At 32.2% G+C, this 454,333-nt stretch overlaps 10 protein-coding genes across 22 annotated transcripts; 6 read left to right on the forward strand and 4 right to left on the reverse strand.

The window, feature by feature from the left end:
- Positions 1-20,393: 20,393 nt before the first annotated feature.
- LOC132723775 (Kv channel-interacting protein 4-like) lies at positions 20,394-273,884 on the forward strand. 10 transcript variants are annotated; one of them, XM_060708552.1, is made up of 9 exons: positions 20,394-20,637; positions 66,626-66,733; positions 164,100-164,123; positions 262,400-262,524; positions 264,508-264,577; positions 265,257-265,327; positions 267,792-268,004; positions 269,474-269,536; positions 270,177-273,884. In XM_060708552.1, exons 1-9 carry the CDS (start codon positions 20,634-20,636, stop codon positions 270,222-270,224), a joined length of 726 nt encoding a protein of 241 aa, XP_060564535.1. In that variant the 5' UTR covers positions 20,394-20,633; the 3' UTR covers positions 270,225-273,884. The 10 variants fall into 10 exon arrangements, with proteins under 10 accessions (XP_060564535.1, XP_060564536.1, XP_060564533.1 ...); XM_060708550.1 differs by lacking the exons at positions 20,394-20,637; positions 66,626-66,733 and adding exons at positions 83,523-83,636; positions 135,705-135,821; XM_060708549.1 differs by lacking the exons at positions 20,394-20,637; positions 66,626-66,733 and adding exons at positions 87,751-88,049; positions 135,705-135,821.
- Positions 273,885-282,738: 8,854 nt separating this feature from the next.
- LOC132723777 (histone acetyltransferase KAT7-like) lies at positions 282,739-297,783 on the reverse strand. The gene is made up of 13 exons (XM_060708560.1): positions 297,627-297,783; positions 294,186-294,270; positions 292,765-293,364; positions 291,144-291,226; positions 290,418-290,504; positions 289,797-290,003; positions 288,562-288,759; positions 287,867-287,956; positions 286,900-287,040; positions 286,213-286,306; positions 285,284-285,430; positions 284,463-284,569; positions 282,739-283,615 (listed from the first exon to the last, which is right to left on the reverse strand). Exons 1-13 carry the CDS (start codon positions 297,639-297,641, stop codon positions 283,490-283,492), a joined length of 1,980 nt encoding a protein of 659 aa, XP_060564543.1. The 5' UTR covers positions 297,642-297,783; the 3' UTR covers positions 282,739-283,489.
- A 10,644-nt stretch (positions 297,784-308,427) lies between these two features.
- Positions 308,428-313,061, forward strand: LOC132723785 (uncharacterized). Its single transcript, XM_060708571.1, has 4 exons — positions 308,428-308,534; positions 309,421-309,487; positions 310,767-310,879; positions 312,471-313,061. Exons 1-4 carry the CDS (start codon positions 308,460-308,462, stop codon positions 312,933-312,935), a joined length of 720 nt encoding a protein of 239 aa, XP_060564554.1. The 5' UTR covers positions 308,428-308,459; the 3' UTR covers positions 312,936-313,061.
- Positions 313,062-314,480: 1,419 nt separating this feature from the next.
- Positions 314,481-327,389, reverse strand: LOC132723783 (uncharacterized). The gene is made up of 13 exons (XM_060708568.1): positions 327,335-327,389; positions 326,106-326,173; positions 325,277-325,493; positions 324,384-324,488; positions 323,526-323,965; positions 322,846-323,128; positions 322,187-322,327; positions 321,604-321,663; positions 321,154-321,206; positions 320,738-320,859; positions 320,026-320,084; positions 319,748-319,834; positions 314,481-316,335 (listed from the first exon to the last, which is right to left on the reverse strand). The coding sequence occupies exons 1-13, from the start codon at positions 327,372-327,374 to the stop codon at positions 316,226-316,228; spliced, it is 1,785 nt and encodes a 594-aa protein (XP_060564551.1). The 5' UTR covers positions 327,375-327,389; the 3' UTR covers positions 314,481-316,225.
- Positions 327,390-335,935: 8,546 nt separating this feature from the next.
- Positions 335,936-344,275, forward strand: LOC132723778 (BRCA2 and CDKN1A-interacting protein-like). Its single transcript, XM_060708561.1, has 7 exons — positions 335,936-336,080; positions 338,253-338,327; positions 338,870-338,950; positions 340,767-340,868; positions 341,233-341,417; positions 342,372-342,516; positions 344,093-344,275. Exons 1-7 carry the CDS (start codon positions 335,964-335,966, stop codon positions 344,258-344,260), a joined length of 873 nt encoding a protein of 290 aa, XP_060564544.1. The 5' UTR covers positions 335,936-335,963; the 3' UTR covers positions 344,261-344,275.
- A 6,699-nt stretch (positions 344,276-350,974) lies between these two features.
- LOC132723784 (V-type proton ATPase subunit B) lies at positions 350,975-366,726 on the reverse strand. Its single transcript, XM_060708569.1, has 14 exons — positions 366,550-366,726; positions 363,812-363,867; positions 362,845-362,943; positions 362,008-362,101; positions 361,439-361,516; positions 360,445-360,584; positions 359,543-359,647; positions 358,804-358,901; positions 355,930-356,053; positions 354,997-355,147; positions 353,362-353,444; positions 352,513-352,617; positions 351,798-351,927; positions 350,975-351,204 (listed from the first exon to the last, which is right to left on the reverse strand). Exons 1-14 carry the CDS (start codon positions 366,659-366,661, stop codon positions 350,975-350,977), a joined length of 1,605 nt encoding a protein of 534 aa, XP_060564552.1. The 5' UTR covers positions 366,662-366,726.
- Positions 366,727-374,190: 7,464 nt separating this feature from the next.
- LOC132723779 (nucleolar complex protein 3 homolog) lies at positions 374,191-395,083 on the forward strand. 3 transcript variants are annotated; one of them, XM_060708562.1, is made up of 21 exons: positions 374,191-374,314; positions 375,345-375,637; positions 376,871-377,040; positions 377,647-377,846; positions 378,414-378,575; positions 379,082-379,175; positions 379,732-379,808; positions 380,004-380,123; positions 380,778-380,849; positions 381,840-381,896; positions 383,241-383,369; positions 383,615-383,695; positions 385,530-385,630; positions 386,369-386,441; positions 387,949-388,084; positions 388,831-388,901; positions 389,382-389,492; positions 390,041-390,169; positions 391,685-391,779; positions 392,382-392,460; positions 394,960-395,083. In XM_060708562.1, the coding sequence occupies exons 2-21, from the start codon at positions 375,345-375,347 to the stop codon at positions 395,041-395,043; spliced, it is 2,334 nt and encodes a 777-aa protein (XP_060564545.1). In that variant the 5' UTR covers positions 374,191-374,314; the 3' UTR covers positions 395,044-395,083. The 3 variants fall into 3 exon arrangements, with proteins under 3 accessions (XP_060564545.1, XP_060564546.1, XP_060564547.1); XM_060708563.1 differs by having other exon boundaries at positions 374,225-374,311; positions 375,343-375,637; XM_060708564.1 differs by lacking the exon at positions 374,191-374,314 and adding an exon at positions 374,583-374,603.
- A 4,579-nt stretch (positions 395,084-399,662) lies between these two features.
- On the forward strand, positions 399,663-404,397 carry LOC132723786 (uncharacterized). Its single transcript, XM_060708572.1, has 2 exons — positions 399,663-399,793; positions 403,377-404,397. The coding sequence occupies exon 2, from the start codon at positions 403,379-403,381 to the stop codon at positions 404,036-404,038; it is 660 nt and encodes a 219-aa protein (XP_060564555.1). The 5' UTR covers positions 399,663-399,793; positions 403,377-403,378; the 3' UTR covers positions 404,039-404,397.
- A 9,922-nt stretch (positions 404,398-414,319) lies between these two features.
- On the reverse strand, positions 414,320-429,354 carry LOC132723780 (mushroom body large-type Kenyon cell-specific protein 1-like). 2 transcript variants are annotated; one of them, XM_060708566.1, is made up of 8 exons: positions 429,226-429,354; positions 424,184-424,252; positions 422,802-422,881; positions 422,450-422,507; positions 421,881-422,061; positions 420,969-421,254; positions 418,778-420,131; positions 414,320-416,336 (listed from the first exon to the last, which is right to left on the reverse strand). In XM_060708566.1, the coding sequence occupies exons 1-8, from the start codon at positions 429,317-429,319 to the stop codon at positions 416,332-416,334; spliced, it is 2,127 nt and encodes a 708-aa protein (XP_060564549.1). In that variant the 5' UTR covers positions 429,320-429,354; the 3' UTR covers positions 414,320-416,331. The 2 variants fall into 2 exon arrangements, with proteins under 2 accessions (XP_060564549.1, XP_060564548.1); XM_060708565.1 differs by lacking the exon at positions 414,320-416,336 and having other exon boundaries at positions 416,360-420,131.
- On the forward strand, positions 429,295-433,537 carry LOC132723782 (MORN repeat-containing protein 4-like). Its single transcript, XM_060708567.1, has 4 exons — positions 429,295-429,435; positions 430,081-430,257; positions 430,515-430,624; positions 431,462-433,537. The coding sequence occupies exons 1-4, from the start codon at positions 429,362-429,364 to the stop codon at positions 431,608-431,610; spliced, it is 510 nt and encodes a 169-aa protein (XP_060564550.1). The 5' UTR covers positions 429,295-429,361; the 3' UTR covers positions 431,611-433,537.
- Positions 433,538-454,333: the final 20,796 nt, after the last annotated feature.

Below are 454,333 nucleotides of genomic sequence, written 5' to 3' on the forward strand. Positions count from 1 at the left end.
CATTAGTACTTGCATTAAAAAACAACAACAACATTTAATGGATTAAATCAGTTGGGAAAAGATTCTAGAAAATCTTTAAAGAGACACTTAATGCAAAGTAGGTAATCGCCGATGGATGCGCTTTATATCTGAAAAAAAATTCCATGAGTCGGATCCTTCTTAGACCTAGACGAGTCTTTCGAGGAGATTATACGACGTTTATTTCAACAACTACATTAAATTCATTCCCAATTATGTAGTTTCAGACTCTTTTCATAGATTCTATTTCTCACTATTTTACTAGTACAAGTATGAGAATGGTGCACTTGTTGACTGAAAAAGTTAGTGACAACCATCTTAATTTTGCCAAAATATAGCAGCAAATGGAATCCATAAAGAACGCCTTAAGCGGTCAATTTGAGTAAAAACGATTTGAACACCCAAAAAATGAAAATATTACAGGCCCGGTTTGATTGAGCTTGTTCCTGGATGGTATTGAATAGTGTAATCTACCATCCGCCCCCCTCCCCCTAGCACCGCTTATGTATATCGGATTTATATTCCATTTATGATGTGGAGCATTTTTCAAAGCGACACATTACATAAAAACCTAGATACATTTCGATAACGTATAAATGTCCAACTGGTACAAACGTTTATTCGTTGACACCAAACGAGTGTTGCTCATCAGAAATAACACAACGACTTGCACAGCTTTTGGGTAGATACATCGATCAACCGTTCCAATTTTCTCTGTTTTAAAGGAAAGAACCACAAAGCTCCCCCAGTTGCTTTTTACGGCGGGAGATTCACGGCGAAACACTTTTTGTAAGTAATGAATAAAATGCAAGTTTTATGGGGGTTGCGTTCATTGAACGCCACCTTTCCTTGTTGATCTTGTTTATCATATATTATATTGTATGACACAAAAAGCGGCGGCATAATACGTTATAAGTATTATTTAACCGAATTTGACGGATGATACTTACAAATTTTCATAATATAGTACATATGTTTCATAATCTTTTACCGATTGTTAGTGTGATATGAAGGCAGATTAGATCCAGATAAATTGTTAATCTTGTATGACCACACACAGACTGTTCCAATCTTGCTTTCAATCAATGCGCACGATAATGAAATAGACGGAATAATGTCTACAATCGAAGTGACACCGCGGTTGTTGACTGATGCAACTATATTCTGATCGAGAGAAGAAAATAAAACGATTAAAGAAAACATACTGAACAAGCTTTTTTGTGGTAAAAGTGAAATGACGTTATATATCATTATAAGCTTCTTTTTAGTACCGGGCAAACCTGACTGATAAAATGTTGCACTCACATTATCGCCTATGAACAGACTAAAAACCAAAATACTTGATATTTTAAACTACTTGACTATGGTCTGATTTTATTGCTCTCGCAGATTTTCATACTCTCAGCAGTAGGTGTTAAGTGCGGTACCGCATCTATAAAAAGTTACCTTGGCTCAGAGTTGTTAAAGGTACTCCACTGAGGTACGGCCGAATGTCACAAAAAAAAGTAAAATTTCACGAACCGATAATTTTTTGTTACCTGCGTGTTAGGGACATTCAAACAGAATCAGTGATACATTGATATGTGTTCTTTGGATTGGCAAATCGTTTGAAATACATATTTTCTCGTGTTTTGAGGGAAAAGCGTTTAAACACCTTTCAGTTTGCAAATCTGAATAAAAACAACGGTCACGTGATGAGTCACGGGATGACTAAAAAGCGAAACGGAGAATTTTTTGTGTATCGGCAGCAACGAAAGTGCGAAAGTGGAATATACCAACAATCCATAAATTTAAAAGCAAATTATGGGTTTGTTTGTTAAATTTCTTGTTGTTCACATATGATCTTTTGAGAAAAATCTTTCTAAAGCAATTTCAATATAGTTAAAGCATTACATTGTTGTAATCATGTTTTTTTTCTCCATTACAACGACGAATTTAGCTAAACGTACGGAGTTGGAAACTGACATACACAAATTTTACAAATATTCTATGTTAATTTGAGAGCTATCGTGTAATTATTAAATATTATGTTTTAACTTTGTAATTGTTAAAATATCATGATATCTAGGCTAAGAAAATTTACTTTGTCAATCAGTGTAATGGGTCCTATTTCAAAGGTCACTTTGGTTTATCTGACACCCGTTAAGGAAAAAAAAAATTCGTAATACCTTTTATACAACGAACATGAACTTGAGTATTGTAAGCATAAAAAATCACACGCACACACAGAATGTTATTCCAGAGATTTCTCTTTAACTCTGATCAAAGCACTGAAAGCACTGGCTAAATAGAGAATGAATCCGGCCTCATTATAGGACATTTAGGCTTCAACTGTATTAGTTAATATTTCTTATGTATGTCTAATGCATTTAATTAAAATTCTATAAGAAAAAATCGATCTCCTTTGCTAGATAGATCTGAAATTTAATATCTATCATTTTACATACATACTTGTATACTAGTATTTATCCGCATTGGATGTAAACTTTGTTGATGAGAAGATTACTACGTTTTGATCTAGACATTCAAAACTATAGGTAATTGATACATGTTTCATGCACATGGTAAACATTATCAAGAAGGTCGGAAAAGAGTTACAATCTGGCTCTATTAATATTATTATTATCATTATTGATTTAGCAGATATCCTGATAAATTTCTTTCTTTCTTATTGGAAGGCCTCCGTACTAGTGATGGGTCAATTGAGTTGTGCTTTAATGTTACCAATATATTGAAGCTTCCCGGTGGAAAAGAAATTGAGGGCGTTATAAGAGTAAAAAAGGAAAACGGGAATAAAGACAAACAAGGCGACGGCAACGTTCACAGGACGCAGCCCCCGACACAGTCAAGCTTCCACAGCAGGGTTATTGCCGTGACTAATGAAATAAACTTAAAACTGATTATATAGTTGTTGTTCTTTAAACCTTAACTTTCTTTCAAATTAAACGAAACAAACAAAATCGTGATACTTGCAAGACAAATGTGAAGGGCAGGTAAGTAAAAGTTACCTTAAGAATTCAGTAAGATATTATTAACCTCACCTCATACAACAACCATTGCTTAAACTATATTTTATAATACTTCCAACTCCTAGACGGTATACAAACTTGGGAAAGGGCAATGCATATCTTAACCATTGTTTTTACTCATTAAAGCCTGTTTATCATGGCATACTCATTGTTAATAGTTTTGTAAATATTTTGATAAAAAAGGTCAGGTTCATTTCCCGACTATTTTGAAAACACGAGTGACTGGTTTCAAAAACTGCAATGGCTAAATATTGATCGGGTGCATTTCATTGCATAAATAAGTTAGGAAGAGAACCCTGCTTTTCTTGCTTTATAGCACTAAAACCTGTACTTTTCTCTACTTTTGTCTCTTCTTTCTTCCTGTTTTTCACTTTTTTGTTTAGTCTTTTTATTAGTCCCCTACCGGTTTACCGGAGGGGACTTTGGGTTTACCCTCCGTCCGTCTGTCCGTCCGTCAGTCCGTCCGTCCACAAAACTGGATCCCGCGATAACGCAAAAAGTACTGAAAATATTTTAATGAAACTTGATATATGGATAGATGGCAGTATGGAGATTATGCACGTCCTTTTCTTTTCTTCCTGTGTTGAAAATTCTGGTTGCTATGGCAACAAATAGACTGAAAATATGGCAAATTTTACACACAACCTGGATCCCGCAATAACGCAAAAAGTACTGAAAATATTTTTATGAAACTTGATATATGGATAGATGGCAGTATGGAGATTATGCACGTCTTTTTCTTTTCTTCCTATGTTGAAAATTCTGGTTGCTATGGCAACAAATAGACTGAAAATATGGCAAATTTTACACATAACCTGGATCCAGTGATAACACAAAAAGTACTGAAAATATGTTTATGAAACTTGACATATGGGTATATGGCAGTATGGAAATTATGCACATCCTTTTCTTATCTTCCTATGTTGAAAATTCTGGTTGCTATGGCAACAAATTGACTGAATTTCAAGATTTATGATCCTAGTTTTTAAGTTTTTTTTCACTATAAGTTCTTTATTTCTTAAGGTATTTTCTTCAAACTTTAAATATAAGTTGCTTGTCATCAACCACATCATATGTGACAAGGTTTACAACTCTAGCACAAAATTTATCAGAATTACCTCCCTTGAACTTAAAATTTTCATGAAAAAACATTGTTTATTTAACTTCTTTTTCTGAATGTATCTACTTCAAACTTCATATAAATGTTTCTTATTATCACTCAACATTTGTGAGTGTTCAATACTCTACCAAGACTATTTCCAGAATTATGCCCGTTTTGAACTTAGATTTTTTTTTGAGAAATTGGTGTTTTTACTCCAACTTCTTCAATCATGATAGGATTTTAAAAATGTTATATTTTGATAACAGGGATGTTTAAAAAATAACTTTAGAGTGTCCTTCAGTCCGTCTGTCTGTACATAAAAACTGTTTTCCTGTGATCACTTTTAAAGAACTTTTTCAAACAAATTTACTTAAAATAGGAACATAAGTGAATGGCCAATGGCCCTTCAGAATTTTGCTTGGGCTCTTACCGGTAGGGGACTTATGGATTGCTTGCAATACTATGATAATTGCTTGTTTACCACTTGAAAGCCTGAAATTAAATTTTTCATTGATAATTTAGCTGTGGTCCTGTGTTGCTTGGTCATGTGGGTGTTGCATTCATTGAATGTTACCATTCCTTTTTGTATTTCTGATCGAAGATCAGGAAATACATAGCTAACATTCAATCTCTGACACAGCGGTTTCACGACAAACCTAACAACAAGCAGTTCTAAAAACAGCTTAAAACTAGCGATTTAAAAGAAAGAAATATTTTCATTTTGTTATAAGTATCCAACAAATTACAACGCATTCAAAGTTTAAAAGTAGCTTTGGGTTATAGAATTGCCAATGAATGCACATTCACAAATTACGCTGATGAATATCATTTTAATCAATGTAAATGCTATTTTAAGCGATGTCGAGAGCATATTTCACAAATAAATCTGACTGTCGAGTAGTGGAATATATACATGTCGGACTGTTTTGGCGAGAAGATTTTTGTTAAATTATTTACATCAATGTTAAACAACAGGTTTATCTTGAACAAAAAAAAACTCGAAACTAATAAGGATTACAAACCCGAAATGCAATGGAAAATCTAAATTTAGTATTACTTGATTTTATTCAGGCATTGGTCGTATATCTTCTCCGTGGTGCAAGGGTAACGCGCTCGTTTAGTATGTCTGGGGTTCAAATCCAATTCAAGGCAATTATTTTTTATAAAGTTTCTTTGTTAAGGAAATAGCCACGATAAAGTGTGGCTGTCATAAAAATGAACATAAATGATTTTTTGATGCAACTCTAGTCATGCAAAATTCCATATGTATCAAACTCTGGTACCAAGCAAGCAGAATTGTAGTACATAAAAATAAACTTATACAGGAAAATAATACAGTTATACAGTGCGATTTAGATTGCAAAGATCAGAAAATACCACAGAGCTTGCAGCCTTTTGATTTATCTTGTTTTTCGTATGTACGTTCTGGAGATTAGGTGGGTGGTTCTCGTAATACTTTAAGATTTATAAGATTGTGTATTTAAAGCCTTTGTGTAAATTGTTTCGGAAATACTGGATATCGTTTTGAAAATTTATAGAGCTACTTAAGTATTTTAAACACATGAACGAAAAATTTCACAGTAACAGGAATTAAAATTAATTCCTAAGTATTTCGGTTATAGTGATTATACCGTAATCAAACGTTAAAGGTCTCCTAAGAAATGTTCTTTGGAATTAAATACTAAGTGTAAGCACTAGAACATAAACCACCAGATTGCTTGCAAAATCTTTATCAGCAGGATAAATTGGTTCACAAAACATGATTTTCACAGTCATGATCAAATGAACAGACTGTCATTTTCTTCCTGCTACCGAAAGATACACACCAGGAAGATTCCAAGTAAAAGACACGTCACTCACAGAATGTTCTTAATATTTGAATAGAAAAGAATTTGCTAAAGCCAATTTATGAAAGAGAAATCGGGGATGCTACTTATTAAATTATTTGCCCATAAAAGAGGGTTTATTTTACTCGTTTAGTTTATTTTCAAAAACAAAAGTCTCAAAAAGCAAAGGTTAGCTGATATTAAGATGTAAACCGCGACATATAAAATCAATTTACCTGTGAAACTGGAGTGAAAATGTGTTAGTTTATCCGGTTTATTCTTCAGTGCCTTCAGCACTTTGATCTTATTTGTAGTACAAGTAAACTATATCGTTTTCACCGAAAAATCATTAAATTCTAAACAAGTTTCTAATAGAATCATAAACATTTATTGTATCATAGTTTGAAGACTTTTCTGTTGAAAACGTGTCCGAGTTAAATCGAATTCATATACATGCACAGTGCGTAACTGGAGTGCAGGTAATAGTTCCCAACACTCCAGAGCATGCCCATTGATGTACTCATTCTTTTTTCTTTTTCTTTTTTTTTGTGGGGGGGGGTGCTTTTTGTGGAATAACGATAGAAATGCCACATTCAGAAGCTGGTTCATAGGTTTTTTTTCTGGGGTTTCATATTGTTACAACAGGGAAGGTGCATTCAATTTTGCCTATGGCATGAATATGATGTAATTGTGTGTGGAACGTTTATGTGCGATCCTATCAAGATAGCCTACGAAACGTCACTCATTAAATACACAGATGCCCGTTTGTGCCAGAAACAATTTAGCAAAAGGGGCACATGAGTTCTTACTCCACCAACAAAACTGAAGAGTCGCCAAAATGACCTACACAGTTTTGTGTGACGTAACCCCCACTCCATCCAAAAAACAAACAATCAAATCTAATGAGACATGTCATTAACTGTATTTGATTTAAATACATTATAGATCTAGAGTTAAATACATTTATTAGTGTGATTAAACTGTGCTCGTTATAGTATAAACATCACCGATGCATTATGTTTGCCTTAGAATATTGAAATTGAAACTGAAATGTCAATGAAAAAAAATAATTGTACATGTATATAATATCTTTCCGTTTTGTCTAGAAAATGTCCGCTTCGCTGGCGTTTGATTTTTCAAGACAACGAAATTGCTACCTTGATTATCTTTTATGCAGTTTCTCTTCGTTATACTCAAGTTATATAAACATGATAGGTTAGAGTGTTGAGAAAAAATCAATAGACTTTTTTACCCCTGTTTACTCTGTTGTTCCAAAAATGTCCGTTGCGTATTTTAGTCATACCCGATGAATTGTGGGTAACTTCTGTACATGTCTGGGAAAACCAACTTTCATTTTTGCATCAAAAGCTAATGTGAAAATGCATTTTCTAGCATAATTGTTGTTAGAGGGTTGGTTAAAGTGTAAGTTATTGTTATTTTAGTTATAAATATTGTGATTTGTGAGGAAAATTTGTTTACATTTTTTTTGGACACCAAATTACCTGTCAGACCTCAGTGTAGCCCCTTTAAAATATTCTGGTATTATTGGTCATTGATCCCAGCTGGAGTTAAATTTGGTCTAAACCGGTGCTAGGGGTCGTGCGAGATGCTGCACTTCGCATCTAAGCTTAAATACTTAATTTTGATTACATTTATTATAATAAAATGGTCATTATCATGTTTGCATTTCGTTATAATAATAATAATATTTATGTCATTGAAAAGGTTTTGATGGACTAACGGAACTTAAAAGCAAGTCAGCTTAATGTTTTTATAGCATAATAAAGAGTATTTGAATATGATGCATGTACAAAAAGAACTTTGACTGTTCTTCAAATGTGATGAGATATAATTTAATAGTTTGGGACATCGTTGAGGTTGCTACTAAGCCCATACTATATACATGCACGCAAAGATTTCCCTTGCCCGGAAAACTTCATGCAAAAGAGGAAATGCTGATTTATTCTAAATCGTTGTTTGCCAATAACAACAAGTATTAAATTGTCTTTATTGCATTTCAGAGATTCCGAGTCTTTTTTCATTGGAATTTAAAATTGTTGTTACTTTTATCTCAGAATTTTAAAACCGAATTTTCAACTGCTTTGATTTCATTCTAAAATGATTACTGTCAATTTTAACTCTATTTAATGCACCAACAATTGCAAGGAATTAAATAATTCAGTTTTGTTTTGCAGTGTATCCTGCATGATAAATTTTCAATATGCAGTGATTTAGTGATTAGATGTTATGTCAACTTTTAAAGTAATAGAATTATTCCGGAATTCAGTAAATATGGGTTTTGTTGAAACCAACTTTTACAATTACAACTTTGTACGGTATTCGAAGGGTTGGAAACATTAGAATCAATATTGCACGTAGATAGGCTCCTATTGTATTAGCTTCATTGAAAGTAAAAATCCGTCATGTTTTATTTTTTAATGAAAAGTGAAATATCAGTTGTTTGAAAGTTCTGTGTTTAATAACTCAGATTTCCGATATTTTTGAAATATGAATTCGTTTTGAAGTTATATTTCTAAGACAGTGACTATCTTGAACAGTATTTAATCTGTTTTGTAGAAACTTGATAAACATGCATAAGAAATTTAGATAAGCTAAAGTACGAATTCGTATTCCGTTATTGTGTTTAAGTTCGTCTGATTGCATTTACTTTTTTACGATGACATTAGAACATTTTACCATTGATTTATTGTACAAACACGATGTGGATGTAATTCAGTTATTTACTGCAAAATAAATGTAATTTAGTTGTTTACTGTATAACACAATGCATATGGAGTTAAGTGATTTACTGTAAAACGCGATTATAAATTTACTGTCCAACATGATACGTATGTACTAGTTAATAAATGTACAACACGATACATGTGTAGTTAATGATTTACTGTACAACACGATACACGTAAATTAAAATGATTTACTGTACAACACGTAAAATGTGTAGTAAAGTGATTAACTGTACAACACGATACACGTAAATTAAAGTGATTTTCTGTACAACACGATACATGTGTAGTAAAGTGATTTTCTGTACAACACGATACATGTGTAGTAAAGTGATTTTCTGTACATCATGATGTGTAGTAAAGTGATTTACTGTACAACACGATACATGTGTAGTAAATGATTTACTTAATGTACAACACAATACATGTATAGTAAAGTGATTTACTGTACAATACGATATATTTGTAGTAAATGATTTACTGTACAACACGAAACACGTAAATTAAAGTGATTTTCTGTACAACACAATACATATATAGTAAAGTGATTTTCTGTACAACACGATACATGTGTAGTAAAGTGATTTAATGTACAACACGATACATGTGTAGTAAAGTGATTTTCTGTGCAAAACGATAAATGTGTAGTAAAGTGATTGTTAAACACGATACATGTGTAGTAAAGTGATTAACTATACAACACGATACATGTGTAGTAAAGTGATTTTCTGTACAACACGATATATGTGTAGTAAAGTGATTAACTGTACAACACGATACATGTGTAGTAAAGTAATTTTTTGTACAACACGATACATGTGTAGTAAAGTAATTTACTCTTAATCACGATACATGTGAAGTAAAGTGATTTACTATTAAACGTGATTCATGTGTAGTAAAGTGATCTACTGTTAAACACGATACATGTGTAGTAAAGTGATTTACTGTTTAACACGATTCATGTGTAGTAAAGTGGTACACGTGGAAGGTGCAGTAAAAAGATTTACACCAACTGTACAACACGAGAAATGAGTAGTTAAACACGATACATGTGTAGTGTAGCTAAATGATTTACTATGCTACACGATAGTACTTTTCGTCATTAACGTATTATAAAACATGTACCTTAGATTTATTTTTTGGTGTAAACCTTTATATATTTGTGACGAAATTTTGCAGTTTATTTCAAAAGTTTATTTTCCTGGAATTACCCCTTGAAATATGACCTTAACAACTGTACGGTTCGAACTCCAGTATCCTTGTAGGCTACCAGTTCCCTTGGTATTTGTCTCCACCATACATTTTGTTTACCAGTTACCAGGCAAATAAAAATGTCAATGAAATTAATCTTAAAATTTACCGTTGCAGTATGCTAACGATTTTTGTATTCAGGTACTGCTAATATTTATGGCTTTTAATTTCCAAATATTTGAAGTTATAACCATTTATTCCCGGTTTTTGAGTTCTTTGTTAAAATTTCAATTTTAAATCTATTTTAAAAATCACTTTTCGTTTTGGCCTATTTTCCTTTTAACAGTTGGTTTGATCTGCAAAAAAAATCCCCAGAATGAAATGCCTAAATGATAAAGTAAAATCTATAAATATAAAATTTAATATTTCGTTTATTTCTGTTATAAAAAGTTGCAAATTCACGCGCCTCCACCTTGTTTCTAGAATGTTCTAGAATTAAAATCTTACGTTATATCGGGGATTAACTTGATACCTTACAGATTCAACTTATCACGACAGCATTAATAAAAGAGTAAATGGCGAAACTTTCCGACTTTTTGATGGGAAAATTGATTTTAGATCATTTTATTCCCTAACCCCCCGGGTGTCGGCGCCCGATTGAATTTTTAATTTCTTATTTGGTTTCAGCTGAAATATGGTATGATTGTTGTTATAAATTTCCGGGGAAATTTTTGTGTAATTAAAAGGGTCAAAAAAAATGTGGCCCGCTTGAACCCCCCGGGCCCTTTAACCCCGGAAAATTTATTTTCGTACCCGTGACTGTTACCTACAGTTATATTAAAATTTTTCAAAATTAAAAATTTTTAATTCTTTTAAGTTGAAATCCCTGAATTTGTTTTTGTTGATATTTGTGAATTCACGAAAAATGAATTAAGTAAAATTGTTTAAAAACACTGAAAAAAAATCGGGAATTTTTTGAAATTTGAAATTTCCCCTGACCTTTCTATTTTTTCCCTATTGTTTTTGTATATTTTAAAAAGTTTAAAAATTTAAAACAAATGAAATTTTTTAAAGATACTGGGGATTTTGAAAAAAAACTATTTTAGGAACGGGCGGAGCGGGGCTGGGGCCGTGGTGTCGGGACGGGACTCAGTGATTAATTCATAGTTCCCAATAAACATTACAACTCCTTTCATTACGCTTTACACACCTTGAATAATTTACTTTCATAGCAGGTCATCAACATAAATTTGTTTGTTTGTTTTTTCTATAGTGACATTACTTTGTAATAACTGATATAACGGATACTTAACCAAAATCAAATCTCTCTCGAGTCATTTCACATTTTAATATAACACAATATCACATATTTTTATAATAAAATTCAATAAATAGAAAACATACTATCTGTACACCTTAAAAAATATGTACACCTTTAATATGCAAAACTATTTATGCCACATGTTATATTGGCTGGTCTTAAATAAAAATCGTTACATTAATTGTATCGACTTTTACAATTCTTAATAAACTTATTTTTAGGACTTTTATTTTACATTATCATTTTATTTCATTTATAGTAATATGACGTTTTATCTTTTATCTTTCATGATAAAAGAGCAATAACATAAAACGTTATCAAGAACAAATTTTGACAAATGGAGATTCCCTCGACAGTAATAAAACAAAACACTGCGCGAAAACATTAATCTCGATTTAGTATGTATATATCGTACAGTGTATGCTGTTTATTCTATGGAACGCCAAAACTGCTCTTAATATTAAGAGGTTAATACACGGCAGGAGAGGGCCGGATGGTGATAATCGGCCCGCAAAATAAATAATGGACCCGAGGGCTTTAGCCCGAGGGCCATTATTTATTCAGGGCCGATTATCACCTTCCGGCCCTACTCTGACGTGTATTAATGTCTTTAATACACTTGGTAGATCTAATAGTAGCATTTAAAAAAACAAACAACAACAACAACAAAGTTCTTTCGTTGAAATTCTTGTCTAGTCTTCTACTGTTCTGTGCAGAGATGTTTACTGTTTTGTGTGTTCAAAAGCAGTAGAATCTAGAAGCAAGTTTTATTTTTCTTTTTTTTTTCGGAATGAATTTGTCGTATTATTTCTTCAAATTTCAATAGTTACAAAAATGTGTTTGTACTAAATACGCTTAAGCTCTCATAATAAAAATAAAGCGATTCGTGCTGACAACCTACGTTAACTGTTTGATGACGTAAAATATGACGTCATTTGTTTCAGTTTGTGCACGTGCACATGTTCTGCGGGCTGATAACTAGTTCTCGGCCCGGGCCGCAAACTCATAATAGGTCACGTGACACTCATAATCAGTTGAAATCATAGGCAATTTTGTTACTATATATAGTAACAAGTGTATTAATGGTTAGTTATTACTTGATTGAGTCACTTTAACATTAAGGTCGGGTCAAGTCTGCTTTGTATTAGGCTTAATCTAGTATTTATAAGGTTGAGTTCAGATGATATCTGATTCAGTCAAGGTGAAATTATGTTGGGTCAGAATGACATCTGGTTCAGACAAAGTGGCATTGTGTGTAGTCAAAATGACATTTGATTCAGTCAAACCAGAAAAATGTGTTGTCCGTCGTCCATTTAGTTTTAATTTTACATTTTAAGTTTATTGACATTAATATAATATTTGGTTACATTAGCATTGAGTGGTGTCAGAAAGGCGTTTAGTTTAGATGGCACGACAAAGTGGCATAATGTTTGGTCAATTTGATTTGGGATTGAGTCTAGTTGGCATTAGGTTGAATCAAATGATATTCATATATTTGGTCAAATTTATTATTAGATATGTTAAAAGGTTCACATAATGTTAGGTGAAAATAGCGTATTATATCAGCAATATGCTGAGTCAAATTTACATTATTTTGAGGTCAAGCTAGCTTACAGTTTTGTGTTTTTTAGTACTTTTGGCGTACCATAATATCAAATACTTGACGTTTTTCGTAACAACGTGAAATAGAATTCAGTAAAAATCTTTTTTTTGGATAAAGGCAGCTTTTGCATCCAATAATATTAAATACAAGTCGTTTAAACGAGTCGAAAACCTCAACATTGCTAAATAACATTCTGTTATTTTCTCCTTAAGATAGCTTAAAAGATTGGAAACACTTTGAAGTATGGGCTAAGTGTTTGGGAAAGCTATGATGTCTTTCATTAATGGACTTCTGTAGGAAAAACTGTTACCATACTTAAATAAATTAAATACATCTTATAGAATAAATATTTTTATTTGTACTGGGTAAATTAAAACTGGGCGGTCACATATATTTTAAAAACAACGAGTTTACGGAAGTATGTGCCCCAATATCTTATATCACCGATTAAAGTAAATGGGTGTGCAAATTTGTTGATTCGATTTTTAGTATACATCAATGTTTTATTCGATACACGATAAAAAATCTACATTTCGGCGCATACGTTACATTTAAACTTTTTGCAAAAAATTTTCTGCATTAATTAGGCTTCGCCAAGGGAAAATTTCGCCTTAAAGGGTTGATCCCTTGACTTCAGTCTAATGGTCATAAGTCGTTCATGTTGATTTTAAGAATTCTGCTGTGATAAGTTCGTCAGTCACTTTGCGGATAAAATTTTTTGGTTAGTTAAACCCGGAAATTTCCGGGTTTAAAGGAAAACCCTCCCCTGAATATGTGCCAAAAATGCCCCTTAAAATTTGGGTAAAAGAAACCCAAACAAACATTTTCTAATTAAAAATTTTGTTTCCATTAGTGCTCGCCCAAAAAACTCATTCTTTCGAGGGGATAAAACATAAAGAGGGAAATTGGAAATTTTTTAAGTATCGTGATTCAAATTTGCTTTTTTCATGCTAACACAAGTTACGATCACTCCTTAGGAAAAACTTTTTTGTTGCAAATCGTGCTTATCAACATCGAAATTTTTATATAAAACAGGCCCCGGGGAAAGTGTTTCAATTTATAACTTTTTAAAACATGAAGAGAACAGCAAATCTTATTCTAAGACGGTAAAATGTACTCATGTAGATTTGTTGTATCCCTTTATATTTTCAGGTTACGCCAGTTTTTTTAATATCTATGTATCGAATTCGTCTTTAAGTAGTCGTTTTTGCTTTTGTTGCATGCAAAGCAAAGCAAAGGTAAAGGTCTTTATGCAATGGCAATGTTTCCGAGGGATCACACTCTATCTAGTTTCTTAAAAAGTCAGTAATGAAATGTATACTAATAAAATGACGTTCATGAGTATATATCATGTTTGCATATATAAATCTGTATATAACTTTATAACAAAGCTAAATTGAAAGTATTATAGATACATCTTATGTTTATTTTTTTCATGAAATCATTGAAATAAATGGTGATATTATAATATCACGTGTTTGTTTACAATATATGGAATTACAGATAATTATAATTAGTATAACAAGAAAAAGAAAATTTAATGACATATCTTATGTTCAGGAGAGAATTGACATTTGTTTCTTTGTTTATATATCATTTTGTTGTCCTCGTGTTTTTTCCTCAGTTCCTTTTTAATGAATTCCGTGTTAAATGCCTTTTTTAATATAATTATAAAATAATGCTGTTGTTTTAAAATGTCCAGTTGGCATGGACTATACAGTAGGGGCATGCCATGTTGAGTTGTACCTATTTGTCACAGATTAAAAATGTCACATGTATGTAACCGTTAAATTTTATATCGTGACATATTCGTTTAGTCATTTCGCAAGCTTCATGGAAACAAATAAGTCACCTGCGTTGTAGTACTATAGATTCTTTATCTTGGCCAAACAATTCCCTGAGTAACATCATTTTAGGACTATACAGGCAATATAGTCTATTTCCAACGAGGATTCTCTAACGGGACCGGTAATGATTATCCTAGATTCGTGTACCTTTTAACATAAGTCTGGATAAATGACTTCTGTGACCGTTCTATCCTGTTCTCGGTTTTTCCAAAATAACCATTTCAATTATGAAAAATTCACCAAACAAATGAAAAGCTTTTAAATAGGGCTACAAATTGCACAAATGTAGATTTTTCAGGTTCATTCCGTGTAGCTTTATTTTAGATTATCATCATTTGCATATGTTAACAGTTAAAAGTGTCATAGTTAATTTATGTAATAATTTCAACTTTTTATGTTTTAAGGCTTTTAGACCTTTTAGACAACTTCTCAGCCACAAGGTGGGAGGGGGGTTCCCGCATTTAAAACATCTAAACATATACTGGGATTACAAATATGATCCAACGTATCATCTGTATACTATTCACTTTATGTTTCAACGATCATAAAAAAGTGTAAACATGTGTTTCACATTAAGCTTTAATCTTAGAAAACAGAAAACAGAATCATTTTCTGTTTATCAAGAAACTACGTGAACAGCCATAAGAAAGACTTCAAGTTCAAATTAAAACAAACATGGGCATTTTCCCGTCAAGAAAACAATTTGTAAAAACAAGTTTAAGATTTAAATTTCAGATTAAGTTATTCAAATTAAATTCGACTGGATTTTAAGTTCCCGTATATTATAAGAAGTAATGGACCGTTGTGTACAGTTTAAACTTCAATAATCTTTCTAGGTAGCTAGTTTTTCTTTGGTGTGCATGTATATAATCAATACTGTACATTTAATTTGAAATAATGCAATAATCAATCAAAGGTTACAAGCATCGACTGTGCGTAAAGCAAAATGTGCCTACTATTGTCTGCTAATACACTTTCAGCCTGTTCGACGGAAAACTAGGTATTTATCTACCCTCTGCAATGAAGTGAGTACAGGTCTGTAAGAAATATCATCAGAATCCATTAATTGCCGACAGATGTATCCCACAGAATCGATTAATAGCGTAATTGTAAAAACAGCTTGAAATATTTCTAAAAAGAAAACACCTCAAAAACATAATGTAGTTCAAATGGTAGTAAAAGAGCGTTCAGTGACAACTTCTCTATTGTATTGCATATTATAACATGAAATGTAATAGAAATATATATGAACATTACCTCAAGAGATTTACCCCTCGTGAGCAATGAAGACAAGGTTTAAAAGTGACAATTTTAGATCCGTCTAGATTCAATAGCAGGATACTACGTCATCACGCACCTGCAAAATACTCCCAATCGGAAGACTCGAAGATAATTTTAAGTTTTACTGCCTAGTTTAGTCATGAAAACGGGTTGAAGTTGTTAACAAAAAAGTCCGATAGGTGTGCGATGACGTAGTACCTACCATTGAGATTGAGTCTGTTCATGAGAGAAAATGGAAACTGCAATATCTGCCATGCCCCATAGCACCGGGTGGGGATTGCGTTCATTGAACGCCGCCTTTCCTTGTTATCTTGTTTATCATATTTTATTGTGTGCACAAAAGCCTTAAACGGCTGCATTACCAATTTTCGTCTTTTGGCTAGCGCCTCGTCTAATAAAGGTTGACAGTACTTGACAGTACCTTTGATGAACAGACTCAATGAAAAAAACATAAATAAATACTGACAAGGCAACGGCAACAGTAAACCGAGCTGGCAATATTTTTAATTTTATTGTTTTGGACTTTCTTTAGGGGTTCTTACTTTCTCTATTTGGCAGCTTGTGTTCTCGTCAAGTAGCATTCAATATTGCACTAAACATTGTATAATACCTTATATAGCATCATATGGTATCACAAAATCAAATAAAATATCATATACTTATTTTCATGAGCCAATAAAAGATTAATATACAAAAATTGTATGATACTCTTCAAATACGTAGTAATTTATTCCACATTTACGGAAGTTCGGCGGATACGACATCATCTCTTATTTTCGGTGCCCCATACAGGCTGTTGTAGTTCTCTAATGCTTCTGTCCTGCCACTAGTCTAGTAAACTGTTTAAGAATTATTTCGGCTTCCATGTAGACAAACGCTTGATGGTTATCGTTGCAATTACAGTGATTATGGACACTTAGTAAGAAAGCGTCTGGATGTCATTGAACCAAATGAATACGTTTTACCGGAGGAAAGTTCTCTTTTAGTCAATTATAGTGCGCACATATTGCCTGACATTACAGTGTAACACTTAATGTCATTGCGTTACAATTAACCTGATAGGTATTGAATTTAACATCTTTAAACATTTACTTACCATCGGAGTTTTTAAATATCTCGCAGTCCCCTCTTACACTTTAATGTGCGACACGTCACATGCTTGCAAATGACGTACTTTCAGCGTCATTAAAGTATCCTTTGCATACTTATGCTGACGTCATTTCGCCGGAATAAATTCATATGATACTTTAAAAAGAGTAGTGCTATATAGACATATTAGATTTCGTTATTACTTTCCGAAGTATGATTAATAATTATGTAATGTGCAAAATATATATATATCCAAACACTAGTTTTAGATACAGACTGGAATATTTTCGAGCACTGGGTTAGATATTTTGCATGTAGCATTGCCTACTTGACCGCTACACAAGTTACACGAATTGAATAAAATGTGGCCCTACCGGGAATGTCTTTTTATGTTAACTTACATAGTCGAGGAATTTTAAAGTTATGTTACTCCTAAACGACCATGTTCACAACTTATGTAGCATCATCTTGTTGTCCTCTACAACAATTACATCAACCATGAACCTTAAATAAAATCCCTGACCTGGTGCCACTCCGTTTTTCTATATTCTACTCTATTGTATAACATTTAAAATAATATATTTAGCATGTAACATTGCCTAAAAAGCTTAAATGAATCATGCACCTTGGGTAAAAAAAGCTCTTAACCTGGGTCAATATAATAACATAATTAATATGAAACATATTTTTGACAAGTTTTATAAATGGAACTATTCCCTACTTGAATAAGTATTGTCTATTCAAACGCATTCGCACCCGGGCGTTTAATGTCCTGCCTTTGTGGTGCTCTTGTTCAACATTTAATTAAATTTTATTCGTGATTCGTTTATTGTATAAATTATTACTTAAGCTTCTTCAGTAAAAGGTGACAAACATCACATTAATGATTTAAACTAAGATCAGAATATTGTGAAAGGGAAAATAACGCTCACGTTCCAAGCTTTAATTCAGAATGCATAATTCAACATCTGCACTGGAAGTTTGATATAGTGACATTGTAAATTAAGCATCGAAGTGCCTATCTAAACGGCATGGCTTATGCATTATGCATAGAAAATGGTCTTTCCATCAATTGTAAAAAAAGGGAGCATTAAGTGTTTTCATCAATTATTCGTAAATCGAGCTGTCACATTGGGCAACTACAATGTAATGAAGATATGTGGTTCAATGTTGTGTTTTTCATGACACTCTATATATTCAGTTAATCTAGACAGAACGAAATCGGAAAGATAACTTATTTTAAAATGTTCACATTCAATGACAAAAAAGTCGAACATATTTGCATTTTTTGAAGGAAAAATAAAGGACTAACAAACAAAATCTGGAAAAGATTGATCCCTCAGAAGCATTACTCACAAGAATTGCAGACTCGGTTTAATTGAGTCTGTAGATGATGGATAATGTAAAAGTGCAACATCTCTTACGCCCGATTCAGAATGAGATTCAGCTATTCTTTTCTATGATTACTTCAACAAATCAAAGTTGACAGTCGCCGGGGTCGTTTTATAATTATTTCACTTTAAATTTTCGATTAGATTTATATGTGTGGACAGATGCAAACTTCTTAAACAGCAGTTAAAACACCTGATGTTTATCCTCAAAATCTAGTACGTGTACATGGCACCTAAGTTCTTTTCAAATTTTTATTGTTTTCTTTCAGGAGTGAAACAAACTTCGGTATATTTGAAGTTTGTTAAATGACAAGTCGAAGACTTTTGCCATACTTAATTTCATAGATATATAGTGCTAAGTTTCTTCCATTTGTGCCGAATTAAACGCTAGCACAATAATCAAACAGTTCTTACTCCACCATGACGCGTTTTGTAATACTAAAAGACGCATTTTGATTGATATTTACACAATGTCTGAACAGGATGGCATTATACTACTCCCTTCGTATTTCAAATAGACATACTTTCTACAAATACGAATATAGCAATCAAATAAAAAAATATGTTATTATCATATTTTTCTTTTTACAAATTACAATGCTTGAGTACAATTATTTCATCAGAAGAAAAGGAAATGACGTCAACTTCAGAATAAAATGTTCGTATAATTAAGACGCTCTGAAGTTTAGTCGTTCTTGATCTCATTAATCTACAAATATACAAAAGAAAATACAAGGTCTTCATTAAGTCGAAACATTTTACATTTAAATAAATTATAAATGTCAATTGTTACACAGTCCCTTAATGAAGTCCGTTGCCTTTTTTTTAAATGTACGGCGAGTCAAAAAAGAGTGAATGAAGAAATACATGTTTACCATCTTGAAACAATTTTTTTGGGGGTAAATAATGAAAACCATACGACATAGCCATATCGAGATACAGAACAGGGAGAAATAAAGAATCCCTAACATACGTCTAAACAAAATTGAAAATGTTGCAGGCTCGATTTGATTATGTGCTCATGGACGGAACTGGAAAGTGCAAGTTACCGTCCACGCCTCTCGCACCGGCTTAAGCCTGTATTATTTGACGTTTATGTCGATGATGTCATTTGTGATACAAAGTATGTTTTCATTATGGTTCGATACCCTACGTGTAGAAGACTTACCAATTGACTGACTAATTTATACGTATTTAAAGCACGGAATAGAAATAAAAACATTTTTGGGGGAGTACTTTCAAATACAAATGATTTATAATTTATAAGATTGCCAGATTATGAGGTTTGAAGAATTAAAAGGCCGATAGGCTTATAAAGCTTCCAAGTGAAGCCCCTTACAATAGACGGAGCTTACTTTTGTTATCAGCTTTCATTGATTCCAGCACATTTAGTGTTGAAGATTAAAAACTGATTGTTTAAGCCGGTGCTATGGGGCGTTGTTGACATTGCACATTTATATTATATCAGGCGAGTATTATCGGATAGTTGCCATATCAGTTGCATTTTAATGTAACATTAGTAAAGCATACCCAGAGCTTACATTACTTATATATAAACATGGCATCATATCAACTTCTAAAAATTTCGATGAAAATGATCGATTCAATTACAATGAATTAGATTCTAGATCTACTACAACGAATAAATCATTTACTTTTTTTCTTCTATTTTTCTCGGTTGGTTTCTGTTACAAATTTCACATTGTATTACCTTTTTTTATCTCAACGGAAGACCAATTAACTCGAAGAAAAAGAACAATAATAATATCCACAGCAGTTCTTTTTTTCCTCTGTCTATGTTTTAAAGGGCCTAGCTTACATAAAATTTACATTACGCCGTGCCAGCAAATCACTCTTTCTAACATATAAAGCATTTAAATCATATAACTGCAGTTGATATTGCTCAATACAGATGTCAGATGCGGGGAGTAGGTATTAACCGCTACAACATTTGGCGTTTCTTTCAAAGGAAATTATTTTAGAGTATTATGCCCAATGCTAGTCTGTATTGGATATTTTGTTAAGATCGCTCTATAAAATTGTTTGGAGCCTTTTTTTGGTTTCCATGCTGATATTGAGGACAAATATTTTGGAGTATTACAAACAAGTTTTTGTATCTATCTCTAACAGTCTCCAATATTTGGATTGTGTTTTTGGAATATTACGTTAAGTAAGACACAAGAATTACAAGATGGGTAAGTTGTTGTAGGAATATTAAATGCTTTAATTTGTTTAAATATATTCCTTAAAAAATATGTTTCGATATTTATGTTTCAATTATTTCATTCTGCTTTTACATTGAAAAAGTCACATATGCAATATATGTGTGGTTTCAGTAAACTCATATAGTTATGTTTTTGCATTTATTTTTTAAAATAACCTATTATTATATTGTAATATTATGTAGCATACAGGCATCTGTGTTTAATGTTATTAATTTAGATAGTTTTTATACCATTACAAATATTGTCTCTTTTTTTTTAGAAAGTTCTCTAGTGTATTTTATAATTATAATGTATCTATTAATTATAAAAAATGTCAGTTAATGAAAATACAAATTTGTGTTCCTTAAATAATATGAAAAAATATGAAATGATCTAAAATAAATAACTGCTGTTTAAAATTAATTTATAACTTTTTGAACGTTTTAAATTAGCGGTAAATGTTTAGCTATGACCATATATATTTCTTATATCTGACGAAATAATAAATATAGTAAACTCTCCTATTCTGAAATGTTACATTGCATATTATGTGCATATTTTCTGGGAAAATAAGTGTATGATATAATTACTTTAATGTGATTTTAATCTTAATACTTAATAAATTGCACACAATTTTTCATTTGTTTAAAATGTTTAGAATTCAAAATTATCATGACATGTTGAAATTTTCCTATTCTGTAAGTTTGTACATCCATGAATGAGACACTCTTTATAGAATCATTAATAAGTTTAATAAATTCTATATTATAGAATTAACAATCAAGAATATTATAAAAACTGTTCCAATTAATATGAATGTCAGTATTTATAATTGACTGTAACGCATTTATTTTCTGTGAAATGTCACTAAATTCAAAAGTATGCCTATTCACAATATAAATATTATATTGAAAAAAATGAGAGAATAATATAATTATTGATTTTTGTATACAGATATTTTGAGTAGATTTATCTTAGAAATTGAGATCGCATTATAATTGAAGCCTAATATCATTTCTAACCAAATATAATGAATAGATGTATTATCAGTTTCAGTTTTCAATTTTATTACTTAAATTTTAAGCATTTTTCATTATCTATAGAAAACAAACGAACAAAAATATAAACAAACATTCAATGAAAATGACATGAATTAACAATTAGCAAAGAGCTTATACAATAAATGGTATTAGCAAATCAGACAAAGTCGGAGATTTCAATATACATACAATATTATATCAAAATATATAACCAATGCAAATTTATAATGCTACGTTTATGTATTTTCCTGAAAATTTAAACGGGTGAATCACTTCAGAAAACTGTTCTTTTTTTTATTCATCGAGGCAAGTGCACCGTAAACATAAATTGTTTGATTCCATAAGAAAAACTAACTGTTTCATTAACGAGCAAAATAAATATAAAGCACCGTTACACGGGATCTCAGTTTCAAAATAATAGCTAAAAGACTACATAGTGATTTTATTAGAGTAGTGGGGATCCAACTTGAGACCTCTTAATTTGCCAGTCAGACAGTGTTATATTTGGTACGAAAAACCGGTGGTGACATTTCATTTTTTTTTTTTTTGGAATTCTCGGGTTCGTGATTCGCTAAGTGGAATTCGTGATTTTAAAATCGGGAATTCATGAAGTTTAAATCGTAAATTCACGAATTCCGTATGTTGAAAACGTGAATGCACGAAGTTAAAATTGTGAATTAACGAAGATGAAATCGGGAATTCATTGAAGTTGTAACGTCCCCAGGGGAATTTCGTAATTTGTGTAGTTTTCCAATAGAACTCAGTATTGTATTCAACAATGTGTCGTAACCCCATAATACACCCCCGCTACATCCATTCTCGAATTAACGTAATGAGTTCTGGGAAAATCATGTACATGCTTAAATAGCAATATCTTAACAATGTAAGTGTAATTTCCTCCGTCGATTGGCTAAATGTCACTGAATGTGAAACATGCATCTCTACCGAGACTCGAACCCTTGACCACCCACCTTTCGGAAGAACGAGCCGCAGCTATACAGACTGAGCTTCATCTGTTTTTCTCACACAATTTGTTCTGTAAAAATTGATAGTTTTATACATGTATCATAACAATGCATTTGTCTTTTTTCAACGTTTTGTAAGTGTTTATTTTGAAACAAGCACTTTTTAAAACCATTGCTACATTGTAATACAGTATTTAACGTCTTGATATATTACACGTGTATTGTCTACTTAATTTAATCAAAGAATTGGTTAACTATTTTCACATAAATAGATTTTCATTAACACTGATTGCTGTAAAGATTGTGTCTTTGGTTGATTAAAAATACACTTGTTTAAAGGATGTAGAAATATCGATAGCGTGCAATTCGTAGTGTTACCATTCGTTACCATCCGTTCCTGTCCTTTTGAGTTAAAGCAGATAAAAGCCATACTGTCATTCACTGTCACTATGTCATGCAAAAGGGTCCATTATACTGCATTGTTGTTTTTTTGATGTTTTTTTTTAATGTGTAATATTATGCTGTTATAATTTTGATGTTTTTTTAATAATTTGAGGCAAAAAAAATGGTTTGCAATGCACTCTATTAATTTACAAAATCTACAAATTTCAAATGACGGCATGGAAATGCGCTCGCCAAATTAATTCTGGCTCCCAAAACTTTATAGGCCCGTGTTAACATTTTTCGGTCGTCACAGTATAAAAACGGTTACACTGAAGACCTTAAGCTAACGCCAAATCAGTGTAATTGTACCTTCAATACAGCTATACATTGTAAGGATATAAGTATGACAGCGTTTATTAATTACAAAACAGAATCAATGCAATGTAAATGCAGTTGTTCCACCAATCACAACTCGGATATACAAAAAGGTGGTGTCTTTTTCAATATGCGTGACCTGGGTACTGTATTTTTTATTTATTTACCTTTGGTTTTATATTCAGTTTGCATGTATGCAATACGATTAAGATGCGATATATCTGATCTTTGTGTAATTAACTGTATGCGCCACAAAAAAAAGGCGAGAGGAATGGCGTACAGCACTAATTGGATAAGGAAGTAAAGTTGATTACTTTACACCAATACATATTACAGTAGTGGTGTAACTGTACGCAGAAACATAGTGTGCATTTCGTTTAAAGTGGATTGGTCTACAATGGGCACATTTCCAACATGTATTTCAAATGTTTATAAAAATCATAGTAATATATAATTTGGATTTGAAAATATGTCTTATTAAAAAAAACCTAATGAAGTTCTTCGTAGAGATTTAGTATGAGCATAAACCTGATGAAAATAATATTTTGTACTAGAACAAGTCATTATATGCTGTATATAGATAGGTTATATTGCACTTAGCAACAGCATACATATGTAACTTTATCACTTCTCCAAATCACAATTCAGTTCAGCCATGTTTACAATCCAGTAAACAAAACCACAATCATGTATTAAAATGATCTGCTAGAATTTTGCACGTGGAAATTGTGCAAAAATTGACTGTTTGTTAGAAAAATCAATTAAGTTGTTGCCACTAATTAACATTATGCTGCTCGTATAACTAAACGCAGAGAATATAAATTTCTTAATTTCTAAGGGACACAACTCATAGCCACAACATAAAGCACTTAATATTTTTACGCTCAACATAATTTTGTAAAATTTCGTTTCTGCTTTGCTGAGCTTATTTCAATTGTACTTCTGCATTTTGTAAGCATATTGAATATACACCGGATATATACAGACACAAGCGTTTTAGGATGAATTATGGATGTAATGTTTCTAGATATACCGATATTTATCTGATTACACGATAACTGCATTAATCTTCTAGTTTTGTTTATGTACCATAACAATGTCACAAAACCACCATTAAATTTAAAATTAAATTGAATTTTGTTAGAACTCTATGACGTTGTTCATGTAACAATTTGATGAAGTACACTTTAATTAGATAGTGAATGCTAGTTTATGTATATACATAGGAAAAGCAATCCTGCTCGCACGAACGAAGATGTTATTTATACCAAACGACTTTTCTACTGAATCCTATAAGTTATTGCTTTTAAACATTGAATGTTTGTTTATGACGTTTTCATCGTTTGTCTCTAGCCAAGATTTTATAGCTTTATCATAATATCTTTATTTTGCTGACTCATGCCCCTTTTTAACAAGTGTTCAAGTAGCTGTTCTTATTTCTATAAATTGTCGAGTAAATTATCTTCATTATAGCATAAAATCGGCTATTTTTCCCTATTTTGCCCATGTTATAACGGGACCAAAACCATGTGTTAACATAGTCACGCGCTCTTGTTATAGCCCGGTTTCACCTATGCGCAATACATACAGGGCCCAGTAAACAAACAAAAAAAATGACGATTTGGCCTGTTTGCCAAAGAGTCATGCGCTCTTGTTATATTGAAATTATGGATTCGAGGGCCTCAATCGCATTAAATACGGCGAGCAGCATTCAAGTAACTATGCCGGAAATACGGCGTATATACATCGCTGCTAATCTTGGTTGTCGCCCTTTCTAAGAAACGGACAGTTGTCAATGTAAACAAATTACTGGCATTCAGTTTAACCCTCCGATTAACTTACAAAACAGGATAACACAAAATGAATATGAGAACATGTTGTTTTATTGATGCTTATGTTGATAAATGCTCTTTATATTTCTTTGAGAGAATAATATTTAGTGCCTGATTTTTTTTATAAACTTGTGTGCTTGAAAAAACCCGATTCTGATGACGTCACTGATCTTTTTTCTACCGTCAATCTGAAATCATTCTCAGAATTTCTGAGGGTCATGTTTTGTATTGGGAAGAGTAATGTAACGTTGTTGTTTTTTTTCCTTGAGATAATATTTCTCCAATGTCAAGCTTTATAATATCAATTAAAATTCAAAATTTCGTTCGGTTCGTTGTTGGCCCCGGAAAAATAAAACGTATACGTAAAACATGTAGAATTGGATAAATACCGTCCAAGCACAAGGATTTAATGTATTGTGTTTTGTATTAAATATACATCATGAATCTGTTTTAAAATTTTATGCTATAATAGCGTCAACGCACGTTTATTTCGTGTTATAAAGTCTGCAGAGTCCCTCAGAACTGTTGGAGCCCTCGCCCTACCGGGCTCGGGCACCAACCGTTCCTCGGGACTCTGCAGACGTTATAACACGGAAAAACGTGCGTTAACCCTATATTGATATCCGTAAGAGAATAAGATGTATCAGGTAGACTACTGGAGTACCTAACCATGGTTTGAGCATTTAATACACCATCAACAACAGGAAAAATACTAATGCTTTTAGAATGCCAACTTAAAAAAAACAACGGTCCATTTATAGGCGCTCTACGGAGAACTTGTAAGGAACCATGGCCACCTAACAACGGACAAATATAGGCATATACTTAAACGTAAAACAGACAATAGTTAAGATATGTTGTAATTGTGGAGGAGATGGTCACATATTTATTTAAAAAACAAAGCACTTCCGTTATGTATTATTATTCTGTTCAGATCGAAATGTACCCGTGTTTTTTGTTTTTTGTTTGTTTGTTTGTTTGTATGTATTTTTGTATTTTTATATTTGATTTTTGTTGGTTTCTTATTCTTATTCGATCATTAACCACCTAACAGGCATAATTGAACTATGAAACAATATCCTACAGATTAATGATGTTGCCCCAGAAATACTTCTTATTTCTAAAGAAAATAGTGTAGTGTAGCATTAAAATGATTTCGTTCAAATCTATATCCTTTTGTCACTTTTTGAACTTAGTGAGCGGAATTTTAAAGGCGAATGTGATTTATTCATGATACTGTTTCTGCAAAAGAGGTATTTCCTCTACATTAGCATCAGTGTGAAGATATATATGATGTTGATGGTCAACAATTTGATCAAATGAAAATATCCTTAAATTAGCATGATATATTTATTTACATACGCTGCCTTTAATTGAAAGTAACTAGTGTTTAGTATTCTGTAATAGACTTTGTATCTCAAGGGGATCATTATGTTTTGGCAAGATAAGAATGTTGTACTAACATCATGTCAATCACTGAACTGAAAGCCAAAATCTTGATCTGAATATCTTCTTGTAAATTTTCAAGTCGTGACATTTGGTGCGATTACTTCTCCAATCTACATATTAAGTTTGGTAAAGTATGCCATCAAGCTTGTTCTTCTAAATTGTTGTCTCTATGAGGTATCTGATGATGTTTCAACATGTGGAGCAAAACATTGGCAATCGAAAGAGGGTTTATATACCGTATTTCGTGCATTAACATCTGCAAATACACGAGGACGACTTTAAAGACCAAGCCCTCCTTTAAATGCATCCTTGTGCTTCTGCAGATGTTAATGCACGAAATAATGTAAATTAACCCTTAAGCAAAATTATTTAATAGGAATAGCGTTTTATCGTTGAAAAAAGAAATGACAATTGTAAAGCATAGATAACTATCTTTTTGTTGTTGTTGTTGTTGTTCTTCTTATTATTATTATTATCATTATTATTATTATTATTATTATCATTATTATTATTATTATTATTATTATTATTATTATTATTATTATTATTAGTAAAATATATTTCTTCCAGTAGTTAGGATGTTTTCACTTGAATAGTTGATTTTTGAGTTGTACAGATTTACTTTGATATTGATTATATTTGTAAAATCATATGTCTTTAACTGAAGAACTATGATATTGCTTAAAAATATCTTGCATGCCCTTTCAAGAACGAGATTTTTTTTTATTATATCAAAGGATATGCAGTTCCGAGTCGTGTATAAACATTTGAGTACTTGAAAGTTACGGAGAATTGTCCGACTTACCCAATTGTCTGCTTAATTGTTTACTTCAGTGTCATTTTTGTCAGTTTAATTGAATCACCTCGTGTATCATTAAACTCATTTGGGTATTGCTTCTAGGACTATGAATTATTTAAACAAAACATACCTAAGTCATGGATTTTGTAAAAATGGTTTCCCAATTGTCGAGTTTTTATTTTGAATACTTTGTTGTGTTTGTATACTAAAATGTTGCAAAATCAGATGTAGAACGTTTAATTTACTGATGTAGAACACTCTAAATTGTGACATCCTGAGAAGCTTTAATTGGTATTTCATCAGTAAGTTCCCACTTTAATTAAAATTAATTGTGTTCCTATTAAATGTCACGAAAATCGGGTAAAGATTATCCTCAAGATTTATACGGATTTTTGAAATGTAATTTGTTTAACAGAAATGTAATTAAATAACTTGTCAAAATCTCAGATCACACAACTGTTTCTTTACAAATCTTTGTAAACAATTAAAGTTTTATTGATCAACTCTTGCCTACCGATGATAAAACAATATTTTAGAAAATCTCAAACCAATTATCCAGATCCATAGATTAATATTGAAAAGAAGCAAAAGTTGTTTTTAATATATATTTTTTATTAATTTAACGTCAATTTTAAAATGATATTTCAGACTTTCATTTTCTATGACGTTTAATTCGATAAAATAATTTTAGATCAACCGTCCATGGATAGAAATATAAACATGCAAACTGGCGTGTCCTACTGCATCATCTTTTGCATTTTATTAAAGTCAAATCAAAATGTATTTTCAAGATACAGTAAAATTAATGACATCATTTTAAATCACCATGCGAATCTACCGTAGAGAAATATTACATCACAACCTGTGCAGGACAACACGCTTTTGGAAACAAATAACTTGATTGTTGCTAAGACGTTTTCCTCAAGAAAGATATAAATAAATATGAAATGTTACTTTTGAAAATAAATGGGGCCAATCGTTCCGGGTTTCACTGTATTATGATTGCATTTTTTGATAGTGGAGACATATGAACGTATCTTTTCCTTATCAGGAAAAAGTGCGCGAATCATCCATTCTAAAGAGATTGTTTTGTTTGCCCCACATAGACCTTCGTATGCATAATAAATAGGGGAAAAAAGATGCATTGGCTCGTTTTTATGCGTACGAGAAGTACTTCATCACTTAATGATAGATATATCTGTCACAGATCAGCCGAATCTACCGAGTGAAGAGCAATAACGTATTTCGACACGTTTTTTTTTATAATTGTATAATATTCACCTAGTCGTCCGTCCTTCCTACAGCAATTTTATATCCGGTTTGAATCTATTGTACCGATTAAAGGAGTTATATCTGTTTTCTATTTTAGGCGACTGCAAAACGCAGGTTGGGACTTACTCGGATCAAGGGGCAAGGTCATACTTTGACTATCTGAGTTTAATGATCTTTTAGTGTATCTATTGGACCGCTTGAAAGATATTTGATTTATTTTGCAGAAATGTTATAATTTTGGGACGACGTGCAGGTTTACTGAGATTCAATGTATTCACAAAATTGGAACATTAATATTTAAGAGCATGATTAAAATTAAAAGGAAAATACCCTGTAATTACCCCTTAAAGGTATGAAGATCTACGGTATAAATGATTTCCTCTACACAACATGGTGTTATTATCAAAATTGCCAACTTTAATAAGGGCATTGGTTCAAAACATACAGTGAACCTTATAAAAATCCATACCTCTTGAATATATTAACAACTTGAATGAAAACCTTGTTTTGTGGCAGGGTTTCTTGTCATTTGTTATTATACGTTCAAAGGGGTTCATTGGATCATATCCTTGATCGTCCGTCCGTCCGTATGTTTTTCTGCTTTCAAATCATTGTTCCCTCTGTGTTTCTTGGACATATTGATGTCAATTGAAATTACTTGGACATGTGTGAACTTTCATTTAATGATGGTATAAGGATAGGCACTGTGAAATGGTGTGTCTGCTTTTTATCTTTTGACTTACTTGTAGTATCTGCCTTTTTTCAGAAATATAACCCATACTCTGACATTGTGCATATAAAAATGAGCACAATCATTAAAACCTAGGAAATGAGACCAAAGGTGGCAAATAATTACGTCGCACAGCCTGATTTAAGTTTAGATATGGAGACATAAATGGCAAAATCATGCGGCACAGTACGTTCCGGGCTAACATAGCTGTTGTTACCCCTAGGAACATAATGTAAATGTAGGATAAGTCTGACCCCGAACATAATGATATAATTAATATTTCTGCAATGCATGAATTCTTTGAATGTCAGCGTATATTCAAGAGAGATGAAAAGTTTTTTATCATGTCGAGCCATGTTGTTTTGTAATTAAATGTCTTCAGACCAAACCCTTATTGTGTATTAAGTATAAAATTGTCAAAATATGGTATAATTTATAAATTTAAGATGGAATTTGTAGTTATGTTTGTGCATGGATCTTAACATAAATAAAAACGAATGTATCATGTTTAGTAAGGAATTCAATTGGTAGGAGTAAGAAGATATGTACAAAATAATTTTATGTACATAACATGATTCGATCTTTATTTTTTATTTCTTTGTTTTATAGCACTAAAAAACTTGATGGGGTGAATACACTTTCTGTCTTAGTGTTAGACAACATTCTTACAAACAATTGTTCAAAAACAGTACAGTTCATTCATTTGTATCAAAAGTACGTCTGATAAAATAGATAAATATAGAATCCCTAAAGAAAGCCCAACACGGCAAAATTGAAAATGTTGCAGGCTCGGTTTGATTGAGCCTGTTCATGGACGGTACTGGAAAGTGCAAGTTACCGTCCACGCCCCCTAGCACCGGCTTAAGCAGAATTCAACATTTAAACATTAAAAAGTAAATTTTTTGAATTTAGAAACATCCGCAGATGTGTTCATACGGCGGTTATCATGGAACCTTCAATGTGACACTTCCGTGCCATTCCATGAAAAGCGGCGTATGGTCCCCAAGTAATAAAAAGTTCATTGTTTGCTCATTTTCAACAGTAATCGACAATATTTGCAGTGTCTCTAAAATCTGTCTGTATTCACGTTTCTTCCACTTTCAATATTCAATCTTTGGCTTGAACATCTGAAATTTGACAAAATGCGTGTCTTGATATTTCAAATACATGTTTCTGTTAGGTAGGCTTTAAGAAGTTTGTTTAAAGAAGCTTCAGAAGACGTAGCGATGCCTCACTGTACACTCTGCTGTGCACAATCCTTTCGTCTGGTATGTTATACATTTTAGAATGAATCAGGATTTTCGACTTTAACGGTCATAAGGGTAAAGTCAATCCAAATTCAGAATGTTCCTCTGGTATTTAACGCGTTTAAGAATGAAATAAGGATTTTCGACAATTCCGTTTATCAGGACCAAACCAGTCTTTTCCTCTTGTATCTAACGTGTATGAGCATGAATCAGAATTTTCGACAACTTTGTTCATCAGGGCCCTCTTGTATCTATCGCGTTTAACAATGAATCGGGAATTTCGACTACTCCGTTCCTCAGGGCCATGTCATTCCAAATCACAATTGAAATCAATGTTTCATACAAGTTGCCTATTCTGTTTACCCTGCGACTTCGTGACACCTTCGGATTATGTAATATTGCTTTGATATTTTTTCGTATGCATAGATATAATTAAGTTCAGATTTTAACACAACCTATTAAGAACAGTGGTAGGCCATTACATTTAGTGTGTATGAAATATATTGCAACTTTTAATGCAGAAGAGCAACTGTTTTACAAAATCAATCCGATATTATGCACTTGTAATATTTTATAGCTTTTCTTGTAGCTCCATATGTCGAATGTGTATGGAAATATTTGCTTTACAATAGCATTAAATAATATGAAAGAGAGTCCTTCGGGTCGCGATATCCAGATTACTTTTGATTTTGGAATATGCTATTCCCTGATTTATTTGGTTGTTGTGACAATGTGTCTACCATTTTCATGTTTTAATGTTAAATTCTGCTTAAGCCGTTGCTGTTGGGCATGCTTGCACTTTCCAGTACCGTCAATGAACAAGCTCAATCACTCAATCAAACTGGGTCTGCAACACCATCAATCTTGTCGTTTTGTGCGTTCTTTAGGGATGCCGTTGTTCTCTATTTTGAGTCTTTGTTCATAATATCTTTGGTTTGAAAAACGTACCTTGATATTTGAAACACGACATCACTTTGCTGGGTGTTATTGGGAGCTCCGTTCGTTAAATGCTGTCCTTCCTCGTTGATATTTGCTACGGGATGTTTTTCTAAAATTTATGTTTCTGACTAACTGCTGAAAGACAGTTAACATTATGGTTCAATAAATACCACTGATCTATGAATAGTGTTATTTTACCAAAGCCAAGGTTATGTTTCTTAAACAAATAATATAAAGGAAAAAGAATGTTAAAGTGGTAAAATAAATTACAGTTTTTTCTTACGCCATCTTTCGCTCGTCCGTGTATTTTCAATGGCAACTACCGGTTGGCTCCTACGTGTTCTTACATTTTATTTTATTTCAAGGTTACAACCAGGTAAACAAAAGCTATGACGGTTCATAAACACAAAGCTTTTAACTAGTTCTAAAACTGCCAGTAGTATTGAATTAATTTTACTTGTAATTAGCCTATTAGTAAGATAAATTATTCTTTGATAATTAATTGATACAAAATGGCTATAATGTTTGTTGGTTATAGAGACTGAAGCAAATATAAAACATACTTAACACCGGTGGGGACTTCAACTTCATGAATTCCCGATTTCTCTTCGTGATTTCACAATTATTTTAACTTCGAGAATTCACTTTTTCAACATACAGAATTCACGAATTCACGATTTCAACTTAATGAAGTTGAAGTCTTGAATTCATGAAGTTGAAATCGTGAATTCTGTATGTTGAAATCGTGGATTTGTGAATTCTGTATGTTTTCAGCATACAGAATTCACGAATTCGCTTTTTCAACTTAATAAAGTTGAAATCGTGAATTCTGTATGTTGAAATCGTGGATTTGTGAATTCTGTATGTTGAAATTGTGGATTCGTATAGTCGAAATTGTGAATTCGTGAAGATGAACCTAGGAATTCAAGATGTTGAAATGTCACCACCGGTCTTTCGCAGAAACATTACATGCGTGATGAAGCTCAAGGAATTCGGCGAACGAATGGCAAATAAATAAACTAGACGAAAACCCCATCAATAAACAACTTGATGTCAGTATATGCTGAATGGAATTTATTACTGATTTATCAATAACGTTGCCGATGTTAAAAGTTTCTTTTTGCCAGCCAATGTCAGAGTTATTGGAATATAGTTTTAAATCATATGCAATATGTTGTCATTTTATGAACTTTGAAATCATGAATGTCAATATGGTTTATGCGTTTACAAGCAAAAGATTTTTTCTAGATGAAATAGACAATTTGAAAGTATAATAGTTTTATGGTATGGATTTTTTGACTCGGAAAATGAAAACTAGGCAATATTGAAAAGATTGAATCCAATTATGATTTATATTGACAGGTAACATGGTGAAATGCTCAAAAATAGATCATGAAAATTCATTGGTTACATTTTATAAAGTAGCGCCTCATTAAGCATTTTAATGCTTACACTACTTATCATGATTTAAACACCATTTGAGAACTTTCAGCTACAAATTATCGTAATAATGGTTCCTAATGTAATGTTTGTATAAAATAAACTTCAACATTCGCCAAACGTTTGCATGTAGATTTTTTTGCATCATTTATTTTCTTCTTTTTTTTCAAGTAAGAACCCCATTTCAATTTCAAAATCTCTGAATGATATCATATTAGTTTTTGTTGTTAGCTGAGTTATAATAATATTAATGGAATGATAATGTTAACTTCTCTACACTTTCTATCCTTGTGTTTGGGGTATATATGTGTCTGTTTTATAATAACCTATTTTAGCTTATTGAAAAGTATATATGAATATGCAAGAGTATTCACACACAACTTGTCTTGCAGAAGCTGATGAAATAAGATTTTACCACAAACCTCAATCATTATATAACATTACTTAATTAGTACTTTCACCAACCCCTTTCAATAAGTCATGTTGCAATATTGTGTCCAAAAATTGAAGTCACATCTACTTGATATGAAGCTGTTATTTTAAATGTAAAAGTTGGTATATACGGCAAATAATATGAAAAACAAGATCAACAAGGGCGACATTCAATGAACACATCCCCCAACACAAGACCACCGACAAGGAGCCCAGCAGGACACCAAACAATACTACCTGGTCACTATTGAAACATGTACTTAGGAAAAATCAATATCTTAACATGACTTCCGCTAAGATAATGTTATTATTCCATATATTTTAGTGAAACATGTACTTAGGAAAAATCCATATCTTAACATGACTTCCGCTAAGATAATGTTATTATTCCATATATTTTAGTGGAGTACTAGTCAATTATATTCTACAATATTCTATCAAAGGTTAAATATCAAATAGATGTTTTAAATACGAATTTAGAAATGCATTTTACGGATCTTGATCTATCAAATGTACTTAAGCTTATATGGAATTACTTTTCGTCAGTCTGTATAGAATGGAGGTACTTGTGTACATGTACATATTTGTTATTTCATAATGCGGTATTTATTGTTCTATTGCATGCATTATGTAAATGTGGATTGGTCTAAATGAGCACATTTTACATTAGTATTTCTAACACTGATAAGAAAAACAATATACCGTTTTGGATGTTCTTATAAATTTTTTCTTGGAAAAACAAGAAAAAAAACATATTGAGTTCTAAGTGTTTTAGTCTGAGCATTTTTATGTCATATCAGATCATGTGTCTAACACTTACCAATAACTCCATATAATTCATTTGTGGTTTGTTGTCGCGTATGTTACTTAAAACTATCAACAAATTAGTTATTTATGGTATTAAGGACCATTATTGACCATTTCCCTATGGTAAGCTATCTCATATGAAGGAAATAAAAGTATCTATGTAAATTTACGGTAGTCGTTGTCGGATACCACGGCTGATTAACATGTAGCATAACATGTAATCACTGATAGATGTTAATGGTTAGGCCGTGGGTATCCGACGATGAAACGGAGTATGCCTGAAATTTGTATTGTTTTGACTTTCACACAATACAATGTAGTCCAGACTAAGACAACAAGTCTAGATAATTACACATACATAATAAACAGCACAATTATTGTGCCAACAGTTTCATAGCCTTCATTTCCATGGATAACAAGTCAATTTAGCTGTCACATTAATAACTTTGAATATGTCTGGTAGAATAAAGACACAAATTTGTCCATTGTTATATAATGTCATATGCAGCATAATATTTTACGTACAACCTGTTTAATTAACGGATGGCCAGATTATAACATATTCACCCGTAAAACAGATAAATCATTTCAAACCATGAACCCTGAGCCAGTTGTTCGGTACCTCCTGAGCGCCCTGTTGGTGTGACTTGGTTGTATGGTGGGTTGCATTCTGTGAACGTGACCTTGCCTTATTGATCTCTGTTCACATTTTTCACCTGTCAACATAATTGGTTGATAAGATTAAAATATATATTTTTGAATGTACAACTTCATTTCTAATTTAGGTGTTATTGTTATGCTGAAATCTGAGTGAAAGTCCAATAAACGTCACTTATTTAAATGATGTCGTACTGCTTTTGTTATATGATATCATAATGGGACATAAAATAACAGGACAAGCTACTACTGACTCAATTAGAGGTCTTATATTCGCGTCGTCCAACTGACTTTCGGCCGATCGATAAGCATAGTGCTTATTTAATACAAATATTGTGTTTTTTTAATTAAAGAAATACAGTGGTATATTTTGATTTCACAAAAAAATAAGGTCGTGTATAGACAAATCTCACGAAAATTTGCTTATATTTTATGTATGTGTCTTATTTACATCGTTGTTTAAAAATATTGTGTTTTTTTTAATAAAAGAAAAACAGTGGTATATTTTGATTTCACAAAAAATAAGGCAATTTTTAGACAAATCTCACAAATTGTGCTTATATTTTTGTGGATTTGTCTTATTTACATCGTTGTTTACCATTTCTCTATATTTCTGTCTACGTTTTTGTAAATATGGCCAAAGGCATTTTTCATGCCGATTTCCAATAAATTTTGAAACCTTGAAACCGACAAATGGCGGCACCAGCGCCTGATTAAGGCTTATAGATATCGCGGCGCTAATCTTCGTGTGCTTGTTCCCTTTAACTATGCTAAAAATAATTTCTTAAATATGAAATATGCAACTATAGTTTCTAAGTTAAACTTACACATACTTGTAACATATACATGTATGCGTTCAAGTTACACTAAATAACTACAGAGCTGACAATTAACTGACTAGACTTTCAAGTTTAAAGCAAACTCTAACAGCAAGCTTCTCTGAAATAATCACATTTGTTTCGTACATTTAATTCTCAATACACTTTGAAGATTGAACGTAGATTTTCATGGAAATAAAAGCCGTTATTATTTCTGGTATACTTGTAATTAGCGTTGCTTTATCTCCCGTGTTTTCTCTAGGGTGTGATTATCACTTTTGATGATAAGAATTAACTAGTGAATTACGACAATTACTTGAACGTTAAAATTGCTATATAACCGTTCTGTTTGATGTGGATATTTGCTAAGAAACGCAGCGCTGATAAAAGTTTTCATTCTTATTACTTATCTTTACGTGTGTGTGTTATAAATAGGTTTTGAAAATAAAAACTCCATCAGTAAGTCGAATAGTATATCATCAAATATTTACATGTTTATTTATTTGTTTATTTTGTTTTGTATTGTTTTGTCGTGTCGTGTCATGTCCTGTTCTATTGTCTTCTATTATATTCTGTGTTTTTTTAATTTTAAATAATATGTTTGCTTTAATATGATTTTATAGCAAGCATCAAATATGATACATGTAGCACAAACATATGATTTGTCAAATACATATTCTTTATAATACATTCTAAAAACAAACTGAAGATGTTTTACTTTGGATATCAAGGCATGTTTTCAAATGTTTCATTCGTACGAGCAAGGTTATGTAGCAACTCTTTTATAATGGTCTTCATAAATGAATTATGCTGATATTTCGTGGGATATGCATCAAAATGCACACATGATATGAGATATATATCTAAGTAAATACATGTATATATTCAATGTGTAATGATAATTTAGTGAAATATGTTTAAATTTATAAAATATTGCCATTCTATGTATCAAAATCTATACAGTTGATGTACTGAAAGAGAAATATTACTGAATGTATAAATGTACAATGTTATGAAGGCGGGAAAACGCCATGGCGTAAAACATCCACAGAATGTTTTGTATTAAACATGGTTTACGTTTCAAATTAGTATTAGTCGAATGTATGTCCAAGACCGGTTGAAGCTCACTATTACTTTCATCAAAATTTATGTCACGTTAAATTTTGTAGCTTTTTCATATATAAATAGTGAGTGTTATTCTTCAGTCTTTATTGTTTAATCGATACTAGTTACGAAAACATTAGCACTTTGCTAGCCCTGTCCATTCTCTGTAAAAAGCTTTATCATAGAAAACCAAAATACAAGTGTAAAATCCAAGCAAGCAGACATTTATATATATCACAACACCGCAATATACCACGGTATCCTTTTATGACTTCAAAGGAAAAGATGTATATCAAGAATCAAAACAAATCATATTTTGCACTATCCTGCTTCGTAAAGCAGTCGTGTGACATGATTTGTCAGATAGTTAAATGTACAAGTTTTGACATTTGAGAGCCCTTGCACGAGATGAAGAATAAAACAACAGCACCAACAAAACTATAAAATGTCAAGTGAAAATTACTTGAACGGTTGAAGGACACTCTTACTTATGTTACATTTAATAACAAATCAATTTACAACATACATTTAATGACTGATATTGTAGTCATAATCTTACAAAAAAAAACATATGAAAGTGAATAAAAAAAGAACTAACAACTAGGTTGGATACTCTAAATTGTACTTAAAGAAAGGAAACTTCTGAAATAATTGCACCAAGTGATAATGTTGGTCAACAGTATGAAAAGAGAAATAAAATTGTACGCAATAACACACTCTATATAATTAAATGACATTAATAAACCAACATTTACAAAAGATATTTACGTATAGCTTGATTGCAGATTATTTCGCAATCTCACCTTAGTTCATTTCCTAATCAGATTATTGAGCGATCGTGTATTTGATTCCTGTCAACCGTTCCGAAATGATCTGGCGACTACGCTTTCACTCTGGTTAATCTGCCATTGTAGTTCTATTCAATTAAAATAAGGTCACATGACAACTGTTTCCGTATTCATACAGAACTCAGTGAACTACGTTCGTAAAACTTGAACAATTTTAAGACACGTCGACCCGTATTTTGGGGAAAATTCTATCCATGCGCACCTGTTATTTTTTCAGTCATCCAAGTAAAAATTCTTCTTTTGGTTATGTATTATGATGATTGACTACAGGCTTTATTTTTGCATTGATATTGAAAAAGTATTTTCACTTTAAAATGACTAAGCTATTTGACAATCAGCAGAAGTTGTACTCAATGATATAAGCAGAAATTTCACTCTAGAGTGTCAGTATTTTGTTGGTTTATGTTGGTGTTGTTGTTGTTGTTGTTCTTTTGCATTTTCTGTATTACACATGTACCATGTACATGCACATGTAGAAAAGCGGATATGTATTAAAGGGGGGTTTGGGTTAACCTTTTCCTTTACATAAAGTTACATTAAAAATGAAATGACTTCTTAAATAATTTCCAGTGGAGAATTTTGAAATTGCAAAAAGTACATCTAATGATATTTACCACCGAAGCATATCAGACCAAGGATACGCTTTATTATTTTTTTAAATCATGAACAAATTATTTAAAACGTATGTATCACAAGGTCTTCAATAGAAAAACTGGATAACTCTAATTAACAGTTTTATATAAATAATAAACCTATGACAATTACAAACATTGAATTAAACAAAAGGTTTGAGAGGAAAGCGCACTGTCCAGACCACATAGAGGATCTGAAAAATGAAATGAAACGTCACTTAACGAGGAATATTGAGAAAAAAAACATGACTAAAGCAGAGTGAAGCAATTATTCAAAAACACTCAGTCTGGGCTAATTAGCTCATTACTGCGTACATAAATCAAAATAAATTGTACGACACAGACCAAGACAAGTACACGGTCTGAGTTGATCATGAGTTTTACCAACCAAAAAATTAATTTGGAATGGGCCAACTAAATCACACTGTCTGGGACAACCCATTTTGAAAGAAACATTGTGTAATGAGATATCAAGTTAATAACTTTAGGACCATAATTATAGAGTCCAGAGTCGATTTCCTAATTCATGTCTATGTTTGTACGTCATATCATTATCTTTTCTCTTCATTTTTCTTTGAAATTTCAATCAAGGATTATGAATGTTAATTATTTAGGCTAGATTGTAGACGTAATCTGATCTAGCCCATTGGAGATAATATCTGGACATTCTTTATTTTGACCTGAATACATTTTAGTTTTTACATAATGTATTTGAGTTCGAGTGTGTATGTAGCTATAAGCTTAAAGCAACACTTTCAAAACTGTTTCTGGAACCAACAAGTGCCAATGAGAAATAAGTTTTTGCTCAAGGAATCAACGACTTGCCCCTGACGGGGCTTGATAATTTAGTAGAAAGAAGGATGTGTATCGAGCAAATGATGTGACCATGGCCAATCAGGATACGATATACCTTTGAATGAGAATATTTGTTATATAACGGTCTTTTGTAGGGTGATTTAGAAATTATAATCTGGAGTTGCGTGTGGTCATATTACCTTTGTAAATGCTTCCATAAAAAGGGACCTAGTTAGGTTAAATGATATCTTGAAATTAGGTGGTGCTCTTGTAAAGGTCAACACTTTGATTAGCATCAATTTGTAGTTTTTATATTGTGACTTCTGAATAACCTCATCGTTTGTAAAGTCTTTTTCTCCTTTTGTTAGGTCAGAAATGGTTCAGGTAACTTGGGAATTACAGGCGATTTTGACATGTTTCCCCTCCTTACGTATTTGATTTGATTTCTTATTTGTAGTATGATCAGGTGAAGAAGACGACTTTAAATGTTTTCTTTGTGATATTGAGCCAGAGTTGACAAAATTATTCTGGTTTTAGGAACATCATAGGTTTGGATTGGTGAAGTTATTAAATTTGTTTTGTCCTGGAACTGAATTTCTTGACACACAAAGAACTTGTATTTTGGTTGTTGTGTACGGGACATGACTATCATGTAAGACCTAGATAAGTCTATAGATACCCTCCTGTCAATGTCGAGCGATCATTTATATGAGACTGTAAAAACTGTCCACGGTATGACAACAAAACAGAATAAAAAATTTTAAGATCCACGATTTGTTGTTGTTGTTCAGTCAATATTGATTTCCGTCACTTTGATTATTATGTTTGCATTCCAGAATTTGATTGTTCAATGTTTTAACCCCTGTGTATTTGCAACGTGGCGTTTAAATGATTGAGGTGGTTGTAGGGTACATTAACTAGGTGATTATGTTGTCACGGAAATGATGAGGTGCCTTATTTGATTCAGACAAAAAGGAGAAATTTGGTTTGATAGCAAATCCACTTCGGTTTATATTTCACAGTTAATTTGATCTATTCTTATCTCCAGTCTGTCAACAAGATCGTCAATTCTTTAAAGTAGCGGGTCATTATCTCTTGATTTTTCATTATACTGGCAAAGCAAGTCATTTATATCTCTTGAAAGATCTGAAGAGCCGGGTGCAATATTTGGCTCTGTTTTTAAGTTCGTAATGGCAGTTAAAATGCGAATTAGAATGGCAAATCATAAACAAAATGAAAAGGATTAGGAGCATCAAATAAATGTCAAGCCAAGCAAAATGCAAAGTCGATCTGTGTAACTTAACAAAATTTATATGTGTTTACCATAAACATGAGCCAAATAAATAAATAATAAATTTAGATATCAACTGTTATTTATGAAGAAATTATATTGTTACCAAGCAAAAATTACTAAATCAGACAAAGCGGAAGGACATAGAAATAAAAAATACGAAAAGTATTTCAATTCAAGCACACGGCAAAAAATGGGGGTTTACGCCATATAAATGAAAGCGCTCTAACAATAACAAAATAATGCAAGCTATAAACCGAAAATTTGACAAAATTATCAAATATTAAATTAACATTATGAAAAGAGGGGTATTGATTTACAGTACACTCTTGAAAATTGTGTAGGCGTATGTGTTGGAGATAAATCAAAACTATTAATATTAAAAATGCACGTGTGATATCACGTGCAATGGAATGCCAATTTAAAATTGTTAGAGTGAAAAGGGAAAATGGCCAAAGTTTATTAAGTTAAAGCAATTTTCTCGCAAAACAAACTAAACACAATCTTGTTTCGCAGAGCCAGTTGTTTTAAAATGCTCAAGTAAATATAATTAGATCCGTATCAATAAAGGCATGTCCTTTGGAAGGATAAAGATATACAATTTTAAAATATGACGTTGATAACAGCAGGATATATTTTGATAACTCTATAAGTTGATAGAGAACAATAAGTAAATATTATTCTATCTGAAATGTATTTATTTAAACACTAATTTGTATGATGACAACAAATATTATAAAGTATATTGTATTGAATTGTATCAGCAATTACAGTAATTAGAAAATGAGACCAAAGATCAACAAACCACGTTTCTTTCTTTGTTCTTTGATTGTTTTATAAATAAAATGAAGTTGTTTCTAGAGGGTTCGGATGCATACGAAATATATGAATGCTTTTCCTTGATAGTTTTATAAATAAAAGGAAGTAGATAATTGTTTCTAGTGTTTTTTAAATGCACATGAACACATCAATTTCTATCTTTGATTGTTTTGAAAATAAAAGGAAAAGGATAGTTGTTTCTATTGTTTTTAATGCACACAGTGTTTTTCAAATGCACACGAATATATAAATTTTTATCTTTGATTGTTTTTAGAAATAAAGGAAGTTGCTGCAAATGTTTTTGGATGCACATGGGTATATATTAAACCAACTTGTATATATCTACTGATGTTACGTCTCAAAGTCATGAATAAGTTATTGTGTTAGCAGTACGAGACAAGCTGTAGAATGTAATCGATACGAGTTTCCCTACGATCACCACTTGTCCGTTCCTATCAACTTCAATAAAAATTGTTTATGTACAACAATACAGAACATTTGAGTGTTTTTTGAGAAAAAATGTGTTACCATCAAATTCCATTCGGAATGATTATATTAATATATTTTCAATGAAAAAAGCCAAAGTATCTTACGGCGTAGCGTATTTTTATATTTTGTCAACAACAGGTCGAGTGAATAGTGAGGTTAAACGTTTACATGGTATTACTAATTAAAGTGATGTAGTGAAGTTTGTTACATTATTTACTATATCATGTAGTACTATGGAACTGTAAAGATTGGATATTAAAATGTGTCTAATTATACATGTCATTCATTGAATGTTTACTTATATTTGCCTACAACTCCCACTTCATTAATTCGATACAATATTGCCATTGTTATTTCTGAAATTTTACCGGATAATAGCGTATAAATTCTGAGTGATCGGGAAATTAAAATATAATCAAAACCGGATATGATTTTGAGATCAAGACTCTATATGACATAGTTTACAAAACTAAAACTGTTACAGTAAAATTAAAGACTTTTGTTTCGTGAGTGACGCTCATAATTATTTATATATATTCACACATGCTTGTCATTTAAACACAGATAACGAATATTGGTATGCCTCTCAATATTTTTTTCACGCAGGAAAATCATGCACTTTTTTTTCTAAGATTTTCCTACAACTGTCCACAGGACAATAAAAACAAACACTTGTCTGCAATCACGCAACTGAAAAAAAGAGTTTATCTTTTATATGCTTAAATTAGTCTTACGTGTTTCTCTCAAACGACGAATAAAATGAATAAGGAAAGTTCAACTTCTAATGTTTTGTTGTTGTTTTTTTTTGTTTTTTTTTTTTGATTTGACAAGTCCAGCAGAGAAAAAATCAGTCGAATTCCCTGTTCATTAGAATAGTATTTTTCAAAACATAACATACTCTGAAAATAACACCAAGAGGGATTGTGCTACGCCATTTTAAAAACTATTTCTGTTCTTCGGAAAGCCGATTTAGGAACAAGTTCCATAAACTTACGATATCCACATACACAATTAGTCAGCAATTCCCAAACCAATTGTACAAAATACATGGAAAAACACATTAGAACGTCAAATTCGAAATGTAGCAATTATGTATATTTAGAAGTTCAAGTAGCAGTTACTTCTAAATCTGACCCTGACAAGTTAGAAACTGACAAAGCAGTATACCGCCTTATACGTGTATCATTTAAGAACAATAAAACAATTTTCAAATCTGTAAAAATGGCGATCGTCAAAGGCATTAATCAGAACAAAATTATATGCTATATGCAGAGTCAATCTGATTGAGTCTGTACATGAAGGATAGTGAAAAAGTGCAACTTCCCTCACGAGCCCCTAGAACAGGCTTGAGCGGTACTCAATTTTCAAATCTAAAAGTGCTGGAATAAATGATCCTGGACGACCAGAAAAAATATAATTACACTGAAATGAAGGACGGGGCATCTTTTTACAGCTGCCACAAGGCATTTAACACCTGCTGACAAAGGTCCATCACTAATATACCGGGTAAGATTATCTACGGCTATAATGTGTTTATGGTTATATCAAACTGAGAAGCTGATTCAATTATCTCATTTGACGGTGCGTATCCTCTAACCAAGAAAACCTTAACAAAAGAGTTTATTCTCTGATTGTGAAGATTTTTTCTTGATATAAAAATGAGACACATTTCGCTTCTTTCACATACTGCCTATATCTATCTAATTGATTGCCTTATTTTATACTTCTATCAACGCAACGAAGTTCAATTTTCTTCAGAACTTGCAGACGATCATGTTTACCTCAAATGTCTGCAGGCAGTTCATTATCTCATTGCTCATTGAAGAACAAATTTTAGTCAATACCTCAATTTAAAGAAATTTACCATGAGAAAACCCAAATGTAATTTATCTTCGAAATTGCCACTGAAATTAAATGTTTTGTTTTATTGAATGTAGGCGATTCAATTACGCGGGTCTTTAACCATAACTGTTCGGGTTAATTGAAATCTATTTTATGTTTTTCTTACATGATATTTCAACGGAATAAAATATTACTGGCATCTTTTTAATATGACTTTGGAGATCGTTTTTATAATGTAATTCTTCTATCAATTTATTTTAGTGCTTTAAAGTGACTTTGTACGTTTTATATAACCATGCTAGAGTTTTGTTTTTCACTATCGATTTGAACAAAGTTTTGACTTTTCCCCCTAAAGTTTACCTTTGCTCAATCATTTAACATGTGCATGTATATGGATGTCAAGACTTTTAACTTCTTTTTTTTCAATAAAATCTGCGCACGAAGACGGAAAATGCGTTTACTGAAAAAACAGAATCACGTGATGTTATTGCATGATTTTTAATATGCGTGACTCAGGGAGACATGTTAAATTATTTCAATGCAATGATGGCTCTGGTAGTTTCATTATCAAAATTTAGCTCTCAAATGGCATCGCAAAAGCACGAAACGGGGTTCTTTATATAAGAAATAAATAAAACAATGACAAAATGCGGAATGACATAATTAGACATGAGTAGTATCATTGTTATGACTTGATACCCATACCTACACATAACTAATAATTGTGAAACGCGAAATTATGTTACATTTCTAAGACATTGTACGGAAGTTTAACAATAATATATGTGTCAACATTTATGGATATCTTCAATTTCAAACACGCGCACGCAGGCACGCACACGTACGCTCGCCGCGAAAACATACCTGCTAACAATTCCTTTAATAAATCATAGCTTGTTGTTTTGTTGATTGTTACGGTATATTATTGATCTGAATACCACATCAGAGAATATTTCTTTAATAATACATTGTAACAAAGTCTTTAAGGTTTCGAGGAAAAACATTTAAATAAATAATTCAAATTCATACAGATCGATATTTTTAACAAAAGAACAGTAAATCTTTGCTCATAACCTGTGATAAGAATTAACAGAATATACATTACATCCGAAATATATAAATAATCAGTTGTAATATTCTATCAAAAAATATTACTATTATTCTAAAAAGGATATCATTTTATTTTCAAAGGTAAGTGCTTATGCCACAAAGCTTTTTTTCGTTTATCTGTATCAAACTATTTTCACTAACTCAAAGCTAAACTGATTTATCGGATACCGATCAAGTATTCTAGTATCCTTCGCCAGCATGAACGATGTGTTGTAATGATTCGTTCTTACTTTTTTACTTCTTTGGCTCAATACTAAGTATAATGTTTTTTGCTTAATGTAGGACAAAAAACTAACAAGCAATGCATCAGTATGAAATACATGCAAATTCCTCCGAGAACTAATTTTTTTTTCATAGCTGTTCTTCAGATTTAATCAGTTGATAGCAGTCGGTGTAACAGCAAAGAATAGGGAAAAAAGATAAACTAATTTATAAATGCAGACGCCTGGGGACGAATGATTAGCTTTATCAAACATATTCCAGAATTCTTCAAACATTATTGATTTCAAATGCCTGCTATATCAAAAAGGCACGTTTTCGTGTCTTTAGAAAAAAAACTTGATTGTCTATTGGCACTGCAAAAAAAGCCGTCATAGAAAACACAATATAGATATATCTTTCTGCAAATTAAAAAAAAAAATATTGTGTTAAAAAATCAATCGTAACAATCGCCGGAACAAACAGAAACTCTTATCATTTAGTATGGATTTTTACTTATACTAATACATGACTCATAACAAGGCTTAAAAAAGTAAGAGAAAATGTTGCAACCTCTAAATGTTCTATGATAAACACTAGCCTTATTAGGATAACAAAAGCTTAATTATGAGTTCTAAAAGCCTAATATGACTAAGAAACTTATAATAAAGAGCAATTAAACCCTTGTTAGCATTTAAACTCAAAATCTAGGACGTTTTACATTCAATTTTTTTAGAAAAAAAAACTAATGTGTAGAATTTAAGACTGTATCACAAGGCTTATCATTCTCATTATATGGAGTTTGTCCTTATAAAGCGTTTCTATGTCCTATGTTGGAGTTACCAAGTCCCAATTAATTGGTAAAAAAGAAAGTAGTCTACTACAAAATCCATAAAATTTCTTACATGTATTAGGCTTTGATAACTCCGAATTCAGAGTTGCCAGTTCTGTTTAGAAAATTGTACGTCCTAGTTGTTTTTTTTTTCTTTATTTCTTAAAATTTCATCATCAAGATACCTAAAATGCATGTTTAAATGTACATAATTTCGAGCAAAACATGTGTTGAATACATTTTATGTCACCATAAACCTATTGAGCCACTTGGAGAAAAAATTGGTCAATGCAATTTTTTCTATTGTTAAATAAACTTTTGAAGCACGAGAACGCAATGAAAGTCCGATCCCGCAGGGCAAAGGATGTAATTAAGATCTGCATGTGTTAATGGATGAATAAAATGAAAGTGCATTAACCGTATGCTTGCATAAAACCATACGTTAAAGTACAGTATAACTGCATGTTTATGCAAGCATGTATCGAATGATGTGTTTTTGTTTTGTGGGGTTTTTGTTGCACTTTTGTTTTGAGGCTTTTTGTTGTTGTTTTTTATTTATTTAAAATGACATGAAATCCTGATAATATGAATAATTTTTCGTTGTAGCCTGTATACATGTATCAAATCAAGATCAAGATAAGCTTAAAAGTTTATTTGAAATGTAATATACGCTAGTGTATGTAATTATTATAAATTTCCGCTTCAGTCCTTTATGAGTCAGAGTAATGTGCTTTCAATGACAAATTCAATATGAAATCATAGTCTCAGCACTTTATAATAAATATGTGACCATGTTGCCAAATGGTTAACGATCCGGACTGCTGACCACGTGGGTTCAGACACTCATTGCTAAGTACTGCACAGTTCCAGGAACGTATCAGAAAGTGTTTAATAAGCTTATAGCTTCCAACACAATCGATAAAATAGATACAATGAATTTATGAAAAGCTTCCTTTTCAGGAATTTGCTTTCACATTTATTTTGACCCGCCTCCAAGGCGCTCTCGTGTTTATTCCACGTCTGCAAGCTTAAAATGTGAGATCAGCTTTACTTAATAATCAAATGTAATCACCTAACATTGTAATGAGGTTACAGTCAGTGAACGAAGAAATGCTAGGGGAACTAGATTTGGATATTTGATAAAATTGATTTAACACCGCATCTCTCAGTGGATACAAAATGTTAAATTATCTCAGCTGGGAACACCAATCGTTTAATTGTTTTACAGACTTATCATTTATCGTGCATAAAGATTTGTTAAGATGAAGATTCAAAGTAATTTAAACAAGAATTGCGACAGGATTCTAATTAAAGTATAATAAAATGTCAAAGATATTCTGAGCATCACAAATGCAATAGATAATGAATTTGTTGTCAACTATAATATAAAACTTACCGAGTTACCTCAACTAGATAATGCACATACATCAACTTCACATCCTATAATTGAATCAAGATATGCTTGATAATCAATTTCAAAATGTCTTTCAGAGGTTACTGTAGAAATACGGTTTTTAAGGGTTTGAAGAAGAATTATTTTACTTTACTTAAAAGCGTGTACTTACTAACATGACAACATACAATAAGCTTATGATTTTGTGAACATATGATATGTGCACGGTGTTTAGAAGGCAAAAGTGACAAGTCACATAATGTGAGACAGGATGACTGTTAAACAAGTGGAAGAAATGACATGCATTTAATTTTCAATAACGGTTGATATAGATTATCCATGGCGTCTATACGATCTCTATAACAAAGTTGAAATAGACTGACCATATCGTCTCATATTCTTTCACAATAATTCACAATATGGTGCATGTACTTGCAATATAATTTTCATGTCCAATCTGGTAGTTGACATAGATTGTCGACATCATATATTCGTTCTTAAGTTGGAAAAGATCCATTCACTCTAAAGATGATAGTGGAAACATAAAATATACGCTCTATTTGTTCAGTATAAGGTATTTTAATATCATAATTATTTTGTCTCATTATAGTTGTTGAAATAGAATCTCCATATGGTATGTTTGCTTTGAAAAGACAACCATATTGTCTATTCATTCACAACACGGTTGTTGAAATAAATTCTCCATATCGCCGGTTCGCTTGAAAAAGAGTGACGATCTCGTCTGTTCATGGTAGTTCATGTAATAGACAGTCCATTTCTTTTATTCGCTCTCAATATGGTAGTTGAAATACGTTGGTTATAGTGTCTATTCTTTCACAAAATTGTTATAGAAATACTCGGCATGTGGTACTAGATAAAAATTATCCATACTTTCTAATCTAATGTCCAGGGTGCCGTTCTAGATTTAAAATATCAATACAGTCTATTCGTTCACAATATGGTTATTGAAATGTTCAGGATACAGCTCTACAAATAAAATGTCAATATTGTCTATTCATTCACAACATTTTTGATTGAAATGTGTAGGATATAGTTCTACATGTATATTGTACATATCGTCCATTCGTTCACAATATGGTAATTGAAATGTTCAGGATACAGTTCTAGATATAAAATGTCAATATTGTCTATTCATTCACAACATTTTTTAATTAAAATGTTTAGGATATGTTTCTAGATGTAGATTATGAATGTCGACTTTTGTTATACAATACGGTTATTAACATTTTCAGGATACAGTTCTATTTATAGAATGTCAATATTGTTAATTCATTCACAACATTTTTGATTGAAATGTGTAGGATATGGTTCTACATGTATATTGTACATATCGTCCATTCGTTCACAATATGGTTATTGAAATGTTCAGGATAAAGTTCTAGATATAAAATATCCATATTGTTTATTCGTTCAAAACATTTTTAATTACATGTAAAATGTTGAGGATATGGTTCTAGACATATATTGTCCATATCGTCTATTTTTTCACAATATTGTTATTGAAATATAAAGGATATGGTTCTATATATCATTTGTCCATATCGTTATTCGCTTAGAATTTGTAAAAGTCCCATTCGTTTTTGGTATGGTATTGGAAATTGTTCATATCTTGCATTTGTTCACAATATTGTAGTTGAAAAAGATTCTACATCATGATATCTTTTAATCATTTTCAATATAATAGTTGAAGTAATGAGTTTATATCGTCTATTCTATGAATATGTCAGTTGGAATAGATTTCGCGCGCATTGTGTATTCGCTTTCAGTATGGATAATTAAAATAGATTGTCCATATAGAGAACATTTTTAACGTTTCATATTTCTTGTGGCACTAAGATAATCAAAAACCCCAAATGTCCCATTCTGAGTTTCCGTAAAAAGGTAATCAGTACGTGAAGCCAAGCTGTCTAACATTTAAGAGACATCATTCATGTCTTGCAAATAAAACTGTCTATAACATTTTGAGTTATTGCGCTCGTATGAAATGATATCATCTGTGCATTCTTGATTTTTTTTAGTAAATTATGATTTATAAGCAATACTTCTTTAGCAGTCTAGCTCTTGTTGTAAAATATGAAAAGAGTCGCTGAACAGTTTTCGGTCATTTGTTGGTTTGAAAAAAAGAAGATTATTTTGGGGGTTTCTTAGTTATTGCTCTTCTTGCCATTTTTGTTTGTTTGTTATTTGTGTTTGTTTGTTTTTTTTGTTGTTTGTTTTTTTTCTTTTTTGGGGGGAGGGGAATTTTTGTGTGTTTTTGTGTGTTTTTGTGTTGTTTTTTTTTTTTGGGGGGGGGGTGGGGGTGGGGGTGTTTTTTCTTTTGTTCCATTTTCAATTTCATGCTTCATTCAAATCTTCTTGTTTAAGTTACTTCTAAGATGCTAAATGACCTTATTATCACTGCTTCTATTGTATTATTTTGTAAATGAACATGTCCGTGTTAATTAATACCTCATTTAAATCATGGCTATGTTAATATTAACTAGACTGCATCATTTGATACACGCCAGTATAAATTAAAACCATTCAATACATGTCAATGTAAGGTAAATCTAAACATGTAAACTTTATGAAATCATGTTATACTGCATCATTGCGGTTTGTTTGTTGGTATGTTGATTTTTACGCAGATTTTAACAAATGTTTAGGCAAACATGTACTAGTTTATCGGCGACCGATCCACTTTGTGGATAACTACCTTATAATATAACCAAATTCGTTGCAAGTGATTGATTACTTATCCCGAGTAATATCCGAATAATGAAAGTATATGATAGTATACAACAGGACCACCTATCTTTTACAAAGTTCTTAAACATGTTTTGATATTTTTCTTAAAAAAATGCGTTTAATTCACTTTAATTAGAATACTCGTTATTTTAGTTTTTCCCAGGAATTCTTTGTGAAGTACACGTGACTTTTATTTCTTGGAGCTATAAATAATTTGGGCTGGTAATACAATTAAATCAATCAAATGTATTTTTTTAGAAGATTAGCATTAATAAACCAATCTGTCATTAAATTCGCACAGCAGTCGTTAATTGCCACGGTTTTCTAGAAGATAAAAACAAAACTGGCATAGTGCGTTTTCCCCAATGCAAGTTTGATTCTGTTGTTTTTTGTTGTTGTTTTTTTCAACGCAAGATTTCTTCTTGAACCTTTGTTAACGTTGTTATTGATGACAAAATATCACTTTCTTAACAATTGGCAACGTTTATGACAAGACAAATTATTTGACGTTCTGTGCTATTTTCCTGAGGTGATAATGGTCAAGCATGCTTAATATATATTATTTATAAAAACACAAATTTGCCCTTTCTAAAGAAGAAAAGTTTACTCATTTCTAAAGGTTAATTTGACTTTGATTTACTATGAAGATTCAATTTAAAGTACTTCGCACATTTTGATTATATTTTATTTTTGAACAAGAAATTAAAAACATTTTTGCCTCTTTGAATCTCAGATCTGCGTAAGCCCTCAGAAAAATATTATTTTTAACTTATAACTTCAATAGTATTATTCATAACTTATCACTTATAATGTATGTCTTATGTTGATGTGCACGTGACTTTTGTCTTTCTCATGTGTAATGTTAACGTAAGACTTTTGACATGCAACTAGTTTTGGGCGAAAAAATGATCTTTTCAACCGTCACCGAATACATTTATCCCCCTTTGTAAATAAACTTTGATGATGTAAATATTCATTGTCCAGAAATGCAGTCCACTTATGCCTTCATGGAATAAAATCAAAGAAAAAAGGACATATTTAAATTTTACGTTTCTGCTACTATCCTGTAAGAATGTTTTTTGATCACCTGTTGCCTGCAGGTAATCTTTTATGCAGTGTTTTCCGTGGATCAATCTTCTTAAATGCCTCTTATAATTTTACAGAACAATTTTGTTCACCTCCTGCATAACCAAATCTTATTAGTGCACAAATATTCATAGGTTTAGATAATTATTATAAACATAATATTTGTATATCTTATATAGAAACCAGTGTCAACAGAGAGATGGATCCTTCTTTTGCATTACTGAAGTCCTTTTTCACAAATTTAAATGATATTCTTGCATATCATTTAGCTGAGACAAAAATCAATATCAAGGCAATACTCAGGACGACCGTTCCTCTTATGAGCGAGGGCTCCCTTTTACAAAACATGATTTTTCCAAAAGACAACAAGAGAAAAAAGATACATATCTCAAAACAAATAAGCAAGAAAACAATTAAATGAAGAAATGAATACATTAAAGCAAAGTGCACCTAGCTCTGTGGGTGAGTGTGACAATAGTGAAGATTAGTCTAGCCATGTGAAGTTTTTTTATTTCATTAATATATACCCTCAATACTTAACAGACATTTATCCCCCCTGTAGCACCCCGCATTTACAGGGTAGGTTATCTTGCAAAAAGTATAAACTCGGTTACTATTGTTTATCTAAGTTATTGATTAATAGCAAAATATTTCGTAAACAATTTTATACAAACATAATTATGTAGTGACTGGCGCCTTTGATAATTGTAGGTAGATATCTTTGTAGATCCATTTGCAATTTACTGAATCCAAGGACACTAGTGCTTAAATAGATTTTAATACTTTGATCATGTAACCTTTGTTTATTGACTGCTGCCAGTATTTATTAGGTAGATATTTGTACCTTCTTATTGGAGGGTGGAATAGGGTTCGCAGTTCCCAGGGCATTTAAAATTTGAAAGACCCTTTCAGTGCTGAAAAAAGACTTGTTACTTTTTTGTTCAAACAACTTTGATTCATTGACCAAATACAGCCATCGCCTTTAGCGATATTTCTTGTTTTCAATTTTATTCTTTGCATATTATACGATATGCAATGCTTGAACCTTCGCATTTTTTAGGTATTCATTAATCTTAATATTTATACATCTTTTCTATAGTAAAACCATTTTTTGTCTATCTCATTATTGAGTTTAAAACAGAAAAGCATACCGTCGCCTCTGGCAGTTCCGTTTTTATTTAGCTATTTATGTGAACACTAAAGCTTGAAAAAAGTTTTTGCATACTAGACAACATGTCCAAACATTATTGCCCAAGTTTACTCGGCGTTATTAATGCCACAAACAGCTGAAAGATAACGATGATTAACTGACATAATTGTATTTGGAAAATTAGATTGGCTAAAGAGACACACTGCTATAACCAGTAATCTCATTTTGTTTAAATCAATTTTTTATTGAAAACTATTTTCAGGCGATTTTTTCGTGTGATTTTTTCTGTGTATTTTTTTTCGCTCAAAACTTTCTTTCATATATACACTTAATAAGTTAAGCACTCCCCGGAAATTTAAAAATTGGTTGTGATTGAAAGGCCTGCCGTGAGAGGACGACTTAATTGATGTAAGAAACAGTAATTTGATAAGTAGCGATACCAATTAAGTAATCGTAAACCAGTAAATTTATTGGTTGATATTATTTGTAAATGTTGTCGATTACGTAACCTAAAATGACATTATGTAGCCGAATTTGAAACAAGGCGTGTCACGACCGCCACGTGCCCGAATAATAGTCTCAAACCTTCTCCTCATACTACCAGTAAGGCGTCTAATGCAATTAGAGGTAAATTTTGCCATTCTTGGTGCAGAGCTTACTCCAGTTGTTGTAGGTTGACGACAGGTGGTCCGTACCATTGCCTAAATAAAATTTAAAATTTCAGTTGTCGTCATGTCAAAATTTAGGCAAAATGCCGGTAGTGCTTAACTTATTTCCATGTGTGTATATTCATTTAATTTTGGTAGTGGCTTTATAAAATAATAAATGTGTTTGTCATAAGATATTTATAATAAGAAAACATGTGACTGATTCAGCCAACAGCGGTAAAAGTAGATATAAACAGCTGGCCGCTATATGACATCACAATAAAGTTAGAAAATACCTTAAATAAATAAGGTCAATTACCACGCAGAAAATTCTTTAATCGTTGTGGTATAGAGGTTAGCATACTACATCGGCAATCCAGCTAAGCGTGGTTCAATTCCCGGCTGCTGCGTCCCGATTATTTTCTAGTGTTTTTTAGTATAATTCCCTGCTCATGATTAAATGGTGATGATTCCAGTACTTATACGTCTTTATTAAACTTCCATTGATGGCCAAATTAAACAGTTCCGAGAAATTTGCTCTGAGATCTTAGATCTTAATTGAATTTACAGAAAGCTTTCAACATCCGACCTTGTACTAAGAACCTTCTTGCACTTAAATATAATCAGTTTTAGCGTGCTTTGAATTTCGAGCCAGCTCTAAAATCGATATTTAAAATCTATAAATCAAACAAACTTTTGGTTAGCCATGAATTCAGATCCAGCACTCGATTCGAAAATAAAATTTTCAAAAGACTAATATAATTATTGCTAGCATCGAATTAAAAGCTAATTGTGAGGTGTAGAAAATAGAAAGAAAAAACAACAAAAACCAAGTTAACAATCTGCCGCAAGCCGGCTAGGAGATATAAGTTGATTTGAACGGCGACGGGGAGTTGAGATTGATTAATAATTTTCCCTTTTATGTTAACGTATATTTATTTACGATTATAGCATAATTTCCTTAACAAGCGATTGTCGATCTGCCATCGAATTCAGAGCAAGCCAGGTCTTAAATGATAGTAGGTTTTCACACTGTCTGGGGAGTAGGGATTGAGTAATAGAATATATCCAATTTTCCCTTTCTGCTACCGTATGTTTAGTTACGATGTTTGCATAATTTTCCGCCGTCCCTGATATGATAAAGCGCCTTGTAACAAAAAATAAACCTGTTCAAAACAGCTTGAATCATATATTTTTATATATGTTATAAAAATATAAACACAAAAATGTTATAACATTTTTTTTTCTATAATAGCTTTCATTCTAAGATTATATCTTAAATGGATGTCATTAAGTGTATAAGAGGTATACGTAAGTCTATAAGCCTCTAAATGCTACGAAATATATTAAATGAATAAAAAAAATACTTATTATTACTAAAAAACGTTCTTCTACTTACTAAGACATCTCATTAATACAACTGAATCTAGCAAATAAGCGTGATTATGGTCTTAAAATTTGATTTCACTAGACTTAATTTCTGTAAAAAAATTATTCTCAGTTATTCCTGACTTAGTTCTGCATTTTCAAGAGTAAAATTGAACTCCGAGTATAAAGTTATTTGGTCTCCTTGCCATTTTTAAATCAGACATAAGATGTGGTAAATCGATGTTGAATTCATCAATGAGTGTTCAAATCCTAAGTTAAAAAAAATGGATTTATACTTGTAGGTGATATATCAGAGGATTGCGGGAAATTGTTGTATTTCTTATAGTACAATTTGATAACTTCTGACAATTACTATGCTTATATTATATAATGTGATCACATAAGAAGTTTGTTTCATGCGGATCTCGGATACATTTCTATAAATTAAATGTTTCTGGGAAATCCAGTCTTTTTTGGGAAATCCAGCATATAAAAACAGTTATTTTTACCTCTTACCCCTTTTAAATATTCACATATTTTCCTATAATATAATGTATTTAGACTAAGGCCAATTACCACTTTTTTCTTCTCAAAACTATAATATTTTTGATACCTAGAATTTTGTAAAAAGAAAATTCGTTGATTACCATCTTGCATATCTTTGAAATACTTTGCTCTTATCAAATGAGACGTATGTGTTGGTGTTCGGCACAAATTGAACAACGTTTCCAACCTAACTTTCTGGATAATATCGGGTCTTTATTTGTAAAAAAAAACAGTAACAATTTAAAATTGAATGGTTTCGGAAAAAATCTAAATCTTTGTCCGTGTAGATTTTTTTCATGAAAACCGTATTCATTTATTTGTTTAGTTCAACATATGATATTTTTAGAAAGTATAGATATTGACATTGTAAAAATGGGTGTATTCATCTCAACGACTATATAAAATTCACTACATATAACAAGAAAATACAAATAAACGCATGTTCTTTTAAATAATGAGATAGTAAGATATTTGCTAATGTTGAATTTAATGTGGCATTCTAAAACCTTTTAAGAGATTAAAATTAAAATCCCCGTTCACTTAGTATTTGTTGCAGATCACTCTTTTATTCATGGAGGTATAGATAAAGAAAGATGTAAATGCAGTTTTGCTGATGTTTTACCGATTTTTTTTTATATCAGAAAATGAAAATATCTAAATCGCTATTTTGACCTTATATCATAATGTTGAGTAATTCATTTTTAAAAAATTGCAAAACGCTTCAATCGCTCATTGTAGAAGTCATTCGGATACTTTTTGTAGTTTATCGCGCGGTGCAAATGGTGGAAATGCATTTATTATATTTCATGTGTGAAATAATGTTTATTAATAGTTTTGTAGATTTTTTCTCATTTATTTGAATTGTCATGTTCATCATATATTCATCATATATGTACCTGTAAGAATGCAATGTTCGTTTCTTGCTGGTTTTGACAATCGTCAGCAAGATAAATTTGAGAAGATGATGATGAAATATAGTTGGTACAGACAGTTATTAACCAGATTTCAACCAAGTTGATATGATTATATGTAATATGTGTGAATTGATGTTGCGGAAATAGTCAGGTTCGCTATATATCTCCAGGGACTATAGAAAATATTTGTACCTAAGGCATGTATGACAAAGCTGCAAAAATTGCAACAATATTTTTTTTCTTCCTTTCTTTTTTATTTATTATTTAATTACTTTTTTCTGTTTCCTGTTTCATGCTACATCGGTTGATAATCAGATAGACTGAGCATTTCATTTTCTTTATTTATAAGATTTAGATGTATGAGGGCTCAATTCTATTGGCATTTTTTTTCTCGCGTGGCGATTGTCTAATATTACGTTTTCTGTCTCGTGGAATGTATCCGATTTTGAAGCTTATTGCACTCACTGGGGAAAAGTAACAAATTTGATTATATATACATATCTTTCTACATTTAATGCATATATTACATGCACAAATACGACACGACATACATCCCGTCCAAAAGATGCTTTTCAAAATGAAAATGAGTCTTACATTTAAAATGAATAACATGTTACCACTGAAAAAAACGTTTATTATATTACACCGTTCAATCAAATTCGTTTACGACTACAGCCGTTCTAGTAATATACATGTCGGTATAAAAACATAATTGACAGACAGTAAATATGAATTTATTTGTAACATAACCCAACTGTGCTCGGGTAAATCAATGTTATGAAATCATAGTCAACATCTAAAGGATCCTGCTAATTTATTTCTGGCCCTGTGTTATCTTTATTTTACGTGAATTTTGATTGAAAATAACCACACTTTCCGATGAGATGCGGCATTTCCTTTTTTAAAAAAGCACAAAAACTTACGTTTTGTCATGATAATTAATCATTATAAGATACGATTCGTAAACATCAACATTTTGTCATTTAATATTCTAAACCATACATTCAAAATTGATTTTCTTTTTAAGATATTGGTTATTTAAGTTTGAATGTCTTCAAATTTATCGTCTAATGATAAAATCAACATCCAATCATCGGCAAGAATGAATAGCGCTGAAAACCGTTCAACGAAATAATAGTTAGGGCTTTTGGGCTATAGCAACTAGGAAGGAGTCAAACTTTTTTGTTCATTTAAAACATATATGAGCCGCGTCACGACAAAACCCACATAATGGGTTTGCGACCAGCATGGATCCAGACCAGCCTGCGCATCCGCGCAGTCTGATCAGGATCCATGCTTTTCGCTATCAGTTTCTCTACTTGTAATAGGGTTGTCAAGCGAACAACATGGATCCTGATCAGACTGCGCGGATGCTCAGGCTGGTCTGGAGCCATGCTGGTCGCAAACCCATTATGTTGGTTTTGTCGTGACACGGCTCATATATTAGTTAATGGTCACATAACAATGTGAGATATTTTGAACTGCAAAACTCCAATGATAAGATTGGTTCTACATGTATCATCAAGTCATATTATTTTAAATTTGAGTTTCATTAAGACTTAATTCACCTACTACATTTATTTAAATTCTAAATCATCTACTCGCTTTTCCTCAACAATAAAAGGCACTAGGAGAATTTTTATCTGAACAAACTTTTAAGCCGTTATTAATTGCAACCATGATAAAAAAGGATCTTACCTGTTCCGTCCTGTTTAACGGGTAATTTTTTGAAGGGGTTCTTTTCAGATCAGTTAGCATGGTATTTTGAAGATCTAGCTGATTTTGATATTGACTCTAAAATTTTTTTAACACGGTAGAGGCAACGAACCTCGGTTAAAAAAGCCGGAGACATTTCAGCTGCGTTAGATGATTTAAGTTTACATGCGTCAAGTGATTAAAACATATTCTTACATGATGGTGGCATATTCGTATTAAACATGCTCTTTTGTCTTTGAATTTTTATTTCAGAAAGGCATAAGTGGACCACATTCTAGACAATGAATTTTTAAGATCATCAATTATTACTAGAAATCACTATTTGAAGGGAATTTTATTTTTATTTCATTTGACTGTATTATTTTATAAATGAAAATTGATTTGTTGAACGCATATGTATTATATTGTATTTATTATTAAGGTACTCAATGTGCTCGACTTCCTGTAGTATATTTTTGTGTTTTAAAACCGAAAGTCTTTCAAAAATGCTTAGTATCATATGTTGTGCAAATAAGCATAAGCTGATACAAGTATAGCAAAAACAATTGCAAAATTGAAAAGGAAATGTCAAAACATCTATTTTCATATGACAATTTTGTTCAAAACCCGCAATAAATAACATGGACTAACCAAAATTTACTAGTTCACATATATAATCTTTATATTAGATATTATAAATATAGAACATCTCATATATAAACCAGTTTCAACGGAGAATTGAACCCTTCTTTTGCATTACTGAAATCCTTTTTTTTTACAACTTAAATAATCTACTTACATTACATTTAGTTGAGACAAAAATCCAGACATCACTCAAGACGACCGTTCCTCCTATGAGCGAGGGTTCCCGTTTTCAAAACATGATTCTTTCAATAAAAGACAACAAGAGAAAAAAAACATACACATATTAAAACAAGTATACAAGGTAACAGTAAAATGAAGAACTGAATACATTTAAGCAAAGAGCATCTAGCTCTGGCAGTGTGATTGTGGATAAGTCTAGTCATGTGACGTTTTTTGATTTCATTACTATAGACTCTCAATACTTAACAGGCAGTTATCCCCCTGTAGCACCCCGCATTTACAGGGTAAGTTATTGTGTTGAAAGCATATACTCAGTTACTATTGTTTATTTAAGTTATTAATTAATGGCAAAATATTTCGTAAAATACTTAAACAATTTTATACAGACATAATTATGTAGTGACTGACGCCTCTGATAATTGTAGGTAGATATTTTTGCAGATCCATTTGCGGTTAGAAGCGTAAGGGTTTACTGAATCCAATGGCACCTGTGCTTAAAAAGATTTAAATACTTTGTTCATGAAGCCTTTGTTTATTGACTGATGCCAATGTTTATTGGGAAGATGTGTGTACCTTCCTCATTGGATGGAATAGGGGTCCCAGTGATCAGGACATTTCAAATGAAATATTTGAAAGACCCTGTCAGTGCTGAAAATTTTTTTGTTCCAACAACTTTGATTCATATATCGATATACAGCTATTGCCTTTAGCGATATTTCTTGTGTCCATATTTGTTAAACTCATTAATTTTCTGGATATTCAATCAGCTTCGTATTTATACATCTTTGTTATAGTAATAACATTGTAATACCATTTTTTGCCTATCTCATTATTGAGTTTTAAAATAGTAAAGCATACCGTCGCCTCTGGCAGTTCTGTTTTTATTTAACTATTTACTTGAAAACTAAAGCTTGAAAGAACATCTGAGAAAACGTTTTTGCATACTAGACAACATGTCCAAACATTATTGCCCAAGTTTACTTGGCGTTATTAATGTCACAAACAGCTGAAAGATAACGATGATTAACTGTCGTAATTGTATTTGGAAAATTAGATTGGCTAAGGAGACACACTGCTATTACCAGTAATATCATTTTGTTTGAGTCAATTTTTTATTGAAAACTATTTTAAGACGATGTTTTCATGTGATTTTTCTGTGCATAAATTGCGCTCATAACTCATAACTCATAACTTTCTTTCATATTTACACTTTATAAGTAAAGCACATCCCAGAAATTTAAAATTGGTTGTGATTAAAAGTACTGTCATGAGATGACAACATAATTGAACTTATAATAATTTGGTAGGTAGCGATACCAATTTAGTAATCTTTAACCAGTAAATTTATGATCCTTACATAATTATTGAAGCATAAGAAAATGTTTTTTAAAAAAGGGAAGGTTTTTATAACATGGTGTTAACTTTACAAACATTTTTTGGGAAATATTATTGGAAATTATGACGATTAGAAACCAAAAATGACATTTGTAGCCAAAATTTAAAAGGGGGCCCCCACGTCCCGGATGATAGCCTCATAGCCCAGGCAAATTTGGGTAATTTTTTTTATTCTTGGGCAGAATTTTCTCCATTGTTGGGAGGTTGACTAAGGGGGCCGTACCACCTAAATATAATTTATAAATTTTAGTTTCATGTAAAAATTTAGGGAAAAAGCTGAATTATTTTCCATTGTACATATTCTTCAATTTTGGTAAAAGTGTTGTTAAAGATTATTATAAAAAAGAAAAAAAATTTTTACGGTTTAGCCAACACGGTAAAGTATTTATAAATAGCTCGCCGCTATATGACATCACAATAAAGTTAAAAAATACCTTAAATAAATAAGGTCAATTAGCACGAAGAAAGTGTGTTGGTCGTTGTGGTGTTGAGGTTAGCATACTACATCGGCAATCCAGGTACGCGTGGTTCAATTCCCGGGTGCTGCGGCCCGATTTATCTAGTGTTTTTTTTTTAGTATAATTTCCTGCTCATGATTAAATGGTGATAATTCAAGTACTAATCCGTCTATATTAAACTTCGATTGAAGGCCAAATTTAACAGTTCCGAGAAATTTAGATCTTAATTGAATTTCCAGAAAGCTTTCAACATCCGACTTTGTACTAAGAACCTTTTTGCAATTAAATGTAATCAGTTTTAGCTTGTTTTGAATTTAAAGCAATCTCTAAAATCGATATTTAAAATCTTAAATCGAACGAATTTTCGGTTAGCCGAAAACGAAATGTTCAAAAGGCTAATATAATTATAATTGAATTTCCAGAAAGCTTTCAACATCCGACCTTGTACTAGCAACCTTTATGCAAATTGTAATCAGTTTAAGCTTGTTTTGTATTACGAGCCAGCTCTAAAATCGATATTCAAAATCTATAAATCGAACGAATTTTCGGTTAGCCAAGAATTCAGATCCAGCACTCAGTTCGAAAATAAAATTTTCAAAAGGCTAATATAATTATTGCTAGCATCGAATTAAAACCTAATTGTGAGGTGTAGAAAATAGAAAGAAAAAAAACAACAAAAAGCAAGTTTTCAATCTGCCGTGAGCCGGCTAGGAGATATTAGTGGGTTTGAACGGCAACGGGCAGTTGAGATTGATTAATTTTTTTTTTATGTTACTGTATAGTTATTTACGATTATATCATAATTTCCTGAACAAGCGATTGTCGATCTGCCATCGTATTCAGAGCAAGCCAGCTCTAAGATATTAGTAGGTTTTCACACTGTCGGGGGAGTAGGGATTGAGTAATAAAATATATCCTATTTTCCCTTTCTGCTACCGTATGTTTAGTTACGACTATTGCATAGTTTTCTGCCGTCTCTGATATGATAAAGCGCCTTGTAACAAAAATAAACCTGTTCAAAACAGCTTTAATCTTGTTATTGTATATATGTTATAAAAATACAAACACATAAAATGTTATAACATTTTTTTCTATTATAGCTAGCATTCTAAGATTATATCTTATTAAATGGATGTCATTAAGTGTATAAGGGTATACGTAAGTCTATAAGCCTCTAAATGCTACGAAATAAATTAAATGAATAAAATAAATACTTATTATTACTAAATAACGTTCTTCTACTCACTGAGACTTCTCATTAATACAACAGAATCTAGCTAATAAGCGTGATTATGGTCTTATAATTTGATTTCACTAGACTTAATTTCTTCGTAATTTCTGTAAAAAAATTTATTCTCAGTTATTCCTGACTTAGTTCTGCATTTTCAAGAGTAAAATTGAACTCCGAGTATAAAGTAATTTGGTCTCTTGCCATTTTTCTAAATCAGACATAAGATGTGGTAAATCGATGCTGAATTCACCAATGAGTGTTCAAATCCTAAGTTTAAAAAAATGGTATTTATACTTGTAGGTGATATATAAGAAGATTGCGGGAGATTGTTGTATTTTCTTATAGTACAATTTGATAACTTCTAACAATTACTAAGCTTATATTTTATAATATAATGTGTTCACATTAAGAGTTTGTTTCATGTGGATCTCGAATACATTTCTATAAAATGTTTTTGGAAAAATCTAGTCTTTTCTGGGAAATCCAGCATATATAAACAGTTCTTTTTACATCTTACCCCTTTCAAAGACTCACATATCTTTCTATAATATAATGTATATAAACTAAGGCCAATTACCCCTTTTTTTCTTCTCAAAAGCATAATATTTTTGATGTCTAGAATTTTCTAAAAAAGAAAATTCGCTGGTAAACATCTTGCAAGTCTTCGAAAAACTTTGCTCATATCAAAGGAGACGAGATGTTGGTGCTCGGCAAATTGTCATTCACGACACAAATTGAACAACGTTGCTAACTTAAACTTTCTACATAATACTGGGTCTTTATTTGTAAAAAAACAGTAACAATTTAAAATTGAATGGTTTCGAAAAAAAAGTCTTATTCTTTGTCAATTTATTTTTTTTCCATGAAACCCGTTTTTATTTATTTGTCTAGTTCAACATATGATAGTTCTAGAAAGTAAAGATATTAAAGTATTAAAAACGGGTGTATTTATCTCAACGACTATGTAAAATTCACCACATACAAATAAACGCATGTTATTTTAAATAATGAGATTTTAAGATATTTGCTAATGTTGAATTTAATGTGGCATTCAAAAACCTTTTAAGAGATTAAAATTTAAATCCCCGTTCACTTAGTATTTGTTGCAGATCACTCTTTTATTCATTGGAGGTATAGATAAAGAAAGATGTAAATGCAGAGAAAAAAATGCATTCTCACGACTATTCAGTTTTGCTGATGTTTTGCTGAATTTTTATATCAGAAAATGAAAATATCTTAATCGCTTTTTTGACCATATATCATCATGTTGAGTAATTCATTTTTAAAAATTTGCAAGGCGCTTCAATCGATCATTGTAGAAGCCATTCGGATACTGTTTGTAGTTTACGGGTTTTATCAATTATGTTACATGGAAAATCCCAATTGTCAATTGTCAAATATTATATAATCGTCTGAATACTATAAAGTCCAATATGGCTATATTTTTTATGCTTACGTGGTACAATTTAAAAGCAATCATTGGATGTTAATAATTGATAAAGAACAATATTATGCGGTTATTGAGTACAATTATTGAGTGCAATTTTGAATTTTGTTGGACGAGTGCATTGCTGCCAAACTATGGTGGATGAGGCGCTGACTTAGTCCAATATAGGTTTTGCAGCTGTGTACCAGTCCAATACAATAAGTATTGTTCTCGATCGTGTATATTGACCTCTATTTCACATCACATTTTTTTCTTCTTTTTTTCACATTTTGACAGAACTTTGTTACTTCATTTACAATTAGGATTTGATATGGATCTTGAACTATGGAAATGACAACGAGGCTCTAAGGGGTGTGATATGGATTCGATATGAACGTTTTGGATCCTGCAAATGAAAACTTGGCTAAATCCATAAAATTGGAACAAATAATGATTTTGATGGAACATCGCGCGGTGCAAATGTTGGAAATGCATTAATTATATTTCATGTGTGAAATAATGTTTATTAATAGTTTTGTATATTTTTTCTCATTTATTTGAATTGTCATGTTCATCATATACGTACCTGAACTACGTATATATTGACCTGTAAGAATGCAATGTTTGTTTCTTACTTGTATTGACAATCATCAGCAAGATAAATTGGAGGATGATAATGAAAGAAATAGTTAGTACAGACAGTTATTAACCTTTGACCAGAATTCAACCAAGTTAATATGATTATATGTAATATGTGTGAAATGATGTTGCGGAAATAGTTAGGTTCGCTATATTTCTCCAGGGACTGTAGAAAATATTTGTACCTTAGGCATGTATGACAAAGCTGCAAAAATTGCAACAATATTTTTTTTCTTTCTTTCTTTTTTATTTATTATTTAATTACTTTTTTCTATTTCCTGTTTCATGCTACATCGGTTTATAATCAGATAGACTGAGCATTTCATTTTCTTTATTTATAAGATTTAGATGTATGAGGGCTCAATTCTATTGGCATTCTTTTTCTCGCGGGGCGAATGTCTAATATTACGTTTTCTGTCTCGCTGAATATATCCGTTTTTGAAGCTTATTGCACTCACTGGGGAAAAGTAACAAATTTGATTATATATATGCACATATCTTTCTACATTTAATGCATGTATTACATGCACAAATACACAGATCATATTTAAAATGAAAATTAGTCTTACATTTAAAATGAATCTCATGTTACTATAGAAAAAAAAAAAACAATGCATTATTTAAAACAGTTAAATTTTGTTTGTTTGTTTGTTTTGGGTTTTACGTCACATCGACGCAGTATAGGTCATATCGCGACGTTCCAGCTTTACTGGTGGAGGAAGACCTCAGGTGCCCTTCCGTGCATATTTCAGGCACGAACGGGCACCTGAGTAGAACCACCGATGTTCCGTAAGCTAGCTGGATAGCTTCCTTAAAAACAGTTAAATAGTTTTGTTATTAGTATTTATTAATGATGTAGCGACAAACTTTTGTTTAATATATTTATAATTGTTGTATCTATCTTTTCTTTTCTGTGAGGATTGTTTATATTACTATTATCATTATCATTATTATTTTTTATCATTATTATTATTGATATTATTATTTACTAGTTTGATTGATTTATTCGAACTGTTAGTATTTTATTAGTTAAATTATAAATTGTTTTACAAACATGATATCAAATAGAATACCAAACAAGTGTCTGAAATATAATTTATCATGATATCAGGCTCGGCATGAAAAAATAATTAAGGGCCCGACAGAGCCTCGCCTTTTTTTCTTTTTGATAACTTTTGTAATATAGGACACTAGCATGTTACATGTATACATTTTATATATATATGACTTGACTTGACTTGACTTGTTATATATACATGTTACACATGTATGTAGTTATCGACCATCACTGCTGGAGACAATAAATGGAGGAGTGATCGGTTGTGCGATTTCTTCAACATTAAATTCAATTTAAAATGTTTTAGAGACAAATTCTCCTGGATCAATTCTAATTGTTGCGGAAGTCTTCAGATCGTGAGTTACATTATAAAACACTGTATCACCAAACAACTGATGTATTCTGTCAGAGTTTTGTAAATTTCCTCGCGAAAATCGAAAACAAAGACTGCGTACACATACCAATGGGAATCTAATGTAATTAAGGACATTCATATGTCAGTTTTATAAAATTACCAGTCTTCTATTTCTTTTTTATTTATATCAGGACGCTGTTTTATCAATATCATATGCTGCGTTCCGGCTGGAGAAAAGTTAGAAGTGTATGTTAGTATGGGTTATTTTGGTATCCACGAGCCACCTTAATGATTGCTTGTAAAAAAATTTAGCTGTAACACTATTAAGCGATAGATTAAGCGGTGATATAAAGATTTAATCAATTATTCAATTAGATCTATATCTATTCTTTACACTATCAACAACAATGCTATAGTTTTCCGGTGATGAAACGTTTGACTGTGTAGTTTTTACTTATAAACTAAAAGGGAGGTAACCATAATATGATTATCAAATAAAATTGTAAGAGTTATTTCCAATTTTATTCTAAATTCTAATCAATGTTGTCAAGCTACTCTCACGGTACAAACGTTTACCGTTATAGCTGCAAGGTGCACTATCGTTTATAATAACATAAATCAACATGTTAATCTTATTTTGAAGAGTTTATGTCTGCAAGATAAGCTCGGAAAACCCAAACTATCTTTTATTTTGGGGTAAGTCTTTTTGTGGTCTATAGCACAGGGAAATCTGTCATTATTTTATTAAATCTATATATATAATATAAACAAGGGATACAAGTCGTGGCCTCGCACTACCAGCACGGGTTCGTAAAATGCATTCACACGTGTAGACTGTATAAAATATCCTCTATTCCATCAAAGTTATTGTAGAAATTAATATATGAACGAGTCATTACCCAAGTTCTACTACAAACACTTCATTAAAACATGTAACATTGCAGGAAATAGCTAACATTTCAATATTTACATTGGCTGTCAAGTTGTCGTCCATTTTGCAGGTGTGTTTATGTTCCGAGTATTTTCATTGGCTGATGAAAAAACCGCTATTCGTCGCGGCTATATGCCGTTATTATCCGGATTATTATTATTCATTAGCCAATGAAATTGACAGTTACTAACAGAAGTTGGATTTACGCATTGGAACATACGGGCAACATCAAAATGGAAGCCGAAGACAGAAATTATCAAAACAAACATAAATTGTTACAATAATTTGTACCAGAAGTTAATGATTGGATCATTGATGGTGGTGGATAATTGACATTTAACCGATTACATGATTAAACTTTCTTATATGAGCATACGTTTGCATAAGATGTCGTTTTACACGTGTAATTTTACAAACCGAAATTTTACGAACGTGTGTAAAAATGAAACATGAAAGGTTATTTTTAATAATATCTTGTCCATGTAACAAAATGAGTCATTATTTTGGAAATTATCGATTCTTTCATCAATGTCCAACAATCAGAAGAAAAAAACTGTTGTATACTGCGTTATATTTACTTTTTCATGAATTGAGCAATTTTGAGTTGTATCCCTTGTTATTTTATATATATAGTGGGAAAGGGAAAAAATGACAGAATCCCCTGTGGTTTATAGTATATAATGAATTTAGTTTACTGTGGAAAAGTTGAAATATATATGGGTTCCCAAGAAATATACTGGTGATTGGAAGGATGCTAGTAATCGCAAAACATGGTGCACATGGAATTGTACTTGCATAGACTTGACAGACATGGTACAGTGGCTTCGTTTATACACTGTGAATTATTTTAAATCTACCCAAAATAAAACGTAATGCAATAGCATGCATTTATAGTGTTCGAATGTTTAAAAAGTAAGGAGTCAATGAAATGTAGAAAATTAAAGGTTTCTTTTCATTTTTGTTTTGCAGAAGGCGGAAGCTCCGGTTTTGAAGTTGGGCTTAAAATGCTTATGTCGATGCCCTCCACGAAGGAAATCAAAACCGCTGTGAGCAACAAAATTGGGAAGAAAACAAAAGGTAAGCAATATTGTGCCTGTTTTTGTATTGTTTATAAGGTTATATTATTTATACGACTGAAACCATAATAATCCCTTCAACCCGATTTACTGTGAACCTTGATTTCTAATTATATCAAAAAGATTATTTACTTTAACTAATTACAGTAGGTAGTCCCTTCGTGGTTATTATTTATATACGGAAAATATTTTATTAGTCATGCAGTATAATTATGTACGAGTATTCACTGCTTTGATTTTAATGAATAACTCTGTAAACTGGAGACATAACTTAACATTCGATGCTCTTAAATATTACACAATTAGTAAAATCAATGTATATATATCTGTATACTTGTTGCATTTAATCTTATATATATACAAAAAGTCATGCGATTAATATGTGTTACTTCTGTAGTTTGTTATAATAGCCCTTTATCCAATTCGTTAAATGTATGTTATCGCCTTTTATTCAATTCGTTAACTGTACGTTTGATTTTATTTCAAGATAAGATTGTTATTTGTATCTTGTATTAGTATTTAAATGTTGTATATGTTTCTATTTAAAATAAAAGCATAACTTTTTTAGGTATTATCAAATAGACACGATAAATGTTGTTTAGCTCAGTGTAAGTTAACATGTTATACATGTATTGGTTAATGATTCAATAACAAGCTTGTTTATTATTATTATATTTGTCAATGATTCGATTAGATGCTTTTAAAGCAGCATGCCTCCAGATTCATGCTAATTTCATAAAAATTTTGAAAATGTGTTTAAATGTAAAATATTGTGAAGTGAACAAAGAAAATAATTTACACATTGTAAACGGCACTTGAAATCAACGTAAAGTTCCAAAAAGAGTGATTGATACTGCAAAATCAGTCAATAATTAATTAGATATTGAATCTTTTTACTTTTCTTAAGATCCTAATAAATTTTTGTAAAGATTGAATTTCTTGAAATATTTTGGCTCATCTGGAGACGTGCAGCTTTAAATGCAAGTATCTTGGTTATCAAGAAAAGTCATATCGTTCTGTAAAAACTCTTTGCACATAGTGACGTCACAGAGACAGCAAAGAGAGTGAGATTGTATATATATTGTATAATCGATTATTACTCGTAACATCTCGCAGTAAGTGAGACATTTACACGTCATGTGTCTCCAGACACCTGATACGCCAATTTATCATATAGTTTATAAATACGCACACAACTTCCGGCGGAAATGAAACACACATTAAATAGATAATGTTACTGGAAGCCTAAATACCAGCAACATTTATTTTAGGAAACCTACCTCGTTACGTAACTTGTAAGATAAAATCATCATATAAATGAATTGTAGGTTACATCCCTTTATTTCATTTCTTCGTCAGATGTGAATTGCAAAATCGCATGAAAGACTGTTTAAGATATTTCAATGCGGTTCATGTGGTAAAAATATCTGACGCTCGACCTACTTCCGGTTGGATCAAATTCTACTGAGTTAGGACGAGGTACAAGTAACGGTTTATTCACTAGAAATGGGCTCCAGTCTGTTGAAATGAGTTTTAAGTATTTCAAAACAATGAATATGGTTAAACTTTACATGTATTAAAAAAAATAGCAATATGATTGTCAAAATATGTGCTTTGCCTATCTTTCACACGTTATACTTTTGAATGCTTATCTGTTAGATTATTTGTAAATCAAAATTGTATGAATGATATTTAATATGATAAAGTAAAAGTGTTTAAACTATGTTAGTTGTAGGCCTTTATTTAAACACATTGTTTAAGTTGATGTTGTTGGTTTTTGATCATTTTATTTTGTGTGTGTGTTGGTTTTTTATCTTTTAATATATAGTTTTGAAGACCACATTTAGGATTAAGATAAGTTATTTGTTTTGTTCAATGCTAAATGTATTGAAATTAAAGCATTATTAGTATTGTTGTTGTTGTCGTTGTTTGTTGTTGTTGTAGTCATAAATGAACTGTTTTTGCTTATTTCTACATATGAGGAGTGACAGTATGACCATAGGAAGCAGTCACTTGTACCTTATCTGATTGCAATTGAGTTCTATAATAATAGTGTTTGAAATGGTCATCATATACAAATTTTTCTTCTGTAGTTGCTCCACAATTATCTGAGCCCAATCTTACTTTTATTAGCAAGAATATATATGTAAAATACCGATAATTGTTGTATGACAAGAGTACAACATATGCAGCAGCTACAAATTAATGTGAATTATTACATTAATATTGAACGTAAAACTCAAAACATTCCTATTATATTATACTAATGTTGCACTATTTTAAATCCATTTGCAGCTGAGGAAAGTTTAACTCAATCTTAAAGAAAATAGAATAGCCAAAAAAAGCATGTGTTATAATGAAAATTCCTTTTCAAATGTCATTTGTTTTTAAACCATCTCACTTACAAATGACAAATTCGATTTCACATTCATTGTGTCTGCCATCAGATGAAAAAAATTGTTTTTTCCTATTGTACTGTGTCGAATTTCCTGGTCCAATTAGTTTATAATAATAATATTACTATCTTATATCATCCTTGAAAGAATTTAAACTATGCTTTTTTGCTTACTTCGAGGCTAAATTGAATTACATCTATGTTTCATTAGTCAAACTCCTACGAAGTGGTCCTACATAGACAATTTGAGCGTAGCCCATCAAATCACTGTGATGCGTTTGATTATTAGTAAATGTTTTTTACGACTATAAAAGACTATTTGTAGACCTACTTAAAAGACGTAATATTTGTAGCACTACATATATTAAACGCCAATATTTCAAACAAATAGCTTACGTTTATCGGCTTATTGTTATTAATTTAGTGATTACATCATAGGTTTCTTTAATGTAACAGTGTGTTGTAGTTACATTTTAAAATACATAGTCAAGATTATAAGAAACTATTTTCCAGACTGATATTAGTATTTTATGCATTTTACACAATAAATAAAACATGATGTTCTAATTTCACGTGGAGTTCCTTAAGATAGAGTCGCAAAAGTATGTTATTACATGCTTAAGTTTTATCTTGTCATGCGAGTCTTTTATGCAAAACGTTTACATTAATCGTCATTTTGTTGGTTTTGGAGAAATGTTTACAGTTGTTTGACTTTCTTTCTGCATTTTCTGCGCAAGCCTTGTTGTCATCTGTCTGAGATGAGGATGAATCATCCCTTTTTGCGATCTATCTCTTATCCGAAAAAAAATCATTTTTATTTCATCTGTCTGAGATTTAAACAAGTACTCTCCAGGCAAATCCTCAGTTTTTCTGCCTGATATACGAACCAATTTTCATTTTGCTTTCTGTCCGCTATCCGGACATCTCTTTTTCTTATCTCTTTTTCTTCTGAGATAACAGTGTTATACCATGCACAATAAATTCAAATCACACATTCCTTGTATTACGCTTAAGGAAAAATTCTTGTTTATGTAAGATAACTTGTCCATGTGTTGAAGGCAGTATTCAATCTAGGACTTACTTAAAGAAACTCTTTATAATATGTTAATGAACATAGTAACAAAAAAATCAAGGCTATACTCGTATATTTGTTTTTTAAATAAGGAGTATTTAGGGAACTTGAAAGAATAACTGGAAAATGGAAATTTTAAGACAGTAGTGCTAATGCAAGAAAAGACCATAAGTATTATTGTAGTACGTAATTGAAAGTTCAGCGTCGTTTCATTCAATCTAGAATTGAAAAAAAATAAGAAACAAAATCATTTCTAAAGTTTCGAAAAACCATAACCTTAGAGGTTAAATCTATGCCTAAAATTATTATAGTAAAGATGTTTCATTGTCAATGACATCTGTTAAATCATAGAGATGTTTTTATGTTTGTTATTTTAAAACGACCCCCTGCTAACAGCAGAAACGATAACGAGGTAAAGCCGCACAGAAGTGTCTGGACACGTTGTAACAGTAGATATAACAAAGTGGTATGCTGATAAAATTAGTGTTGTGTGTTGAATGCTTTAACTACACTGAAATAGAAAAACAAATATCCGACATTTTTAAATGTCTGTACCTGAAAACTATCAGCAATCACGTTCATTTTTGTCAATATTGTTAATGACGAAATGTTAGCTTTTCGAAAACCTTATAACGTCACGCGGTTTATGAACAGAAATATATTTGCATTTATGGAAGTGAACAATAAATTGATACGAGCAATCAATTTCTGTATTCAAATCAATACTCTATGTTGACAGTGAAAATAATCTGAACGGTTATATTTGTGTTGTAAATGTATTAATAGCAGGAAAATAAAATGACACTCGATTTAGAAAAACAATATTTCAAAATGAGTTCTTATATTATATGGTTGATTGTAAGGTTGAATGTAACGGAAGAAATATTGGTTAACCGATACAGATATATTTTATGATTTTTATTGAACTCTTTAATAAAACATTAGCTTAAAAGACAGATTTACACTTTTGATTGCGTGTTTTTATGTACATTTATGTTGTCTGAAGTTAAGACAAAGCAAATATTAAGTATTTAGTCTTGGGAGTAATAACACGAACACAAACTGCAGTAAGAATAACAAAAAGGAGACACAGTTAAGTTTTTTCCTGTTCAATTTAAAGTTAATTTAGCGGCCAAAAATATATAGATGTTGTGACATTCTAGACATCGTTTTCTTTGTAATGAAGGCACTTACATTGTACTTGTATCCTGGGTGTATTATCTATCTATTGCGATAACGAATTCTGTGATAGGGTGTCTTCCAAATGCGTCCTTATTCTAACTTTCAGTTTCTTAACCATCATTATGCATCAATTCCGCTTTTATTTACGAATAGTGAATAGTAGTGCCTTTCTTGTAAAACAATGCTATTAACAAATAGTCCGCCTTTAAAGCAGCATGCCTCCAGATGAGCAAACAATATATTTTAATAAATCAAATTTGTGAAAAATATACTAAGATATTAAGCAAAAAAGAAAGGTTCAAGATTCAAGTAATAATTTACATGTTATGAGCGATTAATTCTGATTTTTTTTCATTATGTGTAACTATATTTCTACTGCGTTACTAATTCAGAAAGGGCATTTTATTTATTTCTTTTATCTATTTATTTAATTTTTTGCATATTATTACCTCTTTTTGTAATAAACGTGGGTTGTAAGTGTCATTCATAATGTATAAAATGATTACTTTTGGTTATTTTACAATAATATATATTTAACTTCATTTTCAAAATTTTCATAAAAATAAGCATTCATCTGAAGGCATGCTGCTTTAAATAAAACAACACATCGGAGATACGAAAATAATCTATTTTTAGCAAGGTGTGACAGATTACAAACTCCTCGTACTGATTTTTTTGCGTCAGCCTCGTTGCTTTCTGCCTGTTATCCATACAAATAATTTCTTTGCTTTTGCTTTCTGTTTTTTATTCGGAAAATTATCTGTCTCTTTGCCTGTTGCTAATATTGTCTTTTAATTGGACAAATCATCTCTCTTTCTACCGATTTAAACAAGTTGTCACTGCTTTCTTTTTAGATCCGGACAAATTGTCTGTTTACCTTCGGACAATTAATATCTGTTTCTATCGCCTGAGATAAAAACAAAATTGTATCTTAGCCTTCTGGCTGGTATTCGGGAAGATCTTCATTCTACTCTCTATCTGAGATTCGGGCATGCCGTTTTATTTCGTTTGTCTAAGATCTAGACATATCGTCTTTGCTTTCTGTCTTAGATCACTGGATCCTTCGTTTATTTCCGATATATTTGTTGTTTTGAGAATACGTATTTTTTATTTTATTTTTTAGTTTTGCTTTCAGTCTAGGATCTGCCCAAATTTGGAAAAAAACATACGGTATGGACAGCATTATAGATATATATTTATTATTTTGCAACGATTAATTGACTATCGAAGAAAAGTTTTTGTCAATATTGTAAATGACAAAATGTGAGCTTTTCGAAAAAAATCTTATAACGTCACCTGGTTTATGAACAAGAATATATTTGTGCATTTCTACAAGTGAACAATAAATTCATACGAGCAATCAATTTCTGCGTTTTAATCAATACCTCATGTAGACAATTAGTGAAAATAATCAGAACTGTTTTGTTTGTGTGTTGTATGTATAAAAAAATTACAAAACCACAACATGGGGTTTTAACGTTCGTATGTTTGTTCTAAGTTATAAAGAGCAATGCTCCTAAAAAATTGCTTTCAAAATTATTTTGTTTATTTTTCTCTTTCAAATACAGTTTATTATGATTATTGAACAACAATTTGTAAAGTACTGATACCTTATTAATTGTTTCTGCTACATTAACGTGTTTTGTACGACGGCGACGGCAACAACAAAAACGCAGAAATTATTAAACCTTAAGTTGTTTGCCGAAATTGACCAACTAAAAAGTAAAGGTATGAGACTTAACATCGAGTAATATATTTTATAATTAGTTTTAATGAAATTTATGTGGTTATAACTAAGGTTTAATCATATAAATATTAGTTTATTATTCATGAATTTCCTAATATTCTATTATTTATTAGCTTACGGTATAAGTTACTTGACTTTTGATTTACATGAAACTTTCAATTGTTGGATGAAATAAAGCCGGAAGATAAGTCTTTTTGTTTTAAAACAGAACAATAAAAAACTCTTTTTCGTAAATTTAAGGATCCATTCATAATGCATTAGTCGAAAAAGATCATTTGCTCAATTTCTAACCCGAGGTGTACTACAATAAAGTTTTATGTTTGTATTGCATGTTTAAGTTTCTTAGAAATTGAAGTGTTGTTTAAGCATTTGATTCACACATGACATATACATCATTATATATTTGTTACAAAATCATTTAATGTAAAACGTACAAAAAGGATATCCAATGATATAATTTTTTACTCACAATAGCAGACAAGTGCTGTGTCGCAGCTGTAAGAAGATACCCCGTACTTCACTTCAGTGTTATGATCGTTTTCTGTTCCTTTGGTATCATTGCTTCCAATTCTTTATTGTATTCTGATAAAGATTGAATACTGATTAAACAACCCTTGCTCTCGGGAGATGTTTAAAGTACGTGCATATTCATATTTGCTAAGCAATTTAATTTTGTGTTGGTAAGAGTGTATTCAATTGATTTAGATTATTTTTACAATCATTATGATACATGTTTGAAAGTTGTTGAAAAGTCATTAGATGTACTTGGAATTATATCGATTCGTGATGCCATTTAATCAATGATATTTAAAGCAACACAATGATAATAAACACGCTAGGGTGTACAAATGGTAGAGAAAAAGTAAATGTATATGTTGGTATATCTACAAATATGTAGCAAATATGTTGTTTAAGTAAATGTGTTGGTAGATTGACCGATTTAAAGTAAATGTGTTGGTAGATTGACATATTTAAAACAATATGTTAATAGATCTATAAATTTTAAGTAAATGATTTCGGAGTAGTATATGTTGGTTGATATAAATTTACTCTTGTGACTGTCTCTTTTTTAATGTACATTTGTATCTTGTTTGTTCGGTAAAGTTAAGACAAAGCAAATTTTAAATACAGACAGGCCACCAATTTTCCCTGCGTGATCGTATGAAGCGACATTATGGGTTGGAATATCTGGTGTACGAGTATATGCATCGCTTAGCTCCAGCAGGCAAGGTGGTTTTGGCCCATGGTGTTGCTTTGAAGTTTGTAACACCCGAAGTTATCCAAAATCATCTTTCAAGAAATTCAAATTTTATGGTTTAAGACCTTTAGACCTCAGTGGTTTTCCTTTAACATTTCAAACGTTCTGGCTGACGGTCAGGGTTGCTAAAAGACGAAAATATGTCCTCTGTTGCAATTCATAATATTTACAGATAGCTTCGACACAAATTTATAAATTACATAAAAGCATGTCTGGACCCATTTACATTTCCACTCATAACTAGAATATCATTTGCACAATAACGAAAACTCACCACGTTTATTTTTTAATCTCACATCAAGTTTCTAGGACACAGTAAAACATATTTGTAAAACTACACTAAGTCCCAAGGCAGATGGAGAGATTGATTCTGGAGGAAAAAATGAATAATTCAATAAGAACAGCCTCGCGAAAATTTGTCTCAGCAAAGCTATAAGCAAGTCAGCTGGTATTGTAATATAAAGTGTTAAGTTTATGAGTATTTGTTAGATATGAAGGTTGACGCACTTCTGGGATTCAATTTTAAAAGTTTGGTATCAGCTGAAAGTATATAGTCAATTATATTACTTGGTCATCAATTGTTAAATATGCAGCAGTTCAAGAAATTGTATATTGCATAGGTTTTGATGTTACATTCTAGGTTATGACATTATATGAGTTATGATAATGCATAGGTTATGATGTTATATAGGTTATGGCATTATATAGGTTATGACGTTATAAATGTTAAATTATATTAATTAAATTAGGTTATGATGTTATATGTGATACATAGGTTATGATATGACATAGGTTTTTATAATTAATTTGGATCCAAACATAATGATATTATGTAGGTTATATTATTACATAATTACATTGTTATAGAATTACAAAGGTTGCAATATTACATAGTATAAGAATCTTACATCGGCTGCCGGTACAGACCAGAATATCTAGCTCGAGGGTAACTGTTTACGGCGGTAACGAGGCTCTGCCGAGTTTCCGCTAAACAGTTACCCGAGAGCTAGATATTCCCGTCTGTACCAACTGCCGGTGTTTGATTCTTTTTCTTGCATATTATAATTACATGTCAATTATTTTCGGAACAGAAATTATGAAAACTCATATTCTCATTGCGCACTTTTTTCTTATAGTAGCGTATGAACATACAACTTCATTCATAACGGAAAAATGACGCGATTCATTCATAAAAGTCGCGCGTCAATAACGTCATTTAAAGCACGCGACTTGTCTTACATGGGGGGTGTAAGACAGAGTTTTCTAGCACCGATGTAAACGGTAGATAATCCTGTCTGAGATGCAAAAAATTATGCTATTACTAACTTAAAGGTTATGAATTTACAAAGGTTATGTTATAACATAGGTTATGATATTGCATAGACTATTATTATATTTATATATTATGAAGTTAAAGTAACATTATTTTAAAGTTTTTTTAATTGTTATGTTAATATAGTAAAATTAAGAACACCTGCGTAGTTATATTACAATCTAATAAAATTAACAATTCGCATTGTATTATTTATGAAAATAACTATGTCATGTATAGTTATGTATATAACTCTGCATATGTCAAACAGCGGTGTAACTTCCATGATATAGATAATTATATACATGTTTCTTCATTCAAATTTATTTTGAACATCGAATAATGTTATCGGTTTGAATTTATCAGATATTAGGAAGTTATTGCTCTGATATACAAGCAAAAATCGCATTTGCAGGAATGCAGTTATTGCATTTAAATGCGAACACAGAGGAAAATACGAACGAAGGACGTTCTGAAACGTGGCTAATATGCACAAATCTACCTCGGGTCAATAGATTGATATTTGAAAATGTCACTTTCACAATTTAACAGTGTGTTCATAACAATCTGCAACAATTACTGACATCCTAGAGCCGCAAATGCGATTGAAAAAGGGCATGTAATAAAGGAAGGTCTCTGCTGGGTTGGGGTACACCTGAAGATATTCACTGTGAAGAATGCGACATTTATTGGGATGATCAAATGATCCATAGATCTATTTCTTTGTTGGTTGATGAATTTAGAAACGGGCAAATGCACAAAAATAAAAGATGCTGCTCGGGCAGCTCGCCCTGCAGCAACTACATGTTCAGTTCAAAGTACATCGATAAATTTGCAATGTTTTTGGAAATCATCACATTTGTTGACAAATAGCAAAATAGATCCGGGTAGCAAAGGCGATAAAGCTCCTCTGCAATTGCATAAAATACAACAAGATGTTTTTTTTACAATTTTGTTACTGACGATGAGACATGAAAATAATTTTTCAACCCAGACCCAAGTGTACCAGGTGCCTAAAGGCTAAAATTTTAGGCTGTTCTCAGACATTAGATGGAATTCTTCAAAACTTCAAAACAGGACCAATACATCGCACATGACAATGCATCTGCTCATAACGCGCACATTGTGACCGAGTTTCTTTATGCGTCTAAGACAGTTATATATCGTCCTCCCACATCCTCCTTCTTCTTCCTATTCTTGTCCCCGGTGACTGCTTCTTATTGAACAAAAGTGGTGAAATTACCTGTCTGGTAAGAGATACAATTTCAAAAATGTCCTGAATATCGAATGAGTGTTCCAATGCTTAGTATGACATGTGCTTTTAAAGGTAGAATGACAGGCTGAACAAGTGTGTTGAGGCGGATGGCGAGTGTTTTGCTAAAACAGACCAAATAAATTGATTAGAAATTAAGGTATTTTTAATGAAAAAGCATGTGACATTTTACATTTTTAACAGCCCTCGTAGTATCAAACGACATAGTTTTAAAACTTAGTTTTCTTTTAAAAAGAGATGCAAAGAATCTCGTGCCCTAGATATCGCTACCTCAAACAAAATTAAAATGTTCACATTTATCATTTTGGTTGAGGAGTTTACAAATCTAATCGGTAAAAGAGGCATTTGTTTCAATTTGATCTAATAAAGTTCTTGTGAGTAGCAAATCAAACGAAATTTGAAATTGTAACACCATAATTTGGAAATTGCACCCAGTTATTAGAACATGAAATATGAAATATAAAAAGTGTTAAGTTTAAGATGTGTTAATGGCATTGTCCTGTAGATATTACCCTTGTCTCATACTGTTTTGAACAATTTTGAAACTTTTATTTTACGTGGGTCCTAACGTTTTCATTGCATATATATCGTTTCGCGTATAAAGTGTTAGAGGTTTTGGTTTTGTGGTCATGTGCGTGATTCGTGGGTTTTATCGCTCGTCCGAGGGTTTTCCCAAGCGTGTGTGAAACGTTCACCCAGGAAAGTCCTGTCACGCACGTGTTGATATGGTGCTAGCTACTTTCCATAACGTTTTATTTGAGGTATTTTACAATTGTTTATTTTTGTATTTGTCCATGTTAGTTTAGAGATGTATATCACGTGACACCACGCGTTTACTTACAAATACTATACAAAAATAAACTAGGATTAATAAGAGACACAACCATGGAATGATTCCGGATAAGTAATAATGTAAGAATAGCTTCATTGATTTTTATAATACCACATTGATTCATTTTACCAATATACCGGGATAGTGCGTTAAGTCCGACTTGGATGTAGCATGATTGTATTGAAACGTTCTGATTTTGAAATGAGGAGTAAGAAATTAAAAAGAATCTTAGTTACAAGATCTGACGCAGTAAGGTGACTTCAAATTCTGAATTAGCTTTAACTGTTTGAAATTTTGTCAGCAAAAGAGTCTACACTAAACTTTTTTCTCGGACAGATGTTATAAAATCAAAGACTGATAGATCAGTTTAATGATAAGCATAATTTATACAACTTTTTCTTGAATTTCAAAGCTATGTCTTACATACAAGTTGTGATAAGTACACAAACATAACTTGAATTCATTTTGAAATTGCTTCTTTATTATGATGTCCCTTTAAAGCAAGTAAAAAATGTTTGTCTTTTGAAGAGAATTTCGGCTTTTTCCAGTAAATTTTCTTCTTTTATTACCAGTGTTTAATATAAATTTTATCCTGGTTAATTTGTTATGGTAAAATGATTCTAAACGATTATCGACAATTAAAGTCTTTAACACACTCGCGAGGATGAGTTCTTATTGACTCGGCAAACTTAACTTTGCAAGTAGCTTTAGTCTCCTTGCGAACATGTTAAATTTTGCTTTTATATTTTGTAAAAATAGAAGCGGTAGTAGAAGTTTTTGTAGGAGAAGTGGTAGTGAAAGTGGCAGTGGCTGTAGTAGAAGCTGTAGCAGTAGCAGTAGCTATGACAGTGCGAGTAGGAGTACCAGTAGCTGCGACAGTGTCAGTGGTGCCAGTGCCAGTGCCGGAAGCCAGTAACTGTGGCAGTGGCATTAGCAGAAGCAGTAACAGAAGCTGTAACATTTGATGAAGCTGTAGCAGGAGCTGTAGCGGTAGTAGTAGCAGAAGCAGTAGCTGTAGCAGTAGCAGTGATAGTAGCAGTTGATGTAGCTGTAGCGGTAGCAGTAGCAGAAGCAGTGGCTGTAGCAGAAGCAGTGATAGTAGCAGTTGATGTAGCTGTAGCGGTAGCAGTAGCAGAAGCAGAAGCAGTAGCTGTAGCAGTAGCAGTGAAAGTAGCAGTTGATGTAGCTGTAGCGGTAGCAGTAGCAGAAGCAGTAGCTGTAGCAGTAGCAGTGATAGTAGCAGTTGATATAGCTGTAGCGGTAGCAGTAGCAGAAACAGTAGCAGTAGCTTTATTTACATTTCATTGTTGTATTATACAATACAATACATGCATTACTAACAACATTTTTTTAATTAAATACAATGTCAATCCCTGTGTAATTATAATTATTTAATTAGTACTGTAATGTGAAATTTCCTCAAGATATTGAACTATTTACATGATTCAAACAAAATGTTTAACTGTGGTATAGAAACACTTGAAACAAACATTTGTAGTTTAATAAATGTCAAAATAATAAAAAGACAAACATACAATGTACTTGTTTTAAAATGGTGTGACGTTATAGCATAGGGTCACATGCGTTTTGAGAAATTTCTGACAGAATAATTTTATCTATTAATAGATTTAGTTGCAATATCGTATGTCAATTACGGACACTTTAAAGCGGCCTTCAGTTTTCAACAGATTAGATTAAACTGTTTCATATACTTGTCAATTCAAAAGAATTATGGCGTAAAATGAAATTTGCCGTCAATAAAATACATTAACAATATCGAAACCCCTTCTATATACGACTCTATCTTCTGGTTTAAGAAAGGAACGTCACCGGCACTCTATAAATAGCTATCGGGAAGCTGTTTTGAAGAAGGCTAACAGTGATATGATGCACTTTTCCGAGATAAAATTACTGAAACAACACAGAATTATTTTTGCAACAAAAAAAATAAAAGCTGAAGGCCGCTTTAACTGGTATAAACAGGACACAGAATGAGTGTTATTGAACAGTTAACAATGTTATAATGATGAAGGAGGGATATATATTATACGTATTTTATTATGGTATTTATATAGAAACAGAAACACACAGCAGATGTTTGTATGAAATAATTATTTTATGTTCTGTTCAAGGAATTTTCAGGAGAACAAATTCAAGCTTTTGTATTCCGTTTCTATTTTGATTAACGAATGTGAAAACACCACGTATGATTTAATATAAATACATAATACTAAAATGCTTGTTTGTGTGGAGGAAACAAAATTGTTTTTAAAATTGATTTTTAGTGTAAAACTTAACAAATAATTGTGTACGTTGTACACTATTCCTTGTCGTTTTCTAGTATACAATACATTATACTTGTACTTTTATTATAGTATATAAGCTTGACAGAACCGGTATATTTAAAGCATAAAGTATATGTGTTTTGTTGCAATCAGAAAAAGGCCAGAAGTGCGCTTATTAAGGTAATTACTGGAATTTTATGTAATTTTATGGAAGTTTAAGCATACAAATTGTTCTTGAATGTAATAATGTAAATTAAAGCTACATATTCAAAATTGAGACATGATTTGTAAGTAATTCTTATACATTGACCATGTCCATTTTTTTTTAGAAATCACTCATGAAACAATTTATAAATAACTATCTATTTCACAAAGTTTATCAAACTTCAACGTTGCAAGGGGTTTAACCCTTCTTAATCAAGGAGTTTTTTTATTTTATAAATACATAATTTATCCTCCTCTATTTTACTGCCACAATATCCTGGATTAATTTTTTGATGACTTGTTCAGAAATTCATATGATCAAAACAAAAATCATTCAGTATATCAATTTATAATAGTCCTTTGAGGATTTGCCAAAAATTATTTCTGAAAAACAATGAATATAAGTTATTTGTTACATGTTATTTACCAGTAGAATAATTACAATGAGGTGCTTTGATATCTAGTTTAAACATCGAAATTTTGCTGAAGTTTACTTCTTAAACGGAATATCGATTTAATATTTTGTAACATAAATTTCTTATAATTTCATGTTCGATTGATTTAAAGTAGAGTTTCAGAATTTTATTTGAATATATCGGTGTGGATACGTCTATAAACACAAGGAAGGAATCAAATTAGACAGGACCTAGAGAAAACAACATTCATGAGGGTTTGCCTTTAAGCATCGAGACATCGGAATTGCAGCCACTGTCGTAAGAGGCGACTTAATGGGTTCAAATCACTGGAGTCTAAACATCTCTAAGCTTCAGGTGAGGTGGTATTGATCTTTGGTGTTGCTTTAAGTTTGTAATACCAGTGGTTTGCCAGAATCATATTTCCTGTTTCGGCGCCATATGACCTAAATTGCGCCGTAAAACAAAACAAAACGAACAAACAAACAGATCATTCACGTATAAAATTGTGTCTTTTTGTCGAATTTATTGTCTATATGTAGGCTGTTTTGCCTCGAGTATTCTAAATTCATTTAACAAAAAGACGAACGAGTAGTTCAGGGAATGAAAAATTTTGCAAAATGAAGGTGCTATTTTATCTCCTTTTTGTCCAATTTTCTGATAAGTACTTGAAATTTGAAACCTTATTTAGGAATTGAATTATAAAGTATGACAACATGTATGCTATAATTTCAAGACTTACATGTACATTTAAATGTGATTAAAAGTGGTAACAGAAAAATCTAATTTAAACGACAGCTTATATTGATTACATATGAAAATATATACAAGTATGTTGAATTCGTTTCATTGCTCGTTATCGTATAATCTACCATACTGTTACTTCAATGTTGCACATCTGTTCATCTTTTATGATTACAAAATTGTGACATATTTACGCCAGCATTAAAACGATATTTGTTGAATATTGCTTGTTTAATTACATATGACAAGCCTTAGTTTTTTTTCAGTATATTTTTTCTTTCTTTCTTTCTTTCTTTCTTTTTTTCTTTCTTTCTTTCTTTCTTTCTTTCTTTCTTTCTTTCTTTCTTCCGTCCGTCTTTCTTTCCTCCTGTCTGTCTGTTCGTCCGTCTGCCGTCTTCCTTTCTTCCCTGATTCATCCCTTCCAACCTGCTTTCATCCCTTCCTTCCTTCCTGCGTGTGTGTGTGTTTGTGTATTCAATTCTGTAAGAAATTTCATACCCCATGACTAACATGGAACCAGTAGAAAATATGTACATGTAAATATACGTCACACAAAACATTAAGTGTATATAAACGTGCCTGCTGGCAGTGTGATTGTCGCTTTCAATTAACACAAACATGACAGTATAAACAAGTCATGAAACATAAACAGCTAAGACATGCAACATATAATTTCTGAATAACAGTCACATATTATAAATGTTAAAAACTACATAAGAATATACACATGCCTTTAGTGTATATTTGGTAATTCAAAAGCAGTGAATTTCTACTTGAGTTTGAACGTGCAATTTTGACATGGCTTTGTTGGTTACATAAAGTAACATATGATTATTTTGTTTATAGAGAGATATGAAAAATAATGTAATTATATAAATGATGACAAAGTAAAACATGTAATTGAATGTTTAAAGGCCCATTACACCCCTTTTAAATCTCAAAAGATTTTTTTTGGCGTCCTAATTTAGATTTCTGAAAAAAAAAACTCATTGGTCAATTACCTGAATCATATTTTGCTCTGTAGCTTTCTGAGAATAAGTACAGTTATAGAAATTTAGTATTTAGTAAAGAAGTCAAATATTGCTTTGTTTACATTTTGCTACTTTAATGACAAGCAATTTTACAATTCCTAAGCTTCTTTCCTCGTGATATAAGCATCTAAAATGCTCTAAAACTACTTGTGTAAAACATTTTAGCCGCGCCATGACAAAACTAACATAATGGGTTTGCGACCAGCATGGATCCAGACCAGCCTGCGCATCCGCGCAGTCTGATAAGGATCCATGCTGTTTGCTATCGGTTTTTCTATTTGTAATAGGGTTTGTAAGCGAACAGCATAGATCCTGATCAGACTGCGCGGACTGCGCAGGCTGGTCTGGGTCCATGTTGGTCGCAAACCCATTATGTTGGTATTTTCATGGCACGGCTCAATTTAAAACTCATGTTTGCCCTTTCTACTGAAGGAAATATTATTCGTTTTCGAAGGATAGTATGCCTTTAAGAAATAGGACAGTACGACTGTAAGAAAAACTTTGTTTAAGTGGGTTATGGTTAACAGTACAAAACATAAGCTTTAAGCTTGTAACTGACATTTAAGCTTGTATCCGACATATTATTGAAATATATTAAACAACTGTTCGGCAAATGTTACAATTTTGTCGTCATGTTATGCTTTAAAAAATTCTTTGTCTTGTATTAGTCCAATTGACATTGGTCCTGTATTGGATTTTCTGGACGGATTGTTAACAATGTGACTTTCGATTCTACATTTATATATCAATGTTTAGATACATGCTATATAGTATTGTTTAATTTAGAATGTGTTTATTGATCCATAACATTCAGAAAACAAATATTAATATATAAGTATGAAGTTAATATTTGTGACCAGACAGTTCTAGCTTTATATATGCTACTTGCTATGATATTTATATTGACATACGGTGAATAGATAACCTGTTTCTTACATACCTTAGATAAAGGCAATATGCTTCCAGTTACATATAATAGGATATAAATATATAAATAACTTGGCATACACGTGAAACAATTGGTGAATATCTCCAATAACATTACTGGTGTGGAAATAAAAAGTGCTAATTTTCACTCTGATTTATTCAAACATCTAATGTAAGATTATCAGATTTTTTGTGGATATATATACACACAGTTCTTTGAAATAAAAAAGTAAGTAATCTTATGTTTGTAGTGAACAAGAATGTTACACCTATAAGGATTTTGATTGGTTGTTAAGGAGGGTGGTCGTATGTAGTGGTCATAAATCTAATCTTAAAATATTCTTTGCATGAAGAACACAAAGTCACACAAACTACATAGAGGATATTATTTTGTTTGTTGTGTATGTAAGATCGAAATATATTTTACAGAGTGAACACCATGTGCAATATTTTCATTCGTGGTGTAGCCAGGAGTAATAATAAAACATCTGGTGTTCTCTGTGAAATATAATTTAATTTTAGATTTTACAAAAAGAAACAACATGATTTCTATTTATGTAATTTTAATGGATTAATTAAGTCAGTTATTACTGTTTTAACGCGTAACGTCATGCACGTTACTGGGCCAGGCATGAGTATGGGTGGAAATATTACAGTTTGTGTTCACAACTGAAAATATAATTATATAATTTGACTTTATATGCAAAACAAAAGAGAGAAATTTTCTATATATAAAATACTTTTTAACCAAATACCATTATTTACTGTAAGAATATCAATCATTTGATTTCTCTTTGAATAAAAAGAAACTCTATATTAATTTATTACATGTACACTGGAAAAAACTATTCACTACAGTATATTTTGAAATCCACAATTAATGACAACCATATTTTTATCCATCTATTATAAAAACAAATAATATAGTGAATTGTTGGGAAATCTAACAGTTCTTCGTGGCATTTGGTTCACGTTGCTTTCTATTTTTACCTTTGGCATAATTACTATATACTGATTTCTGAAACGCGATAAATGAAAAAAAATCGCAGATTACCAAATTACCAAATTTTTAATGCTATAATATATATGCATTTAACAAATTTGAATGGTATCTGGAACACATTTTTTGTGAAATTTATAGTGTATACAATTTTATTTGTATTGACAAACATTGATAATCAAAATAATCAAAAATAACCCTTTATATTTTAACAAAGACAAAAAAAGAGCAAACAAATATTTGCTAGCGTTGATCGTTTATATAGTAGTGATAAAACAGAACAGTTCTGTTCTGTTTCATATTTGAACGAAGAAAATAAAAGAGCAAACAAATAATTGCAAAGCGTTGATTGTTTGTATAATAATGATAAAATATATGTCATGTTTTGCGTATGGATCGGGATATCCGTCGTTCAATTCAATTCAATATTTTATTATACATGGAACTATATTTAGCATATAAGCCGTTGATATATAAAATAGGTAAATTGTAAGACATTTTTTTCAATCAGTTGTTCGTCATACAGTCATACAAAATGTGTTCAGAGAAGTTTTAAACAATATCTTTTCATGTAGATCTAACAATGTATAAGTTCCCCAGAGTTTCTTACTTTTCGTGAAAAGATATAATTATCTCGACAAATTATTAAGTTATTTTTTCATTTTGTGGTGGCAGTATGGTTTCCCTTTTCTGAAGAGTAATTCAATAGAACACTACAATTTGATAGATAGAGACAATTCTCTCTCAGTTTGCGAAGTATACTGGTCACTTGTCAAGTATAAAAAAGTTTTGTCTTATAGTTATTTGTTTACATAATATTTGTTCATAAATTTAGAGCTTACCATTTTAGCTAGTAAATACTTACGTAAAACAATAAGATTAAAGTCATTTTCTTTTTCCCTTCAAAGTAGGATCTGTGAGATATATAAATAATGTTCAAAGACATAAAGGTTGGGGGAGGGGATTAAAGCCTCATCCGTTCCCTTGCAAGTGACATCAATTACAGCCAGTAATTCCTAATCAAATTTGAAGAAATGCATTTAGATGGTTCTATCTTAAATTATATGGATTGCAGTTTTGTCAATTTACAGTTAAATATCTTAAAATAAATTAAAAATAATAAATCAAAATATAACGTCATTTGAAACTGCCGTCAAATGACGTTTACGTTGCTGGTGGCAATTCAAAAAATGCCCTTGAAATATTGAAAATAAATTTGAACAGGTTAGGATAAATTGAATTCAGTATTTATTTCATTTTTTTTTTCAATTTCAAGAACTTAGTGAAACGATTTTTTACAAAAAAGTAATGACGTTCAGTGTTGTTTTTACAGGTCGGCGGTCGGCCATGTTTTGAACAATTACATCTTAACTACTTCTACAAATTAAACGAATCATAACCGGCCCTTGATATGTTTTGAATTGGTTTGTTAACATAGCTATCCAAATAACTGAACGATGTTATACTAGTGTCTAACATGAAAATTTCTTCATTATCTAACGGCCGCTTCATTTGTTTTGACAAGTTAATGTGAGTCGGTCAATATTTTGGCACTGACCTTATTTCTTTGTTTATAATGGAATGCTAGCAACTATATTATTCTCATTATATGTATAGTAACAAAGAGAACGTTCACGGACACAATAAAAACGTTAAAGGCACATTTAGTCTCACAAAATAGGTCCAATGACTGCAACTTTTAATCTTATAATAGAAATAATATGTAATATTTTGATAACAGAGTAAAAGCATGTTTGCTTTTTACTTGAAAATAAATGGTGCCGTCTGTGAAATAATCGGTTTTAAAAGTAGCAAAATGTAAATAAAGTGTTACTTTGATTTCCATACAAAATACTAAATAACAATGTACTATAACTGTACTAATTGTCAAAAAAAAACAAGAAAAGCAAAATATGACTATATGATTTCGAAACTGTAACAAAACACTACATTATTATTATTATTATTATTATTAAAATTATTATTATTATTATAATTATTATTATTATTATTATTATTATTATTAAAATTATTATTAAAATTATTATTAAAATTATAATCATTATTATTATTATTATTATTATTATTATTATTATTATTATTATTATTTTACTTTATTCTTTTTAATTCTTTTTTATTATTTTATTTGATTTTATTTTATTTTATTTCTAATTTTTTGAGTACTGACAAAATAGTATTTTAAGCCTAATTGGCCTTTTATAGTTCATGTAACAGCAAAGTAAATTAAACTTGATTTATTGTGCACTTTGAACAAAAGTAATTCTGTGTTGGTACAGATATTTTACATAGTATTGTATAATCAATAATTATATAGTAAAATGAATACAAACGCCATAGAATTGTCAAGTAATTGGTCCAATTTACGAACTGAATAATCAAAATGTGACTTATAATTGTATAATTTTAACGCTATCATGTATAAAATTACAATAATCATGTAAAATTTATGTATATAAAGAAATCAAATTACATGTATATTGTGATTTATGCACATGATCAGGACAACTTTAGATAAATAAACAATGGAAACTCAATAGAATAACCAAATGATTTGATGGTTGTTTGTAAGATTTACTATGAAATGTTACTTTTGGAAAACACGTTATTGGTGTTTGTAAAAAAGGTAATTACTATACAAAGGGCGCACTTTGGAGGTTGCACTGTATTCTATATGATTCATAAATTTACCAATTTTATCTCAGTGTTTTGATTGTAATGTTTATCCATCCTCTATTCAGCCCGCTTCAAATTTATCAATTGATGAATTTCTTCTTAAAATGTAAAACAACGTAAATATACTTTTGTTAAACTCATGATATCTTTTATGTGAAGTATATCTTTAACTTAGCTACATGAAATGAAGTTTAATTCGAGAAACGTGGTAGGATGTATAGTAATTAGTTCTAATTAAGGCACACCTGTATTTCGAGGCATAAAACATCTTTACGTTTGCCCTGAAATTTTATCGGAATTGAGAAACGGGATAATAATTGGAAATGTTTCTGAAGGGAAATGATTCAGTGTATTTAGTATTAAAACTAGTGTAATTTGGCCCGCCGACATAATTAATATATTGATTTATAAGTAAACTTTTTCTGTTACAATAACGGAATGAATGCCTCGTTTGTAGAAACACTATTATTGGCTTTTTGTAAAGTAAATGTTCACCAACCGTCACATTTTATATCAAGTATATTACTTGAAGAATATTTCATGCCGATATTGTTCAAGAGCCTTGCTACAAAAGCATTGGCCTGTAAACTGAAAGTCGATCGGAATTCGCTACATGTGATGAACTTAACTGTTCTGTTTAAAACGGAATTTCCTATTGAGATTTGATATTGAAAATACTCGTCGATTCTGAGAGTTTCATATACAAAGATTACAAAATCGAGATACTTCTTTTACCTGTTGGATTACGTCATTGCTGCGATCAACATGTTCTCTATTACGTAAATAGAAAAATCAAAACAGTGTTTAAAAAATATTCGGAGCTATTTTAATAGGTGCTATCGGGATTAGTTCGTGAAAACATGTGAAACCTAAGATTAACTGGATATATATATTCTAGGTAGCAAAGTTTGCATATAGAGATCCTTTGAACTGTTTGTGTATAAAGCAGTGAGTATTTTTATTTCTGTTGTACAATCTAATACAATGATGTGCACAAATCGATTTTGAATCTCTGGTACAGTACATGACTAGAAAATATTTTTCCTATAGCAGTGCAGCTTGTTTATACAGGAGAAAGAATCCCCCGATCTCCTAAAATAAAAACAAATTAACGTTAGGTACGATTTTATTATATTATATTAACATAAAAAATACCATCAAAACCATATTTAATAATTTCCTTTCTTATGTTTATATACAATTTGACTCTTCAACAGAACGTAATTTTCTCGTCAGAAAATCAGACAATTCTTCGTCAGAAAACGTGATTTGCATAATGGCTTTTCAACGTATAACTTAGAAGTTAATATGAGGTCAAATATTGAGATATCTGGTTCATTAATGTTGATATTCTACTCTGTTTTTAGAAATATAAGTTTATCGAAACGAATACTTTACGTACATTTTAGTGAATTTTAAATACGTATTTGAGACAACATACTGTATTTTTCATCTCTTAATCATTTCGCTCCTTATACATTTAATAACACTTTTCTGTATAGACTAAATTCAGTGTTTTGTATAAGTCTAAAATGTTAATGATATGAATGAAAGAGAACTTGCAATCCGCAATTGGTACAGCCATCAGAGATTATTTGTAAACGGACATAAACGTTTGTTTTTTAAGATTAGTGGTGTTCGAAAAAAATCATCACTTACTAAGTTACTGAACTGCTGTTACACAGCTCGTTTAACTTTTACCATGCTGGTATGGCGGCAACAGTTTCTATTAAGGCGACCCACTGAGACGAAGGCCAGTCTACGCCGTCTGGTCATGGTCCGCACTGTTCGCTATTAAGTTAATACATCTTTTTTTAATTTTCCCTAAAGTTGATAAATGGTCGTGTCCAGATTGAAAGATGGACAAGTCCATTTGTAATATTAAACGTGTTTAGGGTTAAAACGGACTATATATATATACTATAACAACAAATACATAGCAGTCATTTTGACTAGACTTTAGCTCAAGGGATAAAAGAACGTTTGACATAATAATCGAACTGCAACATGATAGAGTGTCTCTGCTTTGTTTAGAGGCTTATAGCAATTTATTCGGGTTCGATTGTGTAGGAAGCTATAAGTTTATAGACACAATCTCAAATCTGTTCCTGGAATCAACCAGCACTAAGTAAGCAATGTATGTATGTCATAGTTTCTTGCTCAAGGAAATAACGGCTTGGTTGTCTAGCTACGACCGTCCCTTCTATTAAATTATCTATTTTCGTTGGATGTCTATCTTTGTAAGATAATATATCATTCTGATATGATATTATTAAATGTTACCGTGTGCTCTGTTTGGAATAACAGTCGAGTTTAAGTAAAAAGGCTTTCTATATGTAAATTTATTCTTATTTACAAGATGATATTCATTATATTTTGTATATTGCAAAGTAATTAATATTCGGTTATATTTTACATATCGTTGTTTGGATTTTTTCTTGACTAATTTGTGCATTTGTGGGTTTTGTAGGTGTGTGTATGTGTGTGTGTTCAGAAAATGGTGTATTTAGATGTTTGCGGGCGATAAAATAGTGCCAAAACTGTTGACATTAATTTCTTGATATTTGATTTAAAAATGGGGTGCCTCGGAAAAAGCTTTCCTTAATGCTAAGTAGAAAAAGTCCACTAGTAGTGTAAAAGAAACAATATCAAACTCAATATTGCTGTAAAAATGACAGCTCTGCTGGACATTTTTGTCTAACATTGTAGTATTAGTAAAATTGTATAAAATCACATGTTAGATCAATCGACAAGAAAACAGTCAGAATTTAATTAATTAAAAACAACATACATTTATGCAACACATGAAAGCTAATAAAATATTATATATAAACAGTATTATATTTGAAAATATTTCAAATGATGAATTGATTAGAAAATATTTGAAGTATCAACTTGAATGATCTGAAAAGGTAATGCTTATGTACTCATACATTAAACATTTTAAAATTTGTCATGTATTCACCCAACCTCCACCACAACCCATTTCCCCGCCCCACACCTGAAAAAAATATATTGCAAAATTATTAACATCCGTGGGGCATACTTTTCGTGGCTTTCTAGGATCGATCCATCTATACGAATTTATATGAGCCGCGTCATGACAAAACCAACATAATTGGCATCCGCGCAGTCTGATCAGGATCCATGCTGTTTGCTCACACACCCTATAAAAAGAAGAAAAACTGATAGCGAACAGCATGGATCCTGATCAGACCACGAAATTTTATGCCTACGAATTTAAGTGAATTTACAGCATCAAGTATTTTATAACAAAAAGCAATTACTTCCATGTCAGATATCGTATCTCGAATAGCAATTAAATTCAAATATTATTAATATGTCATAACAAATAGCGGATGCAAGGAAGCGGCGTTCTTCGATATCTCAATTAAATGTACGGAAGCCTTGGTGGGACATTTTATCATTTATTAAATATCATAAATAAAGTTTTACTTTTGCGCAAAAAGATCATATCTTTTTATTGCCGAATTATTTGACCAAAGTCAACAGTTCGTACCTTGAAGAAATATTTTCACTTATCACTGTCAACCAAATCTTTTGCCACAAACTGTGTAAGTATTTTATTGAATTTTGTAGATTATATTTAAATTTTTTTTATTATTTTAGGGCTTTTCAAAAATTGTCAAAAGAGCCCATCGGTAAGGATATAAGATTAAACAATAAACTATAAAATGCAGTTTTTGAATTCAAAAATCGTTTCCATCGGTAATTTCTATTTTCTAATGTCATTGAAAACACAGAAATAAAAAGAAGCAATAAGATTCTGCCATATTTCGGACAGCAAAACAATAAATGAAGTAATTCAATTATATGAAAACGTCTTCTACATTTTTAATGTAATAACTTTTTTAAGACTAATAATAGAAACCATATGTGTTGGATTTATGATTCATACATTTATTTCTTTTTTCACTCGGGTTCGTGCTTAAATTAAAAAAATTAGTGAGGCAGGAAGAATTTTGTATTGTGACATATGTAATTTATTTATATAAACCATAATTAATTGAACCAAAAGAAGACTTTCATCTGAAACATGTAATTTCTGTATCCATGCTTTTTATGTGTTTTTTTTCCAACGCTACTTAATTCCCATGTGTCCAATACGACTTATTTCTTTTCAGATTTCTCGGCAATTTTCATTTCTGCTGGTAATTCGATGACTTTGCTAAGCTTGATGTGACCAATAGAATCAATCGAATTGTTGTACGATGTAGTATCAAACAGCCTAGTATCGGAAACCCAAAGAAGTTTAATAGTATTACATACGTGTAATACGTATAAGATTTTAAACTTTAGACACTAGAGCGCCCATTAATATATTTACAAAATACTGTCAAGATAGGATTGTTTTCAGACTACACGTTTTCTTGAGTTAACAAAATGATTGTTTCGTGGATCTTATGAAAACAGAGGTGGCACACGTTCCAGAACACTGGAAATTTTAAAATGTTCAATATACATCAGGAGTTGCCTCATGATTAGTCGGAAGTGTTTGATCACATTCTGGAAATGTGTTACGGAAAGGACTTTGGGAAAACAGTAAACGTTGATGATGATGGATGTTAAGAGATTAACTGAGTTGTATGCTTTGTCCAAAATAGATACATTGTACAATGTGTGTTTGTTTATTTTATTTTTCTAGGCTTACTAACAGTTTTGAACCAGGTCTTCATCCGATGATTCAGATGATTCAGACTCTACGCGGAACGTGCACCTAGATAAAATCATATTTTATATTCATATTTTTAAAGTTTGAATTCTATGTTGTTAAACAGCGCTCGGCGTGTGAAAGCTAACGTTTGAATTCAGAATTTAGACCTCAAATGTTGAATTTTTAAAAAATCAGACTAAGATAAAATGTTGTGAAGCGTGTAACCGTATATGTTTCTGCATGCGATTTGTTAAATTAAGGTTCAAAGTTAAGACCTAATGTGTTTCATTTGATGTTTGCATCTTAAAAGAATGAATTCAAAATGGCATGCAAATGATCTGACAATACCCCTTGAGTATTATGATGTTACACACATGTTTATTTGTTCTTTATTCTTCATAATACTGAGCACTAGATTTTACAGCTATTGTTAGTCCTTGTTTTGTCTTTACAATTTTCATGTTCATGGTAATGTGGCGACTTTCTAATCTTACCCACCACATATGACTCCCCGTGCATTATTTCAGGCACGAGCGGGTACTTAAGTAGAACCACCTATGTTCTTTCAGCTAGGTGGATAGCGTCATTCAAATGAAAGAAACCAAAGTCCTTGGAGGGTTCGACGCCACAGCAGTGAGTTGCAAGAGCTGTGCGTAACGAAGCTTATAATTGTGATGTTTTGACCATTCACGTACACTATCCAGGACAGAAATCCACACTTGTTGGACTTCAATAAAGAATAAAGATGTTTCTTTTTTCCTGGAATGATTGATTGTAGCAAAATAATTGAATGAGGACAGGACACACAGTGTCAGGAACAGCAAATATTGTTTATTGCTCACATGAGGCTCATAATTATTATGAGATTAACAGAAATTTAAAAATAAAATATATCAGATGTAAAAGAATAAATGTTGATGAGTTCTGGGGGTAGTTAGAAGAAATAATTTGGAAACAATTTTTTTAAATCAAACGAAACAATTTTGTTATAGAATAATATCTCATGACACGTAATAAATAGTCGCATCATAAAAGTTTCGTAAAGAGGTACTACGTGTAAAACATGCCTGTAACATATTCGGTATGTTATATTTGAAGACGAATAAAAGAAAAAGGTTTTTTGTCATTAATAACCTGACATTTGTCACGGAAATGATCGAATAAAACATTCATATAATAATGATTTTTCCTAGTTATATTAACGTTATATATCCCAGTTTGAAACCAGAAACGTTTTCTAGACACGATTACCATAATTCCTAACTTTTTCCTAATTAGTATGTTAGTTAAAATCGTTCCCCATATAGAAATTTATATCAGATAATCGTGATCCAAATCCCACATTAAATGGTATTGATGTTATTGGTTTAAACTCGTTCATAAGATGTATTAGCATCTTATAATTAAATATTTCTTTTACCCCGACAGGGTCTTTGCAACAGATCAATTAAACTCGTTTGTTTGTTTTTTTAAGCAGTTTTGTTTCAAAATGTATTAGCTTCATCATTTCTTCTATCCCGACAAGGACTTATTTCATGTGATGAGGCCTTCGATCTAGCTTACGGAACGTCGGTGATTCACTAATGTGCAGGAATATACGGAAGGGCACTTGAGGTCTTCCTGCACCAGTTAAGCTGAGAAGTCGCCATGTGACCTATACTTTGTCAGTGAGACATAAAATTCAACAAAAAAACTAATGTTCTTCAGTTCAAATAAGTTTTCATTTCATTTTGAGAATGTGTAAAGATGAAATGTTGCGATGCGTGTAACCGTATATGTTTCTGCATGCTATTTGTTGAATTAAGGTTCCAAGTTACGACCGTATGCTGCCCCAAGGGTCTCTCTAAATTTTGACAATCCTCGTGAATAACCGTTACAAAACTATAGTGTGAAAATACTGAAAGTATTTGTCTATGTTTTGTGTAATAGAACACAAACTCCGTTAACGACTGAACACATTCAATTGTACGGATGAACAATTTAAATAGAAAACAAAATTAAAATGCAATGACATGAAAATCGAACTTTGGCAACATAAAGTCCTCCAGTAATGGAGAAAGCGCCTATCTACTGCACGAAGGTGTTGACTTACATTGTCTGCGAATAATAAACAACGCTTATATAAGAAATACACAGGCTATGTGTTTCATTTGATGTCTGCATCTTAAAAGAATGAATTCAAAATGGCATGCAAATGATCTGACAATGCCCCTGAGTATTATGATGTTACACACATGTTTATTTTACAGCTTTTGTTAGTCCTTGTTTTGTCTTTACAGTTTTCGTTTTCTTTCATATAGAACAACATAATTAATCTTACATGGATTATATTTATATTATTTCTAAAAAATAAGTACAACCAATAACAAAACTACTGTGCCTTTTTTGTGAATATTATTAAGTAAAAGCTGTATTTTTAATAGGTTTTTTTTTTGGATGTGGGGTGGTGCGTGGTTTTAAGTCACACCAACACTGTTATGTTCGTTTGGCGATTTCCAGTCATACCGACCTGAAATGATTCTCCTGGCGGGAGGATTCGGACCCAAAGCAGTGAGTGGCAAGAGCAGTATGTAACAACATTTTATAGTTGTGATGTTTTGCCCATTTACGTACGCTATCTGTGACAGAAATCCACACTTGTTGGACTTCAATATAAATAACGATGTTTTTCTTTTCCTGGAAGGATTGGTTATAGCAAAATAATTAAATGAAGACAGAACACATATTGTCAGAATAGCAAATATTGTTTATTGCTCACGTGAGTTTACATGTTATGAGATTAACAGAAATTTTATTTAAAAAAAAACATGACATCAAATATGAAAGGATAAGTGTTGATGAGTTCTGACGGTAGTTAGAAAAAATTATTTGGAAAAAAAATGTTAAAAAATATAACGAAAACATTCTGGTGTAAAATAATATTTCGAAACGGGGCTTAGCCAGGTCCGTCTAATCTAGCCCGGGTCTATACTGTCGGTAGCTAATTTTAAATAATGAAATCTCTTAATCTTTGAATGACCTATGGCAAATTCAAAAAACTGGTCATATCCATTACATAAAATCAGGGCTTTAATGGTAAATTATCAATATTTAGTGATAAATTGTCTGGAATCAAGCATTAAATCAATTGAAAACACGTTCATTTGACATTGATCACAAACATGCTAAATTATTTAATGTCTGGTGATACTGGGAATATTAAGTCAACGCAGTTTAATGTTTGCGTCGCGCATTAATATGGTGATTTGATTGCTGTTTAATAGGAAATATTATGGATTGTTTATGAAAAGTTAAATTGTTCGATTTTGATGGTAATTTAATTGTTTTACATACATAAATAACAAACGTAATTGGTACAAAAATAGTCCAACAGTTCTCAACGAGTTAGCATATATTTCTGCGCAGATGAAATTGTTGTTCTTGTTATTAAAATGTAAGACAAACATTTAATGAAATGAATCAAATACCAATCAATTAAATATAAGGCGAGTATGACTAAGACAGAGTGTTTATATTTCATCTAGCAAGAATATTCAAGAATATCAAAAGAGTGATAGAGTAGCGGGACAAGTCTTTACTTTGATACAGTTGATGTCAAAATAAGATAAATTGTATATTGATATGACACTAATGTGTCAAATTATGAGCACATGTGCTTTTCTCTTATGTATGACTTCCAGCTATACAATCTGTCAAAGTCAGTTTATGTTATGACTATTCTGATTTGATTTTATATTGAATTCTAATTTTATAAGTAGCTATTTTCAAGAAAAGAAAACTGAAAAGGCCATAATAATAAAGAATGTTGGACATTCTTTGCCTATCGTTTACACTGTTAAAAGAAAAAGAAACACAGCAACATTTGAATCACATAACGTGCAATGTTTGATGTTAACGCTGTATAGACATGTGGCGATTGCTTTGAACATTCCCATGTCATGCCCTTTTGTTTTGTTTTTAAATTTCATTTATTTATTTAATTTATTATTACTTTTATGACATAAATAAATAAGAAATCAAGAGGTTTTCAATAAGTTTTTTTTAAATGTGGTAGATCTATGTCATTAAAATGACTAAATATTGAATGGCAGCATGGCCGAGTGGTTAACACGTCGGAGTAGAATCTAAGATGCTCTGGCGGGGGTTAAGCCCGTCGGGGCAAGCTTTAAATTCGGGAGCAAAAACTTACACTCATTGCTTTGTACTGGTTGGTTCAATGAACTGATTCGAGAAATTTCAATAAGCTTATAGCTTCCAACACAGTTTAACTAAAAATAAATGGTATATTAAGTTAAAAAAATAAATATTTAGAAACATTTGTCAGGTAATCAAAGCAAGTTAAGTATTTATGAGTAGTCAAAACAAAGAAAATGAAAAAAAGAATTTAGTAACACATAATTATAGTTATCATTGGTATTATGTGGCCACTTTTAATATGTGATGTACAATACTTTAATGAAAATTAGAAATTTTTGAAACACAACTGTTGCAATTTGTTCTAGTTTGAACAACATTTCATGTTCTACTGACTGGAATATTCCAGTTAAGAATTTGTTTCGAAACTAGATACAAGATAGGATTGATTAGATACGTTTTGAGTTGACTCATGATAAGCTAACGGGAAGTCGGTACGATATGTTTGATGGTTGAATAAACAGTCTGCTACATTTATTTTTGCCTCACTTAAACTGACGTCATTGATATCCCGTATATCATCATTCACCAAAGTTAGTAAAACAACATCAACTCATTCATATATTAAGCATCTTTCCGTGTATTGCTTAAATCAAAATCAATTGGTCACCTTTAGCATTTTTTTATTTTTATTTTTGTTGGCATGAATGATTACATGTCCAGGGCCCGTATTCATAGTGCTTGAAAAGACTGATTGACACTGATGTAGCTTAGAAACTATAGTAACTCTTATAATAATGCTACCATACATAGTCAAGCTTCTAACATAGATAAACCCAGAAACATGTGAATTTAATTAAATTATGGAGATGAAGTAAAAGTGACCATTGCCGAATTTCTGTTCCATACGGAATCATTTACCTTCTCCGCTTTTAAGGATAGAAGAGCGTTTTTTTAAGCAGTACAACAGGTTTATATATTTATAGCAAGTAAGTGTTTTATGTTCTTTAACTTCAAAATGATCTATCTAATGTTTGATTTATATTAGGATATTTTTGAACACATGGCACTCTTTAAGAAAACATAAGTAAATATGCATTAATAGTAATTAATGGTAAAATCAGTATCAGGCAAATTTAATTCCTCTAGATATGCAACATCAGTAAGTACGTTAACTACATCAAAAGGTGATATCTTATTACATTTATTGACTTTTATAATGTAAAAACAAACAGATAAACGTTTTACAAAACAGCCACCGGAAAATCGTTCAACGCCAGGTTTGTTAAGCACCTAAAAATTATTTTACTTGATAAATTTAAGGAACTTTAGAAACAACTGACTTAATTTTACGCCATTTTTCCGTTTTTCCGCCCGGATTTCCGCTGTCCGAGCGGAATTATTAAAAATCCGATTGGATTTTTTTACAACATTACCATAAATTCCAACTGAGTTTTTTCCATGAATAATTTGGCCTTTGGTGACCGTCTGTCTTATTTTCAATAATTTATTCAAAGAAATAAAAAGAAATCCCATTTTGAAACCTTGAAAGGGGCTTGCATTTACATAAAAATGAATGCTTGACATTGGTTTAGTGAAATGTTCTTAAAACTAAAGTTTGTACTGATTAAGATGTCGTCTTAAACTGTTTAATAATAGCAATATGAAGACGCAAAAGTGCAATAGCAGGTCTATATAATTGTATCTGTGCATGAAATAGCTTCCTGTGCTTAAACCTTAAGCCTGCTGGAAATGTTTGCTACCAGTATAAAGACTGGCAAGCTTGCAAATCCGTGCAGTCTGACTAGGCTCTAAACTGTTGGCTATTAAACTAAAAATTTCATTCTGAAAATCGATAATGGACGGCTCCAAATATTAAAGTTGGGCAAATACATTTATTAATTTAAATAGTTAAGGTTAAATCTAAAAATTAAAACCAATACGACCATTTAATACAAGCTTTCGTGAAGAATTTATTTAATTAGACATTAATATTTTTACACTTTTTCGTTAATCTTTCTTGAACTTCTGTGAACCTTCTATGAACATTTTTCTTAAACATATGTGCGTGTGTATAATAAGAGCGGTCGACTACTGTGAAAAGGCCCATTTAATTATATGTTTTTTATACGGGAAGTCATTTGCGTTATATGAACATAGTGTTAATTAAAAAGCGCTAAATGTTAAACATTATATTAGGCGCGTCAATGAAAAATGTTTCTTCATTACTGCAAACGGTCATTTTGGGTATTTGATAAATAGAAATCAAATTCGTGTACGTTCATTACTAAATTTATTGAACGCATTGAATAAAATAAGCCAGAGCATCTCATAATATAAGTTTATTCAACTCTTTAAATTAATTCAGTATTAAACATATACTCATTCAATATCCTCTATTTATTTTTTTAGACCATGGTGTCTTTTTCACGTAGTGTGTACACTAATTTACAAATGATTAAATTGTAACAATACGCGTTGCTTAAAAAGTTGCTGTGTTATACCAGCAATATACTGCATTAGGTTTTAAAGCTCTTTCCGAATTATATATCAAATATTCTATGAACATAAAGCTATTTTAAATGAATCATACCTCATTATTTAGCGACAATGTTTTTCTCTTTTCGTTTTTTTTTTCAAAACATCCAGTATTATACACCTCCTTAGTCCAGCAAGTTAAAAAACAATATTATCTACGCTATCATGTAAATTTAAATATTATCTTCGCTATGCTATCTTAAATTTTAATTTTAATTTGATATAATTGTCAGATTCTAGCCGAAATATTCTTCATTGGACATTTTATTGTCGTTAGTATTTTTTCCATTTTCCAAAGGACGCTTATGACTTCCGTGTTTTGTTTGAACTGATTAACTGAAATAACATAGGAACGTGACTAAGATCTTAATTAGTGTATCAATATTTCATTTTTTCTCGTTCCATAATTACTATAATTATAAACTATGTTGGCTCTTTTTTAATCATTATAATAATTTAATATTTTGTTCTAGGGGTTAAAATAAACTCGTGTTGCGAACGCAAGTTTCTAATTTAAAAGCTCGCATATCAGTAACAAAAGTAGTCAGTAAGTCAACAATTTAATAGAAATTAGTTAATGGGAATTGAAATCATCTGTTATAAAGTATTTTTAAACTATTTATAACTGATACAGAAATAGAATATCCAAATCAGTATTTCCTTTTTTAAATAATTATGATCTTTACAATTACGTTGTATAAGGACGGTTGTAAGTTTTTTTTACAATCCAATCGAGCCTTCTCAGGTGCTTTATTAAGAAGACTGGGATATTAATTTGTCTAATATTACACCATCGATGTTTCATGTCATCAATTTATCAAACTGAAGAGCAATGCAACCGATTTCCTGAATGTATATGTTTAAATATCGCAAGTTCCTTGTATTTTATTTTTGGATATGAGCTCAATTCATACGAAGAATTTAAGATGTATCTTTTGTCATCTGATGTGTTTCAATTTGCTACCTAAATGTTAGTATGCACACAGTGACAATTGAAGCTGTAACAGACCCAGGTTTTTGTACGGAGAAAGCATGACATGCTAAGCAATCATTTGTATTTTTGTGAATATCTTAAGGCTTTCATCGATCTTAAAATCTAATTAAGGATTCGAGAGGTATTGATACAATTAGATAATTGCCAATTTTCCCGGCAGCAGCGGAATCATCAATCAACTTTTGCTGGAATGTAGACAGCCGTATCTGTGTATGTGAGATCTATGTACTTAAAGGGCTTCAACTTATGGCTTATCTTCTAAATATTGTTATTCAATATCTTGTAAACATGTTATGATGCCATGTTTAATAAAATCAAGCATTTAAGTTCCATAAGAACCTATTTTTTTAATGTAGATTATAATTTCAATGAATACATATAAATTAATGTACTAGAAGATTAACATGTATATATTTATATATTTGTAAATTCCATCAATGTCAAGACAGGAGTAGCCTTGTGTCCTTGCGCAAGAAACTTTACATTCTTTTCTTAGTGCTGGCTGGTCCCAAGACTAGGACCAAGAGAGAGTCATATCAGCTTAAAGCTTCCTAAAAATATAATCATGTTTTAACTAAATGCCTAATACAACGTCACATATGTAATACAAAATAATTATTGTACGATGAGTAATTATATATAATACAATACCATCAAACTAGAACAAAAATGCATGGAAAATTAAAAGTAACACATAACCATTAATGTAGTACATAAATGTATGGGAAAACACATACTAGTAACCATTCATGTAGTACATAAATGTATTGGAAATAAAAACACAGACTAGTAACCATTAATGTAGTACAAAGATGTATGGGAAATAAAAATAACACGTAGCCAATAGTGTAGTGCATAAATGTAAGGGAAATGAAAAATAATATATATCCATTAATGTAGAACATAAATGAATAAATGTTTGGAAAGTAATACATAACAAAACTTCATCTATGTTACATGTGATACATAATTTTTTGTCTTATAGGGGAAAACGATTGCTTTCGTTTTTTAATATCAAGTACATTATTTCTTTAACTATTTTTGATAAACTGAAATGTCATATTTATTATCTTGGCTCTTTTTTGTCCATCAGTCATCAAGGAATAATGTTAGATTGATTGTATTCAAACGTGGTAATAAATAACTGGATATAAACTAAAATGCGGATATAATGGCGGTATTTTATAACTAGCTCATTTCGCATTGAATGTTTTACATAGAAGAAACGTAAATTAAACTTGAACAAAAATTATCGACAACCACTGCAGATTTAAAAGATGCCATAAATTATGTATAATAACAGCGCAGGAGATATTGTATTTTCTAAAAAAATAATAATATAAAGCAAACTTATCATCTAATGATAAATTCTGAAGATACACAATGCATAGCATATCATTATCATGAGATATATCACTGTATATCAATCCAACAAGACGAGCATATATAAACAAGCTAGCAATTAACTCTTAAATTTCCATAGATTTTATTTTATACCCTGCTCGAAATAGCTTTTAATTTAAAACTAAATGTTTACTGCTTAGTTACTTGCCCCACAAATAAAGAAAATAAGAAAATTAATAACAATCGATTATAATAAATTCAGTTTTATTAAATAACTTATGACGTAAGTTGATGTCGATAATACATGCTTTGGTCTAATTATACTTAATTCAGTTTGAGTTAACGCATGACTTTGAATGTGGTTATGAATAATATTGGGTTATTATACATTTTGTAAAGTACAATACTGAATTATGAACAAGTAAATAACTTTCAAATTTATATTGGATGAAGCGCTAGTCTAATATAGCTTTTGCAGCTGTGACCAAATCTGTTTTGTACTCAACAATGTATAATAAGTATTTTATTTCACACCAGAATTTTCTATAATTTAATTGAACTATGTTCATTCAAGTTTATGATGATAGTTTTTGATGACTCTTCGAGTCGAAAATGCGAAAAAAAGCACAAAACATGTAGTTACTTGAATGAATTGTTTTTTGGAATCTCAAACGAAATCGGGGCTTAATTGATTAGAAAGGGTTCCGATAATGATTTATATTTTGAGACCATATGGTTCAAATGTTCATATTAAATACGGTGTGAAATAATAACATTTGTCCTTCAACAAGAAACAACAAACAGTTTATTTAGTTTATCCCCTCTTAAGATACGACGTGAAATGCGCAGGTGAAGACATCTTAAAAAATGTTTCAATTAGTTGTTTCTGTCAGAAAGACGTAAGCTTTTAAAACATTCTTTTATCTTGTCTATAACTCACGATAAGAATCAGAAGGTATCGTTCATTATTGGCGAGGAGTCTTGTTAGTGTATCCGTTTTATATTTGTAAATCCATAAATCCTATTTAGTGATAAAATCACATTTGTCAGAGAGCTTCACAGTCATGTTATCTGATAAAATGAAGGCAAATTGGTAATTGTGCTGGAATATTTGTCCATGTACACTTTGCTACATTTGTGTTTAAGTCTGTGCTTTTAAAGAAGTATTATTATTGCACGTTTTGTGCTACTATAGTTCGTTTTCAATGACAAATATTTTATAGTGTATATTTCATACATGTTTGTCCAAACTGTTTGCATTGGTCAATATTCGATTTTTTTTGCAATACGATTTTATCTAAACTATTTAACTTCAACTTAATATCTTAAATTTGCAGTAGAACTAATTCTATTGTAATATTTTTATAAACGATTTTGGCAATACAACAACTGAAATAGCTTTGTTCGAGTTTTATAAATGCTCAAGGAAATTATCCAATTCCACACGCAATAAGCAGTAAAATGTTTGAGTAATGTATATTCGTGGTCAGTAATATTTTCATGAAACGAGTTTGGCAATACAACAACTGTAATAGCTTTGTTTCTTTGTACATGTTCAAAGAAATTATTCAATTCCACACGCAATAAGAAGTAAAATGTGTGAGTAATGTATATTCGTTGTCATTCTATTGAAGGTCCTATATTGTGGTGTTTATTAATACTAGGTTTTTTTGTAAACACGCCTTTAGATAGACCATCCAGTCATTTAAGTTTCTATGATCTTTTGCGTTTTTAGTTTCTATAATTTGTTTTGTGTTTTTAGTTTCTATGATGTTTTGCGTCTTTAGTTTCTGTGATAAATACTATTTAACTCATGTAATGTCATATGTTGTCGTTATTGTGATAAACGCATACAACACACATAATTGTATAACCTTCTTTAAACTTTAGCCGCAAGAATTTACCATTTTCAAATTTTACAAACGCATAATAGCATTAATATAGTAATACCATACCCGCAAGATTGTACCATTTTCAATTTATGCAATAATGTAACATTTTAAATTCGTACAATAATCATCATTTGTCAATTTATGCAATAGTGTACCATATTCAAATTCATACAATAATCTTCCAGTTTCTATGTTGCAATTATGTATCATTTGTCAATTTATGCAATAATGTACCATATTCAAATTCATACAATAATCTTCCAGTTTCTATGTTGCAATAATGTATAATTTGTCAATTTATGCAACAATGTACCATATTAAAATTCATACAATAATCTTGCAATTATGTATCATTTGTCAATTTATGCAAATTATTGCATAAATTGACAAATGATACATAATTGCAAGATTATTGTATATACTGGTAGATTATTGTATTAATTGAAAATGGTACATTAGTACCATTTTTAATTGATACAATAATCTACAAGTTTCGATTTGTACAATTACGTCATTTTCAAATCATACAATAGTCTTTCGTTTTCAATTCATACAAACAAATCTATTATTTCCAATTCATACATTATTGTATCATTTTTTCAATCATATTTAAACTGACACCTGAGATGATTTTGACACGTATAGTGTAGCGATAATGTATGAATAATTTTTATAGATATGGTTGCCTCCTCAAATTTGAACAGTTGAACAAACAAGAACAATAAATATATTCTACCACAGAATTTTATAATAAATGAGACTGTAATGTACTGTATAGTATGTTATGCAATATTGAAAGAAAAAACGCTTAAAAGTTTGAATCAGGAGGTTATATTTCTTCCATTAATGTAGTTCAAAATGTCAGCCTGAACACAATGTCACATTCATCTAATAGGAGAGCAGAGTAATTGCAATTTGTTGCCGCTTTGTCACAACTTACAGTCACATAGAATAAACGGCGCGTTATGCCTCTGAAATAAATAGGTTTTTGTCTTTAGAGATGGGAAAAAATGTGATGATATGTTTAATAATGGATTTCAACCATAGTTGCGGGATTGTACGGAAGGGCCTCCTGCACCAGTAAAGCTGGGAAGTCGCCATATGACCTATACTGTGTTAGTGAGACGTAAAGCTCAACAACAAAACAATGTTCTGCAGTTCAAATAAGTCTAAAAAATGAGAGGCTGTGTTAAGATCAAATGTTGCGATGCGTGTAACCGTATATGTTTCTGCATGCTATTTGTTGAATTAAGGTTCCAAGTTAAGATCGTGTGCTGCCCTAGGGTCTCTCTAAATTTTGACAATCCTAGTAAATAACCGTTACAAAACAATAGTGTGAAAATACTGAAAGTATTTGTTTAAGTTTTATGTAATAGAATACAAACTCAGTTAACGGATGAACACATTCAATTGTATGGATGAACAATTTAAATAGAAAACAAAATTAAAATGCAATGCCATGAAAATCGAACTTTGGCAGCAATAAGTCCTCCAGTAATGGAGAAAGCGCCTATCTACTGCACGAAGGTGTTGACTTGCATTGTCTGCGAGGAATAAACAATGTTAAATAAGAAATACACAGGCTATGTGTTTCATTTGATGTCTGCATCTTAAAAGAATGAATTCTAAATAGCATGCAAATGATCTGACAATGCCCCTGAGTATTATGATGTTACACACATGTTTATTTGTTCTTTATTCTTCATAGCACTGAGCATTGCTAGATTTTGCAGCTATTGTTAGTACTTGTTTTGTCTTTACCATTTTTATGTTCTTGTTGAATGAATCCATCATATAGAACAATATAATTAACCTTACATGGAATATATTCGTAACATTTCTTAAAAAATAAGTATTGCCAATAAAAAGCTACTGTGTTTTTTTGTGAGCATTTTTTTACTTAGCATATATTTCTGTCCAGATAAAATTGTTGTTCTAGTTGACAAGCATTTAATTAAATGAATCAAATACCAATTTATTAAATATAAGTCGATTAAGACTAAGACAGAGTGGTAATATTTCATCAGGCAAGAATATTCAAGAATATCAAAAGAGTGATAGAGTAGCGGGACAAGTCTTTACTTTGATACAGTTGATGTCAAAATATGATAAATTGTATATCGATATGACACTAATAAGTCAAATTATGAGCACATGTGCTTTTCTCTTATGTATGACTTCCAGCTATACAATCTGTCAAAGTCAGTTTATGTTACATGTTTGACTATTCTGATTTGATTAAATATTGAATGCTAATTTTACAAGTAGCTATTTTCCAGAAAAAAAAACTGAAAAGGCAAAAATAATAGAGAATGGTGCACATTCTATACTTACCGTGTACACTGTTAAAAGAAAAAGAAAAACAGCAACATTTGAATTACATAACGTGCAATGTTTGACGTTCGCGCTGAATAAGCGTGCTGCGATTGCTTTGAACATTCACATTTTATGCCCTTTTTTGTTTTTAAATTTCATTTATTTATTTATTTTGTAATTATTTTAATGACCTTAATAAATAAGAAATCTAAGAAGTTAAGAGGTTTTCAATAAGGTTTTGAAATGTGGTATATCATTAAAATGACTAAATATAAAGTGGCAGCATGGCCAAGTGGTTAACACGTCGGAGTAGAAATCTAAGGATTGCTGGTCTCCGAGGTTCAAGGACCGTCAGGGGGCAAGCCGTTATTTCCGTAAGAAACTGTACACTCGTTGCTTAGTACTGGTTGGTTCAAGGAACTGATTCGACAGTGTTTCAATAAGCTATAGCTTCCAACACAGTCGAACTAAAATAAGAACTAAAATGAATAAATTAATATACTTTAAACACATTATAGTTATAATTGGTATTATGTGGCCTCTTTTAATATGTGATTTACAATACTTAAATGAAAATAAGAAATTTTTGAGACACAACTGTTACAATTTGTTCTAGTTTGAACAACATTGCATGTTCTACTAACTGGAATATTCCAGTTAAGCATTTGTTTCTAAAATAGATACAAGGTAAGATTGATTAGGTTAGTTTTGAGTTGACTCATGGTAAGCTAACGGGAAGTCGGCACAATATGTTTAATGAATAACAGTCTGCTACATTTACTTTTTACCCTTTTAAACTGACGTCGTTGACCTCCCGTATATTATCATTCAGCAAAGATAATATCATAAATATATTAAGCATCATTCCGTGTATTCCTCAAATCAAAATCAATTGGTCACCTTTGGCATTTTTTATTGTTTTTGGGCATAAATGATTACATGTCCAGGGCCCATATTCACAGTGCCTGAAAAGACTGATAGACACTGATGTAGCTTAGAAAATATAGTAACTCTTATAATAATGGCATCTTACATGGTCAAGCTTCTAACAGAGATAAACCCAGAAACATGTGTATTTAATTAAATTATGGAGATGAAAAAAAGCGACCAATGCCGAATTTCTGTTCCATACGGAATCATTTACCTACTCCGCTTTTAAGGATAGAAGAGTGGTTTGGTTTTTTAAGTAGTAAAACGGGTTTAAATATATATAGCAAGCAAGTGTTTTATTGTCAAAATGATCTACCTAATATTTGATTTATAAAAGAATATTTTTGAACACATGGCAATCTTTAAGAAAATATAAGTAAATATGTAATAATTGTAATTAATGGTAAAATCAGTACCAGGGAAATTAAAGTTTACGTTCCACCTTCAGCTAGATATGTTACACCAGTTAGTACGTTAAATACATTAAAACGTGATATATTATAACATATATTGACTTTTATAATGTGAAAACAAACAGATAAACGTCTTACATAACAGCCACCGGAAAATCGTTGCAACGTCAGGATTGTTAAGCACCTAAAAATTATTTTAATTGATAAATTTAAGGTACATTAGAAACAACTGACTTCATTTTACGCCATTTTTCCGTTTTTTCCGCCCGGATTTCGCCTGTCTATCCGATTGGATTTTTTTTCCAACATTATGAGTTTTTTCCATGAATAATTTGGCCTTCGGTGACCATCTGTCTAATTCTCAATAATTAATTCAAAGAAATATAAAGAAATCCCATTTTTAATAATGAGATTTAAAAAAGGCTTAATTAGTATTATTAAAAATTAGTTCAGTTTTTTAAGTTTTTATTAATCGTCAAACTATTATGTTAAATGGTTTTATTAATTTTAAGACACTTATTTAAGTTTGCCATAATCCTAATAGTGCAAAATTTTTTAAGTGGCTTCTTTATGTAAAATAATATAATGTGACACAAATGTTTTAGAAAATATTGAATAAGATCAACAATAAAATATAAAAATATAACTTGAAAGGGGCTTGCATTTACATAAAAAATAAATGCTCGACACTGGTTTAGTGAATTGTTCTTAAAACTAAAGTTTGTACTGAGTAAGATGTCGTATTAAAATGTAAAATAATAGCAATATGAAAACGCAAAAATGCAATAACAGTTCAATATAATTGTATGTGTGCATGAAATAACTCCCTGTGCTTAAACCTTTAGCCTGTTGGAATAGATACTAGTATATAAAAACAATATAAAGACAGACCAGCTTGCACATCCGTGCAGTCTGGCTAGGCTCTAAACAGTTGGCTATTAAACTAAAAATTTCATTCTGAAAAGTAATAATGCACAACTCCAAATATTGAAATTGGACAAAATACATTTATTAATTTAAATAGTTAAGGTAAAATCTAAAAATTTAAACCAATATAACCATTGTTTTACAAGCTTTCGTGGAGAATTTATTCAATTCAAGACAATTTGCACGTTTTGCGTTTAATCTTATTGAACAAAGCTGTGAACCTTCTGTGAACTTTATTTTTCTCAAACATATGTGCGTGTGTATAATAAGAGTGGTCGACTACTATGAAAAGGCCCTTTTAATTATAAGTTTTTATCTCTCTGAGGATATAACAGTTGACAATTATATATAATGAATTCAATATTTTGTTTAAATATAATAAGGCAAATTGTATCGGTCATGAAAACAATGCATTGTGCCTTAAACCATATTTATCTGACATACCCGTGCGGATTTTGCGACTCCGAAAAAATGGTATTGCATGGCCATGCATATATTTTGACGTGAAGTCATTTGCGTTATATGAACATAGCGTTAATTAAAACGCGCTAAATAATAAACTATTGGCGCGTCAATGAAAATTGTTTCTTTTTCACTGCAAACGGTCAATTTTGGTATGTGATAAATAGAAGTTCAAATTCGTGTAAGTTCATTACTAAATTTATTGAACTCGTTGAATAAAGTAAGCCAGAGGCGCGCATAATATAATTTTATTATTCAACTCGTTCAATAAATCCATTATTAAACTTATACTCATTCAATATCCTCTATTTACTTTGCTCACAAAGGTGCTATGTTACATGTATACCTGCAATATACTACATTACATTAGGTTTATAAGCCCTTTTTGAATTATATATCAAATATTCGATTCACACAGACCTATTTTAAATATATCATACCTCATAATTTAGCGACAATGTTTGCCTTTTTTTCTTTGCAAAACATTCAGTAAGGTACAATTCCTTAGTCCACCAGGTTAAAAACAATATTATCTTCGCTATTATGTTATTTTGCAATATAATCTTCGCTATGTTATTTTAAATTTTAAATTTAAGTTTATATAATAGTCAGATTCTAGTCGAGATATTCTTCTTTGGAAATTTTATTGTCATTAGTTTTTTTCTCTCCATTTTCCAAAGGACGCAAATGAATTCCGTGTTTTGTTTGTAATGATTAACTGAAATGACATAGGGACGTGACTAAAATCTTAATTAGTGCATCAATATTTCATTTTTCTCGTTCCATAATTACTGTAATTATAAACTGTGTTGACTCTTTTTTTAATCATAATTATTATATCAAATGAATATTTTGTTCTAGGAGTTAAAATAAACTCGTGTTGTGAACGCAAGTTTCTAATTTAAAAGCTCGCATATAAGTTACAAATGTAGTCAGTAAGTCAACAATGTAACAAGTAAAATGGTTTCCTGCGGGGAATGATATAAAGATATTTCATTTAACTATTTTCAACAGTGTTTTGGGAGAGGGGAATAAATAAACGTTTGTATCAGGAATAAAGTTGACAATAATCGATCAAAATAGAAGAAGGTCTTTGGAAACTGGTAACCGTTGATGACCGGAGAAGGTCGACCATAAAACAATTATTTCTTTTAGAAAATGATTAAATAAGCCTACCATTTTATGAATAATTCCAAGAAAAAAAAATAAAATAAAGTAAACACACAAGTTTACGCAGAAAATATCTCTATTTATTATGGCAGATGCCACTACGAATATTTTAATTTTGTAGATTTTAGGTATAAACAATACCTTGTTTGTAAAATTTGAGATACAATGATAATTTTCAAATACATCATTCAAGTTTTTCCTCCTTAAACGGTTAAATAATTATAGTTAATTAGAAATATCACGTAATAGGTTTTTGTTCTTAATTAGGTGTAATTGTGACAAATTCCCTAGAGGTTATTCCGTAACGTACCGACAAACGGTATTTAGCCAGGTTCTCGAAAAGGTCAATTAACCAATCGTGTACGGTTTACAGATCACATGCTCCTCCATGTACCGAAAACAGGTCACGTGCTCCTCCATGCCTCAAAAGTTAAACGCGTACCAATACCCTGCGGTCTCCAGACCGCAGGGAATAAATTTGTTAATGGGAATTGAAATCATCTGTTATTAAGTATTTTTAAAATATTTATAATTGATACAGTAATAAAATATCCAAATCAGTATTTCTTTTTTTAAATATGACCTTTACAATTTCTTTGAAGGTAAACTGTTTCGAATGATAATGATAATCGAATAAAATGATAGTTCCTATTTTATTAAATAATCTTATATCGCGGCGTTTTCATTTTCTTCTCGTGCATGTTTGTCACATTATTTTGATATAAGGACGGTTGGTAGTTTTTTCCACAATATAATCAAGCCTACTCAGATGCTTTATTTAGAAGACTAGGATATTAATTTGTCTAATATTACACCATCGACATTTCCTGCATCAATTTATCATACTGAAGAGCAATGCAACCGATTTCCTGAATGTGTATGTTTAAATATCGCAAGTTCCTTGTATTTCATTTAATATCATTATATAATTTCATTGGATATAAGCTCAATTTTTGTCATAAAGAGTGAGAAATCATGAATTTCCTTAATTTGTAAAAACAAATGTATTCTAAATGTATACCCTTCTTTTAAAAGTGCAACCATAAATTTTAAAACGTTTAAATAATTGTTTTAGAGCATTTTCTATTATATCTCTTTAACTTGATGAAAGTGGCAGTAAATCTGAAATTATATGTCATAAACGTCGCAAAGTGTAAACAAAGTAGTATTTTGACTTCCGTACAAAATGCTAGATCACGGTAATTGTTATTAGCATTTATTGTTAAAGATCAAAAGGAAGCAAAAAATGCTCAGGTGTTCGCTGTTGAGTAGTATATCTCCTTGAAAACTAAAATAGATTTCAAAAATTTAAGAAGTTTTGGAGAAAAAAATTAAAAGAATTTCTCGAGCATAATGGGCTTTTAAGTTAAATTGGTAAATACCGAAACATCAATTCATTCAAAGAATTAAAGATGTATATTTTGTCATCCGATAACTAAAACATTTTAGTAGGCATACAGTGAATATTGAAGCTGTAACAGACCCAGGTTTTTGTACGGAGAAAGCATGACAAGCTAAGCAATCATTTGTATTTTTGTGAATATCTAGAGGCTTTTATCGATCTTCAAATCTAATTAAGGATTCGAGAGGTATTGATACAATTAGATAATTGCCAATTTTCCCGGCAGCAGCGGAATCATCAATCAACTTTTGCTGGAATGTAGACAGCCGTATCTGTGTATGTGAGATCTATGTGCTTAAAGGGCTTCAACTTATGGCTTTTCTTCTAAATATTGTTATTCAATATCTTGTAAACATATTATGATGCCATGTTTAATAAAATCAAGCATTTAAGTTCCATAAGAACATATTTTTTAATGTAGATTAATAATTTCAATGAATACATATAAATCAATGTATAAGAAGATAAACATGTATATTTATATATTTGTAAGTTCCATCAATGTCAAGTGGGTTTAAACCCAACAGTAGTAGGCCTTTGTGTCCTTGAGCAAGAAACTTCACATTCTTTTCTTAGTGCTGGCTGGTGTAAAGAATATGACAGAGAGTGAGTCCTTCAGCTTAAACATTCCTACACATGTAATAATGTACATGTCTTAACTAAATGTATAACACAACGCCACATATGTAATACAAAAACAATTATTGTACGAGGAGTAAACATAATACAATACCATCAAACTAGAACATAAATGTATGGAAAATTAAAAGTAACACATAACATACATAACCATTAATGTAGTACATAAATGTATGGGAAATGAAAAATAATACGTAGCCATAAGTGTAGTACATAAATGTATGGGAAGTAAAAAATAATATATAACCATTAATGTAGTACATATATGTATAATTGTTTAGAAAGTAATACATAACACAACTTCATCTATGTTACATGTGATACATATTTTTATTTTTTTGTCTTATTGGGGAAAACGTTTCGTTCTTTAATATCAAGTACATTATTTCTTTAACTATTTTTGATAAATTGAATTGTCATATTTATTTTCTGGACTCTTTTTCGTCCATCAGTCATCAAAGAAAATTGTTAGATTGATTGTATTTAAACGTGGTAATAACTAGATATAAACTAAAATGTGGATATAATGGCGGTATTTTATTACTCAAACATATGCAAGCTCATTTTGCATTGAATGTTTTACATAGAAGAAACATAAATTAAACTTAAACAAAAATTATCGACAACTACTGCAGATTTAAAAGATGCCGTAAATTAATATGTATAATAGCAGCGCAAGAGATGTTGTGTTTTCTAAAAAAAGATAATATAAAGCATACTTATCATCTAAAGATACACAATGCATAGCATATCATTATCATGGGATATTTTACTGTATATCAATCTTACAAGGCGAGCATATTTAAACAAGCTAGCAATTAACTCTTAAATTTTCATAGATTTTATTTTATACCCTGCACGAAATAGCTTTTAATTTAAAACTTAAAACTTACTGCTTAGTTACTTACCCCACCAATAAAGAAAATAAGAAAATTAACAAAAATCAATTATAATAAATTCAGTTTTACGTAATATATGACGTAAGTTGGTGAAATATTGCGAAGTATATGAGAATAAGAAATGTATGCCGACAAGCGCCACCTGTCGATAATACATGCTTTGATCTAATTATACTTAATTCAGTTTGAGTTAACACAAAACTTTTGTATGTGGTAATGAATAATATGGGGTTATTATACATTGTTAAGTACAATACTGAATTATGGACAAGTAAATAACTTTCAAATTTATATTGGATGAGGTGCTAGTCGAGTCCAATATAGCTTTTGCAGCTGTGACCGAATCAGTTTTGTACTCAACAATGTATAATAAGCACTTTATTTCACACCAAATTTTCTTTAATTTAATTGAACTACGTTCATTCAAGTTTAATAGGGATCTGATAAGGAATTCTTAGTACATGAAAGTGAAACCGAAACAAGACTAGGTGCAATAGCGATTTGATTTGGATGATATTTGGAGTCGAAAAATGAAAAAAAAGCACAATACGTGTAGTTACTTGATATGAATTGTTTTTGAAATCTAAAATGAAAACGAGGCTTAATTGATTAGAAAGGGTTCCAAAAATGATTTATATTTTGAGACCATATGGTTCAAATGTTCATATTTAATACGGTGTGAAATAATAACATTTGTCCTTCAACAAGAAATAACAAACACTTTATTTAGTTTATCCCCTCTTAAGATACGAAGTTAAATGCGCAGGTGAAGACATCTTAAAAATGTTTCAATTAGTTGTTTCTGTCAGAAAGACGTAAGCTTTTAAAACATTCTTTTATCTTGTCTATAACTCACGATAAGAAGCAGAAGGTATCGTTCATTATTGGCGAGGAGTCTTGTTAGTGTATCCGTTTTATATTTGTAAATCCATAAATCCTATTCAGTGATAAAATCACATTTGTCAGAGAGCTTAACAGTCATGTAATCTGATAAAAGGAAGACAAATTTGTAATTGTGCTGGAATATTTGTTCGTGTACACTTTGCTACATGGTGTTTAATTCTGTGTTTTTAAAGAAGTGTTATTATTGTACGTTTTGTGCTACTATAGTTCGTTTTTCAATGACAAATATTTTTATAGTGTATATTTAATATATCTTTGTCCAAACTGTGTACATTGGTCAATATTTGATTTTTTTGCAATACGGTTTTATCTAAACTATTTAACTTCAACTTAATATCTTAAATATGCAGTTAAACTAATGTTGTTGTAATATTTTCATAAAACGATTTTGGCAATACAACAACTGTAATTACTTTGTTGGAGTCTAATATATGCTCAAGGACATTATTCAATTCCACACCCAGTAAGAAGAAAATGTTTGAGTAATGTATATTCGTGGTCAGTAATATTTTCATAAAACGATTTTGGCAATACAACAACTGTAATAGCTTTGTTTCTTTGTATAGTCCGAAGAAATTATTCAATTCCACACGCAATAAGAAGTAAAATGTTTGAGTAATGTATAGTCGTTGTCATTCTATTGAAGGTCCTGTAATGAGGTGTTTATCAATACTAAGTTTATTCGTTAACACGCCTTTAAAAAAAGACCAGTCCAGTCAAAAGTGTTTTCGTTTTTAGTTTCTATGATCTTTTGTGTTTTTAGTTTCTATGATTTTTTGCGTTTTTGTTATCTATGATGTTTTTAGTTTCTGTGATAAATACTATTTAACTCATGTAATGTCCTAGTTGTCATTATTGTGAAAAATGCATACAACACATAATTGCATAACCTTCTTTAAACATTAGCGCAAAACTTTTACCATTTTCAAATATTAAAAACGCATAACGGCATTACTAAAGTGATACCATACCCGCAAGATTGTACCATTTTTAATTTATACAATAATATAATGTACCATTTTCAGTTCGTACAATAATATATCATTTTTCAATTGATGCAATAATGTACCATTTTCAATTATGCATGATCTACCAGTCTTAATTCAAACAATAATTTATATGTATGCACAATAATTTACCATTTTCAAATTCATACAATAATCTTCCAGTTTCTATGTTGCAATTATGTATCATTTGTCAATTTATGCAATAATGTACCATTTTTAACTAATTCAATAATCTACCAGTTTCGATTTGTACAAGTATGTATCATTTTTAATTCATACAAAAGAAATATATTATTTCCAATTCATATATCATTGTATCGTTTCTTTTTTCAATCATATCTAAACTGACATTTGAGATAATTTTGATATTTTGAAACCTGGAGGATTCGAACCCAAAACAGTGAGTGGCAAGAGCAGTGTGAAACAATAACTTATATTTGTGAACGTTTGCCCATTTACGTACGCTATCCATGACAGAAATCCAAACTTTTCGGACTTCAATAATAGCAACGATGTTTCTTTTTTTCCTGGAAGGATTGATTATAGCAAAATAATTGAATGAGGACAGGACACAAAGTGTCAGTAACAGCAAATATTGTTTATTGCTCACATGAGGCTCATATTATGAGATTAACAGAAATTTTATTTTGAAAAAAAACATGACATCAGATGTGAAAGGATAAATGTTGATGATTTCTGAGAATAGTTAGAAGAAATTATTTGGAAAAAAATGTATTGTAAAAATCTAACGAAAAAATTCTGTTATGAAATATTTCGAAACGGGGCTTAGCCATGCCCGCTTAATCTAGCCCGGGTCTATACTGTCGGTATCTTAATTTAAATAATGAAATCCCTTAATCTTTGAATGACCTATGCCAAATTCAAAAACTGGTCATATCCATTACATAAAATCAGGGGTTTTTTTAGGGTAAATGTCAATATTTAGTGATAAGTTGTCTGGAATCAGGCATTAAATCAATTGAAAACACGTTCATTTCACATTGATCACAAACATGCTAAATTATTTAATGTCTGGTGATACTGGGATTATTAAGTCAACGCAGTTTAATGTGTTTGCGTCGCGTAATTATATGGTGATTTGATTGCTGTTTTATAGGAAATCTCATGGATTGTTTATGAAAAGTTAAATTATTCGATTTCGATGGTGATTATGTTGCTTTACATACATAAATAGCAAACATATTTGGTACAAAAATAGTCCTACAGTTCTCAACGATCTGTCCAGATGAAATTGTTGTTCCAGTTGTTAAAATGTAGGACAAGCATTTAATTAAATGAATCAAATACCAATTAATTAAATATAAAGGAGATTATGACTAAGACGGAGTGGTAATATTTCATCTAGCAAGAATATTCAAGAATATCAAAAGAGTGATAAAGTAGCGGAGCATGTCTATACTTTGATACAATTGATGTCAAAATATGATAAATAGCATATTGATATGACACTAATGTGTCAAATTATGAGCACGTATCCTTCTTTCTTATGTATGACTTCCAGCTATACAGTCTGTCAAAGTCAGTTTATGTTATGAGTATTCTGATTTGATTTTATATTGAATGCTTATTTTATAAGTAGCTATTTTCCAGAAAAAAAGCCATAATAATAGAGAATGGTGCACATTCTATAGTCAAAAGAAAAAGAAAACAGCAACATTTGAATCACATGACGTGCAATGTTTGACGTTAACGCTGTATAGTCATGCGGCGATTGCTTTGGACATTCACATTTCATGCCCTTTTGTTTTGTTTTTTTAAATTTCATTTATTTATTAATTCTATAATTATTTTAATGACCTTAATAAATAAGAAATCAAGAGGTTTTCAATAAGGTTTTGAAATGTCGTATGTCATTTATGACTAAATATTGAGTGGCAGCCTGGGCGAATGGTTAACAAGTCGGAGTAGAAATCTAAGGATTGCTGGTCTCTTGGGTTCAAGCACCGTCAGGGGGCAAGCCAACAAGAAACTTTACACTCATTGCTTAGTACTGGTTGGTTCAAGGTTCTGATTCTAGAGTGTCTCAGTTAGTTCATAGCTTCCAACACAGTCGAACTAAAATAAATTGGTAAACATGTATTAAGCTAAAAAATATTTAGAAACATTTATCAGGTAATCAAAGCAAGTTAAGTATTGATGAGTTTGTAAAAACAAAGAAAATGAAAAGAAAAAATAGTAATATACTTTAAACACATGATAACTTATATTATGTGTTTAAAGTATATTACTATTTTTAATATGTGATTTACAATACTTTAATGAAAATAAGAAATTTTTGAAACACAACTGCTGCAATTTGTTCTAGTTTACTACTGTTCTACTGACTGGAATATTACAGTTAAGAATTTGTTTCTAAAATAGATACAAGATAAGATTGATTAGATAAGTTTTGAGTTGACTCATGGTAAGCTAACGGGAAGTCGTTACATTATGATTGATAATTGGATAAACAATATAACAGTCTGCTACATTTATTTTTTACCCCCACTTAAACTGACGTCATTGACCTCCCGTATATCATCATTCAGCAAAGTTAATAACACAACTTCAACTCATTCATATATTAAGCATCATTCCGTGTATTCCTCAAATCAAAATCAATTGGTCACCTTTGGCATGTTTTTTATATTTTTGTGGGCATGAATGATTACATGTCCAGGGCCCGTGTTCATAGTGCCTGAAAAGACTGATCGACACTGATGTAGCTTAGAAAATATAGTAACTCTTATAATAATGGCACCTTACATGGTCAAGCTTCTAAAAGGGATAAACCCAGAAACATGTGTATTTAATTAAATTATGGAGATGAAGTTAAAGTGACCATTGCCGAATTTCCGTTCCATTCGGAATCATTTACCTTCTCCGCTTTTAAGGATAGAAGAGCGTTTTAACCAGTACAACGGGTTTATATATAAATATAGCAAGTAAGTGTTTTATGGTCAAAATGATCTATCTAATATTTGATTTATATAAGAATATTTTTGAACAAATGGCAATCATTAAGTAAATAGGTGTTAATTGTAATTAATGGTAAAGTCAGTATCAGACAAATTAAAGTTTACGTTCCACCTTCCGCTAGATATGCTACATCAGTTAGTACGCTAAATACATTAAAACGTGATATCTTATAACATTTATTCACTTTAATAATGTAAAAACGAACAGATAAACGTCTTACATAACAACCACTGGAAAATCGTTGCAACGCCAGGATTGTAAAGCACCTTAACATTATTTTACTTGATAAATTTAAGGTACATTAGAAAAAACTAACTTCACTTTACGCCATTTTTCCTTTTTTTCTGCCCGGATTTCTGCTATCCGAGCGGAATTATTAAAAATCCGATTGGATTTTTTTCCAACATCCAACTGAATTTTTTCCATGAATAATTTGGTCTTTGGTGACTGTCTGTCTACTTTTCAATAATTTATTCAAAGAAATAAAAAGAATAACATTTTGAAAACTGGACTTAAAATAGGCTTAATTAGTATTATTTACAATAGTCACAGAAAAAAAACAAGTAAATATAGCTCAAATAAATGTCAGTTTTTATTAATCGTCAAACTGCTATGTTAATTGGTTTTATAATATCTAAGACACTTATTTAAGTTTGCCATAATCCTGATAGTGCAAAATGTTTAAAGTGGCTTCTTTATGTAAAATAATTTAAATGAAAACTATGTGACACAAATATGTTAGAAAATATTGAATAAGATCAACAATATAATATAAAATTCGTATAACTTGAAAATTAATAATGGACAACTCCAAATATTGAAATTGGACAAATGCATTTATTAATTTAAATAGTTAAGGTATTAAAATCTTTAAAAAAAACCAATATGACCATTGTTATACAAGCTTTTGTGGAGAATTCATTCAATTCAAGATAATGTGCACGTTTTGCGTTTAATCTTTCTTGAACAAAGATGTGAACCTTCTGTGAACTTTATTTTTATCAAACATATGTGCGTGTGTATAATAAGAGTGGTCGACTACTGTGAAATGGTCCTTTTAATTATATGTTTTTATCTTACTGAGGTATAACAATTGATAATTATATATAATGAAATCAATATTTTGTCTTAATATTATAAGGCAAACTGTATCCGTCATGAAAACAATTCATAGTGCCTTAAACCATATTTATTACATACCCGTGCGGATTTTGCGACTTAGTAAAAATGGTATTGCTCGACCGTGCATATATTATATTATTATATTATATATTATTATATGAACATAGCGTTAATTAAAACGCGCTAAATGTTAAATATTATATTAGGCGCGTCAATGAAAAATGTTTCTTTATCACTGCAAACGGTCATTTTGGGTATTTGATCAATAGAATATCAAATTCGTGTACGTTCATTACTAAATTTATTGAGCGCGTTGAATAAAATAAGCCAGAGGCTCTCATAATATAAGTTTATTCAACTCTTTAAATTAATTCAGTGTTAAACTTATATTCATTCAATATCCTCTATTTATTTTTTAGACCATGGTGTCTTTTTCACGTAGTGTGTACACTAATTTTCAAATGATCAAATTGTAATAATACGCGTTGCTCAAAAAGTTGCTGTGTTATACCAGCAATATAATGCATTAGGTTTTAAAGCTCTTTTCGAATTATATATCAAATATTCTATTAACACAGTGCTATTTTAAATGAATCATACCTCATAATTTGGCGACAATATTTGTCTCTTTTTTTTCTTTGCAAAACATCCAGTATTATACAACTCCTTAGTCCAGCAAGTTACAAAACAATATTATCTTCTCTATCATGTTATTTTACAATATTATATTATCTTAGCTATGTTATTTTAAATTTTAATTTTAATTTGATATAATTGTCAGATTCTAGCGGAGTTATTCTTCATTGGACATTTTATTGTCATTAGTTTTTTTTCCATTTTCCAAAGGACGCTAATGACTTCCGTGTTTTGTTTGTAATGATTAACTGAAATAACATAGGAACGTGACTAAGATCTTAATTAGTGCATCAATATTTCATTTTTCTCGTTTCATAATTACTGTAATTATAAACTAAGTTGACTCGTTTTGAATCATAATGTCAATTTAGTACATTTTTCTAGGAGTTAAAATAAGCTCGTGTCGTGGAGGCAAGTTACTAATTTAAAGGCTCACATATCAGTTACAAAGTTTGTCAGTAAGTCAATAATGTAATAAAAATTAGTTAATGGGAATTAAAATCATCTGTTATTTAGTATTTTTAAAATATTTATAATTGACACAGAAATAGAATATCCAAATCAGTATTTCTTTTTTTAAATATGACCTTTACAATTACGTTGAAAGTAAACTGTTTCGAATGATAATGATAATCGAATAAAATGATAGTTCCTATTTTATTAAAATAATCTTATATCGCGGCGTTTTCATTTCCTGCATGTTTGTCACATTATTTTGATATAAGGACGGTTGAAAGTTTTTTTCACAATCAAATCAAGCCTTCTCAGGTGCTTTATTAAGAAGACTAGGATATTAATTTGTCTAATATTACACCATTGACATTCCATGTCATCAATTTATCATACTGAAGAACAATGCAACCGATTTCCTGAACGTGTATGTTTAAATATCACAGGTTCCTTGTATTTCATTTTTGGATATGAGCTCAATTTTCGTCACTAAGAGTTAAAAATCACGTAATTTTCTTTATTTGTAAATACAAATGTATTCTTAATGTTTATCCTTCTTTTAATAGTGCAAACATAAGTTTTAAGACGTTTAAATAATTGTTTCAAAGCATTTAAGATCTCTTTAACTTGAAGAAAGTGGCAGTAAATCTGAAATTATATGTCATAAACTTAGCAAAGTGTAAACAAAGTAGTATTTTGACTTTCCGTACAAAATGCTAGATTACGGTAATTGTTTTTAGCATTTATTGTTAAAGATCAAAAGGAAGCAAAAAAATGCTCAGATGATTCGCTATTGAGTAGTATATCTCCTTAAAAACTAAAAAAGATCACAAAAATTTAAAAGTTTTGGAGGAGAAAAATTAAAGGAATTTCTCGGTCATGATAGGCCTTTGACCTAACATTGGCAAAAAAAATGATCATCATTTCATACAAAGAAGTAAAGATGTATATTTTGTCATCCGGTTACTAAATACATTCTAGTATGCATATCGTGACAATTGAAGCTGTTACAGACCCAGGTTTTTGTACGGAGAAAGCATGACAAGCTAAGCAATCATTTGTATTTTTGTGAATATCTAGAGGCTTTCATCGATCTTAAAATCTAATTAAGGATTCGAGAGGTATTGATACAATTAGATAATTGCCAATTTTCCCGACAGCAGCGGAATCATCAATCAACTTTTGCTGGAATGTAGACAGCCGTATCTGTGTATGTAAGATCTATGTGCTTAAAGGGCTTCAACTTATGGCTTTTCTTCTAAATATTGTTATTCAATATCTTGTAAACATGTTACGATGCCATGTTTAATAAAATCAAGCATTTAAGATCCATAAGAACATGTTTTTAATGTATATTATAATTGCAATGAACATATATAAATCAATGTACTTGAACATAAACATGTATATTTATATATTTGTAAGTTCCATCAATTGTCAAGTGGGTTCAAACCCGACAGAAGTAGGCCTTTGTGTCCTTGAGCAAGAAACTTTACATTCTTTCCTTAGTGCTGGCTGGTGCCAAGACTAGGACCGAGAGTGAGTCCTTCAGCTTAAACATTCCTACACATGTACTCATGTATTAACTAAATGTATAACACAACGCCACATATGCAATACAAAATAATTATTGTACGATGAGTTATTATATATAATACAATACAATTCAAAGTAGAACATAAGTGAAAATTAAAAATAACATATAACCATAAATGTAGTACATAAATGTATGGGAAATGAAAAATAATATATAGCCATTAATGTAGTACATAAATGTATAAATGTTTGGAAAGTAATACATAACAAAACTTCATCTATGTGATACATAATTTTTTGTCTTATAGGGGAAAACTTTTGCATTCGAATTTTAATATCAAATTCATTATTTCTTAAACTATTTTTTGATGAATTGAATTTTCATATTTATTATCTGGGCTCTTTTTCGTCCATCAGTCATCATAGAATGTTATTAGATTTATTTATTTAAAGGTGTTAATAACTATATATAAACTAAAATGCGAACATAATGGCGGTATTTTATACCTCAAACATATGCTAGCTCATTTTGCATTGAATGTTTTACATAAATGAAACATAAATTAAACTTGAACAAAAATTATCGACAACCACTGCAGATTTAAAAGATGTCGTAAATTATGTATAATAGCAGCGCAAATTTCTAAATATAGATAATATGAAGCATACCTATCATGTAATGATAAATTCTGAAGATATACAATGTATAGCATATCATTATCATGGAATATTTTACTGTATATCAATCTTACAAGGCGAGCATATTTAAACAAGCTAGCAATTAACTCTTAAATTTTCATAGATTTTATTTTATTCCTTGCTCGAAATAGCTTTTAATTTAAAATTTAATACTTTCTGCTTAGCTACTTACCCCGCCAATAAAGAAAATAAGAAAATTAATAAAAATCAATTTTAATAAATTCAGTTTTACGTTACATATAATATGTATGAAATTATAATTGATATGAATTAAAATGTAAATGACATCATATAGTTTTGATAATATATGAATGTAACAATATGTTGAAAGTGAGCAATATTATTATTCAATGTCCGTCATTGTATTGTAATGTATTGTGTAATGTATTGTATTTCTGAGAATGTTGTAATTTTTATTTTGTGTCAGGTCAAGGGCTTATTAGCCTAAACCAGACTGTTGTTGTTAACATGTGGATTTTGAAATAAAATTCTTCTTCTTCTTCTGTATGACGTAAGTTGGTGAAATAGTGCAAAGTATATGAGTATAAGAATGTATGCCGACAAGCGCCACCTGTCGATAATACCATGCTTTGATCTAATTATACTTAATTCAGTTTGTTTGAGTTAACACATGACTTTTGTATGTGCTAATGAATAATATGGGGTTATTATACATTGTTAAGTACAATATTGAATTATGGACAAGTAAATAACTTCCAAATTTATATTGGATGAAGCGCTAGCCGAAGTCTACTATAGTTTTTGCAGCTATGACCGAATTAGATTTGTTCTCAACAATGTATATTAAGCTTTTTGTTTCACATAAAAAATTTCTATAATTTGATTGAACTATGTTCATTCAAGTTTAATAGGGATCTGATAAGGAATTCTTAGTACATGAAAGTGAAACCGAAACAAGACTAGGTACAATAGCGATTTGATTTGGATGACTTTTGGAGTCGAAAAATGAAAAAAAAAGCACACTACATGTAGTTATTTGATATGAATTGTTTTTGGAATCTAAAATGAAAACGAGGCTAACTAGATTAGAAAGGGTTCCAATAATCATTATATTTTGAGACCATATGGTTCAAACGTTCATTTAATACGGTGTGAAAAAATAACATTTGTCCTTCAACAAGAAATAAAAAAACACTTTATTTAGTTTATCCCCTCTGAAGATACGACGTTAAATGCGCAGGTGAAGACATCTTTAAAATGTCTCAATTAGTTGTTTCTGTCAGAAAGACGTAAGCTTTTAAAACATTCTTTTACTTGTCTATAACTCACGTTAAGAAGCAGAAGGTATCGTTCATTATTGGCGAGGAGCCTTGTTAGTGTATCCGTTTTTTATTTGTAAATCCATAAATCCTATTTAGTGATAAAATCACATTTGTCAGAGAGCTTTACAGTCATGTTATCTGATAAAATGAAGACAAATTTGTAATTGTGCTGGAATATTTGTCCGTGTACACTTTGCTACATTGTGTTTAATTCTGTGCTTTTAAAGAAGTGTTATTATTGTACGTTGTGTGCTTCTATAGTTCGTTTTTCAATGATCAAATGATCAAATACTTTTTGATAGTGTATTAAATATATCTTTGTCCAAACTGTGTACACTGGCCAATATTCTATTTTTTATGCAAAACGGTTTTATCTAAACTGTTTAACTTCAACTTTATATCTTAAATATGCAGTAAAACTAATGCTGTTGTAATATTTTCATAAAACAATTTTGGCATTACAACAAACTGTAATTACTTTGGAGTTTTATATATGCTCATAGACATTATTCAATTCACCACCCAGTAAGAAGTAAAATGTTTGAGTTATGTACATTCGTGGTCAGTAATATTTTCATAAAACGACTTTGACAATACAACAACTGTAATAGCTTTGTTACTTTGTATAGTCCGAAGAAATTATTCTATTCCACACGCTTTAAGAAGTAATGTATAGTAATTGTCATTCTATTGAAGGTAATGTAATGTGGTGTTTATCAATACTATGTTTTTTTGTTAACACGCCTTTAAATAGACCATTCCAGTCAAAAGTATTTTGCGTTTTTAGTTTCGATGGTCTTTTGCGTTTTTTGGTATATTTGATTTTTTGCGGTTTTTGTTTCTATGATTTTTTGCGTTTTTAGTTTCTGTGATAAATACTATTTAACTCATGTAATGTCATATGTTGTCGTTACTGTGATAAACGCATACAACACATAATTGCATAACCCCATTTAAACCTTAACCGCAAGAATTTTACCATTTTCAAATTTTACAAACGCATAATGACATTGCTATAGTGATACCATACCCGCAAGAGTGTACCATTTTAAATTTATACAATAATAGTAATAATCATTTTTCAATTGATGCAATAATGTACCATTTTCAATTATGCAAGAATCTTCCTTAATTCAAACAATAATTTATCACTTTTAGATGTATGCAATAATCTACAATTTTCAAGTTTATACAAAATAATCTTCAAGTTTTTATGTTGCAATTATGTATCATTTGTCAATTTATGCAATAATGTACCATTTTTAATTGATACAATAATCAACCAGTTTCGATTTGTACACTTATGTATCATTTTCAAATCATACAATAGTCTTTCGTTTTCAATTCATACAAACAAATCTATTATTTCCATTTCATACATTATTGTATCATTTTTTTCCAATCATATTTAAACTGACATCTGAGATGATTTTGACACGTATAGTGTAGCGATAATGCATGATATGGTTGCCTCCTCAAATTTGAACCGTTGAACAAACAAGAACAATAAATATATTCTACCACTGAATTTTATAATAAATGAGACTGTAATATACCGTATAGTATGTCTTACAATATTCAAGAAAAAAACGCTTAAAAAGTTTGAATCAGGTGGTTATATTTCGCCCATTTATGTAGTTCAAAATGTCAGCCTGAACACAATGTCACATTCATCTAATAGGAGAGCAAAGTAATTGCAATTTTTAGCCGCTTTGTCACAACTTACAGACACATAGATACAATTATGAAGATAAAACGGCGCATAATGCCTCTGAAATGAATAGTTTTTTTTTTCTTTAGAGAAGGGGCAATAATGTTATAATATGTTTAATAAACTATAATGGATTTAAACCACAATTGATGCTTATCATCGGAATTCTGTAGCCCTGAATATCAAATTATATGGCATAGTGTTACATGTAGCCAAAACATTAAGAAGTTGGTTTTTTGACTTATATACAAAATACATAATCACTATAACTGTACTCACTAAAAAGGCAAAATAAGCAAAAGCAGTCTGGTCAATGAGTATTTTTTGTTCGAAAATTTTAACAATACACCAAGATTTAAAGAAAGAAAATCTTTTAAGAAATGCAAAAAATAGCATGGAAGCGTCATAGGCTTAATGGATAATTAAAGCAGTAATTTATCATTTAGTGGAAATGTCAACTACACATTATTGGGAAAATATTTTTTATCTAATTGAATTATCACAATGTGTCGGAAACTGTGATGTAGTTAACAAATTGATAAACACATGTTTGGCCATATCGAAAATTTGCTACACTTCTTATGTTTTAAAACTGATGTTTATTTTGCAGAAAAACAATGAATTTCTCACACAGCAAAAATTTACTTTTACTGCTTATTCAAAAAAGGTAGTGTCTCCCAACTGTGCTCTGTGGTCTTTTAGTTTTTGAAGGAGGGTAACTTAATTAAATTAGATCAAGTTAAATATGTGTACACTACCATGTTAACGTTAAAGTGATAATTTACAAAAGTGATTGTAGGTCATTACCATACAATATCTTACAATTGTTTAACTATATATTGCACTGTTCCTAGGTTGTATATATACTTTCTGTACCTTTATTGAACGGATATTGAAGTTAAAATAGCATGGCTTTTGACTGATTGGCCGAAAGTGTCTGAAGTAACTAACATAGTCCCATGTCGCCGGTCCATTCTCTCTAATTCTCATATACACGTTTGAGGTTCCATTTCTCTTGGATTCATCGTCTTAACACAAAATATAAACGAGATACTTTTTGTTTATTGATGGCCCATTAGGCCCACTAAAGGCTATCATATTGATCAAATTACTACATTGTTTGTATTTGACTGCTTATGAACGTTTATTTTTATTCTCTGATGTTTAGCATCTTAAACGTTCTAAGTCTGATAGTGTGTTACTGCATGGCTGCGGTATAGCTGGACAGCAGGATGGACGGACGGACAAGAGCAGATCTGTATCCACCCAGGGTTTATAATTGGTTGAAAAGGGAAAATTATTTTTCTCTTTAATCATGCATAGTTGAAAATTTAATTTTGCTAGACAAGTTTAAATTTAGTTTCTTTGCATGTATGTGTTTAATATAATAACAGAAATAAAGAAAGTATATGAACTGCCTTTTTTGCATTTTGACAGTCCCTTTGTTGAACTTTATTACTTTTGATTGCTAAGTAAATGCATATATTAAAAGTGTTTCGTAACTCTTACCAAACTTGATTTCATGATTTAAAATCTTTTGATTTTATACGCTGCAATATTGTCTATTTCATGGCCAAACACAATTTCATTTTTATGTATGTCTTTTAAGACACCCCTCCCCCGCGCCGCTCAAACCAGCTTTAAGGATATTGACAGTGTTTAGCGATAATTTTAGTTAAAGAGGATGTCAGTTGCTAACAAATTAATCTATGTGCTATATTGAGAGCGTCTATGTGCATTCTTAGATACATCTGTCAATGGTATACTATTTCTGGATTAAGCTATTGCCTGTAGAAAAGGAAGTATTTCTGCCACAAAATCTGGTCGATAACGTAATGTGTACTCGATAACTGACAGATAGAGAGACAGATGTAGAAATGTTGATATATGACTTGTTCCAGGAGAGGGGGGTCTATATAAGGGATGTTTTCTCAATCTAAATCACTGCCGTTACTATTCTTAAATATTCCAATCCGATTGAACGTTTCTAGCATTACATAAAGTGACATGATGCTCATTTTCTTCATTGTCAAATTGAGCTGAATTGATTATATACAAAATTCAAAAGATTGACTGCTATAGTGGTGAGTGACAAACAGTTGATATAAGAAAATATTTAGATAAGATGTAAATCTGCTTTAAGTATAACAATAAATTCTGACCACCTTTTGTTATAATTGAACGTTACAGGTCGATTCCGATGGATATTTGCAGACGTTCTGTTCAGCAACTTGAGTTATTAATCGTTCATGCAAAGTAAATTATAAATTTTAAAGGAATTATGACAAAATGTAAACTTATTTAGTCTTTCACATGTTTGCTTATTTTACGCCTTTTATGGGCATAATGTCACTACATGTTTTGGGCAACTAATAAACGTGTTAGTTAATTATAACTGTAATTTTCTGTTACATTTTTTATCAATAAGCATGTCATTGGCAGTATGCATTATCTATATTTAACACAGACCTTATCGTAAGATAAGATTTGCATTGAGATAATGCAGATAGAAAGAAATTGAAATGAACGATTTTTAGATATATTTAGGGTATGCTTGTAAATTTGACATTTTTATCCCAATAAGAAAAATCCAAATAGAGAGAATGAATGCACAAAACGACAAAATTAAAAATGTTGCAGGCTTGGTTTGATTGGGCATATTCATGAACAAATAGTAGGAAGTGCAAGTTACCGTTCACGCTCCCCTAGCACCGACTTTAGCAGAATTCAACATTTTAACACGAAAATGGTGGAATTTTGAATTAAGAAACATCTGCAGATGTGGTCATATGTGTTCATGTGTCCAAACTCACGATAATCTGAGGTGTTTGACATAACAATACTTTAACTATTCATAAACCCCGCCGCGTGTTATATTATAACGATATGAAGTTCCTAACGTATCAGTTATCCCCTGAAGGGAAAAAACCTGTCTGATATATGATCAATAAAGCAGCTTAGTCTGGGAAATTGACTTGAACGGACGGCTGAAGATTTAATTGATGGCAGGCTTGCACGATATGTAGTTTAACAAGAGGTTTTTGAGGGTTACGTTGTATACTTATACAAACGAATTTATTTTTGGAGAATGATTTCAATCGATGTGTTAGTTACAATTATTTTATTATAATTTCATTGATCATTATTTTATTTATTACTATAATTTGTAAGTTTGCAATATATATCGCATTACTCCGCTATGTTTGGACATTCAACTTCCTTTTTGTAAGGTATTTTAATATAAAAAAGCAAACGCGAATGGAATGGATTGTATACTAAGATTTAACTAACTCATTTAATAACCCTTTTTTAGGTTGAATAATGTTATGTTAAAAATTATAGTGGTCGGTGCGGTGTGGCAAGTTATGTGTCAGTGTACCGTTAAACCAAAACAAACAAACAAAGGACAAAGTAACCGCCACAGGAAAATATTGCTTACACATTTGTGCCTTGTCAATATTTACAGGAATTATTTCAAATAAAATGAACCTCAGAGCTAGATGGGATTCAAATTACGACTTTGTTTACGTTTTGTTACTTTTATGTTACTTTGATAACAAGATATTTCAGGTTCATTGTTATTTTCTTCGTAATGATAATCTACCATGCTCTAAAACCATTATAAAACAGTACAAAACTGTATAAAACACATGCTATTTCCTTTTTTAAAACCATGTCTGGTTAACATCAAAAAGACTAATTTCTTTTTTTCACAATTGGTTTAAATGTTTCTTGTCATGTTACAGTCTCGTTTGCCATAGTGCTAAACCATCTTGCTATTGCTTTGGTAATTTGTACAATTATGGTGATTCAGTATTTTTTATGGAAGTCAAAAACACAAAAGTGTTTGCATTTTGCTACCCCAAATGAAACGTAGTTGCACATTCAGCGCTATTTTATACTGGTGACTAGCATTTGATTAATTAAATATATCATTACAACATGATAAAAACACATGTTTGTTCTTTCTACAGAAAAAAAAAACATATATTAAATTCAAAGGCTTAATGTTCCTTTAATGTACCTTGAAAAGGTCACTTTAAAGGATCTCCACTCAGGTCAAAATGTCTAAAAACATAAAATTTGATTGTTTTAAACTGATCGAGAGAAGTACTGCAAAGGATAATCAAGAAATATACTCAAAATTAAATTGAAAATCGATAGTAGGTGCAGTTCTTAGTCCGATTTAGTGTTGAGGGAATGATCTGAAAGTTTGCGCACAAGTTACTGATTCTGGCTTACATTAAATGGTACTCCAATCCCGTCATGATTGTAGAAAAACCCTCTGTGGAGTCCTATAATACAAACTTTAGAAGGTTATCTAACGTGACTGGAACTTTTTTATTAGGAGTACGGTGTTGTTTCTTTTTTTATGGCGGGTTTGCAGTATTCTGACATAGTAATAAAACATCGAGAGAAATGTCAATTGACCAGTCTTACTGGAGAATATTATTTACTATTATTTACTATGATAGCTATGACGGTCTTGTCAGAATGATAGTTAGTTATAACATAAAAATTCGTAACGTGAGCTATGTTATAATAATAATAGGTTATTAATAAGAAGGACATTTCACTTTACAACCATTTTGGCTTGCTTTGAGGTAAAGGCCTATGTAACACAAATGCTATCATTTTTATCTCTCAAGAATAGTTGAGGTATCTTGTAACAGTTTCCAAAAAAAAATACTCATTTGCCATATACATAAAATATCTTTTGCTGATTTTGTTATGATGGCAATTGGTATAATTATAGTGAATTAGTACTTTGTATGGAAGTTAAAATACTACTTTGTTAACATTAAATTTTTGCTACATTTACATCACATTACTGCATGTTCAGTGCTACTGATTCACTTGTTGAACATCTGACGTGGTCTTAATTCATTATTTAAACATCATTAAAAACAAGCTTGACGTTTTTAAAGAATTAAAAAAAATATGGATCTATATGGCAGAATGTGTTTTTAACAGAGACTACAGCAATATAATTCTAATACATGACCATGATTTATGGCTGTTTTAACAGCATATGTATGTACACTAAATATGTCAGTAAGTAATAAAAGTAATAAAAAGGGATTGAGCTTGCCAAATCATTTATTATAACCAGTATAAGAGACGGGTTTTATAACAATATACATTTGCAAAAAGTTAAAGTTTAATATAACTATTAACTCACACATGCCTTAAAGGTTTGTTTAAAAAATAGACCTTTTTTTAAAAAAAAATAAAGTATATCTAAAATTTTGGTTAAAGGATTTCTTTTATTTTGATCAAATTCCATGATTTTATTTTAACTTTTTTCTCAATTTTATAAATAAGTAAAGTTATATCAATAACATTTTGATGTTACTTAAAGAATTTTTTATGTATCAGTAATACTCTGAAACCAGTGAAGGTCTCGTTGATGGAATAAATACATACTCGGTGCGTGATTGCTCTGTCTTATCAAACTCAAGATTAAAAAGTATATAACGAGATTAAAGCGACAAAATTTAAACGACGTTTCGTTCGGTCGCGTGTCACTTTGTCCTACATTACTTTATAGAAGAATGTGTATTAGCTGGTTATCCCAATGTTCGGTTTAGCTCTTCCATTTATAACTCATGGCAGTGTGTGTTCATGCAAAGCAGAATACATTATAGACTTTGTAATGGAACATGACCTGCTTTCTAGATCAATATCCAGACGACTAAAGACAAGCTTGTTGTTATTTTCAAGACGTCTTACTAACACAATTTATGGAAATATAGATGTTAAGATATTTTATATGGCTTACTGTCTCTCATTTTTCAACTACTTGATCATGTGTTAAAATTTTCTGACAAACATCTTGTACAAGGAAATACATATTTGAGTCGCGTCATAGTACACAAAAACAAACTATGAGGGTTGTACTGAGAACCAGCATGATCCAGACCTCAGACTTGCGGCACTCTCGGCGCAGTCTGACAGGATCATGCTGTTCGCTTAAAAATATCCTCAGTGAACATAGAGTAGACGAAACTATACAAAGCAGCATGGATCCTGATCAGACTTGTTGCGGGGTATGCGCAGGCTGGTCTGGATCCATGCTGTCGAAACCCATTATGTTGTTTGTCATGGCACGGCTCATTTGGTAATTAGGCAACTATTAGTACGCGTGCCATTAATAAATTGTATTAACTAGTTATTTAGCAATGATTATCCGTAACTGAGTTTATGCGCTCATTATACAATTTATTGCTCTCTACATGCAAAGTGATAAGTACAATACATAGCTCAGTATCATCTGTGTTAAAGGCCCCCATTTAGGGTGCCCATGTATTGAAATACTCTAACATTTGTTGTTCAAAAACTTTATATTTTGGGTGACTTTTTACAGCTTGCAAAAAAATATCATTGGCTATATAGATTTTATTACGCTTCTTTTGCTCTTTGGCAATTAATATAAGTATTAGAGTTAAATATTTTTATGGAATCAAAGTGAATACTTTGTACAATATTTCTGCTCCACTATAAACAACACTTATTAGCTGCACATTTAACAATTAACACCTGTTCGTGGTTTAAATGATTATAAGACGCCACTATAAAGATCATCGAGTGAGAAACAGGGGTATAAAAACAATTTAGACCTTTTCTAAAATGTAGCTAAATTTTCAGCCTCATATTATAGTGTCCTGAGGCATATATAGGTTAACCTGGATAAAAGATATGCGTAGATATCTAGTATTCTCTTTTATTCATATCCGTAAAGGTAAAGAAAGTATATTATTTATACCTTAGGAATTGATGGGACTACCAACTTGCTCGCATTTGGTATCACAATTTAGTTGCAGTCTGCAGTGCTAAGGGTTTTAAGGACTATGTCTTAAGGAAATTGAGGAATTTCAATTGGAAAGATCATTGGGAATTGGCATATAAGTACGGTCATAACTTAACATATGTGTCTAGTTTTATGAAAAAGGCATAATGTACCACTCCCTGAATTGCTCTTTTCTTTTTTTTTTATGGCTGTACTTGTCGGGATAAAGAGAGAAATTGATACATTTTTTGTCACAATAAAATAATGATCTACCTGTTATACGTAGTGATCACTATTATAATTGTATCATATCACAAATTTTTCTTTAATGGTACTCGATTACAATTGTTATGTGCTGGGGACAATGGAATTATATATAAAGTGAAACATGTTATACATACAATTTACTCTCTCTGACTATAGTATATGTTCTGAAATATTGATATCTTAAAAAGTTATATTTAGATTTGATGAATTTCATATCATTTTGTTTCTATAAACATAACTATACTACACCGTTTACTTTTACCACTAATATACAATAAGTTAACACAAAACACCATGTACTTTACGAAAGTATACACGTTATAATAAGTTGAAAAAAAAAATAACATTAGTCTCAGACAAAAACTCCAATTGAATCTCGTTAAACTTGGACATAGTTATACGGTAAACGCATTAGAAGGACATCAAAATATCACATATCTGTATACTACATCTCTTTTCAGACATTATTTCTAGCTCTAAATTAAAAATTTCAATAGCAGCAACAGTTGTGGCTTGATATAAATAGGCATTGGCCGAATATCTGAAATCACGGATTAGACAACATCTCGCGCGTCTGTAAATTTAGATGAGTAACCTCGAATATAATAGAGTTTAATCAGAGCTACTGCAATCGTATTTAAACTAAGTAAGTCCATGATAATAATTTATTCTTTATTCTATAATCTCTTAGTCTTATTAGAAAATTACTAATAGATAAAATTAACTCATTTTACTAGTTTAAAAAAAGCCACTAGAATCGATTATCAATTTTTTATATTGTTGAAACACATCTATCATTAACAAGGCGGATGCACTAATCTGGTGTGCGTAGATTCATCAAAGATGTGCTACAAGGTTATTATCCCTTGTTTATAAATTGCTTTTGCTCGAAGTTTTGACATTGATATTTGTCGTACTTTGCTGTGCCAAACCTTAATATGTGTAGTTTTTATTTGCTCATAATCAAATTGTACGTCAAATCTGTCCGACTTATGTCAAAAAATGTTCTGTTGGCGTGTAATTGTTATGCCAAACGTCGAATAAAGTGTTTCGCTACTATCAACGAGTGATTTCAATGTTCACGCAAAAGCTATTTTCTGTGACACTACTGTAGGCTCAGCGAGGAAACAATTGTATATTTTATACTTGTTGTTTAAGTGATGTTTATAATTCTAAATATTTACAATTTTGATATAAGAGTTTGATGTAATTATAAATACAAATTTTCAACACATTGCATATACATCTAGACAATATCAAAGTTATCCAGTCATGAAAAGAATATTGCCAAAATTAAAAAACACAAAAATAAGAAAAATTGTGTGGGCAATGGCCTAGTTAAAATTGGAGCTTTGAGTGTCAAACGATCCTCCCCAGCTTAATACGATGTGCTTCACTCCACAGATGACACAGACGCCAAAGTGTGTTTCTAGATACTCTGACTAATAGAATAACTAAGTTGTATTATATTGAATTAAATGTGCATATTAAATGCCCCGCACCGTGTCAACTCCTGCAATATCTGCAGCCTGTGATTTATTAAATTTGATTCGGAAATCAAACTGAATGCGACCGAATGCTTTGAAATTATTTCCGTTTAAAAGTCCTCCTTTTATGCCTTTGTGGAGTTCCTCTATCTTAATTCTCTCAAAAGCTTTTTTTATTTTGTCTTTGTAACATTTCAAGTGTATCATACGTTTACTCTTTTGTGCTAATTACCTCTGTATTCTTGCTATTTCGTTTTTAAATAAGTGAGATTACAGTTTTATATTTATTTAGTATTTTGTATGGAAGTCAAGATTCTACTTTGTTTATATTTTTCTACTTTCATGACAAATACAATTTTTTACATCCAGCCTATTCTATTAGTTCATGTCCTATGTAAAATATTCGAAAACAATACTCATTACCAGAATAGCTTGTGCTGTTATAGCATACTTATCATCACTGACCCGCTCTCTCTCTGATTTTTGTCTGACTCTTTCCGTAATAAAGATTGGTATTTGCACGGCCGGGCGATATATGTTTTGGACGTGACGTTCTATTAGCGTTTACAAAACATAGTGTAAAAAGGCGCTAATGTTAGCGGATTATACTATAGGCACGTCAATGAAAAATGACTCTTTTTTCACTTTTTAAACGGTCTTATCTTTGGGTATGTGATAAATGGAATATTCAAAGTTCGTGTAAGTTCGAATACTGAATTTATTGAACTCGTTTCAATAAAAAGTAGATATTATACTCGCAAGAGGCTCGCATAATATAATTTTATGTCGACTCGTTTTAATAAATTCAGTAGTTTGAACTTACAACTCATTCAATACTCTCGCTCTATTTAATAACCATTTATTTTCAACATTATGAAAACTGCACTTTGCCCTTTCTAACAAAAAGTTGGGAAGAGAGAAAAAAGGAGTTTTGCTGACATATAGTCATAAAAGTGTGCCTTTTAATTATATGCAGTTGTTAATTCATTGGATACACTACCCAAATAAGACATGCGTCCATTTATAAACGGCAATGTTGTGCACATTATGAGTGACTAGAGATATAAAAGAATTGCGTTAAGAGCTGCAATAATACCACTTTCTTAATTGTGTTTGTGACATAGTTTGTACTTAGACCGCCATTTGTTTAATTGAAGATATTTACTCATGTGAAAGATCATTGTAACTGCGACAATTAAAGCTCCGGAGCTCATTTAAGTATTCAGGCATCTTACAGTATCGGTAATTTATAAATATATAGCTATATAGGTGCTTGTTCCTGGGATAAGGTAACTGAATCAGAGCTCCCGAAAGGCTTTTTCCATGCTTGTATCAGTTAAAATCCCTTTTAAAAGTACGCCATTAAAATTATGCCATTTTAAAGTGTGTAACAGATGTGACTTTAATTCTTCACCAACTAAAATATAATAGATAATAAGAAACATGATATAAAATATATTAAGGGAGTAGTAAATTAATTACGTACGTCACATGTTTGTACAGTTTTGATGTCATATAATATCTACACTTCTATTTTTACTTCACTCACAAAACTAATCTAATTAAAAAATTAATAAAATATAAATTATATAAAAAACATAAAATGATATTATAATGGTATTTCAGGGATGATTGTTTAAAATCCAACTCTAAAGAGAATATTAAAAATCTCGAACATAACACAAACGAACAGGTATACGTTACAATCTTCAGAATGATATTGCTATGATTTATATTTTCTAATTTATATATAACGACTTTGTTTTTCAAAAGTCAATTTGATACAATTTCGAAATTATATTATTCGTTTAATTAACCTGGTATAGAAATTTTAAAGTGTAAAACTGTCGAGCTCTTTGCAGTAGTAATTATTCATGCATCTCATTGTATTGGACATGTTTGAATTTAAATATTAAGTATTTGCTTCAAGTGTTGTAATGAAAGGTCAAAACAAAAAAGTGTATTGATTCGAGATAGAGATCGACATTAATCATTAAGCATGGACTTCGATTTCTCAATCTCGTGCATGTGTGTTGTTCAAGCAAAATGTTCAGCACAACATTCAAACTTAACACAATGTCAAGCTGGCTCGACTTTCAGCACATTTTTCATATAGCAGAATATTCCTGCCCGATATTGAGAAATCAAATTCTCGGGTTGAATGGTTTAAGCTTCGCGATCTCTTACTCGATGCACTTAAATTCACTTTCACTTACAGGTCAATAAATGTGTTAAACTAATTTTCCTGGAGACTTCCAATAATTGCCGTGTTTGTGATTCACAATTTTTGCTGTCTGTAATGTAATTGCGTGCTATCTGTAGGAACGCTGAATGAACCGGCACAAGCTCTCACGGGAAGAGGACCGCGGGCTAAATATTTTTTTCTCTCTACACGGTTAACATTCTCAGAGTGAACCTTCTGGTAGAAAAACATAAATCATTTATATATTATATTGAAAGCATACTCATCGCAATTTATTCTTCGAGAGTGTTCTACATAACAGAAATGAATTCAGAATAGCATAGACCTTGATTGTCATTTGCTCAAACTTTGTTAAATGTTTAGGAGACACTGATTAATCTCGAACTATAACTGTATATTAATTGGTGAGTAGTTGATTCAAAGAACAGATATAAACATAATCCATCTCATATGAATCATGTCTATATCTCTATAATTGCTTTTAATAACTATCTTTCAAGAAAACTACTATTCCTACTATCGTTAAATAGCATCAATAACGTAGTTAGACATCTCATCATAACAGGAGTTACGCTTGGCATATCTATTATCATCTCGACATGAGCCAGTTACTCTATTCAATTCTTACTTGTTATCTCACATTAGAGATCGTATTCTCTGTAAATCTCTCAATACCATATGTGATAATAAAATGCTAACTACCTTAAATTAGGTTCTGAGTGTTTTATACTTTCCATAACGTTTTTGCTTAACGATATTAAATCTATCAATATTTAACGATGAAACCATTTGCAGTGGGGCAACTGTTGGGGCGTGTCCGGGGTTTATGGAACGTCCGAGATAAGAAGTTACATTTACGGCGAGGATCTTCCCGACGACGGCTGCAATCTTCGACGTCAACCGGCTCGGCAAGTACGTTTTGTTTTCTTTGTTTCATAATAATATGTAAAAGTTATTATGTTTCCCTTTGTAAAAACTGGAACTAAGTGATTTGGGGTACTTGACAGTTAGATGGAAACATTATGAGTGGATTACGATAAAATTTATAATAGAATTTAAGTTCTCTATCGGTGTTCACACTTCATAATAATTTTTTATCTTTATTTTCTGTCTACTACTCCTCAGGTTTGTAATGCAATTCAATATCTAATATTTCTTTAATATTTGCTGTTTAAAAAATCAGATATTGAATAAGAATTGATGATATGTTCTCTATATATTGTAGATAAAATACTTGCTGCTGAAAATAGTGAGTGATTAACTTGATTAACACAGTATATCTATAATAATAGCTAATCTCTCATATGGATATGCTCTATTAACTCTAAATGTATACGTGTATATTCTATATACTACAATACTAAATAAATTTTAATAAAGTAATTAGCATAGTTCTGTGATCTAAGAAGCTAATACCTTAGTGAGATGTCCATTATCGGTAACAGTATATGTATTGTCTACACATAGAACCCAATCTTGTGACTTTACTTATATTATCTCTTTTCGAGAATACAATAGCCATAGATTAGATATATACGAAGTGTAGGTCTCGGTTGAAAAAAATACCATTCAAATATTAACTTCTCATCTAGTGTGATTAGTCTGGTTATATATTATCTTTGGTGTGTCGAGAAAAGTTTGTAGCAACGAGATTCATGCACAGAACCAACAGTAGTACGTTGCGTCATTCTTCCCGACTCAGCTCTGGACGTCGAATCCGCACCGCAGTCATGAATACACTGAAAATTTTTCGCTTGCTGTTCAGACTAATCACATAGTTTCTGTTTACTCTTTTATTAATAGGGTTATATATCTGTCTAGTCCAGATGGAATCTAAATTCTGAGTCATGATGTGCGCAGATCCTAGATTCAAGGATCTGGCTCGGAGTTACATAATGAGTCAGGTTGGTCTCAACATGTAATCCAGTGAGCTTGGTCAGAAACGATATACTGTTGGTGTTGTTCGATACTGGGTCAGTTTCTATATTGCACATACGTGGAAAGTATGAATTAATATTTCGTTATAAAGAATTTTAGTATAATACTACCCAGAAACTTTGAAAATGTAGTCAAATAAACGATAACAGTTCAATAATCTACATCTGCGACACACTCGATCTTAAAAATTGCCCGTGGGTAATATACCATTCTGTAGTTGTAACATACACATTTACGTATATATTACTTTAGTGATCAAATTGGAAAGCGTAATTCATATAATTTAATTGTAAGTTCAGTTCACATTTCGTTGGAAAGTCAAAAATTAAAAAAAAAAATCTTTATTATGTCTGATAAACTGTAAGTGACGAACATGTTAATTAAAATACTGTTGTATCTATCTCCTCGATAGAAATTGTATCAATTACAAATTAAGAGTGATATAATATAGATGTAATTAACAATTACTAGGTGTATCAACGAATTTGTTAAATAGATTCTGATAATGTTAATTTTTGCTTAGGCCTGGATATTTTAATCTAGTTCACTTAAAAAAGTATGACATTACAATTTGAGAACGGAGGCGGAATTACAAATAACATTCATAAATTTTGTCTCAAAAATCTAATATGTTAGAGTTAAATAGAGAACTCATGTCTTGTTAAATAATATAAGTAAACGTGTATGTAGTGATTAGATGTAATTTAACAAACAGGTTTCACATTATATACTGTGTGTGTTGTAAACAAAACATCTGTATAAATCATAATGTGATAGAAATTGGAACAGCGATCTGTTATAAACTGTGGATTGAACAACCACCGATCATATGTGATGTAATATACGGTGAGCAATTGACACGTCTGATAAATAATATAATGAAATAATTGAACAAAGTACTGTAGTATATAATGTTGATTTATGAACAACGGTGTACTGATCATTTAACAACGTCAGTGTGATTTGTTGAACTGGGATTGAATCAACGATATGTATGATATAAATTGATATTAATTTCGAACAACGATTCTAATATATACTGTGATGAGCACGTTATAAATATGAATCTCAACAACTAATTGTAGACTGAACAAGACGTCTAAAATATGAATCTGTGGAAACATGTATCTTGTTAAACTGTGATTAACTAATGAATATAATAGTGATTGAAGCAACTGATATATGTAATCTGATGAGACGTTAAACTCAGATAGTTTTTAATGTGATTGTGATTTGACTGATATCTATGTTGATTGACACCGTTTGCAACGTCTTGATATGTGATCTGTGATTAGAAAAGACGTGATTAGATATATAATGTGATTGGTATACAAACTGTATGTGTGATGATTTAAACATCAGATCTGATATATACCTGCTTGATTTGAACATAGTATATGTAGCTGTGATGTGTGAGTCAATTTCTGATTAATTGTAGCTGTTGTATTTTTTACAATACAGTCTGATAATCTCACACACTGCTGTTTTAAAACAACGTTCTGAATATCTAATCCGCTGAGTAGAATAACGCAACACTGATACATATTGTTATGAACTAAAGTATATGGGATCATTTAATTCGTGATTGGATACGAACGTGTATCTGATAATAAATTAGTATATCATGTGATTACTGTGATTATGAAAGCACACACGATAATCTGAAAACATAATATATATACTTGTGATTGAGAAACGTCGCACACATAGAAGATCATAGAAATAATATCTATAGATAGAAACTGAACAAACTCTGATAAATATAATAGCGAATTTGACACAACGCTACTGTAAATATCATCTAGTAGAATTAAAAAAACTCTGCATATGCAAACGTAGTACTCATAGGAATTGAAACACTTCTGAATAAATACACTGTGAATTACAGAACGCAACTGTAATCGTAAACTAAAGTGATTGAAACAAGTTATATATATGTGATTTTGATGAAATACATGTTAATGTGAGTTGAACAACCTTCATATGTGATTTTGATTTATAATAATGAGTTCTCTAGTATAATAGCGCTGTCGTGAACAATGTCTTAATATTAAAATATGTTTAATGTAAAATATGTTTAATATAAAGTATGTTAAATATAACATATGATTTAACACGAAGGAAACAACATTCTAGAATATTATTACATGTACCTGCTGTTCGATTAAATAGTCTTGAGTATAAATCTGTGATGTAACAATAATATAATACAACTATAGCTACTGTATATATGTTTTTATTAAACGTATCACTGTTGGACATAACTTGATTGAACAATATGAAACCAAACGTCCAGGCATATATACAAATACATGCATTCAGCATAACAGATGGCATAGTGAGGTGCCATTTACAATAACATTTTGATCTTGTGTTACTAAAGGTGAATTGCAAGGTCCGCACTATCTATAAACTTGCACTGCAATTTATAATCTGATTGTGACCACGGATCTTACTTTAAAACTCAGCCGTACAATATACTTAAATTAAAATCATAGTGGGTACTATGACTCTCAACTTCATAATTGGGCTCACGACTAATTACAGTATGTCGGGCCTAGACAATCTTGGTAATTAGATGATTTTCGCACGTCAATTTAACTCATTTACAACTACTCGAGTTCCTAAATCATAGACACAATTTGATTGTTGATGCATCAAGTGAATAAACATTTCTGACCAAGACTTTGACATTTTCAGGTTTTAAGTTAATAAGTTGTTGCCAAAATTCAATATCTTTAGACAAAGACTTATTTTAGTCAATGAAAATGTTCAAGCTGTTATATTAGTGGTATATAAACATGGAACCATAAATTATTCTAAAAAATTGATGTCTTAATAATATATACGTATACAGAGGGTCGTCGCCTGTTTGTATTATCTTGTTAGCCACCAAGATCAAAAACCTATATATGCAAAGAATCACCTCTATCACAAAGCAATGTCTACTACCCTTTTTAGTTTGATAAGAGGGAACTAATCAGCGATTTTAGGTTCACACACAACTTATAGTTACAACATGTACATGAACATTTCATCATATATTAAATGTTATATATATAATAAAACTGCTCTTTTGTAACCACATTTGGCTTGCAATGGCTTTGCGCACATTGAATCATTGCACATTTTAAACAGTGGCTAACGAATTGAGAAGTGCAGATACTTTACTCCCTTCTGTTGTTGGCTCAATCACAACCGTCCATTGCTTTTATGATTAACATTTCTATAAATATTAGGTTATTCCCTGACTCGCTTAGAGAGGCATGTTTCATTTATTCAAAGGTGGCCATAAAGCAAATCCAAACAGCTAAAGGTCTATATCTACATGCATTTTGCATACAATTTCAAAAAGAATTGACAGATACAATGTACACTTCCATAAGAATACATCAACTCATTGACAGGTTTTAGACAGAAATATTCAAATATTCATGTCACACAGTACTAAATCGGCTTTTAGAAGCATGGCTTCAGGAACAGACTTAAACAAACCGAGTCTGATTATTTCATATAGTGTTGTTCTCGCTACTTCAAATTAAGAAAGCCTTTTCCATTTTATTTACAGATATAAGTCCTGGTAAAGTTCTTTAAGTTCTTAAGTTCATCTTTAAAGTTCTAATAAGAACTTATTCCTCTATCTAACAAAAAAAAAAAAAAAAAAAAAAAAAAAAAAAAAAAAAAAAAAAAAAAAAAAAAAAAAAAAAAAAAAAAAAAAAAAAAAAAAAAAAAAAAAAAAAAAAAAAAAAAAAAAAAAAAAAAAAAAAAAAAAAAAAAAAAAAAAAAAAAAAAAAAAAAAAAAAAAAATCGTATTAACTAAATATGTTTTATGGCATACGTTAAAACTTTGCTTTGTTCGGGTTAAGGTGTGCATTTTTCAGATGTTATCTTTCACAAGAACACAAATAGAAAAAGTGGGACGTACCATATCAAATAGCAGTCTTGTAATTTCTGGAGTTCCTCAGGGTTCAATTCTTGACAAGCTCTTATTGTTGATATATATCAATGATACCGCAAAAGCTACTTATTATCTACTATATGTTTCTGATCATGATTTTATTGTAGTAGAAATTAACTTCAGCAGAACTTGGATGTCATTTTGGATCAATCGTGTTATTCAAACAATTTGTTAATACCTTCCAAGTGAATTAAAATGCATGGTGTAATGTACGAAAGAATAAGATCATTATTGTTAATATTGTAAAGAATTACCTACAAGTATTGCTGGGCAAAAATAAGGAAATGTATTGGTACAATACACTGTCCTGGAATTACGTTTGACTTAAACTTAAATAGCATTGTTGAGACGTTTATTGTATTTTATTTTGTATTTTTTCATATGAAATGTAAATGTTAATTTACAATGCATATTTAATGTCGAATTTAGTACATTGTTTGTTGTGCAGTTTGAAATGTAAGTGAGTTGTCTTGAGGCCTTTAAAGGAAATAGAAAAAAAGAAGAGCGGGATTTTATTTATTAAGACTGTTTCGTATCGGTTACCCCTCCCCTCCTTAGACACTTATGGCGCTTTTAATTAACTTACTGTATGTAAGCTAGCTGGATAGCATTCGCTCATAAAGAATCCACAGTCCCAAACGGGATTCGAACCTACAGCGGTGATGGCAAGTGATTTGAAGTCACCCTTGAAAATCAAAACATACAACTTTGAGATGTCAATCTAGAACACTGATATGCTCGATATAAAGAATCATCACAGCCCAACTGAGGGTTATAGAACGGAATGGTCACCCTTGAAAAGATAATATCAACCGAGACGTGTCCTCACTTGTTTCGGATGAACACTCTCACTGGGATGCGATATTTATATATAATGCATGAACACTTATTTGCTGCCTAAATGGTGTGTGTATATAAATGGATAAAAGGATACAAAAAGGCATTAACTTTACAAAAACACATATATTGCATATATTTAAGAATTAATTGGAAATTATGTTGTCATTTTTGTTGTTGTTTAGAAGGTCAATTTTGAAATTAAGATGGGTTCTTTGCATTTAGAATGGTTTTGTAACATTTTGTGCTACCTTCTTAAAATAAAGTTTATATCATTGTTTATTAAAATTTATAGTTACAACAACAACAACCACCTCATTATCATCATCAACAACAACAAGAACAATTACATCATCATCACTTCCATTATGACTATTATTATAGATATTTATTTGTCTATTTATTATTATTATTATTATTATTATTATTATTGTTGTTGTTGTTGTTGTAATTATAGGACAAACGCATTCGTTAATTTGATATTTACAAAACAAATGAATCTTGTAATAGGAAATAGCTATTTAAATGTACCAGTTGCAACAAGTATAATTATTTTCTTTTGTTTATTTTTTCTTCTGTCTTTTTTTCCTTCATATTCTTGAGTCTTTCTATAACTCGTGCCTAAAATAATGCACGGAGGGAATCTTGAGGTCTTTTTCCACCAGTAAAGCTGGAAATTCACAAAAAGACATTGACAACAGTGTTAGAGTGACGAACAACGGAAACAACAACAACAACAAAATTTATAAATATTTAATGTAATCTAAAATTAATGAATTTAAGGTGTTTTATCAGCGTATTGTAGAACGGACAATCAATTAAGTAAATGCCTTATTTGGCGGCCTAAATCAATAGTATTAATAACTTTGACATTTTTAATTCTACTTTTGGGATAAAACAGGACAAATGATTAAGTAATTATAGCTAAGTGAACACTTTAATATAAATGTATAGCGATGCGGCCTGGAAACATTTTGTCTGTCAGCCGAATAATTTACACAATATTGCCACGATATTGATTGTGCACTGCCGCTTTCCACACGGATACTGTACGTTGTTGGAATATAACAGCGATATGACAATTCATGGACTATATAGACTTTAGTTTCGACACATAACGTGGATTTTTTTATTTAAAAACGTATATGATTAACTTTAAAAATTAACGCTGTGAAAGAAATAGAAACAAGATGTGTATGGCAGTGAGGCAAGTGGAACTGAGAGCCTGTATTACTTGAAACAACCTTGCTTCTTTTGTAAAATCAATACGGTGAAAGCTTTGTGGGATATTTACGTGTAAGGAAGAAATGAATTAACTTTCATTTCATTTTTTCTCTATCTCTCTTTCTCTCTCTCTCTCTCTCTCTCTCTCATTCGCATCATCTTAACCTTTTCAGTGAGTTTAACTTTGATATTGTTTGAAGTTATAGTAAACTATAAGGCATATATTAATGTGACCATCAAATTAAAGATAAAATTATCTCCATGTTTAGAATAGTATACTTCTAATGATTTCGTATAAAATATCACTTTAAATAAGAGTTGTTACTGTGATTGAAATAAAGAATATATTTTTACTCAAAGAAAAAGAACCGACAATATTAAAAACGTCTGACGTGGTTTACCAGTATACGTATCATTCAATATTATACCGCAACGAGTTGTATGATGAACATAAAGATAACCTTAGGGAAAATGATACTGGTATAGTACTCAACAATACATATAAACTCTTTACCTTTTTTTCTCTTGATAGAAAGACAAAACGTATGCATACTGGATAATAAAAGTTTCTCGTGGGTAATAGTGTAATTCTGCGAGATAAATCTCTTAGGTATGGATGTAATTAACTATAGTTCTAAGTCGCCTCGTAGTTAGTATTAGAAAAATATCCGTTGCGAATCATCATTACAATTTAGAGATGTTATATGACTCTACCTGTGGCACGAATATACTTGCCACTTGTTATATAATGGTTGAAGCCACTATAATCATATAAGATCTGCCTCGTATGTTTCTACTCTATAATTCATACATGTCCGTGTCAGCGCTATGTGTCGACGCTAGGATTAATTCTATATAGCGACTTTATATATATTTCGGATAGTTTGTGACCTGGAAATTAATCAGTTACTCTCCAGACGGCATCGGTAAGCGATATTTTACCAATCTAAAGTTCTTGGCTATACATATATATTCAGTGTACATTGAAACTAAAAAAAAACATACATATTTTGTATATCGATGTAATGATTTTATTTTCAGCTTAGTTAAGTAAAGATGAAATTACACCATGCATGTAATAAAAATTTACAGTTACAATATATATATATATGCTTGTCTATGTATATTAGATCTATATATGTGATATACATGCATGTTATGAATTGAGCATTATATATTACGCACAAATGAATATATAATTATATGGCATTATTATCCCAATGATGAAAATGCGATATGTTACATATTGTAATGTGGTATTAAACCTCTTATTTCGGCAATGATACTAAACACCCAAAGATAACTGCCGTCTAAGGAATGCTAGGGCAATTTGTTGTTGTCCTCGTCGTGGACGTCGTCGTTGCTACTGTTATTGTTGCTGCTGCTGTTGTTGTTGTTGTCGTTGTTGTTGTTGCCGTCGTTGTTGTTGTTGAGTTGTTGATATCAGTTGTTATAAGAGATTGAATCCATAATCATTATGTTTAAAGAAATTTCATTTATTATATTACACTCGATCAGTATTCTTTAAAAGAAAGTATACACATTTCACTTCACTTCTTGAAACCCCTTTTTGAAAAACAAATTCTGAAAAAAACGTATACATGTGACTTGTCTAGGATGTTTGCTATCTTCTTCTAACATAAAATGTAATTGTATTATTTAAGTAACTATCTCTGAAAGTCTGTACACATTGATTGTGTAATAAACACATGGGTACTTAGGGAATCAACAACGCATTTATATTTATTGAAGATACTGCATGGCGTGTAGCAAAATACATCATTTGATCATTAAAGTGTAGGTAATTGTTGATGCCTATATATAGTTTATGAAAATCTAAACATATCAATATAAAGTTTTGAAATTTCTAACATTATTCTATGTACGACTACGATTTTCTTAAGGGAGACGGACAAAAACCTAACAAGGTAAACTGTAAATAGTCTCACATAAATTAAATCTCTAGTCGAGAGTGGTGACATGAATGATTAGTTTTATTCAAGTTTAGTCAAGTGTAGCTACCTGAATGGTACTTTTCATTTTAGTTTAGTAAGTAAAGTGTGGCTACCGAAAGGGTTCATTTTATTCTAGTTTAGGCAAGTCAGACCGCCTGAATGGAACTTTTTATTCTTGTATAGTCAAGTGTGGTTATTTTATTCTAGTTTAGGTAAGTGTGGCTACCGAAAGGGTTCACTTTATTCTAGTTTAAGCAAGTGTTGAAAATTACAGGGTTTATTTTATTTTGATTTAGTCAAGTGTGGCTACTTGAATGATTCATTTTTTTTATTTTTTGACTGAGTCAGGTGTGGCTGACTCATTTTATTCAAGTTTATTTAGGTGAGGCTATAAAAAGCATTCATGTCATTCTAGTTTAGTCAAGTGTGGCTATCCAATTGGTTCATTTTATTCTTGAATGGTCAAGTGGGGCTGCCTTAACGTTTCGTGCTTTTTTATTTTAGTGAAATCAACTACCTAAGGGGTTTAAATTATTCTACTTAACTTTTTACCGCATGCGCATATTGTGAAAAATAGCCGTTTTCATTGAAAAGCCTCCTGTTACAAGTTCAAACTGCTATGAAACTATGAAAAATCTTCAATACTGATGAAACTTGGCACAAATGTTAACTGGACCATAGCCTTTGTAACAACATGCTCAATCTTAAATTTCCTGTTAGTGTGACTGCCAGGAGGGCTTCATTTATTCTAGTTTAGTCAAGTGTGGCTATCAAAGGGACCTCATTTATTCTTGTTTAGTCAAGTGTGGCAACCTAAAGGCTTCATTTATTCAAGTTAAGTCAAGTGTGGCTTCCTGAATGGTTCATTTTATTTCAGTTTAGTCCTTTGTGGCTCCCTTAAGGCTTCATTTATTCAAGTTTAGTCAAGTGTGGCAACCTGAAAGATTCTATTTTCTTTCTATTTTGAAGACTGATTGTTTCATTCATTCAGATTATTGCAGTTACAGAATGTGCATGTAGCTGGCATATTATCTCACCACCTCAAAGTAAGCGCACATGTTTGGATTACACTTCTTGTTGTTCTGTCAGGAGGAATCTTGATTTATTCCTGTTTTTATTAAAATAGACTGCTTCCAAGATTTTGTGCGATAATACGATTGGAAGGCGTTATTTTTAGTTTTTCGACATGACACAATCTTATACTAGTCATGTTTTTTTGGCGCGTAGAAAGTATGTTATACAAATATATGTGTTGTGTAATATTAAGAAATACTGTATGGTTATATTACATAGTAAACAAGGCAAGGCATGAGATAAATGCTTATATTGACCACAAAAAGTGTTTATAATGCCAGTCATAAATCTTTAAAAGTAAAAGAATATCATAAAGTTCTTGAACTCAATTAAATTCATAAAACCCGGTTTTGCATTTTGCAAGTAATAAAAAAGCTTTAAAGATAAATGTTGGAACGAAAAACTACAATAGCCTGTCAACATAGCATCTCTTGTGTATTTTGAGTTTTATAAGTTAATTTCTTAATACAACCACGAAGCAATTTTTGCAGTGAATGGCTTAACCGGACTTTTTGACATAAAAGGACTCAAAATATTTAGTCGAGATTTGTGTATCATTTGAAGTAGACCTTGACCAAAAACGTGTGTACAAGTTTCAGATCATTCGCATTCTCTCTGTTTTTACAGAATAATCCTTTTTAATGTGCAAAATGACATAAAATGAAAAGCGTTTAAACTAATTAATTCAGAGCATATTTCGTTATATCTTCTGTATATTCTTTTCCATTTGAAGTGACCCTGTTGACATTTGTAACTTAAAATTTACTATTTGGGGCTTTCAAACCATGACAGTGCAGATACTTTAACGTCTGCTTTCTTGGTTATGTGCCTAACTATTTCGTTTAATATATAAAATTATTGAAAAATAATGTACATATTGAATACAAGCAAACAAGCGCTTCAGTGACTTTGACCAGTTTTGCTAATTCAGCCGGGAAGCGTGCTCTGTCATTCATTGTACAATTTTAGTTTTAAACATTTACGTTTGTATAATGCAAAAGATCAATTATAACTTATGCGTACTTCGAGGAAAAAACTCAAGTTTGAATAGGAAAAAAACTGACTGTCTATAAATAATTCAGTCAAACACATAAAACATACATCTGTTAATTTAACAAAGAGCACTATAACATTTACAATACGAAGTGTCATAATTTCGCGGATCAATATTTAATTGCCATTAGGGAAATAAAATTAAAGGGGAGTTAGTTATTCTAACTCGTTGTGAAATATAATAAGAAAATATGCGCCAGGGCGGCTACATTCGATGTTACATGTATATTTATAATACTGCACGTATATATAACGTCGCTTTTCATTGGATAATCGTGACGTTTATATAGTTTATATACACGCCTGCTGTCAAATCTCACTCTTGCTGTAAAAAATATTCTTGCTGTATTATAAATTCGTTATAAATATTTCTGACAGGTTATATGGCCGCATATAAACGGTTGTCTACTATATGTTACCCTGCCAATAATATTTACAACTAATAATATACACTTAAATAAAAGCATGATTCAGAAATAAACACATTTCTAATGATAACATCTTGAATAATTACTAATTTGACAGGTACTTAATTTTTTGGATGGAGTTCAAAAGAACACTCGCAAAAATACTCGTGCTTATACGTTTTTATTTAGCTTCCATCAGAAGTCATACACGTGCGACGTCTGTAAAAACTCTAAGTCGTGTTATATTTAGAATTTATTATACATCAATGTATTCTTCAATGTATAATTCTTATCGGCCTATATTATTTTAATGGTCAAATATCATCCCACTCTGAGAATGTCTCCCGGGAAATATTTTTATATTTTTATATCTCCCGTGAAAGTAATGAATAGTTTTTTCTCATGTATCACCAGATATATCAAGTGAATAGTGGCTCTTAAGTATAACCTTATATATCAACATGGTGAACAGTTTCTTTAAGGGATCGCTTGTTATACAATGTACTAACCAGGTGAATAGTTTCTCATAATATTACCAAGTGAATCGTTTCTCATAATATTGCCAGGTGAATAGCTTTTCATAGAATTGCCAGGTGAATAGTTTCACATAATATTACCGGTTGAATAGTTTCACATAATAATACAAGGTAAATAGTTTCTCATTATATTACAACATGAATAGTTTCTCGTTATATTACCAGCTGAACAGTTTCTCATAATATTACCAGGTGAATAGTTTCTCATAATATTTCAATGTGCATAGTTTCTCATAATATTAAAAGATGAATAGTTTCTTATAATATAACCGGTTGAATAGTTTCTCATAATAATACAAGGTAAATAGTTTCTCATTATATTACCAGGTAAAATAGTTTCTCATAATATAACCAAGATAAAAGTTTCTCATAATATTACGAGCTTAACAGTTTCTCATGATGTTACCAGGTGAATAGTTTCTCATAATATTACAAGGTGAATAGTTTCTCATAATATCACAAGGTGAATAGTTTCTCACATATCGCAAGGTGAATAGTTTCTCATAATATCGCAAGGTGAATAGTTTCTCATAATATCACAAGGTGAATAGTTTCTCATAATATCACAAGGTGAATAGTTTCTCATAATATCACAAGGTGAATAGTTTCTCATAATATTACAAGGTGAATAGTTTCTCATAATATTACTAGGTGAAAAGTTTTTCATAATATTACCAGGTGAATAGTTTCTCATAATATCACAAGGTGAATAGTTTCTCATAATATTACAAGGTGAATAGTTTCTCATAATATCACAAGGTGAATAGTTTCCCATAATATCACAAGGTGAATAGTTTCTCATAATATTACCAGGTGAATAGTTTCTCATAATATTACCAGGTGAATAGTTTCTCATAATATTACCAGGTGAATAGTTTTTCATAATATTACCAGGTGAATAGTTTCTCATAATATTACCAGGTGAATAGTTTCTCATAATATTACGAGGTGAATAGTTTTTCATAATATTACCAGGTGAATAGTTTTTCATAATATTACCAGGTGAATAGTTTCTCAGAATATCACCAGCTGAATTGTTTCTAATTATATTGTCAGGTGAAAAGTTTTTCATAATATTACCAGATGAATATTTTTTCATTATGTTACCAGGTGAATAGTTTCTCATAATATTACTAGGTGAATAGTTTCTTTTATCTTTTATGCTTTTATGAATAATTACATATAACCAACAAGGTTTTTAGCATACAGTTATTTCACATGTCATTTGGGAACAGTCAAACTGTTGGCCCGAGGGGAGGGGACAGTGTTTTCAACTATGACTTAATACGAGTACTAAAGGTTTCCCTCAACTATTACCAGATATACCAACATGGTGAATAGTTTCTCTCAAGTATTACCGTCTATATTAACCAAGTGAATATTTTAAATTGTAGTATTACCAGAAACACCATTCGTTTGAATATTTGTTATTTTCTGGTTTACCCGCTAAGTAAATGTGTTCTTATATCCACTTGATGAATAGATTCAAATAAGTTTTACTAGATTTATCAACCTTTGAAATAATTCTTATAATTGTTTCTCTCAAGTGAACCAGAATTTTAATCCTTGTGAATATTTTCCAGATATTTTCACCTTAGTATAACCAGATATATATAAATATGGTGAATAGCCATTTTGCCATTATATATAAAGATGATGAATTGTTTGGCTTAAGTATCACCAGATATATAATCATGCTGAAAAGTTTCACAGATTATATAAGCATTGTAGTTAGTTTCAAGTTTAACCATATATCGAAACATGATAAGAATGTTCGATACAGTTTTATGAACATTGTGAATAGTTACGTTCTAGTTTTCACGGTGAATAGTTATGTACAAGTTTGATCAGATATCAAAATATGAATAGTTTTAAAAGTTCGTTTTCATCAGATATATAAACACTCCAGGTTAAACCAGATATCTAAACTTGGTTAACAGCTTGTTACATCACAGTTTTATCAGTGAATAGCTACGTTCCAGTTAATATCAATATGGTGAATAGTTTCGTTCATTTTTTACGAGATATATAAACATACTGAAAAGTTTCGAGATCTATTAACATGGTGAATGGTAGTCTTTTAATAGTGTTACTAGATATTAATTAGATATTGATTACCCGTAGCATAGTTCTTTCATGAGTATTTCCAATATATAGATTTGGCGAATAATTTTGCTAAATAATTTATTGTCCTAAAGTATAAAGAAACATTTGTTTTGTTCTGTTTACACGATTAACATTATCTCATTACACATATTACAGATGTTTGTGATTGAGCACAGATTATAACTTATTATTTCCAGATGGATTTTTGCGTATTTCTTTGTAGCTATTGACATGCCTACATATCTTACAAATTAAATGTAGAATATAGCAACGAGACAGATGTATGTACATAATGTGAAATTTTTCATTGTTTTTTTTTCCTTCACGCAGTTTTAAATAGACATGTACATGTACATATATAATCATTGTGGCACCGTTATATGTCGCAACGCCACTTAATGTTAAACTGCTGCCAAATGTTGCACCATTGCCGCTAAATATCGAAACCGCTGCTAAATGGCGCAATATTTTCTGCTGTTAAAAGTCGCAATGGTAACGTTAAATGTCACATGATTTTCCCTTGCTGTTAAATGTCGCAAGATGAATATTCACAATAAGTTAGCTAGTGGGATATTACAATAAACATTAATAGTAAATATTTGTACATATTAAGTAACTTTTTGACATAAATTAAGAAATGCCCCACTCCATCTACGACTCAAGATGAAAAATGCTTTTTTAATCTACAATGGGCACATTTTAAAGAAATATTTCAAAGGCGTATCCTTTGGATAGTCTTACAAAATATGTTATGTCTGTTGAACAAAAATGTTAATCTAGTTCTACATTATTTAATATGACATTTTTATGACGAGTTACTAATATTTTGTTCCATATCACCCTCCACATATAATTATTTCATGGTTTGTTGTCAGACGTTATGCGTAATACTATCAACATGAATATTCATGTTATTTTATGGTATTGCACACTTTACATTATAGTCATACGGTGGCACAGAGGTGACATGTGTGTGTTTTTATTTATCTCGTGCACACGATTTAGTATGTTACGGCCACGAGTTACGTTGCCGTCAGCACGAGATAATTAAGTCGTGCGCACGAGATACTAAGTCGTAGGCACGAGATAATTAAGTCGTGACATTTTAACGATAGTGTTGTGACATTTAACGTCTTCATTGCGACATTTAACGGCAAAACATTTTGAGACATTTAGCGGCGGTTGCGACATTTAGCGACAATAGTGCGACATTTAGCGACAAGTTCGACATTTAACGTCGTTGCGACAAATATCGGCGCCACAATCATAACTAACAGTGTGAAATAACATTTTAATAAACGCAACACATTACCAAACGACAGTGCGATATTAGCGTCGAAAGGCATTGTCGCGATGTCACTTCGCATTGTCGTGTGTCGACCGTCTCGCGCAACGGACGTCATTATAATTGGTACGATAAGGACACCGTAGTTACATGATTATTTTGATCCGTCCATCGAGATGAGCATTCTAACTTGTGAAAAGTAGCAAAGGTCTTTTCTGTCCACACTCATCGTTGCCATTATGAATAAACATATATGAAATTTGTGATTAAGAGACCGTTCTAAACTCGTTTCCGTGGTGCAAATCGGGGTCGATCGTGGTCGGCATTAGCAATCCTCGACGAATTTTCACAGTAATCTATTCCGAAATTTGACGGAAAGGACCGAGAAGATGCGATTTTCGCATTAATGTAATGAGGGTATTAATGTGTAATCACCATTCAACGATATTTTTGAAAATTTTAAGAACAATTCAAATTCAACGGTGTTATTTCTAATTCCAAAAAAAGTTTTGTTATTAATCAATTCTGAAAAAGAGATTATTAAAGTTGCTACCGTCGTAGAATTTTTCACTACGGAGAAAATAAATAATCAATGAGAAAAAAAACAAATCAGATTGAGAATATTTCGCCTCTTACATGTTTTACGGTTTGATAATAATCGCCGGCATAAGTAAAAACAACCATTTATGTCATTTATTCCTTTTTAATTGACGTATCTACTTTTTAAAGATATTCAATTCTCTAGCTTTTAAATGATAAAAAATACAATACTTATCTTATTCTCACCTATACATATTCATTATCAACATCTCAAGGGTAACTGACGTATTTTTAGCGTCAACGACAACGTTAACGCCTTTTTACGTTTTCTTAAGAATGACATTATGGTACATGTACGTTTTCTCGTGCCGGTGCACGTGGTCAATGTATTTTCAGTGTCATAGGAAAATATAAAACGCATGCATCAGATACACCAGGGTCTAAAGTGACCTTCCTTTAAAGATCTTGGATACACATTAAACATAATAGAAAAAAATGATCTATACTACTTTTCTCATCAAGTGCACACACACACCGAAGTTGCGTACATTCGATTTTTACAGACGTCGTATGCATCCTGTAAATTTGCTGAAGGATAGTTCAAAGGATTTAGGTCATTAAAGCAGAATACACCCAGAACCATGCAAACTTTCATGCAGAATCATGCATATTTTCATGAAAATTTTCAAAATGTATGTAAAAGTAAAATACTGTGAAGTGAACTAAGAAACGGCAAAAGTTGCAAACGGCACTAACAGTCAATTACCAAAAAGAGGTCAAAATATTCAGAAAAGGTCCTAACTGCGTTAGTAACGCAGTACAAATATGGTGATTTATACTGCAAAATCAGTCATTAATCGCACATAGCATGTAAATTATTACTTCAATCCTGAATCCTTTTACTTTTTAAAAAAAAAAACATTTCTTTCAAGTTTGATTTTCTTGAAATATTTTGGCTCATCATGAGGCATGCAGCTTTAAAAGGAAATACACTATCATCTGGCCTGACATGTTCTTATTCTTGACCACAAACAATGATGAAGAGGTTCTTGGCGGGTTTGAATCATCCATTAATATCACCCATAATTATGGACAGGGATTGGTGACGTCAAAGCTTTAAGTGATGACTTTGTAACAATTTTGTACTGTTGTCATAATATAAGACTTCTTTTTTTTATTTCTTACCGCACGGATCGAGGTGATTGTAATGTGACAATGAATGGCTGTTGGTGTGATTTTCGAACATTTTACGCATTTTGATTTGGCCGTTTATGACAGCTGTGATGGAAGATTCAATACAAATTTCTAAAAATCAATGAAAATTGTCTGGAAACTCTAAGACGAGGGTCTTCAGTACTGAAAATATCTGACAGATGACAGGTGTTAAGATTGTTGGCAGTCTTCACTGATTGATTGGCCTCATTTATTTGCGCTAAAATGCTCCTTATATTCTTTTCTAAAATTTGGCGGGAAAGAAACATCGGTGATTATATACCTTTTATATCAGTTATAAGTTATAGCTAAAGTTACATATTTTTTTTAAGTGTGATGAATGATATTAAATAATATAATTTTGCGAGATGACGTCAGCGATCCGACAATTCATTTTTCAATGCCTGCGTTTATAATAAGTACAGTGGCTTTCAAAATAATGCGCGGACTGTTACATGTGTTAACAACGTTCAGTACTTTAACTTGAAATATTTTGGAACGCTTTTCATGCATGCCTTAGTTAAGTATGGTATGGTCCTTCGTGATCACAGATTCCAGCACTTTTAGTGTTGAAGATTTACTTCTGTTGCTTTTTTGCAATAAATACTGTTATAGTGATGTAGTATTTTGTATGGAAGTCAAATTACTACTTTGTCTACATTTTGCTACATTCTTTACAATTACTTTTAAATTCAGCGTTATTTTCTTGAGATGTCAAGCATCTAACATGTTTTAAAACCATTATCTTCACGTTATAAAACTCGTGTTTGTCATTTCTAAAGATTTTTTAAAAATTTGTTTCTGAGGCATAATGTGCCTTTCACCACACTTATAACTACATCTAAGGACACAACTTCTATTTTAAATATAACAGCCAGTCTCCCGTATTTTACACGCACCACAATTTATAAGCGATCCATAAAACTCACGGAAAACACGTGCTATTCTTCTTTCACAAAATGAAAATAAACGATGAAGATGTAAAATCAATTATGGTAGGCTATCAAACTGAGGCGGTATCAATTTCGCATGGAGGTTAAAAATAATTGCAAAATTTTATGTCGATGCAATTTAGAATGTTTTGATTTTGAGCTTAAATCAATAAGTAATTGTTCTTGGTATTTGGAAATTTTGAGACCATCTCGAATCTAACTGTGAATAAGTTATTTCTAATGTCATTAGATTTAGCGATATTGATCAAACTGCAGGCAGAATATGGGATGATTGAAACGACTTCACTCTATATTGTTCAAGGCATTCGTCTAACATGTTAAGTTCTTCGTTTTAAAATGGATAGCCTTTTTCAAATATTTTGTTTCAGAAATTGCTTGTGACTAAGAACTATCGTCTGTTTAGAAAATATTTAGCAAGTTCTACAAAATCTAGCTCAAAAATGTGTTGATATTGACATGACTCGATAATATTTAGCCGGCTCGACAATATTAAACCGGCTCGACAATATTGAACCAGCTCGACAATATATTTAATATTGACAAGACTCGACAATGTTTGTTATCACTGAACTGACTTGACAGTGTCCTTTGTATCACACTTGCTGGACAATGATGTTAATATTGGACTTGATCAACAAAGTTTGTAAATATTGGACCGGTCCAATAATGTCGTTGCTATTCGATCGGCTAGATAATGACGGTAATATGGAACCGACTCGATAATGCTGTCAGTTTTTAATCGACCTAACAATGCTGTCAGTTTTGAACCGGCCGGGCAATGCAGTCAGTTTTTGAATCGTCTTAACAATTTTTTTAACATTATACCGGCCCGACATTGGTGTAAATACTGAACAGTTCAACGGTTCTAAATCATTAAATGCCATGAATAAATGTTTCAGCCTTTTTATAAGCGGGTGTTTATGATAACTACACAAATGGGCAACTATTATTTCTAAATGCTAAATTTTGTGCCGTATTATCAAAATATAGCTTTGGGGAATTCTTATAAGGATTGAGGCATCAGAATTGCAGCCACTGTTTATCCCCGCTTGATTGTAAGAGGCCACTAAATGGGTTCGAATAACTGGAATCTTTCCAGCAGGTGAGGTGGTTTTGACCTCTGGTGTTGCTTTCAGTTTGTAACACCCGAGGTAAGCCAAAATCATTTTTTTTCTGTTTTGGCGCTACATGACCTTAATTCTGTTGGTGCGCCGTAGAACCAAATAAAACAACAATTTCGGTGTTGTATTTGTATAAATAATATTACAAAGTACACTTTACATGTATTCTAACAACTGTTATCTATATGTACATTAAATCACTTTTAACTACTAGATTAACTACTATCCAATTTAAGATATTGAATAAATCGAGCAAGTTTGGTGTTTTCTTTCTAACAATATTATTGGTAATCTTTGTGTTTTTATAGCAGAAGCTGTGGCACAGTCTGTCTGAAAGCAATGTTTGCACCAAAAGCAATATATAACGGTCTAAGTAAGAAACAAACTATATCTGAAGCATAACAATTTTCAAGGAACATGTTACTTCATGTGGAATTTACGTTGACAACTGTGTGTTCTAAGTGACGTGTTTTCACATATGCGTCATTTAAATAAACATTTTCTTTATGGAATCGTTTGAAGTTTTCAGAAAAATATTTGAGGCTGGAAGAAGTAAGTTATAATATTTATATCATTTATGTACTCCGTTTTTACACCTAAATATCATATATAGATAGTGTACTTATACTATATTGTCATTATGTTAATATCATCAGTATAGATATGTTGTTTAGTATATTGTTTTTGTCATCTGAATATTTGTGTGACCTCGTTAAAGCCATTTATATACTATTTTATAACATTAATGTCACACTTTTTAAGTCATTTGTGTCCTATTTTATGACATTCGTGGGCCATTGTGATATTCATGTGACATTGCTAAAATCATTTGTATTCAATTTTATGGTATTCATGTGACATTGCTAAAACTATATTTATTCTATTTGATGGTATTCATGTGACATTGCTAAAATCATTTCTATACTATTTTATGATATTCATGTGACATTGCTAAAATCATTTCTATGCTATTTTATGATATTCATGTGACATTGCTAAAACTATATTTATGCTATTTCATGATATTCATGTGACATTGCTAAAATTATATTTATTCTATTTTATGATATTCATGTGACATTGCTAAAATTATATTTATTCTATTTTATGGTATTCCAATGTGACATTGCTAAAATTATATGTATGTTATTTTATGGTATCATGTGACATTGCCTAAAAAATTATATATATGGCTATTTTATGGTATCATGTGACATTGCTAAAATTATATGTATGTTATTTTATGTGTATTCATGTGACATTGCTAAAATTAAATTTATTCTATTTGATGTTATTCATGTGTCATTGCTATAATCATTTGTATGCTATTTATGATATTCATGTGACATTGCTAAAATTATATTTATTCTATTTTATGGTATTCATGTGACATTGCTAAAATTATATGTATGTTATTTTATGGTATTCATGTGACATTGCTAAAATTATATATATGCTATTTTATGGTATTCATGTGACATTGCTAAAATTATATGTATGCTATTTTATGATATCCATGTGCCATTGCTAAAATTATATTTATTCTATTTTATGGTATTCATGTGACATTGCTAAAATTATATGTATGTTATTTTATGGTATTCATGTGACATTGCTAAAATTATATTTATTCTATTTTATGGTATTCATGTGACATTGCTAAAATTATATTTATTCTATTTTATGATATACATGTGACATTGCTAAAATCATTTGTATGCTATTTTATGATATACATGTACCATTGCTAAAATCATTTGTATGCTATTTTATGATATACATGTACCATTGCTATAATCATTTGTATGCTATTTTATGATATACATGTGCCATTGCTAAAATCATTTGTATGCTATTTTATGGTATTCATGTGACATTATAAAAATCATATATGTGACAGTGCTAAAATCATTTGTATACTATTTTATGGTATTCATGTGTCATTTCTTAAATCATTTGTATACTATTTTAAGAAATTATTGTATACATTTTATGAAATTCATGTGACTTTGTTTAAGTCACCTTTATATTATTTTTTGACATTTAAGTTACATCGTTAAAGCCATTTGTTTACTTTTTTGCTTTATATTATATATTTATAATATCGTCATTGTTTTATCTTGGTCTGGAGAGAAAAGGGAACATTTTATAGCAAGTCACATCGTTACAAAGGTTATAATAGATATAAGAAGTACATGAAGTACAACATTTGTTTAGATGATTTACATAGATGTACCTTGGACAAACAATTTTTAGATAATGTGCATAGATGTATCTTGGACAAACAATTTTAGATGAAGTACAGATATTTTTCTAAGTTGGTATTATGTTGGCAATGACTATGAAATTTCAAATTTGCTCTAATGTGATGACCAGACGTGCATGGATACAACACAATTTTACCGTCATTTGGAATGAAATATTGTATTAGATATAGCTTTATATCCTTTATATAAATCTTATGAAAAAATATGTTTTAATGTAAACTGAATAAACTGAAGCGAACGTAGAGCCTAATTAAATTTTTTTTTAAAAATGAAATTTTAGACTTTAGATTTTTTTTTATTGCAATTTCTCGTTAACTTTCCAAATTAGAAAACAAAGAAAATGTTATAAGTGTGCCCATATAGCATGGCCATTTGCTATAATGCTTCAACAATTCCACAATAAACACATTTGGTTATGTGATATATATGCGATATATAATATACTCCCATGTGCATATTATAGGTTGAAGAATCTTTAACAGATGTGCAAACATTCTTTGCGAGTGTTCATAAAGAAAAAAGAGGAGACACATAGTTATTTGTTTTAACTTTAATCGAGTATTTGAAATATGAAACTTATAACCAGTATGAACATTTTCTGTGGTTTGAAATTTCTATGAAATAGATTATTGAATAAATGATTTCATGTAGAAAATGTTCTTATTGTCGGAGACGGGCCTTATATCTTTCTACATCAATTTAATCTTTTGAAAATATATCTGTCTTTATAAATGTGTAAATAGGTTCATGCCACAATTTGAAGTTATACTATACACCATCTCATTACATCAAATAACTTTATTTTGTATCTTTAACCATGTACTGTTGTCCCATCTAGCATTTTGCCGTTATTTCAGTTAGTTCTAGCGTTATAGTAGAATACAGGTCAAATGAAAACAAAACAATTTCAAGTATAGAAACGAAGCTGATTTGTCAACCAACCACTTACACACATAATGTTAGTATTGAAATTTCTTACGGAATAATAATTTAGCTTTAGTCTTCGAAAACTATACATATTATCAGTTTTCTTCTAAATGAATTCCATGTCAGAAATAGAAAAGAAGTAAAATATGAAATGAGAACTTTCAACTGCGCAAATTTCTGAAATGTAAGCCTCACCACGCAAAACATCTGAATTAGACAAAGTCATCTTTCCATCTGGACAACAGCAAGCAACCACATTAGGGAAAATTTCAAAATATACGTACTGACTGAATAACGAACGGTGCAATCCATAACCACGGACGTGTCTGTTGATCTTGGACTGCACTGGTTGCATTGGTAAAATCTTTTTTTCGTCATGACCAAGAACGGTTAAGCAGAACAAATTTTAATGGGTGATGGATGCTCCGCTAGGGATAAAAAGAAACATATCTTTAAATATCTTGATCTCGTAAAATAATATTTTAATCAATTTACAATAACACTTTAAAATCACTTGTCAAGTTTACTGAAAATATTGGTAAGGCACATATAAGGGGTCATTAACACGCTCTTCAAATCATATATGGCCAAATTGTAATCGCTAATTTTGGAAGTAAATTATACATGTATATATGAAGCATTATTTTTGTCGAGAATTTTAAAAAGTTAATGTTCTTATATCAACTTAACTATAAATGTTCTATATAGTGGACACACGATCATAACTTTGAAATGTTTTGAAAATTGTATTGGAAACTTAATTTCCAAATCTGGGAGAACGCTCATCACAGCTTGGGATGTTCGTCCTTTTGGTGTTACTAAATATAGATTTCATAATCACTTCCGTTTCAATACAGGCAGCTGAAAATCAGACAAGTCTTGTTATAAAACTGTGGTTAGTATTTAATAAATTCTACATGCTACGGAAAATTACAATGGAGTCATATGAGTTGTTAAAAAGGTTATTTGATCTCGAGAAAAGTAGGTAAACTAATAAAACTATTAGCTTGGGAGCTTTTTGATATATGATGTAAATACGTGCAACTCATGGATATGTTTATATTATTGCAAGTACAATATGTGACAGGTTAATCGTGACTACAATCTGAAAAAAATATACTGAATTTTGTTCCAAAAAAATAGGGTTATGATTTATCGTAAGTTTGCTCTATACTGTATGGTTTTATTTTATATGTGTATATGTACATGTATATATAACATTTTCTTTATAAGTTATAGGTGGTTAGATTTAGTTTGCGTTTCTCACTTTCAAAGTATAATTAAAGAACTTTATTTTAAGCTTCGAATTATAATGAAATTATGAAATGAAATTATCAATGATTTATCAATCATAGTGTTTTTTGTTTGAAATAGTTTTGGTGTGTACTTACATGTATATGTATAAGTGGTAGTTATACATGAGTAAAATATAAGATTATTATAATGTTATATCAACTTTTCTTGAAACTTGGCAGGAATAAATATATAAATGAGCCGTGTCACGACAAAACCAACATAGTGTGTTTGCGACCAGCATGGATCCAGACCAGCCTGCGCATCCGCGCAGTCTGATCAGGATCCATGCTGTTCGCTTACAAACCCTATAACAAGTAGAGAAACTGATAGCGAACAGCATGGATCCTGATCAGACTGCGCGGATGCGCAGGCTGGTCTGGATCCATGCTGGTCGCAAACCCATTATGTTGGTTTTGTCGTGACACGGCTCAAATAAAGACACGAGGCACGCAAAATGCTACCTAAAGGCCTTCAGCGTACCAGTTTTATACTGTGACTGAACGGGTACGCTTAAGAAAACGCCGTAGGGAAAGTGAAAAATCGTGCCAGAAATCTGGCATGCTCGTATTCATTCATTTAGCATGCCATGTGGTTAAGTGAAGTCGATGTATAATATGTTCATTAGCCAAGTATCTACATAATAAAAGAAATTTCGAACATAAATAACATACTAAATTCCCGATAGTTAAAAAAAACTTCAGCTCTTTGTCGCCATCTTGCCGAATATGTTTGATCACGTAATTGAGTGATTGGCCTTTGCGGGTTAATCTGCACGGACGGTTAATACAACAATACCACGTGCTTTTGACTGTTGTGAAACAAAAATCAACTAAGGTTCGTACGGGTTTTTGCGTATTTCCAAAGTGTCATGGTCGACAAAAAAAACGTTGAAACCAGGGTTTCGCTGTGAAATAGGCAATTTAAAAAACAGTTCTAGTTATTTGAATAACAACACTTTTCTTCTCCAACACCTTACAACGACTTATCTCGCCAACACCCTACAACAACTTCCCTCGCCAACACATAACAACAACTTCCCCCCAAACACATTACAACAACATCTCTCACCAACAGCTTACAACAACTTCCCTCACCAACACTTTACAACAACTTCACTCACCAACCGATACAAAAACTTTCCTCACCAACACCTTACAAAAACTTTCCCCACTAACATCTTACAACAAGTTCCTTTGCCAAAACTGTACAATATCATACCTCACCAACACCTTACAACTTCTCTCACCAATGCCTTACAACAACTTCCCTCACCAACACCTTACAACAACTTCCCTTACCAACACCTTACAACAACTTCCCTCACCAACACCTTACAACAAATTTCCTTACCAACACCTTACAACAACTTCCCTCACCAACACCTTACAACAACTTCCCTCACCAACACCTTACAACATTTTCCCTCACCAACACTTTACGGCATTTCTTAGTAGCATCTAGCAAAAATTTCTCAAACGCACCTCGTCAAAAAAAAAAACTCACAACAACTTCCCTTATCAACACGCAACAACAACTTCTCTCAACATCTAACAAAGCTTCTCCGCTTTTTGGCGGGTTCAGAAACAGCCAGCCTGAGCGTTTATGGTATAGATTTCAAACAACAAAAAACCAAAGAAATTCATACGATGAGTTAGTTGTTCAAAGGCAAGCTTCGCAATTTTCTGGGGGAAAAGTTATGTTCTTAAAATAACAGCAAATCGATTTTTGAAGCCAATTTTTGCCACTGTTTTGGGCTAAAACAAAACATCAATTTAATTCCGGCACAGAAAACATAATAAGCTCTAATATGGAACGTTTATTGATTAAGAAAACTCGAGGACGGAAAATTTATTGTTTAGAGATGAAAGTGTATTACCAAACCTGTCATTATAGAATATCTGATGAGATATTCCTGCCTTTCTTGGTAATTTACCACTATCCATTGCAGATAACCGGCTGCTGTAAATGATATTTACAAGTAAAATATACGAGCGTGATACGAAAAATTACTTAATCGCCTAAAGACGCTACAGCATCATTCTGTTCTGTTCTAACATCGATATCCGCAGACAAAAACTTCTTCCTCGGCACAAAACAAATATAGAATTATCTTACTCTTAAAAGTCACCATATGCGAGCGGTGCTGAATAATTTAACTCTCGTTAACGTGGAGCGGAACATTCGTGCAGGTTTTAGCAAATTTGTTTCACAAATATATCCTAATTTTCCCCCTCTAATGTAATAAAAAAAAAGCATGGATGCTATATCTAAGTAAGTCGTATTCTATACTGTTTGATTCACTGCCTTCCTTCAAACTGAAAACGGCATAGTTTTGTGAGATTAAAAAAAGGAGATATTGGATAATAGGACTCTTATTAAATTATACGTCCACTTATAATTGATCTCTGCTAGATGTACACGTGGTTGTATATTTTATAACCAGATTCATGTTGGATGTGTTCGTTTGTTGTTGTTGTTTTGATGTTGTAATGATTGTTTGAATTGTTTCTTTTGTTTAGTTTTTGATTGATGATGCTGTTGTTGTTGTTGTTGTTGTTGTTGTTGTTGTGAGCTATGGTGATAATCCATTTCCCGGCGTCCGTTATGATTTTTTTAACTTAACCTTTCGTCCAATAGTGACGAAACATTACAGTAATGATCCTTGGGAGGCCCTCTAAGAAAGTTGCTCAAATGATTCCAGACCGCTGAACAAGATGGTCTCCAGAGCTAAAATGGAACAAAAATTAAAACGACATCTCCACCGCAACCACTTGATAGATTTTTATTAAACTGTACAGCAACGATTAATAAAAAGTACTGAACTTAATCATACGAAAGTAACGAATTTTATAGTGCGACAATACCGAACTTTATCTTACGACAATACCGAACTTTATTATCCGACAATACACAATGCCGAACTTCTTATACGATAATACCGAACTTTATTATACGACAAGACCGAACTTTATTATATGACAATACCGAACTTTATTTTACGACAATACCGAACTTTATTATACGACAATACCGAACTTTATTATACTACAATACCGAACTTTATTATACGACAATTCTGAACTTTATTATGTGACAATACCGAACTTTATTATACTACAATACCGAACTTTATTATACGACAATACGGAACTTTATTATACGACAATACCGAACTTTATTATACGACAATACCGAACTTTATTATACGACAATACCGAACTTTATTATATGACAATACCGAACTTTATTATATGACAATACCGAACTTTATTATATGACAATACCGAGCTTTATTATATGACAATACCGAACTTTATTATATTATATGACAATACCGAACTTTATTATATGACAATACCGAACTTTATTATACGACAATACACAATACCGAACTTCTTATACGATAATACCGACCTTTAATATATGACAAGACCGAACTTTATTATATGACAATACCGAACTTTATTATATGACAATACCGAACTTTATTATATGACAATACCGAGCTTTATTATATGACAATACCGAACTTTATTATATGACAATACCGAACTTTATTATATGACAATACCGAACTTTATTATATGACAATACCGAGCTTTATTATATGACAATACCGAACTTTATTATATGACAATACCGAACTTTATTATATGACAATACCGAACTTTATTATACGACAATACACAATACCGAACTTCTTATACGATAATACCGAACTTTATTATATGACAATACCGAACTTTATTATATGACAATACCGAGCTTTATTATATGACAATACCGAACTTTATTATATGACAATACCGAGCTTTATTGCGACAATACCGAACTTTGTTTTACGACAATTCTGAACTATATTACACGACAATACCAAATTATACAATAACATACGACAAAGTATCCTACCAAGGGAAGCTATCGTTGATGGCTTAATTTTGTTTGTGTATCAGAGTTCTCTCCCGTCCTTTCATTCATTCAGTTGATTTTTTTTTCATTATTTGAGTTAATCTATTCAGAGTAGTAGAAGTATATAGCACTTTAATAAGGTTATTATATATTTTGTACCATGTTTTAAGTATTCCTACAAAGTGATGTATATTTAAGAAATGTACTTAGTTTATATTGGCTTATGCAAGGTTTATTTTCAGGTAATGTACACAAAAGTAATATAACATATATTTAAGTATTCATATTTTGTCTATTTTCAGGTAAAGTTCATAGTTTATATAACATACATTAAAGTATTCATATTTTGTATATTTTCAGGTAAAGCACATAGTTCATATAGCATACATTAAAGTATTCATATTTTGTATATTTTCAGGTAAAGCACATAGTTCATATAGCATACATTAAAGTATTCATATTTTGTATATTTTCAGGTAAAGCACATAGTTCATATAGCATATATTAAAGTATTCATATTTTGTCTATTTTCAGATAAAATACATAGTTAATATAACATACATTAAAGTATTCATATTTTGTATATTTTCAGGTAAGGCTCAGACAGGTACGATGGGTAAGTCAAAATTATTTACATTACTTAATGTTTCAATATCTATGTAACATAGTGGATATGCCGCTTTAAGGAATTGACAAAAATATTATTCGTCGAATTAATTAAACAAGTGAAAAAAGGTATTGTTGATTTTGATGTTTTATTTGTTGTATGTAAGTTATATTGAAACTCAGTATATTTGATGTTATATTTGTTGTATATAAGGTATATTAAAACACAGTATATACATGTACAACTAAAGTCAAATTATAAAAAGGGAGACTAAACAGAGGTCTGTCTGTGTTGTCTCCCTTGTAAGCAAAATTGAGTGGAATTTCTCTCTAACGAAACATATGTAAACTTGACGTATGTTTTTCTTACAGTAACGTAAGTGAAAACAGAAACAAAGAACATCGTTATTCCTGGAATTGTTGTTATTTCTTAAATGCTTGTATACGCAATTAGTGTTGTTGTTGGTACAGGGAGATTATTCTTCTACTTACAATTGTTTTCTTATCGTTGGTTGTTCCCCTTTAATATCGCCTAATTGACAACGCGTCTTAAGATGATTATGATATTGTTCTTTTTAAAAAAAAAATGATGACCTTTTCAAATGTTTTGTTTGAAGTTTTTCAATGTTTGGTAAATTACGATAGCAAAAGGATTTTAGTGCTCAAAATTTTAGACTACTTTAATACTACAAGAGGCAACGATGTCATTTAACTGCAGTATTAACAAAAAACGAAAACATAGAAGAGCTTCAACTGATAATGTTTTGCGCTTAATCGATTCATTTTTATTAACTTTGATTAGATATTTCGATATAATTCAATTTTATTATTCACATGCATGTGAATTTAATTCATTTGCACCTATGTTCTTTCCTAAAAGGCTTATTATGTCTCAGAATCTTTTTTATATAATTTTTTTTTATTTCTACAGTTTCGAAATACATACACATTTGCTATTTACATGAACTATCATTAGTTCTGCTGGCAATTGGTATAATTACAGTGAATTGGTATTTTGTATGTAGGTCAAAATACTACTTTGTTTACAATTTGCCACCTTTACGATACATAACTCATGTCAAGCTCTACTTTTTGCAGTTGTTAAACATTTAACATGCACTTAATCAATTATTTAAACATTATTAAACACATGTTTGACATTTCTAAAGAAATAAAAAAGAAATGGATTTCTGAGGCATAAAATGTGCCTTTAAATACGGTAGATGTCGGGTTGACATTTTTATACATCCATTAAAATGTGTCAGAAAGTAAATTTTATCTTACTGTTCAGGAAAAAAAATCACGTGAAATGTGTTTTTTGATTGTTTACCAAAGAGGCGAGAACTCTGATCGGCTATAGACAAGTTTACATATGAGAGTTGTTTCCCTTACTTTGTGTAATATTTTTTTTAGTGTTATTATAACACTGGTAATTGGAAATCGTTGTCCAAACCCGGTATTATTTAAGCTGAATTATTTGTCTTTCTCTACCTGAAAAAAAATCATTGTGAAGGTACTATTGCTTAAGAAATGTGCACAGAACAGAGTCTGAATTCCGCTTGTTTAGACACTCTTTATGGCTGTTATTTCACTGTAGTCTCTTGTAACACGAGAAGATGGCGTCAGGTTACTTTATCATTATAGTAATTATGCGTTTGTGCTTATAAAGCATAATCATTTTACAGAGAGCAAAGGAGTAATATTTTTTTAATGGTTTACAAAAATATAATTTGTAATATCGCATTTTTCTCGATTAGCAGTTTCACCGTATACAACTTCCGCGGGATGTAGCTCTCAGGGGCGGGGATACAAGTATTCAGATATGCTGTCCCATCTATAAGAATAGATGTATGCAGTGTGTCGGTTCAAATCCCGCCAAAAGTACATATTCTTTATGTTTGTCATTTTATTTCTGAATAATGTCAATAAGATTTGTCCAGCTTTGTAATTGCATAATATTGCCTTATATAAGATTGGATAAGGTCGTTCGAAAGTAAATCCAATTTTACTAATATAATTACTATCTGGTTGTTATTGTGGTATCATAGTTTGGGGACCTTTCAATTGAAAATGTGTCAGAGTTAAAGCGTATACATACACATGCACAGTCTAGAGCATGCCCATTAATTGACTCATTTTTTTCTGGGGTTTATGTATTGAAACGACAGAGAAAGGGATAGTCATATAAATATCATAATAAATTAATCAGATGCTCTTTCATTGTTTCCATTTTTGTGACAACTAGGAACGTGTATATAAAAAAATATGCCTATAATAAAGATATGATAAAAAAGAGAAAGAACATTTAAACACTCGGCAATCAGATTTATACTCGGGGGTAACTCCCAATCGTACAAATCAGATAGCCTCGTGTTTCGATGCTCTTTCTATAACTTATTATTAATATTATTATTTGTATGTAAGTTATATGAGTAGTAGTTGGTGCACAAAGAGATAATCGAGCAAGTCAAGTCAACAGATGGTTTTAGAGAGCGCTGCAGTGCGTTTTAGATTAGAAAACATTAATTTCATGCAATTGTCGTCAAATCCACTTTAGAAGATCGGATTCTATCAAGAATAAATCAATAAGATCCCCCGTGAAGACATTTATTTTGCTGAAAACAGTTAACCCACACGTTTGTATTTTTTATATTAACGGTTCTACTAACTAAGCAGGACATGTTAAAAGAGTGCATGAATTGTTCGTGACACTGGAGCCAGGAAAAACGCGTTTCTAGCTATTAACGCGGAAAATCATTTTTTCTCGTGACATTTTCTATTGGGCTTTACGTTCATGTTTGTTTTTAAAATAAAACGATTTGTCGTGGTTAAAGCTAAGTTAATGAGAAATGTATGTGCGAATACTTTGGGTGACATTTATTAGCATACTTTTTCAAACAATATCCATTACTTTGACTATACAAATCGGAAATTAAAATCGAAAGGAAAACCCGGGCATTGATTATATATGAAAAAGTTGAAGAGTTGCGGTTCTTACTTTAAAATACAAATTAACATTAATGTTTAAAAAATTCACACAAAAATAAAAACTTCAGAACGTTTAAATGAAGCTAGTTTTTTTCTCACATGCTATTCCAATCTCCTACGCAGTGATCTACCCTTACAGGATTAGATCTCTGCCATCACAACATTTTGACGATATGAATTTCTTCAATTTTTATATTTATTTTAAAAAGTAAACACGGTTTTGCTAATGTTTCAAGACCGATAGGTGTTAGATGTGAACTAAAATAAAAAATAATTTTGGAAACATAAATATTATGAAAATAATTTGTAAAAATTTTAATACCGCACCGTCTATTTCCAAAACAATGACCCCTCTCGAAAGAGAAATCATTCTAGTAATTATTAATTTCGACTCTACGCTTTACAAAAATCTTTTTTTTTCAATCATATCGACATATTTGAGACCAGAGTTCAAGTTTTAATGTCGCTGTTTATTACAGATAAAACATTTTTTCAACGATTTCATTGGCGTATACGCCATTTTTACACAATCATGTGATAAGACCGTCATCACGTGATTTGTGTGAAGGCAGTGGTTACTGGCCGTAGCGTAACCGGTGCGCGGAGTTTGATGCTATTAATCTACCATCTTTTACATATAGAGGATATTTGTTTAGTTCAGTGTAAGATCCGAATATATTTCACCGAGTGAGCACCAAAAGGTATATTTCACGAGTGGCGCAGCCACGAGTGAAATATGAACTTTTGGTGTTCACAAGGTGAAATATATTTCGATCTTACACTAAACTAAACAAATTTTCTTTTTATTACATGCAAAGAAACGTTTTAAAAGACATTAAACCTAATACTAAATGAAAAGCGCGCCAAATAATAATACAACGTGACGTCATTTACGACGTCACGTCATTAAGTTGGTACCCAGTACTGTGCACGCTGATATTTCACTGAAATAACGTAAGGGGCTTAAATTCAAAACAGTGAAATTATCAAAGTGGTAATTCCACTGTTTCAAACAGTGAAATTATCAGTTTTATATCACTGACATATTTCTATAAACCACCGAAAAGCATGTAATAAAGTGATTTAACTGTTATGCATCAATTTTGTATTTCTTGTTTCTAAAAATCCCTCCATTTTCACTGTAAGAAATACTTCATTTTTTTACATAAAAAAAATTGTTACAGAGTTGCCGACACAAGTCAAATCTAATTCATTAAAAATATACATAAGAAAATGCTCCCAGCTAAAACCTGGTTTTACGTTGTCTGTTAACGTAATCAAAATAACACGTTGTTTTAGAATACGCTCGTCTAGTTTATGTTACACCTTAATGTCTACAACATCGTCTGCTTTGGTTATTCATGCACTAAATGACCTTGTACGTACCTGCTTACCTACATATTTCAACTTTTGTTCCAAGAAACAATCATATATAATTAGCATTATACGTAAAATACACTTACCCCCAGCTTTTTATGTCCCATTTATCTTATAGATCTAATTTAAAGAACACGTTTGGACTGAAAATTTATAACGCATATTATGTAGCAACTGTCAATAAAAGTTTTAAATAATATAACACAAAAATGCCAAATGTGTCATTCAGTACTCTAATTATTAAATTAATGTCAAATGTATTCAACAAAGCAATTAACGTCTAATGTATCATAAAAAGAATTAATGTAAAATGTGACGTAGATGGACATTAATGTCAAATGCTTCATACAGGGCCATTAATGTCGAATCTTATAACATAGCCATAAATATCAAGTGTAACTTGCAAACGTTAATGTCAAATTTATTGTACGGCCATTTATGTCGAATATTATATACAAGACAATAAATGTCAAATGCATTATACAGGGTTTAAATGTCAAATGCATTATACAGGGTTTAAATGCCGTATGTAATATCCAGGACAAATAATGTCAAAGTTAAAGTACGGGTCCATTAATGTCAAATTAACATACTGGGCCATTAATGTCAAATGTAGCCTACTGGACCATTATTGTCGAATGCATACCACAAGCATTAATATCAAACGCATTACATGATCATTAATGTCAAATGTGGCATGGGCCATTAATGAACTAACCAGAAGTAAAACCGTTTGTTCATTTTGTTATAATTGTTTTTACTCGATTTGTACAGCGTTCCTTCGTCACGTGATAGTTAAAAGTAGTTAAACGTCTTTCACGTGCTTTAATTTACTAGTACTTACAGATAAACATAGTATGATTGTTAGAAAAAGTGTTCTCCTGATTCAAGTTCTTCGGATAATTTCTTTTAGGAATGGCATTATTGGGAATTGTTTTTATTTGTAGGGTTGAAATATATACCTTCTGAGGGATGTCATTATTTCTTTAACGATGTTTTAACCGGTGTACTTACGTGTATATTGAATTCTTAAACGCAAATAGGAAAATATCGCATGCTAAATCGAACTTGACACGTGTCTGGGCAGTTTCTTATCAAATTGGAAATAATAACCGTTTGTGGAGCCTTGTATAAAGTCATGAAAGTCCCAGTGCGTGTTAAATATGAGGACATTGAAAATGAAAGATGTTGGAAACAGAATGATTCTGACTCTGACGTACAGTATCTGTACTTGAAACACGAAGTCTTCTTACTGTTTATGCTTCTTTGAAGAGGCTATCTGATTATTAATGTGTTAACATTGGAGTTTTCTTAAAGACTTTTTACGTTTGTTTGTTTTTTATCAAAGATTGTGCCTTTAATTGAAGTGTGTTTTACAAGAAAAGCTCTTTATTTTTTGGGAGTATAATTATATAGAACATTGCATGATATGTACATCATGTGTTAAGGCCAGATAACTTTTTCAAAAATAACTCATAAGGTTTCTGTATAATTTAGCACATTTGTTGTTTGTTGTATGACAAGGTTACGTTTATGGGAAAAAATATATGAGATAATAATGAGATAAAATTATATGAGATAATAAATAGTTAAAATATATGAGATAATATTGAGATAAAATATATGAGATAATATTGGATTGAAAAATATATGAGATAATAAAGAGTTAAAATATATGAGATAATAATGAGTTAAAAATTTATGAGATAATATTGAGTTTTTTTAATATATGAGATAATAATGAGTTAAAATATGTGATGATGAGTTAAAATAATGAGTTAAATGAGGGAATATATTGTATGAGATATGTACGACGAGATACCCAGCAGTGACGAGGAAGGACAACAAGATGAAGGGCAGGTTGAAATGTCCTTCTTAGAAAGGATACATGCCCGATGTTTAAAATGTTCATTAATAGAATGGATTATTCTCTGCTTTTCATCAAAAGGTAAGTACTTAAACAAGGTAAAACATAGGCTTCTTTGTGTAAAAAAGGGTTAAGTAAACAATTTTGAATGTTTTGCTCGCTGTTGAGCTATCATCCTCAAAATGTATGCCATTTGTATGGAACTTTGTTTTTTGCTCAATTTTAAAAAGTGGGGAGCATACTGTTATGGAATTGTCCGTCCGTAAGTCCGTCTGTACATAGGACGTTCTCCAATCAATTTCTTTAGAATGTATAACATGTGGGTTTTTTAAATGGGTTAGGACATTGTCCATGGTCAATAAATGTTCCTTATTGATTTTGAGGTTATTGTGTCAAAGGTCAACGTCACACTTACATTTTGGAAAACTTTATAGGGTGATGCCTATGGCAACAATATTAATCCTTTTAAATACTGGGTCCTTAGGTCATAGGTCAAAGCAACAAAGAAACTTATTGGCCAAACAATAATTTAAGAATGAAATAAGACCAGGTTTGTTAATATTGGTTCGAGCAATGCCCATGGCTAGTAGATGTTGATGCCATTAAATCAAGGTCAAACACAATAACACGTGACGTGGAATACGTTTCCTTAGTGATAGGTTTTTGAAACTTTTTAATTATAATATATAATATATGCTAGCATTATGTACATGTAAGAAATGTTAAGACCCGTTTGCAAATAATAGGAAAAAAGTTCTAATTAACAAATAAACTGACTCACATACGTGCTTTCAGTGCTTTGATTTACTATAATAAGTCTATTTACCGACGATTTCCGACGTTTTGCGAACACCCAATCTAGACACTTTCAAAAAGTCTTCTCAAAGACGTTAATTAATTTCATGGTTCACTTGCCATGATTGATGTTCTTCCCGATTTAATCCGCCATTACTTTATACAAATCTAGATATAAATGTCAGTAATACACTGTATGACCTTGAACCCCAGCATTTCTATTGTCATTACACTGGTTCGAATAAAATAGTAAGAGCATTTAAATAATTACTTTTGTACATTATATACAATATTTCATATTCAGTATAAAAATAGCAACAACTTTGGCCATTCTAAACACTATTCATACAGAAACAATGTATGGACATATTATCTGAAAGTCTGTCAAAATAGACAACAGTTATATATTCAAAGTATTCTAATTATATTCAATGTAAGTATTCAAAATTTCACAGTTATTATGATTCACCAAAGACTCCATTCTCTATCACTTACCTAACTAACTGGAGCATAGGAGCTTTATCATCTTAAAAATTACAGAAAACAATTCATGACTCACAAATCATCGACCGATTATTTTGTATGACGTAATTTCAAATACCCCATGTCACCGGTGCAACTTTTACATAATGTCAAAAATTCAAACGCCATTGCAATTATAGCGTGCCTTCTATTTTAACGGAATGAAGCTCATAAAACAATGAAAATTTTTTCAAAACGGACGAACGGACGGTCGATTACTGATATGGCTTCTATTATTTCTATAATTGTTTGTCCAATTTTTCTTTGATCCCAATGTTGATTATATAGCCGCTTAAAACCATGCCATGTAAAAACCACAATCGCCTCCATCCCCCGACCCCCCCCCCCCCACCCCCATTTATTGAACCTATTTCAATCAATATTTAAAGTACGTGTTTTCTCTTTTTTACGATATCGTTTTCTCCCTATTAATGCAAAATTTACTTGATGGTGCCACCAACTGAATAAGTATAGTGTAAAAAATATCTAGTGCATTCAATTATATAGTACATAAAATGCACTAACTATAAAAGGTCAAGAATGCTTAGAGATTTCTCACAAGATATATTGCCTAGCAAAAAGACATAAACGTTGCTAGAACAAAGTAGTGTCTAATTGTTTATTATCAAGTAGCTAGGAGTCAATTACCATTATCATTATTTGTACAAGTAATAGAATGCATAAATATCTTCAATTATTTACAGCAAATAGTTATAATGAAATAAATCTTCGTATATTACTTAATTAATAGTGATTTATTATAATGACAGTTGCTTACTTGTATTTATGAATCTATAGAGCTAATATTTACGGTGATATATCTAACATTCATAACTGTTGTATAATAAGTCAACAATTAAGTCTCTTACTCGATTATTTTCCTTGATGATAGATAACAAAGTATGACTACGTTGCCTTTTTTACATTCTTGCCGCAATTAACATGATCTGACTATATCAACACGTACACCGCCTGCCCTAAGCCAATAAGGATGGACAATTTAATATCACATGATAACAAAATGGAGGACAAATACATAAAAAGGGGCGCCCATGGGGCCCGCCATCTGCCATTGTTTTGTTGGGTTATATATTATTATCTTCACTTTAAAGAAGAAATATTAGCTCTGGTGTTCAGAAAGTAGTCCATTTCACGAAAAAAATAATTTTATCGAATACCCGGCTAAAGGACGGTCCCTTACTTTCTGGAAATGCTCATACTTGTTTAACTTTACAGATATTTAAATCATTTGAATATGTCTCAAGAAATTAATCTTGAATGTTTTGGAATAAATTTAAAAAAACAACAACAATTTGAATATTTCCTGGTTTAATGAACTCCAGAAATCATCCATGGGAAAAGATAACCTTTAATGACTGAAATAAATGACAATTTCATTTTTCTCTTTCAGATATCTTGCATATTTTATGTCGTTTTCTATTTTATATTAAAAAAATACCTTTTTTAACCGAGTCATTTTTAATTTTTGTATCGCAAACTGAAAAAAAACTTAGCTGATTCAAGAAACCAATAGAACATGTTAATAGGAAAATTGTTAAAACAGTTTGTGTAAATACAATTAAGGTTCATCTACGGATCTAATTAGTACTTGTAACTCTTGTAATAGATGTTACGGCCTCAATATTTCGTGAGTTAATTACATCAACGTTACATTCATATGTTGTATTTATCTTTCTCTGGAATTAAATTGAATAGGTCCGTTATAATGGAAGATCCGTAAAATACAATAAAATAATATAATATTGTGAATAATATTTTTTCTAGAACAAAATATTATTTTTCGTCACATATAACGGTCATACTAATAACTTAAGACTCTACCAACATTTTATTTTAAAGTGACATTTTACAGGAATACCCAAACGATACGTTGTAGACCAATCCTTTTTAAAACGTACAAGAATGTTATAAATGTTAAAAAAAACTCAGAAAATACTTTCCTGCAATCGATGTTTTTAAGAATAAACATTTCCTTTATAATTAATTCTAAAAATAAACTTTTCCTTAATAATTGTTTCTAAAAATAGACGTTTCCTTTATAATTGTTTCTAAAAATAGACGTTTCCTTTATGATTGTTTCTAAAAATAGACTTTTCCTTTAAAATTGTTTCTAAATATAGACTTCTCCTGCGGTCATGCGCCAACGCAGTGTTAACTCGAAAAGTTCCTCTTTCACGGAAGGATATTTAAGGATTGTGTTATTAAAGTCATGATTGACCTTGGAATAGCTATCATTATGAGATCGCATCACCTTTTGATTACGAAACGTTGTCCATGCCTTAAAGCTACAAGTATAATTCTGTATACGGTGTAATGTTATATGTTTATTGTATGAAATTAAGAATTTTGGAAATGACGTGGATGTTCGATACAGTATCTAAATATATCAATGTTAGGTTTGGGTTTTGTTAATGATTGATTGAATGATTATTTTGAATAATTGGATATTTTTCAGCTTAGGATGTTGTGAATCAAACAAGAACAAATCTTGTTTCTTTGACATGTACATTTTTATGTTTTTATGATTTGAATACTGAAGAAAATTGCATTTAGTGTTTGTATGGTTCAATTCAAGTCAGAAAATTTGTTCTCTCTGAAGTACTAGACACAAAGTGATAGTTAAAGGAATGAATAAACACAAAAAGCTTGTTATTTGTGAGTCACAATAAATAATTCACTGAATCAGCTGAACCAGAAATACCTTACATAATTGTATTACTTAGAAACGATGAGTCTTAGAGGTTAATGTTATATTATGCCTCGGAAATGATTTTTTTCTTCTTTTTCAAAGGGGCAATTTCATGTATGATAATGTCTCAAGACTAGATTTAAAGCATGTTAGATACTTATCTTTGATAGTACAAGGCTCTGAATGTGAAAATATTTGTAATGAAGGCAACAAAATGTGGTATTTTGATTTCCATACAAAATACTTAATTGCTGTATCTGTACTAATTACCAAGAACAGAAGAAGCAAAGTATGGTTCAGCTTCGTGGCATGTGAATTCTATTTGCGAACTCGTAACAGGACAAAAATAAGAAGCTTTTGAGAAATAAATGTAAAATAGCACAAAAATACGATTTTTAAAAGAATTTCTGAGTTTATTTTTCAATTATCTTTTGCACAATTTTTGAAGTCAATGTTTGATAGTAATAAGCTGATGGAAAGATAGGATAATTATAATCCATGACCATTTCGTTTATTCGCGAAATAGCTCAGTGATTCCTGGTATTCATGATTGTTCGCTAATTAGCCTAATTTCGCGGGCTATGCTGAGTTCGCGCAAATGTCATTCAATGAAGACGCTGGTAGTGTATTGAGAAAAGCAAAGGGGGATGTGAAGTATTGTTGTACTTGTTTTCAAACAGTACATGACATGTAATTGGAAAATGGTGTGATATATTCAGGTTACTAAAAGAGATATCAAAATATATCACATAGTGTGAAGACATAAAGGTCCCATGGTGATGCTAACGGTGACAAAAATAAACTTTTATAGCAATCTGGTAACTGTGGAAAGTGGAGACCTTAATATATTGCCACATTTAATTAAGATTGGTTTAAACTTACATAATAAAAGGACCGTTTAACATTTTTTATTGAAATACGATTTACGTATTGTCATGTGGTTTAAAGTTCCGCAAATAATGTAACATGTACGTTGCTTGAAACATCACTAGTTCCTACAATGTTAAGTTATATACAACACAGTTTAATCCTTGCCACCCTAAATATCTTAAATGGATTTGTCACTCTTGCAGTCTGGACAAAAGGTCGACAGTCTTGCAATCTGGACAAGTCCACTCCTCATTTTAGGGGGTATTTCAAAAACTGTACTAACTAAATAGCATATAGTGCAGACTATGATCAGACAGTATGGATTTACCGGTTGGTCTGCAAAGGTCGCGTGGGTCAAATCATTTGCCACCAGTAGGTTATGCGTCTTCAGGCAATGCTTGCTACATGACAAAATTAGTTACAATTTAGTTACTGGGTGTTAATTAATCGATCAGCATGGAGGCAAATACATGTATGTTTACATTTTTAAACACTAACAGTGTATAAAACCGTTACATACGATACATGTTTTGTTTATCTATATGACGTATTAAATTATTTTGTTTACACGTTATTCTACGCAATGACGCAAATTTAGGTCCACCGGAAACCATCCTCTTCATGGAAGGAACCTCCTTCTTGTCCATACAGTACTTTGACAACTGTTGCGTGTTTTAAGATAAATGTCTCGTTGTTTTGGTAACCATTTGCAACAATTTGTAAATGTGACAGAATCTAAACTTTGGTTATATAATTATATAAAAAAATAATGAAATCAATATACACAAACGCAGTGGAAAAGCGGTAACGCGTAATGCTCCTGGGCTTCATTAACGTAAATTTAGATGTTTTTGCTCAATTGTATTCAATTATACTGGTTTGATTTAAAACATATATAAGTGACAAATCTAATATGGTATAATTGATTCATTTACTGTAGACGAATACAAACTTTATTCCTACAATTCTCTATGATGGAGAATGTTTGATTTTTCATTTTTTTTTATATACTTAAATAAACATAGTGAAAGTTATATCACCGATTCCAGACAGAAATATTGATTTGAAATATTGCAATGTAACAATGTATGTTCTTGTAGCCGAAATTTGAAATTTAAAATTACCTTGTCGATGATAATTTTCTCGTCATTTAGGTCGTCTGTCGCATGGTAATGCAATATAATTCTCATATGCTTCCTGATGAGTCATTCATCATGGGCTTTTATCGTCTGCGAAACTTCTATCATACAACGTGATCTAAGTCATAAAATACATCAAAGGACGTTACCAGTTATTTAACACATTTATATTGTAAAGTGTTTCCTTAAAACTAGAATAACAACAGAAGCATTGCATCACAAGTGTGCGAAACATATAAAAAGCTTTCATATATTTGTAATGATTAAAAGGTGTGGTACAATAGATATAAACTCTTTTGATATATACTTCTAATATATATTTAAAAGTGATTCTTGTTCTTAGAACAGTTTCCAGTCAATAAATGAAATTATAACCTGCGTGTCCCTAGAAAATTCCCATTAGTATTTTAGTCAAATAATCGATCATTTAGACTGTGATTTCTTTACATTTCTATTATAATCATACAAGATATGTTGCGTGTTCCGTCACTTTTTACATTACTTTGTTTTTTGATCTACTGTACTTTATCATTTCAATCGGGAATTACAAAAATTTTAATTTTCAAGTAGCCGGGCCTTTCCTAACTTTTTTAAAATCGCATTATTTTTTTTTTGACTTTATGAAATTTTAGAATTTTTTTCTTTTTCTGAAAAAGTTTTTTTAAAGCTCTGTAAACCGCAAAAACCTTTAGTTTTTTTGCCAAAAAACGTTTATGGCGTTTTGCGGAAACATATGTCCACCAAAGCCCCTAAGGGTTTGGAGATATTGGTTTTGTTAAATTTTAGAAAAAACCCAAAAAATGACTAATTTTTGAGAAAAGGGGTTTAAGAGCAGATTTGGGGTGGTGCTAATTTGAAGAGGGGTTTTGAAAAAAAGGACAAATTTGGACCTTTTTATAAAAAACTAACCGCTTGCTTAATAAACTATTAAAAATTTTTAAAAGGGGCACCCCGGAAATTTCCCTCAACCATTAAAATAAGTAATAATTTACCCATGTTTTGTGTTGATGGTAAATATTTGCAAAAAAAAATTCACTTACTTTTTAGCTTCCTACTAAAAGAGGAAACTAAAGTTAAAATCCCAAATACTTTTGAAAAAAGTTTTAAAATGTTTTATCGTTCAAATAATTTTTTGGGTTCGGATGTTGAAAAAACTTTTTAAAACCTTTAATTTCCCAAATAGAATTAAAAAAAGGGTTAGGGGTTGGTTTTTTACCTGACCTATATAATTTCTGTTTCCCCAAAAAAAAATCATAAATGGGAGGCCCTAAACTTAAGGGGCCCTCGGCCCTTAGGACGCCCAAAATTCACACATCTCTTTAAACCTTAATGTTTGTTATTTTAAAATTTTAAACATATTTGAAACCGAATGGCTTTTATAAAAAACACTTTAAAATTTTGAAAAAATTTTTTTGAAAAAGTAAATTTTAAAAGTAATAAAAGTTTTGGGCGCATTTTTGTAGGAATCCGCATATTTTGTAAGCCGATACTAGGAATTCATCTTGGTAACATTGATTTATCAATATAAAAAATGGAGAACTTCCATTAAATCGACAGGAAATACACATAACAACAAATGTAATGGAAACTAAGGAGGAAAACTTATCATATGAATAATGTTGTCTGCGTAATATAAACTGGTACAGAATTTTATAAATTTATTTTTAATTTAACTTCAATTAAATCGCCAGGAAATGACATTACACAATTTTAATGGAAAATAAGGATAATAGATTATTCTATAATGATGTCGTCTGCGTGAATATTAAACTGGTACAGAATTTTTATAATATTTACGACGAACGTTACTAAAGGTAACAAAATACAATGAAAAACAGTATTATGTTGTCCATTGGTTTTGCCAAACCAAACATTTCTGATGGCAATGTCGCCGTAGAAAGTCTAACTCTATTTTAGAAGCTCGTCTCCACTAAAATTAATAAATAACTAGATGATCGTCAAATACTACTGTCCTATCACTCTCTTTGTCTCTGCGCTCTTTTGCCAGCATATAAATGGAGTCTAAAGACGCAAGGAAGAGTGCATCTTTGAAAATGAATCGAAATTGGTCAGATATATTATTGTATATAATATATTTGTTTATATTGTTTGAAGTTTATGGAGTAATATTTTATTATTTACTAAATTAAATTACAAAACTTACGTTTATTGATACACCCTTCATTAACCCCTTTACCCACCTAATATCTAAATTGAGACTCGTCTATCTTTTCTTCTGGTCACAAAAACCATTCACATGTATGGGGGGGGGGGGGGGTAAATTATTATTTTGCCTAAGAGGCGAAAAGTGAAAGACCAAATGATCGACGATACGCCACGTGCACGTGCCTGCAAAATCTTGGTCGGCACTTTTGGCACGGGTAATATAAGTTGCCGCAGCATGCTCAGTGCTAAAAAGTTTTTTTTTTTTTTTTTTTTTTTTTTTGTTTTTTAAAGCATAGGAATCAATTAACCTTGGCCCCCTTTTTATGAAAGAGAATATGTGTCTGATCTATTTTTACGGTATATTTATGTTCCTCGTGTTACCTTGTTAGATCAATGAAAAAAAATAAATATCAAAAGCATTATCTCCGCAAAATCTGCGTACTTATTACATTTCAACAGATGTGATGTTATATGGAATAGAACGTTAAACAATATATACGAAATATGAGTGTCATATTTTTAAACACATAGATATAACATTAATATTACATAATATTTATTACAATATCCGTAAGTTAAATATGCAGTATCAAAATAAAATTTTTCATATAATTTAGTTTATTTCTTTAGTTGCTAGAGAAAGTTCTTTTATGTAATGTTCCCCCCAAAAATCCCCTGTGTTCAACCTTTATCCCCTTTTTTTAAATTTTTCATCCCCTAGTGTCCCTTTTTTTGATATGTTGTCCGTTTGGCCCCATTTTTCAGATATAATTTCTTCATCATTATTTGCTTTATTTTTAATTTTTTTTGAAAATTATGTTTTTATTGTGTTATTTTAATTTACGTCATTTTGCTTTTTTTTTTCTTGTTAAAACGGCCCCTTTGTTTTTAAACGGGAAAAATTTATTTATTTAAACAGCAAAATTACCAAAATAGTAATATTCCTGTTGTTTCTCTTCCCCTTTAAAAATCATTTTTAAATGTTTTGGAAATTAACATATTGAAAAATTTGAAGAGTTACATATTAATTACCCAAATTTTTAAATTTAAACTGTTTTGTAAAAATCCCGAAAAACGGTTGGGTGGTTTTGGCGAGAAAACAAGCCATTTTTCTGTACGAAATCTGCTGTGGTCATAGTATTATTTTTACAATAGGTTTATCTCTTAGATTTGGTTCGCTAAATTGCTAATCATGGTCATGCAACTACATAGTTAGGTGAAGAAGCAGGCGCTTGTTTTGGTTGAGTCTATTATGTTTTGTTTAGGGGGTTGAGTTGTCATACACAAATTTACAATTTATATGCATTTATTTTTTTCCAATGATTGTTATTAACTTAAATGCTTCTGGGATTGTTGTTTTATCAATTCATAAGTAAATAAGATTGTTATATGTCTATTAACGGAATAATTTTAATGAACACGAAATTAGTTCACACCTACATGTGTATTGGTAACGTGATGGTTTAAGCCAATGAAAACACGTCAATATTATTATACTCAGACAGAGAAAAAGTGTGCAAAGAGTAAATCGATAATCTTTATGTAGCCAGCAAACTTTGAATTGCAAGTATTTTTTCATATCTTTTCGGCAGAATAAAGTTTTCGAGGATTCGTATCGTAAAATGGCTGCCATTTACAGTATCAAGTGATTATCCCAAGCACCACCGCGACTTAGCGCGGGAATTTTAATTATAGCTAACCTCGGCGCGTATACCTTTTTCATATTTTATTGTAATAAATATTTACAACCTGTGTCTTTCGGTTTTTTTATCAATATATAACCAATAATGATGTTAATATGAATAAATAATCATATCTCAAATCTTTGACTGTGATTTACAATGAAATTCTACCTTAAGTGTATTAAAAAGGTTTTTAATTTCCTGTAATTTTATTTTGTGATTATGCTTCAAAGCAGTCAATTGACCGTGAATTTTCTTTTCATATTTTGATTTCCTTGAAATCATTTTTCTCATCTGAAGGCATGCAACTTTAATATGGTGATACATTAATTACATTCCATGAAAATGTTTAAGGATATAAGATATCTCATGACATGCTTGTTCATTTTACATTACAACAAAAAGTAGTATGCAATCGTACCTATATTACATACGAATGTATGTAATATTTTTCTTGTTAGAATGACTGTAAAGTAAGCACATAAGATTATTTACAACATTGTTGACTTATTTTATACATTATTCAGGTAGGTTATAAAGCTTATAAATGTTAGATAATGCAAAGTTTTGTAATTTAAATAAAAAAGGTGTTTATGTAATTGTTGATGCACAAAGTAACGAAAGATTTGATTTTACAGTAAAACGTTTCAGCAAAATTATTGTTGATATAACTACACTGCATGCATTAATATTGGCTGGGTTTGTAAAGTTTCTACTTTGTCTTCAGACACAAGTGTTGTATTTCTGTGATTATTGATGTGTAACTCATCCGTCTGGCATTGTATTCATATTTAGTTCTTCACTGATATGATGACCTGCTTTTAATTGCTGTTAGTTCAGCTGTTACTCAAAGCTAGTTGTTAGATAAAAACACTCGACGTTTATCTCGTCGGTTTATCGATTTTTAGTGGCGTCAATTCTGCACTGTAAATGAACTGCTTTAATATGTTTGTTGTAATGGTAAATACCATCACTAATTACAATTACATTGATTTCTGAAACAATTTACACGACTCATTACCATGTATCGAGAAAAACGTTCGATTTTCATCCGAGGAGATTTTGTAAATTGGATTTTATATATATGTAATAAAGAAATGGAAGTGTGAAAGATGTATTACCCAATTAAAACCTTTCAATACAAAATGATTTTAGAAAATCAGTAATTTATACTTACAATCTCTTACCATTTCTTAGGTGTGTTATGGTATTTAAGTAGATGTCTTATGGTATTAAATTAGGAACATTTCGGTTGTTGTTTTTTTTTGTTCAGTTTGAAATTCTTAGGTAGATGCTATGTTAATTATGTTTGTAATTTGCATACACGTTATTTTTTCTAATGCTCGCCTCGTGTTTAATTTTTCTGCAATGTCACTTTAATTTGCAATATAGACCATTTGTGTATTTCTTTATACGATTTTTACTATTTTTACTGACTAACTTTAGGAAAAATGTTAACTGTATGGCGTATGTAATAATCATCCAGATCTGATTATTTTTAGAAGTGCTATGTATTATAAATGAAATAGTTCTTAAAATCATAACGCATAACTCTTTTGTATATATTTCATTGCATTTTCTGGGTAAGAAACCACGGGTTTGGTTTGCTTTTTATTTTGGTTGATCTGTTTATGTGCTCATCCCATGAAGAGTCATTTGATATGTCCACACCTTGGTATTTGACCGATGTAACCACCTCTAGGTTAGCTTTAAGAAGAGAGGGATTAACTTTCCTTTTTACTAACAACTTGACATTTTGACGCCACGTTCCAACTCTCACTTTTCTAAGGTATTCAAATATTTTTAAAGGGTTTTTGGTTGCTGGTCTGATGTTAATGTTATGTAAATAGCAATATGATCACGAATAGGCAATCTTGTGATTAAACAACCGGTGTGTAGTTGTTTATGTATGCAAGAAAGAGAAGGGGTCGAAGCATCGGCCCCTGTGGGAGTCCAAAAGTAACCTGGCTTCAGAGCTGGGTCCATAAATTCAACAGATTGGTGCGGTCATCTAGAGAACGTTTGACACATTTAAGTCATTAACTTCAAATTTTATTGTAACAGTTATGTATTCTAAATGACATTTTTCAAAGTTTGTCTTATCCAAAGCTTTTTTCTTCTGAAATCTCAAAGGTCTTCTTGTTTCTTGTTACAATTCGCTACAAGAAAGGTTACACAAGTTCTTTTTTAATGAAAATATTGTTACAGATGGTATTCAATTACCAGCTTGTTCAAACTCTTTATAATTAATTAGGAGACAATATTTTCTTGTGTCTAGAGTTTTACAAAGTACACGTCAATGATATTGGCCTGAAAGATGAGTATGACATTACATTTTTGTATTAAATCGAAATTTATTATATGCATTTAGCTATGTTATTACTTGAAGACAATGCAAAATATACAATCATAAGACAATCTCTAAGTTATATGAGCCGCGTCACGACAAAACCAACATAATGGGTTTGCGACCAGCATGGATCCAGACCAGCCTGCGCATCCGCGCAGTCTGATCAGGATCCATGCTGCTCGCTATCAGTTTCTTTACTTGTTATAGAGTTTGAAAGCGAACAGCATGGATTCTGATCAGACTGCGCGGATGCGCAGGCTGGTCTGGATCCATGCCGGTCGCAAACACATTATGTTGGTTTTGCCGTGACGCGGCTCAATTATAATCTTTATTTAGCCATATTATTAACATGATATTTATAAAATTCATATGTTTACAAGGAAAACTACTGCCCTTAATGAGTTCGTCACTTTAGTTCAGTAACTGGTTAACTCCTTATATAACTGAATAGGAGTTATCCTCTTACTGCACTAAGGTGACGATTTATGAAATCTGGAAGAAAAACTGGTCTAGTGCTTTCTCCTGTACATTATAAAATATGAACTAATAACTATGAACTAATATGAACTAGTCTGTTCGAAACGAAGAAATATAGAGTAACAATTGTCTAATACTAAAAATTATTTAAAAACAACAAAACAACAACAAAACAAAACAAAAACAAAAACTTGCGTCATTTTTGTTTTACTTCATAAAGGACTAGACATTTCTTTGTTTAATTACCAGCGCTTTAACGACACTCTTCTATCTAAGTTTGGAATAATTAAAGTAAAACAATTACACGGTTTAGAATGGTAATGTTTATATTAAAGTTTGTTTTGTTTGGTGTGTATTTGTCGTATTCCAATAGAAGAAACTCTCTCGCAAAATTAATTTAAGGTACAGCTATTGAATTTGAAGATTACAATCAAGTCACGTGGTTGCAATTAAGTTACACTGATTGAAAATTTCGGTAAAATTATTCTTCGGATTTATTCCAATGTACCAGTATACTGGTTTAATGTTAGATGTACCAGCATAAAAAGGATTGAAGAAATATTTGAAGAGTTTTGGTTGTTTTTATTCTCAACGTAAAAAACTATTTAAAGAAAAAGGATGAAAATATACAGAAAAGGTATTTGTGTTGTTTCTTTTTTTTCTTTTCTTTGTTGTGTGCAAATTTTAGCATGTGTTAGATGTTAATTATACTTCACGACCATGTTTTTTTATGAACACCAGTACTGGCTAGAGAGAGCAGATTTGAAAGCGGTTCAAAAGTTTATTTATTTATTTATTTATTTATTTATTTATTTATTTATTTATTTATTTATTTATTTATTTATTTATTTATTTATATTTTTGTCATCTATTTATCTATTTATTTATTTATATTTTTTGTCAATTATATTATTTTACTGTTTGTCCGTTTGAGTGTCTGTCCGCATGGACTCAATTGACATTATGGAATTAATATCCGTGTTATATCCATACACACTGTACTTGTGTGGAAAAAAACTTGCTAATGTAGTGAAAATAGGTTTCGTATGGGGTTAAAGAGATCAATGGTGAAAGAAATAACCCCATAACGTCAACTCATGACGAACGCCGGAATCATGTCAATTTTGATAAATCAATAAGTCTACTAAAGATTGTGTTCAAACAATTCGGCATTAATAAAGATAAAATAAAAATTGACTTTTGAACTTAATTCTGGGAAATTTGATTGTTCCACTTTTTAATCAACCTTGATTTTTGCCATACATAGAACGAGCATGCGCGCAATATTACTTCCGTTGCTATGGGTCTATCGTAATGTTAAATAAAAATGCATTCTATGGGCTGCAGTAGGATTTATTGGCTACTTAATTGTTATGTTAAAGTCGTGCCATATGTAATTCTAATGTCAGTGATATAAAATGTTCCCGTAAACTTTGACATATTGTAACATAAATTGCACGGAGGAATAATCAAATCCAGTTAAAGTTTTCAAAATGTGTTTAGAAATGTAATGTGCAATAACATTTTGGTGGCACCGTTTATGTCGCAACGCCGTTAAATGACAACACTTGCCGCAACATTGCCCTTCTGCGCATCAAACATTTAAATATACCCATGACATTTCTGTATGCTAAAGTGATAGGCACGTGTGCATATAAGCGCTTTTGGAGGAGCTTAATGAAATAAGTAATTGTTGTCAAATTTAAAATCTATACAACTCCGTTTATGAATAAAAGATTGTGTTCTTGCTTATATCGTTGCTGAAGAAAGCTTAAAATTATAAGAAAAAACGGGCTGCATAAACAGGTTATGGTTTGAGTCGAAATAAGTTACTATTTACAATATACTTAATACTTACTTGATGTACATGACCATAAACAGATTTGTCAGTCTTTCAATCTATCACCCGGATAAAACTGTTCTTATCACGTGACGTGTTGGTGAGAAATCTGGTCAAAGCAGCAAAGTGCTTAGTACATATGACAAAATAATTAGTGCTGGGAAACACTGTCCTGGTCTTGTTATAGATAAATGGCGGAAATACGACTATAACAATTATATTGACTTAGATTTCTAGACAAACCCGCTAATATGATGTATAACAACAGTTACAACAGCGTTCATACTTTATAAGCTATGAATAAATTGTATTCCTGCGTAACGCATTGCTTCTGTCGAATTGTGGATAAATATGTTTTTGAAATTGGTGAGTTTATAATATTTATTAACTGTCAGTGTTCACTTTCATTCTGTCATGAAGAAAGTTCCTTAAACTGTGATAGCTTACTAATATACCAGTGTATGTATATAGTATAGTAAAAAAATTCACTGATAGAATTTAAAGACACATAATGCCTTAGAAATTGATATTTTTTTCTTCTTTTTAAATGTACAAACATTGTAAATTTTTTTTTGTAAAAAATGTTTTGAAAGAATATTAGATGATTTTCTCTAAGAGCTGGTGGCGCTGATTGTGAAAAGAATTTAACATTAAGATAGAAAAAAACGTAAACAGAATGTTTGTGTCTTCCATACAAAATACTTAAAAATATAACTGTACAAATTGCAAAACGTCGTAGGCAGTAAACAGTTGTGTATATATTTTTTCAGAAGTTGTAGCTGTACACCAAGAAAAGCAAAATTGAAATGATTTTGAAAAAATTAAAAATAATTTAATTTTTGTAACCTAATGGGAATTAAATATTTGGTTTGCTGGTTTACAGAATCAGACAATCTCCAATTATCAATTTCAAGTAAAACGAGTTCAAATTTTACTTGATAAGAATGTCACGTGTTTGTAACAGTTGCTTTGCACCATGTAAATTTTCTAATTACTTTGTATAACTTTCCAATCGTATTTTTATGGAAATAAAAGCGATTAATAACATATAGCCAGGCCAGCAGATTGATGGAGTCCTATAAAAAATATTTTAATATTGAAATCCCATAAACTTGGAATGGACTGTTCCAAATTCAAAGCTGTGCGAATTTATTACATAAATCCAGGAATTTAGTTTAAAGGGTCAAATAAACACATTTTGCTTTTAAACAAACCCTGTTGAACCTCAATTTTCACACATACGAATTCTTCACTCTTACGTACGAATTCCTCACATATGTGTGTGACACATACGGATATTAAAATATTTACCAACCAGTACAGCTTAACAATACATGTACATGTACAACCTTCACATTTTTAACTGTCTTCAATTGATAGGATAAATAACAAACTAAATAACGTAAACGTACCACACAGACGTCTACGTCAATAGACGCCACATTTGAATGATTGGATACATGTACGTACGAATATGGCACAAATTTCTGAAATTTTCGTTCAATACCTCAATCCCTCTTGCTACAGAAACATTATTTCCAAAAGTTTAAAAAATGAGCCGCGTCATGACAAAACCAACATAATGGGTTTGCGACCAGCATGGATCCAGACCAGCCTGCGCATCCGCTCGCTATCAGTTTCTGTACTTGTAATAGAGTTGGTTAGCAAAAAGCATGGATCCTGATCAGACTGCGCGGATGCTGGTCGCAAACACACTATGTTGCTTTTGTCGTAACGCGGCTCAAATGTATTTTATCGTTATACTCTTATACATAGTAATCAATACTTTTCATGAAGGGTAAGGTTTCAAACCTTTGAAATATACATGATCTGTATGAATGAAATCAATTAAAATGAGATAACTGTTACCATAGGGACTACAGGAGTTTTCGATTCGGCCTGTTTTTCATTCTTCATTTATTTCAGGATGCTTAAGTGACCGGAGCACAAATGTGCAAAATGTCGTTTTGAAGAACTTATATTTGATAAACTACATCCACTTTGAATTAAGATGATTTATTTATTTTCTTTTTTATTAGTTTTTAGTGATTAGCATCAACATTTGATTCCTTGAAGTCATCTGTAGCATAATTATATTACAATACTTATAAATCTGGGGGAGGTTTGTTCTTTTTTTAATGTGTATAACTTTTTCACTTACTTTTTCGAAATAGTTGTCAGCTATATGCATTTTTGTATATTCACTTTAACGAATTGACTAGTACAATACCAAGTACGAGAGCATGCGTACGAGTTATGCGCCTGGAAATATCACCCTGGTAATATTCTCTGTATGGGTGATACGAGGGGTCACCCAAAATTACGTTAACTTTTGACGTTGTTTAGAAACAGGTGATTTAAATCTAGTAAACTATATATTGAAAAAGAATCGGAACATAAAATTAATTAGACAAGAAAAAAACAAATGATCAGAACACATTGTAGGTTTATGGGAGTTTAACGTTGAAGGGTTTATTGAGATATTCTATCACCCTACCAAGGATCTGATATTTATTTTACTGATATTTATTTTACTATAACGACTGACAATTTTAGCACAAATAGCTGTTGTTTATTTTTTCAAACTCAATTTTAAGTTATAATCATGTTTTTTTTTTATTTATCATGCATTAAGGGAAAAACTGATGAATTTCAGTGTCATGAAAATATTTTTTCCAACAAATTCTGATAAGAGTTCTTTAAGACATTCCGTTTTTGTCCTTTTTATTTTTAAGCCCACCTGAGTAGTGTTTTAAAATTGAAATGTCACGTGGTGAATAGGTGGCGCATATATGAAAAATCAAAAATAAATTCACATGAGCTATAATATAGAACATACATATTTTACCAATTTGAGGAAAACCCCAGATCTAATGTTATGAATGTAACAAATACAAACTGGTCAACTTTCAAAAGCGGCCACTGATTGGCTGATTAGAAAGGTCACAAGACATCCTTTTGGTGACCGTCAGATCCTAAAGCGCATTAAAGAAGCTCAATTTATCAAATCGTTTCTTTTTAAGTACATGTAATAAGGTTTAACTGCAAGACGAATTAGAACTCTTTATAAATAAATATATATTTACAAAGTATATGAATATGATGAACTAAGTACATAGTTCAGTATCCCGGGTAATTAAAAGTTTTTACGAAAGAATTTTTTTTAATCTGTATTAGGAATGATCGGATGGGAAATTTGATGCCTCACATTTATAATGTCTACGTCAGGTTTATTTTAACAGCTTTATTTCATGACCAACAGTAAGATGGGTAATAAAGACAATATATGGGGACAGACACGCGAGAAACGACTAATTTTGTATCGGAATTATATCCGTATCTCCCGTTACCTTAGCAACAGTATTTATAAATACAGATTCGTCACTTAGTCCACGATAACAGGATTATAATTGATGTACCTTTAAATTGTTAATGGCAGTTGTTTTTTGTTGTTGGTGGTGGTGGTGATTGTGGGGGTGGTGCTGCTGCTGTTGTTAATGATGATGATGGTGTTGATGATGATGATGCTGTTGTTGATGATGATGTTGATGTTAATGATGATGTTGTCATTGTTGATGATGATATTGATGATGATGATGTTGTTGTTGATGATGATGATGATGATGTTGTTGTTGATGATGATGATGATGTTTTTGGTGGTGGTGGTGGTGATGATGATGATGATGATGATAATGATGATGATGATGATGATGATGATGATGATGATGATGATGATGGTGATGATGATGATGATGATGATGATGATGATGATGATGATGATGATGATGATATATTAGACATTTTATAAATTGAATAACTTTTAATTTCATTTTATTAGGTTGTGTAAATAAATATCAAACTTAATTGTCGTTGCAATTATAAGTTATTGTTCGACTTTGATTAAGGTAATATAAAATAAGGTTATATTTATTGCACATGGATATCATTTAAACATACTTTTAGAACTTTAGATTATTATGATCTTCTTTATGATAATTTTAATCCAGATTTTCAAACTACGTAATGACTTGTAAAATTAATAACGGGTGTTCTCTTCGTAGTGAATTATCTGTTTTACATGAAAAACTTTAGTTTAAATTGTATCTATGTTTGATGTAATATCAAATTAATTGGTGGTGGTTATTGTTTCAGTTAATGTAGAAATTCGATCTATATTCCTCGGCTGTTATTGCTTGATGAGAACAACATATTTAAAAGGATGGTTTGCATCAATCAGTTTTAGGAAAATTACGTAACGTTAACATTTGTTTCATTCATCAACGCTATGTTTATGTTTATATTAACCAAGCATCCTGGTAGCATCCGATAAAATGCAATTTGCAACGTGCTGTATTAATTGATTATCTATTGTGTGGCATAACCGTGTCATAAACAGTGTAACTTTATTCGAAATTTTAAAATCATACTATTAGTGAAATCATATATATACAAAAGAACATTTATCGACAAGTTATCTCGATTGTACTAAAATAAGCAACAACAACAACCCGAATTGGATTTTAAATAACATTAAGCTATTTCTAGTGAAAATGGAACTACAAAAAATGAAATGAACTGTAATGAGTTTATATTGTTAAGTTTAAACTATATTTTATTTATAAACATTTCATTTACATGATAATTGACAAATAATAAATTGTACGTATGGAGTAGTAAGCTTTTCATGTTTCGATTGTGAAATATAATTTGAATTGTAGATGTGTTAAATGAAATATTCTGTTGTTTTTTTGTTGTTGTTGTTGTTGTTTTTTTTGTGGTGTTTCACGGTTGCCAACGATACAGATGATCTATTGAAAAACAACATTTTTTTATGACAGTACGATGTTTATCTCAGCAAAATAAAACCGCGGTTGTATTAGTGTACTAATGAAACTACATTTATTGATTTGTGGAAATTATATTTATTAGCAGTGGCAGTGTAATCCTTTGTTGCTGAGATTTTTTATATACACCACTGACACACCGTTTGAACAACTTCTACATTGTCTTTGAAGGGTTATTATTTTATTGTTATTTAGAAGCTACTTAATACCGGTCAGTCACTGCAGGATATCTGTATCATTTTATATTATAAACATATCGGCATGGTTAATGGATAGTTTGTGAAGAAAAGATATTCTGAGGTTACCTTGACGACGTTGTCATATGAAGAGAATAAAATCATTCCATCGGATGTAAAAGTTGTCAATATACTATATAGAAGTAGAATGTAGGCGCAGAAAATTTGCTGTTCAATGTGTGACGATTTTAACAAAGATGGACAGATTTTATATTGTATTAAAAGATTGGATTTCAAAAGCAGTGGACAGATATGTGTTCGATGTCGTTGGTAAGGAATTGGTATTCGTATGGCTTTATTAGTATATGTTCCCAAATTGATTATAATGCCTTTAGAAGGTTAGGTTATAAAACAAAAAGTACTTATAATGCAGTTAGCAAAATAGACTTATGAAGACACACCTTTCTTTACTTTTTATAAACTAGAAAAATAAGCTATAGGATGTAAAAATTATTCACCATTTTAACGCCATTATAGTCAAACATCACACTAACTTTTAGTTTTACTTTAACTGAAAGATTTCTAGTTATTTTTTCATTTTGCTATGTTTTGTCTTTTGAACATTTTCTGTTGTATATTTTTGCATTTCTAGCAATTCAAAATATCACCTTGTTCGTTGTTAATGCTTAAGTCAGATCAGTTAAAATATTTATACCTACGCCACGTCATCCTAAAATGTCAGACAAAATAGCTGAGTGTAAGTGAGATAGTTCTTTGTTTTGAGATGGTGAAAAATATAGAAGCTAAGTAATTTACTCTTCTCAATGAAAATCGATATCAGTAAAAGGTCGCATATCACTTACCTGTATATATGTTATATAGATACGTATATTTTACATATGTAGTACATATAGAAACCAATACTTATAGGCGTTTGTTTGTATCTTGCTTTGGATATATGAACCCTTGATTTGCCACTATGCTTTTGTGCGTGCGTGCTTTTAGCTTTTTGGATATTTTTTTGTTGTTATAAACTTAATTTATAAAATAACAACAACAACAAACACCACAAAAGATTCAAATATAATTAAGAAGGTATTGTGGGGTTGGAGTCCATCAATTTTACTTGCGTATCTATGTTGTTAATGAGTATATCAAACTCAAAACTGCGTTGTATAAGTAAAGACAAAAACATTTCAGTATGCATGCATATAGTGTAATGTACAATTGCCAATGTAAAACTATTAGATCTAATATATATTCACATTTTATCATAGTTAAACGATGAAGTTGAATTCAAGTTTTGTACTTGGCGAACGGGAATTACAACTTGGAACATTTTCGTTATCATGCGGAGCTTTCAACAAGTTTGCCAAAATAAACGTTAACATTTGTGTAAGAGTTTATGCGAGAGAAATAAACTTCAACTTCATCAAGTCATATATTCATAATGTCATTAATTTGTAGATTTTTGCGGTTGTTCTCACAAATTTCACGATTCACTCCCAGATATCTATTTCTCGACTTCCAATTATCTCGATTTCCTGATGTATTGATTTCACGATTTCTTAATACACTGGTTTCACGATATTTTCACGATTTCCAAGTACATCAGATTAACGGTTCCAGATGTATCGATATCACGATTTCCTGATATCCCGGTTTCATGATTTCCGGAAATTTTGGTTTTACTATTTCATGACCTTGTTTTTTACGATTTCCGGATTTGTCAATTTCACAATTTTCTGATATATCGTTTTCACGATTTTTAGATATCTCGGTTTCACAAAACAAGTATAATGCTATAAATCACAATTTCATGAAGTAGATATCGAAACATAGAGGCAATATTATATGATAAATATAAACTTTGTTTTTTAATCAGTCTTTGTGAACTTGGAAGTTTGTTTTTGTTTCGTTTTTGTTTGTTGATTGGTTTTTAGTTATAAATTTAAGGTATATAAATCACTTTTATACGTATGAACACTAATAAGAATTATTTATTAATAAGATTTATGATGAACAATAATAAAGTTATATCATCAAATATATTAACAAATATCAAATATAAATATCAAATTTAAAATATAAATATCCAAATAAATAAACAGGTTTCATACTTTTATGATTTAATCTTTTTTAAGAGTTTCCAATACTAACCTCCTAAAAATTATTTATCACAAATCTTAATAGTGATACTGAAAATTAATTAATATTTATTGATAATGCTATAACTAATAATTTCTTTGAAATTAAACACGATAAATTGAATTGAATAGACTGGTAACAGTATAATTATAACAATTAGTTAATTCTTAAGTATTGTGAAGTTTCAATCAGTGGAAATAAATAAAATATTTCATTTGTGTAGTTTGGACTTGTTCGAACGCGGAATAATACCAATCAAACTATTATTCCATTCAAGTATAAAACTATACCATTTTAGCGGCATAAGTTTCAAAATATTTAATCTCTGGAACTTAGCTTAAACTTTGCAAATTTTAATGACACAAATGGTACACTTTTACAAACTTATAAAGTTTTAAAAAATGCTAGTTATCACTTTTATAGGCCGTAATTTAACCTTAAAAAATTATTGTAATGAATGTCTTATGAAGGAACAATTAACTATAACGCTTTATACTCATCAAATATAAATTTATATGCTTTATAAATATCAAATATAAATATCAAATATTTATATATATAAATATCCAAATAAAATATAACAGGTTCCATACTTTTATATTTATAATCTTTTATTAAGTATTGTTATTCTCCAATTAACTGAATCCTCCCTACTGAAATTATTTTTATTACAAATCTTTTAAGCTTGAACTGTAAAAATTAATTAATATATTATTGCATAATGCATAAAACATTTTAATAATTTCCCCGAATTTAACGACGTAAATTAATTGAGAATAACTGACGCAATAAGATATAATTAAATATAATAATTAATTGCTTTAAATATATTACATGAAATACATTTTTTGTAGCAAATCTGTGGAAATAAAGTAAAATATTTTATGATTGTGAAGTTGGAGTTGTGAATTCATGAAGATGAAATTGTAAATTCATAACGTTGAAATGAAATTGAAATTGTAATAACGTGAATAGCTAAAATTTTAATTCGAAAAGCAAACATTGTGAATTTGTGAAGTTAAACTGTCACCAGATTTACTGTACAGTTCATATCATCAATTTATAAATGTTATATGTGGAATGGTATTTCCTTTTATAAAATTCTTGCATAAAACCTGCGCATGCAAGTGTATATTAACGGAGAAGAAAACATGCATTAATGGTAAGAATCACGCAAACAAAAAGTTTTTAATATACACGATTCAGGGAGCCGTTATTGCACGTTTTTAATATGCACGATACAGGGAGACTTTATTGCACGTTTTTTATATGCACGATTCAGGGCGCCATGTAAAAATAGGCGATGGCAATGACGGTCTCGCTAATTTCATTATCAAGACAACAGTCAAATGGCATCACCGCGTGACTTAACCAATTTATACGACAAACAAATAATACAATGCGGAATTACCGGAATCAGACTTATTATTCCATTCAAGATAAACACTAATAATACATCTTTTGTCGTGCATAAGTCTTCAAAATTATTACATCCCTCACCCTGCGAACTTGGGCTTAAAATGTGTTCCCGAAGTTTCTGCAATGTTAATGCACTACAAAAGGTGCGTAAACCCTCTATTACAATCTTATAAAGTACTGAAAACATTGACAAGTTACACTTACATAAAAGTGCACGAAATTTATCTTTAAAAATGTAGGAAAATGAAAGTCCCTCAAAGCAAAGGCACCAATAGCAAAAAAGTTGAAAATTGCTGACCCGGGTTGATTGTTTCTGTTCATGAGAGATGATAAAAAGTGCAAGGTCTCTCACGCACCCTAGCACCGCCTGAAGCTGTTTCAATCCTTTAAACAAAAAGTATTGGAATCAATGATCCCGAAGGCCAGTAAAATATAACAACACTGTCATGATGGTTGTGAAGTGATCTTTGGGACCGCAGTTGAACTAAGGGTTTACCCTTTTTTGTGATGTCGCATGTCATGGTTATTTTTTGTGCTCATGTTTGTATTGTGTTATGTCTCACTCCATGTGTTATATTACTATGTTTGCTCATTATGCCAAAATAAATCTTATCTTGTGAAGTACGGGGCATTTTTACAGCTGTCACATTAATTTTGCACTTGGTACCTTAGAAAATATGGTAACACCTGCTGATGTGAGTAAAACAAATATTGTAAAAGGGAGAATTTTTAAGACATGAAAATTTGTACACTGTAATCCTGAAAATGTAAATAACATTTGTGCAAAGAAGAGTTATTTTCAATTAAAATCAAAATGACTTTTATCAAATATGCTTTATCAGTTGCGGTTTATATCTGCTCGACGTGAATTTATTGATATCAGCATGTTTGGTTGCCAAGGAAAATTGAATATTTCTACTAAACAAATTTCTGTACAGATGTTCAAAACAAACATTTGTTTAATGAATACTTCAGGTTATTGGTTTATGAAGTTAAAATATCACAAGTATACCATCTTAATGTTGCTGCAAAAGCGGCATTTCGGAAGCTACACGCAAAACAATGCGCTTTTCAAAGAAATGATAAGTACATTGTTGTTTTTTTTTCTTTTCTTTTCTTTTCTTTTGTTTTTTTTTTTTTTGTTTTTTGTTTTTTTTTTTTTTTTTTTTTTTTTTTTTTTTTTTTTTTTTTTTTTTTCTTGCTTGGTTCCTGCTCGTGTTTAAATATTTACATAAAATGTTTTGCTGTATAAACATAGTCATCTGGTATGCATCTATTGCGCCTACCATGTAATAAACAGGACAGAATAGATACTTCATTATGATTGGTTCATTGTACATTATCTATAAAACAATGATATTTCCAAATAAACATCAAAATGATGGTTATAGTAATCATGATATTTTTGTAACAATTCATAATTAAATTTATATGGTGACAAGATAATAAATTAATACATGTATATAACACAGTGGGAAAAGAAGAATGAACAGTAACTGTTATAGAACTAAATACTCAATACTGAACATTTTGTTTCTCATAGTAGCGACTTCACACAGCAAACACACAATCAAACCGAGACTGCAATTTGCATACAACATTGCTGTTTCCATAGCTTCAAAGAGATTACCCTATCTCTAGAATTCTTCAACAATTTTTGATAATTTCACTGTACAAATAGTTTGTCTTAAAGTCAATCATAATTGTATCATTGTCATGATTGTTTTCTTTGAATGTTTTTTTTATAGCAACACAAGTTAATTTAAGATGTTTTAGAATCAAAGAAAGAAACACTACGAAAGATTAACAATTTTAAATGTAAAAAGGATAATAGTATGGACTTAAGAATATAGAAATATAAAAAGAAGTGGTCTAGGAGTCAATGGTCTAAGTGTCTTAGAGTATATATAAGTTAATGGACCAAATGATTATATTCATCTTAAACATATATGAGCCGCGTCATGACAAAACCAACATAATGGGTTTGCGACCAGCATGGATCCAGACCAGCTTGTTATAGGGTTTGTAAGCGAACAGCATGGATCCTGATCAGACTGCGTCTGGATCCATGCTGGTCGCAAACCCATTATGTTGGTTTTGTCATGACGCGGCTCATATTATTTTGAATAAAATTCATATTATATTCACATATATTTTGTTTTGATGATAATTTACCTATAATTGTTAAAAAGATGCATTTTAAAATTATTTTGATGATAAATTATCATGTTTTCAAATAATATGCTTATTTAATTTCAATTATCTTTTTTCTAAAAATAGGGTCTTAAAGATTTACAATGTATATTTTTTCTCTTTAGATTGATTTCTTATTTTGATATTTTATTTTGACTGGACATTGTTTTAATTATTGTAATTGATGACGAGACAATCAATGTAAATGATTAAAAAGTTGAAGTTTGATTTTTTCTAAATTGTATTAAGTTATAGTTGTTAACATCTCCTGCAGAGAAACAAGTTGGTGCCACCGTAGCATAGTGGTTATAGTTAGTACCTTCAAATCACTTGGCCGTTTGTTTCGGACTTTCCTTTGAGTTCTTCAATCAGCTAACGTAGCAGGGGCGGCAAAATCATTGGATCATACTACCAGCCTGTACGGACAAGTGAATTGATTCCAGAATAACTTACTTTATAAATATCATTCCTACATGCTTCAAGTAAAACGGACAAGTTAGTCAAAATCAGATATTGCAGGCTCTTGCAAGTAAGGTAATAAAACAATAACATTAACAGAAAAACGATCATCCCTCGTGAAAGTAAGTTTGCCCTCGACCAACGCCTCCAGTCATAGAAATTTCCTCGGGATGATATTTTTACCCACTGACGTATATATTATTTATAAATTGCTATTTTGTTTATGGTCGTTGGTACAGTTTTATATTATAGATATAAACAGAACAAAAACTTAATAATACAATTTATTTTAATTATGCCAAGATCTTAGAAAATGATTATATATGTTCATTCTAAAGTCATGCAAAGTTGAAATAAATTCTATCGTTAAGTTTTCACGCTGATTTAATGATTATGTGTTTATGAAAACTCTTGAAAAGCTCTTTAAGTTATCAGAAGTGTTAACAGAATGATGCAGCTGTGGCCATCAGTCAACAAGACATAACTTACTCAAGCCAAACGTTTGGCGTTTAATAGGAAACTTTGAACGGAATTTTAGGCCTTTGATTAATATATATTTGTTCAGACCATTTTTTTACAGTTGAGGGTAATTTCATCTTTTCTCGTGCATTAACATCTGTAAAAGCACGAGATTTTAAAACCCTGGCCCGTATGGCGATGGATTTGACAAGTCCGAGTTAATGCAATAAAAAATATGCATTAAGCGTTATTCTTGCATAAATATTTACGATTAATTTGGTCATTCCGCGTTGTTATTTGTTTTGGGTTGTTTTTTTGTTGTTGTTTTTTTTTTTCGTGTAAAGAAACCGGCTTCGTCATGCTTTTCATGCACATTTGAAAGTTATGTTTTTTTATAATAAAACTCTTGGGGCTGTCATGTTTCAAGCTGGTTTATCATGGCGCCCTGAGTCATACATATGAAGAAAAAAAACCGAGAAACAACGGCGTGGTGTCTCAAGAATCACGAGAGCACGCGCCAAAAATAATATGTGATTGCAATTTCAGTGCCAAAATGCCATCACAATCGCACGTGAAAAGCATGGCGAAATCGATTTCAAATTGAAAAATTTATGCATTATTATACAGTTTTTATTTATATGCAAGAATAGCGCTTATGCACATTTTGTGCATAACTATCTACAGAAGCCCTCGGCATTATAAAATGCGCCCTCGTACTTCTGCAGATGTTAATGCACGATATTGGAAGCATTTACCTATCACTGTTAGTCGATGTTCAACAACTTGCACGAGTTACAGAAAAAAAGGAAAACCATTTTTACTTTATAATGACAAAATTTTAACAACACAGTTGGTTCAGAATTGTATTACAATTGTTTTGTTATAAAAGCCTTTTACGTTGGAGAAATAAATATTCCCTAATTTGATATAATTCCCTTATTAGGTAATACATTAATACAAAATCAATACAATTCCATGCCGCTAATCGTAAAACTGTAAAGTTTTTCTGTTTGTTAGTGCATGTGAGATTAACTAAGGACGCTAACTTATTGAAAGTTTTTCTAGTCTACGTTCCCTCCCCTTGCACTGCGTGTGTAAGGGGAGGGAACCAAGACTACGTTTTTTGAGAGAAATACAAAAGTAGATTGTCTCCCTTGTCAGGCAATTTGTTTTTCGTTTCTACAAGACCATTATTTTGTTTACTCAATATCTTATTTATCAGAATTCGATCACGCTATTATTTACAAAAGACAAATGATGACATATTAATATTCCGTATAACATTTACAGTTCAAGTACTTTCTTTATTGTAAGATTCATTTCTTTATTGTAAGATTCGTATGGCATTTCCAGAACAAACACAGAACGCCATATTGTCCTACACAGTGTGCCTTTAATATACATGTATTCCAAATATTTAATGCCCGTGAAGTCAAATGTCTGCCCGAAGGTAGCTTTGGTCATATGGCGTCGTATGGCGCGCGTCTGTCCACCTGTCCGTCTTTTCTTTAAAGCGTAATGCCGTGACCACTGGTCAATCACGCGCCAACAATAAGAACTACGTAATCGTCTTTGGTTGGTGTACCGAATGTTTTTATATTAAACATATTGCCGGTGTTATTATCGTAATTGAAAATTAACTGTTTTATGAAGATTTTCTATACACGCGATTGTTTCTTCTTTCTTTTTTTCCTTTTTCGCATATACATATATGTATTTCTGTGCTCAAATTATTGGAGTAAAATGCTTTTTTGTGCTGAAACTATTGTATAGAAAAAGTATATTATATCTATAAACGTTTTAGCTTCTTGTCCGTGCATCTCCACATATACAGTATGAACGCTGTTACAGAAGACCTGTATCATAATTTTACAATACTCGCATTGGTTTTCTTATTTGTTATCTGCCATACCATTAAATATTCATACATAGATCGATTGACCGAGATCTAAACGACTTGATTATTATGGAGGGCGATCGTTGCCAAAATTCCAGACATGTGATGCGTGCCTTTTGAAAACTATTTTTGAAAATGCAATGCAATGTCTAGCATTTTTGATTGTATTCGTGCACAGCAAATGATATGCCTCTTAATCCAATCTTTTAATTGAAGGCACCCGCTTTTAAATAACAAGTTTACATGTAAATCTTAACAACTGACCTAACATGGAGAACAACAACAAATTTACAAGTTCGTATCTTCCATTGCATATAATACATAAGCATGTTTACTCACTTGTAGATATCTATCTGTACCTGAAAAATACAAATGAAATGTAAAACTCGAATACAGAAAATATAATTTAATAAAACGCGTTTCCAGTCGTATAACTACAACAGTACGTTTACACAGTAACATGTTTAAAATGACAAAAGTAGATTCACAAAGTTAAACGATTTTAAGTCATGCATGACGCCCCGCCTCTCTCTGAGTATTTACGATCTTCTATTACGTAAAATGTACGGACAGGTATAATACCCGTTGCCTCCCTAAAGTTAATTAAGGAAAAAAACGGCGTCCATTCTAACTTTTTTTCTTTCTATAAAAAGTCAAATATGTTTGGTATCAAATGAAAAATTTCTCCATAAGCTTTCTATGAGTGCCTCGGAAATATAAAATGAATTAAATAGATGTATTGAAATTTTTGTTTCAAAATTTATCATTTTTTACTCTGAAAATAACACTTTTGATTGGTAAGAAAAACACGGCATTCCCTCCAAACCTTTTTTTTTATTTCGTAATCAATTTTGATAATTTTTGATTGAAATAAAAGTGTGCTTCATAAGGTTTATGACATATAATTATATAATGCCTAAAAATAAAAATGAATTAAATCAAAATGAATTAACTTTTCGTTTAAAAGTTTATGTTATTTTCTGTAAAATAGAGAAAATAAGAATCCCTAAAGAACGCTCAAAACTACAAATTGAGAATGTTGCAGGCTTGGTTTAATTGAACCTGTTCATAGACGGTAATGGAAAGAGCAAGTTACCGTCCACGCCCCCCTAGCACCGGCTTAAGCAAAACTCAACATGAACTGGTACAATTTTGAATTTTGAAACATCCGCATATGTGTTAATATGGCGATTATCATGGAACCTTCAATGTGACACGTAAGTGCCATACCATGAAAAACGGCATATGGTCCCCAAGTAAAAATCAAAGGGCTGCAGCTCTATGGTATTTTCTGATCTTTGCAATCTAAATCATACTGACTATCTGTATGTACTGTCCTGTATAAGTTTATATTTATATACTATAATCCATCTTACGCAGCGACAGCGTTTTGATTTTCTTCTAAAACAGTTTGAGATTGATACATATGGAATTTTGCATGAAAAAAATAGAATTGCCTCGACCAGGATTTGAACCATAGGCCTCTCACACCCTCAACGAGACCTGTACCTTGAATAAAAACGAATACATTATGTAATTCTAAATTGAGAATTTCCATTTCGTGTTTGTAATCCTTATTTATTTCGAGGTATTTTGTTCACGATAAACGTGTTGTTTAACACTGATGAAAATAATCTATCGAAAATCTTCTCGCCAAAACAGTCCGACATGTCCGATATGTATTCCACTACTCGACAGTCAGATTTATTTGTGTACTACGCTCTGGAGTATTCGGTAATCGGCATAGCTAAAATAGCATTTTCATTGATTAATATGATAATCCGAAGCTTTACGGAATTAGCCGAACATTTTTCATTGGGTAAAAAAGATATTCATCCGAGAAATTTGTGATTGTAACCTCATATTTTTATTGACTAATTTAAACTTTTAATGCACTGTAATTCGTTAAATGCCTACATTAAAAAATATTCTTTCTTTTAAATTGCTGGTTTTTAAGCAGTTTTGAGAGATAGCTACTTTGCGTTGTTAGGACTGTGAGGAAATTTTGTGTTAGACCGTGGATGTTAGCTATGTATTTACTGATCATACGATCAGAAAATACAAAAACAAAACACACTCTGAAAGTCAGTTAGAGAAACATGGCGCACTCTACTTACTTTTTTATTTCTTGGTCAATTTTGATAATTTAAGATTCAAGTAAAAGAATCCTTTATGAACTTTCTAGTGATGCCTTAAAAATGAAAATTGATTACGTAGAAGTATTAAAAATTTTGTTTCAAACTTATCGTTGTTTATTTTTTCTCTCTTAAAACCGCACTCATATACAATGTATTCGGAAAAAACCACGTCGTTTCCTTTAGATACTTTATTAAAAAAATCAAAATGAATATTGAATAAAAGTTAAGAACATAAGCTTTGGACTAGTATATTAACAGTCTGGAAACAAAGTGATCCCTCGGATGCATTAATCACAACAAAATTACATAAGAATTGCAGACTCGGTTTGATTGAGTCTGTACATGAGGGATAATTAACAAGTGCAACATCCTTCACGCCCCCTATCACCGGCTTGAACGGTACTCAATTCTCAACACTTAATAGTGCTGGCATCAATGATCTCGAAGGACCAGAAAAATGTAACAACACTGAAGTGAAGAACGAGGCAACTTTTTACAGCTGCCACACGGCACTTGACACCTGCTGTTGTAAAGTATAAAAATCTGGAAACAAAGTGATCCCTCGGAAGCATTAATCACAACATAATTACATACGAATTTCAGACTCGGTTTGATTGAGTCTGTACATGAGGGATAATGACAAAGTGCAAAAGTTTTTATTCATACTGAAAATACCTTATTAAAGAGTGTACATATGTGCTACTGTTAAGTATTTTCTTGATTCCGGAAAGGAATCTCGGTGGCCGCTTTAAAATCCTATTTTTGCAAAAACCAGCATAGTTTTTGTTGAAAATGAAATTTGTGCCAATACATTTTTCAATGATACCAATAAAAATATTGGTTGGTTTTTAGATTATCAATAAAATGACTTCCTTGGAGTTGGTCATTGTTTCCCCTAAAAATTTCCAAAATCGCCGATGTTTCTCAGGAATATATGATAAACAAGATCAACAAGGAAAGGCGGCGCTCAATGAACGCAACCCCACATGACCCAGCAACAAGAACAAGTGTGAAGGAGCCCAGGCGGGCCCTAAACAAAACACAGGACAGGGCAATAGGCAGAGCACGGACAGGCTAATCACTAAAATGATAAATAATTTGTAACTGATCAGAAGACGATGTTAAATAATAAGTTAATGCATAAGTTATCTTCATCATGAATGGTTAAATCAGCAATTTTCAAGTGATGTTGCTAGTGACAAAACTTTTGTAACAAATGTTACAAATATATGTTATGAAAAATGCTGTATGTTTTCCTTTAGTTTTATTTAGAAATATGGGAAAGGCGCCGTTTTATACCTGTCCGCAATAGAAGTTCGTAAATACTCCGAAAGGGGCGGGGCCTTAAGCTTGACTTAAAATCGTTTAACTTTGTGAATCTACTTTTGTCTTTTTAAACATGTTACTGTGTTAACGTACTCTTGTAGTTCTACAACTGGTAACAGGCTTTTCTTAAACTCTTTTTATGTATTTAAGATTTACATTTCATTTGTGCATTTCAGATCTATAAGTGTGCAAACATGCATATGTATATCATGCAATGGAAAATACGAACTTGTAAATTTGTTGTCGTTTTAGATGTTAGGTCAGTTGTTACGATATATATGTAAACTTGTTATATAAAGGCGGGAACCTTCAATTAAAAAATTGAATTAAGAGGCACATTATGTGCAATGCACGGGTACAATAAAAAATGGTAGGCATACAAGTTCGCATTTTCAAAAGTCCTTTTAAAAAGGAACACTTTACACGTCTGGAATTTTGGCAACGAACGCCCTCCATAGATTATGGCCTCGCAATGTTTTCGTTAACAAAATATGTCCGAGATGGAGATGTATTGGTAATGTCTATATTTACTTGGTGATTATATTTACCCTATCATTTATGATAAAAGTTTATACTATGTATGAATGTATGTTTAGCAAGGTGTTGACCAATGATTTTGTTGTCTTTTCACTGAAAGCTCAAAAGTTTAGTTTTATAAACCAGGGCGTCCGTGGCTGAGTGGTAAAGGTCGTTGACTTCAATTTACTTAAACTTCACCGCTGTGAGTTTGAATCACGACAGGATGCTTTCAAGTAAGGAACCTACCAACCTAATTTAAGGAACGACGGTGGTTCTACTTAGGTACCCGATCGTGCCTGAAAAAAATGCACGAAAGGGGACGAGGACTTTCCTAACTGTAAAGGTGGAAATTCGTAGTATATATTAGCTACAAATGATAGATATTTATTTACAGTAAGTCAAAATTTGACTTAAGCGGATTTTAAGTACAAAGATAAAGAAGGAAATTTGACGGGACTTTATAAATTCTTCGACTAACGCGGAATTTTGAGTAAGGCGATTTTGACTTATTGAGAGTCAACTGTATATCATCATCACAGCATTATACTAATATTTGTATAAATTCCAATAATCACCATCGTCAAGTTCTATAAATTTATAAATTTTTACTTTTTTTTTCCAATTAGTTAAATGTGTTCCGGCCCAACGCTTTTTACCCCCGTGTAACCCATTGAAATAAAAAAGTGTTTCAATCTTTAAGATGACTTATACGACATAACAAAACCACCTTGTCTCACAGATATAGCAGGAATGTATTCCCTTTATCATAACGTAGAAGATCAAAAGAATCGCAGAAAGTGTTTACATTACATAATCAAAGTACCGAAGTATAGATCGACTGGCTATCTGTTACTGTATGTTTCACTGACACATTACGTTACTTAAGCATGTTTTTTACGTTACTTTTGTATGTTTTGTTACTTCAGCGTGTTTTGTTAAAACAATGCTATCAGTTTTGTTTATTTTAGACAGTTAATACAGTATACATTGCTTTTGGCAAATAAAAAATGGAAGGTATCTTTAATCATTGTATTGGCCGTTGCCTTAGTTATTGAAACATTTATCTGTTTGAACTGGTCATATATATATATCACGGAAGTTGTATTTATGGTAACTGTTTTTTTTTACTGAAAAGATGTTCATAGTCTCCTTATTGCTACCCAGCAAGTATCTTGCTCTTACAAATTAAATCAAAAGAAATGAATATATTCGCTTTTTTAAAAATAATGTTCAGAAACATGTAAAATAAGGGATATGAGATATAAAGCAATTCGAACTATTTGCCAATGCGTATGATGTCACGGGTGGTCTTAGGTTTTCGGCATGTGGTCTCGGCAACAGCAAAACAGAGTGGATAGTTCGATTTGGAAAATATGGTTAAAGCTATAGTCGGACGATCTGACAACTCAACGTGTTCCGTTGTGTTGTTTTTTGTGTGTAAAGAACAAGTGGCGAAAGGGAATTTATAATTTGAGATATTGATATATTGCCTGTCATTGCTAAAAAACTATTCAAATTATAAATATTACAAAATGTTGGTCAGCTTTGACTTAACAACTGTTTTATATCAATAAATTACTAATTCTATGTTTTTCGTGGTAAATCTATTATTAACTTGCTTCTCATTTATCAGTCATAAAAAAGGAATGAAAACTGGCCCATGATGGAAATAGAATAAATATCATCATCTCCTAGGATGATATTTCACCTCGTGGGTACTGTTTAAGTGTAGGTTAGGCGGATTCAATTAGATATACCTAATGGCGAAATAATATTCTCGTATTCTCTCGTTGTCTTCATAATTAATGACATAATTTTGCTAAGTAGAAGACTCGTTGTGTTAGTACAACATTCATTTGTGATGGTGTTAGTCTGACAAACTAGTGTGAGTTTTTGTGTGTGTACTGTACCTGTTTGGAGTATATTCCATCTTTAATGAGCGGGTAATTTATGTTGTTTTGTTGTTGTTGTTTTTTTTTTTTTCTATTTCTCTATATCGAAAATTCATGAGAAGTAACCTTTTGTGAGTGTATGTGTACCTGAGCATGTGGATTATATTCGATACTTGATGGGCGGGTAATTTCTTATTGTTTTATCTCGGTTTCGAAAGTTCACATGAGTAGTTAATAAAATGGTCGAAAAAAATTACGTTTGTACGTTTGTGCAATATGCATTACAGATTTGAGAGGTGATAGGTAATATGTGAAACATGTTCGTCAGGTATTATACAGTTTTTAGACATTTGTTGTCAAAAATATTCAGTTGTATCAATAAATAATATAATCATGTTATAGGCGCGCTAAGCCACGAAATGTTATAATTTTCATTTTCTCAAAGACGTTATATGGTTTGGTGCCCTATTACTAATTACAGAAAAAAATTATTATTGGCCATATAACTGAACTATCTTTTGCTACATTCACTGCTTTGTGCTATTACAGTAATTGAGTATTTTGTATGGAAGCAAAAGATACCAATTCGTTTACGTATTGCTGCACCTATGACAAATAAGTTCACATTCAGCAATACTCACTTCAAGTGAAAAGCATCCATTATTAAAATAATCTTAAATAATGTTTGCCCTTTCTAAAGGAAAAAAAGAGAGACAAAATCATTTCTGATGCGTAATGTGCCCCTTAAACAATTGATCTGTTTTCTCTAGAATTTTTAAAATGGCGGGATAAAGATGTATTGAACATTTGCTCTATTATTCCTACACCATAAATATAATATGAGAACATCTCGTGTCAGATGAATGATGGAGTGGCGTTTTTTCATCATGGAATAACTTCATATCCGAAGTTCAAAAGGCCACTTGCCAAAATATACAAAACATACTATTGTACATATCGACTACAGACGGTATTCGGTTACTAGCCAAGATATTTGTTGTTGTTTCATAACACACGTTATGAACAACAAAAGCCATGTCTCTGCATATAATAACTGATGTTTTTGTTTTTTTAATTGACAAAGTAATATGTCAGTAAGTATGAAGTAAATGAAGGGTATTCTCACAAGATAACTTATTGAAAATTTTGCGAACAGTTTTCTGAAATGTTAATATTACATGTTATTTTACTTCCCACTAGTATCTTGTATTTTCATTGGATAAATGAATCGAAATCGCATAGTGAGTAGGTATTTTACATGAGAATATATACGTCACTTCCGGTTTTGAGGTCGCACCTGCATAATGGGTAGTAACTCTTACATTTTGTGTGATACCGGATTTTGTTAGGGTTTATATGAAATCAAATACCGACTAATTAACTCGTAAATTTGGGAAATATAAACTTATTCAAGTTTGTTCTACATAATCGAATATTAAAATTGCCATATGAATAGGAAGACCACTGGCCTTTAAATATAGATATGCATAAAAGTGCATTTGTGTGCTTAAAGGTGGTCGGTAAAATAAGTCCTTTTTGCTTTGGTTTGTCACTGACCCACCACGAAAACATTTACGTATTGTCACGTGTCAGCGACAAGCCTTACATGCACACGTAAGGTCGACCATCATTTTTTTTCTGCAATCACACGTTTTTGAGACAAAATAATTGTATAAATGCTATACTTGCCTATGAAAAGTAGGTCGATGACTAATTCTGTACTGTTTTTTATCCTGTCACTTGTATCAATTTCGGCTCACTTGTATCAATTTCGGCCCGTATATTTTTACTGATCTACGGCACTTGATCACGTGGTATGCATGTTTGCCGGACTACTTTTCAAGAAAAAATTTAAAAACTGTCGTTAAATTTTCTGTGTGTAGAATAACGAATTTTGGAAACGTTGATAAAACTTTGTTTATTTTTGTTCACTCTATAATTTTTCAAGCGAAATAAAAATTATTAAAAGTGAAATAAATGTAAAACTTAACTCGTTTGCGACATTAAAATAGCGTACTTGATTTGATTGTTTTGCACGTGCTGTTTGGCGCTACATTGTGACGTCACGTAAACAATACTTTCAACGTTTGTACAGCGTTAACGACTGAATAAAAGATATTGGTGTTCGAATTCATTTTCTTAGTTAGACCATTTTCTTTCATTCTAGATAGTTTTCACAACAAAATTCGACAAAAAGTTGTTTTTATTTATCACATTTTTCAAACAAAATGGCGCCCTCAATATACACAGGGAGATAATAAGAACGGAGAGTGCATCTTCTTTGTTTATATAGAAACATTTCCGATAGTGTGATTAAAGGTAGTTTGCCTAATCAAAGTCTTTTAAAAACGGTGACAGGATAAATAGAATAATAGATTGGTGCCGTGGATGGAGAAAGTTTATCTGGCTCTGCTCCGGAATTTATTGGGTTCGCCTTCGGCTCACCCAATAAATTCCTCCGCCTCGCCAATTAAACTTTCTCCATCCACGGCACCAACCTATTATTCTCTATATTTAGATTAACCAATCATTATAACGCCGAGTATATCCGGATAAACACAACACGTGCCTATGAAAAGTAGGTCAAAGACTAATTCTTATTACTGTTTTATTTCTTATTCATTTTCTATGTTTATTTTTTTCTTAAGGGCATATGTTTCTTTTATTGTTTAAAGTTTTCTTACGTCATGTCTATCCGGATAAACACTACACGTGTATATGAAAGATATGTCAAAGACTAATTCCTATGAGTATAGATCTATTGTTTAATTTCTTACTTTTTAGCTCACCTGTCACAAAGTGACAGGGTGAGCTTTTGTGATCGCTTTTCGTCCGGCGTCCGTCCGTCCGTCGTCCGTCCGTCCGTCCGTAAACTTTTGCTTTAAATGACATCTCCTCATAAACCACTGAGCCAATTTCATCCAAACTTCACAGGAATGTTCCTTTGGTGGTCACCTTTAAAAATTGTTCAAAGAATTTAATTCCATGCAGAACTCTGGTTGCCATGGCAACCGAAAGAAAAATCTTTAAATATCTTCTTTTAAACAACCCTAAGAGCTAGAGCTTAGATATTTGGCATGAAACATCTTCTAGTGAGTGTCTACCAAGTTTGTTCAAATAAAAGCCCTGGGGTCAAAATTGGCCCCGCCCCAGGGGGTCATTGATTTTCCCTATATGCATATAGTAAAAACTTAAAAAATCTTCTTTTAAAGAACCCAAAGAGCTAGAGCTAAGATATTTAACATGAAACATCTTCTAGTGAGTGTCTACCAAGTTTGTTCAAATAAAAGCCCTGGGGTCAAAATTGGCCCCGCCCCGGGGGGTCATTGATTTTCCCTATATGCATATAGTAAAAACTTAAAAAATCTTCTTTTAAAGAACCGTAAGAGCTAGAGCTTAGATATTTAGCATGAAACATCTTCTAGTGAATGTCTACCAAGTTTGTTCAAATAAAAGCCCTGGGGTCAAAATTTGCCCCGCCCCAGGGGGTCATTGATTTTCCCTATATGCATATAGTAAAAACTTAAAAAATCTTCTTTTAAAGAACCCAAAGAGCTAGAGCTAAGATATTAAGCATGAAACATCTTCTAGTGAGTGTCTACCAAGTTTTTTCAAATAAAAGCCCTGGGGTCAAAATTGGCCCGCCCCGGGGGGTCATTGATTTTCCCTATATGCATATAGTAAAAACTTAAAAATTTTTTCTTTTAAAGAACCATAAGAGCTAGAGCTTAGATATTTGGCATGAAACATCTTCTAGTGAATGTCTACCAAGTTTGTTCAAATAAAAGCCCTGGGGTCATAATTGACCCCGCCCCAGGGGGTCATAGATTTTCCCTATATGCATATAGTAAAAACTTAAAAAATCTTCTTTTAAAGAACCCAAAGAGCTAGAGCTAAGATATTTAGCATGAAACATCTTCTAATGAGTGTTTACTAAGTTTGTTCAAATAAAAGCCCTGGGGTCAAAATTGGCCCCGCCCCAGGGTGTCATTGATTTTCCCTATATGCATATAGTAAAAACTTAAAAAATCTTCTTTTAAAGAACTCAAAGAGCTAGAGCTAAGATATTTAGCATGAAACATGTTCTAATGGGTGTCTACCAAGTATGTTCAAATAAAAGCCCTGGGGTCAAAACTGGCCCCGCCCGGGGGGGTCATTGATTTTCCTTATATGTGTATAGCAAAAACTTAAAAATCTTCTTTGAAAAAACCCAAATAGCTAGAGTTTAGATATTAAGCATGAAACATCTTTAAGTAAATATCTACAAAGTTTGTTCAAATAAAAGCCCGGGGGTCAAAACTGGCCCTGCCCCAGGGGTGTCTTTAACTATATGTGTATAGTAAAAACCTTAAAAAATCTTCTTTTAAAAAACCCAATGAGCTAGAACTTAGATGTTTAGCATGAAACATCTTCTTATGGGTGTCTACCAAGTCTGTTCAAATAAACAAATAAAAGCCCTTGGGTAAAAATTGGCCCGGGGGTGGGGGGGCCTATATACAGGTGAGCGACCTCAGGGCCATCATGGCCCTCTTGTTTGTTGTTGTGTTTTTTCTTGAGGCATATGTTTCTTTTATTGTTTTAAAGTTTCCTTACGTCATGTTACAGTCGTTTGATATATTGTTTATTTAAACAGCCTTGCTAAATTAAACAAAAAGATATGGTATCAGTAACAGCTTATTTCGTGCTATAAACAAATAAACCTTAACGATAATTTTAATATACATCAGTCTATTTTCCAGAAGAATAGCATTGGGTATATAAATTATTTTGGACTGCTTTTGTGTTGTACGTGAACTTTGTTGAATTTATATACACTATCATTGGTCTCAGTAGGGACAGAACATCGGCATTTGAAAATGTATGTTAAAGAATTGACGCCCTAACCAGTCTCATGTGGTGGGACTGCCCAACGTCAGCAAATCTATGACGTCAAAAGGTCTTGGTGTTGCCATTAATATGGCAGGGCTTCCGTAAATGGAAGTTTGGGAGTCATTTACTCCTTGATTTTGGCTTGTGACTTCCAAAATGTAATGCATTTCCTTCTTTATCAATATAATGCGACTTCCAATGCCAGACAATTTGCAGTCTCTGACTTCCAAATTTCGGAATTTCGGAAGCCTTGATATGGTATTGTCTAAAAAAAAGTTTAAAGTGCCTTATTTATTTATATGTCCCGTTAGGTCCCAGAAATGCTTTTATATATATTTCTCAAAAGAATTGTATTTTTATTGTCTTGCTATAGTTTCCAAAGAGTTACTCAATGGACAATTTCCTGAATTATCTTTTGCTTCTGTTGCATTTTGGAGATGTGTGTAGTCATAGTGATTTAGTATTTTGTATGGAAGTCAAAATACTACTTTGTTTATATTTTGCTACTTTCGTAAGGAATAATTTTACGTTCGGTGCCACTTTCCTCAGGTGATAAGACTCTGACATGCTCTTAAATCATTATTTGAGCCGTGTCACGACTAAACCAACATAGTGTGTTTGCGACCAGCAGGGATCCAGACCAGCCTGCGCATCCGCGCAGTTTGATCAGGATCCATGCTAATCGCTTACAAACCCTATTACAAGTAGAGAAACTGATAGCGAACAGCATGGATCCTGATCAGACTGCGCAGATGCGCAGGCTGGTCTGGATCCATGCTGGTCGCAAACGCATTACGTTGGTTTTGTCGTGACGCGGCTCATTTTAAAGTTATAAAGCTCAAAGTATGCTCTTTCTTAAGAAGGAAAATGTATTTGCTTCTGAAATATGTTGCAAAATAAAAATGTTAGCCTATAAAATGTTATAGTAGTTAGTTAAATCAATATACCACAAACATTTTAACTTACAACTAGTGAATTAATGGGTTCACAACAATTACTGAGCATGTTTAGCTAATTAAAAGATATTTCATACCACATTAATTACATGTCTATCTAGTAGTAAATTAATGCAGTATAGTACATTCAAATATATAATCAAGTTGTCTAGCTGGCAAGATGAGACTTAAACTTTTTTAGAAATGTATCATCTGCATGTCTAGCTATCTGTCAGTGAATGCAGTGTTTCAAACACAAATTATATAAACTTCTAGCTGGCAACTAGTGCATGTAGTGTTTCAAACACAAATTATCTACACGTATAGCTGGCAACTAGTGAATGTAGTGTTTCAAACACAAATTATCTACACTTCTAATTGGCAACTAGTGAATGTAGTGTTTTAACACGTCTAGCTGGCAACTAGTGAATGTAGTGTTTCAAACACATATTATCCACACATAAATGGCAACTAGTAAATGGCGTGTTTCAAACACATGATATCTACACGTCTAGCTGGCAACTAGTGTATGTAGTGTTTCAAACACATATTACCTACACGTCTAGCTGGCAACAGTTCATTGAAGTGTTTCAAACACATATTATCTACACGTCTAGCTGGCAACTAGTGAATGTAGTGTTTCAAACACATATAATCTACACGACTACCTGGTTGCTGCTGGATGTAGTGTTTCAAACACATATTATCCACACATCTAGCTGGCAACTAGTGAATGTAGTGTTTCAAACACATATCTACACGTGTAGCAAGCAACTAATGAATGTAGTGTTTCAAACACATATTATCTACACGTCTAGCTGGCAACTAGTGGATGAAGTGTTTCAAACACATATTATCCACACATCTAGCTGGCAACTAGTGAATGTAGTGTTTCAAACACATATCTACACGTGTAGCTAGCATCTAATGAATGTAGTGTTTCAAACACATATTATCTACACGTCTAGCTGGCAACTAGTGGATGAAGTGTTTCAAACACATATTATCCACACATCTAGCTGGCAACTAGTGAATGTAGTGTTTCAAACACATATTATCCACACGTCTAGCTGGCAACTAGTGAATGTAGTGTTTCAAACACATATAATCTACACGACTACCTGGTTGCTGCTGGATGTAGTGTTTCAAACACATATTATCCACACATCTAGCTGGCAACTAGTGAATGTAGTGTTTCAAACACATATTATCCACACGTCTAGCTGGCAACTAGTGAATGTAGTGTTTCAAACACATATTATCTACACGTCTAGCTGGCAACTAGTGCATGTAGTGTTTCAAACACATATTATCTACACGTCTAGCTGGCAACTAGTGGATGCAGTGTTTCAAACACATATTATCTACACGTCTAGCTGGCAACTAGTGGATGTAGTGTTTCAAACACATATTATCTACACGTCTAGCTGGCAACTAGTGAATGTAGTGTTTCAAACACATATTATCGACACGTCTAGCTGGCAACTAGTGGATGTTGTGTTTCAAACACATATTATCTACACGTCTAGCTGGCAACTAGTGGATGTAGTGTTCATATTACCTACACGTCTAGCTGGCAACTAGTGAGTGTAGTGTTTCAAACACTTACTATCTACACGTCTGGCAACAATTCATTGCACATAGTGTTTCAAACATCATAATAATTATTATCTATACGTCTAACTAGCTACTACTGAATGAAGTGTTTAAAACACATATTATCTATACATCAAGCGGGATACAAGTGAAGTTGTGTTTCAAACACATATTATCTACACGTCTTACTGACAACTAGTGAAATTTAAGTGCAACATTTAGTAAAAGTAATTCATTTAAAGCACTTTTTCTTTTCTATGCATTACAGTTATATTAAAGGTGCTTATATTTAATCTAATATAAACAACCCTGAAATGCATTTTGAATATCCCTAGTTTTGAACATTTTTTTATCTTTTAAATCAAGAAGCGAACTATTCTCTGCTGTTTATTGTTTTCAGATATCGTATCAGGAAAATTGCCAATGCATGAAAGTTTTGCTAGTTGAATAAAAGTTGTAATAATACTTTAAGACCCATTAAACCTGAAAATGCAATTAATTTTATTTCCCAGATGTAATATTTTTGGTGTCCTATTACAACTTCCAAAACGTTTCTCATTTGGCAATATAGCTTAGCCAACGTTTGCATTTTCTGCGTTTTAGGTAATGTCATAAGTGATGTTAGAGTAATGTAGTAGTTTGTATGGAAGTTAATATTTTATTTTGATTACGTTTTGCTACCTTTTAGACAAAGTATTCCATATTTAGCGCTATTTTCTTCAAGTGAAAAGCTTTTTCCCATGTTCTTAATACAGTATTGCAATAATATAAAACACACGTTTGCCTTTCCAACAAAATGGAAAAAAATAACCTGAAGCTTTATGTGCCTTTAAACGTTCTATGTTTCTTACTTTATAATATAATGATATTTATTATATTGATCTGTCGCATTCCATTTACTAAAATATAAGAAAATATTATTATTATATGTCGACTATTTTGGTACTGGCGTTCTGATGGAAAATCGACACACAAAACATTGAATTTGAAACATTTTTGCTAAGAGGGTTGCTTAGAGGTTAATATAGAACAAAGAGAATACAAATATAAATTTCACACTATTTAATGAGTTTTTAGTTTCTTTTCCATGTCCACATGTATATAAATTGTTAATCATCACCAGTCACAAACCTTAAGTGTCTAGTCGGAGCTTTTGTTCAATGCACATGTCGTACGAGCAATTCCGGGATAATACCGGGGCATCATTAAAAAACACTTAAACAATACAGTATATTACAAAAGAAATAAAACATATAATTATTCCTTTGAATATTTGATTCTCAAGTTGACCGACTGACCGATTGCAATTATCTGTAATTCGTTTATTTCTATTCATGTACAGGCTTGGCACAATGGCCTAAATCTTGACCTGGCAATATTCCCCATGGGATTTTTTTTTCAATTGACCACCTTGATTTAGTTGTTCATATGTTAATAACAGTATTGATAATATGCAAATATTCCCATTCACGTCATCAGTCAGTCATATGAATCTCAAAAAGTTGCTGATTGCACGAGAACCGATGGTATTGATTAGAACACATAATTGAGCCGCGTCATGACAAAACCAACATAATGGGTTTGCGACCAGCATGGATCCAGACCAGCCTGCGCATCCGCGCAGTCTGATCAGGATCCATGCTGTTCGCTAACAAACCGTATATCAAGTAGAGAAATTGATAGCGAACAGCATGGATCCTGATCAGACTGCGCGGATGCGCAGGCTTGTCTGGTTACATGCTGGTCGCAAACCCATTATGTTGGTTTTGTCGTGACATGGCTCATATATACATTAGCAGAGAAATATATGTTCCAGAATTCCGATGAACTTGTTAAAGCATTCATATATGTATATAGTTTTGTCATTTTTATGTGACTTTAAAATTGATGACAATGAGTAGTCGTAATGAACGTCAAAATCAATGACGTCATCGGGTGAAGTCTTAAAATACAAACCTACAAAGTTTAACATATTTTGGATATTCTTCACATGTCCATACAGTACTGTACTTAAAACATGAAAATCCTTTGAAACAATTACAGTAATCTATAAATATCTGTTCTTTAAAGAAAAGATTAAAGTAAAAATGTATGCTTATGCATCAGCGAAAAAGAGAAGTCAGTGATTAGTGAAATGTTTTGTATAAAATTATTCTTTCTGGTACACATTTTTTCTATATTTTTTCTTAAAAAAACGATTTTATTTTTTCATCCATTACTCCGAAAAGATAAGAAAATAGAAAATACATGTAATATTATCATTTCTGGATAACATTTTTTTGTTTTTTTCTTTAAAAAAAAACGATTTTTTTCATACATGAATCTGAAAATAAAAGAAAATATAGTATCTCCGAAGCTTTGTGAGCGTTATATATGTATTTATCAATGAGAAAATTGGTTTCTTTCTCTTTTTTTGCTTTCTCGTGACAGCTCATTGTCTAGTCACAGATTTCTGTTAGTTGCAACAATATAGATTTGGTTAACGTGCCGAAGCCGGAATTTTTGTGTTTATCTATTTGCCATTTTCAATATAGATCTTCTGCTATCTGGTTGCTTGTTTATCGAATTAGCAAAACGACAGTCAGACCAGCGTAACTAAACGATCGATTAACAGGAGATGATGTCTACAAAACATCGTTAAATATTGAACATGTAATATTTCCAACATTTGAATTCCACATATCTCGCTGTGGTATAAGATGCGAAAAGAATATAAAAAAAAAACGGAAAGTATAAGAGTTTCGAGAACTTGACTCTGATTCTTTAAAAAGCTTTTATAGGTACGAAGTGGCTGTTTTTATATGCAGATAGCACGGATGTACGGATGATAGTTATCTTATTGCTTAAGATCATATAGGTTAATTATATTACATGGGAGTTAGTGTACATTCTGGAAAAGCACACGGCATTGTTATTGATTTCCAAATGATTAATCATTCATGTAAAGTTACCTCCAGCTGCATACGGCTGTTGGCTTTAACAGGTGTCTATTGAGTATAAATAAATCTATGGATGTTTGTTTATGCATATATGACTGAGGAGGAATTAATTATAAAAAAAAGAAGCTAATTGCTACAGCATATTGCTCTGGTTCGCTTCGGAATTCATCTTCTTACATGGCGCAACTGAGTTATAATTTTATGTTTCCTGCTTCCTGGATGCATTGAATACGTTTTTGTTTTAACTGAATTTACCTTGAACATTGTTCAGAGCTGTGATGTATATTTTGCGTATGTTTTAAAAGATATTTTAATTAGAAAAAAAGTTCAAGGAAATTTGAAGCTATGTAAACAACATGGATTTATTTGGATTTTATGTGACCTATTATAAGTAATTACTTCACATATTAGTGGTGTACTGTTTTAAACGTTTTGAAATTACATGCACGTTGCACGAGAATCTGGATGTTTCGAATGATCCTTTATCGTCTTTTCCCGCCGTTACGGAAACATTTGCTTCTTACGAAAGAAAACCGTAAGTAACGCATTTGTGCGATTTTGATATTTTTTTGATAAATTTGGATTTTCAAGAAGAAATACAAATTATACATGTACATTAATTTATATGTAATGCAACTAGTGTGTTACAATGGTGTCCCAGTTGGAAATAATCAATAAGCGTAGTAATATAATAAACATATAATTTTATCTGACGCAGCACGTGCAGTCGTTAATTTTTAAATTTATAAAAACACAGCGCGTTGTTATTTACTATCTATTATAGATCCTGTATCTTTTGATTAAAGTGGTAAACCACAATAAGTGAAAATATATATATGTACATAATTATGCCAAAAAAATAGTTTTCAAACATTAAAGAATATGTAAAATATGTATTGCAGATATTTGTGCATATTAAATGTAATCATTAAAATATGTGCATTCATTTCTTATTGTAAAATTTGACTTAAACTTTATAGAAAATAAATTTTTATTACCTCCCTTTATTTTCATGAAATGTTAAATTCGGTAATATCTTTATAACTAATGCTTTTTGGAACCTACGATATTGATAAATCTTAATTTTAGCATCGTATTTATGATTTAAAACCACAAAAAATACAGAATCTTTAATTGTTAAATCTATCCTATTGAATTATGTGTTAATTGTAATTTTCAGCACGTGCATTTATTGTATTATCTATTTATTGTTATTTATTATTAAATACAGAACAAACAGTATCTATTAATTGTTAGATATAGGTATTATATTATTCATGTATTTTAAACACAGCACGTGTAATGATTACATTATCTATTAAATATCATGGGTAGCACGTGCAGTCATTGTAGTATCTATTTATTGATAAATATAGCACGTGCAATCATTGCATTATCTATTGAATATCATAAATATCAGGTGCAGTCACTGCATTATATATTTAATGTTAAATACATCAAGTGCAGCTATCATATTATCTATTAAAAATCATATATAACACGTGCAGTCATTGTATTATCTATATATTGTTAAATACAGCACGTGGACTTAATGTATTATGTATTTATCTTAATTACAGCACGTGCAACGCGTACAGATTATATATTTTCTATTTAATGTTAAATACATCAAGTTAAGTTACTGTCGTAATTATTCATTTTAATTGCACAACGTCCAGGTATTATACTTTCATTTAATATTAAATGTAGCACGTGCAAATGATGTATTCTTCAAATGCAGCTATTGAATTCATGTGATAATCTTATATTTCGTAAATCAAAGTACGTCCAAAAGGAATGTGTCTGGGAGCTGAATAATAAAATTTCATCTGATGAAGTAAGGAATAGGAAATTAAACGAGACACACACAGGGGAATGAATTGAATAAAAACAGAATATTTTATGATATAAATCTGCATTTTATGACCTTGCTGAACTTACTGCGATCAAAAGAGATGAATCGTCTCTTTCATTTCTTCTTGTATTCGAAAGCTTAGAAAATGCGGCAAATTCTTCTATCTGTTAATGAATTAGGTACAGTCTAAAGCGGAAGAACCATAAGTGATTAACATGTACGTGCATTTTGGCCACACTCTATACCGTTGGCTGGTCAACTTTAAATTTTCATTGATATCCCTTAACATTGGTAATGGAAAGTTCCAAAATGGAAGATGGACAAGTCCATTTAAGAAAATCAGGATGTTAGGGAATAAATTTATTTCTAACCCAAACAGTCTTAAAAGAAAATCGTTTCTACTTTAAACATTAAGCAATTCTTAAACAAAGGCACATTATTATATGTCCATAATTCCCTTATCTATAGCACTGTAGAAGCGTACTTTCGGACGAACTTTAAAATCCTCCTTATTTCCTTATGTAGTTTTTCTTTAATATTTCAGTCTTTTATTGTTATTACACAAGTTTACGTGTTGTTTTTCTCTCTAGACGATCTTGATTTTTGAAACAAGAGGAAGATGTTTGTTAGTATAATGAAGTACTTGTGTCCACTGTCTAATTCTTAGAAAAAATGTTTTATATATCATTTCCTTCTATAAATAACATACACCTCGTCTCCATGGTTACACGTGTCACAAAAAGGAAATAAACCGCCTCTCTCCTTTTATTTATATGTAGACTTTGGAAATCACATATCCTGTTGATTTGCAGTAATGAACTTATTCTGCCATACGAGTAAATGCCACCTTTTCTGGTATGGTATAAATGATTCGGAACTCGGCAAATATGGTTTTGGGGTGGGGTGGGGTTGGGTGGGATCCAAACTTTTCCCGCGGTACAAACAAAGTTACCGTTAAAGCTCCACGGTGCAGTACCTATGACAACCAATTTGTCATCCAGTATCACTAATATCTGTAAACGTCAAAGTTGAAACTATCAAATATTGTTTGTACACCCGGTATTAGACAAAAAAAATTTGTAATTCCGGAGTCAGTCTATTCTTTGCCAAGTTATTGCCAAAATCTAAAAGCAATTACCATATAAGATGAATAACCAAGATGTTTTGATGTGTGTAGTAATGTTGTCACATATAAGATTTCATATATTCGAGACGATTGTTTGCTCTTCCTTCATTTTATATAAGCAAAATGATTCAAGGCACTTTGTTCTGCGTTGTTGCCTCCTACACAACTTCCCTATTGCTCGTGAACATTTTATAATATCATTGACTTTAGCTAACATAAGTTACATTTTTTTTAAACAATTTTTAAAAGACATTACATATGAAAAGGACGGATAAGAAATTTTGTACTTGTATCAACTAGAATTCTTTTTAACTATCATAGTTGACCTGTGTAAAAAAATTTCTCCTCTTAAATTGCAATGACCTGAGCTTAGATATGTGATATGTAGTATCACCTTATCGACCTCTATAAATTAAAAAGATGTTTTTCTGGTATCAATATTTGTCCTATTTTTGGTCACTTAATTTTATATAGGAATAAAAATTAAAATCTTCTGGTGAAAACTACAATTTTAAGAACTTCTAAAGATGTTTGGCATGTAGCATTGGCTACCACAACTTTGAAAAACTTACATATATATCATGTTCTTAGGGTAAAAATGACCCAATCCTAAATATGTTTCTTCGAAATTATGGTGTCCAGAGCATAAATATTTGGTATGTAGCATTACCTTATGTCCTGTACAAAAGTTGTATAAATCATGTCCCTTGGGTAAAAATCGGCTGCCCTGGGGTCAATTTACATAGGAATACTATTTTTAGCATGAAGCATTGCTTTGTGGACACGAGGTTTATAAATCATGTCCCTGAGGTCACCTTGACCGGTAAGTCACTCTGTTTATATAGACTTAAAATAAAACAGAATTAAGTGTTTTTGTGTGAAGAATATAGATATTTGGCATGCAGAATTTCTTATCAGAAATTAGAAAATGTTTAGAAAATGATGAATAAATTGTGCAGTTTGGGTCAAAAATAGCACATCTATTTAATGTGACCTTTTTACATATTTGTGCATTGAAGTCTAGCATCTTATCTGAGGTGACCGATACAGGGCCACCATTGCCCTCTTGATTAATATTGGTAAACATAGTTTACTTTTATAATTTCAAACAGCAGACTCATTATGCCATAAGTTACATGTCTGGCCTGAAGTGAAAATTAAGATAGATATTAAAGCAGCATATTACAAGATTCATGCTAATTTTGAAAAAAATATATATATATTTATAATAAGAATATTCAAAAATAACCCCTCATGCGTTAGTCATGTGGTGATAAATCTAGCAAAATCAGCTATCAATCGTAATTATTATTTAATTTGTGAATCTTTTTACTTTTCTCAATATCATAGAATATTTTTCTCAAATTTAAACTTCTTGAAATATGTTTTTGCTCATCTGGGGACATGCAGCTTTAAAAGAAAAAAAACTAATGAAATGTAGTACATTAAGACTGAAAGAGATTCCATAAAATAAAATACATTTGAGCCGCGCCATGACAAAACCAACGTAATGCGTTTGCGACCAGCATGGATCCAGACCAGCCTGCGCATCCGCGCAGTCTGATCAGGATCCATACTGTTCGCTTACAAACCCTATCGCAAGTAGAGAAACTGATAGCGAACAGCATGGATCCTGATCATACAGACTGCGCGGATGCGCAGGCTGGTCTGGATTCATGCTTGTCTCAAACCCATTATGTTGGTTTTGTCATGTCGCGGCTCATTTCAGCGTTTCAGCAACTAGATAATTAAGAATAAGTTATTTTAAAATGGCTTACTTGTAGCCACTCCAGTAATACCTATAAAATACGAAAGGAGCATGATTATTGCGAAACTATGCTTTGAATTTGTTGATTATTTTACTGGCATTTGCAAGTGTAATATTTATTGTTTTCGTGCGCCGAAATCAATAGAGAAACTTGAATTTGATACTTTGAGAATTATTTCCTCAAAGTGTTTTCATTGGGATTCGCTTGAAGATATTAAGGCATTTGTTATTATTTATTCTCGCTGATGCATTTTAGGTCTTTGTTAAAGTGTACGAAAAAACAAACTAGCGGTTGTGTTTCTTATTCAATTTTCTTTTTAAGTTATATTATTTGTACAAAAAATGTGCTAGAAAGATGAAAGATGCGCATAATTTTGAGGCGGTGTAAAGAACAACCAAATTAGAATAAAGATGCATACACTTTACATAGGTGCAGTCATTTATAATTATAACAGTATTCTTAAATTATTATTAACAGTTATTGAATTTTGTATAATTTGCTTAAATATATAATTATTATCATACTTATTATCATGTAATGCCGTTGTGCAAAATAACCGAATCAGACGTATACTTTCATGCAAGAATTGCGCTAATGCGCTTTATTTTTCGTGCATTTACATCTGCGTAAGCCCTCGGACTTTATTTAAATCGTGTTTTTATAGGAGTTAATGCAAGAAAGAAGATGCCACTAATCCATAACTCATATCATCATTTTTCTCATTAAATTAAGGGGCTTATTATTAGTTATAAAGATTTTGACAGGTTATATGGCCCTATGTAACGGTTGTTTGTAAATATAATCCGAGCTGCTAGACGAGGGTTAAATTTAAAACAACCTTATATATACGGTCATATAACCTGTCAGGAATGTTTTTAACGAATTTATAATACAGCAAACTTCTATTTATTAAAAGAAAAGTAAGATTTCATCATAAATTGACAGCAGCTGTGTTTATAAGACTATATAAACGTCACGATTATCCAATGAAAAGCGACGTTTCAAACGTGCTGTATTATAAAAAAAAAACTATATAAACGTCACGATTATCCAATGATAATCGACGTTACAAACGTGCAGTATTATAGACTTATAGTACCGGATGTTCATTTTTTTTTCTAATTCTTTTATAACATTTTATTACAGTAATACATTAAGAAAGTTTAAACATTGTGACAGTGTGTGTAAGTCTGTTCAGTATTATTTAGTAACATGGAAACGTAGTTGTTTATACAAAATGCGTTTTTCTTCTTCTTCGTCATAGATGATGAAAAGATTTTAGAATAGCTACTCTCTCAGCAATTTACTTCTTATTACCATACAAATGTTATTACTGTCTTATTTATAGATCGTGTGTCAGGAATTGACAAGAAAAGATGTTCAACTGGTCTTACTGAATAAGGCCTTTGTACGTGTGGAAACAATACACACTGATCCCCCCAATTACTGACAAATTAAAGAAAGATGAGCGAGCTAGTTAAAATATGTATACCAAAATTGCGTATTAACCATAGGCTTAATAAGAAAATTGCATACTAGTTTTTGTTTTGCTTTGTTTGTTTGTTTGTTTTTTATTTTTGTTTTTTGTTGTTTTTTTTCCCCACAATTGAAAGCTTCTTGGTTTAGCTCACAAGGAAAACGTGGTAACGTTGAACTATTGTGACAGCCCTGTGCCCAGCGTCCATCGTCGTTGTCTTCCTTCGTTAATATTTTGCTTAAACACCATATCCAACACCTAAACCCGTTCGTCAATAGTGACTTAACAACATATATATTAGAAAGATCCCTGGATGGTCCTATATAAATGTGCTTGAATATTTAAACAATATCTCCTTAACAATTGGGTGGGTTTTAATAGTTAAACTTCACATGCCTTGATATTTCTTTTGTTAATTTTGCATTTTATTTTACATCATGAAAACAGCGTGAAACTGATCTTGCAAAAAGAATTAGGTAAATTTGTTTGATGAGAGTTACAGGGAGCTTGGTGTGTGGTCTATGCTTAGTTAGTTTTCTTATTCAAACAATTGCTTGAAATAGTTATGAGTAACAGTTCTGTTTCATTTTACATTTTGTTTGACGTTTCATTTTTTCCACGCATCAAATTCTATATTGTCTTTCGCCATTGCTTTTAAACAGATTGGAGTATAGGTATACTTGTATTTTATGAAATAATGACGTCGCAGTGCACGTGAGAACCCCCCCCCCCCCGCACGTGACATCTGTTCCTTAAAATAGTAACATACGAAAAATATCGAAAGAAGGCAAAAGATTTAGATATCATGGTAATAACTGACATTATTTGATCTTTACACATTATTTAAGGTTCGTCATTCTGAAAATCAGATCATATTAAATCACTAGTATTGTTTTCAAATCAACATCAAAACAATATATAGTTTGATTGTAACAATTGTATGACTGGTATACAATCGTTGGTAGAACAAAATACGTATTTCCCACGAGGGGAACCAGTCTCTTCATTAACACTGCTCAACACCTTTGTACATGAGGAAAATAGACATTACTGTTTTAGAACACGCGAGGGAGATCGATAGTCTGTGATAAAAGACATGTTTTAGAGAAAAATGTTCATATATGTTATTTTCTAAATGTAGAAGGTTGTATTTTTTGTCTGTTAAGAAGGCACTGTCTTCTGTCACTAGGGTAACTAGGTTCATATCTAAAAATAAACTAGAAAAAAAATCAAAATGATAGAGATACGTGTCTGTACAACCAAGCAACATTAATTGTATTATAAGGTATTCTCTATTGGTATCTTAAGTTAAAGTACAGTGTAACCTTGTCAGAGCGACACTCTATATGGAAACTACCTCTTTACAACGACTGTTTTGAATTTTTCACACAAAGTAAGACATTACAATAGTTAACCTCTGTAGAGCGACGCCTTTCAGCAACAATCAAAATATATGTCATCTAAAGTGTGTTGTTCGGCACGGGTTGTACTGTATAATTATGTACCTTACAACAATGACACGTGCTGACTACTTTGTAGAATGGGAAACCTAAAATGTTTTATTTTGTTCTAATAAAGATAATGAGTTTTTACATGTATTTTGTTGTTGAACTACAATACTCAAATATTCAGGAACCGTTCGGCTGGGTCTAGATTTATGTGTAGGCCTACTTTTTACGGCGTTTAGAACTCACCCCTTAAAATTATTGTTCCCAGGTTCGTAAAAGTTTCGTTTTGGCGTATCTAGTAATATGATTGTGCAACTATTAGGTATTAGACAAAATATTTGCAAAAAAAGTATAGACCGGGACCTATATGCCTGATGGTAACTGTTTATGTATACATGTATGTATGCCACCGTGTTAAAATATTCCTTTAATTTATATTTTGTTATTCGTATATACATACACTTTGATGAAAACAACATAACATGAAATATACATAACCTTGTGATTTTAAATTGAAACTGAAAAATTGCAAAACTCGGATATCGATCACTTTTTCTTGTTCAATTTCTACATTTTATGGGATGTTAATATCTTCTATTTTGAACTTTATTTACATCGTAATCATTGGTCGAAGAAGATCTACATCACTAGACAGATTGCAGTCTTCAAATACTATATAATACATATACCAGAAAGCATTTTTGTGCGCATGAACAAAGAGTGATTTCCTCTGTGGACTGCATCCAATTTAATTTACTAGATTACATGCATTAATGCAATTTAATTAATGCCGCTATCATGCCAGTGATGCATATGTAACTACCATCCCAGCGTCCCTTGGCGACGCTTTTGCTAAACGTAGCATCATTTCCCATGATGCTTCATGCAATGAAAGATCCCCGCATCAGACGACAAAAGACTTTTAGAAACAGTGTAGCAGAATATATTTTAAAGCGTTTTATCTTTCCAGAAGCTTACCAGAATGATTTTGCCCATTGCAAGCAATCGCTTTATTTACCTAGAAATCGTTTTATATACCCTAAAGCGTTTTATCTAGCTTACACCGTTTTATCCAGTTCGTGAAAAACAACGTTTTATCTATCAAAGAGCATTTTATTCAACACAAAACAAATGTTTTATATACCAAACTGTGTTTTATCTAACATGAAGCAAAAACGTTTTATTTACCAAACAGCGTTTTATCAAACATGAAACAAAAATCTAGCAAACGGTGTTTTATCTAACACGAAGCAAAAAAAAACGTTTTATTTACCAAAAAGCGTTTTATCGTACTTTAGATCTAAGAGCGTTTTATAAAACATGAAACAAGCTGTTTATCTACCTAAGAGAATTTTATCTAACTTTTATTTACATCCTACACGGAAAAAGCTTTTTTATCCAGTAGGAAACGTTTTATGTGCCAAAGAGCGTTTTATCCACCTTGAAATTCTACTTCGTAGTGAACCTAGTAAAAAAACGTTTTATTTTGTTTTTAAGAAAAAGAATTGAAATAAGTACGTGCTTTATGTAGCTAAACGCAAGCGTTTACCAGACCAACATCAAGCGTTTTATCTACCTAGATTTTATCAAGCGGCCACAGCGTGCAATTTCATATTTTAACCTCGATGTTATGGCGCACATTGCGTGCTTAATTGATTTGTCATTATATTCATAAACATTCATTATCCGGTTCGTGTGAAGCCACCGTAAAAACAGTAAATTAAAATATCAGTCTATTTCGTTTCTTATCATTTTGTTAATTAAATAAATGAGGAATATTCCAAAGAAAAAAATAGAGCAAATATTCTTTATTTATTTCCTGCATTGTAAAATTGCAAGTAACAATGTTAAAACACTGCGTGAAATTTATTTTGTGAATACGTGGCATATACGTGACGTTGTACAATTTTTAGATGTGATACACTTACGTGAAGGTCTTTATACCTAAATAGTGTAGATGCTTATCTGATTAAACTACAGTTAACCAACATCATATAGTAATACCCCGGTCACATATTCACGGAATACGCCCACAGAGAGGCACGGATTAATTCCGGCATCGTCCGTAGCTACCCGTACTGGTCAGTAGCTCTCCGTATTGTAACCGTAATCATTCGTAGTAGTCCTTGTATATCCGTAGCGATCCTTGACAATTTTTGAACATGCACAAAAATTTGCTACGGAAAAATCAACCGTAGCGTATCCCTGCTAGTCCGTATTAAACCGTACTGATACGTACTAGTCCGTACGAAAACCGTACTAGTCCGTACTGATTCGTAGTCCACTAACTTGTCAAGGATTTCCACGGATTGGTACGGAGAACTACGTATTTGTACGGTTACCCTACGTATAAACTACGGTTTTAATACGGATAAATACGGCATTGTCACGGAAAGCCACGATCGTTATACGTTGTACTACGAAGAGACAGGGATTAGCACGGTCCTTTTCGGTTTATTGTGTTGCAACACGAAACGGTACGGAATTGTACGGTCCACTACTGTTTAGTACGGATGAATTAAGTATCGTGTACTTTTTCAAGGGTATAAATACTACCTTCTTGTTAAAAAACAGACATTTTTGCGAGAACATTTAATAAATAATAATTGCCATTTACTGGCTGCAACTTTATATTGAAATGGCTCAGAATGCGGAGGCAGTGGTCGAGCTGCTTGATGACATGCATAGAGGTCAAATATATTAATATCGTACTAGAATTCATAAGTAATAGAATAACATTTAATGTTACATATTTTACAAGCATTGGATCGTGAAATTGGAGTAAATATGTACATAAAACGAAGTGTCTCATAAGCCTCGGACGCTGGCCCTTGAGAGTTGATGATAAGATTAATTAACAAGCTTTTTACATATTTTTAAAACATAAACAGTCACGACAATTAATGTAATTGTAAAATGAACAGCAAACTTTAAAATTAAAAGAGAAGCAGTATTGATCAACATTTTTCATATCTAATCAGTTAAGAGAAGACAGAGGTGATGGTGGACTAGGGATGGGCTTTTACGAAGACCGCTTCATGTTTAGTATGAGGCTCTCAATTCCGAACTTTTTAAGGACCCAGCGTCCTTCAAGAAATTCACTTTAATCGGACCAGATGTGTCTCGGGGGTCGGACGCCAAAATCATTGAACTCTGCAATTCGTTTTTTAGGTGTTCTTTTCTTGTGAGGCATTTTGAAAATGAGCATGCAAGAGGTTGTGGACGGATGTATTAGGTCCGTATAGATCCGTGGTAATTCGTTCTTCTCCGTATCAATTCGTTCTTCTCCGTATCAGCCCGTACTTATTCGTACTAACCCGTGCTTATACCGTAGCAGACCGTAGTGTAACCGTAGTACGTCCGTCCTGATTCGTGTCGCTCCGTATCAAACCGTGTCGGTCCGTAACAATCCGTATCTCTCCGGGGATTTTTATGGTAGATCCGTCGGACTCCGTACTCATACCGTTGTGTGTCCGTACTGGAACCGTAGTGGACTACGGAATTTCACATTTCCGTAGTAATCCGTGAACGATTAGACCGTAGCTCTTCCGTGGCATTATCCGTGAATATGTGACCGGGGCATTACAATGCTGTATAGTGTTTATGCTGATTTGATTTAACTACTGTAACAGTTATCCGACGTCATAATGTAACTGTACGATATAGTATACATGCTAATAATAACTACTTTTAACAGACGTCCAATATTTTCCTGTTCAGTAATGTAGAAGCGGGTCTGATTAAACAACATTTTACAGTTAGTTACATGCTGAATGGTATACTTATCTAATTTGATTACATAACTTACTCCATATCATACCGTTACATAAGATATGAGGTAACTTCATTTAACCGACATCATATATTTAAAGTAGTTACATACATCATATAGTTAAAATAGTGACATACTAATATTGTAGATGATCTGACACTTTCCTTTGGATTCAGACATTTTCTATGTAAAGCTATCATTTGCCCTAGAAACTATAAAATTCCTTTCGTTTCAACAGAATTTGTGGTCGGATAGATTTATGTTTTGAGTCAGAAAATGCTGGAATGTATATGGACGTCTGAAAGACTAAAGTAATAAGTTTTGTGGGAATTCAACATGGAGTTGACTTGACTTCTAACAGTGATGTTGTTACATTCTTTATGATTTCAATTATGATAAAACAAGCGTAAAATAAAAAGTAGTATTTCCCTGAAAATCATAAACAAAGATCACTATTTAGATTAGAAAAATCAATTTTTAGTCCGATGACACCGAACGTCAACATATTTTTATGTATATAGAGAGCAGCTCAGTAGTCAAATACAGAGGCCAGTTTGGGCTACTGTTGATATGACATCGCTTACGTCCCTTTCCCTATAGGGATGTTTAGATGTGTAATGTAGGAATATTTCATATTCTAACGAGGCTCGCCAGAGTAAAGTTTGATTACCACAAGGTTCCAAGGTAAACATCGCACACATTAAACGTTACATTTCATAAAATTTGAAGATTTAAAGTAATCATAGGACTGATTTTTACATAAGATTAAGGTATTTAGTTTCCTCGTTAGAATATGAAATATTCCTACATTAAACAGCTAAACATCCCTATAGGGAAAGGGACGTAAGCGATGTCATATCAACAGTAGCCCAAACTGGCCTCTGTATTTGACTACTGAGCTGCTCTCTTTATACATAAAAATATGTTGACGTTCGGTATCATCGGACAAAAATTGATTTTTCTAATCTAAATAGTGATCTTTGTTTATGATTTTCAGGGAAATACTACTTTTTATTTTACGCTTGTTTTATCATAATTGAAATCATAAAGAAAGTTACTATTTCACTGCTAGAAGTCAAGTAAACTCCATGTTAAATTCCTACAAAACTTATTACTTTAGTCTTTCAGACGTCCATATACTTTCCAGCATTTTCTGACACAAAACATAAATCTATCCGACCACAAATTCTGTTGAAACGAAAGGAATTTTATAGTTTCTAGGGCAAATGATAGCTTTACATGGAAAATGTCTGGATCCAAAGGAAAGTGTCAGATCATCTACAATATTAGTATGTCACTATTTTAACTATATGATGTATGTACATGTAACTACTTTAAATATATGATGTCGGTTAAATGAAGTTACCTCAAATCTTATGTAACGGTATGATATGAAGTAAGTTATGTAATCAAATTAGATAAGTATACCATTCAGCATGTAACTGTAAAATGTTGTTTAATCAGATTCGCTACTACTGAACAGAAAAATATTGGACGTCTGTTAAAAGTAGTTAAATCATATTAGCATGTCTACTATAACGTATAGTTACATTATGACGTCGGATAACTGTAGTTAAATCAAATCAGCATAAACACTATACAGCATTGTAATGCCCCGGTCACATATTCACGGATAATGCCACGGAAGAGCTACGGTCTAATCGTTCACGGATTACTACGGAAATGTGAAATTCCGTAGTCCACTACGGTTCCAGTACGGACACACAACGGTATGAGTACGGAGTCCGACGGATCTACCATAAAAATCCCCGGAGAGATACGGATTGTTACGGACCGACACGGTTTGATACGGAGCGACACGAATCAGGACGGACGTACTACGGTTACACTACGGTCTGCTACGGTATAAGCACGGGTTAGTACGAATAAGTACGGGCTGATACGGAGAAGAACGAATTGATACGGAGAAGAACGAATTACCACGGATCTATACGGACCTAATACATCCGTCCACAACCTCTTGCATGCTCATTTTCAAAATGCCTCACAAGAAAAGAACACCTAAAAAACGAATTGCAGAGTTCAATGATTTTGGCGTCGACGACCCCGAGACACATCTGGTCCGATTAAAGTGAATTTCTTGAAGGACGCTGGGTCCTTAAAAAGTTCGGAATTGAGAGCCTCATACTAAACATGAAGCGGTCTTCGTAAAAGCCCATCCCTAGTCCACCATCACCTCTGTCTTCTCTTAACTGATTAGATATGAAAAATGTTGATCAATACTGCTTCTCTTTTAATTTTAAAGTTTGCTGTTCATTTTACAATTACATTAATTGTCGTGACTGTTTATGTTTTAAAAATATGTAAAAAGCTTGTTAATTAATCTTATCATCAACTCTCAAGGGCCAGCGTCCGAGGCTTATGAGACACTTCGTTTTATGTACATATTTACTCCAATTTCACGATCCAATGCTTGTAAAATATGTAACATTAAATGTTATTCTATTACTTATGAATTCTAGTACGATATTAATATATTTGACCTCTATGCATGTCATCAAGCAGCTCGACCACTGCCTCCGCATTCTGAGCCATTTCAATATAAAGTTGCAGCCAGTAAATGGCAATTATTATTTATTAAATGTTCTCGCAAAAATGTCTGTTTTTTAACAAGAAGGTAGTATTTATACCCTTGAAAAAGTACACGATACTTAATTCATCCGTACTAAACAGTAGTGGACCGTACAATTCCGTACCGTTTCGTGTTGCAACACAATAAACCGAAAAGGACCGTGCTAATCCCTGTCTCTTCGTAGTACAACGTATAACGATCGTGGCTTTCCGTGACAATGCCGTATTTATCCGTATTAAAACCGTAGCTTATACGTAGGGTAACCGTACAAATACGTAGTTCTCCGTACCAAACCGTGGAAATCCTTGACAAGTTAGTGGACTACGAATCAGTACGGACTAGTGCGGTTTTCGTACGGACCAGTACGTATCAGTACGGTTTAATACGGACTAGCAGGGATACGCTACGGTTGATTTTTCCGTAGCAAATTTTTGTGCATGTTCAAAAATTGTCAAGGATCGCTACGGATATACAAGGACTACTACGAATGATTACGGTTACAATACGGAGAGCTACTGACCAGTACGGGTAGCTACGGACGATGCCGGAATTAATCCGTGCCTCTCTGTGGGCGTATTCCGTGAATATGTGACCGGGGTATTACTATATGATGTTGGTTAACTGTAGTTTAATCAGATAAGCATCTACACTATTTAGGTATAAAGACCTTCACGTAAGTGTATCACATCTAAAAATTGTACAACGTCACGTATATGCCACGTATTCACAAAATAAATTTCACGCAGTGTTTTAACATTGTTACTTGCAATTTTACAATGCAGGAAATAAATAAAGAATATTTGCTCTATTTTTTTCTTTGGAATATTCCTCATTTATTTAATTAACAAAATGATAAGAAACGAAATAGACTGATATTTTAATTTACTGTTTTTACGGTGGCTTCACACGAACCGGATAATGAATGTTTATGAATATAATGACAAATCAATTAAGCACGCAATGTGCGCCATAACATCGAGGTTAAAATATGAAATTGCACGCTGTGGCCGCTTGATAAAATCTAGGTAGATAAAACGCTTGATGTTGGTCTGGTAAACGCTTGCGTTTAGCTACATAAAGCACGTACTTATTTCAATTCTTTTTCTTAAAAACAAAATAAAACGTTTTTTTACTAGGTTCACTACGAAGTAGAATTTCAAGGTGGATAAAACGCTCTTTGGCACATAAAACGTTTCCTACTGGATAAAAAAGCTTTTTCCGTGTAGGATGTAAATAAAAGTTAGATAAAATTCTCTTAGGTAGATAAACAGCTTGTTTCATGTTTTATAAAACGCTCTTAGATCTAAAGTACGATAAAACGCTTTTTGGTAAATAAAACGTTTTTTTTTGCTTCGTGTTAGATAAAACACCGTTTGCTAGATTTTTGTTTCATGTTTGATAAAACGCTGTTTGGTAAATAAAACGTTTTTGCTTCATGTTAGATAAAACACAGTTTGGTATATAAAACATTTGTTTTGTGTTGAATAAAATGCTCTTTGATCGATAAAACGTTGTTTTTCACGAACTGGATAAAACGGTGTAAGCTAGATAAAACGCTTTAGGGTATATAAAACGTTTTCTAGGTAAATAAAGCGTTTGCTTGCAATGGGCAAAACCATTCGGGTAAGCTTCTGGAAAGATAAAACGCTTTCAAATACAGTCTGCTACACTATTTCTAAAAGTCTTTTGTCGTCTGATGCGGGGATCTTTCATTGCATGAAGCATCATGGGAAATGATGCTACGTTTAGCAAAAGCGTCGCCAAGGGACGCTGGGATGGTAGTTACATATGCATCACTGGCATGATAGCGGCATTAATTAAATTGCATTAATGCATGTAATCTAGTAAATTAAATTGGATGCAGTCCACAGAGGATATCACTCTTTGTTCATGCGCACAAAAATGCTTTCTGGTATATGTATTATATAGTATTTGAAGACTGCAATCTGTCTAGTGATGTAGATCTTCTTCGACCAATGATTATGATGTAAATAAAGACCAAAATAGTAGATATCAACATCCCATAAAATGTAGAAATTGAACAAGAAAAAGTGATCGATATCCGAGTTTTGCAATTTTTCAATTTAAATTAAAAATCACAAGGTTACGTATATTTTATGTTACGTTATTTTCATCAAAGTGTATGTATATACGAATAACAAAATATAAATTAAAGGAGTATTTTAACACAGTGGCATACATACATGTATACATAAACATTTACTAATAAACCCTGCCATCAGGTATTTAGGCCCGGTCTATACTTTTTTTGCAAATATTTTGTCTAATACCTAATAATTGCACAATCATATTACTAGATACGCCAAAACGAAACTTTTACGAACCTGGGAACAATAATCTTAAGGGGTGAGTTCTAAACGCCCTAAAAAGTAGGCCTACACATAAATCTAGACCCAGCCGAACGGTTCCTGAATATTTGAGTATTGTAGTTCAACAACAAAATACATGTAAAAACTCATTATCTTTATTAGAACAAAATAAAACATTTTAGGTTTCCCATTCTACAAAGTAGTCAGCAAGTGTCATTGTTGTAAGGTACATATACAGTACAACCCGTGCCGAACAACACACTCTAGATGACATAATTATATTTTGATTGTTGCTGAAAGGCGTCGCTCTACAGAGGTTAACCATTGTAATGTCTTACTTTGTGTGAAAAATTCAAACAGTCGTTGTAAAGAGGCAGTTTTTCATATAGAGGGTCGCTCTGACAAGGTTACACTGTATACTTAACCTTAAGATACCAATAGGGAATACCTTATAATACAATTAATGTTGTTTGTTTGTACAGACACGTATCTCTATCATTTTCATTTTTTTTTCTAGTTTATTTTTAGATATGAACCCAGTAACCCTAGTGACAGAAGACAGTGTCTACTTAACAGACAAAAAATACAACCTTCTACATTTAGAAAATAACATATATGAACATTTTTCTCTAAAACACGTCTTTTATCACAGACTATCGATCTCCCTCGCGTGTTCTAAAACAGTAATGTCTATTTTCCTCATGTACAAAGGTGTTGAGCAGTGTTAATGAAGAGACTGGTTCCCCTCGTGGGAAATACGTATTTTGTTCTACCAACGATTGTATACCAGTCATACAATTGTTACAATCAAACTATATATTGTTTTGATGTTGATTTGAAAACAATACTAGTGATTTAATATGATCTGATTTTCAGAATGACGAACCTTAAATAATGTGTAAAGATCAAATAATGTCAGTTATTACCATGATATCTAAATCTTTTGCCTTCTTTCGATATTTTTCGTATGTTACTATTTTAAGGAACAGATGTCACGTGCGGGGGGGGGGGGGTTCTCACGTGCACTGCGACGTCATTATTTCATAAAATACAAGTATACCTATACTCCAATCTGTTTAAAAGCAATGGCGAAAGACAATATAGAATTTGATGCGTGGAAAAAATGAAACGTCAAACAAAATGTAAAATCAAAGAGAAATGTTACTCATAACTATTTCAAGCAATATTTTGAATAAGAAATCTAACTAACCATAGACCACACACCAATCTCCCTGTAACTCTCATCAAACAAATTTACCTGATTCTTTTTGCAAGATCAGTTTCAAGCTGTTTTCATGATGGAAAATAAAATGCAAAATTAACAAAACAAATATCAAGGCCTGTGAAGTTTCACTATTAAAACCCCACCCAATTGTTAAGGAGGAGATATTGTTAAAATATTCAAGCAAATTTATATAGGACCATCCAAGGAACTTTCCAATATATATGTTGTTAAGTCACTATTGACGAACGGGTTTAGGTGTTGGATATGGTGTTTAAGCAAAATATTAACGAAGGAAGACAACGACGATGGACGCTGGGCACAGGGCTGTCACAATAGTTCAACGTTACCACGTTTTCCTTGTGAGCTAAACCAAGAAGCTTTCAATTGTGGGAAAAAAAAACAACAAAAAACAAAAATAAAAAACAAACAAACAAACAAAGCAAAACAAAAAACTAGTATGCAATTTTCTTATTAAGCCTATGGTTAATACGCAATTTTGGTATACATATTTTAACTAGCTCGCTCATCTTTCTTTAATTTGTCAGTAATTGGGGGGATCAGTGTGTATTGTTTCCACACGTACAAAGGCCTTATTCAGTAAGACCAGTTGAACATCTTTTCTTGTCAATTCCTGACACACGATCTATAAATAAGACAGTAATAACATTTGTATGGTAATAAGAAGTAAATTGCTGAGAGAGTAGCTATTCTAAAATCTTTTCATCATCTATGACGAAGAAGAAGAAAAACGCATTTTGTATAAACAACTACGTTTCCATGTTACTAAATAATACTGAACAGACTTACACACACTGTCACAATGTTTAAACTTTCTTAATGTATTACTGTAATAAAATGTTATAAAAGAATTAGAAAAAAAAATGAACATCCGGTACTATTAGTCTATAATACTGCACGTTTGTAACGTCGATTATCATTGGATAATCGTGACGTTTATATAGTTTTTTTTTATAATACAGCACGTTTGAAACGTCGCTTTTCATTGGATAATCGTGACGTTTATATAGTCTTATAAACACAGCTGCTGTCAATTTATGATGAAATCTTACTTTTCTTTTAATAAATAGAAGTTTGCTGTATTATAAATTCGTTAAAAATATCCATGACAGGTTATTATGACCGTATATAAACGGTTGTTTCCAATATAACCATCGCCTAGCGTTATATTTACAAACAACCGTTTATTTAGGGCCATATAACCTGTCAAAAATCTTTATAACTAATAGTAAGCCCCTTAACTTGAAACACTTGATGATATGAGTTATGGGGTATGGGCATCTTCTTTCTTGCATTAACTGCTTTAAATTCACGATTTTTAATAAAGTCCAAGGGCTTATGCAGATGTAAATGCACGAAAAAGAAAGGGCATTAGCTCTATTCTTGCATGAAAGTATAAGTCTGATTCGGTTATTTTGCACAACGGCAATTCATGATAATGACTATGTTAATGTATATTTAAGCAAATTATACAAAATTCAAAATCGGTTAATAATACTTTAAGAAAACTGTTATAATTATAAATGACAGTACCTATGTAAATATTTACATGTATGCATATTTGATTTCTAATTTGGTTGTTCTTAACACCGCCTCCAAATTATGCGCATCTTTCATCTTTCTAGCACATTTTTTGTACAGATAATACAACTTAAAAAGAAAATTGAATAAGAAACACAACCGCTAGTTTGTTTTTTCGTACACTTTAACAAAGACCTAAAATGCATCAGCGAGAATAAATAATAACAAATGCCTTAATATCTTCAAGCGAATCCCAATGAAAACACTTTGAGGAAATAATTCTCAAAGTATCAAATTCAAGTTTCTCTATTGATTTCGGCGCACGAAAACAATAAATATTACACTTGCAAATGCCAGTACACAATGACTGTACCCGAAAGCACTGTCGTAAATCAAAATACAGTTCTATAATAATATTGCAAACATATGTTACAGAAATGGACTAGAAACAGAACAGAAACAATTTGTACAAAATGATATGGTTGATCGATGACTGACAAGCAATCACAGTCTGTGTAAGCTTAGAGAAGGGGGAAAATCTACTTGTACTATTGATAAGCTTTGTTTACATTGTTATCTCCCTTTATCGGTTGGCACTTCTGTGATAAGGATTTAGAATATTAATAAAAACTTCCTTTGTGTAAAAATTGTGTAAAAGTTTAGAAAAGTGTTTAATTTAGCATTGGATATGGTAGGCTCTAATTAATGTTTGCATTTTTATAAATATGTTCTTTTTAATCATCGTTTCATTTCGTTTGGTTTGTTTGTTTGTTTTCTGTTGTTATTTTAAGCTCACGTGAGCACAAAAGGCTCAAAGGTGAACTTTTGTGACGGCAATATGTCATACTTCCGTCATACTCCCGTCGTCCGTCGTTATTCACAATTTCTGTATGCTTTGACCAAACTTCGCAGGCGACCCCTACAAAAGTTTTATGAGAAGATTCAGTATGATGCATAAGTAGGTCACAAGAGCTAAAAATAGGCTTTAAAGGGAATCAAAAAACTCTTCTTCTTCTCAGAAACTACAATGCTCGTAAGTTTTCATCTACAATTATTACATAAATCATGTCATTGTGGTAAAAATTGGCACTACCACTTATATTTTATGAAGACTTGCAAAGGAAAACATTTAAGTCGCTTACATTAAAATATAACTCCCTGAGCTTAGATATTTGGCATGAAGCGATGCCTAATAGATATTTACATTAGTAATAAAACTCATGCCCCTGGGTAAAAAAATGACACTGCCCTTGTTATTATTTTTATATTCACTTAAACAGGAAAGTGAATTTACATTGTTTTTTGTGGAACTGTCGGAGAGCTTAGATAATTGACATGTAGCATTGTCGTCTGTACAAAGTAACATAAATCATCCTTTTTGGATTAAAAATAACTCTGCCATTGGGGTCAGTATGGTTGCATAGTTTGACTAAAATAAATTCAATTCTTTTTCAGCTTAACTTTGTGTCCTGGAGCTTAAACAGTTAACATGTAGCATTATCTGGTGAACCTCTACAAAATGTATATATATCATGTCCCTGAGGTCAAAAAAGTCCCCACCCTAGGTCAACTTTGTTACATTAACTTATATAGGACACAGACTTCAATCAAAACACAGAAGGCGCTGGATTTGTGTCAGAAAGGTGAAGGTTGTGAGATTATAAACCAATATGTTTTGTATAGTGCCGCCAGTTATAACTGAAGTAAATTGGCTATAAGACCAATTCCAACACTGATATTCAATTCAATGTTTATTTGGCTTCAACAATTTAAAAAAAAGAGTTGCGTTAACTGGGATTTGAACTCCAAACCTCTACCTTCCTTAACAAGCGTGTAAACCCCTCAACCACGTAGAATGTGTAAGGTAACGGCCTGAAGAAAACCATATTATTCTAAATTAGGGTTTGTAACCCTTATTAATTTCGATATATTTTGTTCACGGTAAACCTGTTGTTTAACACTGATGTAAATAATCATGGAGTTTAATATAAGTATGTATATCTAAAAAGAATAACGCAATAATAGAAATCTTCGACCAATCGGGAACTATTTATTCTTCCCCGAGATAGCTTGGAAATCAATGCGCCTGTCATTTGACAATCCTTCAGCAGTAATTTCCCATTTATTTTTTCGGCCTTAGTGTACATATAAAGGGAAATAACCGCTTCGAGGAGTTTGGACTACTTTCGGTATTTGCAAATAAGAACATCAGGGTCTGAAATTTCGCTACCATTATTTGTGTGGTCTGACGATCCAAACAAATAAAAATGACCCACGTCCACGTTTCTTAGTGTAAATAGACATACTTAATCGGAAAAAAAGCTTCTTGTATGAAAATAAATGGCCTGGAGTATAAAGCATTGTCCTGGGACTTCACTACATTTATGTAAAAAATGACTATTGACTAAATGGCCCCAATTTGATCTATTACAGTAGGTTAAACTGATTTTTTTAGCTCGATTGCGACACAAGTTGCTTCCTGGAACTAAACAGTACTGGTTTCATATGAGGAAACATGGTCGTGACCCTAGTAGGACTCGAACCCATGATCCCTGCCCCTTAACCACTAGGCCAACGCTCGGCTTAATGCAATAAAAATATTAAATTTCCTAACGAGCGATTTTATGAATCTAGAATTGTCATGGCCTTATTGTTAAATTTGAGATCTTTTCCCCCCAATATAATTATGTATTCATCCGAACAATGTACAATTTTACTGTATTTTGTTTGCGTGTATATTTGCCCCGGCGCGTAGTAAATACTATACGATTCTTCAGGATTTAACGCCAAAAGGTTAGCGTTATCACCCGCGTCTGAAATAGTTCTTGTAACATGAGTATTAAGTACATTATAGAAAAGACGCTTCGAGGTTTATTAATTCCATGTGTTGCCAAGGCGATGTTGTTGTCAATTACTGAGTATCGCTGATCAATACTTGGAGACAATCCGCTGACCTGAGATCTCATGAAATTGATAGCTACGAGAAAATACGAGACAATTTTGAGCCAGATCACGAACAAAATCAAACAAAATGAAACTAGCACGTGATTTGTTGACATGATATTTTTCTGCTGCTCCGAACAAACAAAAGAATAAATAAACATTGCTTGCGCCACATGATACATGATATCATGTTATTGCACTTAAAATTGACATGATTTATATTAATGTATTGTACAGCTGCCTTGATTTATGTACATGTATACAATATGGGAACGCTGGCCCGGATCATCAATATTAAATTATGTAACTAATCGCAGACGGATATGACTCATCGGTTTCAATAATTTTCTTAATCTGTAAGCGACATTGCAAATGAGTAAAATGGGGAAGTTTTAAATATATCGTTATTAGTAAATGGGTAAACATAGTCGTATTTGTGGGAAATATGTCCATTAAAAATTAGAGTGAATACAAAATAACATTTTATTGTTGCTTCTGTTGTTGTTATTGTTGCTGTTGTTTCTTGTTAGAATGATTGAATACGAAAACAGTGTCCGTTATTAGTCCTCTTAGCCTGCTAGCGTGAAAAAAAACTTCATTGTTACTGCTGCTGTTGTTGTTGTTGTTGCTGATGCTGTTGTTGTTATTGTTGTGGTTTCAAATCATGGTATAATAATTAAATACGAAACAGTGTTGACAAGTTATCAGTGCGCTTTAACCCTGAGCCTGCTAAGGGCGTCTGATTATTTACCTATGCGACTATAGTACAGACCTAGGTTAGCAGGCACATCCGGGTCACGTGATGATGGTCTGCACTACCCCGTTAGTAATAATTTTGAAAATCCCCAAAATAAGATGAATGAGTTTGTCCAGATTGACAGTTGGACAAGTCCACTTAAAATATTTAGCTTGGTAAGAACCACATTTATTGATAGAGTTACACAACAAACCCATCAAAATATCGCATTTAAAAAATATCGCATTTTTCCTTGTACCACAAATGGGAAAATTTTCCCTTTTTAAAAATTTTATATTTACCCGAACGAAAAAACCCCCAAACGAAACAGTGGGTTTTTAAAACTTTTTTCCCATGGGGGGAAAAAAATTTTTTTTTTTGGGAAAAAGAGCCCCAAAGAAATTCCAACAAGGGTTTTTATCTTTATAAAAATCTAAAAAAAAAATTTAGCTTAAATAAAATTGAGTGTAATTTTTTGTATTTTATTTTTTAAATATCTTTCCCGTGTCATCATATCAGTAATTTTTTTAATAAAATAGTTTTATATTTTTATATGGGAAAATTTATGTGGTAAAAGAAATAAAAACCCCTTAAATTTTTTAAGGGGTTTTTTTCCGTCAAACAAAATAAACAGTTTAAAAAGATTTTTGGGTGAAATTTTAGACCCATCTATATATGTCGTAAATTGCTCGGTACGGGTCATGGAAACAATATCTCATTAGTTAATACTATATTGTTTCTGGTTTTTGTCACTTGAAAAAAAAAAAAAAAAAAAAAAAAAAAAAAAAAAAAAAAAAAAAAAAAAAAAAAAAAAAAAAAAAAAAAAAAAAAAAAAAAAAAAAAAAAAAAATTGATAAAATAGAAACACAACTGATTTCTTCTTTCGTTTTTCTTTAACAATTCCTCAAGAGATAAACAAATTATGGATATATAATCGGTTTGAAATATAGACAATGTTTTTGTTGTTTTATGTATGAACTTACAGTTTTATAAATATCGAAACTATTTTATGTATGAACTTACAGTGTTATAAATATCGAAACCGTTTTATGTATGAACTTATAGTGTTTATAGATATCGAAACTATTTTATGTATGAACTTATAGTGTTATAGATATCGAAACTATTTTATGTATGAACTTATAGTGTTATAGATATCGAAACTTTTTTATGTATGAACTTAAAGTGTTATAGATATCGAAACTATTTTTTGTATGAACTTATAGTGTTCAGACATAAATCTTTATTTCAATCCGATTGTTTTTTTCAATGTACGTGTAGTTAAGATGCGAAAGGTTCTTCCTAAAACAAATTAAGTTTTTTTTTCTTAAAGGCCCAGAAATGCTTTTTTTATTTTCTCGAAACTTTTATTTTTATTATTTTTGTGTTCTTTTATGGTTTTTTAAATAGTTACTTATTGGCCAATGATTTACCTTAACCATTATTTGTTTCTGTTACTTGTTGGCAATTAGTACTATTATATTTATCTAAGTATTTTGGAAGTCAAAAGACTATTTTTGTTTACATTTTACTACCTATGGCGATGATTTTACATTAAGTGCTGCATTTTTTATGTGATATGTGATATGCATCTAACATGCTCATAGCTATCATTTAAACGTTATAAAACTCATGTTTGCACTTTTGATATAATGAAAATTTGATCGTTTTGGAAGCGCGGTATGCCTTTAATTAACAAGTGATTGTTCGGAAGTCCTTTTGTGCATTCCTAAGCATAATTGATTATAACAATGTGTAAATAACCTAAATCGGTTATCAACAGGGTTCTCTTGTACAAACAATAAAACAAACACCCAACGAGAAAGTTATTCATGGGGGATTTTTTTTATTTCATTCCTGTATTCTTTTATATTGAAGTGCTGAATTATTGACTAACAAGCTCTGTGTGAATCAAGGACATTGTATTTGCTGAGTTTATCAAATTAAATTAGAGAATATTATTTCGTTTATATTCAATAGTGGATTTTAATAAAAACAAAATAGAAATAAACAGCACGATGAAAGATGATTTATTGATTAAATGTAATTTAATATAGAGCCCCTTTAAAAATATTAATGTAAAATTTAATTTTAAAGGGTTTTGGCAGTTGATGGGCCAGTACTAGTGGCCGACCCAAAAGGGCGGCCGGGACATCATTTCCGGGCCAAACAATGGTCGCATGCCCTTTTTTTAGAAAAGCTTCAAATTTTAAAATTTTTCCCCGCGAAATTTGGGTTTTTTCCAATGAAAAAATGGGCAATTTATTTTTTTTATGTGTACAATAATCGACAATTTTGCAGTCCAAGGGTCAGACTTGTTTCTTTTGTAACACTGGCTGTTACACGTACAAACACTTCTAGTGCTTCGATGTATAGAAACTAATTTAACATTTTTTTATTGGAATTGTTACCACATATTTTAGCTTTTAAGCTATCATACAAACATTTACATGTATATTCCCTTTTTTCACAACAGCAGTATTTCGGGGCATATGCTAATTACATTCAAACACTAATATATATGTACGATGAATATATTTAAAGATCCTGTAACTCAATTTTTTTATGGTTTTATATCATAAATATAATGCTCAAATGAAGATTTATCAATATTGTAAGTTCTAAAAAAGCATTCTTTGTAAAGATATTACCGAATTTACATTTCATGTCAATAACGAGAGGTAATTAGAAATTATTTTCTATAAATTCTAAGTCAAATGTTCCAATAAGAAATGATTGCATATATTTTAATGATAACATATAATATGTACAAATAGTTGCAGATTCTTCGATGTTTGAAAATTGTTTTAGAAGCGGAATCTGAATTATATGCATATATTATATAATTTCACTTAAGTGTGGTAACAACCTTAATTAATACAGGAAGCAATAGAGCTATTCTGTGTGTCTTTATGAATTAAAGCTGCAAAAGTGCCTTTAGATTAGCTAAAATATTTCAAGAAAACAACTTTGAGAAAAATGTACTAAGATTGTAAGAAAAGTGTCAAGATTCAAGTTATATTTTACATGTCATATGCATTTAATTATTGATTTAGCAGTATTTATTGCCATATATCTACTGCGTGACTAACGCAGTAAGGGGTACGTTTACATATTCCCACAAATATATCGGTACTTTTCATAGATATTTTGGCGTTCGTAATTTTGAATTACTTTCTTCGTTCACTTGACAATAATTTACGAAAAAAATAGGATATAATGAAAATTAGCATGAATTTGGAGGCATGCTGCTTTTTAAATCCTGTTGTCCTTATCTTACTGAAAGGCTATGTTCCACATTTTAAAGAGAGAAAAAACAACAACAACAATATTTTAACTAATAACTTTATTTTGAACATTTTGTAAAAGATCAAAAGCAAAAACAAAAAATATCTAAGAGCTTTAAAGATGTGTTTACATTATATGAAAGAAGAAGGTTTTTTTCCTAAAAATCTGGGGATGGCATTTGAAATAAAAGGAATGGCAGAATAACGACAACGTTTCACGTTAATAATCTCTCTTTTTTATTACTCTCTAGTGGAGAATAACAGTTCTGATATTTTAGAAGTGTGTAAACAAATCAAATTATCTCTATCTCACAAATATCGATGCTAAAAGCCGTCTGTTAGACATAGTTTGTGTTCTGCTTTTGTTTCGTTTGGTTTGTATCGTATAGTGATTCTACTTTACTACTGGTTTCGCAAGCTGTTTCTTTAAAGGGACTCCACTGACGATTTTTGAAATGACAAAACTGGAAATATTTTTTCAGGGTCTTGACCAATACTAGTGTGCAAAAGTTTAGATCGTTCGCTCACTCTTTTTTCAAGAATAATTATTTTAAAATGTGAATAATTACCAAAAATTACTGAAAAACGATTTTCATTTTATTTCTAAATATATTTTTGAATTTTCATTTGCATATCTATCTATTTTATGTCTCTCTGACCTATGTAACAAATTCAAATTTGTAAATATATCCTAGCATATAGCATCGTGCTTTTGAACTAGACCTAGCAAAATAGGTGGTGCTTTTGAACTAGACCTAGCAAAATAGGTGGTGCTTTTGAACTAGACCTAGCAAAATAGGTGGTGCTTTTGAACTAGACCTAGCAAAATAGGTGGTGCTTTTGAACTAGACCAAGCAAAATAGGTGGTGCTTTTGAACTAGACCTAGCAAAATAGGTGGTGCTTTTGAACTAGACCTAGCAAAATAGGTGGTGATTTTGAACTAGACCTAGCAGAATAGGTGGTGATTTTGAACTAGACCTAGCAAATAGCATTGTGCTTTTGAACTAGACCTAGCAAAATTCAAGTACATTTAAACTTTTTCATTAACATTTAAAATAAACATTGTAAATAACATGGAGGCGTGCGTATAGCATTTGTTTACTTAATTAAGATATATGACTGAGACTTATCCACTCTATACTATACTACATCACACATAAAAAACGCATGACATTGTTCAATAAAGTGCAATGATACACAGTTTCTCATTCATTGAAATTGTTGAAGAAATTTTCACATTTGTTATTTCAAAATAGAATTAATGACCTGTAGTTATATGCCAACAATTTGGTGTTTTTTCTGTCTAGGATTTGATAATAAAGCATCGGACATACAGTTATTATATACGTGTTCTTAAACATATCTTAATAAAAGATCTCTGCCACTTTTATATGACACAATTGTTATAGTAAATAAATTAGCCAGACTTTTATTTGGCAATTAAGCACTTGTGATTAAGTTCTGCAGAACATTAAGTACTTGTGGTGAATTGTTTGTCTAATTTTTGCCGTACGTTCACAATTTGTTTCCGGAAGTATTCGGGTGGTTCAGGTCAATGGCTTTTAATTAATTGCTCCTCACCTAGCTCTTTGGGTTCTAATCCCACCAGTGACTTTGGATTTTTTTTTGTTAAAAAATTGTTTTGCATGAAATGCATTTAAGATATTATACAAATGATAAAATTATAGCATGGGTTAGACAACATGTTCTAGCTACATAAGATTAAGCCCTTACCAGAAAGGATTCTTTAATACTAGTTAACGCAAGTTCGGTGGTTCTACGGTGCCCGCTCGTGTCTAAAATAATTTGCAAGAGGGGGCACCAGAGGTCTTCCTCAACCAGATAAGCTAGAAAGCCGATTTATTATTATTTACAATGTCGTCGTGACTTAAAAGCCAACAAAACAAATAAACAAACTCTTCAATCATGGCTGAAATTAAGTTACAAATTTTATTCTGTCTTTGATGGTCTTCATCAGATTCTGTCGGGTTATTTAATTATTTGTGAGCACACTCAGCAACAAACATTTTGTTTTTCTTCTCTGGTGCTTTGCTTTGTAACAGAAACATGGTTTGCAGCGAATTAAGGCCAACATTGCCTTGATAAGTATTTCTTCTTGGTATTAAAGTAATAAGCGAAACGTCTTGAAAACTTCTGATGTATGTATGGACAAAGAAATGACTAAAATATGTGTTTTATATTTATATTATATATTTCCAATTCCTTTCTCATTCACAATGAGTTCTTATTAGTTGTTGCAGTTTTATTTTAAAAGCTTTTTAACAGCTTTTTGCTCCGTTCTTTCTTTCTTTCTTTCTTTCTTTCTTTAAACAACTCTTCAAAAACTCTTGGCAAGAACAAAACCAATGTATTTTATTTTCTGTTATTTTGTATTATATTTGACTTCTGCAAAACCTACATAATAGGGACAACGTATGTTTACTTTTTTCCTAAACTTCTACTAGATTCATTATCACATAGATTGTAAGACATTTAACATTATCCGTTATAAAACAAATAATTGAGCCGCGTCACGACAAAACCAACATAGTGCGTTTGCGACCAGCATGGATCCAGACCACAGCCTGCGCATCCGCGCAGTCTGATCAGGATCCATGCTGTTCGCTTACCAACCCTATTACAAGTAGAGAAACTGATAGCGAACAGCATGGATCCTGATCAGACTGCGCGGATGCGCGGGCTGGTCTGGATCCATGCTGGTCGCACACCCATTATGTTGGTTTTGTCATGACGCGGCTCAATTGTTGTTACTGTAAAAACGTCACAAACATCATGTAGGTTTAGGTGTTCCGTCGCCATACAAAATTCCATTATCGAATTTTCTAGAATAATTTGTGGAGTAAACGATTTTGATCATAAAATTGTGTTAAAAGACTCAAGTCGTCAAAATTCATGGAAACCCTGAGTGATGCATCAGGTTTGAAAAGGAAACATTTTTTCATTTCTAGAATCATGTGCAAAATATAAAACTTTACTTCTCGTGTTCCATTGTAAACGACATGTTTAACTAAAATAATCAAAATAATGTGGCCGCAATGACTGTAAGTTTTGAATATATGCTAATTCAAAGTGGATTTCCATTTCCTATGTCTAATCCATGTCTTATTCACTACAATTTCATGATAGATTTTCGTAACCTATGTCTAAATCGCTACAATTTTATCATTTTTATGATAGATGTTCATTACTATGGTCTTATGTCTTTATCACTGCGTTTTCGTGAAAGATTTGCATTATCTATGTCTTTTTCTCTACAATTCTATGATAGATTTTCATATTCTACTTCTAACTCTCTACAATTTTATGATAAAATTGTATTACTTTTGTCTTGTTTATGTTTTAATCTCTACAACTTAGGGTCAAATTTGTCATCGTTATACATTCTGCAAAAACGTTTCTTCTTTTGAGTTAATTCCAAAATCCATTGACTAGATAGAAATAAATCATGTAATTGAAGAATTCAAGGTAAAGCAAATGTGTTGTACAGCTGTATAAACAATTTAAAAGATTATTTGTGAGAAATATTTTCTGACAAATTACATAATCATGTTTACCGAATTACGTAATGTATTTCTTTATGTACATTATATTTTAATAATCATAGAAATGTTCATTAAGCTTGAAAAAAAAATTTTTTTTATCGTTTTAAAGATTTGTATTTTGACGTCCTGTTACAGTTTCAAAAAAGTTACTGATTGGCCAAATACCGAAGCTATCTTTTGTTTCTTTCGCCTTGTTGGCAATCAGTACAATTATAGTGCTTTAGAATGTATGAAAGTCAGAATATGACATTTTGGCGACGGACGCGCCCTCAGGCGCGTTCAGAGCTAAGTCATCTACACATGGGATTTCGTTGGCTACAATCGCGCAATGTGTCCTAAACCAATTAACAGCCCAAGAAATAGTACATGAATTTGATCCTTCAAAACTTCCATACTTTGTCTGGATATCTTAATGTCATCCATATTTAGCCTTTTCAATTTCAAATTAAGTTATCCAAGTTAAAATATGAACGTATATTATTGATAAAAGCGTTGTAGTCCCGTAGTATTATTGCGCAATATGCAAATTACTGCTGAAACGATTTACCGCTGTCGAAAAAGTAGGACAGCAAATTATACTACAATAAAGGTGTAACCTCTGAGTTCCAAGACGTTATTAGTAGGAAATAAATATTTCTACATTATACAAAACATTATTATTAACAAATCAAAAGTTTTACGTGACCTTAGGATAACTCGCGCATTAATAAAAGATCGAATAACTATTTTCGTGACTCATACCGCGGGTTTAGCTGAATATTCAGCAGTTATTAATATATTAGATACAGTACAATGGTTAGTATAAATATCTATTTTTGAAAATGCATGTAAGAAGAGAGTTTTACAACACTTTACCGCCATGTAGTCTTTCATGGTAAGGAAGTTATAATATCAGTTCTACTTACGATTCTTGTGGTTTGTTTACATATTTTACTAGGTCATGATATGAGTTAACCTTCGCTATTCTAAAAATAGATTCTGCTTCACCTGTTCTGATTTTTGGACAGGCGATTAATAAGTACACATTAAACATGTAATTAATAAACCAGCGGATTACATGCAATACTTTTAGAAATTCTATACAATTGTAAGAAGCAAACAAGTTGAAAATGGAATTTAGTGTGAAGTTGAAAAGGACAACTAAACACTGTAGTGCTTAAGAGACATTTAAATTCAAATAAAAACGATGTGCTCTGGCCTCTACATCTTTACCTTGTAAATAAAAAAAATCTAAGAAATACACAATTAATTGCGGATGATTTTAACCAATTTTTTTGTTTAATGAGACATATCCAAGAGAAATAAAAATACAAATGACTTATATTTTATTGTCTGTATGCCCACTGTAAGGCCACATGTGTCACAAATCACATTCGTCACAATTGTGAAGAATGAGATCACATTCGTCACAAATTTTGTGATGCATGTGATCCAATGTTTTAGACAATCACATTCGTCACGAGTTTAAAATCACAAATGTCACAAATTTGAGATAAATATTGTTTTCTTCAATGCTTTTCACTGAGTCACAAACGTCACAAATTTTTAGGACTGAAATCAATTATTGGAACTAAAACTACAGACATTTTTATCCCCTCCCCCGCTGATGAAATCGGGAGTGATGGGACTGTTTTAGCGTGTTCGTCCGCCTGTCAGTCCAGATTTAGTTTCCGCACTATCCGGCCATTGATTAGTTATTATACACTGTATATGGAATCATTTCGTTTCCACGCTATTTTTCAGCAACTTCTGGATGGATATCGATGCTGCAACTTTGTAGGAACCTTCATTCACAAACCAGTTGCACATATAACCAGCATATCTCCATTTCTTTTTAAAAACAGACTTATTGCCCCTTGTTGTTGTTGTTATTTATAAAACACTGTATATAGAACTATTGCTTTTCTGCGCTCTAGGATTTCAACGAAATTTAGTTTAATATAAAGAGGAGATGCGCATCTCGAAAAATCTCGACGGGACACTAAAGGATTTGGTCCGACTTGAGGGTACGGTCGCTTATATGGGCTTTCCGGCGGCGACTTTAGATAAACACATAAACAAACAAACAAGATGTGCATATCATCATCATCATCATCATCATCATCAGTATTTCCCGTTTGGCCGTTTAATACAGAGTTATGATCCATAATTTATTATCATTTATTGTTCATAGAAAAGCATTAATTCAACCCTATTCTTCAACAAATCTGCTGAATAATTTAAACAAAACTATGTGGGTACATCTAATACCAAGCGGAGATGTGTATATTGACGGCACTTACCCGAAGTTAAGACCCCTGGTTGCTTAATATTCAGTCAGATAACTTAAGTATTTCATGTCTTCAAATGTTAAATATATCTAATTTTAATTGTGTGGGAACCTTCAATACAAAAAGGGCATGTGCATTATCGCCGTGACCTTGAGTGATATGGGCCCTGATAATTTATGCTTTAACCGACTATTTCCCCGGAGTCTTTATTCGAAATGTATCCTGCAATTGTTTAATTTTCAATCAGTATATGATGCTGTCGGCGGTAAACATTAATTCAGCGAATTTGCTTGCAAGATATTTGAATGACCTCGTGTAATTATAGCTTCGCAAGACCAATCATATTCTACAAGAAATGTTAAGTTTTCTTTAAGTTTATTTATTCAACTTCCTTCATGATTCTCATTTAACCCTTTCCTTTATAGATATTACTGGTAAAATAACTATATGAACCGCGCCATATTGAACCCTAGATGAGCCGTCAGTACTAAAGAACTCTGATATAATATAGGAATAACGCATGTTTCTTTTTTCGTGTTAAAATATCTGTAGAAACCCAAGGGATTAGTTGGTACCCGACCCAACGTATCCCGAGGGTTTCAGCAGTTGTTATGACACGGAACAATCATTCGTTAACGCTATTCTAGCATAAAGCATGCATAAATCTAACACAATCCATACACAATCAAGCAACATCACTGATTTTCCTCGGATTGCACGGGAACGTCAGCGTTGTATGTGACCGTGACGTCATTTCCGTTTTAGTTAAGCAGCGTCCGGGCCACAATGTATTGACGCTGTGCCACGGAAAACGTATATCAAAAAGGTGTTTTAACAGCGCATGAGCGCTAGAATCTCCTTGTTAAAAGACCTTTTTGGTCCTGTTAAAACACCCCGAAATCATGGTTATAACGGCAGTTTTATGCTAGAATATAAAGTAATGAATAACAACATGGATTCCAAGAAGACTAAAAGCAAACTCACATTGCACAATACTAGCCGCAATTATAATACTGCTAATAAAGTTCACGAATTTTCATTGGTTTAGAGGCGGGATATATTTATAGGTTATTACAGAGGTCTGATGTGCCTTTATTCGATTTTGGCCCACTAAAAGAGCCCGAGGGCTAATACCGATCTTGTAGACCCATATCGCATTAAGGCACACCAGACCTGTTCTATAACCTTTTTATTGCATGTGCTCATTTATGTTTTGGTTTTCATTATAGAATTAAAAAAAATCGTTTAAAAACATTGTTCAGCGACAATGTATAATTTATTTTAAAAAGCGAGGGACTTTTGACGTCGTCTAATGACGTTGACGTCATTTCCTCACAAACATTTGTTTTTAATATATTTTGGCGTTATTTAACTGTTTGGAGATTGTTTTTCAAGTGTTTCTTCAATTTTGCTTTTTTATCAAGATATATTTCAGTTAAACGTATTTTTTCTTATAAAATTGTCAATCTTTCCGCGTTTTTTTAGCAACCCGAAGTGGGAAATCGATATCGGCCCAACCGGAAGTCGGACCGATATCGATATTTGGCGCATCACGTCACCTGACCACAGTCATATTACATGGACAAAACTCATATACGTTTAAATTCACATTTTTTTTCTATTTATAGTGTTTGCCGTTGCGTATTTATAGGTTATTACACAGGTCTAGTGTGTCTGAATGCAATATTGGCCAAGAAGAGGTATTGGCCCGAGGGCTTTAGCGGTCTCGTAGGCCAATATAGAGGATATTACATGAGTGTCTTTTCATATTGAATTTATTAAACGAGTTGGATAAAATAATAAATTGCGAGGCTCTGCCGAGCATTTTATTATTTTATTCATATCACAGGTTAAATTTTGGAGCCGATAAACCGAAAAATTGTTGTTATTTTGCCTTATAAACGCGGTAAAATCAAGCGAATAGAAAAAAAAGAAGCGAAGATACGACAAACTGTGGATTTGTCGTGTCTTCGGTTTTTCATTTTTTTCTAATCTTCGCGGCGAAGAAACGAAACAAAAAAGACACGGCGTAAATCAGCAACAAAGTGTTTTATTGAAACCGTGTGGACATATAACACAATTCGTAATGTTTGATTATGCGTCCTTTTCAATATTTTGAATTGCTACACGATAATATTACATTACATTACAACTTACATGCTATCCTACTTGATATGTTTAATAACGTTCTGTACTATACAGTCGCGCAACAACATTCTGTATTACACAACACTTTTCAGCATTTAACTACAAAATAATTATTTATCACGTTTGAAGTCGCGGGAGTGGAATAAAGCCATTACATATTTTCCATATTACACTAGTGTAATATCGTTTTGACGTGCTCTTCATGTATACTGAAGGAAATAAAATATCTATCTACGTTAGCGGACGTTGCTTAATTTTACCGCGCTTATAAGGGAAAATAACGACAAGTTTTCGCTTTTTCGGCGGCAAAAGTTTACCTGTGATAAAAAGAATATTACATTCGTGTCTTTTAACATTGAATTTATTAAACTCGTTGAATAAAATAATAAAATGCTCGGCAGAGCCTCGCAATTTATTATTTTATCAAACTCGTTTAATAAATTCAATATGAAAAGACACTCATGTAATATCCTATATTTATTTGATGCTAACTAATGAAATACTGTTCTATCAATGAAATATATTCATATTATATCAGTCACAGTGTGGTGATATAGATTTGGGTGATATAAGCCACGCCCACTCTGCGTACGTATTTATAAGTCTGGATTCCCTAAACATGCATTAAAAATAACTGTTTAATTTCATTCTAAATGACATATTTCTCGATTCAAATGTCCGTAATTTTGTAAGATTGTTGACAATGAGACCGCAAAAAGAAATATAAATAAATAAGGATTATTTTGCTTGCAGCGTTAACGTTTGCCGTCATATTGTTTACGCGCGCGTAGTCTCCGCGCTTCAGTAGTAAACGGTCTAAAAGCACTTTTCAAAAGGCACATAAAATAAAAAGAAAATGTGTTTGCTTTTCGTGAATATGAACTATATCTCACATCGAAGTGAGAAAATGTTCATATTTTCACTCGCGCTACGCGCTCGTGATACATATTTCATTTTTTTTCTCACTTCTCAGTGAAATATATTTCATATTCACTCAAAACAAACAAATATCCTCTATAAAATTCACTAAACACCGTCGTTTGAAACTATCTAATCATAAAAGGCGAAAAAAGCTAAGACGCGTCGAAACGATAAAGCGGCCCCGCCACAAAGACACGATCTGTTTAAACGAATTAACTATATTATTATTACTAGTGGAATAGATATGGAAAGTTCCATAGAGCGTCTGCAAGCAATTGGCACAGACTTGCAAAATCGTCTCAGGAAAGAAGGTTCCTAGATGTCAAAATGTCATACTCTTTAATTGAACCAAGATTCCTGAAAGTCTGCGGAAGTCAAAAGTCTGTCAGACCAAAAAAAGGTTCATTGATGTCAAAAGGTCCTAATCTCTAATTAGATATCCTGAAAGTCAACGGGGGTCTCAGCTACTTCCCAAACAATCATATATGGTCTCATTGGTGTAAATATGGTCATAATTTGTACTGAAACTAAGATTAAGTCTGTGAGATTCCTTTAGACTGTCGCTGTATGGTGGGAAGAAATTTGAGGGTTCACAGAGGTAAAAGATCACTTCCAGTTGAAGTCTGATACTATGCCGTGCATTGTCACCAAAATTTTTTGAAGGTTTCGAGAACGTAAGACGACTTGATAGCAATACCATTACGACAATGCGACAGTTCTATGAAGACAATACAATGCCGACGATACGATATTGCAACAAGTTAGTACGATGGCGATAATGCAATGGTGGTGAAAAGATATTGGTATCGTGATGTCGACATCACAATATCGATTTATTGCATTGTCGCCCTTGTACTATCGCACTGATATAACCACGATTGTCCTTATGATATTCCGTGTATCACATATTGAAAAATAAACTTGTGACATTTGTGATTCGCCTGTTTAAAAATTCTCAATTTTGCTTGTGACGTTTGTGATTGGCATTTTTACCCGATTTTGGTCAATCACATTCGTCACAAAAGTCATTTGTGACGAATGTGATCACATTCGTCACAAATTCATAAAAACTTGTGACGAATGTGATTTGTGACACATGTGGCCTAACATGCCCACTATGATATAACACGAAGCAATTCTAAATAGCATTCTCAAATGTATAATGTATTATGTTTGAAGTTTATTTGCCTGGATTTATTCTAGAAATATTTCGTGGATAGTTTTTCTATTTACATATCATTTCTTAGAATAAATCGATAAGGACACTGATTTACAAGTTTGACCAGAGTTTTTAGGCATAAATTTCATTCTGTTTTTAAGTGCTTGAAAGTAGAAAATCTGAATTATATCAATTTGGGACACACAATATATTGCTCTACAAATCTCGAATTTGTATGGAACAAATTTTCTCTGTTATATATTTTGTGTTTTGTTGGTTTTTTTTGTTTTTTTTTGTTTTTTTTTTTCTAAAAGAAGGCTTAATGTCTCTCCGGTTGCATGTCCGTCGCATTCAGTGCTGCAGCACTTTGATTACATTTTGCTACCTTTTATCACATGTTATTTCACATTCAATGCTTTTTTTCCTTAGGTGATATTAATATACAACATTTTTAAGCACATATTGCCCTATCTACAGAAGTTAAAGTCATTTTTAATCTTAATTATCCTTAGTCATTAACACGATTGCTTTTGTTTTACTCATTGCTTCCGTGAAAAATGAAAACTATAAAAAAATATTATTGTATCTTGTTAGTTACTATTTTTAACCATTTTTGTTTTGAGCCCACACAAAATTTCGTTTGCTCGATAATTTTTACGATTTTATTGTCAGATGATACTGGTATAACAATACAGTTTAACCTCTATAGAACAGTCATAGTCGGACCAATAACCTCTTTATAAAAATAAGTAAACATTCGCAAAAAACGTAACGTCCCTAGAACAATATCTCTTAGCATACAACCAAAATCTCAATCGCAACTTTTCGGCCCTTTCCGTCAGCAATCGCAACTTTTCGGCCCTTTTCGTAAGTCTTCGGATTAGGACGTGTTATTGGTTATAGCCGAGATGTTCCGATTGTTAAAATCTGGTTTTGCTCTGTAGGGGTTGTGCTGTATTTAACATAATTTAGAACGGGTCAACTATTTATATAAATAGTGGAATTGTCCTACTTACAGTTGTATACAGGAAACAGAAAAAATACAAATAGTTGTAATATAATATGAACTTACTGTGGACCTGTCAGTGTATAAATAATTTACAACAGAAGTATTTTCTTACGACAAGTATATCTAGCAACATTTACATTTTTTCTCCTGTCACATAATGTAATTTGTTTATAGGCACATAAAACCACAAACAGAATGCATTATTTATTTCTTAAAACAGGGCAATGTTGGTATTTTCATTTCCATACAAAATAATAAATTACTTTATTTACTTACTTTTAGGCTAAATATGTATTAGGGTAATTGACCAACGAGTAATTTTTCGGAAACTGTAACAAAACACCAAATATAAAAAGCTTTTGAGAAATTAAAAATTTAACATGTCCCTGGCATAATGGGTCTTTAAGAACCAGATTCTGTGACATGGTGTCTTCTCGATGTCACTGAGTGATATACGCGCGTTTCGTGACGGAGCTATAATTACATGTGTCGGTTGGTTTAGATTGTCGTAGCGTAATACAATATTGTGAACATTTACAGACATGAACTTCGTTAAATATCACAGAATTCCTCCTAAAAGAAACATCTTTCGAGTCGTTTATCAAACTTTTAGACACATTCTATGTAAAGGTCATATATATGTGAGGTTAAGTTATTGCTAATACAAGATATTATATGTGTGTACATGTACATTGGTAAAGTGTGAACAATGATTATTTGTTTTTTGTTATTTTATTTTTGTTGTTGTTTTGTTGTTGTTGTTGTTGTTGGTGGTGGTGGTGGTGGTGGTGGTGGTGGTGTTTTTGTGTTGTGTATGCAACAGAAATGTTTTTATTTCTTATTTCTCAAAAGCTTTTTTTATTATTGTGGTGTACTTTTATAGTAATCAAAAAGTTAGTCTTTGACCTGAACCACTTTTTTTCATTTGTCGTTTTTGTCAATAAGTACAGTTAGGGTAAATAAGTATTTTGTATGGAAGTCAAAATACTATTTGTTTACAATTTTTTACTTTTATGACAAATTGTTTCACACTTATCGCTACTTTTTGCGGTGTAACAAACATCTTTTATTCTCTTAAACCATTTTTTACATTATTTAAAAATCATGTTTACCCTTTCTAAAGTGGTAAAAATTTATTTGTTTCTGAAGCATAATGGGCCTTTAAAGCTTCCATTCAGTCACATACTATATAGGGCAAAAAGAGTATTTTTTAAATTTGCTAAAATTATGTTACTCGCAACTTACTCAAATCAAGATCAGATTAAAACAGCGTATTTCGGTAGGTCTTTGTACTTCTTACATTATATCTTTGATTGGTATATGCCGATATTTCATTAAAAATTATCAAAGGAACATGGAAATCGAATATATATTTAGAAAACCTGAGCATCTGAAGATTTATATCTGTTAATAGCAGGAAATGAGAATTTTCCCCGTTTACATATACTTCAAACAGTATTTTCGATTTTTCTCATTTTGTTCAATGTTAAAAATTCAAATTAGCCAATTGAGAATATAGACACAAATTGTTTTCAGAAAATAACATGTCTAACGTAATATAAATACAGTTGTAATATTCACCTTACAGAATGTTCACTTCTTATCGATTTAAAGGCCCATTATGCCTCAGAAACAAATGAAATTTTAATTCTTAAGAAAAAGTAAACATGAATTGTATAATGTTGGAAACATGGCTTTCAGAGAGTATTAGATGCTTGACATGAAAAAAGTAGCGATAAATGTGAAATAATTTGTTATAAAAGTATCAAATGTAAACAAAGTAGTAATTTGACTTCCATACAACATACTAGTTCTCCGCAGCTGTCGAAAAGTAAAAGGTGGAAAAAAATGGTTTAGGTAATTGGCCAACGAATAACTTTTTGAATACTATAAAAGTATGTCAACATTAAAAATCTTTTGAGAAATAAAAATAAAAGTATTTCTGGGACATAATGAGCCTTTAAGAAATGAAGTGTACAATTTTCCATGACAATCTGGATTATTGTTCTCAGATACAGAGTACAGGAAGGAAAAGAGCTTCCATTTTGACGGAGAATTATCGACCGTCAATATTATTGTAGCCTTGTTTTAAAGAAAACAAACATTTCTAGACAGTTTTCTTGCCAGACAATAAATGAGCCGTGTCACGACAAAACCAACATAATGCGTTTGCGACCAGCATGGATCCAGACCAGCCTGCGCATCCGCGCAGTCTGATCAGGATCCATGCTGTTCGCTTACCAACCCTATTACAAGTAGAGAAACTGATAGCGAATAGCATGGATCCTGATCAGACTGCGCGGATGCGCAGGCTGGTCTGGATCCATGCTGGTCGCAAACCCATTATGTTGGTTTTGTCGTGACGCGGCTCAAATGTTTTACCTCTCTTCAGTCGTCTAACAGGCTTTAGGTTATTACATTTCATTTATGAATCGTTATATGATTGTTTTCTCGTGGGCAAGCAAACTTAGTATTATCGTTTAAGGAAATACTGTATTAGACATAATATTTGTTGACGCATTTCAGTTGCTTTTTTGATTTTTAAAACACATTGCCGTTGCTGTGTTTAAGAGGACGTTATGCCCCCATTGCTTTTTTTTCTAAAAAAAATATTATTTCTGGTGTATTTTTAAACTTTCCAAAAAGATAAGAATTGGCCGGCCTGTTACTTGGTCTTATTTTTTCTTCTGTTGCTTTGGGGCAATTAATCTAGTTACAGGGATTAAGTATTTTGTACGGAAGTCAAAATACTATTTTGTTTACATTTTGCTACTTTTATGACATTTTCACATTAACCGCTACTTTCTTCAGGTAATAAGCATCAAACATTCTCTTAAGCCATTATTTAAACGGTACAAAAATTATGTTCGCCCTTTCTTCAGAATTTAAATCGCATTTGTTTCTGAGGCATAATGGGCCTTTAATGAAAAGAAGTGAACTTACTGTAAGATGGATATAAGAACTGCATTTTATTACGTTATTTGTTTCTGAGGTATAACGGCCTTTAAACCGATTGTAGTTAGTCGTTTAGTATAAGTTGCAAAAGTACCAGAACGCCATGGCAATGTACGGACAAACAATTAAGCACGGTCTGATAATAGGCGCGGGGGGGGGGGGGGATGTCGAAAATACCGATAAATCTATAAGCAGTTCCGTTTAAGATTAAGACAGGAACGCATCAGAATAAGAACATATGTTTGGTGAGTAAGAGAATGGAGGTGTTGAGGAAAATAGAAAGAGAAATATCTACGCGGTAATTATGCCATTCTCCAATAAGCTCTGCCTTGTCGTTGTTCATCGATCCATGCGACCGTGGGTGACAAACGTTTTAACTAGAACTGCCACAGCCAGAATTATTACCGACAAACATGAAAAGAGGGAAATATTATCGATCTGGGATTATAGAGTGATTATATAGTGATTATTCATGGTGATTACAACTGTTTGCTTTTATTCATCGATAAAACCAATCTGTGCTGTTTGTGTGTATGTGATTGGGTCTTTATTATGTGATATGAAATTTAAATGATTGATGGCGATCTCTCAATATCTTTTTCTCTCTGTCTGCCTTGGACATTGCGTGAGAACGGAAAAGAGATTTTCATCAAATTTGAATATATTATTTATCTAGAGTTCAAGTCACGTGTGAGGCAATCTAGAGACCGAGTAATTTGAATTACAACTACATATTCAATCAAATGCGATGATAACAGTTTCATTGATAGGTTATGCTTGTTCTAATACGCTATTGGAAATCTGAAAGAGCAGACGAACAGCAAATTTTCACAAATTTTATAAATTGAACGCTCCTGATTAGTGAACGGGTTTTTTATGAGTGTTGAATCAAGTCATAAACATATGTTAAACTGTATGTAAACAGACATGACTATTATTTGAGAAGAAAACTATGGGAGCTATTGTTGATAAAGTGCACGAGAATGGTATGTTATTATATTTTTTATTTTTGTTTAGATTACAGATGAAAATAAACAAACATAACGTTGTTTTGAAATTGTACGTTCCAATTTTTTAAAATGGTAATATTAGAAAGGAAGTCTTGTTGTTCGTTTTATAGAAGAAGATCTTCAAATTTGTTATGTCTATTATCACATTTATTGGTACTAGTACTACACTGTAAGCAAATTGATATAAAATCTATTCTCTTCGTTTGTATATGGCAAAAAGTTTTTTTATTGAAGAGCATGTAGAAATGTGTAAATCCAAATCATAGATGTAAAATAATAATGTCTAGATTTACAAAAAAACAAGCATGTACGCACGAACGAACACAGAATTACATCAATTATCATTTTAACATATACAGGTTAAAATATCTGTGTTGTAAAATTAAAAACATTTTTTTTTTATAATTTTACAATTGACTTTAAAGTCGTATTGTTTAATTTATGATACATGCCCCATGCTTAATGTTTGATAAAAGTGGGCGTGAAATTGAATATTTTGCTATTTGTAATTTAAGTTAAAATCTTTATTTTTCAAATGTCAATATGTCTTCCAACCCATAATGACTATTTCACTGATGCAGCGGTTTCTGCTACGCAGCATATAAACGGGTGTATAGAAAAACATTCAACAAAGGAATTAATTAAAAGGAAAATAGCATGTAAGGAATTAACGGTACATTAGATTTAGGTGATGAAACTTAAACCTTTAATCAATTCAAACACACAATTAGTGCTTTGTTTAAATGCTTTATTTTGTGTGTAAACCCCATGGAAATATTATCTCTCGCGAAATGCTTTGAATTATGAACAAGTATATTAAGTTACTTTCGTTAGTGTTGAACAAATGTTTATCAATATTGAATTAATTTTGCAACTACTTGTTGTCCGTACAAAGCAGCTGTCACATGTATACGTGTTTTTAACCAGCCGGACAACACTTTTGACAATCATTCCCCAAATATAAAATATTTGATATAAATCAACTAATGATAAGTTCAGATCTTACTTAGTTTGCATAATTTTACAGTATATACAGTATTTTCTATCCAGTGAATACTTTTTTCTCATTCTTAAGTATAAGTACGTAAGGGAGTATATTAGAAGGGCATATACCGTGGCGCAGTACCCTTACGACATTACCATTAAAGAAGCTCCAATTAGGTGCAAACGCAAAAAAAACCCAATAAAATTGGAAAATCTTATACAGATCAACTTGGGTACTTTAAAAACAAAAAGAACAACATGCTAAACATAATTTATTTATTTATTTATTTATTTATTTATTTATTTATTTATTTATTTATTTATTTATTTATTTATTTATTTATTTTATTATCTATTTTAGTAATGAAACAAAGCAAATAAGAAATTTAATATAAGAAAAATATACAGAAGGAAAGAGAGTAGAAAAATAGTGTAGCATGAATCTACGAGAACAGGTATACGAGAAAAAACGAGAGTCACGGAGTGTCTGATTTATGGGAAATCTGTTTAACTCATCTGTAGAAATTGATAACATGCTTTTTTCCCTCCCTCCGTCTCCTGATCTGTCTTGAAATTATCGATTTTCTACAGATTTGCGATAAGTTATGAGCATATAAGTTATATGCATGCACATGAACATTGGCAGTAAGAACATCAGTGGATTTCGTTTACTCGTAACTAACTTTCATATTTATTATGAATTAGAAAATGTATATGGACGTTATTAGTTAACGTTGAGGCTGCATGCCTCCAGATGAGCCAAAATATTTCAAGAAAATCAAACTTTGGGAAAACGCACTCATATTGTAAGAAAAGTAAATAGATTCAAGATTCAAGAAATAATTTATATCTTATAGGCGATTAATGACTGATTTTGCGGTATTTATCACCATATTTCTACTGCGTTACTAACGCAGTAAGGGCTATTTTTTCCCATATTTCGACCCCTTTTTGGTAATTTGCGTGGAATGTTAGTGCTGTTTGCAATATGTAAATTACTTTCTTTGTTAACTTAGCAATATTTTACTTTAAAATACATTTTCGAAATGTTCATGAAAATTAGAAAAAATCTGGTGGTGTGCTGCTTTAATGGTACATTAGAAACCCGTCAATTCTTTTTTTTCCAATTTAAGTTTCTTTCTTGTTATTTATTAATTGTTTACATTTTTTGACATAAATTCTTGATCTGACTGATCTCATCCCATCGGTTTTCTTTTGTTGCTTTCATTTAAAACGAAATTGCAAAATGATATTGTTTTTGTGACATTTGTTATTTAGGTATGACCAGTACTATAGAATTGAGCCTCGTCACGACAAAACCTACATAGTGCTTTTGTGACCAGCATGGATCCAGATCAGCCTGCGCATCGGCGCAGTCTGATCAGGATCCATGCTGTTCGCTGTCAGTTCCTCCACTTGTAATAGAGTTGGTAAGCGAACAGCATGGATCCTGATCAGACTGCGCGGATGCGCAGGCTGGTCTGGATCCATGCTGGTCGCAAACGCACTATGTTGGTTTTGTCGTGACGCGGCTCAAATATTGATGATGTTTCTATGACATATGTTCCTTTGCTCGGCATCAACAACCCTTTTCAGGGCTCCCTGCTTTCCATCAGAGGCTACCTCCTTCCCATCAAATATTTGTTATTTACAGTAGAGTATACAATTTTTAAATAGCACTGTAAAATTATGCGCTTATATCCAGTTTTGGAAATCAAACAAAATCGTACTAGCCACGGTTCGGTCCCCCTCTGTCATGACCGTTTGTTTATTATGAAAATCTAAAGAATTTACAAACAGATAAAGAGAAATTAGATACTTCACGACTTTCCTCTTAAAGGACATCTTCATAATTACTTAGACATTTTTTATTAATATTTAATGTCTCGATGTTTCTTTTATTTGTTATTGATCAGTATTTATATATCGAAATAATCCATTATATCTTTGATAATTATTACAATAAGTCAGTAACAACAAGTTTGTGGTGTCGGAGGCTTAATGTTAAAGTTGCATGCATCCAGATTCATGCTAATTTTCATGAAAAGTTTGAAAATGTATTTAGAAGCTAAATATTGTAAAGTTATTAAAATAGTTATTTACATATTGTTTACGGCAATTAAACACACCTGAATTACCAAATAGAGGTTACAATATGCAAAAATAGTCCTTAAAGCGTTAGTCACGCAGTAGAAGTATGATGGTAAATACTGCCAAATCAGTCATTAATAGTAGTACATAACATGTAAACCATTACTTGAATATTGACTCTTTTTAACTTTTCTTAAAATCTTAGTACATTTTTCTCAAGTTTGATTTTCTTGAAATATTTTGGCTCATCTGGAGTCACACAGCTTTAAACAGAATACTGTGAAACAGTACTCGCATTTACAATTTTAATTCATGAAAGCAGATATTGTCAACACTTTTGTTCGAGAAGGTGAAATTTAGGGAGATTTTTTTTTTTTTTAAAAAAAGGTAAAGAAGAAATATACCTGGTGTTCATATGATGACTTAACTAAACATTGACAGTTTAGATAATGAACATTAACACAGTTTTTAAATCTTAAACCTTTACTTTAGAATCTTTTCCACCGGCCTTTAATTGATTCTTTATTACATTTAGCAAATAAAACATGTTTTGTTTGTTTGCTTTGAGATGTCAAATTTACATGATTGTATCATAATATTGCCTCAGCACTATTGATTTTGTCCTAATGCACTGCATCTCATAACAGTTTGCGCCTCGTGGACTAAGTTGGTTTGGTAGTAGTTATTTGCAATTATTCCATGGAAGCATCAAATAGACTTTCTTTTTTATACAATTAACCAAAAGAGTTGGGACAAAAGTAAATTACCATTAATGGGGGAGATGAGAATTGGGGACTCTCAAGCTGAATTACTGTTCGCATCAATAAAGCATTATAAACAAGAAAGGAAAGATATTGTACAAAGGGAATATCAAATGTACTAGTATTTCTTTTTTGTGAGCTGTTGCACTCGTTCCTAGTGCTGATTACTCTTGGGGCATATTTCTAAATGAGGCAATATGTAATGACGTCATAAATGTTTTGTTATACATATAAAAAATAATACGTAATGTGTGTTTCATTTTTTTGTCGTTTTTGTCGTATTTGATATACTGAATAATAAATTGAACTGGAAATGGTTAAGTAAATTATTTTATCCAATTTCATTTTACTTTATTTATTAAACACGATGCAGTATGTACTGGTTAATAACAGTGGCGGCACGGCGGAATGGTTTACAATAAATCTTAGCATTGCTCGCCGGATGTGTTCAAACCTCGCCACAAACAAGTCGTTGTTTTTTTGAGCAAGAAACTTTACACTGATTGGTCAGTACTGGTTGGTTCCAGGAACGGATTCGAGATTGTGTCTTTATGCTTATATATAGCTTCCCAAACAGTCGAACTAAAAAAAAACTATGAAGAGATAAATACTGATTATGCAACGTTGTTAAACTTGGAAGAGACAATTTGTGTAGTTTTTGCTATCTTAACACCAGTGATTGACTCTACTGTAATTCATTAAGAAATGTAATTGTAACCAATCAGCAAATTTAAATGTACTAATACAGCTAGCGTCTGAATGAAGCTATATTGACTTGTTCAACATGTTTAACTTTCCCTAGTAATGTTTATCAATTATTCATGGCAATTTAGCCTTTGTCTTTAAATAGAAAACTTTCAAGAGAGCAATAACGAAGTAATGGTCTCTTGAAATAAATCACGATCAACAGTTTATGGGAGCTGTGTTCTATACATATTGAACAGTGTCAGCTCTCTGAAGATTGTCTCAATTATATACAGTAAATGTTACACAGTTTTACGATATATGTTACACAGTGATACGATAAATGTTACACAGTGATACGATAAATTTTACACTGCGATAACGATAGATGTTACACAGTGATACGGTAATTTTAATTTTGCACAGTGATACGATGAATGTTACACAGTGATACGATAAAACGATAATTTTTACACATTGATACGATAAATTTTACACAGCGATAACAATAAATGTTACGCAGTTAAACTATGAATGTTACATAATTATGCGATGAATGTCACACAATTAAATGATAATGGTGTTATTTTACTTAGATTAAGAATTGTTTTCTTAGCATATCTTATAATTCAACTTAAATTCACATTGAGATACCTACATGGCTTATACTGCTATGCCACTTTAAGCAAAATAAACCAACTTGGCTTATCTTGTTATATTTCTTTTATTTAGAGAAACGAACTTTGTTTATCTTCTTTTTTTCTGTTATTTAGAGATACCAACTTGGCTTAACTTGTTTCATTTATTTAGAGATACCAACTTGGCTTATCTTGCTATTTTTCTTTTATTTAGAGATACCAACTTGGCTTATCTTGCTATTTTTTCTTTTATTTAGAGATACCAACTTGGCTTATCTTGCTATTTTTCTTTTATTTAGAGATACCTATTTAGAGATATCAACTTGGCTTATCTTGTTATTTTTCTGTTATTAAGAAATACCAACTTGGCTTATCTTGCTATTTTTTCTTTCATTTAGAGATACCAACATGTTTTATCTTGTTATTTTTCTTTTATTTAGGGATACCAACTTGGCTAATCTTGCTAGTTTTTGTTCATTACAGATACCAACTTGGCTTATCTTGCTATTTTTTCTTTCATTTAGAGATACCAACTTGGCTTATCTTGCTGTTTTTCTTTTATTTAGGGATACCAACTTGGCTTATCTTGCTAGTTTTTGTTCATTACAGATACCAACTTGGCTTATCTTGCTATTTTTCTTTTATTTCTTATCTTCTTATTTCACCTTATTAAGATATATCTTTTTGACTTATCTTGTTATTTTATTTTAATAAAGGGACGCCTACTTGGTTTATAGAGTTATTTCACTTCATTTAGGAGATACCAACTTGTTCTTTTACTACCAGTTAGAGATATCTGCTTACATTATTATGTTATTAACAATTAGAGAAATCTACGTGTGGTTCATTTTGTCTCTTTCTATATTCTTTGTGATTGTATGTCGTTATTTTAATACCTCTATTTATCCGTCGTTGTTTCAATGTGTATACATTGTATAATTTAGATCACTATTTCTCTGATTAAGTATTTGACCGTTGCCTTAATATATGAGTATAATTATGAGTTTGTCCTTTCAACATAGTATGTCATCATTTCAATGCCTCTTTCACTAAATGTCTTATATTTTTAGGACATTATTTTGATATATCTGTGATTTATTCAATGCTATTAATCTACAGATCGTTTTTTTTTTTCGACAATTAGTTGATATTATTTAAAGCTCACTTAAGCATAAGGTGGACATGGTGAGCTTTTAGGATATTTTTCTGTCCGTTTTAAATGGCAACCTTGACTGAGTTTTTATCAAATCATGCCCCTGGGGTCAAAATTAGCCCGTTTTGGTGCCACCCTGGTTCTTTTTTATTTTACATTAAGCTCATCAATAAATCGATATATAACATCGATAAATCGATATATAAAATCGTTTATTTAATCGCCTTTTATCTTTGATATTTTTCAGATCATGATATCGATGATTTGGAGATGCAGGTGGTCCGGTATAAACCAGAAGGTCTAGACATTCTTTGTAAAAATACAAAATTTACCAGAAAAGAGTTACAAATTATGTACAGGGGATTCAAGCAGGTATGTCATTTGTTTTTAAAATTCTAAAGTGCTGTTTTACATGAGTAGGGTTTAGGTCAAAGGATTTGGGAGTTCAACTACTATATAGGTTAAGAGCAAGACACCTTAACTACTATATGACACCTAAACTTCTTTACAGGCTTAAGAGCAAGACACCTTAAATTCTATATAGGCTAAAGAGCAAGACACCTAAACTTCTTTACAGGCTAAAGAGCAAGACACCTTAACTACTATATAGGCTAAAGAACAAGACACCTAAACTTCTTTACAGGCTAAAGATCAAGACACCTTAACTACTATATAGGCTAAAGAGCAAGTATATAGGCTAAAGAGCAAGACACCTTAACTACTATATAGGCTTAAGAGCAAGACACCTAAACTTCTTTACAGGCTAAAAAGCAAGGCACCTTGTCTACTATATAGGCTAAAGAGCAAGGCACCTTATCTACTATATAGGCTAAAGAGCAAGACACCTTAACTACTATGTAGGCTAAAGAGCAAGACTCATAAACTTCTTTACAGGCTAAAGAGCAAGACACCTTAACTACTATATAGGCTAAAGAGCAAGACACATTAACTTCTTTACAGGCTAAAGAGAAAGACACCTTAAGTAATAGAAAGAGCACCGAAACACGAGGCTATCTGATTTGTACGAGGGGGCGTAGCCCCCGAGTATAAATCAGATTGCCGAGTGTTTTGGTGTTCTTTCTCTTTTGTATCATAGTCAAACATGACAGCACGTTCCCTGTTGTCATAATATGAAACCCCAGAAAAAAATAACCAATGAACGAGCATTTGAAAATGATAGTTCTGCCCCTTTCCCTTTCTCTGCCGTCACAATATGTAAGCCCCGGCAAAAATGAACCAATCCACAGGCATTATCTGGAGTGCGGGTAACTGATACCTGCACTCCAGTTACCGCACTGTGCATGTATATGTATACGATTTAACTCTGACACTTTTTCAACAGAAAGGTCCCCAAACTATGATACAACTAATCTAGGAGACCCTTCCCGTTCATATATTCAGTACACTTTTGCGTATACTTTTTATCTTTAGTTACATCAATGGTAATCCATTGCATGTTCTCTGGGAGACGACAACGCTGCGTGAGCGGGAAAATATCTTATTCGGCATTAACGTTATGATGATATATGATATAGGTTAAAACAGATTCTGATAGGCTACTGATATATTCTGATGCCACTTGAACAGAACTAAAACTGACAAGAATTTGTTTGATTGAGAACATTTGAGCCGTGTCACGACAAAACCAACATAATGGGTTTGCGACCAGCATGGATCCAGACCAGCCTGCGCATCCGCGCAGTTTGATCAGGATCCATGCTGTTCGCTTACCAACTCTATTACAAGTGGAGAAACTGATAGCGAACAGCATGGATCCTGATCAGACTGCGCGGATGCGCAGCTGGTCTGGATCCATGCTGGTCGCAAACGCATTACGTTGGTTTTGTCGTGACACGGCTCATTTTATTAAATATCTGTGTTGTCTAATCTCTATCAACATTTCTTAAAATTATTACAAGAAGAAATAACTGAAAATATTTTTTAAAATAATTCGAAATTGCTCTCAAGGATGTACGTATTTGTGCTTAAATATATACTACTTGGTCATTATTTCTTAAGCAGATGATAGGGTATAAATAGTGAATGAAAACCGGTCAAGCTAAAATCGTGATGTTGTTATCTGAACCATTAGTTTATTACAAAAGATTCTAATTCGATTGTGTAGGAAGCTTTAGGCTTATAGTCACACTAAGTCTTTCGAATCCTTTCCTGGAACTACATAGTAAAATACACGCAGTGAATATACCACCCTGGAACCAGCGCGATCTATCGGCGACGTGACCACTACCAGTTTGCTTGTTGGTATATCCAATCAAAACCTTTTTTGTATGTTATATGTCACTGTAACATTGTTAATACATGAATTATGTTTCATGATAAAACATTGCTTTTCAGGAATGTCCTACAGGTATAGTAAACGAGGAGACATTCAAAGAAATCTACGCTCAATTTTTCCCACAAGGGGGTATGTATTATTTTGGCACTTTAACATAACACATCAGTAAATATCTCGTCTGCTTAATGTCTATATATACAGTACAACCTCTGCAGAACAACCCTCTTCCGGAAGAAAGATTTAGATTTGACACTAAATTTGACCTCTCTACAGCAAACCGTCTAAGCAACAACTAAATTCTTTGCTCCCCAAAAGGTGTTGCTATGCGGCGGTTGCACTGTATTTGGAAGAACATCAAGGGATTGTTCGCAGCATTGTAAAATCGGTTTCACAAAGAAACCAATGTCATTTACATTATTTAATCGTAGCCTGTAATATGCAATTTTGGATGGATGGATGGAGATTTTTTTAAACATTTTTTTTAATGAAATAAGAAAATATTTGAAAATTAATACAATGCAATTACAAACCACGTTATTTACCCAAAAAATGTCAAAATAAGCAAAAATAGCCCTTATTGCGTTAGTCACGCAGTAGCAATATTGTGACAAATATTGCAAAATCAGTCATTAATTATATATAACATGTAAATGGTTACTTAGATATTAAATCTTATTACTTTTCTTTAAATCTTAGTACAAAAAAATGTACATTTTTCTAAAGTTTGATTTTCTTGAAATAGTTTTGCTCATCTGGAGGCATGCTGATTTCAAAAGTATTTTAAGATAATTATTTTGTTGAATTACAGATTCCAGCATGTATGCTCATTATGTGTTTATGACATTTGATCACGACCGTAACGGCTCGATCAGTTTTGAGGTAATCATTTAATTTCTTTAATATTTTAATTAAATGCTCACGTGATAAAATTAACATTGTAATCATTTCCCTAGTTTAAGTGTAGATCATGTATCCAATTGTAGAGTACATTTATCATCTATCTCTAGTGTACGTCATTGGTCGCACTTAAGTGTACATTATTTGTCTGTTTGTATTTGTGCTGTGTACATCATTTGTCTATCTCTAGTGTACATCATTTGTCTATTTGTAGTGTACAACATTTGTCTATCTGCAGTGTACATCATTTGTCTATCTGTAGTGTACAACATTTGTCTATCTGCAGTGTACATCATTTGTCTATCTGTAGTGTACAACATTTGTCTATCTGTAGTGTACAACATTTGTCTATCTGCAGTGTACATCATTTGTCTATCTGTAGTGTACAACATTTGTCTATCTGTAGTATGCAACATTTGTCTATCTGCAGTGTACATCATTTGTCTATCTGTAGTGTACAACATTTGTCTATCTGCAGTGTACATCATTTGTCTATCTCTAGTGTACATCATTTGTCTATTTGTAGTGTACAACATTTGTCTATCTGCAGTGTACATCATTTGTCTATCTGTAGTGTACAACATTTGTCTATCTGCAGTGTACATCATTTGTCTATATGTAGTGTACAACATTTGTCTATCTGCAGTGTACATCATCTGTCTATCTGTAGTGTACAACATTTGTCTATCTTTCAGTGTACATCATTTGTCTATTTGTAGTGTACAACATTTGTCTATCTTCAGTGTACATCATTTGTCTATCTGTAGTGTACAACATTTGTCTATTTGTAGTGTACAACATTTGTCTATTTGTAGTGTACAACATTTGTCTATCTGCAGTGTACAACATTTGTCTATTTGTAGTGTACAACATTTGTCTATCTGCAGTGTACATCATTTGTCTATTTGTAGTGTACAACATTTGTTTATCAGTGTACATCATCTGCAATTAACATAATTTGTTACTCTAGTGAACAATAAGTGTCTGTCTGTAGAGTTTTGTAAATCATGCATTTTCATTTTGTCTATCTGTCTGTACTTCATTTTCTTGTACGTAATCTGTATCGTTTTTTTTTTTTTTTTTTTTTTTTTTTTTTTTCGTTTTTTTTTTACTAGCCATTTGTTCACCATAAATAGCCTATATAACCTATATAATATTTCATTTAAAAACAAAAAGAAACATGTACACATCTTCTTTCCAGTAGAAAAGTTAGAAATTAATACGACTATGACTACTAAACCAAATTTCAAAGGAATGTTGTTTTCTTGCCTTCTTTCAGATTGGCTGAATAGTTTATGACTTTTTCTTTGGCAGCTAAAGAAAGGATCATTACAAAATTTTCCTCTCAAATCTGGCCAGATTTCAAAAATAATTTCACAAGATCGTTATATGATAGAGAAAGTTTAGCAATTTCTTCGAAATTAGTAAACCTAGTTAACCGATTGCAGGAGCACGTTTTGCACGGATCATATTTTATCACACAGGTATGATAAGTGTGATTCAGTTTTTGCACAGCTGCAGGTTGGTCTTACTTCCGGTGTGGTCTTAATAAGTAGGAGTCCTACTGTATGTGCACAGGTAGATTGAAACATGCCAGGAGTTTTCGTTTAAATAGAATGCTGTTTTCTACAATGTACAAATATATAACGATAAAGAGGTATCTTTAGCAATTTAGCAACTGAAAGTTCAAAAACGTTTGAAAAACACCAAATGCTGTTGAATAGTCAAATTATTTTAAAGTAAAGTCTCGCTTGCTTCACATCATATTGAAGTTGACGTGCTTCTGCAAAATACTTGGAGAAAAAAATCCAAGACAGTGTCATTGTTGTTGAAAGAATGTGACAAATTTGTTCGAATACAATGTGAAATAGAGGTGGCAAATGTGATTCTATGACACCTGAAAATCTCAACCTTAACACAAGTTTCACAGGAAATCTGAAGAATGTGTGACATAAACGATTGTTAATGTCATATGTGTGACACAATGTGTCGTATTTATCACACATATGACAAATGTTATCCGTGCCAAATGTGCTCCTCCAAACGGTACTTTCTCTGAAGCATTCAAAAGAAGAAAGAACTTTATGTGTTTGTTTTTCTTCAAAATGACTGGTCAGATTTTCCAACGTTCTCCTTTTAAAAAAGACATATGTATCGTATTACAGCGAATTTCTTATCTTTCTTAATCGCTAAATCGATGATATGACAAATGATATGCTTCAAACGCAGGTTAAAGATGAACTCATAAAGTTGTCCAGGTAGGTTTCAAGTATGGGATATCTGTACCCCCATCACCCCAATCTACGATTGTATTAATATTTTAATATCTTTACAATATATGTACATGTAATATATGTACCTACACCTACAATATACCGGTGTTTATTATGAATATCAATTCTAAAGATGTTATTATGTGTATACATGTAACTGTTATATTTTTCAGGAGTTTGTTATGGGCTTATCAGTACTTGCTAGAGGTAGTTTACCAGAACGATTACAGTGGGCTTTTAATTTATATGACATTAACGGCGACGGTATTATAACAAAAGATGAAATGACTGACATTGTCGGGGCCATTTATGAAATGATGGGTCGATTTACTCAACCAGTTATAGAGGAATACAGTGCACGTGAACACGTAGATAAAGTATTTTCGGTATGGTTATATACGTAGTCTATCAAAGTGCTCATATCTTTTATTTAAATGGTTATATAGTATATAAAAATGCTCATATATTTTATTTAAATGCTCATATATGATATCTAAGTCGCCTTAATTATATCTAAGTTTCATATATCATGTGATCGCATATCTTATGAATGTCACATGTTCGTTTAAGTGTTCTCAAATATTCTACAAATGGTGGAATGTTAAAATACGTGTTCATGTAAAATAAAGATTGAATTGAATTGTATTATATTTAAGTGGTATTATATTTATATAAGTCCTCATATATCATATAAAGTATACATGATCATATCATATCCATTAATGATCGTATACTATAAATAAATGCTCATATGTCTCGGTTATCGTATACATGTACATGTAAAATGTTAGTGTTCCTTTATTATATCTAAATGATCTTATGTTAGTGTTATATTTGTCATATCTAAGTTATCGAATACGGTACAAGTCTTTGTTTTTTGTTTCTAAAGGATCGTATATTTGTGTTCATGTGTCACATCGAATTTATCGTATACGGTACAAGTCTGTTGTTATTGTATCTAAGTACACGGTTATAAGTGTTCATGTGTCATATCTATATCATCGTATACGGAACAAGTCTTTATTCATTGTATCTAAATGCATTTATGATATAACTGTCTCGGTTATGGTATGTATACATTTAAAATGCTAGTGGTCCTTCATTATATCTAAATGATCGTATATTAGTGTTATATGTGTCATATCGAAGTTACCGTATACGGTACAAGTCTGTAGTTAATGTATCTAAATGTACATTTATAAGTGTTCATGTGTCATATCTATATCTTTGTATACGGTACAAGTCTTTATTCATGTTATCTAAATGATCGTATACTAGTGTTCATGTGTTATATCTAAGTTATCATATACGGTACAAGTATTAGTATTATTGTTCATGTGTTATATTTTAATGATCGTATACTAGTGTCCATGTGTTATATCTCAATTATCGTACGCGGTACACGTCTTTATTCGTTATATCTAAATGATGGTATAACAGTGTTAATGTGTTATATCTAAATTATCGTACACGGTACAAGTCATTATTTATTGTATGTAAATGATCGTATATTAGTGTTCATGTGTTATATTTTAATGATCGTATACTAGTGTTCATGTGGTATATCTTAATTATCGTATACGGTACAAGTCTTTATTCATTGAACCTAAATGATCGTATATTAGTGTCTATGTGATATATCTAAGTTATCGTATACGGTACAATTGTATATTTATGATATCTAAGTGATCGTATATAATATAAGCGTTTATAAAATCTATTTATAGTGTGTGAAGAGATCGAAATTTAAGGGGAAAAAAGTTCTTAGTATTAATGTTTTGAAAACAGTTCTGTATGATATTTCTTTTATGTCTCAAGTACTTCCTTAATAGTACTACATACTTGTTTCTTGCAGAAAATGGACCTAAATAAAGACGGTGTGATATCATTCGAAGAATTTATGGATTCTTGTCGGATGGTAATTAACATTTTTCTTTCTTCATTTACTATTTATATAATTTCTAATATCATCTTACAATTACTTTACGTTCAGATGATTCTCTTTTAAAAAAAAACATATTTGCGTATTACACCTATTGTGTTTTTTTTGCTCAGTTGGAGTTGTAAATGTTGGTATTTTTTATTAGAAATGTTTGCTAAATATGCACACTATTGATTGGATAGCAGCAGCCGATACGAAGTTGAAGTTTTGAACTAGATTGAAGAAAAATGCCGCACGAAACTGTCATTTGTTATTGTAAAAGTTCAAGTTCACATGTACAGTCAAACCTGAAAACAAAGGTCACCTGAAGGAAGGACCAAACATGGTCTTTATAGATAAGTGGTCTTAATTTGGGGTTACTATATTCTATTAAATCTCTGAACGGTTTTGAATAGAGGTCTTTATTCACAGGGTGATCTTATTCAGAGGTTGTCTTTAAAACAGGTTTGACTGTATATAAATTACGTTCATATGTAAACATCATCGAATGTACGCCAAATTTATTGAATTGGCAAGTTCGTGATATCCAGTACCAATGTTAACCAATGTTTTGATTTATGTCCTCTTATTATATGACATACGGTAATAAAGAAAACTGTATTTGTTTGTTTTTCAGGATGAAAATATTGTTCGCGGAATGACATTATTTGATACTGTTCTTTAGCATAATCACCGGCAACATGCTTCACCCACATTCGATCTTCACGTTGTTCTTTCTCTACACTGTCTACCAGACACCTTTGGGAGCTATTAACTCCTTGTTTCTTGAACAATAAACGTTCCAAATAAGGATAGTATACACGTTGTGACAGCTTTATGATGTGAGGTTATTATCTCTACACAAAGAACTACTTTTCTTTCTGAGGAAATATCGGATGTAAATTGTCGAAATTTTATTAAAAATAATCACCCTCTAAGGATTCTTACGCGGAGCAAGTTTAATACCGATAATTGCAGGTTATTTAGCATGGAACTGTACAATACGAGTGCTTATTTCTTGAAAAGAGTATATCTACACATGTAAGACGCAATGGCCTTTTCCATGTGACTAAATGTAATGTTACATGGAAAAGGTCGTACGCACTCAACTGTCCGATATAGAAAGTAATATTGGACACTACAGTGTCCAAAATAGGAAATTGTACATTGGACAAGCATGTGGTGCATTTTAAAGCAACCATTTGATAAAACTAGTTGGTACAAAATAATAACTGATGTATTTCGAGATTGGTATTATCACGTGTAGTAGTTATTCCGGGGGAACCTATTTTATGGTGGGTTTTTTTTTCTTCAACGGACGGGTTTTTATTAAATTCTATAATTGACATCCGTTTTTTTGTTGTCAAAATATTGAAGCGTTGATAAACATGTATTGTGCAATATTTTGAAACATTCATTACTTCTGTTATATATAAAAAAAAGTTATGCATGCACCAAAACGACAATATAGGTAAATAAAAACTCAGAACTAGACAAGAGTTCATCTGTGTAAGGGAATAAGTATTAATGCCACCTTGATTTTTGTCACCGCATTAATATTACAATTGAACAGCTAAATCTATTAGTTTTGTCTTTTACTGAGATAGAAGAAATATCTTCGCATTTCTTATTCAGTTTACAATCTTTTCTTAACCACTCTGATATCATTTCAGTGTAAATATTTCATTTGAATTAATAATCTTAAAATGACTGTCATAAGTTTCCATGTTTGTTTTTTATACTGTATTCCACATTTCACGACATAAAATGTAAATGTTATATATAAATTCTTGCATACCAATGTCAATACGTGTTTTTGGTTATACACTGTCACTTAGTGCTGGAATACAAACATTGACATATAAACTTAGTGCCAGTATTTAATACAAGCATATAAACATAGTATTAATGATAGACACTAGAGTTGGTTTATAACACTAGTATCTAAACATAGTGCGGTATATATCTTAACACTAGTGTTTAAACATAATGTTGGTATGTAACCCAAGTATTTAAACACATGTTGGAACAAAACAGTAGTGTTGGTATATAACATTAGTACTTAAATACAGTGTTGATGTATAACACTAACGTTTAAATATAGTGATGGTATATGATACACGTATTTAAACATAGTGCTGGTATTAAACACTAGAATTTAAACATAGTGCTGGAATTCAACACTATAATTTAAACATAGTGCTGGTTTATATAACACTTGTATTTAAATGGTTTGTTACATAACACTATAAATTTAACAATCTCACTGGTCTATAGCACTAGCATAGTGCTTGTCAATAACACTAACATCTAAAACATAGTGTTGGTATTTAACACTAGCATTTAAACATAGTGCTAGTATTTAACACTAGACACTACACTAGAACTGATTAGTAATTGCCAGCAGTAAAGAACCAGACCAGCCTGTACATTCGTATATAGCGCTGGTAAAGGGGGTTTATTTGATTTTCTTTCTTTACCACTACATTTCATATATAACAAGGGACACAACTCAAAGTATTATGAGTAAATCTTTTCTTAAGGTACTTTAACATAACAGATATACGTACGTAGCATTTTAAAATTAACTTCATTTGATATCTTTGTAAAATTCGTATTTAATAATGCTATTTTAATTTAATGAGTTAAATAGACAAATTGAAATAATACAATCGTTACAATATACTACCTGGCGCTAGAACTAAGAATGCTTATAAGTACTACCCACGACTGGACGTGTACGACAGCGTGGGGAAGGAAGAACCTACCTTTTATTCCTTTTGTAAATTATATATAGTGGTAAAGGGGAAAATTGAGAGTAACTCCACATTTTAAAATTGCCAGATTAATAGTTTTGGAGAAAATACCGGTACTGGGAAAGTTTTATTATAAACAGGCGTAGATTTTATACATAACAATCTGTAACGTCGATCTGTGTTAATATTTAAAAAACAGAAAAATATGCATGTTCTTTGTTAATAAATTAGCGTATATTTAATAGAGAGATCTGTAACGTCGCTCTGTGTCAAGATTTCAGAAATTTGTTTTAATGTTTTATGTTTTGTACAGTAATGATTCGCCATCCACAAATTACGATTTTACTGTTGGAGTACTTCCTCTTTAATACATGTATATATACACCATGATTTATTGTCTCATCGATTTACTTGACCAATATAATTTTACCAAAGTTGTTGAATGCTGATTTGTTTGAGTAGTTGTGTATATTTTTATGTTAACATGATTCATGTTTTTATGTTATAACTAACATGATATATAACATAATCTACACGACAGCCCAAATCAAACATGATGTATTTGTTAAATTAACAAATTTTCATTATAAATAATATTCCGGGTAATCATCCAGTATGAGAAGACATCTTGACCTTATTTAAGTTATATATTATATTGTTCAGTTTTTTTGGACATTTTTTCTTAGGTTGTTGTTTCTCTTTGTTTTTTTTATTAATATTTTGACGTTTACTTTTTACAGAGCAGATTTTCTTCTTATGCACATGTTTCAAATGTACTGTAAAAATTTGCCAATAAAATACTGAGTACGAAGTATTTTTAATATAGTTTGACTTAAATATTCACACACAAAAACCAAAAACAGATTTTTATTTCATAACATACAAAACAAGTCTGAAAACTATATTTCTTGCTCATTAAACAAGAACGAATATGTCTCTTTTTTACAAATTTCATTGAATGTTATGTACAGTGTAACCGGTGTACAGCGACCGTCTGAATAACAACACCATCTTTAGAATAACAGTCTCAAATCTTCCAAAAAGTAAGATGTAACAATAAATTTAACCTACATATAGTATCACTTTCAATAAGAACCAAAATCTAAGTCTCCCAAAGGATCTTGCTCTTCAGAGGTTGTCATGTTTTATAAATACTCAAGTAAACAAAATCTTAATTGGTTTACGTAAATAAAAAACAACAAATTACAATGTTCTTAACTGTGGAAAAACAAATCACATGATATATTATCAACTGAATGATAAAGAGAGCAAATAAAATAACAGTATTATACATTTTTTTCCAAATACATGTATAACTTTTGTTCAAAACCTTGTTAAATATATTGTTTAGCCTATTAACCCTTTGTAACACATTATTTAAGTAAACCATATTAATGTTTGTCAATTTTTATATGAATAATGAATGACGCGAGAAACGCCATTGAAAATTATTTTCAATGCCTTTTTTCTCTTTTTTTGTTGATTTCTTACTTTAAGAAAATAATGTTAATGAATTGAAAGTTTTATTGAATGTATGTCACAATGTATAAATGATAACAAAACTGATAATAAATTGTTACATTTTCCTACCTATAGAGTTTATGTCTTTTATAGTGTCCGATATATGAGCCGTGTCACGACAAAACCAACATAATGGGTTTGCGACCAGCATGGATCCAGACCAGCCTGCGCATCCGCGGATGCGCATGCTGGTCTGGATCCATGCTGGTCGCAAACCCATTATGTTGGTTTTGTCGTGTTGGTTTCATAGCTCATATATGTTCAATATAATATGATCCCTCCTGAACTGAAAAGATTTTTATTTATTTTTATCACCACCACCCTGTACTGTAGTCTATGCTTAATGAGGGTCCATCGGGTCTTTCAGGCACTGAGAGTACGGACCCCGGTTTAACGTATCTCTAAGCTAAAATCGCTGGCAATCAATAAGATGAGAATCTCGTGTAAAACAAATGGTTGTAGCGTATTCGATGGCCGAATGAACGTCTCATGGCTTAAACCAGTTAGTAGCCGAATATCTCGTGCAAACTAAATGGCTTTTGGTGTATTCATTGGTCGAAAATCTTGTGTAAAACCAATGGTTGTAAAACTAGAAATGTGTCCATAGGACACGGATGCCCCCACACGCCACTGTTCTGTCAATCTTATGGCTCTAGGTCAAATATTTTTTGGACTACATGTGCCACAAGTTGAAAACTAAAAATCAACAAAGGGCCATAATTCTGTTAAATTTGGTCGCAGCAAAAATTCCTTCCTTTACTACCATCTACACATTAAGGTTGTTAATCCCTGGTAGTTTAAGCAAAATCTGCCTTCCGGTTTAAGAGGAGTTGCGTTCACAAAATTTCTACATAGTATATAGTGAAAAAATCAACAAAGGGCCATAATTCTGTTAAATTTGGTCGCAGCAAAAATTCCTTCCTTTACTACCATCTACACATTAAGGTTGTTCATCCCTGGAAGTTTAAGCAAAATCTGCCATCCGGTATAAGAGGAGTTGCGTTCACAAAATTTCTACATAGTATATAGTGAAAAAATCAACTAAGGGCCATAATTCTGTTAAATTTGGTTGCAGCAAAAATTCCTTCCTTTACTGCCATCTACACATTTAGGTTGTTCATCCCTGGAAGTTTAAGCAAAATCTGCCATCCGGTTTAAGAGGAGTTGCATTCACAAAATTTCTACATAGTATATAGTGAAAAAATCAACAAAGGGCCATATTTCTGTTAAATTTGGTTGCAGCAAAAATTCCTTCCTTTACTACCATCTACACATTAAGGTTGTTCATCTTAAAGTTTAAGCAAAATCTGCCATCCGGTTTAAGAGGAGTTGCGTTCACAAAATTTCTACATAGTATATAGTGAAAAAATCAACAAAGGGCCATAATTCTGTTAAATTTGGTCGCAGCAAAAATTCTTTCCTTTACTACCATCTACACATTAAGGTTGTTCATCCCTGTAAGTTTAAGCAAAATCTGCCATCCGGTTTAAGAGGAGTTGCGTTCACAAAATTTCTACATAGTATCTAGTGAAAAAATCAACAAAGGGCCATAATTCTGTTAAATTTGGTCGCAGCAAAAATTCCTTCCTTTACTACCATCTACACATTAAGGTTGTTCATCCCTGTAAGTTTAAGCAAAATCTGCCATCCTGTTTAAGAGGAGTTGCGTTCACAAGATTTCGGGACGTACGGACGGACTGACGGACGGGGGGACTGACTGACGGACGGACGGACAAGTGCAACGCTATATGCTCCCACATTGTGGGGGCATAAAAACATCTCATGTAAAATACATGTAAATGGTTTAGCTTATTTATTTGTGAAACCAATGGATTTAACTTTATCATTAAACCAAATATCTCTTGTAAAATAAATGGTTTTAGTGTATTATTAGCTGAACATTTTGTGAAGGAACATTAGTTTTAACTTATTAGATAAGCCAAACTTAGTTCTGGCTTCCAAAACTTTATAAGCCGCTTTTTAATTTTTTTTTGTTTTTCAATCTGATGCGGCAGGTCATGTCATAGTATATAAACGGGTACGCTGAAGACCTTAAGCTAAGCCAAACATAGTGTGCAAGAAAAATGATATAACGTATCTATTGGTTGAATATTAAGTGCAGGACCAGCTTATTAGACAAGCCGAACATAATTATGGCTAAGAGAAATTATATAATGCAATCATTGCTCGAACATCTCGTGTAGTGCCAATGGGTTTACCTTATCAATAAGACAACATGTCGTATAAAACAAATGGTTTTAGCCTATTCTTTGGCCAAACATTCCGTGCAGAGCCAATGATTTTTTTTTTTCCAAATCAATTAGTCAAATATCTCGCGTAAGGGAAATGGTTAATCCAACATTTCGGGTAGAACCAATGATTTCACTTATCAATTAGCCAACATTTTGTGTAAGGGACATTGAGAACCTTGTGTAGTACCATATACACAACTATATAATTGATATTCTACAAGCCATTTAATGATTGCGTTTCTCTAAACTTGTTGCAAGAGACCCCCAGATTCTTTATGACCATGTTAATTAATTTTTATTTACAATAAAAGTTGCGCGTTCCTTAAATAAACTGAACACAAATAATTAAACAGCTACATTTGTATTTTAGTCTAGAATTCATCAATTATGTAAAAACAATTTACCATTTACAATTTAAAGCTAATTTTAATTCTTTAACTGTTCCGTTTAGAAAGACTTATATAACTCGGGTAAATGAGTTGGTTTCTAAAAGTTCAAGGTTTATAAGATGCCAGTTTGTACGTACTGTGTGCCAGAATTTTTTATACAATAATTACTCAGCTAAACTGAAATAAAAGAGAATTATATTTAGACTTTTAAAGGCACATTATGCCTCAGAAACGAGTTTTCTTCTTTAGAATGTGCAAACATGGGTTTAATACTGATAAGAAAATGGCTTTACAGCATGTTAAAGCCTTATCTCCTGGATATGACATTATTATGTCTGTCATAAAAGTAGCAAAATGTAAAGAAAGTACAATTTTGACTTCACTACAAAATACTGAATCACTATAACACAAAAAGCAACAGAAGCACAATACGATTCAGGTAATTGACTTTTTAAACATGCAGAACACCAAAATAAAGTAAAAATTTTTGGGGGCATAATGGGCCTTTTTTTTTCTAAGAAAAAATCAGACATTTGTTAGGAGATCCTGGGAAATGGTGTTATAAATCAGAATCGATCGATGCAGAAGCGTCACTTCCGGGTTTCGTCAACCTCATTGATGAACTGCACATTTTCTTCAGTATTCATCTAATTTGGTATTTGTGTCGATCAGAATCAACCAATCGAGGAACTATTTTACCCTCACTTTCTTACTCAGCCCCAACAAACTGAAAATTATGCGCTGAAAGGAAAACGTTTTTTTTAAGAGCTTCAAGCAATTTTTGGGTTGCACAAACACAGTACATGCCATATGGCGACATTTCCAGCTTTACTGGTAGAGGAAGACCTCGGGTGCCCTTTCGCTCATTATTCCAGGCACAAACGGACACCTGTGTAGAACCACCGACGTTCCATAAGCTAGCCGAATAGCTCACTGACAGAAAGAATCCAAAGTTTCCCTGTTGGGGGTCGGGAACCCCCCTTTCATTTTAAAAAATTAAAATCAACACCTTAACCCCTCGGGCCCCGGACTCCCAGGGCTTTTTGGGAAACGATCAAAAAAACGCTTCCACCCACAAATTCCGGGAAAAATTTTTAATCAACATCATTTTTAGACTAAACAAAGCATTCAAGGCCCGGCCCCTTTTTAAGGCCCCACTTTTTAGTTGGGGAGGGGAAATTTAAACGAAATTTATATTTTGCCTGTTTACTGTTTTCTTTGGGCGGGGGCCATTTAACCGGGCACTTTTTTGAACATTTTTTCCTTTCAGAAAAAACATAATTTTAACCTAGAAAATTAAAAAAAATTTGAACGTTTCAGTTAGGTTCTTTTTCCCAAAATAACAAACTAGGTTTTTTTTTATATTTAAAGTATAGGGCACTTATATTTTGAGGCTCGGGCATGGAGGGTATCAAAAATTACCTTAAATTTTTCACACTTACAGTACCATGTGTCCGGACAGATATGTACATGACGTGATTTAATTCAGATAAAAGCTTTGGTGTTTTGATTTTTAACATGATATACAATATTTCAGCAACAAATGCTGAAGTTTTGGATATTCTATTGTTTACTCTGAAAATGATTATAGCTTGTATATGAGGTCAGGCATTGTTTACTTGACCCCCAAATTTCAACGTCAACATTCTTGAAATAGACATTAAAATATTACCATTTACACAGGTTGAAATAAATTTATTTGCTTAATTTTAAAAGAAACTAACATTAATTGTTGATAAAAAAGTGACTGACAACCACTGAACAAAGAAAATTCTAAATTAAGCATTTTTGGGGCCGTCCGGGTTTGGTGGTCCCCAACCAGTAACCTTTGACCTAAATATTAATAGGGGCCATCTGTTGGTAAAAATATACTCTCAAGCCAGCTCACCAAATAGTTACCATTTTATTATGCAGACATCGATATGGCTTACACCAGACAACCAAAGTACCATTAATGATTATAGATAAAAAAATACCTTTGGGCGTGTAATACACATGCAATTGATATTTTAGCCACATAATTCCTATATCAAACTAATTTTTTGTTAACTTTTTTTTGGTAGGGCCCCTTCCCGTTAAACCCAATTTTCCAAAGCCCGACAGACAGGGTACAAAATGGTGACATTTTTAAAATAAAAAAAAACCACCCCCTGCCACCTCCATTTCCAGAGAGCATAAACACCAGCTTTCAGGACTGTTTGCTGGACTATTTTCAGTGCTTGCTTGATGTCACACCATGAGCAGTCAATGTGCAGTTATTTTTATACAAGAAATCAAAAATAATCTGTATCAATTTTTATTTATTTACTTTCAAACATCTTTTATGTAGCAGATCACTTATCTTCCTTTTAAGACCGCCAGCATGAGAAAAATAACCCTTAATGTTCCGACTTCTTTATTAAATTGACAAACTTACTTTTAACAGATATTCATTGCTGTAGCTCTTGAAATAATAATAATAATAATAACAACACACAAAAATCACTTGTCCTCAATTCTTAATATTTATCTTCAACATGTTAAGGATATTTCACTATATATACTGAACCGAAAAAAGAAACTTTCGCAAAGTATGTGCCAGTTGTTCAAGAGTACCACTTAGATGTACACACTTATATACATGTAGTAGCTTGTAAAACTCGTTTTGTTTGCAAAATCGGTCAGCTAATCCCCGTATTAAAAGCCCGATATGTTTATTCAACGTATTAAAAAATCGAGTTTCAAAAGGATTGAAAAACTGTACTATTAATAAACATACATTGTATCTACATTCAAACTTGGGTAAAGTTTCTTTTTTGTTTCAGTATATATATTTATTATATACTTAAAAATGAAATATTGATGAAACAAAATGCATATTTTCATATTTTTATTTTCCATTATTTCACTGTATTTTTTTGTATTTTTCACTGCAAAGAAACACATTTCCCCTATTTTCACTGGTGTCTTGTCGAACTATTTTCTTCTAAATTCAGCCAATACACAAAATTAACAGGTATTTAGGTTAAAAAAAGAGAAAAAGTATATAATAAACAGAAAATTCAAGTTGATTTTTCTATTAATACAGGATTTATTTTCATCTTGTGGTATGAAAATTATCACATTTCATTAGTAGCTACTGCCACTCGTGAATTTTTTTTTCCATACCACTTGATTAAAATAAACGCTGTATTCATAGAAGAAACTTGAATATCCAATATATATATATAGATATATATATATTTTTTATCTACATGTATATATATTTTTTTAACAACATAAACATCTTTTGAATATGATTTTTAAAATGAAGATAAAGATTTTTTCTCATGCTAACGATCCTCAATAAAAACAAGAAGAAACTTTCATTAGACATTCCTAACTTGTTTCAACACTTTAGATGATTTTAGGTGATTTAATAATAATAATAATAATACAACAACAATATTAAAATATAACAACTTATAGTTTAATATGAATTCATTTATATTTAACTTCATGTAAAGCAAAGAGTTCTAACATTACAAACTTACATAGTGATGATGGTTGAAGATTTATGACTAATTGAAAATGGTATTATCTACAGTAATGTAATAATACTGTAGAACTGGTTATATTCGCATAAAGATTATTTTTCACTAATATTTGCTGATCAATTTCTTCACAAATTCATAGTTATTCCAAATAAATACATATGCCCAAATTGTGAATATCTTAATCTATTCAGCCTCACAGAATTTTAAATATAAACTTGAAAATAAATTAAGCACACCCGGCCTCAATTTTGACATGACCACAACAACTATAAATTTTTAAATTTTATTTGGGAAATGGTTTGAACCACCTGTAGTCAACCTGCAACAACTTGAACAAGCTCTACACCAAGAATGGCAAAATTTACCTCAAAATCGTATTAGAAGCCTTACTGGTACATGTAGTATGAGGAGAAGGGTTGAGGCTATCATCCGGGCATGTGGCGGTTACACACGTTTTTAAAAATTTGGATACAAAATGTCATTTTACACCACGCAATCCCGGGTGTGATTAACTTATTTCCAGGTGTATATAATAATGACAAAAATTAATGAATTTAAATTATAATGAATATGCAAATATAGCAAAACACATTTTTTTGGAGAAAACAAAACAAAACAAAAATACCCCTGAAATTTTTACAATGCAAATTTAAATCATTCTACAGTATTTAACAGTGATGTAATGTGAAAATCATAATTAAATATAATGAAATGATAAAAGTGAAAGTTGTAAGGATGCAGCAAATTCAAAAATGGGCAATCATTCAAAACTTATGACATGAACAGTTATTGTAAATTCATGTTGATGCATATATATTTGCAGATAGTTACAACTTTTCTACATTTACCTTAAAAATGAAAACATTTATTCTTCTTTAAAAAGAACATACATTTACAGTGATTTTTCACCTTATATAAAAGAGGCCTTGCAAATATGAATTTTCTTTAAAATCATGCCATTTCCCCAAAAATCCAAAGTTACGCCTGTCTTTTTTTCTTCCCAATACAACAATTTTAGCGCCAAATCTTTCCAAAATCAATAGGCTACAGCCTATTCCGAATAAAAGGAAAAATCACTGCTTTATTTTAAATATAAGGTAGAATCATTTTAGTTGTTTATCATTTGAAGACAAGTCTGTCCAGGATCTACTCTGTTGGTAGCGCCAATTTTGAAAACCCCTTAACCTTTGAATGGACTGTTCCAAATTCAAAGCTGGGCTAATTCATTACACAAATTTGGGAAGTTAAACCAAATAAGTTGATATAATGGGAAACTGAAGTACAGAAAAATCTTAAGTTATAAATACCAGTATCTATACAGTTGAAAATTTATTGGAACACAAAATATATATACCTGTGACAAAGTAAGAAGATGATATAAAGAAATTAAATTTGAAATTAGCATAAATGTTGTGTACAAATTGAAAAAATTAAATTCTGCATTTACTTCTAGAAAGCTAAATATTATACAATAAAGTTTCTATAACTTAATCAATGAATGTTACAAATCAGGCTGTAAAATATACATGTACACTTATATAAATTACACCAAAATCATTAAAATATTTTAAGGACTCAAAACTGGTCCCAAAAAAAAAACAATAATCAAACTTGACATAGAATTTTGACAGTTTCTATGGTTACAATCAGGAAGCCAGACAAAGATTTAATATGATAATGTTACCACTTCAGCGTTTCAAAAGCTTCAAATATTTCATTTTTTACTCTTTTGGTTTGGTTTTACATCGCATCAACACAATGCAAGTCATATGGCAACTTTCTAGCTTTATTGGTAGAGGAAGACCTCAGGTACCCTTCTGTGCATAATTCAGACACAAACGGGCACCTGAGTAAAACCATGGATGTTCTGTTAGCTAGCTGGAAAGCTTCCTCACATGAAAGAATCAGAATCTGAACCCACAACAGTGACAGGCAAGTCGTTTGAAGTCAACGACGTCCGCCATTCGACAAAGGACGCTCAAAATAAATATTTCATTTGACAACCTCGGCAACTTCAGCCTAATCATTTATTTATTAAGTTGTGCAACAAACATTCAAAACAAAATTTTGTAAACACAAGTTGAAACTACAATATGGCATAAATTGTTAACAACAATATTTCATTTGATAACCTAGATATTTTTTGACAGATCATTTATTTATTAAGTTATGCAACAAACATTCAACCAAAATTATAAACACAATTTGAGAAACACAATCATATGGCATAAATTGTGACAAAGATCTTCATTAATTTTAATGGAGAAAAGTTTTATGCTTAAGCAAAGCAGAAAATTATAAAAAATCTGATAAAATATAGGGGAAAAAATTCATAAATTATCAGGAATAATAATAATAATAATCGGGACAAAAGAAATAAGAGCATTGCAAAAGTTGGGCAATATACGCCCGAATGCAAGTTTGTTTTAGTAATTAATCTTTCAAATGGAGAAAAGATCCATTCTGAATAATTATATTTAATAAGTTTCAAAAATATTTGAAGAAAATTTGAGAAAAAGCAGTAGAATATTACAGTCAAGTATGGACTATATTCTATTCTTTATAGCATGTTAACCTCCCTTTTATATACTGCAGACTTATAGACAATCACTGCACAGTTATCTCCCTTTGATATAATACTTAACTGAATGACCGTGGCCTGGATATGAAAAAGCTGTAACTTGCATTTTGCAAATCATTTCAATATGATTACCATTTTTGCAGGGCGTACACATATTTTGAAATTCATACCAAGTAACAGGGTGGACATAAATTTTTGAAATTCATACCAAATGACAGAAGCTCAAGCCAGCGCTCTGCTTCTACCCTTTACAGTGGAGCTTTAGCTTTCATCAGTCAGTTTAAAAATTTAGAGTGAACACAAAACTATTAATGAGCAGACTGCCAAATGCATAGCATTATCATCCAAATTGCTTTTAAGATTTCTGTTTTGAATGGCAATTTTGCAACAATTGTATAAATAGTAGGAAATCTGAAGGGTCAGCTTAAATAAAACACCTCTATAGATTATATAAGAAACTCTATGACGGGGCAATGTAAAGGATATTTTGTTTTACAGTCGTATCATTATTGACATTGCAGCATCGATACATATTCTTAAATTACGTCACTCATACACAACTACATAAAACCATATATCAAAATGCATCACTATGATTACCCTAGTGAATTATAAATCCATAATTTGTCAATCTGTCCATTATTTCCTAAAAACTGTACTTGAAAACTGAAAACATGTCTGTTTATATCAAAATGAACATTTCGGGAAAGCATTTGCTGACCCATTTCTATGAACTTTGCTCACAAATATAGATGAAGTCATATCCGCAAAACTTATCTAAAAACAACATAAAAATTTGCTGCATTGGATTTCACAAGTATTTGTTCCAAATTGTCTACATTGCACATGAACCTCTTTTTAAATGTCACTTAGTACCAAAAAGAGCGCATCTAATTTTTGTGTGTAATGAATCACGATACATTGATGGTCGAGTCCCTATATTTGTGCTGTATTCTGCGAGGAACGCTTGTTGTGTGGCGTCCATTTGAGATTGTTTGGGTCTATCATCTTAATATCTACTGGACGTTTTGACACTTTCTCCAAATAGTCATCTATCAGATCCTGTAATATAACAACATATGTACTAAAATGCTCATACAAAGGTACTTCAATATTCATATGAATATACTAAAATACTCATACAATGGTACTTCAATATTCATATGAAGATACTTCAATATTCATACAAATGTACTTCAATATTCATATGAAGATACTTCAATATTCATACAAAGGTATTTCAATATTCATATGAAGATACTTCAATATTCATACAAAGGTACTTCAATATCCATGTGAAGGTACTTCAATATTCATACAAAGGTACTTCAATATTCATATGAATATACTAAAATACTCATACAAAGGTACTTCAATATTCATATAAAGTTACTTCAATATTCATACAAAGGTTCTTCAATATTCATATGAGAATACTAAAATATTCATACAATGGTACTTGTACATTTATACAAATATACTTGAAAATTCATACAAAGATACTTAAATATTCATTCACTATTGAGAACACATAAAATCACCTTGCTTTAATCTACAAAGCAAATCTCAAAATTTATTTACATAACACAAGTGGTTTGACTTATGTTTAACGCATAACTGCATTGTTTAAGCTATGCATGATGTCTATTAAACCCTTAGCACCCTTGATATCTTAAACGGTTTAATATCTTGAACGGTCTATTCAGTCCTTCAATCTGAACAAAACCATTCATCACTTTCAGGGAAAATCTCAAAATATGTGCCGACTGAATATAGTGAACAGTGCATACAATGATCAGACTGCATGGATGTGCCAGCTGATCTTGGTCTGCACTGGTCTCAAGGGCCCAATATTTTGCCACCAGCAGGCAAGTTGTTAATGTATAATACATGTACGTCATTGTTTTACCTGTCTTTTAAGTACGAGATGTTTCCCTTTCCAGTATTTCAGCATACCCAGTGCCTGTAATGTGCTAACTATATCATTAGCATTGATGGCTGTTTCCTGACTCACATCTGAAACACAAGGTTTACACTCATATCATATAAAACTTCAATAATATCCTCTAATTACTGTCTTAGAGAAAAATGTCATATCAATAATAATGAGTAGTGTATTTAAATCATTTGAACAGGACTGCTAATTGCTAGCATATTGTTGTTTTTCCTGCCTAATTAATCCGTTATCCGTTTAAAAATCTTTCATGGTTTGGTTTTACGTCACACCAACACAGTTTAGGTCCTATGGCAACTTTCCAGCTTTACTGGTTAAGGAAGACCTCTGTTGCCCTTCCATGAATTTCAGGCATGAAAGGGCACCTGAGTAGAACCACTTACATTCTGTAAGCTAGCTGGATAGCTTCCTCACATGAAGGATTTAAAAGTCCCTGTCAGATTCGAACACACAGTGCTGAAGGACAAGTTGTTTGAAATCAACGGCCTTAAACATTTGGCCACAGATGCACTTTACATCATTTTTAAGGGAAATTTCAAAACAAGTACTACCTGAATAGCAAACAGTGCAGATCATGATCTGATAGATAAATATTTTGAGCAAAGCATGAATATAACAAAAGCCTTGCAAGGGTAACATAGCAGACAAGTGGCCCAACGTTTCTGCATAATGACTGAATTTGATTACAATTTTACCAAAGTTTAAGGCAATGCAAGAAACAGCTTACCAGATGTATAACAAGTATGACATCTCTTTGAATATATAACAATGCATACCTTTGATACAGAATTCCGACCCTGAAAATTTCTGTAGATACTCGAGTAAAACTTCTTTCCAGTAACTTCTATAACTTAACAAGCCAAGGTCGGACAGTGGTCGTTCAGGAGATCCAATTTTGTTCTCTACCTTACTTAATAAATAACCTGTATAAACACAATACACATGAAGCATAATGATCACTAGCTTATTCTTTAAAGCAAATATTCAAGTATTTTTTAAAAGAGTTAATTTATACTAATTGCCTAACTAAAATATGTTTAAAACAGCTTATGGTTTTGGTTTCTGCTAAGTTTGAGAAATATTTGAATAAATCGAAGAAAAAAATAAATCTTTTTTTTAAAGTAATATTTTTACATAGTTTACCAATTCTATACATATGTGAAAAGTATTGATAAATGTTTCATGTAGTGTAAAATAGTAATTTAACAATGATTTTAAAAAAAGAATATTTGTGGGTTTTTTGTGTGATATATATTTCATAGAGTGAACATCAAGTACATTTTCAAAAGTGGCATAGCCTTTAGTGAAAATATAACATTTGGTGTTTAAGCTAGAAATACAATCTGATATTTCATACAAAACTACAAAACAAAATGAGTGCTCTATTTATTTCAGGCTCTTTGAATGGATTTAAGCCATACTGACTAATTTTTGTCACATAAATCATGCCTTTTCTTTTTTGATGTCATAATATTATGACATCACAATATGCATTTTAATAAATAGTTCTGTACATTTTATTGAACCATGTTAAAACTTAACATAATGTATCCAAATGTTTAATCACATTTTAATATAATTCAGCTACAGTGAAATTAAATTTCGATTATCTTGCAATGAAAATATCAATAAATAATTTTTCTGTCCACCTCAAAAGAATGTAATTAGACACTATAATCCAAATAACACAATGTTAAACACTTACTAAAGTCTATCAACATTTTACCAAAACCTTTCCTCATGTACTGTGGTAACGTCAAGATACATGACACATTGTAGTTCAAGAAGGAATTCTTCTCCTAAAAGAAAGGAAATTTTTTTTTTTGTTAATTTATTTATCCTTAAATTCAGTTTATAAAACTTATACATAATGACACTGATAAAAAAAACTTCATTAAGTATGTTGACTGGATCAAATTACTGTAAATAATTCCAAATATTTATCAAATGTCATCCAACACATAATGTAACAAACACTTATGTGAAATGGGAAAATTAAAAAAAAATCACACTGATTAACACTGATTAAACATGTATACATGTAAGTATATAGCTTAAATTGTATATTTTAAAATATTTTTACAAAATTTATGGATGGTAACATTATGTTGCCTCTATACAATTATGGTTTTTCACGAAAGAGTTTAACACATAATGTCTCTGTTGATTAACACAGACTTATATTCTACATTACACTAACTGTTAACAAAATAAAAATGTTCCAGAACAAAATATAAGGCTGCTATTTTAACAACAAGGGCTTTTAACCATTTATCAGTACTAACATGCATGCACAATTCAAACTTCACTCAGCTATTTTTGGATTTATTTTTTATATTTTCCCTAATCTACAGACAGCAGCTAGCTAGCTTATACAGCTTTAATGTCTCACCTTGGAGAAGTAACCGAGTATATGACAACCATGTGTATCATTTTCTGTCATCACATAAAACAGGAATGGCTCAACATCAAAATATAGTGTCTTGTGATCTAAAAATAACTTGGCCAGCAAGCATAGATTCTGACAATATACCTGAAAAACAAAACAATGAATCACTAATATGACTTTACTATTCCCGTAACTTACTCAATTCTTAAAATGGACCTCACCAGCTTCTATTTTTGAACTTGTTCATTATCAGTTTTGGAGATATAAAATAAAAAATTCAGACACCAGTATAGAGCCTGGTCAGAGTGCATTTAGGTCTGGCTGACCTGACTCTTAGTCTATCCTGCTAGCAAGAGCAAATCAATTTGGCTTTCAACAAGGTAAGGGTTATCAAAGTTGAAAGAGACCTAATTTTTCGCTAATGTGAAAACTGAATTTTTTTTTCATATAAAATTCACTAAAATGGACAAAAGTTAGGACAATAATTCCAGTTTACTGAGGTTCCTGGTTTACTATGGATTTAGGTCTAAAGAATGTTTACTCACTCAATATAATGGAATTATAACTTCTTATACACCTTTAAGATTTCTGAAAAGTTACCATAGTAAAGAAATACAAAGACCAGGTTCCATTTCCTGGAATACAACACTACATATTAATAGTCTCAAGTGTAAAACTGTCAAACATAGAGATGGACTTTCTGTGTTAAATTTAAAAATAATTTTTTTTCAAATCTGACGAATATTTTGAGAAAATCCAAAATTAATCTATCTTTTAATCTATCAGAAATGACAAAAATTGATATGAATAAAGCTTAACATGTCTGGTATAACCATTCAACAGTCTTAAACAATATCACCCTTTGTCATTTTGCATCTATTTAAAAATTCATATAAGGTTTGAAGAGCATCAGCAAAATATGCAATGCCTAATATTTACAGAGTTAAACTTTACCAGCTATTAAACAAACCTTGTTTTTCTTTCCATCCACTTCAAACACAGAAATGTTATTTTTTCTGTAAATCTCATCTCCTGGAGGGTGTCTCCATACACATTTAGCCTGTAAAAACAAAATACTTTATACATATTTAGCCTGAAAAGGATATAATTACTTCATACACATTTAGCCTGTCAAACATTTAACCTCTTTAGAGTTAGAAAATTCCTCTTGTCTGCTTGCATTTTCCAGTAGAACCTGCGTTATGACATGTACAAAAACCTAGTTTGCTTGTTCAACAGGTCATGTGGAAAATCAAAGAAGTAGATGACCCACTGGAATGGTTATTATCAAAATGTTTACATTTCACTACGGAAACGGAAACCAAGCAGATATTATGAGTTATGTATAGCATGTGCGCTGTATAAACTGCACAACAGGTGCATTAAATTCATGTTCCTTTATTTATTAAGAGTATTAAGGGCCGGCAAACCTGATTTTTACTTACTTGCCCATTTTTATCTGGAGCATTTCTTAACTTGTCTGTATACTATCTGTATAGTCAATCCTAGAAAGTTTTCACCTGCCCGTTCAGGCTGACGGACAACTTGGGCAATTGGGACAATTGATTTTGGCGCCCCTGAGTATTAAACACACGAGCATATTTACAAACTTTCCCTAGTATAACAGAGAATACACTCTACAGTAAATTAACTCTTTACTCTTACCACATGTCTTCTCAATATGGTTGCTGTTTTCATATACTTCAAACAGAATTCACACAGGTAGATTTTAGGCAGACGAGCATACTCGTCGGGATACGGGCTGGAGTACCACGTTGACATCTCATATCGACCGATCTCCAATTTCTTTATTCGATACTCCTGGTTGTCAAACCTCTGATAATGGACGCTCATCTCATGTTCCTATATTTAACATCATGTTTTATTAAATAGATGTATAACAACAATGAACAAAGATATTTTTTACATATCATCAAAACTGACTATTTATTTTGTTCGTATTTTTGATTTTTACACTAAATTTATTATCTAAGACATTGTTTGGTCATATTTCAGCAGTGGATCCATCCATTGGACTATACTGAATATTTTAGTAACCAGTTATTACCAATGTCTCCCAAAGTGACAAACTACTAACCTCACATGATATCTAAAATAGCAGTTAATAACCAATGACCATTAAACTCAATGTTTGAGAATAACTATCACTTAGATAATCTCCTCGCCTGAGGATCAAATAGAGAATCTGGATTACTAATCCTATGGTATGAAGGTGGAATATTCAATAATGGTACTTTACTAATGTAAAGGAAGTCTCTCATTACAAAAGTTCGGGAAGATTCTAGTTTCTACAGTCACAGAAAGACGCAGTAATCTTCGACAATTATCTGTGTTAGTTCTGCGCATAGATCTAAATGAGTGTTTATCACCTGTGCCAAAAGATTACATAATCACTGTAGATATACCAGCTTTAGAGCTGAACAATTAATATCTTTTTGACCTTAACATTCATTAGACATAAGGTGTGACACATTCAATTTAAATGATTTTAAACTTTTATCATTGAAAATAGTACTAAACCAGACAAGAATAATACACACACACTGTACTATACACTGTTTTGTTTTCATACCCTGATCTGACAATTTTTGGTAATACCACGGCCGTCGTTCCACCTAGCTGTTTTTTCTGGATAACAACCCAGTAAAAATACAAATTTCTCAACAAGTGACCATACAACTAATCCCGAACTATTTTTGAATCAGCAGTGAGAGACAAATGACCATGCTACAGCTACAATATCTGAGATCAAATGTCACATGGAAATTTAGCCTCTCCCGAGGGTCAAACCAGTAGTCCCTAGATTATAAATAAAATGCTCTTCCAATTAAACAAAGCAGACAGACTTTGATCTGCAACATTATCACAATTATGCTTACTCTCTGTTCACATGCTCTAGCCTGGGCATCGTAAAATAGTTTTAGATCGTATTCTGAGGCTAAACCATTTAGTAACGGTTGTCTGGACTTCTCATATTTGTCTGAATGTTCTTTATGTGATGCCTTGATTTCATCGGTCTCCTCTGGAATGTTCTTCCTTGCCTTCTCTATTATTTCTAATTTAGCTTTCTGATCATCATTAGCATGCTGTAACAAAGATAAGATGCTAGAGCTACTTTGACTTTAGCATATGATACATTTGAAACAAGATATGCTACAGCAACAAGATATGCTACAGCTACATTGACTTTAGCATGTGATATATTACCAAACAGAAGATGTTAGAGCTGTTTTAACTTTAACATATGATACTTAAAGTTGAAGTTAAACAGTTAACTTGAGCATGTGAACGATAAACCTGCATGTAAATACAATAAAAATATCTCCTACAACTAAAGAGGTTTCTGATGATAAAAGTTAATAAGCATGGAAGGTAGCTGGACAATTCACTCATATACTTATGTAAATAGAGTGGCATAATAGCGTAACATGATTAAACAATACACTGTGTGAAAAACATCAAATCTTAATTAAACACTAAGAAAAAGTTCAATCTTTTACCTGTCTGCGTAGACCCTTTCTATCTGTGAGTGAATTAATGAAGAGTTGTCTTTCATCAGCAGATTTCTGTCTGTCATCATATCTGTCCTGTATTCAAATCAACCATTAATACTTAAATATCTTAAGTACTTAAATATCACCTATTCTAACACATTTTTTATTCCTGTATATCGGCAATCGGTCAACTTATAATGGCCTTCTTGTTTAATTATCCAGTAATTATCAATTTCTCTGCAAATGACTGGATAATTAACCAGTAATTATCAATTATCAATTTCTCTGCAATGACTGGATAATTAACCAGTAATTATCAATTTCTCTGCAAATGACTGGATAATTAACCAGTAATAAATTAATTTCTTTGCAAATGACTTTCAGTTTCCTTTTATACCAGTAGCACAAATTTTGGATGAAAATAGCAGCAGTGGCAAAATTAATTGTCTGTATTGCCCAGGTTGTCGTACAGCCTGTATTTTTCCAACATTTTCTTTATAAGTATCATACAGACAAGTGAAGAAATGCTTCAACAGGTTAAACTGAAAAGAAAGTCAAAATCAGATTTTGCCGGCCCTGTAATATTCAACATAGCTGAAATTCCCCCCCCCCCCCCAAAACACCCATTATAGTTCCAAAATACAAGTTCCAACACAAATTAAAACTGGTCATACAACTTTCTAGTTAAATTAGTTTTTAGATCCAATTGGAAATTAAATAATAAGCACTTACCTTACATTCCTGTGCTGTTGTATTATGATATAGAGGACATGCAGACAATGTCCTGTGTGATTCATGTTTTCCTGTAAGATGACCTACAAATGACAAAATAAATAATAAAGGCATTTATAGTCATAACAAGTTTGCATTTAAGGTAATTTAACAGGGTTCATACAGACCATCCAGGACAAAATTCAAGGAGTTTTCAAGGACTTTTCAAGGACTTTTTTAAGTATTTCAAGGACTAAAATATGTGAAACACTGAAGACAAATATGTGTAAAAGGGCGACAATGTATGAAATAAGTGTTTTACATGCAAATACCTGTTGAAGTACTATCAAATTTATGAAGTTTTTCTAAGTGTGCAAGATTTTGCAGTAGTTACTTCAGAGGGTGGGAGTGGTATTGTCAGATTATTGTTATTGTCATCTTTATTCAAGATAGTACTTGCACCTAAACTGAAGAAGCTAGTTATATCCTGATTACATTCTCTCGCTGTTGTGAATTGTTTGTGTTTCTCACTTTAATGTGCGATTTTATAGCGCTTTCACCCATTCCTGAATCGTCTATAACCTTATCACAAGTGCTACACATCGCCTTTCTTTAATCACCCTTGAATTCTTTAATGAAAGGGTATTTTTCTACACATTTTGGCGAGAAATTACACTTCTCCAAACCGGTCCGTGAAATTTACACGTCATGAATAATTCAATCATGTATAAAAGCCGATACCCATTCCGTACCGTCTTACTATCTCGTTACGAAGTTGTTTTTTTTTTTTTTTAAGTTGATGTATATTTGAGTTTTCTTATGTTTTTTTTGTTTTTTTGGCTGCTGTTTTACTCATTTTAGTCGTTTTGTGGTACTAAATGAGGAATTCGTGGATTAGTGAACAAAATTCTCAAGTTTCCTGTAAAATTCAAGGAGTTTTCAAGGACTTTTTCCCTTTTTCATGTTCTTTAGTGAGATCAGGACTTTAGTTCCTTGAATCAGAGATTACTATGCCTATTATTTGTTACAATGGTACACAAATTAAAATCGAATGTGCTATTTCCTTTATTTCTGATGGCATGAGGTAAATAATAAGTATTCATGCATAAATAATGCCCATGCAGAAGAGAAAACATTTGTGTAAACAGATAAAATCGCACAACACTTGCCATTACTGAATATTTTCCCCCATGTGTGATTAAAAATGGCAGACAGCAACTTGCTAAGATGACCTTATGACAGCCCTGGTTAACATAAAATTGAATAAAAGCCGTCAGTAGGACAGCATACTCGACTATTCTCAGTATTTGATAGTAAAACAAGAGCTTAGATCATGAAGAATTTTTTTAAATTCAGAAAGGGACAAAATTTTCATATTTAAAATCCATGTAAGAGTTATGGGCCTTTGACAGTGGCAACCTCTCTCAAATAAGTGTGTGAAGTTTCAACCCATTCCCTTTAGTAGTTTTGGAGACACCAACTTACATGCAAAAACTTCACCAAAGTGTGACAGTGATGTCGACACTGACCCCTGGTTTAAAAGAAGACGCAAACATAGAGGGCCAGACAACCAGGTTGACAAACATCCTCAAACCAATATCTATTGTTGTGCGATGTTTATTAATAACACTTTCAAATTTACCTTTTGAATCACAACCTGGCAGAGGACATTTAGCATTTGTTTCATTATAGTCCATGGATGGTGTTGGTCGTTTATCCGCCCACTCAGCCATTGAAGGATCCTCTGGGCTCTTACTTGTAACCGACTTGCCCTTACACTTGCCTTTCCCAGCCTTACCCGCTTTTCCACATTTAGACCGATTTGTCTTCGCCTTTTCTTTCTCAATATCCCCACATTCTGAGATTGTGTCTGCACTTGTTTGTGTCTTATTTTTATCATCTGTTTCTCCAATTTCTGAACCCGTGTCTTTGTCTTTAATAACACTTTTGCTTTTGTTTATTTTTTCTGTCTTTTCAGAACCTTCAATAGACTCTTTGGTCTTACATTTTGTATTTGAGACTACTGCACTTTTGTCTTTTGATTTCGTCTCGGGAGACTCTTTAGCCTTTGATCTTGTTGTACGTGGAGTAACGGCCGATGATTCAGACTCTGCATCAGATTCAATTTCAGTATTTGGTGCTACTTCTACTGGTTCTACTGTTGACGATCCAGACAACTTTCTTTTCTTTGGCTTAGGTGCTGTAGAAATGTTGCCTGTTGGGGTACTTATGACCGGATTGACTGAAAATGAATAATTATAATTATAGTTACTTTTATAGGTAATCTTGGTATCACTGGCCTCATTTTCTGTATTACATTATTTTACACTTTATGAATATTAACTTACAAAATAACAATTCTTTCATTAAAACTAAATTAAATGTATGAAAGAATTATATCAAAGCCACTTGTTCTTTGTTCCGAAAAACATCTTGGTATATGTTCCATTGATTACATTTATAGGTTCATTAACATGAAATAATGTTACTTTGTTTCCAGAAATTTTACTAAGAAACTTATTTTTGGGTTATTTGAACATTGACCTACAAATAATAAAAGTGACAACAGTTTTATATATATATATATAGCAAAAAATGTTTTTCAGTATAAGCTTAATACATCGTCTACCAAAGTGAAAGTAATGATATGTATCAATATGTTTGAGATTCCGTAAAAATGCAACATTCAGTATAAGCTTAATACATCGTCTACCAAAGTGAAAGTAATGTTATGCATCGATATATTTGAGATTCCGTAAAAATGCATGGAAATCAAGATTATTGTTTACAGTTAATAATTTTCTCACAACTAAGAAACTACAATTTGTGTTCACCAATATTATCTAGGTTTATATACAACAACATTGTCCCTACCCGAAGTAGTTAACAATGCACACCTTTTAACAACTATTACTTAGACTATGACTCTTTTTATTTCTAAGAAATGGAAGAAAACATATTTTTTTCTTTTTTTTACATCTTTGAGCAACATTAGCTATGAATAAATTACAAAAAAATCCCTGACAATTATATGTTCATAATGTTGAAACATTTTTATAATACCTGAAGATCTTCTCGTTACTCTAATTGGAGTACTCTCCTCCTCAGACCCATCACTTTCCTCAGCTGAACTACTGTTGTCTACATACTGAAAATAGAAAAATTATGAACAGGTTACAAACATTAACAACATTAATGTATACCACGCTATGTTGCATAGCTTCAGCCAATACAAATACATTGTTCTATTTCAATTACACGTTGAATAAAAATTAAATTTCCCGTTATAATTTGTGTTTCCCACTTCTCAAATGAAGCCAAATCATTTTGTTATTCAATGTAAGTATTTATATTTTCGCTAGTATGATATAAAATAAAGTCATTGACAAATAGGGGTCGGACAATGTGATTTGACATTTATGTGGCAGTTTCACCATGTGTCAGATTAAAAGCTGAAGACCAATTTCCAAAAGCAAAATATGCTTATTTATCACAATTATTCTTTTTAAATTTTCAATGGAACTGAAATTCCAGATAAAAACTAGCATGTGTAAAGACCAAGGCCGAAATGTCCAGGAGGTGTAAAGACGGGCAGCACGAAATACCCAAATATACCCAAATACACCCAAATTTACCCAAATACACCCAAATATACAAAATATTGCCTAAATATACCCAAATATTGCGGAATTATACTAAAAATAAATGTTTTATACTAAAAAAGTGCTGTTTTAATCATGAATACAATATACACTTTCACTAAGATATAATCAAACATACCCAAATATACAGGGGGCAGGGGACCTAAAAATGAAAAATTTTGTATTTCAGTGTGACCAGAAACACAATTCCAAATATTTCAAAATCTGTTTCACAGGCAGATAACCAGTTGCAAAGCATAATTCTAGAATATATATGACAGACATTGAAGAAAATAATCGTTTGCATGCATTGCTCCTAAAAATAATGACTGACAGCAATTTAAATTTACCCCCAACCAACAAAAATCACACCTAAAATGTACCAATATAGGCAATCTTCATGAAGGTGCAGCATACTCCAGAATCCGCCCGATTCCTTTAAAAATATCAGTAACACGCAGTGCAAGCTATGGCATTTTCAGAAATGACAAATAAAGTGTCTGTCATACGTTTAGATTTTTCACAAAATTTATCTGAAATTTCTTACTTGTTTGGCGCCAACTGTCAAAGCTTGATTTTTAACTTTTTCACCTCCATTCGGAGAGTCAGAAATACATACAAAGCTACCAAAATGCTTAGTTTCGGGTAAAAACCCAAAAATATATCTCATTTCCTACACACAAACAAGAAAGAATTACAATGACAGAGAAATATCAGAAGTTATCAGTACCTTCAAAACACCATGTCTGAGTTATTAAAAAATTTGACCGGGGCCATCATTCGAATATGTCCCCTGCCCCCTTAAGATTTTTTATGTGATTCGCATTAAAGCGTTTCCTTTTATTTTCTTAAAATATGGAGTATTTCGCATTAAACGTTAACTTCGAAAAGTGAATACTGCGGTTACTTTGTATTTAATCAAATATTTAAAAAAGACCCTATTTCAGGGGAAGTAACTAGTACAATGACCATGCCTGTTATATGATTTACTTAATATCAAGTGCCAGGAACCTGTGAGATGGTTATTTTTCTGTATTCCACCTTTATTTAAATACCATAAAGTATTTTCAGAGTATTTAAAGTCTTTTGGAAGGAGATTATAGCAAGAAAAACAATATTACAGCCACAATTAATGTCCCAAAATGAATTTCACAGGAAACCAGACCCCATTCATTCTTGCATACACCTAAAAGTGCAGTAAAGATACCACTGTTGACTTATATGACATTATGTACATTTGTAACAATTAAAAGTGCTCAATTATGCATTATTATGTCAATTTGCACAATATAAAACTGTTAAATCTGGATAAATGTGCACATTCTGTGAAGTACAGTGTTTGCCAAAATTCCAAATTTTTATTACCTCCCTTGACTTGACAGTCTACTTACTCTACATAACTTGATAAATCCTACCAGTCACTTCAAATTTTGACTAACAAATGTAGAAGGAATGTTTATGGGCACATTTGGGTCAATTCCAACACATTTTATAAATTTGAAAATTTCCTTAAGGGGGCAGGGGACCTAAAAATGAAAAATTTTGTATTTCAGTGTGACCAGAAACACAATTCCAAATATTTCAAAATCTGTTTCACAGGCAGATAACCAGTTGCACAGCATTATTCAATGATATATGACATACATTGAAGAAAATAATAGTTTGCATGCATTGCTCCTTCAAAAAATGACTGACAGCAATTTATATTTACCCCCACCCAGCCAAAATCACACCTAAAATGTACCAATATAGGCAATCTTCATGAAGGTGCAGCATACTCCAGAATCCGCCCGATTCCTTTAAAAATATCAGTAACACGCAGTGCAAGCTATGGCATTTTCAGAAATGACAAATAAAGTGTCTGTCATACGTTTAGATTTTTCACAAAATTTATCTGAAATTTCTTACTTGTTTGGCGCCAACTGTCAAAGCTTGATTTTTAACTTTTTCACCTCCATTCGGAGAGTCAGAAATACATACGAAGCTACCAAAATGCTTAGTTTCGGGTAAAAACCCAAAAATATATCTCATTTCCTACACACAAACAAGAAAGAATTACAATGACAGAGAAATATCAGAAGTTATCAGTACCTTCAAAACACCATGTCTGAGTTATTAAAAAATTTGACCGGGGCCATCATTCGAATATGTCCCCTGCCCCCACATTTTCCTATCATTGTGTTTTGAACCAAAATACAGTATATGTACTCCATTAAAGCTATTTTTTAATAACATGGACATTTGTATATGATATGTAATTTCAACAAAATTACACCTTAAAAATGTAGACAACAAATATCATATCTTGAATTAAAATTGCACGTAAATTCATAAAGAACCTATATTGTAGATAAGCTGGGATGTACTCGTATGTTCCAGAGATAAGCAAATGTCACAACTTTATTTTCTTACAACATCTTTAAAACTGCCCATTTCAACGGAAATTATGAATGAAAGCTTTAGCAGGCTAAGTCATATTATTTTATAAATATTTATTTATTTCTCATTATAATCTATATTTTATACAAACAAAAATAAATATTGCTATATTTGGGTATATTTGGGTATTTCGTGCCGCCGTGTAAAGACCAAGGCCGAAACGTCCAGGAGGTGTAAAGTCCACTAGGTATGTAAAAGAACCAAGGGGTCTACAACCAAGAACTAGGGACTGGTTCCATAATTCCCCTTATATCTCATAGCTGTCTCTAAGGTGATTAGTTTACAGTCATGTCTTCGTCACCGCGAGGGTTTGACAATAATGGAAGATAGACAGATTTATTGTTAGCCTGTAGTGGGTGGGGAGAAATATTCATAAATTTGTTTCCGCTATCATCACTAACACCAATGCCAAAAGGGACATTACCTTCCGTTTCGCCATTCCTTAACTTCAGACTATGTGACCTTTTTTATATATTGTGGAACTCCTAAAACAACAAAACAAGATAAACGATTAAAGGCGCAAAATCAATTATTATGACCGGTTTAAAAGGTTACTTCCGCTTTCACTGTAGAAAGCGACCTCTATCGGCTAAAGCAAAAGGCATAGTCTAAAAGAAGACGTATTAGCGAACAATGTAAACATATAAGGATCACTTTCGACGTTACACGTACTTTTTAAAACGGGTATTACTAGACACCGGAAAGGGCCTCTTTCCGCGGAAAGGACTCGTCGTGACCGGAAAGGGTCAATTTTATTCTCATTAATGGCATTTTTCAAAACATTTCAATCAATATAATTACAATTTATTGAAACAAATACATATCTGAATAAATTGATTTTTTTTTAAAAAAAATCGATATGATTTTGAGAAAAAAATCAATCAGCCCTAAAACCGCACTGACGGAAAGGACTTTACATGATCGGAAAGGGCTGCATACCTTCGTTGTACATACTGCATTTTTGAAAGATTTCAATAAACATAATGACAAATAAATATAGAAAATACACATATATCTTACATTAAAAATGGTTTAGATTTCGTACGAAATTCGGCCAGTCTTAATTAACTGATCGGAAATGACTTAATAAGAGTGAAAGGAAAGGGCCGACTATTTTTTAATAGTGGGAATATTTGAAATATTTCATAGAATGTTATTAACATCATTCGTAATAACTTATTATTTATGTATATTTAGGATATAGATAGACACCGAAAATAATCCAATTTCGCGATAAATAAGATCGATGCCACGAAAATACGATTAATTTTTGATACAGTGCAAATATCTGTTTAAATGTTTTTGTTAATTATGTATATATATGCTTTCTTTGAACGATTTTACAGCAAACTTAATTTACAGACAAAAATAAATTGAAAAAGTGAAGTTTGTGCATACAAAGATTGCCGAGTAATATTTATCTGTGGTTAAACCAAAATAAATGCGGGTCTACGAAAATAAGATATACATTTAATATACTGCTTTTTTAATGATTATGTTAATTATGAATTAAGTTTTCTTTGATTGACTTTACAGCAAATAAGATGTGCAGAAATAGAAAGATATTAAAAAAAGATGTTTGTGTCGAAAAAACCTCATACGAAAATAGATGATATCGCAAGTAAAGCGAAAATAGGATGTGTTTGTATTTTTTAAAGTGTAATTTGAAATATAAGGTTTGCATTAATATGTAATTTTTTGTTATTGTTAAACAATAATGTTTATTTCGAAGAGCGTTCAGTTACAGATGCTAAAAATTAATCTGCATCAAGGCCACACCACGCGGAGGAACTCTTCCCATGGCCCAATTTTTTTAAATTTATTGAGAGATTTGAAATTTATTTCTAAAATTGTTTAAAATATATTCAAAAGTATTAATGATAGTTCTAGCTATTTTATAAAAAAATATCTTTACCTTCCAACTACTATTATACCATTTCTTAATATATATGTATATTTGTTGATAAATATTGTTTAATGTAAAATTAAATTTATAGATTTATATGTTTGTATAGAACAGAACAGAACAGAACAGATACTTTGTATATATGATCAATATTTGAAGTATTTTTTCTGTTCATTAGCCAAAGGCAAGTTTTTGTCTATATTTGCTAATAAAAGTTGTTGTTGTTGTATGATTTGGTGACTGTGGTAAATCGCCAATAAATACCCTTTAATGATTGACATTATTAAGTATGTGTCAATTATGATAAGTCCGATAATCCAATTATCGTATTAGCGCATTGATTACTGTCGATAATCATGCGTGCGTGTGCCATACGTTACATTATTTTTCCCTCTCTCAAATAGAAAGACTATCTAGTTAAAGCAATAAAGCTTTTCAAAATATAAAAAATAATTATTTCATATTAGTCTTATTTTCATTTATCATTTATTTTCGTATAAATCATTTTCATATGGACCTTATTTTCGTATAGTTCCTAATATTGTACGGACATTACTTTAATATAGATACCTAATTTTCATACAAATGTTATTTTCGAATAAATCTTATTCTAATGCAGACATTATTTTCATAAGGATCTTATTTTCGATTAGATAATATTTTAAGATCTTATTTTCGAACACGTATTATTTTCTTACAGTTCTTATTTTCGTGTAGATAGCATTGGATGTTATTTTCGTACATATAGTTTTTCAGATATTATTTTAATACAGCTAACAGATCTTATTTTCGTAAGATTATACTTCCATTTGGATCTTATTTTCGTGCATAGAGGCTACTGGATATATATATATCATTTTATACTGGAATTATTTTCTTACATATATTCGTATATATTTGATTTTCGCATGGAAATATTGTGATAATTCAAGTATTGAATTTGAACCATGTCACGCACCTTTAAATGATCGATATAATTTCTGCGCGCTGTACAATTGCAAACTGCAAATTGTTGTATTCGTCAACAACTGATTTCTTTAAAGCAGCATGCCTCCAGATTTGAAAGTTGATTAGAAAATATTAACTTGTGAAGTAGCCAAAAGAAAGCAATTTGCACATTATCAATGATACTTACATTCCATGTTAACTACCAAAATTTAATATAGAGGTGAAAAATATACAAAAAATGCCAATTACTGCGTTAGCAACGCATTAGAAACATGAATTTAACTTCTGAAAAATCTGCCATTAATCGCACATATTTTGACAATTATTACTTGAAGCTTGAATCTGTTTACTTTTTCTAAAATCTTAGCACATTTTTTTCTCATTCTTGATTTTATTAAAATATTTTGGCTCATCTGGAGGCATGCAATGATTTTTTCGTTTTCCGTGAAATATGGAATATATTTGCACTTAAAATGATAAAATTTTATATATTTTACTCGCCATTCCGGCTCGTGAAAAAAGAAGGAATTTTACCATGTTTAGGGAAAATATACTCCATATTTCACTTATATATCACACCCGGTACCTGAAAACCTATAGTCGCCTTTTTGCACTTTTAGACGGTGTCCTAGAACGTTCTGCGCATTTTCTCTTTCTCTGGTTAGGTTTGCGTCCTGCGGAAGGAGTTTTTATTGCAGTTCGCGTGTCGTCAGCAGAGGTTACTTCGTTTGGTTTAGATCTGCCATAGTCCATCAAGAATCTATTCGTTTTCTTTTCCCGTTGGTCCTCTTGTAAAGCCGCCCATCGGTCAACGTCAATCAAATTGTGAACATATCTGTCCGACAGTCTAAAATTTCCCATATCCCTAATAGCTCTACAGCTAGAGGCTCTTCTTATTACAGATAAATCTTTGTAGACTGTAGGAGTGACGTGAAATTCCCCTATAATGTAAAAGTTATAATATTTAATTATGTATTACAACCATACGATATATAATTAAGGTAAACATAAGCGCAATTATTTCTGAAATGCATTAAAGAATTATTAAGCCTCAGAAATGCTTTATTTTTTCAATTTACAAAAGCGGGTTTTTTATTTGGTTCTAAGATATAATGTACCTGTAAGTATGCTAACATATAACAAATAATTATGACGAATACATGACCGTATTAAGAAAGTGGCAATTTTACAAACTAATTAAAATATTTACCCAAATTGTAAGTCTTGTCCACTCCCAAAATAGATCCATTCTCCTTGCATGCGAATCGTTTGATGTCGTGAATCTGTTGTTGGGTGTAGAGAACAATCAACGGGAACGCACTGCCACCCAATAGATTGACGCTCTTTACAAAGGGATGAGTTTTCCCTAGCTCTTCGATTTTAACTATTTGGTCGGCAATGATACCTGAGCGGCCATTTTGATTATTCCCCGTCAAATTGTATTTGATATTTCTTAACTGTTTCTCGTTCCTCTGTTTATCAAAATCATCATTTATTTTTTTATTATTTTCCCTTTCTACATCTTTTGCGGATCTGTTTTCAAGTTGATTTTGCAGCATGTCATGAACCTTTTGTTTTGTCCTAAAATATTTTACATTTTTACTTTCATCCTTAGCAAGACCATGGTATAAGCGACCAGGAAACGTTCCAATGTATTCAACAATAGCCACATCTCCTGAAATCTCTGGCAAGATACCTGGACCTTTTTCTAGCCACGTTATTCTTTTCTTGAACTGTTCGGATCCGGTTGGTGATGCCTTAAGTATTTGATAATTTCTGTGAATCAATATCAACATATTATCATCAGGTTGTGGGGAAACTGGAATAAATTCTCGTTGCAACTTCACATTCATTCATTTATTCGAGGCGTGATCCAGAATTATCAAGATTTTTTTCATAATTCTGATACATTTCATGTTTTCTTCATAAATTTATACCTGCGCTAATTTTTGTTTCCATCAAGTCAATTGCAAAATTTTATTGATTGAATCCCAAAACAAGTATCTTCTTAGTCAAACAAAAGGTTTTTTGAGTGTTGTAGTTATTTTGTAGACTGTTGGACTAATCTTAAGGCTTGCTAAAATGTTAATGCGGTTTTTTAAATAAATTTTAATTGATAAATTGCATATATCTTAAGATTTGTTTTGGCTATCTATACTTTTCATCCAAAGCTTGATATGAGGTAAATCCAAGTCGTATTCATTTGATTTCTTATCTAGGATTAATTAGCTACGTTAAACGAAAACTATAGCATTCTATTTATTTTTGTACATTTTGTTTGGTTTTAGTACGCATTTATATAATGTTTGCTATAATAAATAATCAATATTATTGAATTTATGGCTTTGTTCCGGATCAACCCTCGTATATTAATGGTTCTTTACAAGTAAAAAAAATCGAATTTATTTAGATAATCAAATGAAAATACTGAACGGTTGTAAAATATCGATGTTTAACAATAATGTGTGTACAGCATGACAGCTTTAGAAATTATCTGTTGTTTGGTTGTTGTTTTTTTTTCCTTTGATTTATATGCTTAAGAATTGCAACAAAATAGAGTCATACTCAACGTTCCTAAAATACTTATTTCATTTCAAAAGACTGAAATTTTTAGAATTATACGAAAAACCTATTTCTATATAGAAAATCAGCATACCTTGCAAAATATGCAGTCTGTTTTGCAATTGAGATTGCACACTGAACAAGCGTATTTTTTCGTCATATTGAATGATGAACGAATGATGAATCAAAGCTAAAAATTTACTTATGTATGTTTCATTTATAACCAGGCACAGTTTTATCAGTGGGTGGCTACAACAGACCACATCACCACCCCACCAAATTTTGTTTTATTTCTTCCGAAAATGGATATAAATGTAGTAAAACATGTAATAAACGCAAACAGACACACACACCAAATTAATTTGAACTTGAATCCCTGCTTGGCTGCTGTTATAAAACTGCTCCGCCATATATAGTCACTGCATAGCTTGAGACTTTCACTTGTTAGAATCTGGCGTGTGTGCACGCGCACGTCAATAATGATCAGGGTGATATACCAATTATATCTATCTTATCTTGTTATGTTAACAAGCGCGTTAATCTTATCATTGAAAATATCTAAGCTAGGCCATAATCAGATAATTACACATCTGTATTGATGCCAATTAATTTTGTAAATTAGGTCGCAGTAGAAAAAGTAATTTCGGGTGAAATCCAAGTTATTACAATAATACACATTTTATCTGTAAGGCAAGTGAAAAAAAATAAATTAAATATAAATACACTGATGATGTCTAAATCTTGAAGTTAAAATCAAGCTGTATTCCAAGTTATATTTGAATGTTTCTGTTTCATACATGTATATTAATTGCAATGATTTCAAATCCAAATATATGTACTTGGGAAATAATTTCAATTCCAAATATATGTAATACGGGAATTAATTTAACAATCCCAAATCTAGTTATCCCTCAGGGGCTCAAATGGTAATATACATGTATTTAAATTGCACCAAACCACCCGTATTATATCTATAACGACACAAATGTGTAGATGATCAATAAATGTTACGCTCACATTTAAGAAATTTATTCATTTGATCAAATCTAGTCATTTCTTCATACGTTTAATATACTTTATAGAAACCCTAAATAAGAACATAATTTATACATAATAAAGTCCTTTCCGATCAGACAGGGGAATGGAATATGGAATTTTGAACAGATTCTGTCTTAATATCTTACCAAATATGAAGCATAACTTTATATTTATATGAGTGTATATAAGTAATTGCAAATAACATTCATAACATTCGTTGAATTGTTTCAAATATCTCCATTGATATGAAAGCAATAGTTCCTTTCCGATTATGCCAACTCCTTTCCGAGCAACGCAGGGATGACTGGCTTATTGTGCTAAATAACTTAACAAATATAGGACAAAAATATAAATATATTTGTTTATTTCTCTGACATATTTTAATATTGATAATATTTTCTGAAATAGTTTTAATAGATCTATGTAAGAAAATTCCGATCAATCCTAAGCTCTTTCCGATCAGTGTGTTTCGAGGACTGATAGATTATCTTTTAAAATCTAAAAAAGTATGGGGGAATAATATCAGTTAAATTCCAGAGGTGTTTGTTTTAATTAATTGTCATTATATTTAGTGAAATCTTTTTTGAAAAAATGCCATTAATAAACATATAATCGGCCCTTTCCGATCATGTCAAGTCCTTTTCGCGGAAAGGGGCCATTTCCGATATCTAGTCATACCGTTTTAAAACTGTCCAATATAGGACAATACCGTGTCTTATATGATAATTCATTTTATGCTAACCAGTGACATACTAGATTTTACCCGTGCGATAAAATTCATACCAGATTCAGGGATGTACTATTCTCCGGTCTCCTGTCGGTAAATCCCGGTCTCTCCCGGTCTATTTTGACCCCGATTTACTAGAGACCTGCCAAACTCCCCGCAGCGCTTACTTCCCCTGATCAGACAGTAACAGTTAAAGTAGCAAAGCGTGACGTAACCGTTGTGAGGAGTTTGGAGACCTGCGAATAGTATCACATAATAATAATAATAATAATAATAATAATAATAATAAAAATAATAATAATAATAATAATAATAAACTCTTTATTTAACGAAGGTAACTTAATAAGACAATACACCAAAGCATTAGATACAACACATATAATGCAAAATCTTATTTTCAACAAGGCCTTCAATAAAACATAAACATAACAATGGACATATTCAAGCAATTATAAAGATTACAACATTCAGTAAATCTTAATCAACAAAGAAGACAGACATATTATTATATTATAGTATATAGGTAAATTTTCTATAATTCATCTCTAAATAATAATAAATGTTTGAAATGTGATTTAAACAATTTAAGACTTGAAAGATTCATTCAATGTGCACCACACATTTTTGGCGTACGTTTTAATTTTAATGATTCCGTAAATTTGTAAATTTACATAAAAGTTAATTGTTGTGTTTTGTACAAAATGCCAGATTTCCCGATTCAAATAAAATATAAATATTTCTCTTACATTGCTAATAGTTACTCCACAATAGTAACTGCAGGTTTGAATAACCTTAATTATATCATATGATTTTATTTTGTAAAGAATGGTTTGGATTGAATACATGACCAACTCTGACTGGGTGTTCAATATTTATTTCGATGATGTGAAAATGAAACCTATAAAATTAATAAACAATTATAAATACATGAAATACAAAACACAAATTAAAATACAAATTCAATATCATTTCAACATTTCACATTTCAAATAATTTCAACTATTTAATTCATCCATTTCAATACATTTCTTTTAAGTAATTTAAAGTAAAACATATCTTACCAGGTGCAACTGACTGGCCTCTATTATATAAAATAATATCAAATCCGTTCTATAAAGAACAAAAGTAAAGTTGATTTATATAAATACATTATTCAAAATGTTCTATGAAGAACTACTGAAGTTCACTTTACAGTGCAAAGTATGAAAATGATTTCTTAGAAAAGGAATGTAAATTGCCCATGCATAAAATGATATGAAATCACTCTCATCCAATCACATTCTTACTTAACAAATATACAATATATTTATTGGACATCACTTAACAACACAGGACATAACAAGGACATAACAAGAGACAGTTCACTGAGCATAGTAACTCACAACAAGAACAAGACATTACCCATAATTCTATAATGATGAATGAAAATGATGTCATGTGATTATGCCTGAATGAATGAGAATGTACAGTTAGTTATTCACTACAGTGATTACAACCGTGTTTGTAAATATAGGATAAGTATACAGATAGGCAGTAAATTGACCTTATCTACATATAATTTTGATAACAAAAAATGCATTATTTCGATATTCATATAAAAAATCATGAAAAATAATAATGATAGATTCTAAGTGATTAATATGATGATTGATAGAACAATTTGTAATATTGGATCATGTACCTCAAACTTACCAATAAACGTCCCTATCATTCTTTCGTATTTTGTACAAAATGTTTATTTTATTACTTAATGCCATCAACATAATAATATATGTTATTGTAGACATTCCATGATGGACCAATTTACTTTTAGCCTAAATATAGATATATAAGAAAATATCAGTTGTATATATGACAAAAGAATGTATATAGATTATAGAATATACATCAGCTGTGTATAACGAATTTACGGGACACTGAAGTTGATAAAATCATATGTAATGCTTCGTATTTTCTGGAATTATGGTATATAAAGCGATGAATAAATTAAAACCAGCATATATTTCTAATCTAATTCCGTTATATCAAAATAAAACTAACTTACTAAGATCAAAACATAAAAAAAGACATTATGATAAACGACTTAAAACAAATTATTTGAAACGTACATTTCATTATTCTAGTATGGAGTTATGGAACACTATTCCTTTAAAAATAAGAAATTTTTCAAGTCTTAAATTGTTTAAATCACATTTTTCAAATATTTATTTATTATCTAACTTTAAAAAATAAGCAATTTTTCAAGTCTTAAATTGTTTAAATCACATTTGAAACATTTATTATTATTATTATCTAAAGATGAATTATAGAAAATTTACCTATACTATAATTAATATTATGTCTGTTTTCTTTAAATAAACAAGGATTTATTGGCAAAATTTATCTTGATTATGCCACTTTCTGTTGATATTAAACTCTTTAAAAATTATGTGCCTTTTTGATAGAAAAGGCCTGGACTAGCTTCAGTCCCTTAACCCCCACTGATTGATCCATGACTGCAACACGTCAATTTATGACAACAAATCATCAACAGACCAAAACGCCATTTTTATTCAAAACCAAAAATTGTTTGACCGAGAAAAAAAAATCACACCCAAAAACTTAAATAAGCGCAAGTACTTGGGGTACCAATCAAATTCCTTCTTCCTCTCGGTACATGCACGTTGTGTAGGAGGCACAGGTCATGGACTGATGATTTAAGATCTGATCTACTGCAATGTGCAAAACGACAAGTTAATTATCAAGTTCTCTGCACTACAGCCCGGGATTACGTTCAAGACAACACGACTTAGTTTTTATGAAGTTAGCTGCCAATGTCCTGACTGTAGCTAAGGCGCGGGGAGCGGCCCTTATACATGTAGTTGTGACAGGGACGACGAGAAAGGGTATACTAGGCGTGTTGCTTGAACCGATAAACGAACAGACAGACGGCGGAGATATGTTCCATATAGCTGGCCAGTTAAGATATATTATAAATTATATGCCGGTCAGTTTGATATATATTATCGATGTGTGTTTTTTAGCCGTAATTTTCTTCTATTTCCGACCAGTTTTACATCTATTAATTGCCGACCAGTTAGATATATAGGGAAATGTAATATTTAATTTGCTTTTAATTTCTTATTATTTAATAAAGTTTCTTATTAAATGTAACAAATTCTACATTTTGCAAAATCAATAAAATCACTGCAGACCAATAAAACTGTAATATAAATGTAAGTCTTATTACTGTATGGTCAACACAATTAACATACTTATAACATAATATCTTTTGTAAAAAAACTGCCGACTACCGTAGTTAAACATAAACGTAAGGTAGAATCAGCAGACCAGTTAAACTTATAGTGCTGACCATTAGATATATCGATCACAGCTTGAACTGAAGTTATTGAGACGGGTATTAATGAGCTGTCTTTAGATATATTGAAATGGGGGTGGAGGGGGTGTACTTCTGTCCAAATTAAATATGCATCAGGATCTTGTTTTCATACACACTGTTTAAATATAGTCGCCCCATGTTCAATATTTACATGATTTTCCATTAAAATACAATATTTTTGTACATTATATAAGTAATATAATCTATGAATATAATTTGTTTGTCATTTTATATGAGCAATATATCAGAGATGTTATACATATAGAATCATTTTTTCATACAGACTATTTAAATATATAGGGGAAAAACAATATTTTTGTATATATGTAACATAATCTATGAATATAATCTGTTTGTCATTTTATATGAGCAATATATCAGAGATGTTATCTATGTCTCTGAATTATTTATATAAACAAATTGTTGAAACATTTTTACATCTGTACAATGACAACATAACAACTTTTAGAGTTTTTCAGTGTGCAAAAAAAAAATGAGAAGAAAAAGAAAAAAAAAACGATTTACAAAAGTAAAATTAATTTCCCGATTTCCCGATATTTATTATTATTATTTTAAATTAAACCCAAGGCAACGTAATTGACACTTTCGCACGGTTTCTTTCAGCAGTTTACTTTAGCATTTACTCACATATTCAATATTGTTAGCTACTTCGTAAGCACTTTAGAATTGCTCCAAAATGGCTGCGCCCTTTGAGTTTGAAAAGATTGGACAGAATTCAAACATCATAGATGAATTAGAGTCATCTTTTCTAGTAATATATTTGTTTTTTGAAATTGTAATCAATTCATATTTTCTGCTTTTGTAATTTCTTGCAAGTTATCTGTATGCTTAATTTCTCCTTAAACTGAATAGTTTTCGGACAAGACTGATTGTAATTAGCCTTATTAGGCCTATATTGATCTGTATATGTACACTACTTTAATTGACTCTAGTCAGAGCGGGTCCAGTTTTGACCCCAGAAACATGATTTAAATACGGCATTGAACGGGGAAGTTGGTTTAAAAATTCGTTCACTTTTTATTTTACATTTTTCTTTTCAAACAGTTAAAGCCTAAAAGTGTCATTCGGTATTTCATCCACCACTGCCGTTTTGACTTGTAACACCTCAATTATAATTAAGCCAAAAAAATGTGATTGTTCTGTTATCCAGTTAATGGGAATACCCCACCTAATTGAAAATTATGATTGCGCCCAACAAGATATGACACTTGTTATCAAATTTCACTGATAGCTATAGAAATCTATATATGTCTTAATTGTTTTTTTATTTGATTTCTTTTTAAATATACATACATGTGTTGTCTATAGCCGGGCAATCCAATGCCCAGGCCTGCTTCACAGACCCAGTCTTTGACTTCCCTGTATTATATCTAAACTTATAGAAAAAATTCACATATTTATACATTCACCAGCTGTTCATGAATTCAAAAACTTTGATAAACACTCTTTCCTGGTACTTCCTGTACATTCCAGATTAAGCTCTAGGGAATTCACCTAAATGGCATGTTAAAACAATAAATATATCATTTTTGGGTGTTTTTTTGGCTGTTTAAATCTTCTTCATTACAGGAAATTTCTTTAAAATTTAGCATTATTCCCCTAGATTTTGATTGAGTTATTTTTCATGTTCTTTACAGAATTGTTTGTCACTCCTTACCACCCAGGAGCAGATCAATGTCCAGGACTCTGAAGAAACAAAAACAAGTAAGAATTAAATGAAAAAAAATCAATATTATAACCAGGACCCTGCTAGATATCTTATTAAATGGACTTTGTCCATCTTTCAATCTAGACAAAAGCATTTATCGTTATCATAGAGAATTTCAAAATATATACAAACAGTGCAGACTATGAATTTAGATGGTATACATGTGCCCGCTTATCTTGGTCTGCTCTTGTCACATGGGTAGATTCTGTAGCCACCAGCAGGCTAAGGGTTTGAGGGTCTTATGTTATGAAGAATTCATGAGTTTTTTTTAACTCTTTTTTTTTGTGTTTTTTGTGTTATCCTTGATATAATGTTTTTTTTTTTTTTTGGCATGGCTTTTTTTTCAATTCATACATCTTTTATCTTTTATTTGTATGTTTTATGGTGTGCCATGTTACTCCAAATTATGTTTTGAAGAGCAATTCAGTATGTTATGGGAAACTGTACAGTGATATGTTATGAGGAATGGTATCATATGTTCTGAGGAATGGTATCATATATTATGAGGAATGCTATCATATTATAGAAGATATTTAATTGGTGTTGGTTTAATACTTAATTTATTGAACAAGTTCAGTGTCTATTCTAGTGAGGGGGGATGGGGGGACTCACTAATATTTTGAGAATTCCCCCCTATTTTTTCAGAGGCAGGGGAAAAATTTTGCATAGAGAAAGGAAAAAAATCAACAAATGTAATAAATTCTCACTTTTTGATACAAATCCCCCGTTTTTTGAATCCTAGAATAGACACTGCTGACAAGTTGAATAAAATTATATTATACTAGCCTATGGCACGCACAATATTGTTTTATTCAACGAGTTCAATAAATTTAGTATTGAATCTTCACAAATATAATATTCTATTTATCACATATATATATATAGTAAGAATGGTAAACTGTTAAAAAGAGTAATTTTTCATAGTGTAACACTAATATTAGCACATTTTAACGCTATGTTTATATAAAATATAGTGCAAATGATGTCGCTTCAAAGTGTTATTACACTAGTGTCATAGCATTTTATTAAATGGCTTTGATTAGACTCCTGCGCCGCAGTTTATGTGTTAAGACTGTTATGTGGAATGGTATCATATGATTATATTATGCGGAATGGTATCATATGTTATGAGGAATGGTATCATATGAGAATTTGTATATGCCTTTTATGTTTTGAAGAGTGGTTCAATACATGTATGTTGTCACTATTGGGGAACTGTGCTGTCATATGTTATGTGAAATGTTATATTATGAAATTTCTATCTGTTAATTGTAGGTATAGAAAATGCTATGCAGAAATTCCTGGAGTTGTCTCGGCAAACAGAGGCTTTGTTCCTGAGAAAAAGAATGCTAGTCTCCTACCAGAAGCCAGAACAGCAATTAGTGGATGTAAGATATAAATGAGCCGCGTCATGACAAAACCAACATAGTGGGTTTGCGACCAGCATGGATCCAGACCAGCCTGCGTATCTGCGCAGTCTGATCAGGATCAATGCTGTTCGCTTACAAACCCTATAACAAGTAGAGAAAGTGATAGCGAACAGCATGGATCCTAATCAGACTGCGCGGATGTGCAGGCTAGTCTGGATCTATGCTGGTCACAAACCCATTATGTTAGTTTTGTCATGATGCGGCTCATTTATACATGTTATTGTATACTATATTCAGACCCTTTCAGCAATTAGTGGATGTAAGATATAAATGAGCCGTGTCGTGACAAAACCAACATAGTGGGTTTGCGACCAGCATAGATCCAGACCAGCCTGCGCATCCGCTGTCTGATCAGGATCCATGCTGTTCGCTAACCAACTCTATAACAAGTAGAGGAACTGATAACGAACAGCATGGATCCTGATCAGACTGTGCGGATGCGCAGGCTGGTCTGGATCCATGCTGGTCGCAAACACACTATTTGGTTTTGTCATTTATACATGTTATTGTTCATTGTATACTATATTTAGACCCTTTCAACAATGTGCAAGTTGTTGAATTTCTTAAAAAATACTTCAGCAAATAAATGATCTTTTTTGAACTAAGTAATAATGATGAAATTCTTAAAGCATGGAGAAGAATTTCATAAGACATGTTGTCTTTCATTCTAATCCTGTTTTTTTAAGAATATATGAATTGCATCTGTATATTGTGAATTATAACATGTATATATATTCTGAGAAATAAAATATGTTTAAACTAAACTAAAGCATGACCAGAACACATTTGTATACATATACATGTAGGTCTCTGATTCAGTTGTTTTCTGTATATAATGTACATTGTCTAGTTGTTTTTTGCCCCTGAACATATAGTAATTCAACTGTTTTAACAAAATGCCCATCTTTCTAAAGGCAAGTTGAATATTTTTAAGTTCATAATTTACATTGTAACACAAGTAGAAAGTCCATGAATAATCTTGGCAAGTTTCATAACTGTGGCTTCCTTTTATCCCCCAGTTATTTCCCTTTAAGGACATACATGAATGCTTAAGCTATTCCAGCAAGCTGGATATAGTTTTATTTGTACCACGCTTATCAGTACATGATCTAAGCAGAGCCTTGGCAAGTTACATAACTGTGGCATCCATGTTTCACCAGTTATATTCCTTTTGATCACTTCAAAAATTGGACTTACCGATTCCAGCAAAATTGATATATCTAAAGTTTCTCCTAGTAACTTGATTTACAGACTGATATCTTCCTTATTTGGTAATAGACACAAAAATCATGTATATTGGATGTTCCGAGTTCAGGGTCACTGTTGTCAAGGTCGTTGGTGCTTATAAAAGATTTTTACTGTTGCTTTTACAGCCTATATTTATAGACCAATGACTTATATTGAGAAGATAAAACCATCTAACATTGGATAAAGATTGAAGTCTCAAGGTCAAGTATTAGAAAACATGTTAACTATCATATTAATTGGAGTGCATGAATCCTATTCATCAATTATTCTAGTTTAATGTGAACTGATTAATCTATTGCAGGATATAGAAAATCTGAAAGGTGAATTGGCCAGGAAAGAAGCTTTGTTAGAAAAGCACACAGAGAGGCTGAAACGATGTCAGATAATTCTACAGCAACAGGGTGTCACACCTGCAGGGCAACCAGTTCAGCAATCTCACCCAGTCTCTACCCAGCCAAATTTACAGTTACCCCAGTCACATACTGTGCCCCAACAGCAACCCCACATGGCACAGTCGGGGTCACTTCCACATTATTCATCTCATCACATACAGCAGATACCGTCACAGGCCCCGGCCTTAGCCCAATACCAGGGCTATTCCGGATCAATACATTCACAGTCTTTGCCGGGACCACCACCACCAATGCAATCTCACCCCGGCGTGCCCATAGGGCCGAGACCGCAAGCCCCACCCTCTTATCCACAAGGACCTCTAGCATACCTTGAACAAACAACATCAAATATAGGTCTTCCGGATAGAAGATGAAAATGTTTTATTCACGGACATCGAGACTTTATGTGCTTCTAATTAGTGCAATTATTTGAGAACATTTGTCATTGTATTTAAAAGATAAACTTTGTACTGAAAAGTCATTATAATTAGTGCTGCTTTTATTTTTGTTGTTTTCTACGTAAACCATTAGGTCAATCTACAAAAATAAGACCCGACAAAATTTCATTTTGTCTGTTCAAACATTATTGTGCATTGCATAATTTGCATTTTACTATTTTTGCATTACTAGACAGTCCACAAATGCATGAAGAAATTTCATGCCCACAAAATAAGTGAATTCACATCTTCTTATTGAATTTAATATATTTAAATATATTGTGATGTGGAAAATCGGGTTTTTCTTCCACTGTAAAATGAAACTGTGTGAATTTGTGAGTTATATAAAAGCTATTTGCCAAAATTTATTTGTGATTAGTAATCATTATTGATTAAATCTTATCAATTGTCATAGGCTTTAAGGTAAATGAATTAAACACATTTTTTGTTGTTCAATGTGTTTTTTTCTTCTTCATAAATGCATAAGAAGTTTGAAAATGCTGGGATGCCAGTCGTTCCTGTACATAAATGCCAGTTTCTTTAAATATTCACTTAAAGAGGTCGCTCCAAAAATATGTTCATGTTATATCTGTGTCACACCTGGATTTTTATCTGAATTAATTGCACATTTAAATGTATACTTTTGGAATCCAACACTCTATCGAGATTGTATTGTCAAGCATAATTTTCTGCGGCAGATAACACTTTTGACATCACCTGCTTTATTTCTGTACATTTCAAGTAACTCGATCTATCGATGTGTATCAGTGACCAATGCAAAAAGGTACAAGAAAGCCTCTTTTAGAGCAGCAAGTCTCCAGATTCATGAAAGTGTATTAAAAAATAAAATATTGTGAATAAGGAAAATAATTTTCACATTGCAAACAGTACTTTCAACCCAAAATATGCTAAAACTATTAGTAACGCAAAATATGGTAATAATACTGCAAAATCAGTGACAAATCACATATAACCTGGCAATTAATACTTAAGTTACTTCTTAAATTAATACTTTTACCTTAACTTTTTTTTCTTTTACTTTTCTTTATATCATAGTGCTTTTTTCTCAAGTTTGATTTTCTAAGTATTTTGGCTCATCTGGAGGCATGCAGCTATTAACCATTCTAAGTGTATAGAGTTATATATCTGATGCAAAAATTATGGTCTGATTTTTAAAAAAAATACTTCCAAAATGCTTGTATAAAATAAATATGGTAATTTATTGCCTTAAAAATCATAGCTTAACGGATAAAACCATACTTAAAATAGCAAAATAATATTTTGTTCCGCGGGACATTTTATTCGGTTTGTGTACATTATTCATGTGAAGTATTAAATAACAGAGACATTCTATGTTACAACATTTTCGAGAATCAACCATATAATAATGGAACCATTATAATTTTACTGCTGAAATATTTCATAAGATATAGATTTTTACCCTTTTAAAACACAAAATCACATAAAGAAATAACAAAAATATCAATATTTTGAAAATATTTATTCCCTCAATAACATTCTTTATAGACAAAAGCTGAAACAAAAATTATGTATATATATATACACTTGTATCAAACAAAACTCATGCAAACACAAGTTCCAAGAACAAATCATCACCTTAATGCACTAACAGGCTAAGTCCTTCTAAATTCCATAGGAGTTAACCAGTTATTGCACTAAGGTGAAATGACTGAAAACAATAACAGATTTGTCTACGGATTATTTAACAAGGGGGTAAAAAAATCAGAAATGTTTAGTCTATAAAGTCGTACATAAACAAAAATATAAATGCAAAAGTAAAACCCCAAAATGTACAAATGTATTCTCTTATATAGGACAGGTCTATTGATGTGCTGTTAATGTAAGTTTCGTGGATTCTATTGCTATGTAAATAAATGTATCAAAATGGAAGTAAAACAAAAACAAAACAAAAATCCAACAAGCAATATACTAAATTTGTACGCAACTCCACGGTGGCCATTTATTTGAGGTATAAGAATTATTCAAGTGTCGTGATAGACTGATAGAAGGCAAATTGTTGCTCAAATTTTCAAATTTAACGAAAAAACAAGTACACCAGGAATGGACATGATTTAAACACTTTACTCAATTTCATTTGACAATGGTAATTGTAAAATGTATATATAAAGCAATTAAAGATCTTACAAAAATATTTATTGAATTACTGATCTCGGGTTTTTAAAAAATATTAAACAGTTACAGTTAAATATAAACAAACGTAGTTGCACATAATTTTTGTTAGATATGACTGTCTCCGTTTTAAACGATGATCATGCACCAATCCAAGAGTTAATTGTTTTTTTTGTTTTTTTTTAAATTCACATAAATCTGTAACTCAAAAATAAACAATCAGATTTAATAATGTTTGATGAGCATCATTTCTTTACAATAATAGACATTAATGCCCAGTTTCATTACAACCAACTACTTGTAAACTATGGCTCAAAAAAAAAAAAAGCCCCCTTTGAGGCTTTGTTAAGTAAGAAATGGCTGTAACACAAAAAGCCCTTTTATAAATTTTTATAAAACTGAAAGATCCTCTTTTTCCTTTTATTATAAATGTTCCTACCAAGTTTCAAGAAAATGTAAGTCAGAATTCTAAGATATAGACAGGAAGACGATTTCGTTTCAATATTTTCAATTTTATCGAAGGCAGATAAAAAATCTGTCAAGCTTTTCCTTGAATCTTAACTGTAACATACTGGTGACTAGATTTATTTAACTTAATAGTATATAAATGCCCTTGTTTTGCCCCATTAACCCTGACCCTGGTATAAACTCAAGTTAGCCATTGCCACTAGTATTGAACCAGGCCAAACTGCCCATCAACACAGTCTGAACAGACTCTATACTATTGGCTGACAAGCTGTAAAATTTTTACTTGATACCCTAAATTTGATACTGAACCGTTCGAAAAATGGAAACTGTGTAATGTTTATTAAGAAATTCAGCAAGTTAAGCCAGAGAAGGGTTATCTTTCCTGTACTTTGAACACATCTAATATTACTTTACTGTTTTTCTGTCTGCCAATGTTTTTATTACACATATATGTCTCTTCTATACCCTAATATATTTTATATTTATGTTTCCCCCACTCAGACACACTACATGCAAAGCACACAAGACAATCATGTCCACTGTAAATTTAATATACTAAACACATTTTTTCCTATCACAAAAGTCAACACCTAATGATGTACGTCCTGTTAAACTTTCTTTATCCCAGCTTTTGCTTGCCTTAGTAATTCATCAAAGTCCATAGCACCCCTCTTAGGAGGTTTAGAGTCAAATTCCTCCTCGATCTCTTTATTACCATCTGCCAAAAATATAAATACAAGAGAATTATTATATACATGTACAAGTTTATAAAGATACATCATTAAGTTGTAATGTTATAATGCTGAAGATATGAAATATAATCTGAATAGACTTTATAAAACTGCTGTACAATTCTACTTAAAATTTTACATTTCTTTTTTATTTGTTGTCATTTAGTTTCGGTTTTAAATCAAACCAACACTGTATTGGTTGGTTACATGACGACTTTCCAGTTAAACGGCAGGTAGAAGAACACCGAAGGTGCCAATCAATAGATGTTTGTTTGATTTGGGTTTTACGTCACACCGACACAGTATAGGTCATTTGGCGACGTTCCAGCTTAAATGGTGGTGCCCCTCCGTGCATTTTTTTTTCAGGCACAAACGGGCACCTGAGTAGAACCACCGACTTTCTGTAAGTTAGCCGGATAGCTTCCTCACATGAAAGAATCCAAAGTCCCTGTTGGGATTCGAACCCACAGCGGTGAAGGGCAAGTGATTTGAAGTAGACCTTAACCACTCTGCCACAGACGCCCCTTGCCAATCAATAGATGATAGGGCTTCCGAGTAAGAACAATAGACACTATTTAAGTTAACTTGATTTCTTCTTGATTACTTTTGTGACACATGATGATGTTAGTAACAACAATTCTCTGTAACAAGAGGGCCATGATGGCCCTGAGGTCGCTCACCTGTATATAGGCCCCCGGGGCGGGGCCAGTTTAAACCCCAGGGCTTTTATTTGAACAAACTTGGAAGACACCCATTAGAAGATGTTTCATGATGTTAAGTTTTTACTACACACATATATACCCCCCCCTTTGGCAGGGCCAATTTTAACCCAAGGGCTTTTATTTGAACAAACTTGGTAGACACCCACAAAAATATGTTTCCTGCAATCAAACCTCTAGCTCATTGGGTTTTTTTGAAAAGAAGATTTTTTAAGTTTTTACTATACACATATAGTTAAAAAAAATGACACCTCTGGGGCGGGGCCAGTTTTAGCCCCAGGGCTGTTATTTGAACAAACTTTGTAGACACTTACTAGAAGATGTTTCATGCTTAATAACTAAACTCTTAGCTATTTTGGTTTTTTCAAAGAAGATTTCTAAGTTTTTGCCATACACATATAAGGAAAATCAATGACCCCCGGGGGGGGGGGGGGGGCCTATTTTGACCCCAGGGCTTTTATTTGAACAAACTTTGTAGACACTCACTAGAAGATGTTTCATGCTTAATATCTAAACTCTAGCTATTTGGATGTTTTCAAAGAAGATTTTTAAGTTTTTGCTATACACATATAAGGAAAATCAATGACCCCGGGGCGGGGCCAATTTTGATCCCCGGGGTTTTTATTTGAACAAACTTTTTTAAGATACCCATTAGATCATGTTTCATGCTAAATATCTTAGCTCTAGCTCTATGGGTTCTTTAAAAGAAGATTTTTTAAGTTTTTACTATACGCATATAGGGAAAATCAATGACCCCCTGGGGCGGGGCCAATTTTGACCCCCAGGGCTTTTATTTGAACAAACTTGGTAGACACTTATTAGAAGATGTTTCATGCTAAATATCTTAGCTCTAGCTCTATGGGTTCTTTAAAAGAAGATTTTTTAAGTTTTTACTATATGCATATAGGGAAAATCAATGACCCCCTGGGGCGGGGCCAATTTTGACCCCAGGGCTTTTATTTGAACAAACTTGGTAGACACTTATTAGAAGATGTTTCATGCTAAATATCTTAGCTCTAGCTCTATGGGTTCTTTAAAAGAAGATTTTTTAAGTTTTTACTATATGCATATAGGGAAAATCAATGACCCCCGGAGCAGGGCCAATTTTGACCCCAGGGCTTTTATTTGAACAAACTTTGTAGACACTTATTAGAAGATGTTTCATGCTAAATATCTTAGCTCTAGCTCTATCGGTTCTTTAAAAGAAGATTTTTTAAGTTTTTACTATACGCATATAGGGAAAATCAATGACCCCCTGGGGCGGGGCCAATTTTGACCCCAGGGCTTTTATTTGAACAAACTTGGTAGACACTTATTAGAAGATGTTTCATGCTAAATATCTTAGCTCTAGCTCTATGGGTTCTTTAAAAGAAGATTTTTTAAGTTTTACTATATGCATATAGGGAAAATCAATGACCCCCGGGGCGGGGCCAATTTTGACCCCAGGGCTTTTATTTGAACAAACTTGGTAGACACTTACTAGAAAATGTTTCATGCTAAATATCTTAGCTCTAGCTCTTTGGGTTCTTTAAAAGAAGATTTTTTAAGTTTTTACTATATGCATATAGGGAAAATCAATGACCCCCTGGGGCGGGGCCAATTTTGACCCCAGGGCTTTTATTTGAACAAACTTGGTAGACACTCACTAGAAGATGTTTCATGCCAAATATCTAAGCTCTAGCTCTTTGGGTTTTTTAAAAGAAGATATTTAAAGTTTTTTCTTTCGGTTGCCATGGCAACCAGAGTTCTGCATGGAATTAAATTCTTTGAACAATTTTTAAAGGTGACCACCAAAGGAACATTCCTGTGAAGTTTGGATGAAATTGGCTTAGTGGTTTATGAGGAGATGTCATTTAAAGTAAAAGTTTACGGACGGACGGACGCCGGACGAAAAGCGATCACAAAAGCTCACCCTGTCACTTTGTGACAGGTGAGCTAAAAATGCAGTCATGTGTAAGGTAGCACTAGACACAAACACAGTCAACAGAATGATGAGGTGGTATTAGTTTAATATAGTAGACCGGCACATTACTGAGGTTGTTTTTTGGATTTATTTTCTTTTTTGGCACATGGGAAATAACAACTCTGAAACAGCCAGATATGGTTTTTGACTTTGGCCTAGTTTTTGTTTTTTTTCTTTGGGGGAGGGGGGCATAGGAAAAAAGTTACAATAAATTTTGTATGCTGCATGTATGAAGCAGTTCGAACCACAGACATCAAAAGACACCTGGGCCTCACAACTTCCAACATACTATTCCTGTTGCTATACAACAATACCATTACACTTGTGGTAAAGTTTGTTTTAGCTTACAGGTGCATTTTCATTACAGTAAATCTTTATACAACACTTCTGTATATTGCAGATTTTTTCCTTAAAGAAATCAAGCATACCTGACTATGATCGATAAAATGTGTCAAGATTGCATATCTGAAACTAATCATTGAAGCAGGGCTTTTTTTCACAGGTTGGGGAAGCAGCCCAGCCCTTAATTTTGGGGAAAAATTACACGGTATATTTGCAAAAGGGGAAGAAAAAACTTGATGTAAATTCAATTTTTGGGGAAAACTGCATGATTTTAAAGAAATTTTCTTTGGGGAAGCAGCCCTATACCGGCCCCTGTTTTAGAAGGTAAAAAGGCCCTGTGAAGTATCATTAAACAGTAATATAATTAGTATTTACCTAAGTCAGCATATTCCACATCACAGAATTGTCTTCGGCCTCCAAAACACAAGTCAAATTGAGATAATCCTGGTATCTTTTTGCCTTCTAAGAAATAACAAATATTTTTATATCAAATTCATTATTACTCAATATTCTACAGTGAAATATTGAAACAAGACGGTAATCGATTATGTGCAAAAATATCAGCGAAACATCAAAAAATAAATTATTAAATTTCTGTCACATTGATCAAAATAAAACTAAAATTAATCTAATGATGAGGAAAAAAAACTTACTTTCAATAGCAGCAAAAGCATCACAGGTATATGTGAATGTAACAAAGCCGTAATTATCACTGAAAATAAAACATAAACATTTATATTAAAAGCAAATTTGTTGAACTTGTGTACCTTGTCTGGAATTAAGTAAATTCACACTATTTCTGTAGTGATTAATACATCCTTTATTTTAGTTCAATTCCTGTAGGAGTCTAAAATCTTTCATACACTTCAGTTCCTGGAAATAACCAGTACTTAAGCACTCGATGTAAAATTTCTAACTCAAGGCAACAATGGCTTGCCCCTTAAGGGGTTTGAACCCACACAGCCAGTGATTCCTAGATAAATAGTCTTGTGTAAATCACTCAGCCATGTCGCCTCTTTATGTAGTGGATTCATCCTACTTTCTGTCTGGAACTTTTAACTTTCAGTTTAATTCTTATCATGCAATACAATACAATTCCTGCCATGAATCTAGAACTACAGACTGTTACTTATAACATTTTTATTAGCAATAGTACAGCATTTAGGAGCCAATAAATCCGATGAAAATTTGTTGGGCCAATAAGGTCTTTATAATATTTTTGTAATGACTACGAGTAAACCTGCAACAAGCAAACTGTACCTCCCTGCTTCCAGAATAAGGTAACAAACTTGATTTTGCCTTAAAATTAAAAATGCGTTTAAAACATGAAATATTTTTCATAATGGTAAATAGCTTATAACATACCCATGCTCTCTGAAATGTAACTGAACATTTTCTATAGGTCCAAACCGGGTGAAATGATCTCTTAACGTATGTCTTGAGTATTTGTTTGGTAGACCGCCTACATACACAATTCTTCTCTCTTTCTGTTAAATATAGAGACATGATAGGGAAATGAAAATTTGTAATAGAAAGGGAATGTATAAAGGGCCCTTCCCCATTCCTCACAAAGACCCATTTATAAAAATTAGTTCTTTTGGTCCCCAAAAAAACACCATTTCAAAAATGTTTCAGTCTCACAATCATGAGCATTTACATTAAAATCCCACAAATCATTTTGACTAAATCTCTAATATTTTCAATTTCTTATTTTGCACCTCTGCAGGTGACCTTTACCTTGGGCCAAAAGATATGCTCTGGACAAAGTCTCTATTTTTAACCTTATCTGGTGGCCTTGACCTTGCATATTTTGACCCTGAATTATGCCAGGAAACTATAAAAGTATAAAACTCCCCACATGTACCCCTAAAACTTCTTCCCAAAATTTCTTTTTCTTTCTCGTCCCCCTTTTTTTCCCGCCTTAATTCTTAAATCTTTTCAAAAGTTTTCCTGCCTCTCCTTCCTCCTATTTCCCCTTTACAGTTGAAATTAAACTAATACTTTTTTTTTAAATTGCGGGGCAAAAACTATAGCTAACAAAGAATATCACAACTGCTAGGGCAATTAACACCCAAATGCCAATCTTTTCCTATGTAACACACATATATAGGGTAATTATAAAGTTAAATAGATGAATGCAGAATATTTTCGTGTTTAAAAAATTTCCTGAAAATTTTTCTACATTGTTTTTATTTTAATACAAGAAGCAAAACATTTCCATCCTTACATACCTGCTTCTATATCTTCTATGACTTCTTGATCTTGACCTTGAGTACGAATGTAAACTTGACCTTGAAAATAAATGAACAAAAATTTGTAAAAAGACCTGTCTTAAGATACCATGCTCCTTTTTCCTAAGTGCTTAATACAACAATGAAAGTGAAATAGAAAAGGGGGAAAGTAATTACCCAGACAAGATTTGACAATTTTTTATTAACCCACAAGTAGGTCTAGCAAATAAGGTATCAGTTACTTAATATGGTGATAATCAGTACCAAATTGGTATGACCAATTTCTTTTTTTAAATCCAATCATGCACATACAAGTTACGGACCTAACATATTAAGCTCCATCTACACTTAAAATGCATATGCTAAGTTCATTCCCTTGTTTCTATCTTGCTCCTTTAGCAATGGAGCTTTAGCAATGGAGCTTGATCTTGTGTGAAACACGCCACCTTCCTAAGCTGGAAAATGTCGCTTTGAAGTTATGGACCAGTATATACTTCTTCACACTTGGGGCATGCATGCACACTCACAATGAAGACATAATCATGAAATAAAGACAGCAAATCATTATAGAAAAACAAAATACCTTGTTGTTCTAGACCTCCTCCTGCGAGATCTTGATCTTTTTCTACTTCTTGATCTAAAGCTCCTTCTTGATCGCTCCTTTCGCAACTCCCTTTCTCTCCGCCATGAACGATTACGAGACCTTGATCGAGACTTTGAGGATCTTATTGAAATTGAAGACGCTCTTGAACAACACGATGATAATGATCTTGACCTAGACCTGTTAAGATATAAATATATTCATTCATGCAATTCTATTTTTCACTTTCGTTCGTAATTGCATTTATTTATAAAACATAGATATACAGAGGTTATCATATTTTTATTTGTTACATTTTTTAAATAAATGAGCAAAGAAATTGCCTAGAATCCACTTTAAATCATTTTACTAAATTGAATCCGACATTGTATTTTGCACAAACATTAAACAAGACTTGTCCCTGAACAGCATGCTCCAGTTTCATTCACACATTATAAAAGCAAAGTAGAATTAAGAATGGTAAAATAAACTAGAATGAAGATATATACTGATGGCTGACTTGACAGTTGATCACATTTTCATTACAATATACCTAAAATTAGATGTAGTGCTTTATGGACAGTTCCAAATATGGAAGTTGGACAAGTCCAAAATTTAAGAAATTCATCAGATTCAGGGTTAAATATTATGACCAAACATACCTGGAGCAACTGCTTGAACTTGACCGGCAACACGAAGAGTTTGAGCAAGACGACGCTGAACACGATGAACTTGAGCTAGAGTATCCAGAACATGAAGAATACGAGGACTGCCTCTTCTTTCTTGACCTTTGTAATGACCTTGACCTAGAAAATGACCTTGTACTACTAGTTCTTGAATGAGATCTTGACCTTGACCTTTGAGACACATGGTCTGAGCTATGAGTTGAAGAAGCATATCCACTGCTAGCTTTACTATCATTATTACATTTTTGTACATGTTTATCTGCCAAAAAAATCATTCCCTTTTACTTTTGGGGAAAAGAAAATAAAAGTATTCGGGGGAATTTGCTGTAAAGTAGATGGGTCTCGTATAGGGGGGAAAATCACGTTTTAAAAAAAAGTCATTCACTTAAAAGCCCCCTCTGCCTGTTAAAACAAGATGCTGTTTTTTTTAAAAAAATTTTTTTCTTTGGTTTTTTGATAATGCCCCTGTAGTAAAGATGGGAAATTTATCAAAGAACTGAGGGTGGGTCACATGCTCTACAGGGAAGTCTTCCCCATAAAATTTTACCAAATTTTTTGATTTTTTAAATCCTGGGCTTTCTTTAATTTCATCCCCAAAACCCGTTCTCCCTTTTTCAAAGTCTACATTAAACCCTCATTTTCCCGAAAAGGGAAACTGAGCCTCCTACAGAGCCTGGTGGATCAGTCTTGAAGCTATTTTTAATATAATCATGATCAAAAACATGCTCAAAATGGTTGTTCTCGTCCGAAGCTTTCTTCCTAATCTCTGAACCGTTCAGTGCAACCATTTCACCAACAGCACTATCAGAAACCACTTTATCGTCATCAACTGTGTCTGACTTAGAACATTCAGTAGACACCTCTACCTCCGCTAAAGCAAAACTTTCTTTCAGCTCGGAATTTTGCATCATAACACGATGTAATCGTCTAGGTGTACAGCTAGCGGATAAAGTTACAGGATGACCTCTTGCCATCGCACGACCTCTACCCCGCTTAGCAGGGACTGCTAGTGGCAACATCACTGCAGATTTTGGCTTATTGACAGCTTTTAGTTTTTGTATCATTTCCTTACTTAATTCCATCTTTTCTGTATTGCCTGAAATAAGTTGAGAATGGAATAAATGTAAAATGGATATTTGCATTAGGATAATACGAATGTGAAAAGTATCATACATGCCATATTTCTAGCCACCAACATAGGAGTATTTGGCTTTTACTTTGGCAAAAAAGGGGATATTTTAAGCCCAAATAAACTAGTAATTTGGTTTTTCACAATACAAGTTTTTGAATAAAATCACAATTCCCTTTGTTTGATGGATGTAAAAATATTTCATGTGTAAATGTCACACTGATTTAACATAACAATATGAATGGCAAATTCAAAGTGCACTATCACGTACATGTAGTCAAACAAGTTTGGAGTTAAATACACATTAACTTAGGAAAGTAGAAATTATATCTTAAGATTTCACTCAATATTTTTACAAGAAAAATTAAATTTTTCATATTATTACCACATTTTTGTTTAATGCCCAACTCTGTGACAGGTGTTTGAAGTGTAAAAACTGGAGCTTCTTTTTTAACGTCATTTGTGTCCTTATCATCCATCGACTGTGACGCTGTAAAACAATAGTCATCAATACAGTCAAAACAAGAAAAATTACATCCAACACAAAAATAATTACATCCAATATAAAGATATTATCTAAATAATTATTCACCTTTCACGAACATTACAATGAAGACATCTGTTAAACCAGGCTCACAGCTGTTGCTTTATAATGCAAACTCAATTTATGACTGAAATATCACCACATTGGAAAGTATTCAAGACTAGCGAGCTAAGTTAGATCTATAAACAACCTTTTCATTTTGGTTTGAAAGTTACTAAAACAGTACATGTTAGTATCTTGCTCCCTCAATATATCTGTATGACATTTGAATCTGACTTCCGTACTTAAAGCAGAAACTAACACGTTTTGCTTTCCTTAGAAAGAGCACACTTGAATTTTATTATGTTTAAATAATGGTTTTGGTGATAATCACATGAAGAAAATAGAGTTGGATGTGAAATTACTTTTTGTACAAGGAACAAAATGTAAACAAAGTAGTATTTTGACTTCCATACAAAATACGAAATCACTTTATCTGTACTAATTACTAGAAAGCAACAGAAGCAAAAGATAGTTCAGGTAATTGGCCAATGTGTTATTCTTTTCCTGTCCATTCTAGTGGTGGTACAGTTTAGATAGACATTGCCTTTCTACAGATGTGTAACAATTAATGGAGAATTAAACCAAAAGAATGACCAAAGCCTTGAGGATTTAATTGCGTGACATTTCTATTCCTATTGTACATAAATAGAATAATATAGAAAAGATTAATGTAAATAATGATGTAATCGAACCTTCTTCAAACTGTTCGAGGAGTCCTTCAGCATCAAAAGCTTCAATTACATCTTTTAACACCGGCTCGCTTCTTGTCCTCGGTATATGCGTTTCAACTATGGCCGGTTCACTTTTACACCGCGATATATTCACCGGCTCTGTCATGGTATTATGCTCAGTAACAGATATTTCAGCCATAACATCATCAATGATAGTCTGTTCCATTACATCGAGATCCTTTAATATAATCTTACATGTTAAACAATATATGAGCCGCGTCACGACAAAACCAACATAATGGGTTTGCGACTAGCATGGATCCAGACCAGCCTGGGCATCCGCGCAGTCTGATCAGGATCCATGCTGTTCGCTATCAGTTTCTCTACTTGTAATAGAATTGGTAAGCGAACAGCATGGATCCTGATCAGACTGCGCGGATGCGCAGGCTGGTCTGGATCCATGCTGGTCGCAAACCCATTATGTTGGTTTTGTCATGACACGGCTCATATATATATAATAATTAACCCTTACCATGCTTAAATTCTTAAGTGGACTTGTACATCTTTTAAATATGGACATAACAGTTAAGTATATCATTTTAAGGGAAATTACAAAATATGTTCTGGCTGAATACAATGGTACATGTAAGTGATTTTAATTTTACATACTATATAAACACCATTTAATTTTACATACTATATAAACTCTAATAGATCCCCCATTATACCTTTCCATTAAAATCATCTTGATAAAAATCTATAGCTAAAATTGAATTTTTATCACAAATCACACAAACAATTGTTTGTATCTGACATCAGAATATAACATGTAAACAAACTTATCACTTACAATGGTGTCAAGAAAGTTATGTCCAATGACATCAAAATATTGGTCTGTTCCTAAATCCATCAGAAAATCTGAAATGCAATTTCAATACAGTACATTAACAAAACTGTTAAAAGCACACAAAAGCTTCTTTTTTTCTTGCGAAAATGTTTTTACTGCATTATTTATATATTAAAACATAAGAATTGAATACTGAAATGATTTAACTTTTACATTTTTAACAATTTCATAATTTTGAAATATTTTATCTGAATCACTTAGATTCTCAATTCTTTATAACAATAGATAAAAATTTCAAAAAAATTACTTTTATTAGTCTAATATAAATGTAATCAGCATTTAATCTTAATTCCTTTATATGGCTTATTACGGCAGATAATAGATATTTCCTATATAGTCTTAATTTTTACCAAACAAGCCATACATTATTATCTAGCAACACTTACTGTTAAACATGGCTTTATGCATGATTGCTATTAGCTAAGATAACATACAGATGTATTCACTTGTGGTAAAATGAAACATACATTAACAGATTCATTCATTCGTAAATCATTTTTTAAACATCAAAGTTAAAGCGACTTGACTTAGGTTTTTTGACATGAAAATAATGACTAAAAATAAATTTTCAAGATTAATGTTCCATTTCATGTAGGACTGGTTAAGGTGCAAAATTTCAGATCATTTGATCACTCTGTTTTTTCCTGATTAATAATTCCCTGGCTTATCTATGTAAGAAATCCAAGCAATTTTAAAAATAGTTCTTTTAGTTTATCCTCAGCCAGTAATTTATTTTCATTGTTGTTTTTGTTGTTGTTTTTGATAAGGCTTAATGAATTGGTGAAGTTTCATGCTCTAAATAAATAATTATGTAAACTTTTGATTGGCAGCCACTATGGTTTTATCAAAGAATTTCTAATACATATTACTAACAGAAATTAAGACTGTTTTATAAGGCACTCGAGATTGCAAAGTTTGCTGTCGAATTATAAAATATTTTAGAAACCTAAAAAATATTATGTCATGTAAAATACATGTTATGTAATTTTGACATCACATGATTGCCTTCAATAAACAAGAACTGCCAGTGTTGGTCAGGGTCTAGACATAAACTCACACTGCATATCACTTAGTAAGAAGGATGGTAATAACGTTTTATTTTGAGAAGTTCAGGAACCCTAAAGATGGCTATGTTTTTGAAAAAAAAGAAGAAAAAAAAGAGAAGGTATTACCATCAATTCCATTGAGAACACATGTTTCAACATATTCCATCTTTCAAAAAAAAAAAAATTGATCAACAAACGTATACTATGCAGAAATTAGTAATTAAAACAATGCTCTACTGCTCTTGTATTACGGTAGTAAGGATTTTTTTTTAAATCAAGGTTTAAAACTACATGAATCTCCATCCAAACAATAGCATGATAGTTATAGAATGTTAACGTCATGTTGAAAAAACTTGTAACATCGTGGAAAATTTAGATAAAGCATGGGAAATATTTGGTCGGTCATACCGACTGAGATTGTGATAACATTAAACTGTTGCTAAAAATAGGTCAAATGTATGTCATGATAGCCTGTACACCTATTTCAACTCCTGAAATAAATTTGAGTGTTAACCGCAAAACTGCAGTAACTTATATGAAATAAGGACGGACTTACAACAGTGTTGCAATCAATCATTGAAATTTAATGTCTCAAATCAAGGGCATTTTGACTGTTTTTAGATCTAAACCCTTGACCTTTCTGCACATAAAGTTGTTAACGCATGCCACCAGTATACAGCAAGGCCAGCCTGCACATCCATGCAGTTTAACCAGGCTATATACTGTTGGTAGTTCAATTTTTGTATTTTGCTACTGATATTATAAAGTTCCTTAAAGGACACTGAGGTCCAAAACCCTATAAACATAGATTTTTTTATAATTATTCAAAATGGAAAAAATATGCTAAACATATAAATAGGAACATGTGCTTTTATCAAATTAAAATTGAATTTTTGTGTGATTTTTAGCCAAATTTGAGTACATTATGCTTTTAAATTTCCTGTTATTTTAAGCTGTAAAATTTATTATTTCAGAAAACCGGATTGAGCAAATAATCTGAAATTTTGCACACAAGTTACTGGTTTAATCTTCATTAAATGGTACATAAATCTCAAAAAAAAAAAAAAAATATTTTTTTTTAGTCCCTCAATGTCAAAAGACATCAGTGGAGTCCCTTTAAACATCCATTTTGAATGGATTGTTCAATACTTATAGCAGACTGAGAGCAAATCTGTTACATAAATTTAGCAGATTAAGGGTTAAAAGGACATAGTTATATTAGAAGTTCAGTGCCTTTTTTTCCTTCTATAGTAGGGGCCATTATAGGGCTGCTTCACCAAAGAAAAATTCTTTAAAATCATGCAGTTTTCCCCCAAAATTGAATTTACATAAAGTTTTTTCTTCTCCTTTTGCAAATATACCGGGTAATTTTTCCCCAAAATTAGGGGCAGGGCTGCTGTGAAAAAAAGCCCTGCAGTTATGACACTGTAGAATGCTCTGTTAAGGTCAGGAAGTTTTGTTGAACTGAAATTGGGCTATATATAATACTCAATATAATGCCGTTTCATTTTAATGAAATAAATATTAATGTTAAATCTGTCATAAATATCCAAGGTTTAGATTTAAACCCAAACATCTTTTTAAGATATTTAAGTCAAATGCTTAAGTCAGTGTTTTTTTTCACTTTTTGGGGAAGGGGGTCGGTGCCCATTGGAGGGGGAAAAATGCAATAGGAGGGGGATTTTTATACGGATCTAAAATATTGATGTGTCACATGATAAACTTGTTGGGATACCTGGAGTAGCTCCCCTTACCTATATGAAAAACCTTGCTTAACAGTAAGTCTTACAGGCATAAAATAACGCATTTTTCGGCAGTTAGTTGCAAAAAAATGATATTTATTGCAGGCAAACTTGGGCTGCCATATTATAGGGGGAAATTTCAGCTTTGAGGGGGGAAAAAAACATACTATTTTGAGTGGGGAATAGGGAGAATTTCGCCGAAAATTTTGGTGAAAAAAAACACTGACACTATGAACTTGTCCATAACAAAAAGGTCTGTTCATGGTTTTAATTTTGGCATCTGAGGTAACAGATGTGTCAATGATAACAACCGATTTTGCTAACGGTCAAGGGTGTTATCTTAATCTATAGGCTGAAAATACAACCAATTCCAGGGCTCTTGTTTGGCTCTGAATACCGGCCACATTCTTCTCCTAAGATAATATGTTTTTTCCCCCCTTTTTGAAAAAAAAATCACCTCGAAAATAAATTAAAATGGAAGGAAAATCATAAAGTTACTTGTTGGCTTTGCTGTTGTCTATTATGTCATACTTTGAAGGTGAGAAAGAGTCTGGCTATAGTCGGAGCCATTTGGTAATATGTTGGTTTCAATATTCAAAGCGTGGCGCATTTGAATACGGCAAAGCTGGGAGCTACTATTGAATTTGACGTAAGATTTTATAAATAGAGTAAAACGGCAAAAAATTTGATGTTTATTTCACCTTTCGCGTTGTTTATATTGATGTTGAATTTTAAATTTGACCATCATCATGGAGAAATGTATCTACTGTGTTGATGGACAAAAAGGATTGTGTGAAAATATTGGAAATGGAATAAAATAGGTGATTTTGACGGTAGATGTGCGAATTTTCTCCGGTAAACATTTTTATCTTGTGTATTATTATAGACGTTGAAAGGAAATAGGACGTTTGGGCCCTAAACCTAATCGGCCCCAGTGGAAAACTCTGGGCACCTGGACGTTTCGGCCTTTTCCACGAGACGTTTTTGCGTAGTATAGTATATTGCTTGATTGATTACAAAAACAATTATGATACTTTAAGTGCTTAATTAATAATTCATTACCTTTTGGTCTCTTGAACCATTTAGATATATGTTAATGTTTCTAAAGGTGTAACAAACAATAAAGGCACTTTAATCCTTAATTTATAAAACAACTACTGAAACTTCTGGATTAATTAAGTTCATTACAGTTAACCCTTTAGAAAACATTATCTATTGAATTTAATTAAACTATTTAGATAATTATGTTAATTCTTTTTCGGGTGTAACTAATTAACTGTTTATAGCTTTATGCTAATTGGTGGTTAGTAATATCACAGAAAACTGAAAAAGTTTTTTAAATAAACTTTTAGTTATAATCTCTTGATAATACTTTTAATTATTATTGTTATATGATAAGGCCTAAAAAAAAATTGATGTGTTTCTGGTGGCGAGGGCAAAAAAAGAAGGGTCGGTAGGTAGGAATTTTTTTTTTTTTCAGTCAATCAACGATTGTAGATATGTCAGATACGGATTATATGGACTGTAAATTATATTCTATAGCATAAAAGTATTTAAAAATGTTAGACTACCAAACCTAGACTTCAATCTTATATTTTGAAATAAATTTTACCAATGGCATGACTCGACTTTCGTTTTCAGTTTTTTTATTCTTACCGAACAACTGGCTTCAATTGTAATATTCTCACTCTTAACATGACCATGCACTTCCAAAAAAATGTTTTGAGCTGTTTTGCTGTGGTCAATTAATTTGATTTCCTGTTTTGCCACACTATGATCGCATTTTTTAGCTCACCTGTCGCAAAGTGACAGGGTGAGCTTTTGTGATCGCTTTTCGTCCGTAAACTTTAAATGACATCTCCTCATAAACCACTAAGCCAATTTCATCCAAACTTCACAGGAATGTTACTTTGGTGGTCACCTTTAAAAATTGTTCAAAGAATTTAATTCCATGCAGAACTCTGGTTGCCATGGCAACCGAAAGAAAAAACTTTAAATATCTTCTTTTAAAAAAACCCTAAGATATTTGGCATGAAACATCTTCTAGTGAGTGTCCACCAAGTTTGTTCAAATAAATTCCCTGCGGTCAAAATTGGTCCGCCCCAGGGGGTCATTGATTTTCCCTATATGCATATAGTAAAAACTTAAAAAATCTTCTTTTAAAGAACCCAGAGCTAGAGCTAAGATATTCAGCATGAAACATCTTCTAATGAGTGTCTACCAAGTTTGTTCAAATAAAAGCCCTGGGGTCAAAATTGGCCCCGCCCCAGGGGGTCATAGATTTTCCCTATATGCATATAGTAAAAACTTAAAAAATCTTCTTGTAAAGAACTCAAAGTGCTAGAGCTAAGATATTTAGCATGAAACATGTTCTAATGGGTGTCTACCAAGTTTGTTCATATAAAAGCCCTGAGGTCAAAATTGGCCCCACCCCGGGGGTCATTGATTTTCCTTATATGTGTATAGCAAAAACTTAAAAAATCTTCTTTGAAAAAAACCAAATAGCTAGAGTTTCGATATTAAGCATGAAACATGTTCTAGTGCATGTCTACAAAGTTTGTTCAAATAAAAGCCCTGGGGTCAAAATTGGCCCCATCCCGGGGGGTCTTTGATTTTCCTTATACATGTATGTGTATAGCAAAAACTTAAAAATCTTCTTTGAAAAAACCCAAATAGCTAGAGTTTAGAGGGGGGAGATAATTGTTTTTCATTGTAAAAAACTTTGGGTCGGCGCTAAAAAATAGGGTCGGTCGGGCCACCGGAAACACAACATTTTTTTTTAGGCCTAATGATTTTGATTTGATTTTTTATTTTAAAAAAACTCAACTTAATTATAAATGTTGTGTACATGTATGTACATGCTTTAGCACAGTTATAACAATCGTTATGAAAATCAATTGTCTGTGCGCATAATTGTGGAATAGTTTCATTATATATAAAATTTAATAAGATAATTTTTTCATTTGCTGGATATTTACTGTGATTATCACAATCAGGTTTTAAGTGTTAAAAATTGTGACTGCTAATAAAACAGGCAGAAATGTCTGATCTTTGCATCACGGGTAATAATATTTCTTTATTTGGGTATATTTGGGTGAAAGTGGGTATTACTTGCCGCTGTTTTTTTATCTCTCGCCATATTTACTAATTTATTTTAAATAAATGTTTTCTGTTGGACACTCAATGTTAAAAGATTAAAAAACACACACAAAAAACCCCCAACAGATATTGATCTCCAGGTACCAACTGAAATAAATGTTACAATAAATAAAAAAAAAATATAAAAAAAGATATCTAGAACTCTGGTTGATTTTTACCAAACTTTGGGGGGCATCACACCAACTTCTCAAAATGAAAAACAGATATCTCTTGATAGTGCGCAACTGCCTTTAATCATGTAAAGGACATTAGTTTGTCAGATATGGTAATTCTATGTTTCAGCTATGTTAATCCCAAAATGTTAATGGCAATAAAAGGGCTACAAGCAGTTGGTAATAAACAAAGTTAGGCACACGACACGTGTTTGGAAATCTTCAGCATGCCATGTGCATGACGAGTTTTAGAAGAATTATTCTTATGTTCAATCGGTTAAACACATGACATCGGCATAACATTAAAGATAAATACCTTTCCATGAAAATATCACGTGCCAACAATTGTTTTCTCTTTACTTCTTTAATAAATTTGTTGCTTTCATACAACAACATACACCTCGAGATTAGTTGTCAGCCATATATTTTCCAATGACGTCATTTCCGAACAGGTATAAAACCACTATTTCTGCAATCGGTCCACCGGTCAAAGACGACCGTCATGGTAAATGTTCAAAGTATTTGTATGACCAGGCACGGAAAGGCATGTTCTCCTTGTTAAGAAATATAGAGGCATGTGTCTTGATTTAGATTTACAAATACACTTATTTGACAGTATGATATGTCCTATCCTATTATATGTGAGATGTGTGGAATAGAAAATACTAATTATCTCTTCATTTCAAGCTTCATATATTAAATATGAAAAAAATCTACTCCAAACGTAATGCTTTATGGGTAATTAGGAATTCTGCCAATGGTTACCACTAATTTGAACGTCAGCCACACCAATTTCTTCAAACTTGCCGCTGTGGGGCTGTTGATCCCTACATCAACATCAGGTGAGAATAATAAAAGCTACAAATATAAATCAAATCATACAAATTATTCAGTCAAACAATTTCAAATATTAAACAAAACAAAAATAAAACAATAACAAACTTTTTGCAATGTAAACAACATTACTCTTTTTTGTTTTTATTTTGATTCATGAAATATTTTTACAGACTTTCCACCCTCAAGAGGGTTAAAGCAACACATAGGGCATCTTTGAGCCCACCTGTTCTCAACGCCATCCTTACTGTTGGGATGTTAGGACCACCAATAGAAAAGGTCGATATCAACTCCATGGTGAAAATCTGGCGATCTGGAGAAACCAAGGCGTAGCCTGCTCTAGGCAGTCATAAATTAACTGATATAACATTATTGTTTTATATTTTTGTGTTATATATATTTTTCTGTTAAAGTTATTTGAAAAGACAATAAAATATGTAAATACTAAACACCTTTTGTTGTCAAAACTCTCATTAAATATGCACCAAAATACACCATTCCATTGTAAGGTTTCAATTTTTTTTCGAAATGCGGGAGGGGGGAATCCTCCATCACCCACCCACCCCCTGCAAGTTGCGCTTGGTTTAAACATATTTATTCACAAAAAAACATTTAACAAGTGAACAATATTTACAAAGTACATTTTGGGATTGGGCAGAACGCTATAAAGATTATAAATGTCCTCTCCCAGTTATAATAATTTACAATAACACAGTTCATGGCATTATCTTACACAACGGTTAGTTGAAGTATTCAAAGACATTCACATAATAGTTAAGAGTTAAGTATTTAGCAATGTAACATATGTAAGAGCAAACAGTAAAATGGAGAAAAAAATGATTGAAGAATAATGCAACTCACAAAAAGGTACAATAGACAAACACCTATTTTAGTATTTTTGTTTTAGAATTTAGTAAGAAGAAGAAAAATAATATCTTATTTGATTGCTTACAGCTGTATATTAGCAGATACGCACAATAGATATACACTGAATATTTAAAGAAAAAAGATATTAGAAAAAGGAAGGAAGAAATGGATGAACAATGATGGAACAATAACGAGGAACTAAGATGCATAATCTAGTAAATGTCAAATATGTTAAGACATCTCTGGTTTTAAGTACGCTAAAATCGTTTTGTATCTCGGATATATTTTTGAACTGATTTAAAGATATATACATTAGAATCATAAGATAAAGTAGTGGAACCAGTAAGAATGACATTGATGGAAGGATTACAAAATTGAGATATAGTACTTATTAATTCAGGTCGTAGGTTAGTATATTTAGGGCATTCAAGAAAGTAGTGATAAGCATTTTCTCTCGCACCACATTCACACAAAGGAGAGTCGGTAATGTTCTTATCAAGTAAATCGACAGAAAGAGAGCTGCAGTTAGTACGTAATCTTGTGTGAACAATTTGTAATTTACGCTCACCGCATAGAAAATGGGCAGGTACTTAAGTTGCGCTTACAGAAATTTCTGGGGAAGGCCCTGTATTATGCTTGTTGTTTATGTTAATCTCATGCCCAACCGGGTTACCGGGCTTATATAGTTATGAATAAAAGTTGAAAGTCAATTAGTAGGTTATTTTACAAATCGACGGCCTCATCGTTAAATACAATTTATATAAATTTATATAAATTGAAAAGACTAAATAGAAATTGTTCAGTAGTGTCAATATTTTGAATGATGAAAGCAGAGACACAGATAACAGTTTACATCTTTGATGAAAGTGCATCTAATGACAAATTAAAAAGAAGATTAAAAATCGAAAAAAAATGTATAAAGATGCTAAATAATACATATATTTTTAGTTATTATATAATATTATTAAATTGTTATTCCAGGTACTTAATTTAAATACAGAGGGATAAGAAATGATATTGAAATTAATGCATTTGTGAATTTGCGAACAATTATTCAACATTTCCAAGACCGTCGCTCAGTTATACAAAAATGATATGAAATACACGCAGATCATCGGTAATAATAAATATATTTATCACACACCCGTGCCGATTTTGCGACTCCGTAAATATGGTATTGCACGACCGTGCATATATTTTGATTTGACGTCATTAGCGTTATCACGGGGGTGGAACCCCATATGAATCTCAAAAATGAGCATCGGTAAAAATATATGTGAATTTCCGCTGCACCAGATGTGAAGTATAACACCAGATGTGACTGGAAAAATTAGCCGATTGCAGGGTAAGTTTTCATCTTTTTAAACATTTATATAAAATTCAATCCTTTTCTTAAGGAAATCGAATTGTGATTCTACCCTCCTGACTCTCCTCTATATTACCCCTTGTTGTTTTGGATTTCTATGCAGTCTTCATCGAGATATTCTTTCCGTCGTGGGTTCTGGTGTGTCCAAAACATGCAATGTGAATGAAGAAAATGTCACCAAACGGATTAAAAAAACAGAGATTTTACGAAATCTCACTACAGGTCGATGCTAAACATTCAAACAAATCCTGGTTTAAACATGCATTTTCATATTTCAGTATATTTCATATATAATTTTCAGCATAACAATATTCCCTTATTATCAAATCTTTTTCTCCATTACAATACGGTATCATATTTAAAATATTGACATGAACAAACTATCGTCGTAAAAAATGTAATTGACCGATTATAAAATGTTTCTAAGTTATTCTTTTCAATTCGTCGCGAGACCGTCGATTTGTGTAATATTAACCTAGCAATCGACGGTCTGGTCTTCCACGGTTTTTGGAGATCGTCTGAGACCGTCGATTTTGCGGTCGGCCTAAGAAAATGCCATCTCCTTTTCTTTACGCAGTGATCTCCCCTTATCAGTACATTTGCCAAGGGAGGTAATCACTAGGAGTTTGAAGAAAATGGCGTCGTCCAAGAAAAAACGTGCAGACGAAAAAATAATTGATGAAGACGAGTTTGATGATGAAATTGATGATGACGAAGAAGAATCAGGAAGTGAAGAGGAACCAATGGATCAAGTATATTCGAAAACTTTATTGAGTCACTAATGATGAAACACTGACAAGAATAAATAACGATTCGCCCCACTGATGATTCGCCCCTTAAGCGACTCTAACTGGAGAAATGCACAATCGGGCTTATGACATTAAAAACTAATATTCCTAGAAAAGTTATAAAGATATTTCTGTTGTTTATTTTAGCATAATACTGTATGACTCATTGACATAAACAGAAATAAAATTATTTGGTTACTGTCACTTTCGTGAAAATAATTTCCCCTTTTTCATATTTTTATAACACATGATTTTTGAAGTCCTTAAAAAATATGTTGCATATGCAAAAAAAACAAAATAGGTCAAATAACTTCTTTATGCTTTAATTCATTGTGCCAACACCTGTTGGCATACATTTCATTCAGTTTTCAGGTATAATATTCAGTGTCAAAGAATTGTCAAAATAAAAATGCCAAAAACTGAATATTTAATTGAAATATATAGAATAAAGGTACTGGCGCAATAATCTTGAGCAAAATGAAGTTGTTGGACACATTTCTATTAAAGCCACTGACCTCCAGATGGTAAAATGAAATAAATGAAAAAAAATTTCAAGTAAACAGTAAACTTATACTGATCTAGTTAGGTTTATTGTATAAATCCATCATTACTGACACCTTTATTCAAGAAAGAATGTTGACAAAAGTGTTCATATATCAGGTTTTTCTTTTCCATAATCTACTACGTTACTAACGCAGTAGCCAGTATAAATAGGGGATAATTCATTTAACGGGGTCACGTGTCACAACAGTGGTCTGGAGAAATGCCCGGTATCTGGTATGCCTGGGATCATTTATCAATATTTGTCATTTAGTAGGCCCCTATGGAATTTCAAGCTTAAGGTTAAATCGATAAATTGGTCATCATTTATATAAAATAATTAATAAATTATAATTTTAGTGCCATGAATTACTACAAATATAAAAACAAAAGCAGTTATTTGTAGCCCTATATGTTTGATAAAATCCTGGATTCCGTGCGTTCCGGAGCACAGGTCGTGATATTGTCCTGTACGACCACGTGATACTAGAAAAAAAACCCGGATGAAAGAATTCAGTGGTTTAATAAAAGAAGGTATTTCCCATTGGTGGAGAAGCGAACTGTTTGTTTTCAGAGCAATAATGTTAAAATATGAACATTTTGAAGTGTCATTTCGATTTCTTTCAACTACATAATGTTTTTGAGGGGGGGATTTTGAAATATTAGCAAGACTGCAGTTTTTCTGCTATCTTTTGGAGGTCAGCTGCTTTAAGAATTTTACATAACATAATTTTTATGAACTTTAAATATTTTGTTTCCTGAAAACCGGGAAAAAAGGGAAATAATTCCAAGGAAATAAAAAATAAACCAAAAAATTTTGTTTCTGTTTTGTATCATATACAAGTGCTGAATAAACAAAATAAGTTAGAAAGAAACATATTAATTATTTTTCTAGAAATATGATTTTTATGTCTTAAGCCGATCGGGCATTTTCACCAGCCTGTCAAAGAGTTTAGTGATGGTTTTTTCTATCTTTCATTAATGTCAACGATTGGGGACGTAGACATATATGCGCGTCAAAATTGCAAGTATGTGAAAGAGTTGTTTAAAAGCGATCAGGTCAACTTGTCACGGTATAGATTATAGTATAATTTTGTTCAACTCATCCGCAGCGAGTCAAGAAGAATATTAGGTTAAAGACGGGGTGGGGGGGGGGTGGGGCTGGAAAAACTAGGATGAGACATGTTTAATGCAAGCTACTGCTTCATGAAGTGGGGGGTGGGGCTGGAAAACTAGGATGAGACATGTTTAATGCAAGCTGCTGCTTCATGAATTGCTCTGGGATATGGAGTAGGAAAACTGCATGGGATAGGTGGTTCAAGAGATATACAGTTCTATGAAAGAATTTATAATTGTCTGAAGTGGGCTGCTGTTAATAACCTTATAACACAGGGGATGGCCATGGTAAATATAGCAGACTCTTTTGTAGATATATACAGATTTTATTTCAGTTTGATTGTGTAGGAAGCTGTAAGCTTACAGAAACACTCTCAAATCCATTCCTGAAACCAATCAGTTGGTTTTATAAACCAGTCCTTAGTTTCTGGTCCAACGACTTGGCCATGTCACCACTAATATTTGTTCTTTCATATACAGGAAGTACAGTTGGACTTCGAAGCTAGGATACCAGATGATAGTGACTTTAATGGTATACGGACCCTCCTTCAACAGGTAAATATCTATAGTACTATATCTGTATCTCGTAATATCAGTATTATTCTTTTAATAGTTAAATATTGATAGTAAATATTAATATTTATCAATATAATTCTTGCCCTCATGGCTTTAGATTCGAGTCACACCAGGGACATTGGATTCTTTCTAAGAGGAAGCTATCCAGCTCGCTTATGGATCGTCGGTGGTTCTACTCAGGTGCTTGTTTGTGCCTGAAAAAATGCACATAGGAGCATCTGACTGTGACATCTTCCTCCAACAGTAAAGCTGGAAAGTCGCCTAGGACGTCTCTACTGTGTTAGTGTGTCATAATACCCAACCAAAAAAGATAAATCAATATATTTCTTACATAAATAACAACTAGGTACTATATATTATAGAATTCTTGAAAAATATATTAGTAAATAAACTAAATATCAGAAAAATACCAGTATTCTAATATCATTTAAGAATTGATAGGCCTCTTAATATGACAGGTTAATATTATTATATTGTACATGGCTTCTTTTTGTATCACTTCTGATGTTACTAACTTGCAGGTGTTTTTGAAGGCCAATGTAAACCTCTCCGAGCTTACAGACACTATTATTTCACAGAACTACATCGGAAGTGTTATGAAGGTATGTACAATCATTGCACATTTTGTGTCCATGTTTTCATGTTCCTGAAAGGAGGCATATAGTTAACACTTGACCTGCTGGATTGTGAAGTATTCAGCCTTTGTCACCAGTATAGAGCCCCAGCCAGCCTGTCCTTATATAGCCCCGGCCAGCCTGCCCTTCTAGAGCTCTGGCCAGCCTGCCCTTATAGAGCCCCGGCCAGCCTGCCCTTATAGAGCTCCGGCCAGCCTGTCCTTATAGAGCCCCAGCCAGCCTGTCCTTATATAGCCCCAGCCAGCCTGTCCTTATATAGCCCGGCCAGCCTGTCCTTATAGAGCTCTGACCAGCCTGCCCTTATAGAGCCCCAGCCAGCCTGTCCTTATATAGCCCGGCCAGCCTGCCCTTATAGAGCTCTGGCCAGCCTGCCCTTATAGAGCCCCGGCCAGCCTGCCCATATAAAGCCCCGGCCAGCCTGCCCTTATAGAGCCCCGGCCAGCCTGCCCATATAGAGCCCCGGCCAGCCTGCCCTTATAGAGCCCCGGCCAGCCTGCCCTTATAGAGCCCCGGCCAGCCTGCCCTTATAGAGCCCCGGCCAGCCTGCCCTTATAGAGCTCTGGCCAGCCTGCCCTTATAGAGCCCCAGCCAGCCTGCCCTTATAGAGCCCCGGCCAGCCTGCCCTTATAGAGCTCTGGCCAGCCTGCCCTTATAGAGCCCCGGCCAGCCTGCCCATATAGAGCCCCGGCCAGCCTGCCCTTATAGAGCCCCGGCCAGCCTGCCCTTATAGAGCCCCGGCCAGCCTGCCCTTATAGAGCCCCGGCCAGCCTGCCCTTATAGAGCCCCGGCCAGCCTGCCCTTATAGAGCTCCGGCCAGCCTGCCCTTCTGTACATTCTGAACAAGCCAGCTGTAACAGGCGCTATACTGATCGCTAACTCAGATTTATACATTGATTTCCCCAAAATTAATAATGGACATTTCCAAACTCCTCAGAAAGTAAAATGCCTAGAACTTCAATAATTGGCATTTGGCATCATCTTAGTCAAATTGGCCCTTCTCTGGTGGTCTGTTACTGTATTAGTTTTGAGTGACATAAATAGGACAACACATATAAATTTCTCTTACTGAAACTCAATGTCCAAGTTTACAGACTGTATACATACATATTTATCATGTAGCATTGCCAATTCGACCTCTATTAAAGACACAGAAAATTTTTGTGTGTAACAATATCAATTGATCATCTACTGATGTTGCATAAATTATATTCCTTTTGGCAAAAATTGCCCAAGTGACTTACTTAAAAATATTTTGCTTCAATCTTCAAATATTGTGCACTTGTACGCAACAGTTTAGTGTGTCTGTCATATCAAAATATGACCTATGACCTTAGATGACTTATCAGTGTGACCCAGTGTAGGTCTGTATTGAAGAATTTGTGACCTAAACCTACAATGTAATAATAAATTTTGGATGAGCATTCTTACACCATCATGACCGTCTTGTTAGTTATAGCCTTCAAATTTAGGTAATAAAATTATAATAGATTCTCATATAGAATATTTTTTCACATTTATAAATATAAATAACCTTGAGCTTCGCTTTTAGATTGTTTTGAATTTTTAAGCTATGCATTTCAAGTATGGTTGGGTCCAGTTTGGTATATGGTATAAACTTTGACCTCTATGATGATCAAGGGATCTTCTTTTGAAGTTTTAAGCTTCAAGTTTCCAAAGTGGGGATCATTTGTGGGTATAAATGACATTCAGTGATATTTCTTGTTCGACTTTTTGTTTTATAGTTATATATAACATTTAATGATTTTAACATACATGTTTTCAGCAACCTTACAATCCGGAGCTTGATGATGATGATGATGAGGATCTAGATAGTGATGACTCAGTGCTGGCACTTACCACAGTTGTGAACATTACAGAAAGACAGGTACAAAGAAACTACTTCCTTCTCCAATTATCTCATTACAGTTCTTCAAATCCTTAATCTTTGCCATGCTTAATACCTTAAATGGACTTGTCCAGCTTCCCGTCTGGACAAAATGGTTCATCATTTTTCTAGGGAAAATTTAGTAATATATACATGTATATTGTACTGACTGGAAGCAAATGGTGCAGACCATGACTTCACACTAGTAACACAGCATGAATGTACTCATTGTACTGGCTAATTTTGGGTTGCACTGGTCATGTGGAAGAATTCTGTTGCCAGGTTAGGGGTTACTTAAATTAGTACAAGCAGTTATCATTTTGACTTGTTGACAACCTGAATAACTAACACTTCTTTCTTTTAGGACGTAGATTGTGTAAAGCAGTTAAAGACAATGTTGGTGGAGAAATGTAAACAATGTTCTGCTGCTCAATCAGATAAATTGAGCAAGCTCCTGACTGATCCTGATCATCATGTAGGATACTTGATCAATGAACGCTTTCTTAATTTACCTCCAAGTATGGCGGTGCCAATGTTTGAAGCGTTAATGTAAGTATTGAACTACGTGATAGATGAAATATTTAAACCCTTAACCAGCTGAAATTTTTAAATGGACTTGTCAAGCTTCCTTTTATGAACTGTCCATTATTAGTTTTTGGGATAACCTACTCCGGCTGCATGAAGCTGCAGGCAGGCCTGGCCTTATACATGATCTATTTGTCTAAAATTAACTTTAACCATACTTAATATCTTAAATAGACTTGTCCATCCTCATTTTTAAGAAATATTTGCGAACAAATACCGATTGGATAATCATAACAAACTGTGCAGACCATGATCAGATGACATAAATGTGCTGGCTGATTTTGGTCTGCACTGGTCGCATGGCAAAATCAGTTGTTACCATAGGCCCTGGTACATATACTTTATACAATTATGATTCTAAAGTTACTTTCAACAAAATATTGATTGATAGTTATAATTGATGACTTCATTATTACGTTGGTTATCTTTCCACCAATTTGTGATGCCGCTTATTTAAAACAGTTTTTAAAAAAAAAAAACACCATATTTTGACAATGCATTAATCCATATACAGTACATATTCACTTACAAGAAGGCATTTGATGTTTTGACAGTTCACATGCTTAGCTGAATAGGCAGAGCATAAGACTTGTAATCCAGTGGTGGCTGGTTCAATGCTCATGCAAGATTTCTCCCTGACAATTGATGGCGGACATCGAGTCAAATGGTCATTTGTCCCGCACTGCTGATTCCGGAATCTTGTGGGATGAGTAGTCTGTAACTTGCTGATAAATTGGTTATTACTGGTTAGTTGCCAAGAAAAGCTGGTTAGAATGTCAGACTGCCAAATAATAACCTAACATTGTGTTAGAGTCAGCATAAAAATAACCAGATTAACAAACAAACAGATTACATTAAACATTCTAAAGTTTATCTAAATATTTGCACATGTACATATAACATATATATTTTTTTCAGTAAGGAAATGGAGAAAGCTAGGCAGAAAAAGATGAAGTATAATTTTAGTTACTATCTAATGATATGTAAGTCATTTGAGATGAAGGCTGCACATAATGTGAAACAGATGTTTTTCTCCAACTCTGAGGAAGAGTTATTTCAAGAGGTTAGTTATCTTGCATATGATAAGTTGTCAGGTACTGAAAAATATCTTGATTCTGCTTAAAATTATCCTTTTAGATTTTTATCTGCTGAATTTGTGTAATTGGTTTGCCCTGCTTTGAATTTGGAACAGTCCATTTGAAGTTTAAAGGGACTCACTCCACTGAGATTTTTGGACGTGACAGGACTAGAAATATTTTTCCGAGATTTCCATACTACATGTATTTGATGTAGGTCCGGCCCAGTAACTTGTGTGCGAATTTTCAGATGATTCCCTCATGCCGTTTTTCCAATTTCAAATTTTATTTGCAGAATGACCCAAAAATAAAAAGTATTGCAATGCTTTTCATTCAAATCAGGCTAAGAACCTCATAAAAATATCAATTTTCAATTTGATTCTGACAAAACTTCTGTATAGCCCTTTGCAGATTTTTCTATTGTAATAAAGTGTCTTGCTGGATCTATGTAAGAAGTTAAAGTTTTATGTTTTAGGCTTTTTTACCTCAGTGAAGCGCCTTTAAGGAATTTAAATTCATAAAATAAAATGTAACATTATATATGGTCAGACTCCTCTATTCTGGTGGCAAAATCTTATCACTTATTGTATCAACAGGTTTAAAAGTTACAGTGTTGTTTTAGGTTTGCTTGATCTTTAATCTATATCTTGTCTGTCTGTAGAGTCGAAATTTGATCCATAGATCTTTCTGATTAAATACTCCCATTTTGTCAAACTATCTCTCTGGTCCAAATTTAATTGCTCTTGTATACAATATTTGAGTGCCTATAAATTGAACTTGCACATTGGAAATTGATATAAAAAACTTTTGAACTTTCAACCAAATTAGAGTAATTTTCTTAAAGGGACTCCACTAAGGTTTTTTGACATTATGGGACTGAAAATATTTTTTTCAAGATAAATGTACCATTTGATGTAGGTTTAGGCCATTAATCTTTGTGCAAAATTTCAGATCAATCGCGCACTTCGTTTTTTCCAGAATGATTATTCAAATTGAAAAACAAAATTACCCAAAATCAAAAGCGTTTAAAGGCTTTTCACTCATACCGAGCTAAAAAGCATAAAAATACGATTTTCAGTGTATTTCAAAGTATATTTCTTAACCATCTTTGTATATATTTCTGTTTAAAGTGCCCCAGCTCATTTATGTAAGAAATTCAAATGTTATGTTTTTACCTCAGGTGAGTCCCCTTAAGTGCTAATATTTGTTATTATAAATTCATAATCTTGAGAACAAAAGATGGGCTAAAAGAACTTGAGAAAGATGAAAAATCATTTAGAGCAATGGTGTACAATATTATAAATTTTCTTTTTTTTTCAAAACGGTGTATTTAAGTTTTATCAAATATTTGATCAAGTGTATGTGCTTGGATTGACAAATATACAATTTATTTGGAGATCCACACTTCAAGTGTTTGGTTTTTCTATTTACATGTATATATATATAGATAACTTCCTGTATCATAAGGAGTTTTTAAAAATTTAGATATAAATATTTTATCTATGTATGTTTATGATATAATTTTTTAAAGTTTTTATCCTTTTATATTTATTATCTATACAGATGAGCGATTTATGTTTCCGTTACTCTGTGGCACATGAGCGGGATACAGGTGTAGAAAAATGGAGTTCAGAGGACGATATGGAACCGTTTAGAACTGTTATTGTACTTTCTGCAGATAAATTGGCAACTGTTCTTGAAAAATTGAAACATGAAATTGCAAAAACATAGATGAATTTTAGAAAATGTAGTTTTGTCTTTTTTTATGGCTCATGGTAAACAACTTCTATTGAACCAGTACCTGTATGATTTGTTTGCTTATTTTGTTCTAGCAAGGAATAATAATAAGCTCTTGTTTTGTTTGGGTATCAATAAATGCATCACCTAACTCACTTTACCATTTGTGTAGAAACAAAACAAGTTACAGGAATAATTTCTTGAGTGGTCATGAAATATTACAAGAATGATTCCCATGTGGTACTAAATAAAAGTTAGTAAAACGATTTCTGTCCTTTTAACAACAAGTATATCTTTATCTTAAACAATTGGTTGATTAAGATTTAAATTTTTAGATGTGGCCTTGGCAAAACTCCACTATCTGTTAACTTTCACCAGAGCTAAACATGAGCCACCGCCAACAGGGGACCATGCTCAACTTTTCCTTATTTCTAAAGTCAAACAGAAGAAGAATATTAAACTAAAAAGTACTCCTACAAAACAAATGTCAAATTTCATATTTGACCTTGACCAAAACAAGGTCAGTTGATGGTCAAGGTCGTATTCAAATTGATCATCATGTCTGTTTTGTCATAAGCACATGTATTCTCTGTTCAAGACTAAATCAAATTCATAAATAGATAATAAAGTTAAGACAATTTAAGTCAAGGCCATATCAGAATGATTCAACATGTACGTTTTGTCATAAGGTTTCTTTTGTCCAAGTATAAATCAAATATGGTGATAAGTAACAAAGATATGACAGTTTAAGCTTAATTCAATCTCATAAAGTTCAAGGTCATAGTTAATTACTTTCCATGTCAGTTTTGTTGTAAGAGTTCATTAATCCAAGTATAAATCAAATCCATAATTCAATAACAAAAATAAGGCCAATTGTTGGGTAAAGTTTGACGTTTAGTGTCAAAGTCAAATTATGGTAAAGTTCAATTAAATTTTTTATTGTCTTAATTGTCCCATAGATTGCTTTGACAAGTTTGAAGACATTCTATTTATTACTTACAAAGTTATAGCCAATTATAGCAAAAAAAACTTTGAAATTACATTAATTTGACCTTTAAGGTCAATGGTCATTTACAAGTCAAATTGGGTTTGAGACATTTTAAGACATTGTCCTTACAAAAAATGTGCTCAAGTTTGTAGTCATTTCATTCATTAATAAGTTATAACCAATTATAGTAAAAATCAGAGATGTAGATAACAAAGATAAGCAGCTCCTATATACTCCATTAAAATATCACTATGACCATCAAAAAGGGGAAAAATTAGGCATTTTGTAGCAAGTAAAACTTAATGGATGTACATATGATCCTTTTATATTATACACCATTTGAAAGTTAAATATTTTATCTATGGCTGCATGTTAAAATATTGGTAATTTTCCTTGCCTTTCACTTAGAAAAACAGCAGAACCCACTGAGCCAGTTTTTCTGTCAAATGAATAGTTCTGTAAAAAAAAATTAAGTAGTTCGCTTTGAAAATTGATGTATCATTTATTTAAACGGGAACTGTAATGTTTTTACCTGCAGCCATAGACAAATGCATAAGCTTTCAGAAAATATATTATTTTACTGATTTTGGTATCTGGTTAATAAGTTTTACTTGCTACAAGGTTTAAGTTAATAGCAAGCATGCGTGATATATTAACTAGGTAGGAAGTTGTCTATCTCTGTAATCTATGTAAAAATCGAGCAAAATATGACCATATCAAGGTTATTGATGAGTGAAGGTCATGATCAATTTGGTCTACAAAAAGGTCTTGTGCTAATGATTACTATGTCCAAGTATGAGGACAATCAATTTAAAAATAAAGTTATAGCCAATTACAGAAAAAAAACTAGCAAAATTCAATAATTTGACCATCAAGGTCATTGGTGAATGAAGGTCATAATCAACGGGTCTACAATAAAAATATAAAACTGAGATTTGAAATTCTTCAGGTGAAATCTAGATGTCAACATTGGAAAAATTGGATATCATTTTCATGCCCCAACCACTTTGACTTAGGGGGAGTCATTTAGTTAGAATTTCCTTTGTCCGTCTGTCGTACTGTCCTGCAGTATATCAGTAGACTGACAAAACAGTGGAATGTGGAGGCATCCGTGTCCGATGGACAGATTTCTAATGTTAATTGAAATGACACAAGTAACGTCAAGTCTATTATGGAAAAGCCAAAATAATTTCCTGTTTTGCTGAAATGGCTTTTGAAAAAGTTAACAAGTTAAGGGTAAGTTAACAGTTTTTGTGTTCTATGAAAATGGTTCAAGTTTATTAGTCCCCTACCGGTTTAACCGGAGGGGACTTTAGGTTTACCCTCCCTCCGTCTGTCTGTCAGTCCACAAAACTGAATCCCACGATAACGCAAAAAGTACTGAAAATATTTTTATGAAACTTGATATATGGATAGATGGCAGTATGGAGATTATGCACGTCTTTTTTTCTTCTTCCTATGTTGAAAATTCTGGTTGCTATGGCAACAAATAGTCTGAAAATATGGCAAATTTAACACATAAACTGGATCCAGTGATAACTCAAAAAGTACTGAAAATATTTTTATGAAACTTGAAATATAGGTAGATGGCCGTCTGGGGATTATGCACATCTTTTTCTTTTCTTCCTATGTTGAAAATTCTGGTTGCTATGGCAACAAATAGCCTGAATTTCAAGATTTCTTATTTAAATTTTTCAGCTTTTTCACTAAAAGTACTTTATTTCTTAAGGTGTTTACCTCAAACTTTAAATATTAGTTTCTGGTCATAAACCACATCATATGTGACAAGGTTTACAACTCTAGCACAAAAATTATCAGTATTACCACCCTTGAACTTAGAATTTTTATGAAAAAAAATGTCTTTTAAATAACTTCTTTATTTCCTAATGTATCTACTTCAAACTTCATATATATGTTTCTTATAATATTATCACTCAACATTTTTGAGAAGGTTAAATACTCCAGCAAGACTGTTTCCAGAATTATGTCCCCCTTGAACTTAGAATTTTTTCGAGAAATTTATTTTTCATGTTGATATTATTCACTCCAACGTCTTCATTCCTTATAGGATTTACTTTAATATCCCACATCGTAATAATATGACAAGGTTGTATAAACATAATTTCCTTACTAGGCAGGGAAACTTAACACATTACTGTGATATAGACAAACTTAGAACTCAAAAGATTTAAGTTCATTCATGTAATTCATTCACTGGTAAAATTGAATGGCCAATGGCCTATCAGAATGTTGCTGGGGTTCTAACCGGTAGGGGACTTATGGATTGCTTGCAATACTATGATAATTGCTTGTTATCTCAACACTGTTTATTTTAAAAGGCATAAAATAATGCAAAAAGATCTTCTAAAATTTGTTTTTTTATTTTATTTCCTGTTTTCACATGACTTGTTTACATAGTTATCTACACATATACTATGATGCTATTGCATTAAAATCAGAGTGCCGCAGCGGCCATAGCTCACTCACCTGAGATACATCGGTAATAAATAATAAAAGAATTCTCAAATAATGCATTACATTCAAGGTTAAGTCTGGAATCATTCATATAACTATAGGCTGTAGAGCCGTATCAGTCAGGTGAAGTTTGGTCAAAATCTACGAAGTGGTAATCGAGATGTTTTACCCTTACCAGGTTAAAATATCTCGAATAGATTTGTCCACCTTTCATTCTGAACAAAGCAATTTATTATTGTTTGGAGCAGGCTAAAATAAACAGTAAGTGGGAAAACGTCGGAAGCTGGACATCATGCCATCACCACAGCTCACCTCTGAGCACTTTGTGCTTGGAAGGTGAGCTTACAACACAAACAAAAACATTCAATGAATATGATATGATGATCATGTACTGGCATATAACAAGGACAACATTTAATTTGTTTCTAAAATCTGGCTATATTAAATCATTTTAAATTAATTAATTTGAAGTTGGGACTATTTTTTATATATAATCTAAAAAATTATAAATTTCTCAAATAAAATAGACAATAATACATAAATATATATCTTGTTTGTATCTTGGTACAATGAGAAAATTTTATGGCTTAAACAGTTGCTACATTATTATTTGTTTCATAAGTATACAATTTTCTACCAAATTACCTTGACTAGTCAAAACAGAGGTGACTATATGCATGTAAACATGGCGCAGTCTGTTAAGAACGATATATAAAATGCTGAAAAAGTTGATATAAACAATAACTGCAATCCTTTTTAGATAAAGACTTGTCCAACTGAATGCTGGAGGCAGTTATACCTTGTATATGGCTATTCAACGCTTAAATAATAAGACATATTGAAACTTTAAAGGGTTGAGATGTCTTGGAATAGAAAAAAAATAAAGAGCTTCAAACGTCAGGAGACAGAGATGCCATATGGCCTGTAAAACCTTTTAATAGCAGAAAATAATAAATACCTTACTTTCTCCAACTACAGTACTACATAAAACCTATTCTAGCCAAACTAAATAAACAATTTCTTGGATAAATTCTATAATACCAGTATATATTGTAATGCACTAGTCAATTGTAGGGGGGAGGGGTAGAAAAGCAGAAATTTTAGATCTTCCTGTTTCCACACACTGTAGGGTCAATGCAATGGTCTGAAAGTGACGCATATAATAGCTTGTTGGCGGGGAAAATGTCAGAACTAGCAGTGACAGGGTATTTAGTGGAAATTTTATCATCTAAATATCCCTTTATAGTCTTTATTTCTAGAGGTCCCAAAATAAAAATTCTAACTTTTATCAGGGGTGGGGAGAGGGTTTGGGTGGGGAAACTAGTGACTGATGCCTAAATTTACAGTGAAAATTTGAATCCTTATTCATTTCATTTTAACAACCCCCTTAATTATATTAGGTTAAGCGTGTTTTGTTATCTTTTTGTTGTTTTTTGCAAGAAATATTAAAAAACTGTGAAGAATTTATGCAATAGTAATTTCAAATTTACTTCATAAATTCATTTATGTTCCAACATAACACTCATTCTTGTATAAATAATATGAATAGCACTACCCTGAAACGACTTGATAAAAATTGTAAACAAAAATCAACATAAAATAAAAGCCTTCCATCACAAACATCACATCTGAGCTTACCATTAAGTTGATATTTATAAACATATTTATAAACATTCATAAATATACATGTATATATATATTAATATTCCCATTCATAAGACACTTTACAACAATGTACATAACTTCTACAAATCAATCAAAATTTATCTACGTAGAAAACATTCAAATATATTGCTATATATACATGTAGAAATAAAACAATTTTTATACATTTTTGACTAAATGACACAACAAATCAGACAACGTCAGTATTTCCCAATTTCTTTACGAAGACATATTCAAAACTGCATCAAGAGAAAAGCGTGTTTATTCCCATTTTGTATGACCTCCTGCAAGAGACTGATTGTTTGGCTTCGCAACATAAAACAACTTCACACACTAGTTTCTTTCACAGGGGGGAAAAAACTATGATTTTTACTGTTTACTACTTCAGAACTTTTTTACATAGTTTCGGCTTCCTAATCTAAGACTTATCAATAATTATTATGATATAAAATACATAATACATTCATTAATTGGTCCTATATAACATAACATTGTTTTATTTTCTGTTTACTTCATTTCTTATAAAGTTTGTTTTCCGTTCAATAGACAGATTTTTTGGTTGGATTTTATGTCAAACCAACACTTTAAAGGTCTTATGGTGACTTTTCAGCTTTACTGGTGGAGGAAGACCTCATGTGCCCCATCAAGCATTATTTCAGGCACAAACAGGCATCTGAGTAGAACCACAGATGTTCTGTAAGCTAGATTTTCAGTTTTGTTTAAAACTTATATAAGAAGAAGAATATAATTATAGACTGATTCCCTAGAAAAAAAAAACACTATGAAAAATGCAAAGTTTGTATAGCATTAAACACTAAAAAAATTGCTATAAAAAAGCAAAAAATCTACCATCAGTACTACAATGGAATGTTAACAGATAAAAAAACTAATCATCTTAAATAATTTCACATTATTGTCATGCAGACATCAAAATATACAATGTAAGATTGCAATCAGCAAAACATGACTTTATATTATATGAAAATATACAAACATGCTTCAATTCAGCTGAATGGATATCACAAAATAGATTTTACATTTAACCTCCTGAATTTTCTGTAATGGATTTGCCCTGCTTTGAATTTGGAACAGTCCATTTGAATTTTAAGGGGTTTCAGTATATAAAAATACAAAACTTTAACTACCATCAGTATAGAACTGGCTCTCTACTGTTGGCATAGGGCTTGTTACGCTGGAACCCAGGAGGTTAAAGGTTAATGTCATTAACAAGATATTTCACTGTGAAAAATTGGTGCTTACACAGTGTAATAATTCTTCACAAACAGAAAACACAGTGTTTTACATTAAATGATGATATATATTGGTTATTGAACACTTGATTCATGATAAAAAAAATCTATACATAATTATTGTTCTGGATTCATTTCTATACAAAACAAACACATGAAAATTGTTTTTCTTTCTTCTGTATCATGACATGGAATTCTTTAAAGAAGAAACAGAATAAACATTGACTAGCCCTACAAGATATATCTTTAAAAAAGATCACAAAACCTTTAGAAACATGTACACCTATAAAAGTCCATAGATTTATTAATTTACTAACAATTATCAGTCTATTATAACTGCGTACGGGTTTTTTGGGAGCTCCTTTTTTTCCGGGCTGTTTCGGGCCCGGGCCCCCCGGGGCCCTTTGCGCCCCTTTCTGGGGCTGTTTTCGGCATTTTCTTGGAAAATTTTTTGGGCGAGGTCCCTTGCGGAATTTTTTTCAACATTTCTTTAGGAAAGATACGTAAAAGTTGCCATCCTATATCCAGAGATTCAAAAATTGTTCTGTTCTCGTAATGTCCTGTTTAAGAAAGAAATAAAATTTTAATTTAGTTCTGAAGATATTTGCTTATGCTTAGTATGGGGTTAGTGTTTATTTAATAAAGTTAAATTGGTCAAGAATAGCAAAGTAAATGCTTACTCATTCACACTAACCAATTAGCGTTTGAAATAATCTTTATAAATTAGTTGATTTATTAGACTGATAGTTAGGCAATTTACCAAAGTAAATGAGTTGGAATTCATTTGAAATACTGCGATTCTATTGGATAAAAAATAATTCGAAACAGTTATCAAAAATAATAGTGTATACAAGTATCATTTTGCTTCAGAAACATGTTTAGTTCTATAAATAATTATATATATAATCTAATTCTATAAATAGCTATACATTTCCCTGATTCACAACACCCATTATATTTTACTTTTGTTGTGATAGATCGTCCCCCCCACTTCAAATTTAAATTACAATCTTATCTTAGCTATTTGTTTCATATTACAATTCTTGTTTTTCCATAGACCCTGGATCTCTCGCATTAGAAACAAGGAAATAATGTCAGGGCTAATGTAATTTAAGACACAGTTTAATATATTAAGATTAGCATAAAATACTACCTTGTGAAATGAAATTTTTCTCGAACTTTGTAAGGAACTCGAGGTATAGTAAATCTTCTGGTGTAAGAGCTTCTTCTCCTACCACAGCTTTCATGGCCTGTACGTCTTTACCAATAGCATAACATGCATACTGAAAGTTGAGAAAACAAATGAAGATTTGAGAAAACAAATAAGTTTTTGGATATTTTTGTTGTTTTCTTTTTTATTAATATTTTTTTTTTTTTTTGGAGGGGGGGGGGGGGGGTGTTTGGTTTAATCTTTCCATTTTTACTGATGGAGGAAACCTAAGATGCCTTTCTGTGCATTATTTCAGGCATGATTAGGCTCCTAAGTAGAACCACTAATATTCCGTAAGCTAGCTCAATGGCTTCCAGACATGAATCCAAAGTTTTAAAGCTTACATGTAAATATACCCTCATGATTTTTTTTTTTGATCCTACAAGACTTGTTTTTTTAATGCTTGCACTCCAAACACTCTTGCAACATTTGATGAAAATCTTATTAATATTGTGTTAACAAATGTCGGACAAATGACCGACCTTAATAGCATGCCCTTAATAGCATAAATATAATACATTAAGCAAATTTAGAAATGTGTTTAAAGGTCATGGATGCGACCCAAGTCCAATTATTTTGACAGTCTATGGACTGATAGCAGGACAGACAAATACAAATCTATAGTAATGGGGGCATAAAAAGAATACAAGATACATACCAATTGATTAGATACGTCTGAATGGTCCTCTCTGGTCATACCCTCTCCTATAGCAGACTTCATCAACCTTGACAATGATGGCAGCACATTGATTGGTGGATAGATCTACAAAATTTCACACATTATTGTATCCGATAGTATTTCATTTGATAATTAAACTAACATCTCAACTATGCTAAATTTCTTAATTGCACTTGTCCGTCATTCAATCTGGACTAAACCATCTATCTATTTTAAGAAAAATTTCAAAATACGTTAAGACTAAACAGAGAACATTGTTGACCAGACAGATGTGTTTGTGGTCTGCACTTGTCACATGGGCAGGATCAGTTTCATCCAGCAGGCCTCCAGTTATACAAACTTCAAAAATAAAAAAAAAATAATGCAAGATCTTAATATTTGACTGCTCACAACACACGTTTGAAAGCTTTGTTAGCAGATGGAATAAATCTAGACATATACAAAATAAATCACTGAAAAAATGTAAAAACTTAGTTTTCTTGTTACTATTACACTTCTATGTGCGATATTTTTGGCTTGTTTATAACTACCAACCATCTGTATGCTTCAATTTGATGATACTTAATTTCTTTATCTCTATCCTTTACATAAAGTTCTTTTAAAAAAATCATTTTTAGTAACTGCCTGGCCCAGTGATTAAGACGTCAGACCAGTTTTCTAAGGATTGCTTGTTTTTTTGGTCCGAACCCTGTCTGAGGCAAGCCTTTTGTTTCTTTGAGAAAGGAACTTTACACACATTGCTTTAGTACTGGTTAGTTCCAGTAAAGGATTCAGGGGAGTGTGTCTACACACTATATAACACATCATCAATTCTAATTACTTTATTACCTGTCTGTTATGAAGTTGTCTGTCCACATAGATCTGTCCCTCTGTGATGTAACCAGTCAGATCAGGGATAGGGTGAGTGATGTCTAAAATATGAAATAACATTTTCATTAAAGTCACATTACCATAATGAAGCTAATCTACCAGTACCTCTGCTCTCACCAGTCGTTCAAATATGTTACTTGTTTAGTTTTGAGAGAGGGAAGACATATTATTAACATCATAAAATTGATAAAAATTTATCTTTAGTTATAATACTGAAATTATAGTGACTATATATTACAAAATCAAACCACTTTCAAGTCATGTATGTCATGCAGACAAACAGATCAGTTTATTAGTGAGATGACTGCTTTTTTCACCTTTACCGCTCTATATATCTTCAATATCTATTCATCTTTCAATCTGGACAAAACCGTTCATCATTATTTGGGAAATTTTAAAATAATTTCAAAATAAGTACAGACTGAGTGATGAACTTTGCAGACCATGGGTTTTTTAGGAAAAGGGGAAGACGCTGGATGATGGTAGGGAGGGGAAAAAATATACGAAAAAAGTCAATTTGGGAAAAATTAAAATGTAAACAGAAAATCCTGTTATACATACTAAACTATATATTGTAAAAAGTCATTTTTCCCTCAATACTTTATCATCATGCAAAGTATTATTATTTGCAGTACAACATCTTATGTATGGTGGTGAATGATTTTATACTGTCCGACTTTACTAAAAAAATAACCAAGAAAATGATATTTTGGTAGCACTTGATTTCTGGAAATAGTACCGTTCAGTACGGAAATTAGCCAAGAAAAAAAAGGCAGCCCCCATGTTCATACACTACTTGCAGTTTTCTGCAATGTTTCTGGATATTTTGGGCATCAATTGGTGGGTTTTATTTGCTGAAATGGAAAAACTTAATATTTTTACCTTTTAAGTATTTAATCCTTTAACAGTTCAAAGGGAAAATAAAATTTTTGGGGAAAAAACTAAGCTATTTATCGAGGGGAAGACGCCGACTATCGGTGTCAATTTGTTAGTAAAAAAAAACCTCTGAGACCATAGTCAGATGGCACAGATCTTTGTATGCACTAGTGACAATGGTAGAATCAGTTGCTAACAGAAGACTCCAGGTTTAATTTACTATGAAAGGGAAGAAGAAGCCTTGTTGCCTGGTGGTAAAACTTTCTGCTGCTAAACCTTGTTACCATGGCTTTGAGCCCTACTCAGGCTCTTCATATGATGCCAGTACTGGTTAATCCCAGGAAGTGGATTAATAGACTGCAAAATCATCATTATTCATGGGGCACTAATTTTCTTAGTTTAATATACTGCAAAATCATTATTATTCATGGGGCACTAATTTTCTTGGTTTTCGTGAATTGGTCAATCAACAAATTTAAGATCAAACAAAAAATTCATTTCATCTGCTGTAAGATTATTTTGCATCACATTATTTACATTTCACCTTTTGGAAAAATAAAACAGTCCACAAATTTAAATACCCACAAAAATGTTCTTGGCGATAAAACCACGAAATGTCATGCCCATGAAATTTTATGAATTTATACTAAATATCAAGAACTTGTTTCACAATCATGCAAAACTAAATATCATATGTTTAAAACTAAACTAATTTACCATCATTAGGCATAGTAAGAATAGGAATTTGTGTAATGGATCCATTTCTGCCTTCTACACGCCCAGCTCTTTCATAGATGGTGGCTAAATCAGTGTACATGTAACCTGGGAAACCACGACGACCTGGCACCTCTTCTCTAGCAGCTGACACCTTAATGAAAGCAAATAAACGCTCTACATTGACAATCATTAATCTTATTACCAGATGTTTCCGTTTGAAAAACTGACATTCACATATAACCAGATTTTCCATTAGAGAACAGACATTTACTGATCTTAATACCTTATTAATACTCAATATTTTCATTTGAAAACTGACATTCCCCCAAAATCTTAAAATCTAATTTTTCCATTTGAGAATCCAACATTTACATATCTTATTACCAGATGTTCCCAATGACAGACAGGAAAACTGAAATCTCCTGCAATCTTATTTCCAAATGTTTCCATTGGAAAATTGACCTTCCCCCTACCTCATTACAAGATGTTTCCATTGGAACACTTTGTTAGCAATGCATTTTTGCTTATAGACAGGGAAAGTATCCAAACAACTGTCTGAAAATCATAATTTAGCAGAAAGATGTTTATTAAAGAGATTTTTACTAAGTCAATAAATGTTAAATACTTGTTTAACCTCACTTAAATAAACAACACTTTTCAAAAGTAATGACAACTTTTCCAACTCTAAACCTTTGAAATTGAAAGTGATTAGCTTTTGCCACCAGTATACAACCAGGCCAGTCTAAATATATGTGCAATCTGATCAAGCCCTGTACTATTGGTAGCTTAATTTTTGTATTCCTATAGTGAAATCCCCAAATAATTTAAATGGATCATTCCAATTTCAACCCTGGGCAAGTCCATGACTCAAAGTCAGCAGGTTACAGTCTAATCATAATACAAGTACCAAATATTTGATAAAATTTGACTTACTTCTCTCAAAGCTTCAGCATAAGAACTCATATCTGTGAGAATGACTAACACGTGCTTTTCACATTGGTATGCCAAGAATTCTGCTGTTGTTAATGCAATACGAGGTGTGATAATACGCTCAATACTGAAATGAAAATTAGTTTCTCTCAACAAAAGAAAACTTGCTTTCAAAATACATATCAAGTATCTATCTACATCATAAGTTAAAATGCCAAACACTGGCCCCTCACGTCCTAGGTTAGAATTCTGACAAGGACCTTGGATTTTTTTAGGAAGCTATTCAGCTAGCTTAGGGGTGGCGTTTCTACACAGGTGCCTGCTTGTACCTAAAATAATGCATGGAGGGGCATATAAGGTCTTCCTCCACCAGTAAAACTGGAAAGTCACCATGTGACCTTAATGGTGCTGGTGTGACTTCAAACCCAACCAACTTACCACTATCTAATATATTAATCTTAAACAAGAGGACCATGATGGCCCAGCATGGCTCACCAAAACAAATATTTATATTTGTTCACAACATAAAGTTGGATATCAAATATTTGTTTAAGCTCAGATGGTCCCTCTGAATAATCCAGACTAAGTGAGTTGATAAATGATCCTGTTGTTTGTAACAAGATATTTTTAAAGGTATTTATTGTTTTCTATTAAACTGAATTAATGTGTATTTATTTGACAGAACACTATTTAGTGTTACTATAGTTTTAGTTACTTATTCAACCTATTGGGCTCATGTAAAAAAAAAAACTATTCAAAGATACTGGTTGGGGAGATAACTTCGGCTGGTTGATAAACTCGGCTTTTTAAAATTAAATCGAGCTATCGGAATTTTTAATCTAATCAAGCTCACCATCTCATACTATCGCTGGAATTCGACAATATCTGGAAATTTTGACAAGTTTGGTAAGATATTTAAACAAGAGCTGTCAGAAGGACAGCGCGCTGGACTTTTTTAGTGCTTGCCTATAAAACAAAACTTTGACAGTTAAGGGCACACAAGACTTTAACTAGGAATTTCTAAGTACAAATCAAGAAACATTTTCACAGAGTTATCTTCTCTTGCTTACAGATAGGTCTCATGATGGCACATAAGAACTCCAACTTCCAAAGTAATATCTCAAATGGTTAAGTCAACAAGTGGACAAGAATGAAAATCTTAACTGAGTTTCTAAGTCAAAAAGGGCCATAATTCAAATAAAATCCTTAACAGAATTACCTTCTCCTGCCCATGTTTTGGGACCATGATGGTAAACAAGTATTCCAACTTTCAAATTAATATCTCAAACAGTTCAGTCAAAAAGTGGACTGGTACTAAAAACTTAACCAAGATTCTAAGTCGATAAAAGGCCTTAATTTTTAAAACAAATCCTTGACAGAGTTACCTTCTCTTGCGTACAGATGGGGGTAATGATGTGAAATAGCATTAAAAGTTTCAAAGCAATATCTCAAAGGGTTAAGGCAATAAGTGGATTTTACCCATATTCAATGTATTTTTCTAAGTCAAAAAGGGGCATAATTCTGTCAAAAACCTTGACAGAGTTATGTCCTCTTGTCTGTTGATGAAGGTCGTGATGGTAAACAAGTATGGTCAGTTTCAAAGCAATACCTCCAATGGTTTTGAAAATAAAGTGAGGTGGTACAAAAAACTTAACCAAGCTCAATACACTTTCTAAGTCAAAAAGGGCCATAATTCTGTCAAAAACCTTGACAGAGTTATGTACTCTTGTCTGTAGATGGAGGTTATGATGGTGAACAAGTATGGTAAGTTTCAAAGCCATACTTGTAATACTTCTGAAATAAAGTGGGGTGGTACGAAAAACTTAACCAAGGTGTGACGCCAACGCTAACGCCGACGCCGACGCCGGGGCGAGTAGGATAGCTCCCCTTTTCATAGAAAAGTCGAGCTAAAAATTACACAGACTTTTACCTGTTTGTTTACAAAACATGCCTATAAAAAGTGCGGGAATCCCATTGTTGTGCGCATGTGCAGCAGATGCTCATTTTGAGGCCCGCACAGGGGTACTTTTATATATTGACCGATTACCGGTAAAGCAGACGACGTTTACGCATACATTTTGTAAATGAAATTCACTCACTTTTTTCTTGCTAACTCAGAAACAAAGGCTGATTACACAGTGGAAGGGATTGAAAGACTGATGTTAAATGCTCCTTTTATATGTTATTGTGTAGGTTGAATACCACTAAATTAATTTCTTCTGCACTCTGTTAAGCTAAGCAAATATAAATTTGAATCACTAATTCTTAAACTACATATTTCGTTATACGTTAATAAATGATAATGCATGTGTTTTTACGTAAAAATTATTTATATGTTACATAGTACGTTGCATATCAATATCGTGTTATCATAGATATTCATTAATTTATATACTAATGTAATGCTCAACAATTTTGGTAACAAATATTTTTTATTTGACATAAATGAACAGCAAAGAAATAATAAAATGTCTAAAAATGTTATTTACGTTTTAACTTACTCATTTAAGAAGAAAAACAAAGAGCCGGAATTATCTACTTGCGCGCGTTAAAAATATCCTTTTTACGTACCTCTTCCAGGGCCTCTCAAAATGACCCGTTATGTTTCTAAATAAAACTTTTATGGTGATACCGGAAAATCGAAGAGCTGAAGTTTATTATGGTGCAAGATTCATCAGAATACGTAAACAAATAAATGAAATATGTCCCCAAAACACTGATTTTCAGCCGAGTTTATCTCCCAAACCAGTATGTCTATTTCCAGCAAAGGAGCAAACTAATTGCACAGACTTGATAGACAACAATCATCAAGTCCAATCTGAACTTTTAGTTTAGGTGAGCTAAAAATGCAACAAACAAACAAATAAAAAATCTTACGTTGGGTCATTAGCCAAATTCAAGAATAAGCACACATTTTCCATAGAGCCATTCTCCTCAAAATCTTGTTTGAAAAATCTAGCAGTTTCCATGTTGGCCTAGAGAACAAAACAAATGAGAATGAAATATATTTAAAGTAAAAAACTAATACTTAAAGATATTAAATGAATAATTTTTTTTCCACATTTAGTTGTAATATTTGATGATTAACTTAAAGCTTTATACTTTTATTACAGAACTTCTATAATGACATATAATACTCCTGACTTTTAACTATCACTTTTTAAACAAAAGTTAGTGAAAAGATGAAATTAATCAAATATGATAAGACTTTGCCCAATCTCCTTCATATCAAACTTCATTTGAGCCGTGTCATGACAAAACCAACATAATGGGTTTGCGACCAACATGGATCCAGACCAGCCTGCGCATCCGCGCAGTCTGATCAGGATCCATGCTGTTCGCTTACAAACTCTATAACAAGTAGAGAAACTGATAGCGAACAGTATGGATCCTGATCAGACTGCGCGGATGCGCAGGCTGGTCTGGATCCATGCTGGTCGCAAACCCATTATGTTGGTTTTGTCGTGACACGGCTCATTCATTCTAATAAAAAATAGTATTTTTCTCAAACACCAAGCTTTCTGATCAATTCTTAGCCAAAAAATACACACAAAAAAACATTAAAAAATTGCTGTATAAAAACTAATATATTTTTTATTAAATGGATTATACATACTCCCATAGCAGCAAATACGATAGCAAAATTGTCGGAATGATCGTCCAATACACTTTTACCGGGTAACTTAACAAGACCTCCCTGTCTACAAATCTGAGCAGCAATCTATAAAATAAAATAGTTAAACATGTAACAAATCCGTATATAATACTATTAATCCCTTATCTGCTGAATTTCTTAAAGGCACATTATGACTCAGAAACAAATAATTTCTTCCTTCTTTAGAAATGGCAAACATGAGTTTTGAAGCAATTAAATACTGGTTTTAGAGCATATTAGATGTTTATCACCTGAGGAAAGTAACACAGAATGTGAAATTGTTTGTTATGAAAGTAGTAAAACATACAAAGTAGTTTTGGATTTCCATACAAGATACTCTATCACTGTCAGTGTACTAATTGCCAAAAAGCAACAGGAGCAAGATACACTTTAGATAATTGGCCAATGAATAACTTTTTGAAAACTAGAATATGACATACAAAAAAATCTTTTGAGGAATAAAAACTCTAAGCATTTCTGAGGCAAAATGGGCCTTTAAGCAGACATTTCAAGCTTCCATTTTTTGCAATGTCCATTATCCATGACTATCTATATAAATTTTAGGTTTCAAGTCGCTATCTTATTGGTTTCAAAGACATCAACGTATATGTATATTTCAGAAAATATCCTGTTAAAAACAGGCAAAACGCAACGCAGAGTTGTGAAACTTGCCATTCTGATTATTATAATGACCCTCCGTATAAATTTCAAGGTTCAAAATATTTACCTCTGTTTGTATTGAAAATACTAATGAGATGCAATGGACTAATCAAAATGATTACAATAATACAATAATTAAAGCTCCCTTTGTTTTTATGTGGTATAATTCAATAATGTTTGTAAGCATAAAACTGATAACTTACTTCATTATGAGGGAGACCAGCTGCTGAGAAGATTGGAATTTTCTGTCCTCTAGCAATACTGTTCATTGTGTCTATAGCAGATATACCAGTTTGTACCATCTCCTCGGGGTAAATACGCGACCAGGGGTTAATTGGCTGACCTAGTTAATTCAAAGAAAAACATGCATAAAGAATTTCATGTAGACATAAATTTAGACCATATATTTCATGAAGATATAAATCTTTATCAGATATTCTATGTAGATATAAATCTGTTCCCCATACATTCATTTCAACATAAACCTGTTCCTGGAATTTCTATACATTTCATGTAGACATAAATCTACGTTCAATATTTCATATAGACATAAATCTAAAGTTAATAATTATTATCAAACCATGGAGATACATATAAAGTTGATAACAAGTCTAAGTCAGAACTGGTTCAGAATCCCATTTATAATATTCACCAAATTATGCATGTTAGGAACTACATGTGCAACTGTTTCCACGGCGACAAAATGCAACATTTTTTGCTACAAAAGATTGTTGCATTACAAAATGTTGTAAAATAGAAGTTAAGAGCAAATGGATTATTTGAATTAGGAACAGTCAATTTGAAGTTAACCTTACTTCAATAACAAAATACAACAAAAGCTGTCAGTAGGACAGCGTGTTTGACTTTTCTAGGTACTTGATAGAAAAAAACAAGAGCCTGGTTCATGTGGGAATCACAAAAATAAAAGATTTCATTAAAAATACATGAAATAGTTATGAGTCTTAGATAGTGACACACTTATTTCTAAATTAACACAGGGCCATAAATCAGTCAAAATACATACAAGAGTTTTGGGTTTTGGACCTTTGACCTACTACAAGCATAGAGATTGATCAGACTGTATAAACACACAGGCTAGCCTGGCTCTATACTGACCGGGGGAGGGAGGGGGGTTATTACTTTTGGCCTGCAGCTTAGGAATTAATGTAGATAACTATCTACATGAAGAAAACTTACCTTGAATATCCAAAAAGTCTTCTGCCAATACAGGTGGTCCCTTGTCAATACCTTTACCAGAGCCATTAAAAACACGACCTGTAATAAAAAGGGATCAAAGTTTTGAAACTGGATGCTGAAAACATTAAAATCATTATTTGCTTCAATATAATTCATGTATGTGTTAAATGCATTTAAAACAATGTTTTAATCAGATTCTGGATCAAAATCTCATCCATTTCCTGTCAGCAAGTTTGATTTTAGAACTAAACATAAACATACTCTAACAGCAAAGAAGGGTAACACATACAGCAAATTTCACAGCTGTATTATATGTATTTAGGATAACTTTAGAACATGTTGAACATCACATAATGTAAGTAAATATTATATTGATATTTTATTGAACAGTGTTCGCTAAATTGCCCAATTTATAGATTCATAAATACACACCACATTACCAGTTTCTAAACTGATATCATGATTTTCTGCCATATTTTTAAATGAAAGATGCTAATATTACGATATTTATAGAAATTGTGTTTTTGTAAATATTTTGACAATTGAAGTATTTTTAAAATACTGTTTACCCAACATATCCTCCGAGACTGGTACCCTCAGAATGTCCCCAGTGAACTCACAAGTTGTGTGCTTAGCATCGATACCATGGGTGCCTTCAAATACCTAGGAAAAAATTAAACAAAGTTTACTTGAATGATTTCAAAACAAGCAATCTTCAATATGTATTATTATGTTAATTAGCAGAGCAAAGAGGTTCATCAACAAGTATTGATAAATATTCTCAATTAATATATTTAAGAATCACTTAACATTATCAAGAACAAAGCTTTCACATTACTGAAAAATCATTAATATTCATGGGGCAGTAATTTCATGGTTTACCGGTAAGTGGATCCACGAATTTAAGATCCAATGAAATATTACATTTCCTCTGCTGTAAGATTATTTTGCATTGCATTATTTACATTTTACCTTTTTGAAAAATAAAGTCCAAGAATTTAAGCTCCCACAAAAATGTTTTTATGTGACAAAAAAAAAATTCACGTCCAAGAAATTAAGTGAATTCACAGTATCATGAAGAATCACTTCATAATATCAAGGGGAAAAAACTAAACTTTATCAAGAACTTGAAGAAGATATCTTTCACTTTAAAATAAAGAAAGATTTCACTGTATCACATAGAATGCTTTCACTTTATTTAAAAGGAAGTTTTCACTTTATCATTTTCACTCATCAAAAGGAAAGCTTTAATCAGTTTTACCTTTTCATGAAGAAAGCCTTAACTTCATCAATTTTGCCTTATTAAGTTTTATTCAAAAACAATAACTTCACTCTATCAAAAAGAAAGCATTTACTTTTTCAAAAAGAAAGGCATTTTTATTACAGTTGGTAATATTTTACTGTACCTGTACGACAGCCTTTGAACCGCTAACTTCCAAGACCTGTCCACTACGAATTGTTCCATCTGCTAAAGTCAAGTTGACAATCTCAGAGAATTTTGGAAACTAAAATATATAAAAAAAAGACATATTGTTTAATGTGATGGGTGCCACTTTACCTGCACATAATGTGGCATTTTTCAAATATTTCCAATGCATATCAGTCAATAAATAAAGGCAGTATGAGCCAAATTTACAAAAGTTAATTTAAGCACCACTAACCTGACCCTTAACCCCACCAAAAGTTACAGTAACCTGACCCAAAACCCACCCACAGTTACAGTACCACCCAAGGTTTCTTCATACCAAATATAAAAGACATCAGCAAACAAAAAAGACTGTGTAAGCAAAAGTGTAAAATTCAACTTTTATATCTGCTAACCATTACCTTGACCCAAGTGACCACTAACTGGTAACCATGACCTTGATGCAAGTGACCACTAACTGGTAACCATGACCTTGACCAAGTGACCACTTACTCCACTCCACCTAAGACAATTTTTTACCAAATATAAAAACAAGGCTCAATAAGTAAAAAATTTAGAGATCTATTTTTAGCACTGGTGACCTTGAATTTGGACATTGCGACTGTCTGCTTCTTAACTATCTAGCAGAAGTGTAAAAATAACATGGATACATGTATATTCAGTTGCAGAGAGCAGACTAAAGGTTAAAAACTTAAAGCAGCATGCCTCCAGATTCATGCTTATTTTCATGTAAATTTTGAAAATGTTTTGAAAAGTAACATAACACATAACATGTAAATTATTACTTAAATCTTTTTTCTTTTCTTAGTACATTTTTCTTCAGTTTGATTTTCTTGAAATATGACTGCTTATCTGGAGGCATGCAGCTTTATGTAAGGTTAATAACAGCATGTACTCTGCAGTAGGTACATTCAAGCTCTGAGGGATGTTAATTTTAAGAGTCCTACCTTGACTTCATCTAAAATAACCAGAGGTCCATTTACACCAGAGACTGTCTTGTATGCTGAAATATAATTTTAAAAAAGGCATTGATAAAAATCAACTGAATATTCTTTTATTATATGTATCAACCTTTATGTAATGATTGCCTGATTTTTATCCTGATATGACAAAATTGTTAATGGACAGTTCCAAAAAATGAAAGCTGGACAATTTCATTTAAGAAAATCTAGGGGTAAAGAAAAGCAATTTAAACAGGTACTGCAAGCATGAGACTCAGAGCCTAGTGCATTAGAATAAAAATAACCTGTCCAACTGTAAAGTTACATTTTTTTATTAGTTTAAGACACAGACACCATAAAGGTCATATGGCGATTTTTTGAGCTTTAGTGGTGGAGGGAGACCTCAGGTGGCCCTCTGTGCATTACTAATTTACTTCAGGCACAAGTGGAACTACTGACAGTTCATTAAAATGACATTTCAAATGGTCACTGATTGACTAAAAGTAGACATTCTACAATGATTAATTTAAGACTTAAAGTATCATTTTGCATCAGTTATACTCTAGTTTTAATATGAGATATGTCAAGTCAGGGTAAGACATTTCAACACTTGATGCTATCATCTAGTAAATGCAACTTATGCAGTTCAGTAAAAGACGCCAATCTGAAAACTTCAATCATGTCACCTCTAAATATTAGGTAGACTCTGTGACTTAAGAATATTTCATGTCGTTGTTCATATGTAAAGACTTGTACTTTTAGAACTGATTCTAAAATCTATCAGGTCTATTTACGGACAGTTTATAGATGTTTTATCTGTAAATTTATAGACTTTAAATACAAAACTTGTAGAAGTTATATTAAAATTCAAAACCACAGGTTAAAAAGAATAAGGTTACTGATTATATGATTAAATATAACAGTATAATAAGATTCAGAACAATTTAATGACTTTCAATTTTCACTTTTAGTTTTAACAAAATTTCAAAGTCATTATGCAAAGATGAAACTTATCTAATTACCTTTGTTTATATAAACAATCAATATAACGACTTGTTTTAAGCTGCGGATTTTAGTCTAAAACGAAAAACAGCAAATTTCACATTGAATATCTGTAAATTTATGGACTGAAAAAATCTTTTTTCATAAAGATTTCATAATTTCAAACCTAGAGACCTGACAATTTGACACAGTACAGCTAGGTTCTTCTCCTAACTTACAAACTAATTTGTTTATTTCTGATTATATTGACACTATAATCTGAGGCTCGTCAAGGAGGGTATCAAAATTACCTTAATTGTCTACATTACAGTACCCAGGAATTTTTTTTTGCTTATTTTATAGCCAATATTCGGTCATATTCCCAATTGAAAATAGTACATTATTTTCCCAATTCACAGGAAAAAATTCCCAATTGCAAGTTACTAAATAAAAATATTGAATAACCAATTCTTAAATCTTTCAAAAGAAGGCCTTTTTCACTGTTATGTTGTTTAAATGTTTGAAGATGCCATCCTAAACATTGATTCTTTGCATTCATTTAATCACTGCATAATTAAAGTCATGTATTTTTCCCAAATTTTAATGAAACATCGCTGAAATTCCCAATTCCATGGGTATGGGTCATGTTCCCAAAATCCTGGAAAAAAACTCTGGTACCATGTGTCCGGACAGATATGTACATGATGTGATTTAATTCATTTAAATGCAAGGGTGTTTTAATTTTTTATTTTTAACTTGATGTACAATATTTCAGCAGCAAATGCTGACGTTTTGGATATTCTATTGTTTACTGTGCAAATGATTATAATTGGTATATGAGGTCAGGTATTGCACTCTTAACCCCCAAATTTTCAATGTCAACATTCTTGAAATAGACATTTAAATATTATCGTTGAAATAGATTTAATTACTTAATTATAGAAGAAACATGCATTTATTATTGTTATAAAGAGACTGATAGATCGACAACCAATGAACAAAGAAAAATATTTTAATTAAGCATTTTCGGGGCCGTACGGGTTTGATAGTTGTCTGGTTTTGGTGGTTCCCAACCAGTATCCATAAAATTACGGACAGTCCATAAATTTCATGAAATCCTAGACCTGATCTATTGCTATCTTTTCTGAAATTGGTATTCCAAATTATTATACGGGGAAGTCAAAGACCGGGCCCGCGAAGCGGGTTCGGGCTTTGGCTTGCCGGGCTATAGACTACACGTGAATATTTAAAAGAAAATCAAATAAAAAACAATTAAAAAATATATAGAATTCTATACCTATCAATGAAATTTTCAGTGTCAGTTCTAGTCGGGCGCCGCCATTTACAATGTATGTCAATGATAATAGGCGGGGTATTCCGATAACGGAACAAATCTCAACTTTTCGGATTAGTAATAATCGTCGAGTGTTCCGAGTGAAAACGGAAGTGGTGTATGTAATATCGAATGACACCTTTAAAACGGAAAGAATGAAAGGATTTTTTTAACGACTTCTCCGTTCATAGGCTTTGCCTAATTTCATATTATTTTTCAGGCAATCTCCTGGGTTAGACCTATGTCAGAAGTAAAGATGTGGATGGATTCCCTGTAACATGCAATAATGTTCTCATTGTTATTACTCCACATACATGACATATTGACAGGTGAAAATTGAAATTTAATGAACCTAATTTAACATGTTTAAAGTAAATTGTACTGTCAAGATAAATTCTTTTCCATGTAAAAATATCATATTTCCACTTACTCAGTCTCGGTTGAGATATATAGTCTCGTGTTATAGCAAGTTTGTGTTCATTTAACGCTGCTTGTTGACTCAAGCCATTCGTGGCACCCTTTATTTTTATGTTCACTGCCATTTTGACATTCAATTGGTGATCATGTGATATGTTTATCACGAGAGGATTACTTCCGCAAAGGGAATATATAAAATCTATTTCCGTTTCCTGTAATTGATCAAAACGCAGTGATCTCCCTTTAGAACCACAAGATAGCAAGGCCGTCGTCGATGGTCCGGCCGGTCCGGCCTTGGCCGGACCAATATTTTGGCCAAATATGAGTAAAAAAGACAAAACAAAAATAGAGAAAAAACACGCATCGCTGATTAGCAATTTGACACTTAACTGGCCCCTTATGCAATGAGCGGTAATATCAGAAAATGACTGGACACTGTTAATTGACCAGGTATATGTAGGGGTCCTACGAAGTCATTTTGACAAATCAGAAAATATTACTGTTACTGTAGATCTACCTGACTCTTTGAAATTTGTGTCAAAACAGACAGTGCCAGAACGAGCACTGTTCTCTGAGGTCATTTTGTTGTTAAAGATGCCTGCTACTTATGTTATCAGTGATAAGACATTCTCGGCGCTCAAAAGAATAAAGACATTCTTAAGAAGTACATTTGAACAATCTAAGTAATGGTGTTACATATTCATAAGTACAGGACAGATTCACTCAACTTACGTGTAATTGCCGATGAGTTCAATACCACCAGAGAATTACGGCGATGTGTTTTTGGAAAATTTACATAAAATGAGACTCTGTGTTTTGTAAGATTATTGTGAACAAAATACAAGTTGCTGTTAAACAAAAAGCGGTTATTGTTGACTCGTAATGTACTATTCTTCCATCATGGCATCGATTGTTATTCATTACATGCTTTTCGGTGGTTTATAGAAATATATCAGTGATATAAAACTGGTTATTTCACTGTTTGAAACAGTGAAATTATTTCACTGTTTTGAATTTAAACCCCTTACGTTGTTTTAGTGAAATACCAGCATGCACAATACTGGTTACCAAATTTATGACGTGACGTCGTAAATTACGTCACGTTATTTTATTAGTTGGCGCGCTTTTCATTCAGTATAAGGTTTAATGTCTTTTTAAAATGTTTCTTTGCATGTAATAAAAAGAAAATTTGTTTAGTTTAGTGTAAGATTGAAATATATTTCACCTTGTGAACACCAAATGTTCATATTTCACTCGTGGCTGCGACACTCGTGAAATATACCTTTTGGTGCTCACTCGGTGAAATATTTTCCGACCTTACACTGAACTAAACAAATATTCTCTATTTAATACGGAAGCACAGAGGGGACATTCCGATTTTATATTATTTCCTATCTCGTGGCCACGAGTTATAACTCAGAAAAAAACAAAAAACAAAATGCTATCTCGTGGCCACGAGATGTAACTCAGAAAAAAACGAAAAACAAAATTCGCTATCTCGTTCCCACGAGATACAACTTAGAAAAAAACAAAAAACAAAAAATCCTTATCTCGTGGCCACGAGTTATAACTCAGAAAAAAACAAAAAACAAAAATTCACTATCTCGTGGCCACGAGTTATAACTCAGAAAAAAACAAAAAAACAAAAATTTGCTATCTCGTTCCCACGAGTTATAACTCAGAAAAAAAACAAAAAACAAAAATTCGCTATCTCGTGGCCACGAGTTATAACTCAGAAAAAAAACAAAAAAAAAACGAGAAAGCATTTTGTTTTTCGTTTTTTTTCTGAGTTACATCTCGTGGCCACGAGATAGGGATTGTTTGTTTTTTGTTTTTTTTCTGAGTTATAACTCGTGGCCACGAGATAGCATTTTGTTTTTTGTTTTTTTCTGAGTTATAACTCGTGGCCACGAGATAGGAAATAATATAAAATCGGAATGTCCCCTCTGTGCTTCCGTAATTTAAGCTTATACCATTGTGTGATTTATGTTAAATAACCTTAAATTTCACCCTTAAAACCCTTTCGACGCACTTAAATCTGTAAAAAAAATCATTGACATATTATAATAACATGTACTAGCGACAGGCTGTAAACTGTGCCAAATATACGGGAAAACGCCCCTGAGAGCATCCTAGAATAAAAAAATTTCCGGGGGAGCATGCCCCCGTACCCCCCTTGATTCTGCCTAAAACCTACCAAATTGGCCGCACCAATCATAAAATCGTGACGACGGGCCTGGATAGTCTGAATCACCCGAACGTTTGTGTTAAAAATACCATTGTGTGAGACTAAAATGCAAACGTTCCGATGATACAGAATAATCGCAAATAAATTCCAATAAAACAGAAGATGGTACGACGACCGAGTTTTTCTCATCGTTTACCAGAAACTATGCAAATACAAAAATCAAATATTCTTTAAAGACTGCGTGCTTTTGTCACATTTTTTCTACATGTACATCTACATTGTACGTCGGCGCAATCACACATGATTATGACGCGACGGGTGGTGCTAGGTCAAGAAAAAGAAATATACAAGAAATGATAGAAAGTTAGACGGAAGAGGTTGGATAGTACAAAGGTAGAGATATAGACAAAAAGTATGGCCAGCTATATTTCGCCTCTTCAACCCAAACCTCTCCGGTTACGGTGGCCGCTGCCGGCACAGCCTTGGATATCACTAGTGGGTACTTGTAGCTGGGCCCATAAGGCGACTTAGAATGTGAGGGCTGATAGACCCTGCTTGAAGGATACCAAGTCAGGGGCCTCTGCAACGGAGGCAGGTAAGCTGTTCCATATTGTGGCTGTACGAGGGAAGAAGGAGTTCTTGTAGTACGATGTAGATGTTGATGGTAGATGGAACTTCTTGGAGTGGTCACTTCTAGTGCGGCTCGGGGCAGGGGTGAAATAATCGCTGACTGGTATGTCCACAAGGTCATTGGTGATCTTGAACATCATGGTCAGCTGCGCTTTGGTCCGTCGTGACTCTAATGTCTCCCACTCCAAGTGTTGGATCATTGAGGATACGCTGCTTGTGTTGTGGTAACAGTTCGTCACATATCTTGCAGCTCTCCTCTGGACCATCTCGAGCTTGCGTGTAAGGTCCTTGGTATAAGGGTTCCAGACGGTGGAGCAATATTCAAGGCCTGGTCGCACGAGTGACATGTAGGCTGTGCTCTTGACCTGTTCATTGCTGATGCGCAGGTTGCGTCGAAGGAAGCCGAGTGTACTGTTGCCCTTCTTCACGATCTTGTCAACATGTTGATTCCAGGAGAGGTTTCCAGACATATGGACTCCGAGGTACTTGGTTATCGAGTCTATCTCGAGTGTGTGGCCCTTCAAGGAGTACGGGTATATGATGGGGTTCCTCTTCCTGTGGACCCTGATTATGCTGCATTTCTCTGGGTGGAAACTCATGCCCCAGCGTTTCTCCCACAATGCCAACTTCTTCAGGTCATCCTGTAAAACGTGGCAGTCCTCTTCCGTGTTGATTTCCCGGTATACCACACAGTCGTCAGCAAAGAGTCTGGCTTTGGACGTGACATGAAGTGGCAGGTCATTGATGAAGACCAGGAAGAGTATGGGTCCGAGCACACTTCCCTGGGGGACTCCGCTGATAACGGGTGCTGGGTCGGACGTTGCTCCATCAACAACTACGCGCTGAGTGCGGCCTGTGAGAAATGCCTCAATCCACTTCAGGGTATGGTTTCTGATGCCATAATGATGCGCTTGACAAGCAAGCGACTGTGTGGGACGCGGTCGAAGGCTTTGCTGAAGTCCAGTACAGCGAGGTCATGTTGTTTACGCCGGTCCATGGACTTGGTGAGCTCATCTGTCAGCGTTAGTAGCTGGGTTTCGCAGCTCCGCCTTCTTCTAAATCCATGCTGGCTGTCGGTGAGTATCTTGTGACTATCCAGATGATTCATTATGTTGGTAACGATAATGTGCTCCAGCATCTTGCAGGCTATGCAGGTGAGGGATACCGGTCGATAGTTGCTGGCTTTGAAGCGCTCCCCTTTCTTAAATATGGCTGACACGTTGGCTGTTATCCACACCTCAGGTATGCTGCCAGAAGAGAGGCACTTTTTGTAGATGACGACCAGGTATGATGAACACTGTTCAGCCATCTCCTTAAGGATGCGCGCAGAGATCATGTCTGGGCCTGCTGCCTTCTTTGGGTTGAGCTTCCTGAGTAGTGTAAGCACTCCCTTGTTGGTAATCTCTATGTCAGGCATGGTGGGGGATGGTTCGCCCTCAGGATTTGGGATGCTGGATTTGTCCTCCCTAGTGAAAACGGATTGGTATTGTTTGTTTAGTATATTGGCTTTGTCGATTGATTCAGCATGTAACTTGCCCTTGTCTTTCAGTGGTGAAACCCCACAGTTGTCCCTTCTCAACGATTTGATGTAATTCCAGAACTTTTTTTGTTTTGATGGTTGTTCTGAGGCTGGATCATTGGCATCGATTAGGTCTTCTAAGTATAGCCAATATTCTTGTCGTTCTTTCTTTTGAGTTTCTCTTTTGGCCTGATGGTATCGCCGCCTATCCTTGAGGGAACCAGTTGATTTGAACTTGGATAGTAGTTTGTTTCTTTTTCGATGGAGAGTCTTTACTGTCTTGGTGATCCATGGTTTGTGTATCTTGTTACCCGAGATGGTTTTGGAGGGAATGTACCTGGTGACTAACGACTTCAACTTACTCTCAAAGATCTTCCAAGAATGGTCAGCAGAGCTGTTGGCTGTCTCTTCAGTGAACTGTGGTAAATATGACGTCAGTTCAGCCTTGAAGCTTTCAAAGTCAGCTTTTCTGTATTGAAGGACATTCCTTGGAGGTTTACGAACTCTCATGGGGCGGAGGCTTGACTCTATGAACACTGCGTCATGGTCGGCTATACCAGGAAGGACTTCGCAACGGTTGATGAGAGACTGGTTATTGGTGAAGAAGAGGTCAAGACAGGATTCCGTATATTCGGTTGTTTGAGTAGGTTTATCAACTATCTGAACAAGGAAGGCATCCTTCATGATGTCTAAGAGTTGCTGGCATTGCTTCATGGGTGTGGCATGTAGCTGTGGACACTCATTGACCCAGTCTATATCTCCAAGGTTAAAGTCGCCGCCCAACCATAAGTGCGCACCCCTGGGTATCCGCGAAAGGCAGGTGTCAAGCATGTCAAGGTATTCAGGGGTTGTCTTGGATGGAGGCTTGTAGAAAGCACCAACATACAGGTCTTGGACTCCTTTTACCTTGATTTTGCACCATACCACCTCACAATCACCTGGTGGGTTCAGCTCTGCTGGCTCATCACTTGTATAAATGTCAGAAACAAGCAAGAAAACCCCGCCTCCCTTTTTTAAAAGGACATTTATATACAAAGGCCTAAGTAAAAATTGGGACTAATTACAAATGTATGTAACTTTCAGTCCCAGATTTGATCAAAGAAAAAATAGTATACGAGTTCGACTGGATTGGATTTCCAAATTTCTAGTTTCACTAACAGATGATAATTATGTCAGAGTGAGTAACACCGCGCATATTTGAATTTACAACATTTTTCCATGACACTTTTATGTACAATGAGTGGAAACCATACCATGTTATTTAAAGTAACAGAACTTTATAAAAAGGTAGCGCAGGCAAATTTAAAGCTGAAAATGTAAATATCCTGGGATCATAGAATCCGCAGTTTAAGAGAAATGAAGTATATATCCAGAGACATAGCTAACAGAGATAAGCAGCTCCTATATACTCATTGAAATATCACTCGTGCCAATAAAAAAGTGAAAAATTAGGCATTTTGTAGCAAATAAAACTTAATGGATGAACATTTGATCCTTTAATATTATATACCATTGGAAAGGTAAATCTTTTATCTATTGCTGCATGTTAAAATGTTGGTAACTTTTCATGCCTTTCACTTAAAAAAACATAGCAGAACATACCCACTGAGCCAGTTTTTTCGTCATATGAATAGTTTTGTAACAAAAGTTATTAAGTAGTTCTCTTTAAATATTGATGTATCATTTATTTAAATGGGAACTGTAAATATTTTTACCTGCAGCCATAGACAAATGCATAAGCTTTCAGAAAATGTATTATTTTCCTGATTTTGATATCTGGTTAATAAGTTTTACTTGCTACAAGTTTTAAGTTTAGCAGGCACGCGTGATATTTTAACTGGTTAGGAAGTTGCCTATCTCTGTTATCTATGTCTCTGATATATCACGTAACGTCGGAATTTGAAAATAATGCAGGAATTGTTAAAAATTAGGCCAGAGTGAGCAACATGCCAAGTAAAAGTACGATGGTAAATCAAAAAAATATCATTTGGACATACGGCTTCTGAGACATATCTATAATTTAAATCTTCTGACAATCTTTCCAGAAAGTGTTTGCTTTTTAAGAACATTCGTTGAAATGGCGACCTGGCTACCGAATTTCCTTGAAATTTTCCTTAAAATGACAAATATTGAATATTGCTGTTGTTTCACGTTTTCCTATCTATTTTTAATTATTAAGTCAACAGCGTTGATTATATATCTCTGCCCCTGTTATTGAATGCCCATATAATAATAATAATAATAATAATAATAATAATAATAATATAATAATAATAAATAATAATAATAATAATAATAATAATAATAAATAATAATAATAATAATAAGGAAAAATCTAGTAAAAATATTGTAAATGTATTTATGAAACATAATAAAGCATAAGTGTAACAGTCTATAGGTATGTTTGGGTACATGTGTAACTCTCCCTCAGAGATGATTTTTTTCTTGAAGGTCGTTAAATACGACAATTCTGTTATATTTGTGGTATTTTAGTTCCACCCATTAAATAGTTTTAAATAGTTTATTTTAGAGTTGTTTGCATCATGTGTTTATATTTTAATCCTAAATAAAATATTCCCAGAGATTTTTTTCTTTCCAATATCATTTGTGAGAATGACGACTGACTACTCCAGTTTCAAAGGCGACTGTTGTGTTCTGTCACAATAACACTTGCAGTACATGTACTTTTCTACCCCTTACATGCGGTAAACCAGTGTCTGAATCACATTTTTAAGTATTTGCTTCATTGCAGTATTATGTGGTATCAAATCGGCAATACTTTTGTTTATTATTTTAGAATTGTAAAAAAAGCTCAGAACAAAAAACAAATTGACATTTGTACATTATACCTCAGGAGAAATTAATTTTTCCTACTTTAGAAAAGGGCAAACATGAGCATAGTTTAAGAGCATTTTAAAAATGTAGAAATGAGTGTGGAATTATTTGTTATAATTTAAGTAGCAAAAATGTAAACAAAGTAGTATTTTTACTTCCATACGAAATATTTATTCACTTAAATTATGTATGTTTATTTTAAATATATAACATGTGTAAATGCATGATCGTTCAGATAATTGGCCAATGGGTAATCTTTTGGAAACTTACAACAGTATAGAAAGCTTTTAAGGAAGACAATTATCAAAATGCATTTCTGGTGCATAATTGCCATTCTAAACGTCAAAATAATTTTACTACTTTTTATTTATATATTGTCTGTAAATTCCTTCTCGGTCGAAATTATAAAATATTCCCAGAGATTTTTTTTCTTTCAGATATCATTTGTGAGAATGACGACCGGCTACCCCAGTTTCAAAGGCGACTGCATAGTCTGTCTCCAAATTATACCGTTCCGTTTTCTGGTCCCCATTGACATGACCAATAAATACAGAGAAACCGGGAAGTAGCTTGAAACGAAAATAAATAAATTCACGTGGAATAAGGGTATTTGCTTCTATATGTATCGATATCGAATAATCACTGTTGACTTTTAAACGCAAAACTTATATTTATGTATATATCGTATTTACACGCTTTTCAGAGAGTCATTTATCAAGAAAAATTACATTTATGTAAAATACAGACATTCGCCCCATGCAAAATCGAACTCGAGTCATCTCGGACCCGAGACGTTTCGAAACCAATGTTCCAAAAACCAAAGTTATTTCGGCCTTAGATTTATCGGTTCTTTTTAAAATCTGAACAATTTGAACTTTTTCCAAATTAATAATTAGTAAGTGGTTAATTTATACTAATAATAAAAACCTTAATAGGGTGTAACGGTTTATTATTAGTATTTGTAGAGTAATTGCCCAAGACTTAGTAAAAATTTGGGAAAAATCAAGATGTCAACATTGAAAAATTGATTTAAATATTGAATGTCATTTTTATGCCCCAACCACTAAAAGTCTTAAGGGTATGGGAAGTCATGTAGAGTTTCCTTTGTCTGTCATACTTTTCTGCTGGATGTCATTTTTATGCCCCAACCACTTAAGGGTATGGGGAGTCATGTAGAGAGAAAAAAAGTTCAAGCTCATCTATTCCAAATTAAACAATTTGCGACAGCAATTCTTAGATATTTTACATGACTTGAAAAAGTTAACATACATGATTGTATATATTGATCAAACCAAGAAATACTTTTTTTTAAAGGAAATATTGCGGTACAATAGTTCTGTACCACAGTAAGTTTTACCTGACGCTTCATTGCATTTAACTGGTATATCACCATATCGAGGTACCTCTAAGAAACATTGATTTCAAAGGGCTTACTTAGCCCTTGGAAATCTGCATCACTATTTTCTTGCCTATTTTAAAAAAACTGCCAAAATAATGACTTAAAAAATGAATGCTTTAAAATCAGTGCTAAAACCCATGAAAACTTGCCAAGAATCCTCCTTAATTAATGTCATATGATATTGAAAATGAAAGTTGCATTTCCCATATTTTTTAACAGCATGTAATTTAATTATAGATGAAGAAGGTACAAGGAAAGAAGAGGAAGAACAAGTCAAAGACCAGTGCTATTAAATTGTCAAATAAACACTTGAACAAACTTGGAAAACAAGGAAAACTAAAACAGGAGTCCCTACAAAAGAAATTAAAACAAAAAAGACAAGAAAAGTTGAAAAATAAAAGAAACAACAATGAAGTCAATGATGCAGTTGCTAACGTACATGCAGCATCTGAGGATATAACAGAAGAAGATGTTAGTTTCTACAGCAGTAATCGACTTGGAAACAGTTTCATATCAGCAATAAGCAACAGGTATGTACATGTAAATGTTTTCTAGCAAATATACATCTGATTATGATATATAAATATAAGTTAGTAAGTACTTACATGTAATTTTAGATAGATCAATGGAAAGAAAAAGGGTCAGGCATTTGGTTACAATCTGAATAACAATGTCTTAGATAGGTGTATACTAGAAAATGTTGTGACGGTACAAACACACTAGAAAATATAGTGACGGTATTAAAACACTTTCAATACCTGATAAGCTTGAAGAATAGTGCCTTAGTGGAACTCTGCTACTAACCTGTGCATCTCTGCCCAAGGCTCAAAACATTTGCACAGTTTTGACTGATTAATAGCCCTTTGTGAACTTACAAAGTTCCTTGCATGCTTAATCAATCTCCTTCCCTACTAAATGTATTCCCATGAAGCTTTGCTCATGTCTTGTATTGGGATTGTACTGTAGGTTATTCTGAATTAGCGGTGAGACAAATTACTATTGAACATCAAATTCTTATGGTCATTTAACTTTCACAGCTGATGGGGTTAGTAGTTAGTCACTTTCGGAGAAATTGGTAACTACTGGTTCATTATCCAGGAAAGTTAGTTAGGATGATCAATCACAGAGATATAACCAAAAAATTCATTTGAAAACTAGGACACATGTTTGGGATAATAATGTTGTCCAAGACCCCTTACTCAAGCATGTATGGATTTGGACTGAATTGTAGCCATTTTGGAACAAATAAATTTCCTAGTTAAAGATAAGCATGCAATTTTGGCGGCTATGCAGTTGAGGAGAAATTAAATATTACATATTGAAGTTTATTATATAGAAAAGACTTTGACACATTTGAGAAGTCTGCAATTGCAGGTTGTCTACGCATCTGATGCTGCAAAATAGCATTGATAGTGATGATGAGTCTGACAGGAAAAATATGAATTTACCTACCTGCCAATCAAATACAAATAAATGTTTTGAAGGTTACAAAAAATGTGTCATGGACAGAGATCGAAAATTCCACTTGTCCGATTGTGATTACAAGTAGAATTTAAGGGAACTTGATGCATGACAAGTAGAAAACTGTTGCCTGCAGTCATTGAATTTAGAAGCTACTGGTCCTGCAGGACGAATGACTTTGGAAATATTTTCCAATGCCTGGTGGATTACCTGCTCATCAGTCATGTATTTTCTGTATATACTTTGTATTAATGCATGTATAAGAAGTCAAAATATTAATTAAAAATTGCTGCATTTTACAGGGTGCTTGGTAATGATGACAATAAAAGGGGAAGAAAGAGAACTAAAGATGAAACAGATGGGGATGAAGAAGATTATGAACAGTTGCCACGGAAACTGACATCATCTGCCAAGAAGATGATGCTTCCAATTAAAACAAAACATGGCCTCATACCCCAAATGATAGACGATGGTAAATATTATCTCATACATGTACATTGAACAATATACTCTTGATGGAAAATTATTATTTATCATCGCACACATTAACAACATACACTTGATGATAAATATTTTCATATGTTGGCTATGTATTCTTGATTGTAAATATCACTTCACATATTTACATGTACATACTGTTGATGGTAAATGAAACATATCTCATGCATTTATGTACGTTTTGGCCTGCAGTCATAAGATTTCATTTTGAAGTTGGTCATGATTGGTAGATGACCCCTATAGAATTTGAGGTCATTTTGTCAAAAGTCAAAGTTGCAGTAACACTGTGTTAAAACCTTGTCGAGTCAGTAACTATAGAAGTAATAAGCCTGAAATTGTGAAATTTTCATGGGCATTTCCCATGGATAGTAAATTACTCATCGTTGATTTTTTGTGCTTAAAACATTCTTTCCAGTGGTTGAACTGTGAACTGTAAAAATGAAACATTTTCAAGATTCAGAGAAGTTTTATTTCATCATTCCAAAGATTCATGTAAACAGTATTGAACATAACTCATGCCATGTAAAGAATTCTATTTTTGCATATTTGTGCATAAATGCTGGTTAACTTGTTATTGCAGAATTGGAGATAGACGATGACACTGAGATCAGCACAGAACAAATTAAGGAAGAAAACTTTGAAGAATTACCAGAGACTAAGAAATCTCTGCCAGTCTTGAATGGAGTTGATTTATATGTGAATCGGCAGAAGAAATTGATAGAGAGGAAACAAAAAATTGCTGCCCTATCTAGTGCTTTGATTTCAAACCCAGATGAAAATGTATGTATTAGTTGGATTTTAACTTGCCTTTAATCTATGGAGAATAAAATATCTACTAATTAATTGGTATTGTGATCCTTCACTGTACCCCATCTATGTTGTCTTTACTATATTCAATTCTGTTTGCTACTGAGAACTCTATTTGAAACTGTGTGATAATATTGGTTTATACAGAATTTACAATGTACTTTAGTTTGAATATGCTTAAAGTCGTAGGCTTATAGGTGGTTATCAAATCTGTTCCTGAAACCAACCAGTACTAAGCAATGACTATGAATTTCCTTGCTCAAGGAAACAATTTCTTGCCCCTGACATGTGATAATAGTAAAATCTTAGCATACTGGGTTTTGATCTGAAAAGTAAATATTATGTTTCTTGCAGACACATAAATTAAAATGTTTGTAATGTTGGTTTATTCTGACATCTTCCTTAATTGTAGAATTTATGCATTTTTAGAATGAGAATTGCCATGCTAAACGTCTTTAAAAAAACTTGTCCAGGTTTTAGATTTGAGCCATATATTTTTATCTAAAATTCCATATCTATGTGTCTTTTATATATATTTAGATGAAGAAACTGCGTGAGTTAACTTCAATGTTAAAGGAAAGAGATCCAGACGTTTTGGTGACAGTGCAAAAGTATGTTATGGTGTCTTTACTTGAGGTGTTCAAAGACATTATACCTGGCTATTATATCAGAATGCCGACTGAAAAAGAAGAGAATCAAAAGGTCAGATATTATGTTTGCATCCAATGAACTTTCAACATTTGCACCACATGATGTTCCATTGAATATCATAATTGGATTTAATCTTGTCAATTCATCCTCATTTTCATTTCACGAGTCAAGTCAGTCAGTATCGAATGCATATTGTACAGCATCTAGTATCATTGTCATTTTCTGAGTCCAAAACTTTCATATCAACATTGTACTCCATCAGGCATTGTTTTTACATTTTGCAAGTCCAAAAGCTCCATATCAAATCTATTTTGTATAGTCTGTCAATACTTTATACTATGGATATATAAACTTAAAATTTTTATCCCCATATTGATAATGTACAGTTTCAAAAATAAAAAAAAAGGAATAGAAGCTTGACAAATTCATTTATGAAATTCTGCAAGTTGAGGGCTAAGACTGATTATATATACAATGTACATGTGTATTTTACCTGAATGATGAAAGAGAGATGATGTGAGAGTTGTTATTTTATAAACGTTGAATTTATTTTTCAGATGAAGAAAGAGACTAAAGCTGTTTTGGACCATGAACTAACCTTAGTCAAATGTTACAAAGATTACCTAGAGTTTCTTGAGAAAACAGCTAAAGGTAACATCTGTTATCTGTCGTAGAGAATGTTAAATATATTTTGATATCTATTTGACAAGATTTTGTTATATGCCAATGGTCATTTACATACTTTCAATTTTTGAAATAATAGTGACTGTGATTTTTTTTTATCGTAAAAAATAAGCCCTGAATATAGGCCATATGCCATTTGACAACTTTGATGAATTATAGACTGAATTATAGACACAATATCATTGTGAAAACTCTCAGATTGTGAAGATTTTTCGTGCTATTCAGCTCAGCAATGATTTTTTAGCTTGACTATACAAAATATATGGTGTGCTGTCATATCCCAGCATTGTTGACCATTTCCGCATCTAAATTTCTGGTTAATGTTTTTTGTGCGGTAAAATATTTATTTTTACTACAGTTTCTTTACTGCTTGAGGTATTTACTTCAAATTTCAAATTTGTGTTCCTTACATCTTCCCATATCATACTGGTATGTGATTAAAAATTCATAATGATAAAGGTGATATGGCAAGTAATGTTGAGATTTGCTGAGATATTCTCATAGATCAAATATTCGTTTACAGGTCCAAGACATGATGAGAAAGCCAATAAGAAACAGAGAAAAAGGGACATGATTCATGTGCCAAGACAAGCTCAGCAGGTTAGTGCATTTAGTCTACATAGTTATACAACAGTCAACTACCATAAATTGGGATATTTTGTTGTCAGCATATTTTTGCTGTTTTAGCCAAAAAACATAGTGGTTCTATTTTGGTATGTGTAATTTTGGCATTTTATCTATGTTATTGTAATAAGAAGTAAAGTACAATCCAGTCATTTTGTTTGATATTTTCAGGTATTGACAGAGTTGTCTGTGAAATGTTTATGTGAATTATTGAGCACTCATCCTCACTTCAACTACAGAAACAACATTATTATGGTTCTTGTACCATATTCAAACAACAGAAATTCTAAGGTAGGTAGCATTATTAAATACATGTATCATTATTTGTAAAAGAAGATTCTTCAAAAAGAAACAACAAAAAAGGCATGTACATGTATTTAAGTTTATTCAGTTATGTTGTGAAAAGTAAAAAGATAATATTATGAAATAATGAATAACTAGGCTTGCTGTGTTCCTTGTTACATTTTAGTTAGTAACATGCATGAAGCTGAATCATATATGAGTATACTACTATTTACAATATAGATATAAAGGGATGTATGGTCTGGACAAGAAAAAATGCAACAGACTGACTGACAACCCAGTTGCTTAAACCCTGTCTTTTATTACACTGTTCTGAATAACTGATGAGGTTATTAAATATTCAGCAAGCTTATGGAAGCTCGGTTGATCCACTCTGGGGTCTGCTGATGCATGAATTAATACATGAGTATCTCCAGCACTATACCTGAAAATCCGATGCATGACCTACACAAAAATAAAAGAATTAGTATCCCGAGGCACTGTGGCTTGCTACCTTCATACTGATATTAAATTTGAGGGGAGTATATGTTCATTTGCTTAATTTTACATTGAGTATGAATGTATTTGCTATCATTATCTTATATCCTGTAAGCATTTTATACTAGACCTGAAAGTTGAGAATAAATTTTGATGATATTTCAGATCTCTGACATGGTATGTGATTGTGTGAGGAAATGTTTCCGTGAAGATAAAGGAGGGAGTGTAACACTAGAGGTAAGTAAGAGGAGAGGGGGGAGTATAACATTGGAGGTAAGAGAAAGGGAGTATAATATTTAGGTAAGGGGAGTGAGTGTCACACTGAAGATAAGGAGAGGAGGGAGAATAATTCTAATGTTAAGGAATCAGGAACTGGAGAAGGGATATCACACTAGTGGTAATGTGAGGATGGAGTATTACACTAGAGATATTGTGTGGAAGGAGTGTCACACGAGAGGTAAGGGGGAGGGGATTATTACACTACAGAAATGTTGGAGGGAGTATTACACTGGAGGAAAGGGGGAGGAGTATAACACTGGAGGAAAGGGGGAGGAGGGAGTATAACACTGGAGGGAAGGGGGAGGGAGTATAACACTGGAGGAAAGGGGGAGGGAGTATAACACTGGAGGAAAGGGGGAGGGAGTATAACACTGGAGGAAAGGGAGGGAGTATAACACTGGAGGAAAGGGGAGGGAGATTATTACACTGGAGGAAAGGGGGAGGAGTATTACACTGGAGGAAAGGGGAGGGAGTATAACACTGGAGGAAAGGGGGAGGGAGTATAACACTGGAGGAAAAATGGGGAGAAAGTATCACAGTAGAGGTATTCGGGAAGGGTATATAACACTTTAAGTAAGGGGGAGAATTTGTATGCAAAATTGATAATGGGCACTTCCGCAAATTAAAGCTTTTAGCAAAAGACTGGTTAAGAAATCAATAACCAGTAATCATGGTTTGTATAAGACAAAGAGCTGAAAAAAATCTAAATTGATTCTAAACTTAACTGTAGTTTTTTATTGATTCTAAACAAAAACTTTGTTTCTTATAACAAGATATGAAATTTTGTTTGTATTTTAGTTGTACACAACCATGTATTTCTCCAATTGCATGCTTATTGATCGTGTACGGTACCAGTTACAAAAATAGTTCAGGACAATCTTGTATGTATGAAGTATGTTACATGTCTTTAATATTAAGTAAGGTTTTTGAGATTTAAATTTATTTCAGATTACAAAGGGTATTGGAAGAATGATAAAGGCCAGAGAATTCAGGGTGCAACCAAAGGTATTTACATGTATAAAATGTATCTGAAAACACACATTGCTACAAATAGAAATAAACTTGCGTGTGATTGTCAAGCTACTTTAATACTTTGTGATTGATTTGGAGTATGCTGCCTGGAGGAGAATATCATAACTATGTGCCTTTGACCAATTGAAACCAACTGTTACATATGATGATGCATTTCACATGCTACTGAGGGTGAAAGAACAAAATATTTACTCAAGACAAGTACGGCCTTCCGTGGCTGAGTGGTTATGGTTGTTGACTTCATACTACTTGCCCTTGACTGCTGTGGGTTTGAGCCGCTCCAGTGTCTTGGCATTCTGAAAATTCTGAGAAAGCAATCCAGCTAGCTTATGGAACGTCCATGGTTCTACTCAGGTACTCAGGTGCTGGTTTGTGCCGGAAATAATGTTTGTGCCTGACATAATGCACGGAAGGGCACCTTATGTCTTCCTCCATCAGTAAAGCTTGAAAGTCGCCATATGACTTATACTGTGACCTAACAAGGCAAGTGTGATGTCAACTGAGGTGTTACCTGAGGTTGACATTATGCTGTCATGGTTAAACATTTTGTTTTATCACCCGCAGCAGGATCTGATATTTATTTTATTATATTAAGCATATCAATATTCTAGATGGACATCTCAAACATTGTTACATTAATTGTATCATACCAAACACATCAGGATACAAAATATACAGCTGAATCATTGTAATTTATAACTAAAACACGGTATGCGGGCTGTTTTGGTAATGTCAGCAGGCAGAAATATGATGTCATGTAACTTTACGGATTGTTACCCTCTGACATCACAAAAGGTTATATAGTAAATGAATCATGTGAGAAATAATAATATTATAACAAGGTACTGAAACTACCTTTTAATGTGACAGAAGTGACTTTTTATACTATATGCCTAATGCTTTTCCATGTGGGAGGAACTATTACACAAAGAATGGGGTTCTTAAAACTACCAGATTTTAAACAAAAGGCGATGAAAAAATGGACTGTAAAGTATTTTTCTGACAAATAATACAATATGTAAGGCAAGCTTAATCATCAAAGTTTAATTTATCACCTGAATCTCCTCACGTTAAGAATTACAATTTTTACGTGTGTTTCTCCAGTATACAAAAAAGTTTTCTAACGAAATCCGTAACATTTCCAGGAACTCTGTGACAGTTATCTTAAGAACTCCTGACAAGTAATCATCAGAACTCGATCCTTCGTGTAACAGTTCCTCCCCCTTGTTTTCATCCAGCTAGATGTATGTTTATTACTAACAAGTTGCTTTAGGTAAAAAAAGTATGTACCGTCTGACCATTATTTGTGTTTTACAGGTGCTGCAGACGTTTTTATCACTGAAGATTAAAGAAGTGAGTTATACAGACCCTCTGTCCAAAGATGACAATCAGAAAGATCAAAAGAATCACAAATTAAATGACAAATTATCTAGAAAGGAGAAAAAGGTAGTCTGATATTATATCTTTGTTTTACAGATCATGATGAACATATTTTGCTTTTATAACAATTAAGTTACTTTCATGCAAGATTAAAATTGTTTTTTGTTATACATTAATTTGTTATACATTATTTTGTATAAACTTGAGTCCCAGTGATTTTTATGTAGTTTAACTTTCTTGATTTAATGTCATAGTTTGATTTAATATAGATCAGTACTTAAAACTGCAGCACTTCTTGTTGTTTTTTCCAGAGGAAGAAAAGACTGATGTTTGTAGAAAAAGACCTGCAGGAAACCAAGGCAACTGAAGATAAGAAATTAAGATTGAAATTGGTAAACTGCCTTTAAAATAATTATATTATATAATTATGTACATATATGAAACATATTGTGTTTTGCTGCCAAAAACAAGGAACTTGACTTTCCTTCATTTTTTTTTTGCTTCACTTTTCACAGAAAAAAACTGAGCTCTTGTCATGACCAAATCAGGGACTTTGGCATAGGTAAACCGGTTTGTATTGTTTTTCGTTTATGGCCATTAACATTGACACTTAATATGTGGAATTACTGTGATAAGTTTTACCCATCCTTTCTATAAATTGTTGATACAGAAGGTTTAAAAGTTCCTATATTTGCTGTGAAAATTTCTGATAATTTCTAACAAGATACTGGAAAGCCTGTGTTCTGTGAAAAGTTTAAGGTAACAAAAACAATTGAAAGAAAAGTCATCCTGTTTTATAACCAGACTGACTGTCACAGTGGTTGAAGCTGTAGTTAATTCTAAGCTATCCATTTAGCTTAGGGAACATTGGTTGTTCTAGTCAGGTGTCTGTTTGTGCCTGGAAAAACAAAATGCATTGAGGAGCACCTGATGTCTTCTTGCACCAGTAAAACTGGGAAGGCGCCATATGACATAGACTGTGATGATGCGGCGTAAAAAACCCAAGAAAAAAACAAAATATTCTGAAACTTTGTATCTGTGATTGTATGATGCTCATTATATTTGTGCTTAATGTGGGCATGTGATAATCGTTATTTCTAGAAGATTTTGAGATGAGTTATGGGCTTTGTGACATAAATTTGGATTTAACTCATAGGATTGGAGCAGTAACTCTAGACGCTTGCAAAATTCATGATCACAAAATAAACAAATATCTTTCTTTCGCCGATTATTACATTTTTCATGCATTTACATCAATCGGTTTGAAAAGATGAATTAGACCTTTTAAAATTCATTTTGTTGGATAAAAAGGCAAGATTTTAGCATTTTATCATTCAAGCGCCTTGTCCGGTATATACCGGAATACGGTATTTAGTGTGGTGCTCCAACCCTTTTTAGCTCACCTGAGCATGCTCAGGATGAGCTTTTAGGATCGATGATTGTCCGTCGTCCGTCAGCTGTCGTCCGTCGTCTGTTCACATTCAGTTGTTAACACTCTAGCGGTCGCATTTTTGCCTCAATCATCATCAAACTTGGTCAGGATGCTTATCTAGTTGATAGCTCGAATAAGTTCGAACATGGGTCATCTCGGATGAGAAACTAGGTCACAAGAGCTAAAAATAGAAAAACCTTGTTAACACTCTAGAGGTCACAATTTTGCCTCAATCATCATCAAACTTGGTCAGGATGTTTGTCTAGGTGATAGCTCGGATGAGTTTGAACATGGGTCATCTCGGATGAAAAAGTAGGTCACCGGAGCTAAAAATAGAAAAACCTTGTTAACACTCTAGCGGTCACATTTTTGCATCAATCATCATCAAACTTGATCAAGATGCTTGTCTAGGTGATAGCTCGGATGAGTTCAAACATGGGTCATCTCGGATGAAAAACTAGGTCACCGGAGCTAAAAATAGAAAAACCTTGTTAACACTCTAGTGGTCACAATTTTGACTCAATTGTCATCAAACTTGGTCAGGAAACTTGTCTAGGTCATTGCTTGGAATAAATCGAACATGGGTCATCTCGGATGAAAAACTAGGTCACAGGAGCTAAAAATAGAAAAACTGTGGTCACATTTTTGACTCACCTGTCATGAGATTTGGTCAGGCTTGTCTAGGTAATTGTTTGGATGAGTTTGATAAGTCAGGTGAGCGATCTAGGGCCATCATGGCCCTCTTGTTTTAGTCTCACTCCATAAGTTTTATGTTTTTATTTTTGTTATTTCAGCATACAGAGACCATACAAACAGTGTTTTTGACATATTTTCGTATTCTTAAAAAAGCAACAAGTTCGGTATTGTTCCCATCAGTTCTTGAAGGTCTTGCCAAGTAAGTATATAATATGAAGATTATGTACCTTCTTCAAATAATTGTTTACAAAAAGAAGTAGTTTACATTGGTAAAGGGGTTTCTTTAGTTCTCAACTTTTCTGTTCAAAATCAAAATACAATTGTAAATAGGAGTATTTCTAAATAGAGATTAAAAAAGAAATGCAGTTGAACTTGCAGATTTTGAATTGTATGACCTTGAAACCTTATATTAAATACATTATCTTGATTTCCATGAAAACCAAATGTAAAAGTTTGAAATTTTCTCAGAAATCGTAAGCAGGATTTTAAAGCTTGTAATGAACAATTTCATGCCATGAATGACAAGTCACTTTCTTAAAAAAAATGATGTCATTTCTGGGTCTTTTATGAATGAATAGCATGCTAAGGATGATGACATTCCACCATTATGAATGAAGTTGATGTTAATTCACAATATTAATATTCCTAATTTCTTTCCGAAGTATGGTTTATAATGTAATATGCAAGAAAAATAATTAAGTATTGATGGTCATGCCATTATGGGGAATTTCTGGAAGAGCCAACAGTTATCCTGGAGTCGGATATTCTGGTTTCTACCGGCAACCAGTATAAGATTCTTATTTGTTAAATGAAATTCAAAATTAAGTTAACATTGTCTTGTATTGATATCAAATTTTAAAATATCTTACTTCATTCTATATTTTGCAGTTCATAAAAACCATCTGAATTTTAAATGTTTACTGATTTACTTTCACAGATTTGCCCATTTGATCAGTGTGGATTTCTTTGAGGACTTGTTTACAGTATTTAACACTCTCATAGCTGAGCAGGTATTTTCTATTCAAGAACTTTTCGCTTTCTGTTTTTAGCTCACCTGTCCGTCGTCCGTCGTCCATCCGTCGTCCGTAAACTTTTACTTTAAATGACATCTCCTCATAAACCACTAAGCCAATTTCATCCAAACTTCACAGGAATGTTCCTTTGGTGGCCACCTTTGAAATTGTTCAAAGAATTTAATTCCATGCAGAACTCTGGTTGCCATGGCAACCAAAAGAAAAAAACTTTAGATATCTTCTTCTAAGAAACCCAAAGAGCTAGAGCTTAGATATTTGGCATGAAACATCTTCTAGTGGGTGTCTACCAAATTTGTTCAAATAAAAGCCCTGGGGTCAAAATTGTCCCCGCCCCAGGGGGTCATTGATTTTCCCTATATGTATATAGTAAAAACTTAAAAAATCTTCTTTTAAAGAACCCAAAGAGCTAGAGCTTAGATATTTAGCATGAAACATCTTCTAATGGGTGTCTACCAAGTTTGTTCAAATAAGAGCCCTGGGGTCAAAATTGACCCAGCCCCGGGGGACAATGATTTTTCTTAAATGTGCATAGCAAAAACTTAAAAATCTTCTTCGAAAAAAAACCGAATAGCTAGAGTTTAGATATTAAGCATAAAACATCTTCTAGTAAGTGTCTACAAAGATTGTTCAAATAAAAGCCCTGGGGTCAAAACTGGCCCTGCCCCAGGGGTGTCATTGTTTTTAAATATATATGTAAAGAAAAAACTTAAAAAATCTTCTTTTAAAAAACCCAACAAGCTAGACCTTAGATGTTTAGCATGAATCATCTTCTAAAGGGTGTCTACCAAGTTTGTTCGAATAAAAGCCCTGGGGTTTAAACTGGCCCCACTCTGGGGGGCCTATATACAGGTGAGCGACTTCAGGGCCATCATGGCCCTCTTGTTGTAGAGCCTGATCAACACTGCACAGTAGTGCAGGCTGGCCTGGCTTTCTACTTATGGCATAGACTTATCACTTTCAGGCTTGTACAGGTCAACAGTCAAAAATGAAATTTGAGCAAACCTGGTCTGCCACTTGTTAAAACAACTATTTTGATTGATATTTTATTTCTTCTTATAACATTATACAAAACATCCACATTTGACTCGGTGTTAAAATTAATTTTTGTTTCAAAGAGGTCTTCATAGCTGAGATTTTAATGTCTCTTGAATTGGTCACTTGCCCATCACAGCTACATGTTTCAATCCGAACAGGAACTTAAAATTATTTTATTTGAGAAAACCTTCTAGCTAGCTTATGAAAGGTCAGTGGTTAAATTTGTGTATCTGTTTCTGAATGCAAGATGGAGTGAACCAATAAAGTATTACGCTGTTTTGTTGCCATATGAACTATATGTCAATGACTGTGTTCTGTGAATATAACCTGCCTTGTTGCCTTTTATTCTCATTGTTTTTACATTGTTACTTTGACTTAAAACTCGACCTAATACAAAAATCATGTATATAATATATGCCTGTCTTTATTTTATGGTACACTACATCAGGAATTAAGCTACAGAGAATCTCTGCATTGTGTTCAGACAGCATTTACGATACTAGGTGGACAAGGTTCTGTGTTGAATATAGACCCTGTGATATTTTACAAACATCTCTATAAACATCTGTTCAATATACATGCAGGTAAATATTTGTGTGCTCTCTTGTAGAAAAAATGGGATATGCATACGTATTTATTTAGCAGTTTACTTAAATATAAGATAATTTAACTATCCAGCTAGCTTACGGAACATCGGTGGTTCTACTCAGGTGCCCATTCATGCCTGAAATAATGCACGGAAGGGTAACTGAGGTTTTCCTCTACCAGTAAAGCTGGAACGTAGCGATATGACCTATACTATGTCGATGTGATGTAAAACCCAAACAAACAAACAAACAAGATAATTTAAAAACAAATACTTAGCACATACTATTAATAATATTTAGACAGTAACTCAGCTTTGCTAATTTAATTTTCTCAGACACTAAATAAACAAAAACAAATTCTTTTAGTGCGAAAAGTAATGTACAGAACTGCACTAGGGGGGAAACATCCCCCAGTAGCCAGTGAGACTTACCATTTCATTCAACTGTAATATATACACTTTCTTTATCCTCACAGAATTCATGAATGAATATCAGCCGTGTCACAACAAAAGCAACATAATGGGCTTGCGACCAGCATGGTTCCAGAGCAGCCTGCGCATCCGAGCAGTCTGACCAGGATCCATGCAGTTCGCTATCAGTTTCTCTACTTGTAATAGAGTTGGTAAGCAAACAGCATGGATCCTGATCAGACTGCACGATTGTGCAGGCTGGTCTGGATCCATGCTGGTTGCAAACGCACTATGTTGGTTTTGTCGTGACGTGGCTCATATATACAATTTCAGGCAAGACTTCAGAAGATGTTGGGATTGTTTTGAAGTGTTTAGATGTAATGATTAGCAAAAGGAAAAGACAGGTACATTGTCAAACTATATATTACATACTTTTGAATAAATTTCCTTGTTTCCTCCCATCTTTTCATGCTCATAATGAATCGTACATAAGTATTACACTTATTACCCCCTTCTATGCTAAATATCTTGAACAAACTCGGCCATTGTTAAATCTGGACAAAATTATTTATCATTTTTGGAGGAAATTTCAAAATAAGTATATTTGTATCAGTGCCGACCATGCCATCTGATTATGGTCTGCACTCATTTGATGGATAGAAGAAGGCTAATGGTTAAATGGTACATAGAATTGTTAATGAACAATGCTATAACTTAGGAAATGATTTTGTCTGTGTGTTACAACAAATCTCATGGCTTCTTCAGACATACTCAAAATGTATATCATAGATAATACAAACCAATAAAAAATTACTAGATCTAGTAATAACAGCAAATAATAGTATTTTTTCGGTATAGTAACTTTTTGTCATTGTCAATTACAGATGTCACAGCAACGTGTTCTAGCATTTATAAAACGATTAGCTACACTAAGTTTACAGCAGACGACATCGGGAATGCATGGACTGCTTGCTGCGATTCGCAGTTTTATGATGGTAAACAATCGGTTAAAATTTGTTAATTATTGATAAGTTCCATGAGTTAAGGACATACAATGTATTAGAAAAAAGATGAAACACTTTATTTCTTATGCTATATCAGAGCTTTTAAGTATAATTTATTTTATGTACAGTTAAACCGTACTAAGAAAGAGCTCAAGAAAAATGCCAGAAATGGTCGCTGAAAACAGTCTCTTGAAGAGACTCCACTGAGTTTTGTTTACATAATGGAACTGAAAATAATTTTTTAGATTTGTGTAGCATTACATGTTTGCCTGAACAGATAACTTGTGTGCAAAATGCTCACTCCAGTTTTCCAGAAGAATAATTTTAATTGTTCATTCCTTTTGGTTAGTTTACCAAATAGCCCACTTTGCTTAAATTATATAAATGAAGTGGCAGCCCCTTTCTCTCCTCTGTTGATAGAACTGTAACATTCTCTGTTGAACATTGGTTGACAACCACACAGGTTTTCAGTATATTGGTTTGCTTTGTCACATGTTTTTAACAAATACATGAAGCTGTTGTTTCATTTTGTTTTACAGATGTATAATTATACAGACATCCTACTGGACAATGATTCTCAGGGTAGCGGAACGTATCTTCCACAGTTACATGATCCGGAACATTGTTATGCCCATAATACAGTGCTCTGGGAGTGTACTTTACTGCAAGTAAGTAATTTAAGTTATACATGTAATTAACCAGTAAATAAAATAAAACTGTAGTTCAGTGTAATGGTTATAATGCTATTTGTGTACATTGTTATAGATGGTTTATATTAGTTTTTGTTTGATTTATGACCTTTAACTGATAATACTATAACCATGTCAGCTTGTTTAAATCAATAGGGAAAGCATCGTATTTGTCATCCAGAGGTGCATGCTTGATTCTTACTTTCTCTGTTACATTTTGATCTGTGAAATGATTATTTGTTTCTCACTGCCGAGTCAAAAAACTGGTAGTTACTGGTTGGTGAAACTGGTAATTACTGGTTGGTGAAACTGGTAATTACTGGTTGGTGAAATTGGTAATTACTGGTTGGTTCTACAGGAAAGCCTGTTAGGTAGACATACCACTGAGATGTGACAAAAATGTGTAAAAATCAGCAGTAGAAAAAAATACAACAGACAAACAAATGCAATGGTTATGTAACCTGTCAAAAGTCTTGGTAACTAATAACATTACATATAGTCACTATGACCCAGTAGTTTTAATGTATGTAATAAGTCATTTTCACCTGGCTGTTTCAATATTTGAGCCGTGCCATGACAAAACCAACATAGTGGGTTTGCGACCAGCATGGATCCAGATCAGGATCCATGCTGTTCAGTCTGATCAGTTTCTCTACTTGTACTATAGTTTCTCGTTTGTAAGCGAACAGCATGGATCCTGATCAGACTGCGTGGATGTGCAGGCTGGTCTGGATCCATGCTGGTTGCAAACGCACTATGTTTTTTTTGTCATAGTGCGGATTTATGACCTTTAACTGATAATACTATAACCATGTCAGCTTGTTTAACTCAATAGGGAAAGCATCGTATTTGTCATCCAGAGGTGCATGCTTGATTCTTACTTTCTCTGTTACATTTTGATCTGTGAAATGATTATTTGTTTCTCACTGCCGAGTCAAAAAACTGGTAGTTACTGGTTGGTGAAACTGGTAATTACTGGTTGGTGAAACTGGTAATTACTGGTTGGTGAAATTGGTAATTACTGGTTGGTTCTACAGGAAAGCCTGTTAGGTAGACATACCACTGAGATGTGACAAAAATGTGTAAAAATCAGCAGTAGAAAAAAATACAACAGACAAACAAATGCAATGGTTATGTAACCTGTCAAAAGTCTTGGTAACTAATAACATTACATATAGTCACTATGACCCAGTAGTTTTAAAATATGTAATAATTCACCAAGCTGTTTCAATATTTGAGCCGTGCCATGACAAAACCAACATAGTGGGTTTGCGACCAGCATGGATCCAGATCAGGATCCATGCTGTTCGCTATCAGTTTCTCTACTTGTAATAGTGTTTGTAAGCAAACAGCATGAATCCTGATCAGACTGCGTGGATGCACAGGCTGGTCTGGATCCATGCTGGTTGCAAACGCACTATGTTGATTTTGTCATGGCGTGGCTAATTTGTTTTCTGCATTTCATGTATGTTGTTTTTTTCAAACATTTTACAGAGTCATTATGATAGAGATGTAAGACGGTTATGTACATGTATAGGTAATGGATCGTTAACAACTGGAGAAGGTCAGCTGCCGGCAGAACTACGCAAGTATGTTGATAATTATTTTCCTGTGAATTATTCTCAGAAAATTTGGTGCTGTATGAAACTAGCCTTCGACCACCATTATCCTTTATTGGGCATGCTTGAATAGTGTGATTGTAAATCTTTTTTACGTTTTAACTTCAATCGAAAGATTTTATTTCAGAAGCAAATGCATAAATAAATATTTAAAAAAAATTTAATTGATTAGTTTAGCCTATGAAATAGAGCAAAATGTTCATGAAAACCATCTACCTATTTTGATAAAATAGTTTCTTCTACAGATTATATATAGCTTGCATTTTGCACTACATAGAACATTCATACTTGAAATATTACTTTTATGGGAATATCACAAAGTAAGATTGTGTATTGATTAAGCAGTGTGATTACGGTAATTGTCTTTTGCCTTAATTCTGTCTGTCTTTACTACTCAGTTTCAGTTTATTGAATTATATCTAGTGGAGCCACCTGCCTCTTGCAATAGCTCTTGTTTATTGTTGTTGGTTGTTTTTTTTTCATTAAGCAAAACACTTCATTGTATGTTTATGTTTTGTCAATATATTTTCTTTTTATTTAGAAACAACTCAAATATTTTATTTTATATTTAGGTCACCTCTTGAATTGCTACACACTGCAGAAAAGACGGATATCTTTCCCAAATATATCTCACAAAAAGTATCATCTAAGGTAAGTTTTACAGACTGTACCCCTGACCTGCTTTTTCACCAGTATAGTGCCAGGCCAGCCTATACAGATGTACTGTCTGACCTGGCTCAGTACTTTTAGTAGCTTTATGTTTTTATGCTCCCCAAAAGCTGAGCATATAGTCACCTCTTTGTCAGTCTATCCATCCGTCTGTCCGCTATTCTTGTCCAGGTTATAACTGAAACAACAAGCGGTATCAACATGAAACTTTGTAGGTAGATAGATCCCATTTGGTACAAGTGCATTGCAAAAGAACTATAACTCTGTCTTGCCTAATTTTGGAGTTATTGCCCTTTGTTCATTTTTACACTTTGAACATTGTCTGGGACATAACTCTAAGGATTTAGCTCAATACAGGATTGGAGCAGTACCTCTAGACGCTTGCAGAAATCATGATCACAAAATAGACAAATATCGTTTTTTTCGCCGAATTTTACATTTTTCCTTGATTATCGTACTTGATTCGGTGTGAAAAGATGAATTAGACCTGTTAAAGTTCATTCCGTTGGGTAAAAAGACAAGATTTTAGCATTTTATCATTCAAGCGCCTTGTCCGGTATATACCGGAATACGGTATTTAGTGTGGTGCTCCAATCCTTTTTTTAGTCACAGCCTAACTCTAAAACTACAAGAGATATAATCTTGAAACTTTGTAGGTAGATAGATCTCATTGGATAGAAGTGCAATGCAAAAAATCATAACTCTGCCTTGCCTAAATTTTTAATAATTGCCATTTGTTCATTTTTACACTTTGAACTTTGTCCATTACATAACTCTGAAACTATAAGAGATATCAACATGAAACTTTGTAGATAAATAGATCTAATTGGGTAAAAGTGCAGTGCAAAAGAACCATAACTCTGCCTTGCCTAATTTTGGAGTTATGCCCTTTGTTCATTTTTACACTTTGTCCGGGACATATCTCTGAAACTATAAGAGGTATCAGCATGAAATTTTGTAGGTAGATTTATCTCATTAATTAGAAGTGCAGTGCAAAAGAACTGCCTTGCCAGGACATAGTTCTGAAAGTATAATAGATATGAACAAAACACCTCGTAGGTAGATAGATCTCATTGGGTGGATGTGCATTGCAAAAGAACCATAACTCTGCCTTGCCTTATTTTGGAGTTATTGCCCTTTGTTCAATTTTTACACTTTGAACTTTGTGACATAACTCTTACACTACAAGAGGTATACTTTCCTGTGTCCAAAACCTTTTTGGGGAGCATCACCCAGTCCAACCAGCTCTTGTTTGATACAGTATTGAAATCTCTTAACTTTAATCTCTTTAATGAACTGCTAGGCAAAACCTTTACACATAGAAAGTTTTGGGGTAAAGGGTAAACGTTTACATCTTTCTACATAACTTCCATTGTTTTATTACTTGAAAACTGAAATTTGGTCATGATTCAAGAAATTTTATTGGAAATAAAAACCTTTAATCGTCGGTTTTAAGAAAAAAATACTGCTAAAAGGTTATTTAAATTGATATCTTCTTGCTGTATTTGAACATTGCAATAGGAAACAATTTTGGTAGTTGTTTATTGAAGAAATACTCTTGACAATAATTTTAAACGCTGGAGGTTGAGATTGTTTAAAATAGGTTGTAGCAGGGCAAACTCCGCACTGGGTTACGCTATGGGGTAATCACTACCTGGAAGATTGGTAGCACAGAGGTCTAAAGTTTTAGGACATTTTCAAGATAGCCGTTGCACAAATTATTGAGGTCTATGTCAAAACTGGCATCAAACTTTCATGTAGATTACACACTGTGTTTTTGCCAGCAGTAATGCAGAGGAGAGGCACCTGCAGTCACCTTCAAAGCTGGAAAGTCACCAGTGGGCGTTTCAGGCTCAGTGTGACCTAACAAAATATCGATTGCAAACTTAGGGTATCAAAGTGCTGTAAGATCAAAGTGCTGTTTTTGATCAAAACTTCACAATGTATTTTAATGTTTTTAGATACATTTTATAATATGAACAAACTGTACAAGTTGAATCCACACTTGCATTACAATGTTTTGGGTATTTTTGTGTGTATGTTTTTTTTTTCTATTTTATATGACTGTCTTCAAAGTTGATTCATTAACCTTATGAAGTATGTTGCTCTTACTTTGATAATGGGCCTTTAATAGTTATGTTTTTGCAGTAAGTTTCAATGATTGCATACAAACATCAGAATTAGCATCATGCATGTTATGTAACGTTTTAAGGAACACAAACCCTGTTGGTGAAAAGCTAGCTCACCACCAAGGGTGGATATGGGAAACATTCCTTTATGTTAATTCACCAACTTTAGTTTTTGCATATTATTATGCTCATTATCAGTATTATATCTTCTTCTAAATTGTCCAAAAAAGTCACAAAAGCAGATCTACACATATGAAAATCAGGAAAAATATTTACAAGAAGTTATTATTTTCTACTATTATGAATGATATAAGATAATAATTATATTGTAAAGAAATTTTATTTTTTCCAGATTCGACAGAGGGAAATAATTCAAAAAGATGTTGAGCAGGCACTTGTGACGTCATTACAATCCGTTAGTGACTCTTTTACCTAAACTATGTGATCTTTACTTTAATAAAGTAATTTATCATTAATTGTTGTTTTTGTCAATGCTGTATACTAAATATCAAGAGGCTGTGATAAGTAGTTGTTGAGAAAACTGTTACGAAAATTTCCTACCATTCACCATTAATGTTGAAAATTTAACTAAGTCGGTAAACAGGAAGTGGATAAGCAACAGACCTGAAATTGAATCCCACAGTATGGGACCATGTGTCAATGCTGTATGCTAAATATCAAGAGGTTGCTGAGAAAACTGTTACGAAAAATTTTCCCCGCCAACCGCCCGCCGCCCATACTTTAACCCGGGTTTGCACATGTTCAGATGTAAATCCACGTCCTGGCGAAAAATACAAACGGTCAATTAATTTTTTTTTATTGCGAATGTAGGAAAAGTAAATTACTTTATAACCAAGAGGAATATCACGTGTGTGACAGTGTGTGTAAGGTCAATTTGTAAGTAGTGCCTTGTGTGTCAGTGCTTGCGTAGTGTGACTTGTTCGCTGTCTGCATCATTGTAGTCAATATGCATTGTGTCATGTCATAATGTAAGTAGTGTAAGGTCAGTGTTTGAGTTGTGACCTGTGTGTGAGAAGTGTCCTGTCCGTCAGTGTGTGAGAAGTGTGCTTTGAGTGTTTGTATGAGTAGTAGTTTCTATTGTTTGAGTAGTGCTATGTGTGTCAGTCGTATGCTGTGTGTGTCATTATGTGAGTAGTTATTGTGTCAGTCGTTTACTGTGTATCAGTTGTGCCATATGTATCAATGTGTGAATGTGTGTTATTAGTATGTCTGTGTTTGAATAGTGTACCGTGAGAGCCGTGTTTGTTATTGTGATAGTCGTTTACTGTGTATCTGAAGCGTCCAGTGTGTCGCGTAGTGTGAGTATTGTCCTGTTGGTAGGCCACTGTGAGTAGTGTCCTGTGATATTGTATGAGTAGTGTGTCCTGTCTGTCAATGTGTGATTTGTGTTCTGTCTTTCAATGTGTCATGTCTGTTCGTGTGTCAGTCGTTTCCTGTCTGTCAATGTATGAGTAGTGTTATGTCCGACAGTGTGTGAGTAGTGTCCCGTCTGTCAGTGTGTGAGTAGTGTCCCGTCTGTCAGTGTGTGAGTAGTGTCCCGTCTGTCAGTGTGTGAGTAGTGTCCTGTGATATTGTATGAGTAGTGTGTCCTGTCTGTCAATGTGTGATTTGTGTTCTGTCTTTCAATGTGTCATGTCTGTTAGTGTGTCAGTCGTTTCCTGTCTGTCAGTGTGTGAGTAGTGTCCCGTCTGTCAGTGTGTGAGTAGTGTCCCGTCTGTCAGTGTGTGAGTAGTGTCCCGTCTGTCAGTGTGTGAGTAGTGTCCTGTCTGTCAGTGTGTGAGTAGTGTCCTGTCTGTCAGTGTGTAAGTAGTGTGAGTTTGTGAGTAGTGTCCTGTCTGTCAGTGTGTGAGTAGTGTTACTGACTGTCAGTGTGCGAGTAGTGTCTTGTCTGTCAGTTTGTGAGTAGTGTACTGTCTGTCAGTTTGTGAGTAGTGTGAGGTTGTGAGTAGTGGCCTGTCTGTCAGTGTTATGAGTAGTGTTACTGACTGTCAGTGTGCGAGTAGTGTACTGTCTGTCAGTTTGTGAGTAGTGTCTTGTCTGTCAGTTTGTGCATGAGTAGTGTCCTGTCTGTCAGTGTGTGAGAAGTGTCCTGTGTGTCAGTGCGTGAATTGTGCTCCGTTAGTTCCGTTCATTGTGAAAGCTATGAATGAATGTGTGAATTATGTTTTATATTGAAATCGCCATTACAAGAGTCATTTTTATTACTGTTGTTGTTAGTATTTTTAGTGGAGTAGCGGGGGATCGAACTCGCAACCCCTAGACTTGTAGTCAGACAGTGTTACCACTGCACCACAGCGCCCGCTCTGATTTATAACTATTTTGTAGTCCCTATAAACATTATCACATTAGTAAACAAGAAATTGAGTAATACAATTGAATTTTCACACCTAAATAGTTAATGTAGCTTTTAGGTCTATAGTGTTTTTCAATGGCTGACATTCCTTGCTCGAGGGGCTATGATAAAGGAGTAGACACAAACGAGTACTGAAAGAAAATTAATAGGACTGCTTATAGGCAATAAAAACATATTAGAAAAGTCATACATGTTCTTTTTTATAGAACCGCAGTTCTGATATTGCTGTAACCAACAAGAAAAACGCTGCCAAAATTACATCCTGCGTTCTTACATTGTAAATTGCAGCCTCTATATGTCTGCAAGTAAATTCATTCATTAAACCTTTAAAATGGTTACTACATGCTGCATTCTTACATTGGAAAGTGTAGTGTTTTTTTTTTAATTTCATGGAAAAGTGTGCTTTCTTCTAACTCACTATATCACTTTTATTATCAAGATGATTTCTTCTCCCTCCTAATGAATAAATAGTACTTTATGGTTAGTCTCTCTTTTCATAGCTGATAACATAAATTCTTTGCTCATTTTAAAACAATAAATTGAATACTGAATGTGGTCATTATGATGTGAATATGTGTAAGATGTTGTTATTTAATACCTATTTATTTGTTCTTGTATCTACCATTTCAAAACATGTGTTAATCAATTATTTTAGAAATGTACTGCACAGCCGTAAATGAGTACCTCGAAATAACATTTTCAATATCGCAAAAATGACTATTAGCCTAACCGAGGATGTTCCGATTGTCATCACGGATATCCACGAAACCATAATATAAAGTTGTTTGAACATATTTTTTCTTGAGTTACTGCTACTGCTGTGTTACTGCTATTGCCAATTTCACGTTTTATAATTTGCCAATTGCTACTGCTGTGCTACTGCTACTGCAGATTTCACATTTTATAATTTTGCTACTGCTGTGCTACTGCTAACTTCCCATACACATGTAGCAAAAATAAATTTTGGAACTACTACTGCTGTGCCACTGCTACTTTCAACTTCACGTTTCTGCTACTGCTGTGCTTCCGTTAAATTTACTACATTTTTTATGCTTCTGCTACTGCTGCGCTACTTCCAATTTCACGTTTTAAAATTTTGCGACTGCTGTGCCACTGCTTTTGCGACTGCTGTGCCAAGGGTAAATAATAAAAATAATAATAATAATAATAGATCTAATATCTTTATTTAAAGAAAGTTACACATTAAGAACATGCAATAGCAATCATACGGAAGAGCATTAGTGCCTTCCGTACAATCCTATTGTCTATTCATATTTTTTTTTCGGTAGACAGGAAGTGAAAGTAGACGTTACTTTTTTTTTGAAAATATACATTACGTGATCTCGTGTTAACACATGACATTTTGTGTAAATAATACTAGGTATCAATAAAAATGTTTTTCCGAAAATAAATGTTTCTGAAACCCCGCATCAGCCATATGCCGTCTTTAATATTACATGCGTCTTCGCGCGCAAAGTTACGTAAATCATGCATATTTATAAGGTCGATCAAATTCAAACCCACCTTTCAGGTAATTGTTTAATAACGCGGACTGGTAGTGACGTACGTAATAAAATGAATATTAATGAGGCCCAATAAAGTTGTTAGTATTCATCCGTAGCTGTTCTACAGAAATTAGAAACATTCTCCGGTCGCTATCGCTCCCGTCGAAGTTTCTAATTTCTGTAGAACAGCACGGATGAACACTAAGAGGACGTATATTCATTGACATGATCGATAATCCTGTCCACTGTCTTAAGTTTAAAAAAATTCATTTAAGCTTGAATGTTAAATTAGTTCCTGCAACTTCTATGAATCATTTTCAATATGCGTCCTGGAACAAACCAGTACTGGCCTCGAGGCTATCAAACATTTTTCTGTGTTTCTGTCTCAAGTCTCTGGATTTTCATTGATCAGTGTACATAAAGAATGTTAAGTACCGGTTACAGACCAATCACATACCTGAGATGTGAGTTTAAGCTGATGGAAGAATTTCCTTATAATCCCGACCCCACGTGTCATATGGGGAAACGTTGTCGTGACTTGATAGGGACTCCACCCGAGATCCCTGGGTTAAGTGGCAGGTACAATGGTACATTAACCAAGAGGTCACTGCGCCTTTGATTCGGCGGGCTTATTGCTAGGTCATTGTTGTAAAATAAGAAAAGGTCAATTCAAAATGTAAGAGGACCTTACACTATTACAAGGTTACCGGTCGTGATAGAATATGGTGGCAACTTCGCGCATATGGCATTATTAACTTCGGAAATAGGGCACTGCAACAACAAAGTTGCTTATTGTTTAATATCTGAAAAGAAAAGGCGGGTATTAACTCAGACACTGCTGAAGGTCATTATTAAACTTGCATTTTAAAATCATATTTTATGACAAACTTTTAAAAAACCAAGCGTTTATAAAAAAATAAATTGAATTTATTACATCGCGTAACTGTAAATGTCATGACAGTTTGTAGTGACGCATTGTTTTATTTGTTGAAGATAATAAAATTGGCGGCCCTCGTAAAATGTATACGGGACGAATGACTAATAATCAATGACCAGTATCTTACTTGATAAATAGTATATTTAAAGACTATTTACAATTTATTTAAAAGATGTACGTTTCGAAGGTAAGAAGTTTACATATATGTATATTTAAATTTTTGTCTGAAAAAATGTCTTAATTACTCGATTGTCATTAAACGCTTGATGGATGACCACGTTTGCATTTAAGTATTTAAATGTTTAAATACGCCGTGAAAACCCATCTTTCAACTAGCCAGCTACGATCTGGGATTTAACGTATGCACCAGGTATGTTATATATATAGAAGCAGTTTCTTAGAGAGACTGATAATCTATTCATATTTTAAAATAATTTTACTATAAAATTTTTTATAAAAGTATTTTCTGGCTTTAAAAAGAAAGAAAAATTTTTAAATTAGGGAGGTTTTTTTAATTGTTTCACTGCCCCGTTTTTTCGTTGTTAATTACAATTTAAATAAAAAAAAAAATTTAATTTTTAACCACAAAAGTTGTCCGGGGAAAGGGTATTTTTTCCCAAATTTTTTCTTACCACACTGGCTCTTCCTTTCCCTACTACTAGGGAAGGTTTCGGTCTGCCATTTGTTGAAATTTTCAACTCTTGGGGGAAAATAATTAAAAACAAAATTACTCTGAATTTGAATTTGTTCAAATTTTTATTTTTATTGCTCTGAATTTGGAAGTATTCATTTTTGAATGAAGGGATTTCAACTTTGAAATAATGAAATTTGTTCAATGATGGTATTTCCTTGCTCTAAATTTGGAACTATTCATTGTTGAACTGAGGCATAATGAGGTAGAATTACCGCAGTCGACAGAATGGAGCCTGGCCACATACACGGTGGTGGGTGTGGGGTCAGGCTGGAATAGTTCTAGGCTTATGATATACGTAACTTACTATCGCTGCTGGCCCTCTAAGAGTGTAAAATTAAATACAGAAACTGCTAGAAATATCGTGGCGATAACAATCAAAGACAGACGCACGGACGGACGGATTGATTAACGTGACTATAATTTGCAAGGCAAACATGGCAATAATTTAAAAAATCATTAAGAACATGCAATACTAAGGTCATCAACATTATGATAATATATATGATAAATCTATATATGTTTTTGATTTACGTCAATGATATCGCTGAAAAACATACTCTCACCTTTTTGCAGATCTTTTAAAAAAAACTGCATGCACTATATCTTAAAACTATTTATTAGTTTATTGGTTATTAGTTGAAGTATTATTTTGTTTTCTTATGAAAAATGAAAGACCTTTTTTTGTACTTCACAACGTTCTCAACACCGCAAGCATCTGGGGTTAAATGAAACTTGGCACGAACATATTAATAATAGAAATACATGTACATGTAAATCGGCGTCAACAATATTAGGCTGTACATGCGTTTATTAAAGTTCAAATTTAATAGAACAACATTAAATGAAATTCATATTTCCCACATGAGGCCTTCATTAGAATATGGTGTTATTTTGGGACAGATTTGCCTATTACAATGCAGTACGAAGCTGCGCGCTTACTAACTGTAACTTTAATACCCAATATTGTATTTGGACACTTTAATACCAAATATTGTATCAGGAAGTAGCCAAAATAACCTTAAAAATAATGATAATTTCGTAACAATAGCAAGACGAACTGGAATATTTTCTACATCATTTATACCCATGAAATAGGCTTGATAATAATATACGTGACTCACCTTAAAGGAAACTAAAGGATAAATTAAAACCCACACAAGTTTCTAAATATTATTAAATAGGAGGAAGATTTTTATCTGTGTATTATGAACGGTAGTAAATTAAATGATGATCTGTATAAAAATCACTCAGCCGACTCCCCTATTTGTGAGTTTTCCATATCGAGTATAATTTCTTAATATATGGAAACTTCTACTCGTCTATTTGTCCAATTAAGTACAAGTACTCTCCTTTAAGGAAAATATAAGCAGACGAAGAAAATTCATTTATATTTAGTGAGGTTAAAAAATATACATGTATTATCATTATCAAGTGCATGTACATGTCACAGGATGAGAAAAATGTACAGCCTGACCGGGACTCGAACCCGGGACCCTCCGAATACCGTACCGCGGCTCGGCCGCTAACACATCTTCTCCCCTGAAAAGTGAACAGTTCTGAACCGTGACATACATATAATTATAAACTTAACAATCATATAATCTTATGTTGTTGTTATTTCTTACACTGATATCTGAGTTTGAAATTTGCACGAATTCCCAGGTCCATGTGGGTTAACTCTTGAAATAGATGCATATATTCTTTTATCTTTTTTTACTACTACTACTACTATTATTATTATTATTATTATTATTATTATTATTATTATTATTATTCTAATTATTATTATTATTATTATTATTATTATTATTAATTTATTATTATTATTATTAATAATAATAATTTTATTATTATTATTTATTATCATTATTATTTTTTATTATAATTATTATTTTATTTTATTTTTCATCATTATTATTATTATTATCATTATTATTATAATTTTTATTATTAAAATTATTATTATTATTATTATTATTATTATTATTATTATTATTATTACTACTACTGTGTTTATGTTGTTTTTTTTTTAATCCGTTTGTAAGTTTGCAGACTGACCCCACTCTGTACTGTTGGTAGCTAAATTTTGGTATTAAAATCTCATAAACGTTGCATAATATATGAGCCGTGTCACGATAAAACCAACATAATGCGTTTGCGACCAGCATGGATCCAGACCAGCCTGCGCATCCTGCAGTCTGATCAGGATCCATGCTGTTCGCTTACAAACCCTATAACAAGTAAAGAAACTGATAGCGAACAGCATGGATCCTGATCAGACTGCGCGGATGCGCAGGCTGGTCTGGATCCATACTGGGCGCGAACCCATTTTGTTGGTTTTGTCATGACGCGGCTCTTTTTATGGCTAGGGTTATCTATCACATATAACCAACACGTTGCGACGTATGACGTAGACAGTTGAGAAAATTTGTTTACATACAAAAAACAATTTTTGTATTAATTAATATTCAATTCACTTTTTTATTTTTTTAATTAATTGTTTTTTATATATATTTTTACTCAATTTATCATTATTTTACAGAATTACAATTTTGTGCGTACAGAATGCACTTCACTCAAATTACCATGCTAACATTCTGTCTCGAGTTTTATATCCTTTTTGCTGATTTGTATTCAAGACGCGTTCTGCATTTATTCCAACGATTTGTTTTAAATGTTTAAAATCCATCATTTGGATAGTTTTTTTTCTCTCGTTCAAATGAGAAATAAAAAACAACCAAAATATGAATTACATTTGTACCTTCTCGCCTTGAAGTAAAATTAATGTTAACTCATTGTTCATTTAATGCATTAAATTAACAAAAATTGTCACATAAAGCAAGGTTAAATTCGTCAATCATTTTATTTGAAGTTGAAACTAAGTAGGACGAAACTCACCGTTTATTACCCGACAGGCTTCAGAAAAGTATGGTGGCTGATTTGTGCCATGTCGTATTTTCGTTGGAAAGTAACTTTGTCGTATTTTCTGGTTATCGTATTATGTTGCATATTTGTGGAATGTCTAGTGCGGTCCTCAAGAACATAAAACTGAAGATAGGCAAGGAACATTATTATATAAGGGGAACATTATTAATGTATAACTGTGTATTTACATTTTGTTGTCTATAAGGTGTCGATGCACAGCTTGTTTTACAGCAAATAGGCCATTTCCTCGAAATTGACCTTTTATGGACTCACTGCGGCCAGATGGAATTTGAATATAAACTTATCAAACTTATTATTATGTGAATAATTTCAGGAATGGATGGTCTCCTTTTGAGGAAGCACGTGAATTCCCTGCTGATATTCATTTGTGCTATTCTTCAACTAGCAAGGAGTTTACCCTACCCTGGTCAGTTTTCCGTTACCAGAGATCAAAATCGGCTAGTACCTGGGTACACAAGAACGCCAGTGTTCCAGCGGTTTGTTCCTTACCAGCGATCACCCTCACAGTCATGGGGTTCACGCTCATATAATTTGAATAGACCTGAATTACAAATCGCACAGAATCGGGTTTCAGACAGGCAATCCGCACAGAGTCGGCGTTTAGACAGACAATTCTCACAGAATCGCGTTTCTGACAGGCAATTTCGAGACAACTTCATACCTCGTACACGAACGCGTGAGAGACTGCCGTCATACGAACGCTCGAGACCAAGCCATTTCAGAACCTACATCCGTCAGATAGACCTTCAACGTCCACGACGGTTGCAGCATGTTCAAAGAACTAGGCCCATCCCGTACAACCCAGAGGGAAGAACAAAAATTTCGGTTGTAAATGGACCTTTAAGTCAAGTTGTACAGCACCCGAAACCTAGAAATATGAAAGAGCAACACCGGATGGGATACCGTGTAGTGGCGAAGGCAAAAAGTTTTCCGGGAATTTTAAAGGATACATCACTCGATGTTACAACTGTGTAAATGTTTTCGTTAAAATATCTACAACACCTACTAAAAATGAACTTTTGTGTGTGAAAACTAACTCTCACATCAGAATTTCAATGCGCGAAGTTTTTTTACCAAGTACAAAATATTGTAAATCTAATACGTCAGAGTAAGTGAAGTAAAACTTAAATGTCACGGGCTGTTTTCGAAAATAGAAATCAGCAGGAATATCGATTAGGTTCATTTTTAAATCTGACATTTATAATAATGTATATGCTTCCATATATATATATATTACACGAATATTGTTTTACAATGCATTTGTTAAACAGTTCATTGTCAAATAGGTAGGGGGTAGGCTTTGTTCAATACTATCTATTGTTATCATGCTTTTACTTTATTGTTGTTGTTCTTTTTAGCTCACCTGTCACAAAGTGACAGAGTGAGCTTTTGTGATCGCTTTTCTTCCGGCGACGTCCGTCGTCCGTCCGTCCGTCGTCCGTCCGTAAACTTTTACTTTAAATGACATCTCCTCATAAACCACTGAGCCAATTTCATCCAAACTTCACAGGAATGTTTCTTTGGTGGTCACCTTTAAAAATTGTTCAAAGAATTTAATTCCATGCAGAACTCTGGTTGCCATGGCAACCAAAAGAAAAAACTTTAAATATCTTCTTTTAAAAAACCCTAAGAGCTAGAGCTAAGATATTTGGCAAGAAACATCTTCTTGTGAGTGTCTACCAAGTTTGTTCAATTAAAAGCCCTGGGGTCAAAATTGACCCAGCCCCAGGGGGTCATTGATTTTCCCTATATGCTTATAGTAAAAACTTAAAAAATCTTCTTTTAAAGAACCCAATAAGCTAGAGCTTAGATATTTAGCATGAAACATCTTCTAGTGAGTGTCTACCAAGTTTGTTCAAATAAAAGCCCTGGGGTCAAATTTTGCCCCGCCCCAGGGGGTCATTGATTTTCCCTATATGCTTATAGTAAAAACTTAAAAAATCTTCTTTTAAAGAATCCAAAGAGCTAGAGCTACTTAAGTTATTTAGCATGGAACATTTTCTAGTGAGTGTCTACCAAGCTATAGCAAAAAAAAATCTTCTTTGAAAAAACCCAAATAGCTAGAGTTTAGATATTAACCATGAAACATCTTCTAGTGAGTGTCTACAAATTTTGTTCAAATAAAAGCCCTGGGGTCAAAATTGGCCCCGCCCCGGGGGTCATTGATTTTCCTTATATGTGTATAGCAAAAACTTATTTTTTTTTTGAAAAAACCAAAATAGCTAGAGTTTAGATATTAAGCATGAAACATCTTCTAGTAAGTGTATACAAAGTTTGTTCAAATAAAAGCCCTGGGGTCAATTCTGGCCCCGCCCCAGGCTGTCATTGTTTTTAACTATATGTGTTTAGTAAAAACTTAAAAAATCTTCTTCTTTTAAAAAACCCAATGAGCTAGAGCTTAGATGTTTAGCATGAAACCAAGTTTGTTCAAATAAAAGCCTTGGGTTAAAATTGGCCCTGCCGGGGGGGGGGGGGCGGGGTAAGGGGGCGGAGAGATCATTGTTTTTCATTTTATGTGTGTAGTAAAAACTTAACATCATGAAACATCTTCTAAGTTTGTTCAAATAAATGCCCTGGGTTTAAACTGGCCCCGCTCCAGGGGCCTATATACAGGTGAGCGACCTCAGGGCCATCATGGCCCTCTTGTTTGGAACGGGTGCGTGGTTGGTAAAAGCTGTCCACCAACACGGCTGTCCGGCTTTACTGTTGGAGGAAGACCTCCGGTTCTCCTCCGTACGGTAGGTGGATAACTTCCTCACAATAAAAGAAATTAAAGTCATTGGTGGGATTAGAACCCACAGAGGTGATGGGCAAGTGGTTTGGAGCCACTATCTATATTCGCTTTGTAATAATAACGTGTTTTCGCCCCGCGATCCCGCCAAGCGAAAAGTCAAGAATTAACAAGTTGAAGCGCGGGGCGAAGTTTAATAAATAAAACTTCGCCCCGCGGGGGCACTGGGCGAGATTTTAGAAATAAAATGGCGGGGCGCGGAGCGAAAACACGCTAATTAGCGCCTCCGCTTATTAGCGTGTTTTCGGTCCGCGCCCCCGCCATTTAAACTTGTTAATTCTCGACTTTTCGCTTGGCGGGGTCGCAGGACGAAACACGCTAATAAGCAGGGGCACGCGACGAAGTTTTATTTATTCAACTTCGCCCCGCGCTAATTAGCGTGTTTTCGTCCTGCGACCCTGCCGTTATATTTCTTAAATCTCTCCCCGCGTCCCCGCGGGACGAAGTTTTATTTATTAAACTTCGCCCCGCGCTTTCGCTAATTAGCGTGTTTTCGCTCCCAGCTTCCGCCATTTTAACTTGATAATTTTCGACTTTTCGCTTGGCGGGGCGAAAACACGGATGGCACAAATCAACCACCATGGAAACCAGACACGTTTGTCGGGCTCATAAAAATAAAACCACGTTTCATTCCTGTGACAATTTCTCTCAGGCGTCTAGGGTCTCAATATTTGAACATTGTCAATAAGGCCGAGGCTTTTTCAACCCGCTCCTTTTTCTGGTATGTGGATTCCAACGGGTGCACACTTTTCTTGACTAATTTTTCTTTCAAGATGGAAACACACATGACGTACTAAGGCCTGATATGTCACTTATCTCCTCCACGTTAAATCTTCCATCACCTATGGTTTTGACAGTTATGATCCCTTTTTCAGAGGAAGCGTGATTTGGCCGCTCAGGGCGTGAATCATCCTTAACATTAGTTGTACCTTCCTTAAACATTGACACCCATCTGGCAATTGTACGATATGGAAGGTCATTTCCTCCATAATCTAAATCAAGATTACGTTTTTATTTCTGACGCGATAGCCCATGAATTTGTTAATAATCTCTTTGCTCCTCTCTCAAATCACAATGCAACTCAGCCATATTTACAACCAGTATACAAAAACACATGTATTCAAATGACCTGCTTTAATTTTATTGCACGTGCAAATCGTGCGAAAATAGACTGTTGGTTAGAAAAATCAATAATCTTTCCAACGGTATATTATACATGTACTTTCACGTGCAAATCATGGTAAAATTGAGTTGTTGCCACTAATTAAAATATGCTCTCGTATATACTATGTTAATTAATTGATCCCAAGTGCGGGGCCACTTTTTGATCCATGGAGATGATACATTACTTTTGGTAGACAATGCTACGTGCCAATACTTCCGTTCTCGCGCAGCATTGTGTCACATAAGAAGACTTCTCCTGTAACCGACTTATTTATAAGACTGGAACGATTCATACGAGTATAACTTTTTTGTAAAATATAACTTTTTGTAGAGGGCGTACCTAATGTTGTTACTTATGAATTTTGGTCAAACTCCACAACATGGTTAAGGTGGAACTGTTGGTTTTTTAACAAGATATGTGTCCATTGGACATGGATGCCCAATCTTCGACTGTTTTACAAACAGCCAGCCACTGACCAGACAAGAGCAGGCAGATCTATTGGTGGGTGGGGTAAAAATTCAGGATAAAGTCATATTTCGGACAATGAACAAAACAATTTGCCATCACAAAAGCTAAGCTGTGAGCATTAATATAAAACAAAAGCAAGAAAGTATTTTGTTCACATTTTATTCCATTTATACAAAACAAGAATCTAACACCAAAAGAAAAAAAAACAGAGAAAGAAACAAAAGATATTGGAAAAAAACCTTAAATACATGATGAGCAAGAGGAGAGTTCTTCCACAATAGAATAGCTTTAAAAAATATAAACAGTACAACAAGCAAAGGCTTACATATGACAGTATAATCATTTGTAAAGTTATAATAATCTTCATTAGTACATTTTGTACAGATACGATCATTTTCATTAGTACATTTGTACAATTATAATAATTTTCATTATGACCATTATTTTTTTTTCTTATTACAACATGAATATGGATTACATCTATAACTGCTCCTTTATGTCAAAATGACAAACCGAAAATCATTTATTTACTATGAAAAAAGCAGGAGTGTCCTTTTTAGTCTCAGTGAGCTTCTCCAATGGTAATAATTCAAAATACCAACATATTCTGAATAATAATTTTAAACAGATAAGATATTCCACTTTTCTCAGTGCTGGATAGAATTACTGAATAACTGAAGCAAAACTGAAGAAAAGGGCATAATTTTTTAAAATGTAAAAAACAAGTAAAGCCTTTCAGAACTGAAAAGCTTAGTTTCTGAGAAAAATAGACCTTAACAAAATTGTTATATATTAACAATGCCTATATTGAAAAGCATGTCAAGAAAATAGTACTACATGTGTATATTTTTTCCTTTTAAAAGGGAGTAAATAAATGAGCACAATATGAGATATAGTAAATTACTGTAACTAAAGCCGAGAAAGAAGGACAATCAAAGAACAGAGCAAAAGAACACAGTGAGGGACAGAGAAAAAGAAAATAAAGGCCATAGCAAAAGCACACCAAGTAAAGATAAGACAAAAGAAGGATGAAGTGAAGGACAGAAAAAAAGACAAAGTAAGGACACAGTAAAAGATGGACAAAATAACAAACAAGCCGCTATTTGTTCCATGAAAAGAAAATCATGGGGTAAATGAAAAAATCCATGCGCTGTGATGCCTTAAAAACTAAATTGAATATAAAAGTTGGGTAAAAATACAGTTCCAAGAACCATTGAAATGCACTGTGTTTCCATTCGGTTTCCACAAAAATCAGAAATCATAATTCTGTATTTTACAAACTATTTATACATGTTCAATACATTGAAACAAATATATCTGCACCTTGTACAAAGAAAAAAAATAATAATAATAATGAAAAAATTATTGTGTTAAATTTAGAAAAAAAATAAAATCTTCAAATAATAAACAAATACAAGAATCGTAAATATAAATGGATTTCTACTGGAAATACAAGCATTATAAAGTGGAATGAAGCAACATCCTGGATAAATCAACATATGCAATTTATTTTAAGAAGACACCATGTGGCATTCTTTATTTTAAAAACTTCCATAGATCTATAAACTAAAAAATCACTTCTATGATGTAGACTTGTAAAGAAATTTTTCGAGCAACAGTTGTTTGTAATAACATTTTTATCTTAAATATTTTAACATGCTTAATAACAAGAATTCATCGATTTTTACAATAAATTGGGATATATCTAATAATTCCATAAATACAAGTTGTACATACAAACAAACGTCAATCAATCAATCAATCATCAATCAAACAAACAACCATAGAAGATCTTTGAAAAAGAGAGATCATTTGTAATTACTTTAAATCAGACAATATGACAACACCATTTACATGTAACAATGTTTTAAGTTACTATACAAACAACCAAATAATCTTTCTTTTAAAAAAATGATATACAGTGGGTTGAACGCAAAACTGTTGTAAGTCCTTTTTTTTATTTCATATCAGTTATTACAGTTTTGTAGTTAACCCTCAATACAATCATGATCACCATTATGCTGCATACAGCATATGGCATATTTGGTTTTTGTTATTTTATTTTATTTTTTAACTTGAAAAAAATTCACATATGTAACTAACATATATAAGTAACAGGTGTTCCTTATAATTGCTGGTGTGATTTCTATGCTCAGCAAATGTTCCCCCTGTTTTTAACATCAGTTCAATATATTAACATAAAAAGTGAAAACATTTGCCATCATCAATCAGATATGAAGAATGAGATGGCAATAACCGTTTATTCTAATATGTGTTTTCTTGACCTTTATCCTGTACCAACTTATGCAATGTCACAATGCTGAATAGTAATCTAATTTACACATAAAACTTCCGTAAGTCAAAGTTGGTAAAAAAAATATTCGAGACATTGGGACTTTGATGCCAGCCTGTATCGGGATGTAAAGTTATATATCTATGTGTGTAAGTCAATGGGTTGGGAGAGGGGGGAAAAAACAACTGGTATGTGGAATGATGAAAGCAAAAGCATGTACAATTTTACATTGCAAATAATAATATGACATTTAAACAAGATAAAAATAACAAAGGCACTTTGATATATAAACTAGGAAATAGAATAGGAATGTCTCTATATAGATCAATAACCCGCATGTACATTATATATATGATCTCATAACCCCCTTGAGATGATCTGTTTACCCCATGTCAGATAAAATATCCATATTTACACATACAAAAATAACAGCTCATGATCATTTTATGTATCATTTAAGGAACCCCCTCACCCACCCTGCCCCCAAAATAGTCAATCATGCAGTTATTGCTGATACATGTACAAAGTTAAAGATATTTTTAGAATAAAATCAAACAACAGGTATACAAGAAGTAAGTTTATTTAGCAAATAAAGCCGATATCTTAGAAATACCTCCATTCATTATTTCAGATACAAGTAAACATCTGAGTAGATAGAGTTCGCTATCAGTTTCTCTACTTGTAATAGAGTTGGTAAGCGAACAGCATGGATCCTGATCAGACTGCTCGGATGGGCAGGCTGGTCTGGATCCATGCTTGTCGCAAACCCATTATGTTAGTTTTGTCATGACACGGCTCATTTTAAGTCCTTAAGTCTGAATGTTAGCCCACACCAGTTAAGGGCAAGTTATTCTGAGTCAATGACTCTAAAAAAACCACTTCGCAAAGACCCCCATACAGTGAACGTGTTGATAATCTAATTATTTAATACCATGTCATGAAGGAGTCTTCTAATTAGATGACATGTTTAGACATCAAAATTTGTGCCACATTCAATACACACAGCTGATGAATGTGTTTTTAATTACACACTTTCTTTACGAGTCATTTGTCTGTTTGACCTGCTTAAATGATGACTTTAATTTACACCTTAACCTTAAGTTATTTGTCTCTATTGAAGTACCATCATGCATTGAATGATAACCAGAATTTGTATTTAAATACAGTAGTAAACACTGTTTATATTCTTTGATGTTCACATGTAAAATTCATCAGTAGTTTTCTTATTCAGTAAGAAACATCTATGTGTTGTTTTCTCAATTTGGTGTTTATACTCAACAGTAATTGAGAAATAGTACATAGAGCTGAGGGCCTCTTAGCATTATTGGACCCAACAAGTCATTGTATAAACAACAAAATAAGGGTAGGTCCGAAGGGTAGGTCCGAAGTACATTGTTACAATAGTGTGTACTATTTCTATTGTATATTGCATTTAAATAGAACTACAGTCGACTTCGGTTATAACGAACTCAATGGGACATTAAAATATTGTTCGTTATATCCGAAGTTCGCTAAAAGCGAAGTAGCAACAACTTGCTGACTTGTTCGGATAGGGAAATTCGCTGTGAAAAAGTCATAAATTTCACTGGTTACCTGTGTACTTCAGCGGTTATTTAATGGTTATTTAATTCGGAGCATTTTATTGAACAATATATTATGTACATGGTACATGTATTTATTCATGTAGTACTTGTCTATAAAGTATTTTTTTTGCTTTTTGTTTATTATCGTTTAGTAAATATTGCAAACAAACAATTCGTTATTTGGTAATTATCGGGTATTTACAGCATTCAACTAAGGGTGCAAATACAGTTTCCGTAACAAGTAGAAAATTATGTTGTGAGAACATTGTATCATTCGATTGTATAATTATCGGACAGCGTTAGTCTTGTACTGATCCTAATAGAGCGCATCCCGATATTTCAATTATAACAGTTTGTTATAACCGAGGAAATTTACATGTTTTCCGTCATTTGGGACTTTAAAATATGGTTCGTTATAGCCAAAAAATTCGTTATAAGCGAGTACGTATTAAGCGATGTGATTTAATATAAAATAAAGAAGGAATCGGCCGGGGATGTCATATTTAGTTCGCTATTAACGATAATTCGTTATAAGCGAGTTCGTTATAAGTGGAGTCGACTGTAGATGGTAAAAGATCAAAAGGGAATCAAAGTAAATACATTGATCAAACCCATAATGGTGAGGCACAATTGAGTCAAGTGTGATAATTCTATTCAACATTAAAGACATATAGTCTACTCCTATGTTAATGCACCCAAGACAATGCCAATACAAAATAGGGAAATGTTTCTATAATAAAAAGAACTATATGTAAGTGTATATCAAAGACTAGAATATGAGAGCATTATTTCATTTCTTTTAACACCGCATTGTTTGTTTTTATGTAATATAAGTTTATAATATAAATAATAAAACCAACATGTATTTCTTTTATATAAGTTAGATGGCACTGGCGTGCTTATTTTCTTTCTTTTGGTTATACAATGAAGTTGATACATAACATTTCACATTGATTTGTAAAGCCTTATACCTACTAGCAACAACAACAACAACAACATATTTAACAACACTCATTGGAGAGAAAATATTAGCAACATAAAAACAACATCAAAAATAGTTCAACATATAGTAAAACATTGAGATTCCATATATGTATATGTAAAATATTTATATATTATGTATATCTATCATTTACAATTTGAGAAAAAAAAAGTCATAAAGCATTTAATACAAAAGAACCCAAACAATTGTATATAAATAAAACAGACTATATAGCATTTCAACTCTTTTAGAGAATATTGCACATTGTATGTCTGTTAAAACTATTATAATATGAGGTGACTAGAAGAACAAAACAAGATCAATCAATAAAATAATAAAATTAATTTACATTGCACATAATTTTCGCACTCATTAAAACTAAGCTTGCCAGTAATTCTCAAAAACTTGTAGACTAGACATAATGATTTCACATAAAATATTTCATATCAAAGCCATAGAATGCCATTTTTAATGTTTAAGGTAACTTCAAACTACATGTACCTTTTCAAATCAGAAAATGTAGCTTGCTATAAAATAATATGTATTCATACAAAAAACTTTCTAACATAAATATTGACATGTTAGGCCATTATCTTCAGCCGTAAACTGTTGAATTAGGAAAAATGGAATTGCTCCGTAAAGACTAAAAATATCTGGTTCCAGCAGGCTCATGGCTATGTTCGTTTGTTTACCTGATTTGTAAGCAGGTTCAAATCTCGGCATTCAGTCCACCTAACTGGGCTTTTCTGGATAACAAACAAGTAATTTTCAATCCCCCCCCCCCATTTTCTTCAATCATCAGTGAGAGACAAATGACCATTAGACTAAATGTTCATGATCAACTGTCATGGAGAAATTTCACCTCGCTCTTGAATCAAACTGCTGACCCCTGTATCATAAATCTGATGCTATCCCTTTTCAGCTATGCAAGCTGAAGGGTTCACGGTAAAATCTACTGGCCAAATAAATAGTCTTCTGTATAATAAACGAACAATTTTTCATTGAATTTATTTTGTATACAGAAACTCTACAGTAAACCAGACACAACATTCATTCTTTTTATTTTTAATGAAACGTTTGCACCACTGATCCTAATACTGTAAAAATACTCTATAACAATTATTGTCAAACATATTTATGATATATAGAAGGTCACATTGACTATTCATCTTATAACCACAAACTTTTAGGCTGAAAAAAATATCTGGTTCACATGCCTTCTTATGTAATGTAATAAATAGTTTGAGACAATTTTACAAGTAAGACAAAACTTAACCCAACTAAGTAGAAGTGTTTATATGTAACTTTTATCTGACCAAGTACAATGTATTTAATTGACCTGCACCTAAAGTGATAGGGCCCTGGAAGAATATTTCAGTTTGGTCAAAGACCTCTCAAAACTTTATGAAAAGAAATCTGTTTATTGATAAATTTTCCTTCTTAAGGCTTGAAATTCCATAACAGATGTCAATATCTGTTCAAAAAATTCCAAGACAAATAACTTATAACACTTTGAAGTCAAATTGGGCAATGACTAGATATTCTACAAATATAGTTACTGAACACAAAATTAAAATTTACCCTATAAATCAGCTGACAATTATTTTATAAGACATAAATCACACGGACAGCATGTTATATACAGATATAAATCAACAATGATTCTGTAAATCAAAACAATTTCTTTGATTTAATGACTAGGAAAGTGACAATATGTTTACCATCTGGTTCATCTTGACCTTTACAGGTTACTGAAAAATCAGTATTAATTGTCAGGCACTAATTTTCGTGGTTTTCGTGGATAGGTCAAACCATTAATTTAAGATCAAACAAAATTTACTTTCATCTGCTGTAAGATTACTTTGCATTAAATAATTTTTGCATTTTACTTTTTTTTTGCATAAAATTTAAGACAATCCACTAACTTAAGAAACCATCAAAATGTCCTTTGTGAGAAAACCACGAATATGTTCACGCCCGCGAAATTAAGTGAATTCACAGTATAACATTGATATAACTGATCATCTTTCATTACCTGCCTCTAAAATGTTACTAAGTATTGTACTGTGATAAATATTCACACATATCTATCATTAGAAAAATACATCAATCAAAATAACAACATTAAGTCATTACATAAATACACAAACGGGGCTATAAAACAAGCCATTATAATAAATTATGTATCAGAACACATTGTCTTTATAACTGTTAAAACACTATCAAAATGTAGTTCTATAAAGTAATCAAAGAGAGAGCTTCTTTTTTATAATGTACAATATTCAAAAGTTTAGTACAGATTTCAAAAGAGTGGTAAAAACATTAGCCCTCTTATGCATGTGCAGTATTCAAAAGTTCAGTACAGATTTCAGAAGAGTGGTAAAAACATTAACCCTCTTATGTATTCAAAAGTTCAGTACAGATTTCAGAAGAGTGGTAAAAACATTAACCCTCTTATGCATAATGTGCAATATTCAAAAGTTCAGTACAGATTTCAGAAAAGAGGTAAAAACACTAAACCCTCTTAGGCATACAGATGTAACAATTAGTTGAAATAAAACATCTTCTTATTAATGTTAATTTAAATCAGTTATAAATGTCATAGCAAATGAACAAAAAAAAATGAACAAAAAAAAATTAAAATTAACGTATTATGCAAAATTTATCAATTGACTGTGTATTGACAAAAAGATCCAAGAATGATGAATATCAGCATGGCGATGATGATTATGATGATGACTACAAGATAATGATGATTGAAATTTGAATACTTGCAGTGTTATTAATATTCAAAGAGTGTAGTGGTAAAACAAATCTACCACAAAACCACACTGACAAAATGAATAATGTTAACTTTATGTTCATTTCTGGACTGTTCACTTTTCAGACAAAACTTATTTAAAAGAATAAATAGTTATGTCCAGCTCAGAATATCAACAAGTTCATTTAAAATATTTAGCATGGTAAGGCTTTATGGTCCAATTCTTGAGGGGAAAAAGTATTTTTTTAAAAAATACCACTCTTGTAATATTGAACTTTGATTGTTCAATTCCAATTGTGTAGAAGATTAATCATTTGTTTGTATAATGGTATTTTAGTCAGTCCGTAAGTGAGCCAGCTAGTTTGGAATGTTATCTGAGACATTCTATTTGAACTTATAAATGATTCCTTTATTGGATAAATGATGTTCTTTTTTTTTTATTCCAATGATGAAAATCTTGACAACATATTTTGATATTGACTGTAACAAATATTTTCATCTTAATAATTAATATGCTGACTTCATTTAAGTTAAACGGAACAACCTTTGCAGAGCAGCCCCCCTGTACAGCAACCACCTCTTTACAACAACAGTATCATTTTTTTTCTTTTCGTAAAGTTAAACCTCAAATTAAACTCAACGTATTAACAACAATATTTCTAATTTCGTAAAGTTAAACTTGAAAATTAATTCAACCTCTGTAGAGCAATCACCTCTTTACAACAATTCAATAGTATTTTTTTGTTTTTCCTACAGTAAATTTTCACAACATAATTTGAGCTGCGTCACGACAAAACCAACATAATGGGTTTGCGACCAGCATGGATCCAGACCAGCCTGCGCATCCGCGCAGTCTGATCAGGATCCATGCTGTTCGCTATCAGTTTCTTTACTTGTTATAGGGTTTGTATTATCAATTATATATGTTACAGTCATACTGTGATAATAGGTTTTCCTTTTTTCTTACCATTACCATACTGTTCATGATGATGATGATGATGTGGATGATTGATCAGGTCTACAATGATGATAATGTAAGTTCCAGAACTGATGACTATTTTTTCATCCAAATACTGATGATAGTGATGATGACGATGATGATGATGATTACTACTGGTCAGGTCTACTGATGATGATGATGATTCTAATGATGCATAACATCAACATGCTCTATCCAACAAAAGAAATGTGACACACTGTATCTGATATATGTCTGTCAGAAACTTTAACCTAAAAAAATGGAGAGAAAAAAACACCTTAAAACTAAAACAATATTAACTTTAGAACAAAAAATAAAATATCTACTAAACTTTCAACCTGCCGGCAGCAACAGAATCTACCCACGCAACCAGTGCAGACCAGATAAGCTGCAACTTCTATGCCGCCTGATCATGGTCTGCATAGTTTGCTATTCAGTCAGTAGTTATTAAAAAAAAAAATCCCCTAAAAATTATGAATGCTTTTGTTCAAATTGGAAAGATTGAAAATGTCAATTTAAATATAGTCAACATGGAAATGTTTTAATTCAAGGAGGAATAGAAAAAAAAATATCATAATAAGAGTATAAAATTTATTATCTAGATTTATTACTTGTATTTGGCTCTAATAGATTTTACTAGTCCAGATTACACAGTGGGCCTCTGTGCCTCATAATGTAAAATCCACTCAAACCAAATACAAGTCCCAGATCGAGATATCCTCATAATTACCCTATTATACAATTGAATAGTTTAGTTACATTGAAAAAAAATTCCATCATAAAAAGAACTCCTAACAGGGTTATGATTGCAGATTGGAAAACACCACTACCTAAAATGGGACTAAAAACATGCAATTTTTAACAGCTATCATATAAAGTTGAAGCATTTTATGAAGTAAGCCTTTAGTAAGCTTAAAGAAGGCACTGATACACAATTTGTCTACAAAAGATTACTTCCAAATTAAGAAAACTCTACTGATAAATTCATCAAGTACAAACAATACCACACTCCAGGTACATATAAGAAACAGTTTTACTGAATTTTAGATATCAATGTTTATCATTCTAAGGCAACTGTTTTGACAATATTTCTATGATGAGCAACTTAAAATCAAGGTAGAATTTAACTGTACGACTTTAATGTATGACCTTGTTAATTAAAATATGTCTCTGAAAATAGTTTTATAATAATTATATGGATGATAAGAACTTTTCCTACCCTTTACAAAACTGTACTTTATAAATGAATTGTATTGTTTGACAAATACTTGTTTTTGTGTTGTTTTTTTTAAAAAGCTTAATCCTAAAATCATTAAAGTTTTTTTCTTATAACTACCCCATTTTCTCTAATAAACAAGGGGCATTTCTTTTTTCAAAAAGGGGGCAATTAAGGTACAAAAATTGTCAAAATGAAAATCATTGTTTTGTTTCTTTTTCATCTGATTATATATACTGGAAGTACCAGTTTTATTAAAATTCATGCTAATTTTCTTAGATTTGTAACAAACTACTATCATCTAAGTAACTCAATTTTCTTTTTTTATGTAAAAAAAGAAACAAAAAAGGTTGAGTGTTAATAAGACGAGGGGCATTTATTGGAGAATATATGGTATGCACCTTCTTTTGAGATCAAATGTTTTATTTTTGATGAGCATTTCAAATTTTATTTGTATGGACCATTCAAGTTTTTTATAACAAAATTGTTACAATTTGTATGGTGGCTATATTCTTGTATATATACGTGTTGCATAAAAAGAATTTGAAAAAAAAAATCAACGAAATAGTAAATTACTATGAAAATACAATGGTCAGATATTTTATATCAATATTGTAGAAAATAATTTTAATAATTTTCCTTTTGAAACTAAAACAGAAAACCTTTCATGATAATGCTTTTGAAGACATGTTTGTACAAACCCCAAACACTTTTATAAAATCTAAGGATCTTACAATCTGATTGGCCATTTTTTAAATGAAAAAAAATCCTGATTGCATTTATAAAGAAAGCAGTAAGGAATTGCCATTGTTCAGGGGGATGTGATTCTTTAAAAGAATTATGGAAGTATAAGAGATGTTTAACATCTAACAAAGTCATTTCATTATTTCATGACTGTCAAACACTTAATGAATTCTATAAAGCCTATATCTGAATGAACAAAGTACAAATGCATCTCCTGAATTTTCTTAAAGGAGCTCCACTGAGGTCTAAATGCTTAAAAACATAAAATCTGAAATTTTTACTTACATCAACTGGGGTACTAACTACTTAAAATGAAAATTATGCAAAGGAGATAAATAAACATACTCCAAATTAAATTGAAAATCAATAATTATTGCTTAGCTCATTTAGAGTTAAAAGCATTTAAATGCTTTTTTTATTTTTGAGTGATTTTGCACAATTTAAATGATCATTCTGGACAAAAAGTGAGAGAGCAAATAATTTGAAATTTTGAACACAAGTTATTTTTCCTGACCAACATGTACCAAATCGTACACAAATCTCGATAGAAGTATTTTCAATTCCTTCTTGTCAATAAAACATCAGTGGAGTTCCTTTAAGTCAAATAAGGATATGTTAAAAGCAAAGATGTAAAGCTGCAGTCAGTATTTTAATTGATATAAATATATCCCTCTGATGCAGACGGATATTCTGAGGTACTAGCAGAAGACTCATCTCCAGAGTCTGACTTACTCTGAACTTTATGCTGCAGTTTACGTAACAGCTCGGAAGCAGGCGTATTCAATGAAAATCCAGATCCGAACAACCCTAGCGCAGCCGAACTGTCGTACTGCACTGGAGCAGAAAATGGAGGAACCCATGATGCTCCTCCTTCATTTAATTTTGAAGATGAAGACACGGGCATGTCTGCAGTCTTCTTGCTAACTTTCTCAAGAGTCTTATCCTCTGTACACTTTGCTTTCTTTGAGGCTGCGGCTTCTTCTTCTTGTTTAAGTTTCAACTCCTGCTGCTCTTTGATCTTTTTCTGTCTCAGTAAGTGCCGTTCCTTCACTTTATACTCTAATGTGGAATGAGGCACACCGTAATAACTGCCAGCACGATGCACACTCATTTCACCTCGCTGGACGGCTTTAACGGCCTCAGTTAGAAGTTGGCTATTATACTTTCTGTATTGGCCCCTTTTTGGACGAGTTTTCTTTGTCTGAGAACTATTAGCAGATGAGGAATTGTTTCCAGTCAACTTTGAATAAGACAATGTATTTGTTTCTTTCTTCGCCTTCTTGGCAGGACTAGATTCATCAGGAGCGGAAAAGGCTGACAAAATAGTATCCTTTGCTTTCTGGTTCTCGATGTTCGAGTTGGACCCAACAAGTCCAGAGAAATCTGTTGATTCTAGTTTACATTTCACTTTTTCAGATATTGTCTTCACAATGATATCTTTCAGAGTATCACCAATTCTCGTGTTTTCATACTTGAACAAACTTTCAAACGCTTTTTTGTCCAGTTCTTCAGAAGTAGCGGCACTTTTTTCTGTTCTTGCTGACTTTTTGATAAACTCTGGTACAACTATATCAGAATCAGGCGAACTGGACTCTCTTGTGTTTCTGACCGTTGGAAATGGATTCACGTTTAGAGCCTTGTACAGTGCCGACTGCATCAAGGCATTGGTGTCTAACAATTGATCTGAGGGAACTTCTCTCTTTATTTTCTTTATGGGAGGCGATGAGGCGTATTCCAGAGATTTCAACAGAGATGCATGTGAATGAGATAGAGAGTCGTGCAGACTTAACATTTCCTCACATGACTTATTCTTATACGAACTTCTCTCTAGTTCAAGTCTTTCCTGAGTGAGCTTTTTAATCAGTTCATATTGAAAAGGCTTTAATTTATGATGTGTGAGTGCTTTCACTTTGTAATGATTCATGGACGCTTTACTAAGGTTATGCTTATGTCGTACAGTCTGAAGCTTCTTCTCCCACTCAAGCTCATGTGTATGAGGAAGAATGAACATTTCTGGTTTGATGATGTATGGAATGGCTATAGGGGCAAGGTACTGGAGAGTTGACAGCTGCAGTAAGTCTGTTAACTGAAGTATACAAAGACAAAAAAACATGAACTATTATGAAACTGCTTTTTATCTTATAAGTAAAACATAAGATTTAGAATTAAAACTATCACATCAACAATACATATTAACCACACTTGGATGTTGTTGAGTTTTAAGTCACACTACACATGTTACTGCAATGGTCAAATGGTGACTTTCAAGCTTTACCAGTGGAAGAAGACCTCAGGAACCTTTCAGTGCATTATTTCATGCTTGAGGAAGCACCTAAGTGTAACTACAGGCGTTCTGTTTCCTAGCAAAATTCCTCAAATGAAAAAATGCAAAGGTCCTGGTGGGATTTGAACCACAGCAGTGAGGGGCTAGTGGTTTGGAGTCAACAACCTGACCCACTCGACCAAGGCTGCTTATACTACATTTGGCCAATGAACTATAAAAGCAATTTAACATTCCTGACCTGACTCACTTATATAAACAGACAACATTATTATTCAAAATAAACTTTTTATAATATCTACAGATATATTGGAAGAAAAAAGCTGATATTCCATCAATAACTTCATTCTTACTTAAAGCAGCACACTTCCAGATTCATGCTAATTTTCATGAAAATTTTTAAAATATATTTAGAAGATAATATAATATTGTGACACAAACAAAGAAAGTAATTTACACAGAAAGTGCTTCAACACTCTGACTTCAAGACAAGCACAGTGTTTCAATAAGCTTATAGCTTCCAACACAATCAAACTAAAATAAATTTGTATAAACCAAGACAAGCACATGGCAAACTTGTCAAATTTTGGCATTATGGGCATTCTTCTAAGAATAATTAATGTAAATAACTACATAACATACCAATAATGGATTATCATGAGTATTCAGTACTTGAGGTTGTTGTTTTTTAGGCAACAAGGCTTCATTGCTAGAAGAAACATCTTCTTCTGTTAACTGCACGTTGCTTTCAATTGTATCCATCTTGAAAATTTTGTTGCGTAATGTTGAGCGTGGGATGCCATAAAGTGAAGAGGCTCTGCGGGTACCAAGTTTACCATTACGTATCTCCGATACTGCAGCACACAGGTCATCGTCAGAGTAACCTTTCTTGCCAGTACTTGATGTACTTGTGTCTTTCTTCTGTTTGCTATAATACATATGTTATGAACTTTAACAATCATCATCACTTAATGCTTACAGACTTAAACAATGTTTGCTAGCAGAAGTTAACAATCAATATCACTTATGCAAGCACTAAGACAATTTATACTTGCAGAGATAAACAATCTGCATTACTCAAACCAGCAAACTTAAACCATCTACATAACTAACTCATGGTAGCAAACACGTATTGTTTTTAGTATGATTTAAAAAAAACCAAACAAAAAAACTTGATTATATTTTTCAAAATTGTTTTTTTTTCAGAAAGTTAAGAGTATACAAAGTCTCCTTTTGTTTGTTTACATTGTGACTTTGTTAAAGTCTTGATTATTCGATTTTTGAAATTGATAAACCTTTTGTGAGAGTAAGGACAAAATACTTGTAGACAAACTTACAAATATCCTGCAAAATATGTAACAGGGATTTCATTTTTATCTGAGGCAACAGATGTGCCAACAAAAACAGCTGATATGGGGGTTATTCTAATCTACATGCTGAAAATATAACTGATTTAACAGCATTTCAACTGATGATATGGATCGCCAATCTGTTAGAATGAAAACCCTAAAGTAACTCTGCAAATTAAAAAAAAATCAAGTTTACAAGATTTACCTTCCTGCAGCAACACTCGGAACTTTTAGTTCTATGTTGAGCTTTTGTGGCTGTTCTTGCGCAGGAGGCTGTGGCTCGGGTTCATTCACGGCTGTTTTTATATCACTGAGAATTTCTCTGCCATAATCACTTGTATAAAACTGAGGCAAGAATGGCAGAACGTCTCCTAGATGCCGCAAACCTATTGAAAGAAACAATTAGATTTATAGATTATATTTTGATTTCATTCAGATACTTTATTCATATTAAGAGAGGTTTTGAAATATAAGTACTGTATATCTGTAGATTGTTTTTTGTTACCTTCTGGAAGTGTGCTGCTTTTCAGCCTTACCTGTAAGTCATTTGATTATTACTATTTCTATATTAATTGCTATAACTGAAATGCTATAGACATGGACTGACAAAAAAACCCAAATCTTTCATTTCTATCCCTGCAATGATGCTACCTTCTGTTGACACTGTGTATATACATGTATTTATTACTGTTTCATGTACCATTGCAAATTTTGAAATTTGTTGAGTACATTTGACAATTAATCATACAATCCAAAACTGTAATAAAATCTTACTTGGATGATCTTTTAAAATTTTACCACCATCTTTGGACTGGGTTTTCTCTATGGCATCCTGAAATAAACAAATAATGACATATAACATTCAAATTGCTTGTGGGAAATGACATTTTATTTACTGAAATATTCCATAATTACAAGTACATGTATCATGGAATATTTTTGTGAATATATTTTGTCATAATATAATTTTGCTCAAGGAAATAAACACATTTGTTTAATACAGGTTTTTGGAATAATTCTGTTTCAAAATTAAAAACAATAATTTGTAAACTACAGGCAGAAGATATATAGCTTTATACACTTGAAAGGAAAGTACAACTGTCTATTACAATACAAATTTACTCACAAACAAAAGTTGAATCCTGTCTGCACAATAGAAACAGTTTTCCTCTGGTTCCCAGTCATGAGGCTCTGCTGGTTCCAAACCTACAGATGACAAATATTCATTGTTTATACATGTCTTAGAGTGTTTGAAATTAGCAGTAGTCTGATAGACCCTGACTACTGAATTTCTCCTCGGGCTACCAACGCTGAGCAGGCTACTGTATTTTCAGAGGCAATATAAACAACTGTTTTGAAAAAATGAATCGTGCTAGTGAAATGTCTTTCATGCTAGTGAATATTCCAATCTGGTAGTCTGACCAGCCTAGTGGATTCAAATTCGAATTTCTTACACTGCTCTTAACCTTTTTGCATGTCATTGCAAAACAAACTGATTATCATCAGCTCTTAAATAATGCTATGCTTAAGGATCTGATGATGACCAATACATGGCAACCCTCTTGTGACCTATATATCAACCAATCAGTGCTCATCTTCGCATGTTTGAATGTGGATCAGTTTTTGTATTTTTAACAGTTAGAAAACCATAAACCTATGCATGATATTCATAATTTCAAGATAAATGTACATGTATTACTGGTGAACAATAATGGCGACAACCACCTGTTTTAGAAAAATGATCTTAAATCAATGCTTAAACACCAAAAATAATAGAATCTTTGGTTAGCAGAAAAAAAAATTGAAATACATGTACATGCATGCATTAAAATTTTTTTTTTCTAAGGCAATTTCAATTAATTACTTTTTATACTTCACCATTGACTTCACCATTTGTGAAGTATTTCAAAATGCATGAGCCATCTATGTCATGGATGATTTGATTGGTTTGCTTAAAATAGCCTAATTGGAAAAACCAGATGGGCTAGAAGGCGAAAATGAGTTACTGAGAATCAGATCTACCTGTACATGTAAACATAAGAAGATCTGAACTTTAGCCAGACATGTCAGATTGGTTGCAAACTAGCATAATTATATTAATTCACAGGGACATCTTTGCTAAAAAAGATAGAACCAGTTAGTTTCTGGTACCAAATGAATGTGACCTTACATTAAACACTGTTTTTAACTTATTTATAAAAAGTTAAAAACTATTCAAACTAAGACATGTATACATGTAATCAGAATCAGTCCAAGAATCTGGAGCCATTTGGGGTAGTGGTTGGCAATATCCACTAGCCCCAATTGAGGTTTATACAAGCCCAAAAATGTTGATAAATTTTGAAGTGGAATGTAAAGTCAAGAATAATTATTAAAAGTTGGCTAGTGAGCTAAATTGCTAAATTCAGTCTGTATTATTTTATAAGATATCAGTTAATTAGAACAATAAGGTATGTGGTGAAAAAGTACAGTCAAAATAATAAACAAAGAGCATTCAATGTTACTTACAGTTGAATGGCTCAAAAAGCTTCCTAACTTTTCTTCTGCTCCCGACATGCTCAGCAATAGTCTCTAATCCTGAAAATAGAATTACACATGTATATCAATTACAGGAGCAATAACAATGTACATGTACATAATCATCAACAACTATAACTATCATTCTTGTATCATAGTTTGGGGACCTTTCTGTTGAAAAAGTGTCAGAGTTAAATCGTATACATATACATGCACAGTGCGTTAACTGGAGTGCGGGTATCAGTTACCCGCACTCCAGATCATGCCCGTTGATTGGCTCATTTTTGCTGGGGTTTACATATTGTGACGGCAGAGAAAGGGAAAGCGGCAGAAATATCATATTCAGATGCTCGATCATTGGTTACTTTTTCCCGGGGTTTAAAATTGTGACAACAGGGAACGTGTTTTTATGTTTGACTATGATACAAAAGAGAAAGAACACCAAAACACTCGGCAATCTGATTTATACTCGGGGGCTACGCCCCCTCGTACTAATCAGATAGCCTCGTGTTTCGGTGCTCTTTCTATTACTTTGTGTCTGATTTTTTTTTTTTGCAAAAGGATTGCACTATTTCAAATAAATATATCATAACAAGTTTACTGGTAAATAGGGTAACCATAATTAATCACTCAGACTTGTAAATGAGCTGTAAATAATTTAAAACAATACTGCATTGTGCCACTCCAGACCAATGTCTTACTTATAAACACTTATAGTCTCAGTCACATTTACCTGCTTATTTTAGTGTAATTCAACATTTATCAGCAGATTGGCAAATGTCTCAGATACACTGAATATCAGACACCATTATGTAAATACTTTTTTTTGTATCTAAAGATGTCGATAAAACATAAAAGTCGCATTAAATACCCTAGCCAGATCGTCATTGTCACAAATGATCTTGAAAAATAAACACTTTCATGGAAATATTTTTGATGAGGTTTAAAATATAATGTCTCAGCAACTGCTGCTCTAATTTATTTCTTTCAATTTGATGTACAATTGAAAATATTGGTTCATTTAGGTACTTTCCATGGTGCTCGTTTTGGCCAAAGAATTGCACAATTCTGTGTTACTTTTGCACAGTTCCAGCTTCCTGCTTTACTGGATATACACTGTGTATACATACTGGTTGGGGAGATAACTTCGGCTGGTTGATAAACTCGGCTTTTTACAATTAAATCGAGTTATCGGAATTTTTAATCTAATCAAGCTCACCATCTCATACTATCGCTGGAATTCGACAATATCTGGACATTTTGTCAAGTTTGGTAAGATATTTAAAAAATAACATGTGCAGACTTTTACCTGTTTGTTTGCAAATATGCCTATCAAAAGTACGGGAATCCCATTGTTGTGCGCATGTGCAGCAGATGCTCATTTTGAGGCTCGCACAGGGGTATTTTTATATATTGACCGACTACCGGTAAAGCAGAGGACGTTTACGTATACATTTTGTAGATGAAATTCAGACTCACTTTTGTCTTGTTAACTCAGACAAAAGACTGATTACACAATTGTAATCTTTAAGTGGAATGGATTGAAGGACTGATGTTAAATGCTCCTTTTATATGATAATGTGTAGGTTGAATACCACTAAATTAATTTCTTCTTCACCCTGTTAAGCTAAGCAAAAATAAATTTGAATCACTAATTCTTTAACTGCATATTTCGTTATACGTTAACAAATGATAATGCATGTGTTTTTACGTAAAAAAGATTAATACAAATGTATGTTACATAGTATGTTGCATATAAATATCGTGTTATCATAGATATTCATTATACCAACGTAATGCTCAACAATTTTGGTAACATAAATATTTTTTATTTGACATAGATGAACAGCAAAGAAATAATAAAATGTCTAAACATGTTATTACGTTTTAACTTACTCATTTAAGAAGAAAAACAAAGAGTGGAATTATCTACTCGCGTGCATTAAAAATATCCTTTTTACGTGCCTCTTCCAGGGCCTCTCAAAATTACCCGTTATGTTTCTAAATATAACTTTTACGGTGATACGGAAAATCGAAGAGCTGAAGTTTATTATGGTGCAAGATTCATCAGAATACGTAAACAAATAAATGAAATATGCCCCCAAAACACTGATTTTCAGCCGAGTTTATCTCCCAAACCAGTATTGACTGGAAAATACCCAGCTAAGACAACCTAAGAACCACATTTCAGGACACCATTTAAAATATAAATACTAATGTAAATAGTTACACAATGTATTTCTAAGGCAGCAGAGATTTTTCTCACTTAATTGGGAAGAGGCCATTATTAATGCCACTTGATTTTGGGAAAAATTATTAAAACTGCATTAAAGAAAAATTCAATTGGGAAGAGGCCTTTTATCGGATTCTGTTATATAAGCAGAAAAAACACTCACACTGGCAGATATTGTCTATAGCTATAATGTCATGTTTGATAGAAATAATTGTTTTCTTGTGGACAATGTCCCTACAACAGGAAAATGATCCCAATTAAAATAATAACAGTTTTTAGGACCTAAAATTTGTAATTTTCTATGCAACATGTGTAAATTCCTATGTAAAAATGCCATAATTCTTAATGCTTGTTGGAAATTGAACATAACATGAGTGACTTGGCATTATTACCCAGATCATGAAAAAAAAACAAAGGGCTATAATTCTGAAAAAAAAAAATCAAATCCCAAAAGACTTCCTGTAAATTTGGGCAGCTATTATAAAATAAAGATAATGTTACCAAGGTATAAAGAAGCTATAAAATCATTGATTTTATTGGCAATAGGCAAGTGTAGTAATCGGCATATTCAGGAATCACAATGCTAGGTTACACACCCTAAACCCAGCCTGCTAAACCAGACTATAGTTAAAGGCACCTAAGCCTGGTGGCAAAATCACAAATAGGCACTTATTTATTATTTTGCCTATGTCAGTGTTAAGTTAGTGAATAGTGAAGGTTGCTTGCATTTAACACTGCCTTTCATATTAATAAGGTTGGGTGAAACTTAGTCAAGATATATTGACGTGCCAAAGCTAGATTCTGAGATATTTTTGTTCCGGGTCAGAATCTCACTTTTATGTAGAGGCGAGATATTGCCAAGACACAAAATAGCACCATATCTCATTGCGCAATACAATTGGTTGGACTACTAAGGTGAATCTGAACATTTAACATTTTGTAATGGTTGGGTCACCATTTGGCTTTGAGATTCTTAATTTATCTATTTTGCTTCCATTATGATTCAGTTTAATGTTGATTTATCATAAAAGTTTTGAGACATTTTGTTTTCTCATTTAAGCTGGAATATTTGCTTTTTGAATAGGAAGCATTATACAACACTGAACATATAGTTACAATAACTTAAATATTAAATTCAATTGTATATTAAATTGAAAGAATCATTTCATTTTATTTTAGAAGATATATGACTAACATGCATCAGTTTCTTGATTGAAAAGACTTTCAATATTATTAATTCCCATTAATTATTACTAACATGATACATGTATATAGATCTATAAGATATTCCCCTCAACTAATAATAATGTACAAAGTTTTAATATGTTGCATAAAAGTAACTGAAACAATGATTTATGCTGCAGCAGAATATACCAGCTTTTACTTTTTAATAAACATCTATATGCAATTAAAATGTTACAACTTTAAATTCATGATTAGATTTAGAAGAAATATTGATAGGTAAATCATACAACAACATCATATTGTCCTAGAAAATACATGTGGTTACAGTGAACTGTTATACTAAACTGGCTAATTTTGTGTAATTAATAGATTAGTTATGCTTTGAATTTGTTGTGATTTTTTTTTTCTGAGTTTTCAAAACAACCTCTGAACCTGAGGCTTTTTACAAGGGAGTGTAACTACAGAACAAAAATTGACTGTTGGAGGAGATTTACGATTATTTTTCAGAATTAGGGACAACTTTATACTTTTTTGAAAGGAAAATGGAAAACCAATAAACTGTAGAATTTTTATAGTCACTTAAGGTTTAATACTGGTTATAAGGACAATACCTATACTTCTATTAAACTTTTATTTCCCCATCATCAAAATTTAGGAAATTAACATCATGGATAAATTAATGATTTTTATTCTAACTGCCTCATTTTTTTTAAAACCATTGTACATTATTATAGTGTTTTCATGTAACAGATGTATATTATTATTATATAATTATATAGAAGGTGAAATAAAATCTAATATCATAAAATTCATCTATGTGCATTAAAACTTAAATACTATAAAATTTATCTATATTTTTCATCGCTCTAGGTTATTGATAAATTTATCTGAAAAAAAAAATAACATAGTTATCTTTTTAATCAAATTTATAGATGTAAATGATTTGGTATTGAATTTTCTCTAAAGAATGATGAGTCACTTTAAATATGCACCATAATTATATACAGCTACAATCTCATTATGTTATTATCCATTCACCCAAAACACAGATGCTTTGTAAACTATTGATTCTACAAAAATCAATAATAAAGGTGAGGACAATTTGATAAAAAAAATTCTCAATATTTCCAACTACATGTATCTATAAAACCAAATTTGCGTTTACCAGTGAACAAAGCACAGACAACTATCGGTAAATTGACCCAAATTTGGTGAATATGTCGCTGTAAGGAACATGTCACCAAGCAATCAGCCAATGGGAGCGCTCGCTTGAGAAGCTGAATTTCGGAGATGTAGCCGATCAATAATAATCAACATCTCAGTGTAAAAAGAACAAGGTGTGTCAATTAATACCTTTAATTTACATTAACAAAAGGTAAATCATTGTTCTAGATAACATTTCTCGATGAAAATTTCTCAAGAAAAGTTAATTTCTTGACGAATAAACAATTAAACAAAGATAATATTGAACAAAATCTGTTAAACTTTTGGTCTACACAAAAAGCCGAAAATTTGGGTTTTGACAATGAATCGAGAAAAAGTTGACAAAATAACTTTACCAAACAACAACAGAAAATCATTAAAACTGTTTGTACGACAGTGTAAACAATCTTACCAACAGCAATTGGAATCTTTTTACTCCATGACATTAATTCTTTTTTAATTAATCTTCTTTCTTGAAAACATCGTAAGTTTCCGCAATCAACCATGTTGACACTCAGCGACAGCGTTTCCCGCTACGTCACTAGATCATGTGCTCATACTTTCATGACGTTTGTCACATCCAGGTGTCAAACCAGGAACTGAAAGTAGACGAACAATTAAGGTGTGTAAAACTTTGTTTTATCGCTCTTATTATATTTTGGGCAGTCGTCAATTTTGTCAGTGTAAGATATATATCTGTGTACATCTTTTTCTATCAGGTTTTATTCTTTACCCCTTATCCAGAGCTAAATATTTTAACAACAAATAACTGTCCGACAGATAAAAAGACCAAATATGGATTTTTCTTTTAAGTTAATTAATTCGCAATCTCCTGGAATACACCCCCTATCTCTCTTTATTATATACAATAATTTATGTACTACGGCATGAGCCTACAGTAATTCTTTGTTGGTTTTTTTTCACTGTTTTTATATTTTTGTTAGTTACGTTCACAGTTTAAATAAAACCGATTAAAGCCATCTGGCAAAAGATTTTGACACTCTTTTAGTATTTAAATAGTCTGTATATGATTTTAATGAAAAAATATTTTTAGAAATGTATTTCAGGTTAGTGCCTGATCAAGGGCCAGCTTCACTTGTATATAACATACTCTTTTGTAGTTCAGCATGTACGTCATATTTTTTTATGTCTGGTTGTACATGAAATCATGGTAGCACTGGATGACTAAATAGAATAAATGCATATCATAGCAGACCATGCTCTGGAGGCATACCCTTTCAGATTTCTTTCTCTTTTTACTTTTTAGAATGAAGGGCACCTATCAATACCCTGATGGTGGTCAGTATAAAGGTGAATGGAGTGAAGAAGGCCAGAGAGAAGGCTATGGGGTTTTGAGATTAACTGATGGCTCTAACTATTATGGCATGTTCAAAGCTGGACTTTGTGAAGGTCTTGGAGTGATGGTGTTCAGTGACAACTCAAGGTAATTATAATCAAATCTAGAGGGGGGAGGGAGGGCGATTATGACCCCCAGAGATTTGAATAGTATGTTGATCTCCTTTTGAATATCAAATTATTTTTTTGTGATAATCGCTCAAATCCTTAAGTAAACGTCGACAAAAATATTTTGACATGTGACCTCCTCAATTAATGAATAAAATGTTACCCCCCCTTATTTATCTACGTCTAAGGATGGCCTTTTTTATAATGAAATTTTAACATCATGCATTTAAATTTTAGGTATGAAGGAGAATTTAAACAAGGTAAATTCCATGGTAAGGGTGTTTTTATGCGTTGTGATGGCATGAAGTACATTGGAGAGTACCAGAACGGAAAAATATCAGGACTTGGTATGTGCTTACTTATACATACATAACATAGTTTGTAAAAACTTATAATGGCCTCAGTGGTTGAGTAGTAATTGTCTTCATATTAAACATAACCAAAGTAAATTTTAAAATAATGATAATTTAAGCTCATCTGAACTAAGACAAGCTGTACAGTAACCAAAGTTTAAGTCAATTGCTGACACACTTTGTTAAGTTGCCTTATCTCCCTATATTTCTTGTCTGTACATTATCATACCTGATTTATAAGTAATGTTCAGCAAATTTAGCCCATTCGACCATTGCAAGCCATGGTTAGCCAGCTAATCCTTGCCAGCTGAAAATGGTTTGCAACCTTTGCTATTCAGTCTGTAAATAATTTTGATAATTTCCCTAAAATGATGAATGGTAATTCAGATTGAATGATGGGCAAGTTCATTTAAGATATTTGGTGTAGGTCTGAGCCAGGCCAGTCTGCACATATATGCAGTCTGGCTAAATGCTGTAATGGTTGATGCCTACAAGTATAGAGCCAGGCCAGCCTGCACATTTAGGCATTCTGGCTATATGCCTCTAATGGTTGATGCCTTCAAGTATAAGTCAGCTTGTCCATTTTTCAATCTGGACAAAACCATTCATTTAATTGAGGAAAAAAATAAAGATAATTTTTAATTTTTATTATACTGACTGAATAATGAACAGTGCAGACCACTATAAGATGGCACAGATAAACCTCCCCCTGATGTTGTCAGCACTAGTCGCATGAGTATAATCAGTCACAGTCACTTACCTAAGGGGTAAGAATGTAAATTCTTTTGTTTGTTTCATAGGACTGTTTATATCTATACATTTACATTTCAGGGCAAGTAACATTCTCAGATGGCTCACATGGTTTACCTAGAAACGAGGGCTATTTCAATGGAAACAAATTGGTGCAACGGGAAAAATGTCCTGAAGTGATTCAGGCGGCATTACAAAATGCCGAAAACGCAAGAAATCTCAAAGCATAAAAATGACAATGCACAGCTTAAAAACTCTACATAACCATGCCATTTTGAATGTATGCATTATATCATTTTGTTAGATGATGGACAAAAGGAATCCAGGTGTGACAATCAAGTGCTTTCTCTTATTATGTTGTCTTTTTCTATGCAATTTATACGACAATGGAATCTTCAGTTCTTCTGTCATCTATGCAATATGGACTACTACATGTAAAAGGGGACCATCTAATAGATAACAAATACAACAAAAGAAAACATGATACATAATTCCATAACAAAAGAATATGGGGACATGGACCTCTTTACAGCGAAAGAATGTTACAAAAGAAAAGGCACCCACTTTGTCTTTTTATGTTGCATTTGTACATCAGTTGAAGTTGATTTGTCTACATCTTCATAGTCAAATTCAGCAATCTATTTCCAATTATGACAGGATGGCTATTAGTCATGGTTTCCAGAATTTTTAAAAAGTAGCTTTGATTAATACTATTAATTTAATAGTGAATGTTGATGAAAATACTCCAATATGTGAGAGGCGGTTTGTTGGCAACCACTACTTGTCCCCATGCAAACTTTTTGTCCCATGAGAATTTTTGTAATTTTCTTTTGATAAAATACGATCTGCAAAAGTATTTAAAATTCAACTATATTCGAATAGGGAGAGCTATTGTTCTCACCCAGGTGTTAGGGTCACACTAAGTTCTTGCATGCTAGTTGGTACCTCCAAAACTGCTAAAGGGGACAGGTTTAAACTTCACACATTAATTTCAAACTTTCATAATTCAGCAGGGAAAATACAGCATTTATTTTGTTTGGATCCATTTCATATTGGTCTGTATATGTGTACCTTTAAATTATGATATAACTTCTTATGAAAACAACTTGTTTAGTTTATTCTCTGTTTTGATTGAATTAATTTGAACTCTTTGGATATTAACTCTTTGCATAAAATTATGTTTTGTTATTTGATAAATTTGTTTTTTTTAAACATTTATTCTCAGTATACTGTATTATCTAGATAGGTATATTTTTTTTGCCACCAGTATAAAGCCAATCCGTGCAGTTTTAACCAGGCTCTCCACTTTTAGTTTTGTATTTTGATACTGACATCCCTTAAACTTGAAATGGACTGATTCAAATTCAAAGCAGGGCAAATCCATTACATAAATTAGGGTTAAGGGTAGACATCTGGAATGGAATTTTTTGTTATCATACAGTTAGATAATGTTCAATGACATCACTGCTGCTTTCTTTATTTATATATGCATCTTGACAAATCATCACATTTAATAGTGCAGTAACAGATTAAGTCCTATTGAATTTTAAAGGAGTTAACCTATTACTGCACAGGTGATGAAATGGTTTCATTTTATTTAATGTATCTTAAAGCAACTCCACTGAGGCTCTTGACAGGAGGGGAATAGACTTTTTTTTTTCTCAAGATTTTTATAAGATAATGATTTGATGTAGGTCTGTTTGTACATGTACCAATAACTTTTGAGCAAAATTTCTGATATTTCGCTTTGTTTTTTTTTTCAGAATGTCAGTGATCATTTTTTTTGCTTAAATGACAAAAAAAGAATAATATTTTAAAGCTTTTCATTCAAAATCGGCTAAGAATGTACTAAATTGATTTTCAATTTGATTGTTTGTATTTTGATTTTTTTCTTCAATTTTTTGGTTTTAAGTGCTGTAAGTTATTGATCAATGTAAGATTTTCAAATTTAATGTGTCAAGGCTTTACTGACCCGTTGAGCTCTTTAAAAGCTGATATTTCATTACTTAAAGTGTTTTTATGATCAACATGTTTTTGTTTGTTTATATTATGTATTATGCATGTTTCTACATCATACAATATAAATATTTGTTTTAATATACAATATTGATATGTGTATCTTTTTATATAAAATAGAACTATTTTTATGAACTTTTATTGTGACTGAAATTGTTTTTTTGCATCCTGACATTCAAACATTGTTTTTATAACCTGGAAAAGAAAGGTTTATTCCACAGGATTAAGAGTTGTCTCCCTTTGTCCTTTATAGTCTTTCATGTCTGGTTTAAAACTTGAGTTCTGTTATAGAATATCATCCTTTGATAATTTAAACTGTGCACAGTGCAAAATGCAAGCCATCTTACCTTCTGATCACCGTTCAAAATAGTTCTAATTAAAGATTGTATCTATTTATTGCAGAGCTCTGCCATGACCATTGAAAGCTGAAAACTTCTTGTCAGAAATCTATCTTTATAGAATTTTATAGAACTGACAATTCAGTGGCCTTAAACAAAATACATTTATAGTACAATTTTCGTAGAATAACCGTCCTTTGAGAGAACAATATTTTAGTTGTTGTTAAGAGGTGTTTGTTCTACAGAGGTTAAATTTACTGTGAAATCTTATTTTTGAAAATAAATAATACTGTCGGTGTAAATAGGGATGTGCACTACATTTAGAGGGCTGCTCTGCAAAGGTTGAACTGTATTTGATAAACTCGCAAGAAGTCTTACAGTAAAAAGGTCATACAGTATCGTCAGACAAAGGCTTGTCCATAGATTTTGATAATTTTGTCAGAATCTATTTGAAACACCCTTTTTTGTCATAGGGCGTCCAACAATGAAGACTAGCTATATGTTTATCGAAAAATATTTTGTGGAAGCTGAAATCCCTTCTTAGCAGAAATGCAGTTTGATACATGCAATCCGTATTGAGCATGTTTCTTGTCGTGTGTAGCCATGATGCTTAGAAATCTGTGTCAAAAAAGTGTATGTTTACCCACAGTGAAAAAGCTAATATGGATAGACGATATTTCCATTTAATGTCGAGTCATAATAATCACACTTTTTTACGCAGAATAAAGCTATATTTAACAACATTCCGACTATTTAGCTCCATAGAAAGTAGAGTTATGACTGTATAAGGCATCCTTTACCTGGTTTAGTCAACATTCTTATGTACATGTATCCTAGATGTTATTCAGCACTGGATATATGAAAGAAATTAATGTACATGCTTGATTTGTGTTAGTGTTAGGAACTTAACAAAGAGATTAAACTAGTATGCGTACAATTTGTTTCAACATCATTCATGATTCTTATAATTTGAGCCGCGTCATGACAAAACCAACATAATGGGTTTGCGACCAGCATGGATCCAGACCAGCCTGCGCATCCGCGCAGTCTGATCAGGATCCATGCTGTTCGCATATCAACTCTATTACAAGTGGAGAAACTGACAGCGAACAGCATGGATCCTGATCAGACTGCGCGAATGCGCAGGCTGGTCTGGATCCATGCTAGTCGCAAACCCATTATGTTGGTTTTGTCGTGACACGGCTCATTTAAGTGTGGTAATCGAAATAATTCTATAATCACAGGAAATTGTTATTATTTTCCACAGACGAACACCTTGAATGGCATTTATTTCATATGGCGCCGATATCACACGGGACATCTTGGTAGAGACATATTTTTCAGCTTCAGTGAAGAATCGCATTGCCTTATATTGCCACTGCATATAGATACAAGATGCCTCATGTCCCCCCGATTTGCCCCATATATACTGTAACATGCCACACGTACAACAGTACCATGCTTTTGATAAAACATTTTATGCAACATTACCAATTATATTATTAACTTTGTTGTGTCGGAATTTAGTCAATATATTAATGATATGCGAAGCAGCAGACCAATCTTCCTAAACTTGTTTTGGTATACATTTTTTTCTTCTGAAAATTATCGAAATTCACTGTCTTTTTTTCTACTGTATATATATATATATATATATATTCTTTATTTGAGTCTCATCCATACATAATATAAAACAATTCAATGACATAATTTTACAAAGTAAAAGTTATTTATGTACGGCCATTCTTATCAGAATTACAAGAGACTATAAAAAATTTTAATCTAATGGAAGGGAGGCAACTCTGCAAGAATGTCCAATGTTACTTACAGAGTTACCTCTCTTCTCATTCCATATTCATATGCATGTTACAATTCAAAATTGATAAAATAAGAAACTATTGCTAATCTTGTTCTAAAATACTTAAAATGTTTCTGGTAATTTTTGCTTTACAGTAAAAATCCTTAAAATGTTCTCTTCCTTAAACCCGTAAAATTACACTGAATAGCAATAGATTCTTAAACTATAAAATCATGTAAATAAAATTATTTCGCATCATTGGAAAGATAAAAACCTATACAAGTAAAATAAAACATTATTCACATTTAAGTGACTTTACATATAATGTCTTTGCCTAAAAATAAAAACGATCAGTTACTAATTATTAACTATGAGTATGTTTACCATTTCAAGAGACCTCGAGAGTTTACAATTACCCTTGTCTAATGATTAAAAGTATTCTAATATTACTAACCATAAAATCAGGCTTATAAATACCCTGATTAGTACAATTTCTCAATAATATAATGTAAGACTCTCATTTTGTTGGATAAAAGTTTAGCAATTTACATTAACATTATAAGAGACAGTTCTCAGGAATATAACCAGTTAGTTCTACTTTTAAGAATATTGAAACAGGATTTTGCAGCACACTTTACAATTTCAGTATTGGAAAAAATGAACGACAATTTATTATCATCAGACAGCCTTAAAAATTGATCATTTACATTTTCTGCTTTGGCAAATAAAATACTGTAAAATAACCACTAAAACAACCACTTACAGACTTAAACAATTGACTCATCCATTCCATATAATGAAACAACGAGCTTTGTTAAAGTTTTTTGTTTGTTTGTTTGTTTTTTGTTTTGTTTTTTTTTTGTGAAAGATAAATTCAACCATTAAATAAAAGAGGGCGAATGATTTAACAAATAAAGCATCTTAAAACTTGCAGAATCATTGTGCAAATTAAAGCTGCATGCCTCTAGGCAAGCCAACATATTTTAAGAAAATCAACCTTACGTAAAATTTACTAAGATTTAAAGAAAAGAAAAAATATTCAGAATTCAAGAAATAATTTACATGTTATTTGCAATAAATAAATGTATTTGCAGTATTTTTCACCATATTTCTAATGTGTTACTTACGCAGTAAGGGCTATTTTGACATATTCTGAGCATTTTTTTCGTAATTTCTGTAGATTTTAAGAGCCGTTCGCAATGCGTAAATTACTTTCTTTATTCACTTGGCAATATTTTACCTTATAAATTACAAAAAAAAATCATAAAAATTATTATAAACCTTGAGGTATACTGCTTTAAGAACTAAGCATAAAAAAGAGACTACTCACAATTGACGATTCATGGGACAAATGAAAACATTTTTTATAGCAAAAGGACTATTACATACTGATATGGACCAACTTTCGTCATGCTCAAATTAAAGGCACATATTTATGCCTCAGAAACGAATAAAGTTTTTTTCATCTTTGCAAGCCAAACTTTAATTTTATGGGAATTAAATAATTGTGAGATAATTTGTCATTAAACTAGCAAAATGTAAATAATGTAGTATTTGGCGTCACTATAACTATAATTGTCAAAACAACAGACAAATAGATGGTTCAGGTAATTGGCCACTTTATGGAAACTATTTAAGAACAACAACAAAAATGAAAAACTTTTGAGGAATAAAAAGAAAAGGATTTCTGGGCATAATGGGCCTTTAAATACTTTGCTTGTTTGTGATTGTTTTGTTGAAGTTGAATTCACACGGACACTATATAAGGGTCATAATTATGACAACTTCCCAGCCTAACTTCTCCAAATCTCTCCAGAGGCGTAGCACGTCGCAGAGAAGGCACACGACAGGTCAAGGTCAAGTCATCTCAAGTACCAGAGGTGATTGGTTGACCTGTCGTGACTAACTCTGGAGGGTGGCGCTAACAAGTTTACCGCCTATTTGCTGCCGTCACGGAACCTGATGCTTTTCCAGTATTGTCTTTCCTCCATCGAACGAAGTACAGGAGTTAGGAAGATCGGCATGAAAAAGACGTCCCCGATGCGATTTCTAGAGTGGACCGGCATGGACGCTGAGATCTCGGACATATGGTTATTCCGGCGCCGAGCTAAAATAAACTTAAAAACACACTCCCAGCCTAACTGTTGAAAGAAGACACCGGAAGAACTACCGACCTTCCGTAAACTATCTGGATTACACATAAATTAATGCTTTTAAAGACCTGGCCGAGATTCAAACCAACACTTTTTGCGGGAACGTTATTTAAAGTCAGAAGATATTCCTTTATAAATAAAGTAAGATACAGCTAGCCCATTTGTACTTTAATTAAAATATATTTATAACAATAAAGAATATCCAATACAACAAACAAGTACTCGAGAAAGAGATGTAAATATATAAATATGATTTCAAAAATGCATTTTTAACAGGCCTTTAGCAGACTTATAAATTCGTCGACTTACACAATTAATTTACATTAGGGATATTATATTATGTTCCAGTACGAACAAAATAAGGCTTTTCAGAAGAAAAATAAATATCTGAATTTATTACATAAAGGAGATATTGAGAAATATTGATGAAATAAGATGCGTATTTTTATTTTCCGTATTTTCACTGGTCTCTCGATGTGGTTTGAAAATTATAATATTTCATACCACTCGATGAAAATAAAATCCCGTATTTGTAGAAAAACAAACCCTTTAATATCCTCTATGCATTTTTAATTTTAATCTCATGCACTTTAGTAAAAAATTTGATTAAAAAGATAAACAGTAAACTTCATTGTATATTCATCGACTACCAATGGTGGTGAATTATCTTGCACTAAGAATTCCTAGGATCTCAGTATGAATGTAGAAGAAACTATTGCGGTCATAACTCACCTTTTAGTAAAAATCACTGTTTAATACATCATATAACACAATGATACAATATTACATTAATGACATGATTTAATTCGATCAATTTGTTAAAATATATACAGGCACTCAACTGAGGTTTCAGATCATTTGCTCACTCCATTTTTCCAAAATAATGATTTTTGTGTCGCCTCTACGGAGTAGTGGCGACATATAGGGATCACTTCACCGTCGTCTGTCTGTCCGTCTGTCTGTCCGCACTCACAGGACAGTAATTATGTGGCTAGAGGGACAATAGGTAACTGTTCTTTCTCTTTGATGTCATTCATTCCGTAATGCTTTTATGTGGCTATATTCTTTTGTGTGGCTAAAAAGAACAATAGAGAGAACAATAGAGTAGCCACATTATTACTCTCCTGTTAGAACTTCCGTCTGTCCGTCCGTCACAAAACTTGTCCGGACTACTCCTCATAAACTACTGGTGCAATTTCATCCAAACTTTACAGGAATGATTAGTACCAAGTCTAGTTGTGCATATTGTCAGCATTTTCCGGTTCAATGATTTTTGTAAGAGTTATGGCCCTTTAATAATTTTTATTTTGAAAGTTTGTCCAGACTACTTCTCTTATACCACTAATGCAATTTCAATGAAACTTTACAGGATTGATCTGTAGCTCAAGTCCTTGCGCATATTGCACGGGTTTTCCGGTTGAATGATTTTTGGCCGAGTTATGGCCCTTTGATAAAAAAGGTGTTTTTTTCTGTGTGTTGCCAGATACAATGCACAAAAGCTTGTCCGGACTACTCCTCATAAACTACTGGTGCAATTTCATCCAAACTTTACAGGAATGATTAGTACCAAGTCTAGTTGTGCATATTGTCAGCATTTTCCGGTTCAATGATTTTTGTAAGAGAATATGGCCCTTTAATAATTTTTATTTTGAAAATTTGTCCGGACTACTTCTCTTATACCACTAATGCAATTTCAATGAAACTTTACAGGATTGATCTGTAGCTCAAGTCCTTGCGCATATTGCACGGGTTTTCCGGTTGAATGATTTTTGGCCGAGTTATGGCCCTTTGATAAAAAAGGTGTTTTTTTCTGTGTGTTGCCAGATACAATGCACAAAAGATTGTCCGGACTACTCCTCATAAACTACTGGTGCAATTTCATCCAAACTTTACAGGAATGATCAGTACCAAGTCTAGTTGTGCATATTGTCAGCATTTTCCGGTTCAATGATTTTTGTAAGAGTTATGGCCCTTTAATAATTTTTATTTTTAAAGTTTGTCCGGACTACTTCTCTTATACCACTAATGCAATTTCAATGAAACTTTACAGGATTGATCTGTAGCTCAAGTCCTTGCGCATATTGCACGGGTTTTCCGGTTGAATGATTTTTGGCCGAGTTATGGCCCTTTGATAAAAAGGTGTTTTTTCTGTGTGTTGCCAGATACACAAAAGCTTGTCCGGACTACTCCTCATAAACTACTGGTGCAATTTCATCCAAACTTTACAGGAATGATCAGTACCAAGTCTAGTTGTGCACTGTCCGTCTGTCTGTCCGTCTGTCACAAAACTTGTCCCATCTACTCCTCATAAACTACTTGGGCAATTCCATCCTAACTTTACAGGAATTATCAGTACCATGTCTAGTTGTGCATATAATCAGCTTTTTATGGTTAAATGAATTTTGTCGGAGTTATAGCCATTTAATCATTTTTATTTCTGAAAGTTTGTCCGTACCACTATTGCAATTTCAGTGAAACTTTACAGGATTGATTGGTAGGTCAAGTACTTGTGCAAAATACACAAATAAAAGCATTTTATTACATGATTTTCGGTGGTTTATAGAAATATATCAGTGATTCAAAACTGGTAATTTCACTGTTTGAAACAGTGAAATTACCACTTTGATAATTTCACTGTTTTGAATTTAAGCCCCTTACGTTGTTTCAGTGAAATACCAGCGTGCACAGTACTGGGTACCAACTTAATGACGTGACGTCGTAAATGACGTCACGTTGTATTATTATTTGGCGCGCTTTTCATTCAGTTTTAGGTTAAATGTCTTTTTAAAACGTTTCTTTGCATATAATAAATAGAAAATTTGTTTAGTTTAGTGTAAGATTGAAATATATTTCACCTTGTGAACACCAAAAGTTCATATTTCACTCGTGGCTGCGCCACTCGTGAAATATACCTTTTGGTGCTCACTCGGTGAAATATATTCCAATCTTACACTGAACTAAACAAATATCCTCTATTTAGCCTGATTTTTTTATCACATGCTGCAGAATAGTCTCGACATATAGGGATAACTTCTTCGTTATATATGTGTTCTGCCGCAACATGAAAATAGTTGCAACATATGGGATCACTTTTTTGTTGTGTGTGTGTTTCTTTGTCTTTTCATCTGTCACAAATTTGTCAACCCAAACTGTACAGGGATTATCAGAACGATGTCTAGTTTTGCATATCATCAATATTGGTTGAGTTATTACCCTTGCTTTATCACATGCTGAAAAGTAGTCTCTACATATAGGGATCACATCTTCGTTTGTTTTGCCTTGTTAATCATTTTTGTGTCTTCCACTACACTGAAGCTGCAACATGAAATTTGCCATCATGAGGCGACACATGTGATCACTGATCGCTCTTGTTATTGTGCAAATCCTTTTAACTCAAATCGGGTTAAGAATCACGTATACGCACGCGCACGCGCGCGCGCGCACACACACACACACACACACACACACACAATAATTTTCAAGTTAATTACGAGTTAATCTTTTCATTATCTTTTTCATATTTAGATTTCAAGTGCACCAGTTTATCTATGTAAAAAATTCAAAATTTAGAGTTGTTTTTTTATGATCTTGACCTGGATGGAGCACCTATAATTAAATATGCAGTTTCAGTATTCGAAATGGCTGGTCTTTCTGTATACTATAATCTGTTAGAGGCAAGGGGATTCTCAGAGTTCTACCAAATATATAAATAAAATCCCCACCGAAACCGATAAACAGTTTAAATGTGAAACAGTATATTATATAATACTTGATAAATATGAGGCTAAAGCAAGTTCATTACATTATTCCGAAATGTGAAACAATTTTACTAATTTTTGCCACCTTAATCGCTTAATTAGGTACTCCCAATTTGCCGCCTCTTCTATCCAGATGAAAATCAACATTTGATTAACACGTATGTACTCTAATAGTAGGCCTATTGTAGTATACACAATACCTGACATATTTGGAATATCTATGTATTTATCTTTAAACCACAGACTAGAACAATAAACGGTTAATTTTGGCAGCTAATACTATACATGATTTACCTAAAATATAAGCGTTGTGATTGGTTGAATATACACAAATTAATTAATACGACCATTCATTAAAACTGGAAATCCTTGACATTAAAGTGTGCGCACAAGCTGCCTCCGTTCTGTGAAGCTGCAAAGTTTCCATTTGATTTTGATATATAAACTTCTAAATCACATATAAGGTAATAAAACTTTTGTCAAAGAGCTTATAAAATATATACATACATATTTTGCATTTGATTACTTTTTTCATTTTGCAACAATGCACAAATTTACAAAAATACTAGTACTTATTTCTACAGGTAGAGTATGATATTTTTTATTTTAAATTTATTAATTTCGTCGCGAGCAGTGACAGAGACACTAAAACTGAAAATTTAGCACGAAAGACACGTGTAACTATTGATGAAGTTAAATTTAAACAATCAGCGTGCGAAACATAAAAAGCAATGGTCCATGTGGTCTGTTTAGAAGAAAAAAAAACAAACAAAAAACAATTCACTGATTGCTGCAGGTATGGCGTTTAATTGACGACATCTTTTTTTTATCTTTGTGCTCTAAAGTTTCCATGAACTAGTTGATTTTCCAAACATTCAGGTCTGAAGGTGTATGTACAGTTTGACTCTTGGTATATATATGCGGCTCCCTCTATCAGATTTTCTTTTCCTTTCCAGCCATGGCATGTCTAGCAAATACTCATTGCAGACATATCAAACAGAACCGGAACATTAAACTAGACGTTTGTAACGAGTGCAAAGAACTGCTAAATGAGACTATTGCTCCGATCTTTAAAGAATTAGAGGACTTCTCCGAATGCTTAGAGGTAAGGCATTGTTCAAAGGTTCATTTCAAATTAGCACAATGTGTACCTAAGAGATTATTAAAGGCACATTATGCCTCAGAAATCTTATGTATGTAATTCTTCGAGAAATGTCAAATGCGTGTCTAATAATGTTTAAATAATGATAAAAAGCATGATATATAATTCACGACAGAAGAAATTTGCACTTAATGTGCAGTGATGTGTCGTAAAGGTAGCAAAATGTAAAAAAGTAGTATTTTACTTCCATACAAAGTACTTACTCAATAGAATTATACCAAAGGAGAGCAAAACATAGTTCAAGTATAGGTCAAATGAGTATCTTTTAAAAACTGTATCAAGATACAAAAATAAAAAGTTTTTGAGAAATAAAAATGAAAGCATTTCTGAGGCATAATGCGCCTTTAAAGTAAATGAACGAACATTTTAAGTTTGTTTAAATTAATTAAATTTTGATTAATTTTATAAAACATAATAATACTTGTATTGAACGATGCATAAATAAGTGGTACAATTTAAGACTGAAAAGAAAAAAATACTCATGAAAAATTACTCATCTTTGCTCTTCTGGTGCTCCAAATAATTTTTTATAAGAATAAAAATGATTGTTTTAAAATTATATGAGGGCAATCACCTCTGATTACACCCACAGGCAGGAGTATCGGACCTGGGATGAAAATATATGACCAGATTGATAATAAAACCTGTGTTCATCTTAAAAGTGTCAAAAACCAAAAAAAAAATTGTAAAAAATGACCCCCTTTAAAATATACTATTAGTTAAGAGAAGGCCGGAAACTCCAGATTCGAGCCTACGAGCAAGGGATTCATTTCCCGAGCCGTTGTGAAAACAATTGGCCGGACAATTAAAAACGACTTATATCACTATTTCACGTTTGTATTAAGCTTCCAAATGAGACCGACCCAAGTCTCTAGCCCTTCCCGTTCATGAAATATCTATCAGGAAACGAGCGAATTCGTGCTAAAAATCGTTGGTAGACAGAATTGCGGCACAACGATTCGGTACGTAAACATAGACTAATACATGTTTGTCAGCTGTGTACGGGTCAAAATCACTTGAATTTACTAAATAATATTACTAAATACATTAAGTTGGACCACTCACAAGCGTCAGTAGCACCTGATACACACGAGATTCGAGTTTCAAACATTTTCACGGTCTTTCAATCGCTTTCTACGCCATTATGCATCCTTGTGTGAAACGTTGCGGTTTCGTTGCTATTGGCCAATCAGAAGACTCGTTACAAAATATCGAACGGCTGATTGACAATGGCGTTGAAAGGAATCTAAATACTGTGGAAAGGTTTGAAATTCGAATTTTACGTGTATCAGATGCTACTGACGGGTGTGAGTGGTCCAACTTAATGTATTTAGTAATATTATTTAGTAAATTCAAGTGATTTTGACCCGTACTCAGCTGACAAACATGTATTAGTCTATGTTTACGTACCGAATCGTTGTGCCGCAATTCTGTCTACCAACGATTTTTAGCACGAATTCGCTCGTTTCCTGATAGATATTTCATGAACGGGAAGGGCTAGAGACTTGGGGTCGGTCTCATTTGGAAGCTTAATACAAACGTGAAATAGTGATATAAGTCGTTTTTAATTGTCCGGCCAATTGTTTTCACAACGGCTCGGGAAATGAATCCCTTGCTCGTAGGCTCGAATCTGGAGTTTCCGGCCTTATCTTAACTTATAGTATATTTTAAAGGGGGTCATCTTTTACAATTTTTTTTTTTTTTGGTTTTTGACACTTTTAAGATGAACACAGGTTTTATTATCAATCTGGTCATATATTTTCATCCCAGGTCCGATACTCCTGCCTGTGATTACACCAAATTGTTATGGAAGAATTAATTTTATATTCTATTAACGAAAAAAAGTGAATAGTGATCGAAGAAACCTTGTTATCTGGACATTCTGCCATAATAGGTCGGCTGTTTCCAGAAATTTATTCTATGATTTATCATGTACTTTTTTTCATTTACAGAAAAGCTGTAACTCGGCACCTATCTTAGATGGCCTGAAAACAAACATCAAAGTAGTAAGTATATAATCACAACTGTTTTACATGTATTTTTGACAAAAAAAAATAAGTTCATGAACTTTCGTTATTGGCTGCTGTAAACTTGTGTGTTAATACGCATATTTAAATATTATTTGAATTGCATTGTTTTTATTTTTGAATGTGAACACTTAATCATTTATAGATAGACAATACAATATTATATAGTACTAATTTCTTAAAATTGCTCTCTTGTTTCAGACCGAGGCTGAAGTATTATCAGAACTCCCGCTATTTATTCATCAACTTGAGCTCATACAACGTGGATGGGAAGAGAAGAATCTACCAGTGTGTTCGCACAATCTGGACAAATATTTACCAAGGATACTTTGTTTGGTCAGAGGAAGCAGCAAAAGGAAGCAAAATTGCGTTGCCAAGCAACGCGTTAAAGGACCAAAATCCGGGAATGGACATTTAATAGATTATACAGGAAACTATATCAGAAAAGTGTACAGTTATTTGTATGGATTTTAATTGGGCAAATTTGTAATAAAACCCGTTTCTTCCCAAAATTTGTAAACAAAATTTTGCAAAACAACATTACAGGGTTGTTTTTTCTTTTTTTATTTTTGGGTTTATTTTGAAACGTAAACAAATTTTAGGAATATTTGAAGAAGGTTTAATTTTAAATATTGGGGTTGTTGAATGTTCATTATTTTTTATGAAACAGTGTTTTAAAAGGGGTTTTAAAGTTTTTAACTTTGGGAACTACAAATTAAATGGCTTTTAGAGAAATGAAAAAACTTAAAAAAACCACAAACCCGATTTTTAAATTACCCTGTTTCCAAATTTCATATTTTTAAGAAAAATACGGGAATTGGGAAAAACTCATTCCCGCAAAATTTAAGGGGGCCTTTTAGCCTTTTTAAAAGGTTAAATATGGTATTTTTAGACAAATCGTTTCATATAATTGTCAAATCAAAAGAATTAAGGTGGAAAATGAAATTTGCAGACGATAATTAAAATACATATTTATAAACAACAAGGAAACCACTCGATACCTCTATTCTACCGGTCTGCTCTCTATAAATTGTATGTAAATTAGTAATGTGGACGATTCGTTTCCCAATTTACTACTTTTAGAAACGAATGCCATTGACGCAATATAAATAGCTCTTGGGACACTTTGAACAAGGCTTAACAGTGATATGATGTACTTTTCAAACGTAAAATTACCGAAATACTTTGTTTGAAACAACAAAGCATTGCTTTTTTCAAAACAAAAAACAAAAGATGAAGCCGCTTTTTAAACATTTTTTAATAGCATGTCTATAACCTTTTATATAATTTTCCCAAAAGTAAAATTTAAAAACATTTTAATTTAATAATTAATGAATGCATAAAATAGGGAGTCCGTCCAAAATTTCAATATATTTCTTTTTTATGAAAATAGACTCATTTAACTAATATGATTTTATTTAACGCTTGTTTAACTCGATAACTGTTATATTTTCTATTATAATGTTACAATAAAATATGTTTCATTTATTTCTGTTGAATATTGGTCATCTAAATGCAGCGATTTTACTTACTAATTGTGAACTTGTTTACTTCTTGTAAGTCTTATTATATTTATCATCTTTTCTTTGACAAGTTTCTTCTAATGATATTTGAATTCATGAAATTACCACGAAAGTTTCCCAAACGAACTTTAACAGATATGCTTGTATTTAAAAAAAAATTTTCGGGTTTTCCATTTCAAATACCCATTTACATTTTTTATTTTTTTCAATTTTTTTTTTTGTTATTATTTAAAAAAATTTAAGGGAAAAATTTCCCTCGGAAGCATAAAAACACAACAAAAATTTCATGAAAAGGGGTCTGTACATTTAAAGGGGGTAATGGGAAAAGTCCAACGTTCCCCTTTATGGGTCCGAGCGGGACTTTTAAATTTTCAAAGTGCTTTAAACAAGATACCAAAGGACGGGAAAAAATTTTCCCAATACAAAATTTAATACGGGGTTAAAATTTTTACGACCCCAAAAACGACACTTGAAAACCTGCTTTTTTTAAGTATAAAATCTGAAAAAAAAGAGTGATCCTTTTGGAAAAAATTTTGAACCCAAAAAAAATTTCAAAGAAAAAAACAAAACTAATGTAAAGTAAGGGGGAACTTTTTAATAGCAGTTGTTCAACAAAGTTTAAAAATTTTTTAAATTTGGGTTTTAAAAAAGCCTTTTTAAATAGCAATAAAAAACCCCCCATTTTTTGGGCTGAAATATTTTTTTTATTTTTTTTAAAAGATTTAAATTTTAATTTTACAAGTTGGGATTTTTTAAACCAAAACGCTTTTGGTTTCTAAAAAAAAAGAAATAAAAAAAATAATTCCTCTTTAAAAATACACAAAAAAATATTTTAAAATTCAAAATTTTGTGCATTTCCATTTTTAAAAACCATCTTGTTTAGGGTTAACATGATGAAATACAGTGACCGGACAAGTCAGGAACCCTGCAATAGCTGAAAAACAAAAGAAGTATTAAGCCCTACCCATCGAAACTAGAATCCAATGGCTATACTTATCCTGATTTGTAATAGGAATTTAATATCTAATATTGGCGCTTATTGGTTAAAACTTCGGATTCCTTCTACAAATTATTACAAAGTATTAACAATCAATTTTATTCATTGTGACACAATTTGGGTATTTTATACTTCCTTAATTACCATAAGAGCGTTTATTTTTAGGACTTAAGAGACCTAATTACATGAGTAATGTAAACGTATAGGTAGATGTAATCACTTAAATCAATACTCGGTATTATTATTAGTAACATTCTTTAATGAATCAGTAAAATTTAAACAACCATTTAGTACAATAAAGATCGATTTACGCGGGCACTACAAGTTTCAAAGTTTTATTTACATACAAAAACAAAAAGAGATAATACATGTCAATTATCTTACATACAATTAGTCACAATGCATAGCAAGAGAAGAAACACAAAGTTCTAGTACAATGTTTTCATACATAAGACGTCAATACATAATTATTCAACGGAAAAACAATTCAGACACATATGCAGTATAGAAAAAATAATGTTTTTTTTTTGCCTTTGTATGAGCTATGTCAAAAATTTAACTACGAGCTACCCCCCCCCCCACACACACACATCACCACTACTTTTCTAATGAAACATGTCCTCACACTTATTTTATACATGTATAGCAAAATAATTGCAAAGAATTTGTTACTTACATTTGGGCAACAAGTTATTATTTTCACAATTATATTTTTGATCTAATTCTGTTATCTCAGAATAAAACGTACGGACAGTGTAATTACTATAAGACGACATTATGCATAAACGACCCAAAACAAATTATTTGAAACATACATTTTATCATCCTAGTATGGAGTTATGGAATGGAAACTATTATATGATAATATTATGTCTGTCTTCTTTGTTTGTTAAGATGTACTGAATGTTGTAATCTTTATAATTGCTTGTAATATGTCTATTCTTATGTTTTGAAAGCCTTGTTGAATAATAAGATTTTGCACCATATGTGTTATCTCTAATGCGTTAATGTATTGTCTAAATAAGATTTCTTCGTTAAATAAAGATATTATTGTTGTTGTTGTTGTTGTTGTTGTCGTCGTCGTCGTCGGTCGTTGTCATCAACGGTCGTCGTCGTCGGTCGTCGTCGTCGGTCGTCGTCGTCAGTCGTCGTCGTCGGTCGTCGTCGTCGGTCGTCGTCGTCGGTCGGTCGTCGTCAGTCGTCGTCGTCGGTCGGTCGTCGTCGTCGTCGTCAGTCGTCGTCGTCGGTCGTCGTCAGTCGTCGTCGGTCGTCGTCGTCGGTCGGTCGTCGTCGGTTGTCTTCAGTTGTCGGGTCGTCGTCGGTCGTCGTCGTCGTCAGTCGTCGTCGTCGGTCGTCGTCGTCGGTCGTCGTCGTCGGTCGTCGTCAGTCGTCGTCGGTCGTCGTCGTCGGTCGGTCGTCGTCGATCGTCTTCAGTTGTCGGGTCGTCGTCGGTCGTCGTCGTCGTCAGTCGTCGTCGTCGGGTCGTCGTCGTCGGTCGTCGTCGTCGGGTCGTCGTCGTCGGTCGTCGTCGTCGGTCGTCGTCGTCGGTCGTCGTCGTCGGTCGTCTTTTCAGTTTGTCGGGTCGTCGTCGGGTCGTCGTCGTCGTCGTCGGTCGTCCGTCGTCGTCGTCGTCTTCAGTTGTCGGGTCGTCGTCGGTCGTCGTCGTCGTCAGTCGTCGTCGTCGGGTCGTCGTCGTCGGTCGTCGTCGTTGTCGTCAGTCGTCGTCGTCGGGTCGTCGTCGTCGGTCGTCGTCGTCGGGTCGTCGTCGTCGGGTCGTCGGTCGTCGTCGTCGGGTCGTCGTCGTCGGTCGTCGTCGTCGGTCCGTCGTCGTCGGTCGTCGTCGTCGGGTCGTCGGTCGTCGTCGTCGGTCGTCAGTCGTCGGTCGTCGTCGTCGTCGGTCGGTCGTCGTCGGTCGTCTTCAGTTGTCGGGTCGTCGTCGGTCGTCGTCGTCGTCAGTCGTCGTCATCGGTCGTCGTCGTCGGTCGTCGTCGTCGGTCGTCGTCAGTCGTCGTCGTCGGTCGGTCGTCGTCGGTCGTCTTCAGTTGTCGGGTCGTCGTCGTCGTCAGTCGTCGTCGTCGGGTCGTCGTCGTCGGTCGTCGTCGGTCGTCGTCGTCAGTCGTCGTCGTCGGTCGGTCGTCGTCGTCAGTTGTCGTCGTCGTCGTCGTCAGTCGCGTCGGTCGTCGTCGTCGGTCGGTCGTCGTCAGTTGTCGGGTCGTCGTCGGTCGTCGTCGTCGTCAGTCGTCGTCGTCGTCGGGTCGTCGTCGTCGGTCGTCGTCGTCGGTCGTCGTCGTCGGTCGTCGTCGTCGTCGGTCGTCGTCGTTGTCGTCGTCATCATTATTATTATTATTATTATCATTTATCAGACATATATCGGTCGTCGTCGGTCGTCGTCGTCGGTCGTCGTCAGTCGTCGTCGGGTCGTCGTCGGTCGTCGTCGTCGTCGTCAGTCGTCGTCGTCGGGGTTGTCGTCGTCGGTCGTTGTCATCAACGGTCGTCGTCGTCGGTCGTCGTCGTCGGTCGTCGTCGTCAGTCGTCGTCGTCGGTCGTCGTCGTCGTCAGTCGGTCGTTGTCATCAACAGTCGTCGTCGTCGGTCGTCATCGGTCGTCGTCGGTCGTCGTCGTCGTCGGTCGTCGTCGTCATCGGTCGTCGTCGGTCGGTCGTCGTCGGTCGTCGTCGTCGGGTCGTCGTCGGTCTTTGTCGTCGTTAGTCGTCGTCGTCGGTCGTCGTCGGTCGTCGTCGTCGTCGGTCGTCGTCGTCGTCGGTCGTCGTCGTTGTCGTCGTCATCATTATTATTATTATTATTATCATTATCATTATCAGACATTTATTTTAAAGTCTAGTACAGAAAGGTATTTTACATAGTCATATACAACTTTGATCACATCAGAGGTGAGCAGAATAATAATGATTATCTGACAGCTAAGAAGAAAAAAAAAACCAACAAATACAGTAAAATTAAATAAAATACACATAGTTGTATCATAAATAGATATTACTTAACTTATAGGTGAGATCTTAAATTTGTTACAGTTTGACATTACTTTAAAACAGCTAAGATCATTAATTCTTTACAATTTGACATTATCTAAAACAGCTTAGATCCTAAATTTAAAAAAAATCTGATATCACTAAAAAGCTTTTTTTAAAAAAAGTTTCATTGTTAAAAAATTTGAAAACTATGTATTAAAAAAAAATTGTATTTAATACAAGCATTTTACACTTGTTTTTCTAAAAAAGGGTTGATTTTGCAGCTTCTCTAACAATATTACTATTGGAAAGTAAATAGTTTAGGTTGTTAACATCATTTAACAAAAACAACCCATTATTAATATACATTGCTTTGTCGAACAAACTTTGTGTGATATCTGCATATTGTGGACATTTAAAAGAAACATGAACTTCATTTTCTACTTCAGTATTACACAATGGACATATTCTATCATTGCCAGTCTTTCATAGCAACCTGTTTCTAGTTAAACTGGAGCAACTTCACAACAAAACACTGCAAGCGCCGATTTATGCTTATGTGGAAGCAATACTTTGTCATGATTCTCAGTTTCAAAATTAGTTTTGAAATTCCTGTATGTTCTCAATTGAGTACTTCCAGGCCCATGCGAACTGTATAACATATGTCAAGATTCAATCCAATTATCTAGATACTGGTTAAGATGCAGTTTATATAATCATCTCATTTACTGTAAACGGTCAGTTTTTACAAAGCATACCAGATATATGTTTACAATGATTGTACACCATATTATTCTTCTGTCTGACATTTTTGAAAATCTACAACACAAGTTCACTACACATTTGAGTTGTCTAGAGAAAGTTAGGTCCCAGTCCATGTCACCCGCAACAGCAAGGTTCTGTGTATATTTACCAGTTCCCATGAATGAAAACGCATGACCTGCTGTTTATTGCATCAATACAACTAAACTATTCCAGATGGCTGCACCATATGTAATGACTGGCCAAACAAGGCTGTTAAAACATGAAATGGCATACCACCTATTGCCTTGAATTCCTACTGCCTGTGACACAAACTAAGCAGACACTATATAATCTAAAAATTCATTCTGGTTCATTTTAAAGAACAGATATATTGCAGATATTATATAACAGATAGATAACAGGCCATTCTCTTCTATTTTTTATGAGGCGAGCTTTCGTTACTGTCCTTCCCTGAGTTGTTTCCAAAGGTACCTCAACCTATGCAGGTGTTGTAAGTACAGTTTTCCAAACTTTGTTCCCCTTTCTTTTGGGTGGCATCTCTGTTGTCTTTTACCAAATGACTGATGCCATAGTGGTCAAGCAGTTTTATTCTCATAATTTGAACCGGGAAGCATCGGCGCATTACCGGGCGTTGCCGGGACATTGCCGGCATCACCCGTAGCTTAACCGTGGCGAAATCGGCAATGGTCGGGATGGTCCGTGATGAAACCGGGCTAACACCGGCACTCACCGTATATATCCGGTGCTATATCGGGTTCTGAACCGGGAATACATCTTGGCTCTGCCGGGGATGTGTAAACGTAATTTAATTGTTCAGAAAGACACCACGGAACACCCCGGTTCACCGGTTTAAGAACCCGTAGCGATACCGGGGCCATTACCGGGACAGTGTTAATGAGGCTTAAATGGGGCTTAAGAAAGGTAGAATTCATACAAAATGTTCTTTTACAATTAAACAAAGCACGATAAGCATCTATAATTAATAGTTCAAAATATCTGTTATAAAAAAACCCTCATAGTATTGTTTTTTTAAGACGAACTTTAGGAAACATTTAAAAATAAGATGAACACAAGTTCTGATGATGTGTTTGGCAAACAATTCACCGACTTTTTATCTAAATTGAAATATTTTGTCATATGGATTTATAAAACACATAATATATCTATAAATATTTAAGGATTGTTGAAAAAATGACACTTCCTATTCAAGCAGGGCAATAGTTTAGTATAAACTATAAAGAAAAAATAGAGGTACTTCGTATGTTCCAGTGCAATATGGGCGTCGTCATAATATATTTTATATTATCGCACAGCCGCGCCGATTTTACGACTCCGTAAAAATGGTATTGCACGGCCGTGCATATATTTTGACGTGACGTAATGAGCGTAATACAAAAATTGTGTAAAGACGCGCTAAATGTTAGAGTAACTGTTATGCTGTAGGCCAGTCAATGAAAAATGACTCTCTTCACTTTATACGGTCTTTATATTGGGTATGTGATAAAAAGAATATTAAATTCGTGTAAGTTCAATTCTGAAGTTATTGAATTCGTTGAATAAAATAATTCAACTCGTGCAATAAATTCAGCATTGAACTTACACTCATTCAATATCCACTATATACTGCACGTTTGTAACGTCGCTTTTCATAAAACACGCCTGCTTATCTTTTTGCTCTAATGAATTCGTTATAAATATTCCTGACAGGTAATATGGCCGCATATAAACGATTGTTTGCAATGTAACCCTCGCCTAATGGCTCTGGTTATATCTACAAATAGCCGTTTTTACATGTATAGGGTCATATAAGCATATAACCGGTCAAAAATCTTTATAACTAATAATATAGATACTATACATGTTAGTGCGTGTACTAAACTGTTTTGTTCCTGTTTTAGGATACAATGTACCTAAATATTTTAGTATCTTACATTGTGACATGCAAACAAAAGGTTTTATTTTATAATATATAACAACACAACTTTAATACGATACATAATGGTGAAATATATAACATTTGATATCATAATAATGCGATTTTTGAAATAAATTTTTGCATGTTAAGTGCAAATAAATTTAATTAACATATGTATAGATTTGAAAACGTTAAGGCGATTTGTTTTTATTCTATTGAAGTATTATGCGAACTTTAAGGACAATTAAATAGTGTGACACAACATCTGCAAAATACGACATTTTCTAACGAAATCTAAAAGATATGTATAAGTAATCTGAGGTTATTTTTACTCTTAAGATACAATTGTACATCGTATAGCCGTATAAAGATTACCACATAGCTTATACAGTTACGTACGTACATTTCTAATTTCATGAAACTTACAAAGTTTCGATGAAATACTTGTATTAAAATAAAACAAAAACTAAAAGTAAATGATAAACTCTATTTCGCATTGAATTAGCAAATCGTGTCCTCTTTTGTACAGGTCATATACCTTTCAGAATGGAGCAGTACTGAAAATGTTAACTAAAGTAGCCATACATTCGTACAAAGGTAGGCGGTTCTTATTGTCATTCAACATAGACTTGACACGAAACATTGTAATTAATATGATTAGATATTCACGTTAGCGTGATATCAAACGATTGGGATTTAACTTATAACAGGTTAATAATTAAAATATGAGAACGATTATTAAACGATAATTCCAATTGTTCTATGATAAATAGGACTTAGTTTCGTATTTTCCTATATCAGAAAGGCGTTCTGTTTCGTGGCATTTTAAATCGAAGTTAAGTGGTCAACAAAGGATTAATGTAACTTCTTAATCCTGAACAGTTTATGTAGAGTATTAGGGACAGGTCATCTTGGCTTTTCAAATTTTTACAATTAGTGTACTTTGGAAACTTTAATTTTGACCATATGTATATGAATGTAAGTATTAAGCTGCCGTTTCGGGTGTATTGCGATAGGTTTTCCTAAAAATCGGAAACAATTTTTAGCTTGGAAAAAATCCAGTTTTTTTTGGAATAAAAAGAGATTACCGGATAATTATGTATCAAACAACCAACTTATTTTGTGCCGAAAAAAATAGAGAGAGAAAAAAATTTAAAAAAAAAAAAAAAAAAGACTTATAAAACGATATTTATTATCAACTTAAATTTTAACAATGAATTTATGTGAAAAAATCATTGAAATTTCTATAATAGGTTAGTAAATACAATATTTTTTAATTTGTTTGGACCAATAGATTTTTTTATTCAAACATTTCAAAAATATAAGAAAAAACGTTTTGTCTAAACATTCTTATGACTTTTTTCATATTGACTATCATTGCGGAATCAAAACCAATTTGTTTTTTAAACTAGCTTCTAAATTAAACAGGAATTTTTTTATTTGTGACCTATATTAATCATATTCTTTCCAGTGATATATTTTCTACGATTGAATACCGCTAACAGCATATACTCTGGGAGAGTAGAAGAATTA

This window comes from Ruditapes philippinarum, unplaced genomic scaffold (assembly GCF_026571515.1).
Source record: "Ruditapes philippinarum isolate M1 unplaced genomic scaffold, ASM2657151v2 ctg2441_1_1_1_1, whole genome shotgun sequence".
Classification (NCBI taxonomy): domain Eukaryota; kingdom Metazoa; phylum Mollusca; class Bivalvia; order Venerida; family Veneridae; genus Ruditapes; species Ruditapes philippinarum.

Bases quoted from the DNA above. Each gene is read 5' to 3' on its own strand.
- LOC132723775 (XM_060708550.1), top strand. The intron at 164,124-262,399 runs GTAAGTCAAAAT...GATATTTTTCAG, and splicing joins GGCTCAGACAGGTACGATGG to ATCATGATATCGATGATTTG. The intron at 269,537-270,176 runs GTAATTAACATT...TTTGTTTTTCAG, and splicing joins TTATGGATTCTTGTCGGATG to GATGAAAATATTGTTCGCGG.
- LOC132723777 (XM_060708560.1), bottom strand. The intron at 286,307-286,899 runs GTGAGACATTAA...CCTTTCTTTTAG, and splicing joins TACTCGGTTACTTCTCCAAG to GAGAAGAATTCCTTCTTGAA. The intron at 285,431-286,212 runs GTAAGTGTTTAA...GTGTTTATACAG, and splicing joins TAAAATGTTGATAGACTTTA to GTTATTTATTAAGTAAGGTA.
- LOC132723785 (XM_060708571.1), top strand. From the start codon at position 308,460: ATGGCTGCGCCCTTTGAGTTTGAAAAGATTGGACAGAATTCAAACATC. The intron at 309,488-310,766 runs GTAAGAATTAAA...TGTTAATTGTAG, and splicing joins CTCTGAAGAAACAAAAACAA to GTATAGAAAATGCTATGCAG. The intron at 310,880-312,470 runs GTAAGATATAAA...AATCTATTGCAG, and splicing joins CAGAACAGCAATTAGTGGAT to GATATAGAAAATCTGAAAGG.
- LOC132723783 (XM_060708568.1), bottom strand. From the start codon at position 327,374: ATGGAATATGTTGAAACATGTGTTCTCAATGGAATTGATG. The intron at 326,174-327,334 runs GTAATACCTTCT...ATTGCATTTCAG, and splicing joins TGTTCTCAATGGAATTGATG to ATTTTCTGATGGATTTAGGA. The intron at 319,835-320,025 runs GTAAGTTTTTTT...GTTATTTCTTAG, and splicing joins TGCTTTTGCTGCTATTGAAA to AAGGCAAAAAGATACCAGGA.
- LOC132723778 (XM_060708561.1), top strand. From the start codon at position 335,964: ATGGCGTCGTCCAAGAAAAAACGTGCAGACGAAAAAATAATTGATGAA. The intron at 338,328-338,869 runs GTAAATATCTAT...ACTAACTTGCAG, and splicing joins TACGGACCCTCCTTCAACAG to GTGTTTTTGAAGGCCAATGT. The intron at 342,517-344,092 runs GTTAGTTATCTT...TTATCTATACAG, and splicing joins AGGAAGAGTTATTTCAAGAG to ATGAGCGATTTATGTTTCCG.
- LOC132723784 (XM_060708569.1), bottom strand. From the start codon at position 366,661: ATGGCAGTGAACATAAAAATAAAGGGTGCCACGAATGGCTTGAGTCAA. The intron at 362,102-362,844 runs GTACAGTAAAAT...ATTTTTTCCTAG, and splicing joins GTTCAAAGGCTGTCGTACAG to GTATTTGAAGGCACCCATGG. The intron at 361,517-362,007 runs GTAAACAGTATT...TTTTTATTACAG, and splicing joins AGTCTCGGAGGATATGTTGG to GTCGTGTTTTTAATGGCTCT.
- LOC132723779 (XM_060708562.1), top strand. From the start codon at position 375,345: ATGAAGAAGGTACAAGGAAAGAAGAGGAAGAACAAGTCAAAGACCAGT. The intron at 375,638-376,870 runs GTATGTACATGT...TGCATTTTACAG, and splicing joins ATATCAGCAATAAGCAACAG to GGTGCTTGGTAATGATGACA. The intron at 386,442-387,948 runs GTATTTTCTATT...ACACTACATCAG, and splicing joins ACACTCTCATAGCTGAGCAG to GAATTAAGCTACAGAGAATC.
- LOC132723786 (XM_060708572.1), top strand. From the start codon at position 403,379: ATGGATGGTCTCCTTTTGAGGAAGCACGTGAATTCCCTGCTGATATTC.
- LOC132723780 (XM_060708565.1), bottom strand. From the start codon at position 429,319: ATGGTTGATTGCGGAAACTTACGATGTTTTCAAGAAAGAAGATTAATT. The intron at 424,253-429,225 runs GTAAGATTGTTT...TTCTATTTTCAG, and splicing joins AAAGATTCCAATTGCTGTTG to GATTAGAGACTATTGCTGAG. The intron at 422,508-422,801 runs GTGAGTAAATTT...TGTTTATTTCAG, and splicing joins ACAGGATTCAACTTTTGTTT to GATGCCATAGAGAAAACCCA.
- LOC132723782 (XM_060708567.1), top strand. From the start codon at position 429,362: ATGTGCTCATACTTTCATGACGTTTGTCACATCCAGGTGTCAAACCAG. The intron at 429,436-430,080 runs GTGTGTAAAACT...TTTACTTTTTAG, and splicing joins AAAGTAGACGAACAATTAAG to AATGAAGGGCACCTATCAAT. The intron at 430,625-431,461 runs GTATGTGCTTAC...TTTACATTTCAG, and splicing joins CGGAAAAATATCAGGACTTG to GGCAAGTAACATTCTCAGAT.